The 576,716-nt window shown below is 35.1% G+C and overlaps 2 protein-coding genes across 10 annotated transcripts; one reads left to right on the forward strand and one right to left on the reverse strand.

The window, feature by feature from the left end:
- Nucleotides 1-43,115: 43,115 nt before the first annotated feature.
- Nucleotides 43,116-298,763, reverse strand: PCDH7 (protocadherin 7). Of its 9 annotated transcripts, XM_085545599.1 has the most exons (5): nucleotides 296,396-298,763; nucleotides 295,740-295,890; nucleotides 290,834-295,497; nucleotides 174,000-174,216; nucleotides 43,116-47,406 (listed from the first exon to the last, which is right to left on the reverse strand). In XM_085545599.1, exons 3-5 carry the CDS (start codon nucleotides 294,038-294,040, stop codon nucleotides 47,027-47,029), a joined length of 3,804 nt encoding a protein of 1,267 aa, XP_085401725.1. In that variant the 5' UTR covers nucleotides 294,041-295,497; nucleotides 295,740-295,890; nucleotides 296,396-298,763; the 3' UTR covers nucleotides 43,116-47,026. The 9 variants fall into 9 exon arrangements, with proteins under 9 accessions (XP_085401725.1, XP_085401724.1, XP_085401722.1 ...); XM_085545598.1 differs by lacking the exon at nucleotides 295,740-295,890; XM_085545596.1 differs by having other exon boundaries at nucleotides 290,834-295,890.
- On the forward strand, nucleotides 296,783-300,956 carry LOC146761131 (uncharacterized). Its single transcript, XM_085545602.1, is given in 4 exon segments — nucleotides 296,783-296,852; nucleotides 296,854-296,907; nucleotides 297,112-297,213; nucleotides 297,778-300,956. Coding segments are annotated over 4 exon segments (786 nt in total). The 5' UTR covers nucleotides 296,783-296,790; the 3' UTR covers nucleotides 298,346-300,956.
- The last annotated feature ends 275,760 nt before the right edge of the window (nucleotides 300,957-576,716 follow it).

Consider the following 576,716-nt stretch of genomic DNA (forward strand, 5'->3'; position numbering starts at 1 on the left):
AGAACAGCTGTAGATTCTAGTGCAACCATCCAGAACAACAGGCTGTCTGAGCTCTAGACTCTCTGAGATAAAACAACTGAAGCTTGAATTATTCCTTCCCCGCCTTTCTAAATATTTGGCAAGCATCACAGCCCTTAGAATATAGTTATGTGAAAATTTATTACTCCCTCCAGTGTTGGAAATAAGAAACAAAGATCATGAAATTTTTCTAGAAATGAAATGAGTGTGATTATTTGACTACATTCAGATATCATCTTTGTGGCTCTCCACTGGACTCTCTCCAGGAGATCCCTATGCAGTTTTTGATCTGGGGAGCCCAGAACTGGATAAAGTAATCCAGGCAAGGTCTGACCAGGGCAGAGTAGAGGGGGAGGATCAACTCCCTTAACCTTCTGGCCACAATCCTTTTAATGTACCTCAGGATCCCATTGATCTTCTGGGCCACCAGAGAACACTGCTGGCTCATGACCAAACTGTCATCCACAAAATTATTTCACTTAATCCTCAGTGTAAATAACCTAGACAGATAAACAAATTTATGGTGATGAACAGTTTATTATAAAATAATTTGTTTATTTTAACAAAAACAAAACAAAAAATTAAGACCCTTTTAATTGGTAGGCGTTTTCCAATAATTCTCTATTTGTTCTAGGTCTGTTCAGTGTTAAGATTTATGGAAAGAAATGACATGAGTAAGAATAAATTTTATGAAGTTGCAGAACTACTTTGCATATATATCAGTATCTGAAAAACCTTTTGAATAGCTTTGAGAATTAGTAGCTTTTGTTCTGTATTTACAGAGGCTGTAAATACCTGTTGAAATGCTTCACCTATTTCAAGCTGGAGCTATTTCAAGCTGGTGGCTTAAGTTCACCCATTTGATTTAACATATACTTCCAGCAGGTTGGTCAAAGAGGTCATTCCAACCTCCTTGGAATCATTTACTACAACACTGAAAAATTACACTGAGTATTCTGAAATGATTGATTTTTTCCCCCCTTCAGATTTGTGCATCTTTCTGAAGTTACAGTGCTCGTGAGTCTCTTGTATGCACTAAAGTCCTGCAACATATTTTTGTGCATCAGAAATGGAGCAAATAAACAATCCAATACTGCTGCTCAGTAAGATAAACGTTCTTTTCTGAGCATATGCCAGAATACTGCAATATCACTATGGGGGTCCACCAGGTCTATAAAAATAGTACTTGACTGCCAAAACCAAACAGGTTTTGTATTTGAATGAAAACATTACCTATCTTTTGTCTTTTTTTAGGGGAAAAAAGAAACACACAAACAAGGAAACTTAAAAGAGGACCATTCATATGGATGTATTGGTGTTGGCAGTAGGTGTCTGCTGGAGTTACCTCTGTGAGGAGAGGCCAGGGTCTGCCCAATGCCATTTCTATCTTATTATCATAGCTCCAAAGGACACATTGTAGAGAACATCAGACCAGTTGGTGGCATCTCTAGAATAATGTACTTACAGTATAGCTGAAAAAACACCCAGAAAATGTGGAAGTGGGAGAGGAAGATGCTACATTGTCTATGAAGAAGAAATTCTTTGAAATAATAGTAATGCATTGGAACAGGCTGCCCAGGGAGGTGGTGGAGTCACCATCCCTAGAAGTGTTCAAGATGTGGCACTTTAGGACAGGGTGTGTAAGGCATGGTGGTGATGAATTAACAGTTGGACTAGATGAACTTAGAGGTCTTTTCCAACATTTATGATTTGATGATGCAGAAACAAATGCAATCATAAATATCAGAGAAGGAAAGGGAGGAAGGTCCCATGCCCCCAAGCACATATTTCCCTGCAGCTTGTGGAAAGGACCATAGTAGAGCAGGTGAATATTCCTGAAGGAACTGCAGTGTGTGGTGAATCTATGTAGGAGGAATATAATTGAGAAGATGTAACCAGGATGAGCTGTTATGTACTGATCACAACACACAATTCTCTGTTCCATCATGCAGCTCAAAGCAGTGAGAGGAGACAGGAATGGCTTCTTGTTGAAGTTGATCTTGGCAAAAGGGGCAGAGGGAAAAAGTGGTGTTTTTGTTATTTTTCATCATTGTTTCTAGAAATTTGAATCTGTTTTAGCAGTAAATGAAATTATTTTTCTCCACATTTAGTCTTTTTTTTTAACCAAAAACAGTAAACAGTAATATTTCAACTCATGAGCTTTTTAATTTTGTTCACCAGGTGTTGAGATGTAGGGGTGAGAGAGCAGCTGGGTGCACGGGCAAGAGTAAGCTCACCATTACTTTCTACAAAGCCAAATATTCCTCAGGTTATTGCTAAGAGCAATATATAAGAATGAAGAATATACTAACATCATGTGCCAGGTCTATCTCTTCAATAAAAGTGAACCAGGTGGGAAAAAATAAAAAAGAAAAAAAGAAGTAGACAAAACTTAGCCCTCCTTATAAGACCCAAAACAAAAGAAAGAAGAAAGATAAAGAATCTTTTTTTTTTTTTTTTCTGGTAGATATAATAAAAACTTTTAAATGCAGGCTGTCATTAACAAATTGAATTCCATTTCACTAACTCACAAAGACAAATTTACTAAGGTAAAAAAACTCAACATCATTTAAAATAATTTTAAAAGCTAAAAAGTATGGGTTTTTTTCCACATTTAATTATTTGAAAAATTTGATTATTTCAACATAACTGTTAGATGGCAAGAGCCATAGCTTTGAGCTTATGTATCATTGTAAAAAATCCTCTGAAGAAATGCCACACATAGGAAAACATGAAACTTTTTTTTTTTTCTTGGAGAAAGAACAGATCGCTATGAGTACCAGAACTTCTGCACCAATCTGCTTTACTTCTAGATATATGATACTGTTTCCACTACAGCCCTGCTCTAAAAGGAGGAAAATTATTTTTATTATTGCTTATTACTTCTAGCTTTGTATAAAGTATCTCTCTAATCCAAAGAGTAATATTTCAGCAGGTGTTTCTTGCTTGTTTATAGTTTGGGGTTGTTAAAATTATTTTTCTTCAGGGCCGATGGCCACTAGTGCTTACAGCACCACAGGGTACATTATAAACAAAAGCTCTTCACAGTGACAAACTACTGAAGTGAGAGCTAAGAGAATCTCTTCAAGAAAGAATTATAGCCTGCCTCAAACTTTATGCAGTAATACAGCAGAAGCATCTGCATGTGCATCTACACAGCAAGTGCAGATAATATGGTTGACTTTATGTGTATAGATATGGTTTTATACATTGAACTTGAAGGTATGGAAAAATGAAGGACTTAGAAATCACAGGATGTCCTATATAAATCTGAACTGGATAAATACATTTGTAACGAAAAAATATTTGCTATTGTCAATTCTACTTATTAATAATGTGATAATTCTACTAAGGACATTTTACAGGCTGCTTCCCAAAAATACCTAGCTTTTGGTTTTTCAAAGTTTATAGAATATAGCTGCTTTTCTAATAGAAACAGCTCAGTGGTTGTACAGCTTTCATATCAGGAAGCTGAGAAATGTTTAAAACTTTTTAGTCTATAAAGTGTGTTAAATGACACTTAAATCCAATCTAACACAAAGTATTTCAAGATATTCAAGATGTTTTTGCGTAAAATCTGCAACTGCAGATTTTACTCTTGCCTACTGTGTAATTTCTTTAAACGTGCCTTTTTTCAGAACATTTTTCAATGAAGTATCCATTTGCTTGTTTGTCTAGACTTTTACCACAGTATTTATTATCATGTAAATGTAACTAAAACTGTTTCCATTAGATTTTTTTGTTGCTGTTGTTAATTAGTTAGTCTAATAGAATAAAAACCTCAGAGTGAATAAGGTAAATGACAGCAATATTAAGGACTTGATCAGAGCTAAAGAAGATGTATGGAAATGCCAAGAAATAAACATACATCCTTAGAATTCTAGAGCAGGGCCAAAACTATAGGCCATATTTCTTCAGCTTATGATAATTAAGAAAGAATACTATCTCAGTACCATATATCTAAATAAATGTAGTGAAATACTTCAGATCAACTTCAGCAAAGCAGGGCCTCATTCATATTATGGATTAAATCAAGATCCATTATGGTACAATTTGAAAGCAATTTAAACACAATGGAGGCTAAACTAATTTTAACAACATGACTGTAAAAGAAAGAGAAAATTTTTCACACAGAAAAAATTGACCAAGGCATACAATAATCCATCCAGTAGAGCTAAAATAGATGAAAGAAATGCTTCAGAATATGCTCTGCTAACTGAAAAGGTGAATCAATAGCCATTCCGCCTACTTTTTTCCAATAACAAGGACTGAAAAGAACCTTAATTGGCAGAAAAAAACAGTAACAATTTTAAACTTAGGCAATATCTTCTTTCATTATAAAAGTGTTTGGCATAATCATGCTTCTCTCTATTAAAACGATAGTGACTTTCCCAAAGATTTTTCTGATTTTCTAAATAAAACCAGCACATTTCAATTTTCTAGGCTTTCTATGTCATAACAAGGCAGCTATATACATATCCTTCTGTAGACTTGGCATGATCTAGATCTATCTATTAAATGGGACTGAATACTTCTTTGCAAACATTTTGGAATCATCACAATTGGAGAAAAAAATTTGTTTCCATGTTGACTTGATCCTTTAATCCATAAGCTTAAATCAATATTATTTTCTACAACACACATGTTACATACAGAGTATGGATGACATTGAGCTCATTACTAAAATTGCAAGTTCTCAATTCAACATGATAATTACTTTTTGTTATTTTTATTTCTTGCCAGAATGACAAGATCAGAGTAAGAAACCAACGACAGCACTGAGAAATGTGAAGTGATCTATTAGTTCTTGGATTTGATAGAATATACAATATATGACTTTTATTTAATGAGTCTTGCTTATTTCAACAAAGTAAGATGACAATAAGTAACAGGTGTATCTAATACACACTAGAAGGACTGATACAAAATGAAGTAGTTACCATTTTCTTTTGCAAAACTATTTGGAAATTGTGGTGATGGCCATTTAATTCTTTATAACACTGAAATTAAACTATTCACTATGGGAGTAAGAAACTTGAAGTTAATGCCTTACATTTCAAAGTCTCATTCCCCTAATTCCAGGAAAGCAAATTAAAAACTAAGCAAGGTAATAGGGACAAACTGTATGCATCTCAATAAAGTTTTGAACTTACAGAAAACACAGGGTTTTTTTCATGATAAAGAAAGAAGATAAGAAAGGACAATATTATATAGAGGCTAGCATGTTTTGAGCTGTGCTTTTAATTATATAAATATTGTTTTTAATTATATAAATATAATTGTGTTATTAGAAAAATTATGAAGATATTCATTAAATGTGTCTTATACATAAGATCCACAAACCAACAATTCTAATTCTCACTGAGTATATTAACCATTTTTTTACAGAACCATACTCCTGTACATGCTCTACTGTTTCCCTATTAATCCTATTCTTGTGCAGTAGGACTTCTGTAAAATGAACAGTGTATTTTTTCCACTCGGGCTAAGTGATTACTTAATAATTCATTTTTATATTCTGGAAATGAAGGACTGAACTCCCTCAGGCCCTAAAATCAAATGTTCTTCTCCTGGGCAAGTGATCTATCCACTAGGCACTGCATAAAAAACGAATAGTGAACACTTTATGTCTTCCTGCAATTAAAACGAACAACATGTTTTTCCCCATCTTTCCCTCCAAACAAGAGTGTTATGGAATGATTCCTGACTGTGGATCTTAAATAGATCCACAAAGAATGCAAAATGCTTGTATATGTCTCTGAGAAATGTCATATAAATGTATTTTGACCAACAAGGCAGTATTTCCATTTTGTTTTAATACACTTCTGCTATGAACAGTGAAAAATTAGAAAAAGAACAATAGATTTAAATTAACACTTAATTCACCCAACACTTAATTCATCCATTTTATAGTTGAAATTCTACATTTATGTAAGAAGTCAATATTGAAAATTTAAATAGCAGAAGAACCAATGTTCTAAACCATTTAAATAGCAGAAGAACCAATATTATAACCACCTACCTGTCTAACTAACAATGTAAATTCATGCTCCATTTACTAACCAGAGTCTGCATAGTACTAGAAGTCAGTCTGCTGAAACGTCATCTTTGCCTGTGAACCATAGTTTTGTTTTTTTAATCCCAGCATGTCAACCACAGAAAACTGAAAAGCTTCAGTTTGCAAAGAACTAGCAGTTAAATTCAGCAGGCAAAGCTTTCCTTTTTCACCAGTACTCATGAATAAAAGCAGAAAGCATTTAATATGTCAAAAATAATGGAAAACTTCCCTAGGGATATCTTCCATCTTAGCCTTTGCCATCATACATTCTCAGGCTCACATTACTTTTCAGGTTGTATGTTGCTGTTGTTAAGGTGGAAACATGTGTAATTTAAAAAATAATATCCACACTATTTCCTTGGAGACCATTAGTGGTTTTCACTATCATGTTTCTTCTTTCTCTTATTAAAGCAATGAAGCCAATTTCCTGTATTTTTCATTTCATTACAAAATTTGTAACATTAGTGGGCTAGACTGGTTTCATCCCATGTTAAGTCTAATGCAATGGAATTATTCATACTGTTTGTTGCCTTAAAAATAGAACTGTGGAGAAAAAAAATAAAGGAAAAGACGAAGTTTATCAGACATATTAATAATGGGTAAATTCATTGGCTCAGAAAGGATAATATTGCTGAAAATTACTTTGGCAAAGCCAGATCTGTTTCATTTAGTGTTTGAAACACTGAGTGACAGGTAATGAGAAGATATTATTTGACGTCCAGCTATGAGTTGAAAGACGAAGGATAAGAAAACACACACACAAAGAGAAATCATTAGTGTGGAACTAGAGGTAGTAGGAATGGAAAAAGCACAAGCAAAAACATAAGCATTGCAAAGGATATAGTTATGTTTTTTTTGGTTTTGTTTTAAATTATCTTATATTTAGTCCTGGATTTCCCAAAATTAAATACTTAAAATTAGTTCTAGGATCCAGTTTATGAAGAATAGTTACAGCTACATACACATTCCTGTATTTCTCTGTTTCACTTTTCATGACAAAGTAGAAAGTAGGATTATGTTGTTTACTCAACTTTCTAGATTTAGCACTGGTACGACATACTGCATCACATTTGGAAACAGATCAACAGATGGATGCCTGAATATTATTAAGGCATCCAAAAACAACTACATTATTTCTGTTTAGTTTAGTGTGGTATTCTTTTTTATTCAGGAGAATTTAAATACCATGCTCCCTAAACTTCAAACTAGAGATTAGCAGGAGATCTGTTGAGTCATCTAAAAACATAACTGAACAAGAATTGCATTACTGGCTCTCTGCCAACAATTCAATATCTTAAGCAGCATTTATTCCCACCCTCTAGGGATATTCTATATATTGCAAGGCTTCCTTTGAGTGTTCACTGACTGGTTTTCACCAGCCTAGCTGAAAGAACAAAACTATATATAAATCATGTGTGTACAGAGAGATTTTCAGTTCAGTTGCCAAAATACAAAATAAAAATGGATGTGACAAGGCTTTTTTGGCAATTGGTGCTATAAAAACACATTTTATTCACATATGCAACCTTCTCTGAAATTACTGAGGTTATGACAGTTGAGAAAAGAGCTTAGCTCATTGATGTTAGAGAAATATAGAACAGTTGTGGTCTGAGGATTTGTGGCAACCACAAAATCTCTGCTGAACAACAGATCTCAGCTGTTTTTTGTTGTTGCTGTTGTTTTGCTAGCTGTAATAGAAAGAGGACTTACTCTGATGAGAAAATCTAAGCTATTTTCCCTCTGCCTACTACTTTACTAGATCTTATTCTTTCAACTTCATTAACATACAGAGAACTAAGTCAAGTTTCAGTGACTTCAAATAAGCAACTTAGCTTATTAAACTTACTGAGGATTTATTAACTCAATTCTACTTCCAATATTATGGTCTCCTTAATATTACTATTTTCCCTATAACCAGGAAGAAAATTGTACATACAACTCAGTATTAGGTTTAGGTTATCTCTAATGTTACAGACAGGTTAGAGAAAGGCAAATGAAGTTAAGAATGCTACGTTCTGTCCAATTCTGATTGGTAAATTTTAAAGTTTGAAGTTTTGGTTTAAGTGAAAACTCCTTTATCTTGTAAATTCAGCACTAGCAGCTGTAATACAAGAGTCACATTCAGTTTAACATGGTCTGTTTATGCATGCAGATTAGCCCAGTGAGTAATCTTTGTCTTTAGAGGAGAAATTCATAGGTAATGAACATACATATTGTCTTTCTTTCATGCAATGATACTCAAATTAATCACAAATTATGAAAATATTCCACTGATTGCCTAAGAAATAGGAATACCAATTCGCCATTTTTTTAAATTATTATTTATTTGTTTGTTTGTTTGTTTTACGTAATAATGTGCCCAAAATGACATGTCCTATCTTACACTGTACAATAAAGCCTGTGAACACTGAGTAGAGATCTGGGAGTATGAGTAGGAAGAGATTCTGTATAAACTTCAACTACATGAAATTAATATTTTGAGAGTGTGGGCTGCATTCAGATTTTTTAATTTTCAGACATATCAGATAGAGATAGTCAAATGTAGTTTGTATTAAAACAAACAAACAAACAAACAAACAAAAAAACAGAAAAGCAACAATCAGAAGTTAAACTTCATTCCAGTTCAACAGTTTCTGTTATGTGAGGAATTTTAACTCAAGCCGCCATCTCGAGCCTATGTTCAATTTTGGGCTCCTTGCTACAAGAAAGTCACTGAGGCCCTGGAATGTGTCCAGAAAAGGGCAACAAAACTGGGGAGGGGTCTGCAGCACAAGTCTGAATTGTTTAGACTAGAGAAGAGAAGGCTCAGGGGAGACCTCCATTGCATTTTACAGTTTTCTGAGGAGGATCTTAGCCTCTTCTCCCAGGCAGCAAACAGGACTCAAGGAAATAGCCACAAGTTGTACCAGAAGAGGTTTAGATTAGACGTAAGAAAAAACTTTTCCTCACTGGACTGGCCTGCCCAGGGAGGTGGTGGAGTTACCATCCCTGGCAGAGTTCAAGAAGTATCTGGATAAGGAGCTACAAGATATAGTTTAGTGGCTTGTGATGGCAGTGATAATGGGAGGATGGCTGGACTAGGTGATCTTGAAGGTCCTTTCCAACCTTGTGATTCTATGATTCTATGTTTTGGTTCAATCTCAAGATAAGACTAAAAAAACATAAACTATTATACTAAATACCTCTGTCCATGTTATAGAGGAAGTTAATTAAGAAGATCATAATAGACCATGATTACCTTAAGCATGCCTTACATTACTGGGCGGATTTGCTGAAGTAATAATTTTAAAACTTCAAAACAGTTTATTGTTACTGCCTTACTGTTTCAGGTCAGAGAAGAATAAAGAGACATTTCTAATGAACGTGAGTTTAATATTAACTGGGACTAAAATGGAAATGGCTGAGGATAAAATTCACATCTTGGAAATGTTCTCTTATCAGATATAGCATAATGTCAGACTAATCATAAAACAAAATGATAAAGAATTTATGCTCCAAACTCCTTAATTCTAGGCATTTGTTCCACAGAATGGGAGCCAATAATTTGTGACTAATATTTAGGTGTAAATAATTCAGAGAAACCATTGAGTCTATAGAATTAGATGAGATATAACGTCAAAAGGTTTTATCCCATGTATTTTAGAGAGGTGAACCACATTCTGGAAGTCCAGCCCTTTCACTTCTGACTGATACAGAGAATCTAGTGAATTCATAAATTCTTAGTGAATGAGGTGTATCTGGAGACCTCAGTGTACAGTTGCGCAGAGCTTACCAGTAGGAAATAACTGTGAGTAGTAAAAGCAAGATTTGATCTGACCATACAAATACATTAAAGGGGAATACGTTTCACCTTTCCTTTAACTACAACCCTAATGTTCTTCCAATGGCTTCACGCCTTCAGCTACACTTACGTAAATCCCTCCCCCTGGTAGAGAATTTAGCCCAATGGTATTCAGAGTGTAAAAAAAATAAAAATAAAAATAAAAAAGGCACTTGCTAGCTCCCTGGCTATAGTATAATCTGAGGGCTACAGGAGCATTCTTCAACATTCCAGTTAAAGCTATGACATCTCTAGGTTCTAATATGAAACATGGGCTGATTAATTTTGCTTATGCCAGAAATAAAATGTAAGGGAAAGATCTCCTCTCTTGGTCTTCTTCTCTTCTTCTCCCACTTCCTATAACTATCTATATTTTATACCAATGGCAGCTTCATGTAAATTAGAGGACAGTCTTAGGGACAATGAATGCAGATGTTTGGATCTGGTCTCAAAATCAGTCCTTTTACATGTCATTCTTCTGGTGGTGACTATAATAGAATTCTAAGAGTGTAAGAAGTACAGAAGTTTACAAGGACTACTTCCTATGTTCTCTAAACTATCTCTGGGTTTCAAGTTCCTAGAGGCTGGGAGACTACCCAGGAAGTGTCCTATAATCTTGCATTTTTTTCTACATGCTTCTTTGGATAACACTTAGCAAACTCCAGCCTACTGTCAGTCAAGCAGACTTATTAGATATGCTTTTGCTCTTTCCCATTATTGCTCATATCTTCTTCTGCTTAGTAAATGGAGATAAGGTTTTTATTTAGGTGGTATAGAATATGTGTACATCTCAAATAAGCCAAATCTTGAATTTATTCATTTTCACATACTGTTGGACAATTGGTTCTCTCTCTATCAGAATACATTTTAATACTTTTCTGAAGAATAACACACCTTCATTTGTCTAGCGGGAATGGGAAGAAATTGATTCTGGCTCTGTTTTCTTTGGGGAGAAAAGTGCTGTAGATATAAAAGTAAGGGTAATGACAGTACCATAATTGCCCTGCTTATGTAGAAAGCAATAGTTCTACCTGCAGTTCTCAGGAGCTTCATACTAAGTACTTTCTGATATACGTATGGGGGAAAGACTAAGGTCCCCAAAGAACTCAGAAGAAGAAATGTCTGGGTTCTGACTGAGAGTAGGAATATTATTATTTTTGTTGTTAGTTGTATAGACATAAGAGTTAGTTGAATGCTAAGCCAAAATGGAGATAAAAATGTTCTCGTTTTAACTGTCAGCTGAGCAAAAGCTTTTAGTATCTTTATTTTTCAAATTGGCTACATTAATTGATCTAAATAATTCAATTAAATATAAGCCATAATTTATTTCCCTTAGAAACAGGAGTCTAAGTTCTTGGCTCCTGGCACAACAAAAGCTTGCAGTTTTACTTTACTCTTATAAGCTTAAATATAAGCCATTCTGAATAACTTTCTCAAAACAGTACAGCCTATATTATGTGTTACTCATCTAAAAATCTAAAACATGGTCTTCAGTGCTATCCTTTTTTATAGTGATTTTCCTAGCACTATTATCTTACAACATCTTCTGTGACATCTGAGTACTCTTACTGCCTTATTTCTTTAGTGCTCCCTAATCTTAACAGGTCACAGCATCCTACTGTTTCTTCCTCCAAACTCCTGATAAGCTCATTTGAACTTTGCTTTCTTTACTGTTTTTCTCAGAGGCTTCTGGCAATTTGTCATCATCAAGCAATGAACTCAAATTGACTCTCCTGTATTCTAGTACTTATGCATCATGTTGCAAGCCAGTAATTTCAATGTTTGTTTGTTTGTTTGTTTTTGTTCAGGTACATGTCTGTGTCAAATTTAAATTCTACTTGCCTAAGGGTTTTCCATGATTGAACTGCCCTAAGCTTTCACACCTGTAGAAGAAATACTTGCTTTCTTAACTTTGATCTGTGTCTTAATGTAAATAATTAGTTCTTACCAACATTACTTTTCCAATAATGCAATTTAGAACTTTCATAAAACATTTAACAAACTAAGTTATGCAGGATTATTGTATATGACAGAACATCCACAAGCACTTCTTTTCATTTCAATGCTCTAATATCTAGGGATTTCTGAATAAAATGCTGTGGGACTGAAAACACATGAGGAATTTTTCATGGACATACACAATGCTGGACTGTATCATAAAGGTCTTTTAGGTCTTTTTTTTAAAATAATAATTCTTCTTTCTGATTTTACTGTAAACATTTCCTGATCTCTATTAATCTTATTACAAGTTTCACCAATTCTCAAATTATGATAAATATAGGTTAAAAAAAAACACAAAAACAAAAACAAAAAACCCCTCTTTCTATTATACTCTGCCGTGAGTGACAAGATACTTGCAAGCAAATTGTAAGTGATTCTTAGACTAACATGAGTTGCATTCATGACCTTATAGAATTCTTAAGTATAAATTGCTTGCTGAAAGTAAATCATACTTATGTGATCCTGGAGTGAAATTGCTTTCTTGAACTTGCAGTTCATATATCAGTTGGTTCCTTTTATTTTACTTCATTTATTTATTCGAACTGTAATTCTCACCCCATCATAAAGTGGAATGAAGCAGTATAAAGATTCTGACCTTGACTACAGGCAAATGAAATAGTCTGTCCAGATGTGTTTTTCCAAGTATGTAAATCTGTTAGTAAAGCGCTTGAGAGACACTGTTGTTTAACTAGTTGTAATAATAATGAAAAAAAACCATTAGAAGAACTCTTTAGTAGGTCAAATTCCTAAGTCCACCTGAAGCTGCCTTGGGATAATAAATTGGAGATGTACTGATACATCTCCATGCACTCTCTGCCAGAAATTGTAATGCAATACTTGAATAGCTGCAGGATTTATGTATTAAAAACTGTATAAATTGAGGTATATGGCCAGCTAGCTTGTTCTAGCTTTATCAGGTCTACAAATAAAAAAAAAAGTCATTGAAAAGTTATGGCCTGCCTTTAACTTTAATAGCTATGAAATTTTGCAATCAGTCTTTCTTGATGTACGTAATGACTGTTCTTTGCAGACCATCCCTTTTATTCTACTTCATAAAACTGATGCTTCCTGTAAAAGATTCAAACTCTGTTCTGATCTGTAACCTTAATGAAACAGAGACCTTAAGAAGGAGATTTATAAAAATGACAGAACATTTGTATTCATACTTCTCTTTTTTTTGTTGCATGGAAATATGTAAAAGTTAAAGCTACTACCTGTATCTTCCCTAGATATAGTAAAGGTTTTTAAAAAATATATATTTTGGTGTGAAGTAATTTGCTTTTTAAACAGCTTTATGATTTTACTTGTTCTTTGATTTAAATGTTTTTAGTAGAAATAACATAAAATGTAAGCAATAATAAAATAATGTTTTCTAATAAAGTAAAACAGTATACAGATACTGATTCAACCCTAAAACTAGATTTCTTTGAAATAAGACAAAAACCTAACAAATAAAGCCATGTTATCTTGTAATCTATTCTATTCCTCTTGTGAGTTTAATAGCTTCCATCCTAAACTGTTCATATGACACTAAGAAGGAAAAGAAGAAAAATAAAATGCTCACTGTACGTGAAATTTGTAAATCCATCAAGAAAAGCAATGAACAGAATACTTCCCACAAAAATATCACTATTGAATACATTTATAGGTGTGTGTACAGATTTGTTTATTTACTCAAGGTAAATCAAAACATTCTGAACATTTGATCACTCAAAATAAATTGACTTTTTTTTTTTTTTTTTTTTTTTTTTTTTTTTAATGCACAATTTAAAAATAACTTCCTGAATACATACAGGAAAAATTCCTCCCATAGTAATTTCTCTGTTAAACTTGCAATATTAGATGAAATAGAGCATATTTCTCAATAGAAGTACACATTAATATAAAAATAGATTTTCTATCTCTCCAAAACTTTAAATAACATAATTTTTAAGCTTTTCTGTTACGATAATAATAAAGCCTATAAAAACAATTAACATAGAATAATCTTTATTGAGTTAAACTTCAGGAGGATCTCACTGAGATCAAAGCAGTGGATGACTAACACCAAACTTGAATGTGATTCATTTTCTACTACTCCTTAACAAAACTTGGAATGCAATTCAGCTGAACTCCACTTTAAAAACCACTGAAATTACTTTTTCAGAACTTCAGGCTCTATCCAGTTACATTTTTTTGCTGCTAGTGTCGAAATCCTTTGTCACTGAAGCACAACCAGGCTCATCTTTCACAGAAAATAATCTGAGCAGTGATATTTAAAACTGTTACATGCACAGTGCACAAAACTTTTTTAATTAAATTTGAAAATAATCAGAGTAGATATTTCTGTTGAACAACAAGTTTTCTGAAGTTAAAAGCAATCTTTACTGCAGGACTTTTATGCAAAAAAAACTTAAGACACTCCTTTGGATTTTGGAATTTCATATGCTTTATATATTCTTTATATATAAAAATTATATAATTTTTATCCTTATTTTACTTAATCCTTATGTTGCTGCACTTTTTTCAGCTTTATTTTCAGCTTTTTTTTTTTTTAAAGTATATGCAGTATTTCTTCAGTAAAATATTGATTTTTCTATTTATACCTGATCCACAAACATAGCAGAAAAAAAAAGCTCTTCTCCTTCCATTACACTCCTTGAATCACTCTTGTCCCCTGAAAGCCTCACTCTTCTGTTTTGATAAACAATTAATCTACATGAGTTATTGATTTTAAAATAAATGCCAGGTAAATAGGTCTGGCTGGAAAGGTAGTTCACCAGTAGAAACAAAGTTCTCTGGATTCATATGGTGTGGTTATAAAGGCTAGAATTTCCAGTCAGAATCTTATGTGTAAGTTTAAAAATCATTTTATCCAACAGGATGCAAATTGGTCTCACTAGAAAGTTCAGTTTTCACTCACACAGATTTTCAATCTCATTTACTTGCATAAGCTCTCTAATTTGATTGTAATCTTGTTACTTAGCTTTTAATTTTGTAAGTGGCAGATGTACATCAGAAATGACATGCAGGTGGGAATACCATATATTAAATCAGTGTAATCATATTTAAATTTTTCAAGGTTTGGTAGTGCTGTATAAAGCTCTTTGTTAAACAGGCAAATTAAAAAATAAATAAATAAATAAAGTCACATTTAGGTAACTATCTCTAAGCAAAGTTAAAATGCCTTAACATGATAATTGACCTTAAAATAATACATTTGGTGCTCACAGTTAAGAAACCTTTGTCAGACATTTTATTATTTTAAGAGCACTGGAGGAATTCTAAGGGATGTTGAAACATTCTATTTTTTCCTTCTATTTATCGGACAATTATGTCTTTAATGAATTTGTATTGTTTTTTTCTTCATGTCTATAAAGATATTATGCTCTCTCACACACCAGCTAAGGGAATGCAGACTTGGATCAAGAATACAGAGAAACACTCTAAAGACATTCCATGATTTCAAGTGTACTTTAATTTTAAACAGCAACATTTGTGATGATAATTTTGAAAACAGAGAGTCTTCCAGTGGCAATAAGGCCAATTGTACTTCAGGTGAGACCATACTTATCTTGTCTGCCTATCCATTCACCACTACAAATTTTCATAGTTTGTTGGAAGCACTATATCACTACCAGCAAAATCTGTCCTGTCTAGGCTTATCTCTGCAGAAGCAGGTCCAACAAATTACACAGCTTGCCTATTTACTTAAGTATGCTCTGTGCTTGAAATATTTTATTAAAAACTTATAAGTAATAAAATCATTTCATTTAAAAGATAAATGACTTATCACCCTCCAAAAATAATACCTGCATATAAAATAGCCTGCATAATACTTGTGCAGATAAGTCACTTTCCACATATCTAGATCTCAAAGACTTTTTATCCTATTTACTACATATTCCATGGAGTTGCCAAATCTGATACGAGCAGAGGCAAGGCTGCCACAGCTTTCTGCTCTTCCAACCAACCAGTAGCATGTGTATGTTATAGCCACAGACAAACATACATATACAACACATGTTAACATTTTTGTATAGCGAGTCACACTGTTAGTTCATGTATATATTTATGCACTCATGCATGCACAAGCTCAAATACCAAGTCTCAAGGGATTTAAACTACCCCCTGGCCAATCTAAATTACTATTCAGTCAAGTACTGACCTGCGCTTCACTCATTACCATTGTGGACAACCCAGGCACAAAGTCACTGTTGTTCTAGCCTGTAGCTTCACTCCAGTCTATAGACCAGTCTATAGATGCATGCATATATAAGGGTCCCCTTGACCAGGAAAATAGAACTTAATGAGAAGACAGAACATGATGAGATATGGAGGACACAGCCGGGCCCATCACTTGACCAGCCTTCTTTACAAGCACACTCTCTTGTCCCCTTCTACATTTCAAACAGACCTTCCTCAACTTGATACTTAAAGAAATTTGTGACTGCCTACAGTGCATAAACACCCCTGTGAGCACTTCCCTCACCAAAATGTGAACTAAAGTTGCTCTCTGTGGAAACTGGAACCGATGGTCCCCTGGGATGGCAAAGGGAGTGCAAGTGCAAGGTATGTGTTTCTCCAACAGGCTCAAAAAAATTCCTCTGCAAGATATTTTACTCTTTGTTCTTTTGTCTTTGTTGCCATGGCCTTTTTATGGGTTTATCATTTTGCTGCGATGGACCTGCTAACAGCTGGATAAAGGTATCGTTAGGGTTCTCTTAAGTTTAATTGTTTTTCTCTGCTTTTTTTGTGTGTGAAGAGATGAACTTCTTACCATTCAAATGGGCACATATCATTCACCTACACCTTGAAATGACAAACTACATGTTTTACTCTGCCTGCCTATCACCAAACAAAAACAAATACTCATGACATCCATTTATAAGCTGTCTCTGAATCTCAAAAAACAAGCAACTGATTACAGTGCTTGGGGGTTGTCCATGATCACTAGATCACTAGGTATGCTTTTCCTTCAGAGCCTAGTTTGCAATTTTTAATATAAGAAATGAGATATTTTAATCACTTAGGATAGTTCGAGAAATTATTAAATGACAACTGCATGTTCCTCTTCAGGCTTCTTCCCCCACCTCCTTTTTTGTCTTAGTACTTACTATTGTCAGGATCAAAGTCCTAAGGTAATGGAGAAATATTACAGTAATAATGTACACTTATCTAGACATACTGAATCGGAGGAATCATACTGTATTAATATTTATTAAAGTCTGATGTAATATAAAGGAACATTCACCTGGAAATAGGGATAAATAAAAATACAGGGAAAAAAAAAAAAGGAATTTATATAGAAAATAACTTAGTAAGCAACTTTAACTTAGTCTTATATCACAAACTAAGGCTAGCTCAGTTATGTCAGTCAAACAGATTGTAGACAGATATTGTGCCACAACTAGCATGCAGGTGGATGACCCTTGTTACAGTTACACCCTCCAGCTGCTTATTATTACCCTTTTGCCAGCAGAACTGGGAGGGCAGTAACCTCCAGCAGAGTGATTTGTGTGAGCGATCTCTTGTCCACTTCAGGCAATATCACCCAGGAAAGCATAAGCAATTTAAGTAGTTGGCATGAGGCTGATTCTTTCAGATCTAGCTGTGCTGGCGATTGTTCCTAATCCTTTCTGTGCTAAAGTCTGTATCACTCTCATAAAGTCCAGGCAAGATGTAGATGACTTGGGACTATTTCTGAGAAAAACTGGTTGAGACCTACATATACATTGCTGAAGTTCAATTATTAACATGACAGTAGCAATTCTGTAGCAGTCTGTTTTGAGCAGTCTAGTGTTTTTTCCTGTATCATTTGAATAGCTGACTTTTTTTCTGAACATGGATTAGACAGAATTCACCGGAAACACTTTACCCACTTAGCTGTGGAACGAGTGAGCTCCAGATGAAGAAAAAGAAACTGATACCAGAACTGGTATATCAGCACCAGCAGATGTGCCTTTTTGTAGCTTCAGGCAGCTAAGAGTGGCAAAAGAGGCAATCCCTTACTGACACAGTTTTGCACTCAAGTTAAGAACAGGCTTTACAGACACCATTATAAAACTGCATTTGTACTGTTTGAGCCACATGTTAAGAAGGCTTTCTGTGCTTGTAGCAAGCGTGTTTTTTATATTCATGTCAATATCATGCTGACAATAAAATACTTGATATTGCATCTGATCTTATGTTCCAAATATACTATCCAATGAAGATGGCCTACCTACTAAAGGAAAATTGAGTTGACAGCATTATATATATATATATATAATTACATATATATATATATAATATAAATACTTTTATATATATATATATATATATATATAATTACTTATGTTCAGCTGTTATCAAACCAGAGTCTTAGCTAATTTAATGCAATTAAGTGTGAGAATGTTAGTAATCAAAAAGAGTTTTCCCGCACCTTGTCAATAAACAAATTCTCCCAGATTTGATTATGATGAAGTCTAGAGTTGTTAGAATGCAAGAAATAGAGAATTACCTTTAGTTTTTAAGCAGCAGAAAATAATTTTATGGATAAGTCTAACCTATACCATATTAAAACACTTTGTAAAGGAAAACCAATTTATTATTTGTAACATACTGAGCATCAAGATTTTTGAGGACTGTACATGTTATAAATGCATTGGTAATAAATATTGAGTTCATTTTGTTATTGTGCTAAAATTGCTAACTGCATGGCTGAAACAGTCAGAAGAGAATAACTTGAAAACATAAGTACCACAGAATGGCCCAGGCTGGAAGGGATCTCAAGGATCATGAATCTCCAAACCCCCACTCACAGTAATTGCTGCTCATAGTATTGTCACTTTGTTCTGAAGGGGTTTAACAAAAGACTATTACTCAGACATCTTCCAACCAAACAGCAGGGAGGGGATGAGCTGAGGCACAGAGCTCAGATGCAGTTCACACTTACTAGAAAACTAGTCCCTTTTGTCAATGCCTTTCAGTCTCCATAGATCAGTATGTAATCACAGTACACTTTCTGCATGTGTCAGTGATACAAAGAGGAAGTGAATCCAATGTTTCTTTAACTGAACATCATTCAGTAAGCATTTATTCAGCATGACTAAAAAAAGTTGCAAAACTACATGAATTTATGTTTCCTAATAAAGAGGTTAAATGAATACTACAGAGAGGCCTTTAAAATAGTCAAGCAAGCTTGTGGTAGGATTGTTAGTAGAAATTTAAGCTGATGACTCCACTGATAGTTATGGTACTTAGAGATAAATCAAGATGGCATTAGCATTGTAATCACAGAAACGTTCTGTTATGTGGAAACAGTGTAATTTTTTAAGTTTGCCCTGCAGTGGTGTTAATTCTATTTTTACAGTTGCTTGTGTTCTCTTTAGAATTTACATTCAAGGTGAATCAGTTAGACATTAATTAATGTTGATGCCATTCTTCAATAGTCTCATGAATAATAAATGAGGTAGTGGAAGTGAATAATTGGCCTTAAAGATAAGTTACAGTAAAATATTCAACATAGTGTGCTGTGACATTGTGTTACCCTCCCATCTCCCTCCCTCCCCTTAGGCCTGCCTGTTATGCACAAAGCCTTGCTCAGGACTGCCTTAACTGATAATGAACACAAATCTGTCTCAAACTGGAAGGCTGATTTCAGACACCTGATTTAACAACTGAGAACCAGTTGAGCATGTGCTAAATAATATGACAATGAACCAGTCTTCCTACCTAGTAAACAGTGATCAGCACAAGAGCCCTTTGAACTCCTCTATACTGCAGCTGGCTGAACAATGGAATAAATGAAAAAAAAAAAATAAAAAAATTCAAGTGTATCCAGCCATCTCAAACCCTGAGAAGGTGTAGTCTGATTAATGAATAAGCTCTGTTAAATCATGTCGATAACTATATTCCCTCTACTCTCTTATGAGTAAAGTGTAGTTTCCATTTGTGACATATGCTAAAAGACATACTGACTTATTTAGTTTCACATATCATTGTTTGTTATGTGAGTGGCAGGTTAACTTTTACATTGATTACTGCAACTTCTTCTTTAGTCTCTCTTATGTTAATTTTAGTTCTTTAATCAATTCAAATTACAGCTTCTAAAATTATATTTCTCCTCTCTTTTCTTTTTTTTTTTTTTTTTTTTTTTTCCTGTTATACGTTAGCAAAGAGTCCAAGTACTGAAGCATTCTTCCACAGCGCATTAAGTATAGGATCTCCATCTTCTTGATGATCTTATACAATTCAGGCTTAATTTTGTACAATGATACCTCTATCTCTTGTTTTGTCACTTGTGGCTTTAGTGTTCTATTCTCTCCCCAAGTTCTACTTCAGATTTTAATGTTAATTTATTTGCATAAAGTGTTCTCCCTGTCCCAAAGCTCTCAATTTTCTTATTCAAAACTTTAAAAATAAAATTAAATTAAAAATCTCTGAATAATTGTATCAGTAAGAGAATAAGGGACAATAAAAGACAATGTGGTAAAGATCTCAGTTACGAATTTTTATTTTTTTTCCTTCTGAGAATATAGTATTGCCATATTTTGTACAGCAGCAGCATGTTACTTGGGTTAACTGGTAACAAATACTGATCATTAAAATTCTATTTACCTCAAATTGGCTTATTGATGGAATATAATTTAAAAAAAATGCTTTTCTGACTTGCTCTGAATGAAAAGCTTTACAAACCCAAAATCAGTACATCAGGTTAGGTTTCTAAGCTCTTACCTGTATATACTAATAACCTGCTTTTAATATAATCTAGGTGCTTACGATCTTTCACCAGAACATCAAGATTCTAGAAATAAGTTTTCCAGTTGGAAATCAAGAAACATTCTAGACTGTGTCTGAATATATTTTTCCTATATTACATACACAAAGTTGCACTAATTGGCTTGCTTCTCTTTTAACACTCTTTGCAACCCTCAATACAAAATGTCTTATGGAACTTATTTCAACATTCATTAATTCTGCCAATTCTTCATCTCTACCTCACAGTTAGTGTTTCTGTGACACTTGTTGTCATTGAGAACTTTTAAACGATGTCCCCTAGGGTGACGTTCCACGGCATACTCAAAACTGCTGGTAAAGTCAGTGTCACAGATTTGCTTTCAACAACTTAACCCAGGCCAAAAGCAGCAGACAAACTATTCAGCGTGACAGAAATAAAGAAGGTTTGAAAAGGCTTTTCATCTGCAAGTGACAGAAACAAGTCTTACTGGGAATTCCAAATTTAGTCAAGTCAGGATCATCTTTGAGAAGAACAGATTACTATTTCTTGACTAAGTTAGGGATGTAAAAGGTGAGAATGCTAGTGTTTTGGTACCATCATTCCTGTGGGAATCAAATGTTGTTTCTACATTTAGAATAAGATAAGAATATTTTATTTCAAGGACTCATTATATAAGTGAAGCAATTTGTAGTTATTAGGTAGAAGTTATTAGGTACAAAGACTGCAGCTCCTGTCTGTCCAGCTGTCTGAAATAGAACTACTGATGTTTGGTGCTGGACAAATAAGACCTGAGTAATAAAGGATCCAAAGAGGAGAAGTTGAAATAATTAACAATATGCCTGTATAAACTAGCAACAATGTATGTTTTAGTGTTTTGTTGTATGCATTGTAAAAATATACAAGTCGTGACATACCTAAGGACGTACCTGAAGACTGAGGAAGATAGCAGTCAAACTTTGTTTTGCTTACTATTTTAATTTTCATACAGTTTGAAAGGTAGTTAACAGATGTGTATTTAGAGGGTTAGGCTAGATTGCTGTGATGCTCTAATGAGTTGAAAAGTACAACAATAATAGCAGAGTAGCAAAGCTTTCAACTACAGCAAACGAGAACAAACCCGAATACAGCAGACAGAGAAAAGAAGAAAATGAGCTGCTTATGTTTAGAAGGCCCCAGACAGACAGGAGATCTCTGGCAAGAGATACTCTTATCTCCACTGCCAACCCTTAAAATAGGTCTGGGAGGGGCTGGATCGTGGCTACACCCCTTCAGATCACTCAGGTTCACTGCATGCACCTGGGATCCTCTGGATTGGTCCTGCCTTCCCATCAGGTGCTCAGTCACTGTTTCAGACTGTGACTTAGCATTTCCGCTGCACTAGCCATGCCTAAATTACAAATGGTCAGTAAAGTGTTTAGGTAACTCATCTCATAGCCTTTCTTGCCCATTATGTTTCATGTATGTCTCAGAACTTCTGTAATTTTATGAGATCAATCACTACAAACATGGATGGGCACAGAGCATTGATGACTGATGGGAGAAAACCATTATATAATTTGGTATATCATTGAATATATCATTTCAGATATGTTCAACTGTGCTATTAGGTACCTCAACAAGACCTCCTAATTTAATGTGTCTAAATAACTTTAATTAAAATGTGCCTACGTAACTCTCACTCAAAATAAATGAGTGGTTTTCCTCTTGTTTTTCCTTAAATGACCTTAAATTCTTTCTGCACATTTTTGTTATCTCTCATATTTCAGGTCTTTTGGAGCAGTCAAAATACTTAAGTGGCTATAGGAGCCTATTAAATCCTCTGATAAGCATTCTTAGGGAAAATAAATAAATAAATAAACTGTAGGCAAGAGGACTTGTATGGAATGGCTAATACCTAGTAGAATCTAGGTTACCTGTTTGTTCTCTGATTTGGGTTCTATTCCACTCTGTTTCAGAGTCCTGGAAAACAACAGTCGTGTCTAGTAAAAAATACTGCGTTATTTGAGTTTATGATGAGCTTTCATGTTTATTTAATGGTATGTCTACTTACCTTTTAACTAATCAACTGTTTTGAACATCTGCTGGGGAAACAAGTCAGAATTTTGTGCTGCCATCAGAAACTGGAGGGGGGGGGGGGTGGGGGAGGAAGATCAAAACCCATTTGCATAGGATTTAAATCAAATAACAGCTTATTTGTTTTTGTTTGTTTATTTGTTTGTTTTCTTTCTTCAAAGTTATAGTTTTGCAGAAGGAAATACAAAACTGATAGGATCATGAAGCTCAGCTGACATTCTGGCAAATGTGAAGTCAAATACACACATACAAAGAAATTTGTTTAACTAGTCAATGTGCATGCAAATTCTGCAAACAGTAACTTTAGAGAAAATGGCTTTGTTTAGAAGACTTGTTTTATTTATTTATTTGTAGTAACAAGTAGAATACAACTATTTCCTTGTTAATGCTGCAGTTGCCTTTGCTGAATTCTAATACAACATATGGAGGGACAGAGACATTTGAAATGGGAACTAGACTGCAAGAAAAGATATTTTGTCTGACTGCATTTTGGCATGCATGCAACTTGGTACTGACAGCTGCTCTCTATCATAGAATTGGAGGCAAGTATTCAAGGAATTGCTAGTCTGAGCACTTCCAAAGGACCTAGTAACTCCAATTCTATTTGATCCTTAGTGACAGGATTTTAATAGACACTTATTGGTTTGTAAAAGAGTACTTTGTTCAAGCTATAAAAAACTCCAGGGAAAAAATTTCTGTTCCTTTTCTGCCAAAGGAGATCAGTTTTTTCTTCCTCTGTCCCTTATGTAAAAGGCAGCGGAAAAGTGATACTATTTTCGTGGATAGAGCAGTCAAGTACAGGAAGAATTATCTTCTCTCCTGGTAAAAGTTCAGTTTTGCAAATTTCAAGTCAGAGAGTCTTACTGCAGAAATGTTTTGAAACAAGATAGATGGGGAGAAAAGTGATGACAGTGACATGAAAGACAAGCCACAGCCCATGTTGTCCATGCACAACTGTCAAGCCCCTAAATGAACAGTCTTGACTAACACATCTATGCAAATCTGTGCTCTATCAAGTAGTGCTGTTGTGCATTTCGTACCTGTTGTAGTTTTCATGGAAGTAAAGAGCAGGCATTATTTTCTGAACTGTGTCAGAGCTACAAACATTTTATATTACTGAGCAGCAGAAAATCAGTGTGTTAGTGAAGGAATTATAACTATTCATGAAGTGTTCCCTTGAACAGCACTCTGCATTGATGCACTTTGATGCTTTAGGTTTCATCTTTCAACTGCGCTTTTACACAATCATTACTGTAATGCGCTTCTGGGCATGGCATTACTGTAATAAATAATTACAGCCATAATGACAGAAAGCAGACACAACATCTTTCACGTTTTTAACATTAGAATTGAATCTGCCTGTGAAGCAATTTTCTTCATTATGTATCACTTGAAAGTATTTTGCCTGCTCTTATTGTATCCTAACACTTTGCTATTTCAAGTTTATGTTCCACTAGTTTCTTTAGGTTGGTAAATGTTTGGTTCTTGTAAGATGATTTTAGTGAGCAATCAGGGTCATTTTTATGTGTGTGAGAGTGTGAAATTTCAAAGTCAGCCACTTGATCAATATTTAAGTTACAAAATGAAGTGGGATGAATTCCTTCTTTTAGTGCAATCTCACAGTATCAAGTTTCTGAACATAGCAGCCTAAACGTTTTTCCCAGTTCATTGTGATGCATATATAAGGTTATAAACATTTTAAATTCTCATGCTGTTATACAGTTGCTCAGAGATCAATAGCAGTATTATCTTTGAGAGAGTTCATTCATGAAAGTGAAGTATTTAAAAGGCAGAAGCAGGGACAGACTACCTAAGGGAAACACTGACACTGCCTGAGCATGTAAGAATAGGACTGGAAAAGCCAAAGATTATCTGGATTTAAAGCTAGTGATGTGAAAGGTATGAGGGTTCTATAACTAGGTCAGCAGTGAAAAGTGTAAGGAAAGCAAAATATTTCTGTTAGCAAGACCGGCAGCCTATTATCGAAGATGGGGAGATGTGCAATATGTAAATGGATAATACGATGCTGGGTCACTGAGTTCAGAGGGTTCTAGGCAGAAATATGAAGTCTGAGTGTTAGCCCCCTACAAGTTGTGTTCCTCAGGAATAGATAAGAAAGTCATTACTGTTTTTAATGACCAGGGTGTTGCAATCTTAGTATCTTATAAATAACGCCAGACTGGAGGAAGCAGCAGTTTTCTTAAGAGTATATGGTAACTGCTCTAAGGATATAAACAGTTTGAAGGAACGAATGAACAGGACATTAGTCAAGCTCAGTAAAAACAAAAGCAGAACCCAAATCCAGTAATCTGGAGAGTACTAAGCAACAGTATAGTCTAGTGCAGATTAGACCTGATTAGACCGGTCTGATTACACAATAAGTCAGCATTATGCTTTTACAGCAAAAGGAGCTATTACACACCAGAATGGATATACTCATAAGAAGTACTGAGTCAGGTCTGGGGCTTTTCAATATGAGAAAGACACTGGCATAACTGTGTATGAAGTTAAGGACCTTCCAGACACACTGGAAGGAGTTGAAAAATGAAACATATAAGCTGAAGGGGAGTAAAGTGGGTTTAAGTACTAAGAGAAGACAGAGAGACCTTAAGTTACTTGGAAATACTTATTGAGAAGCATGCAGAAGACAGAGTCAAGTTTATCTTGAAATGCATACTGATAAGACAAAAGACATTTGTGGAGAGTGTTTATGCAGAATGGCTTCATGAGAAAGGACATGAAGAGATTCCACTAGTTAAATTGTAAAAGAATGAATGTGATTAAAGACAAAGACGGTTTATCCTAGGGACGGTCACGGGCTAAGCAGCTGTGGAGAAATCAGTATGTGAAAAGACAGGGTATGTAGCTAAAGATGAAATATGTATCTAGAAGCAAGGACGGCCTAAGGGAAAAGCAAGTTGTGTAGCAAGGTGTAGACAGAGCTGCAAAGAAAAAGTATCCATAAGACTAACCACAAAGGTCAGATGAAGTAATGTCTAATTCACCAATCCTGAGCTTTACTTTTGCAATATGCATGAACTTATTACTGATTGTATAAATGAGATGCTGTAACACCTAATAAACGAGGCTTGTTGACCATGATAGCATGAGACTTGTCTCCCGCGGTTACTTCCAACAAATGGTGACCCTCGACGTGATAAGGAAAAAAGGGTGCCACGGGTGAAGAACTGCGTTGGGTTCGGGTCCGGATTTCACAGCCCGACGGACGACGAAAGAGCTAAAATTGGAGCTCCGCGTCTCGAGTGACCACACAGGTGGGCTCGACCGACACGTGCTGCCGAAGCCTGGAGGGCTGCAACGGTACCGACGTGAGTAAAAATGGACAGGCAAGCAGCATATGATTTATTTTCCGCTTTTCTTAGGCGGAGACAGTTTAAGGGGGTAGACTTGGAAAAGGAACTCCCTAAGTTATTAGTGTATGGTTATGCTAAAGGGTTATTTCAGAATCTGCATTTAGTGCATGATCTTGATGAGTGGTGTAAATTTGGAGATGCAATTTTTCAGGAAATGATAGATGGGGAGAAAATGGCTAAAAAATGCGGGAAGTGGTGGCGTGTTGTTTATAATGATTTGTTGCAATATCAGGCAGAAAAGGAAGCGGCAGAGCAAGCTAGTGCTGTGCAGGAGAGGAATAAGAATTATAATGAATGGTCAGATTGCCCGGGGCCCCCTGCAGTGTCCACCGTAAAGTTGCCGCCGGCCGCCGAGCCTGCATTGCCAGTGGCTGCGGAGCCGAGTGCCCCGTCTCCGTCTCCCTGCACGTCTGTATCAGACGAGCCGCCTGCATCGACCATGGCGCTACAGCCGGCCCCCTCGACCCCCCTTTGCAATGAGCCGCTCCCTGGGGCACAGAGTGACCTGGCGGAGGCCGTCGCGCGGGAGCGGGGGGGGGCTTGGGCTGCGCTGGCGCGGGCTTGTTTAGAGACGGGAGACGGTGAGGCGTTGGAAGCGGTGCGACACATGGTGCTGCCGGTGGGGTATTCGCCTGATCCTGCAGGCGGGACACAGGCTGCTATCAGTGCTTTAGATTGGAAGTTGTTGTTACAATTGCGGTCTACGGTCAGTCAGTTTGGAGTAAAAAGTGAGCCAGCGAGACAGATACTGGATTATATCTGGAGTACTCAGGTTTTGTTGCCATCTGATTGTCGGGCTATAGCTAGGTTGATTTTTTCGCAGCACCAACAACTGCTATTTAATGCTTATTGGGAAGAGATGTGCCAACAGAGAGTTGCGATAGTTAGGCAGCCCGGAGATCCCTTGTATAATGTCACTGTTGAAGAACTTTTAGGGGTGTGTCCTTTCATCCGGACGGAGGCCCAGGCCTTATTAGGACCAGTTAAATGTAGGGAGTCAATGTATCTGGCCAGACAGGCTATGGATAAGATCAAGGCACCAGGTGGGTTGTTGTCTTATATGGGAATCCAGCAGAGAAGAAATGAGGATTTTGGAGCGTTCATAGATAAGGTAGCTGGAGCCATAGAGAAGGCTGGAGTACCAGAGTACATGAGGGAAATAATGCTAAAACATTGTGCACTTCAGAATTGTAATGCTACAGCTCATGGCATTCTAAGTACTTTGAGGAGTAACTGGACAATAGAGGAGGCGTTAGACAGACTATCGAGCGTGCCCACGGGGGCTCAGGCTTTCATAGTTGAGGCTATTAAAGAGCTAGGGGCAGGATTAAAGGCACAGGCTGAGGCTTCTCAGAATCAAGTGTTAGCAGCCCTTGCACCCCTCCAAGCTGCAGTCGCTACAAGCCCACGCTCGCAGAACAGCTCCCTCATGAAATGTTTCCGTTGTGAAAAAACTGGCCACATCCGTCACGAGTGCCAAGCCACTGGGATTTGGTGCAGCAAGTGTCAATCCAACGCCCACAACGCTGCTGTATGCTATAGGAAGTCGGGAAATGTGAGAAGCAGCGCACGAAAGAACAGCGGCCGCGCTCCGATACAAGCTGCCGTTCCCAGCCAGCGGCCGCCTGCCCCCCCGCACACGTCTCTCGTCGCGTTGTCGGTCTCTACAGCACCCCCGCCCTCTGCTTCGCCCACGTCGTTCTCTGCACCTCGCCATGCCACCCGTCCCTCGTCCTGCGCGGCTGTGTCTCTGCAGCCCGTGTGTAACGTGGTTAAAGACACGGATGGACTGAAACCAGGGGATTGTTGTGACCCAGGTCCAGTAGATCCAGAAAGCGAATCGGACGCATTTCCTCCTGATGATACTTTGAAGGAAGCAGGAATGACAAATTTCCCTACAGCATACTGTGATGTCTTAGAGCAATGCAGAGAAGAAACAATATTAAGGGGTGATGCTGACACGTTGCAGACCTTTCCTAATCAGGTCCCCCATTTGGAATCCCTGCCTTATGAGGCAGTGAAGGAGCTAAGGGAGTCAGTGAGAACATACAGAGTTCAGTCAGCCTTTACATACAATCTTTTGGTTACAAACAGTGACACTTACGCTATGACCCCTCACGATTGGAAAACTGTGTTAAGAATGATCCTCTCTCCTATGCAATACACCGTGTTTATGACTGAATATCAGCTACATAATTTGACTGATAGCTCTTTGCCTCAGACTCGGACAAATCCATGTGGCACAGCACCTCTTCAACTGTGTCAGACAAATGTCACTCACATTCCTGAATTTGGCCGTCTAAAATATGCACATGTAACAATAGATACTCATTCTTCTTACATATTTGCCACAGCACATACAGGTGAACTCAGTCATGACACCCGTAAACACTGGTTATCTGCTTATGCTGCTATGGGAATCCTACATACTACAAAAACAGATAATGGGCCTGCATATACCTCTAGGGCCACTCAAACTTTCCTCCAAGAAGGGTGTGTTAAACATACTACAGCCATTGCTCATTCTCCCACTGAACAAGCTATCACTGATCACATTTATCAAACATTGAAATCCATTCTTATTATTAAACAAAAAAGGGGGAATATGGGAGACACACTACAAGAAATATTATGCAAGGTTTTGCTTGTGCTTGTGATGAAGCTTTTGAATCATGTTCATAGAGATACAGCTTATGTGGATCGTCATTTTGAGGCTTCCCCAGTGCTAAAGGAACAGCCTATGGTTAATGTTTGGAATATGGCCACAGGACTTTGGGACTGTCCTCTACCACTGACAACTTGGGGTCGTGAATATGCTCATATTTCCACAGGGACTGGCCCTGTGTGGGTTCCAGCATGATATGTTCGGACTCATCTGAAGGCAGAAAATAGCATCCTGCCTTTATAGTAATTGTAATTGTGTGTTTCTTACTTAGTGGTATTGCTTTGTAACTTGCTGTGTTATAGATAATATTACTAATAGTTTGACATAGTGTGTGATTTTCTGTTTTACCAATGCAGTCTCAAGATTTGGAGTTTAAGGCATTAGCTAGGATGTTGTGTGCTTCTTCTATTTTAGTAATAGATCAGATGTGTATTAAACAGGATTTGATGTAATCAATGCTAGAATCTACAGGAATAGCTCTTTTAATGTTTTAGTACTGTTTCGTTATGATGTTATTAGCCTATTAATTAGCTTTTCTTAATTTGCAAAGACAAAACCTGGAAAGGAATTCCAGTCAAAGAGATGACCCTGTATCATAGAATAGATACCTCTTTTACATCCAATTAATTGGGATCTGAAAATATAACCATGCATCATTTTAGACAAAAGTGCACGCTAATAGAACTAAATTTGATAGTTTATTTTGTTTTCCAAGCAGGTGTTTCCACTTGGGCTCTATATCACGCACTGGCCATGCGGATATGGTGTACAACTGGAAGAAATCCTTCAGACCCTGAATTCAGGAGAGAATCTGTGATGGATGAGAGAGGAAATGTGCACCTTGAAGCAGGGGACGCCCTGCTGGCACTACCTGTCGCATCCACCACCAACATGGCTTGCTGTTTCTCAAGGATCAATAAGTATTAATGCCCCTAGTGATACTCTAGTACATTTGTCCTCTAAAATTGGTTCTATTTGACATGCTACTTCATAAAATTGCACAATCATTAATCAATTATTAGCCCGGATAACTCAGTTGGTAGAGCATGGTTATGAGCATCTTAAAAGCATTTATTGCACAAATTTTAGTGGTCATTAAAATCAATATATCAGAGTATATGAAAATTGAAGACTTTTCCTGATCAGTTACAGATTAACACAATGGGACCCTCACGGATTTATTTTTAGGTTGCAGAAACTTAGGTTGCAGTACAAACATGTTTGTTCTTTTTAGTAGGTTTAACAGTAATGTTGTTATGTTGTATTTGACTTGTCTCTTTTTTCACTTTTAGAGTATTGTCAATCGAGGTCTTGATTGAGTTATAATAGTTATGTCATTAATATAAGTAGTGTTGTTATTCTATAGGCAGTATCTTGGAATTGTTGTAATACAAGAAGAATTTTATGGAGCAGCAGTCATGGATCGAGATGAGAAGTTCACAGAGCAGCAGCTATGGAGCAGGATAAAACTACATGAGAACTAATTGAACAATTGAACTGAATTGCTTGTTAAATATGATTAATCGGTCGTTGAACTGAGCCTTTTCATTTTAAAAGAAAACGGGGGAAATGTGGAGAGTGTTTATGCAGAATGGCTTCATGAGAAAGGACATGAAGAGATTCCACTAGTTAAATTGTAAAAGAATGAATGTGATTAAAGACAAAGACGGTTTATCCTAGGGACGGTCACGGGCTAAGCAGCTGTGGAGAAATCAGTATGTGAAAAGACAGGGTATGTAGCTAAAGATGAAATATGTATCTAGAAGCAAGGACGGCCTAAGGGAAAAGCAAGTTGTGTAGCAAGGTGTAGACAGAGCTGCAAAGAAAAAGTATCCATAAGACTAACCACAAAGGTCAGATGAAGTAATGTCTAATTCACCAATCCTGAGCTTTACTTTTGCAATATGCATGAACTTATTACTGATTGTATAAATGAGATGCTGTAACACCTAATAAACGAGGCTTGTTGACCATGATAGCATGAGACTTGTCTCCCGCGGTTACTTCCAACAGACATTGAGCACAATTTGGGATATGGGAGGCTCTGATTAATTGTAAAGGAAAATTACTTCCTAATGTCCAGCCTGAGTCTCCCCTGTTGCAGCTTAAAAACCTTCATCTTTTTGAGGTACATGAAAATTGAGTGGGTAAATCCCTAAGCAATCTGATCTATTTGACTTAGTGATGAGCACAGAGTTGGATCACACAACATCTAGAAGTCCAACTTGAGCTATGTGTAATCTCAATTGCGTGTAAGAAAGCTTTGAAGCTTTCTTAGAGAACCTGGTGAAATGTTGCCAAAAATTATTTCATCAAATATCATCAGCTACGCTCCCATCAATCATATTAAAAACTGATACTTTTGCATGGGTTTGCACCAATGTCCGTATATCTTGTATTTGACTTGTTCTTGGCCTAGGTCTTCTGGACGATTCTGGGATGAATATGTTAGGGCGTATTAACAGTGCTCAGCAAGTTCTTAAGGCAAATTTAAATTTTTAAAACCTCACCAAAGTCTGAAGACTAGTCAATTATTTTTGTTTGTGCCTCTTTCAAGGGAGATTTAGAGTTCATTGTTCCCTCACATTCAAGACAGTGAGGCAATTCTTTTTCTGGCACTGGTTCTACTGCTTCAAGCAGCATTTTTAAATCTCTGAATTTATTCCACAACAGAGGTGTCAGGAAGTAGTGCTATAAGCCATCAGTAAATGATGTCCCCATAGACCTCAAATGCCTCTGGTAGCTTCATTTCAGATCTGTTCAAGTCTTATATTCCCACCTGCTTGGTATCACTATTTCTATCCCAATGTTATAATAGAGGAAAACCAACTTCTCCTTTTCATTCTTGAGACACCACTGTGACCACATCCTCCCGTTCTTTAAAACTAATAATAATAAAGCTTTATGATTTGTGGGGATGGGAAAAGGGAAATGTATGGGGAAAAACGAACAGAAACTGGTCTTTTCTGTATTCATTAATCTTCCTGAATTCAAGCTGTAATTAGGACACTTCACTTTTGTCTTTTCAATAATAGTTCAAATAAACAAAATGCTGCAGTGTGATAAAAATTTCGAAAACAAAACTGTAAGCAAGAATAAGTTTGAAAAATCTTGACACAGCTTTGATAGGTTTAACACCAAGATATGCTATTCCTGTTTCCTAGTGAAGCAAAAAAAAAATTATACTGACACAATAAGCATCACCCCTTGAATAGTGAAGCTGTCTCCACTACAGACCCAAAGGATGCAGAGTGGCTGGAAGTGAACATTCTTAGGTTAACTTTATACTTCTCAAAATATCTCACATTATGGTTTTTCCCCATGCCTCCTGCAGTATTCTGACTCAGAGAAACAGGAGGAAGGTATAATTGTTTTAAGGAAGATGATATGGAAATTACCATTTGTTGAATAGAACAATTAGAAAAATGTGCATTCCCTTCTAACCATACACACAAAAAAATTGAGTCTCTGGCAACTCAGCAGTTTTTCCTATTTCATTTTTTTTGTGCAGTATTCTGAGATTTAATTAACGAAGTAATACCATTGAAGAGCTGCATTTTAATTATGACTCATATGCCCTAATTTTTAATTATGAAGTCCTTTGGCATATCTTGTTATGTAACTTGTCATATTTCTGAAACTCTTGGAATAACCTTCATATAGCTGTACTACTGGAATTTAGGACAAGTGTACTTATGAATACAGATTTCTAACATCTGCTTTCCTGAATATAGCAAGTGTCTTGTTAATGTTACTTCAAAACAGCAGGTCTACCATGCTGGACAAGAAAGTCATTTATTTTCTCAAACCTGTGTAACTGGAGCACCACAAAATGAAAACCATAAGCCCTCTATTCAAGGAATTTAATGTTTCTTATATCATTATGGGAATACATGATTTTTCCTTAGAACCAGAGAAGATCATAAAGATCCAGGGAGAGTTATCAGTGTTAAATTAAAATAAAATAATTTCATACCATATTAAAAATGATGAGGCTTGCTAATTTCCAAGACAGTTGTTAATTGTATTCATCATGATGTTTTATCTCTTACACTCTTACTAGGGAGTTTCAAGGAGGCATATAGCAGGGCCTGCATCCAAAATTTAGGAAAAAAAAAAAAAAAGACAACAACAAACGTTCTAATGCAGATGGAACTGTATTTCTAATTATTGTCTCTTGCCAAATGGTCTATAAAAGAGCAGCTTCAGTCATAGATTTCATGACTAGTGGGAAAATAAATTCTTCAAGATAAGATGCAAATTAAGAACAAAGTTCAGCTGACTCCCAGAATGTATAATTATGCTTTGATATGTCACAGAGTAAGACAATCCTACTTGATTTAAATTTTGTAAACTTGAAATGTTTGTCTGGCAAAATGGTAGGGGAGGGATATTTGGAAATGGTTAATTTTTGAGAAACACCAAACTGACCTTGAAAAGTAAATCCAAACCACATTAGGAAAAGACCTTTCTAGAATGCAATTTCAAATGACAATAATGTACTGATGAATCTGTAATTACAATTTTTGTATGGACGAGTTGGATTGTAAATAAGTATACCACTGAGCATCTGAGCCACAAAAAATTTAATATATGGGCTGCTGCAGAATACTAAGTATTCTGCAAAATATGCTGATAACAAGCAAAAAAAGCATCAACAATGTCATCATTGTTGTTACAGCAAAAACAACTAAAAAAAAAAAGCCATCACCAAATAAACAGTAGAGCTCCTTGTAAAGCAGTCCCAGCACAAGATCTGAAGTCCTGAATATCGTGTATAAGCACAGAATGTGATTGTGTGCCACTTTGCAACACTTCAAGAGCTGTGCTTCATAATTGGTACTGAAAGTTGGCATTCCTAGAGTAGCTCACCATTATAGTTGTTAGGAACCTAATTCTGATCATTCATTCCTTGGCTACACACTTGTATGCATAGTCACTGTACATTTGAATTGCATACTGATAGTTACATATGCAAACTGCATGCATGTATATCTATCAGAAATGAAAAGTCAAGTGATTTTTTTTTATTTTTTTTTTTGAAAGTTACTGATTCACTGTAATGCAACATCTGTGGATGCCAGACAAATGGTAAGCAAGTATGTAACACTGAATTAAGTATTCACTGCTCAAGGTACAGATCAGCAGTATACAGGGACATTATGTTATGCTTTTTGGTAGTTTATTCCAAGCAAAGTTAAGCTTGGCCTAAACCACCTGATTCTTCCTTTAGTTTAAGCCTTGGTGTTATGCTTTCCTGCTCCCTGGCACAACGTTTTATAGAAAAGCGGTGTTTTTATTTGAAACAATACAACTGCCTAAGAGCTGGCCCTGAGCAAGTTGATGCTAGTGAGAGTTTTGGCAGTGTTATAACTCCATCAAATGTAACATTGCCTGTAGTCCTGTCTGTAGAACACTACTTTTTCTCTCAAACTGTAATTAAGATCATAACATTTTGGCTTAAGACCCCATCAGCTAAAATGAAAGACATTTTTTTGTTTGTTTGTTTGTTTTTCCTGCTTCTGAACTATATAATGCTGTTTTGATTTTAAGATAAAAAATAAGCAAAGTGGGAAGGAGAAATGTGCACAGTGCTGATGTTTCAAAGTTTAAGTTTAGGAGGGGCTGCAAAGGTGGCCTCTGAGCAGAGCCCAGCACTGCCCCATGACAGATCACAGTGAGCTCCAGCTGCTCCAACCCACTGCGGCCACAGCTAAGCCCCTGGGAGAGCATATTTAGGAAAGGCGAAAACTGCTGCACTACAGCAACTGGGAGAGAGGAGTGAGAAACTGTGAGAAACCGCCCTGCAGCCACAAAGGTCAGTGTAGGAGGAGGGCAGCAGTTCTTCCAGGTATGGAGCAGATGATGTCACATGGTTTGGAATATCCCTTTGGCCAGTTTAAGAAACACCTGGAAAATCATCAGTTCCAACCATCCAACTAGTGCTATGAAGTCTGCCACTAAACAATGTCCCTTAGCACATCCCCAGGCATGGCAACTTTATTACTTTCCTGGGCAGTCTGTTCAACCACCCTTTCTGTCTGCATTTTATCCATGTTGACGCTTGCCGAGTACATTTTCCTGCATGTGACTAGAAATGTACTTCAGGAGGATTTATTCCTTGATTTTTCCCTGGGATAGAACTGAAGCTGATTAGCCTGCAGTTCTCCAGAGGTGATTTACTGGTCTTTCGGAAGATGATTGCAATATATTTCTCAGTACTGTTGTCAAGATCCTTAAAAATTGACAAAGAACAGCCTTCCAATGTTTGTCTCTCAGCATCCTTGGATGTATCTGGTCTGATCACATGGACTTGCTTGGGTCTGGCTGTCTAAAACAAACTGTGAGTCAATCCTTATCCAACACTGACTGTTCCCTCTGAATATTTCCACTGTCCACAGATACCTGAGAGAAGTTTCCAGTGAAGACTGAAGCAAAGAAGGCATTAAATATCTCAGTTTTGCATATCTGTTGTCAAGAAATCTCCCACCCCTTTTAAACACTGTGCTTGGATTTTCTCAGTTCAGCCTTTTACTACTAAAATTGTGATAGAAGCTTTTCTTGAAATCTGTTGAGCTTGTGAAGGGCAACAACTCCCATTGCAGTTCTTCTCTTACCAGCATCCCACTATGAACAGCAAACTTTCTGCTGAGTCACTGTCAGTCTCTTAGATGTGCTCACTTAGGTGTGATCTTGTCTTTCACTTCTTTTCTTACTCCTCCTCTGCTCAGTCTGTCACTGTAGAGCTGGTATCCATCCAATTCAGCACACCAGTTACATGAATTCTCTCTCCATTGCTCAAATAGTTGGGACAGTGCTGAAGATTTGAGACTTCACATGGAGCTATTGCCTTTCCTGTTTGTTTCCCAAGCTATATGTATTTATGTACAAATGATGAAGTGGCTCCTCCACCCTCTTTTATTATTGTAGAAGTATCTTCTGTACTCACAAACTTGTACCCACTGCTGTCCACCATTTCTGTACTTCACTGTGGAAGTGAGTTGTCCTCACCATGTTGGCTGGGTTGCTGGCAAAGCTGCGAGCAGCTTTGTGTTCAGTCCTCACAAAAGAAGATCAGCAACATCATTGTGCAGAACATGAAGAAACACTGGGGGTAATGGATTTCTCATGTGTTTCAGCATGCTACGTGTTGATTTATTGCAGCTGAGGTTTTGGCCGACAAGTCTTCAGGCTGCTCCAGTTATATCACAAGTATATGCTTTCAAAATCTGAAAATAGCAAGTCTATATGCAATTTTGGATGCAAAAGGTGTTGGAAGCTATAATAATTTATCAGGACAGGTTTTAAATCTTACTGCACTTTCTTTTTGAACTAACTGCTGCTGCTGTTAGGTTGCTGTATATTTCTTTTTTTTTTTTTTTTTTTGGGGTTGAGGAAGGCAGACAGAGAGGGAGGAAACTTGAGTTACTGCTGTCATGTACAACCTCGCCATTACTTTCTCTTAATCCAGTGCTGATTGCTGCTTTATCTCCCCAAGAAGAAGTTTTTAAGATCTTTAAATGTTATTGAGAACAAAAGAGTAAATGTTCTGTAATGATTTTAAGTAGAGCAAGCAGAAGTAGAAGTTAATGAAAAACTTTGTGGGGAAAAAACTGAAAAAAATCTGTCTGAAGAAGATTACTTTGTTTTTCTTACTGTGCAATGGCATATTTTCATAGAATCATGGAATCATAAAATGTCCTGGGTTGAAAAGGACCACAATGATCATCTAGTTTTAGCCCCCCAGCAATTTGCAGGGTCTAGATAGACCAGGCCATCCAGAGCCACATCCAGCCTGGCCTTGAATGCCTCCAGGGTTGTGGCAAACACAGTCTCCTTGGGCGACCTGTTCCAGTGCTTCACCACCCTCTGAGTGAAAAAATTCCTCCTAATATCTAATCTAAACCTCACCTGTCTTAGCTTAAAACCATTCCCACTTATCCTATTACTATCCCTCATAAACATCCATTCTCCCTCCTGTTTATATGCTCCCTTCAGGTACTGGAATGTCAGTGGGGTACCAATATCAATAAACAATGAAATAATAACACAGTTATGCATACAAGCAGATACTTTGAAGCTCTGGTAGTTTTCAGAGACTTTTTATAAAGAATAGAGGTTTGAGTGTTTGAGTCTAGCATTCCAAACAAAGCTGTACTACAGAATGCATTGGAATCTTGTTTGTCCAGCAAGAGAGTATTTTGAAATATTTATATATGTATAAATACTAGCAAAGCTTGTTTTTATCCTCTTCCTTATTAATTTAAGTATACAAATAGTGTTCAAATTTATCCTTTTGAAGTCTAGTTCCTGTTGTAAGGGTAAACTGACAGTAAATTTATGAAGTTATTCCTCAATATGTATGTACTGTTGTACTGGTCCAGTGACAGGACTTTCTTTCCATAGATGAGAGATGGTGCAGTTTTCTCTAGAGCACAGCATGAAAAATTTAATAAATTCTCAATTATTATACTGATAGCCTTCTCCTTCTAAAAGGCTTCAGTTAGAATTTGATATATTTACAAATGAACAAGCTTACAAATAAAGTAAGGTCCCCAGGCATACCCAATTATTTTCCCATTCTACTGTCAGAGCGTGTGAGCAAAGGCTGCTATGTTTCTATCACTCAGAGGCAGTAGTCTATTACTGAGGCATGATTTCTGATCCTGTGATTCCACATCTTCAGAGTTAGAGTGCATTCTCTCCCTCTGTTGTTGTGTGATTCAAATTACTCAGGTAATTTGTTAAAAGTTTCTGTTGTCTAATATATAGGGCAAAAGCCCTTGTGCCATGCATTGCAAACAAACCCCATACTGAGACACGAAGATACAGGAGCTTTTTCTAAATTATTTATGTAAGTTATGAATCACATTAGATATTTGGTAACTATCTCTACCTAGTGCTGCTTTCTGCAGGTAGCAACATCATTTGAGAGGTAAGAGGTTCTGCTCATTTCCATGCTGAATAATATGACAGAACTTGTCTCTCATGAGATAATGCAGGTTTGGTTATTAGCATCATTATTAATGGTAGTACAAGAAAACTGAGAATGGGGGAGCTGGGGGGCAAAAGCCTTCCTTTCATTTTTAAGGTTAACTTCAGTATTAAGATCCTTGTTATGCTGACAGCAGCTATATTTTGGAAAACGGCACAAAACAGAAATGAGGGCATATTTCTACCCTTTTGAGAGCTCAGTATTAATTCACTTTGGTCACTTAAATTACTGCCTTTCAGCTGTCTTGTCAGTTAAGCCTAACCAAATTATCTAGGTTCTTAACTAGCTTTAACTGTAATGCACTTTTCATAAGACTTATGCAAGTTTGTGTAAATAGTAACTTTTTATATATTTATTTTAAGTTTAAACAGTATACACTTCTCAGGTATTTAATTTCTGTTGCTGCATGTGTTGTGGGGAGTAGTTTGTTTTGTAAGCCAGACCTGCAGCTGGAAGAGGCTGTAGTATAACTACTGACAGACTACAATTTTACATAGACAAGGAACTCCTCCAGTCAGTATTTTAAACAGTCAACAACAGAAAACCAGTACAAAAGACACTAAGACATATTCACATCTTAGTTTTGTATTTTCCTGTCATGTTGCATCATGATTTTAAAAGCTGTGACAGGACTGTTAATTTTTCAAACTAAAATGTAAACATGTATTATGTGAAAAATTTGTTATGCATATTAGTTTCATTAGAACAAATCTAGTTTTTAAATTTAATTTTAAAGATGCATACTATTACATGATTACTGTATTGCAGATTAACTTGCAATAATGCTAATGACTCTAAAATGAAGTCCAATTAATAAACAATTGGTTTAACCAACTATTTATGATTTTTTAATTATTTAATTATTCATGACTTCATATTGAATGCTGTAAAATCTCTTGGCTCTCTTCCTGAGGCTGGGAAGTCCTATCTTATTTTTATGTTCTACAACTTTAATTATTCTACATATTTTCCAACATATATATATATGTATAATTTTTTTTTATTCTGAGAATTGGGGGTTAAAACTGTGAAAAATATTTATGGTCATCTTGACATAGGAAACACAGTCTGCTTTCCTCAATTTGAAGCATTTGTTGGTTTGTTTTCTAAGTGCTGTTAAGCAGTAAACTTTTTGAAGCTTCAGATCCCATCACTAAGTAAGAAAAGACAAGATTTATTATTTCTGAGTGTTGCTAAATTTATTTCATCTGCAGTCACTCAAAGAGCAAAATTATTCTGCAGCTCTTAAATGTTGCCTTCTTAGTCCATGAGTAAGAAAACTGTCACTTCTCTGTATTTCTTTCTGAAAGCTTATTTTGACTAGCTTAGCTGACTTTGGAACTGAAAAGCGGTTATTTAACTTTACATGAGTGTACAGTAATGTGTAATCTAAATACACTGTAGCACTTCGAGAGTTATCTGAGAGCTGCTCTGAAAGTATTGTCTCCTACTTTTATTATCTTGACCCATTACATCAGAGGAGGAGGTTGGTGTTATGGCAGTAGAGGCTGAAACTTCTCACCAATATTCTGTAATATTTTGTTGCTGTGTGATAGATGGCAGCAGAAAAGCAGTCTGATAAAATGGCATCTGACATGGAAGTGCCTATGAAGAAAAGGTGAGACACTTGCTGAGTGTTTATGGAGATCAAACAGAGGACGTGAGCACAGTGAAGCGATGTCTGTTGTGTTTCAGCAGCGGCAACAGTACTGTGAAAGGTAAGTCACATTCTGGATGTCTGTGCATAGCTGTCACAGCAGGAAATGAGGAGTGTCTTTATCAGCTTATCTGTGAAAATAGTTAACTAATTAATTGGTGAACTATGTTGCAAAAATTTTCTCTCAGAAAGTGTTATTGTGCTCTTTGTGTCTAATTTCCATAGAAATAAATAGGAGGCATTATTTTCAGAGCAATGTAATTTTAATGTCTTGTACTCTAGGTAGTACCTTTGTGTCATCATTTCTCTTGGTCAGATTCATGCTGTTCTTAGCATGCCACTCTAGCTATATCATTCATTAGTGACCATTGCAGTAGCGATGATACGCAAACAATGAGAATGTTCAGCCAGGACATCCAAAGTGTTTAGAAACAAGCTTAATGTGGGCTAGGTAAAAGATGTTTTTTTCTTTCTTTCTTACACTAATGAAATGAGGGCAACTGTACTTCAGAGTGGCCACAAGCACCTGTATGTTTTCCTTTCATCTCTATATAAAGTACAGATTAGAGCAAGAAGAAATGCACTGCTTGTTATTCTAGGGTTGTACCCAGAGTGTGGTTTGTTCTTTACCACACACAGCAGTATTTTAGTCCTCCCTAGGATTCAAGACCATTATTAATATTTTTAATCAGCATAAGATTGTTCTAAATTCAAGGCATACTCCTTGTTCTACTACCTGTAAGAACATTTCAAATATTCAGTCATGTTTAGATGTGTGAGAGTCTGCCATATTTTAATTCTTTTAAAGATAAAGATGGCAACATGATGCCTGTCAGAGGGTCAGAGGTCAGACTGAAAAGGAGTGTAAACAAGGTGAGGAAAAGCCAAGTAGGTGCCAAGATGATTCCAGTGATTCCAGCAACTGTCAGCAAGAGGAGATGAACTAATATTTAAAAAAAAAAAAAAAAAAAAAAAAAAAGTTTTGATTTCTGTTTTCGCAACTTATACGACATAGAAAACTAGATCACCATACCCTGCTATGTTAAAGTTGGCATTAACTTACACGCTTTGTTTTATCTTACCTTAGAATAGATGTAGGACCTCTCACCTATTCTCTCTGTCACTGGATAATGACAGAAGTGGAAACTTCTCTGGAATATTGAAGAGGATCTTCAAATCTGCTTCAAAAGCAAAAAGTGAGAAGGTTCTTGTGTAAATCTATGTGAACATACACTTCACTTTGTGATTTTTTTTTTTCTTTTCCTCTTTCTCTGTTACTGTTTTCCTTCTCAAATTCTCTACAGGGTTAGGGGGAAAAAACACAGCAGTTCATTCTATTAAGTTGCCTTCTTCATGACACACTTCATGATTTGCTGAACTGTTGAAGATAGGATTTTCCAAATGGGAGAAAAGATGCAAAATGTTGTACTGACCCTATTTTTACATTACTTTTCTCCTCCTGCTATGTTCTGGAAAGCAGTGGTAGTTCAGATGTCTAGATATTTCATTTTATTTTTTAAGAACCGTGATTATAGTGTAAATGTGAAGAAGTTGGTCACATTCCTGAAAACAGAAGGTGTTCTGAAACAACATTTTATGAAAAATATACACTGGTCTTTTCAACTCTGGCTTCCCCTGCAGAGAATGCTTTAGGAGTCTGCTGAATTTTGCTTTAATAAGCTTGCAGAGAAATAATAAGATATAAATATTTTAACCAATAATTAAACCTTTTAAAATACCACACCTTTTAAATACAATCACATGCCTTATAATTAGCAATACTTTCTTGGAAATTAACAATACCATAGTGTAGATAGCTACAAATTGTGAATTAATATCTCCTTATCTTAAGATCTTTAAATAATTTTAAAAGTCTAAAGGGATTTATTTCTAACATTTCTGTACCAATTAGGCTATAATGATTTGCTGTTCTTTCTTCCTTCTCCCAGAGGCTACCCCATGCCACTGCAGAACACATATTTTACATTTTACTTATTTATTCATTTTCATAGTTTCTTGGTAAATATATTTAAGTAAGTTATTAAACCACCCATACTTGCTTCAGAAGAAACAGTGTTATGAACTGACTGACCAGAGTCCTGTCATATGATTAATATGCTAAATATTCTTGTCTCTCTAACTGTGGTATTGCTTTCTTTTTTGGCATAAACTAGATGATTTGCACATTTATGAACTATTAACCATCTTCTATGCACTCCCCTCAGGAGGCTCAATAAAGACATGGAATTATTTCTGCCTAGGTCACATTTATTAATTTCAGTCTCTGCATAAGATTTACATTTTACTGCAGTGCAAGAGGGAGAAATGGAGCCAGGGTTAAAGGGGCATATAAATTGTTAGCTTTCACCAGTTTATATTATCCTCTCTTACCACTCTGCAGTTCAGGAAATTTATTTTATCTTCCTTGTAATCACCTTCCTGAATGCATTTGGTAAACTAGAAGAAGGAAGATTAAAGACAAAATAAACAAACATAAGGTCATGCCTTGCATATTACATCTAGTATAAAATAAACATGAAAGTTTGATTGAAGTTACTCATTAAAATACTGCTACTGCTGAAAGGTTGAGGGGTATCTCATTCCAGTGTGATGTGGGAGATCTGGGGTCAGTTGGTGGGTTGAGTTCTCTCCATGAGCATGCAGATTTAGATTTCTGGTTATGGGAAGAGCAATCTTTCTTGACACATCCATTACAGTAGACCAGACAATGTTAACTGAAAGCACAGTCAGATAAAGAAATTTGCAATGTCAAGTTTATTTAAAAGAAAGAAGAAAAAAAAAAAAAAAAAAAAAAAAAAAAAGAAGGAAAAAGGAAAAAATGTTCTGTCCAGACCATGTTTATTTGCAACAAATCAAAGCCTAACCTGTAACTAATGTAAATAGCTAGAAACAGCATTTTGTGTTGGTTAGTGGGGAATTCTATACAATAATGTGCAAAGTCTCTGTAGCAGTACTGTATTTACTACAAAACAATAGCAGCAATGAGGGTGTAAGGGGAACAAAAGTTTTCGCTTTTCTTTCCTCCCCTCCCAGGATATTTTTCACTTATCACAACAGATGCAAATCCCAACGAAATGGCTGGTTTGGAACTTGCTTTATTTTTAACAAAATAAGCAGTGCGTGAAGCAGAAGACAAACTGCTTCTCAGACATTCCTTCTTGAGGATAGTTTGTTCTCAGTCTATTGTTATGCTGAGATGGATTATTTGTCTCACACCTAGAAAGATCTGTAGCTTTTAATTTCACATTTTGCTCTTAAACAGTGTTAATTATTTTTCTCTTCTCACCATAGATGCTTCCCTGACACTTTAGGAAGTAAGAGTTATAAATTTTTAGGGGAAAAAAATAACAACCTTGCTGATAGCTGGAAAATTCCATACTCTGTAATGGAAATAACTGAGATTTTACTCAAACGTTACTATTTTTCTGCATATTCTTGCTTTAACTATTCCTCAAGAAGAAGCGATTTTGAACAGTAATGGGAGTCAACTGCAATCATTACAAGTACCTTATTTCTGAAAGTAGCTGTATGTTGTCCTTATTGTGAATAATTTCCACTGAGTTTCACTCTGTAAAGTAAATTCAAATACATCAGCAGCTAAAGAAGTGGCCAGTTACAAGACTGCATTCATCCTTGCTATGCAAAATATAGGTTAAATATGCAAGCTTGCATGTGTTTTAATCCAGTGAAAGAGGAAGAGTAAGTCACAGAAAGTACACTAGCAAATGGGCAACCAGTTGAACATGTTATATTTTAATTTGCAGAGACAAAAATGACAAGCAATTTATTTACATATAACTGTACAAAAGCAAATTAAATTATGTAAATATTTCATAAATAGAGGTGGACTAGCGTTTAATACATTTTGCCATGTTTAGCATAGTTGCGTGCATAGTGATTCATAATAAACAATGATAAATTGTTCTCTGCTTCACTATCAACATCCAAGTTGCAGAACAATAGTCAATGATTAATATTACAAACAGATCGTACCACACTGAATGCAAGTGCTTTAAAATTTAGGAAAAAGTTGTCTGAAAGCATACCCCAGGTAGCTGGTAAATATTGTCTTCTTTCTTGTGTTTATGCTTTTCTGTCAATAATACAACTTAACTGATGTAATTTCATCTCTATTGCTATTTCATCTGCTTCATTCCTTAAGGAAACACTGTACGTTTTTTCACCAATGAAAGAAAAGGAAAAGTATTTCATTGTTCAAGTTCTTACAAGTGTTTGGTGATAGCTGTGATTATGGCAAATCTTCAACTATACTCCATGCTTTCCTACACGACAACTTCCTAGGGTAGACTTTCAGTCAATCATCTGAATCCCATTTAAATTCTTCCCCCACATAAAAATAATGTTTACCATTTTTTTATTTTTTTATTTTTTTTTCCTGAAACTCAGGCAGCAGGCCAGTCAGAAATCATATTGAATAAACATAGTGGATCTGAGATCCAAAATGAGCATTAGATTTTAGACCAAAGCTATTGAATTTTCTAATACATATAAAGTTATATATTAATGCATCAATCTATAAAGGTGCCCTAATGTAAAACACATGCAAAGGTCATTTGAGTTTACCATGGAAAGAAATAAAAGGATGATTTCAATACTGTACAACTGAAATGCAATGGCAGCAAAAAGCAATTAAAAAGAAATTGTCAAGTTTCCTGGCAACATGAACTGGTGACGCCTTGCTAAACAACTATAGTATAGACTGATCATTGCTCTCCAGGCTGCAGAATTAAAAACCAAATGAAGACAATCCCAGACCCCCCACAAAGATTAATTTAGAAAAACAACAACAACAAAAAACCCGAACAAAACAACCCTCAAGACATATTTAAACCACAGCACTGTGTTAATAATGTTTAAGACTGGTCCATTAACTGAGTTTGGCAAAGGACTTGTTTTTAAATATATTTATAATTTCTCAGAAAATAAACAGGTAAATATACAGGTTCAAAAAGATTGGGAATAGCCCCTTATCCCTCAGTGTCTAAACCCAAATACCACTCTACCATAGTAACAGGTATAAAAGGCACAGTTGCATATTTTGCATTCACCCTAATTATTTTTTATAGTTTATTTATTTTTATACAAAAGCACTCTATTTATGGAGTGGCACCAGATTTAACCTATTTAAAATAAAAAGAGAAATACAAACACAAAGTATATTTGTGTGTCATGCCAGGTCAGAAGAGTAATCAGCATGTTAATAGTGGCTAGTTCTACTAGAATTGTTGTGAATACTTACAGTAGATAGAACTTAAAAAAAATTCTTTCACACCCATTTTAGTTCTAAGGAGATGCACACAGGTAAAGTATGTAATGACTGTCTTAATGTGGTGTGAAAATCGGTGAGTGACTGCTGATCCATTTAATCTGAAGGTCTTCTATGACCTGAATTATTAGCATCGCAGACAAAGGGTTTAACAATATATTGAACCAAGCTACCTATTTCTTTTGTGTGTGTAATTTTAAATAAAAAAAAAAATTATCAAAGGAAATTCTGTTGAATGTTTATTATGCAATTGTGTATTCTTTTGAAACGTGCAAGAAAAATGTGTATACATTACATAAGCATTTTAGAAGCATTTTTAAACAGGTAATTACAGATTATACAAAGCAGTAACTGCTCTATGCAGTCTCATAACAAAGTACTGGTTTGCATGTCTTCATATTACTTAAATAATTAAACATATGAATGTTCAATCATTATTAATCTTTGATTTTCTTTCTAAAATGTGCCCATTCATCATAACTGCTATACAGTCTTATGTTACATGATGAAAGTAAACTTAAGAGAGAATGGAACAGCCAGAAATAGCATCTCTGACTAAATGGACAAGTGAATTCAAAATGTGATGAGCTGTATTGATTTAGCAACCTCTACTATAGGCTTTTTAAGGTTATTTCTAAGAAACTACCCAAAGCTACATTATGAATACAGTATCTAGAGAGCCATCTAACCATGCTTTAATGCCAGGTGAAACAGCCAGGGATTAGAATACTTCTCCCCTTCTCAGACAGTGTCCTTCAATTGTCACTTCCATGTGAATGTCTGCGCTGTTCATCATTATTACTGCAGCATCATCTAGGGAGAAACTGGCTTAAGTTCTGCACATTTTGTAGCTTTTATTGCACAAAAAACCTGTTTCATTTCCTCTTTCTTTCCTGAACTGCCCAGAGCTCTTGCATACTGTAGGCAGTTTGGATTCCTTCTGACTCATCTTGACCCACTAGGTGAGTATCATATCACATTGTTTATTTTCTACCTAGCCTAAATGTTCTGAGTCTTGACACTGTTTAGTATTGCACTTCACTTGGCTTTAATGCACTTGTGTTTCAAGAAAACCTGCATTACAGTTTTGATACAAATCAATCTGCAACACTGATGACAAAAGACTCAACAAACATTCCTTGTACTCTGAAAAGAAGGTTTTATATCTGAGTTGTGATATTCTCTTGTCATTGTATCACCACATTGTCCACCTTCATCCTACCAAGCATTCTCAATAACACAGCCTTCTAGCAATACTATTATTTTTTAATTTTGACTTCATAAAATCCCTGGAATTGGCAGTATCATACATGAAACATCTGCTGCAACATATCATGTCATCACAATAAAAAACTCCAGATCATTTCCTTTGGGCATTCAACTGAACCGCACGGGAAAAAAATTTGTCATCTGGGCTTGTAGAATGTGCTGCTGTGCAAATGTAACTGAAGGTGTGTTATGAGTACATGTGTATGAGTATATTAGTTTTCTATGCCAAGCCCCAATACTTAGCAGTTCCCCTGATCCATAGTGTGATCTTTGGCCTTTTTGTTATTACTATCTTCCCAGTTAGTCTTGTCCAAAAAAATGATTTCAAGAGTTTACCATTATAATGCTACGGTATATGTGTTACTAATTGTGTTTACATTGAAGTAATCATTACAGAGAATGAGAGAGGAGGAGAGAAAGAGATACAGCTAGAACACATTTGTTCTATGGATAAAACAGAACCAGAGTTCATGATTCATAAGAAACTTTGCCATGTTTTGGACGGCAGTCTCAAGCTGAACATATCTCTGTCACATCCAGCGTCAGATGAGAGGTGAGAATATTAAAGCTGTGGTCTTCACAAAGTGCTTATTAATGATTATTCCTTTACATTTATCTTTAAATCTGTATGGTTTCTGAAGGATTGTCCCTGGTGGGGATCAGCAATATTCAGATGATATGCTTTGAATATATTTTCCCTGACCTGTTATCCTCAACAAGCCAGATGACCATCGAAAAAATGAGTGGCTTAACTCATGCTTCTGCAGAGGAGAAACAACAATGCGTTGTGTTCTTTTTAATCAAGCTCATTACTATGGGAGGAGTTTGCAACCATAGAGTTAGGGGAAAAAAATTGGTGAGGGGGGATTTGACATGCAAGTAACAACATTTTCTACATTGTACAGTATAGTCAGGCAGACAGTATAATTAAATGCCTGCTATGGAGGCAGAAGTGGCAAGCAGAGCTTATGTCTCTTTGGTGGCCTCCTCTTTTTGTTTCTTATTTTTGTTAAAATTGTTTTGATTTTAAGACTTTTCCCTCTTTTCTTGCTTACAACATGAAAGAAATTCGTTGCTGCTTTTTAGCTTACAGGTAAACTTCTCTTCTAGTTAAAGTATTGACAGGAGATGGCTTATATTCCCCTGTCTGCGTAAGGGGGATATCTTCTGGATTGCCTTCTTCTTTTTTGCTGAAACTAGCGGCGCTGAAGGTCTCATAGGATGAGGTCAACTTTTTGTTAAGGAGGTTTCTGTTGCGATCACCCATGAGGGAAGCTTCTCCATTGGCCAGCTTTTCCTGACTGCCCCGTTCATCAACAGGCATGAACGTGGAGAGTTTTGGCTGGCTCTTCTGCTTTCTTTCAGGAGACGTGCGAACTGGCATCCAGCAGGAGTCCGAGTGGCCATATTCATCACACTCTCGGGTACACTTCCCTGTCAGGGCTACATCTGGCAGAGGCCTTGAATCTGAAAATAAAATAGAGTTGCCTTTACAAATGAATACTGCAATGTCTTCCAGTGAAAATGAGAATCCTTAAATCTAAAAAAAAAACTTTTAAAAGTCTTAGTATCAATTTTGCAATAACTTCCTTAGCTATATCTTCTTTTATGCTGCATATGCTCATACGCCAAAAGCATATCAGTACTTTAATGTAAATATTAAGAACTGAAAAGTAAAAATATTGTCAGTTACTATGTTTGTCAATGAATCTCAAAAGCAAAGTCAAATTTGGCATTAGTTACTGATTTTTTGCTGTCTAAAAGAGTCAACCAAGTACTTAATTCTCTGCTGTCAGTTTATTTGAAATTATTGAAAATAGCTTTCTTTGATTTTTATGTAACTTATGTGAAAGGAGTATAAGGTTCTGGAACCTGCAAACTCTTATGATCATTCTTAATTTTTGGCGTTTGAGCAGGTCTGCAATTGACAATAAGACTCAAATTTAACACAAGGTGAATCTCTGGATGTATTTCTCATGGCATGGTATTTGTTGTTAGGACAAGTATGAGGGCTACAATCAATGATTAGTAGTAGCATATAAAGAAACTGCAGTTGGTTATAAGTATGTGTAACCTAGCATGTTCTGGTAATGCTGTTATACGTGCTGTGTATGGTAATGTAGAGAGGTAGGGAGAATCTGAATGCTGCCTGAATTAGTACATTGACAGTTTTCATGTGATGTGCTGTGTTAAAAGGTGTCCTGTTCTAGATCACTGCAGCTGCAGTGGACTTATTTTAAGGACTGGATAGGATGTTGAAATTCATTCTTTTCTTCACTTTATCCTAATTTATGATCTATGAGATATAAGTAAAGCTGCCTACAAAGAAACAAGATGAATCAAAGTTAACAAGGAACAAAAATCAAAAAAGGTAAATTTAATTTTACTTTGTATTTTATATGACTTTCATATACTAAAACTTATATGACACAACTTCTAGGTTTCTTCTAGAAATAATAATTAAAAAAAAAAAAAGAAAAAAAAAAAGGAGTAAGGATCTTCAACATAGAAATAAATAATAAGGTATTTCATATGGAATGCAGCCTTTTTTACCTTCCCAATATCCCACCCAAATTTGTGGGAACTGTAATTTTATCAGTCTTCCAGAAGTCTATTTAGTCTTAATTTTATTCCTTGAAGCTTGCCCGCTTTTTTATTTATATTATTTTTGCTGCCAAATGGCCCCCTGAAACAGTGACAATTCAAAGTATTAAATCTATATAAATTCATAGCTTATAGAACAAGAAAAAAAAACATTCCTGAGGTTTATTTCAAAAAAGAAAATTCTTTGCCTTTCTTTTGGTTTAAAATATATACTAGCAGAGAAGTCGTGTATCATTTCAGCATCTGCAGATTTAATCCTGATAAATCTCCAACAGCTCTTGAAAGTTGGATTTACACGCAACTCCTATTGATTCATTCATTCATTTGGCTATTTTTTATTTAATTATTCATTGCAAGATTGTAAAAATGTGCAATACTTTGTACTTCAGTACATCACTGAACTCAGTGAAGAAAACAGCACTGACATTTATATAGCAGTAATTGTAGCCAAAATGTGTAAGATAGCAAGGAGGGAAACAAAGTTGTTTTTTGTTTTGTTTTCAGTCATACTTTTTTTAAGACTTCTGCAGTTAGACTCAGCCATGACTACTGCATTTGTTTCAATGAAGAATACAAAGGCTATGGACAGTTATCAGTTTAGTTTTCAGATACCTATGTTCTGGAGATGCTCACGAAAGACAGGGAATGTAACAGGAAAATTGACTATTACTTTTCTGCTAAATCTAATATTATTCTGTCACATCCTAAAGGTAAGATGCATAATTAACTGCTGAGCTGTATCTAATGTGCTTTGATTGTTAAAGCTGTTCTTATCTATCTAAAATAAAGCAAACCTACGTTCCACCTCAGTCTTTATAAGGTTTTCAACTAACACATTATTTCTGGAAAATGACCATTAAACATTATGCTTGCTACTACTATTAAGTTATTACTCTGGAAGAATGTAAAGAAATACTTCACAAAAGAACTGTTTGACCTTTACTTAAAACATGAGTGTGTGTTAATTGAAAAATGTTGCTGTTAGTTTTTTGTTTGTTTGTTGATCTTGAAACTGGTAATGTCTCACAATATTTGAGGGTTTCTTTCTAGTGCAGTAAGTCTTAACCCAGCAACACTTCGGTTACTAAAAATCCACCCCATGCTAGCTGAACCATATTCATGAAAGTTTACCATTTTGCATCGTTCTGTTTACATATTTACTTCTAGACAAACGCAGAATCCCTTATTGTAAAATAAAGCACAAAACATCGTGTGAAATCAGCTTTACAGTGCAATGTACTACTTTATTAAGCAATAGCCTGTAAGTCAGAGTGTGGCTCATTTTATCATTCATCTCTTATTTTTTTGAGATAAAGCTATTCTGCATGCCTAGAAAGGAGCTCAAAGAAACTGGATGGAGGAGGATACCAAATATCCTCACAGGATAATCAAGACTCATAACAGGGGGCACTGCCTAGGCTCGATGGAGCAGTGGCAGATGGGAATCCAAGTCAAGGACTCCAGAGGAACAACCACTCTGTCGGGTACCCTCCCAGGGCTATTCCAGCATAGCCATCTGCCCTGTTGTCTGGGAATGAAGCCAATGGCCATGAGTCATCAGCAGCTGATCTGATCATCTTTCAGTCTAGGAGGGATTGCTGTCATGGGATTTAGGACATGATATGGGATGCAGAAGAAAAGCTGTTGGGGATTGTATGGGACTTCATTATCAAATGTTTAGGGGAAGGATCAAAGGTGGAAAAATGGGTTGAGGGAAGGCAGACCTACATATATATATATATACACATACAATCCTAAAATACAGAAATATATATAATCCAATGGTATATATGTATATATATATATATATATATAGTATATCATATATAGAATCATAGCATCATAGAACTGTTTGAGTTGGAAGGCATCTTTACAGGTCATCTAGTCCAGCTCCCCAGCAATGACCTTCAGCTAGATCAGATTGCTTAGAACCCCAAACAGCCTGACCTTGAATGTCAGGTCAACCACTACCTCTCTGAGCAATCTATTCCAATGTCTCACTGTAATAAACTTTTTTCTAAAACCCAGTCTAAAGCTCCTGTCTTTCATTTTGAAACCATTTTTCCTTCTCCTATTACAAAACCCTTACAAAAAAGTATGTCCCCTTCTTTATTCTAGCTCCCCTTCTGATACTGAAAAGTTGTTATAAGGTGTCCATGGAGCCTACTCCAGATTGAATGTAGTGAATATTTATAGTAAATATGTGTATATATGTGTATTATATGTAGATGCATTATATACACACATACACACACATACTCACTATTGATCTCCAATGCTGTTGAGCAAGAGAGAGGAGTAGAAAAAGAAATTCCATCCACAGGTGCCATGTATTTTTGAGTTGTTCTGTGTGGCTTTGATATGCTAGCTGTGTTTATGTGTGGCATACAATTGTGCTCTGTGCACATGCCTGCTGGGGACACATCTTCAGCTTTGTTTCTTGTTGAACCCACAGACATCGAGCTGCAGCAGCCTTGCCTCCTGTAGGCTATTGGTTCCTGTGAGATAATTTTCCCCTAAAACACCCTTCAGTTAGCATTTGGCACATACAGTTAATGTAGTCTTCTAGTCCACTGCTTTCTTGCATCTGTTTTAAGAGCTTAAATCAAGATCGCATTTAAGCCCGCATTTAATCTAACATGCTAATGAAACCTGTTTTCTGCTCTTCTGTTTAAAAGATGGATATAACTTCAGCATTTAGTGGTGAGGTGTGGGATAGGAGTAAATTTTTTCTGTCATTTCTGTCTTAGTTATATCAGAAGATGAGTTATACAGACAGTGCTTTAATGACTATACTATTAGAAATAACTAAACTAGTCAAATGAAGACTAGGGTACCTCTAATACACCTCAGTAGATAACAGAGATTTACCCTTCTTTACAAATAAAACACCACACAGCTTTAACTACAAAGTAATTAAATGTACTTTTGCTAAATCTCTGAACAGATTGACCTTCTTTTGCAGACTAGTGACCTTTAGCGTCTGTTTTCATATTATCTAACCAGGGTTGTGAGCAATCTCTGAGTCTGAAGGGAAAAAAAAAGTTTTCTCCTCTAAAATAAGTTGCATCCAAACTTATCTCTAAATAACATGATTTTAAAATACTCAGCATTTTAAAAGATAGACACTTCAACAGCAATCACCCTACTAGCTGACAAATCTAATAGAATAAGACACAGTAAAGAACTTGTTATCACAGTTTGCAAATCATCAAAGAAGAGAATAACAGATTGCTAAAACAGTTATATATTTTGAAACAGATTCAGATATATACTTAAAATGCTAGTTATTAACAAATTTTATCATACTGTTAATTATTAAGAAAATAAACCTGGGAGGATGGCATTTCTCGTCATATAGACATTCACAGATTTTGAATTTAGTTTTTAGCTGTTTGTACATAGAATATTCAAATTTAAGCACACTATACAAAAAGTTACCTTTAGAAGTGAATATCAAAGAAATCAAATTTCACTTGCATCTGCTCAGACTTGAGCTTAAAAAGAATGGAGAACATTGATTACAGGGTCTCACAGAAGAGAAGGACTGCAGCCTACTTTCTTATTGCATCTCATGTAGGATTATACCAAAAATTTTGCAGCGTTAAATGATAATTACCATTTAAAAATAAAATAAAGTATACTATTGATTCAACAACTCTTTAAAAATCAATTGCTAAGTTCTGAGAAATTTTCCATAAAGCTCTGTATGAAAGCATGTAAATGAATGGGGTTATTTATATGCATGATCATGTTTCTATTGATTGTAGCTAGCTGTTGCCTTAGGACTTGAAGGATTGCTTGTTATAAAAGAAAAAAAATAAATAAATTGCGGGCATCTAGCATGGTAGTGCTGAGAGGGGAAACAATGATCATTGACCGTTTAATCCCAAAAAGCTAACAGCTAAAATACTCCACCCAAATAATTTTCTTTTATGTTCTCTTTTCCCATTCAGAAGAAGGTCAATGAGGTCAGTGTATGTGAACAAGGACAAAGTATTATGAATACAGCAGTCAGTGAGAATGTTATAAATTATGTAATTTAATGTATACACATACATACTGCAGAATTAGAGTCAAAGCTGTACACTCACCCTGGCTTCAAGTTTTTCATCTACCCATTCTTGTATATTTTAAGAGAAACCCACTTTTAGCAATTAGACCTGATATGGTACCAGAATATGCTGTATTTCTGAGGAAGATGTATGGGGCTTTTCATTTTTACATCTTTTGTAAATCACACATAAAACTTACAGCACCAATGGGCTTCATACCCAAGTAGTCTAATGTTCTGTTCCATTTACTGAAATATAAATCTCTTCAGAGCAATACTGAATTCCTATCCATCTGCAATAGCTTGAACACTCCCAGAAATAAGAACTCAGCACCAAGAAAGTATTCTTAGTTGTAGACTTTTTCTGGAGTACATCACTGGAAAGGTCACTTAATACTACAGTAGTATGAAAATACTTTAAACCACACAGTTTGGTCCATGTGATCTGAAGAGTCACTGTTAAATGGTGTGCTGAATTGAATCTATTACAAATCAATGGCTGCATGCAGATTTTGCTGCTATTCCTGATAATAGCCTGGCATGTTTCCAGTTATTGAAAGTCTGTGAAGAATACCTGTTCAGTAGTTTGAGTCTATGGTGAAAAAAATGAATAGCTACTCATTTGCAGAAAGAACAGACACTGTGGTTTGGATGTGTCAGTTCTCACCCCACATTTTCCTAGGCTATGTACACAAATACATTACATTCAGAGTGCTACACAAAAATTCAAGAAGAACACCATCAAATCCATATAATTGAAATGGAGTTCATTTACATAGCTTTTATGTTAAATGGTTATCTGTTTTATAAGATGCATGATTGGAGAAACAACAGAGCTCTTAAATCATCACAAGTATTGACTACATGATCAGAGAACAATAATGCAGAAGAGAGGGTACACACTGTAGAAATTCATATTTTGAGGGGAAAAAAAGCACTGAACTACAGAGAGCTACAACAGTACAGGCTTTGAAATTCCTGCCTTCTAATTGCATCAATTCAGGAACTACAATCTGTAAATGCTGTGGTATATTCCTGACATGCCAAGACACTATTAAAACACTTAAACATGTTTGAAGGCATCAGCAACTTCTTTCTCCGCACCTTAGGCTAAATACAGTTAAACAGCAATTGAACATATCTCAAGAAGCATTTAGTGCCCCAAGGCTTTTACTACTGTCATTCTGAATGTGGCATTATCATGTGCTGCAGAGACAGTGCATGCTATCTCTAAAGCAGTCCTCCTGAATCAAGTCAAACATAGACCCACTGTTTGAAACATGCCAATTGCACTGAAGTAATTAATATATTAATTGCTTTTGGACTAAAACAATTTCAATTATATTGTGCAGAATTCTGAAATGCTTTTCAGTGCTCAAGAAACATTTCAGAGGACAGAAAGTTTTATATGTGCATTAATAGAATTAGTAATATATTGAGAGGAGGTGTGATGATAGGATATAAAATAATGAATTCTGAACCCTTTTATTCTGTTCATATTTAAGGAAAAGGGATCACAGAATGAAAATAAGAACTTAAAGTACTTTACTTGAAATATGACATGCATCTTACACATTAAGTATCATAGTATCATAATCTTGTGTGGGTTGGAAGGGACCTTAGAGATCATCGAGTCCAACCCTCCGGGATTCGAGCCTCCTGTGTAGCAGAGCGGCACTTCTACCACTTGCGCCACAGGGGGGATTCGAACCCAGGCCTCTGGTGTTGCAATGTGTATTCTATAAACAATTCCCAGGACGAGCAAGACCTACTGAAGTAGCATGCCAAAAGTTCAAGTATTTAGCTGATTTTAAGTGAGAGCATAGCTGAATTTTCAAAACAAATGTGAAATGCTTTGCTCTTTATCACTAAAATGAATTCAAATAAACAAATAAATAAAGCATTACTATCAGACAAATAACTGATTCTTCGACATTTGTATACCTTAGCAAGAATGAGAATACACTTCAAGGAGAAAACGGTATTTTTCATGTACCAAAAAGACTTACATAGTAAAGCAAGGGTGGGAACAATCTATTTTGCGCAAGAAATCAGGCTAGAAATAATAATTAAATAAATAAATGAAAAAACTTTGAGGATAAATATAGTGATGGAAGGTTACAGAGTTTCCACCATTAGGATATTTTTAAGAACGCCTAGACAAACTTCCTCCAGGGGCAGTATAAACAATGCTAATCAGCTAATCCTACCTTGGGAAAGGATAGATATACAAAATGATCTCTAAATGTTCCATTCAGCACTGCAGTTCTGTTAATGTGATTACTAGCACTTATCAGTTTTGGTCGCAACCTCCGTAGCTGTTTCTCTTCAACATTTTAGATGAATAAAATGAATAAAACAAATTAGCATTTAACAAATGAGTTAACTGAATGAATACAGAAAGAAAAAATTAGTAATGAAGTTAGTAATATTAGGAAACAACAACAAATCCAAAAAAAGCAATGTTCTGACACCCATTAAGCCTGAAAATGGTTTAATGAGTTAATGAGTTTAATGATTTAATGTGGTTTTTTTTGTTGTTTTGTTTTGTTTTTGACTAACACAAGTTGTTCTGTTACAGGCCAGAGTCATATTAATCAACTGCTTGTCAGTAGAGAATCATAATGTAGGTTGCATACAGTATAGTAAGGGATATAAAATTTAAAATAAAGAATTCTACAGAAATACTAATTTTGTTACTTGATTTTGTATTACTTGGTAATACAAAAGAAAGTTTACCAGAAACACATAGCTTTTTCTCATTTAATTTGTTTTTATCACATAGTTGTGGCTGTTTTATTTCATTTTGTTTCAGAAGACCAATAGCACATGTATAATGAATGAGAAAGCAAAGCAAAAAGTAGGAAAGTAGGATTGCTACCCTGGACTTTAGGAGAGCCAACTTTGATCTCCTTCGGGACCTACTTGGGGCTATCCCGTGGGCCAGGGTGCTAGAAGGCAAGGGGGCCTGTGAGAGCTGGTTAGCGTTTAAACGGCTCTTCTTCCAAGCTCAGGATCGGTGCATCCCTCTGACTAAGAAATTGGGAAAAGGTGCAAGGAGACCTGCATGGATGAGTAAGGAGCTCATGTGCAAGCTCCGCGGAAAGAAGAAAGTACATGATATGTGGAGAAAGGGTCTGACCACTTGGGAACAATATAAGAATGTAATCAGGGACTGCAGAGATGTGACCAGGAAGGCCAAAGCCCACGTGGAGTTGAATCTAGCTAAGGAGATAAAGAATAATAAAAAAGGCTTTTTTTAATATGTTAACAGCAAAAGGAAGGCTAGGGAGAATGTGGTCCCCATACTAAGTGAGGGGGGAGTTCTGGTAACGGGGGATGCTGAGAAGGCAGAAATACTGAACGCCTTCTTCGCTTCTGTCTTTAGTGAAAGGGCTCTCCCTCAGGAATCCCAGACCCTGGAGGTTGATGAGAGAGTCCGGGGAATGGGAGATTTCCCTTTAGTCAGGGAAGAGGGGGTCCGTGAGTGCCTAGGAAACATTAAGGTCCACAAATCCATGGGACCTGATGGGGTGCATCCACGGGTGCTGAGAGAGCTGGCAGAGGTCATTGCTGAGCCGCTCTCTGTAATCTATCAGAGGTCTTGGAGAACTGGGGAGGTGCCTGAAGACTGGAGGACGGCCAATGTCACTCCAGTCTTCAAAAAGGGCAAGAAGAAAGACCTGGGTAACTACAGGCCAGTCAGCATCACCTCTGTCCCAGGGAAGGTGACGGAACAGCTTGTGCTGGATGCCATCTTCAGACAACTGGGTGATAAGGAGGTTATCAGGAGTACTCAGCATGGGTTCACCAAGGGGAGGTCGTGCTCAACTAGCCTGGTGGCCTTTTATGAAGATGTCGCTAGCTGGGTGGACAGGGGGAGGGCGGTAGATGTAGTCTACCTTGATTTCAGTAAGGCTTTTGATACTGTCCCCCATGACATCCTTATAACAAAGCTGAGGAAGTATGGGATAGATGAGTGGACGGTGAAGTGGGTTGAGAATTGGCTGTCTGGCAGAGTGCAGAGGGTTGTTGTTGGCGGTGCAGTGTCTGGCTGGAGGCCTGTAACTAGTGGTGTCCCCCAGGGGTCTGTACTGGGTCTGGTCTTGTTCAACATTTTCATCAACGACCTTGATGAGGGGATAGTGACCACCCTTAGCAAGTTTGCTGATGACACGAAGTTGGGAGGATTGGTTGACACGCCTGAAGGCTGTGCTCCCATTCAGGGAGACCTGGACAGGCTGGAGAGCTGGGCAGTAAGAAACCAGATGAGGTTTAACAAAAGCAAGTGTAGAGTCTTGCACCTGGGTAGAAATAATTGCATGCATCAGTACAGGCTGGGGGAAGACCTGCTGGAGAGGAGCTCTGCAGAGAGGGTCCTGGGCGTCCTGATGGACGACAGATTAACCATGAGCCAGCAGTGTGCCCTTGTAGCCAAAAAAGCCAATGGCATACTGGGGTGTATTAAAAAGAGCGTGTCCAGCAGGTCGAAGGAGGTGATCCTCCCCCTCTACTCTGCCCTGGTGAGGTCTCATCTGGAATACTGTGTCCAGTTCTGGGCTCCCCAGTACAAAAAAAGACAGGGATCTCTTGGAAAGAGTCCAGCGGAGGGCCACTAAGATGGTGAAGGGCCTGGAGCATCTCCCCTATGAGGAGAGACTTAGGGAACTGGGTCTGTTTAGCCTTGAGAAAATAAGGCTGAGAGGGGACTTGATCCAGGTTTATAAATACCTGAGGTGTGGGAGCCATAGTGGTGAGTCTGGTCTCTTTTCAGTAGTGCGTGGGGATAGGACTAGGGGTAATGGGATGAAAGTACAGCATAGGAAGTTCCGCACGAATGTGAAGAAGAACTTCTTTACAGTGAGGGTGACAGTACCTGTGTGACGTGGTGTAGGGAGCCTGCTTTGGCGGGGGGTTGGACTCGATGATCTCTAGAAGTCCCTTCCAACCCCTACAATTCTGTGATTCTGTGAGAATTAAGAAGTACAAGCTTATGTATACAAAATACAGTATCCTGAACTTAAATTCCCTAGATTTTCATTTTCTTGATTTAAATGTAATTGTTGCAAGCCTCATAATCCCTTTAAATCCTTTGATAGCCTGACTTATTTCTATCAGTGAAATGGCAATGTATCTTCTAGAAAAGTAGGACTTTGCGTGGCTTCCTGAAGTAGCACAGACATTAAGATGTAGGACACATTTAAGCTGTCTAATTGTTCTGCCAATAGGATGCTGAAGTATTAATCTGCCACAATGTCATATTACAGATCTTTATTTTTTTCAGTAAAACATGTCAGTGTTTAACAAACTTTGAGCTGAAACAATTCATAGAGCAATTAGAATGTCAGCTTTTTAAAGATGACTCAAGAAAAATCTGCATCAGCACTCAAAAGTCAACATAATTTCCTTGATAATGATACCAAGGTTATGGAACCACAGGAGCTTGGAGGGAAGAGAACCTATTATTAGCTTATCTATCTCAGCTGTATATTGTGCTACCAATTTATTTCTTGGTATTATTTTGTACTTTTCTTCATTAGAAAGGGATGCCAGATAGAGAGTGATTTTGTTACAAGAGAGATAAGAAAGATTACATGATTTTTCACTTCACTGCAATTTATGCCCATCCATAAGGAAACTTATGGGAGTTACTACCATTTTTTAGAGGGTACTAATAAATACATTTTATCCATTCAGACATCTCAAAAGATGTTGAATACTATTATATCTCAAGGATATTTCATAGCTATCTCAGAGAATACTCTGTAACCATACTGAAAGATGAAAATATAGGTTAAAAGCTTAAGTAATTGAAAAGAAACATACATCCTCACTCATGGCTGCATAACTGTTTAGCAGAACAAATGGAAGGAAAAAAAGACAAAACTGAATCAGTTGTGACTACAGGCAAGAATTCAAACTGAAATGAAGTTTGGCTTTAACACAGTGTTTTCACTCTTTTATAACTTCCAATGAGTTACTTTTTTCTTACAGAATTCATCTGCACAAGGTACTTACTTGAACTGACTGTCTTAGTAAGGCCATTGCATTCTTGAATTCATACAGCTCTACTTTCTACAGCAATACATTGCTATATTCTGAGTGTTATTTCATTCCTGCACATACAGAGTAAAACATTATGTAATATCATATGTTAAATATATGTGATTCTTTTCATAAAAAAAAAATGAATTACTCCTTTTCTGAAGAGGTCTGTGTGACCTGCGTATTTTTTGGAAGTCACAGACCCTCAAAGTTAAAGCTAAAGCTCTTTATATTGCATTATTTTCTAAAATGAAGAGGGAAAACTTACAATACTCAATGCTCTGCATGCAAATGATTCTCTAAATAATGTAGAGCTCAGCTTGAAGCAGAAACAAATATCTTGCGACTACTTGTCTTTTTAGCAACCATCAAAAAGAAGTTTTGTTGCAAAATGAAAAAAATATCTACCACAGGATGCTCCATCTAGACTTTTATGCCAAAATAGCAAACCTTATCTCACACAATGGAAAAAAATATTCACTTAATCTGTGTATGCCATACATATTTCTCAAAAAAATAAACAAACAAACCTGTAATTTTACACAATAATATTAAGAAGAGCTGAGATATAAAACCAAATTCAATTGAATTGAAAAGTGCAAAGAATGTATGTTCAGTACTTTAGCAGAGCCTCAAGATGCATGATCCACATGAATGCTAAAAATAGAAATAAAAATATTCTTCTATTAATGCACATTTTTCTGTTTGTCTAAAGTATTCTCTTGAAGAAATGAATTAAATTTCATAATACATACTGCATTATCTTCCTTAATCTAATCTTCATAAAGCATAATACAAATACAACGTTATACAATTTAGGTGAAAATGGTAATGCTTTCTCCTTTCACATAGAAATTAATTTTACTGATTAATTAATTATTGAGTCATAGCTTTTATTGTGTCTCAGTGGTCTGGGCCAGTGTCACTCTGATCTTGATACCAATTATTCTCTAACTCACATCTTTTTACTAAGAAGGGGTAAAATCTGTTCCTAAGTAATGCCCACTTAAGTCAGACAGAAACTTTTTTTTTTTTTCAATAAATACCAATTTATTCATATTTTTCATAAGTACTAATTTTTCTCACTGAGATGATGCAGGGGAGAGGGTGTGGCTTTCCTTCCTTCTTTCTTTCTTAATAGCAAGTGGAAAAACATTCACACCTCAAAAAATGTAGACACAAATAGAGAAAGATAATGAATCTCTCAATATGATTTATGTCCTGCTCAAAGGGATTTATTTTCATTAATTTTTTATTGATTTTTTGAGCTGTGTGTGCAGATTACTGCCAGTGAATTAATTACAAACATCAGCTCAGATTGGTTACACGCTTATGACAGATTAATCTGGGTTATAGTCCATTAGTAATTAAGCACAGCACTAATTCCCCTTGTGCATGTACAGTAGATGGACTGTAATCATACACTTGCATCATAGTGATGTTATAAAAAAAGATTAGAGAGAAGTATCACTTTATTTTGGATGATTTAGCTGATGGAAAGAATAGAAAACGTCTGACTGACACAAAAACAGGGAAGAAAAATATCAAGTCTTACCAGCAAATGTAGATCTAAAGCTCTGAGTAATAGCCATCTCAATCAATCCTTCTAATGGGAGTGGGAATCAAATGAAACCTGTAGTGTGTATGACCCCTTGCCTTGACCTTGAGTGACCTACAGAATTTAATTCATCAGCTAGAGGAGGTGAAGTAAAATTTTTAACTTAGAAGTGGAATCGAGTCTTGGTGAACTGTAATATTTAAGTCAATGTATTAGCCATAACTCACTCATTCCTTAGATGAACATGCTTTAAGAGCATTTAGTACTGCAGTTTCTCTTTTGTATTTTGCAGCACATTGGTAAGTTTTCACTTAGTCTAGTTGCTGATGTATACATTTATCCCTAAAATTAAATAAGTTTAAGTCTCACAAAATATTGTTATTCCTCAGTTTGTGACATCTCCAGATTTTTGAAGAAATATAGTATGTATATTTTGGACTACAGCTTCATAGCTTTTTGAAGAATTAATCAGAAAATGAAGAGATTAGGGTTTTATATGTATATCTTGATTACAGTATCAGAAAATAATGTCACTTTCTTGATTATCTCTGGTATAAATCCATAGTCTTCTTTCTGCTAATCTATTCAATATCAGCTGTACTGGCCAGAATCATTTAGGAATGGTTACTCTGAAAATCTGAACACAACATGGCAATCTAATAGTAAAGGTGTCAAACACAGGAGGTGAGCAGAACACAAGAATATTAAAAGATGAAAAGAAATTTTTCAGAGTGAATCACAGTCTGCAGTTCTTATCAAACCTGACAGACAAATACTGTAAATGAGGAAGAAGTAAACTGGAGGCTTTGGTGATTATTTCAAACAATTTAAAAACAAATTTATTGTTTTTCTTTTATGAAACTGCCTTCTATTTCCATCGCAGTGGGGAGTACAAACACATTAGGTTGTACACTGCATACTCTGCCCAGGAATATTCCTTCCAGGTCATTTATAATATAGTTTCCCCAAAGGAAAATATTCAGGAAAAAAGGTTTCCTGCACAGTGTTTTTATCTCTGATTTCTTTCCAACATTATAACAGAGATGTTATTTGAGACTGCAGTACTTGTGAATGTAAAGCACTGTTCAGTGGAGTACTGCTATTTTTTTCATGTGATAGATTGACTATTAGATAGTACAAATGGCTTTTACGTAGGTCAAATTTTAAGTTTCAACTTGAAAACAACTGTGTTCAAATCCCCTGGAGGACCACTGTTATCTATGAATTGATGTAATAATAATTCCAGAAGAACTATTAAAAAGAATGGAATCTTCCTGAAATCCCACCAGAAACTAGAAATCACATCTAGCTACTCTTGGTCCAGGAATGAGAAGCAGAGAGAGTTGATGGTCATATTTGATCTTCCTTAGTAAACAAAATACTTCTGATTTTTTGATCCATTTGTGAATAAACTTACAGTCCACAATGGTGAATACTCATGATTAGTTTATTAAACTTAGTTAATTTAATTGGACTAACAGCCTATAACTATATTGCCACACACAGATTTATTCTATTTTAAATCACAAATGAGTGAATGACTAGATAAAACTAAAAACTATCTGTTTACATTTGAATGATAGTTGTAAGTGGTAGTAAAGTAATTGGAATAATTAATGTTCCCTCATAATATTTTAACAAAAAATACTTATTAAAATTAACATAAATTTCACTGTTCTCTTTGTGTGAAGGTATTTTGAGGATCCTAAATTTTGTTAGTCTTCTTCTTTTTTTTTTTTTTTTAGATTTATGCATATACTCAAAGCCCTTTCCCATAAGGTATGTGAAAACTGACTAAATATGTGGGATTGCAATAAACTGCAGAACAAAGTCTCAGTGCATGCTGTACCCTACATAAATATGAAGTATAAATGCCTGTGTTCTGAGTTTTGTTAAACTGATTTTGTGCAGCTGCAAAAGTATTTTATGAGGTTTTCTCTGTTTCTGGTTACTAATGCTTTTCATCAGTGAAAGTAAAGAGGATACAAAAAGAGGTCAAAATTGACAGCAAAACTGAATCAGGGCTTCTCATGCCAATGAAATAATGAAAAACAGCACTGTTCTTACAGCAACAATAATGAATATAAATAGACAAAAGACTGAATGGCTACTGAGAGAGAGAGAGCATCCATTTCAAGAAAAAATCTTTTCCTGCCATCACAGATAGCTTTGTGAACTGGCTAAATTAGGATGCCCTTTAAACAATTTTCATGCTTCAAAAAATGTCTGTGAAAGACAGGTCTCCTTTATTTTACTTTAAGGGATCAAATTTAATAGGCTGAATCTTTATCATATTTTCTACACTTTTAATACTCATGTCAATCATTTCAAGATAAAATCTGTTATCTCATTTTTTACATACTTCAGTACTTACTATAAATGTTTTTCCTCACCCTCAGATTTATTGTCTCAAATACATATATCCCTCTTTCTCTACAGATAACATTAGACAAATGCAGCTACTGGCCAAATTATTGTCAAAGGATAATAAAGATTTGCAAAACTCTTCTATCTGTTTCAAAACAAAATCCCTAAGTAAATGTATAAATCTGCATCAAAGTCATTTACTGTTATAGTTGTTTTGCTTTGTTGTTTTGGTTTGCTGCTTATGCAAAAAGATGGACAATCCATCCAAGAAAGATTAAAGAAACGTGTTTCTCCACTTTGATGAGTGATACCACTTTATAAAACCACAGGTTTAAAAGTCAATGTAGATATGTTGTCTGTCTTTAGGTGATTCTGTGAATTTAATACATTTTACAAATTGTTCAAAACAAAATGTCAAACGTTTAAAACTGTTTGAAAATAATTATATCTATCTTCTCCTGGAATAACAAAATAGAATTCTGTTATTATTATCCTTTGGAATAAGAATTCTTCTAGTTAGTTTACAATATTTGTGTCCATGTAGACAGTTTAATCTGAATTAGGATTTGCAAAAATACCTTACAAATCAAATTTCAAGAGATAGAAGTAATAAAAAGAAAAAAAAATACAAAAAAAGCAAGTATTATTTGAAATCTCATTTGTTAGCGTCTCTCTCTTTTACTTATATGTATGAAAACTTGTTCAGCAGCAGGCATCTCTGAATCTGCAAAACAAAGTGCAGTTTTCCACAATAATCTACATTTTGAAAACTCCTTTAGGAATTCTACAATTATTTATAAGATCTCATATACAGAAACTGGATGGAGGAGTAAGAAGTGGCTGTAATTGCAAATTCCTAGGAAAATTTCTTACTGGTTCACGTTTACCTAAACTCTTTCAGGAAAAGCTAATATATACTTACTTAAGTCAAGTCGTACTTTTCATGAGATACATCATCAGCTCACAGCATTTAAAGATTGATCAATCCAACTTAATTTAAATTTCTAAAAAGCACAGATATTTTGCATATTCAGAGACCAACCTCATACTGCCTAGACATTCTTTGCATTTGATATTTCTCTCATCAATAAAGTTCAAATTCAAAGTAATAAAATAAAGCTCACAGCATGCCAGAAATCTGAATTGAGTGTTCTGCATGATCTAGGTCTGTTGCAAAGACAGCATCTGACAATTGCAATTGAATATGAAGGCAAGATTATGTCCCTTGAGATTTATGTGTTTTACATGTTAACTGTTATATTAAGATTTATGCAATTCAAAACTCCTTTGGCAAGGCACTAACACCAACTGCCTACCTAAATTACAGATAATTTCTTCACTGAAAAAGATAAGAGATCTTCCTCACACAAGTAAATTAATGATGGTATCAAAATTGTTTCTGTATTTGACTGTATCTATGCCATTAACATTACAAAGACAGAGGCGATGGAACACCATAATAGAAAATAGAAGAAAGCACTTGTTTCTACTTTGCTGTATAAATACCAAATAATGCATATTCAGTTCAACAGTGTGAAGCTGCTCAGTATGTGTGCTTTTCTGGCTGGTGAACAATAGGTCAAGTGGAACTCTTTAGAGGAAGAGTTCTCCTTTCTTGAGTGCAAATAAACTTGCTTAGCTGAGAGAAGTATGTTTATCTCAGATGGAAACCTGTGTTCCTGCCTCCAAAACTCCAGATTTATAGGTCATGCAGAGAAAGTAACTTTTGTAGAGACTATGTTGAGACACTATATTTCATTGAGGAGAGACTGCTTCAGGTTGCTTGAATAAACAACCTGGAGCTAAAGGATATTAAAGAGTTGGGAAGATACATTTTCCAATCTTTGCATTCTGTCTCACACTCAGTAGTGCTTGTTTTCACTATTTTATGAATGTCTTAAGTACTTAGTGGTTTAATAAATTATAACTTTGAAAAATTCGATGGATTTGACATCTCTCAGTGCTTTATCTACACTTCAAGACTGAAACAAATGTATCAAATAAAAATATAAACGATTATTAAGAAGACAAAGTGCACCACAAATATCAGTAAATATGAATCTAACTCTGGAGCCAAGGGGATAAACCCCTAAGAGCTCACTAATCCAGAAACCTAGTCGGAAGAAACAAAATAAATTCTGGTTTTATTCACAAAACTGAATTTTGAAATTGTGGTGACTTATTTGTTGATTTTTATACAGGGTTCAAAAGGATGGCTGTAATACAAATGCAAAATAATCCCCTTATCAGGGAGTAATACTGCAAATAACTCAGTATATAATCTGTAAGCAAAATCAGTTTTCGATAAAACAAATGTCTGCTGTAATTTTTCCAACTTACATATACTATGTTCCATCCCACTCAGAATACATTCAGCAAGTTATACATATCTGCTTGCTGTTGGAACTGAAATGATACATATCATAAGGGCATTAAAAAAAAAAAGCGATAAAGAAAATAAAAGAGAATTGAAACAATTTTAAAGGCTGTAAACATCATAAGGATTATACCTCATACTTTCTGATATGCAGAATATGTTAACATCTCATAGTTTGTAACAGACACGCACATAAACTTGACTCAAGTAGAGAGTAATTTGAAAACAGTGCTTCACACTAACTTCCCAAATGAAATATTTACTATCATTAACTGCACAAACTTAATTAAAAAAACTTATTACACTGACCAAGCACAATTCCACTAAAATGCATATTTTGAATTTCTCATGCTATAAAAATGAATATATCGATCAGTGATCAAAGAAGTGGAAAGAAACTTTTTTGTTGTTGTTGCTTTTGTTTTTTGTTAATGCTCCAGTTCCATGTACCTGTACAGAAGACAAGAACTGTATTCCCTAAGGGCCTTTGTAGTCAGAGAGGAAATATAACTCCTGGCAAGGTCACCATAAAAATATCTGTGGATTCTACTCTAATTTTAAGCTACATGCTGAGTTCACATGTTCTAGGAGCATTCAGAACTTAACAGCACTTTTTTTTCCTTATTTCTGGATGTTATTGGAACATGGATTTCTAGACAAAAACATTTTCTAATTCTGAATCTTAATCTAGGTTTATAGGTAAATTTGTGATTCAAAACACAATCAGAGTAAGGTAGCTACTAAAAGATTAGTTTTCTTAACCTGTTTCCTAGGCACTTTCCCACTTCCAGAGCTGAAATAGTACTGTTGGTTTCTTCTATTTGCCTGTGGGAACTACGCAAAAAAGCTTTGTCTGGCACTAATACTGTCAAAGCGGTGCTAAATATTTTGGTTTGAAAATGGCAAGGCCTAGAGCTCTTCTATGACATAAATCATAATGCCATTAATTAAACTCTAAAGCAAACACTAAATTTGGAGCTGCAATAATAATCAACAGTTTCTCTAGGGCTCAATATAAAGTACTAATTTCAATTAATTAACTGGTATGACACTTTCAATAATGATTCAAAATAAAAGATTGTTAAAATCAGCTGTGTATTAATAAAGACTTTGACCCTCAAAAGACTAAAACTTTGCTTATTCCACCTTGTTCTCAACAGATTAATAGCATTAAGTCCATAGCCATCAGCTTCCCTTTCAAAATATTCAATATCCTGCAATAAAGTCTTTTAAAGTAAATATAAGATGACAACTGATTAGAGATCTGTCAGCCTGAGCAGGAATACTTGACACTTTGTTTCTAGCTGAATTTCAAATTAGTTAGTTTCCATAATTTCACAAAGGAGATCCTTGCAAATTATTCTAAGATGTGATTGCTAAGAGGAAATAAGTGCTGTCATTCACTTATTATCACTATCTAAAAGTAATACAATGAATAGTAGGCATTTGTTTGGCCAACGTTTTATTTCATGAGCCATGCCTAATATTTTGAAGTCCTCCGAGGGTTCTACATTAGTCACAAAGGCTTAAGAAAAGCATTTCCTCCCCTATTTCAGTCACTCTCTACTTTTGTTAGCTTTTCACTATTCTCCCAAGCTAATCTATGTCTCATGGTTGAACATGAATTACAAGAGTATCAGAAGCAGTTTGACTAAGCTGATGCTCAGTGTTTCCCATTAGTTAGCTACATTAATTATATTAAGATTTTTTACTTCAACCTTTCAGAGAGAAGTATTTGTCTGGAAGAATTTCACATTGAGAGTCAAGATGCACATTTAAGCATTCACTATCACCACTAATTCATTTCCATGCATGGATTGCAATACCAGTATTTAATACTACTACTACTACTAATAATAATAAACCCTTGGATTCAGTTTCTCTGGCCAGAAGGTACCATTACAATCTTCCAGACAGATATTTGAATGTGTCTGTTGAAGATTTTCCTTCTCCTAGAAGCAAGATTAAAATGCATCTTCTGGAAAACATTATATTTTAGGCTCAAACATTATTGAGTTTATTATAAACCCTAGTAAACTTCTATTTTAGCTACTTTACTCTTCCATTTCTTACTCCTACAAGGTCTTTGGAAGTACATGTTCCTTCTATTACAGTACATGTAATAGAGTTATAAGCATTCATGTCTGCTTGGAAATGTAATTCCTGCTGTTATTAAGAGATTTTTACCACATTTGTGACACTTACTTACTCAATATTTACCCAAAAGATATCTTCTATTGCATTTTAAGTCACAACTTTGCTCTGCCATTACTTAGAAAACTGAAAAACCTCTATTACCATAGAGGTGCACATGTCACAGAATCCTTCTCATTTCCTACCTAATAGCCTTTTTTACTTAGTGAAGATCATGTTTATTCTAAAGAATTATCATAGCTGGAAAAGAATCAACTATACTTTATTTCTCCAAATTAACCAATAAGTTCCAATAAGATAAAACTGATAGGTGCAGATTAATTTCCAGGAAAATAGAAAGGGCCTTTAGAACATTTCAATGTATGTTCTTGACTTTTTTTTTCTTCAAATTTTAACTGCATTTTCCCTGTTTTTTATGCTTTTTTTTTTTGTCTTATTTTGTGACTTGTGAAACTTAAAGAGTTTGTGAAACAGACAGTAGAGTTTATTTATCTCTCTAATGTTTTTCTCTACTACTTAGTGCAAAACAAACAAGAAAAACAAACAAGCAAACAAACAAAAAACCACACACACAGAAAAGAATGTGGGAAAGTCACTTTGACTGCTGCTTAGCTTGAAAGCCCTATTACAACTTTACTATACTTTTACTATATATTTATATATATCCATATGTCCATATTATGGATTTACTACTGATCTTTGTTTAGGAAAGGCATGCTATGGAAAGGCTTCAACCTATCTAAAAATTGATCCATAAAAATTTCATTAAAAATCAACCATCTAAAGGTTTTTTATTATTACTTCTCATTTCCTTAAGACTTTTCTATACCAAATAACACACTAATCTTTGTCAGTGAATATTAAAATGTATTTGATTACTTTCAGTTTATATGAGTAAAACATAATCTGCTTGGAGCAAATAAATACAGAGAAACATTCAGTTTCCCACCAAATAACAAAACTAGACAGTTAGGCAAAAGCTATTAGAAGTTTTCAATCCATAAATATCAATTATGATCTTTTCTCATTTAAATAGGTATTCTCCAGATAGGAACCCATACACTGTAGTTTCATGTGTTCCTTCCTATGGATATTTTCTAGACAAAACAATTACACTACCATATAAACATTCCTGTTCTATTATCTCATATGAAGCAATCCATGTTTCAGTATAATGTTTTAGCAACACATCACATTGTGCAAATGCAATAAACGTACAAGCAATGTTGTAGTTACAATGGTGTACCAGATTCTGTGACTGTAACACAACGTAGAGTATTATCATCTGACAGATACTCAGTCTAACACTCTGAATTGTATTTCTGTATCAAATCACAAGCAAACATTTGTTTCATGATCACAAATTAAATGGCTGTCTTGCCTCTCTACCAGCACATATACACACATCCTAGAAACTCATTTCTAGTGTTTATTTCTAACTTTTCTCTACGTTGGCATATTTTTTGCTTCAGCTGGCACTAGATGATCAATATATTTCTACTTCAGCTGTTCACGCTGCAGCTAGCAGGGCAGACACAACAAATACAATTCTGGCTGTTTCTAATATGTGTCCCTGCCTGTTATTCAGATGCTATTTACTAAGTATTTACATGTAGACCACGTAGCTTTTATAAAGCTCAAAGCTTAGATTCTAAATGGAAACCTTATTAGGCACAGGAGCCTCTCGAATTAAACCTTAATAAGTAGCTACTTAAAATGCTTTGGAAGGCAGAATACACAGTAATATATTTTTATACACAGATAGTGTTTGTAAATAAAATAAAATGGATCAGTATCCATTAGAGAGATGTACTGGACAAAAGAATGCTACCGCTACAGCATTTGCCCACAGTAGAAAAAAAAATAGGCTTTTCTTGTTTAAATGTAATATCTATAAGAAATAGTGAGCACACATGAATTTAAAACAAAACAAAATAAAATAATAACAAATCTCCAGGTATATACATAGAAATTGTAGAATAGAATTCTACTGTTAATTTTTATTTCCAGCCCAAAAATTGCAGACAAACCCATTTGTACTGTGTCAAAGAGTAGATAGTTTTCTTCCTGTCCTTTGACCTTCTGTCCCTTAAACAATGAGCACTTGCTCACAGTCTGAATGTGCTGAACCAACACTTTAATACTTTTCTACTTCCTCTTTGATCTACTCACCTTCAAATTTATGCACCTACAACATAACCTTTGGGAAAATCTAAAGGTACTCTTTATATTATATTTACATCGTGTCTGTCCCTCCATTCTGCCTTCATAGTCCAGCATTGAACAAAGAGTATTAATTTAAAATAGACATAAATATACATCCTGCAAAGGTATGACCCTGCAACAGCCTCCTGAATTCAATAAACATTTTGTATTGATGCCACTGTGTTCAGAACAGAACACTCCAAATAGAATTACCATTTCACTCTACTGTTAGGGGACAAGGTTCATACATGCAAGCAAACAGAAAAATCTTACAGAAAGGGTTTGACAAATTTGGTTTAAGCTGCAAACTATTTCCTTGAAAACTGAAATGTTCCTGGAACATGTACCTCTGATAAGGCATATGAGAAGATTTAATAGGGAAGTTAAAATTTTGATCCTTGAAACTAAATGCAACTTTTTATAATTGTTTGTCTATTTATAGTTTTAAATGAATTTTAGTGAACTTTTTTTTTTTTTAATTAGTAATTGATATTATTTTTAGAACATTAACAATTCCTAATAGATGGGAATTATGTTGCAAAAGTATGTAATGTTGTGGATCAAAACTAGATTTGTGCTAGAGACAGCACTCCTAACTTCTGAACTAAACTATGTTGTTTTTTAAAGTTCTAGTAAGTAAAATAATAACAAATGTCCAGGGATGTGCACATGCAATCTGTTAACCTCAAATGACTTAAAACACTTGGCTAGCTATACATGTAACAGAGGGAGTTTTGTATTATTTTAATATGAATTGCCAGGAGAGTATAAAGATGTATTAACATCATGTTTGTTCTTTTTGCAAGTCCTCATTTTCAAAACTACAAGTCCTCTACATGTATAATTGACAGCAATGTAGTAAACGGTAGTTTATGAAAACTTTTTTATGCTGCTTTGGAGATGTGGTTTAGAACCAAGTACATAATTAAATACATGGGATGGATGTTACTGAGTGGTTAATGCATGTAAAATTTCCTCTGACAATTCAAATTTGAACTCACTTTAGTTCTTATAAATCTTGCAGGAGTATAATTGACTGAACATTTTCTCCAATATAGCTAATACCTTACTTTCTATCTGTATTTTCATACAAGTTAGAATTATGCCTGAGAAAAAGAATTAGTGATACCTGATAGTCAACACCAAAACATATGGAGTAGCCTGATTTTTTTTGTGTGTTTTTGTGGGGTTTTTTTTGTTGGTTTTTTTTTCCCTATTGTTTTCCTTTTTTTTTCCCCTTTATCTTTCAGCTATAGTCTTATGTGTAAGTATTTGATGATACAAAAGAGTAATCTGTTAACACCAGGAGAATAATAAGCAGTAAAAAATCTGACACTATACTGCTAGGATTATATGCAAATAAGTTATCACATTATGTATATAGAATAATAGAATCCTTAGAGTTGGAAGGGACCTTTAAAGGTCATCTAGTCCAACACCCTTGCAATGAACAGGGACATCTGCAGTTAGATCAGGTCGCTCAGAGCCCCATTCAGCCTGACCCTGAATGTCTCCAAAGACAGGGCATCCACCACCTCTTTGGGCAACCTGTTCCCGTGCTTCACTACACTTACTGTAACAAACATTTTTTCTTACACACAATCTAAAGTTCCTGTCTTTTATTTTGAAACCATTTCCCTTTGTCCTAACACAAAAGACTCTGCTAAAGAGTTTGTCCCCTTCTTGTAGCCCCTCTTTAGGTATTGAAATGTCACTATCAGATGTCCTTCTCTTCTCCAGGTTGAACACCTCCAACTCCCAGCCTGTCCTCATAGGGGAAATGTTCAATCCCCTGGGTCATTTTTATAGTCTTCCTTTGGATGAAGTCCAATAGGTCCATGTCTCTTCTGAATCGAAGACTTCATATCTGGATGCAGTACTCCAGGTGATGTCTCGCCCATGCAGAGCAGAGGAGTAGGATCACCTCGCTTGCCCTGCTAGCCACACTACAGCATACAGTTGGCTTTCTAGGCTGTGAGGGCACATTGCCAGCTCACCATCTACCAGCGCCCACAAGTTCTTTTTGATAGGGCTGTGCTCAGTCCTTTTGCCCTCCAGCTTGTATTGACCCAAAGGCCAAAGGCTTTGCACTTTGCTTTGTTGAACCTCATGAGATTCTCCTGAGTCCGCTTCTCTAACCTGTCTAGGACTCTCAGGTATATCAATCGCACTACATATCATGGTGTACTGATTTTATTTATTTATTTATTTATTTGTCCCTTATACCTCAGGAGTGTGAACTCCATCACTGCATGATCAGCACAGACCAGGCAGCCTCCAATCCTTATATCACCAATCAGTTCACTTATATTGGCGAGCAGTAGGACCAGTATTGCATGCCCCCTGGTGGGGCTGTTTATTAGTTGGCTCAAGAAGTTATCCTTGATGCATTCCAGGAGACACCTGACTAGCCTACTGTACTACTTTTCCAGCAGATGTCAGGGTGGTTTAAGCCACCAGCAGGATAAGAGACTGTGATCATGACACCTCCTGTAGCTAAAGGAAGAAGGTTTCATCAACAGGCTTCACTTGATCAGCCACAAGACTCCCTTTTATTGCCTTGTTGGTCTCTATAACTCTCACCCATCTGCTTTTGACTTGCACGTGGCTATTCTTAAGGAGAGTTTTTCACACTCTTTCTTTCTTGATGTAGAGGGCAATGCTTCCTCACCTCCTCCTCTCCTTCCTGGCTTGTCCATTCTCAACATCTTGTAGCCACACTCCAGCCATGGGATCCACCCCACCAGGTTTCAGTGACAGCAACTATGTCATGGTTTCCTTGCAGCACAGCGGTTTCCAGCTCCTCCTGTTTATTTCCCAAGATGCACACATTGGTGTAGAGATACTTCAGCTGGACAGCTGGCTTTGTTGCCTTCTTGGAGATTAACTCCTTAATTCCTCTGAAGTATTTCCCTTATAGTTTCCCTGTTGCCATCTCCTTATGCCTCAGTGGTCGTAAGATTTCAAGTGTGCTTCAGTGTTGCCAGCACATCTCAGGACAGCAGTTTTTAAGTCTGCTGTATTGTAATTTTCTACATGTCATTTAATAAGCAGAAAATGCATTATTCTAATAGCTGAACCAAGAAGGAAAGAACAAAGACATTGTTTCCCATATTCTCTTTTTTGCTTAGCTGAATCCATACTTAGTTCTTGGTACTCCGCAATTATGCATATTCAAGCAACTGATGTTACTGTATATATATTCGTGTAAATAGAAGAGATGAAAAAGAAAACTGTCACAACTCTTAGAAAGTCAAATGATCACCCACGCTAAAACAGAGAAAAGGAAACAAACAATACTTTTAATTGAATCCATAGAAAGGAACAACAAAAAGCATAGAAACGACAAATTTTACTTTAAGATCCCCTAAACAAAGTCAGATGTGCAACCTTGACATTACTTTGTTTTGTCATCTTTCCCAGTTAATTGCAGCATTTCTCCCTTGCATGCAGTCATGTTTTTCTGGCTTTCAGTTACAATAGAACTAGCAGTCTTTTTATGGATTTTTTTTAGCTTTCTCAGGGAGGCTCTGCTGAGTGTCCCTCAGAAAAATCAGAAACAGTACTAACAAACTTACAAATGGTAGAGGCAATATTCATTTTATAAAGTTTTCTGAGAGAACACCATTTTCCCTGAATTGGTCAGTGTACATGTTCACTGTTGGGTTAGGCAACACACATAATATGCTTCTCCCTCCACCATCTCTGCTTCCCGTTATGCTGGTGTAAAAGGATATAACTATGGATTTTAGTATTAGTACTTAGTATTTCATACACTAACTTCAAACCTATTCTGCCTTTAGTCATCTATCTTATCTGCTGTTCTCTATCAGAGAAACACACACTTCTCTAAGACATCTGAAATCCCTTTTAACAGTTAATGATCTTGCCAATCTGTATTCCCTCCCACATTAGGGATATGTAAATAAACTCTACCCTGAACCGGCACCAATCCCATTCTCTATTTATTGATAATAACCGCACTCAGACACAAAGAAATAAAATATAATAAGTCATCAATTTTCACAGATTGTGTATTTGTTGTAATGTCAGATTCTCTCAGCAGTCACCACTTCTACCCAGACAGTGTCTTGTATCACACTATCAAGAAGCTAGATTGGGAGTGAACACAGCCTTCATTAGAGACTTCCCTCAAGATTTTAATCTCTTTCCCACATCCTTTCCTATCTTAAAATAAGATAAAATAAAATAAAGCAGAGATGGAGAGCAAAATACTGCTTTGCAACAGTATTTCAGATACTTTTTTTTTTTTTCTGAACTGATGATTGAGAAGAGAATCAGAACACCCCTAAGCAAGTTCAACTCTTATTACTAGAAATTGTGAACTACTAGGACACATAATTTTAGATTTTTTTTCCCTGCATTTGACATGATTAACTCGGCCTTCTTGATTACATTTTAAAAACACTTAAAAAAAAAAATCAAAATAAGAAGTAGTGGGATTTTGCAATTTTGTTTGTCTTTGTTTAAGTCCTGCAACATGGTTTTCCTTAATAAGAAAGTGAATTTTCTTCCTTGTGGATTAGTAGTAGCTTTGAGTGTTAAGAGTTCTAAGAAAAAAGTATTTTATATTTAGAGGTAGAGGGGGAAAGAAAGCAGGTGCAAGAAATCCAGTCACGTCTCAATAGGGAGTTTTTCCATGTTAGAAGAAAGTATTAATTTGGGGGGGTTGGGGAGGGAGAAATGCGGGGGAGAATACATGAAAAACAAACAAGCAAACAAAAACACAACCCTAACAACAAGAAAAGAAAAAAATCAAGACTATGGATAACAGCGTCTCTTGCTTGCACTTTTAAAAGTAAAACGGCAACATGAGGCAAAAACCTTTCACTCTGAATTGAATGAGTATGTACAAAAACACGGCAGCCTTGAGCAATACTGTGAATATTATTCCATCTTAAAGAACAGATGCACACAATGATCTGTGCTTCATTAAGATGTTTATATTCAGGATTTCTTAGCCAGTCTTCCTATGCAAATACATAGTATCTGTTAATCAAGTACAGGAAATGGGAAACCTGCAGATACCCTCATAGCACCGTCTTTCATTTCTGAAGCTTATCCTTGACTTCACTGATTATTTAGGACAGAATAGCAGGGAAACAAACAAACAAACACAAAAAAACAGGGAATGAAAAATACATCGTCTTGAAGAATTATGTCTCTTCCTATTAGAAATCTGTCAGCAGTATGTGAGTCAACAGAAATTCACATATACCATATACTTAGAAAATGTGGATATAAATGATAAAGTAGTTTTGAGACTCATTAGAGGTGAACCTTGAAGTTGAAATGTAATGCAGTTATATGCCCTGAGTTCACATACTCTGTTAAGAGAATATACATGCTTTCCGGAATTGGCAATAAGATGCTAGCGGAGATGCTACCATGACACTTTTCTAGATAGACAGATCAGAAATACTTGTTTCTTCTTCCATAACCCTAGAAAAGAATCAAGTCATGAACTTAAATGAGCTTTAGATTCACCTGAAATTTACTGTAAAGGTATATTTAATACTATTTTTAAAAATAATCTGAAACGATCCAAACTACAAGTGAAACCCTAGTCTCCAAGATACTTGAAACAGATAATGGCAGTAACATGCAACAGGTTCCAAATCATGTCACAGCAAACACAAAATAAGATGCAGAAAGAAAGGTTACTATAGAGGTAAATTAATTTACACCTTGCACCAGAGTTTTCTATGCTGCTTTACTAATCAAGATATTTATTTTTTCTTGATAGCAGTAAAAGATGTCTAAAAATGGTGAAGTAATCAAAGGTACATATGATTAACCAACACTCAGCCACCTGAAGACTGCTATGCAGTCATTCAAATGGTAAATACAAAAATGCAGGTTATTTTAAATTTTGATCCCATTAATTCTCCATTCCTTCCCAACATATTAAAAAACCCTTTGTAATCTGCATTTGAAAAAGCTTTTCTGTGAGTTTAGTATCTTTGCCTACTAGAATATTTTCTTATCTGTATTGGACAGTGCCTTTCAAAACTTAGTCTGTCTTCCAAAGGACAGTGTTTGAAAATGGCCATGTATCACATGGCAGTATTTTAGTAAAGTGGAGCCGGATGGGGAGACAAAAATAAATACTGAACTGAAAAAACATTTTTGTACTGTTAAATATCACAGCTTAAATATCAGTTTCTTTTGTGCCCATTTTGGAGAAAGTACAGATTCATCAAAAATCTGCTGATAGCTACCCTAAGACTAAATATCAGATAATCACTTTGTCATACTCACCTGTTTTTTATTTTAGATATTGTCTTTAGTTTTTGTTTACATTAATTTTGCTCTTTTTTTTTTTTTTTTTTTTTTTTCATCTTCCTAGCTAATGATGTAGTAACATCTGTTTTTCAGATCAAAGTTCTGAGCCAAAATTCCTAAAAATAAATTTGGAATACATTCTTTTTATTTTCCTTTATTTGGAGGGGATGCCTGAAACTATTTGAAATGATGAGTTAAAATATTTGCTTTGTAAAGGAATATACACACACACACACACATTGAAAATATGCAAAAAGAAAATTATACACGCTCAGCTGATTTCTTTCACAGATACAGTGGATATATAACAGGGATGGCAGCTAGAAAAGCATAACCCATCTGCAAGTTGGATGAATGCCGGCAGACCTCAGCAGTATGATGTAATGAGGACATGTACAGACAAGGTCTGGGGAGAAAAGCACCCTGAAATAATGAAGAGGACTTAAGATTCCTGCATATACTCAGGTCAAGTTTGTAGACCCTGCACAGGTCTGTAGGTTCTGCCTTTAAAGATGCTGAGCACTATTAGGAGTATATACCGGTATATAGACTATCATCATACAGCTCTAATTAAAGAATAGTCTAAATAATTCACAGAGTGTAAGCTTTGGTCATTACACTTCATATGTGTCAGAGTCACAATTGCCTTTTCCTCTTCTGAGCATGGCACAAGTCATTAAAAGAAACAACAGTCAGGTTATTTTCAATTACAAAATAGGCTAAAAATACACTATTACTGCAAAAGAGAACTGTACAAAATATTGCACCTAATAAATAGGATTATTTATTTTCCTTTGGGATTTCATCAAAGAAATATTTACCGTCCCCAAACTAAACAGCTGCTTGCTTCCAAGATTTTGACAGTACTAAACTGTCAAACACTTGAAAACTAGATTAGTTTTAAACCCCATGATGAATAATATATGAATATACATACACTCTATGAAGTGTTTTCATTTTCACATACTTCAGTGTGAAATTCAGAATTATGTAACATACCTTTCACGGCTAAAAACCAACCAAACAAGGACAAAAAAAAATAAAACCAGGGAAGAAATAACTGAATCCTAAAACTTATTTTTTTTTTTTCTTTTTTTTTTTTTTTTTTTTAAAACAAAATGGAAATATTCTATGTCCGGTCAACTGTCTGCCCCTTCCCTAAAAAGAAAAATGATTTGAAATAATCCATTGTGATTGATAATTAATAATTTGTTAAAGACAATAAATGAGACAAGGATTTTTCTAAATTCATAAAACAAATGCCTTGAATTACGTCAAAAGCTCACAATACAAATCTGTATATAAACTGAACAGGGGTAAGTATGTCAACAATGTGAAAACACAGCACTGCTGTCATAATATTATAACTTATGTACACACAGAGATATAAGCCATGACATATTTCACAACATTATCAGATGAGTGGTTGATTTGCTAGTAATTATGTCAGCAAAATTTTGCTTTTTGAAAGTCTGAAGACTCTCATGGAAGTCTGATGACCTAAATGAAATAAACCTTCTGTCTTCAAATGTGTCTGCTTTCTCCATTTCAGAAAGTTGTCTTCCTACTGTCAACACTTCTGAACTCAGAGGAAACTGAAAAGCTGCACTAATATAAGTCCTAAGAAGCCAGACTGAGGAGAAAGTTATGTTGTCTTGGAGCTGGCCCTACAGCGATACAGATCCTGAGAGATGGAGTCAGAACAGAACTGTTCTCTGCCTCACAGTAAGCAAATTCATGGTTCACTATTACCTACCATGCAGCTAAACTTCTCCCAGCCGTACTACAAGTATCATCTTGAACTGGCATTATTTGGCTTCCAGATTTCACCAGGTAGAAGAGTTCCTACAGTTGCTGATATTAAAGGATTTCTAATCAACATCCTATGGAGTAATATAGACTTTATTTTGTTGGCATCTATCCTACAAAAAAAAACCAATTCATGAGAAATATATTTAAGATAAATTAAACAGCCTTGTTGTGACAACGTAATTCTGAATTTTGGAGAAAGCAGCATAAATAGTAAACACTATTTTGAAACATTTAAGTTTCAAAACATGAAAAGTACTGCTCTTTGGTTACAGTTTCAGCTCTCTTCAACTGCAGAATAAAGTAACTCATCTTTGTATAACAAAGAGCATTTTCTACAACAAACCTTAACTGTAATGACATGAAGATAAATATTCTTCTGCTGATTACTTTGCTTTAGAGCTTTTGACTAAAATAAGTTGCTTTGTTTTCTTCTGTAGTTCTTGCTCTTCAGTTCCTCTCTGTTGTTTTGCTTGCCGAAATTGACACCATTGGAAGCTCCCTCACACACAGAATCACATAGAATCACACACAGAATGACATGGGTTGGAAGGGACCTCAAGGATCATGAAGATCCAACCCCACTGCCTGGTAGGGCCACCAAACTTCCACATTCACTAGATCAGGTTACCCAAGGCCCCATCCAAGCTGGCCTTGAACACCTCCAGGGATGGGGCATCCACAACCTCCCTGCGCAGCCTGTTCCAGGACCTCACCACTCTCCTAGTAAAGAACTTCCCTCTAACATCCAACCTAAATGTACCCTCTTTCAACTTAAATCCATTTCCCCTTGTTCTGCTATTATCAGCCCTTTTGAAGAGTTTACTCCCCTCCTGGATATAGGTTCCCTTCAGGTACTGAAAGGCTGCAATGAGGTCACCCCACAGCCTTCTTTTCTCCAGGCTGTCCACCAGTGGACAGAAAACAGAGTAATTAATTAAACTGATTTTTTCCAAATACTTAAAAAAATAAAAGGTAAGAATACTATGAAGGTGAAAAAAGGTTTGATTTTTCTTGAGTTGATAAAAGTGTGAACCAAGGAGACCCAGTCTGGGGGGCTGCAGAAACTGCAGCACTCTGCAGATTTGCGGAGTTGCTCAGCTGGAGGAAGAAGGAGGAACAAAGAGGGTGCATAGCTTTTAAAGGACACAAAAGAGCCAGTTGTGTAAAATGAAGCTCGTATGTACAATTCTGATTGCTGTATTTTGTACTGCTTTTTTCTATTCTTTCTCACTAAATCTATTTTCTAACAATCTCTCTGTGTATTTGCATTCTTTCTCCTATTTGAATTTGAGCTGCAAAGATTATGTACTCTATACCAGAGAGACCTAAATGCAAGTAAGTGAACATCAGGGCCAACTTCTGGAGTCAGATCAGAGAACAGGCACCACAGCCTCCTAAAGACAACAAGCCTGGAGTGCCAGCTACAGAGGGATCCAGTGTGAGTGAACTGGATGCCACTGGAGTCGGAACTGGAGTGTAGGCACCCCTGGCCTGGGCCTCAGCTCCAGGTTAGGAGCTGTGCTGGAAGAGGTGGCCAATCACTCTCTTCACTCTTCATTTTCACTTAACTGTTATCTGATTCTCACTGGTACAAAGTTGAAAGTTTACATCATGTACCTTATAGGGAGTTCTCTTGGCTCTGTACATATCCTTATCATTTTTCTTTTTCCTTTTTTCCTGGATCACTTTGATTTCTGTTCCTACATTCTAGAATATTCCAAGTCCCTCCCAAAATCATATTAATACATAATAAGAGCACTCCTTTCATCACTCTTATTAATGAAAATACTCAGCAACTTCAGATTTCAGACAAATCTCTCTAGATTACTGCAGTAAAACAAGACCAAATGTTCTGAGAAAATATTTCAAACAGGTATATCCTCTTTCATACCAGCTTGATTTGTCATGAACCTGTTTTCTTAGAAGAATATCACATAACATTAAAAAGCCCTTCAGAAGCAAAAATACATAATACCTATCACTATAATTCCCCACACCTTGACATTGCTTCATGTCATTTTTTAAACCTACCAGTACTGCTAAGAGCAGTGGCAATGCTTGGATAACTTAGTTATCAAAGTAAAATTGGAGGGTAGGAATGAAAGGGACAAAATATATCTTCTAAGCCTTTTGAATGTCAATATCCTTTTGACACCATCTGAACTGCTGATTTTTTGAATGATGAAGATTTAGTCCTGTTTTTTATGTTACAGTTTTACAATGGAAGAAAGAAAATAAAAGAAAGTAGCTGTTTAAACAAACAACTGCCATTACCTCATGAGCTACGGACTGCATCTACCTTCTGAAACTACTATTTGAAAATAAATGGAAATGAAATCACTTTTACTGCATTAGTGCTTGCCAAAGATCAGTTAGTTCAGGAAATGGAGGTCTGAATGTGAAAAAAATCCATCTCTGCCTTTATTCAGGCTAAAAGGTCACATACCACAGCTAAGAGTCCACTTGGGATTAGATCCCCAAAAGCTAGCAGTAATAATAATAATAATATGCTTCTATAATAACTGTCAAAAATCCAACATGTTAATTTAGAGGTTGGTTGTAAAGTCCTTTGCAGATCCAGCACAATTTAAATACAGTTCAATTGCACCAATAAAGTCATTTGCTCTCCAAAATTCAGTGAACAGCTTTTTGCTTCCATCTTAATGCTTGCCTACCCTGTTGTGATACCGTTTCCAGAAAAGACTGCTGTCCCTGCTGTTTGGGGAAATGTATCTATAATGTCTTGTTCCAACCATTTCATATTCAACAGATGGTGATCTTGGCTGTACATTCATTCTGGCTTCTCTGAGCCTGAGTGCTTAATATCTCTTTCTCTGCCAATCACTTCCTAACTAGCAAATGAATCCTGATCTGACATGAACTCTTCCCTGTGCTCTGCATCACCTTTAGTGAACACTGACATCTTCAGACATTATTCTGAGATCTTTACTTTTGATCTTCAGTAGAAGAAGCAAGTCCATTACAATGTTGTTTAATCCTACATACGGATGGGGAAGAATAGAGGCCTCATTTAATACAGAATTAATATTTATTTCTTCATCAGAGAAAGGTTCAATGCACCTGCACTTGTACTGGCTAAAAAAGGTGACACCTCAACCAACTGACTTCGTAAACCCAAAGACTAAATCATATTTGTACTTTGTTTATTTGTTATTTATTTATTATTATTATTTTCCTTCATTTGCCAGATCTTAGGAGCACAGAGGAATGAAGCTGCAATCTTGCTGAAACAGTGTTCCCATTTTTTATATTTTTCTTTCCTATTCAGCAGATGGAGATGGCTGGAGAAAGAAAAGATAGAATCATGTGTTTTTAAAAAACACAAATGCTACCACTCTGAACTGTATTATCCAGAAAATTTTCTTGAACTGTAAACATTAAACCCGTTAACAAAGTTTCCACTTGTTGTTGGCATTAATATATGCCTTTTATTTCAGATTATTGAATGAAGTTCCTTTTTAAATAAAGTAGACATTACATCAGTTATAGTCCCCACCCTTTTTTTATGTATATAGGAAGTGATGCATCAAATCATAATTTGCTCATGTTCAAGAACATGAACTAGGTGCTCTCTTTTTCTGTTTTGTTTGTTTGTTTGTTTGCGTGTTTGTTTTTGTTTGTTTTGTTTTTGTTTTCTGTTCTTGTTTGGATTTGTTTTAATTCATTCAATTTGTAGAATTAGTCCAGGAATTTGAAAGAAAAATTCTTTTAACACTTCCAAAATTATATATGTCATTAATGTTAGTGCATTGTCATTAGTGGTAATGTCACTAATAAGGCAAGGACACCTCAAAATATCCCAGAGAATACAGCTGTTTGGAGAAATAGATGGTCCCTGAATTGATTGAATGTAAGTATGTGAAAGAGATAATATTTGAGAAGGTATTTTAAGCAGATGTGGGTTTGTGACATCATAAACTATTTTGCCATATTATTTGCATATTTTTGTGAAATGAGAAAAATAAATTACTACTGGCTCCAGTGATTTCTGATATATTAATGATATATATTATATTAATTATTTTAATTATATTATCATATTATATTATAATATGATAATAATATTTAATATAATGATATATAATATAACGCAATATAATAACTATTTTAATTATATTATTAATCATTAATATTAACATTAATTGTTTAATTATTAATATTAATTATATTAATGATAAAATGTGATTTAATTAAAAATAATAATACTGTAATGCCTCCCTGAATCTTTTGCTCTTACAAATAAAACAATATTGGATTATGGAGAGAGTATGAAATCACAAACATGCTCTACAAAGTCAGAACTCCTTTTTGTTTTGCGTCCATATAATGTGTGGAGTAGTATATCCTCCTTCAGAGATGGTTTCCTATAGTACTTAACAACAGTTCAATAGTCTGAACATTGCTGTCATTAATGAATAGTATTAGTTCCTACACAATTAATCTATTTTCTTCAACACTCCGATTTCACATCATGAATTTGTTTTCTGATTAAAGGACAAATATTAAAAGGTACTGATTTTTTTGATATATCAATGCCTGCTATAGACTTTACAAACCTGGAATACAGGTTTGCATCATATCAAATCTAGTAATCCATAGGCAATACAGTAGAAGACAAATTTCTACATTAACTACTTTTCTTTTTGTTTTCCCATTGGCAGTTTGAAATGTTGATTACATCAGACAAATTTGTTTGCCTCTGTTCTCCCTGGGAAAAATTCAGAGGGCTGCTTTAAGAGTCTATTTTCTTTTTGTCTTGCATATTGTGTAATGCAGAATTGATGGAAAGTATCATCATCATTATCCCTGAGGCATTTCACACGCCAATTCAGGTATGAAAAGATGCACAACTTTTCAAACTGAGGATACGACCAACTTCAATTAGAAACCTTGGCATTTGATTTTCATTTTTCCACTTTAGAGAACATTTCAGAACACAGTCTGTGATCATACTATTTTTAGACCTTCTAGCCAAAATCATGAAGTCATTTCATTCTCATTCTTGCTTACCTGGTGGCTATTCAGCTCAGTGCTAATGTTGTATACTGTTAGTTTCATTATTAGAAAAATATTTTGGCAACACCTCATTGTATAAATCAGAATATCATAGGTTGGAAGGGTCATAAATAAGACCATCTAGTTTTAATCCCCTGCCATGGTCAGAATTGCCACCTGCTAGATCAGGCTGCCCAGGGCCCCATCCTACCTGGCCTTAATGCTTCCAGGGATGGAGCATCCACATCTCTCGGCACAGCCTGTGCCAGTACTTCATCAAACTCTGAGTAAAAAATGTTCTCCTAGTATCTACGCTAAACCTCCCCTCTTTTAGTTTAAAGTCATTCTCCCTTGTCCTATCAGAACATGTATAAAGTCAACTGCCTTCCTGTTTATAATCTCTCTTTAAGTACTAAAAGGCTACAGATGAGGCCTTCATAGCTGTTTTTCTTTTACAAGCTAAAAAGGCCCAGCTCCCTCAACTTTTCTTCATATGAGAAGTGTTTCAATCTCCTGATTACCTTTATGGTCCTACTCTCATTATCAGCCTCCACCTGGAAACTGTTGCCTTAAACCTCTGGCTGACTATCCAACTAATTTCTTATCCATCCCTCAAGTTCATATTTTTCCAATTTACAATTAAGTACATGATATGGGACAACATCAAATGACTTTATTTTTCTTCCATAGAAATCGTAGGCTCAATATTTTACTCACGTTATTTGCTTTTGTAAAGTTTCTATACATCTTTATTTTAACAAAAATATATCTGCTTGGGTTTGAAAAGGACTATCATTTGAAAACAGTAAAACAGCTTAAATGCATAATTTAAAAAAAAACAAACAAACAAAAAACCTATCAGTAAGCATAGTTCCAGCAGCTATGGATACTTAGCTAAAATAACTGCAAGATCTCAGTGATCCAAATCAAAAGCAAAGATAACCAGAATAAACCTGATTCACATGCCATAGCTTTTGACAGCAAAGGATAGCTCAGGACTGTTGAAGGAATTTAAGTAGAAAGTGGTTGAACTTTGTTCATGTATATGTACCAACTTATAAGTTGATACATACTACTGTAAAAGTATGGGTTGAAAGTAGCATTGGATATTAGAAAGCTGCCTTACAATTTATTTATTCAGTTCATAACAAACATTAAATTCACTGGCAGTGGTATTAACATGCAGTGAACATTGTAGAGATACCACAATGAAATCTATAGTTCAGTTGGAGATGAAACTTGGAGGATACAAAGGACATCAAGAATGTTTTGATGTGTTAAATTAGTAGCAAAAGGAAAACATACCTGCAGTGGTAAGTGGAGTTAATGAGCTGTTAATAGTGGACACAAACAAGGCTAAGGTACTCCTCTTTGCTTCACTTTTCATTGACATGGCCCTTGTGCTTACAGACAAGGACAAGAAGAACTGTCAGCAGAAGATGAGGATTAATTCAGAGCTCACAATGAACACTCCACCCATGGAAGTCCAAAACTGGAAAAAGGAAATCATCACACACATCTAAAAAACTATATGATTAACCTTAGAAAACACGGTCCTCATTTTGGTCCTTGGAAAGTTAATGGAGAGCCCTACCGGAACACATTTCTCAGCACCTGAGGGAGAATATAGTGTCTTGGAGCCGAGTGCGCAGTTCTGTCCTTGGTACACCATGCATAACCGATCTGATTGTCTACTATGATAAAAGGAGTTTATAGTTAAGAAAAAAACAGTGGAGGTCATTTATCTCATATTTGGAAGGCTTTTAAACAATGCTTCTGGCATTACTTCTGTATGTAAGTTGGCACATCACCATCTGGGCAGGTGGACAAGAGTCATAAAAAAATATATTTGCATGACTGAGCAAGGAAGGTAGGGATTAATTAGTTTTATTCTACCTACAAATTCAGCACAAGGTCTTCCCTGGGACTAGTCCTGCTTAATATTTTGATCAATAAAGTCTGGATGAAGTGACTGGATTGCTTATTTACCAAGTTTCAGATGTCATCAAACTAGGGAACCAACAGATATGTTCAAAGGCAGGGCACCCATCCATCTAGAAAGTCTCAAGAAACTGGCCAACAGAAGCCTTATAAAATTTAAGAACAAGAAAAGAAAGAGAAAGAAAAGGACCTGGTTGGCTGCAGAGCCACTTTGCTGAGAAGGACCTGCAGGTGGTGGTAGATGACAAGCATAGACCCAGCAGTGTGTCCTGGAAAGAAAAGGCTAAGGGCCTTCTGGGCTAAACTTACAGTGTATGGCCAGGACAGGAAGTCCACTGAGATGACCGTCTCTTAAGCACTCATGAAACTGCATCTACTGACTTGAGTCTAGTTTGAGGTCTTCTGTTCAATACAAGTGATGCTATCAAATTGGAGAAAAGTCAGCAGAGAGCCCCCAAGGCAGGCAGGGGCTGCATTACTTGCCCTTCTGGGGACATGCCATCTTCAGCAGGATTCTGAAGTGCCCCAGCAGAACTTAAGAACTGATAGGATCAGCAAGGTTCTGATAAGGGTTCGAATCCCCACTGTGGCGCAAGTGGTAGAAGTGCCGCTCTGCTACACAGGAGGCTCGAATCCCGGAGGGTTGGACTCGATGATCTCTAAGGTCCCTTCCAACTCGCACAAGACTGTGATACTGTGATACTGTGTGATAAGATCAACCAGATTACTCACAGGTGGACACAGAAAGAGGATAAGAAATAATGGCAATAATTAGAAATGAGAGAAAATACACCTGGATATAAGTAGAAAATTTTGCACCACAAGAGAAGCCAAACTGTGGGGCAAGCTGTATGGGGAGATTGTAAAGTCACCGTCTTTGAGGCCTTTTAAGTCTAGACCACATAAAACCCTAAGTAACTTGATCTAACATCAAAACCAACTCTGCTTTGAGCTGGAAGTTAGGTGCAGAGACCTCCTGAATTCCCTTCCAAACTGAATTATTATAGAATCCTATAGTTAAAATTGAAGAATAATTATAGTCATACATGACCTTCACCTGCTGGAAAGTTATCTCACTAGACCAAACATCATGTAGTTCCAACCCCCCTGCCTAGCAGGGCCACCAAACATACGCCTTTACTAGATCAGGTTGCCCAGAGCCCTGTCCAACCTGGTCTTGAACACCTCCAAGGACAGGGCATCCACAACCTCACTGGGCAGCCTGTTCCAGGGCCTAACCACTCTCCTAGTGAAGAACTTCCCCCTAACATCCAACCTAAATCTTCCCTCTTTTAACTTAAAACCAATTCCCCTAGTCCTGCTATTGTCAGCCCTTTCGAAGAGTTTACTCCCCTCCTGGGAGTAAGTTCCCTTCAGGTATTGAAAGACTGCAATGAGGTCACCCCGCAACCTTCTCTTCTCTAGGCTGAACAAACCCAACTCCCTCAGCCTGTCCTCATAGGGGAGGTGCTCCAGCCCCCTGATCATCTTCGTGGCCCTCCTCTGGACCCTTTCCAAAATCTCCATGTCATTTTTGTACTGAGGGCTCCACACCTGGACACAGTACTCCAGATGGGGCCTCACAAGAGCAGAGTAGAGAGAGACAATCACCTCCCTATCCCTGCTGATCACCTCTCTCCTGACGGAGCCCAGGATCCCATTTGCTTTCCGGGCTGCCAGAGCACACTGCTGGCTCATGTTGAGTCTTTCGTCTATCAGGACACCCAGGTCCTTCTCTGCCGAGCTGCTCTCAAGGACCACTCCTCCCAGCCTGTACAGGTGCCTGGGGTTCTTCCGGCCCAAGTGCAAAACCTTCCAGTTTGCCGTGTTGAACCTCATTAGGTTCACCCGAGCCCAGCTTTCCAGCCTGTCAAGGTCCCTCTGAATGGCATCCGTTCCCTCCACCGTATCAACCGCACCACTCAGCTTGGTGTCATCAGCAAACTTGCTGAGGGTGCACTCCATTCCCTCATCGATGTCATTAATAAAGAGGTTAAAGAGCACCGGTCCCAAGACAGACCCTTGAGGGACACCGCTCGTTACCAGCCTCCATCTGGACATAGAGCCATTGACCACCACCCTCTGTCTGCGGCCTTTCAACCAATTGCTTATCCATCGAGTTGTCCACCCATCAAATCCACTTCCCTCCAATTTGGAGAAGAGGATGTGATGGGGGACCATGTCAAAGGCCTTGCTCAGGTCCAGGTAAATGACATCGGTCGCCTTCCCTTCGTCCACCAACGCCGTCACTCCATCATAGAAGGCCACAAGATTAGTTAAGCATGACCTTCCCCTGGTGAAGCCATGCTGGCTGTCTAGGATCACGTGCTCGTTCTTTACGTGATCAAGCATGTTGTCCAGGAGGATCTGTTTCATAATCTTCCCAGGCACAGAGGTGAGACTCACCAGCCTGTAGTTACCCGGGTCCTCTCTGCTCCCCTTCTTGTAAATGGGAGTGACGTGACCCTTCCTCTAATCATCTGGGACAATTAGACTTATGAAAAATAAAATACACATTGAACTTCAGTTTGAAGCTCAAGCCTCCTTTTCCTCCCTCCCTCAGAGTGAGTATCCTGAAGTACATGTGATACTCCAAGTCTGGAGAAAGATAACTCAGTCTTATATCTCCCTAACTTCAGTAATTCAAGCACAATTTCTATTTCTGTTGGATGGTAATGATCACATTCTAGGAAACTTTGTATTTCCTACTTTACGTATAGTGAGCTTTCTTTGCAACAAGCTACATAAAAGATAGTGAACTATACTGTTACCTAAATTGAGTTTTGGATCTAGCTCTACATTTCTAAAAGGAGACTTGAACATTCAGATACCTTGTGTTCTCAAACAGATTTAGGAATTTCTTTTAGCTATTTTTAATGAACAGAAATACTGCATTATTTTAGTTCACTTGGAGTTACATAAAATAAGATAACTATGAGTAATAGCAGTAAAGTTTACAAAAAACTGCCTAATAATGGAAGAAAAAGTAGAAGATTAACTCTGACTATAGATCATTAATAGTTTGGGAGTGAAAATGAGAAGTGAGTACAGTACTTGAAACAGAATAATTTTCGGCCCTTCTACTACCTGAAGCAGAGCTAAGTTATTTCTTATTAAATTCATGACTGTTGCTTAGAATGATTTGAAGTAGTTTGAAGGAAGAAATGTTCCTATACTGGGCTGAAAGATCAAGGTGCATTGTTGATTTTTTATTTTTTTTTTAAGTTTTTTTTTTATTTTTAAAAAATTGATTGTTGAAAAGCTGCAATTAATCTCTCCTGATATATATTAAGCTTTCAATTTCTTATTGCAATTAAGTCAGAAAATCCAAGTTTCTTTGAGAGAAGAAAAAGGGAAAGAGGGGGATACATTTTTCTTAACTTCAAAAAGGCTTCCAATTTATTGCTAACATAAACTGAAGGAAAATATTCAGTTTTTATTTGTGCTGAACTAATTCATGGAGATTTATAGGTACTCTGGACAAAAAGTTTGCTATATTTTCTGTGTTTTGTCAAACAATGTTCTAAAATTCCCCATTACGCACAGAAATTTCAACAATAAATAAGGATCCAGTAATCCCAATGGGACCTTCAATTAAATTGGTTGACTAGTTCAGATTAAATGTCACTGAGCTATTTGAGAGGGTCATTTACTTAGCAGCTTGATAGCTCCAAAAGTTTGTTGTTAAAATTGGTGACAACATAGGGATATTTTTCTACAGTATCTGAACATTTCTTAAGGTTCATTTACTGAATGTTGTTAATTTTGTTAATAGCCGCATTGCTAGTATAAGACAATGCTAAATTCTAAACAAAATTAGCTAAAATGCACAGTAGTTTCCTATAAAATTTTCATCTCTGATTACAAGGCTTTTAGAAAAATACTAAAGTTTTAGATATTAAAAAATAACAAAAACATCTTAGTATTAGAAGTATACTTTGTTCACATCAGTGAATAGTTTGATTTCAGAATAAAAAGCTTAATTTTGCAATATATTATACATCATCTTACAATTTACAAATGTAAACACAATGACATTCTTCACAAATTAAACAACTGTTTATATAATGCTCCAGCAATGAGATACTGATATATAGAAATTTACCTATGTACATTTAAAAATAATAAATAAAAAGTTTGTGTGTCTCACCATTTATTACAAAGATATCTAACTGTTCAAAAGACAAAAAGAGAAATTTCAGGTTGCAAAATCAACAGCATAAACAATAGTGCTCCTAAGGTATTTTGCTGTAAGAAAAATTAGGAATTTTCCATTATTATTTTCTACAAATCTCCAAGATTTTGGTACAGCATCAAAAATATGCTTTTCCCCGGGAACGTTTTAACTACAAAAATCCTCCATATATTTTCCATCTTATTTTACTATGCCTAAAATTGCATTTTGTTGCAAAAAATAGAATACAAAATGTGAGCAAATTCACAGTGCTCAGTGGCAAGAGCTTCTACAATATTTGAAGGTTCAGACCTCTAATATAAATTTAAAGAAAAGGTCCATGCCTCAGGTACTAAGTAGAAGTGAGATACTGCTATACTTACTCACAAGATCAGATTTACAGACTGTGGAATATGGTTCAAACCTCTGTTACTGCTACCAGGATCTCACACCATTTTCGATAAGGCAAAAATGGGGGTCTAGTATTCCATGTTCTAGGGGAGGAATTTGAAAGGGATGACGTGCACGATCAAAGAGGGTCTAGCTTGAAAACCTCTCTTTCAGAAGCTATGACAATCAATCTGAGAATCATATTTGTTTAGTAGTATAAAAACAGCAAAAAGTGACATTTGGTCTTGTCAGGTGGCTTATGCTTAGACTTCCAGGAGAAACAGAAATACAGCTTGACCTGATCCCACATAAGCAAACAATTTCTGCTCATTTTTATGGCTTAGATATTGACCTCTTTTTTGCCCTAATAAGAACTCAACTTTAAGTCAGCCCAGTATTAAGATGAAATGTATGAAAGAAGGAGCTGAAAGAAGGAGGGATAAAAAATGAATTATACACGAAGTATGAATTTATTGGAATACTTATACAGCACACGCAGTAAGAAAGTCTGAGAGTCAAAAATGTATTCTACAGTATTACTATCCCAGCCAACAGTAAAGTATAGCAAGATCTAAATCTTCTTTGATTGTTCTTCCTCCTATAACCAAAAAGCTGAAGTAATTAATTAATAAATAGAAAAATGCTAGATTATCAGGATAATGATAATGTCTGATCTTCTGTACAAAATATATTTTTATAATTTTAAATATTTTTTCTTATTTTGAATATATTTATTTTCTTGTCTGAATCTATTTTCCTTAAGTTTCTAGATGCCACATTTCAGTATAACTTCATCCTGCTAGATCAAAGAGCTTTCTTTAGTCACATGACATTCTACACCTTGGTATTCTGAAATCACTGTGAAGTCATCCTGATTTAATATCCAGAATTAAATGTATAGATTATTATCTATTAACATTAACTTATTCAACCGAAAGTTAAAACTGTAAGACAAGGCTATGCACATCCTTTAACAAAAAGAAAAAAATAAAATAAAAAAACAACAATGTTCTCATTAAGCAGTTTACTCAAGACTCTGCACCAAGAGCTTCAGATACCTCTTCAGGTCATGGTCAAATATTATCTACACATATAAATGTTACTGTCACCATGCCATCTGGCAGTATTTAAGAAGAGGAATTCCACCCACAGATTAAGAAAAACTCACAACTATTTTAAAAAGCTAATCTAAATCCCCTATTTCAAGCTTGTCTGACAAGATTCACTACTACTATCTCATGGGTAACCGCTTACAGCATCAAGAACCACTCCTGTAAAAATAACACAACAAATCAAAGAGAAGTTCACTGTGAGTCAAACTTCCAATGAATTTAGGTAAGTTGGGTGTGCACACTGGTATGATGAGGATAAAAACCTGTAAGCAAAGTTAAGTTGTTGAATCAGCTAAATAAATAAGTAGAACCCCATGGGTTAAAGAAAAAAAAAAAAAAAAAAATCTAAAAGTCAAAGGCTCTGTATATGTCCTGTTACTAGACAGTTCTTTTAAACTTCAAAGCCGAATAGCACCTGGAACACGCATTTCTGTAAACACACACACACACACACACACACACACACAAAATAAACTGGAAATAAACTGGAAACCTTCTAAGAACAGTAGAATGTAAAAAAAAAAAAAAAAAAAAAAAAAAATCTGAATGAATTTTAAAGCTAAACAGCACTGAAACATGATACAGGCTGAGAAGAGGAGAAACTCTGACCTCAGCCGAACAAAGTACTCAGTTACAGTAAACTGAATTAAGACACAAGATCTATAATATTATTTAATTTTGAATAAACTGCTTGCCTGCAGTTCAGCTGCAGACTATGAAGTAATAAGATTTATCTGCAGACTTCTGGCATGTCAGAGCTATTTTCTCTGCCTTGTAAAAGTACTTATAGAGTGATTATAGAGTGTCACATTTATGTGAATGTGACCAGTTTTGTAAGTAATCAATGACTGCCAACAAACATTATACGAGAGTTGTTGCCAAGTTTTGTTTGTTTGTTTGTTTTTATAAAGCATGTCCCTTACCACACTGAATAATAATGATTTTCCCTTCATGCCTATGCAAATTTCATTTCAGATGATCAATATATCATTCTGCTCTCAAATAACCAAATCCACTACTACCTACTTAATGCCACTAAATACATTGCCAATGAGAAGTGACAATGTTTGTTTTGTCTACTGACTAACATCTAGAGTGACTCCAGTTTCAAGATGTGGATTTGAAATGTATTAGATTATTTTTTCAGTAGTTCTTTTTTTACAGGTATTAAAATTTTAATATTGCTAGGCTAGTAACAAACAGAAAGTAGTATTTATTTATTGTGTGAAAATTCTATCCTCATGTAATATATACCAGTCACATTACAGGCATTTCTACAAGTATTTCTGTGTCCTTGAAAGCATCAGTCTAAATCTTAAAGTTTCCCTTCCTCTGACAGAGTATATATTCTGCAGTGACCCCTAATTTAGACAGCACAGACTGTGTGTTGCACCTTATAAGATCAATGAATACTGCAAACATTCCCCAGACTGTTTGGAAAGCATTAATTGTCAGATGCCTGACTAAATAGGTAAGAGTATTTCACTTTAATAAAACAGATCAAATATTACATTGCTGACTGTTTTTTTGTGGTAATGGTGTTTTGGGTTGGTATTTTTGTTGTTGTTGTTTTTGTTTGTTTTATTGTTGGTGTGATAGATCAATAATTCACTCTGACAGACAGTTATGTGTTGGATCATATCTGGAATCACCAGAGAAACATACTGGGCACTAGGTAGAGATGTAGTTCATTGTTCAGCACTTAGCCATGAAATAGTCAAAGCTTTTATTTGCCAGGAAATTGCAAAATTATTATAAACAAAGGAGCCTTTGTGATTCATGGGTCCATTGCGGTTTTGATACATATACAATTATTTTGTTATCCTATGGAAATTCAGATTTTACAAATGAATCATTAAGCATAACACACTCCATACTGTACTTTCTCAGTGGTACTTTATAAATCATAATATTTAAAAAACAACCATGAAGATCAGCATGATACAGACAATATCTCTCTTAAGCTAAGTGAGCAGCAAATCTCCAGCTTGGAGTTGGCAGCTACTTCTCTGAAAACCAACTTGACTTTCAAGATGCTTAGTTGGAGGAGGGTCACAGTTGTTGCAAAACCTAGTATATTTGCATACTGCCATCAGGTGCATGTGCTAACAAAATCAGGAAAGGAACGTGCAACACAGAATACTTGCTCTACTTACAACACTCTGCTCCTTCAGATATGTGATGGACACATCCATCTCCTTTGCACATAAATGTTTTTTAGCATTTACACATAAGAAAAATAAAATGCTACCAGTGAATAACATGTTACAGGCAAAGGGAAGTTGTTACATCAATCACTCACTAACCATCTAATTAGCACACTAATTTTTGTTTTTCAAATTATCTGATTTGTATATTTTGACAATATTAGCATAATCTGACATGCAAAAACTGTAATAATTAATAAAACTTCTACTACATAAACAGCACAAGAACAAAACATACTTTAGCGTTCTGGGCATACTTAAAAATGTGGTCACTCATTTGGTTATCCAAAAACATTAATTAAATATTTTAAAAATCTTAATCATAAAATCTACCTATCCAAGAACTGCATCTTAAATATTGTGCTGTTCCCATCTGTTAGACTCTAATTCTTTTCAAAAGGCAACTCTAGTTAAAAAATTTCATGGGAATTATAAATATTCATTTCTTTATTTATTTCAGCATAAATAAGAGGACAAAAAACATGGATGGTTATGCACAAAAGTGTAAATTCATAAAGAAAGGAATTTTAAATACCAAATATCTCATTAATGGCCACAGCATCTACTGCTTTGCATGTACATAAATCGTTTAGAGCCAAATAAAGCATAGTTTCTTCCCCCCTATTGTGTCTGTTTTGCAACGTTTCAGTAAGATGCAGATCCAGCCGCTCAAGGATTGCTCCATGGAGTAAGAACAATACTTCATTTACTCCCTATGGCATGACCTGAGTCCCTTTGCCAAGTTTCATTCCCTATTTACTTTGTAAACAATATCTACATATCTCCAAAGCAACAAAAAAAATGAAAGGCAACTGGTATTTTTTACGATATTCATCCAGCATTCAGACTTTTCTCTTTTCTTAAAATGCTTAGGTAGGGTATAAAGTAAAAAAAAAAAAAATAAGCAGGAGGGATTACTATTCTCAATTTCAAACATCCTGTTAGGGTTCTGAAGTGCATTATATGGCACTGAAATTAAAAAATAATAATAAAACAGACATAGATTACCGTGGAAAAAAATAATAAATAAATAAAAATAAAAGGCACACCAGGGGGACTATAGTGTGCAGGAGAGAAAAGTAAAAGCACACATTACAATCTCTTGGTGCAGATGTAGTCCCTTCACCTTTTCCCCACCTTGTCATCTGTAGCTCCCTACCTACAGAGCAACTCCTTTATCAATGCAGTAATAAATTCATACATGCAACCATCTGCTTAGCAGATGGGGCAGGTGCTGAGTATCGTCAATCATCAGCTTCTACTTGTGCTTGTCATTATCAGGAGTTAATAGACTCTGGGGCAGAAGGTGAGCCATGCACACAGCAGGAACAGCAGCATGTTGTGCCATGTTTGCTCACCCAGGGCCTCCAGGGAGAAAGGAGGTGGTGGAGGAAGGAGGCAAAAGAAACAAGGAGGTTTTAATCTACCATGTCATTACGTAGCAGACAGTGTTACCTTAGCTTGATAGCAGATGTTACTACTCCTGTGTAGCACATCACTTCTTTCTGAGGGGCATACCCCTATACTCTCAGCTCACAGAAAAAAATTACGAATTTGTTGGCACTTCTATTTATGAGCTAACCTTCTCTTTTTTGGTGTTAGAAGCAGTTTTCCACAACTGCAGGAAAGGAGTTGCTGTGTTTTTTGTTGTTGTTGTTGTTTTGTTTTGTTTTGTTTTGTTTTTTTCCCTGTGGAAACAAAATAGAGGCAAAGAAAAATGGGAAAGGTGGGTAATCAAGTAATCAAGCAGCTGCAGACATGGCAATTAGTTTCTGGTAAACAGACAATGTAAAGGATGGCTTTTTTTTTTTTCTTTTTTCATCCCCAGATCTGAATTCCACTGCTTGTTTCTCATCCAAACTAGGTAACACTGAGGTTTCAGAAAGTTTCATTTTTTCCTCTGCAGGTTTACACTTCCATTATACATTTGATGTGACTGTCAATAAAAAGTCAACATTTACTGTAAATAAACCCCATAGAAATCTAGGTAGCTTCACAGCCTGTGCAATGCTTCTCACTGAGGTGTCAATGAAATCTATTTGTGATTTACTGTCTCCATAGTACACTGCCAGAGGATGTGACCTATGTTTTTTAGGACTCTTTCTGTAACAAGAAATTGTGGGTCTTAAACTGTAAGGCAATTATTTTTTCTCTATACTTAACTGTCTGATTAAAGAGAGAAATCTCCATTTTCAAAAGATGCTGAGATAAACACAAAGGAAACACTCACAAAACAGAAATCTTAACTGCAGTTTTTCTTTTTCTTTCTTTTTTTTTTTTTTCCTCATTTAAAAAGGAAGCCAATTTCAATTGCTATGTTCTTAATAACATAATATTAAAATGCTATTTTAGTTTTTTCTAGTATCATTTTCAAATTCATTTTGTAATGGACTGTCAAATAACATGTTCACAAAAGATTTGCTTTTCAAAAGGCAGGGCATGTTACTATAATTTAAGCAGCAAATATAATCACCTGATTTTCCTCCTCAACTATGTTCCATAATCTCTTCACTTGATAACAGTTTCCTATTTCAATTTCTTCTATCCTACAAAGCATTCCAAAGTGTGCCACCAAAAAAAAAAAACAAAAAACCAACAAAAAAAAAAACCACAAAAAACAAAACAAAACAAAACAAAAAACAAAAACAAAAAAAAACACCTCTACAACTGGAGATGAGGAATTACATGCCTGAGCACAGGGTACATTCTTTCACATTGATTCAACAGATTCTCACAGTCATAGCACTGAGGTTAATTCTGCTCTAGAGCACATCTTTCATAGGTAACATGATGACTCACCAAAACCAGTCAATTGGAACTGGCATGAATAAAAATGCTTAAGAGTATAACACAGCCATTTTAGTTTTTAAACACAAGATAACTGAAAATGATGAAATAGTCATCAATTCCTATTTTTCCTCACATTCTGATCATAGGAAGCACCACTTGACAGATTCAGCATATGAGAGCAGCCTTATTTTAGTATCAAGTATATTCATATGCACATAACTTCTATATATATTGCATATATTTGAGTATATATAACATACACACACATCTTGTTCCCTCAAGATGTTTTACATATTATTTTCCTTTATATACACTGATTCCAAGAAGCCTATGCGCTGCATTAAAAAAAAACAACACAAAACAAACAAACAAAACAAACAAAAAACAAAACACCTTACAATCACTATTAACAAATTAGATGAAAGAGTAAGCATTAAGGAAAAAAGAGATTTCTAAATTCGACACACAAATTCATTACAAATAATAATAAAGCCATTCTTAACAGGATTTTAGCAATTTTCCTACAAGCAACTGCTGTGAATATATTTACAAGCTTTTACTGTTAGCTCGTAAACATCTGCAGCTAATGCAGATTTTTGCATCTATTTATCTGACATAATAGCACATCTATCTCCCTCCATAAAGTCACACAAATGTACTCTCTTAACCTCATAAGTATGCAGGCCCTGACTTAACCTTATTTTTTGACTCTTATAACCCAGAGCTCAAAAGCTTGAAATCTATACCACAAAGATGAGCACCAGCTGTTGACATTTGAAATCTGTCAGCCCATGAAGGAATATATATATTTCCTTTGTGCTGCAACCACAAAGTAGCGCAAAAACATTTGAAATTAAAAACAGAAATTGGGCGCCATTAATTCAGTCAGAGGGTGAAAAACAATAAGCAAATTGTTTCATTTTGTTTGGATCCTGTGACATTTTGATAAAGTGCATCCAGAATATAACAATGAGAAACCAGTATAAAGAGAGAAGAGATGGAAATTATTTTTATTGATTTTCATTGGCAATGGAGCTCATAACACAAGGGTTCTATTTATAAGAAGCTGCTCCTGACTCATCAAGAAGCCCTACACAGAGCCCAGATTTGTTTCTCATCTGCTCATCTTTTAATTATTATCATTTTCCTAGCATCTATAATAAAAGATATATATATATATATGTATGTATATATATAAAATGAAAGTTCTTATCAAATATAGTTATCAAAATGGATAGGAAAACAAAACTAGGGGTATAATCTCACATTTATTGCTAGTATTTTCCAGAATCAGTGTTAACAGAGTCATAGAATTGCTTGGGTTGTAACAGACCGCAAAGATATCTGGTTCCAGTCCCCTGTCACTGGCAGGATTGCCAACCACTTAAGTCAGACACCAGATGAGACTGCCCAGGACCCCATCCAATCTGACCTTGAGCACCTGCAGAGATGGGGCATCCACAACTTCTCAGGGCAGCCTGTTTCAGTGCATCACTACCTCTGAGCAAAAAAAATTTTCTCCTAACACCTGATCTAAATCTACCCTTTTCTAGTGTAAAGCTATTTCCCCTTTTCCCATCTATATAAAATGTACAGTATTACTATCAGTAGGTTACTGTGCTTTCAGGTAGCATCAGAATGACATTGTGTTAAGCTTTATACAAAGCCTCCACGTGCCGTCTTTCTGAGCAATTAAACTATGTAATTGTTATTCTTATAACCATCCGTTTTGTGTTGCTTTTTTTTTTTTTTTTTAAATTGTCATTATAAAGGATAGCAGAATCTTTCACTGTTTATTCTCTGTAACATTTTTATCCTCTACCTTGCTAGAACAGCTTGAGCGTGTATCACGCTGATAGATTGCAATAATGTATATGTCTTCAGATTTATCGAAGTACAGTGAAATGACTGTTTGATCATCTCTCATTTAAACCTAAGACTTTACAAAACAGTCATCTGCCATAGATGATTATTACTCCCTTTGTATTCTCAAGTGAAGCAGGTAGTTTCATTCTACAAAATCAAGACTCAGTCACAAGGTCTGACTTTATCCTCATTTACATTTTTGTACATTGAGAATAATCCCACAAAGGGCAGTGGAAACCAACTGAAGTGAAATTGGTGTGAGGTGACTTGTGAAGTGAGACAAATTCACAGTTTTCATCTAATGAATTGCTTCATCTAAAAGAAAGAATGCTGAATTGGAACAATTTACAATGCACAATAATAATACACTATAAATCACTTTGATGTGATGCAGTCCTTTTCCCAGTGTTGTTCCTAGTCTCCATTAACTTTTCTATTTCTACTACCTTTTTACTTTATTATTAAATGCCAGCAGTTTTATACTTTTCCTTAGAAGGATACAATAAACAAACAAACAAGAAAACCAAAACAACCCAAAAGAAGAAAACAAAAAACAAACAAACAAACAGAATTATAAAAGGTTTTGGGGATAACATCTACCTAGATTTGTATAGAATTTAAACCAATAAGCTTTAACAATTTTAAAGTTTTAAAGTTTTAAAGATAGGTCACAGAAAACAACAATAATAATAATAATTTAAGAATTTATTCAAGAACAATAAAAAACCTTTAACACTTAAAAGAAATGGAACTGAAACCCTTAGGGTCAGTGGAGAGAACTGTATGCTTTGTCACCAGAAATAATTGGAATAAAAGAGAACACTTCTGGTGAAGCTTTACCTAACACAAAAGCATATTTTTTATTTCTAACATGCCTAGCCTGACTTCCTAATTGCAACATTAAAGCTATGTTCTCTCTCAGTTCTTTGTTCCTTGACCATCAGCGAATTCCACAGAGGAACAAGAACGAATGAGTTATTGCAACCTACATCTCATAAATAAGCATTAAAAATTCTGAAAGTAGGTTTAGATTGAACTGTGTACTAAACATTTTTTTCATCTAGGGCTAAGAAGGTATTCTGGAAACAGAATGAATATGTTGCTCCTCTCTATGTAGATGAGATAACATTTGGGAATCACATTCCCAAATATCACACAGCTGCAGTAATGATTAGCATCACCTTGTCCAACTTTCTGTGTTCTACTTTCAAAAATGCAGAGAAGACATACTGCTCTCCTATGCACGATGCTTGGGGAAAAGCAAACAAACAAACAAAAACTGAGCATGTTAGAGGATGTAAATATGCCCAAAAATGAAACCCAAGACCACTAATATATCAAATGCACGTCAACATGCATGACCAGATGGCTTTAAATATCTCCAAGGGAAGGGACTCAAACACCTCTCTGAACAAACTACCTTAGTATGAAATCATATAACTGCATTTGTTTGACTAAATGCATTTAGTCAAGATAAACCTTGCATGGTTTATCATTCCTGGGATTCCACTTTTAAAAACCCTTCTATTTTCAATAGAAGAGTTAAAAAATAAATAAATAAATAAATAAATCAGTAAACTAACCTGTAACAGCATGCATATGTGTAAATGTTGTTGTAATTATGTAAATTCATGCATAAGAAAGATGCTACACTACCTGATCCTGCCACTTGTGAGGAAGCCAACATTTTACATGTGTTTTTATCTGACTATTCCTGTATGGAATAGTCCTTGCCATTGAACAAACAGCATATTTTAAATGTTTCTAAACAAATTATTTGGCTTTTTTTTTTTTTTTTTTTTTTTTTTTTTCCCCCCTTCCAAATAGGTAACAGGACAACAGAACTATAATTTTCAAACAAAGTTCTAAGCCCAGTCTGGTTCTGTTTTTACTGCACTCTGCCCTTGGAGCTCTGTGTTACGCACTCAATACATAAAGCAAGGATATAGCCTGAGAAGCTAGCTGTTCTCTGACTCCTCCTTTATGGAGTCTGGGAGCTGTATTTTCACCAGTGTTCTGAGATAGCTATACAGCAAACATGATATGGCTGACTTCCACATAATAGAAACATTGTAAAAGTTTGTTTCCTGGACTGTAACAGAGACAAACCATCATTTTCATTTGACATCTCAGATTCAAACAATGGATCAGGGAGCAAGCCTTTGAGTTAAGCAGAGACTCCCAAAACATTCTTGAGAATGGTAATGTGCTTTTGCATGTGGCATATGCTCTTGCATGTCACAAGTAACTGAACTGATAAAATAAAAATCATAAACTGCTTAAGAAGCATAAAGAAATAAATACAAAACCATAGAAACTATAGCAAAATAAGTAGTATATTGTGATACACAAAAATAAACATGGTGGTTACAATGGTACAGGGAATTTAATTCACTACTAGAGTACTAATAACCATGCAAGTAAAAAACTAAGCCACAGTGTTCCAGAACATCCAGTAATTCTACTCTGATGTAAACCCCACTAAAAGCCTGAAAAAAGCAGGCAAACAGAATAGAAAGCTACATTATGACAAATCAAGAAAAGTGCTTCTAAAGTTAAAAATAGACAACTTGTGCACAGAGCTGAGATGATAAATACCTCCAAGACACTGAAATGACATTGCAAATGCACCTTGTTCGTACATAACAGAAACATCTAAAGGACTATGATACAGTGGCTGACATCAAATAAATGTGAGAAAAGCAAAAATAAACAACTATCCTCCAAGCCCAGACCTACAACATTTTATGAATGTGAGATAAAGAGTGGAGAGCTTGCAAAAATACTACAAATGAGTGCATCAAGACTGAAATCAAAGGTTAAAAAAAAAAAGAAAGAAAGAAAAAAAAAAAAAAAGAAAGAAAAAAAAAAAAAAAGAAGAATGCAAAAGACCAAAAGTATTACAAGTATTACTCCAGTGTGTAAGTCTATTATACTGCAATACACAGGTGAATTCTAAATATCATATTAGTCTAAGACACGTTCAATGTTGTGATAGTATTTTCATACAGTAATATATAATACAAAGAGAAAATTTTTAGTATATTCACCCATTTCTCTTTTTACTTCAATACTTTTTCTTGATATTCAGGACTTGCATAAGCTGACACTGCTGACAGTGCAACTAGCCTGCAAATATTCACTGTTGTGATATTTTAAGATCTTTCTTTAGGCAACTGAGGTTTATCCATATTCAATATTTTTCAAGTCTATGAATTGCTAAAACGTTTTTTTAATACTATAAAGGATTTTTAAGGTTATAGTAAAGAACTGATATCTGTGTTACTACTAATAGCATTATAAATAATATTTAAAAGAAAAAAATGTAAAAAAAGATTATATTTTATGTAATATATTTTTTAAAATACATGTCTTTATTTAAATTTTATTTTATTTTATTTTATTTAGTATATCTGCTAGTATACTACCACCTAATGGTAAAAGATAATTAATATAGCACACATTTTTTGTCTTTTCCTGGTCTTTTATTTCTTACACTGTAAAACATCATTTGCAATCTTTTGTTTTATTTCAAGATCTTCCTGCAATTTTTACTATTTCAATTACACTTCCCAGTCATGTATGGCTACTTAAGCACACAGCATCACAGGTAAGTTCTTACTAGTTTTGTGTTCAACAATACAGAAATTTTCCATTCATGTACAGTTTCATTAGCAGCTGCTTTGATCTACAGAATACCAATTCTTTTTAAAATAAAATATTAATCTTCTTCCCATTTTATTTTTAAGACACATGCACATAATTTTGTAAAAGAAAATATATGCTGGACAAGTTGAGCAGAAACAGCAGTATATATAACCTTGTGGCAAAGAAAACAAAATACATACTTGGCTGGACCTGTAAAAGTGTCACCAGCAGGGTAAAATAAAAACTTCCCTGATGTTCTGTACATAGGAAGAAAATCTGTGTGTGTCTAGTTTTTGTCTCAATAGTAAGAAAGGCATTAATTTACAGATTTACCAGAGAATACACACCAAAATACTTATGGGACTAAAGCATGTGAAACAAGAGACTTAATGTGTTTTTTATGTTTGTTTGTTTGTTTGTTTGTTTTAATTCTTAAAACCAGAAGACAGAGCACAGTCAACCACCAAGTATGAGAACAATTAGAAGATGGATCTAGAATCTTCTTGAAGTTACATAGAGAAAAGATTAGAAGCAAAGGGTGCTAATTGCAGCAAGAGAAAAATTCAATTAGATATTAGGGAAAAAAAATCAAAATGGAGGCAGTTCAGTACTGGAAAACAATATCAGACAGGTTGCAAAACTTCTATTACTGGATACACTTAAAACTTCTCAGGATGTGGTGGTGAGCAAATTGTTCCAAGTTATCCATGTCTGCGCTAGGGCTTTACCTTCTTATGTGAGATGCGTCAACAAACATTTTAATGAGCTGTTTCAAGCTATCCCTCAAGGATTTCACACGAAAAACAACAACAACAAAACCAACCATCAATTCACTTTCCTGACCTTATTGCTACTTTATCTCAACTTAACCTTGACATAATGACTAGTTTTGTACCATTCATTAAGAATAAAGACTTATATGTGCTTCCTTTAAATACTGGAAAGGTGCAAACAGGTATTTCCGGAGCCTTCTCCTCCACAAGCTAAAAAATCCCTGGTCCTTTATCTGTTCCTCATTGGAGAGGTGCTACAGTACTTCAATCATCTTGATGAACCTCCTTTGTTCCTGTGTACCCACTCAAACAGCTCAACATCATTTTTGTGCTGGGGGATCCGGCCTAGATGCAGTACTCCAGATGAGGACTTGAACAGACAAAGTAGTGAGATATAATCACTCCCCACTGGCCACTTTTCCTTTAATGCAGCCCAGGATACTGTTGACTGTTGACTGGATGCGAGCACCCCATGATAGCTCATGTCCAGCTCTTCAGCCAACAGGATCACTCAAGTCACTCTCCGTAGCAGTGTTTTATCTAATACCTGGACTTCATGAGTTTCCTGGATTGTTTGCAGCCTGCTCTGTTGCTTTCCCTGCTGACATACAGGTAGTTGAAATCTCCTGTCAGGATGACAGCCTGTAACCATGATCCATCTTGTAGTTAACGCAAGAAGGCCTTATCACCAGGCTCCCCTGACCAGGCAACCAGTAGCAGATCCTGATCAACAAATGTCATTTGTTGGTCCAGTCACTGATTTTTACTCACAAGCTCTTGACCTGGTAACGGATGTTTCTCAGAGGCAGCTCTTAGCAATTTACACATTTATTAAAATAGAAAGGAACTCTCACAATCGCTTGATTTCCTGCCCATCTCTTCCAAAAACCTTATAGCCCTTAACTGTTACGTTGCAACTGTATAATTCCCACTATGTTTCTGTGATTGCAATTAGGTCATAAAGTGATTTAGTCTGCTACCTATTAGATTTCAATAAAAATATCTGACGTTGCTCATGATAGTAAATATTTTTGAAGAGTGCAACAATCAGAAAAAAAAAACCCAAAACCTGGTGCATAATCAATATTTTACTTTAATTTCTCATTTTTATTTACAAACATCAACCTGCATTATAATTAAGCATTTAAATTAAAAGCTACCTTAATTTATGTGTTAAAGCTCAAACACATGATTAATTTGTCAACTGAAGTGTTTACTTGTGCAATTATAAAATACGTATCTCTGTTAGCCCATTGTAGGGTGGGGGAAACATACAAGTGATATAACAGCTGAATTAATGTAGTAATCTACAAATTGAATACTCTTGTCTCTTTTTCTTCAGCCCAGTCTCAGTATTTGAAAGAGGCAATTGTCCACTTTAAATAACATAAAACAGAAAGTAAATATCCTAATTTCACTTATACTCGCTCTTTATAATATTTTCATGTTTTCTGTGTTTCTCTGTTTTATTATCACTGGTTGTAAATCTTGAGATTGCAACAAACATCATGCACTTGGCTGTCATTCAGCATTCTAAGGGAGCATGCTGTCCTTTGGCATTGGTGTCACTATATGATACCTTGTTAAGACAATCTTCTGATTTAATGTTTCTGTAGCATCTTTTGGCTGAAAATCTCAGTGTGCACTTCACTACATCCATCTCCATTGATGAAGTGCAATAATGCCCTTGTTTCATGAATTAAGCATTCTAACATTTTTAAAGCACAGCTGCGATGCTTTATCCTATGTGTACAGTATGTATAATCTATGTCAACTGTTACTAGTAAAAGCTTGAGGCTTACGACCACTTTGTTGAATTCATCTTTCATTCCATATAAAGTAAATGAGTTGGAATTAACCGATCTGTCTTTGCAGTAGTCAGGAAGTCTGAAAAAGTAATTTCCAGATAATTTTACCAAATGATTCTTACTGCCATCAGGCCTGAGGAGTAACCATAAATACTGTGAAATAGTAGCATTAAATTGGAAATCTTTAAAAAGGTTTTTCCTATTGTTATCCTGGTTTAGAAACAGTTTGCCCAAATATGTGTATGAGTATAGTATATGAGCATGAGTATATGACAGCGTGAGCACAATATTTGAACATGCTAATCAAAATATTATTATTTATCAACAACTGTAAAGATTACCTACACCTTACTTAGGTAGTGTGCATAGAAATAAAATATTATAAAATAAAATAAAATAAACACCTACCCATTGTGAATTTGGAAACATTTTCAAAGATATAATTTCTCAGAGTTATATACAACTTCAAAAGTTGCTATCCAGACATGACAAGTAACTTAATGCAATGAGCAAAAGGGTCTGAGAGAAGCCTTTAAGTCAGATTCAGGGAACAAGAAGTAAAAGTCAAAACAACAAATCACTTGCAACAGAAACAAACATTCCAGTTTTGCACAAGGGTCTTGAAGTTGTCAATTTCATAATAGAAAATTGTACTGATTAATTAACTTAAAAACTGAAGAAGCAAAAATTAGATAATTACAAGAGAGGCATGCCAAACCACTGTTGCAATTGCATGCGTATTACAACACGTTTTGCAATTGCATTACTAATTTTGCTTGCAGTTCCTGTACATTTGTCTGTACATGTGAAATCTTAGATCTATCAGATCAGATGAAAAAACGCATTCACAAAAAAAAAAAAAAAAAAAAAAAAAAAAAACCAACAAAAAAAAACCCACATGGGGGAGTATAATTAATTCAAAAACTATGATTTTCCTTGCTAGGCTATATAAATGTAAGATTTTGAGTACTCAATATTGTTACCGTCACCTGCGATGAAAATAACTTCAGTGTTTTGGTTTTGCTCTGATTTGTCCCTTTCTCATGTTCAGGGTCTGCTCCCTTAGGAAAATTCAAGGGACAGGAGCATCTCTCCTATGAGGAGAGGTGAGATAGCTGAGGCTGTTCAGCCCAGAGAAGAGGAGGCTTAGGGTGGGATCTTATCAAGGTCTATAAATGCCTGAAGAGAGGATGCAAAGAGGATGAATTTCTTGTCTTTCTAGCAGTGCCCAGTACCAGAACAAGAGACAATCGGGCACAAACTGGAATACAAGAGGTTCTGTTTTAAACATTAGGAAGCGCTTGAAGACCAGAATATCTATGCAGTGGGAGATAAGGAAAACATTAATTAAACATAAACGAAACATAGAGAGTTTTGGTTTGGTTTTTTTTTTTGTTTGTTTGCTTTTTTGTGGGTTTTTTTTTTTGTGTGTTTTTTTTTTTTGTGGATTTTTTAAAATTTATTTATTTATTTATTTATTTGCTTAATTAGAAACAATAAAAGCAGGGGTCAGTGCTCAAAAAAGGTCCTAATATGGAATATGCACAACTTTAAAAATCAAAGTGTGAGACTTCCACATCTATGGAGATAAAGAATATCTAATATAATCTGTACAACAGCAAAATGCACCAATACAGGTATTGGTTTATTTATATCTTCATCCATAACACATATTTTTCCCAATAATTATTTTCTATAAAGTGCAGTGTGAATAGAGAGAATAATTTTTTAATTGGTTTTGAGTACATGAGATGACAAAGTTTAATTATTACATTATATTGTAACAACAGCCAACACACAGACCCTCAAAATATTCAAGCAGTAGAGATTTGAGATGAAAGTCTTTTCTTCTGAAAGCTGTGCAGTTATAATTGTACAGTATCTGTTTTCCCCTGGTCTCAATAACTACAAAAACAAACAAACAAAAAACCACAACAACAAAAAAACTCACTGCCATACCTTCCATTTTAGAAGAATAGAAGGAGGAAAAGTGACTCATTAAACTCCCAACAAAAAAAAAAGATTCTGATGATCTGATGAGTCTGGATATTGTTTGGTCTCACTCTTCATAAAACATTTGTAAAGAAGGACTTGTTCTGTCAGAAAACTTTAATATTTAAGCTAGTAATGTTGTTACCATGCTAACAACAGAGTAGCAGAGAAACGATAATATTTTGTTATGCCAAGAGAAGACAAATAATCACGTAGCAACTAACTATGAGAAAGGCCAATATCTTTATCAAGCCTTCTGATCTCTTATTTCATAAACTACACTGACACCATATAGGAGAAAAAAAAAAATGCTAAAAAAATCAACTTTACAAGTCAAGGATAGGTGCTTACCTGAGTAACTCACAGATATCTATAGTATATATACAAGTATAGATGTTTAGAGAGCTGCTGTTCTCATTAGTACCACCACATGTGGAAAGGGCTGGGATGATCAGAAAAACTGGTGTTTTGGCAAAGGTTACAGTGATCATCATTAACATAGCACGTTACTCCCACTCTTACATCCTGATGAGACACACACAAGCATCACATACAACCAAGCCTTATTCCACAAAAGGTAGTGAATCTGCTTTATATGTTAAATGCCAGATATACATACATTCACTTAACAAAAACACTTCAGATAACCTGGGATGGAAAAATGTAAATTTGTAACAATTCTCTTCTTGATAGTTTAGTATCTTCAGTTCATTCTCTAATGCTGCATCCTTCCTCAATTACTGATTTGCAAAAGTACATTCACAATGCGATTGCACATAATATAAAGTTATTAAGTCTCAAATTATCTCATTGGAAAAAAAAAATACTGGTAGGCTTTCTTGTGTTTTTTGTCATTTGCCGGTTCGTGCTTTTGTTTTGTGTGCTTTTGGTAATTGTAATTGTTTATTGTTCCCTCCACTTCTTATACACAAGTATATAAGCAAGCACAAACCTAAATTACGATCTCAGGATGCTACTTTTGTTACTTGCATTTTAAAAACACAGCTGGTGCCAGGTTAATAGCAACTTTAGTGAGTAAAATTCTCTCAGTATCATTCTCTGAATTCTCTACAAGAAGGGACTGTTGTGTAGCCTAAATCACATTAAAAAAAGTGGTTCACTTGTTGAGTTAGGATTTACAACTGCAGTACTTAGCAGTGACTGGATTTTGACATGCTAAGCATGACTGCGCTCCTTATATTGCTGAAATAGAAACCTGGAAGGACGGAAAGAAATACTGAGAAGCATTCTGGCATTACTACACTATAGCAAACCCACAGGTTTGTTTTCTGTTCGCTACAGATTTTATCAGTATTCTTTGTATTAAACTTATTAATGTCACTCCAAATAAACAAAATAGAAGGATGCTTTTTATTCTCCAGCTATTACTAATACTGGTGCAGGAGACTGATTACTCAAAAACTTTTACGTACTTTCAATGTAACAATATGACAGACGGACCCTGCAAAGCAAATATGGCATTTGCCCTCAGAGTCTATGTATTCTGGGGAAAACTACTGTATGAGAACCCTCCTAGAGGCACTGTTGTTCAATATTTTTTTGTGATATTTCTTTCCTGCCTAGTAGAATTGTGTTAGTAGCTTTGAAGTCATTGTCCTTCAGGTAAATTGGAATCTCTTGTAGATAGCAGTGTTGATAGGAAGGAGGTTGGTAGAAAGGAAGGTTAAATTCAATCCAAGTTTTTCCTGTGATCATTTTGTTGTACAAGAAGGAATGATATTCTCAAACTACTAAACATATAGAGGAAGCCATTCTCAAACTGTTATCTGAAGAGGTATCTGTATTACTATGCATGAGAGAAAACTATTCTTCAGAGAGGAAGTGCTTAGCATTTTCTAAAGAAATTAAGACAACTGAAATGGAATCTCCCAAAATATCGAATCCTAAAGAAAAAACAAAAACAAACAAACAAACAAACAAAAAAAACACCATAAAAACAAAACCTTCCTATTCTTGTAGTTAAAAATTTGTCATTTCAAGATGCATTTCTGGAACCAGTTTAATGAAAATCTAAATCATGTTTCATACTATGAATGCCCTGAAAATTTAATTTGTGTGATTATGGGTAGCATTGGATTAAAAACAGAATTTCTGATAATAGGTCCTTGGGACAAAACAACAACTGGAAAAAAAAATAAAAAAAATAAAAAAAATAGTGCTTGCTCATCACTTTCTATTTTTACACTTAGTATTTAAGTCCCATTCTGAAAGACTGTATTAAGAAAAATGTGCATACAAACACATTTATTCATTGCAAAACATTGTCACTGCACTTATTCATATTACAAATGCTAAAGGCACAATCCTTCAAACCAAGCTTTTGGCACACCCAGCTGAGTAAGAGAATTCTACCCATAAATATTAGCATTGTAAGAATAAGCACTACATAGATGAGTAGAAAAGGAGATAGCATTTGGAAAGAGTTGCTATTTTTATACATAAGGAGCACCCAAATTACACATAAGAGCTAAGGAAGTGTTGAAGTAAGTTTCTGATTTAAAATAGATACAAGAGTAAAGAAGATCACCACTGGCATTTCCATGTCCATTTATTCTCCTATAGCACAATTGCTCATGTGTTTGTATATAGTATCTGAGGTGGACTGGGATTATTTTATTTTATTTTATTTTAAATTTACACTAATATTTTCAAAACTGTGATCTTCAGTAACTTGAAAAATTATTCAGCATGTAGGATCTTAGTATGAGAAAATAGATCATGAAAAGGCAACATTAAAGGTAAACTGTCTTGCACATAAAAAGTCTACATTGTCAATACCAAGAAACTTACATAGGCTTAACAACTCTTCAACAACTGAAACACTTTTGGCTGTATATTGGTGAGTGGTAACTAACACTAAGATCTTAAACACCTTCAAAGGGTCCAAACCTGCAGGTCTTAACAAATGCATTTGCTCCTTGCATGTCAGGTTCCTGTAGCAGTTTGAGATTCAAGTCTTGGTAATAGCCTTGTAATTTCTTAGCTAATTCAATACCTGTCTGACTATCATTGCATCTGTGTTACCCACAGCAAACAGGACAGAGATGCTTAGTACAGATAGGAGTCTGAATTATGTGATAAATCATCTACAAGTTTCCTCAACACAGTTGTTTTGTACCTCCAGTCCAAAATGCTCAAAATGTTCCTGAGTACAGAATATCTCCTTTCTCCCTCTGTCCTTATTATTCCAATGAATGTTTGTTTTCAGAATATAGTATAAAGTTGAACTAACAGCAATTTTTACTAGCATTTATTTCTGACAACATTCAGGTGTTTGTGCACTACATCAAAATAGACATAAACTATGCTTTTCAGTAGAAATCACAGAATCATAAGATCATTTGGTATCATTTGGTTAGAAAATACCTTCAAGACCATAAAGTAGAATGGTTAGGTGTAAGCAAACAAATTTGTACATTTTATCAGCTCAGTTCTAATGCCTTGCTAAAACAGTAAGATTGTTCTGAGCTTAATTTGATACCAAAATGATACAAAAGCAGACTGATTAGGTCACATTAAGCATTGAACAAATGCAGCCAACCTGCTTTTGTTCAATGCTTAATGTGACCTAATCAGCCTCATAAAATTAGAACAGCTCAATATCACTGCATCTACAGCACTGTTACATTACAAAACAGATAACCCATCCATAAATAACAAAGGTTTGACAACACATACAGAAATAACCTGTAGCTTGACCCTTTGTAACTGGAAATGAAGTGTTAGATCCTTTTGCTAAACTACATGTGAGCATCGGTTATACTTATAAAAAGATACAGCAGAAAAATGTTATTGAAGTGTGAAATTACAGCAGTTCTAAGTGTAGTACAGAGATCCTCACAAAGACAAGAGTGCTACTAATTTTCTTCTCTGAGGGGAAAAAAAAACCTAACAATAAAGGAAAAAAGATTTTATCTTTAAATAATATTTCATTATGAACATAGGTGTCTTAGCTTGCAATATTTTGTGCTCTGCTTACCTACACAAAGGAATCCTAGGCTTCTAATTTGCACACTGTTCTAATTACACACATACAAGTAATCTGCTGTGAGAGTCATACCATGAGAGCTGCTCCAAAAATAATGCTGCCTATTTCATCATGATAATCTAAAATATAACAGGTGTTAGAGGCAACGTAGTGGAGGCTGAACCTTCTTGTCAACATTCCATCTCATTCTGTTGTTGTATCACAGAATCACAGAATGACCCGGGTTGGAAGGGACCTCAAGGATCATGTAGTTCCAACCCCCCTGCCTAGCAGGGCCAACAAACATACACCTTTACTAGATCAGGTTGCCCAGAGCCCCGTCCAACCTGGTCTTGAACACCTCCAACGACGGGGCATCCACAACCTCCCTGGGCAGCCTGTTCCAGGGCCTAACCACTCTCCTAGTGAAGAACTTCCCCCTAACATCCAACCTAAATCTTCCCCCTTTTAACTTAAAACCATTTCCCCTAGTCCTGCTATTGTCAGCCCTTTCGAAGAGTTTACTCCCCTCCTGGAGGTAAGTTCCCTTCAGGTATTGAAAGGCTGCAATGAGGTCACCCCGCAACCTTCTCTTCTCTAGGCTGATCAAACCCAACTCCCTCAGCCTGTCCTCATAGAGGAGGTGCTCCAGCCCCCTGATCATCTTCGTGGCCCTCCTCTAGACCCTTTCCAAAATCTCCATGTCATTTTTGTACTGAGGGCTCCACACCTGGACACAGTACTCCAGATGGGGCCTCACAAGAGCAGAGTAGAGAGGGACAATCACCTCCCTATCCCTGCTGATCACCCCTCTCCTGATGGAGCCCAGGATCCCATTTGCTTTCCGGGCTGCCAGAGCACACTACTGGCTCATGTTGAGTCTTTCGTCTATCAGGACACCCAGGTCCTTCTCTGCCGAGCTGCTCTCAAGGACCACTCCTCCCAGCCTGTACAGGTGCCTGGGGTTCTTCCGGCCCAAGTGCAAAACCTTGCACTTTGCCGTGTTGAACCTCATTAGGTTCACCTGAGCCCAACTTTCCAGCCTGCCGAAGCCCAACTTTCCAGCCTGTCGAATGACAGATAACATAATAATGACAGCCTGTTGTATGACAGATAACAGCTGAGAAGTAGTCTGACAAGATGGCATCTAACACAAAAGTGCATGCAAAGCAAAGGTGTGGAACTGAACTCCTCCATGTGGTAAAAGTGGCACCCACTGACATTCATTGACACTTACTGAATATTTATGGAGGCCAAAGTATGGATGTGAACACAGTCAGGTGGGTGGTATACTTCAGCAGTGGTGACAGGGAGTCACATAAACTGGTACAGATTTTTATAAGTCCGGTGTGCAGAATATTGCTGGTGAAAACCTGTAGCTAATGATGGTGACTGTCGAAAAAAATAGTGTTTTGTAGCTGACAATTTGTTTTATCAAACACTATTACTGTGCCCTTTGTATTTGTTGTAGTTCCCGTGGAGGGGCATTACTTTTGGAGCAACCCATATATTTTCAGCTTGACTACCACATTAGGGCTGTGAAGAAAATCACAGCACACAAACCCCCTAACCTCTAATAGTCTTCAGCTGTGTGGAATGCATTTTAACCTGTCAGATCTTGTGTTCTGCTGCTCTAAGATCAAGCCACATTTAATATTCATCAGTCTAAATAATGCTGGAAATGAACACTGTTTATAGCAACTTCCTTAAACACTGAAACAAGTAGCTGCTATTGAATACTGTAATATCATTTGGCTATCTATTTTGACAACAGGGAGAGTTAATTACTGGACACCTTAGCTTCTAAGTTACTGATGCTGAACATAAATAACAGGAATCAGCAGAACTGTTCCCAAGCATTTTTCTGCTGTGCTATTACATCACAGAATTATAGAATCTTTTCAATTGGAAAGGATCATTAAAGGTCATCTAGCCCAACTCCCCTGCAATGAACAGGGAGATCTACAGCTAGATCATGTTGCTCAGAGCCTTGTCCAGCCTAAGCTTGAATATCTCTAATTCCAATTATTTTATATCATGGAGATTCAAAGTAGTAGTAAAGGTTAGCATTTCCCCCTATCACTCATATCAGAAAAGCTGAGGCAGAAACAGAATCATTCGTATAAACAGGTGACAAGAGAGTTAAAAACACACAAGTTTCTCAAATACCAGAATGATTGGTGGAGGAAAATAAATAAATAAATAAAAATTAAATGTATATAGTGATTCTTAAGATAGTTTCAGATTTGATCATGACAAAGCACCCATTAAGGAGAAACAGCCAGGCCTACAGATCCTCTTTACTTTCTGGGGTTGATAGTCAGCGGTAGAGTCAGTTTCAGAGAAAAAGGCTTCTGCATTTCCTTCGTAGGAGAGCCAGGATAGGATGTGGAACATACTGACTGAGCAAATGATGTACAGCATTTCTACTAACAAAATGATACTTCAGACTACATCTTGATTTTTCAAGTTTTCCCACTGAATCAGAGGGTTAGGGGGTGATTTCATTACATTAAGCCCATGAAATAGAATACAGTTTAGGATATGACCTTAAAATAGGATGGACAGAACTTTCAGAACCTAGTGAAAAGCAAATAAAACAAAAAGAACAAGCAGAACTGGAGCTTCATAACAAATATCATAGACAAGTAACAGAACTCACCAGTATTTGAAAACTTTGTATGTGGGAAGAGACAAAAAGTACCCAACAATGAAGAAGGTTCTGCTTCAATTTTTGTTTTCTTGTACTAGATCACTGGAACTTGTACAAACAAACACACATTCCAGATGGCTAAGGCAAGCTCAGTCATTCTTAATGGATTCAAGACATCCTTTAATACCAACATCACTCTTGTGGAAGCAAAGTTATCTCTACAGTACTGCCAAAGTCAGCAAAAGCATAAGTTTCCTGCTGTGCAAGTATCATTGCACCATCCAGAATGACTCAGAAGATGCACTCGAGGTGAGTGCTCCTGCCCACATTAAGCAACTTTCATGGGTAAACTGTGCTTGTGTAAACACTAGAAGACCTCAACTGGAGTGCAATTATATGGAAATTGAGCAATAATAAAGCATAACTAATTCCTAAACAGACAACATATACATAATAAATTTATTTGTCAAATATTGCCATCTGTTGCATATGTTGTAAGAAGAAAAATCCAAGAAGAGAAGCTGACTTTTCCCTTACAGTGATTAAACTCATTTTAATTCTACCTCCTTTAGATCATGATGCACAAAAGTTCATTGACTTAAGGCCACAAACCTACTTACAATCTCATTCAAAATGAATTTTCTAAAGATAAGAAACCTGCCATGCTTTTCCTGCCATATTCTGTACCTTGGAATAATGCTCAAAAACATGAGCTTATTTATATAATGTATGTTCATATATGCATATGTATATATACATGCCCACACAAACATAAAAATACACAAAGTAATTACTTAGAATGCATGTGGCCACATGAAAAACATGAAGGTACATGCTACCTTCACTCTTTTCTCAAGGCACATGCCTGAAAAAAATGAGCTGGATTGAGGGAGAAGCACAGGATAAAATAATAACTTTAATGTAAAAGTGATTGGCTTTAATCTGAGCATTCTTGACTGAGATGTTAAGTATGTCATAAATGTCTTGCACTATACCATCTCACTACTTATTAATAACTCTAAAGCAAGTAGAATGAGAGTGAACTTGCAAAAAGACAAAGAACATTATTGTACCAACAGACATTTGAACAGCTTCCTCAGCATTCGCAGTTTTGCATCTCTTACATTGGGCTAAGTGAGTCAGTACAGTAATTTTAGAATACTGTAGCTAAACATCACTAATGGGCAAGCATTTCTGTTTATGGAATCAGATTGCATCTAAGTACTAAGGACAAAAGCATTATTCCTCTAGTAACTAATTGGTAAAAATCTTTAAACAGAACCATCTGCTAGTGTCAATACTTTTTCCTAACCAGGTAATCACTTTATCTGCATTAACTGCTGCTCATTTCTTTCAGATTTAATTTTAAAAAGGAGAGAGTAGGCTTGGTTTTCACCTTCCTTTTCAAACAGCAAAATCATGACTTAGACAAGGTAATCTACAAGAACAATTCAATTTACATCCAGTTAGAACAAGTTATATAGGCTGTGGTTTCACAAGCCGCTTAGAGGCAGACAGAATTTTTCCAGCCTTATTTTACATAAGTGGTCACAATATAGCCTGAAGGGCCTGGTGACTCGTCAATTTTAACAGACTGATTTATGAAGTGTTAGAATGCATCCTCACTCCTTAATAAAAATCAGAACGGGATTTTACGTTGTCTTAATCTACCTTTATTGATCAATTTCAGTTTCTGAAAGAAAACACTTTCCACTCACAGTAAACAAGGTTTTTATGTAAAAGCATAAGTAATATCATCCTTAAGTTTGTTTGTTTTTATAAACACCATCACTTAGTAATAACATAAACATCTTTCATTAGACATTTCCTAACCAGACTTAAGGATTGCTTACAAGAAGCGTATTGAAGGTTAGGCTAAGTTCTGTTTTTCTAAGATTTTTGAAAGGGATACATTACACTAGTCTATCTACAAATATATTAAAGTCTGCTATCACATTTACACAAAATATCACACAAAAAATGTTTAAGACAACAGTTTTACACTTAAAGATGTTTGAAAGTCAGTACCTGCTGCAGTCTTAACTAACAGCTAAGTAGGTACAACCTGCACAGCATCATAAAATGAAATCAAGCTGTTCTGACAGCACAAATAGTTGAATGCAATAAGCAGTTGTTTACTTCATGCAGAGACAAAACTGAAGAATTCATCTAAAGATCTGATGATATCTGAGTAAAGGCTCTCACAGAAAGAGAAGTATGTAGCTGAACCTTTCTTACAAGGGCAGCAGACAAAACCATGAGTACACATCTGTGCTGTTTCAGTTATTAATGCTGTTAGAATAATTTTTAGTAAAAAATTACTTCAGCTACCATCTTGGTTTTTCAGAATGTTGTCCTTCTAGTAAGCAAGTATGTGAAATGAACAAAAGTATAGTTTGGGAAAAAATAAATACTACTTTCTCTTCTAAGAAAATAGATTAACTCATAGTATCTACATAAGGGTTAACATCTATACACCTGAGGTATATTTTATATTTTTTTTTATTTTTATTTTTTTAAAACCAGTAAGCCTGCTTCTAAAATATAATTTCCTAATAAATACCTTCAAGATAGCGGGTAGTACATTTCAAACAAATTATTTATTGGATGAAAGTTGTCCACAACGTAAGCCATTGGCATTGTTTACCTCCTGTTGAAACTGATTTCCACTAACACTGACGAACAACAGAACGGTAATGCAACACGTGAAACCTGGTCATTTTACCTCTTCCTGTATTTTAGAACGTCAGAGGTTGAAAGGGTTCTCTGAAGATCTAGTCCAACCCCCTACTAAAAGAGGATCCTGAGAGCAGGTTACACAGGAAAGTGTCCAGTTGGTGTTTATAAATCTCAAGAGAACGAGAATCCACAGCCATGTTTGGCAGCCTGTTCCACTACTCTGTTGTCCCCAAAAAAAGTTTTTTCCCATGGTCAGATGGAACATTCTGTGCCCATTGCCTCTTGGTCTGCTGTTGAGCACTGTGGAAGAGCCTTGGTTACTGCCTATTACATACTTATCCCACTCAGTCTTCACCAGGATGAACTAACAGGCTCCACCACCATCATCAGAAATTTACCCTCCATGCTGTGCAGGAACTTCCTGGCTTGCATGTGCCTGCTAGCATTGCTTTTCCAGCAAAAATCAGACTGCACTGCAGGAGCTTCCTGGCTTGTGTGTGCCTGCTAGTGTTGCTTTGCCAGGAAAAATCAGAGTGACTGCGGTTCCCCATAAGAACTAGAGCCTGTGATCATGAATCTAATTTAATTTTAAATTAAATAATTAATAAAAATAAATGTAGAAGGCTTTGTCAGCTCCCTGCTCCTAATCAGGTTGCCTGTAGTAAACACCCACAATGGAGCCACCTGTGTTAGTCTGCTCCTCCATTCTCACCTGTAACATATCCACTCATTCATCATTCATCCCTAGGCAAAACTTGATACGTTGCCACTGTTCTTTCACACAAAGGACAACTCTACTGCCTTGAATTTCTGGTCTGTCTTTCTTAAAAATTACATAGCCATCCAAGACAGCATTCCAGTCATACAAACTGGCCCACTGAGTCTCTATGATCACAATGAGAGTGCAGCCTTGAAGCATGCACAGATTCTTTACTGGATGCACAAATTATCCATATATTCTTTTCTAAGAAAACAAGAATTTTAACAGCTTTGAAAACCTAAAAAATAATTATTTTACACTTTCCTATTATTTTAGCACTGCAGCTTTCATGCATTCCTGATTAGTATTTTCTAAGCCACCTTGATGTGTGAAAATATATCAAAATATAAGTAGAATATCTGCTATTTATATTAACTTTTTCAAAAATTATAGTCTTCCTGAACAGCTTGTTTCACTTAGTTTTCCAACAGAGTAGATGATATATTGGGAAGACCATGTTACTGATGTGGTCAGTTTCCAAGGATCAGGAAAGAGTAACTATTAAAATATAAGTCAATATTTCTTCCTAGTACTACTTTTAGAATAAGACATTGGTAAACTCATGAGTTGATGAAAAAAGGAGACCACATCAAAAATTTTCTACAATTCTCACTTCAGCTTTTAATTACTGAACAAATTAAGAGCAAGACTTATTTTCTTAAGCATGAACTTTCACATTCTGTTAATGTGTGATGCACACTAAATGGGAGGAGACAGAACATTTCAAGTATAACTAGTACTGAAACATCTGGAAGCAGAAAGTGTTAGATCAAAGTAGTAACATGCAATTTCACCCTGAAGGAAACTGGAGATTAATAAATAAAAGCTATTTCAGACAGAAGCATGAGAAAAAAGGAAAAGATTTTGGTGGGTTTCCTAAGAAAGTGTTTCAAAAGTGTTTCTGGGCATGGGGGTTGGAAGCTGGAGGGAATACTAGAGGGAAAAACTGAAAGTGCTTTGGAAAATAAAACCAACAAAAAGTTCAGCAGAACAAAAGGAACATATGAACCATTTCACATCAACTAAACAGATCAGATCATAAGAAGTATTCATAGCAAGATCAGATCATTGTCTTGTTCACTTCATAATTATTTAATTTCTTTGAGGGAAGTTTTTGTTTTCTTTAGTGGGTTGTTATTTTTCCCCCATTTCCTTAAAAAATAAAATAATGTTATTCGCCTTCTCCTTTTACAATTTAAAGAATTGATGTTTGAGCTTTAAAATTAGTTTGAGTAGGACAAGTGAAAAGCTTTTAGGCACTATATGAAATATAATTACTGCTCTCTTCATCCATTCTAGCATGCTAATTAAAAGCAGAAGAAAAAAAACAACCATTTTAAGTATAAATTTTTATGTATGATTGGCCATTGGAAATCAGTCTGTAGTGGGTGGTGAATGGGCTACAAACCCAAGCGTTTCAGGTCTCCTCTTTCCCACAAAGGACTGTTTCCAGAGCTAGGTATGCACACAGTCAAAACAGAAACTGTGAAGGACTCTGCTACAGAAACTGTGAAAGACTCTGAATACATTCAAAGAATCCAGAATGCTCTCTCTTATGTCTAGTGTGAGAAACAAGGCTTCCAGGACAGGAAAAAAAACTTTGATTCAGGCTGCAATCCCCAAATGTGGTTTGCCGCTTCAAGAAACCACTGTGTGACACAGCTTTAGAATAGAGTCATCAACTCCCAAGTGAAAGCATGATCTAGAAAGGGTGCTGCGATGTTAGCCACACCAGTTCTTCAGGGCACTCCCTGTCATAGCTTCAGTCACTTCTCTGAGAACTCCAGCACTGCATGAACAATCCAAACTCACATCAAAACAACAGCATCAGAGTGCCTCACAGCAGTAGAAAACCAATAGTGCTGAATGACTTATTCTTCAACAGTAATTGCAAAATCATTTTAAAATGAGATCAGAATTGCTGCAGCTATTCTTGAGTTTCTCCGATTCTCTTTATTCAATTCCTGTGGTTACCCAGGAAGCATTAGAGTAACAATAGACATACAGAATGAAATCAGTGAATCTTTTCTTCAGATTCCACTGGAGGGGGAGCTATCAAATACACTTAGTAGACGTAGCTGATGATAGCAGCACTGTATACAGATAAAAAATAAAGTTATCTCAAATAACTTAATATGAAAATTATACAAATACTTATCTGTACTATATTTGCAATGTTGCTAAGAACTGACAAATCACAGGATGCATTTCACTCAAAGCACAGCTCCAATGAGCTTCAACCACCATCACCACAATGTGAAACATAAAAAAAAAAAAAAAAAAAAAGAAAAAAGAGTTGTTCACAGAACAAAAATATAACTTTATGTACAGAGGAAGAGGAAGAATCACTCAGCTGTAGGGAGTGCTCACCAAATATTTACACTATGTTAAACAATTTCCTTCAGGTGACAGTTGTGGTCAGTGAACTACGATAGCTAATCTGCTATGAAGATTCTTTATGCCCCAATGGATCACAAACTGACTATTGCTAGTCCTCCAGTAGAACTTGATAGAAACAGAAGAGCAGCTGTTACTAGGGTAAGAAGGCATTCCTTGAATGTACAAAAAGAACGTGTTTTCCTGAGAAGCAGTCTCTACTAACTCCAACTTCATCCAAGATTCCATCAGAATGCTATCCTACGGGGGGGGGGGGGGAATCATGATCCTTTTTTTCTGTTGCTTTTCCTCCCTGCATAAGGGATTATGAAGTATTTTAAGCTATGCTTCTACAACAATACCTTCTCTGTCAACAACAAAAAGATTCAATGACAAAATTTTAAAATTAATGAAAAAATGGTACAGAGGGAGATTATCTGCCAAAATAATTAAAGTCATGTATATTTTTCATCCACAGAAATAAACCGATACTGTGACTTATTACTTATTTATCATTCTCTCTTACTGCTGTATATGAATTTTAGCTACCAAGAAAATCTTCCTTCCCAACAAAAGTTTCTAATAAACTGAAAAAGAATTAAAAAGGACAGAGGAGTCTATGAACATTGTAGCTCATTTTAGCAACCTATGGATTATTTCCACTCTGTAATCTTGAAACAATTCTTTAGTTACTCAAGATCTGCAGAATTTATGCAATACGTGCAAATCCTGTCAAGAACACCAAACCTTTTAAAATAGAACGAGTCCATTTACCCATACGACAGTGAAAAAGAAGTTAATTTTTCCAAAAGTAAAGCTTCCTAATTATTTACATGGTTACTACAACAGATTAAAAGAGCAAAATAGCACTGTTTGATAGAGTAAATTCTCAGCTGCAAAACAATATTTTTTTTACATAGTTATCACCATTAGCTGTGCATTTTTGCCAGCAATGAACAAGAGTCTGCATTCCATGCTCATAAAATTCTGCACTAGCAGAGGTGACCTACTGTTTCACAGCTGCTATGGTGACATAATTGCTAGAAAAATGTTGCCCATTTGTGTCTATCTTTCAACAGCCCAAACAGACAGAAGTCAGAAGGCACAAAATCTGGAGACTATATGGTGGATGTAGTAGGACTGTCCAGTCACTACTGGCTATTTGCTTTGTGATTTTCAAATTGGTATGGGGCCTGTTGTTACCCTTGCTCAAGAGAAAGGCTGTGTTCTTTGGCTTAATTCCAGAAGTTTGAGCTTTCAGCTTTGTAAGTGCCATGATGTAGTACTGAAGTTGATGATGTACTTGGGTTCCATTGGGAATTCATGACTCACCACTCCATAAACTGCCATTTTTTACTCTGGCTCATAGTGATGAACTTATGTCTTGTCACTGGTAATGTAGTGACCCAGGAAGCTGTCACATTCAATCTCGTATTGGTTCAGAGGTCCTGACAAACTTGCATATGATGTTCTTTCCATTCCTGTGTGAGTATTCATGGGACATACCTGGAAGAACACTGCCATCAGAGTTTCCAACACACTGAAGCCGATATTCAGTTCCATACACAGTTTCCTGGTCATAATTTGCCAATACACACAGAGATGTTCTTCATTTCCTGGTGTAACAGCTGTGCACAGCAATTTAGAATGTGGCTTGTCTTTTCTGTTGCTTTTGTTACTGCTGAAATGCACCTCCTACCAACTCACTGTGCTCAGATCCACTCTTTGGTTTCCATAAACATTCAGTAAACAAAGATGAATGTCAATGTGTGCAATTTTTTCTACATGGAGGAAACTCATGACACAGCTTTGCTTCATACATACATTCCCTGTCACATGTCACTTTGCCAGAACACCTCTCTGCTGCTATTTGTCACATAGCAACAAAATTTAACGAAATAATGGTGGAAAGGTTCAAGTTCTACTATCATGCTTCCAATACCTGGCTGTTAAATTTTGGACCAACATAATAAAGCAGAAGGCATTACTTTCTGCACATTCCTAATATGTATTTTTTTTTTTTTTCCCCATATATAAAGCCATTAAGAGCAGGGATCCACTACAATAGACTTCCAAATAATTCAGGTATATCTGTGTTTATTATTTATACAATCTACTAAAATTAAAAATGCAAATTTCATATATTCATCTGTAAACTCAGGTAGGTATTTTCCCATCTCTCCCATAATGCTTTAAAAAGTTTCTTAAGATTGCCATTGCTGTATGTCTACACAGTTTACATCATTATTTTGTTTCTAAGATGCTTAAAGCTTTTTCAGGAGAAAGTAAAACCTAGAGTTGTGGAAGGACTAACCACAATGTACTGTAAAATAAATCTTATGTTTAAGAACTCAAAGTCGTCTTTAATTCAAACTTTGCATTAAGACTTATTTGTGACCTAAATTGCTATCAGCAGTTTCATAATAGCTTTGATGTTCAGCTCTAGTCACAGCTTGAACAAAAGTCATTTCACACACAAAGGCACATAAATAGTGTCACACAAATACTGTCCTTTACACCTATTTATTATTAAATTGCAGATTATCACAATCCTTCTTTGCCCAGAGACCCAGATCCACATTTCTAAATCCCAAGACTGCTTGAGTTGCAAAGTCTGATGCATAACTACTTTGTGCGCACATCTCTACTTTCCAAGGAGCTTTAAGTCATCAGGAAAAACAAGAGAAACAAACCTGGTGACTAACGTTAAGACATACTTGGATATTTGCATGGGAAGAAAGAGATAAGATTTTTTTTTTTAATGTTTTTTTTTTTATTACAACTATTATTATTTTTTTAATTTACTATTATTATTTGTTTTTAAATCAAGTATGCATTGGGATCCAGTTCCCCTAAGCAAAACCTCAAATATTTTTCTCTGAAAAAAAATATATATGTATACATATATTCAAAATTATAACTGTACTAAGAACTATGCAGATAAGCTATGAAGATGGTATGAATATAGTAAATCCAATTCACCAAGACATATAATTAAAATTAATGATGCCCTCACATTTTTATGATAAGCTTAAGGAAATAGTGTTTGACATCATTTCTCAAAGGTGATTTACACTTCAGCATAGTTGTAATCCTCACTAAATGAGGAAAGTACTGCATTTTTTGTCATTTTATAGAAATGGCATAAAAATACTAGTTATATGAATGAATAATAGCACAAACCCCCAGATTAATTAACTCTGACGTTATCTTCATTGGCTTCAATAGGAAATAGGTTTACTGTACTGAACATAAATACCACTTCCAAGTTGCTGTCCTCTGACCTTTTTCTGTTTTGTCTCATTCACTTTGTTTCTATTTCTGCAATGATATGGGGATGAAATAGTCTCATTCAAAGTCTATGGAAGTTTATAGAAGGTTCTCCTTTCCATCCTGTGTGGTATTATCAACAGTCTCAATATGCAATCCATCAATGCTAATGAAAATTGACCTAGATCAGCAAGGTTCATAAGCATTAAATAAGTTTTAAAAATCATTAATCCCATCAGTGATTTAAGCTCAATGAGCAACTACATTTTTAAGTGAATTTTACTTGAAATTTTTGTGAAGTACTACATTATGTATTATATTTTCTGCAATGTGCAACATTTCACACCATTGTGTAACTGATTCCAAGTCATTTCTATCACTATCAGTCTACACATAGGTCAAAGCAGGCTCTTCTCTAAAGTCAGGTCTCTTTCTGGGATGAGAAAGAAAGCCATAATGCTTTCTCTTCAGAGAGGTTTCAGTTTGTTTCTATTTCAGACCTAAACAAATATCTGATTTAGAAATCTTGGTGAAATATATTTGTTTATTGTGAGAGCTTAGATAAGTTTTGGAAACAATTTGTGATCACTGTGGTATAATCTAATTTTATTGCAAACAGTCAATAAATCACTGCATTTAATTAAATTCAACCTCTTTATCACAGGATTAAATTTATTCTAGCAGAGATTTTTATTAAGATGTTTCATGTGCTCTCTATATTGCAATCCTTAATATGTAAGCCATATTTCTCTATATTACAATCCTTAATATGTAAGCCATATTGCATCATAGTTGTTGCCTTGGCAGAATAATACTAGAAAATGTATGAAGAAAGGTAAGTAGAGCTGAAGAAATTCTGAAGTTTTACTTGCCAAGAATTCTTTGGTGGAGGGGGGGGGGGGGGGAAGAAAAGCAAAAACAGTAAAGGAATACTTTACATTGGAGATATAATACATATATATGTATATATATATATAAAATATAATATTCAGATTTGCTGTAAGCAAGACAAAAGGCAGAATAAAAGTTACTCTATTTGAACACCATGCGAACAGTTCTCTAAAATATTACTCTACATGCAACTGATGTAATCTGACACACATCTCAAGAGACACAAACAGAACATGTATAAAATACCTAGTCATGGTATTATAGATTCTTTCTTTGAATGAGTGTGCAGCTGACACATTTCTAGTACTACTCTAGTAACTGAAGTAACATAAAGGTATATTAAGACACATAAAATTAACGTTCAATTTTTCTTGTTAGCTAACTGGTCTCAATAAATTACGAAACTCAGATATTATAGCTTTTATTTATATATGTAGGAACTTACTTGGTATGTCAGGAGAAGAGAGAATAATACAGAGCTAGAGTAGAGAATATAAAGTAGGGCTATAACTTTTCTGCCTAATAACCACCTTCTCCTTTCTAACAGTGATTAAAATTCATATTATCCCCAGCTGTTTTGCACTATGAGTTTTTCTTGTAAATACTCCAAAGATAACAGAAAAATAAAGTTTGTGTCATGATTGAGGGACTGTCTCCCTCAATCTGAATACTTGTGAGTGAGCCAACAATCACTGAGTGAATAAAGCCTGGGTGCCTAGATTTCTCTGCTCAAGTCATACATTCAATTAAAGATTAGATTTCGATATTTGCAGCTTCAAACATCTTCACTAAATCATTAAACATGAGACATAATAACTCCTCATATAAGCAAGGACTACTTATTGAGTATCTTGTTGCTACAAATACTACTGATTAACAATTACATTAATTTCTATATTGCATATTATCATGTAGATTTGAACTCAGTTTAGCTAAGTATGAACTTAAGCATAAAATATATATCCTAAATCAATCGTAATTTGGAACACAGAGACACAAAAAAAAAGGGAAACTTTTCATTTCAGTCAGTTGGGCAACAGTTAAACAGTTATTCCTGCTTTGGAACAATGTGCATATATGTAAGTCATAACACACTTCATACACACACAGAGACATATTTAAATCTGTCTTCTTGCTTTACTAAATATCTGAGTAAGTCGAGGGGAAAGAAGAGTTATGATCTAACCTTTCTCCAATTTTGAAACACTTCCAAATGTATGCTGAGGAGTGATGGCAATCTCACTTCTCACTTTAAACAAGTAAAAGAGAAAAAAAAAGATTAAAGGGGGAGGTGGGGGGAGGGGGGGAGAGGAACTGTATATTATTACACTTGAAAAATGTTTCATTTTTAATTGTCCCACCTGGTACTATAATGAAGCAATGGAGAATTCTAAAAGCTCAGTTGAGATCTGTCAGGCTATTGCAAATGAAGACACAAACTATTTTCGTTTCTTCAGTTGTATACAAATGAAATGAAGTTCTAGTCTTCAATGAAGTGAATGGAAAACAGTATTCACATTATAAATGGAGCATACTACTCCCAATCCCCATTCACTTCAAGTGCTCATGTTAAGTATTATTTGTTGCACAGAAACATTTTCAGTCTCAGGAGGTTTGAGCTACACTTGCATGAATATATATATCAACTGATAGATTCAAGGAAAACTGTTCTTCATGCAAAATAGGTTACACCATGAATAGAATTAACCTAAAACAAAAGTATAGAAAGTGTAATAGAAAGCTTACCTTCCAACTCCATACCAAGTATGGGGGTGGGGAAATGAGTCTACTCCCTGCATGAATTTTACTTCCTAATACTCAATGGAAACTGTAGATACCGCTGTTCTATCCTTTAGGTACTCACAGTACTATTGCCTTTTTCATTTCATAGCAGTGACTCAATGAAACTACTTTGAAACATCCTTTACTAACATTATCAGTTCTGTCCTCTTTCTGCCTTCATTTTATTGTAATTGTTTGTTTGCTTAGAAAGATGGTCAAAATACAAAATCAAATTCACCCTGACTCTGCACAGAAGAACTAAATTCCCTAAAATATCCAATAAATTTCCATATAACTTAATGGAGCTCCCACCTCTCATCAACCACAGGAACTTAATTCTAAAGTACAAGCAAATGCACATGATGCCATAGTTTAATTCAGTATTCAGTACCCTTGCATACTCTTATCTCACTCTAGAGGTCACAGGGAGAAAGACTACTTTGCTCACCTTTGCATAGACTTACAGAGTTCAGCGCCAAACAGAAGAAATCAAACTGTCCTTAAAACCATAAAAATATTAACTTAAGCCCTCCACTCTCTGCTGTCATCTTCGTTCTGCCACAAGTTGCTTAGCCTACTCAATGTGAAAAATAAATAATACATAGATGAAATATACTATGTGTGACATATTCACTTTAACAGGCTCCTTCATACTGCTTCTAAAAGTATCCTGTGATAACATCCTCCAAAACACACAATTTTTATCCAAGTCTTTTTGCCTAAGAATTAGAACCTTTACTTGTTTTTCTTGTTGTTTCAGAATGATTTATTCTGCAAGGTATCTCATTGTTCAGATCATTTTGCTCCCCTCATATAGCCATGCTCAACTCTATACCTAGCCAGAAAATCTAATTAGGGATAGTGTCTATATAGCAGAAGATGATTAGAGGATTAAGGATGATGCTCTGCAATAAGCCTCCGATGAACCGCAATCCAAATGACTTTCTTAATTCCTTTTATTTGTTTCCAGCGTAGGTGCATCCTAATTGGCATACTAAGCTCAATTAGGAAACCAAGAAACTTATCTGTCTCCCACTAAAACAGATAGGGAAGGGAATACTTTACAGAAATTCTTTGGCAGGTTCCACCTTGCAACCTAGTACTAAAGAATGGAAACATTTTTTCTAAGAAGAATAAAGAAAAAAAAGAAGAAAAAAAAAGAGGAAAAAAGAAAAAAACAAGCAAATAATTTCTGAGAGAAAACTTGAAATGGCATACTGAGTGATAGACCATCAGTTAAAAATGACTGACTTTCCACAAAATATCTTCTATTATTGCCTAATTAAATTCTCATGCAGAATATTCATCAATGTATCTTTACACTGACATGGGTATATAATGTAGTGATGGAGTTTAATAATGGTAAACTGTCATTTTATTTGACTTACTGTTCCATTACCATGGCCTGCTTCGTGTCTGAAAAGTTACTTTAAGATATAATTGGATAACAAAGTGTTTCCAAATGGTTTCTCTCTCCTCCCACATGTTCCTTCTTCAGTTACACATTTCCAGACAGAAATACTGTAGAAGATAATACCTATAGGATGGATCGAGATGTATTTTATCCTTCTTTCAGGACCACAGTAATTTCCAAAATCATAGTTTCTTATAACTAAAGTAAAACAACACACTACTGACCCAAGTAGACTTTTACAAAACACATAATGTTGATGCAAAAGCATCTCTTCTCCAGCAGGATAGTTTGGCAGAGATGTCATTTAACATTAATTCATGACCTCTTTTCCAGTGTGTGACTATCAAGTTCACATGCAGACTGCATGCAAGAGATCCTGACCTTTGTTTAAAACTTAATTTTTAAACCCACTCTTGGCATAAATATAACTTAGTCACCATCACTGAAATATTCAGGTGTAGTTCTCAAGAGAGGCTTTAAGTGACCTATATTAGATGCAGTTTGGAGTGAAGCTCATAATAAATGAATTATTGACTACAGTACTGCTGGACACATTCATTTATCATGTTTCCCTCTTAAACTGTGGTACATCAATACATATTTGTATGCTTTAGACTCCAGATTTAAGATATTTTTTTTCAGAAATGGATAGTACTGAGCAAAACAGAAGTACAACCTGTGCTACGAGACAGGAAGATATTTTCTGAATTGCTGCAGGTTTCATCAGTGGGTAGGAACTATGCTGGATGAGACAGAATGTCATTTGAATTATATAACTCTTTCAGATAATATTATAATTCAGATATTTTGGGTCACTTTTTCTCTATATGAAAGCCCAAGGACTTTGTTTAGGCACAAACCATTAAAAAACAAACAAATACAAAAATCTTTTCCCACATATGAGATAACTACCTGAATAAAAATTTCCATGATTCATGTGGTCTTTCTACACTAACAGTGCATATAAAAGCAATATTCAGACCTTAGGCCTGAAGTTCATGAAATTTATGCTTCTTTGGTTGGATCTGTCAAAACATGTTTATTAAATTATTCGCAAAAAATAGTATTATCCAGGTGAAAATCCTTCAATTGATAACATTAAATCATTTCATCATTGTCTATTTTCACTCACTTTCTAAATAAATGGTAGGGAATTTTGAAGTCTGACATAAGCTGATGAAAGTATGTGTTAGACCAGAAGACCACCTGCCATATTCTGTCTCTAGACTTTGGGGTGTTGGGGAATTCAAGACTGAGATAGAACAGCTAAATATAACATGGGAGGGAGGGAAGAAACCTGTGGAAGACTTATCAGAAGATAGAACAAAAAAAATGCATTAAAGTTTATATAATGGGCTGATCAGGAAACTAATTTCTGTCAGGCAGTTGAGACAAAATTAGTATACTAAGCCAGCTTATTTACTGAAAATTGCTGCAGTTTAAAACCCAAGCAATAAATAAAGTCAAAGATAGCATAGCAGCAGCAGAAATTCATTTTCCCCTTCCAAAATAGGATTTGAATCTGAACACCTAGACACTCCATAAAATACATAGCAATGAAAAACGTAGAATTTGGGCTTTTTCCCTTGAGCTGATCACATGCAAGGCTCAGATGCTAAAAACATAATATAGTGCTACTTGTAAATCTGAAAAAAAACAAAAAACAAACAAACAAACAAAAAAAAAAACCCACCTGATTATTATGTAAGAGATTCAGGAAGTGGAAAAAAAAAAACCAAAAAACTTTCTACTATTACATACTAAGTGAAAAACAGCAATATTTTTGACTGATGCTCATACAGAATCTTAAAAAGATCCTTAGAGATCTTTTAATAAAACTACACTCTTTCTGTTATTGCTTCATTATTAAACTATTATGCAAAAAAAAGTTTTTTCCTCTCTCAGCTTCTCCATCTATTTTATAAAAAATTTAGTGTTAACTTATTTCATTAACTGTTTAACTGTTAACTGTTTGTCCTGTCCTCAAAGACAATGCTGTGACCAAAAGCAGCTGTAATAAGTAAACCCACAGCTCTCACCATTTAGATAGCTAATGCAGAGGAATCCACTAACAGATTTTGCTTTCCATTCACAATTTACAAAATGAACCAATAATTTTCCCTAATAGGCTAAAATCTGAAGTCAATGCAAGTTAAAGTTATACTATAAGTAGGTAAGAATTGCATACACTTTACACACTGAATTTGAAAGCAACAATGAAAATTAAATACAAGAGTAATAAAAGAATGTGACCCCACAGGGAAAAAAATAAAAATAAAAAATCAAATACTAGTATCAGGAATGCAATGTTTACATTAAATATACCAGCAAATGTATTTTAAACTATACAAAACAGAATCTCAAGGTCAGATAGACATAATCATGGATTTCACAGTAGGCTCTTAAGTACTTTCTCTTATATTTAACATATGGAAACATATCTAAGAAGGAAAAACAACACAGAATTAATTAAAACAGATAAATCTTACAAAAACACATCTCAAAAGTTATTTTGGATTTAATCACTGAAGAAACTAGTTAGTTGTGCTGCTCTATGCACTTTTTTCTTTTCTTCCCCCCCCCCCCCCCCCCCCCCATTTCATGTTTAATGAAGTCACCTAGAAGACAAAGGGTGTCATCAACTTTTATTCAAGCAGGAATAAGACAAAAATTCAAGTGGTCAAATAATAAATAATTAAACCTCAAGTCTTCAGGTTCTTACAAAAAGCGCTTAGACCACAGAAATAGTAACAAGGCAATAAGAGGAATAATTTCCTCACTTTACAGGCTGCAACAGAAAACAAAGGCAAGTAGCAATCATCTGCTCCCAACAGCAAAAGGGTTACTTTTGATTAGTGTGTCTAACACCATTATTCAGTCAAAGGGAAAGAGGAAGTAGGCACAAGTAAAATAAGTGCAAATAAAACATCATTGTCTTGCTTTAAGATGGTTTCCTGGAGAAGGTAAATAGTGCCTGGGTGCTAATTTAACACAGGCTTTTGCTTTCATCACATTTAAGCCTGCAACATTTATGACCTAGTCCTAGGCTGTATAAAACACCTAAAAGGGGTATAGTTCTAAGGGAACTAAAAGTCGGTTTTAGGTATAGTTGGTGTTTTATTTTTATTTTTTTAATGCTTTCCTATCATGGCAGGATAAGTTTTTGCAAAACTTACAGAAAAGTTTTACAAATGGGAGATGAAAATACCTGAGCAAGACAAAAACAACCAGCACTCTAGTACTTCAATTGGACTTCACGAGTTTAGGGTCCTGGCTCTAGCAGTTAAATTACATTGTTGCAGAAAGTTGTCAAAGATTTAGCTACAACAAGAAATATATCAAAAGAAAGGCCAAACTTTTCAAGATGATAGGATGGAAGAACTGAAAGAAATAGTGAGGGTTCATGTTACCATCAACAAGACTGCTTTTCCCAAAATTTATATTTAGTTCTTACTTACAAAATTTACTTCTTCTTACAAAATAAATTTTGTTTAATTTGTAGTGTGCCGTAAAACTGTTGGCATCTTAGTACAATCAGAAGCCAGCCTAAAGCTCTACATTTATTCCATGTTCCAGGAGAGAAATGTGAAAGTTCTCACATTTTCACCTAAGCTCAAATTATGTTCTCAGTGTACAGTGTTTTGTTTTGTATATAGAAGTGATAATCAACTCAACAAGAAATATTCAGATTGTGTGGAGTTTAAGCATAAAGGGAAAAAATGGAATAAAAAAATATAACTGCTGGAGGAAATTCAGTTAGAAAACTACTTTACAAGCAGTAGGAACAAATATACAAGAATGTTTTTTTATTAAAGTTACAGACAAGGCTGCTAAACAAACATTATTCTAGATCTCCAGGAAACCAGAAAATAATTTACATGCAGAACTCTCAGATTAATTAAGTCTAATTTCTGAAAAGAGTCAGAACCAAAAATTCTCTGCTTATTTAAACATACTAGTACAGAAACTATTTCAGTGTTATTCTGGTAGAAATTTTTATTTCAAGAAAGTGACAGATGCTTTAAGATGAAACAGATGTTTAAAGTAAAAATATAACTCTCAAGTAATATACACACCCTTTTAATTTTAGAAGAAAAGTAAATACAAAACTGACCCTGTCATACCCTTAAGGAAGTATGCTTGTATGTTTAGAAACTTTTTGATACCAAATGAGTTACTTAGTACACAGAATGCTACAAGCTAGCGGTCAGCATGTGAAAATTTTGCTGTTTGTCAAAGCACATAGAATGCAGCAGGATTTAATGATCTACTTTATATTTTAACCTCAGTTTCTGAACTCATGTAATTTGATGCATATCCTCTTTGATATTTAAGTTCCCATTATATTTCTGTCTGTGACAAGAGCTATTAGAAGAGTCAGGACATTGTTCTTAGTACTAAACCAGTGATTACATACTTTTGTCTTGCATTGTCCTGATGCTAAACTGGAGAAGTATTAACAAAATTTAAAAATTAAAAATCCATCTTAAGTGAAAGAAATATGCTAAAACACAAGCATAAGATAAAATGCAATTTAAAAAGAGGTAAACTCTAAGAATTGAAAACAAAACCAAACAAATTTCTATACGTCTCATTTCAGAAGATAAAACTATTTACTATTCCTGGGAAATCTTATACAAATGTTAATCGTGGTTCAACCAGAGCCCAGTTTCAGCTAACCTCTTTCACTCCCTGTACAGCTAGATAGGTGTATGTGCATTCTTTTATCCTGCACTAAGCCTTCTACATAGCAATGGGTTTTGTGTCTGTGCAGGTCATCTGCCAACTTGCTAAAATACCTTTAGCAACTTTCTTGCATTTCTCATGGGGCTATTAAGTTCCATCTCTTTTTCATAACTCGGTTCTTTGAATCTGGCAAACTTAGCCATCAGTTTATTTATTTTCCTGATAAGCTTTTAGGAAAGTCTTTTACACCCTGGGCATCCCACATCACCCACAGTGTTATTGGGTCTTTGACCAGACAGGTTATGTCTTTGTAGTTGTTTACATCACTCTCCAACTATGTCTGCTTTAAAGATTACATATGTCATCAACATAACATTGAAACTTCATAGATGTAAAAAGACTTCTCATCAAAACAGGATGTTTCTTGTACATTCCTTCATTTCTACAGTGTTGTCTGAAAAATGAGTCCGAATGATTCACATTATACCTCAAAATTAACATCGCCTCTTCTTCTTATTGGAGTTTCATGTATCTAATCTTTTTGTTTAACAGCAAATGATATATGGCACTATCATATCATTATTCTGAATTGTAGCTTAACCACTAAAAAAAAAAAAAAAAAGGAAAAAGGAAAAAAAAAAAAGATTTTATTCTTGTATGGAAGACTCTAAGACAACAGAAAAGCTGAATTCCCCAAAACTCTTGTCCTTAGCCTAGGCATACAAGTTTTATATATCTATTACATTAATAAATAAATAAATAAAGAATTCCTTCCACCTAAACAAAACATTTTTACTGCATTCTTGCATTAACACCTGGTCTCCAAGTACAGTTTACTAACATTCAAAAGAAAAAGGGAATAAGAAAGGAATTAAAGAAATCAAATGCTCATAATTCACTGATACAGGAGTGCTCCAAAAGTAATGCCTCTTATTTTATTTCTTTGTTGGTGGGGTTGTAATAGAGGCTGAATATTTGCACCAATATCTCATTAAGTCTTGTTGCTGTGCAACAGATGGCAGCAGAGGGGCACACTGATAAAATGGTATCTGACATAGAAGTGTGTAGATTTGAATTCCTTCCTGCATCCATTCACTTTCATTTATGCTTTCAGAACATTTATAGATAAAAAAGAGTGACTGAGAGAACAGTTAGGCAGTGGGTGATGTGTTTCAGTAGTGGTAACAGTGACATGAAATACAAGCCAGTGACACATGGCCATGCAGATTTTAACAAGTGTGGCAAGCAAGCTTCTGTTCATTGCTAGTGAAAATGCATAACTAGGGGCAGTTTCCGTGTTGAAAAATAGTGTTTTGTAGATGAGAATTTGCTCTATCCAATAGTGTTGTTGTGCCCTTTGTCACAGTTTCTGTGGAAATAAATAGGTGGCATTATTCTTGGAGCAACGTACATATTTGCTGACATCCTTTTATGTATGTCTACTTTTTTCATTGCCATTTTCTACTGCAAAATTCCAGCTCTCAGTAAACATGACAAATCATATGATATCTATCCTTTAACAGGCATTTTTAACTGAAAAATATATATAATCACTGGGTCAAGTTAGAGTATAACAAAATGAAAGCACAAATCAGGCCTGAGAACACTATTACAGAGGAAGAACTAGAAAAATTTAGATTTTTGAATGTGCTCCATATTGCATATCGAATTTCTGCTTCTCATCAGTCTTCATATTTAATACAAATCTGTTTGCTAAGGGCAGTTCTGAGTTAGGTTCATATATATTCCATAGGTTTCACAAAAACTGAGGCTAATCTTAACATCTTGCACTTATCTAAAAAGATACTATAAAACCTTTTATTTAAAATCAATGGATTAAAATAAAACACTACACTTAAACACATCATTTACATAGCTCTTCATAGACTATGACTTTTTATGTAGAAAATAATCTGAGGGAAGACATAAATCACAAAGATTTTTAGCTTGTATACAGACTATGTAAAATACTTCTCAAATTTTACTTATATCAGCTATTGTCGAAGCCATACAATCAACAATCTGTGAAAAAATTCATGCAAAATGCTTAATATATCTGCACTAACAATCCTCAAAAATTTATAACTATTCTTTTGATCTGTCCATACTGAAATTTATGGTAACTTATTAAGCATGAAACTCATTTATGTCTTTAATGACAGTATGTCATTGTCTAGCATTCTGCTCATGATTTATTTTTTTTTTTCCAAAATAAACTTTCGTTGCATTTTCAGAGTTGTTTTCACAATTAAAATTTAAATTGGGTAGTTTAGACTGCATCAATATATCACTAGCATCTCACCTGTAATATATGTCAATATATGTCAATTCTTCTAAATAATTATAAGAAAGTATAATCACTGCTTGAATTTACTCTCAGTTACCTTTGTCTTCATTAATTAACATGAAGAGTAAAACATTCATTCAGTATGTCATTATATAGAAATACATAAAATCTATCTCAGCTTCTACCTTAAGATGCAGAAAAGCATCTTCTGTCAAAGAAACTTTTGTTTCAGACAAAACTAATAAGATAACCACACACACATACAAAAAATAATTAGACAAAATCCTGAACTACTCGGTACTATGTACAACAAAATTCAATATGTGAAATAAAACTTTTTTATTTACTTTCTTTTTTCTGTGTTTCCCCATAAGTTGCAGAAGTCCCTAATATTCCTTTACAGAGGAAAAGTTCTGCCATGCAATCTAGCTATTGTAGAACATCTAGCATCTGTTCTAGTAGATTACTCCTATGCAGGAGAAATATAGTATGTCAAAGTAGTTTTTGTTTGCAGAAATAATACACTCAAACTTAAAAAATAAAAATAATAATAATAAAAAAATAAACATATCAAGTTTTATCTGTTCATTACCTATTCATCTGCTAAACCTCAAATTCATCAAAATGTTCAGCTTACAGCTACTTAACACCAACATTAAGAACTTTAATGGGAATCTATGGAAGCGTATTGTGGCATGTGAGTACCTTTAAAAGACAGATACACTTAAATTCATTCCAAATATACCTTGCTCCTTCTCTCCTTGCAAGGACAAAAAGATATCTGCAGTGTCAATCCCACAAGAATGGAAAATTGCATTTTTAATTTTTTTCCACTGCTGGACCTTTGTATTTTTCTTCAAACAAACTGAACTGTCTCCTTGTCTCTTTGGCCCTTTGGTATATATGAGACAATAGTTTCCTTCTTATTCAGCTATCACCCTCTTAAACTTTGAGTAGTGGCAATTACCTGGACAGCTGCTCATTACTTAGGACAAACACATTCTCAAACCTATTGCTGAATTAGATTGTATCAGTGGAATTCCTGAGCTCTGTTTACCTAACCTTAAAATAAACTGTAACACTTCATGCCCTTCAGCCTAATTCTCAGCTTATCAATGGAGAATTCTTTTAATGCTTTGAAAAAATGATTTCAACTAAAACTAAATTAGTTTTCAACTAAAACTAAATTAGTTTAAGTTGCATACTGAAAATACATTCTGTTCCAGACCTTGTATTTACAAATATATATTACTTAAGCACATATAACTCTAAATTCTATAGTGTTCCTTAGAATATGAGCTGAACCAAAAAAAATAAATAAATAAAAAATAAAGAATAAAGATGTTCTGAATAATAATAATAATAATAATGACTCTACCTTTAATTCAATAAGGGCTCATGATGAAGCAAATAAATACCATGTCATTATTTATAGCACTGCATTTAGGGATCACCAATTTTATTACTTTAATTCTCTCTGGCAATTAATAGTTCAGACAGTTACAGCCAAAGTATGAATTAATTTAACTGTTTTCCCAGCTATGATTTAAATCATTTTCAAGGTAACAATAAAGAGTATAATTCAAACAATGCTGAATGATCTTCACACACAAATACATTTTGAAAATGTCTCCAATTTATTACAATAAACACTTGTATTATAAAATCTTCCTTAACAATATTTGTAGAAACTAAAATTAAACCACATGTAAAATAACTTAAAAATAAAACAACCTCAAACTTCATGTTACTTAGTTTTGAACGAAAAACACAACAATCAAAATGATATGGAAGTCTCTATGTCTGTCAGTACAACCACATTTTCAAAGATCTTTACATTAAAAAGTTTAGTTAGCATAAAAAAAAAAAATCCTAAAATACCACAAGCTTAAGTATGATGTTTATTTTTCCAATTATAAAGGATGCAACTTATTTTAAGCAAACAACTTTATCCTACTGAAATCTGTATTAGAGCTAAAATACTGAAGTGTTACACCTTCTCATATGTAGGAAAATATCAATTATCTGTCAGGATGCACGTGCCTATTTCTTTACCTCATTTTTGTTATGTGTTTCTGTTGCATCACTCTGTTGAATCACTTAGGTTGTAAAAGACATTCATGGTCATCAAGTCATTTAAAGTATGTGGATGAATTGGGAGGAGTTGCTGACACCTTCAAAGATAAGAGAGATTTTCATAAACTTGGGGGCTGGGCAATCACCAACCATATGAAATTTAACAAGAGCCAGTGCTAAATTCTGCACCTGAGGCAGGGCAATGCTGGATATATGCACAAATGGGGAAAAAGAAGCCGGTGAGTTGCCCTCCAGAAATAGATCTGAAGGTCCTAGTTAATGGAAAATTGCATATGAGTCAGCAACATGACCTGGCAGCAAAAAATGCCAACCATATCATGGGGTTCATCAGGCACAGCATGGCTAGCTAGTCAAAGGAAGAGACTGTCCTAATCTGCTCTGCACTGCTGAGGCCTCACCTTGAGCACTGTGTGCAGTTTTAGGTACCTGTTGTATTAGACGTGCACGAACACTCGGGATGTAACGCGATAGGCCCTCCCCTGCTCGGTTATGCATATGTAGAAGGGGTGTAGACGAAGTAGATAGTGGCTTATTTAAACTGCTAACACACATAATAAAATGCCATTTAGCTATTCACCATGTTGGTGTGAACGTGTAGTTAAATGGGCCCTGGCTGGACCAGGTTGGATTCGCAGAGGAATAACACTAGAATCTTGACATGAAATGAACCGCAAGGAACAGGTACCATAATAGAAAAAGGGCGTGAAGTGCCCAAGTGTGAAATATAGTTTTTGTGTAGTCCTATATGGAGACAGTAATTTGACTGTATTATCATTGTTTCCTCTTAGGACACTCTATGATTCTATGTCCAACTGTCAACATGACCTACTGAGACATCACTAAATCATGATCCCTGTTGCTACAATAGGGATGTCTTAAATACCTCCAGGAAGGGGGATTCAACCACTTCCCTGGGCAGCCTGTTCCAGTACATTGCCACTTTCTCTATGAAGAAATTCTTCCTGATGTCCAATCTCAGTCTGATGTGACTTGAGACAATTTCCTTGCACACTACCACTGAAACAAAAGACCAACACTGCTCACTGAAGCTTCATTTTGAGTAGTTGTTCAAGTCAGTGAGGTGTCCCCTCAGACTTCTCCAGACTAAATAACTCCAGCTTCTTAAAGAAAACTATATCAAAAACAGTAGGAAAATATCATATATCAAAAATGTTTTCAGAGAGAAAGAATTCGGGAGTGTCCAGGGTCAGGAAGGGATAAATAAGTCTAGTTCTAGACACTGAGTAGAAATTCCCCCTCCCTGACATTACATTACTTCGTGTCTTTAATATCTAAGAAACTTCAGATACAAAAACAACCAAACAACCAAACAAACAAAAAAACCAATAAAACAAACAAACAAACAAAAAAAAAACCAACACAAAAAAGCCTGCCTTGTTTCATGACAAAAATAACTCTTCTAAACAGACAATGGATAAAATATTTGAAAAACACACCTCAAAGATGACAGTTTCATTAAAAATCAAGTCTTTCTGAAGTTATTGGAGAAGAATGGAAAGCGCTAAATAAGTATAATTTAAAATGGCTCACTTAAGTGGAAAGAAGCAAATGCTATGCAGATCCATCTACTAGGAACTAATTATTTTATGGCCTCATGGCATAGATTACCACATTACTTGTGAAACAAAAAGGTTAAAGATTATTAATTATCACTTTATTCTCTGAGAAGTATAAACCAATGCCAAAGAATTAATCTTACAATCAAGAAAGATATTGAAAGCATCTTAGTGAATAATCCAGTGCTTGAGATACATATCTTAATTTTGTTTTAATACATTACATTCTTTTCTCTAATAATAAATGCAACTTGAATGGAAAGAAGATTGCCATCCATCATGTTTTTTGTAAATTTCTAAGTGTATATAACAAGAACAGCACCAGTAGTTTAAGATCAACAGAGAGACAGCTCTGTTCTAAAGACAGCTTTAAGATTGCTTTTATTGCTGGAATTACTTCAGCTTCCACAGAATGTATTAAGATGTTTTGATGAAAATATAATACAGTTACTTCTAAGAAGTACGCTTTAGGTTTTCTTCTCCATGCTTTATGAAGCAAGATGTTATTTTGCATAAAAACACTTAGATTACATCACTCCTAAGTGTATCCATAACAGAAATAATTCAGTTTCTTAATGTTCCCTTGACATTCATTTTTCTTTAATTGATTTTGTACCTGAAATCGTAGGAGGCTTTAAGGGAAAAAAAAAAAAAAACCAAAAAAAACAAAAAACGAAAAACCAAAGTGAAGGAAAGAAAACTCATTCAGTTCTAAGAATTTTTGTTTCATGTAAAAAAAATAGACTAAAAATACACAGCATAATGATTTTGAAATAACAGAATCACAGAAAAACAAACAAACAAACAAACAAACAAACAAACAAAAACCTACCAAAAAAATTCTTATTTTCCAGAAAAGATAAGTATTTGCCATTAAGAAAATAATGGAGCAGAAGAATTACTGAATCTCAACAAAAATCTCATCTTTGTATGTCACTGAAACATTTAGTTTTAATGTGAAATTTGTATCTGCAGTTTCTGGTTAGAAGTATTATGCTGGCCTGCAACATGCCTTAAATGAAAGCAACGGATTTACTTAAAGACTATGTGAGGATTTCTAATTTTCTTTAAAGTATTTTATACATGCCTTAAGCTGTGTATGGTGCTTTCCTTCCAACAAACATACCAGTAGTAAGCTGCTTCAGAAAGTATGAACAGAACCCTAGTTATTGTCATTATCACTAAGCACTTTTCAAACTGAACAAATGTTATTACAGGTGCTAATGCATTAAAAAGAAAAATAGGATGAATATATTTCCAACACTGGCAGTTAGGAAATAAAGGCCCTTAAGTTGATCTCTTAGAGTTGTGAATTGCTTGAGCAAGGATAAACATTTTTTCTTCTTTCAGATCAATCACAAGTATTGAAACATTTCAAGATTAAATCTAAGATAATTCATTAGGCAAACACCTACATTTTTTTATTATTATTCTTTTATTTTTGTCTTCCTTTTATTTTTTCTTTTAACTGCATTCATTGATATTCCTTTCTTTCAGCTGTAACCACAGTGACATAGTTTCTCATACCAGGAAAATGAAGCTGACATGACAACTATTTGTGGAATCAAACTATAAGTCACCGTAGCTTCCATACAAGTTCTTTTCAATACAGATATCTTCTTCAAATAACACTTTTTGCTCTTAATATGCCTTCCAACAACTATTTTCTAGCATTATCATAATATCAGAAGAATATAATGATAAAACTGATCATATTTGAGTCTCCATATGTTCAACAAAATAGAAGTAAGAGGCAGATATTTCTGCAAGGAGAGACTGAGGAGAAAACTACTTCTAAGACTTTCATTGCTTGCCAGAGAAAATCTTCCAGATAATTTTCAGAAATATTTATTTGATCCCTACAGATGACTGTAGCAATAGAAATCCAAGCACATTCAGAAAAAAATACTTTCATATCTCCTTCAAAACTCCTTGAAGTTCCTTGTCCTCCTCTCATATTTTTTCTTTTCTTTTCTTTTCTTTTCTTTTCTTTTCTTTTCTTTTCTTTTCTTTTCTTTTCTTTTCTTTTCTTTTCTTTTTTCTTTTCTTTTCTTTTCTTTTCTTTTCTTTTCTTTTCTTTTCTTTTCTTTTCTTTTTTCTTTTCTTTTCTTTTCTTTTCTTTTCTTTTCTTTTCTTTTCTTTTCTTTTCTTTTCTTTTCTTTTCTTTTCTTTTCTTTTCTTTTCTTTTCTTTTCTTTTCTTTTTTTTTCATTAAATGCTTTAATTTAACAGAAAATATAAAATTTGGTGCAGGGGATCAGAAAACTCTCTTTTTACTTTTATCTAGAAATATGAAATATTAGTGTAGCATTGTGGCAGTCATGGGAAACCAACAATGTAGCACGTTTAGCTGAATCACATTAATACCTTACTCCATGCAAGTGTAACCAGCTTTGTACTTGCATGCTAATGCTAATCATCTATGGTTTTGCACTTTCTAGAAAGTATTCCAGTGCATCACTGACTCAGATTCTGTCTAGCTTAATATATATATATATTTCTAGTTAAGAGCTTTTGTTTTTTCAGTTTGAGGCAAAAAAAAAAAAAAAAAAAAAAGTCACGCAAATGTCTAAACAGGTCTATGTTGATGTTCCATGCAGAAAATGGTTCAGATCCTGGCAAGTTGTTGCATTACATACAACGTTGTTACCACTATTACAAAATGAAAACATTTCCATTACTTTAATATACAGACACTTGGTGAGGCGTACTCAGTAAAACAGAGTTGAAAACTTTCCCTGAAAAGTTTGATTTTATGTGCCCTTTCTGTCACCTCTAATCTGGGGGTCGTTCCATACCTAACTGACAGCATGTTACCTCACAGATAATATCTTTCAACTATTTGGATACTAATAAGAGGAAAGAGACCAAAGAATTCCCTATATTGTGCATTCTGAATCAGCTATTTTTGACACTGTAGAAACTGTGCCAACATAGTCATCTTCATAAGCTCAATCAGTTATAGGACTTCTTTTTTCTTGAACAACTGAAAGGCCAAAAAGGAGTTGCAGAAGATGAGTTCACATAATCAGCCTCTGCCATGACAGTGGTACTACAACGCCCATCCAATAAATGTAGTGTAATCTAAATATGAATGTTATTTGAAGAGGACATGTATTTGAGCAGGAAACTGACAAAGCAAGTCAAAAGCAAATGCCAGGAAGGCCAGCTGGGCATTAAGATCACATTCAAGATGGATACAGGGTATTCACATTTGATGACTCTTACTGAAGATGCCCTTGCTAGATAAATTTTGTGCTGAGGTAAGTCCTTTTGAGAGAGGAACTCTCATTAGTCTAGAAATGACAGGCATTAGAGATTGCTTCTGCTCTTTTTAATGCCTCTGATCTTCCATATACATAAATGTTCAGAGCACTCACCTTCATTCTGGAAGACTCAGTTTCCAGTCCCTGTTTCTCTAAATATTTAATGAAGTATACAAAGGTGGGGCTGAGAAAAATGGAATATGGCATGCACACTAAGTCAGGGCAATCTCACTTGGCATGAAGATAACAGTGAACTGGTGATTTAACACAAATGGAAGAAATGAAAGACATTCACAAAAGATTAGGACAAATATGTATTCAGTATCAGCAATCATGAAACTGGACAGAAAATCCACATTAAATCACATAAATAAGGCACACACCAAATATTTGTGATAAAATCAGGAGAGCTGGTAAGTCTGAAGGCAGCACCTGCAGAAGGTTAGTTAGCACATACACTTACAGGTATATTACAAAATGTTGTAGACGCTACAAACATACACTACTTGCATATAAAACAGAACATGCACTGCTGCAGGCACACTACAGGTGGCAGGTATGCAGCTACAACTAATAAGCATTATGCAGATAATAAATTGACCCACTGCCAATTGAACATTCTAATAAACCAAAATTCCTAATCTTAAAGGAAAATAAACTACCCCATCAGATAATTAATAAATATTCTGCTTACTAAAATGGTGAAATGTGAAGAATTTATAGCTCTGTACTTCTAAAGTACTTAGCTGTGTTTTGATTTTAAAATTGCTAGATTTTCATGTGAGTTATATTAGTAAAATTAATGAAAGACTGTGAAATATAAGTATGTGCAGCCATTTACAAAAATTCTGTCTACCCAACATTACAAAATATGTTTTAAATTAATGAACACTTCACTCAAAGCACTACAGCTTCAGTTGAAAACAGAAAAATAATTTTGTAGTTTAACTTTTGGGTATAAGGATGCACATAGAATAACGACTGATTTCTTAAGACACCTTACACATTTAACTTTCTGCAAAACTTTTTCTGAAAAAGATAGTGACTTGACAGAGCTAGCTTTTGGGTTGCACAGAAAAGCATGCATTAACACTACCATTGCTGTAGATAGCCTGCAGTCAAACTGAGGTCTTCCATTCCCAGTCTCATTTGATATCTTTGACTTCCAACGCTGACAGTAGGATTTCCCAACACTAAGTTCTAGCACTGAAATTATCAAAGCTGCAGCAGGGATTCGTGTTGCAAATCTCAGTTTTGCCAATGCAGTATGCTTATGTGGCAGTTCAATATCCAATAGTATAATAAATCAAGATTTTGGTTATTTCCCTCAGAATTTGTACTTTTTTTGTTCCCCATAAAACAAGATGGTTTATTCTGATCAAATACTGTACAGATAGGAAATATCAAACCAAGTGAGAAATACTTGAGTTTGTTTTTGTTTTTTGTATCCTCGAGCCTATATTCATCCAACACTGAATGTTAATGAAACATGAATATTAGAAAGGGATGGAATATGACAGTGCATATGGAAAATGTTAGGTTTCATTTATTACAGGAACTTTGTTTCAACTTAATTCTTACTAGTGTTTTAAAATTTCTAGTAGAACAGTTGGAAGAGTGACAGACTTTTAATATTTATTGAGTATCTGAGCTAACCTATTGTATAGTTTGAACAATTTCATTTTATTTATATTTTTATTTTAGTTGTTCAGTAATTGCATAAAAATTGATTTATGTGTCATAAATATATTTTTAACTCTACTAGCATTCTCAGTTTTATCTATAGGAAGGTCTTTTAAAAAGCCTAGCACTTTTACAGTGATTAGGTATTACTTAATAAATAAATAAATAAATAATGGGAATGGTAGCCTAATATTATTAATCGTGTAAAAAAAATTTATTAAACAGTCTCTATTTTTAAGCACTTTCAATTTTGGGGCAGCCTGTCCTTGCTAATTTGGGAGGACACTGTTTTCATGTTTTCATATTTTATAGAATGTCCAGTAACCTAGTCAGTACTCAGGAAAGTTTAGAACTTCTGAAGATCATGCTAAGGAAGTCTGAAGTTGGTTAAATATATACATATATATGTATCAGTAATTAAAGAAATAAAAATTAGAGGCTGTTAAATCCCTTCACTGCTATACAACTGCATATATTTTATAAGCCAGGGGACAAATGATAAAAATTAATTATTTTATTACTGGATTCTACCTTATGTATAGGAAAAATACTCAAAAGGAATCAATTTCCCCAGGAAGAAATATATATATATATATATATATATATATATATATATATATATACATTTTAGTTATTCCTTCTGAGTTTTGTGAATGATCTTTGTTGTTAAAAATACAAATTTTACATATTTAGAACAGAAGAATGACCACTAAACCTATGCCTTTACACAGCATATGATTCTGAAAGTAAGGGAACAAAAATAATAACAGCATGCAGAACTATATTTTTATGTTGCATATTGGTTTCCTTGACTTTCATGATCTTAATAATATTTGGAGGAATTTACAGTTTCCTCAACATCATAAATAGCTGCAATTATGTTCAAATCATGACAAGAAGAAACAGTTTCATTACATTAAAAGTACAGCACAACTTTGTAATAGTATATATCTATCTACTATTATAACTCCATTAGAAGTGTTTATAACAACTCTGCTATGTTTGATAAATGAAGTGGTATTAATTGGTTTCATGATCTTATTCCAGCTATGGCATATCCAGTAACAATTTTGAATATGAAATTACATATTTCAGAATGTCAGCTTTGTTAACAGTTCCACATGGAATGCATGCTGATTAGTTACTTCACAAATATAGGTGACTAAAAAAAAAAAGAAAGAAAAAAAAAAAAAAGAAAATCAGATTAATCACATTACACTACTGACAGTTGTAATTATTGGCAGTGTTCAGTAAAAGTAAATATATAAAACTATAACCGTACAGTGTAAAAATTAATGACCTACTAGTTTCTGTTTATAATGAACAAGAAAACATCCTATAAGTGTGGAAGAATTCAGTTATAAGACTGAGATCTATTAGATCTTTTTTTTTCTTATGTCTAGAAATAAACTATTTTTAGTGATATCTGTGAGGGGATTTTTTTTATTTTTAATCAGTTCTTTTAGATCCACGTTATCCATTGTTGTATATTTTGACAAGGAAAAAGTCAAGCTATAGAATATTATTACTTTGGCAGTCTAGATTAAAAACAAGATAATGGAACTGTTCTTCAGAATTATTTTAAATGACTAAAATGTATTAATGATCCCAAATGGGCTCAGTTCCTTTTTCCACACTACAACATCTATTTCCAAAACTTAAACAGCCTTCTATCATTTTAAAATGCCTAGCAAATAACACTTTTTTTCTGATCTTCATTCCAATTCTATCAAAATGTTTACTTTCAAACATAATTTAAGGGAGTATAGGAAGTATTTTTGAATAGAGTTTTGTCTGACACAACTTTTGGACTAAGCTTCGTCTTATATTTTATAATAAAATTAGTATGAAACAACATTTTTATAATTTTCCAGGAAAGTTTGTAAGAAGTGAACTGTGAATGGCAATTGCCTGGGAGAAGGGAATAACATCTTGATCAAGAGGGCCTATGATCTAAAAATATCATTGAAATGTGCTAACACTATTGAGTTTTCATATATGCAAACTCTCACTTATCTTTTACCACCCCTTCCCAGAAATTGCAAAGCTCTGTCATAGTGTACAACAGCTTTCTGATGAAGTTATGTCCATAAGTTCATACTCCCAACACCTAGCATTTTGAAAATGCTACATTTACAACAATTTTCATATTTATATAAAATTAGGTACAATTATTTTGATAGTTATAAAAAATTATATACTACTTCAGCTCAGGTTTCAAGGTGCTATCTAATTTAGCACCTACATTTTGGTAACAAAAGGATGATCTCTACTTTCAGTTCAGAAGATTCAGATTCTTCAGTGACATACAAAAAGTTATAGAAAATGCACACTGTTATGAAAAATCCAATACATTTTCACTTGCAGTTATTTTGTCCCATCGCAATGTTTTACAATCAGGACTGGTCTTTTAAAGCCAAGCAATAGGTACTATAGAAGACTGTCTATGTTTTCCATGTGTGAAATGACTCTAAACCACCAGAGAAAAAGCTTTTTCTTTGATTTTCTCAAGCTGCACACAATAGTGAATATTTTGTGCTACAAGAAAGGATCAAATACACAGACAAGAGCATTTTATTCAATCTGATATTCACTAGCAACTTGATGATGTATTATGGTATTTCCACTAGAAACAAGGATGTCATACAAGCTCTGAGTGGAACTGGAAATGGTATATCTGAGTGCCAGTACCTGAAAAATATTGTCTATTTTCATGACATTTCATTACATTATTATAACAAAATTACATGACGGAAGTAACATACTATATTATGTTTTATCATGGAATTCACATCTAAGGACTTTACTGAAAAGGCATGTGATGCAATCTCATCACTCATTTGCTAAAACAGTGCATTACTCCTTATTGGCCTTCACAAGTACATTGTGCTAAAGTTTCCAAGAGTGAAAGAAGAACTGTGGTCTGAATTATAAAAGCTGTCATCTGCTACAATCTGATCATCAGTCGGAAATCAGATCAGCAAAACACATGGTCTGCAATTTCACTGATATATTTTCCAGTATTAAAACTTGTAATGCTGATACAATCATTCATGTTTTTCCTCACATGCCAGAGATGAGAAATGGCCAGTTGACTGGTTTGTTTCCATTTGGCCTTGCTAAACTATTCACAGGACAGCGATCTCTGCAGCAATTCATAGTGCAGGTCACCATACAGTGATTGTTCTCTCAACGAAGCTTAAACTGAAACAGGTCATGTAAAGCTTTCTATAACACCACAGCCAAATCATACTGACACCTGCTCATAAACTTATCCTAATTCCTATTATTTATCAGTGGATTTATCTGAAAGCAGTAAATCTGCTATCGTAACTAGCAGTTTGTAGAACCAGTCCACTGAAACAAAAATGTAAAATACAGTATGACTATCTAGTCTCTGGGCCTTATTCATTGTCTATCTTAATATAGTTAGCCTATCACCAGGACAGTCTTTCTCTATATGTTGTCTTCCCCAATCCAAATCTACACCATGACTTTGTTGCTGTTTGGCTCTGGTGAGAAGCAGACCTATTACTGCATTAGCATTAATTAAAATGGCAACTAATTCCTCTTTTAATATAACAATAGCTTCTCCTATTTTATCCTTTCTTCCTTTATTCATTCTACTCATCTTTGTCTAGTAAATTTGTTTAAAAAGAAAAATCTCAGTATTTAAATCACTATTGATAATTCATATTTTTAGCATTGGTTACTAGTTCATTTTGCAACTACATCTTTCTGTACAGCCTAGTGAAATATGTAGTATAGATGAACTTTAAAAACATTTAATGTTAGTAAGATACTTTTACTTTTAGACGCTGTCACAGTGTAGTTGAACTGAAGGCAGATGCAGAGTAAACTCCTGCTATGTAGCTAGAAGCTGTTCTCGTTTCTAATGAGGAATCAGAGATCACTAACAACAGAATAAAATGAAATATTGTGATCTAAATGAAAAGCAGTACAGATTGAGAAAGATTAAATGAAAATCTAGCATACAATACTCCTTCAAAGCCTGACTCAGAAAGGAGAGTGACTAAACTCCTAGGCATTTTAAATTAAACTTGAGTAAATATATTATCTAATTTATTTCAAGTACTGCTGTTCAAAAGCAAAATATGTATTTTTCTTAATGCATCAGTGTTACAGTGCTAAACTGTTTTAATAATACTGTTATATGTATGGAGTATTAAAAAGTAAGAAAAAGTAAATTAGATACTGCTAGTGTTCATCACAATTTATCCATTATTAGAAAAGAAATGGGATGATGAGGTTAATCTACTGTTACCCAACTATAGGTTGTTCTTCACGGTTCTAAGGAGTTATTGTAAATGTTGACAGTCAGTGGATAATGTTCTGCCTCTAAATAGGGAACAAGTTCTGTGGCAACAGAAAAAAAAAAAAAACACAAAAAAACAAACAAACTCTGCTTCCCATGTTTGTTTGAATTTTGCATGTGGTTGAAAATGTTTTTAAGCATATTTTATATGCTTTGATGTTAACAAAATAAAAATAATAAGCAGCTCACAGACATATCCACATTACTCCTTACAGTGCACCCAAAATACAAATTTTTGTATTGATTCAACATGCTAATCTCAGATTTCAAGATTGTATCTTCTCCTAAGCAAGGGGATACAGCCCATCAATCATCTTTTGAAATAAAAAAAAAAAATCTTCAAAACAAACATTCTATTTTCTAAACAGGTGTTTTTTTGCCTACAAGGAGAAAACAGGACTTCTCAAAACACTCATTCCAATGAGGAGAAAAAGTTTAAGTTCTCAAATGGAAGGTGTCAAATACCACATCTTAATTCCCTGATGATGATGCACTAAGGCCGTGCATAGATCTACATCTGAGACCTTTACCTCATGCTGAAGTTTCAATGTGATTTATGCAAAGTCAAGCCTATTTTAGCACAAGAAATGAGAAAAAAAAAGAAAAATAAACAAAAACAAAAACAAAAACAAAACAAACAAAAAAAAAAACAACAAAGCAGAACACCCTACTTCTGTGTGAGTGTTAAGAACACCTGGCTGTACAGTAAAGGAAGGAATGTAAATGTAAGACTTTATTTCATGATATCTTTCTATTTTTTTTCCCAACAACTGTATGATACACAAACAAAAATAACCCTGGGAACAGGGAACATAATCTGAGACACTGCCCTCCCACATACAAGTACAGAGCTGCTCATAAATTTTGTTACTTTTATTTCATAATAGCTTTTCCATGAAGAAAGGACTTGGCAAACTCAGTGAGCTGGATTTGGATGTCATTTATCTGAAGGCTAATCCAAGCCCATCCTCCACTTAAAACCAACTTATGGTAGTCAATGAAATAAGTTTAATAACCAACATAATCAGATCAAACTCAATGACCTAGTTTTTCTTTGTGCTAGTAATATCTTGAGCAATAGGATTTTCAAAACATTTTTTATCAGGGAAGTATCTTTTAACACAGTAATGAATCAGAGAAATAATGATGTCACCAATATAAACAAAAACCAAACATTTTTCATCTGTGTTTATCATGTGTAGCACAAAATCTGTATGTACATTTTAAGGTGCTGTAATGACATTAGGATGACCTGAAGGATCTTGGTTAATTTATCCAGCCCTAAGTACACATATTTCAATAATAATGAATCTGTAAAACATTCCGATTTTTTTTAATCACCTTACACCCCAAAGGATGATATCAAAACAGCTGAATTGTAAAAGAGGATTAGTAAATTATTCTGCTTTCTCTATCTACTTAACCACACTGGGTGGTCTGCCCCCAAAATCTGTCTGCTAGCTATCCAGCTGGCAAGTACAAACTACTGTCTGTTGAAGCTACAGCACAGCTGTATGAATGCCATGAAGGATTCTTTTTCCCCCACACATACTACAACCCTGTTATTTAATTAGACTGAGCTAAGAAGGAAGATGCATTAGACAAATAAAATGCTTAACACAAGCTGATGTTTCATCTGCTCATGTCCATTATCTAATACAATTTTTTTCCAAAGTAAAGAAAATGCTGGTGGAAAAACAAATACAACAGTCTGAAAGCCATTTTGATGATTATGGCTCTACTTCAGTTGTGTGTTAGAGGAGCTTGTAATAGACCTGAAAACAAAAAGCCAAATTCACTTTTACAGAGGTCTGTGATTTATACATTCAGATAGTTTCACTCTAGAGGTATTACAGTGCACTGAGCTCCTCATGAGGGAAATAGTTTGGTGAAAAGAAATTGCAAGTCATCCACACCTACCATTTTATTACTGTCCAGAAAACACACCGCAAAACAAAATGTAGGTTATGCACCTGTAGAAAAACCAAGATACTTGTATAATTTACCCAACATGTATTGGGACCAGATGAATGAGAAAGAATGAGTAAACCATTTACTTAATGTTTTGTAAACTTTGTCCTCTTTTCTGTCGCTGAAGGCAGTCCTGCTAAGGTGGTTTAAAAACACTAACCATAAAGGCACAGGAACAACAACAAAAAGTGGTCTCAAATAAATCATTTGGCATCTTTTTCTTTTAGTCACATAGGCTAGCCTTTCTGAAGTAGCAGATCTCAGGAATTTCTGCCTATTCCTCCATATTTGTTTTGGGGATAAAAATTGTTACTATACAGTTGGCAGCAGCAAGTAAAATACAAAGTATGAAATCTGTTAATAATCACCACCAAAGGAATGCTGCTATTCTGCCAGATAGCCAGCTAATGTAATGTGATTAATAACGAGAAACTTACAGGGATCAAGCTTTTACAGGGTGCTAGAACAGGTGGCCATGATTAGCAGGTGAATAATAACTTGAGTGGTGACTTTGTTTGTTTAAACTTTTATTCTGATTAGAATATTTATTTTGTTTAATATAAAGGGCATAAGTATAGACTTTTGTTGTCTCTTATCAAATCAAGTATCTAACTCAATGTTCAACTATCTAAAGCCTACTGATGCTTACTCCCTGCTTTATTTGCAGTCATTAAATTCTACTTCAAAGTACATTTAAGCATTTTAGATTTTTTCATTTTACAATATTCGTATTTAATAATTTCATGCTATATACTCATTTGATCAGACAGTTCTTTAATGTAATGTACAACTATATCCATTAAATGCAAACATGTTAAGCATTTGCTTATATTAGGGATATTTCAGTTACCAAAAATACACCCGTCTTAGCTGGTACTTTTATTAACATGTTCAGTGTTCCCGGAGAAAAAAAACAAAAAACAAAAAACAAAAAACAAAAAACAAAAAACAAACAAACAAACAAACAAACAAAAGTAACATTGATAAGGCAAATGAGAAGTTGAACACCTGACATGACCATAAGGTAAGAAATGCAACCATGAATTGGCAAATTATTTTTTCTAATACTAAAATATAAAATGTAATGACTTGCAGAAATTAACATATTTTATATAAAAGCTATACATCACCCTAGGAAAATAAAATGGAAAAGAAAATACTAAAGAATGGTACAACGAATATTATTTTCTCTTTAGGTTTATGCCACATTATGGAACCATATCAATCAAAGATGACTGCCTGCTTTTCGTCTCCCTTCCCTTTATCCTCTCTTCTCAGATGCAACTGTTATTCATTCACACTTATCCCAAGCAAAACATTGAAGTAATTATTTATACTTGGAGTAAAGTCTGTATACAAGAAAGAAAGATGTTTCCTTCACACCCGAGGATATCAACAAACACAAACATGGCTTATTCTGGTGATCTTAAAAAAAATTGCATAATACATTAGGCATACAATTAGCAGTCAAATCATTATGAAGGGCAGAGTTAACACCTTTTATGGCGAAGGAAAAAAAAATTAAAAAAAAAAAAAAAAAAGGTCACCATACATAAAATAACTATATTCTCTCATATACAGGAATTATAATATAATACGTAAAAGGAAAAAAATAAAAAGCTACTGACTCTCCACAGAAGTAAATGCCTGATTTATTAACCATTAACATTTCATCCCTTTCAGAGAAGTGTCATTGTGAGTTTCACCCCAGCCCCAGAATGTTGTGCTAATCACTAAATTACAAGCTAAGCTGAAGAAGCCGTAAGAGATTTGACACTAGATGCTTGTTTCACTGGATTAAAGATGAAAAACAAGAGTGAGAAAGCATAAATCTGTGACCTAATGCTAGACTCTCAGCTATGAAGACAGAATGCGTGTTCTATGGAAGTTCTGAATATTTCATCTAACTATTAATGATCACGTATTACTGATACAGTTCTGTGAAAAGGGACTACAATCCAAGACTCCTTCCTGTGATTATAGCATTCAGAGACAGAAACTTGTAACCCAGCCCAGCAGTTCTTTATTCACTTTACACATGACAGTCATTGGATAATACTTGGTGTTATAGCCATCCTGTGGGCTGGGGGGAATATGATTTTCAAGGATCTAGTAAAACTAAAAAGACTCAAATCCCAGTTTGCCTGTACAACTAAATTCTTTCATTCCTGATCTCAGCTGGCATAAAAGAAACCCATAGAGATGGTTTTAGAAGAACTTAAAGCAAGCTAGAGAGAGGCTGGGGGAGGAAAACACACTTATCCTGAGAATCCTTGTTCACAGTTCTGGGATTTTGTCTAACAACAGAGCTTCACAGTGTAGGAAGCCAGCAGCAATTAAACATCATTGCATAAATCTACCAATAAGAGTGTGAATGTTTCAAAGATTAGTTTAGCCAAGTTGCTTTGAGGCTATCACAGGTACTTAAAGGACAGATTAATATTTTATAATCTCCTTTCTTTAACAACTATATATATTTGAAAAAAATAAAAATAAAAATCTTGACAGTAGCTGGTAAACATGACTATTGGCTTAACAGAGAAGCCTTCAACCAAAATTTCTTCTTTACAGTTACTAATGTTCACAAGGCCTCTGCCTCTTCTTCCACAAGAATGTTCTCTTTTTTCTTACAGATAAGATCTTGACAGATAATTTTTTTTAACCAATTTACAAGCATTTATTTTGCATCTGCCATATCCAATTTCAAGTTCCTTAACTGTCAGTTGCTTAAAAAGACAAAAGAGGAAATGGGTAAATTTTTATAATCATACTACTTTCCATTATAGAAAAAGAGAAATTCAACAATCCTGACAAGGTCAGGCTTGGGTCAATCCTGTATGTTCCTTATACATACTACACTTGTTCTGATGTAACACCTTAGGAGAATATGAAGACTTACGAACAAATAAATAAATAAATGTATATATTTTTTTATTTTATATATACATATATAAAAGCAGATCCTCATATGATAAGGATAAGACCTCATCGGACCACAAAGCCCTGATCAGGGGATCAGGCCCAGCCAGCACGGGTTCATGAAAAACAGTTTGTGCATGACCAACCTTATCTCCTTTTACAACTGGGTGACCAGACTGGTAGAGGAGGGAAAGGCTGTTGATGCAGTCATACCTAGACTTCAGCAAAGCCCCTGACATGGTCTCTCACAGTATTCTCCTGGGGAAACTGGCTGCCCGTGGCCCAGACAGGTATACCCTCCTTTGGGTAAGGAACTGGATAGAAGGCCATGCCCAGCAGGTAGTGGTTAAGTGGAGTTAAGTCCAGTTGCCGACCTTTTACAAGTGGTGTCCCCCAGGGGTCGATACTGGGGCCCATCTTATTTAACATCTTCATAGATGACCTAGATGAGGGGATTGAGCATACTCTCAGATTTTTTTGTAGATGACACTGAGTTGGGAGGTTGCATCAATCTGCCTGAGTGTAGGGACACCCTTCAGAGGAATCTGGATAGGCTGTATCGCTGGGCTGAGGTAAATGAGTTGAGGTTCAACAAGGCCATGTGCCGGAGCCTGCACTTTGGCCACAAGAACCCCATGCAGCATTATAGCCTTGGGGCAGAGTGGCTGGATGACTGTGAAGAAGAAAGGGACCTAGGGGTGTTGGTCGATGCTTGGCTGAACATAAGCTGACAGTGTGGCCCAGGTGGCCAAGAAGGCCAACAGCATCCTGACCTGTATAAGAAATTGTGTGGCCAGCAGAGTGGTGCAGAGAGGTAATCATCACTCTGTACACAGCTCTGGTGAGGCTGTACCTCAAGTATTGTGTTTGGTTTTAGGCTCCTCACTACATGAAAGATGCTGAGGCCCTGGAACATGTCCAGAGAAGGGCAGTGAAACTGGTGAGGGGTCAGGAGCACAAGTCTTATGAGGAACAGCTCAGGGAGCTGGGATTGTTTAGCCTAGAGAAGAGGAGGCTCAGTGTGACCTCATTGCACTCTACAATTTCCTGAAGGGAGACTGTGATGAAGAGACGCTTGGTCTCTTCTCCCAGGCAACAAACAGAACCTGAGGAAATGACCACAAGTTGTACCAGAAGAGGTTTAGATTGCACATAAGATGGAACTTTTTTTTCTCAGAGAGTGGTCAGGCACTGGAATGGCCTGCCCAGGGAGGTAGTGGAGTCACCGTCCCTGGCAGTTTTCAAGAAGTGTCTAGATGAGGAGCTCCAAGAAATGGTTCTGTGGTTTGCTGTAGCTATGTTAATGGGAAGACAGTTGGTCTAGATGATCTTGTAGGTCCTTTCCAACCTTGTGATTCTATGATTCAAATGTACTTTCGACCCTACTGATAAGCCAATAAGAGTTACACTGAAGAAGTACTGGGAAAACAAATAACATGACTGTAATTTTCTGCATACCATTAACTGATATCAACACAGTGCAGGCCATGAAAACTGAAGTATGGTTCATTAACCGTGTGTGGGTTTGATGAGCAACTCAGATATCTACATACTGTCTGACAACCAAGAAAAATCTACACTACATAAATCTGATGACGTATTTCAGTACATAGCCCACCTTCTGTTTAATATACTATAGATAATACTTCAACAATTCACAAAAAGCTAGGAATAAATAAGAACAAAAGCCTCTCATTTGCTTCAACCCACATTACCAAAAAAATAGCTAAGTTATTTGACAAATGAAGATAAGGATGCTCTCAGATGAAACTCTGTTCCCGTCCTCAACTTCAGAATGAAACCTTTATTTGCAGATAACAAACAGGTAAATGAATTATAGTGTATTTATTCAAACAGAAGTTAGACTGTTGGAACAGATCCTAAGAGTAGGATCCAGAGACGTGCCAGTCTTTGCTAAAAACACAGTAGAAGATCAAGAGGCAATGCTTATACCTTGAAACAAGAAAGACCTGACTGGATACAAGGGAAAAGGAAAATTACTGTGAAGATATCAAACATGAACCACTTACCCAAAGTTATGCAGTCAGTAGGCAACAAACTACAAAGCTGAATGATCATGTAGCATAATTTTGGAAAATGCTTTGCCTCATTGTAAGTAGTAAAAAAGTCCTAATTGTTACAGATTTAAATATCTTTCTTCCCCGAAATGTACTGTCCTGACATTACTTGATACTTCCTCTGTTTAGGAAGTAAACAAGTTCAAAAATTTTAAAACAGGTTTGTTAAAGGAGCTTAGTAGCTTTCTGCAATGATATTCTTAATGATGACAAGTTCATGCTCTGAAAGAGCATGAAGAGTTTGAAGAATGATTCAGATGAAGCACAAAATTATTAAAATTATTTATGGAAACGTGCCAGTTTGTTTGTTTTTATTTGTTTTTTTTTTTTCTTAGAGGTTGCTTCTACACTTGCAAAGTTGCAAGCAATGAAACAGTATGATGATGTTAACAAATTCACTGAATAAACTCTGCACACGACCACCTGAATAGTAAAGTTTAAGAGACAGTTGGGAGAAAGTCAAGAGAAGTGCAGCGTAAGATCAGTTATTTCATCAGTAACATGAACTAGTCATCATGCAAACTCAAGCAGTCAGTGAAAAGCCCATTTTCCACTCAGTAGCCAAAATAAACATATTGGCTGTAGAATCAGAGATGTAGAAAGATGTATGCATTTCTTCTTAAGTTCAGCATATGCTAGATACATTTCCCAAAAGAGTTAATTCACTTAAAAGTCATTGCTGATTTGATGCCAAGGGCACTTAGACCTTAAATAATCTGCTAAGTAAGTAAAGAATCTCAAAAGTTAAAGCTGCCAGAAGCCAAATTGAAGTAATGTATCCCTAGGGGAAAAGAAAAGAAAAGAAAGGAAAAGAAAAAAAGGAAGAGAAGAGAAGAGAAGAGAAGAGAAGAGAAGAGAAGAGAAGAGAAGAGAAGAGAAGAGAAGAGAAGAGAAGAGAAGAGAAGAGAAGAGAAGAGAAGAGAAGAGAAGAGAAGAGAAGAGAAGAGAAAAAGAAAAAGAAAAAAAGGAAAAAAGTAAGAAAAATAGAAAACAAACAAACAAAAAACATTCTTACCTCTGCTTTTCTATTTGGCAAGTTTGGCTAAGTATATTCTGTTGTAGCGACATGGATACAGACGTGTACAAGAGAAATGCATAGTTCAATTAAACAAAAACTGCTAGGAGTGTGGAGGGGAGGGAGTTGTGTCAGGGAAGGATGCCAGCAGCAGTATGCAACATATAAACAATCAATTAACTGGCTTTTGTTAGTTGAGAAAATCACAATAGCAACACAGATATCTTCATCAGTAAATGATAGATTCCTTTTAGTAAATGGAGGCAAATGCAGAGGGAAAAAAATTACCTTCACATTTCCCTTAAAAACTAGAGCTTGGCTGTATTAACTGAAGATATGAACACTTTGAGGACTTCTAGCCTCACAACATAAGCTTATTCGCATCTGGCATGATATTCTAAACTTCGAAGTCTAGTCTTGCCTGACTAGACTTAAGAACAAAGCTAACGGAAATGGTGAATCACTCTGAATCTCATCAACCTGATACTGTTAAATCAGCATAAGTCAAATGAAGAAAGAAGTTTTAAGCCACATAAAAAATGTCACTTACTACTGAAGTGAATTCAAATTTCACTTGTTAGTACAGTCATATCTTCATTACATTTAAGTTGTTGTTATTGTAATTGTTAAATAGTTTGTTCAAATAATTTGAACACAAATCTAACACCAGTGAATATACACACCAATTAAAAAAAAAAAAAAAAGAAAAAGAAACAAAACACAAAAAACTACAACAACAACAACAAAAAACAGATAACCAGGAATGTATGGCTGAACAATTGCTTGACATAATTAAAAGGGTGACTGTCTTAAAAGAGATTGGAGCACTACTAACAGTATGACTGAAAAGCAGTCAAATTACTGGTATGAATAGAAGCTTTTCAGACTCATTTTGTATTGATTCACACTGCTTATCTGTATTATTTCACCAATGAAATAATGCATCCAACAGACGAAACTTGAGCTATTACAGAACAGAAAGCCTCCAGAAATTGCACAACAAAGTCTACATTTATCTTTCATAATGCTGAGTTTTAATTTGAGAATACCTAAGCAATTTACAAACATATCTATAGAATTAGAACTTTGTTTATGATAGGAAGAGACCCAAAAAGTTCACATTACAGGTGAAATAGAATTCACCCAACAGCCTGACTCTCCAATATAAGCAAGAACCTTGTAAGTTAGAAACTAACATCTATGCAATAGGCCATCACTGGTAATCTTAATATTTTCATAATTACTAGCCACTAAACATTAAAAATATCTGTGCTCATGGTATGTCATAAATGTATCATTAATCACAGAAAAATAATTTAAGAAAAAAAAAAACCAACAAAAAACCTAATCTGCACACAAGTAGAAAGACTTTGACAAAAGCAGATAAAGTAGTTTGAGAGCCAAACAACTTTAGGACATCAAATGCTTTTGGATGTCTTCTATAAGTAGAAAAAACAGCTAATATTGTATGATTTTGAAGTATAATACCTGTTTCATATTTGACAGCAATACCACTGTTTCTTTGTAACTCATACTGACCTTAGTTTTATATTAGGAAAGACTAGAAGAGATTCATTATGCATCTCTGTTCATTATGCATAATATTTTTGAAAATGAATAAAGGTAACTAATTTGTTACCAAGACAAGGAGCAGATGCTCTGTGAATGAGACTAGAAATTCTCTCCACAAAAGTATCATTTTATTTATTTTGAGGAGATGCTAAACAAGGCCTGAAGTACCTTTTCCTGTCATCTTTCCTTCCAATTGGTAACCCTGTTCTTTACATATTTATAGAATCATAGAAGCCTTATTGGAAGGGACTTCTGAACATTTAGTCCAACTCCTCTGCAATGAACAGGGACACCACAGCTAGATCAGGTAGTCCAGAGCCTTACCCAGCTTCACCTTGAAAGTCTCCAAGGATGGGGCATCAACCACAACACTAGATAACCTGTTCCAGTGCCTCACTACATTCCCACTGTAAAAGATTTTTTTTCCATGTATCTACCCTCCCTTGATTCTATTGCCACAGATCCTGCTAAAGATATTGAAAGGCTACTATCAGCTCACTTCACAGCCTTTTCCATGATGAAGAGACCTACTACTCTCAGCCCATCCCCAAAGGAAAGGTGCTCCATTCCACTGACCATTTCTGTGGATCCAGTTTGTATTGGTGTCATGGTTTTGTAATGCTGCTGTCAATATTCCACATCATAACATCATGTGCAGTATGGATCATTAAAAGGTTTGTACTCCAGTTCCTTTTTAACCAGTCATACTCCAGTTCCTTTTAACCATTAACCTTTTAATGATCCATACTGCACATGATGTTATGATGTGGAATATTGACAGCAACATTACAAAACCATGACAATTGGTAATGGGGGTTGCCTCGACCCAGGTGCAAGATCTTGAACTTAGATCTCTTGAACCTCATGAAGTTCACCTGGGTCCACTGCTCAAGCCTATATATGTTCCTCTGAATGGTATCACACCCCTCTGGTGCATCGACTGCACCCCACAGCTTGGTGTCATATTGTACACACCACCGTAGCTTTTCTTTCATGGACAGCATCTTAGTTTAGTTTTATAATAAAATTTAATCCATATCTTTTAACAGTTATCTCATGAACTTTCTGCCACATTAAGATTATACCACAAAATAACAAGAATATGAAGAGTGCTGAAATGCATTCTGCTTTTAGCTAGAATGTAAATCCTTGTTTTTCACATTTTATGTTGTTTAAAATGAAGCTCCACCTATAATTAATACATACTTTGCAACATAGTCTGCACAATACATGTAAATACATACATACACTGGGTGCAATGTAAGGAGTTTAGAACACGAGTCATTGTTTTGAACTATTTCAGGCAATAAATTGATTTCTTGTTAATGGCATCAGAAAGCAAACCACCACATCCGTTGTTCAGTCAAAAGATTATAGGTTCACAGGGGGAAAGCTTCAACAAGAAAGGATCTCCAGAAAGAGATTCTTCCCCAGGGCAAGTCAGCCCTTAAATGAGGTCTAAACGATGTACCACCAGGCTCCTCCCCTTCCAGTCACACAGGTTAATTGCCTTCACCTGTACTCCCAGGACTGGTCCTTTTCCCAGGTGCTCAATCAGTGGTTCAGGCAGTGACTCAGTAGTTCCCATACACATTATTTGCAGTAACTGACTTTTAAGAAATCCAGTATTAATGCTTAGGAAGACCCATCTCAATTTCATGTTCTTTTCCTTACTATTATACAGTGTGTCTTGAATCTGACTCATATTTTGATAGGAAGTCTACTTGCCTGTCTTTCTGAAGTCTTCTCACACAATCACAGAACTGTAGTCATTTGGAGATCATCTAGGTGAGATGTGTCCAATCTGTGGCCTGGCACAGCCCGTCCTGCAGATGACCCCTTCTTTGTGCCATCCTGGCAGCAGCTTTTCCCCTCTAGGCATCTTGGTCTGGCCCCAGGGCGCACCCATTGCTCAGAAACAACCAAAACATTTTGCTCTTGAACATCTGTTACATTTCATGTCCCAGAAATTGAAAGGACCAAAGTCATAAGGACAAAAAAGAATGAAGTGGCTACACAATCATTTTTCATCCTCATACCCTTAGTTTCTGTCTACCTCGTGTGAGGCATGTAGAATATGGCTTTCCTTTCATGTTAGCAGTGTTAACTGGAGCTAAACCAATCCATATAGGGAAATACATAACAAAGTTATGCGCCTGTGAGAGAATGGTAGTGCTGTGGGGGAGGCTTTTTCCTGTCCCTACAATCCATATTTTATAAATGAATAAGTCTCAGAGACAATCATTTTAGAACAATGTTGTTGTTTTCACTTCAGTAAAGCTATGCAGCACAAAATAAATCTGTTCTGTATGTTTTAGGAATACTCCTAGTCCAACATGTGTTGACGTGTGAAATATAATGAAAATAAAAAACCAGCCATATTAGAATAAGCTCTATTACTTCATGACATATATAAATAATCAAATGTATATACATATATCTACATATAAAGGGGCAAACAAAAATATCCCCTTACTTTACAAATACATTCTTACTTAACTGTCTTTAACAAACATGCCTGCAAAAAACTCTTTGAGTAAAACATTAAAAAATAGTCAAGAACGAGATCTGTGTTCCTGCCTTTGCTTCCCTACATAAATAATTCCCTTGTGTTACATAAAAAGAATAATTTATTGAAATTAAGAATGCACATTAAATTTTAAAACAAAACTAACCTTAGAGTGAACCACTTCATTTCACAGTGGACAATAAAAAGATGAAGAAAACTTATGAAGGCAATAAATTATAAGTTATTTGCATAAGCCCTGCAATGTTATACCACAATGCCCATGCTGGTGAATACTGTGTACAGTACGGATGCCTCAAATTAAGGAGGACATAAAACTATTAGAGAACATCCAAAGAAAGGCTATGAAGATGGTGAAGGTCCTAGAAAACAATACATATAAGAAGTGACTGAGGTCACTCCCTTTATTCAGACCAGGGCAGAGGAGTCTGAGGGAGAGTCTAATGGCAGCTGTAGCTCCCTACAGGAGTAGAGGGGTAGCACTAAGCTCTGCACTCTGGTAACAGTGACAGGATCACAGAACAGCATGGAGCTGTGTCTTGAAGAGGTTCAGATATTAGTGATTAGTTCTTTGCTGAGAGGGTGGATGGGCACTAAAACAGGCTCTGCAGGGAGGTGGTTGAGGCGCCAAGACTGATGGACTTTAAGGAAGATTTGGATGATGCTCTCAGATATATGGATGGATTTTATTTCTATGATCTTTGTGTACTCTGTAACAATGGGCCTTGTATTACTTTGAGACGCAAGTGGCAAATATCTGTATTTGTTTTGCATACTGCTACACGTATGCTACTGTAGGGAATAACCCAGGAAATGAAAGAATTAAGTCATTCACTATATCTTCTGTGTAATCTTTTCATGGTAGATTTTGTTTGGATAATTACAAAGGAAAAATTATGTCAGTTCTTGGTCTGATTTTTATTTTTATTTTCTCCCTGACCTAGAAGAAAAAAAAATCTTGGAACTTTATTTTTATATATGTATTCAGTAATTTGCATGATATTTTACTAAAAGACAGGAATTCACCAGATAGTGATAATATTTCTCCTGCAGCATGTTCTGCTGGTTTATGTTTGTACCCTTACAAGGTTAATAAGATATAAGATATATTATCATCATGAGGTGATGGTAACACCCATAAGAGACATAAGAATTTTGCCATTTGTTATACACAAAGTCAAATAATTTCCTTTAATATTAGTATAATCAACTTTTGACTAAAAAAACATTTATAGAAAAAGGATTTTAAAAATAAAGCCAAAGGGATTTCTAAACCTATACAGCTTATCAAGAATAACGACAAATCAAAAGAATTATGTTCTTCCAAAGAAAAGCAATATATTATAAAATGATTGGAAAAAATACAAAGAAAGGAACTATAGACACACTATTAAAATGCAAATATTTACTAAGAATTCAAGTTTCTAGCAATGAATGTCCCTCTCTTTCTCTCTTTGTACCCATCTTCCTGATGTAAGCTTAAAAATTAGCCTATGAATAGCCCTCAATAAAATATCATATAAAATAAAATATGTGGTGACAGGAAGAGGGGAAATGACCTTAAGTTGCACCTGGGGAGGTTTAGGTTGGATATTAGGAAACATTTCTTTACATAAAGGTTTGTTAAGCACTGAAAGAGGCTCCCCAGGGAGGTGATTGAGTCCCCACCCCTGGATGTGTTTAAAATCTGTTTGGATATGGTGCTCAGGGACACGATTTAGTGGAGGGTTGTTAGCTAGGGTAGTACTTGATGATCTTTAAGGTCTTTTCCAGCCTGAGTGATTCTACAATTCTATGATTCTATGATCAGATTGAGTACTGGAAAATCTTTTAAGCTAGTGTTTAAGTGAAGTATACATAAACCTAAAAGAACCTCCGAGATTTAATCTACTTGCATACAGTTCTAATACTTTCCCTAAGTCTGTAAACATAAGAAATCTTCCATAAAAATGAAATTTTGACTGAAGCTTCATGGATGCACTAAGAAGGAAAGTGACCAGGATCTTCTAGAATCAAACTCATCTGACACTCAAGGAAAACACTTCAGCAGAAAGTGTAGAGAAACACTGCCATGTACACTGAATTATCTATGTACTTGAAACAATTAAAATCAATCTTCTTTTAAAAAACTGTATCATGAAACATTTAATGCAATTTTTCTCCTATTTATATCATAATTATTCTTAGCTAGTTGAACTTAACCTTTAATTGAATGCAACAAACAATTCAAAAAGCTAGATTTATTGCACTTTAAAGTGTAAGGAAAAAAAAAGCACAAAAAACTTAAGTATAAATATAAAATGCCCTTTTTATTTTCTCCAACTAAAGAATCCCATTTATTACAGTTAATGCTGGAAAGTTACTTTCCTTGAAGTCATTTTCACATTAATGGTTATTCTGTTGTCATATAATTATATCTGCTGCAAGTTTACTCATTCCTTACAGTTACAAAAATTTAAAAGCTGCAGCTGTGTTGGTTAATACATTTCTGAAAGGTCTTCAGAAGACACAGAATTTTTAAACTTTTTGAAAACCCAACCTGAAACACGAACCTGCTTTTCAGAACTACTAACAGGCATCTTCACAAATACAAAATCTGCGGTATTGCTTCTTGTTTTGAACTCAAAACTTATCATAGAACGTACTATCATTTTTAATCTGAAAGCTGAAAAAAAATCTAAAACACACACAAGGATAATTTAATGTTATGTTACTTACAGTGTTAGCTGTTACACTCGTGTAACAGAAGGGTAATTACTCCTTAAGCCTACCAAAACATTCTGCAAAATGATCATGTTCCATTAGAATCAATAATATTCCTACAGTATTCCTTAATAAAAAAATGTTCCTGTTCAAAAACTATATCTTTCAGGTACATAAAATAGAGACGCATCCAAATTTTCCTGAAAACTATGTTATGAGTAAGTTTGGAGTAAAAATTATGAAGCCTTTCACACTACAGACAGTGGAGTAGTGGAAGCTTTATAAACATACCGCACTATTTCCAGCATACTCCCAGACAGTAGATATACTTGTTAACATAAAAACTTTTGAGGGAAAAACAAAGCAGAACAAAACAGAACAAGCAAACAACAGTGACAACAAAACCAGCTAATCTTGGAAAGGGTCAAAGGAACTCTATCTAAATCAAGCATTGCCACTTCCATTCTAAAATCAACATGATAGGCATGTACAGTTTAGCTTATTTAATGTACTTTTCTCATTTATGGTGGAATATGTTTACTTAGGAAAATGAATACTTAGTACTATATCAGGCCACTGAATATCCTTTCTCTCAGTTTCTGTGTGTTTTTGTTTGTTTTGTTTTTATTTTGGTTTGTTTTGTTTGTTTTTTCCTTTGTTTGTAATTACATGCTTGGAAAACCCAATGAATATAGAGATTCTCTGAACAGTGAGAATAGTGAGAATACAGGCTGAGCATAATCCAAGCAATATATGAAATTAACATACCTGAAAGTTTCACTTCTTGCTAGCCTTCCTTTTGAGAAGCTTACTTATAAAGAATTTCCTATTAATTTTTTGAAACAGGTGTTTCTTCTGAACTGTGATTAACAAATTATTTCATTGTCTCATACTGACTGAACCAAAGCTAGAAACAGATCCAAGACTCTCTGTCTCCTGGTATCTATTTCAATTCAAACTGTGTAATGAATTGAACTGTTGGATTCAAAGGAGAAAGATGCCCATGTCTTGATGATGCACCATTGCCATGCAACTGAATCCACTGCAAAGATTTTGTTTGGCTACCTGAATTGCTGATTAACCATTGATTGATGGTTTCCTTATCAATTGGATGAAAATAACATTTTATTTACCTGTAATGAATTTCCAACTTTTTTTTTCTTTTTTTTTCCCCCATAAAAATCTGTTTATCATTTATCATTCAAAAAAAAAGCTGTAAAATCATTTATATTCTCTATTCACTATCTTCATCAAAGGAAATGATCTCTAAAGATCTTCTAAAGAAATCTCTAGTAGAGAGATAAAAATATTATTTGAATAGCAATTGCAAGTATTTCAGTCTAAGTTCAGATTGCAGAAACTAGAAAATACACAAAAACTTTTATATAACGCTTACCAAAAGAAAAGCTGAGAGAAACAAATGAAATAAACAGTCCTCTCAAAGTTTTCCTTCAAAATAATAGAGAGTATCCTAACAAATCTATTTTTCTCAAGTCTTAAAGGCATACATTGCATTTTTTTGCCCGAAGTTTCACAACACAATTAATCACAGCTGTCACTGAGCTCAGGAACATTTTGAGTAATGATATGGGAAAATAAGTCATTCTATTCCAGAACTGGTTGTATACATAGCTAAGTCTATGATTGCTGTTGGAAGAAATATAAGCAATATTTTGCTATTGATCATGACCTTGTTTTATACCAAGACAATATCTAAATGCAGTTATCTTTACTTGTCACCTCAATGAACTACATATTCTTCTTCCATACATCCTATAAGAACGTCTTGTGGGGCTTACAGAAGCATCAGCTTGCAGAAACATTATTATTTTTGCGAAAGTCACAGCTCCAGAAATAATGAGAAATGCATTAGGAATGAAACACAGAAAGGTAAACAAAAACGATCACAACCTTATATATGTCTATATGCTCTACTGAGGTCAACCTATCTCTTGATGTTTTGGGTTTTTTTTGTCTTGGTCTGTGGTTTGTGTTTGTTTTTGTTTGGATGTTGTTTATTTTAGATGGAAGCTTACCATGGTCTCAGACATTAAGATTCTATTATATAGGAGGAGCTCAGCAACTGGAGGCTTTACTGTATCATGTGTTCTAGCACACGGCTGGTATTTGGATCAAAGTCTCCATAAACAAATAAACATTAAAAAATAACAATGTTAGCTGTTTCCTATAATTCTATGTATCTACCTGTTGTAATACAAGAAGAATTTTACAGAGCAGCAGCCATGGATCAAGATAAGGACTTCACAGAGCAGCAGCTGCAGAGCAGGATAAACAGCATGAGAACCAAGGATACCTCTAGGAAAAGAATGAATGGCTCGCAGCTTTGAAGGGGTGTTTTAGGGTTGTTATTGCAGTAGCTTTCCTCCAATTAGTATGTGTGATTTTTGAATGCTCTCATCTGTCTGCTATAAAAGTATGGCTTTTCAGGCAATAAATTGATACAGCTATACTTAACCATTTGTTTGTGCTAGCATGCTGACCTTTTGCCTTCAGGTTCACCAACATCTACCAACAGTTTTAGTTATAGTATACTGATCTGTTACCCATCAGTCATGTCTAACCTGGTAGAATAGATTCTACATAAGCTGTTTTTACTTTCTCAGAATAAAGCACAAGAGAAGAATTGCTACAAAATATAAGGTCTGTATGCCTTTAAGGATTTAGCTGTTTCTAGCAAGTGTAATTCCCTTCTTCACACAGTTGTTATAGCAGTGTGGTTGAAGTTTTAATCTAGCTCTTTACAGTTGAATTTTAGAAATACTGTGTGCTTAAATACTTCATCCCTTGTGCAGCCTATAGTTCCCTCTGAAAAAGAAGTGATTACTGTAGTACTGTGTAAAGGAAATTTTAGTCTTATGTGGGATGTGGTAAAGTAAAAATAACTCAGATTTAGACTCTCTAGAAGAGTTTCTGGCTTAATTGCCGTAAATGAGTAATCTTTTCAGGATTATTAGAGGAAGACAAATCCAAGAAATCCCTCTCAAAGCTCAAAATATTGAAGATTTTGAGACCAGATTTTGAGGTGAGGATTCTCTGTTCTCTGAAAGTATGCTAGAGAACACAGCAGAAACCCTAAAAAGGCACTTTTATATTTTATATCTCAGTGAGCCATGGTTGTTTTCTTGAACAGCATTATTCTGTCAACATTTATTTGGGAACTATGCTGTAAATATATGCATACAATTAGATGAAGATTGGATCGTTTATCAATGAGATAGTCAAGATACTTGGAAAATCACAACACAAGTCAAGATATAGTTGAGAGGAAATAATTAGTCAATATAGTAAAATTTCAAAAAATGTTTCTTGCAATATGAGAGCAGATTTGGCTAAAAGTCTTGAGCCAAATTTATTCCTTTCTTATTATTACACATCTTCTTGATAGTGAATAAATTTCTTTTCAGTGAGGATAATACATTAGTGTAAATTACCATCATTTTCCAGAAAACAGTACAGTTTTCTAATTGCAGCAGTATTACCAAAAATCTCTTTATGTTGGCTTGATCTGAATTTGATGGTATTCCTTTATGTAAGAACATTTAACATTAACACCAGCAGTACCAGGCAGAGAACAGTTTTGGAGACAACAGTTTTGTAACCTCCTTAAGTTACTCAGTTAACATTTATTTAAAAATAAAAATAAAAAAATCAAGGTCATAATATTTTGAAGTTCTTCCACTTAAAATTCATAGCATGAGCAATAACATGTGGGATTTTACCTGGTGGAAGCTAAAGGCAATTGGTTCTTTTTGAAGAGAAAAGCAAGAGAAAAACATTCACTTATCTGAACCTTTGGGGGCATCTTGAGCTTTTCTGTGTTCTCCCATTACTATTTAGATCAAATCTGACTGTGTCTCAAGTTTCCATAGCTGCGCTCCTAGCAAGTGAGCCATGCCCCTTAGGAACAACCTTTGTTAGAAGCAGCGCACTGTGGCAGGGTAGAGCCTGTCCTCTGTATTGTCCTTTTCAAAATTAAGCATGTATTCCCCTTTGACTCTCAGCTTACTTTGGTTCCTAAGGGTCTGTCTGTCCATGAGCCAGCTCCTCACGCCACTGCCATTTCCTAAAGTTTAATTCTGCAGATATGACCATATGGTAGAAATGGGGTAGGGAAAGAATCAATCTTTCTCATCCCCTTTGAACACTGTTGAGCCTCTCAGATCAAAATATACGTTTTGTACAGATTAAAATTTGATTTCTCCTCCAACTTTTTTATTATCTACATAGGCTACAACTATGGCTTGAATAGATTATTTGTCTCTCCTTTTTGAAATAACAGGTATAACAGACAATGTCAAAACTGTTAAATGCTGGAGGGGAATGGGGAGGGGGGGGGGGGTGCTTATTCTTTTGTTTTCGGATTTACTTGGGCCTATGGTAATTGCTTAAATCTCAGTGCTGGCGAGAGTTATTCTAAGAGTAGAACCAAAGCTCATGTTTTATCTTTTCCTCTGCCAGTCCACTGTACTTCTGTACACCAACGTGTTAGAAAGAGGACCCAGCAGAGTTTGTAACATTTGCAAGTCACACTATGCAGGCTCCTTGGAACCAGTCAGATGGATCGATCAGTGCTTCTTTCCAGTGCTTTGGGATAGTTTAAATATTTCCTTGTACACTTCACAAGGCATAATGATCTTTCCATCATCATGCTATTATAGATTTTCAGTAAGCACAAGAACATTTGATTGTGATTTTTTTTTTTTAAACAAATTTTAATGCAGTAATAAAATGGCATTGAATATAACCAAGTTATGGGGCATTGAGTCAGACATCCTGAAAAACAATGTAAATACCTTGCATTTTAAAAATCAGCTCATGTAATGTCACTCATGGTTGCACCTCTTTCTCCTGCTTTCTACTCCTCATCATGGGGAAAAAAAAAAAAAAAAAAAGAAAAAAAGAAAAAAAGAAAAAAAAAAAAGATGTTATTTTATTTTATTACTCTCTCATATGTTTATGGCTATTTATGAGAAACAAACATACCCATGCCTACTGGCATATCACAGTAATCCCTGTATTAGTATTGCAATAGACAAAATATAAAATTATGCTAGCACAAATTGTGTGATTCAGCAGCAGAAAATGATTGTAACTGGTAAAAAAAAAAAAAACAAAAAACAAAAAACAAAAAAACATTGAAAAATACTAATAAAAGAGTATATGATATACACTTAAGTTTATTTTTCAAATATTCTGTTAAAACAAAATTGTTTCTATTCACCATGTAAAGAAATAAGACCGCTAGAAGCTAACAGCAGTGGAATGTGAAATTACATCAGATATCTTTGCCTTCCATTTGTAGTAAAAGCTTGCAAAGTCAAATTCCACTGAAATGTTAATTCAGCATCTCTTGATAATGTAAATGACACTGCGCTGCCCCAAAAGGGGCCACTTGCTATTTCAAAAGCAATATGAGTTAACTGGGAGTAAAAAGCCCCCACATAATATAACAATTAACATACAGTACATTTGGAATACTTTAAAGGTAGTGTGACTGCAGGACAAAAGTTTAAATTTTAAAAGCCTTTTTCCAAGGTTTCCTCTACTGGTCTTCACCGCTACTGGTCTTTATAAGACAAATCTGTCTTATACAAAAATAAATAAATAAATAAATAAAATCCACCAGTCAAGAAAATAAGTCAGCCATAAACCCATAGGAAAAGAAAACACTTTGGTACAAGCTCGTCCAGTGGCTCATTTACATGTGATTTTAGATATGATGCACTTTGATTTTCCTTTCCTTGTTGATGAAATAATACAGATTGCTTAGTAAAAGAACAAGTGCCCCCTGAGGGCTCTTTAGGGTTGATTTGTTCCTTAGATATAGTAAAAAAACAAGTTAAGACAAGCAAGTTGGGAAAGCCAGTATGTTTAGCTGCAAGAGCAACCAAAGAACTAGCAAAATAAATTAACTCCATAAACACAGTTCCTCTGTTACTCCCTTTACATTTTACTTTTTCTGTCATCCATAGAGAAATTCACATATGTACCTTAATTTCAGTTGTTTTGTATCACATAAATAAATAGTTTTGAATCATCTAACTCGGTATACATTTTTAATTATTACTTACTGAGATATATGTTTTCCTTTCCATAATTCTTAAAAGTACTATAAGAATAGGCAAATCTTTTAAACGTGATTAGTGTTCATTTACTCCTAGCAGCATGTTTCAAGTTAACAGTAATAAAGGTTTGCAATTAATATTACAAGAACTTAATAATCCATTCCAAAGTTATATATATATATATAGGTTATTTTTCTTGAAGAGCAATTAATTTCTGTTAAATAGGAATTTCACAACTCCAAATCTCACATCATACTGTTCTGTACTTTAAAAGAAAAGGAAAATTTGTTTCTATACATTTTTGTACTTTTTATCATTTCACAAATCTTTAAGAAAAATTAAGAGAGAATTTAATTAAAAATCTAAGAGAGATCTGAGTAACAAGCAACTTAGATATGCAAAGCAAACAGCCTAAGAAACTGCTATACAAATATTTATCAATAAATCAGGGCTACACTTATCAATTCTGTGTACTTGCTCTCCACTATTACTGGAAATTAAATCTCACTATAACAACGATTAACATATAATGTAATTTATAAATAAACCCATTCAATTGAGATTTGAATTTGAATGCAGATTTTTAAGCACAAAAATTTGTGAATGCTATGATTTATTTAAATTCAATTGTGTGGCCAATTACATATAGTCTTGTCCCTTCAATCCAGTTAAAACATTTTGAAAACAATGTCAGATTTTTGTTCTGGACAGCAATAAAATAATTAATACTTGATTTTATTATTACTATTATTTTTAATGGACTGCAGGATTTTTCTCTAGATTTTTTCAGTTCATAAATAGTAAAAACTATCCTAACTCTTAAAGCATCAATAAATAAAAAATATGTGATTAATTATTAAAAACAAACAAACAAAAACAACAACAAAAAACCAAACCAAACAAACAAACAAACAAAAAACAACAACGAATAGTAGTTGGTAACCAGCAGTCAAGAGCATTTAGAATAAATACAAAATGAAGAAATACCTCTGCAAAGAACTTCCCTCAGATTGTCATTATACTTGATGATTAGGAGGGACAAAAGGATCTAATGTCTAGTAAACTGAAGAAACTGTCATAAGAGAAGCGGCAAAATATTCCGCACTGAAAGGGCTCCACTGAACTGAGGAAAAAATAAATTTCTGTACACTATGTGCATTTGATTTTTACCAGGAAAGAGGCTATGATGTATGCAAAGATTGCTAAATATTCCATTCATAAACCAGATGTTTCTTCTTTGAGTCTAAATTTTTGAATACACTTTTTCTTCCATCCACATTCAAGACTCCAACAGTATCAAAAAGTTCTGCTGTCTGCATCATTGAGAGGCAACCCAACCTAGTAGTTGGCATGGAAGACTTGGATAAAAGCCTAACTCCACTAAGTCAATAGAAAGTCTCTCATCAACTTGACTGCAGGCTGAAATATGGTGTCCTTGAGGGCTGGGAAGTTTTTGGCTCTACTTGCTTGAACAATTCACAAGCTGACACTGGAAACCCTGCTTCACTTTCTGATTATTTTGTTCTCTATTTCTCATTTTAGTACGTCCTTTCCCATGCCCCTCAGTGGACTGATTTGAAATTCATAGATGAAGTAGGTTATATAAGTGCAACTGTCTAGATCTCATGAGTATTTGCAGAAAGATCTGACTCACCAAGATGTGTACATGCATTCATGCACACCCACATGCATGAATATAAACTCTTCCCTCACTGCTTCTCCTTAACAGATATAACAGCCAGAACACTTGCTAAAGACTGCAAAGCCTTTCTCCATTTTCAAATCATTGAATATGACTTTATTTTTTAAAGACATTACAAGAAAGCTAAGTTATAGTAAAAAGCAGTTCAAGGTGTCTAATAACTCTACTGTTTTGAAGAGCAGAGTGCACTTCTTGCTGTACATATATTCTTTTTAGAGTGCTGAAATCAGGATTAGAAGAAGAAATCTTGCAATTTTCTTTTTTTTTTTCTTTTTTTTTTTTTTTTGAGAGCCATATGCTGTTCTTCACTGTGAAGTATAAAGGGAGATAGAGCAAATAACATTGGAATAGAATGAGAAAGAATGATATTCATCAGGAAAAAAAAAAGAAAGAAAAAGAAAAAGAAAGAAAGAACGAGAAAGAGAGAAAGAGAGAGAGAGACAGAGAAACAAAAATTAAAAAAAAAAAAAAAAGAAAAAAAGAAAAAGGAAAAATAAAAAATAATAAAAAAAAAGAATTCTTGGTTAGCTTTCCTATAAATGTATGGGGGAGGATTCCAACACAGAGATATGCATTCCTTCTTTGATTTTGTTGGTATTTCTGTGGATGGCCACAGAAGATAAAAATGTAAGGAGAGAGGACATAATATACTGTTCTGGCTAATTCAGATTTTCTGCTCACAGTTGGCCTATATTTGGTCCTTTGATTAGCATTATGCACGGGAAGTACAATGTAAACATAGAATATTACATAAGATAAAATAACTCTTAGTGACATATCATTTAATCCAAGACCTAATAGTTTAACCTTCTACACTATTCTATTAACGTAATAATACATTTAAAAAATATCTAAAATACATATAATAACTTGCAATTTGTAAGAAAATTTAAAGCATTTCCCTAATTTTCCTTGCAAGCATATTTATACAACTTTTCAGAATGCACAGGAACTCTTAGAGAATGTCAGGCAATTTTGAATTTTGAAATATTGCTATGCATATTAGTTATTGAAGTATACACTTTTGATGAGTAAAGTTATTGGCATATGAGGTAAGATCATTTAAAGGAACTTGGTGAAAGGAAAGGAAAGGAAAGGAAAGGAAAGGAAAGGAAAGGAAAGGAAAGGAAAGGAAAGGAAAGGAAAGGAAAGGAAAGGAAAGGAAAGGAAAGGAAAGGAAAGGAAAGGAAAGGAAAGGAAAGGAAAGGAAAGGAAAGGAAAGGAAAGGAAAGGAAAGGAAAGGAAAGGAAAGGAAAGGAAAGGAAAGGGAAGGGAAGGGAAGAAAAGAAAAGAAAAGAAAAGAAAAGAAAAGAAAAGAAAAGAAAAGAAAAGAAAAGAAAAGAAAAGAAAAGAAAAGAAAAGAAAAGAAAAGAAAAGAAAAGAAAAGAAAAGAAAAGAAAAGAAAAGAAAAGAAAAGAAAAGAAAAGAAAAGACTAAAACAGTCAGTTCTTCCCAAGTAGATTCATTTTCTTACATAAGACTACACTAGCATAACATCTCTGCACAGAGTGCCTTCTGCCTGAGAAACTGGTTTGCCTTCTTTTCTGCTCTTAAGTTCTGCAGAACTTACCAAAATACTTTATTCTCAAAACAAAGTGGCTCAACACATAATCAATCAAGGAAAATAAGTGTTCCAAAAGATTATCCATGTATGTTGCTAGATTTACAGAATCCAGAGTTCATTCTGTGACAAATTATAGTTTAGGATTTACCAGAAACAAGGGTAATATTTATTATGTATATATATTACATATTTTATGAAATACTTTCTGATATTTTGCGTTCATACAGGCTGAGTAACATTTAAGAAACAGCAGATGTAAGAAATAACAAAGAAAAAAATAAAAATAATGATTAGCATGTAATTACTGCATTGAAAGCTTTTACTGACTCAACCCCTCAAAAGGGCTACTTCATTAATGTTTTAAAACAGTTTTCAAAAAAGAATTATTCATGTTCAGCTTAAGGACCTGAATTCAAGGGAACAGAATTCTATACAGGACTCAAAAAGCAGACTAGTCAATTAATGTCTGGATTACAACAAGGATGTTTAATTCTTCAAGAACAGTAACCTGTATTTGTATTATCACCATAAAACCTTAAAGTGAAATGGATTTTGTAAACTAGTAGGCTCTTTCTTTCACACTACTAACAGTTTCAGCCAGAGAACAAATATGCTGCCTTTCAAGTAAAAGTGAGACATGGCTCTTGCAAATAAAGTATATTTATTAATCATAAAAACTTCTTTAACATTTTCATGTCACTATCTCACATACCATGAACTACCTATCTACACACTGGAACTTCAGTGCTTACAGCCTAAATCTCAAATCATATATTTCTTTCACAGAGATTACTGCTGTTCTAGCACCTTTACATATCTGATACTGCAAAAGCAACTCACATAGAATGCTACACTTCAGACTGAAGATATGTGCATGCAGAAATACCTGAGCTAGCATGGATAGACATATAAGGTGTAGAAAACTGTCTAATTATGACTGAATGGAAATCTCCAGGGAAGAGCATGTGAGTGAAATCTGCTACAGTTTCAACACTGTAGATACTCCAGCCAAATGGAACAAAGGATGAAACCCGTAAGGCCACTACATGTGTAAATAAATAACAAGAATACAGAAATATTAAAAACTGAAGTATAATCAAATATTTCTAAGGAGGCTGCAAGAAACATGAGAAAGATTTGGCAAAACTATATAGTTGGACATAAAACAGAAGAATGAAAAATTCTGCTTAGGCATAATATGTGTGTTTAATAATAAAATTAATAATAAAAGCCTGTATTGTTCACTCCACAAATTCTGAATATTCAACTCCAGCTATCCCTACATTAGAACAAAAAGCAGAATCTAATGGAAAGAAAAAATCTACATGTATATGATAGTGAAAACCTGAAAAGCCCTGGAATATATAATTCAGATAAAAGTTATAAGATATGAAACATAAAAATCCACAGTATTTAAAGAGTAAAAAATAATATTTCCATCCATTTTCTTATAATGTTTAAAAGGAGCAGTCCCTAAATTGATTTAATGAGAGAAAAGAAGTATAAAAAGCAAATAAATAAAAACAATTTTGATAGCCATCAGAGGAACTCACTGTTGAAAATATTATTCAGGCCATGAAGAGGGGTTACAGCTTGTAATAACTTGGATTTGTTTTTATTATTATCTTTCAGAAAGTCACATTTTAAAGTATATGCTATTAACTGCTAGAATCATGAAAAAGTCAGAGATCTGCCATAGTGTTTTTGTTAGTGTGTTGGAGTTTTTTATCTTCTTTTGAGATATGGGACATTAGGCATTCTCATAAAAGAACACCATGACTAAAATACAAAGAAATTCATTTACCATGGTAATGTATTTTCTCTTGAAATATAAATATGAATGTAATAAGAATGTTCTTGAGAAAATTGTTAAATTCACATTAAGATAATGCCATCCTAAAAGCATATTAAGAGAAAAAGGCTACACATATGAGTAGAATTTCCTTGTAAGGAGAGCTCCAAGGGCAGGGGATAAATTAACTCAGAAGTAAGTTATAGTTCTGCAGATTTTACTAATTAACACAATTTTTGCATTCTGAATTTTCACAGTCAATCTGCTAACATATTCTTTTCTTATATATATATACATACATATATATATATATATATCATTTTCCTCCTGCATCTGACACCACAGCTAATCATCAGAACAAAACATCAATCTATATCTGACAGTCATGTAGGCTGGTAGACAATATACAGCATATTCCTAAAAAAATTAACCCCTCTACTGGTCGTTTCATTACAGCATTTCATCCTGCCTGAGAAAGTAAAAAGAAGCATCTTAACAGCAAACAGAAAATTGAATTTCATGTTTAATTCTGTAGTGAGCTCAACCTCCTTGCTTTCTTTAGTTATTTTATCTTGTTCCAAAATCTATCAAACATATCAGAGGGATTATCATACTGTGCTGAATATTATCTTTTCAAATTTTAAAATGAAACCCAAAACAGCTAGTTATAATGATAACTTTTTTTTATACCAACTGAAATGAAATGATAAATATCTGAAGTCCTAACAATTAAAAGCTAAGATAGCTTTCAAAGTTCCTTTTCCATGGATAATCTGAATGAAAATCCAGTATAAACTCCTATTAGAACTTAATCAAGTTAAACATTGTATCTTTCCTAGATTTCAATTAAATGCAATGAAAGAGCACTTGATAGATTTTGATTCCAATTCTATTTCTGTCAGTATTATCCATTAATGTTGAAGATTATATTATAAGAATTTGACCAATGCAATTGTGCTTCAAATAGTTAAAATACAAGTGGGCTTGAAAATCCAGTCACAGAAAATCCTCACTCACTCACTCCAATGACAGATACTACATATATGAAGTAACAGAAGTACATTCATTCTATCCTGTTCGATCATTATTTATGAGTTAATGGCAAGAAATTTATGGAGGCAGCTGAAATGTCATTGCGGAAATCTAGTTTTTATATGTGACAGAAAAATCCAGAAGTCCAATGGAGCATAACAATCAGCACACTGTCAACAACCTTTCAAAGGTCTCAATTCAAGGAGAATGAATCCTTGACTACTATATGCAAGTCCTGCCACACAACTTCCTTCATCATAATTTTGTTTTCAGTTGATTATTCATTTAATATTATATGTATCTACATATTTCTATTTATACCATATTATTTTTAAAACTTAATCAAATTAATCTCAGCAAAAATAAATTCTCATATTTCAAAAAATTAAAGTATTATTTAAATACTTCAAATGTTAGAATGCAGTGTCAGTTTCAACATCAACTAAAAAACTTAAATAAACTGCTTTGTTTTAGCTTGTCACATCACTCAAGCAATTCCATTTTCAATCACAATTCAGTAAGTGTGGTTATTTTCATTGGCTATAGAGTATATTAAAAATTATGTTCAATTATGGCTATCCAGTTTTTTGGTTCAGACACACTCCATGCTTTCTAAACTCAAAATGTCCACCAATGAACTGCACTGCTTTATGTCCAGGGGAATAAGCAAATTATTTAGTTACATTTTATTAACTGCAAAACCTAACCTAATTGCAAAACAAACATTCAGATAATAATCCTAATTTAGATGTAACATCTGTTAGTCTTTTTTCAGATATTTCTCTAGTAATAATCACTTTCTTTCTTATCATTCAACTGTAAAAAGGAAATACAAAGATATATATTCATACAAACAACCAAATAGAATATATAAACGCACACTTATATATAAACTAAATCTTATGTTTTACTGGATAATACCATCTTACTTTTTTATTAATTACTCATTATGTAGAGTGCTGTAGACATTATTCAGTCATTTTTACTAGACTTGTCAATATCTTACCACATAGAGCAAAATATTTTTATTGGGTCAACACGTCTATCTCAGGAAAGAATAAAAGCAAATAACAATTAGTGCTCTAGCCTCTGTAAAACTAAAATGTGTTTAGCCAAACTCATTCATCCAGTTTATATCAGTGAATACACCACCTCTATTTCATATATCCAACAACTCCATTTGGATTATCAAACCCATTATTTCACTGGTTAGCAATAAATCTGTATACTTTGAAATACAATAATTTATTTTATTGTTTATGGGCATGTGTTTGAAATACAGTGCAGTCAGTATCTGACTTCACCAAATTTTAGATTACGGTCAATAAGAGAAATGCAGTAAATGAATTAGTGTTTATATATTTCAAATTCAAAAGATTTTTTGTTTTTTAAAGCCCAGATTTTTTTAGGCAGAAAGAAAAACAGAAGTTAAGAATTAAATTACACTTATTTTGTAATTAATGAAAATTTAGTAGAGTGTAAATAAGGTTTCAACATTTTCCCCTTCTACAAAAATAGACGCTGAATTAAATCAGATGATCTAAAAGTACTTTACAAATTAAAGCATGAAGAAAAGGAAAGAAATATCCTTCTTAACTAAATACTGAAGAACAGACTTGACAGTGTTATTTTGAAAACAAGCTATACAAGATTTTGGGGGAAAGACAATTCTTTTGAGTGAAGTTTTAAATCCTACTGTCTTTTTGTTGATACTGTACAAATTACATTCAGGGAAATTTCCTAAGTAGTTTTTGAACAGCAAAAAACAACAACAACAACAAAAAGAAAAAAAAAAAACACTATAAAAATAAAATAAAAAAAAAGTAGAAAAAGAGGATATATAATTTTTTTATCTAAAATGGAAAATAATTTAATTCAATTACCATCTCCCCAGGTTTCTGCAGGTATTTTTTAAATGTTTTAACTGCTTCCGCAGTATAGTTTTTAAATCATATAAACAGAAGAAAATTCTGGGTTTATTAGTAGTGTTATGTCCCATTATTTTGTATATCTGTATTTTAACAATCTTTAAAATAAAATAATTACAATTTTAACTATTTATTATATTTATTTATTTATTGGACTGATCTATCAAAAGTCTACTTAGTATCACTTGCTAGTGAGATTATGTGTGTGAATGTTGTGTTTGTCCCTACCATTTTCCATATGCTCTGCCTCACCAACACTGCCATCCGGCGTAGTCCTTTCGTAGTTGTCCTCTGGGAGTGGAAGGGCACCCAGTCTTGGCCCTGATGAACTCTTACTGCTTGGTGTTTCTGACTCCTCCAGACCGCTGTCATAGCAACTCTGCAATGACCCTTGATGTGGGTCCTGAGGCTGACTCACAACAGAAAACGTCACTCTACGAAATGGCTGCAAGAGAAAAGATTCTGAATGTCACTGAAATGTTCAGTCTATGAACAACTGATTCTCAAAACATGACTTAAACAAACTAATATTTAAACATTTACTTATTAAACAATTTTGTCTAAGTTAAATCAAACAGTAAGTACAGTTCTTAAAAGGCCATTGGACAGAATGTCTGGAGACTTTCAGTGTTATAGACCAGAACCATCATGCAGTTTTCAATAGCCTCCTTTCAAACAGTTGCATGAGCTAAGCAAACTATTTTATAATTATTTATATAAATCATATTCAGCTTCTCTTTTACTCAACAGTAACAATTGGAATGGAGCTTATATCAAAATGCATAAAGGTACTTGAAAGTGTGTGAATGTGTATGCATAAGAGGGTGTGGGGATGTGTTTAAATGCTCACATGTAAACAATATTGCTTTTAGCAACATAGCAGCACACCCATAAGCATTTTTCCTTGGGTTTGAGATGCTAGTTGAAATCAGAAAGTTATAACAAAAACAAACAAACAAACAAACAAAAGGGTGGAGATGGGTAGGAGGGGAGGAGTTCAGTTTCACAGCTTCCATAAAATTTAGTGCCTAGAGATAGAGGGTGTGAGGCTGTTGCCAGATGACTTAATAAAAACTGCAAACACAGCTGACACTACCAGTTTCCAATGGGACTGTGCAGATGTAGACCATTATAGATTTGTATTCATTCATTTTTCATATCTGTTGAGATGTTCTGTTGTTTCTTTGCAATATGACTATTTTCTTATCAGCCCAGTAATTTCGACTATGTTGTAGTTCTGTGACTGCATACAGAGCTTAAGTCCCTCCTGCTTGTTTCCCACTCTGCATACAATTGTGCTCATATGCATGATTGAGGCAGCCCTGCTTTCATGCTGTTTTATTATTATGAAAGTGTCTCCTGGAACCACAGCCCAGCATACCTTGCTGTCCATTCCTGCCCATCACTTCCTTACTTGACTGTGAGTTTTACTTTCCCTCCAAAGCCATTCCTAGTTTAAGGATCTAAAAGCAAAAGTCCTTTGCAACAAAACCAATTGTTGACCCACGGGATCTATTTGGTTCTTGCCAATATCTTCACTGTCAGAATTGAGGCGACACCACTTAATCCCACATGCTCTTCCTCTTCTCCTACTGGAGACATGTAGCCAGCCTTGATACAGTCAGCATTTCCTCAGGAACTGCCACTGGTGCTTAGATGCATGAGACAGAAAATAGTGAAAGGGATGAATAAGCCTCAGAAGTTTCTTCAAGACATTCTGCATCTGAGCACCTGGCACACATATCAGGTGAGATGAGCAAATGGGATCCTTCACAAGAGGGCATCTATCTCTAATGCTTCATCAGGCAAAATTTTCACCCCATTTATCCCAAAATCAAAGGATGAATTATCTGTCTTGTGCTACAAGAAGTCACAAATCTACAGTCTTCTCCTACTTGCCAGTCTCTCTACTGAGAAAGCTGGTTCTTCTAACTTCTGTGAAGCCAGGGATTCAGGCTCTGTGGGTGATATATAGTTATGGGTATATGTACAGTATTTGTATTAATATAATAATATGTATTGGTAATAAATACATATGTTTGCTGGAAGAAATCTGCTTTAGTTAAAATAGCTGGGTATGTAAGGAATATCCATATGCTTATTCTTGACAGAAAAGTGCATTTTTATTTTAAACAAGTTCTAGAATAAAACACATATCTTATCTTTGAAAAAGAATGGTAAAATAAATTGTGGAATTATTCATACAAGCAAAAGTTATTTGTATGTTCTCTCCCATATTGTATACTATAACATATTATTAAACATACATAATATGTACTAGTGAGCACATTCATAAAATATACATTACAGAAACATTTGAAATAAATTTAGCATGATGTAAACACACGAAAGATCATCTATTTCTAAAGTGTTTAGCGAAGTTCCATTTTAAGAAGATTCCTATCACTGAAAATCCATGACAGCTAATATATATATTAAAATGAATCCTAAATGTCCACATGACTAGAGTTCAAGATATGATATTATCACTTGATAAATAACCTAATGACCGTTATCTTGTTCAGTAGATGGGCTGCAAACTATGATTGACCAAAACTTCATGTAATAAAACTCTGAACACTGTAGCTACACATCAGTTACCACTAAATTCTAAACCAACAATACAAACTTTGTAAACTTCTCACATTTTAGATTTACTTAATCCTTATCCCATAGGTTAATTCTGAATATCACAGTATATCTCAGATAAGAAATTAACTGCTAGAGATACTATGAAAAGATTCAAATTAAGGAGGCAGCTCTCACAGTTTCCCACAGATTGCTTAGTTTGTCTGTTACCAAATTTCTCTGAGAAAACACTGAAGGATGTATTTGGAAGGCCCTACAGATGTATGTATATATAGCCATATGGTAAACGGATAACTATCAGACTCTTAGTAAACTAAAGGAAATAGTTTACCAATCACTGTTTAAAGGACTTCTTGGTACAGATTATCAATGAAGTAGTAAGACCAATGCACAGCATTGAGCTAAACTCAATGGAACTTATCCTTAAAATACAAAGATCCTGCCCCTTATTTGGGTTATGTCTAGGAGAAACACACCTTCAGCTCTAACTGTACATAACTGGAGAGTATGACACTTAGAGACCCTGGGGACTTTCAAGAATTCAAAGGTAGGATGCAAAGACTACCGTTCATATTTACTACAAATGTGAATGAAGGAGGTAAAAGCCTCCTTTTCCAAATATAATCACTTGCCTGGGGTCATCTTGTAGCCAAGACACACTGAGCCACAAACATTCTGCATCATCCACACTTATTACAAGAAACAGAGATGCAACTTAAAATGGGAATTAGAAGAAATTGCCAGAGAGTTAAACATTTTTGCTCTCTTTACCATTTGACGAATGATATGCATATTAATTGTATCCTACTTCTACTGCCAGTACAAATATTACAGTTCTAACCTCTATATCATTAAGATCTCAGTCCATAAAACTTTTGAGAAAACTGTATACTAATGAGATGAAATAAAGAGATGGAAGATGGATATCAGGACTCACATTTCCAACAGACATTCATCATAATAGCAAAAATATAAATGACACTTTAACCAGAAGTAACAGCCTACATTCATAATTTTGTTTTTCCATTGATAAAATGATGTCAGTAACACTCCACAGGAAAACTGCCACAAGAAATTTCCAAAGTAAGGCACATGCCCATGCAAGGAAAGGAGAGGATTATGTGGGTTATGTTTAGCTTTATCTATTTTCAGTGCACAACATGAACATAGCTCCATCTGCCAGCACTGTGAATCAACGACATAGAACTGCCTTTACCCAAATAAGCCTGTCTTTCCCAGCAAAACAGCAATCCTTAGCCTTTACTAGTTCCACAGTAATCTTTACTAAGGATAGTCCTTACTGGATTCACAGCAAACATTGTACAGTAGGACTACAAGAGGTCTGCTAATTTTGTCCCTCTGAAAGTTTAGAATTGTTCCTAATTACATCTTGGCATAGAGATGATCAAATCACTGAGGAAAGAGGCACCCTTGCATTACACCTCGAAGGTTAATCACCATTTCTTCATTGATTTAGCTGCACTTCATGAAACAGATATTCTCTTCTCCCCTTGCCAGCAGTAAGGAATAATGCCTAGGGAGTCTCAGTAAGGCCAAGTGCAGAGTACTGCACTTGGGTCAGGGCAATCACAGGTATTTATACAAACTGGGTAAAGATCTCCTTGCGAGTAGCCCTGTGGAAAAGGACTTCAGCATCCTGGTGTACAAGAAGCTGGTCATGAACCAGCAGTGTGTGCTTGCATCCTGGAAGACCAACTGTGTTCTGGGCTGCATTAAAAAATGGGTGGCCAGAAAGGAGAGGGAGGTGATAGACCCCTCTATTCGGATACTGTGAGGTCTCATCAGGAGTACTGTGTGCAGGCCTGGGGCTCCCAGTACAGGATCTCTTGGAGCAGGTCCAGAGGAGGGCCACTAAGATGATCAGAGGGCCGGAGCACCTCTGCTATGAGGAAAAGTTGAGGGAATTTGGCTTGTTTAGCTTGGAGAAGAGAAGGCTCCAGGGAGACCTCATTGTGGCCTTCCAGTACTTGAAGGGAGAGTATAAACAGGAGGGGTGACTGTGAGGGTGGATAGTGATAGGAAAAGGAGGAATGGTTTAAAACCAAGACATGGGAGATTCATGTTAGATATTAAGAGGAATGTTTTCACCCAGAGGGTGGTTATGCACTCTAACAGGCTTCCCTAGGATGTAGTGGATGCCCCATCCTTGGAGGCATTCAAGGCCAGGCTGAATGTGGCTCTGGGCAGCCTGGTCTAGTGGCTGGTGAACCCACACATAGCAGGGGGTTGAAACTAGATGTTCTTTTAAACACAGATTATTCTATCATTCTATGATTCTGTGATTCTATTAATCACTGCAATGATGCCATATTAACTTTTTCTTCTTCTTCTTCTTCTTCTTTTTTTTTTCTTTCTTTTTTTTTTTTTTTTTTTTTTTTCCCTGAGATACGGTACTTATGTTTGGCAATGACTAATTCTATGTAAGTAAATAAAATGATATTACACCTTGAATTCATGAAGAACCCTAATTTCACAGACCATGGGACAGACCACGGGTAGACTAGGTGAAAAGCAGTATATCCATACAGCAGAATGAGACATGAATCCTGTCTCTTTCAAATTACAATGATGGAATGGAAGTGTTCCTTTTATGGTTAACTGTGAGTAGGTGTTTCCACCACCAAGCCTTCCTCTGCAAGCCCTTTTACAATTGGTGCTGGACACAAAGCGGACACACCAATGTGTAACAAGATGTAACAAGTGTAATAAGTATTGGCAATTCTGTCTTCATCACTTAGCATTTAGATAAAAAATTGCAAGTTTCTATCAGACCTTCTTTCTTCTGCAACACCTTCAACTCAACAGCCGCAGGATTTTGGAAACTTTTCAAAACAACTACAAAATACGATCCACAAATCAACTTAATAAGTTGAGAAGCATAAAAAATTAGTGCAAGCTGAATACTCAGCTAAATCAAGCTTTCTTACTTTGAACAGTTCTACTATTTCACTCAGCATTATCTTGGGCATTAACCAAACCCCTGCAAGATCAGCAATTAAAGCTCTTGGGTGATTTTTTGTTTGGTTGGTTGGTTGGTTGGTTGGTTGGTTTTGTTGGTTTTGTTGTTTTTTTTTCACTCAAATCATGTGAATTCCCTCTTTGAAGCACACATGATATTTTAGGCTTTGATTTAAGCTGACCAAGGAGCTGTCTAGTTCAGATTTTTCACAGAAGCACAGAACAGGTTACATTGAAAGGCAATATTAGAGGTACCCAAGTTCAATGGAGTCAGCTACAACACTTTGCACAGGGCCTTGTCTAGTCAGGTTTTGAATACCTTTGAGAATGGAGACTCCACAGTTCTTATTTTAGTTCTTATTTTTAAATTTTTATTTTTTTTTATTTATTTTTTTTTTTTGTATTTGAATTTGGGCCAAAGAACAGAAAACACCAGTGATGAGTCATACCTAAATAATTTTATAATTCCTGTTAGCTTCACAGAGTCAATCAATGTCAAGATTAACACAGCAACTCCAAGACATGTATAAGGTAGATCTTAAAAAAAAAAAGCAGAAGAGTTAAATCAACTCATCATGTAAGTTCAAAGAGTTTTTTTAAGCCCTTTTGATAAAACGAGTCATTATCCTTTTCTTTCTATTCACTCTTAATTGCTGGAAGTTTGTTGAAAGACAAACAAAATATTAATGAACAATTACTATTCTGCATGAATAGATTCAACCCACATAACTCTTTCTTCCATTCAAATCATATATTTCTACTGTTCAAACTTTCTATCATTGTCGTTAATATAATCTTGACAGGAAACAAAATTAAACAGGCATTATTTTTCAATGACAAGACTGAAACACCTGAGACAAGTACTGCAACAGGAGAGGAGATGAGGAGAAACACACTCACAAGAATAACCCACATTTTTCCTATAAGCTCAGCAAAAGATAGTAATAATTGCAATTTCAGACAGAAGTTGAATATAATATTACGACATTAGAAGCTCATCTACGATGAAGGGAGCTTGGTTTGGCTATCAAATAAGAACTCTACAAACAGGAACACTGAATCATTATCGTCCTTCATATTGATAATATTTTAATTAATCCGTGTTTCAGTAGCTTGTCATGAACCAGACGCATATTTTATTTGTTCTGTATAACAATGAAACACAAATCTACTAATATCCATTTAACTAAGCCCAAGGCATTTTATATGATAGGTATCTATACTTTCTACAAACATACATTTTTCCTTTTACGTTCAGTATTTTCCTCAAATATCACATCTCACTCCTCATTCAAATTTTTCTTTCTGAATCAGAGATATGATAGCTGTGTATCCTGGCTGTGTTCACTATGTACTCAACACTGGTGAGGCTGCATGTCTATTGTGTGTTCAGTTTTGGGCCCCTCACTACAAGAAAGAGATTGAGGCCCTGGAACGTGTCCAGAGAAACGCAACAAAACTGGTGAGGGGTCTGGAGCACAAGTCTTATAAAGATTGGCTAAGGGAGCTGGGATTGATTTGTCTGCAGAAGAGGAGACTCAGGGGAGACCTCATTGTGATCTGCAACTTCCTGAAGGGAGGCTGTGATGTAGAGGGGCTTGGCCTCTTCTCCCAGGCAACAAACAGGACCTGAGGAAATGACCACAAGTTGTACCAGAATAGGTTTAGATAGTTTTAATATTAAAATGTTGCAAAAAGGTGCAAAGTTGAAATAAACATTCTCCTATGAGGTGGTTTCACATGTAGGCATGTTACAATTTTGACTTACCACCTTTCTTTGTGTAAGTTTATTCTTTCACTGTACAGAGTCATGCGGAAAATAATATCTGGGCTTTTGGATAATTAGGTTGGATGATTACAGAAAAAGAGTAACCAAATTATTTAGTCTAAACATAAGTAAAATCAGATTTTCTTTTTCATTAAACGACACAGTTTTTACAACATCATAAGTTAGAACAAAATCAAAATCACATAATGAAAATATTACATAATTCATAAAGTAATTATAAAAATATCAAAATTCTCCATTAAATCCAAAATGGACATTTCCCACTTGGTCAGAATGGCCTGCACGTTCTTACAAACCACACACTTAGCCAGCACTGGGATTCTCCTAGGAGATAATCACTTTTATGAAACACTAGAGAAAGTACAATTCTACAGACTTCCTCTCTGAACACAGAAGAAATAGCCTTTCTGGATAATGTATCTGGTATTAAATTACCACCATTCTTCATATCTACATTGCAAACTATGTTTAAGTGTGAAGTCACCTAAGCAAGTTCAAAAAGACTTGTTGAAGAAGGCTGCTCTCAAGCTTAAGTGTCCTCCATCCGCATTCATACAATGCATTATAGATGAGTATGTGCAATTTCCATTTTGAACTTCGCAACTTTCATGATTTTTGTATTTATTTTTAATTTTCTGATGCGAATGAATGAGAGGTCAGATTCCCAGTTTACACAAATCGATGTACTCTTGTTTGACTTCACACATTTGTTCCATTCCTATTTATACTAAGCTGTATTGCTTTGTTCCACTAAAACCGTGTAATGGGCAACAGTATTGTCATGACTGCAGATAGTGGGATCTTTATTGGATAAGGCAGCATGCAGTTTATAAAGCCAGCTGGTATTAGTGAAAACACTATCTGGTCAATGCTCCATAAAATAAAGAAGTAACAATCTTGCCAACAGCAGCCCTCTGTTGTAAAGACCAGAATTAAATGTAGCTCTCCCATTTGGTTAATTTTCTTGCTGCCACTAGTCATCTGAACAAGAATATTTAGCACTATAAGCTTGATTTCTGTTCCTCTCAAAGAACAAACATGTACACTTGAGATTTGCACAAATTCTTCTAGATAAGTGGTAGAATAAGATTTTTGTCTTTTGACTTGAGCACAAGGAAAAAAGTAAACCTGGACATATGTTGGGAAATAAATTTTGAGATGAACTCCCTTCCAAAATAAATAAATAAATAAATAAATTAACAAACTAATACTTCAAGAATTTTAAAGTGAAAAAATAATCCAGTGCCTACACTACTTTAAAGGAGACTTGAATAAATATAAATTTATTCAAGTTTATTTATATAGTTGAGTTCATCCTGATATCTTTATCTTATGCTTTCTTGGATTCTTTCATGCGATTATAGGTTATTGGATCAAAGCAGAGGCAAAACTGTGATCTGTATATAACTCAGTCTATAACTTATTCGGGACTATATTGACTGATTATTTATTTACTTATTTATTTTTAGATTTCATGCCTTCAAACACTGCTTTGGCAGTGTTTAACAAGTTTGTCAATTCAAGACAATGATTAACCTTCTACCTTTTTATATTGTATTTACCCTGAGTTTGCAAATTAACATTGAAAGTTTATGGAAGAAACTTCTAGAAACAGACATGACAAGAAATGTAATGTAATGGCATTCTGAATAAACAAAATTCCAGTTAGAGGCTGCAATAGACCTAAGAATCTAAAACACAGAGGATACTGCTGGCTTCTGTATTTATTATTTGTTTGTTATTTATTTATTTATTTATTTTCAAAAATTGCAACAAAACATAGACATAGGTATCTGGCCAGCAATACAATTAGAAATATGCAAAATATTCAAAATACTATTGACTTTATCTGTTCAGTGTTGCATATGAAACACAGCAATATGCTCAAATGCAAAAGATCGTTTTCAAAGTGGGTATGCAAGTAAATGCAGTAAAAGAAAGAAAAAAAAAAGGAAAAAAACAAACAAAACAAAACAAACAAAACACACACACACAAAAAAAAAAAAAAACCACAAGCAAAACAAAACAAAAAAAGAAACAAACAAAACACTTGTGGGTGAGAAGAATGAGAAGAATAAAACTGGCAACATTACAGAAACTTCAAGAATACATTTACTACATTTACTCTTATCTCTCTTTCTGTCCTAGAAGAAACAAGGAAGAACATTTTTTGGCACTAGAGATTAATTTCTCCACCTAAAATGCCCAATAAACATGTAACAACATGGCAAAAGTCGATATTTTAAGACACACACAAAGATATCTGATAAATCACATCTAAATCAAAACAAGGTTTAGGGTGCTGAAAAACAATCCTATTTGTTTACATTTGTTGAAGCCCAAGAAAATATGTAAGGGGTTTTCTTCATGTTCCTCTGCTTTTCCATCCTATTTTAAATAACAAAAAGAGCAGTTCTATTAGGTATACAAATGTCTGAAATTTCCCCTACACAGATGAAAACACTTGCAGAAGATTTCTATTTCCACAAAATATTTTAAAGTATATATGTTTCAACAATGTATTTTTCAATAATACTGCTATTTCTAAATACATTATAACTGATCTGAATTCTTTTCCCTGCAAGTGATATGATACTTAAAATGTGATTAAAATGTGATTTCAGGGTAAAGTAATACAAGACACATTTAATTCAACTTTTGTGAAAAATGTGATTAAAATGTGATTTCAGGGTAAAGTAATACAAGACACATTTAATTCAACTTTTGTGAAACAATAAGGAAGCATTTTTAGACTTTAAAACATTTCTCTTTGACATTTTCAAAATAAAATATTTTACCTTTCTCATTCAGAATTTAACTGTATGTTAAGCTGAATTGAGCAAAGCATTTTTATAAAACATAAACATTTTCCAAAAGTGTTTTAATTCATTTTTTTCCTGTCATAATCAAATTTTAATCTTAAAGAAAAATAAAAAATAAGTAACTTCTTAGTTCATTCCATTTTTTTCAGTTCATTTTTTTCTTCTCCCCATTCTCAAACAGGTACCAGAACTATTACATTTCAGTGATTCCTGCACACACCATCTGAAAAAGACCTAATGCACTAAGGTTTTTATTGAATGGGAAATCTCTCCCTACTGAATCCTACAGAAGATAACTTTTCACACAGATTTATTTAAAATGTACACATATAGCCTTCAGGAAATTGAATAAATCTGTACAAACCCATATTGCATAAATATATTTAAATAAAGGAACATTTATGTAATAAATGTAATTTTTTTTTTTTTTCCTCACATACACCATTCTTGTACTTCCCATATTCTTTCTTTTAACTGAAACCTTGCTTTTGTGACTGATATATTGATTTTTGGGTCAGCAGATAGGACACTACTAGAGGGAACAATGGTCATAATCCAGCTGGTCCCGTTCTCCTTTTTGAAAGATGAGAATAAATTGTCAGAAGTTTGTTGTATAATATCAAAGGCAAAAACATGGAATGTCTAATTTTTTTTTTAGTGTTTTTTGTGTGTGCATGTGTTCTTGCTATCTGAGGCCTGTTAGGAATCATAGAATAACAGAATGGCTGACATTGGAAGAAACCTTTAGAGGTCACCTAGTCCTGCCCATGTACACCAAGTTGCCCAGGACAATGTCCAGTAATCTTCTAAATATATCCAAGGAGGGAGACTCCACAACTTTTGGGCGACCTGTGCCAATGTTAATTCACTCACACAGGGAAAGTGTTTCCTAGTGTTCAGACAGAAGTTTCCATGTTTTGGTTTGTGTTAAGTTCAAGTATCTTGCTATCCTGGGCTGCATTAGGAAGAATATTGACAGTGGGGAGATGATCCCCCCCCCCTCTACAAAGCACTGGTGAGGCCACAGATGAAGTGTTCTTTTCATTTCTGGGCTCCCCAGACAAAAAAAATGCCAAAAGCATAAAAATAGAAATAGCAAGAAAAGAGTAAGCAGATATCTGACTTGCCAAGTTTATTTTATTACCATAACAACTTATGGACTTTGTGTATTTTGGATTTACATAAATATCTTTAGAGAATTACCAGAAAACACTATGCAATATTTAACATGCAAGTTTACTGGCATAAAAAGCACTTAATATTAACAAATCCAGATATTTTCTACAAATTATTCAATGGTATGGTATGTTTTTACCTGAGAAGCTTAGAACACTTCACAGAGAAATTATGTTAATATTGCATTACAAATTAATTAATCAAGGCATAGACACAGACTGGTAAAAGTGATTTCCCCTAGTATAGGGTTCTCTCCAGAAAATCTGCATGCATTCAGTCTATTACATGTAGTTTGTGAGCACAGGATACTGAGGTATAATGGTTCGTATATTACTAGACATATCTTCCACATCTGAAGAATGATCTGCCATGCAGTAATTCAGACCAGTCTAATACAATTCACCGTATGCATGCTATGTGACATTTATGACTGATCTATCCAATAAGTCCAGATGCCAGGTAAATAGGATAAAGACATTGCTTTGCAAATCAATTAATTCTTCTGATTTTGACACTAACTTTAGACTTAAAAGCAATGTAAAGTCAACGATAGTGGATGTAATTTTCAGAAAAATTAAAGCATTTGTTCTGATTCCTGACATTATTATGTATATTTATAAAGACTCATAGCATTTGAATGCAATTTATGTTATGAAAATGATATTGTACTCTTTTTAAACTACGCTCCTTCAACTTCATTATCATATCTTCTTTATCCCGCACTTGTAATGGAAGAACAGATTCTGAGGGATAGCCAGTCATGATACTCATCAATATAGTAACTGCAACACTAAAATGGATACCTTCACAATGTAAATGGACAAAGATCAGGTTCAGGTAAAACTCTGTAAAGAACCTACTCTGCAACCACAGGCTGACTGCTAACAACATGATTTCAATGGCACCTATGAATTTATCTCTGTGAAATAAGAACTGAACTAGAACTGTTGATTTCAAAGTTCATGATAATGCTATAGGAAAAGGATTTCTAGTAACATTTCACAGTCAAATCACCAAACTTTTTGATATATAGAAATAAGGAAGTAGCAGATTCAACCACTTTCAGGCTTAAAAAATGGGTGAGAAAGGAAAGTCACAATAGAAACTTATTACTACAGGTGCTGGCATTTAACAATGCAGATAGTCATGTTTACGGTCAATGGTGCTAAAAAATGCTACAATGACAATCAGAGCAAAAAGATTTCTAGGAATTAAGTTCAAAAAACATCATCATTTAATTGCTTCTCATTGTCCTGGAATATAGACTTCTAAGTCACTTGTGTACTTTCAAACGTTCTATCAACTATTCAAAGTTAAGTGCTTGCATTAGCAAAATCATGTATTATTTCATGTTAAAGTTTATTCAACATTTTCACCATTTTAGTAAAAAGGCAGTTCTACTGAACAGCTCTTTTGGTGTAAATGAGTAACTATATTTCAGTGATATCAAATATTTGTCAATCTTTCACTTTTGTGAGAAACAAGTTATAGAGTACAACACTGTAATTTACAAGTCAGATTATAAATAAATAATAGTGAGATCTGTTTGTTATTTGTAATTAGTAATATCAAGCAACTAACACCATGAGATTAATATTTTCAGAGCAGGAGGTAATATTTTAATTCATTGCCCATTACATACAAGGGTATCATGCTAATTCTATTCAGGCCAGTTGAGAAACAGTTAAGCTTCAGCTTACTGTAGGCTTTTGAAGATGACCAGTAATATTCATTTTCCTATCCAGTCTACGACACCTCTATTTAAGATTAATATTAAAAATCTATTACTGATTCTACATTTATATCACACAATCACAGAATCATAAGGGTTGAAATATACTTCTGGAGATCACCTAGTCCAAGTACCTGCTAAACAGTTTTCCTGAAGTGGGTTACAAGAAAGCATCCAGATGAGCCCTGAATATTTCCAGAAGACTCCATAACTTCTCTGGGAAGTGTGTACCAGTACTCCAAGCTCCGTTGGATTGAAATGGAATGCAGTCATCGTTTTAGAGAGGGAATCTGGTGTTCAGCACAGCTTGTATTAGAGGATGACTTAGTGCATAGAAGCTATGATTATAGAATTGCAGGGGCTGAAAGGGACCACAAGAGATCACTGAGTCCAGCTGCCCCGCTAAAACAGGTGCCCTACAATAGATTGCACAGGTGGGCATCTTGAACACCTCCACATCCTCTCCTGGGAACCCATTCCAGTGCTCTGTCAACATAACCAAAAAGATGGTTTTCCACACGTTAGTATGGAATTTCTTACATTCAAGTCTTAAGTCACTACTTCTTGTCCTATCTCTACACAACACTGAGAAGAGCCTGGCCTCATCCATTTACCTTCCACCTCCCTTGAGATATTTCTAAACATTAATCTGATTCCTTCTCAGTTTTCTTTATCCCAGGCTGAACAGACACAGGTTACTCAGCCCTTTCTTATCTGGGAGATGCTCCAGCTCCTTTATCATCTTTGTGGCCCTTTGCTGGACTCCATCTAGAAGATCCCTGTCTTTTTTCAACTGGGGAGCTCATAACTGGACACAGTATTTTAAATGTGGACTCATCAGAGCAGAATAGAGAGGAAAGATCACCTCCCTTGACCTGCTGGCAACTCTCTTTTTAATGCACACCTGGATACCACTGGCCTCCTTGGCCCCTTGTGTACACTGCTGCTCGTGGCCAACCTGTTTTCCACCAGGACCACCAGGTCCTTCTCTGCAGAACTCATCTACAGAAGGTCATCTCCTAACCTATACTGATGATGTAGGAAGGTATAAGTGAGTTTAAAATCAGTCTGTCTTCTAAATTGCCAAGAGTCTTTGTTTTATTTGACCTTCCATATCTAACAATAACAGCCTTCCTAGTATATTCTGCTCTGGGCAAACATGCCAATGCAGGAGGATTGAAAATGCAGTTACAATAATGATATTTTCTTTCTTCTAAAGTATCTCTCAAGAGTGCCAGTTGCAAACAAGGTTTCATAGTCTACATGAGTTCTAAAAATTTTACAATCAGTACTTCCCAAGGGTATCAGAGAACAATCTAGAGTGCAGAAAGGATGGATCAGCTTCCATATTTATTCTCAGAGAAGAAGAAATGGACTAAGGGGTTTGATTTCCAGTGTAGGCTATAATTGACAAGCACATTCAGAATTAGACTCACTCCTAAGAGATTATGAGCAGATTTATTGGAGTGATAAGGACTTTGTACAGCCATAGAGAACTATGAGAATTGAGACTGCTTAGCACTGGTCATATTCAGTTTAAAAATAAATAATTAAAAAATAAAAGTGATTAATAAGAAATTAATTAAACAAGAATAGGAAAGTGTTAAAATTATTTTGTGTGCCAATCTATATGTTTTCAACTGTGACAATTACAGGGGTATGATATACATGCTGATATACATATCTATACCCCAATATAAATTTACATGATCTTTAACAAGAAAAAAACAAAACCCTAACAAACACAAAACCACAATACAGTGGAGGAACTGAATTTTGAATCTTTGAAACACATGTGCAGTATCAAGTTAGTACAGTATTTGCTCTATCCAGATAACTGTCCTTTTAAGCAGTTGTAAATTGTAAGTAAACTCTTGGCATCAATAAGCCTTGAGTCTGCACAAACCTATTCTCCAACATTTGAGACAGACAGAAACAGAAACACTTAAATATGAAGTGAGCAAGCACAGTAACACATGTCTCTTGAGCATAGTAGGTTTCTAGTAAGTGAGCTAGTGAGTGCTTCAAAGGGAATTAAAGGGCATGGTTAACTATTAGTCTCAGCTAGCACAAGTCTCTGCTATTTAGAATGTATGCTTTAAAATTTGCAAGAACAGAAAACATTTGAATGTAAGTTCGTGTCTGAGCTGACTCCCAGAGGAAGGAAAAGACAAGTAGTACTGCATTCATTGAGATACTTAGATTTGATCCTTAAGAAAAACTGCTTTGCCTTCAGGATAAGTAGTAATGGAGGAGGCGCAATTTAAAATATTTAATGGAAAAAAATATTCAGTCACTATGCTTCAGAAATGACTTTATTTTTAAGAAAGGTGACCAAGACCAGCACTAATTTATTTGTTTCTGGATGATCTTAGAGGTCTTTTCCAACCTTGGTGATTCTGTGATTCTACAATTCTCATTCTAATTCTATTTGCTGCAATTTCACTGTGTTTCCTTTTTCCTACATTTTTTCATATCACTCTATTTTCTTCTTTATGCACACTTTATGGTAATATTGATTTTTATGTTAATCTTTGGCTGAATTAGCAAGTATGTTCTTTCCCAGAGAAGCAATATTATGACTTTGTAGTTGTTGTTGTTAAATAGCACCAAAAGAAACAAATGAACAACAACGACAACAACACAAAAAACCCGCCCACTGATAATCAGAGAAAGGAAAGTGGATGCAAAGAGAAAAGTAAGGCTGAAACATACCTTCTAGTCTCATTGATTGATTTCAGTGTAATAATGCAATATCTTCAGAAAATTTACACTGGCTCAATATTAATGACATCTGAGATTTACATTTATTTGCATACCAGAATATATTTTCCATGAAGGACTGTTTCAATCAGTAAAACAAATCATTTGAAAAAATTTGCTGGCTTGAATGCTTCTACCTTTTATAATCATAGAGTTGTAGAATGTCCTGGGTTGAAAAGAACCTCAATGATCATCTAGTTTCAATGTCCTTGCTATGTACAGGGTCACCAGCCACTAGACCAGACTGCCCAGAACCACATCCAGCCTAGCCTTGAATGCCTCCAGGGATGGGGCATCCACAACCTCCCTGGGCAACCTGTCCCAGTGAATCACCGCAATGAGGGCTCCCTGGAGCCTTCTCTTCCCAAAGCTAAACAAGCCCAGTTCCCTCAACCTCAATAGGAGAAGTGTTCTGATCATCTTAGTACTCCTCTGGATTTCCTCCAAGAGTTCCTGTCCTTCCTGTACTGGCAGCCCCAGGCCTGAACTCAGTACTCCAGATGGAGAGCTCAGTAGAGGGGGACAATTACCTCCCTTTCTCCACTGGCCACGCCTTTTCTAATGCAGCCCAGGATACAGTTGTCTGTTTGATTAAAATGAAGAAGAAAAAAGGAAAAAAGAAAAAAAAGAAAAAAAAAATAGTAAAAAAAAAAAAAGTAAAAATTATACATCTTTTACTCATTAAAAAGTAAAAATTAGCACACTTCTGCAAAATCTTCAGTGTGAGAATAAGTATTTCTAAGTGTAAAGTGACCCAACTTTACAATCTCATCTATCACTGAGATGATAGTTTGTCATTGGATACATTGCTTTCTACAGAAATTTCTAGAACTCTGTTGATCCTTCAGAAGGGAGGATTCCAGTGATATCAACGTTATCTTATTCAAATTACAACAAATTTAGAATCCGTTGAATTTCATAAGGGAAGGTATTTTTCACTGTATCAAACTAGCGCACAATAATGGTGGCTGCTTTGTTCAAGATTACTATTGTTACCATATTGCAGACAACTTTTATGGGCCTCAGGTTCTTTGTCAGTTATCTAAATATGAGTGAAGTAGCTTAACAAAGACAAAAAACCAAAAAATCCTATGTCACCTCAATAGGACAAGTATTGTCTATAGGATCAACAGAGACAAAGCAACGTGTTGAATGCACATTATTAAAATCACTGCTAGTCAGCTGATTTATTCCTATGCTGACTCAGTGTTTCAGAGTGAAATACTGCAACCCCTCCTACTCCCTGTATTGCTTGCCAAAATTCACTAGGAAATGCAAAGCAATTAAGGTTAAATGTCTTCACTCAACCCATCTCTACCCAGAAGCTACATTGGAACAACTCTGAAGTCACCAGGAAGGAAAACTTTCAGTTCAGTGCCAGAAAAGACTTAGTATCTGTGAGACAATGAGCAAGAACTAGGCTGTTTTTTCCCAGGAAGATGAGCCAGTAGTTTCATGTGGCTCACAAGAGAGGCAATGTCTGCACCAAAAGCCAGGCAGACAAAGTGGAGTAGGGACACCAACAGATTTTGTCAGCAGCATAGTGAGCACCAAGAAAAGCAAAGTAATTTCTAGTGCTTGGCTTCATTCTAGTACGAATGACTTCCATGATGAAGGGCCCTATCTGGATTGTGAGTAAACAGCATGGTCTCCAAAGGTACTAGGCCAGTACAGATGTTGCTATAACAAACACTTGTTCTTGATAATCAGATCATATTAATTCTTTTTTTTTTTTTTTTCTCTCATCTTTCTTTTTTTCTCTACAAGAAGACCTACTGAATCTTATGAACCATTTGTTTACTGGAGTATAGGTGCCAACTCTCAAGAAGCATTCAAGGGGAGAAAAGAATAGCATAAATGCAGATGTCTTTATCGTGATTAATTAGCCTTAATGGTAAGAACACTATTCTCACAATAAGCCCCAGTGCTGTTTGAATATTCTGTCAATATAATTAGTGTTTAGGATTTAGTGTCACTGTTGACTTTGCCTATCGCAATGCATAAAAACTGGGATCTGATTTTTCACATAACTGAAGTAAAACAATTCCCTATTCAAACTCTCAATCAGATATTCCTCAATTTTCAAGTCCTTGGGAGAAAAAAAAAAAATCCAAGGTTCATCTTTTGCAACTCACATTCTAAATAAACAAACAAAAAACAACAACAAAAAGCCCTGATATGTCTGCCACAGTATTTTACACGAAATAGTCAGCAAGGCCACTAATATGTCTGAAAATATTTAGCTTCTGCCTGCAACTCTTCATGCATTGTAGGTGCTTGTTTATTAATCAGAAATCACACCCTGCTGTGCGTCATTATTTTCAAGAAAGGAAAAGAACAATTAGTGTTTCTTGTTTTGTATCTCACATCTGAGGAAGAATTAATGCACACCTGAAATTTACTTATGGTAAGCAACAATCTCTTTCACTCTTGCATTCAGTGTGGCCTTTCACTACAGCTCTGGATGTTCAGGGACAGATTTTAAAGATTCTTGAAAACTATTTTGGCAATATCGCCAATATGCTCATACTCATAATTTCAAGTCCTAGTAGCAGGTGGCTAATTTCTTCTGGAAATATATCCGTGAATAAAGCACATAGATAAAAATGCTATTTTTGTAACATCAATTTTTTAAAAAGGCATTCAGGCCAGGTATATTTCCAAATTCCAAACAAATGTTCATCCTCCACTGAACTTTTGGAATGTAAATATTGTAAAAGCAAGATCAAAACTTGATATCATTTTTTAAAAATATATTCCTGTCTCCATTTAGTCAGCAACCAGTTAGAACACTTTCCTTACTTAATGTAATAGAAACAGAAAGTGTGATCATTGTCAAAAATACTTGTCATCGATTTGCTTGATTTGTAGACATAGTTAATTGTCAGAACAATAGAAATAGTCTTCTTAAGTACCATTTCATAAACAAATGAATGTCTGATGGCAGGATCATTCTAAAATCAATTTTTTCAACTGATATGAAGTTTCTGGTTTTCTCTCACTCCAGAGTTAGTAATGATTCTTTATATCATTTGATCTCATACTGTTTGATATTGTTCCTCTATCCTCTGAGATGACCTTAAAAAACAAAAGTAACAAACAAACAGACAAATAAAAAAAAAAAGAAAGAAATTACATTGAGGGAGTTCAGTGGCATTTCACAATCAGCTGAGAAGGCCAACTGTATCCTGGGTTGCACCAAGAGAAGTATGACCAGTTGAGGGAGGAGATTGTGACCCTCTGGTCTGCTCTCATGAGACCCCATCTGGAGCCCCCATGTCCAGTTCTGGGGCTCCCAACACAAGAAGGACATTGAGCTGTTGGGGCGGATCCAGAGGAGTGACATGAATTTGATCAGAGGGCCGGAGCACCTCCCCTCTGAGGACAGGCTGAGAGAGTTGGGGCTTTTGAGCCTAGAGAAGACTCCAGAATGACCTTACAGCGACCTTCCAGTGCTTGAAGGGAGCCTACATGAAAGCTGGGGAGGGACTTTTTAAAAGGGCACATAGCAACAGGACAAGATGAAATGATTTTAAACTGGAAGAGGGTAGATTTATACGAGATATTAGGAAGATATTATTTACTGTGAGGGTCGTAAAACACTGGAACAGACTGCCCAGTGAAGCTGTGGATGCCCCATCCTTGCAAGCATTCAAGGCCAGGTTGGGTGGGGCTTAGACCTGGTCTACAGGAGGGTGTCCTTGCCTATAGCAGAGGGGTTGGAACTAGATGATCGTAAAGGTCTCTTCCAAACTAAACCATTCTATGATTTTCTGATCATTAGTACTACATCTGTTGAAAATTTATTTGTATCTTGATGATTCAAAAAATACCAGTAATTACAACAATCAGTGATCAATGTATGCTTTTTTTCTGTGTATACCTATCTGCATGTAACTACTGTTACAGTAGCATCAAGATGATAAATATAACTGACAAAAATATTTAGAAATATCAAATCTTAGCTTGACTTCTGTAGTTGTAGTTAATGTGAAGAAATAACAAAAGAATTTTATAAAATGGGAACCAAAGAAAAAGCATACATTATATATAATAAAAAAACACGATTATATTTTCTGTTTATATTGAAGTAATGTTACACCGTTGCTTTCAGATGCTTATTACCTGATCCATGTAGCTACCATTAATAATGCTGACAGATAAAATATTTTACTGAAAACAACGGTTGTCTAGCAGATACAAAAACAGTGTAGATTTCATAATATCTTAACACATTTAATTGAAAAAGTCTGAAGTTTCTTGCTTTTGATCAAAAAGTGCCAATAACAGATTTCTTTCCCGTTGCTTTATGTATGGAGTAGGATTAGTCTGTAAAGAACTCCTGTCTTTGATGTTAACTTTGATGTACAAGCAAGTTTATCAATATAATCCAAAGACTGTGGAGCTAAACCTCATTTTATTTAGAGGATTAAAAGCAATTAAAAGTGTATTACAATATACTCCCATTTGGTTTCTTCATAAAGGTGTGTTAGCTGTTAGTCACAAATAAACTAACCTCCTGAAAGGATTTATTCCTCAAGTAATTAAGGCTATTGCAGAATTAAAGGCTCCATTCTTCAGGAGGACAGTACTAGCTGTGAACAACAATTTCCCTTTGCAGGAGGAAGGGGAAAAAGAGAAATTGGAAAAAAAAAAAAAAAAAAGAAAGAAAAAAAAAAAAGTAATCGATTTCATAGGGAACCAAATCAGCTTGAAGGACAAAAATATCTCAAAATCCTTTAGAAACTATTCTCAATCACAATATATTTTGATTTGTGTTGTATTTTATGTTAAGACAGTTTGACTCAAAAGCTTGCATTATCCTCCAATAATGCTGCATAAGCACAGATAGCAATCCAAATACATGCTATGTAGTCAGCATTTATTGAAAGGACAAAATGTCTGAATGAATTGTGGCTGTATGAAAAATGTGTGTAAACTGTGTTTATTTTATAAAGATCCTTCTCAGTGTCATCAGATTTTAGAAATAATAAAAAAATATAGAGTAAAAAAAAACACAGTAAAGCAATTCTATAAAACATGTGCAAAGTTAAAATCTGTATTGAACTGTTACTTAACATCTTTATTATGAAATATTAATTAAGTTTAAATTCATCTGTGATTTTCATTTATGGTTGCTTTGCTTTGATTAAGATTTTATCTGAGATGGCAAACTAAAAATATTATTCTTCACATCTGAAATATGTAAAATATATAATATATATAATCAGGTGGTAAAACTTCTCCAGAGGCACACAGGCCAAAATCTAGAATGATGTTGATAAATAGTTTTTTCCTTTATTTTTTTCTTAATCAGTTCTATATTATTTTCTGTCTCCAAGCTGGAATGAAAAACTGAAAATTTGGAATTATTTACAAAATAATAATTTAAAAAAAAAAAAAAAGCGGGTAAATCAAGTTTTTTGCTTAGATTTTAAAAGTGGCCAGTTGTCACAATAGCTGGCCTACTACCAGAAATACATTTAGAAAATGGATATTCATTTTTAAAACGTATTTAACTCTCATTTTTAAGCTACAAAATAGGAAGCTTCATAATACTGAAATGTACATTGAAAAACAAAAACATTAAAAATGAAATATCAGGTTTTTTAAGCAGACCCCAGGAATCATTTCCTGATAAATAAATCAGAATTTTACCATCAAAAACATGATGATAGGAAACAACTGATTTTATTTTGCCATGAAGATTCCCCTGTTCTCTGGATTTTCCCTAGAGGTATTGTTTCAGTTTGATACCTGTCAGGCTTTGCAATTAGTACAAGTGTAATAATAATTAATAGTTTAGTGCTTTTTATTGAAATATCTGGGTCTTTCAGCAGATGTAAACTATATGGACCTCCAAGTGCTTAGACAATTTAAAATTATAAGGATATATGGAAAGAATGAAATTTTGGTTTTATTAGATATAATGTGTAGCTTTATTTTTAGTGAACACAACAGAATTTAGGTACCAGCAATGGTTATTAATTGTCTCATTCAACAGAATTTAGTTCTAAGTACTTTGATTATAATCCACAGAAACTGAGGACACTGAATATATCATTTTGTACTTCTGTATCCTTGTTGCATATCGTGTCTTCAGATAAACCAGCACTGAGTGATAGAAATCATTTTTCCTCCAAAGATTTAAAAAGAAATTCAACTGTTAACCTTGAAAAAATAAGCAATCCTCTCAAGGAAACACTTTCTCTTGTACTTATTTTAAAAGAAAAGAATCGAAATAATAAAACCATATAGAACATGAATGAACTTAACAAAAGTGTACTGTATCCTTTAACCCTGTCAGCAGTATAAATATTTGTGTTCACGGTATTAATAATTTACAGACTTTCCTTATTTCACTTTTTTATGAACAGTAGCTGAAAAAAACCTCTTCAAATATTCATGGCTACAAGCAAAATCTTTGGGATTTTTTACATTCTCCCTCATGGCATTTATCTGACTGATCACCTCTTGTTCTCCTGATAGCGTACTATTTCTGTACATTCTGCATCTGTGGCATTCACAAAAAGTTTACTGCATCTCAAGCATACATAGAGATGTGTCAGAATTAGAGCTGATTAGATAGAATAGTAACACTGGAGAACATATTCTTTAGCATAGCTCTGTGACTGACTAATCCTTTGGAATGCCTCCCTATATCTGGATTAGCTACTTTCTCACAAGTTTTGTGTAAATCAGTTTCATCATCAAAAAAAAAAAAAAAAAAAAAAAAGTCAACAAAAAAAGCAGGCAACCAACCAACACCCCAAATTTCATAAATTCAGTGGATGGCTGAATTTTATGATTGTAAAGGTCTTCTCCAACATAAATGATTCCATGGTTCTAAAAAAGCTAGTTAATCTCAGGGGAGAATATATTAATGATTACATTAATCATCACTGTTGCAATAAATAAAGGAGTTTTAAATATAAAGTCATCAGAAATGTTAAAAAAATACTTGATTTGGAGGTGTTTTCAAATTAGTTCTCTAAGCTGGTAATTTACTGTTCTGTGTTCAGTTCAGGCTTACTGCATTAAAGCACTATTTTATGAAGTGATTCATTGTCAGTGCCATGAAAAACAAAATTCTGATTAAGAGATGTAATACAGTTTTCAATGATAAATAATTTATTTGTATCCTTTCTGTATTACTTTACAATTGCTGCAGCTTTGCCTCTTGTTATACTCAGACACTAACAACTAATATATTCACACAAGTTTTACACATCAAATTAGCTCTACTCCTGTGTTTTACTGGGATACCAGAATAAGGCCCGTCACATGGGCAGACTTCAAATGACCACATCCTATAGACTGATCCAATACTTTTTAGCGTTAGGTAGAAAATTTCTGACACTGTTTAAAATCTATAAGAAGTATTGAATGCTTTCATTTGAAGCACTGTCTGGACGTTTTATGATTGGATCCCAAACTCCACAGGAGTCTGCAGACACCGACATATCTAAGAAAATATGTCTTGCTGTGCTTCAGAGCTAAGCAGAAAGATGCATAAATCCCATCTGGCTCCCAAGACAAATCTGAAGAGTTAGTCATGTGAGACCTTTTAATATAGTATGATATGGGCTATAAACACCTCTATTTCCCAAGAGTTTCACTAAACTAATTGAGGGTAAAGAAATCCTTACATAAAATTTATCCTTAATTTCCCTGGAAAAGACTGAGATGTCTATGGTAAATGCATAAATAAAATACCTATACATTAAGCAAGTACTTAAGCCATCTTTGAACACAGATAAACTGATATTCAATAAGAACAGATTTTTTTTTTCTGTCAATTTCAATGCCTTTCTCCACTTATCACCCACTATATTAAGTTTTAAATTCTGTTTAATTTAAATTATGTTATTCATAACCAGTGATAAACTTGCTGTTGCTAAAGCAACAAAAATCAATTCAAAAAAGATTTTAGAACAGTGTAGATAGACAAAGGAGGGTTATAAATGGAACTGATGACAGACCTTGTCTCTAGTGTCTTGAAAGTGTCTTGGTTACATTTTAATGCAGATATGAAAAGAAAATTTTAATTCCTGTTTCAGCTTCTTCTGAAGTGAATAGAGTATTTGCAGTTTGATTACTTGCACTTTTATTTTTAATAATTTTCTGTAGGTTTTTATGTTTTCTTCAATAAAGCAATAAAAGGAAAAAAAAAAAAACCAAAAAAAAAACCAACTGTATGTACATGATTGTATGTAGCAGTAGAAGATTAGCTGCTGCCAGAACTTTCTGAGTCCATATTTCTGAATGTTTAGTGAAAAAGAATAGGAGAAAGGAGGATGCAAAGTATGAACATATTTGCCAACCCTAACTTTGAAAACTTTAGAAATTCAACACTACTTTACAAATTACCTCATTTTTCCTACTTTCAAAAGATAAACAAATGAAGGGTTTTTATGCTTGCCACTTTTTAATACTGAACTTTATTCACATCCATCAGAGAAATCATAGCACTCTAAAAAATAGTCTTAGACTTCTGTCGTTATAATTAAAATTATAAATCTTCACAAAATGATATGTAAAATCTCCCCTAAGTTTTCTGAGAGGCCATTTTTCTTGTTGCTACCTATTATTATTTTAGAGTTGAATTATGCAAGGAGTCATGCTGAGACTGTTTTTTCAAAATTTCCCACAAACTATTATCAAGAAATAAGCAAAATGGTTAAATTAGTGATACAGAATCTTATATGTCAGCAGGTAACCTGCAAACTTGAATAAACAGTCTGATAAAACCAGTCATGATTCATTATTAAGATCTCTAATTTGCTTGCATTTTTTAATATTAAGATACACAATTTCTGCTGTATAAAAGTAGATTTAAAGTAAAAATATACAGAATACACATTCATAAATAGAATTCATAAATAACAGAATTTGAAAATTGAACTTTTAGAAAAACTATTAAAAATAGCTCGCTGATTAAAGGTTTGCACTGTTTGCTTGCTTGTTTTCACTTTGTTAAAGTTCAAGTGAGTTTAATTATAAGATGGGAAGAGAAGTTCTGAGTAAGTAGACTATATGAATACACAACTGAATTACAATGCCATTATTACACTCTCTGCTCAGATGACTCATAACACTATTGCAATTACATCCATCTATCTGGATGACGTAACAATTAGTGAACATATTAATGGATTAATCACAGAATCAGAGAATTGCAGGAGTTGGAAGAGACCTGAAGAAATCTCCAAATTCAGCCCCCCTGTTAAAGTAGGTTCTGCACAATAGGTAGGAGGCCACACATGTCTTGAATATGTTCATAGAAGGAGACTCCACAACCCCTCTTACAAAATACTAAGTTGATAAAATCAGGTATCTACAGATTCCTGTAGAATTCAAAACTCTGGTATGCGTTTGTCCATTATTTAGAATAGGATTTAAGCTTTTCAGAATTTCTGGCACCCACAAAGAGACAAAGACAGTCAGTAGTATTATATACTGTACACTACTTGCAGAGATGCTTTCCCAAAAAGGGCAGAAGGTATTTGTGATGTAATGGCAGGTACATAAAAGTTAACTGTCCCTAAACAAATCGGAGGAAAGGAATTAATTTGGCATTATTGGCTTAATTTTGTTTGTTGTGACTAGTACATTCAAAATTGAATTCTTAAATTTTTAAAACTGGAAAGTTTAAACTTAAAATTGTGGTTTTGAAGCACCACTCCAAAAAACAGACTCACAAAAGACAAACATATTTGAAGATAATACTCTCCCTCTCTTTGACTATAACCAACGTTAGCTGTCTTCAGAAACACTGGACTATAAGAATATAAGGACTAGGGATTCTATCTCAATCCCAATGTGTGGAATTTATTTATTTTTTTCTTTTCCTTGCCTTTGACCAAATGCTTTGTTATTTAGATAAACCTCTCTTAATCAAAATATTGTTCTTGATAAAATAATCAAATAGAAATGAACAAAAGGAAAACTAAGCAGGGGGGAAAATATTAAAAATACTATCCTGATTTTGGCTGAAATGGAGTTAACTTTATAGTAGCTGCTATGCTGCTGCGTTTTGGATGTCGATAACATGCTCATGTTTTACAGTTGCTGAGCAGTGCTTACAGTGAGTCAAGGACTTTTCATCTCCTTGTGCTGTCCTGATAGCAAGGAGGCTGGGGGTGCACAAGGAATGAGGAGAAGATACAACCAGGAAAGCTGATCCAACGTGGACAGTTATGTTGAGCAATAAAACTGGAGGGAGTTGGCTGGGAGTGCAGCCATTGCTTGGGGGCTGACTGGTTATCATTCAGTGAGTACTAAGCACATTATTAGTAGTCTTGTTAGTAGTAGTTCTACTCGTGCTTAGCTGCTTGCCAAGTTAAACCACAACAAACACTGAAGAGTAAGGAACAAAAAAGCAAACTAAAATACTCTGAATATAACATTATTATGATTTAATTTACAGAATTAAATATCATAACAATAAGAGCTCCAAAAGAATAACAGTAGCATCAAAAAAGAGATGGTGTCAATGAACAGAAATAATCAAAACTGCCTTTGGTTTCATTTTTAAAAGCATGTTAGCACACTGTGTAAACAGTAAATACTTATCACAGATCTCAGAAGCCTGTGGAACATATTCATCAACTCAAGAAGGGTATAGTTTTGTTTCATAAGGGAATCAGAAACCACCTATTACAGCATCACAAATCTAGTATACTCCTATGATGAAGTATATGGAATGCCAAATTTAACCTAGAAATTGATATAATAAACTGTGTTTTATGGACTTTTATGCAAACATACTTTGATATAGTAATGATTGGAGGAAAGAATCAGAAAAAGGAAACAGAAGACCTCACTTGTGAAATAGAATTTTTGTTACAATAAATACTAAAGCAATCTCTAACGTCAATTATAAGAATTCAAAATCATTCTTAAAACTTTTTGAACAGTATTTACAGTATTTAAATGTTTCTATCTTTAGCATGCATTCTTTTGTTCTCAATTAACAAGCAGTAACAACACCAAGTCTCTCTCCTTCCCACAAACAGATTTTAAATAAATTGATTCTAGTACAAGGACTAATTTTATTTAAGTTGCCAACATCAAAACCCTCTACAGTCTCAGTTAAAGTGGGAAAAAAAAAAAAAAAAAAAAAAAAGAATCTCAGAATAGAAAATCTGGACATATATTTCTTATACAATTTCTCATTCTCAAGAACACTAGAGTCAGTTGTGCTAAATTGCAGTCTTTTATCTGAGCTACTACTACTGAAATCGTTTCAGTAGAGAAATTGCTGATGATGGTGTAATTATTGTCAGGTGTTCCTGCTACAAACAAAGGGAGCAAAGTTGCAATCACCTGTCTTTATAATTGATAATAACTTGCAAAGTTGATGAGGAGCTTTGGACTTTATTGTTCATAAGCTATAGCATGTTGATTTTTTATTTTTTTTCCCCCCTTAAATGCACGGCTAAATTCTATGTCATTAGTTAATGCTAATTCAATCAAAAGGTTTTCTTTCAGTATTTCAGTAGACCACGAGCAAACTAACATTTCTTAAAGTGAGACAGGATAGATTATGTGTCAAATTTTGAATCAGCTTGAAATAGAATCCTGAGATTAAAAATAATGTATCCTGAATTCATTATTCTCATGACTGCAGCATGATTTTTGAGTCCCATTTACATAGCTTTTAAAAAATTGAATAGAGATTAAGCAATCAAATTAAGAAATCAAAGATTCAAAATAATTTAAAAAAAAACAAACCACACACAAAAAAAAAACAAACAACGACACACACAACAAAAAACTGTTTGCCTCAAAGCCCTAGATAGTTGCAAACTAACTGTGAAGAAAACTTAGAAATCAGAAAGGAAGTTTATAAATCTTCAAATAAATTAGGTTATTTCCCCACAGAATTGTCAGCAAATCAATGGTTTTAAAATGTTATTTGATGACTTCGGCAAATGCAATTATACGTTTGCTTCAAAAAGGGAACTGGACTTGATGACACAGAAATATTTTTTTCTACTGTCATTTCTTATACACATGAACTGAATTGCCTTTTACAGCTAGAAATTGTCATAACAAATTCCTCCCAAGTAAGCAAAAACACTCTGTTTGAAGATTCTAGGTTTCCTTTTATACTTTGCACCTTCTACAGATATCCTTAAGGACATTCTCCTTTGTTAGGAAGGAAGCTGAAAGATACTATCAATCCAGAGATTCATGTCATTCCATATCAGTGACTGGAGTGAAACAGTACCAGTATTTTTCTGGTATCATCAGTTTCCATAGAATTTATTATTAATTTTGAATTAGGTTTTGATAACTGAGATACTTCTTCTGCTGAATTTCTTATGGTATGACTTTTTATGTAGATAGACTGAAATTATCACTATAAAAATGATGAAACTTGTGCGTCTGCTTTAATGTTGGGTGAATCCTAATGCTTGACAATTTAATGATCTGCTTTTCATACCGTAAGACTTGAATTTCATGAGCACTTTTAAAGGTTCACAGGCGAGCCATACATTTGTAAAACTGTCTGAGCTAATTAGTACATGTGTCCACTTACATGCACAAATGTCTGGTAACTGTGTGGCAATGGCATGCACAAAAGTAGCCTCCCAAAACATTAATGGATCTTTGGTTCCAAATAATAAAAATCAGAATGAGTTAATTAAAATAACTTAATTATTGCTTCGGTGCTTAAATCATTCCCAATGTTTGGAGTCTACACAGATCTCTAACATAGAATAAAAATGAAACATTTTACCAGTTTGTTTGTGTGTTTGTGTGTTTGTTTGCCCAGGCAAGTTAGTGTTCTGCACATTTCTTACTCATTACTTGCAGTGACAATGGCAAAGAAAATATTGATAATGCATTTTTCCTTTGTTGTTTTTTTCTTCCTGGATCAATATATTCTCCCTAACAGAGAAGTGGAAAAGCTAAACTATTCCTCTTTTAAAAAAAACATAAAAGTCAGAACTTGATTTACCATTAATCTGAGTTTTGTACTACTGTCATGGCAATAAACAAAAGTTTATACTGAGACAAAAGAAAGGAAAAGGTGAGAGAGATAATAAATTTATTTAATCATCTGATGTAGAGAAACCCTGGGTCAAACTCTTTTCCAATTAAATCAATAGGTTATAAGTCAGGAGAAAATATGGCCTGGAAATGTCAAAAGAGAACATCAGTGAGATCTGAGGACCTTATTCTTTTAAAAATTCGAGACTTTTTGGAGAGAAGCCATTAAGAAGTTTGCGTATTTCTTCATGGGTAAATTCCAAGTTCTATGGCTGAAAGACAGATGTGGAACAGCATGATAACTTTACAGCATGATGAGAACAGAATATTTCTGAAGCCTTTAGATAAAACACTTCGACCCACAAATTAAATTTTAAAGGATACAAGAGCAGATCCTCACCGACACTAAATTAGTTAAGCTTCAATGACTTCAAATAAGCTATGCCAATTTCCAATGAGCTGAGAACCTTATCTATAAATTTCATCTTTCCAGAGAGCTTGTGTCTGTGTTGTTGTGAACACTAACAGTAATATGAAGTATATTCCACAGTAAATCATATAATGATTTAGCCAGGATTGTCCCCTGGAAACTCTTCAGTTCATCCTCCTGTCACAGTATGGGACGACTTAAAAGCTTAAAAGGTGGCTCAAGGCCTTCCTCAGTAATGTATCAATGAACAGAGACACTACTTCTCTGTGCAATTCGTGGCACTGCTCAACCATTGCTGTGGTGGCTTTTTTCTTCCCAGTCTAATTGGAAATCCTCTAATTGCAGCATATGTGCATTGTCCCTTTCCTTGTCAGTGTTTGCCCTTGAGAAAAGTCGGGTTTACCTGCCTAATGTATAGTTTAAAATAGTATCACAAAACCTTCACTTGCCTGAAAATTTTGCTCTTTCACTCTCTCACTGTTTGTCACACCATGTACAACACTAATAATTTGGGTTGCACTTGTCTGGATTCACCTCCAATTGTTGAATACGATGCCTGACAAATGCCTGGCTTTCTCTGCAAAGGATCAGGTAGGCTGGTCTTCTCTAGCAGCAGAATGATTTGATTTCCTTCTTTGAGTTCATTTCCACCTAGGAGAATCTCAGACTGATCTTATTAGAATTAAGGTAAAGAATGTAATGATTCAGTATGCACTTCCACCTTAAACACATACATACAATTTATATTTTAATATTTAATGTGAAATAATTGGCAATCATTGCTTCTCAATAATATGCAGTCCATTATAATACCATCTATGATTTTTGTGTGTGTGCAAAAAACAAAGCACTATTTTCTACTATAAAAGACAAACATTTGAAAGCATACAACACCAAATTACTGTCATACTGCTCTTTTGATCTTAAAATTTATATTTTGTAATATATGAGCAGTAGAAATACTGTAGATACAATTTAAAGTGCTTAAGATTTTCAGTCAAACCTTTGGAAGGAATTAGAAAAAAATGGCTCTCAGATGTGTGGAGTAAGGAGATCAATTTTCATACTGAAACTTTCATTTTTTTTAGTAAAACTTATGCATATCTGTGAAAGATCACAGCCTCATTCTATTGTATATTTTTATTTAATTGCAAATTAAAAATATCAGTATAGTTGCAAATTAAAAATATCAGTATAGTGTGGAATATGATTTAGCACAATTCTGTAATGACTACAAATTACATTATGATGAGGGAAACAATAGAAAGTATGAAACTAATCACTGGACACAATTACAACCTAGAGAAAATCTAAATGACTAGAAGAGTTTATTATTTTAATCAATTAATCATTAATTTGTGCTCAACATTACAGTACATGGAAATGCTAAGCAAAACTGAATGATCCATTAAATGCAGTCTAAAGCAGCTGGTAGTAATCAAAGTATGGGTAAAAAAAGGTCATTATAAAAAATGAGACAATTTTTTCTCAATATAAAACAAACTGTTATATATTGTGTCTCGTGTCAATGATATAGTAGACAAATTTTGTGCAAAATTGCTGATCCTAGTTGTGGTCAGCATTTGTCTAGACAATTTACATTGCCGTTGTTGACACCAGCAGATGCCCTCAAACTCAATTTCCCTCTTTATAAAAGACTGCAGAGCTGCTGGCAAAACATTCTTCACAAGGGACTTTTCCTCTGGAATGCTGTTCCTTGCCAAGGTCTAAAATAGCCATAAACTGTTGACATTCCGGGTATGTTACAAAGTCCATCTGTGTAAGCTGACTGAGGCAGTAACGGGTAGGATATCTCGTGGGAAGGTGTGATGGAGGTGCATGGGTCTTATGACTAGAAATTAAATGGGGTGTTAGAGAGTGGGAGGACAGAAGAGTGCTGCTTTTTTTGGAAGTTTTATTTACTGCAGTCTCTGCAGTATGTTTTAAAATACATGCCAAGGTTGCTCAAAGTCTTAAGTGTCTTTTATTGTGCTTATTTTTGATGAAAATCTGGATGAATTATAATTCAACTCCTAGTGTTAATGATTCATTTCATTTTCTAAATTTTTCAGAGATTTTTCATACATTAAAATCTGAGCAGAAGACTTATTTTTCAAAATCCTTTCAGAGTGAAACAGATAAGATTTCTTAAAGAGTAAAGCACTAAGCAAAGTGACTAAGAATGTAAGAATCAACCGAAATGATTTTGACAGTAAGAGCATCATATTTTGCAGAAAGGCTTTTCTTCAAAACACTAACAAAACACTTTTGCTAAGCAAAAGGTATTGCAGGGATAACACTTGATTGTTTTAGAGGAATAAGAAAAAAACCTAACACTATATACAAAAAACAATGTCATTGTGAGGCACACACATTTAGAGGATAGCATCAATTTTTCACTGTACAAAGTTCAGAAAGAGACAGGTGTTTTATCTGTCACAGAGCTTTTGATTTCTTGTCCATGTTCCACATTCATATTGTCAACTAATATGCACTAGTGAAACTGGTTAGATGCTGAGAAGACATTATACTTCAGAGGTCATAAGATAAGTATATTATATATACATATATAAGTATGTGAGTGCTGTGTTTTCTTTCTCCCAACTTTTGACTAATTTATCTGCTCTACAACTTATTTTATGAGAAACTAAATTAAATTTGATCATGTTAACTTTTAAAAAGTTATTGGCTGAAACTAAATGAAAGGTTTTTTTAAATAAGTTAATGACTTAATGGTTTGAGTATGAGATTAGTATTAGTATTAGTTGGTTGTTCATACAAAGAGAAATTTTTAGAGAAGTGTAATTTATTTTCATTTCATAATTTACAGGAAAAAAATCAATTGCTAATTTTAGGTAATATTGATCACTAGACAGATCAGAATGTAAAATTTTGGTGTATGTGACCACATATACCTGTCACACTCACACAAAAAAGATTTAGAAATAAAATCTTAAAATTGGAAGCATTTGTAAGTTTCAGAGTTTAATCAACAAAACAGAACAAAAAAATAGTTTCCTTTTTAAAGGAAACTTAAGACTTATTAACAAAAAACAAACAAACAAACAAAACAAAAAAAAACCAAACAACTAAATTCTCCTGAAGTTATTCCTATTGATAATTGCTGCCATACCCTGAATTTTCAATATTTATCTATTTTTTTAATATTAAATGAATATTCTTTCAATAGCAAGCACCTACATGTGAAGTAAAATCTCAAGTTAATATATTTTTTAGAAGTTATAATGTTAAATACACTGTCAATTAAGAAAAAAAAAAAAAAGCACAGTGATGAGAAAGCTAATTATTCTTCCCTTCTCCACATGCTTATCTATTATTGATACTCTCTAATATCAAACTAGACAGCTCCTACAATGACTCTAGTGCCCTTGTGGGAAGCTGTAGGAGCATAACTTTTCAATGCAGGTAGCCATCAGTAACAAGAGTACTTCAGTTACATCTAAATCCACCTAATCAAGATGAATTCGAATTCTCCTCTGGGACTTTTTTTTTTTTTCATTTTCTTTCTTATCCTTCTGCTCATTTCTTTACCAAAAATCAATCACTCTACATATAGAATGCTCATGCAGAAAATTTGCGAAATGCTTAAAGAGAAGGCTTTCTTCTCTGATTGCTTGCCCCTGAAGTATAGATTGCATTGAATTTTATTTTCTGCAGCATAAAGATTTTACCTTTATGCCAAATAGCTGAGAAGGTCCCTGTGCATTAAGGCAGATGAACCCAGTGTGCCTAAAGTATGTCAGCTACAATCATTTCCAAGAAGCAGTGAAATAAGACACTGAGACCTCTGAATCTTATTCAACGCCAGAACCATAAAAATGGGTTTAATCAGGATGGTTTTATTACCAATAGCGTCAACTGGCAGATTACATAATCCCCTAACAAAATGTGAGTGTCACAGCAAAACAATCTACCCCCACAATTGCCACCTGCAGAAACAAGGTGCAGTACTCACAGAACACTGATAATTTGAAACTTTTCAGACATAAAACCTGAATTTATGCTTTTGTTGTAATTTATATAGTAGAAAACGAAAACCTTTGCTGTGAAATAGGTGAGACTTCACTACAAAATATCCACACTTTAACTGTGGTATGTTCAGTTCCATCTGTGTCTTTTTTGTAACATTCATGTTATAGGAACACAAGCAAAAGCTCTAGACATGCAGTAATAGTATATTACAACTGAGATAACACTGAAATAATGAATGCTGTCGGGCATCAAGGCCACACTTTTCAAATCATTTTTTGGAATGCCACTTCAAAAATATATAACTAGCATGAGGACAAATTAGAAACATAGATCAGCTCAACAACTAAATGTCTACTCAAAGATACTAAAACAACATTGTCTTACCTAGTAAATTATACAAAACAATGGTAATAGCACAGAAGAATAGCTGAAACAATAACAATTTTATTTTATAAATCAACAGAATTTACTGAGGAGACATATTAACAAAATGGAAAATGCAAAGCTGATTGCAGAAATTACAAATCACCCTTTGTGTGACTGTGTATTTCACATTGTTGGCTTTAATGTTTTACATTTTAAATGCTTTTAAAAAGAAGAAATGAGAGCTACTAAAACTACCTGTTCCCACATTAAGAATAACTTCAAAAAATGGTGAAAAGTATATTAATAAATTGTCTGTTTTGCTTTACTAACTCCTGTTACAGTTCTCTAAACTAAGGCCAATACTGGCAGTCATAGATACACGGCAGCCACCAAGTTCCTACGTTGCTGCTGAACGTGTTACAGAAGGTAAGCTGATTGTATTACTAGTATTTCCTTTCCCTTCATTTCCTGTCTTTCATATAGCATGATACTGGAAACTAATAAAGGATGCAGAATGTGTCCAATTAAAAAAAAAAAAAAAAAAAAAAAAGTATTACAAAAACCTGGATTTCTAAATAGCCCTGTGCTTATTCCTTTGAACTGGGAAATCAATTAAAAATGAAAATGGGAAAGCATAAGATTTTTGTTTAAATAATATAGACTAAATGCGATAATTTAAATTCAATTGCATATAAGTTTGCAGATTATACACACACATATTGATGCATTTGTTTCATTTTACAAATGTGCTATCTAATGTAATTCCATCTTTTAGGGCTAGAAATATTCATCATTTCAGAATGAAAATAACTTCAATACCAGGATAATAAAGCTGCTTCTTTTTTATAAGGTTTAGACTTTAAAATATGCAATAGTAACCCAAATATTCACGATTCAAATTCTTTCCAAATAATACCTTGTTACCAAAAGAAATTATTTTCTACTGTAGATTTCAGACATAGGATCATAGAATAGGTTTGGAGGTAAATGAAGATCACCTAGATGCAAACCCCCCTGCCACAGGGAAAGACAAGTTCTACTAGTCATTAGAACATCGGAACATAAATCATTTTTATTTAACTGAATTAAATTACTCTCAGTGAAAGATACAGCTCATCAGAAAGTAACCTGTAAAATGTGAGAAATTCTGAGCAAGATAAAACTATCCACAAAGCTGGGCTCAGGTATGTTAAACAGGATTAAGAACACTGTATACACACTGCATATACATCTGATATGCAGTAGCCACAAGCTGATTTGTAGTTATGAGCTACTTATAATTCAAATGTTTCAAATGGCTATTATGCAGAGAAATGAAAGTTGTGAAACATTGTTCATCTGCTACAGAAATGATGTAATATTTTGAGTATTATACAGAAGTTCCTTCTGATTAGATCTTCTTGTTGTAAGTTCTATAAAAAAACAAAGACAATCACAATTTCTGCTCCATGCTCCTGGGGCAGAAAGACGTGATCTGTATACTTGAACTCTTAAACACAGGAAGAATTAAAAATACACTTTAAAACCAGTGGTTCGATGACTTGAACCTCAACGATACACCTGAATTGAAATGGAAAATGGCATTCAGTACTACTAATTATAAACACAGTAGTAGATATTCATCACCTGAAAATTTTGTCACTAGCTGGTATTTACAAGAAGAATGTTTTTGTAGATGAAAATTTTGTGTAGCTACTTTGTAACTACTACTACTATTAGTGATAGTGCAAGAATATTAAACAAGTGAGTAAAATATAAAGCAAAGCAATTTTTTTGATTGTAATCAATTGATACAATTGTATTTTTATCATTTTTCATAGATATTTCAGATAAAACTTAATAACAGCAGCTTGCTTAGAGTATTAGTTTAAATGAAATCATTTTAATAGGCATAAGGAAGCACATGAAATCACTCATATAGTTGGAGTTTTTCATGTTTTAAAGAAAAAAAAAGGGGGAAAAAAACAGAGGAAATCATCAATAATAAACAAAGGTAATACTTTTTCAAATATGTTTTACGGTGGATGAACCTTGTTGCCGTTTCTTTCATTCAGTAAATGACCAAAGAAAGCAGGTGGTTTGTTATCACTTAATAATTATGTTTTATTATATCCACTGCATTTTTTTTCTCCAGGAACCCTTTGCTTTTTGAATCTGAAAAAATTACACATAGAAGACTAACATATATGTGACTGATAGCATAAACTCAGAACTATTTCAATTACTTGTAAATACATGATTTGTTAACTATTTCAGTTTCAAGTAAATCTTTTGCATCTCTTGAGTAGGAAAAACTGGCAGCCTGACAGAAATAATGGTCACTTAAATAGTTAAGGGTCACTTAAATAGTTATGCTGAGTTACCTGACTTGGACAGTCATCTGCACTTGGATCAAAAAATGCTGGACTCATGCGGTTACAGGTTCCCTTTAAGTAAGTTGGCTACAAACACTATTCCTCATTCCAGCCTCTTCTTCAGCCTTTTTCTTTGGTATAGAATTTATCCTTGCTTGAGTGGGAACACACAGCCCAAATGCTTTGGGACACCAGGATCAATGTTGGTTCCCAGGATATCTCAGTAATGCATTTCTCTCTAGTAGTTCAATATGGTGCATATATTTCATTGCTTTACCCAGAAGAAGAAATAATTTGAGACAGTAAATAACATGTGCCCACTTTTTGGACTTTCACCACTATCCTTAGTCCAGGTCTGCTCTGTAGGTAACCAGTAGTTCAGACAACCACAAAAGATATATAAAACAAGTACAGTTTAATAAATAAGTGCACACTTAAACATATATTCTCAAACACTTGGAAGATGTGCTGGTAGCTGCCAGAAAGCATAATGGGTAGGCAGCCACCAACTTCTGTCAGTGCCTGCCTGCAGGCAGAGTTGGCTCCATTGCTGTTCACATCAATTCATATACAAAAGACTAACTCACACCAGCCTCATATCCACAGGATTACTTGCTGAAAAGGCCACACAACTCTAGCTCTAACACAAAGGCCTTCCAAGTATATCACACAGAGCATTCACATAGACTATACATGAATTTCACTGCATTTTTAAAGGATTTCAATAATAATCAAATTTATTTCTAATGCCATACCATAGGACCTGGAAATTATAGACTGCATACCAATATGCCAGTCAAGGAGGAGCTCTGGGTGTACTTCCCATGAAGTAGGTAACAGTTCCTCTGGGGCTATTTCACAGGGGTTCCTTTGCAGAATAGATCTCTCTCAACTTCTGTGTGGTCCCAGAGCTGTTGTTAACGTTGATTTAATGAGCAGTTGCTGATCAGCTCTCTCTGGCTAATAAGGATGTGGATTACCTTGCTCCAGACCAAGTCTCCTATCATTTATGTAAGTCCTATGGGGAAGGAAAGTCACATTCAAAGCTACTTTAAGCAGTACATGGCACAGCTGCAGTTCAAACAGTCTTGCTGTCAAGCTTAATTTCACAACCCAATCATTCAGCATGGGTAACTTATTTCAGACTAATTTTAGTATGATTTAAATGTGAATACAGCTATGCATAGAGAGCTTTGAAAAACATTCTGTGTACAGAAGAATGGATGGGAGAAACTAAAGTTTAAGTCTAAGTTTAAAAGAAACTTAGACTTTATAAACTTTATTTTAAACTTAGTTTAAAATAAACTTTAAAATATATTCATTTATTTATTCATTTATCCATTCAGTTTTGTCAGTGGAAAAGAAAGACATTACTACTTCTGTGGTTTCAACAAGAAACCAACTTCCAAGTAAAACTGGTGCAATAAGTCCCAGTAGCCCCCTGAAATCAGAAGCAAAGTATAAAATATTGTGATTTATGAAATCTCTGTAGGAATACAATCTGAAAGAAAGACAAACATGTACCTAAGAGAAAGAAAATCTGTATTCAGATCAACAACAGAAACTATGCTGTTTCCTTTCTCTCCAATAAAAAAAGATATTTAAGAATGGTGAGTACACAGGTTTGCATTTTTGACAAGTAGAGTTCTTGCACTGGCAAATTCTACTCCTTATTATCATTCTTAATGAAGGCAAAAGATATTGGTATGCTTCCCATTTGCTATTATTACAGTTATAACAACTATTGCAGCATAGCTGATACGATCATTTTAATAAGTACCCACATTTTTCTTCTCAAATCTTCATCACCCATTACTGAACTGAAAGGACATATATATATATTTTTCAAACATCTCCTATTATCAATAGTCATAAGGCTAGTATCATATTTAAATGTGGAACAACTTTATTGTAATCCCAGTGGTATCTGACTGTCAGCAAGAGGGTGGCATAATGGATTATAATCATTTTGCACAGAGTAAGGACAGGTCTAGCAGAAAATATTTAATTCTAGGTGATAGCTCCTGCAGAGTCAGTAAAGGGCACATGCTAATAAGGAAACTGCAGAAAGGCAGTGGTGATGACATGTTCCTGAAAACAGCAAGCTCAGCAGATACAGTTCAGCTAATAGAACCATTACTGCCTCATGTCAAGCTATGAAAAATACCAAAGGACAGAGTCATCACAGTGAAGGGAAAAACAAAGCTTTCACATATTACGGTTGGAAAAGCTTTACAGGCAGAACAGTGTTAGGATAACAGTGTTATGAAATGCATGAATAAAAATATGCCAAAAAGCTTGCTCAGTAGAAAGAGCAATTTCCCCTTTTTAATTCGCTCTATATTCCACATGTTGTAGCTCTACCATTCATTGTATTAATTTTCAGTTCAAAACTCATTTCCCACCAAGGCATCCATTGTCTTCTGCTGATGGTAGCAAGTTTGCTTTTGCTTTTATTTATTTATTTTCCATTTCAGCTTATGACAGAGTCCACAAGTAAAGCACAAAGTACTACCTATGAAGAAACTACAAAGGAGGAAAAACACCTAGATTCTTTCACAAAGAATTAATTTTCTAGAGTCAGATTAAAGGCTTCTGTTACCGCTGACAAAGTGTTGGCCAGCTTCTTCCCATCCAAAACTGGGAATCTGTCCAGAAATTCTGAAACAATGAAATCTTCATAGTATGCTTGTGCTATGGTTAGGAGCACTCTAGATGAACATATTGTGGTATAGATTTAAAAAAATAATAATAATCCCTATCATCTCATGTAGCATTGTTATTTTTAAAACCAGCTCACCAACATTTTACCAGATTGAATGAAATGATTGTATATGTATATTTTAGGCATAAAATATAAAGTATGTGCTAGAAAAGGAAAAAAAAAAAACAACCTTAATTTTTTCCTAAATTATCAAAGCTAATAACTCACTCTCAATTTCCAACAACAACAAAAAAAAAACTAATGTATTAGACAGAACATATATACATATAACATATGTATGTATGCATAATATTTACTGCATATTTATAATATTTGTGATCCCTCTCCATTTTTGTTGTTGTTGTTTTAAATACATATAATGAGCCGGACTCTTTTGAGCCACTATATGAAAAAATAAATAAATAAAAAATCAAACCAACAATGCAAGACACAAGAATAAATATCTAACATTACACTCTGAAATTGCAATGCTGCTGTTGTGATCTTTGTTTAACTACCAAAGGATTTAATTAGTCAGTATTGTTAGTAAAACACAGATCTAACAAAAAGCCTACTAAATCAATGGAGTCTATACACTGGCTTCCATTGATGCTAACTTTCAGATCAACAGTGCTAATCCAGTGGGTTAGATCCATAAAAATTAGTCTTGGAAAGCAAGATTTACAGTGTGCTTTTGAAATTTTAATTTTATATTCTTAAAACTTAATTTATTACAAATGAAGCTGAACTTCAGCTAAAAAAACATATAAACTGTCCTCTAAAACATGCAATTCATGATCTCTCTTTTTCCTGTTCCCTTTATACTCCCATGAAATTTCTCTGGAATATTCCTAGGTACTGTTACTTTGTATATTTGCTTCACCTCTTCAATTTTCAAGAAATCCAGCAACACTACAAGAAATAAGTCAATTATTATACTCTGTACATTAATGTGTAATTTGTCATGAAGATTAATCATATTGGCAAACAATAATTACATATGAATCTCATTTATAAGTCAAAAGAAGGCATGCACATTTTCCAAGTGCTCAGTCACTTATGTCCTCAGGCATTCCTTACTACTTATACATTTTTGTCCTAAGTAAGCCTCAAGTAATTAGTTCCAACCTGGTACAGATTACTGAATCACTAAAATCAAAAACTTATGTAGAAAGAAACAACATTTAATTCTCTTATTTAGTGATTTGTACAGCTATAAATGTCTTCTTTAGAATCTGGGAGCAACCCTGCAAACCATTGTCACATGAGAAATCTTTTTTGACGTGAATAGATCCATTAAGTCAGTGGGGCTACTCATGTAAACAGAGACTGATGTCAAAACACACTGTTGCTGATAATGTCATTTTTTATGTTTTTTCATTTGTATGGATAAGTGAGGGAGTGCACATTAATAATATTAAGTCATCATTTCAGTACAGTAACTGTATTTTGCATTGCTTGCAGTAAAACTCCAGAGTACGCTGTTTCTCACTCACACTTTGTTTTTAAATCTGTTAAGCAGTATTAACAAGAGAAGATGTTTTTCATTCAAGACATGAATGTCACAACATGGTAATTAACAGACAGTGTGCACTTATCTTCTCTAATTTTAAAGTTTCATTTGAAGATTTTTCATTGCAATAAGGGCCTATGAAACTGTTAATCAGTACTGTCGTTTCTCACATCTGCAGGTCTAAACTACTTTTTTTTTTTTTTTTGAGTAAGGTTCTGACACAGCAGTTATCAGAGAAAAAGATGGTACATTAGTTTCTTTTTCTTTTCTCTCTTTTTTTTTTTCTCTCTCTTTTTTTTTTTTTTTTTTTTTCTTTCCTTAAGTTTGGTTCAGCTAAGGAGAAACTACACATGTCAGAGAATATTATAAAGATACTGCACACCACTCTAGCTAGTGGGGAGTAAAAAGGCATATAGAATCACCAGAACCCAAAAAGGTATCTGAGGTATCTGGGTATGCTGGAGCAGAACCGCTCTGAGGGTAGAATTTACTCACACATTTTCACAGAGTCAGCACTTCTGGTAAAGTTCTGTGCTATTGGTATACATTCAGATGTAAGAAAAATTCCTGAAATAATTATCTTGTCTTCTTTAGAAGCAGAGCTTGATGCCCTTAATAATATATATATTCTGTAATTTACATTGTGCTAAGTTTAGATGTATATGTAGTAGCTTTAGAAATCACCTGCAAGAATTGTCAGGAAATGGACAGTACCCTCTGATGAGAATCACTGAAGCTATTCCAACTGATAAAACTGTGTGCATATTAATACTAGTTTTACTGTAGTTTCATTAGGAATAATATTGAGTCTCATTCAATATCCAGCCACCATGAAATCCTGAAGTATAGGTAAGGCCTTCCCAACCTTATCTTCATTTTCTAACTTTTCAGCTACAGACTGCTGAGAACAATAAAATCTATTGTAAGATTTGATGGTTGTCATACTGTATTGTGTTGTTATAACATTAAATGATTACTACAGTCAGGCAGATGAGAGAGAACTAGAAACAGTCCCTCAAGACAGTTAAAATGTACAAACTTCACTTTTCATTTCATGGCAATATAGTCTCTCCTGCTTTTCTGTACAATAATGTTTCAATCACAAGTGCTGAAGAGTGGCAAACAGCTGCTTACCTCAGCCTTTACATGAAAGAAGAAAAGCACTTCAGAACAAGGTCCACATGAGCAAATGTCATAAGAGAAATATATATATATTCTCTCTCATCGTTGTGAAATGGCTTTACAGGTAGATAGTTCTTAATTGAATTAGTTAGAAACAATCATCTTCCCTGCCACATTATATAATAAAAATAAATTCTCTATCAGAATACCTATCTTCTAGTTCTTGAAACTGCTAACTTTCTGTACTAAACAGTTAGGGCTAACTATGCAGTTAAGACAGAAAATGTAGGCCTCTGGTCTATGAAAATAAAATGAAGATGTGTCATTTAGGGCCTAAGAGGTTATAAGAACAGAACCTTCAACAAATTAACTTGGCAGAATGTCATGGTTTTGTAATGTTTCTGTCAATATTCCACATCATAACATCATGTGCAGTATGGAAAAAAAAATTTACATTACAAAACCATGTCACAGATAATAAAAGTACAGGGTAGAAAGGCATGCTTAGCTTCCCATTTTTGTGCACACATGTCTCTATATGTCCCTGTCCCTATGCTGTCTATGAATATATTTCATTCAACTGTGATGAATGCAGGAGGAAGTATCTGAAATCCTAAATCTGCTGACTAGGGAGCAATCATCTTTAAAGCTGCATTGTGAAACATGTACCAGTGTAAAGAACTCTTACAGCTTTAAGGAGGGTAAATCTTTCTACACAGCTCAGTGTAGGTGCTAGTATTTTACAGGGAATATGTGAATAAAAAATTCATTGATGAACAAAGCTAACCAGGAAAACTCTCTAATGTATTGGACAGTCAGGTGTGAAGCTAAAATGAAAAGAATCTGTAAATAATTGTTTCAGTAATTATCAGTAAATTATTTGTAAATAATTAAAAAAAGAAAAAAAACAGAAAATGCTAATCTGAATTTTGTTATTATGCAACTTATCAGGAAATTTTTTTCTAAAATTGTAACAATTAGTCTTTTTAAAAGACTTGGAAACTAAAAGACTTTGTAAACCTTTGTAACCCAAACTGAACCCTCCTTATTCACAGAGCATAACTTCCTCATTCACTAATTTTGGGAACATGCAATATGCAGATGAATAATTTAATTTATCGTTGCTGAAAAAAGGCATAGAATTCTATTTTTACTTTCCTATCTAAATTTCATCTTAACAATATGAAGCTCACATATAACTGTCAAACTCAGAATTTAATTCCTCGCACATTCCATCTCTGTATCATCACCAGGCCAAGACAATTTCAAATGTACACCACCAACTTAATAACCTGACAATGTACTTGATGCATCACTTCATGGAAATCAGTAGTCATGACAAAATACAGTTATAACAGATAAATACTTCTGCTGGAATTTACACTGACCCACTGGAAGTTCTATACATAAAAGATCTTAAAGCCACAGTTGGTTCTGTCAAACAAAGTTACAGGATTTGGCTATAAAGATTTTGCATACATGGCTTTGTTTTCTTCTGGATGTTCAGTAGTTAGAATTTATTCATATTTGTTCATATACAGTTTTCATTTATATGTAATAAAACAAACCATACTAATTATGAACTTTCTGTGGCCATGAAAACCTATCTAGATCACACAAACTGAATGGAAATATATACACAAAAATAACAACATGATAAATATCTGTTCAGTTGAATATTTTCCTCAGGAAATGCATTTGTAAATATTATTTTCTGTACAGAATACTTGTTGTTAGGTTACCACAAAAGAAATGGAAAATAAAAAAAAAATCTGTTGAAAGCAGCACAGTTTATATTGAAACATCTGTGCAGTGTTGCAGTGTTGCAGTGTTGCAGTGTTGCAGTGTTGCAGTGTTGCAGTGTTTTGGTTCTTTTAATTTTCTAATCCATGTAATCTTAATATATATATGTATATAAATCCCCTTAATATATATATATATATATATCCCCTGGTCTATGACAATACTGAAACAAGAAATGAAGTCACTGAATTTTACACTGGACAAAATAATTGCCTGGATGGAGAAGTAACAGAGATTTAAAAAAAGATCTTTAAAATGTGGTCTGATGCATGTATGAAACAATAGCTGCCATTTTATAATTCATATAAATCCCCCTGTCTACAGCAGATAAACCCATAGAATATCACCTTCAAGATTCTCTCTAGCTTTGTACAGGCATTGCTTTTTCATTAATGAATAATAGATCTTCATTGTTCCAACTGTTTTGTCTGTTTTCTATCATGCATATGTAATTTATTGAAGTTGAAAAACACATACAAGAATTGTATTATTTTAATCTCATGTTAAATTATGTCATAACTCTATTTGCACACTTTAGTGCTGAATCATTATTTGATGCACATGTATTCCCTTCTATTTGCTTAGAAAATTCTGTCAGCTAGAAAACTACCTATTAACTAGTGAATGTCAACTCACCCACTTAAGGAGATGAAAATAAAGCCTGTGTAGGTATTTACTTAAATAATTACTCCTCCACTCCCCAAACACTCTCTTTCTTCCCATGTGAATCAACTTTGATGAAATTCAATGATAAGATGTTGAAAGAGCTGGTTTAAACTTTTCCCTGAATCACAAATAAACATTATAGGCAAAGAGGAATAATACAGAAACTCTTCATAAATGGTATATATTCCAACAAGGAAAAATGCTCTATTTTTAATATAACTTCTGTATACTGAATGTACATGCTTCTTTCTTCACAGTCAAAACAAAACAAAACAAACAAACAAACAAAACTATTTTTATTATGAACACAGAATCACAGAATCATAAATGCACGGGTTGAAAGGGCTTCAGAGATCTTCTAGTGATACTCTTCCCAACATGCACAAGAACACCTTCCACTAGAATCATATTGCCCAACCCCCAATCCAATCTGACCTTGAAAACTTCCAGGGATGGGACAGCCACAGCTTTTCTGGGCAAACTGTTCAAGTGCCTTATGACATTCATAATAAAGAAACTTCATATCTAATCTAAATTAACCATCTTTCAGTTTAAAGTCCTTGTCCTTGTCCTTGCAAAAGAAGTTTTTCTCCAGCATTCCTGTAGCACCTTCTAGAAACTGGAAGGCTGCTATGATGTCTTCCCAGAACCTTCTCTTCTCTAGACTGAACAACCCAACTCTGTCAGTTTGTCTTCATAATAAACATAGAATCACAAGGTTGGAAAGGACCTACAAGATCATCTATTCCAACTGTCTGCTACCACAAGCCACTAAACCATATCTTGTAGCTCCTCATTCAGATGCCTCTAGAACACTGCCAGGGACAGCAACTCCACCACCACCCTGTGTAGCTATTCCAGTGCCTGACCACTCTCTGGGAGAAAAAATTCTTTCTTATGTCTAATCCAAACCTCTCCTGGTACAACTTGCGGCCATTTCCTCGGGTCTTGTTTGTTGCCTGAGAGAAGAGACTAAGCCCCTCCTCATCACAACCTCCCTTCAGAAAGTTGTAGAGTTTAAGGGAGGTACTCCAGCTATTTGAGAAGCCTCATGGCCATCCTCTGAACTTCATTAAACTAGTCCACATACTTCTTGTGTTGGAGACCCTAGACGTGAATGGAATACTCTAGGTGGAGGCCTCAGGTAAACACAGAAAAAGGGGAACAATTTTATCCCTTGACCTGCCGTATTAACTTCTGATGCAGTCCTGCATGCAGCTGGCTATCCAGGCTGCAAGCACATGTTCTTGGTTCTTGTCGAAGATTTCAACAAAACCAGCCCTAACGCCACATCAGTTCATCAATCCATTCTCCACCCAGCCAGTAATTGTACTTGGAATTGCCCTGACTTATTTACAGGACCTTGCACCTTGCCTTGTAGAACTTAGGTTCACACAGGCCAACTTCTCAAGCTTGTCAAAATCCCTCTGGATCACATACCTTCCTTCCAGGATGTTGATCACACCATACAGATTCTTTCACTGCCAAAATAATTATTATAATCAACTGCCAAGTTGCCTGATTTCAAATGAAAGTTCAATAACTGAAAAGAGAAAATGAGTAAAGGAAAAAAAAGAAAAAAAAAATTTAAAAAAAAATTGTCATTATTGTTATCAGAGAGGAAACAGACCAGATGAAGCTCCAACTGCATTTCAGACACGAAAAGGGCAGTGAAGGATGAAATGAATTAAAAGACATTATATGAGCAGGAAGCAGAAACCTGTATGGTAGAAAGATATTTTTTTCTACATGTAACAGAAGAGGAGGAGGAAAGCTGCAAAAATAAAGTTAATGTAGGCTCAACATAGCAAGTTCTCAATATATGTAAAATAAATAATTAATTTGTTATTTGTTGAATCCAGTGAGATATTTCAGTGATTCATGATTTCTTTGAAAACAAGATGTGCCTTACTACCTCATTAAGCATTATAGTTTATAGCTTAAAAAAAAACAAAAAAAAAAAAAAACAAAAAAAAAACTGCATATTTATCACTAAAAGACTGCACTCCTAAAACCAGGATTGAAACGCACAGTTACTGTAACAGGTGAGTATGCAGGTTCTATTATTCTCTTCAGACAGACATGGCAAGGTTTTCCATCTGTCATTTGCTGAAAAAAATCAATTGCTTTTTAGACTAAGCAGAATTTCAAATGAGCTCACATTTTAATATGTCATCCTCAGAAAATAAACAAAAGAAATAATTCCCCATCTAACATTTCCTTAATGCTTACAATGCAGTTACCTAAAATGCAGGAAATATAATAACATTTTTCATTTTCTAATCAAAGCCATGTTTAAATTTACAGCACTTAGAGAATTTAGGATAGGAATGATTACTAAAAAAAAAAAAAAAAACCCAAACTCATCTTCTTACACATCTATGAAAATTTATAAATGCAAGTAATGGCAATCCATCACTTACATGAAACTTAGCAAGGGAACAAACATATGGAAGCCAATGGAACTGTACCACAGATTTAAACATAATGAAATACCTAGAAAGAGCAGTGTCTAAGAAAGAAAAAAAACATCCTTGATATCGTTCTCCTGAAGAAAGAGGCAAATAGTTCTTAAGCTATGAAAGTCAATTCAAGGGAAAATATGTAAAAGGCTTTATAAGAGATGAAATGGGTCAAATAGACCAATAGGAAACATCTGCCTATACTTCTATATTTTATTGCTCTAATTAAAATGGGGGGGGGGAAAAGCTTATTCTCCTTTTTGAAAATTTAATTAATTAAGCCTTTTTTTTTGGTTGTCCCAAACCCCAATCAAGTAGCATTACCAGCCTTTTTACCTGTTTTTGTTTGTTTGTTTGTTTGCTTTTTGCACGAAACTCTTTGTTTCATTCAGATTCTTCATGCTCTGAAAATTCTGCAACACACTGAAAAGTGGTACTTTTGATGTTGATGGTGTAAAGGATGAGAAGAGAATTAGTAAGATGCACAACAGGGTGGTCTATGCAATGCACAAGATGTTTTGTAATGCAGACTGAATGAAAAACTTCAGCTGTCTTAGCCAGGAATACTCTGCTCTCCATTCTATGTAAGCCAAGATGTGAAGTACATAAACTAAACATGGAGGATGCCAGAACTCTGAGAAGTCTCTGTAAGACTGTACTGCTTAGCTGCAGTCAAACTCTAAAGAAAACAAGTCCTACAATGAAGCTGATGAGTTTGCTGCAAATGCCTGCTAAGAAACTACTTAAAAGTATTTGTGATTCTTTCAAAATAGTCATATACACATGGCTACAGTTCTAACAGTTGAATACAACAGAATTACAAGTTAAATTAATCTAACTGTTATTATTCCTACATAATTCTGATGCAGACAAAGACTTTTTCCTAAATCCATATATGTAATCTTCTTACTTTTGGCCCTTCAAAATGTCAAGGCTAAAGACTAGTGAAGAAAAAGACTCAATTTGTGCTTCAGATCAGCTTCTAACTTTATCTTAAACAGTCCTCTCAGGCCCTTTCTTATTGACTCACTTCCATAAAAGTGCTGTGGGCACATGCACTGTAATTTGGGAGTCCATATTGTTGTTAGGCTGTATCAGCACCCTTGGCTGAAGTGCTCCAGTGATTTATTGAGTGCCCTAAAGTGCTCTCAAACTCTATGCTTTACCTCTTCTGCTGTTGCAATATTGACTTTTAGAAGTTTGAAAAGACATGAGCAAATGTAAAAGTGTACATAGCAGGACTGTTACCTGGAGGCACTCCCGTCAAAATATGGTATTTGCTGTATCATGCAAACTTCTTCAGTTCTGGCACAGAACAGAACCTTAAATATCATTGTAATATTTGATATACACTTCAATAACATAACAAAAAGCTGGAGACAAAATAATAGCAATCACTTCTGTATGTATTAGAATTGCAAAGCAGACTGAAGTATGCAGTGTTACATAAGTCCATAATCACATTACAGAAAGCAAATATATGCAAATATAAGCCATTGAAAACTATATATATTTCTTTTAATTAAAAAACAACAACAACAACAACAAAAAACCAAAAACAAAACCACACAGGTTTTAGAATAAAATTTAGAAAGGCAATTAAAGCTTGATCAGAAGGAGAAATGCAAGTAGGCTTTCTCACACAACTACGCCGAAGAACATATTTTCACAACAGCAGGCATGACATAGGAAGGAAGAGACAGGTGTTAGAGGAACTGGATGTGAAGCAAAGCAAATGAAGACAGATGAATGTTTGAAAAGCTTTAAAAATGTTTGGAATTTGAATGGGAACCAGTGGAAAAGTATGAGCATCAGAATGACACTCCCATAGTGGTAATTACTGAACCTTAGCATTCATTATAAGAGCTTGCGAAAACAGGGAAGTAACATTCATCAAAGGCTGGATCCAAATCAGTTTCTTATGACAGTACAGTCCAGGAAAGAGAAAACTCAGCCCTATGGGTATATATCAGAAATAGAGGAAGATATTTGGAGAAAATTTGGCTGTGGTGACAGAGGAAACATGTGAAGGAAAATTAAGTTCAGAGTCGGTGCGAATACTGCTATCCTCTCATCATGCAAGCACAAATGTCAAGACAGGATGCAGCACTATTAAACCCTCTTGCTAAACAGGAATTTTCTTTCCTGTATTTATTGGAAGAAGACTGAGACGGTGAGAAAATCTAAAGCAAATTACTAAAGAAGGATGTAGATATTAAATTCCATCAATTACTGGCCCGTGAAAGATATAATGATAAAAAGAGGTGGAAGGAAATTGCTTATACTCATTACTGTGAGATCAGAAAGCTTAATGCCTAACATGAATAAATATGCAGGTGTCCAGTTCAGAAACACATGGAATCATTGAAATATCTATCTTAATTTTAAAAACTAGAAAATTAACTTCCACAGTTATAGATGTCATGGTAGAGAGAAAGAAGATTAATTGTATCTTCCACATTTAATCGCCCAATGAATTCACTGATGCATAAGATGAATATTTTCTTCATTTATTATGTTCATAGAATCATAAAATCATGGAATGCATAGAATAGTTTGGGTTGGAAAGAATTTCAAAGATCATCTAGTTCTAACCCTCCCTGCTGTGGGCAGGGTTGATACCCACTAGATTTGTCTGCCAAAGTTCTCATCCAACTTAACCTTAAATGGCCCCAGGGATGGGGCATCCACAGCTTCTCTGGAAATCCTATTCCAGCACCTCACAACTATGTGAGTGAAAGATTTCCTCCTAATGTATAATATAAATCTCTCCTCATCTAGTTCAAAACAAAACAAACTAAACACAAAATCAAAACAAAAAATATATGGGGAAAAAAAATATGGGTGGGGACTCAGAACTAGTCTAAATAGGAATGATTATGTTCTTAATACTTGTATGGTTTGAACAAGAACAGCAATTTGTTACTGGTAAATACCACAGTATTCATCCTGATATCCTCATATATCAGGTGAATCATATATCAAGTGTATGAAACCAGAGAGAAAGGGTTTGGGCTTCCAAATAATCTTAATTCTATGTTGAAATCAACTGCAAATCTTCTCTAACAAGTTTTCCTAAAATTAAACTATTAAATCTACTGAAGTAATTCAGGATTTCTAACTGGAATGCACTGAAAGAATTTTGAAATTTTACATGCTCATACAGTAAATATGAAACTTGCAGTTGGATGCTGTCAACTGCTATTCCTGACAAACCAGTGAAGAGAATTTTAATTCTTAACTGTCTGGTACACACAAATTCCAAAGTTTTGCACTCAAGTATCTTAGTGAAAATTTGATTGTTAAAATCAAGGTTTTTATAGGTCTTACTATTTTAAAATTTGTTATTGAGGCTGTATACAAACACTGACTTTTTATCACGTGTATCTTTATTCTGCCGTGTAACAAAGATGTAACAAAGACAATTAGGTGGAGTTTGATGCATCAGTGCTTTCCTCTAGGGAAAGAAAACAGCAGAAATTGCATGCCTAGATTTTTCCTCTGGTAGTTCAAAATTAAATTATACAAGATGCAGATAATGCCTACAGCCTGTCAGAGATACAGATCACTGTCTCCTCCACAGTCCAATTCTTTCACATAAGACCACTAAATAATTTCTCACCATTTGTGTACTCATATGAGCAGTGTTCTACTGTATGGTTTAAAAATACTAAATGAGTTCAACACAGCCATATTTGAGGGATGCTCAGCCCATGGCATCAAACACAGATGATTATGGTATGGCAGTAGAGTTTGAACATTCCCAACAATATTTCATTACATTTTGTTGCTGTGTGACCAACAGCAGCACAGGAGCATCCTGACAAATGCAGTTGGACACAGAAGCACATTTAAAACAAAGACATGTCACTGAATTCCTCCATGTGGAGAAAAAAATTGCACCCATTGACATTCACTGACAATCTCTGAATAGTTATGAAGACCAAACAGCGGGTGTTACCACTGTGAAAGCTGGACTATGCGGTAACATTTTCCTAGCAACTGCACCATCATAGTATCTGTGAAACATTGGATGATCTTCACTGGCAGTTTTTTGTTTGTTTGTTTGTTTGTTTTGTGTGCTGTGTTTCTTTTCTTTGACAAAAGCGGCATGCAAGCTCCTGCTTATCTCTGATGAAAATGCATGAATAACAGTGATGACTATGTTGAAAAATAGTATTACTAGATGAGAATTTACTCTATCAAATAATTTTATTTTACTCTTCTCATCTGTTGTAGATTCCATGGAAATTAGTAGGAGACATTACTTTTCAGGCAACCTATGTACAATTCACTGTACAACACTGACAAGTCCACAGTAGCCATGCATACTTCCTTCTCCAAAAGCTAGTTCACTTTGCAAAGATCAGAATTAAATCCCATACCCACTTCTGCTAGAAATCTATCAGGTTGCCATGGTAGTATGCTGTGTACAAAGGCTGCTCATTGGCTCTGTACCTTCCTTGCAAGTACATAAAACCCTAATTACAAGATATGTACAGAGAATATTTTTGGTGGGCTTAGAAGAAGCATTAACAAATACACTACTTCCTTTATTCTGAGTTGCAGTCCTCTGGAACCATTTTTTGTCTCCTTTTCTTGGACCTCCATCACAATGGGGGAGACTTTCAAACTTCACTGTTATCATTCTGAACACAACTAACATCTAATTTCTTTCTTTTTTTTTTTTTTTTTTTTTTTTTCTTCTTTTTTTTTTTTCTCTTATTCTAATTTCATTTCAAAACACAGAGTAAACAAATCTGGAATGGCAAATAATAACTAAAAACCTGAAAGAAGATGATAGTGGAACCATGATTGCCCAGTTTCCATTACCATTCAAATATTAATGAGACTTCTTTTCTTCTACAAATTAACTATTAGAAAGTATCAGAAAACACCTCTTCATTTTACATACTTGCATTATAAAGCTTTACCTATTTGTTTACCTAGTGGTGCGATTATATATTTGTCTCCTGGTTTGGAGTGCAGGGGTAACTTTTTTCTTCTCTTCAATTACTCAGCTTTACCTTGTTTTCACTACACATACTTTAAAACTTCATTTCATCCTACTTCCCGAAAATCTCTCAATTAAATAAAGCCCAAGTCTAAGCTATTAAAGGTGACCATAGGTGAGACTCAGGTGTTGCTGCATTCCTTTACTATAGTAATCTATATTAATAATGTTATTTCTAGGCATGGACATTTAATACTGCATGTCTCTTATGTTAGCCAAACACTTATTCTATAACATGCTACAAATATTTGATTTAGTTTTGCAGTTTTCTCACAAGGAGTTTCAGCAGACAATCCTCAATAATAAAAATAATAATAATAATAATATTTTTTTTTTTAAATGGCATATGACAAAGGAAAAATACACAATAGTTGCTCCTTGAACAACCTAAAAGTGTACTAGCTCTTCTCATAACACACTAAGAACAGTTACGTATATGCATATCTTACATATATATAGCATTGATTAAAACTGCCTTCCTGCAATGTGAATTCTGCTTTGTGCTTACTTCAGAGCAACTTGTACTTTATATTTTAAATTTAATACAAATTAGAATTGTTCTATGTAAAAATTAAACAGTACCATGTTCTAAGGTGAAATGTAAAACTCACTCTCTAAACATATAAAGATAACTTCTGCTCACTTTTTAAGCCTTTATTTTAATATGATTTTTTAATTATTATTGTTATTATTTTTCCAGATAAGAGAGTTCCTTTCAGCATCCTCTTTTTAAGGGTTATTATTATTTTGTTTTGGAACTCTATTTACATGGAGACCAAAATGTTCCCTTTTAGAAAACACTGCACTGGATTTTGTTCATTATTTGTACTTTTCTCTACTTGTTTTCCTTTGGCATTAGAGTGAGCAGAATTGCTTTAAGATATAATTTGTCTCACCCCTTTTCTTTGATACTCCCTACAACTCATTTCTACATACACAAAAAGCACCTGAAATAGAAAAATTCAAAATAGTTTCCAATAAGGGGGCACAGTGAATGACAAAAAACAAAAAAGGAGGGGGGGGGGGATATGATTAACATTCTTTGGGAAGAAATTAAGTGCTCCTTTTTACTTTTTTTGCTGTATTTTCTAAGACACTGTATACACACATTTACATACATATATACATATATGTATATACATATTTACATGTATCAGACCTAAGTCTGCAAATTGGTATCATTATGGCAAGGAATTTGTGAAAGAATCTAATTTCTTTGGTACTCCCACGTACAGTACCATGGTCTCCATTACTAGAAATTTTCTTGGTGTCTTTCCGTAGAGTGAAGATGCTACCATTCTGTATGAGGTTATCACTATTCACTTAGTCCATCTCAGGTACAAGACCAAATGTACTAAATGGATGGGAAGTACCATCATCCCCAAATAACGATTCTTTTTATAAATTTTGATAATAGTATGAGTTAACAAAATATTTTCTATTACTTCTCAAATTCAGATTAAAACAGTTGAAACCACTTACTTACCTATTGCTTAGTGTGGAAGACAATATGCTTCAAAATATTAATCACTGTCTCTTTATGGTGCATTTACTACAGGTTATTATTAAAACAAAACCTAATAAAAAGAAAAACAGAAACCCCAGATCATGGCCTTTGGTTGTTACTGACAAAATCAATGATATCTATGTCCCTGATAAATTTGAATTTAGAAGTATCTCTATGTGTGGCTCAATATTAATGCACAAATAAAATTTTTCTCAAGTAGCTTTTGCATAATACTGATATAAAACAAAGTCATCAGTTACTACCTGAAATGCATTTTAATTTTAATATGAAGATAGTTGCTTGATATTTGTGGCTAATGAAGACTTCAAATTATATTAAGAGATTAGAATTAATTTATTATATTTATAAGGCAGTTTGGAGTAAAGATTTGTGTTAAAAGTTTGCTTACATGTACAGAACACTGAAGAGTGGCCATAGGCAATTTTAAACAACTCTTCCTGGTCATCTTTCAAGACCAGGTTGGACAGGGCTTCAAGACCAGGTTGGACAGGGCCCTGGGCAACCTGATGTAGTAAAGGTGTATGTTTGGTGGCCCTGCTAGGCAGGGGGGTTGGAACTACATGATCCTTGAGGTCCCTTCCAACCCGGGTCATTCTGTGATTCTGTGATTCTGTGATTCTTCATCAACAATAAACTACAGACAGACACTACTCACAGATGGAGCCAGACACTAACATATCTTTGTTCACATATTACCCCATAAAATGTAGGATAAAATCCAAACCGTAATCCTGCTTTATGTATAATTACAATGTGCTTTAAAAAAAAAAAAAAACAAAAAAAAAAACATATGGTCATAAGCTGGCAGAAGTGTTCTGGACATAAAAAAAAAAATTATGTGAGTAAGACACAGAGGCAAACTATAATCTGCTTACTAAGGAAAAAGAAAGGAAATACCAATCATTTCTTCTGATAAACTCATGATGTAAATATTAATGAATCAAAGATCAATGTAGGGAGTTCAAAATTTCAAGCACAGTACAGGAAACCTAGCTGGACCTAAGTCGTTACAGTAAAGATTTTTTTGAATCTGTTTTGCACTTTCTCATGTCCCTGGGATAAAAGGACTAGCCCTGTCACTATCTCCTCCAGAACATGATATTTCCCAGATTAGCTCTATATGAGGTAACACTTATCTAGGTTACTTGTTAATGATGATATATTAGCATGTATACACATACATACATTTCATATATGCATACACATACATATGCCAGCAATGACACGGAGTACATTATTAGAATGAAATAGATTGCCTGCATGCAGAGGAGTTCTGCTGACTTAGCTCACTGAGACCCTTCTTATAATTTGGGGTAGTGTGTAAATTATATTGCAGAAATGCTTGTTTGCCCTTTCATTAAATTTTGCAAGTCGAAGGAAAAAAAAAAAAAAAAAAAAAAAAAGTACTTTGGTTTTTATGCTCACTACGTAATCCAGAACTTTCTAAACATATGGAGCACAGGCCACTGAGAGACTTCCAAGTGTTCTTTGGATCACTCAGCGTTCACATTATCGGTCTTAACTGAAAACAACCAAAAGATAACACAGCACTGAAAAGCAAGCTGGAATGTTATATCCTCATCTAGTGTGAAGACCACAGCTTGTCAAAAACACTGATACAGCCCCAGGAAGACAGAATGGCAGCACAGAAGGAAGGATGTTTTCAAGAGCAAATCTCACATTAATGAAGTTCGCTGGATGTGGGAGATTAAAAAATTACTTTATCACTAGCTCCTTACACTGTCTCCTCATAAATGTGACAGAAATCTCAACTTTTCCACACATCTCAGATTTTATATTAGTTTCCATGTTCCCTGGATTCATCATTACTCTCCTATGGGCATTCTGACTGAAGTTTATGAAGATTTACATATTTACTTACTGAAGTAGTATGTAAGTGAACAGAACATCAAAGCAAATGACTGAACACTAAATAAATCAAAAGCACAGTTTCATAAACACATAAACAGAAAATTGTCACATTTAGGAAACTGTCAAATTCATTATTCAATGAATTCACTTTTCTAATAGTGATCCCAGACTCAGTGAAGGCAACAATACCGATAGAGAAATTTAGAACATTGCAAACTGCTTTTTCTTTCCCTGCAGATCTTTGCGGTCAGGGATAGGGTAAGGCACAAAAAACTTCTTTATTTTCCATAAAGACAGGCTGTCTGGGATGACAGACTTGCACAAAGCTTTAGCTATCTCATTTTGAGAAAAACTGAGATTAAATTTTTATGATAAGAATACTTCCCCATGCAGAAATAGCAAAACAAAAACAAACAAACAAAAAAAACCTGTTATCTTAAGAACTTGCCAGTGTATATACAAAATCTATAAGCTAAACCTACACACCAAAAGCTCCAGTGTGAATTTACCAAGTGGATTACTATATTTCATGGCAATAATTAAAGCATAACGTAACATGTAAGAAATTAATGATAAATATAATGATGGTACTAAAATTGTCATTTAAAAGTTTATACCTACACAGTTCAAAAAATATATATAACAAAGCTGAGATGGAAATAAGATTCTTATTCAGAAATGTGGGATGAAGAACGAAATAATTATGGTAAAAGAAATGGGATGACTAATTATTTATAAAACAAAAAAGAGTAAAAAAGAAAAGAGGTTTTAATCAGGAAGAACTGGTAATAAAATTCTAAATTAAAATTCCGATTCCAGTGAGGATTTTCAGACATCGTTTCATTCCAATGATTTATTATTTCTTCAGTATACCACAGCACTAAGAGATCATGTTTTTCATATTAATATAAAATGATAAATACCACTGCAATCAGTAACACTGACTTTCTCTTTCATCAGCTAGTGGTCTGGTGCTGATCAGATGATGAAATCAACAAGAGTGAATTGGTAAACTAGCTGAAGAGAGCATTTCTAATATGATTTAAAAGAACAGATGCAACAAAAACAGAGGAGCTTTCTCATTTTGTTTTGGTGCATTCCTACTTACAAGAAAGTAATTTCATTTACATCTGTGAAAAGTGTGTATAAAATCCTTCTCTAATGCTTAGGGATAAGTTACAGCACAATTCAAATAAAATGAAGAGATAATATTTTTCTTAAGTCTTCCCCATAATTCTAGAACAAGCAATATAAATATACATATCATGAGACATCAACATTTTTATTCCTTTTCACTCTGGTTATAGAGAAAAAAAGAAAGAGAAAAAAGAAAAAAGGAAAGAGAAAACAGAAAGGAGTACCATATCTCTTTTGTGGTCTGAATTGACTGAAAAGGAGTTTGACAAGTCTAAAAGCCCAGCAGAAGACACACAGAATCTCCCTCATTAGATTTTGCACAACAGTGACTACTGAGGGCTATGAATGCACAGTACTATGAGTAATAAAACATCTGTCTATTACATAATGTCACTAAGTATGTTCCAAATGGTATGCATATATTAACCCACAAATACAGGCTGGTACTTATTTAATAAAAAATCAGACTAAATAATGGTGTTTCTGAAAGGTCTTGCAAGTCCATTACTCTATCCAAATCTCTCATATTACTCTGAGGAAAGAGATATTGTTATACCATAATAAAAAATAGTCACATTAACAGCTCTTAGTTACAGGTAGAGATATCTTTGGGAAATCCATCCACTCTAGTGAAATGCTTTAAGTAAATAAAATCTCTTCCTGTATGTACAACTACTTGTAGTCTACAAATAACAAAGCCAATATGAGGATGGTTTGTATGTACTGAGACTCAATGTATTCACAACACTTCATATTGTTTTGAAATGTACAGTCAATATCCCAACATGGTACTTTCTGACAATTAAACTCCTTCTTTATATCACTCCAGACTGCACATGGTTTGATTGGAACCCTGTTTTACAGTCCACTCTCACACCCTCCACAACCCTGGTCATAAATTATTTTCAGATTTGTATGCTTGCTGTTAACTTTAATGAATGATGTCCTGCTTTGTTACTGTTGAAGCCACATTTCTTTTTATGCAGCTATAGTAATCTGACTGTGTAATACAGAACTGGATCAATAATTATAAAAGAGTGTCAAATACATGGCTACTCTAATGTACATTCTTCTAAAAGACTAGTTCAGAAATGGGAATATTAAAACCAGTGTTTCAAACAGAAGTCTGAGACCCCTAGGGATTTTAAAGATTTAAATGAATAGTCCATAAAAACAAACAAACAAGGAAACAACAACAAAAAAAAAAAAAAAAACTTTCTTTGTTTTTTGTTTTTTGTTTTTTTTTTTTCTTCTGAGAAGTTATCTACTCTTTTAATGAATAGCAACATATACTGTGTAATTATCCTACAAGGACATGTTATCAAACTATCCCACAGGCTGATATAATTACTTCCAATGAAATGTAAATACAGAATTGTACCATGTTTAACCACATCTGGCTATGTTTATCATCTGATAATTTGTCAGTTTAGATACTGAGACCTGACCCAAAACCCAATGAAATTACTGAGACACTTTTTTTCTTTTATTTTCTTGAGTCATAAGTGAGTTTTAGGAAGAAGTTATATGTTGTTCACACTTTCACTCCAGTACTTTCACTCCAAGCCCATTTTGTAGCTGTGTCTTCTGAAGTTTCAGTATCCATGATAGTTTAGAATAGGTTTGTCAAAAAGAAGACCTGAGACTATCCATAGATTTCGTGAAATCACCACACGGCTGTGGACAGAAAATATTTAAAGGAGATTTTGTTTTTTAATGAAAATAGATTGAGATTTTATATGTAGCTAAGACTCAGGTATTTATTTGATTTTATCCCAGAAATAATTTGAGATCATCCAGGTTACCATATGGACTGTATTTCACTCCTCCTATTAAAGGTAGATCACAGAGAGACTAAAGCTACTTATGATATTTTGAGCTTACCAGAATTACTTTGAATAATATATAATAGATGAGAGAATCATGATTGGCAGCCATCCCAGATATACAAATTACAACATATTCCACAGATTTTCAATGGATTTCAAAATTGAGTATTAAAAGATCTAGTGATAAACTGATCTTCTCTTTTTTAGTATAGTAATAGTTCTTTGAGTGTCATTATTCACTACAGTTTCCTTCAGGGAAAAAAAAAAAAAAAGTTGCAGTATTTCTATTATGTCCTGAAGTAAAAACTTGGAAGCATACATTGAGGTGTTCAATATGTGCACAAAAAAAAAAAGACCTGTGGATGTGAAGAAAACATGAAGCACTTTCGGTGAGACAGGAATTCAGTATCAGGTGCCAGATATCAATGTTGCCTGGGGACAAGCATTTCAAATGCTTTTTCTTTTCTAGTTGTGGATTCTTGGGAAGCAGCTGTACAGGCCCTGAGAGACAGATGCACAAGCCTGAGAGACTGCACAGATTTCCAGAACTTTCCCACCTGCTGCCTTGATGAATTAACATTGGTTATTGCAAGATTTGGATAAACCATCTGTACATTAGGGGAGCAAAATCTCTCCCACTTTAAGAAAAGAGCATGTCAGAGACAGTTGCATGAAACAGAATGTGTACCAAGTCTACAGGACCGATGACATGCACTCCAGAGTCCTGAAGAAAGTGGCTAAGGTGAAGTCCCAGTGACTGAAAAAAAAGGAAATATCACTTATATTTTTAAGAAAGGGAAAAAGGAGCGCTTTGGAAACTAAAGGCTGGAAACTGGAAAGGCTTCATCTGTGCCTGAGAAGATTGTGGAACAGATCCTCTATGAAGTTATGTCAAGACACATGCAATACAAGGAGGAGATCTGTGAAAGGAAGCATGGCTTCACCAAGGACAGATTGTTTCTGATCAGTCTGTAACAGCAGGAAAAAATTAACATTCTGAAAATGACAGAGCTGAAATGATTATATCAGAATTTGAGATTTTAATTCTTTAATATTAAGACATAAACGTGCAGTGCAGTTGTAGATGAAAAACATCTCTAAACTTAAACATTAGTGCATCAACCAGCAAATTTCCGCTGCTGGTCACAAATCATGATAAGCATTCGTTTAAGCAACCTTGACTGTACCTGAAAGATGTTTTTATACCCATTTAATATATCAGATAATCCAGGCACAGAAAGCTAGGATGACTTCTTCCACCCCACAAAAACAGGTCAGTGTCACCAGAAGGAATATGAGGCAAGATCTCTGATTTCCACTTCCCAATCCTAGATAGTAAACAATATTTGATAGGTGATCCATTTGAATTCAGGGTAGCTCATGCCATAAATTTAATTTTTACTGATAATAGCAATAGAACAGAAATAAGTCCTATTGTATGCGTGCATTATATATATGCAGAAATCTTGAAAAGAAAATATCAAGAGAATTCTAAGTAATTAATAGACTAAATGGCATTTCAAAAATCCTTCATCTCCTTTTATGCCTTTATAATGTATTATCTTCTTGCATCACTTACAGTAATGAATTCTACAAAACAGAGGGCCTGACATTACTGTCTGACCTCCTATAGTTGTAAAATCTATTTTTGGAAAGCTGTTTTTCCCTGAACAGATGGCAATAAACCACCAATTCAGACATAGGTATGAAAAAATTAATAAAGAAATCACACTAACAACAAGTATAAAAACAGTATGCATTTGTCAGGAGTCATTCTACTAGAAATAACTCCTGAGTGAAAAAAATATATATTCAGTGCTGCTCACCAACAGTTCTGATTTCAGTGAGAATGATTCAAAGCAAGATGCAGAAGGCTGCATGGAAGAGCTCCCCAGTGCAACACAAAATTAAATTGTCTTATATTTAAAATCTAATGCTATATTTAGAAATAAAATCTACTTTTAGATGGGAGATTAAAATTTTAAATACAGCTTTTTAGTATTTAGACATTTTTTAATTTTTTATGAAGGCCAGAAATTGACACCTTCAATGTTAGGAAAAAAAAAAGGAAAACTGCAGCCTGATCTAAAATAATGTTTGTAGCTCCCTGCACACACACCTAGTACTTTGGGAATGTTCTTATGCCTATACATAATCCAGGCACAAGTTTTGTCTAAGTGCCATGCCTGGATTCATAAAGGTAACCAAACAAGTCAGCTTTGAAAGACAATAAAGTGAATTCCAGGGGTAACCAGTAATTATCAATTCCTTATGACTGCAAGATGCCCAGACCAACTTCTCATACTTTTAAGCATCTGGAACAAGAGGTTAGCAAAGCACAATATCACATGATAACAATTTCACAGATACATGTAACTATATTATTTCTATTCTCCTTTTACCATCCTCTCTATGCAACAATCTCTTCATTCTGCATAGGAAACACCTGACTAATTGCATTGGGAAATAAACTTTTTTTTATTCCACAACACTGCCTATAGCTGTTTAGTCCAGACTCACAACTTCGTAATACCCTCCAAAGAAAACATTTCAAAATGAAGGATTTGATCAGGATGAATGCGAACCAAGAAAACCATATCAAACACCTATCCAGTTTCCCCTCTTATAAAATAAGCTTATCAGAACAAAACAAACTGTCCTTGTTTGAGCTGGAATAGAGTTAATTTTCTTCATAATGGCTGGTACGGTGCCATAGTTAAGATTTAGGAGGAAAATAATGTTGATAACACATCAATATTCCAGCTGTTGAAGAAGAGTGCTTAAACTAAATCACGGACATTTCAACTGCTCGCACTGCCCTGCCAGTGATTAGCTATAAGTACACAATAAGCCAGGAGGGGGAAAAATCAGAACAACTGACCAAAACTGATCAAAAAGTTGGCACCACACAATAAAAGTTCAAGAAGTTAGATGGGTGGGGGCTGCCATCGCTCTAGGACTGGCTGGGCAATGATTGATGGGTGACACGCAACTGAATTATGCATCATATGTTTTTGTTTGTTGTTTTTCGTTGTGGCTGTTGTTTTAACTTTTTAAACTGTCCTTATCTTGACCCACAAACTGACACACTTTTATCTTTTTCTGAATTTCTTCTCCAATCCTACGGGGGAGAATGTATGAACAGTTGTGTGGTGGTGATTAGCTGCCAGCTCAGTTAAACCACAACTGTTCTTCTGGTGCCCAGCATGGGGCAAAAAGAGTTGATATGTCTATGCTATATGTCTGTGTCATTGCCTGCACTGAGTGGTTGCAATGGTTGCACAATACTATTGTACTGATTACTTCCATATTACGCCTTTTTTTTCCAATTTGCACCAAGTCTTTACCCAATATCAACAGTCTCAATAGATTCACAGTTCACAGCCTTGAAAATCCTGAAATAAAAACACATTGTCTGTATCTATGTATCTCTACTCAAAACTAAAACAAAATAAGTTGCTTCCTGATATTTTAGAAAATAAGCAATCTATACAATATTCTTTCTTATAGGCAGCAAGGTTTAACCTAAACCATTCTTTAATGAAAGCACATTAAAATGTGTGTATAAAGAACTGTCCTATATGCATAATGGTGAAAATTAATATGCGTTTCAAACAAGTTATCCAGGAGGCAGTTTACAGTTACTAAACAAAAACGGTTCTCTAAAAGCCACTTCTCCCAGTTGCAATGAAATAGAGGATGCTAAAGTATTTCTACAATGTCACACTGCTTTTTATAGACATTTCTACAGATCTCACCATCGTATCTTATGAACAGTACTCAAAACAAAAAGGAACAAGCTATTACTCACCTTTAGTGGCATAATGAGTAATGATAACCAAATCTCCTGGTTTCTAGCCCTGCAACAGTTAATACAAGTCTAGTTTCTTCCACCTCCATAAAAAAGGCACTGTGAGGTTAGTAAGGTCTAATGTACTATCTTCCATCATTAGATATATGCTAAAGCAAAGAAAGTGAGATGAGAAATTTCTACTTAAACGTGTTCAGTGTTAACTGATGTTACAGTTAAATGCAGAAATGGTTTTGAATTTGAATGCATTTAAAGATCCTCTTAGATCAAAGGTCTTTGTGTGGTCACAGGCAGGGAGACTCCAGAAAGGATATCATCTTAAATATTACAAAACCAGATCAGGCTGACATGAACAGGCTTCCAGAGGGACCTATTTCTCACCATGAAATCTTCCACTTGTGAACCCATACAGCTAGCTTAGATGAGAAACCATTTTTTATAATAATCATACTCACTCATTAAAACTCACGCATAACCTGTAAGCCTGGTTATTTGCTAATATATTTAGATGTGGAAGCTGAGATCAGGGCAAGTCAGGTGTGAATTAGCTTTACTCCATACAGGGAGTACCCTCTGCAATTCTCACAATACACAGGTGAATGAGAGAATCAAATTGTCATTATTTTGGCAGATGAACATTTATGAAACAGAACTACACCCAAAACTCTTCTGGAGTCCATATATCACTATTTTGCTTGTATTTACTAAAATAAAATTACTCTGTGCAATATTCAAGACATGCTTATTTTTCCAGAAATAACTGTCCGTGCACAGTTACAGTGTTAAAAGAAAGGTTATTCTGCATCAAATGCTAATTTAAAGTTCTTTTACTTTCTGAATAGCAATACTGCAAAATGCAACCTAAACAGATAATTAAGCCAAGTAAAGCCTGATATTAAGCCTGATACAGCCCAATAGGATACAGAGCATAATTAGATTCTGCAATATCCTTCAGAAGAGTTTTCTCCATCACACTTCCAATACTAGCTTTCTCAAAGATAATAATTAAATACAAGGTAACTGTGCCTAAACTATAAATAATACAAATATTTTCTAAACAGGTTAGGACAGCAGTTGCTATTCAAACAGTTTTACTGGGATAAACTAAAGCTCTTTAAATGTGAAAAGTAATCTGATTTGGAAGAAAATTAATTTTGAACTAGATTTGAAAACATTACTGCCTTCCTTGAATTCTACCTCTGAAGACTGCCAAAGGTTCTGCTGTAAGTAGCAGGGGACATAACAAACTTAGAATCGCAACTCCCTCAGAAAGGCTGACAAACTGTTTTCCTGTGATAGATAGCTCTGATGTCACTTTGAGGAACTATGGATCAAATAAAACTTCCCTGTTGAAATAGGCTGTAGGGGTATGAGACAGATTCTAACTAAAATAAATGGATGAATTTTAGAAATGAAATTGTGTAGGCATGTTCAGTGTTAGAAACGGCTACTTCATCACATTTTACACCCTTAATGTAGATTTCTGTAAAATACTGAGAATTGTATAGAATCTGGATTTGTTCTTCACATCATTACAGTGTGACCTAAATATAACATCAGAAGTCAAACATTTCTACAAGTACAATAGTTTGTTTTATTTGGGTCCCAATGATAGGGAGATAAATTTAAAAGTATGCATAACAAATATACATTGGAAACACGAATCTGTCTACTACATTTGTGAATAAAAATCTGTCTTCCACTAGTAAATCAAGATTCAGTCAACCTAGTGATCCTCAAAAATCAAAATGAATAATGGGCTAAATATGGATTATCACACAAGATTTTTATTTTTTTAAATACTAATTGGTTAAATCTATGACTCTGCCTAAATTAAGCTTGCAGGAAGAGAAGGGAGAGATGGTTTTTAATAAGCCTGAGAAACCTCAAGAGAAAAATTTAAGTTGTTTAATGAACTTTCACTAAAACATTTTATTTGAATCCAATTGTATTGCCCTATCTTAGAATAAATAGTAGTCTAGGCAGTGAAAGTTTATTTAGTTTAATCTATTAGTTTAGGTTTGACAGACAGCTTAGTAAGTCATTGATAGCTGAAGAAACCATACCTAATTCTTCAGCTACATTTATATTTGTCATTGGTATGAGACTCTACTGTTTCTGACAATACACAGTCCCAAAAGGTACAGGCAATAGGAACAGAAAAGCTGTGTCACATACCTCAATTTCCCACTGTTTGCCCTAGCTATATAATTCCTGCTAATAATTTAGCTAATTTACATTTTAAATAACTAAAAAAATTGTATATCACAGCTTTCCTTACAGCTTGCTACAGATATTTCTTGTTCTTTAGTTGTCTTCTATAAAAGATGAAAAGATAAATTGATGCTAACAAAAGAGTTGTACATACAAAATACAGGACATCTCAATGGGTTTCACTGACCTATTCATATGAATAAGGTAAGTCACTTTTAGCTTTAAAGACTGTACTTGAGCTCCTACAAGGCAAGAAAACTAGACACATAAGGATGTCATTTTCTTCCTCATCCATGTATGACAATGGCAAAAAAGAAAGCAGAATTCCCATTCTCACAAATGAGCTTTCTCTCCTTCATTCTGACAGAAGAGAAGACATTGCCCAACAATAAAGCAGCCATGGGAGGAAAAGATGAAAGAAACAGATGAAAGAATCTATACCACCACTTGTAATTTTGAAACTCCCAGTATCCTGCAAGTTGATGTCACAGAAGAAAAAAAATTCTTCATTTGGTCTCCCACTGTTATGCTAACCTTTCCCTGCTGGTGGTGAAGCAGGAGGCAATATAGAAGTGCTTTTATTCCATACAAATTAGCTTGGCTTCTAAACTATGTGCAGTCTGAAAAACTAAAGTATTTCTCAAGAATCCTCTACTGGTAATTGCTTTTGACCAGAAAAATTAAATACATGAGAATGAAATTGGAATGAACACAAAAGACACTCTTTTGATTTCATACCTGGTTGCAAAATAATTTGGTAGAAATATCAAGTTGCTGTATCTGGGATGAGAATCTGACCAAATATCCTGAACATTTTTCTTTGTTTTCCATCTTAAGCTTTTTTTCTTACACTAATATAATATGTTTACCTAAAAAAAGTTAACATTTCACAAAAGTATTTTCAAACTTTACACACTTATTTTTTGTGAAATGTTAAATTTATATACTTCTTATTACTTTTCTCTTCTTTAGATGACATGCACAACAGCTCTTAAATAAGATCTAAGGACCACAGGTATTTCGCATCTCATTTCTAGTGCTATACTGAGATAAAGAGAAGAGTTAGAATGCAAAGTAAACAATCTGATTATTACTTTGAGAAAGTTATTGGTGTTAATTTTTATAGATTTTCTATTATTCTTAAATAATGCATCCCAGTTGAGAAGCTTAAGTTGATGCTTATCTTGATTTTATTTTACATCTTTTTCCTTCTTATTCCTGTATGTTTCAGTTTTTACATTTCTCCTTGTATTTTATTGCCTATGGGTCTTCTTTATGTAAAATTACTAAAGATCTAATGTGTTTTTATATCAGTGAGTTCCAAACTAGGAGTTAAGTTAAAATAAACAAACTCCATGAAAATCTGAATGTGTTTAAAAAAAAAAATAAAAAAAATGAATTGATTGATTTCTTATTTCAATTTTACTCAATGATTTTGCTTACAGAAACAAAATCAGCATAGTAGCTGTATACAGACTTAAAAGTTTGGAAAACATATCTCAATATAGTAAAGAGATCAAAGGCTCTGCTGTATCATAAATACTTCCACGTGGAACTAATTATCACAAGTAGGAAAAAAAAAAAAAAAAAAAAGTGGCAGACTACCAGTTTTGAAGACAAACACAAAGGGCAATGTAATTGAGACATAAATGAATGACAATCAGGAAAGAAAAACTGGTTTTGAAAAGCAATATTAAGAAGGAAGGACAGCAATAATATGCGCTTTTGTTTCAAATATATATAAATATATAGATAAGTTTCCTCACACATTTATACCAGCTTTGTATATCCTAGAAATTTAAATGCATTGAAGTTTGTACTTAAAATACTCTTTTATTGTTACTTATGATAAATAAGAATCATATGAATTAAATAATTACTTAGAAGAAAATATTTATCTACTCCTTTCTCTAAATTATTAGCTGATATAATATATAGTGTAATACAGTGTAATATCCATACATATGTATATATAAATTGGAGTTGAGGCGTAGCTTTTTCTATATATGGTATAAACATCTTAACAATGATTGCAGAATTTAAAAGGTTTTCCCTACATGTGCTTTCTTTATTGGCAACTGTACAATATTTTTCTTTAACAAACAAATTGTATGTGCCTGTATATACTTACATGAAGGTAAGTATTAACTTCCCTATTCACTGGTATAGTCATTTAGCTTTTTTTGTTTCTTCTCTGCACATACCCCTATTTCTTTGTAGAGCTATATTTGCATCAAAATTTGAAGCATCTAAGAACACTTCCTCTAATTTCTTATCTCCATTCTGTCCCCAAGTAAAACAAAGTTTTTTAAATGATTAAACTATGATTTTCCAAAAATCAATTTCCAAGGTGTATTTTCTTTGTTTATCTGGATATATTATCAAGATTGTTGTTCTTTTTTTTTCAGCAACCCACAAATACTTCCTTGATTTAAATACTGAAAATTCAATCTTGTTCACACTCATCTACAAGTTACTGTGAAGCAATCATCAAATCAAATTTCCATCCTTTCAAAGATGGAACAAAGAAAATTGTGAGTTTTTTTCATCGTACTAGTACTTCTAAATTAGATGTTATTTGATCTTGTTCCTTCACTTATGATCATTCCTGCCCATCAAGTCTTTCTGATATACACTGTTTTTGTCTCTTACTTTCAGTTTTCAGTGTTCCACTGTTTTTATTGTTTTGTTTTTTAATAATTTATTCTATGTTTGTTTTGTTTATAAAATAGCTTTGTTTTAGAGGTCCACTTTGTTTTGCAGTAACCCTGCCCTCTGGGAATCAATTTCTTAATATAAGACTAAAGAGAGTTCTTCTACTTTGTGATCCAACATTCCTTAGAGTTGGAGTTTCATTTCATAAATAATTCACTTATGAGCACATACATTCATTTTACATGATTCCTCAATGCAGTCAGGGTGCTGCGTAGTCTCTACTGTATCCACCTACAAAAAATACAAAAATATATGTCTGCTTACCAGGATATGAGTGGGGTTTGGCTAGCGTATTCCTTTATTATAGATTTTGTGAGCAAAAATATTCCTCTTCTGTCTTTAATGTCCAATACATATTTATATATATTCCATAAAATAGTGTTTGGCTGTAAACTCACTTAGAATAGAATAACATATTGATTAACAAACATTAAAGGAAGTAACTGAACTATGTCCAATAACAGAACGGTTTTAGATCATGGTGTAAAGAAACTGAGCCAAGATTTACTTTACCCTTTTCTAAGGTACTAACTTCTTACTAGCTACTGTGGAAAGATGAAAGCAATGTACATGTTTCAGATATTGGTGATGAACATAACTTCTTCTCCATTAAGTGATGGGATAAATAGTGCAGTAAGTCTCAAAAATATTACGTAATTGAAAGAAACAACATTAATCTTGTAAGAAAATAAAAAATAGGCAATGTATCTTTTCCCATACTTTACCCTATCCTCTCAACATCCACCTCTCTGAACAGAGAAAAAAAAAAAAGTTAAAAAAAAGAAAAAGTGGGAGAGATCACAATTTACAGGGTAGTACATATAAAATGTCAATTCTGTGAAAATGTAAATTAGCCAAAATGCCAGATATCAACTATTATTTTATAAGGCGGACAAAAAAAGAAACTGGAGAACAAGGGATGTTGAGCTTTCTTTCTGCTACTGGTATCCGTAAGTTTATCAAGGAAATGAGATACAATGCACATCTAATGATAAACAGTGAGCTTTCTGTCCAATATATTCTTCTAAAACGTCTCTTAATATAATACTCAGAAACAAATCATCTACAAAAAAAACCACTAACCTTATGCTTGGTAGTTACATAATACATTTCTTTGGCATTCATCAGTCAGTCATTTCTGCTTTTATATTATTTTTATATTATCAATCTATAATTCTTTCACATCACTTACTGTGAATTTCTTATTTTCAAACATTTTAATGAATCACTTATTCTAATCTATTACACACACAAAGTTAAAACCAATTTACACAAGCATAGAAAAGCAATGTCAAGGATCTCTACAAAGCAGCTTTTACTCTATGAACATAATCCACAAAAGATTCCCAAATGTCCTCAAATAAGTAACGTCTGTTCACCAATCTAAATACGATCTTCTTACAGGAAGCCATCTGGGACAACTAAGCAGAACATTCTGCTTTGGTTGCAGAAGAAATATATTTATGCCTCAGTAAAATTCTTCATCATCATCAATCCAATTGCAAACAAATCTTTTTATCTCTCTAAGATATGTTCGCTTGCCTAAACAGCAAAAATGATAGAAAGGGCAAAAAAATTACAGAAGTATACCTATCTAACTGTTTCTCTCTGCATGTCAGTTTATTTATCTATCCATTTATCTGTCCTAACCCCGCACTTCAAGAGAGCCAACTTGTCCTCTTCAAGGACCTACTTGGAGGCATTTCATGGATTAGAGCATTGGAAGGGGGCCCAAGAGAGTTGGTTGACATTCAAACACCACTTCTTCCAAGCTCAGGATTGGTGCATCCCCAAGAGTACGAAATCAAGCAGAGGTGGCAGAAGGCCCACAAGGATAAGCAAGAAATTGATGGAAATTTCCAATGTAGTAACAAAGTATACAGAAGCTTGAAAAGGGATCTGGCCACCTGCAAGAAATGCAAAAACACTGTCAGGCCATGCAGGGATGCAAAAAGGAAGGCTAAGGCCCATTTAGAATTAAATCTGGCTAGGTAGGTCAAAGACTACAAGAAAGACTTCTTTAAGTAAGCAAAAGGAAAACTAGGGCCTGGCACTGATTAGGTGAGTGCCCTAGTGACAGAGGACACTGAGAAGGTAGAGTTACAGAATGTTTTCTTTGCTTCAGTCTTTACTGCTACGACTTCCCCTCAGAAATCCCAGATTCTGAGGATAAGAGAGAGAGTCTGAGGAATAGAAAAATTTACCCTGGCTGTGAAAGAGCTGGTCAGGGATGATCTAGGAAAAGTCAACACACACAAGTCCAGGGGCACCGATGGGAAGCACCCAAGATCTCCAGTGGTCCCTTCCAATGTGAAAAATGCTGTGATTCTTTGATTCTGTATTTCTGTGATATTGAGTACCTCAACAATTATTCAAATTTATATGAAAAATCCTTAAATTCTGCATCTAGATTCTATTTTTCATAGGCATAATCTCGTATTTCCTTGATAGCTTACAATTTTCTTGTTGCTGTAGTATTTGAAATTTACTCTAATAACCTATCCAAATTTCTTCATAAGTATTTGCATCTTTCTTCTTTTTCCTTGACTTGCATATGTTTCCATTCAAAAGTGAACTTTTAGAATAGGGTTTTTTTGTTTTTTTTTTTAATTCAATAATTAGTAGGACACACTTTAACACGGCATGGAATACAATATAGTGCTAGAACCTCAGAGTTATTAATTTCGGCAAGCAAATTTTATTGTTAATTTTTTGTCACTCATTCATTTTGCATTGAATGAGTCTACAAACATTTCATGTAGTACAATCAATGTGTATTCATTACTAAAAACATAAGAAACTACAAGTTTCTGCAACATTCAATGTGTTTTAAATGAAAAAATACAACATGCTTGGTGTTGACCGCTATGGGAAATGGCAGATAAAAATACATCTTGATTTATTTCCTGCTGTATATCACAGTATGCTTCTGACCTATTTTTAAACTTCTTTACACACACATCTTCATTTTAAGTTGGTGACATAAAGTAAAATAGAATATAGGCAATTACCAGAAACATTGTTAGTACATTTCCTTAGAATATACATGTTGACAGGGAATACAAATCTAGGCTGGAACTCTAATTCTCTTACATTTAAATAAAAGAAAGTTAATCACTAAAAAATAACACTTAACCTATTTGTTTGCTTTACTATTTGTACAACATCTGCTGAATCATTAAAGACCATATACAGGGCAAAAAAGATACTCAGCAAAAGATACAAACAAACTGATAAAATGACTTTCTGGATAAGAAATGAATGAGATTGCTACCTAAGATCACAAAGAGTTGCATAGGTTTTAGTCATCAGTGTTTGTAATAGATATAATCTAATAAGATGTAAGAAAATCCATTAATACTCCTCATGATGAAAGCTATATATATATAACAAAAAAAAAAAAAAAAAAAAAAAAAAAAAAAAAAAAAAAGGTAAAGAAAATGACTTAAAAGGCCAAGACATCCGGCTATTACTTAACACTACGGTATTATTATTAAACTCAACTTCAACACAACTATATTCTTAGCTACTCAATGTCATCGCCAGCTCTAGTTTTGCAACATTATTGCAGCTACTGCTGGCTTCTCCTGTGTAGTTGTAAATAAAAATACTGCATGTTTAATGCTATTTACTACAACATCATGTGATTCCTGGAATTATAACTTACTAGGATTTTTTGAAGGTATCCAAAGAGTCTCAATAACGTAAACTGGTATATGGTTTGTACATGCCCAGAGAGGTTGCACATACTCCGTCCCTGGGGGTGTTCAAGACCAGGTTGGATGGGGCCCTGGGCAACCTGGTTTACTTCCAGATTGGTGGCCATGCCTATGGCAGTTGGAACTTTATGACTCTTTGGGTCCGTCCCAACCCACGCCATTCTATGATTCTGATATTACTTCCATAAAACATTAATTAAAATTCTGACATCTTAACCTACTGAATAAACGCATTAATACAATCTTATAAAAAGACTGTATAATTCTAAGCAAATAATAAAAATGTTACATACTTAAGTTACTTTTTAGAAACATAACACAACAGCACTCTGAACTTTTTTGAAAGCTCAGTAATTCTGTCATGTCAAGAAACAAAATTGGCTTACAGAAAAATAGAACACCAAGTACTGATATCTTTTGATGCCTCTGATGCTTCAAATTGCACACTGAGAGGTTTGGGCTGCTCTTTAAAACAGCTTACAGAACATAACTTGATCTTGGCATAGATAATGCTTCTAATAGTTTAATCTAGTGGTAAAAAACAGAAGCATGAATAGCCTGAAACAGTTTTTTGTTGCTTTCTTTTCTCCTATTCTTAGGAGTACAGGAACATACTAGAAGGAAAATATTATATTTTTACATCACTTCATACCTCCAGAGGGTTGAATTCTTTTTTTTTCCACTTTTCTAGCCTGAACGTATATGTGATATATTGACTGCTATTATATCAGCATGGTGTTTCAATATTTTTGCCAGCATTTATTCCCAACAAATTTATGAAGACCAATAAAATCTCTTTTCACTAGTTATTTTCTGAAGGCTCTGAGGTTTGTATAGCAGTGGCTTAGAACCAGATGACAGGAACAGGTACCATCTTCAATTGTCTGCTCCACCCCTCAGACAGGATTTAGAGCCTTCAGGGCTGGACTATTTTATACTAACGAACCCATGTTCTGTCACAGTCTTCTTCACCTAGGTATAATAAACCAAAACAATTCCAGCTTTGATTTACTCTAATATACCACACAGTGGTTAGCATAGCAATTCGAAGAAGTTTCAGGTATTTATGCCTTGAGGATAGTAACAACTTTCGTCATCCAATTTTAGCCTGCCACAATATGTCTCTCAGAGTCTTAACTCTGAATGAGCAAAACCCTTTCAGACATTTCTTGCACAGCTAATTATATATTCCATACTCAGTAAGAAGCTCTTTCTGAATCTCGAGTTCTACATTATTTCTTACTGAATATGTCCAACTAAAATAATATAACAGTCTTTCAGATGAAGTCTCATGTGTTCCTTCCCAAATGATACTACTATTGTTTTACTGCAATAAGTAACTTAGTGCTGCCCTGATGTTGTAGAAGCAAATTTTCCTGTGTCACACTGGTATTCATAATACCTGTGTCTAACTTGCTGCTGCTCCAACTCATGAGTTTCAAAATGAATTTATGAGTTATAGTATTGTTTTTGCTATCGTGCTTTGACTTATTATCATTGCTAAAGTCTGTAACATTTTCCAGTTATTAATTTACTCTTATCTAATTTTCCCCCCAAACTCATGATAGTTATACTTCTTTCATAATCATTTTTCATTATTACATTTGCATTCTCTGCAGCAAGGTGAAAATATAAAGCAAAATCATTCTTAAAATGGACATTTGACTTGAACAAGTAACTTTCCTTCTTTTTATAGTGTTTACCATTGCAACAACAGCTATTGTCAATCTTATTTTAGTAAATTTCTTACACATTTACTGATTTGTTTAGTAATCTCCATCTTCCTTAGATGACCAAATAATTTCCCATGTGGCAAACTATCAACTGCTTGCTGAAGTTTAAAGAGAAGAGATGACTAAATCTTCTTTATCTAGCAAACTAGTTATCCTTTCAGAGGATGGTATCAGATAGGTTTGCACAAACTCTTTTCAGTAAAGCCATTTTCATTTTCCATTTTAGCCAATCTTTTCTCGCCTTTACGTCAGTATCTTGATTCTTTTTTCATATAAATTCTGCTCAACTGTTAAATAAAACCTTCATTCCTTCTTCTTCATCTTCCACAATACTTAAATATAAATAGAGTATTTGTTATTCTGCAATAAAACAGCTCCATGTTTGCCCAAAGAGGTTTATCTACAAGATGACCTAGAATGCCTTTTTCTGTATCACTCAGACGTTTATCTGTTCCTCCTTGACTTACATATATCAGGCTTCAAGTTTCATTCCAGTCTCAGTCTTACTTCCAGCTTTTGGCTCTAAAATATAACATTATCACCTTTGTTTAAAACTAAGGTTAAGAATCAATCTCATTTTATTATAACATCTACATTATCTTTCTATATTTACCTCTAAATGAAATAATTGTCCAAATTCTTTCTTGCTTTGGTTAATACAGCAAAATAAAGTTTTATTTTTACCATTCCTCTAATACATATTTTATTTGATATTTATCAGTCCTTCTTCCTTATACTGACCCTATCCCCATGTTGAACTTACTTTCTCCCCTTTTCTCATTGTCACGGGTTACTTAGATTTACCTATGCCCGTGACAGGGGAAGCCACCCCGTGCCTCCCCCCACCCCCCCCCTTCCCCCAGGGCCTGGAAAGGAGGGGGAAAAGGGCAATGGGATAAAAACAGTGGCAATCTAAGGAGGAAAAACTTATTTTACTAAATATGATATCGAAATACAAGATAACACAATATAATATAATTGAGGCTAACAAATCGAACAAACAGAGAGAGAGAGTCCCCGAAAACCGAGAGGCCTACTGTGAACTCTTGGCGACACAGCAGGAACGCTTCCCACTCTCCGAGAAGTTCAAGAGAAGAAGGAGGGCACTCCAGCCTGGGAACAAGATTATATAGCGTCCTGGTCCCGTGACTTACCACTGACTGTGTTGTTCTCTGGGATATGTAGTCTTCTTCTGTGGACTGCACATTCAATAGAAGTATCCCTACTTTACATGATGTTATGATGTGGAATACTGATAGCAAAATTACAAAATTACAAAACCATGACACTCATTCTTCGTAATATTCTTGATTACATATTTTATCCTATGAGAAAACAAACAACAGAATTTTCCCATGTCTTGTCTGTACACATAATTAATGCTGCTGTATCTGAGCTTCTACCAAAAATAAATAAATATAGATATATATTAAAAAAAGAGAGAGAGAGAGAGATTGTGTATGAGAATATGTGTATGAGAAGCATCTCCATTACAAATTCCCAACCTTTCTCCTGTCTATCAGTGATACTAAAATGACTGTCTATACTTACTACCAGTGAAGAGAATAAACCACATAAAGTGAACATGGAATATAATTTTCCAAATCCCAGTATTAATCAGCTTAAAGGCAAAATGTCTATGTTCTTTGCTATTAATACTTTGTCATTTCAGGCACTATTACAATTTTTTTTTTTTTTTTTTTTTTTTTTTTTTGTGGCACTCCAGAACATAATGAAAATAAATATAAGAAAACAGAATTGTACTTCTAATGTATATGAAAACTGATGTGAATGACAAGTTCATACATTTTAAAATTTAATTTTGTTTTTTCAAATTGTAAAAAAAATCTCTTCAAAATTAAATGAAAATTGTTAATTTATGGCTTAATTTATAATCTGCATGGATTGGTGTCTGTCAGATAAATTGTTGCTTGCTAAGGTCTTCCTTTGAACACAGAAGGTCAAAGAAGACTTCTAGAGAAATGACGAGAGAGAGAGAAGCATTTTTCATAGAATTAAATGCTTTAGTATATATATTTAAAATAGCTTGATCTGATGTGGCAGAAATAATAAGATGATACATTTATTATTTACTCTGCAATGTCTAATACTATGTTTCAACTCACAGGCACAACAGACTTTACATACTATTCACAGTTTAGCCATTTGGAGACACTGGGCCAGTAATCCCTGTTCAATATAGACCCTTATGGGGTAGAGAGGGTTTCAGAAGCTTTTCTTGCCCTTGCTTCAGAAGGAAAGCAAGAGATTGACTGAAGAGGAGAATAAATGTAATAATGTTGCAGGAGCAGGAATTCTGTTGGAGCAGCAGGAGACCTGCTGCTCCTTCCCGGTAGATAAAACTGCAGCCGGCAGGCAGCAAAGAGGATTATGCCAAAGGCACAGTAGGGTAGAGCCATACAGAGAGGCCAAAACTAAACAAAAATGTTATAAAAAGATGAGAAAAAAATACATAAGGCAAAGAAAAAAAGAAAAAGAATGTTAGAATGTTGTAGTTTAAAAAGAAGAAAGGAAAGAAAGAAGATCAAGAACAAATTATGCCAACAGGCAATGATAAGCACTGCTACCAATCTATCACTGATTTGATAGGAAATGCCAGTGTTTCAAAGAAGGGACAGGCTGTACTTCTTATATATGCGTAGGCTGAAGCCACTATTTGAACAGATCACAAAAAACATGGGTATAAAATACAGACTCATAAAATGACAGTACTTAAAGCCAGTTTTTCAGAAGACAAAAACTGGCATTAGGATTTCTGAATTCCCCTCCCACATACCTCCAAGCTGTACTCAAAAGACTAGTGAGGTTTCTTAGTTCAAAGTTATACCATACCTTAATCTGAATATTCAATTAAGTTATGAAATCATCCTAAAGAAGAGCTAAGTTTATAAGCAATATGGTGGTCCTCTTTATACTATTACACATTTGAAAAATACTATTATTATACTACTGAGAGCACAAACATTTTTGAATTGTCAATTGTTCACTTTTGTAAAATTAAGTGAAAAATGAGATTTTTCTGAATGTATCGCTTCTCTTTCAATGCATTATAAATTCCATATTTCTAAACAAGTTACAAATTTTGTCCTTTGTAAGTGAGCAGTACAGTGTTTTCTAATAAATAAGAGCTTATTTCATAGCATCTTATGTGCACCGTGTGCTTGGTTGGCTTAATTAAAGTCTGCCAAGCTATCATAAGGATTTTGCACTGCAAACAACTGCTTTTTCTCCTCTATTCACTTTTTACTACATGCCCAAATCAGACTGTGATACTAACATTACAAAGATCTTAAAGAAGCTGATCCTTCAAATGCGAGGGCTGCTCTGAAAGTAATGCCTATTATTATACTATGCTGGCCAGCAACATCAGAGGTGGATGTTGGTATGGCAGTAGATGTTGAACCTTCCCACCAGTATCCCATTACGTTTTGTTGCCATGAAACAGATGGCAGCAGAGGAGCAGCCTGACAAAACTGTATCTGACATGGAAGCACATAAGAAGAAAAGATATGGAATTCAACTCCTTCATGAGGAAGAAACTGCACCTTCTGACATTTATTGTTGCTTGCTGAACATTTATGGATACCATGCTGTGGATGTGAGCACAGTGAGATAGTGGGTGGTCCATTTCAGCAGCGCTGAGAGTGACTTGAAAAACAAGCCCCATTCCAGACAGCCATGCAGATTTTCACATATACTGCATGCCAGCTCTTCTTCAAAACTGGTAAAAATATATAGCTAACAGTAGTAATAATGTTGGGAAATATTTCTCTGCAGCTGAGAAATTGCTTTATGAAATACTGTGTTATTGTGCATATTGTATCTGTTTCACTTTCAGTGGAAATAAATAGAAGGCATTAATTTTGGAGAAACATACATATTTCTGAATCACGTAAAGTATCTCACACTGGACTGTAAACTAGTGATCCAAACACAGCATATTTTGCATGCTTACAGGTTTTAAGTATTAATCCTATAAATTCCTCAGCACAGATTAATTTATACACAGATTTTGAACACGAGCATAGACAATGAACACCACACTTTTTTGAACACTTTTAGTAAAAAAAAGATTTTTAGTGAAATAGAAAAATGCTTATTTTAGGATCAAAAAGTCAGTTTTATGTTTATCTCCATTTCTTTCTTACTAGATAATAATTAACATGCAGTGTGTGCATGTTATGAAGATAATATATTAAGTTACAGAAACATCGTGTAGTCTACCTTTACACAACTGCTCATACCAAGAATAATACCAGTTGTAATATCTGTCAGCTTGGGCAGGGGGAAGGAGAGCATGGACAGACAAGACATGAGTGATAATAACAAAAAAAAATTCTAATTTTATAATAAGTTTCTAGAGACTCATACACACTTATGATTAGCATTAATGGCAAGTAAAGTATACCTGGATCAGGTTGACAGTTGACAATTCTAGATTGTGTTTTTTTCTATTTTAAACAGAAGAATGTCTCAGAAATTAATAACAGCTGCATACTTCATGTATATTATAATTGGTTTTCTGCACTGTATAGCATTTTACAAATGATAGTTTTCTCTTTCTTCAAATATCAAGTGCTAAGCTGATTTCATCTCAAAATTTGCATAACCTTTTTTCTGATACCTTTCCAGTAGTTATCCATTCTAATCTGAAGATGTTCTTCTGTAATCAGAACATCCACACGAAGATAAAAAAAAGAAAAAACTTTGAAATTTTAAATAATTTAGAAATACATTTTTCTGCAGCTAGCTGTCAAATGCTGATGTAATTAAATACTGAAACGCAGTCAGCAAGCATTGTTTGCAAGGAAAAAAAAGTCCAAACACTATTTCATCCCATTCTTCTACATGCAATAAAAAAAAAGTATCAGCACCATAAACTTGGCAGAAACTTACTAGAAATACACGGAAACTGCTTACTCATAGCATATCCACTTCAGAACTATCAAGGCTCATTTAAAAGATGACAATTTGCTCTTCTGTATAAGAAGCACAATAGCAACACTATTAACTTATTTGCAAAGTATTTAGAAAAAAATGTGTAACTACTCAGTACAGTTGTAAACTACCTACCTGTTTTTGTTAGTTTCTTATTTATGGTTTAGTTTCTCCAAGAATATTAGACATTTGTAATACTTACTTCCCTTAAAGTTTTCATGTTCATCACAAAGGTAGTTACTACTAAAATTTTGACTCACTTAGAAGCAGAGTAAAAAGGGAAGTAAAAGGAAAGCAAATACTTGTGACAGATTTTAGTACAACTGAGTAGTTAAGATTCTTTTGGAGCAGATTACCAGATAAGATTGATACGTTTCAGAGCATTAGACAAAAAAACAAAGCAAGGAATATCAGCCTCACTTTGCCTGTATCTACACAAAACGTAGGTTCCACACTACAGTAGCTTTTACTTGGTGAATCATAGAATATCCAGCTAAGAGACCTTCAAGAAGTGCAATTCCTGGTTCCACACCGGACAACCCAGAAATCAGATTATGTATTTGAGAGCTTAAACTGAGATTTTTCCAAACTCTGGCAGCTCAGTGCCACAAACACATCCCTGGAGAGCCTATTCTAGTGCCCTAACATCCTCTCAATGCAGTCCTGCTCAACAGAATTTCACTGTCAGTTATTTTTCTGTTACAAACATGAGTATAATGCACTTAAATAAATTCACAGTTATTAAGAATTTTTATCATCAGAGAGTATGCCTGCTAAGGAAGGAAGAGTCACATTCACTAAGTTCAGTCCCCACTCTCTAGGGTGGTCTTATAAGAAAAAAAACCTTTGAGGATGTATATTAAAATTCAGGATTTAAACAAGCAAGGTAGGTCACCTGGCTCTTGACCCACAGAATAAGAAACCTGTGAAAATGAGAGAGGGTAAAGTAAAAGTCATTAAAACAACATATAAAGAGCAGTGAGAAAAACTGTAGTTATCTGCTGGTTTCAGAAAGGATAGTACTGCCTTCCCTGAAACAATGGCTGGGTCTTGGAATAAAGATGCATGGTCACTAAATACATATATTAAAATCTGTGGATTACATTAGAAGGTTTTGAGCATCTAAAAACAAGGCAAGGGACTATTACCACCCTACTAAATAGACTAATACTATTATTTCTTTAGAAAGAAACAGACAAATGAAATATTAGCAAATGTTTAGAAACCCAGATCTGACTAAAACATTCTCCTGATTTTATTCCTAAATTATCATTTCTGCATTACTGAAATTAATTTGAATGAAAGACACAATAGCCTAACTTCTAAGCACCAACAGAAATGTGAGAAAATATAAGTTTCATCTAATTATATCAGATTTAGATTTCATGTAACTGCTTCAAGAAATCCTGTTATAATACAAAATTGTTTAGAGATAATTAAATCACAATTAAGCTCTGAACGTAGTGTCTTACATTTATTGTCAGTGTTCTTCCTTGTGCTTTTACAGAAAAAAAAAAAAAAACAAACAAATAAAAAACAAAAAAACTAAGAAGAGTTGCATCTTCAATGAGTACACACATTTTAGATATATTTGATTTACTCAATTTGTTTTAAGTTGAAGACTGAAAAGTAATCTTTGACAAAACTGTCATCTTTAAAATATAGCGATATTTCATTTTCTCCTTTCTACACTATTTAGAATGTCTGGAACTAAAATACTTCCACCAGCCACTGTATCCAATTTCTCAGAGCTGTCACTTCCTGGCAAATCTATTTAAGCAAAACAAAGTGTTAGAAAACAGAAAACATAATATAAAATTACTTCTATACTTCTTTGCAGAATTACTTGCATTCAAGCACACAATACAGCAAGAACACATTAAAATCTTAAAGTAGAATTCAGCAAACTCTTAAGAATCCATAAATCCAGCACTCTCACAACTATTCCAAATGGCTAGAATTAGCACACAGTTTCTTTGACTGAGCTGACTTTTTCCATCCAGAAATCATAATTGACACAATTGATCAAGCAATAATCAAAATGTTGTTTTAATATAAACTACTCCAGGTCATTAAATCATTAAACCTAACACTTCACTTGAACAACATAAAAAATTTATAATAACCTTTTCTAACTCTCCCTTCCACAAGTCTGCTTAGTATACTTCCCCTCCACATCATCATCTCATGATCTGCAAGGTGAAACCAAATTGCTACAGTTTTACACTTATGGACATACGCTTCAGCATGCAAGCTGAAAAAAGGAGAACAGACATTATGTGAAATATAAGAAAAATACTTAAATGAACAATAAAAATTAAGGTATTTACCTAGGACTAAGGTTATTCTTTACAGAAATAGAAACAAAATTATTCTTTAAAAATATTCATTTTTATGTACATCACTCTGAAAGTAATGCCTCCTATTTATTTCCATGGGAAGTGCTACAGATACAAAGAGCGTAATAACATGATTAAATAGAGCAAATTCTGAGCTACAAAGCTCTGCTTTTCAAAACAGTCACCATTATTAGCAATGCGTTTTCACCAGCAATGAACAGCCCACATACCACACTTGCAACAATCTGCACCAGTAGAGGTGACCCATCATCACCTCCGACAGTGACTGATGCCACTGTCGAAAGCACCACCCACCTCCTCACTGTGCTTGCAGCTACTGCTTTGTCTCCATAAATGTTCAACAAGCATCAAAATGAATATCAGTGGGTACAATTTGTTTCCACATAAAAGAATCCAGTTCTACATTTATACTTTATTCACACTTCCATGTCAGATGCCATTTTGTCAGACTACCTCTCTGCTGCCATTCATCGCATGGCAACAAAATGTAATGAAATACTGGTGGGAAAGTTCAGCTTCTACACCCATGCCACCAACATCTGCCTCTGACATCATGGGCCAAAATCATTGAATTAGTTATAAGTTCTGGATGTCAAGAGCTTTTAGAGACAACAGTCTGCAGGATGTTTTTGGTTGCAATAAGTCAGTAAGTATTCTTTTTCATTTGATTATTTTTATTTTTAATATAAGATTTTAATTTCTCTATTTTGTAGATTTACATGCGTGGAATTACGTAAGACTGCAGTTACTACCAATGCTTTAGAAAGCTTGTCATGTTACAGCAAAGCCAGTACTTCTTTCTGTGTACAGTTCAACTCTCAATTCCCTGATGGCCCATTAACACCAAATATGTCACCTTTTAACACTGCAGAATCAATACACTGGATTGTCATGGTACCCTGATGGGCCACAAAGCTTCTGTATACATTTATTAGACAAAGATTTTATATTACTTCAGAGAAGAAATGTGTCAAGTTAGAATCAATTTCCAGCTTCTTCCTAAGCACAAAATAGTCTTAGATACATAAAAGATTTTTTTTCAAGTTACTTTCAGTCAAGCACAGGAACTGCACAATGAAGGTCAAAGTAATTTAGACATCTCCTTCTGAGGCAGGACACTTGTATGCACATAACGTTATAAATTCTATCCCTCATTTTCAAGGTAACTTTTTTTGTTTTGGCAGCTCTTTGTCATTGAGATCATCACCCACCAGGGCACTGTTGAGACCACATTTCACAAAAGTATCAGAAGAATACAAATATGAAATAACATAAATGTTCCAGTATAATGAAACTGTAACATCCAAAAACCTAGGTGTACAAAGCTCTTCTAAAGGTTACTTCATCTCACAGAACTATTTAAGTGTTAGTGCAATTAAAAGGAAGTGTAACGCTATAGCTATAATGCAATGGAAAGTGCAGCAATAATAGCAGAGTGGCACAATCATAGGCTGCAGCAAATGAGAACAAGCCCAAATGCAACAGTCATAGACACAGAAGCAACAAAGAAAAATCTGGAAGGACTCACATTATCAGACAGTTTCAGCAAGATAACTTCACCTCCACTACCAGCCCTTAAATGAGGTCTGGGAAGGTGTGGATCCTGGCTCTACCCCTTCTGGTTACTCAGGTGCACTGCATGTACCTGAGCTTCCCTGGGTTGGCCCTGCTTTCCCACTAGGTGCTCAATCACCATTTCAGGACTTAGCATTTCTGTTACAGCAAGCTCATAACAATTTCATTTATTTTTAAAATGCTTCTGTAGTACACTCTGAAGAAGTCAAGAGGCAGTTGCTGAGCTTTGTGTCAAGACAACCTGAAGACCAGACAAAACCATCAGTAATTTTCTCATAATTAATTCTTCAAAAATAGTTTAAGAATCCAAGACACTAAGTATTATTTCTCCATTGCTTTGTAGAGATGTAACAATCAGTAACAGCCAATGCAATTTCAACAGTATTTTTAATAGAGAAAGCAACTGAACCACAGAACCAACAAAATAATCAAGCAAACAAAAAAAACCTCTGAGTTGGGTTCAGTTAACATAATAAACAACACCCTTCTTTAATTTCCGGATTTCAAAACCACATCTGCTTTTTGTTTGTTTCTTTTCAAATATTGCATATGTCCAAAATCTCAGATAGAAAAATGTACTCCAGGCTTCAGTATATAGAAATTAAGATTTGAGATTAATTACTCCAGTAACTGTAGTAGAAATGGATAAGGTGGTGTTCTACAAAACTGCTGCCTGCAAGAAAAGGAGCCCACATAATAGCCTAGATTTCCAAAAGTTTAAAGAAATATTTTAAAGAAATACAGAATTGCATCACATACAGGTTGGTATCAGTTCAGAATTTTGACATAGCATTAATTAAAATTATGTAAGAAACACACAAGTTGAAGTTGACTTATGAGTTATCAAACTGATCACCTAAAGCATTAATGACAAATCTAGTTTCCATTTTCATCCTTTGTGACTTTCACGAGCTTTCTACATTTGTAATTACGTTACAGAAAATTATATAGAAGAGATTTTTCTCTCTTTTATAAATTGATAACTGAAGGTAAAGAAACAATTTACTGTATTCCAAAGAATATAAAGAAGAAAAAGAAACAGAATGTTTCTCAAAATACACTAAATACTTTAATCCATAAAATAAATATTTACAAATCCAAACAAAAATCAGAATTACTTTCACTCAAAGGCAAATGGACAACACAGATTAGCATCTGAAAATAAGTGGTAAACCAGAATTAAAACTTAATTTCTACAAGTTTCAGTTTTGTATTAATTGAATACTGTCTCTTTTAGAGTACAGCACATTACTGATGTAAAAATATTATCTTCAATACTTTTTACTCCTGTGACTTAAATACATGTGGAAAAAATCGTATTATCAATATTGAAGTTGCTATAACCTCTTGCAGAAAAACAATTGTACATAAAACCTTTAAAATGACCTAAGGTAGTAAGTAGTATATGCAGCGTTTCTCACAAATACCAGCAAACAACATACTTTGTTTCCACTTCTTTTTTTTCTTCTTCTTCTTTTTTTTTTTTTTAATATTAACTAAAATATATAGCATCTCATGATATTTACAATTACACCTACATTAAATATAATGATAGAATGATTTTCAACTCCTTTCTAACATAAACTAAATTGAGGGGATTATCAGCAGGCCATCTCATTAATACATTAGCAAATTCATCAGTGAAAAAAGCTGTCTCAAAAGAGGCAACACTGCCATTTTACCCTGTGAAATCAATGCACTCCATCTCAGAAGTTGCTATCATCCATTTCCTGCTCTCCTTTCATTTCAATCAAAGACATCCAGAACAAATAAAGAAAAATAGGAAAGAAGTATGGAAAGAAGAAAAGAAAGGAGGGAGAAAACCAATGAATATTATTTTTACATGCTGTAGTAAAAAATGAATATTTCAAACAGTCTTGCCAATCTCCTTCTGAATAGTGAGTGTTAGTTTTAACTAGTCATGAAAATAGCATGATGGGGGATTGAAAATAGAAAGGAAAACAACACAGGAAGACTCTCCTGAGAATACAAATACCCATGTTTTGCCCCTTCTGAAGCCTTCAGTACAGTAGATTGTCATTATTTCCACTTCCTCTGGTTGCTTTAATATTTTCTGTGACGTCTCTTACCAACTCACCAGCGTCTCTCAGTAGATGTTACTGTGCTCAGTAACATCTCAGTAAGTCTCAGGAGAGCTAGGATACTTTTGTCAATTAGGAATAAGCAAGTTGCTTAATTAACACACCCTTTTCATTAATGGTTTAACCCTCAGCTGACAGAGAATCTTTGCTGCAAACCACAAACAAAGAAAGGAGTACTAATTAACATCCCAATATTTCTAAAGGGATAGTTTCTTTCAGCACTCAAGGGATTCTCTGAACTCTTTAGAGAATCCCCAGTACTTTTCAAGACCCTGTCAAATTTTATAGCTGTCCCGCTCAGAAAAAAAGAAAAAAAAAAAAAAAGAAAAAAAAATAAGAAAGAAAGAAAAAGGCAAAACAACAACAACAGCAACACCAAAAAACACCAATAAAAACCACAAAGTCTAAAGATTTTGGACACTTTTCTGGTCTATATTCAAGGTTGCGTAAAATCAGAACTCTAAAATATCCTCAGAACAGACACACTACAATACAACAAATTTTTTTAATATATATAAGTTTTGACAATATATTCAAACATATGTTCAAAATCAAGGCTGGAGAACTATTTCCAGTTCCAGCTTGAATTCTTCAGATCATGATGAGCTTATAGGATCTAACTAAATGCTTACAGTGTAATTCAAAGTGATCTACATACTAGTTATTACATAAGAGCTAAATTAACACAGCTGTCAAGACAAAAGGTAATTCCTTGCAGGAGGCAATGATTGCCTATCAGCAAGGCACACAGTGTTCTACTGCCACAAACATTTCACCTTTTTGTTCATTCAGAAGTACTGTGTGCACTGTATTGTGTGAACATTTTTTTTTAAAATCAACCGGCCAAACTAAAAAGTAACAAGCACGGGAATCTAACTGGTGTGAGTTTGAATTGAGGGTTTCTGATGCAAGACAAAGAATTGCTTTCCTGAGACAGCTAGAAGCAATCTTTGCTTCTGCTGTCCAACTTACTGTCCCCTCGAATTACTTACACACTTGGAAGAGCAACACTTTTTAGGAGGCAGCTGTTGAAAACTGTTGAAGTTTACAGCCTGGTTCAGTAAGGCAAAAGAGCACTGATTCTTCAGTGCTCAGGCTGCAACTTGCACTGATTCAGTAACTGCTGCATGAGCAATCATAAAGGACAGAAATGGCAAAGGGACAGATAGCCATGGGTAGTGTCATAAAGTCTGACATTAATCAGATCTCTAACTCTGAGCAGGTATAAAGTAGCTGTCAAATTATTGTGTCTGGAGGAAGTAGAAGCAGTATTACCCTATTTTAATATCCCTTATACTCAGCTGTATTTAGCTACTTCTAAATTTGATACAGAATCCAACAGAATGACAACAGAAGAAAAGTTTTGGAACTTGCTAGAGCTAGGGCTGAAAATACCAGCCATTCAGACTTCCTTCACCTTAATTCCATCCCATCTTGATAGTGTTATATTTCCTTAATCTGCTCTATTTACTTACACATTTACTTATAAACTATCCAGAACACTGAGAAACACCTTTTTTTCCCCCTGTATTCTATGATATTAAATGTATGTACTTCCTTGTTCATAACATGCATTCAGTTTCAGATGCTGATGTCAAGTTTTTTGTCATAATTTTAAGAATTTGTTATTTAGGATTTAGTCAGGTCTAAAGTTCTACATGTCCATCTATCATCCATAACTAAAAAAAAAAAAACAAAATTAGCTAGGCTAGTGTCACAAAGAAATGAGAACCAAATAACTCTGCACCACAAAAATTTATATATACTCAATAATGGACCAGAACCTATTTTACAGAAGAGAAAAAAGAGATTTGTAAAGATTTTATATATATATATATATGTATTTTATTTTTTTTTTATTTTTTTTTCAATGAAAAAATATGTAGATATATTTATGTACTTTCTCTTCTAGGACTAGCATTTTGGTGAAACTGATGATAATTTCAATGATAGTGTTTCAATTCATTGTTTCTAGAAACAAACTTCCAACAATTTCCATTGTGTGCTTCAGAGTAAACTCTAAGGAAATATTGTATTAACAATACTGTCAATTATATTCAAATTTAGAATATCCAGAGATCCAAAAGTATACTGAAATCCACTGATCCAAAGATTTCACAGTTTCTTATTTCATGATTCATTGAAAAGCATATGAATAAGCAAGCAAGAGAGGAACAAATATAAGTGAATTGGGACAAGCTCTGGAACAGGCAGCTGGGCTTCAGCCAGGAGACTGCACTTGCCTCTTTATCCTCCCAAATAAACAGCTCTAGCATACTGAACTGCTTCTTCATCCAACAAAAAGAGGCATTTTTTTACATCTCCAAACTGAAAATTTGAATTACTCCCAGGTCCAATAAGACAAATTCCTTAATATCTAATCCTTATTTAAGGTAGGGACCCAGGTATTATTAATGTTGTAAATTACATTCTATTAAGTAGAAAATACTGACTGTGAGATTTCCTGAAAGAAAACTGTCTCCCCGTGGGATACACTGAGGCTGAGTGGTACAGACTTCTGGAGTAAATATTTCTTCTTCCAAGTACTTTTTTCTTTCCAGTGCTCTCATTCAAACAATTAACACGATCTGGTCTAGCCTGTAGGCGTTATCTTTAGAGGCACTAATCACTACTGTTTCTCACTAACTGTAGTGTCTTTAATCATCTGTCTGAAAATTTTAACACTTTGGCAGAACACATTGTTTCATACACGTTTTTGTGATGTGCAATTTAAATTCCTGCAGCTGACTTTTAATCTGAACTTCACCTTATACTCAAAAAAAAAAAAAAAAAAAAAAGGAACACTTTTTTCTCTCTCAAAATAGTATTTATTTTGGACTTTGAGCCACCCTAGTGGCTGGCTATTTTAATTTAGCTCCACTCGCTGATTTGCAAATATTCCATTATAATAAAACCAAGCAGGTTGTGCAATCAAATGGAATACAAGTAATCCATAAAAACTGATAGAAGCATAAGGGGAAAAAAAAAAAAAAAAAAAAAAAAAAAAAAAAAAAAAAAAAGGAAAGGAAAGAAAGAAAAGAAAGGAAAAGGTAAATAACATTGAAAATGTTCATTATGAAAAACATGAGAAAATCTTTGGTTATTTTATCCTAAAAAAAATAGAGATTTTTCTTGTTTCTTTGAAGAAATCATATACGCATTACTTCAATAAGTAATGAAATACAAACTCAAAAGTTCATCTCTGTTAAAAAAATACAGAACAAATTAATAAAATAGTTTTCATGTTTGTATATCAAACTGAAGCTATTTTTCAGGAGTCATTTCGTAAGTGGAACCTAAAAAATTAAGTAAATTCAATGAGAATTTTCCTATTGTTGGTCAAAAAAAATTAAAGCCAAACTTTTTCCACAGTTGGTTTGTTCCTAATTTTCCCATTTCTTTTCATTTTCATGTTTAGTTTTCATGCACATGTGAATTAAGCCCTCATTTTGCCAATGTGTTCAACCCAATAGCAAGCTCATAACAACGAAACCAATGTGCTGGCTACACAAGTAAATGTCTACAAGACTGAAGTCTCAATACAGCATTGCTCTTTATCTTGTAATAGATTTTCCTTTGTTTCTATGAACTACTTCTTTAAAGTTGCTTCAGCCACATTTTTTCTGCTGCTGCCATTTTCTGCTTCAAAGAGTTTTGAAGGATAGCTAAGGCAGATGATGGAGGGAGCCACAAAACAAGAATGGTGGGGGAATAAAATGGTTTAACTCTCTTGTTCCTCTTTATCAGTAAAAGACTGAAGAAATTGCAATTTAATTAAGATACCTCACAAAAGCCAATCAAAGTCATGGAGGAAAAAAAAATTAAAAAAAAATTAAATCATTAATTGTTCCTCTATACAATGTCAGACAAAAAGGAAAGACTTGCTCTAGCTGTGACAATAGCAATGATGTGTCTACCTTCATAGCGAGAAATTAGAATTGCTACAGCTAAGTTACTCCACTCCTGCTTTCCTAATGTCAGGAAGAACAGAACACTACAGATGTATTTAATTAGCAAGTTCAGACAACTAAATTAACAGCTGATACACAAACTGCACTATCAGCTATCCTCTACAGTAATATTGCTACTGTCTTAGTATTTCAAGAGACAAAAGCCCTCAAGGCAAATCATAAAAAAAAAAAAAAAAAAAAAAAAAAAAGTTGCATGGCAGGAAAAAGTAAGTCTGAACGAATAAAGTAATAAAAATACATTATATAGCACTAGTAAGCATTCTGGACTGCAAAATCAAGCCAATCTCTATGATTGCCAAACCTGGCAATAGATCAATGCTTCTCTGTATCTGATTTACAGTTAAGCCTATGATGTAGTGCCTGGTATGACTTGCTTGTGGAGATCATGGAACAAGTTTATTTCAAGCAATAACAAACTGGTTATCTAAGATTGGTTGTATGCCTTTGCAATAACTGAGGACTCAAATACTTTTGTGATTTTTTTGAATTCCATATTATTCTTAATATCTAAAACAACTTGACATTTTGATATATTCCTGTTTATGGTATGACTACAATATTACCAATGCCTTCAGCACCTGGTAATGGTCTCTACATCTGGTAAGTATTTCTCAGAATCACAAAATCACCACACAACTCTCTAACCTGTCCAGGTATCACTGAATGGCAGCATAGCCTTCTGGTGTGTCAGCTACTCCTCCCAGCTTCATATAATCAGCAAACTTGCTGAGGGCGTTCTCTAATTTAGTGGCCTTCCTTTTATAGTGGTGCTCAAAACTGCAGACAGTGCTCAAGTTTAAACCACAGCAGAACAAAGCTGAGAGTGACAATTACTCTCCTTACACAGCTGGCAGTGCTGGGCCTGATGCAACCCAGTTGGCCCAGTTAGTTGCCAGTGTATTCCACTGACTCATATTAAACTTGCCATCAACCCAAACCTCAAGATCTCTTTCTCCATCTAGAAGCTCAAGCAAAATAATTTGAGATACACTGATAAGTCAGAAAGAATCCAGAGGACAGCCACCATAAGAAGTCCATGAAACGTTAACCAGCTTTCCTACTGTTAGCTTATTAAAAAATATCAAAAGGACTAATAACATTTCCCAAAATGTTATAAAAGGATAAGGACTTTTTTTTCCATTTGCATTAGGATAAGTCAAGATGGCCTTGCTTCGACAATACCAATTTAACAGATCTGATTTTGGTAGTCACCACCTTCCTTAAACGATGCTCACTGACTTCCTAATTTCTCTCCTGCCTGCTGAAAGCTCTGTAACTTTCAAATTAGTTTATCTCAGTTAAATGTTTCCATTAAAAGTTTCTTCTGTTTTTTTTTTTTAAGTACTTCAAGCACATAAAAATAAGTGGAGGTGTCCTCCAGATGTAGAGAAGGCTTGAGCAGCTAGGTACAAAGGTTAAGGACTCCTAACAGTGCAAAGAATCACAGCAGTACCAGAGCTTTTAGGAAAAACAAACAACATCAACAACAACAACAAAACCCACTTTCATAGTAACTGTAAGATATTTCTACCTGGGTAAGCAGTGAATGCTCCTTTTTGAAAGATTTAAAAAAAATAATAAATTTACAGGCAAGATAACTATGAAATGCCTTCTAACACTATCTTTTTATCCCTACTACAAGGTCTACAACCTTTGCTTAGACAAAAATATCCAGCAAGTAATGTGCTCTGCCTGTCAGACTCACTCTAATTCCATGGTTAAAACAATGCAGGAAAATTTTGCAAAAAATATTCATTAACTTTGATTAAATTAATGAAAAAGTGGAGCTAAAACATTTCATGTAGATGAGAATTTTATTAAGGAAATCAAACATAAAAAGCCAACATTCAGTATTTTCTTAATATTATCTGTTTCATTGGCTTCTTCCTCTTCTTCATTTTAGGTAGTGTCAACATACACAGAATGGATATTTGTTTCTCCTCACCTGTGACTTCCTTTGAGTTATTGGTTTAATAGGCAAAATTCTCATAGGTAATAATTATAGCCTGAAGGAAAACAGTCCAACTACGCATTTTTTTCTTTATTACCTTTTCATTATAGAAGTCCAGTTACTCTACCAGCCCTATGATTTGCTGTAGTGACCAATGCAGTTTTCAGCCAGACATTTTGCTTGGAAATCTATTCCACAAATATATTAAATATTAATAACATGCCATTTAAGAACACACCCCCTCAAAAAAAGCAGTTATTTCCATAGCCCTCCTGTGTGAAGCATAACTAGATTACTTTTACACTTATTTATTACAATGACTTATAATTAATATTGATTAGCCTCCAAAGGCAGGCACTGCAATCATCAGAGCAATGCTTCAACAAACAATTTCTCACAACAGTTAAAAAAGTGACCATGTAGCACAGTACTCAGCTAAAATCATATCACTGATTTCATCTTCTTCAGAAGACCAATTACTACATCAAAGTTCACTTTGAAATTTCTACCCAGCACAAGAAATTTGCTGTTCTAGGCTAAAAGGTTATTGTCCCCGGTTCTTACCAACTGATTCCCCCTACTATTTCCCATTGGAGGTACATAATTCCTCGCATCTGTAAGAACCATGTATGCAACTAACTCTTAACTGAGTCCTGTCAAAATGGTTTTGTTTAAATATATATCTATGTATATGTATATAGATATATTTGAAGTGTTTCAGTGAAACTGAAATTGCTTGTCAGAATGCATCTTAAATATCACTTATCTTTAAATTTGGGAATTAGAAGCTTCTGTTTACAATGACAAGCAATGATAATCAATTTATGCTTCCCAAATGATTCCCCAGGCTCTCTTAATGTTCAAGAACTGGAAAGGAGAACATTTGAAGGTAAACAAACTTTTTCTTCTCTACCAGATCAAATATTCATGTTACAAAATACCATGCTGCCTTCTAAAGTTAGCTTCATCAAAGGTTGTGGAGAGCATCCTGACATATTAAGAAATCATCATGCTGACTGTCTAGAACAGTAAAGAGTATGCTTAAGCATTTCTTTATCATAATTCTGTATGATTGTAACATTTTTCTCTATTTTTATGTTACCCAGAAGCCTTCAGGAACTCAGTTATAAAAGATTGTATCACAAACTTTGATATGACTTGACATTTGATGTAACTTTAGAAATAGCTATTTACAAATGTTTTTCAATATAACATAGCAACTGCTAGCTCTGAGCAGATCACAAAAAATACACTAGTTAATTCAAATGGAAAAAAAAGATTGAAAAGAAAGATTTTGCTAAGTTTCTTTTGCTTAATTTTCTCTGTATTCATATAATATTTAAATAGGTTTAGCAAACTGGCTTCTGGGCAACATTAAGATTTCCACCATCTTCATAATTCAACCAACATTAGGATCTGAGAAAGATTCATTATTCTGGATCTTGTGCTCTGCACTGCCTCACAACAAAAGGTAAACAGTACGAGCAGTTTGGGGGTGAGTGAGAAACTGGAATGTGACAAAGAAGGGATTGTTGACCCAAACTAACAATTTGGATATTATTTTCCATACTGCTTGACAGTGTCCTGGACACTAAAAGTTTAAAGAAAATTAGGTAGGAAGGGATTATGTTTCTGGCTATGTATTTGTCTTCCTAAGTGACCTTTATGCATTATGAGCTCCTTTTTTTCAGGAAGTGCCTGAGCAATTACCTGCCAATTGGAAGTAGTGAAGGAGCTCCTTACTTTGCTTTGCTTGCATGAGCAACTTTTGCTACAACTTTAAACTCTTTTTATCTTGACATCACATGTCTTTACACTCCATTTTCTCCCTGTACTGTGTGAGCAGGGAGTGAGTGAGTATACATAATTTGCAAGACAGTATTGTCAGGTAAATTTCATCTTTCATTTCCAAAAAAATACCCTAGTTTCTCAAGATTTATTCTTTAAGACTAGTAGCTCCTACATTGCATTAGATTAGATTGTTAAGAGATTGTAGTTTAGTACCTTCAATTCATAATTCTAGAAATTAGAAAAGCTCTCCAGTTCCCAACAATCTGAAATACATTACTACACACTTTCTAATAGAAAATGAAAGAAGTCAAAGAGGTTTATCAAGTGCACCCTCAGAAAGTCTGCAGATGATACCAAGATGAATGATGCTGTCAATACATTGGAAAGAAGGGAAGCCATTCAGAGGGACCTAGACAAGCTGGAGAAGTGGGCCCGTGTTAACCTAAAGAGGTTCAATAAGGCCAAGTGCAGGGTGCTGCACTTGGGTCAGGGCAACCCCAAGTATTTATACAAACTGATGGAAGATCTCCTTGAGAGCAGCCCTACAGAGAGGGACCTGAGGGTCCTGGTGGATGAGAAGCTGGATATGAGCCGCCAGTGCGTGCTTGCAGCCCAGAAGGTCAACTGTGTTTTGGGCTGCATTAAAAAGGGGGTGGCCAGCAGGGAGAAGGAGGTGATTGTCCCTCTCTAGTCGGGAATTGTGAGGCCCCATCTGGAGTGCTGCATCCAGGCCTGAGGCCCCCAATACAGTAAGGACATGGAGCTCTTGGAGCAGGTCCAGAGGAGGGCCCCTAAGATGATCAGAGGGCTGGAGCACCTCTCCTATGAGGAAAGTTTGAGGGAACTGGGCTTGTTTAGCTTAGAGTAGAGAAGGCTTCAGAGAGACCTCATTGCGGTCTTCCAGTACTTGCAGGGAGCGTTTAAACAGGAGGGAGAATGCCTGTTTACAAGGATGGATAGTGACAGGACAAGGGGGAATGGTTTTAAACTAAGACAGGGGAGGTTTAGGTTAGAGATTAGGAGAAAGTTTTTCACACAAAGGGTGGTGACGCACTGGAACAGTTTGCCCAGGGAAGCTGTGGATGACACATCCCTGGGAGTATTCAAGGCCAGGCTGGATGTGACTCTGGGCAGCCTGGTCTAGTGGCTGGCGGCCCTGCATATGGCAGGGGTGTTGAAACAAGATGATCATTGTGGTCCTTTTCAACCCAGGCCATTCTATGATTCTATGATTCTGTGAAGAAATAAACTTGTACTCATATCACTACTGCAGCTGATATATAGCAGCCATCATCCCAGACTTTTGAGGCATGACTTATAAATACACAAAAGTTTGTTTTCAGTCACAGAATGATAGGGGTTGGAAGGGACCCCCAGAGATCATCATGTCCAACCCCCCTGCCAAAGCAGGTTCCCTACACCAGGTCACACAGGTAGGTGTCCAGGCGGATCTCAAATATCTCCAGAGACGAAAACTCCACAACCCCCCAGGGCAGTATGAAGCAAAAGTGATTTCAGGACATATTCTAATGAACCATGTGAAAAGCTTGTAGCTCACACACATCTGATACATATTTTTAAAGGCATTGCAAACTGCTTTGATCAGTTCCAAACATTTAAATAGCTAATAAAGACTGATACCAAAAGTATTTGAACATAAGCAACATGGGCCTTGGAATGGAATGCCACAGTAGTCTTGCTGGCTGGTTTTATATAGCTAAAAGAATCCATATTTAATGTATTTCTTTTTTGAGTTATATGTCATAGAATCATAGAATCACCAAGGTTGGAAAAGATCTCCAAGATCATCCAGTCCAGAAGTCTACCTACCACCAATATAACCCCACTAAACCATGTCCCACAGTGATACATCTAAACGTTTCCTGAACACCTCCAGGAACACTGACTCAACCACCTTTGTGTACAGCCCATTGCAGCACATGACTCTTCTTTCAGAGAAGAAGTTTTTCCTAATATCCAATCTGAACCTCTCTTGGCACTACTTGAGGCCATTCCTTCTAGCCCTATCTCTTTTCAGGTCATTGTAGAGAGCAATAAGGTCTCCCCTGAACTTCCTCTTCTCCAAAATAAACAATCCCAGTTCCTTCAGCCACTTCTTGTAAGATTCATAATATGTTAAGTGATATTTAAATAACACTTTGATTCTAGGCAGCTATTTGTCACATAATTTTCCATTTATTTTGGATACTGAAAACTCTCAAACTTGGCCACATATATGTATTTTTTTTTCTCCTAATATGAATACTATCCCTCCAGCCATCTGGTAATTATCTGAGTGTGAAAGAATGATATTTTAGTGCATTCATTTACACTTAAAAATTATTTAATTCTTCTTTCCTTAGCAATTTATGTGTGCATCAAACTGTGATATTAACAGTTGTACTGCTTCGTTCACTGATATTAGTCAATTCAGAGCTTTCACATCCACATCAGACCATTTTGAGAACCCTCAGAATGAAGAAGTTAACAAAACTTCTCCAGAGCTTCAACTGTTACCTCCAACGCATTTTTATAAGTTTATTGTAAAGGAAAATTCCAGTCTACCTTCAAGAAATGAACGGGAACTTTACAGAATTTTACAGTGTCAAAACTTCCCGAGATTCACCCAGTGCTACTGTTTGCTGTAAAAGTTGGTTATACTCTATTCAGGAAAATCACTTGGCAATTTGTGGAACGCATGACCATCCTAAGCTTACATATTTCCTGAAAGGAACTTGAGTTCCTACCTATCTGCATGGGTTTCAGTTTTAGTGTTAGATGAGGGAATGTTTCAATTAACACTTTTCAGGGATATGTGGTAAAAATATTACAGGATATATTCTACATTCACTTATGTAAGTGTAAATTTAGGATTTATTTATTTATTTATTTCCAGTGTACTATTACAACTAAGCTAAGAGTTTGAGTTCTCAATCTCATTGGTAATATTCCTACAAAAAGCACATCCAAGAGTTTAGTGGGAAATGCTATGAGCATTATGCTTCCCATGAGATTCTGTAAAGCACTTTAATCACAATAACAATGATGATGTTAGAAAGCATTTATGTATAAGACTTTTATTTTTTAATTTTTAAAGTGTAAGGGAAAAAAAAAAAACAAAAAAAAAACTGGTTGCAAATATATATTCCTACCACATAACACTGGTGGTTATTACTTTGCTTTACTTTTTTGCTTTTAAGTGTTGTTGGTTTATTTTTTAAGCTGATATCCAAAATTAAAAACAGTGAGTATACAAGCAAAAACCTGCATAGAATCACAATCACAAACCTAATGTTTATGAGTCAGTTCTCATGAGGAGTGGCTGAGGGAGCTGGGATTGATTAGTTTGGAAAAGAGGAGGCTCAGGGGAGTCCTCATTGTACTCTACAACTTCCTGAAGGGAGGCTGTGATGAGGAGGGGTTTGGCTTCTTCTCCCAGGCAACAAACGGGACCTGAGAGGTGTCTGGATGAGGAGCTATGAGATATGGTTTAGTAGCTTCTGGTAACAGTGTTAATGGGAGGACGGTTGGACTAGATGTTCTTGTAGGTTCTTTCCAACTTTGTTATTCTGTGATTCTATGATAATTTTTGAAGGCAAACCATCATGCCAAAGTCTAGAAGATCTCTTAAGAATATCTAAATTCAGCTCTTACATTTTACTTTCCATATGCAAATTTTTACATATAGGAGCATCTTGCCAAAGAGTTGTGACATGCAAAAATTGCATAAAAACACCCCCAATTTAAAAAACAGAAACGAAAAAAAAAACCCAAAAAAAAAAAAAAACAACAACAAAAAAAACCCACAATCAATTCCTGAAATACACTAAAAGTCTTTTGAATCGATGTAAAGCACTATCTATGCACAGACTTCGTTTCATACAAGTGAACATCCATGGCACTAAATGATTAGTAAAACCTTCATCACACCCTTGGCTGATGCCAAACAAGACTCTTCCCTGTAGTGCCCACCCACAGTCAGGAGCCATCATAGGATATCTTCCCATTCAGCATTCTGAACCTACCTGTCCTTTTCTGGAGAGCAAGAGATGTTTTAACTGGTTTCTCAAAGAACAGGTATGATCCTGTGAACTGAGTTAGGCTAATTAAATCCATTTTTGCTTGCTGGATATCAGGAAAAATTTCTTCTCAGAAAGAGTGGTAAAGCATTAGAACAGGCTGGCCACGGAAGTGGTGGAGTCATGTAGATGTGGCATTTAGGGAGACAGAATCATAGAATCATTAATGTAGGAAATGTACTCATCAACCCATGCCTATGACTGCTCTAGACCACGTCACTCAGTCCTACATCTATCACTTTCTTGAAGAACTCCAGAGACTCCATCACTTCCCTGAGTAGCTAGTTCCAATGCCTAAGAAGAAACTTTTCCTATTATCAAACCTGAACTTTCATGGCGCAACTTGAAGCCACTTGCCCTATCATTGTTACCTGGGAGAAGAGGTCCATCTCCACCTCCTTACAACCCCCTCACAGGCAGTTGTAGAGAGAGAGGTGGTCTTCACTGATCCTCCTCTTCTCCAAAATAAGCAATCCAAGATCCCTCCACCATTACTCATAAAACTTGCGTTTAGTGGGCACATAGGTGATGGACTGACAGATAGTATCAAAATAAAATTCTAATCTGGTACTGTAGGACAGGATACTACACAGGACAAATAACAAAGATTATCCTCAAGTAGACATCATCAGAGGATAAATGCTGAAACTGCAATGAGTAATATACTGACTATTCTGTCATTCTCTGGGAACATGATAACTTAAAGAGACTCTGCTGACATTTATAATTCCTTATCACAGATACTGAATTAGCTATTCTCCTCTACTGAACTTTGCCTGTTGGGATTATGGGAGAATGGAATACTCCTGAGTATATCACATTGAATTTCAGTCACTTCCGAAAGCCAGCAGACAGATGCTTGCATAAGGTACTTAAGTCTCAGATCACTTTCACAGTAGGTGAATGAAATGGTTATACAGTTACAGGATTTGCCAGAATCATTCCATCTATAGGGCACTGAGATTGTGCTACCAGCAACAAATGAAAAGAACTGATCAGTCAGTGTGTAAAATCCACAACAGAACTTATAGTTCTGTATTCTGTACTCTGGCAGGTTCCCTTTCCTCAAAATAAAACAAAATTACTATTGTTATTTTTTTAAAGGGAGTGTGAGTAGCATAAACATGTTGTTTCTGCAGACCATTGTATACCTGCAAAAATCAATTCTATAAAATATTGTTGTATCAATGATGTTAACTAGAGCCATAAAAACATTAATGCTACAAACCCCTTCTAGTTCCCATTCTTTCCTCTGAAACATTTCTCATGTCTCTTTTAAACCTACAATAATTTAATTCTGTTTTCATATCATTTCAATACTGCTATTTACAATAAAAGTTTTAAATTGTTTTAATATTTTAAATAAATTATTTTAAAAGTTAAAAAGATATAGAATACAATATGTATATGTATCAGTTAATCTATAAAATGATACAATAATAAACTGATACTGAGCTTGAACATACACAGATTTTTTCCTAAAATGACAACTGTTTCAGTTGAAAGATTAGTCAAACAAATGCAGTTCATATATATATGCACATGCTTAATTCCAAAAGTTACTTATTATGTTAGCTAATGAAAAAATATCCAGAGCTGCATATTTTTTAATTTTTTATTCATTTTTTCTTTAAAATAATTGATTGTAATGATTTATTTAATGTTTAGCATAATTAAGTATACTTACTTATAATTATATTTAATATTAATAATTATTAATAATACAAAGAGCATTAAAATGTAACATGATAGCATCATAATTTTTGAAGCAAACAGAAAATAATAACTAATGTTCAGGTAAACCTGAGCACAATCAGTATATTTAAAATAATAAATGTAGGCACTGTAAACACCATGTTTACCAGGATATGCAGGATTGTGCCTCTTATTTGTTTTTCTATCAAATCTTTCACATTAACTCTGTTTCCATTTAATTTTAAAAATAGGAAATGAAAATACTAAAGAACAGATATACAGATATTTTATTTCAAACTACATTCTGTTCCAGATAAAAGGTATGGAAAATCTTGGCAACTGTCTTTTTTTTTTTTTTCTTTTTTAAATCTCACTAACCTGAACAACAGAATCAGCTATATTTCAGCAACTCATTTCTCCCCAAATAGTCTTTTGCTAGAAGAGAAGTCAAGCCTGCATTAGAGCAATAACTTGGAGACAGGTACTACTAATCTTACGAATCTTCCCCAAAATCCCCTAAATCAAGGACTAATAATGTAACAGTGATAAAACTTCTAACTATGTGTTCAGTCTGGCTCCTTGCCTGTTTTACAGATGAAAAACCAATTGGTGGCTTACTGGTTGGCTTTTTTGTTTGTTTGTTTGTTTGTTTTTTATGAGATTGTCTGTGATGTTAGAGGAATCAATTGCAGGAACTAGCTGCACATTTTATAAAATGATTTGTATCACTGTGAGATTTATAGACCTCTAGAAATACATAATCTATGTCTAAAATATTTGTAAAAGCTGACCAGTAAGAGATTTACTTACATAATATACCCATTTATGTGTGAGAAATATCTAAATGCACCTGTATTAGAAAAAATAATGACTAATAACATTAAATCTGTTTACTTAAAGTCTACATAATCCAAATGTTATGCTATGTTGGCATCGAGAGTAAGTGTACAGTAGACATTTCATGTATAAGCAATCACAGTAACTACATGCTGATCTCCTATACAATCAGTGCATAAAATAAGACAGTTACAGCATCTGAAAAAACTCAGGTACTGACTTGCATCTCATTGTAGCCAATACATGACTCTGTAAAGACCTTTCTGTCACAGCATCCTATTCTTCACAAAAATATATTCAATTGCCTCCCACATAGCCCTCATCTGCAGCTAGGCAGACGTTTATCAAGGACATAAGAGTTTGTATTAGTTGGATGGACTCCCACTGAGCCATTTCTGTAACAATTCCCAGTACACCTCTATCTCCCTTTTCAGACAGCCACTGTATTCCTCTGTGCAAATATTTCCAAGGTTTTTTTTCCCCCTTGGGAAACAGAAATGTATTCTTGTCATTTTCTCAGTTGAATCTCCTTCATCTAGTCTATGATTTTTTCTATCTCAAAACTGTCAGTTGTTGTTCAACAAAGAGGGAATAGGACATGACTTTGAATTCACAGGCACAAGCTTTGGAAAAATAATTTCAGAAAACTATCATTTTTCTGTTTTCAAAGTGAAAACTTCATGTACTAGAATAATTGTGTTCCTGTTTTTACCTTATTTCCTATTTCTACAAATTATGCATTTTATGGATGAAGAAAGATCAATGAGATATGCAGTTTTTATAAAGTCACAACATAAAAAACACTGCAGAAATTCTAACAAAACACTGTATTATCACAAAGCCAAGATAGTTTGTTTTTTTGTCAGACAATTTTTATCACAAATTATGTTGCAAGCCATCAGTGTTCATCTTACACATAGTTTCCTTGAACTTCTATAAACTGTCTCAACAACTTCACTTTTCATTTTTAACTTTCGTTGTATAAGCACTGCTGACTATTTCCCATTCTTGTTCACTTTTATTCTTACTGAAGAGGTTCAACTTTAGAACATCTTAAAAATTCCTTTATAATCTTCAGCATTGACATTATGATTAAAGAAGAAACACTGCATTACCAAATTAGATGTTGCTACAATCATAAAAGAAGAAAAACAAACAAACAAACAAAAAAAACCCACATGTTCTTGGCTCATTTATATACAACTTCAAAGCAAACTTAATGATATAAAATTAAGCTACCCAGCATTGACTTAGACTTCAAACCATATTTGTTGAACAGAGGACAAAACATAAAACACTTGTGAATCATACATGTTTATTTTTTCCTAACTTTCTAGCATCTCTGTTTGCACCTCGCTTGCTAGACTTGAAAACAGAAACAGCCAAAACCATGAACGTTATTTATGAAATCTAAGTAATACACAAGACTTCTTTTTTTTTCCTTAATTAGCTCTGATGTTTATTCACCGTAAAGAGTGTTTAGCATAAGGAGGACAAATCTGTGCATCAGAATCCTCTGCAAATGCTTTGCAGGTAACAGTAGCAAAACCTCCAGAAATACTGATGATGAACTCATGGCCTCTTGTATCAGAACAGCACTGCATCACTGCTATCAATTCCATCACTATCACCATTTATTCAAAACAAGTAAGGTAAAGAGTTAATTACCGTACCACCATATATACCACTTAGCCATGCTGCAACAGTCAAAAGGTACAGAAATAACTAAAAATATTTGTTTGTAGGTCTGCACAGTCATTTGCACAGATGAAATATAACATATTTAGACAAATCATAACTGGCATCTGAAAATCTCAGTACATATGGAATCTCATCCAAATTCAGTAATCAGAAGACATCTAAACTAGCCATCTTACTTGATCACAGGGGACATAACCTACCTAACAAGAACTGAGTAGTTTGATTTTGGAAAGTACATATCTCTCATTTTTTGAAGTGATCCTATGTAAGTAACTTGCATTAGATGACAATCAAGCTGAGGTGGCCTGAAGGCAAATTTGAAAACATTTTTTTTTTTTTAATTTTTTAATCTTTTAAAATTGTGATTCTTCATTAGATTTGTATCTCTACACCATTCTTACCTTAAGAACTAATATAGAAATAGGGATTTAACAGCAACTATATTATTTCAGCCAAAATACACTCATCCAAAGAGTTAATAATTCTTGTCCAGTGAACTGATTTTTTTTCAGAGAATACACAGTTAAACTTGTACACAAAACTTCTGAAAACTTTACCCCTGTATCATCCATGTGCAGGAAATATTATATTAGTGCAAAACAAGACTGTTATGCCATTCCAAGGCTGGAATACTTACCATGTTTTAATAAATGTGGGTTGCTCCAAAAGTAATGCCTCCTATTTATTTTCATGTTTATTTTAATGGAAACCACATCAGATACAAAGAGTGCAATAACACCATTTCATTGAGAAAATTCTCAGCTACAAAACACTATTTTTTAACAGGCACTGCCATTAACTATGCATTTTTGTCAGCAATGAACAGGAGCCTGCATGCTCTGCTCATAAAAATCTGTACCAGCAGAGGTGACACACTGTTTCATAGCTGCTATGATGGTGTAACTGCTAGGAAAATATTGCCCAAGTAGTTCATCTCTCACCAGCCTGAACAGATTGAAATCAGAGCATGCCAAATCTGGATAATAAAAGTAGGAGTAGCAAAACAGTCCAGCTAGGACTGGCAATGTATTCCCACATTCTTCAAACTCACATCAGGTCAGGAATTATTGTGTTGCAAGAGAAAGGTTGAGTTCTCCTCTGACCTGACTCTGAGACTTCAGTTTATTCAGCCTTGTGATATAGCAGACAGAGTTGATGGTTTGTCCAGGTTCTAAAAAATCCTCAAGGATCACTCCTTCCTCCAATAGACAGTGCACATCACTTCACCTGCTGCAGGCTATGTCTCAAAATTTTCTTCACTGGGGAATTCACGTTGCCACTCTACGGACTGCTGTTTTGACTGCATCTCATATTACTGACACCACATCTCATCACTGGAAATGGTGTGATCAAGGAAACTATCACCTTCATCCTTGTATTGGTTCAGTATGTCTGATAAACTTGCAAGTGGTGTTCTCTCTGTTCTTGTGTATTTGTAGGATCTATCTAGCACTAATTGTGACAATCCAATATTTCCACCACTGTTTCCAAAGCATTGAAACTGATCTTAATTTTGCACAGATGAACTGACAAGACACTCTTCATTTTGTGGTGTGACAGCTGTGCATGGCCACCCAAAGCATTGCTTTTCTTTCACATTGCTGTCACTGCTGCTGAAACACACTTTCCACTGCCTCACTGTAGTAACACTGTATGTTTCATGTCCATAAACATAGAGCAAGCACTGATTAATGTCAATAGGTACAAATTTTTTCCACACTGAGAAATTCAATGACACACTTTTGCACTTCTGTGTCAGATGCTGTTTTGTCAGACTGCCCCTCTGCTGCCATCTGTCACACAGCAAAAAAATGTAATAGAATATTGGCAGGAAGGTTGAACCCATACTGCCATACCACCAACATCTCCTCTGACACTGTGAGCCAATATAATAAGATAGGAGACATTACATTTGGAGCAGTCCTTGGAGACTGAGAATGAGCATTATTTGTATGAATTTAGACAATATTATCAACCTAAAACATTAGATACAAATTTAACTCTGACATAGAAAATGGAAGAATAATATGTATGAAACATTGTAATGCACTAATATGATGCTTGAAAGAAAATCAAATTTAATCTCTCTTAAAACACTGAAAACCACAGCATGTCATGCAACATTGTAATGTAAACTTCTATAAATATATACATGATATCAGCATCTTATCAGTGTTATTTCAAAGTGTTCTACAAAAACTATCCCAATAATTCAAAATGCTGAATATAACAACCTTGTTTGCTTACACTTGTCAGAAGAGCCAAATGATGGAACCTGATACTTAGGACTCTGGGACTCTGATAATCCATCTAAAGTCCAGAGTTTGTACAAAATTCTGCACTCTGTAAGAACACGCTTCCCATCATTGAATTCTACCAAACTCATAACATACCCCAATTGCAAAAAATACCATTATCCACTTCTTACATACCAGAAATACTGAAGATAGATCTTGAATGAGAATGCATTAAAAATGTCCATTAAAAAGATCCCGCACTCATACATTTTCTCACTCCCTCTCCACTAAATATAAAGAAGAATATTTTATTTAAAAAAAAAAACAAAAAAAAGGGGGGGGGGGGGGAGGGAGAGAGAAAAAAAAAAAAAAGGACCAACTTTGTAAAATAATGAATTCACATCAATTATATGAATGGATTCATTTACAGGCCATCTTGGAGCCCCTATTATTAAGAACTAGTTCAAGAATTTGTACTTGTAGAAGCCCACAAAACAGAGAGATAATAATACTGCATCCTACAGTAATGTAATGAACTAAATTGTATTACTGGATGCTATACACTACACAAAGCAGTTTGCAATGATTTTTATTACCTCTGCTCTGCAGTTTAGATGCTAATCATTTATTTTGCTTAAACTCTAACAATAGGTCATCAGTATTTCTTTGTCTGCACCTTTCTTTTCTATGCCTGCAAAATGTCAACTGATAATTTAATAATGAACTGCCAAGAAGATAGGTAAATGTTTACCCAGAATTTTCCAGTCTGAACATCTTTTTCTTTAAAATTCTCCTTAAGTTTTGCATGATAAATCCTTAAATTCTCTTAGTCTCCTCTAAGACTGTGCAAGAAAATATAAATCTATTCATAGCTTGGGTCATTAATGAGTAAATATATTCCTTCCTTTATAAAGAGCTAGCAAAAGCGTAATACTGCCTCATTTTCCCCCTTCACTGTCAATTACACACAGTCACAGAACAAGCTTTTCAAAAATCAGGCTCTTGAATTTTGCAAAAGTAAAGAAGATGGGCATTACTTCATTTGTGCTTTTTTGGAAAGAAATAAAAAAAAAGAGGATCAGTTACAAAACTAACATTCCCTATGTTTACAGTATAGATCAGTATAGATAGGTGTTTGCCAGACTGCTTCTCAGTTTATCTTGATTTTGATTCATGGACACAGAAATCAGAATTATTTGGAAATATTGCATTTTTTAGTCACTATCTTAACAAATAAAAGATCTCTCTTTAGGAAAATAGAATCCAAAATGGCATATGGACATGTACATCCATTCTAAGGCGCAGAGAAACGCTGTAAATGAAGCTCTTCCCTGTCTTCACTGTCTTACCTGTCACCCTATGTGCACATACATTCAAATACTTAGGATTTTACAGAAGAATTTTAAAAAATAAAACTAAACTAAAAGTAACAACAAATGTCTAAACGCCCAACATGTTCCACAGTCCAGCAGAAATACTAAAGTATAAAGAATGCTTATACTTCACCTCTTGCTAACATTTGACCTAGCACTCATCAGTTTGTGATGCTTTCATGAAAAAAAAAAACAAAAAAACAAACTGAACTGTTTTGGTGGAAATAAGGGAAACTGAAGTTAAAACCTATAAATCTTTATACAGTCACATAAAAGGTAAAACTAAAAAATCAGGGCACAATAGCTAAAATTACAATATTACAGAAGAGGAGAAGGGTAGAGGGAGATGCCAGTCTCTTCTTCATGGAAACCAATTACACGATGCAAACGAACAGCATAATGTTGTGCCAGGGGAGGTCCAGATTTAACATTATGAAAAATTTCTTTACTATGAGGGTGGTAAACCACTGGAACAGGCTTCCTAAAGAGGTGTTCGACATCCCATGTCTGTTAGCATTCAAAGGCAGATAATGACCTCAAACGCTTTAACTTTTGGTTAGCTTTAACTGTGAGTTAGATTATCTTTGAAGGCGCCTTTCAAGTGATCTATTCTATTCTATGTAAGAATAAAATTCTCATGCATGGTGGTACTGTCCTTTTAATCTCTGTTCCACTTCCTATTCCAGACAGTTTCATCCTCCTAAAACAGTATAGAAGATTCGCTTTATTTGGCTCTCAGAATAGTTCTTAACGAAGCAAGTGATTTTTTTTACAGCTCACCAGATGAATTTTATTCATTAGAATATTTCTGTTTAAATTAAAAAACAAAAGCAAACAAAATAACAACCAAAAAAAAAAACCACAAAAAAAAAAAAACAAAACAGGTGACATACTTTTGGTTGTAACTGTTCCCATCTCTTACTTCCTAATATGAGCAAGCTAACCCATGACTTATGTAACAGTCCCTACAAAATCAATCTAAATACAAAACTAGGGAAGAAAAAAAAAGTAGACAATCAAAAAAGCATAGAAAGATGGAGCTTTTCTATCCATATCCCCCAGTGTTTTAAACGTGCATTGCTTTTGATGAAGAGAAAAGCGGAGGTAGAGAGCATCATTTTTACTTGACAAAGTTCTCTCAAAACATGTTTTCAATTATTAAATAAAAGACTCAGACAGAAACTACAATACTAGCATGATTTAAAAAATAGTTGTTCTTTCTAAGTTCCAGGCAAAATTCTAGGGGGAAAAAGACAGACAGACAGAAAGAAAAAAGAACTCTAACTGCACTCTTTTTCTATGAGAAAAGTCTTGCTTAAATGTTAGATCTTTCCTTTGGGAGACAAAATAAATATCTAGTTTTCCACTACAGAAAAAATGAACAACCAAAAAAAAAACAAAAAAGAGAGAGAGAGAAAAAGAAAAAGAAAAAGTGCTAATAAAGTCCTCATTATAACCTGAATTTCCTTTTCTCAAGAAATAGTCCTTCTTCATCCTCCAGATTACATGCTTGCACCTTCTACAAGGTATACATCTTAAAACTGAAAAGAAATGCACTGCAGACAGTAGTCAAATTGCCTACTTATTGAACTAGACATCACACTGGCAGCACATGCCCCTTGGATCTGCCATTCTTTCTTATTAATATTGCAATGAACCAGAACACGTTGATTGCAAACTTTAAAACCTCTGCTGCATAAAGAAACAAAACTGTTATCTCTGCAAGAAAACTGAGAATGAACCTGAAAGAAAAAAAAAAAAAAAAAGGAAAGGAGAGGAGAGGAAAAGAAAAGAAAGGAAAAAAAATCAGTGAAGGCAATATGTGCTTTATGAATTTAGGGGAATTTCCTGACCATCTCTTTCACTGAATTTATCAGGTTCGTTATGATAAATGGATGTTGTCATAATCTTTCATTGTCAGACTGCACTGCTGCCCTAACAGCATATATTCTTGTAAAACAGAACTGAAATCTAAAAGTTCAAAATTAATAGCTGTGAAATCTCAAGCACTCGTAACCATGTGTTTTTATCACTTCCATGCTGTGCAGATCGGGTACTCTTGTTATTTATTATTTGTGACAGTGAACAATTCCCACTTGCTTTAGTGAAAAAGTGAAGAGCTGTTTGCATAACTAGCAAGGTGAAAAATAGATTTCAAACTGTTGGAATCGCTTCACACGAACAACATACACACATGAGCAGACAGCATACTTTCAGACCACTACAATGTGCTGACAACACAATATATTATTCTATGGCTTCCTTTTGTAAAAGCGTTTCTCACAGAATGCTCTGGATTTGTGAGGAACCTGAAATGACGGAGCCTTGATACGGTACAGGGGATCCTATCTACTTCAGTAGTCAACTTCATCTTCAGATTGGAAAAATATAAATTTTTATGATGTCTTAAAGCAGTAATTTGTGTGTGATACCTGGTTACTATGTGGTCTGATCCACAGAGTACTCTCTGACAAGCACTACAAACAAACCACCAAGCTATAGCATAGGAGAGCACAGCTTCCTCCTACAAGACTTGGCTTGTCAGACACATTCTTCTCCCCTCTGAGTCAAACAGAAAAGTATGAGATTTTACAGGTAAAGATTTAAGTATCAGCAGTACTTCTATCCCACATAGAAGTAACTTTTTTATGAGTAGAAAATAAAAAAATATGTTTACTGTATTTTCCTTAAGATATTTTGTCAATTTATTTTTAGAAATGAAATGCAGAGATAGCATCTCCAAACACTATAAATTTCAAATTAGAAAGGAGAGGTTAAAGATAGTAACTGCAACGGTATTACAAAATGTCTCCATCTGATATAATATTAATGTTCAGGAAAATCTATCATGTATCAGGACAGCAAGTAAGATTTGCCTGTGGGCAGTGCTATTATCAGCACACAATTAGTTGCAGATTGGAGACACTAGCCTTAGATCTGTTCTCGTGCCAGTAATCTGTTTCCTAGTTGATTGAAATTCAACAGCTTTTGATGAAATGCTATTTATTTAGCTACAGACAATTTGATTAAATTGATTAAATGAAAGGGTAATAATAACAAAACCAGTAATGCCCAACGTGACATGAAATGGTGTAGGTCATATTTTAATTGAGACATTCTATGAAGAATGCATAATTATTAAATGAAGCAGGATATGTTACAAGAGAAGTGTTTTTTATTGCAAAGTCATTTTTTTTCAATTAAAAAAGGAAAAAAAAAAAAAAAAAAAAAGGAAAACACTGAGAAGGCTAAAAAGACCTCTACTGTCAATTACTATAAACCCATCACAAAGTATGAACTCTAAGTTCTTAATGCTAAGTCTTTCAAATCCTTGGACTTATTTCATTTATTTTTTTCTCTTTGATAACAGATGGATTTTCCTTTATCCTCAGTAATTTGCATCAATAGTAGATCATGAAGTTCTATAAATACATAATGCCTTTTAGAAACATTTGATAGAGAGACAATTTAGCCATTCCTTTCATATGGCTATAACATTAGTTCTCCAGGAAGGTTACTGTACAACTTGAAGAGTTTGGTATATTGTATTTAATAAAGAACTAGTAAAGAAAAAAAGTACATAAAGTTAGCTTTCAAGCTTCCTGGAAAAGTGCACTGATATTCAGTATTAAAAAGACCAAAATCCAGTTCATTCAGCAGTGTCTGAAAGGCCAATTGAGTACATGTTCCAATTGCCTTGAATATCATAAGTGATGTAGTATTTCACAATAAATTAGTTCACAGTAAAACAAAGACAGCACCTTCTTAATTTATTCTGCACAGAGAAATTTCATTGTTTTTTAACTTTTCCTCTACATTTAATAAATAAATAAATAATCAAAAATATCCAGAAAAGTAGCAACAGTTAATGTATAAATACTTAAAGACCTGGTGTTACACAAAATAAATAAATAAATAAATAAATAAATAAATAAATAAATAAATGGGTAAATTATGTAAGTGTACAGTGGTCTCTGGAGACTACAGATAGCAAAGTTTGGGCAGTTCTGTAGACAGCTAATCAAGTTTCTTTCACTTTTAAACTAAACCTCCCCCATGTGTTTTTACATTTACATGGGAAAAGGGAAAAATAAAATAAAATAAAATAAAATAAAATAAAATAAAATAAAATAAAATAAAATAAAATAAAATAAAATAAAATAAAATAAAATAAAATAATAAAATAAACACATGCAAACAACACAGGCACTATTCTCTACAGTAAAATACAATCAAGCACATAGTCCTACCGAATCTAAACAGGATGAGCTTTTATACTTTTTCAGCAGGGAAATCAGATCAAGGGAGCTGCTAGTGTGAAGTGTGAGACTACAGAATGAAATACCTGTATCCTGGTGAAACTACTACTGTATCTCAATGGTAGTTGTCTGTCATTCTTATGAAGTTGTTAGATATTTCATATACAGTATTCTAGACTACCTTGACTACCTTATGTGCATGGAGTAATCAAATGGGTAAAGTATGTGACCCAAACTACCTGCTGAAATCTCCAGAAAAAATGGTCATAATTGAAGGCCACCAGGAAAATAGGTATTTCTCTATTTCATATCCATTAGTATGCTTTTACAGAAATGAATTAATATTTGCTCTAGAAACTGTTAAGCTTCATTTATATTCAGAAACTTTCCATTAAAATACAGTGATAGTTTAAGGTCCTTGGTTTGCATGACCCAGAATAAAACTGTCAATATGCAGTCAAGAAGCCTTCTGAATGAGTTCGCTAAGTCTACACAACAGTTCTAATCCAAGATCTAGGCTGAGGCTTAGGGGAGAAGCATTTAGTAGCCTGTATTAAAAGAAGATATCAAGCTTTCAGAGCAATTATTCCTTTTGTAGAATAAATACTTTTCTTTCAAATAAATCAAATACTGTACTTCCGTAAACTTGTGCTAAAACTGTAAGCTAATTATATGCTCATTGAAAATAGCATTTTTTTGATTCAACAGAATGATGGATATGCACTCCTGCTATAACACAAGGAACATATATGTCATTAAAACCAGTTCAGAATATGCGAATAGAGATAAAAATTGGATTCCCCATTTAATTACTCAAATTTTATGACAGTGTAACTTAGCCCAGAAGAAGAGTAACACAATGGAGAATGAGACCAAATACATGTTGAAATCAGCAGAGAAATGTGAGCAAAACATATGGCAACACAGAGGCTTAAAGTATCACTGTGAAAATATTTGGAGCAGGTGAACTAACACTTCAATTTGCTGTTGTTCTGTCATCTATATTTCCATTTCTGTCTTTCATCTTTAGAAAGCTTGCAAACTACTAAAGTATTTGCTCCTGTTAAACAGTGTTTAAGAAGAGGACTCACAAACATATTAAACTGATTTGCATAAGGAAACAGACAGATTTCATGTGAAACACAAAATTTGCTGTATAAAGTAGGTATGAATTTTCATGCCAAGCCTTTCTCATATGTTGCATCCCTAGTAGGGGGTAGCACACAGCTCCATGAATTGATACCATGACCAGCCACGTTACTAAAGTTATCTCACCAGATACACTCCTACAGTACCATCTATTAGAGCAAGATCATGTTTAAAGCCAGCACTATACTTTTTGAAATTTCACTAAGGTTACAGCATTCCCAGATGCCATGAGAAAGATAATAGCATATTTGGATGTAATGTATCATCAAAGCATGCTGTCCAGTATTTTGCCACTTCATATACACATACTCACTAGTCAGTTAAATGAATGAGATTTGATGCATAATGTAAAAATTGACATAGTGTTCTTCTGTACTTTCTTTTAAAGTAAATCAGTCTCAGAATGTTACATTATACATTTAGTTTGCAATGGTTAATATTAGATGTCTTGCTGGCTTTAGCAGGAAACTATTAGCAACTTTTTTTAACCTAATGTGAGAACAACATCAGCCTAAATGCTCTGAAGGTGAGTTAATTGCTAAGTGCTGTCAGTATTTGGTTTCTATGAAAACACAAAGTTTGTGCCCATTCAAAATAATTTGTTAACCTAACAGCAGTATATATATGAACATGTATATATGCATGCATGTTCTACTAATAGGCATGTGTACAGTACACATAAAAACTGTGCTTAAGTCCTTGCTATATAAATATTTTCAGCTTTGCCCAAATACATTGTACTCACAAAGAGACCAAATAATGCTTAAACTGTGTCTTTAAACAATATTAAAAACAAACAAACAAACACATTGGCCTCAGTCTGTACCTACAGAAAGTGTCCTAGAAGGCATCTAGGTCTTGAATCACATAGCAGTTGTGCACTTGAGTTCAGTTATTCTAAGCTTTGAAGTATCTTCAGTTACACTGAGACACATATGTTTCAATACCTGAATCACACCCAGAATACTACAAAGTCTTCATTTATTCCTAAATTTTATTTTTCAGACAGCACTGAACTCAGAAAAACAACTGTACATTAAGTTATATCTCTGTTAAAGTATTGTCCTGGTAAAGGGCATTTTTCCAAAGGATAAGCCTCTGAAAATAAATAATTCTGATTCACACGGATTTGGTGTCCAAAGGAAGTAGGGGCCGCTTCTCCTACTTCACACTGCTCCAAAGCTGCACAGTCCTTCACAGCTATACATGGAGAGACAGAATAAATAATGGTGGTCCCTCCATGCTCTTTTGAGTGCTACCACACAGAAAACATTTGGCACACTGCACAAGACACATTCCCCTAGCATTCTAACCACAACCTCAAGTCAAGAAACTACTTTTTAGGGAGCTTACATAGGGTTCTCCGTAATTATTCCAGTAACACATGAATTTTTACCCTGTCAAATAAGAAATGTATTGCTACTTACAATCTGGTACCATAAAGGAATTGGATCAACTAAGACAAAAAGATAAAATTCTCTCACAGAATTAAATCAGTACTTCTGCATACTTGTTCTGTGAAAGATTTCCAGCATATCAGCTAGTACTAACCTTCTGTACCTCGCCTCTTAAAACTGTGATGTTTTATTTTGAATTCTAAATCAAATAATTTGATAAAGATCATTTTTCCTACAACTCCAGGAATGCAACATACAAAAATATATTTCTATCATTCATTGACTATTTAGAACACAATATCTGTAACAAAAACTCAGCTGACAGAATGGATGTTTGTCTTTTAAAAATAAATCTCCTCTCATCAGTAGCTAATAATGTAAACTAAGTTTTGAAAGACAAATATACTTTTCTTAAAGCATCTAATATTCTTGGTGCCATTTGTGAGTAAAACTTCAGTTTTACTAAAGTATTAGAGTACTTTAGTATTATTTTGGGGTTATGCTGCAACACTTTATGAGCTAATAATTCCAAAACAGCTGTGTTGGGTTGCCAAAAAAAAGAGGATCCTTGTATAGGTGTAAACAATAAATATACATATATATCTCCCTTAATATATCAGTCAGTTACAGACATGATGAGCATACTGGCTTTATTAAAACTTCTAGAACTCAGAACATTTTCTATCCAATTTTGCATAAAAAGAAAGTAGTAAAAGTAGAGCGGATTCTCAGGTTGTTAATATATTTTAAATATTAAACTTATTGCTATTTTTTGAAAACAATCAATGTTTACTTTTAACTGTGATTTTACAACTCTTGCTTCTTGCTGAAGCATGAGGCAAAAGAGCAAAGAATTCATGTGAAGCAGAGGTTATTGGACACTCACACATCACTTAGGAACTTATCCAATTGATTCTTTAGTGTAACTGCATTTTGAAATTTTGTCATCTGTTCATGACCTGCAATTTTCTCTCTATTTTCTTTAATGTTACTGTTAAGTGTTTAAATCCTCCTTCGTCATTTCTGCTGCTGCAAATCATATTTTAGATGCCCCAGCTAACCTTAGATACTTAGTTTCTCCACTATTAACATAGCATTTTGTAATCCACAACAGAAAAGAAAGTGACCTCAGGAAGTCTGTTGCTTGGAGCTATTGGAAGACAGTAAGTCAGCTGTGGCATACTGTGTGTGTATTCTCCTCCTTCTCTGAGATTTGTTTAAACAGAAGACCAAATTCAGACAGATTTGACATATAACTTTCTCTGTTATTCTGTTTTATTCACACCTTATATTCACAAATTACTTTTACTTACGTTTAACTAATCTTTAAAACTTTCCAACTGTGCAGTAGTATAAATAAGGTAAAATGAGAAAGAATACAGGGTACAGGTGATTATTTGTTTTTATTATTTACTTGACATTTTGTAGGATAGATAGATAAGGCAAACTAGAACTGAATTCTGTGAGACCAACTGAAAAACAATAACTAAGATTATATTTAATACCACTATTTAAATGTTCTTGTTACAGTGTCACGGGGCTTTGCAGAAGGCACTGCTTTAAACAATTTGAATTGCACAGTCCCTATTACCTTGTCATAAAACTGCAGTCGATAAACTTGACACATACGCATCTCAATGACAGAGTTTTCTTTTAGAACCTTGATTAAAACAAAAAAATGAAATAATGCAACTTTATATACAAGAATAATAAGAAAAGGCTTTCTTTTGATTCTGGATAGTAACTGTTGTTCTCTATTTTTGTTTTTGTTTCAATTACTGATGAAAATGAATATACAGTACAATCTAGCAAAGTCCAAAATCGGATAAAGAAAAGATAACAAATCTCCTTTTCTAGGAAAGGGAAAATACAGAAATAGCATCTCCTGAGCACATGGGATATAAACACCTAAAAATTCCACTAAATATTGGATAAGAGTAAAAAATAAATTGCATCGAATATATTACATGCAGTCTAAGATTAAAAAGAAATGAAATTATTTCGTAGCTTTAAAAACTTATAAATAATTTTTAGGAGCAGAATTGTTAAACCGACCAGAAAACCAACCTACTACGAACTGTACTGAATTACTCATATGTCTGTATCAGTGTTTCTGTAGTCAAAATCAACATATCTGTAGTAAAAAAAAATAATAATAATAACAATTAAAAAAAAAATCATTTGTTCTGTAAAGAACAGGTGTTATTAAGATTATGTTTTCTGTTAAGGTAAGTAATTAAACACTAACACAGAAAAGTTCTGCAAATATTCCACAAAGACTTCCACAAAGAGCTCACAGTGATTGTGAAAGATTTAGTTAATTAACTCAAAAGCATAATGCCAACTGTTTTGGAAATGTGTTAATTCCCTACTATAATTTAATGACAAAACCCATTAGTTAAGTTTTACACTTCAAAGTAGCCCAACAGATGTAAAAATCCAAATCTTTGACAGAAATATCCTTAAATGAAATTGTGCCTGAAGCTCCAGGGCAGTTATACCTCTGAAATATAGCTGGTTTGTTAAACCAGCAAATACACCAAATAATCGGAATCAAGGCAACTCAATGTACATATAAAAGTAAATATATACACATACAGTACTACAGTACAAAGTCTGAGACAGTGCAGGTCCAACCCTGGGTCTGTGGGTTTAACACAGGTTCACATCTGCATGTACAATACCAAAGAAATGTCGGAGTTGATAAATCAGATTCTAACTTTTAAAAAATATTTCTTTCTTCCCCTTCTGTAATAGTGCAGTTCGTTACTTATTCAAAGCATGATTCCTCCTTTACTCAGATCCTGTCCCTTTTGGCTCTGTACATCTCCTGGGAGTGCAGAATGATTCAGTGGTAACTTAGTCATTTGCACACTCTACAAGATTATTTTACTGAAGAAGAAAAAAATAATAAAGACTGTACTTATCAGTGGAACACTTTGTGTTAAATACAGATAATGAAAACATCAACAATCCATCTATTTCATGTTTAATTAGCCCCTCTTTCAACATAATTTGTTACTGAAGGTCAAATATGGGTCACTCATAAAAACTGATTGTAAAATATTTAATATAATGCAAACTGAGAATAGAAGACTTAAATACATTTCTAGACACCTTGCTCTGAACAGTTTTAAAGCTAAATACCTCCTAAAAAAGCTACCAACGCAACTGTTTGTATTTGAAGAACAAGTTCTTAATTTATTTCTGCAGATTACCTAGTGTTTATTAAGAATGTTTATTAACGTAAAAGTAATTAAAAAGGTTTACTACTGAAAGCTGCAATCTGATTTTAAATGTCAATCTTTTATCTAAGACCATGCATGCATGTGTCTGTCTGTACATTAAAAAACACGCTTTCCTACACTGTTAAGCAGACTGATCTCTTAATACATGAATTCTGGTTCCCAATAAGGCTCTTGCTACATGTGCATGCTTATAAGGAAACTGACCGATTTTTTTGAATAGATATAATTCAACTGCCTAATAACCAAATAACCAAAATGCACCTGCAGTGCAACAGACTGGACAACATTTGGAAGATAATTAAACAGATTATCTAACTACATTAAAAATATATATATATATATATATATGTTTTGCTTTCTTGGAAATTAAATTTTGGTGAAACGCTTGCAAATTTCCTCCCTAGTCATGGAACATCCCAAGTCACTTTTCTAACAACAGGACAAGTATTCAGCCTTGATTACTGTGTCAGCACACTCTAATGTCCGAAATGTTTTTCCTCCCTCAGTAGTAGATTTCAAATGAGAAAAGGCATAGGAGCAATTCATTAAAAAATAGCCAGAAAGGAATATACTCCAAGAAAAGTAATAATGCTTCTCAAAAATCCCTGTACTGTTTCTTTTAGTTCTACTGATGGTGACTTGCATCTCTTAAACAAAAATGTGTAAATAAAGTAAAAAGCGCAGTCTTTCAAGTAATCAAAAAGCATTCTTCATTGAGTGGAACAAATAAGAGAGAAATTATGAGAAAATGATGGAAAAAAATCAAATCAAATAAAAACAAAACAAAAAAAGCACATATAAACAGGCTGTAAAAGGTCTATTCTTCAAAAAGGAATCATTAGCATGCTAATCTCATAGTCATGAGAAATTTCAGTGAAATAAACCTGCTCATGTGCTATTAGTTTGATGTCAGTGGAAGAGCAGAAAACAGCACTAAAAAACAAATATTTGTAAATAATTTGAGGAAATATACAATTGTTTACAATTGTGAAGTAAGATTATAGAATGATATTTAAGGATGCAGTCCTCCAAATAACTGAGTGATTGCAGCTATGCACTGAGCTTTCTTTGCTGTCTTTGTTAGTACTTGACAGTACCCTGGATGCTGACTGGCAATGTTCAGCACCAGGAAGATCCAAATTTTACATCTACAATTCATAAAAAACATTTCCAATAGATGCATCCTGATACAGCAGAACACTTCTGTACAGGTTTAACTTTGGGCAAGTGATTAAGATAAATGGAATATTAAGGGATTTAAACATTTGCTTGCCAAATGTGTAACAGCTTTGCTGAATAGGACAGAATTGCAAAGTGGGAGGCTAAAAGAATATTTCGGAGAATAACACTATGCAGAAAAGAACAAGGGCACGTTTCAAAAAGCCTTGCATTTAAGCAACTTCTAGAAAACATCTAGAACATCTTCCAGAAAAGTGACAGTAAAAAGTCTATCAGATGCAAAATTTAGCTTTGATCTTCATATAAAATACTTAAAGGAGGGGAGTTATAAATTGTTTTTACCTTTCTTCTATTAAGTTATTCTATAATGCATTTTATCAAACAAGATGTATTTGGGAAAACATGCAAGATATGTAACACACTGCCTTAAAAAGGAAGTGTCAAATGATAAGAATGAAAACAGCTTATATTCACTGGGGAACACCAATCAGTCACCTAAGTAGAGACTTACTATCCTCACAGTGATACTGTGAATATGTGGAAGTATCAATTACCTGTTCTAACTACATTAATGGAAAATGAGAATTGCTCTTATCTCTAGTAACTCTGAACAAATACATCTAGCTATATTGATTTATTTATTTTAAAACTCTATACATCCTCTAAAATCTCCTAAGAACAAAGGGAACTGCCAATAATTAAATAAAGGCAATCAGAGGCGTTTCACCTAATCTCCCTATTGTCACATTACTATGCCATTGGCTCTATTTCATATGGACCGTTGAACCATGAAACACTCCAATATACACCACATCATACCCATTTATCTGCAATTACTTCATATCACTCTCTCAAAAACATGCCAAACAAGTATTTCACCTGGTTTGAGTGTTAAAACTGCCAATGTGCTTTTTCCTGATAAACAGAGAAATGCTCAATTATCAGTGTTTGAGAAATAAAAGATCTACATCTTATTAATGCAAATATCTCTTAATGTGTGCAAAAGCAAGAACAAAACTATATAAATGTCACTCAGTATCAAGCCGGTAAGTACACATATGAAACCATTAACAGAAGTTTTATGCCCGAGGTTCTCTGCTTTAAGTTCTTATTTGGAAACTTTCCTTAACTTAGAAGCATCCTTTGCAAACATACAAGTACTCTCCACATATTTAAAAATTGAAAGACAAGGCATTTGACCATCTTCTATAAACAATTCAGGTAAACTCACTTTTACAGGCTACACATTTAGCACAGGAAACCTCACAAACACTGGGAAACTAGCTCTATATCAAGCGAAGTAAATAACGGAGCAACTCAGAATACATTCTTGCAGTTTGACTGCTGCAAATGGAAGTGTAATAAAGCCATTTTCTTCCACAAAGAATTACTATGAATCAGAAATATGTGCTTGCAAAGCATCAATAAACCAAATAATATTTTTGTCTAACGTAACTTCAGATAAGGCTGTTAATCAAGCTGCAATCCTTTACCACTGGTGAATTTAACATGCAAGTCATGCTTTCACACTGAAAATAAATTACACTTTTGACACTTTTTAATTCATGTTTAGATGAATTGCAGCAGCAAGACAGAAGTAGCATCTGATTAGCATTTGTTTCACTTCTACTTCACTGGTCCAGTGCTCACTAAAAAGGCATAACCTACTTTGTGCTTAATAAGCCTTACTAGATGGAAGCTTAGGAACTTTTTCAGTACTTTGGATTTTATAAAGACTGTATTTTAAAACTGAAACTATAACATTACCTTCAGAGGTAATGAAATATATCACCCAGAAACAACCACATCAAATGTTCTATAAAACATTTGTCTAACATACTCAGAAATATTAGCAGAAAATATATCAGTCACACACTGTTGTTGATGTGGAAGATGGTGTGACTTCATTTCCTTTCATAATATTATAAATCTTTTTTTTTTTTTTCCTGCACAGAATACAAGTACTGATTACAGTGTAAAACTTCAATTGTAATAGCCTAACAGACGTTTCAAAGTATAAAAAATGTCATACTGTGCCATATTTGCATGTTAATAAGGTGGAAATAAAGCATTTTTGTCAAACTAATCAGACTGTTCCTGTTTCAGGCTTGGCTCCCTATTCACATGAATCAGCATTCATTTATCTCTAGATCCTTGTGTAACATACGCTGGAGCTGTGAGGAAACACTTCGAATATTATCTTACACGGAAGGAGGCAAAGGGAATCACCCAGAGTTAAATATCTCATTTCACAATCCGTAAAAGTATGCCCAAAAAGAAAAATCATTTCTGTTCAGGCTACGTATGTGTCTTATCAAATTAACAAAGCTTTAATTTAGAATCTCCTTTCCCCTACGCTAACTCTCTACTGCTGTGTAAAGCAGTTCCTGCCATTACCAGTTTTACTCTGCTGGGGCCTCACTGCACCGACCTGCATGGCACAGTCGAGATCAGAGCCGGGCACTGAGGGCACTGCTGAAGGAAGGCTCAGTGCGCTCAGATTGCTCTCGGGAAAGGCAGCCTCTCTGCTAGTCAGAGCCGTGCAGAAACTGGACTGGCAAATAAGGGCCCCTCGCTTTGAGTTAATGATTTTCATGTGATGTGCATTAGGGGAAGAAAAAAAAAAAAAACAGGCGAAGAAAGAAAGAGGAACAAAAGCATGCTAAGGTCCGATTCTAAGCTCATTAACCTTTATGCGCATTCAGAGCAACTGCTGAACATCAGTAAAATCTCAGTGATTTCAGACCATTTATAGGCTTTCTAGATTGTGAAAGAGCCGCCATCCTAATGAACGAGCTGATAATTACAGTCATTTGCGTTTCAGCGCGGCACATCACTCTCACTGACCCTCTAAAATGCGAAACTTTCCGTTTCCAGCCGGAGCTCGCTGCCTCTCTGCGGCTGAAACCCTCCCCACCCCCAAGTGAGACCGCTGGGGCTCCTCAGGACAACCCAGGTGGTGCTCCTGCCCAGCCTCCCAGCAACGGGCCCTAACGAGGTGCGGGAGCCGACAGAGTCATCCTGGGCTGCGCGCAGCTCGCCATCTGAGTAAGCAGCCCACCCACCCCAGTCGCGCAGCGCTGTGCGGAAGGGGGGGGGGGGGGACTCCGCGCCCGGCACCTCCCAGGGGCGGTACCACAGAGCAAGTGTGGGCTCTGCAAAGTGGGATTTACAATAGAAATAGTACAAAGAGCTGTCCCTGACTGTCCTTCCTGCCTGATGTGTGCCCAGGTATGCTCCTGGCACCTGACTGAAGGGGTGATGCACCTGATGGTGACAGGTATCACCATCCCTTACGCAATGTGTGTGCATGTCCATGTGCTTGCATGCATGAGTGCCCAAGCGTGGGGCATTGCCCTTACCTGCTTGCTGTACTTGCTACCGGCCTGGCAGCTGTACTCGGAGCAGTGGTCCGAGCCGATGGAGATGTTGTCACCAGCTCCCACGAAGGTGTTGGCCGGGGGCAGGTCCTGTACAGCCTGGTGCTTTTTGCCAGCAGTGGGGGACTGCGGGTGCAGCTGCACGGTGGGCAGTGGTGAGCTCGACTTGTAATGCCGAGCTAGGTCGGGGCTGCCCGGGCCACCATTGACTGAGCGGTAGCGGCCCATGCCTGGGCTGTCTGAGAGCTTCTCATTCACGCTGTCATAGCGTTGCCCATTGGGCTTGGAGGCCTCAACAGTGACAATGCTGCTGTAGAGGGGCTGCTTGCCCTTTTTGCCTTTCTTGTCCTTCTTGGGCTTCTTGGCCTTGTCATGCTGCTGCGGGGTGAAAAAGTCCTCATGGTCCTTCTTGCCAGCCTCATAGCCATGCTTGCCCTTGGAGCGGCAGTAGCGGGCCATGACCACCACCAGAATGAGGAGGATGACAGTCATGATGCCAGCCACCACACCAATGACAATGCTGAGGCGCTGCTTGCTCAGTTCATAGCTGGGATCGCCAGCAATGTCCTGGGCCAGGGGTGTGTGGAGACTGCGTGCCACCTGGTTCTCCACCACAGTAGCATTGGACAAGCTCTCATTGACGAAGACGTGGAGCAGGGCAGTTGTTGACTGGGGTGGCTGGCCACTGTCATTCACTTGTACAACAAGGCGGTGCAGGCCGTAGTGCTTGGGAGCCAGCTTGCCCACAAGTGACACCACACCACTGGCTGGATCAATCTCAAAGAGCTTGAAGGGGTTTCCTCCAACAATGCTGTAGTTGAGGTCAGCATTGAGGCCGGTATCAGCATCAGTGGCTACCACTGTGGCCACTACAGTGCGCATGTTGCTGGAGGGTGGCAACACAGTGTAGGAGCTGTTGCTGGGGAAGGTGACTGTGGGCGCATTATCATTCTCATCCATTACAAAGAGGGACACAGTAGCGGTGGCTGAGCGTGACGGCTCGCCGCCATCTACCGCCTTCACTTTGAAGGTGTAGCTGGTCTGCTGCTCCCGGTCAAATGAGACTGTGGAGTAGATGGTTCCTGTGTCATTTTCAATGGAGAAGATGCCAGTCTCCTGGCCATGTTCACTGGGCTGTATAGAGAGGCTGAGCTCAGCATTGCGCCCCTTGTCAAAGTCCATCACAGTCACCATGCCCACGGGGCTGTTGGGCTGCAAGTTCTCCTTCACGTAGAAAGTAAACACATCCTGCATGAAGCGTGGCTCGTTATCATTCCGATCCGCCACCCGCACCACCACCATGGTGGAGCCCTGCAGTGATGGTACCCCCTTGTCTCGGGCCGTCACTTGGAACTCATAGGTGTCGCGCTGCTCACGGTCCAGCACCACCTGCACAGATACATCCCCAGAGTCAGGATCAATGCTGAAGATGCCGTTTGGTGACTCCGAGGAGAGGGGCGAGGGCTCCAGGGAGTAAGTGAGCTCAGCATTCTTGCCGCTGTCCGCATCTGTGGCCACCACCGTGGCTACCCTCTCACCAGGCAGATTGTTCTCTGGAAAAGAGACCTCCAGCACAGCCTGGCCAAACACAGGAGGGTTGTCATTAGTGTCTGCGACTCGCACCAGCAAGGAGTTGTTGCTGGACAAGCTGGGGCTGCCTGAGTCCACAGCTACAATCACCACATTGTAGTCACGCACTGCCTCATAGTCCAGAGGGGCTGAGGTGTGGAGGAAGTACTTGCGCTTGTTCTGCGGCTCCCCTTCACCCTCACTGGCTGGCTTGAGCTGGAAGGGCACATCCCCCACCACGGTGCAGGTCACCACACCATTTTCACCTTGGTCCCGGTCTGACACCTGCACCAGAGCAATGGGGGTATCCACCAGCACATCCTCAGCCACGCTGGCTACTCCGTCTCGCAGTGGGATACGCCCAATCTTTCGGATGTCAATGGTGGGCACGTTGTCATTCTCATCACGGATGTTCAGCACCACTGTGGCCTTGTCTGTCTTAGGGGGCTGCCCACGGTCTCGAGCCATCACAGTGAAGCGCAGCTGGTTAACCTCCTCTCGATCAATGCGGTGCAGGACACTGAGCCAGCCTGAGGTCTCATCCAGCCGCAGCAGCCGCCTCACTGACTCGGTGGCTGCCCCAAAGACGTACTCAATCTGCCCATTCACCCCCACGTCCAGGTCGGCAGCTCGCAGCTGCAGGATAGGGGTCCCGGGGCTGCTGTTCTCCGCCAGGTCGGCCTCATAGACGCTCTTCTCGAAGCGGGGGCTGTTGTCGTTCACGTCGGTGATCAGCACCCGCAGGATGGCCTGCGAGGAACGCGCGGGCTCGCCGCCGTCGCGCACACGCAGGCTCAGCTCGTATGAGTCCCTCTGCTCCCGGTCTAGCGCCCCCTTGACGATCAGCTGCGGCTGCTTCTCCCCGTCCAGGGTGTCGGCCACCTGCAGCTCAAACACGCTGCTGCGGGCCTCCGCCTCTTGCCTCCGCTTGCTGCCGCCGGGATAGAGGGCGCTCTCCGGGCCGGCCGCCGCAGCACCGCCCCCGCCCCCGCCGCCGCCGCCGCCGCCGCCGCCGCCGCCGCCGCCCCCGCCGCGCCGTCCCCCGTCCCCGCTGGGTTCCTGCAGCAGCTCGTACCGCTCGATGCCGTTGCGGCCGAAGTCCCTGTCGGTGGCAGTGGGGAGCAAGTAGAGGGTCCCCACGGGCCGGTTCTCCTCCACGGTGAGCGTGAGGACGGGGGAAGGGAAAGTGGGGGTGTTGTCATTGATGTCCAGGATGATGACCCTGCCCTCGAAGAGGTCCACCCAGCTCTGCGAGGGGCCGATGACCGACACCTCGAAGTCCAGGAAGCACTCGTTCTCGTCGAAGATCATCTGGCACTGCGGCAGCTTCTCGCGGTCGATGCGCCGCTCCGTGGTGCTCAGCTCCCCGGTCATGTTATCGATCTTGAGGTAGTCAGAGCCTGATTCCAGGCTGAATGTCACCTCTCCGGAGCCCGTCACGATGCCCAGGTCGGCGGCCACGTTGCCGATGCGGATGTCGGCAGGTCCCTCCTCGGCCAGCCGGTACCTCAGCAGCTGCTTGGCCGCTGCCAGGCTGACCCGGAGCGGCGGAGGCAGGAGGAGCAAGAAGCAGCAGCAGCAGCAATGCACAAAGCCGAGAAGAGTCCGCATTTTCCTCATCTTCTTCTCCCCGACCCACCCTCCCCCCTCCTCTCACTCCCCTATAAACTCCCCTGATGAGCCAACAGAGCGGCCGGGCGAGCAATTAAAGAATCCTTCTGCTCCCGGAAACTTAGCGCCTCATGGCTGGTGCAATCGGTGGGCAAAACCCCGCTGCTGCCTCCTCCGCTGCTCGCCCTGCCTCCCAGCTGCGATATACTTACAGTTCACGGGACAGTGTATTTTGCTTTTTAAAGATTCATCTCGGCAGATAGGATGGGATTTTCCTCCTCCTCCCCCTTCTCCTCCTCCTCCTGATTTTACTGTAATCACTTTGCAAGGTTTGCAATAAAAGCCGGAGCAGCACCGTGCGATCTGAAGCCCCCCAGGTCGTCTTCTTCGACACCGGAGTTAACTACAATTCACACTCTCTCTTCTCTCTCTCTCTCTCTCGCCCTCTCAGTCGTTCACGACAAACGCATTAGATTTATTCTCTCCCCTATCTGCACACACAGGAAAAAAAAAAAAATGTGATTTGCTTTATTCAACGGGCTCGTGTCCGGGAGAACTCCAAATCCTCTTAGCATGGGCAGTTCTTTAAAAATATTAATAATAATTTAAAAAGATAAAGAAAAAAAAAATCCCAATAATGTCGGTAGCTGCACAATGGGTAGCAGAAGCACCCCGTGTATTACAGAGCAGTCCATGGAATATCCCCTTTGGTTGGCAGAAAAGCACCTAAATCCATCTTCAGAGATCGCCTACAATGTTCAGCTCTTTCTCCGGAGAGGATTTTTTTTTACCAACTCTGCGCAAGGTCATTAGTCACAAAGCAACGAGACAGAAACTGCAGAAGCCGTTTGCCCGGAATTTGCAAGGCTGTAGATCTGAGCACACACACACCACAGTCCCAAGTTTGTTTTCGCATCCGCAGTTTGTGTGTGTGCCTTACCTGCATTTGCACTGCATGTGTTATAGCAATCTGAAGCTGCAGCACTGAGCGCGATTCACAAATGAGATTGCAGTCTCTCTCTCCCTCTCTCGCCTCTCTCTCTCGCCTCTTCCTTCCCGTCCCAATGCAGGTAACCAGAGCTGAACTCGATCCTTTCAGTTCAAAGGTTAGCGACAAAACTATGTGTCCAAAGGCGATTATTGGTCTCTCGTTAACATACCCGGAGCGGAACGAGATGTAACTGGATCCCCCACGTGAATTAACACAGATTCTGAATTACATCCATATAAGCTGAATAGCAAGGGGAGGGGAAGAGAGCCGCGACGCGAGTAAAAAACCACACGGAGTTCTATTTGCGAATAAAATGCAATCAGTCAGTTGTTTCCTGGGGTCTGCACCGCTACGGCGGGTGATATCTGCGATTGTGTATTCCCTCCTGTGCCTTTCAGAGGAGTGTGGCTCGGGCGCTTTCACGGCAGAGCAGCTTGTGCTTTAAAATGCTGAATGGCAACTGAGGAGCTTCCCACTCGGAAGGCAGGAAAAAAAAAAAAAAAAAAAAAAAGAAAAAAAAAAAGCTGTTAAACCGGCAACTTTGCCCAAAGTGGTGGGAGCTGCTGGAGTCTCTCTCGGCAGCTCTTCCCTGACGCTGCAGCACAGCCGCCTGCTCTACATGCACAGAGAGAGGGAGAGAGAGAGCGAGAGAGGAGGGAGGAGGAGGAGGGAGGAGGAGGACGAGCCAAGCGCTGCGCTCCACAAGCCCAGCCTTACCCTCTGCCTGCCGCGGCTGTGCTGTTCTGTGCTGCGTTGCGAGCGGGATAGCTCAGCCCTCAGAGTCAGTCTCGCTGCTGCTGCCGCCGGCTCCAACCCGGCATCTGGAGCGGTTCTATCCTACTCACTCCCTCCCCACCTCCGCCGTAGACTGTGAACCGAGCAACGATTTTTTAAGCAAATGTTTATTCGCCTTTCTTTTAGGCAGAGCTGCTGCACATTCGGGGCTCTGCGTTTTGCGGAATCGTGCTGGTAAGGAAACTCGTTTCGCACAGATTCCCACCTCCCCCTGTCGTGTCGGTGCTGTTGTGACATAGCTGCAGTCCCTGGAACTGCACAGAACCCCAGGGAGGAGGAAGCTGCCCCTGACCTCAGACTTTCGTCCTGTTTTCTATTGCTGTTGAAGCCCTTTCGGATTTTGTGCTCATGCACTTCCTATTGCCATGATCTGATTGTATCCTTTCAGCGTGTTTGTGGGTTTCCTAGGATCACCCCCCGCCCCCCCCCCCGAAAAAAAAAAAAAAAAAAAAAGAGTCATGATGGGGATGGGGTTGGGGTTGAGAGGGTCAGGAGAACAAGCAGCGTAAGTAGTCCGAAATTTATTTCCGAACAGAGAATTTCTGCTTCGATTATTGCTAAAATGTAGCGTCACCTACCTGGGTGAGAGGGAAATAAACTTTAACGTGGAAGCTCTCCATTCAACTTTGTTTATTCCTGCGTCCCCTGTTCGCTTCTCCTTTTGACTTTGTGCCATTTAATCGCCGATAGCATCTGCGTGGCCCTGCCCCCACGCCACGGGTGAATCCCGTGGCAGTACTGTCCCCTTGGAGCAAGGGGGGCAGAGGGGTACCAGGGCGATGCGAGGCCTCCAGTGGGAAGCAACCCGGCGTGTGAACAGAGAGGGCACGACTCCAGCTGTTCCCCCCTCCCCCGCGAGCTCATGTGGGAAAACAAGTTGCTGCGGGTTCTACATGTGAGGACTTCTGGCATTACATGGTTATTCTGAATTTATAAATATATAAATAAAAATTAAAAAAAAAATTAAAAAAGCATGAGGGCGCGTATAGCGAACTGTCTTTCATTCACCGCGGTGACATTTGAGAGAAAGTGGCCGGATGTTGAGGTGATTCAACGCTCTGCTCGCAGTGTGCCTTTGTCATTCGGGGCGGTGAGTGAACGTGGGAGGGACGGAAGGTTGCCACCTCTTTCCACGGGGAGCCCCGAGGGGCAGAGTCGCGCTGCGTGGAGCCAGGGAGGAAGGGACCGCTGCCCTCCGGAGGTCTGCGGGGTTTCTCCCCGGCCGGGCCACTCTCTCCAGAACGCACAAACCCACCCCCGCAAATGCCGGAGATTCTCGGCTTTATATCTGCAGCATCAGCGAGAAAGCCCGGCTCGGCGCAGGCTCAGTGCTCACAGCCGCAGTCCCGGCCGGAGGAGGGGGACTCGGCAGCTCAGCATCTTCTCAGCGGGTTAAGTAGGATTTATACCAAATCCCTATTATATTTGCCAAGCAACTTGAATTTATCAAAATTCCCCCTCGCTGTTCTGAAGCTCCGAGAGGAGGAAATGTTGCTTACAGTGTAAGATCCGGACATAGCAGCACGCAGGGAATGCCAGCACGCTGCATCACACTGCTCCCCGCATCAGCCACACAACCCGAAGATCCCACTGTTCCCGTCCCTTTGTGCTTTAAATGCGATCGGAACGCTGAATGGGTTCTCCAGAGAAAGGGCGGGGTGGGTGAGCTTGTAACCTCCCCGCCATAAACTTTAATCGGATTCGGAGCTGTTGCACAGCACGGACTTCTCCTGATCGCGGCTTCTTCCCCGCTGTCCCCCATGTCTACTATCGCGGTTTGCTTTGCGAGAGCGTTTTCCAAGCGAATGAGTGATATCTTTCTCTTGCCATGTGTAGCGTCCCCCTTCCAACCCCCCCGCCCGCCCCTTGCCCCCCGCCCCGCTCCCGGCCTCCGTACACACACTGCGCCTTTCACACTCGGGCTGCCCCCGGCCCCCCTCCCCTTCTCTCTCCTTTGCAGTGTCTTCACATGCAATCTCTCTCTGAATGTGCAATGTCTTTCCTGCTCGGGAGTGCCTCGTCCTTCACAGTGGATTGGTTCCTCTTTCGGAGCAGAGGTAACGGCCCCCCTCCCTTCTCCATCATCCCCCCTTCCTCCCCCTCTTCCCTTTCTTCTCCCGGGGCAGGCAAACGGCGTGGGAAATGGGCCCGACGTGCTTTGCATGGTGGATGGCAGCGCCGCTCCAGCTCCACGTGTGCCGGCTGCCAGGAGGGGGGCAGGGCTGCCCGCCCGCCTCCCCCCCCCCCCCCCACACACACACACATCCTGCTGCTTCGTTTCGTGCTGGGGAGGGGGGCGGGGAGGGGAAGGGAAGCCCAGCCACCCCTCGACCCCTCAGAGCGCCGGTCCCAGTGGCTGCGGGTGGGGGAGGTCGCCTCCCCCCCAGCCCGCCGGGCAAAGCTGTTGCGCAGCGCAGCCCCCCCTTGCCCACCCGATACACACAGACGCCCACACGCTCTCAGACATTTGTCCTCCTGATCTGGTGCGATCAAATGGGAAGTGGGATCGCCAGCATAATCGGCTGTAATAAATAAAATAGCCCGAGATGCCGGAGATACACAGAGGGGAAATAAGAGCTTGTGTCCTTAAAGGGAACATCTGATAAGGCCACTGAGGTGGCATCGTGCGTGTGGGAAGGAATCCGTCTTGCTGACATTCGCAGCCTGCTGTACGTGGGGGAATCCTAAAGCAGGCTGGGAGCTTCCCCGGTTCCTCTAAACCCCCCCCCCCCCCCCCCCCCCTCCCCCCACAACGCTGCTTTCCGAAGCTCTGCAACGGGGCTTTCCTATTGTGGCAGTGATTGGAAAGACGGGGTCACGGCTGAAATACGCAGTGTTTGTTCGGCTGCGTCCCGGCGAACCCTACGCCCTCCGCCTTCAGCCCGGGACGGTTCGGTTCTGCAGTTCGGGAATGTCGGTGCCTCTGACCAGAGCGTTACCTTTCTGCTCTGCAGTCGGAGCTAACCTCAAGAGACGGGTTATTTAATCATTTATATAGCTTTGTACGATAATCAATGCATATTGTTATTAGTTTGTGCGCACACAAGAAAGCACATCAAAGAAGGCAGAAAAAAAAAATCAGGTGAGCTAGGAAATAACATATTCATAATAATACCAGGAAAAGGTTAAATACAGTAAACATGACAGCAAACTCGAACGCGGGGGAAAAACAACGAAAAAAGCCCCACAGAAATCAGTTAAAAACGTTTGGCTGAAGGGAGAAACTAACTCAAGAACTCCACCAAGGGACAAACAGAGGAAATGACACCACAACAGCTCTAAGCCCGAGTTGACCTTTCATCTCCCTAAAGTGTCCCACTGCTCTGGCGCAGTTCTGTTGTGATCTCTGCACCTCCCTCTCCCCACCTCCGAGCTCCCGAGTTGGCCGCAGTGTTTGCGCACCGAGGTCGCAGAATTACAAGGAGGGCTGACACGTGCCCGGTGCCTTTTACAGCTTTGCAGAAACACTCACTGTGTAGCAGTGTGAAGAGGACAGAAATGATTAAATTATTCATTGCAGCCTTCCTGATGGACATTAAAACTTAAGTGTTTAAATAAGGAAACCGAAGATTTTCTTTTAAGCCGATAATAACTGCATCTGTGCTGGTTGAACTGTATGCTGGCTAAACGTGGAACTGGTTATGTTGTTTAAATCCTCTTTTACTCACTGCGAGCAGTTTGAACTGGATTGCACTACAAGTTACTGTAAGAGCAAACAGAGTTTAAATCTTACATAGTTATAACTGCTTGTTCTTAAAACAGTATTTGAGGTCTGTTCAAAATACAAGGTCACTATTTTTCATCGACATCATTCCACCAACCTGAGTTCTTACATTTACAAGGAATCATTCCAAGTAACATTAAGTAAAAGTGGTAGTAGCTCAATTTTTTATATTTATTTACTTCTTTCTGTGTAGATTGCTTCTACAATTTGCAATGATTAAGCTTGAGGCCTTGACACTTTTTTTTTTCTTTTTGTTTGTTTAAAAAAGTCATAAATCTGTAGGATCAGCTCTGATAGATCATTTCCAGACAGCATTGTTGGCAGTGGTTTTGTTTTGTTTGTTTGTTTTGTTTTGTTTTTTCAGGTGTCAAAATATCCAAGCATTCACAAACATGCAGCAGTGTTCCCAGCTGTCTTATTTTCAGCTGGGACAGAATATTATACTTGAAATCAGAAGGAAAGAGTATTGAAAAGTTTTTAAAGTGCATACAGATTTTCACGAGGGAAGGCAGATATGGGGTATCTTTATGCTTTACTGAGAACGACTGGATTTTCTGAACTTGTAGGAATACAAACAAGTGCTGCACACTGTTCCACACATTTATAGATTTTTATTTTTATTTTTAATTTAAACTACTGTTCCATTTCTTTAAATACAAAGAAAACTGTAGGAAAAAATAAAAGTAGTTATGATGAGCGTGCATGAATTCATAGCAAAACCAGGGAAAATATGAATTATTAGTATGCATTCTACTTTAGGAGAAACAATGAGACGTTCAGGGAAGATAATTAAGTCTGGATCTAATTTTAATGAAATGTATGAAAACCAGGTAGCACTGACAAATAAAGAAAAATATGATAACTGTCTCTGTGAATATTAGATGTGTACAGTTGTTACACGTATGGACTCACCAGCACAGAACACCACTGTTAATTTTAGAAATAATGTTGGATTTATTTATTTATTTATTTTGCTACAGCATTTTATATTTTAAAATGTATATTTTTAAATATAAATTTAATATCAACAGTGAGCACATTTAAGGTCTCAAAGCACTGTGTAAATTATCTCTGAGATGGAAGGAACTGCAGTGACCTGTTCAGTCACCCAGTAAGCCACTAACAAATGTCTCTTTCCAGGTTCCTCAGACCACAGCTTTGCACTTCTGCAGTTTTTGAGTGTATCCTGGATTTGGCTTGGTATTCATCTCTTAATACATGGCAGTTATTTCCTCTTATTTTAATGGACTGCTGGAAAGTCAAAGCAGCTCATTCTAAAGAGAATTTAGAACAAATGTGTGTACCAGAGAACTACACATACAAAAGAAAGTCTTGTACCCTGCAATGTACTGGGTACCAGTAAAACATATCAAACTGTTATACTGGAATAAAGTTATTCTTAAGTTTTTACTCTGTCTTATTTTTTTTCAGCAAATCTTTATACATAGAACTATATGCACAGTGTTTCTAAAATGGTTTTGCTTCTACATACTGATGAAATGTTCTCAGCTTAATTTCGGTTTTCACTTCTATGCTCTAAGTATATTTGTTTATTTATTATCCGGTGTCAGCTTTCTGTTGGGTAGAAACCAAAATATCTGAGCAAGATGGCAGCTCTGCAGAGCTCAAACAAAGAAATTCATATATTAAAATTCAAGTGTGATGAATAACTGAATTTTGTGCAGATCTAGCCTCTTCTCTAAGTTAACCACAATATATGTTGTTGGCAATGCACAAAATGTTATTTTTAAGTTTAGACATATATTCACTTACTTACTTCTGAACTTTGATGCTTCTGTTTATCAAAAGTAATCATTGCTCCAGCTGAAATAAGGTCTATGTAGATACACAGCTATTATAAATTAAGGAAATAAGTGTAGTGACAAGAGAAGTAATTTAGTGTAGGACCAAACTGCTGCTTGCTTATTGGACAGCCTGTTTGGCCTTGTTTTTAAAGGATTAAAATAGCTTTACTATAAAATATTAGACCCTCCATTTATTTTCAGATAAAGAGTGCAACATTAGAACATTGTTATATTATTACAACTCTTACTTAGTTGTGAAGTAAGCATGTAAGCATGTAAGCATGCAGCAGCATGTAATTCTTTCCCTGTTACCTTTGACCCTAACAGATCTGTGACTATTCAACAAAATCTGTGTGGGCTGCTCACTTGCTCCCATCTGCTTTTAATGCTGAGCAGGATGAAGCAACGGTGGGAAGAGTCAGAGTCCCCTGCAGCTTTTCACGAACATTCTTCTGTATTGCACAGCTCCATTGAAGACCTCTTATGCTTTCTTGGAATAGGAATTTGAGTTTAAGAAAGGAGTTGCATAAACATAACCCTAAAATGTAGCCTATCTTTGTCCTCCTGTTGCCACTTTTGCACTTTCTGTCATGTACAGGAAGCTATACTTTTATGACTGCTTCAACTATTTTGAAAAATGGTGGGGTTTTTTTGGTTTGTTTTTTTTTTTTTTTTAAGATCATCATTCACATAATTACAATTCTAGCTTCCTTTATAAGAATAATAAGTGCTGTACAGAGTGGGGTTTTACGACCTGCAATATATCTAGAGGAAGAGAGGTACTGATAAGTTTCCACATTTTTCATGTTCTGATAGAAGCCTGACATATCTTCCAGTTCATTCATTCTGTGAGATGATTAAAAAGTTGCTCAACAAACTAAGCCTCATCCAGGGCTCAGCAGGAAATAACTGCAATCTAAGCACATTAAAGAACAGACAGGGCAACCAAAGTGCACCTCTTTCTTTGCCTTTTAAGATCATGGGCAAAAGAGAAAAGCAGTGTAATATTCTGATAAAACTGGAAGCCAGCAGAAGCTGGTTGACAGGTAAAGTTATAGAAACTAATCCAAAGCACACAGAAGTCAATGGAAATGCTCTGACTAAATAAGCTTTGCATTAGGCACCTAGTGAGTGAATGATGTTTAAAGCATTCATGCAGATCTTAGTCAGATGAATGGAGAAGAAAGTGATGCACATTTTATCAAAATAAATGCTATTAAACCCATTGGTATAAATATTATTTTGGCTGAGCTTAAAGTTCACCTTTATGACTCAGAATAAACTGGAAGTGGATCCTTTGGTGCTAAGTCCTATATGTCCTATCATTTGGTAGAGCAAACACTTTGATCACATAGAAATGTATATATTCATGTATGTTTAGACAATATATATTCAGGTGAGTTTTAAAATCAGTTAGTACCATTATAATCTGCAGAGAAAGTCCTTCTGGAAATACACTTCTCATGTGGCTAAAATGCTTTCCTTTTTGATATTAAATTTATTTTAACTGTTATGTACCTATTCTTACATTGATATTGATCTAAAAGATCAATAACATCTGCAATCTCTGTTTATTCATTCATGTGCTTACAGAGAGCATTTCCCTTATGTTAGTTTTCTTTGCAAGATTTTTCAGTTTTATCTAAATATTAAGTTCTGCATTGACATCAAACTGACAGTCTTCCCCTTAACTCTACTCTATCTTAGTGAATCTTTGTTTAATACGGAGAACAGGGCCTGTTCAAGGTTTTCACAAAGATGATACATGAAATAACATTACACACTACTTTCTTTTCCATTCCTTTTCTAATTTTTCATTTTTTAATAGCTACATAATACTTTGGTAGTTGATAGTTTTCTCCAGTTGCTTGTCTAGATGGTCCTCTTTCTCTGTCATTTCAACCTGATGAGATTGCAGGTCACAGTAAAAAAAGAAATTGTTACAGTGCTTTTTGTAGCATTTTAAGTTTAATTCTATTTCTATTATAAAAGTCATCAAAGTCATCTGATACTTCCTGTATTTTTAATGACTTTTTGTGATTCCCAAAATGGAATTATTGGCAGTGTACTCCAAGTTTTGTTTATGTTTTATGTGTTTGTTTGTTTGTTTTTGTGATTATTTAATTTATATATTTAAAAAATCCTCTTGAAGTACTTTCTCTGAAGAACCCCACTGGTAGCTCCCATCTGATAATACAAACACATAACAAAATCTATTGTCCTCTCCCAGTTAACCAATTCCTTATCTTCTCAGTCTTAACTAACAGTCTTCCTACTGAAACAGTGATTAGCTGTCTTGAACCCAGACTGGTGAGATCTCCATTTGTTTTGTTTAGAAGATAAATAATTAAATAAAGATACCAGCTACATGGTATTATCTGAGATATCTGTTCTGAGATACCATTTGCCATTTTCCTTGAATACTCATCCTGAAACACTTACTAAGAATCCATGTTCTAGATCCTTCAGTTTCATGTATTCCTTCAAGATTCTGAAGTAAAAGTTATCCATGTTCCTTGATTTGAGTATTTTGTAGTCTTATTGTTATTTTCAGGAGTGGTAATTCCTCTTGACCGTTGGCCTAGATCATCTTGTAGATCCTTTTCAACTTTGTGATTCTACGATTCCAAGATTCTATGCTTCCACAGTTCTCTTCTACATCCTTAACTATATTAACTATTTTCTTCATATCAACATCATGATCCTTTTTGAAAACTGAAACAATATATTCATTTAATTGGGCATCTCTTTATGAATGATTATAAATGCATTAATTTTTACTAATTTGTTCTGTGTTCTGATTTTGTGAAACATGAAGCCGTTTTCTTCCTAGCAATTTTTTAAGTAAGATCTGAAGGTTTATGTTTTATACTTTGTTTAAATCTACAAGGAGATACACTACATATATATTATATTCTTCTGTCACTACATGTGTTTGTGCCTGTCTTGTCTATGTACTGTAAACATATTATCTGTCCTTCACTTTGCACATCTGAATGCATCATAGTAACAGAAAGGGAATGAGAGGGAAAACATAATTGACGAACACTAGATTGCTCCAGGAAACAAAGAGAATATGTCTGACAAAAAGGAATTTAGCACTGTCAAAGAGATGGATAATGTATATCTGTAAGAACAAGGTGAAAAGAAACTGCAAACATGCATGGGTTTGGCATTTTATGAGGAAAGAGCTGTTCTGAATGTCAGATGTCAGTCCAAATGGAGAGAAATGTTGCCAGTTGCTAGATGTTACCAGGCTGAATATATAGAAAGTGTTGAGATTTTTAGTTTTAAAAAAAGCCCTGATGAACAAGCAAAATTCAGACACTACAACAAATTGTTCCAAGAAGATTCTTCCATTATGCACCTTAGACAATGTTGAAGAGAAAGATTAGAAAGAGAAGAGAAAGAAAGGATTTATTATTTTTTTAAATTTTATGAATAAACACAAATTAAAATTTTATGAGGGAGAAACGAGAAAATGCAGATTTCAGAAAGCAGAGGGAGTTCCAATATTCATTTTAAAATTATGCATCAACACAGCTGGGAGAATCTACTTTTAAACTAAGTTATTTATCTTTTATTTATTAACTTCTATTTTTCTTTAAAATCCATTTTGACATTTTTGTACTAAACTATTTTATTTTTTTTCTCAAAGGATGCTCCATAACACTTATTGTAGATATACTTAATTTACTACAGTTTAAAAATGTAGGCAAAGTAATGAGAAGTTTTCCAGTTTTCATGGAAGAAATAAATGACTTTATATGGTATTAAAACTGATCTGAAAATTAAAAATAAAAATGATAACTTCAATTATTATAACTTTGAGACAGCTCCTACAGAATATCCCCTTTTCTGTTTTAAAGTTTATTATTGCTTTATTGAGCTTTAGAACATATCTTCTGCCCTCAGAAGCTCTAGTTAAGTTTTTGGGAAAAAAAAAGATCTTATGGATTCAACGATGTGTGATAATGAAGCTACATTACTTTGTCCATGATCAAATTTATGAAAAATGTTATTTAAACATTTTCAGCACTTTCATGCATTTCATTTTGAACTTGATCTTTTTCAAGAGATGACCTTTTGTGAGTATTTTGCCTACACATTAAAATGCACTCAGGTTTGTTCAAGTGCTCATCCAGAGAAAAACTGAATTTTAAATAAAATCAATGGGGAATTACTACATTTTTAGAAAATAAATTTGTCAAAGGCTTTGTTCACATTGGTTATGGTCCAACATGTGGTTAACTAACACTTTGACAGTTTTAGCTTTTTGCCCAGAAAGTACACTCTTCAAATATTATGTGACCTGTCTTCAGGGACATAACAATGTGGATAGGGAAACTGACAGGCTTAAACAGAGGACTGAAAAAGCTGAATAAAGATGAAAAGATGAAGAAGGATTATTGGCTGTCCTGTGATGTCAAAAACTAACTGAAATTTATTATAAAATGATCCTATTCACTCTCTTCACAAAGGATGGTAGTATTTTCTTGTATTTACTTGTTCATATAGCAAACTCTTATTCAGCAGAAGAAAAGCTCATGGCTTTGGTGATGAACCATGCAAGCTCCACTGAGAGATCGTATGATTTTTAATTTATTTATTTTTAATTTAGTTTAGTTTTTGACTGAGAAATGTTATAATCAAAATTAATACTAAGCTAAACTTCAGGAACATCAAGTCATCTAAATATCACTCTGGTTAATTGGCTATAGGTGGCACTGTCTGAGCACTGGTGTCAGACCAGATGACTCCCGAAGTCCCTTCTGGTCTTGATCATTCTATGATTCTGATTTCCAGATTAAACATTCACAAGCTACAAAATACCAAAGTAAAACTGACCCTTGATTCAGATGCTATCACATCATACACTACAGTGTTTGCTAGTAAACTTATTACACATTCACACGCTCTTGCCACATTTCATTTCAATTTGGAGTAGTAAATACACAAATAACATTATGTACAAACACATTAAGTAATGAAACAAATACTTTTCAGTAAGTTAAAATGTTTAAATGTGCTTTTCTTTATCATAGAATCATGCAATCATAGAATCACCAAGGTTGGAAAAGACCTAAAAGATCATCCAGTCCAACCATTCACCTATTACCAATAGCTCCCACTAAACCATGTCCCTCAACACAACATCCAATTGTTCCTTGAAGACCCCCAGGGTTGGTGACTCCACCACCTCCCTGGGCAGTCCATTCTAGTGCCTGACCACCCTTTCTGAGAAGTAATATTTCCTAAAGTCCAGCCCGAATTTCCCTGCCACAGCTTGAAACCATTTCCTCTAGTCCTATCACTAATGACACAAGAGAAGATGCGGACCCTCAGCTCACAACATGTCATGGTTTTGTAATTTTGTAATTTTGCTATCAGTATTCCACATCATAACATCATGTAAAGCATGGATACTTCTATTGAATGTGCAGTCCACAGAAGAAGACTACATATCCCAGAGAACAACACAGTCAGTGATAAGTCATGGGACCAGGACGCTATATAATCTTGTTCCCAGGCTGGAGTGTTTTTCTTCTCTCTCGAACTTCTCGGAGAGTGTGAAGCGTTCCAGCCATGTCACCTAGAGTTCACAGTAGGCCTCTCGGTTTTTGGGGACTCACTCTCTCTGTTTCATTCGATTTGTTAGCCTGAATTATATTATATTGTGTTATCTAGTATTTCAATATCATATTTAGTAAAATAAGTTTTTCCTCCTCAGATTGCTGCTGTTTTTATCCCATTCCCCTTTTCCCCCTCCTTTCCGGGCCCCGTGGGGCCCTACGGGGTGGCTTCCCTGTAACGGGCATAGGTAAATCTAAGTAACCCGTGACACAACAACCTTCAATTACACAGGACAAATCTGTTATTTAATAAACTTGATTTTTTACACATTTGGTGTTGCTCTCAAGGTCTTATTTCCTGTACATTGTTGAAATGACATCATGGACTCAGAATTATAAAACTGAATTTTTATGATGTACATCACTGCATTGTCTAAACTACTAAAATAGTAACTGATTTGTGAAGAACTGTATTATCTTCATTGTAATTATGATTACAGCATTAAAAATGGGAAGCCAATATGGAAATGAAGATCAAAAATATCCACAGATTTAGAATAGTTAATCTGATTTGTACTCATATTTTGGGAAATGCTAAGATTTTTGTAGTTTTCACATGTGCAAAACAAAACTTTCACTGACATAAGGTATATTTGGAGATGTTCACTGTTTCAGTCTTTGTATTTCATGTAAGAACTCAGATGAAGTCACATTCAAAATGTTTTGTCTGCAACTTTCTTAATACCATGGGGAAATTCTGTGGTGGAAGTGAGTGCCACACTCTGGATTTAAAGTACAGACTTCTAACACTACTAAATGATGTTTTCCTCCTTGATTTCACTTCTGAGAAGGTCATTTCTGTACAACAAAGAAAATAAGGGCCTTGGGGAAAAATATAGCTCTAATGAAAGACTATGTCAGACTATACAAGTGTGTAGAACTATGTTTCCACTTACCACTTAATTTCCATAATCTTCTAACTATGAAATGTACATTCTGTATTATGACCCTAATAATGTCCTCCTAACATAATTATATGGCATATAGTAATCTTTATTGCTGACAGAATAGTGAATTTGCTTTTTGGTATAGAACACATAGGAGAAGAAAGAAGTGGTGTGGGGGGAAGGACACTTAAGCATGAAGAGGGGGTTGCAGAGATGGGAGGACTTCCCAAATGCTGTAGTCTTCCCTCTGGGCATCTTTTGCTATTAAAATGTGGTAGCATTTATTTGAAGGGATTATTAAGACTGTACAAGTTTCACAGACAGAATAAAATTTAGTGGAAAGACTTGAAAGATTCAGACATGAAATTTATTGCAGAAAGGAGTTAGAAAGGTCCAGGTTCAGAGGGGCAACATAAATGTAATGATAACTAAGTACAGATCTATAAACAAAAGTTTCTGAGCCCAGTTCAGGATATGTTAAATTAGATAGGAATACATATATGTAAAAGAATACCTTGATCATTTCCCATAATCCCAGAATATCCCCGTTTTGAAAAACATAAAAGTAATTCAGAAAAGTTAAAGTCATTTGAGATATCATTCAAAGTGGAATTTGAGAACTGGAGAAAAATATGTCTACTCTATATTCAGTTAACTATTGTTAACTATCTGGCTACAGGTTTATGCAACCTTACTTTCTCTCCTTTTCTTACAGAAAAAACCTCATATACTCTCCTACCCCACCCCCAATTTATGGCAAGCTTTTTGTCCCCTCTGCTATATCTCAGACAAGAAGAAAACACTCTGAGGAAGTAAGTTAGTGAAATCCAGAATGTTTTCCTGTTGAAGGAAATGGAAGAAGTCATAACAGACAAACTGGTTTATCTAGGTCCAATTTCAGAGATTCCTACCCTTGAAATATTTGCACATACATAAAAGTAAGTATATTTGGTTAACTGACAATAGCAAGAAATTATTTGGGGAAAAACTGTTGACAGATGTAAAATTCTATAAACTTCCAGATTTGTCAGTAGGATATGAGAATAGTTTCTCAGTGATGTGCAGAATATAGTCTTTTTTTTTTTTCTTTTTTTTTTTTTTTTCAGCTATATTAATCTGCAGAAAGGCTTGGAACTAATAACACAGACTGCTTTTGTTCCTGTTATATATATCTTAAAAGAAGAAATAGTAGCTTTTTAGAAAATAATCTTGTTTTTAGTTAATAAGAAGGATTTAATGTCAGCTAACTAATGCAGAAGAATGAGAACAGCTTTAGAGTTCCTCAGTCTTACTGGTAAATCAAGATCTGAGTCTGAGAACAGCTCAAATGACAGTGCTTTCTCAACACACAAGCACAGTCATCAATACCACCACTCAAATCCACTGTCATATCTGACTTGCTGATTCAAAAAAACTGCCCCTGGGCCAGGCTGAAAAATAATCAGTCATTAAATAGTGTTTTAAAAATACTATTTTGCTCATTATAAAAGGGAAAGAAAAATTTTTGTTTACGGAAGTAAGATTTCTGTTAGTGATTCTTCATTAAATCTCATTGCAAACTGAAGAGACAAAAAATGCTTCATCTTCTGTTTGTTCAGTGTGACGTGAGGCATATTTATGAAGAAAAAAAGCATATCTTTCTAAAAAAGGACACATTTATATTTTAAAGAACAGATCCAAACTCTCATATTTGATGCACAAGTATAATGCAGTCAGAATTTCATGTTTGCATCCTGTTCTTGAGAAGCTTTTTTTTTTTTTGGTTGACTGGTTGTCTTTCTTCAGTGTTTTGTTTCCCAGTGCTGTCTACTTTTTATATAAAAATATCTACATACCAATTTAAGATATTCTGAAGTCAATCAGTTGTAAATGTAAGTGTGTATTATGGGACTTTCCTTCATTTTAATGTGGTTAATGAATATGTTCCCATGACTTTTAAATGGTCTGGTGCCTCAGCACATTTTCAGAAGTACTCTATTTGAAGACATTTCCATTTATAATGGGGATTAAATCTCATTTCCCTCAATATCTGCCCTCACTTAGTCTTTTTTAAGGCTTCTCCGGAAAAGAATTATATCTCAGCTGCTGCTCCTGTTCTTAATGCTTCCCTAGTATGAGTAAGAGCAGAAACCAACCACTGCTACTCTTATAGAGACAATATGCAGACACTGCACTATCCTCCATTTCTGGCAGAAGAGCTCTGTGCTACCATTTCACATTACTTATGTGCACTTCTGCTTCATGCTTCTGCTGAAGTGTCGTACCTTGCTTTAGTCTTTGTGACTTCAGATTTTCTCTGTAGGAACTTAGTTAGAGAAAGATCCCCTTAATTTCAAGCTACTGCAGATCCTAACTTAAAAAATGAAAGTCACCTGAAATGGTAGTGCAGATAGTCCTCAGTGAAGGTAAGGACACAAAACAGAAGGTTATAAAAAGAAGATGAGAAAAGAGGTGAAAGTTATACTGTTTGATTGTGTCCTTCACTTGCTGAGTCAGCAGGAGCCAGGAGCTCTGCAGGGGCACACTTAGCCTTCACATTTCTCCACAGAAACCCCATCTGGCCAAGTAAATTGCCAGCAATTGAGAAGCCATGCAGGAAGCAGTATCCAGCTATTCTCAGTTAGTGTGAAGGTTACTGTGTTGTAGGATGTAGTGGGAGAGGAAATAAGGGAAATGTTACAAGGCTATATCTCTCACATACAGTAAAGGGAAGCATGAAATACATGACCAAATTTGGGCTGTTCCCTGTAGTTTTTAGTCACATAAAAAAATTAAACTTTATGGAAGCATTTAACTGCTGTTTTGGAAAGATTCAGTATTAGTGTGATGAAAAATCTTCATGAAGAAAAAAGCTGGAGCAAACTAAACAGCAAATTAAACTACAGAATTTGTGTTTGAATTTAAAATTCAAAAACTTTTGCTTATAATCTTTCTGCCAAGATATCTGAACTCAGTATCTTGGAGGTTCACTTGGCTTTGGCAAAGACCTGTTACTTTAATCTTCCTTTGAAGTGCATAGAAAAACGGAATGCCTTCACTCACATGCAGGCACTGAACTGAGATATAAAATAAAATATCTCAGAATCCTATAAAAGAATACAAGAGTATAAGTGGGGAAATCTCTGGAATAATACCAGCTTCTAGTTTACATGACTAATTAAAATACCAGTTGTACTTGAGTCCTTTGGTTCAGTGTTTCTCATTGAGTGAGACTGCTATCTCTAAGTGAAAAGTACCAGTACTAAAGGTGAGACATAAAACAGAGAGTAATCCCATGAATCATAAAAACATACAGTCATTTGAGTTGGAAGGGACTCATAAACATCTTCTAGTCCCAATCCCTTTCATCTGCATCTGGGATCAGGGACATCTGCAGTTGGATCAGATTGCTTAGAGCAGTTTATTGGTTGCAGTACAGAATGAGTGATCATTCAGATTTAAGATTTTCAATCATTTGCATTCAATCTTAATTATTTGGGTTTCAACAGGAGAACCTGAATTTTAATTTGAGAATTTTCATTTTATCTGAATAAAACTTCATTTCCTTAAGTCTCCAGAAGCCATGACTAAATTGAGTATGAAGTCTGAGGCCCACGTCTAATGGAGTTCCTCAAGGGTCAGTACTGGGACCAGTAAAATTCAATATTTTCATCAGTGATTTGGGTGAGGGACTAGAGTGCACTGTCAGCAAATTTGCTGATGACACAAAACAGGGAGAAGTGGCTGACTCGTCAGAATGCTATGCTGCTATCCAGCGAGATCTGGACAGGCTGGAGAGTTGGGTGGGGAGAAATTTAATGAAATACAACTAGGACAAGTGTAGAGTCTTGCATCTGAGCAAGAACAACCCCAGGTACCAGTGCAGATTGGGGACTGACCTGCTGGAGAGCAGTGCAGGGGAAAGTAGCCCTGGGGATCCTGATGGACAGTAGGATGACCATGAGGCAGCACTGTGCTCTTGTGGCCAAGGAAGCCAATGACATCCTGGGAGTTATTAGAAGGGGTGTCATTAGGACATAGAGAGTGATTCTCCTCCCCCTCTACTCTGCTCTAGTGAGATCGTATTCATAATCTTGTTCTGGGCTCCTCAAGTCAAGAAGAACAGGGAACTGCTTGAAAGGGTCCAGCACAGAGCCATAAAAAATAATTAAGGTAGTGGAGCACCTTTCTTATGAGAAAAGGCTGAGGGAGCTGGGTCTCTTTAGCTTGGAGGAGACTGAGAGGTGACCTCATTAATGTTAATAAATATGTAAAGGATGAGTGGTCAGGTGCTGGAATGGGCTGTCCAGGGAGGTGGTGGAGTCACCAACCCTGGAGATGTTCAAGGAACGTTTAGATTTTATGTTGTGGGACGTGGTTTAGTGAGAACTACTGATGATAGGTGGACAGTTGGACTGGTTGGTCTTCTAGGTCTTTTCCAATCTTGGTGATTCTGTCATTCTATGATCTAGTGATAGGACAAAGGACAATGGGTGCAAGCTGAAACATAGGAGGCTCCACATAAATATGAGAAAAAAACTTCACTTCAAGGGTAACAGAACACTGGAACAGGCTGACCAGAGAGGTTGTGGGATCTCCTTCTCTGGAGAAATTCAAAGCCCCTCTGAAGGTATTCCTGGGTGACCTAATCTAGGTGTTCCTGCTCTGGCAGGGATATTTTGAGGTCCCTTGCAGTCCTGACATCCTGTGTTTCTGTGAAAATGTATCCCAAGTGTAAATTAGCAGATTGTTGAACACTTATACATCATGAGTTCTGTAAATCAGCAGCTCACATCTAATAAAGCCAGAGTTATATGTCACATCAGCATTAAGTCAGAAAGCAGAACAGAAACTTGTAAACCTCTGTCAAAAATAATTTAATAGACATTGCTTATTTATAAGCAGTAGAAGCTACATTTCAACTTTGTCTACTATCTTACAGCTATTAATCTGGTATTTGATGAAATTTTTACTAGTTATAGTTTATTTTTAAAAAGTTGTTTAGTTAACATTTCAGAGGGGCTTTTTTTTGTTTGTTTTGTTTTTGTATAATATGTATATATATATATAAAGGATTAAATATATTCTTTCCAGAAATTTAGAAGTGCTAATGAATATTAAGGTATAGCAAATGCTGAAGAAAGAAAGCCACAAAAGCTAACTTTCCACTAAAAGTTGGAGGAAAAAGTCAGTTTTATAGTCTGTATCTAATAAGTATGATTCCTTTAGAAATTGATTTTAACACAGAAAGTATTTTTGTAATTCTGTGCCAAGAATTTGTATGACTATAAAAATAAATTTGAGAAGTAAGTATTAGTATTTCCATAGTTTTGTCCAAAATTGTTAACGAATTCTGGTTTGGACTCCAGTGTGGTTTGGCAACCTAGTAAGAAACAATACTAAAACTCAACTGGGACCGCTGTCCTCCCAGTAGAAGTCTGAGCCATGCGTGTGATTTCTATTTGTCTTCTTGTAACACAGTAACCACATGACATTACATATATTTAATACCATGTTTTTATAGATTGTACCGTTGGATTAGCTTCTGAAATCTTCAGAGCACTTCAAAATGGAAATTAGCAGTCACATTTGCTTTCCTGCTGCTGCCCATTGCCACTTCTACTGTGCTTTGATGGCAAAGATACCTTCCTGCAATTACACACATCATTTCATAGAAAAGTCCTGGGCTGCAGTATGGTATTGGTCTCATAACTTCTGGGGAGAACCTTTGGGTGCTTACAAAGCAGAACCTCTTTCTTTCTGTGACATATGGAGCTTGCATCCAATTTTGGTGAGTCCTGAAGAGCTAAATTTTAGATGTAGATTTTAGTGCAGTGCTAAAATCTCCTAAATATTATTTTTATGCTGAGTCTGAATGACCAGAAGCAGCTGCTGTTTTTAGAATGGTTACCTTACTTGTCATCTTCTGTTTGTTTTTGTTTGTTTGTTTGTTTGTTTCTTTGTTTTTTAATGATTCTTTAATTGAAATTGATTCTTTTTATTTTTCATGTTGCAAAAGAGTATAGTGAATATAGATTATAGCAAATCTTTCACTTTTCTCATTGATAGATTACTGTGATGGTGACTTTGTTCTTTGATTGCAGTAAAGACTTCTTCAAATGTCATCATTAAGGTGTCAGAACAAGTAATTTAGTAAGCAGTTGTACTAGTTTTTGAGATATGCCTCAGTGGATTTTGGTGCTTCATGAATTCCTCCCCCTTCAAATCAAGTAGATGGTATAATAAACTCAGTGAATTCTTTGTATGGATTGAAGCATTAAGATGCATGGAATATAAAGTAGTTTCTTTCTTTCTTTCTTTATTTTTTTTTTCTTTTTTCTTTTTTAATGATTTTGATATCTTGGCATTTTCAACCAAGGAAAAAGCATTACCATAAAAGTTTCTGAGGCATTTCCTCAAGTAATTTATATTAGTGGGTGCCTGACATTGCAAACCTTATATTATATAATTCTGTTTTAGCCTCTAGGCACATGAATTAGGAAATCAGGAGATTTTCTTCCCATCTCTTTCAATAACTTAATATTTCTTTGCACATCACTATTTGCTAGCTTTTTTCTTTTTTTTTTTTTCTTTTTTTTTTTCTTCTTTTTTCTTTTCTTTTTTTTTTTTTTTTTTTCCTGTGGTAAAAGAAACTGACTTTAAAAAGAAGGAAAGAAGAAGAAAAAAAAATAGAAGGGAGTGGCTTACTGATTTAAACAGAAAAGAATTTTTAAAGTTTTCTGAGCCAATTATTTATATTGAAGTAGGTATAACACAGACCTTCTCCAAAATGGGAAAACTAATTTATCCTTAATTCAAAAATTTAGTATGTAGATTTTCATAGATTAAACTTCTAACACTGAAGATGTGTTGGCTGTGCAATTGTATTACAGAGATGTACTTGGCAAAGGAAAGTGTATGTCCTAGAAGCAGGGCAGAACATTTTGCCTCCACACACTGTTCTACTAAATCCTGGGAGAAAGCCAGCATGGTGTCAAAGCCATAAAGACTGAAGCCACATTTATTTATTTATTTATTTATTTATTTATTTATTTATTTATTTCCCCCTTCACTCTATGGAAACAGACAAACCTACCTTAATAGAATGGGTTTTGTTTCCAGGAACACAAGTATCTATTTTGATTTGTATTCTTTTTTTTTTTTAAAAAAAAACAAAGCAAAATAAAACAAAACAAACAACATTGTAAACTTTCCCTGTAGCTAGAGAAAAGATATAAATAGTACGGTAAGTATTCAAATCCTATTCCTTTTGGCAGCATTTTAGTCATCTAATAGTTCAAGTTGTGTAATTTTTGCATGGACAATTTTGGAAAAAATTAAAATAATATTAAATATTTGGCTATAATGATGCTAACCCTGATATCTTCTGCTCATGAAGAATACATCTGGGATTATAAAAATGAATATTTATTTAAAGTATATCCACTTTATTGAGAAGACTGATAACAATACTGATATGTGTTAGTAAATATAAGATGATCCTAAAAGATTAAATTTAAAAGATAAGCGCTCAAATACAGATAAATGTTTGCAGATGCTTTATTCAGCCCTATCAAGCTGTCTTGAATATATTACCATTTATATATATATTTATATATTCCCCAAAACCCTTGTTATTTAGCATATTCCTTGAATTTTAAATAAATGTGAAGTGCATGTTCAAACAGTTAAATCCATGTCCTCCTATGCAGTGAACAGGAAAAATTTAAAATTGTCACTAATTCATCAGGTTTTTCTCACACTTGTGCTAGTATTTGAAAGGTAGTTCCTTCCTTTGTAAATTGTTTTAAGATTTGTTTGAATAACATGTTATATAATATTAAATGCATGATACTTGACAACATGAATCTTTTGTACATTGAACTGAACTATATTTCAGTGGTCCACCAACAAGTAAATGCAACCCCGGAAACATTTTCCTGTTGAATACTGGAAGACCACATTTTTTATTTTAACTATTAATTTAAAGAAGCTAGCTGTAGGTACATTCAGGTGAAAACCTAGTAAAAACTGTCTTGAGTTGATGACTTGTATGAACCTTGCTGTAATAACTCAGGCACGGGATATTCAAAGTATGTCTACTTAGCGGAATAGACAGAAGGATACTAGTCTGGAGCAACAAAACTTTATCTATGTTGTTGCAGTCATCCACCCCCTCAGAACCTAAGGACAGGCCAGGGAATCCTTTGTGTAGCCTGCTGGTAATGTTTTTATGAAAATCACATGAAAATTGTCTATATGGAAGTATGATGTTTGAACATGCAGGCAACTGAGATCTGGCTTTGCTGTGTATAGACATGTTTTTGTGTGCACATGCTAGAGTATAGTGATGCAGATGCTGAGACAGTCCTGCTGCAGTTTCATTCAGACTGCCTGTAGATGTACTTTGGAGTAAATTATCCCCAGATTCACACCTGAAGTTTCCCTGAAAGAAAACTACCTGTGACAGTTCAAAAGAGAGCCCAGAAGCAAACTGACATACAAACACTGTGAACAGTCAATGAACTGCAGAGTGAAGTGAAATGGAGTGCTAAGTTGTTTGACAGCATACATAGGTGACTTATCTAACATGTATCGTCAGCTATTTTTGAATGGCACTGGTGTCCTGAGGAGACATAGCCTGAAACACCATTCGCATATCTTGAGTTAATTCTGCAAAGATTCCCACACAAATACATGCACTCTATTTTCTTTTGCTTTTGATGACATTTGTCATCATTATCTTACACTTGTCAAACATTTATTCAGGGAATTACACAGAATGGTTATGGGAAGGAATATCTGGAGGTCAGGTTTTTTGTTTTGTTTTTTGATTTTTTTTCTTCAAAATACTCCTGACTTTTCCATTTTCAATGCATTTATGATACAACACAGAAAAATTAAATTAGTGAATATGAATGTGAATATTTATCCAAGAAAGTCTTATTTTATTACATCACTCTTTATGTGAAAAAATATTTTTATATGATATAACACATTACAGATTTAATCTAGATAACTCCTTTTCTCTCTAGTCCATTTTAACATATTTGTTAATACTTTTTCACTAATTAGGGGACAAAAATGTCTTATTGCTCTCTAATTTTATCCAGCTAATAGGAAATTGCATTTCAGTCTTTATTTTCCCATTCTCTGAGATACTCTAAGAAATTTTATAAAATATATTCAGTAAAAGTAGTAGATAATATCAGTCTTTTTTCTTCTATCATCTGGTCTGTAACTATCTTTTAAACAGAGTATGTTCTTGCTTCACTTTGAATAGATTGGACAGAAGAATAAAATCAGAAAACATTTGAGAACATTTATTTCCTTTTAAATTCCTTTAACCACAAATAAGTGTACACCTGTAGCAAATTTAATTTGAAGCATTCCCTAAGTTTGGAAAGGTCTGTCATTTAAAACCACTTTTTAAAATACTATGGGCAGAATATTAACTAGTAGCATAAGGCAGGCTTTCAGTTACTTGAGTAAAGTACAGGTAGTGAGACTTGAACTAACTGAGCTTAGAGAAGAAGATAAACTCTTATACTTAAAGGAGCAATTCAGAATGCCTGTATTAGCAGTGCTTCACAGTAGAGAAACTCACATTTTAGGTTGTAAAATTTGAGGCTATCCTCAGTTTCTGTAACACTAAAAATCATTGGGAAGGTCTTGGTGAGAACAGACAGGAGGGAGTCCAGTCCTAAATTTTCATAGTGCCTTCTCTATCTATTTGGTTTTTAGTTCAGTGCCTATCTGATATGAAATGAATGCATTCAAAATTCTGATCATATCCTGTGTGCTTTGGGTTACGGTACTACAGAAATCACATGCTCTTCTTCAGACTGGGGAACTTCTGCACACATAGTGAACTGCAGCTGAACTTTAATAAGAAGAATAGATCTGAGACACAGGTTTGCATATCTTTTGGTGAACTGAGCTCTTTACAGACTTTCTGAATCAATTGTTGTGCAAAACTAGGCAATTAAACACTTTTTAAAAAAAGATAAATTTTGTTTGACTTAGTAAATACTTCCAAAAAACAAGTTTGTCCTGAGAGAACAGGACACAACATCTTGAAAAAGGAATGGAACCTCAGATGCAAAACTGCACATAAAATTTTAGATAGTCATAACATAGATAGGTAACTTTTTGTGTCCAGTTTTTTAACATTTAAACACTTTAAACAGTTGTGACGTAAGCAGTCTTTTTTTTTTCTTTTTTTTTTTCTTTTTTTTCGTCTTTTTTTTTTTTTTTTTTTTAATTAGGACTTCTAAATTTGATATTCACAGTAGAAATTATATATATATATATATACACACACATTACATTACTTGTGCGTCTTACATACAGAACTGAAGTGAAGATTTTTCATGGAGTTATCTAGATCAATCTATGTCCGTGACAGTGGGGCAGTAGGTCTGTGGGCCCCCTGACCCCCAAAAATGGGAAGGGATGGGGAGGTGGGAGCTGGGCTCAAGGAAGCAAACAGAGCAGCAGCAACAGTCTAAGGAGGAAAATTTATTTTACTAACTATGATATCAGAATGAGAGATAACACAATATAATACAATCTAATAGAAACTGAGGCTAATAAATCAGGTAAAATAAGAAAGAGAGAGAGGTTTCCGAGGACTGAGAAGCCTACTTCGAAACTGAAGGTGCATGGCTTGGAAGCACCCCCACACCCACTGCCAGGCTTTGAGAGAGAGGGAGCGAGCATCACTTCTGTGATGTATTTTCCTCTCTGACCATGAGGTCCTCTGGGATGTGTAGTTCTTCTTCTCTGTGCTCCACAAGATGTTGTGATGTGGAATACCAGTAGTAAAAATTACAAAACCATGACAGGTTAGAATAATGACATCCTTCCATAGGTACATGAGAACATAATCTGTTAGCATTTATGTTGTATCATTTTGCCTATTTCTTTGCCACAGACTATTTTAGTAATTTAGGGAACATTTTTTACTTGATACTTTTTGTTAGAGTCAAAATCAACACTGAAAACCATGTAGTCCATGTTAATAAAATCTCCATTTCACAGTTTACTCCCTGCTGATTGATTTGTTAAGGATTTAAAATAGCTTATGCTGAAGAATTATTCCATAAATATGGGCTAGACACAAGATTAGTTTACTTCTATTCTGAAGCTACTTTTTTAGAAATGATTTTGAATTTGTAGAGATGACCCTCATTTCTACATGTTACATGCAAAAAACAGTGACACAAGTACAACTCAGAGATTTCTGAAACTACTATTCCCTAGAAAGGGAATATTCCCTAGACAGGGAATAGAGATCTAATTATCACTAGAAATGAATACAAAGTCATTTTGCAAAACACAGTTATGGATGAAAATGCTGAGGAAATCCAAAATTGTGTCAAAAACACTGAGATGTGAAAGCTCATCTGTATGATATGGATGTTCTCTGCATTCTGTGTGTACTTATATTCTTTTGCGCCCTAATAGGGTGAAGGGCTTAAAATGTTATTTAGCTAACTCTGCCTTGTCAGTTTTGCCAATAAATAGGGAATTAAACTGAAGGATTAGGTATAAAATAGATTATAGTTCAGAGAGTCATTGAAGAAAACAGAAGACAGACAAATAGAAAATTAATCTATTCACTTGGTATTCTGTGTGTCAGGGACTGAAAGAGAAGTGAGAATGTTACCCCATTAAAGTCAGTTAGTACTTTTTGAAGAACAGAAATAAGGTTTTAAAAGTTGAAAAGCTGGAATAGTTAAGGCTTTTTTAGAGCACAGAACCAGTTTCTTTAAGGGGCAGACAATCATTCATGTTGTCTTTAGTATTGAGCAACACTGGTAATTTTAGCAACATCTGACAATCACTGTAGAAGTATGTAAGTATTTTTATTGTAATCAATTTTTGTCAGACATGAAGATTTTATTTCAAATAGAGAAAGAAGAGTACTTTGCAAAGGTGTAATAACCATGATCAGTGCTTTATTTCTTTATCATCCCCCAAAATCTATACGATCATTCATATATGAACTGAAAAAAATACCCCCATGTCAAAGTAGGTTAGTAAGTTTTTCTGTAAGCAGTCACTAAAATAGTTTTTGTACTAGAAAAAACATGAAGGAAATACTGTTGACAGAATTGAAAATACTATCTTGTTTTCATTTATTATCTTTTCTGTTGAAGAAGGTTTGTTCTGCATGTACCTACCAATAAAATAATTTCTGTACCTGTTCTATTCATTTACCAGCTTGTCAGCCTTCTGCCTTTTAGGCAAATGAGCTCAACAAGTCGGGCAAGTTAATTAGATTGTATGTTGCCAGACAAAACAACAGAAAGTGTTGTTTTCTAATACCAGTAGCAATGGTTAAACCCTCTGAGACTGTTTGAAGGACAGCAATGTGGTTCTTCAAATACTTTCAAAATTTTCTCAAATTCATAGGTAGAAAAAATGAAAACAGGATTTCAGTTCAGTTTATAGCACTATATAAGGCATCTGGACATCCTACAACTGTTGTAGCAATTATTGCATTAGAGTTAAAGCAAAAACCCCCATAGTGAGCTAGATAAATTACCCATTTAATTAGTCTTTACTTTCACTCCTGTGCTTTCTCTATCTCTTTCCCTGACTCCCTTTCTACCTCCTTCCTTCTCCCCCTCCCCCTCCTTTTTTCTCCCTCTTTCCTTTTCCTCCTTCTCCTTGCAGCTTGGTAACAAATTCAAATAAAAATATTACAGTAGAAATCCTGTTTTGTTTCAGCCAGTTATAGTGGCTTTTGTCTCTCCTTTGTTAGTATTCCAATATTGTTTTTGCTAATTCAGTAACCTTTATTCTAAAGATGACATTATAATATCTGAAATCACTGTATTAAATAATCAGGATGATGTATAATTAACAATAAGTATTTGATTGTTTCTGAGAATTATTGTACTGAAGTTCTGTTTTCACTTTTAAAAATACTGTTTTTTCATATACTTTTGTGTTTGCTTGTATGCATGTAAGACACTTACTGTACTTTGCAATCAAGAGAATAAAGGGAAATCAAAGAAATACCCACCTTAGAGTGGTTAAAAAAATACTATACATATCTCCCACTGCATTTCTGACTGACAGTTTTTTAAACTAAGATTGACAACATGTAGGATGTAATGAGTGGGAAGACGGCTGGAGTGTTCAGTTTATAAAAGAGAGGTCTGTCTTCAGAATAGCACTAGAAGTTGTTACCATCATATGTTAGTGCATTTGAAGAAGAACATTTTAAACAGTATCTACGTAAAAGACTTCCAAATTATGTAAATATCTCTTTCTAAAAAATTATGATTTGCATTTATGGAATCCTAAATATTTGCTTTCTCAGAGCAGTGATGTTTTACTGATATTTTTCATAAGAAATGAATATACAGATAGCTAAGGAAAGAGATGACAACCAGTGAGTGGACAGCAGAACAAGGCTTTGCTTATACAAAGTAAAACAAAACAAAACAAAACAAAACAAAAGAGTTAAGGAGTGAGAGTTTCTGAGAACTTTCAGTTTCTGAGATAAGTGAAAGGTACTAGCTCACTTCTGCACTGCTGAGGGCTAGCTAGTCTACTGGAATTTTACCAGATCCACACTGCATAGTACTTGAATATTTCAGTGAAACTCTTGGGGATTTAAGAGCAACTTCATATTACAGGTGTGTGATTTTGTGGCAAGTGGATTATTTTACAGATTAGAATGCCTGAACTAATGTGAAAGCTATGTTACAGTTTCCTAGAGAAATATTTCTACTAAGAAACTCAGGGGATTTTGTACTGGGAGGTTGGAGGTGCAAGTCACATGAGAATCTGTGGCGTGCATCTGGGTGATTAAATTATGAGAATGGTCTTAGAGGACTTCAGAGAATATTTGGAGGGAAAACCGGCACAGTTTCACCTGTGTAGATGTCTGCAGTCAGTTATGAATTGTCTCCGAAAGCCTTCTCAGACTTTGTTTTGAAGAGAGAGATTTGGAGCAGTCCAAATCATAACTAGAGGAAGAACCACCCATTAAGAAGGCATAGACGAAAGGAATTGTGCAGCAGAAATCACCATCTCTCATTTTCTAGAGCAGGTGGAATGGCAGAGATCTGGATGCTTGGAGCTGGGAGTGGTCTCTTTCACAGTTTTGTGAAACACAAAACACAGTTTTGTTTCACAGTTTAAATTGAGATCAACTCTTACATTAAGAACAATGATAATACAAAAACCTAAAAAAAAATCATAGTCCCATGCTCTCACACATCTCTCCTTTCTTTTTCAGGCATAGAAACATGCCAGTATGTACAAGCTTTTTTAGAGTATGTAGGCAGCTCAGCCAGTGTATCAGAGAGATACAATTCCTTCCTTCCTGTTGACCATTGAATACCTTTGAAGAAGGTGAATCCATGGTCCTATGGAAGATCCTTGCTTCTAATCTTGGTTGTAGTTACATAGGCAGTAAAAGTAGGTAGTATGAGTACTGAACAGCCTCATAATTCCTTGTGTGGACAAAAAGCCAGGATCACAAACTGCCTCTTCAAGAATCGACAGTTTCATGAAACACTGTAATCTGATTTATATCTTTTATTTTATTTCTTTTTATAATACAGAGACAGTATGTGTCCCTGAATCAAGATATGACGCAGCATGTGGGGTGGAAAACAAGGAGTATCATAAAAGGTGCTAAAATAGAATGTGTTCATATTTCAGTGTGAAACTGGTTCTTTGGAATTCAAAGATAAATTTCCCATATGTAGAAGAAAATTACTTGGAACAATTCTCCTGATCCTGGAAGATGGTGAACCCTAAGTCCAGTAGCAACTGGAATGTGATGCCCCAGTGCTGCAGAATTTTAAAATCCATATTTAAATATATATATATATTAAATAATGGTTAAATATCCATTTGAAAAATGCCATGAAAAAAAACAAACAAACCCACAAACCCGTCATGTACATGCATCATAGAGAAGCTGTGCATACTGCATCTGTATATGTCACCAAAAAGCAAATACATTTCTAAAATAAGCCTGCTTTCTAATAGTGTTAGGAAACATGGCTCTGTTTCTCTTTTTTGACTAGGATTAAATTTGACATGATGTTCAGGCACTGGGGCAAGCACTCAACAGTGTAAAGGAGGACATAAGCTGTGACTGACTGAGCTTTTGTTACCATTCTCAAAAGGTGACATGGTAATGTTTAGTGGAACCATAGCAATAAGAATAAATATATTTCCAAGCACCATCTGACGATTAATATTTGCAATAACACAATATATCTTTAATGGGGATAAGTGACTGAAACTTTCACATTTTTCTGTGTTGAGTGTAGCAACAGAAACAGGATGGAGAGGAAACATTCCACATCTCATGTTTTTCAACCAGCAATTCAGTGACAGGTGCTTCAGTACTCTGAGTATCTCTGAATAAATGTTTTTGAGCACAAAACTACTTTTTCTTTGCTAATTTTATCAGTTGGTCTAATGAACAATATTGCCTTTCTCCAGAAATTCTGTCCTCTTTTTCCTCAGCTTCTGGATACCATAGAGTTCAGAGAAGGAGTTATCTCAGGGGAGAAAGGTTATCTCCTTTATTTTCTTTTCCTTTTTCATAGACAAGCAGCATAGCCTCATTTTATTACAATTATTCTCAATTTTTCCTGGAGTGTGAAAGACATAATTAAATCTTTTCATACTAACAGATGTTAATGAAGAGTTAAAATGTGTAAATACTAACGTCTCCACACACAGAAAAATCAAATCCTTATATTGATAACAGTTCGCTTTACTGTGTACCAGTGCAGGAAACAAGGTTATTTATGAAACCATTTTCCTTTAGCAGACTACTTATCTCACTCACTTGACTAAAAGCAGGCAAGTACAGAAAGATATCCTTAATAGCACACAGCAATGTAAGCTGGAAGAATAAAAGCAGAAATGTGGAAGAAATTGATCCTGAGGCAGTCAACCTCAGACTGTTTCTACTTTAAATGATGATGTGAATATATATGTTAAATTTTAAACTTGTACTCCAGATATATTACAAAATGTTTAATATCATAGCCTCAATCTAAAAAAAATCTAAAAAAGTTGTTATTTTAGCTTTTGGATGTCTTAAATATCTGTATGTTGGAGGAGGAAGCATTCATTAAGTATGTGCTAACAAGAAATGAAGATTTATACCTTCATTAGGAGTGGGCTGAATTCTATCATTTTTCATTCTTTGACATTTGGGATTTTTTAAACAGGTGAGTGATTTTTGTAAAGGGAGATTAATATTTATATTCAGAGTCCACCCAGATCTGTTTTCAACTTTGCAATGATTTTAATAAAATTTATGCTTAAGGATTAATAGGCTCTTCAAGTGGTTGGTGAACTTGGAGAATGTATGTATTCATTGGTGCATGCACTCCTCAGACACTTTTAGAAATTGAATAAAATTGTGGCAATTTAAATTTTCTTTTTCTCAGAAAGGTGTATGTTGAACAAAGTTGTAGATTTAACACAGGTTTTATACCTTAAATTATTTTTTGTCATTCATTTTGTTAACCAACTCTATGAAATGTAAGTGCTGGAATACCATTCCCCATTTTCCATTGTCCTAAACATTTTGAGTTATGTTTACTAATTTCTAATGAAATAAAATATGAACAATTTAGAAAAGAGATCAATTATAAGTGGAGAGTCACAAACTGATGAAAAAGCAGCTACCCCTCGAATCCATTTAAATTTGCATAAAACATTTCCCCATTTTTCCTATGGCTGCATTATTTCTTCTTTTCCTTTTGCCTTTGTTTTCCTAACTTTTCACTACATGTCACAATTTAGGTATACTCATCTCCTGGATCAAGCTTTTATCTTGGTTTTAAAATATCTTTGAAACAAATCAGTGAATTTGTGAATGGTACTAGTTCTGCTGAAATCTTACCAAGAGTATATGAAGTCCTACCTTATTTCTGAACAACTATTCCATATTTATATACGTCTTTACAGCCAGGCCTGAGCTTGTTGGCACCAAAAGGATTAGTTGATGCTTTCAACACTTTCACACATTTTTAGAGGTGTTTATTTTGAGGATATAACTATCTACTTCATGCATATTTCTCTACCTGAGTAACGCACAATTGAACAGCTAGACAGGTATGCAAGACTGTTCTGAAAAGCCAGTCACAATTTTGATGGTTTAGCTTGCAGTATTGTTCAGCTGCTTCACAATCACTTGCTTCCAGGTACTTGTCAGAGAAATCTGAAGGCTTTCTTTTTAGATTTCATTATCTCAAGAGAGTGAAAAAATCATGTCTTCTAAATTCTGGGGAGTCACCTTTGCATTTATGTTGAAACTGTAAGGTATTGTAACAAAACACATAGAGGCTGCTTGACTCTAAATACTTCCTAAATACTCTCATTTGGATTAGTCTAATCTGGCAAATTGTTCTTTCCTTCTTTCTCCCACCCCCATCTCGCCCCCAGCTGCAGTCTAATACAATACAAATATGTAAGGCTTAAAAAGGAAAGAATGAAGTTTAAGGGACAGCTTTCTTCCCCTTTCAACTTGATGATTAGAAGTAGTATCTTAAGATACAAGCTTAATTCCTTTGTAGCTGAGTTAGGTTCAGAACATACCTTCCTAGCTTCTTAGCAAAATACTCTAGCAGAAGATATTAAGCAAAAGATAAAAGACTATTGTCACATTTCCTTTAGAGTCAGTCTTAGGTATACATCTAAGAAGCTGAGACAAACTAGGTCTTGAGCAGAAAAAATACTGTCTAAAGAAAAATGTAGTCATCTGACATAGATACAGTGAATCACAAAGCTGAGACTTTTTAGCAACATAATTCAAGTTTAATGGAAGTTTTCAGAAACACCACCCCTTCTTCACTGATGAAGTTGGTTTTTTGAGAACTGGATTTCTCCTTACCTCTCTAAAAGAGCTAGCCATCTAGAATTTTGATCTATATGTTTCAAAAGTAATCATCATAGTAGTACTCAGCCTTTTTTATTCTTTTAAAAATTTTCTTTTGTTCTTTCCTTATTTCTTTTTGAAAGCAACTTGAATGAAAACTTTGAGAACAACAATACTTTTCACTTCCATACGTATAGCGTAAGTCATTTAATGGTAGTACTGAATTTCTAAACTCAAAAAAACCCAAAACAAAACAAAACAAAAACCAACCAAACAAACAAATAAAAACAACCCACCAAAACACTAGAACAAAAGCCCAGGAAATATTTCAATGTTTTGAAAGAGCTCTACCACACACTTCTCTGATGTCTATACGTGACTGTTATATATTTCTGTTTTTCTTAAAACAAAGGTTAGTAAGTGAAACTATTTGACTTTCAGATGAAAATCAAAACTTTTTTTTTTTTTTGTCTGGGAGAAGGATAATTTTGCATTTTCTAAAATGTATCTGTAGTCATGCTTAAAATATCTTGAAGGTTAGAAGAAAACTCCTAACTTTATTAAAAAAAAAAAAAGCTATTTAAATTTGTTTCAATAGAAAAGTACTCTTGACTGGGTCAAATAAAAGCTCTCTTACATTTGAATTGTTTTTCATAAAAATGAACTCAGTACTAAGCTGTAGTGTTCAAAAGAGTGTTACACAAACATTTTTTGATTATCAGTACTCTGAGGATCATTTTAAAAAATGAATAACACTTTATGTAATTATTTTCTGTTTATCACAACAAATAAACAACCCATTTCTTAAAGCTGAAGTCTGGGTTTTCATTTTCTACTTTATATCCTCTTGTGACTTTTTACCACTAAAATTCATGTATAAGCATAACAAACCATCTTATATATCCAGATACGCCACATACCTGGATGATATTCCCTGAATGATTTAATAAGAATTTATTTTATTTTTCTCCTTCATTTTTTCCTTTAAAAAATAATACATTCATCTTTTATAAATAGACTGTGTAACTCTTCTCTATGTATTGAAAAGGATTATATTTACTGTCTGAGGATTTCAGATTTCAAAATCAGTGTGTCATAATTGAACCACTTACATGGCTATTTCCTTCAAAGCAGATGACTACTTTTTTTCTTTGTTATGAACAAACTCAATAAGTCGTATGTTTTCCCTATTTTGTGCTGTTTCAGCATTAACAACCCAAGGCAAAGTCTTTCTTCTTTCAGTCTTATTATAACTCAGTGATACCTATATTAATGTCTTGAATCCTGAGCTGCATACTAAGGTGCTTACAGAGTGAGAATTCTTGCTGTTAGACTTTTTAAAAAGGAAAAAAAGAAAAAAAAAAAAGGGGGGGGGGGGGGGGGGGGGAATTTGTTCTGATCAATTGATTTCCAGCAGTCTCAGAGGATAGCATCTTGTTTATCTGATTCTTTCCATGCAAAGCTTTCCACAAAAAGTGCATGTTACCTGAGAAGTGTTCTTCATAATCCTAAATCAAGAAATATTCTATGATCAAGAAATAAGCACATTTCTTTACAAATCATAGAACAGACAATTGAATGGCATTGTCTGATTCTGCTGTGATGTTATTCCTTTTTAAGTCATTATTTTCAGCAAGAGCTTTGCTATTTTATCATATTTTATCATCTGAAACTCAAAATACAGGTTCTTCTAATGTTCTTTCAAAGGCTTAGATGATAGTATCAGGAAAAGTGAATTCCAGCTTTAGTACAACTAATTCTTTTTACTCAAGCTTTTGTTTTATCATTGTCTTTAAGAATGGGGAGGAGCGGGGGCAAGGAGGGTTGGGAAAAACAAACAGAAGAGAAGCTGAGGGTCCTGAAGCTTGTTTAGTCTGAAGAAGAGAAAGTTTTAGTGACTTCATTGAAATGTTTTAATTCTTAAAAGAGATAACAGGAGCGAGACTGACTTTTTAAATAGGCACATAGCTATAGGACTAGGGAGAATGGCTTTAAACTAAAAGAGAGGAGATTTAAATTAAATCTAAGTAGGAAATTCCCAATTGTGATAGTGGTGAGGTACAGGAACAGGTTTTCCAGAGAAGCTGAGGATGCTCCATTCCTGTGGAGATGTTCAAAATCAGGTTGGACCTTCCATTGCTTCACACAGGTGTTGTGAAATTATGCTGAAATATACATATCAAACATCAATTAATTCAGAAAAAAAAAAAAGAATAATTCTCCCTTAAAATGAAAGGAAAGGGAAGGGAAGGGAAGGGAAGGGAAGGGAAGGGAAGGGAAGGGAAGGGGAAGGAAGGGGAGAAAAGAAAAGAAAAGAAAAGAAAAGAAAAGAAAAGAAAAGAAAAGAAAAGAAAAGAAAAGAAAAGAAAAGAAAAGAAAAGAAAAGAAAAGAAAAGAAAAGAAAAGAAAAGAAAAGAAAAGAAAAGAAAAGAAAAGAAAAGAAACTTTTCTTTCCAAGAGTCCAGTCTCTTCTACAAAACAGATTTCAATCAATGTGGTTAATGTTCTCCCACATAACTAGTGATAGGACTAGAGGGAGTGGCCTTAAATTGCACCAGGGAAGATTCAGTTTGGATGTTATGAAAAATTTCTTCTCTGAAAGAGTGTTTAGGCACTACAACAGGCTGTGCAGGGAGGTTGTGGAGCCACAACCACTGGAAGTGTTCAGGAAAAATAAAAGTGTTGTCCTAAGGGACATGGTTTAGTGGGAAATGGTGGCTGGTAGACAGTTGGACTGGATGTTTTTGGAGGTCTTTTCAACCTTGATGATTCTATGGTTCTATGAATCTTTCATAAATAATTTTTATCAATGATTGAAATGCTGGGGCCTGAGATAGGCCCTGAATCAAATTTGGACTATAGATGAACCACAGAACCTCACAGTATACCTATAATGTGTAGTGTAAACTGAAAATACAAGATGCCATTTATCCATATTTTGCCATGTCAGGATGAGTGTCTATATTCTGGTGTTTATCTACAGAAGCTCTGTTATAACACTTACTGTGCAGTAATTATGGTCAAATAATATCTTTCTAGATAACAAGGGAACTTTGCTGTGATATTTGTTATCCAATTAAGCACGTTTCAGGGGGTCTGGGCAAACAGTTAGTCTTGCCAAAGAGGCCTGTGATGCATCAAAATTGGTATCACAAATCCCTTGGTTCCGTCTTGAATCCTGGTCAGGTTTTGTGGGTAAAACCTAATGGAGAAAGAATTCTGCCTGTCTGTTATGTAGATCTGTTTATTCAGTGGTATAAAGGCTGAACCTGCTTGCAGTGACTTTGGATACCTCACTTATGGGGTGGATGTGTTGTGATAGGACTTTGCAATTGCTGGGACAGGTTCTGCAGATCCTAGCTGCATCTGGGGCTCTTCAGCAACTGTGGATCCAAATGCTGATGAAGTATTAGGGTAATTGGAGATGTATCTTTCCTAATCACTATCACTAACACTGTGAACTGGCAAAACATTCATGTGGACAGAAATTCAAATATATGAGAAGCAGATTTTCATCTTTTAACTCAAACACCAGCTTGAGAGCAGATGTTACCAGGAAAATATTCCCTGCTCTTTCTTGTCTCTAAGATGAACTTTCATTTCTGATATATTTTGATGTATACACAGTTTGGTCATGTCTGGAATTCTAATAAAAGCATGCTTATTGAGAAAAAAACTTATTAGGTAAACACTATGAAGTATTTAGAAGCCTGAACAGTGACGTATTCAGGCTTATGGCTTTTCCAGAATATTCAGAAGTTGTTTTCACATCTTTATCCTTGCCACAAAGCCCCATTCCTCCTGCCAGTTTTCAAGGCCTTATTCCAAAATAGACAGGTGCTAGAACATTTCAAAGAATATACATAGTTATTGCTTAGAACAAACAAACGTACAAACAACAACAACAACAAAAAACTAGATTTTCTCACTTATTTACAAAGAAAATTGTAGGCCAAAATGTCATCACTTAGAATGCTGGAAAATATCTCTAGAAAATGTCTTAGGACAGAAAGTACTTGAGAGCATTGATGTTGGATATTATTACCAAGTCTGTCAGTTTTGAAGAAGGGAATCTTATGCGACATATTCTTCCAATACTGAAACAAACAAACAAACAAAACCCCCGAAGAACAGCATTCTAGAGAACCTTTGGAAATCACCCAGCTTCATTAAATAGTGAAGTCATAGGCCTGACAGTTCGTATCTTTCTTAGTTAATTTAAAAGTTTCTGCATCACCTTCTCTTATAATATTAGATTTATATCTAAATATCTAACAAAAATAAAAAACTGTAATTAGTACTCAGTCCAAGAACCAAAGATACGTTTTGTTGTTTTTTTTTTAAATCTGAAATAGGTGTTTTCAAGTCTTGTTTTTTTTTTCCCTTAGGTTGAAGACAAACTTTTCACCAATCAATATTATTCAGTCTCTTTTTACTTTTTCTTGCAAAGATTTAAGCATAAAGTATGGATTTTAAAATGTTCTGCCTTGATTTATATCTGCTTCTCACAAGTAATGGATTTCAGATCCATATTCACAAGGAAATTGGGGTGTAGCAATGTTTAGCTTTGCCAAGCATTTGCTATAACCAGATACATGGCTTCAAGGATTAATTTGTTATTATTTCTTAAATGCTAATATATTGTTAGAGTCAGTAACAGACACAGAATATTCATGACATTATGTAACATAATAGCATGGATAGATAAAGTAATTTCTACAAATATGTAATAATCTTAGGTTTTAGTCTAGCAAGGGGAACCATTAGTGCAAATACTTATTCCCATAAAAAATCTAGTGAAATCATGTGAAAAACTGTGTAATCTACTTATTGCTTGAACATGGTGTAAACATTTCCTTTGTAGTCTTACTACATAGTGGTTAAAACAGAATTTCTTTTTGTGAGGTAGTACATTACAGAGAAATTTTTGTAGTTGTTGGGATAAAATTAATAGCATTTAACTTGGCTTTTCTTTTTAGGATATTAAGTGATACCTTCAGAATGAAATAGAAATAAGTTCTAAAGCCAGCACTAAACAACAAGCTGCTACAAAGCTGTATATAAAAAAAGTAATGAAACTAATCTGGAAAGTGCAAACTTCAGTGGAAAAATCTCTTGAGATGCAATATTTTTGCAAAGCTCTTGAATGATTAATGCAAATGGTATTTCACTAGTGGTTGTTTTTCAAAGTGGGTCAAGAACACATATGTTTATATCACACACAGAAAAGATGTTAAATTTTAAAACGCTAATAAATTCACAAGAGCCAGACAAATGTAGGATTAAAACTTTGACTATGTCCACAGTACATCCCCCCTGTGCCTTCATAATTGCAATGTTGTTAAGGCTTGAAATCAATTCCTTTATGTTACAAGTTAAAGATTAATTGGAAGCCTTATCTTTGAATTACTTACTGCTCTGGGTTAAAGGCAAAACATTAAAACAACATTTATGTCTTTTCTTTTTCTATACAAATTTCCTTTTATTAATGGCAATTAAAATGGGGAAAAAAAAAAAAAAAAGGCACAGAGGGAAGAATTTAGAATGTATGTCTTGTATTGCAAAGGTCTCCATACACGCATTTTGAATTTGTGGAGATGCAAACTAAACCTCAACCAAAAACTGCAGTGTTATGGCTGTGGTTTTGCTGGACTAATGAAGCTGCTTTGTCAGTGAGCCTCTAAGGGTACTCTGACTCATATGAACTCTGACTCGCAACTGTGTGTTGCGAGTTGTCAGGTAAAGATCACCAAAATCATGCTTACAGATGTTCCTTTCTATTAAGATTGCATGGTTTAGTCCAGAGTTTAGTTATATTGACTTAAGCAACAGAAAAAGAAGCAAGCAAACAAACAAAAACAACTGCTTTGCCTACTTCAGAACTCAAAAGAAATAGTTTTTCCTTTGCCTTATCCTGGATTTTGGCTTAATTGTGCATGGCAATTATTACCAGTGAATTACTGTTATTACAAGTATTTTAAGCTAACCAACACCCCCTACGATTGTGGTAGGCTAAGATCTTTTCAAACTATTTCAGCATTACAGTTTACTTTTAAACACAAAATATCCATATCTTCTACTGATGTCTGAAGACTTAAAATGCCTTTTTCTGATCACATAGCAACAAAATTTCCTAAAAAAGATTTCTTTCCCTAAAGAGAGCTACAGATGATATGGATACATATATTACTTACTTGTAAGTCAATGTTCCATGCCCTCAAAGTAAGATTTACTCCTGCTATATCAGTTTGTTTTTAATTGTGTTATGTTTATCTATAAATGTAATTATCTTCTTGGTATATTGAATTATCTATGTTTAATGACAGTTTAGACTAATTAATTACGGTAGTAAATATTGTATGACTCTTCCTTGGAAAAGAAAACACAACATTTTATCAAAGAGTAAATTGTGTGATGTTTTAACTCAGGAATGTTACTACTCACAGTTAATTGTAGAGGCAATTAGCACACACCAAAGAAACTATCGGTAATGTTGAATAAAATTTTATTATACTACATTTATTTATTTATTTATTCCCTATGGAATTTTACATATTATATTGAAAATCTAAAAATATAAAGCATTGAAGGATTAACTGAGGAGCAGGCTGACAATCATCTGAACACGAAAACCACTATAATAGCAGTGGAAATTGAATTTCTGACTTAATCAGTGTAAAATAGTTAAAAATACAGTTCAAAACAAAAGAGTCAGTCAGATAACATCTGATTTGTGGAGTGAGATGTGGCACAATGATTAGATGCTACAGTATCAATCAGATAGTCAACAAGTTTTCTGAGTAGCACAGAAGTTACATTTTGGTCAGTCTAGAAGCAGACCAAGATGTGTGTTAACTGTGTCTTCATTTAGACACGGAGGAATGCTAAGCATAGACAGGAGAGCAAGCACATTCTTTTTTGTTTGCTTTTGCCAGTGAATACTCTTCGTATGTGCAAATAAAACACATTTTGTTTCAGAAAAATTCATTCTAGCCTTTGGATACTCACTGCCTTTGGAGTTACATGGGGAAATTTTACAGGTGTCAGGTCTTGAGGCTGGCTGATCCTGTTTGAAAACCAAAGAGTTATATATATTGGAGATTCACTTAATGGAAGTGAACTGTGGACTTTGTATCCCAAAATAACAAGTGGAGGTTTGGTCCATTGAAATGGATGCTTTCATAAAAATCTGAATTTTGAGTACTTTAATTGGAAATCATGACAAGGTGTGCAATTTATCTCTTCTTAAGCTTGTCAGAATGACCTGATAAAGAATAGAACAGCTTCCATCATTCAAAATCAATTTCTTCAGCTCTTTTCTGCACAAAAAGAACTCTAAAAAACACACCTTAAGGTGATGTTTTGATTAGCAATGCTACACTTACCACAGCATTTCATGGGTTTCCCAAACATCAAGTTAATGAAAGAAAAAAAAGAAAAATAAATCTGAACACTTATGGGGACAAGAGAAAGTCAGAAAGTACATTTTTTTAGTAATAAATATATAAATAATTGAATAAATGAAAAGCCTAATCTCAGTCCGTGTGCTTGACACTAGGTGGCAGACAAAGCAGAAAGGAAAATCCCTGAGAAAACTAATCCTTGCTGAGCGTGCTGCTGTGGTTCTGTGGTTCCTTCATCTCTTGACAGATATTCAACAAAAGCAAGTGCTACTTGCAGTAAAGCCTTTCTCCTCATGCTCTTGACTGACTGTGTTTTAGTGTTCATTCTTGTTCAAGTAGTGAATAACATTTTGAGGACCCATTAGGTGTGCAGCTATGAACATATATTTATTGATTTTAAAACATGGTATTATGTTATCAGTGAAGTTGTTACAAAATATATGGATATATAAAACAATACATATATTTTATAATGAATGTGAAACAAAGACCACATAAAAATTCTAGATATACATCAAGACTTGAAGTAGACTGTATTTTTTCCTTTATTTCAGATTTGTTCCATGACTTGTAGGTCAATGATTTTCTTAGTGTCTTACAAACCTTACAAACTGTGAAATAGAATATTACTTCCTTTCTCCTCAATCTGTAGATAACTAAACTAATTAAAAATTACTTGAATGTTTTAGGAGCCTAAGACTTTTCAATTTAAATAAAATTTATTATAAAATTATTGTTGAAAGAAAAGGTTGGAATGCAGAAAGAAAAAAAATAAAAATTATTTGTTCATATTGTTGTTCTGGGGTCATTCTAGATTCTCTTGGAATTTTGCATGTCAGAAATGCTAAACTGAAAGTTGCAAACTTTCTTTTAGTCTAAGTCACTATGATGATTCTCAGTTCCTTAAAAACTACCAGGCTGATAAACAAAACAAATGAAAAAACAAACAAAAACAACCCAAGAAACAAAACAAAATACCAAACTTTTTTAAAGGTTTGATCTTTAACAGATTTCTTTGTTGTTGTTTTATTGAGAAAAAAAAAAAAAAAAAAAGAAAAGAAAAAAAAACTGTAGGGTGAAACTTCAATTTTCTTATCCTCTTGACTTGAAGATATTTTTTCATTGTAAACACAGACAATATCACATCTTTCTTGGCTGTCAGCAAAACCAGCTGAAACAGTGGCAATGATAATTGAATTTATATAAAAGCTATCAAGTGATCTAGGACCTGTACAACAAGATACATAAGCAAATAGAGAACAATGTGAATGTGGGCATTTCACATCCAGTTAAAGCAGAAGATAGTGGGAAGTTATCTAAAATCTAATTTCTTCAATTTTCACTTCTAATTAACTTCTAAATACCAGAATTTTTGTGAATGGTGGCTAACAGATAAAATCAATACAACAGCTCAAGGAAACATAACCTAAGAAAGAATAAGAAGTATTCTCATTCTTCAGTGTTAGTTGGATCTCGCCTGACCTAATTACTAGACATGTAACATAGGTATTTATCCAGTGAAGGTGAATGTACTTGTTATATGCTGATATTAATTCATTTGAATATCTGTTGCTCTTAGAATATACAGGCTCCTGCTGTGCAGATTGCACGATTTGGTGCCTCTGTCAGGATGTATTTGTAAACCAAATCCATCCGCAGTTACTGTTCACTTTAATAAAAATGAGTTAGTTATCTTCAAAATCAGAGCAACTTTTCTCAGTTTCCTGATTTTCGCTGTAGGTGCCAACAATGACACTGTGTGCCATAGGCTCACTTTACAAACAGGTCCTGCTCTTAGGATGCATTCATTTTGATTTCTGAGTGGAAGTGGTACTAATGGATTTCTTAGGCACTTAACTACAAAAACATTTGTCTTGTTGGCAGTTTTAGATGCTCAGAAATTCTATGTACTTGTCTTCACTTTACAGATCATCATTTTTTGGCACTTAAATATCACTGGAGGGACTTCCTGACTGGAGATAACGTTTACCACATTACATGAGCTGTGCATTACATTTAGCTCTTGGACTGCACACGGAGACAAATATTTGGCTCTAGTATGCAAAATGAAAAAGAAAAAACATGTCAGCAAACTTACGGTCAATATACTTTCAACAGAAATTTTTTATTATTATTATTATTTTAGTTTTATATAATTCAGTTTTCAGCAAAATTTCATTTCATTACAAATTATGTAATTACATTAATTACAAATTACATCTGGATGAGGAGATACGAGATGTGGTTTAGTGGTCTGTTGTAGCTATGGTAATGGGAGGGTAGTTGAACTAGATGATCTTGTAGGTCCTTTCCAAACTTGTGATTCTATGATTTTAAATAGCAAAAATGTTTTCCCTCCTTATGAATACTCTTCAGCTTCTAATGCTATCTTAAATGGTTTTAACTATAAATCATTATTTTAAAACAATGGACTTAAAAAGTAAGCTGTTATAATTAAGTGTTGTACTTACAACAAAACCAAATCTAAAAGGAAACAGTAATACTGATTTGTAAAATATATTTTTCAGTAAATGTAACTCTAATTTGATAGCATATTTTCAATTTATTTTTACTCTGAAAGACTTTGCTGTTCTAGCAAAGAAATTAAGTATGCACTTCATCTTTTTATATATGAATATATAGATTGGTGTTCTTTTTGAGATAACTTGATTTGAGAGCCTTCCTCAGTATTAATTTAAGTGATCATCATGAGGTAGAGAAAAAAGATTAAAAAGTGATATGCAAAGAGTAGTGCATAACTTCCAACTTTTCCAGATACGTGGCTCTTCTTGTGAAGATGAGTGCAAAATAAAACAAAAAAACACAGTTCTCAAAGTATATGGCAATAGTGGCAGACATATGTCCTTCTTCTGACTAAAACAACAAGCAAAAATTAAAGCTAGAGAATACATTAAGAGAAGAGGTGGGGAAAAAAGCAGCCTCCTCCCAAAGGAGTATACTACATCTAAAGCTCAAATGAAGAATAAAACAGTACAAAGGGTAAAATAAATTCATAGAGAATCAAACAAATTATTTGGATCAGGCCCAGAGGAAGAGAGTTTCTTTCATCTCCTTTTGTAAGTAAACTGATCTATGTAAGAGGTAATGAGTAATCACAGTAACAGTTAAAATAAGGAAAAATAAATGTATGCTGTCATTATCAAAGTAGAATATTTCATTAACTACAGAGGGAATAATTACTGAAAAGTATCTGAGGACATGATGCTGTTAGGTGAAGTTGAACATCTATGTCCAGGCAAGTAAATAATTGCCATGTGGTCTCTCAATCTATTCTGATCTTTTGCTTCTTTACAAACATGCTCACTTGCTTAGAAAGGAATAGAAAGTGAAAAAAATCAGTAAGTAGTGTATTATTGAAATGTCATTTATGTTTGCAGTGAATTTCACACGGGTGGAAACGTCTTTTAGAAAGTTCTTTACATATTACTATCATAAAATGTTTCTATTGGCTCTACTTCTTCTCATCTCTCATGTTTTTATGAATATACAAAATATTAAATGCTAAGGAATATTTTGATCCAATATTTTACATCTGTAGTGTGGAAAAGTAAAAAACATAAATGCCTTGGGCAGGATCATGTATAAAATCCTGATAGGCTAAGAAACAAAGTGTTTTGAGTGTGCTTTTTAAAAATCATCTAATCATTAATGTATTTGTCTGGCATGTGTTTTTTACTAAGTTTAACAATTACCATTGTTCCTATTTTACCAGCAGACAACATGTGCTTTAAAAAATAATGAAGGGTCCTATGCAAATTATTTGTTCCAGATGCTGACAATATTTAACCACATTCTCCAAAAGGATCTGATTCCGCACCTAGGTACAGATTTGAGCTGTTTCTCAAATAAGTGTCAAAACCTAGATTGAGGGCGTTCTCATTCATTAATTCCTTATTTATTCACAGAAATTGCCTTTTGAGGTTGAATAATACATTATTTTTGTGTTATCTTTATTAGAATTCATCTAATTTTTCTTCTTTTTTTTTTTTTTTTTTTTTACTTCCTTCTTTGAAATCTGTCTGTCTAGCTCTTTAACTGTCAATCAATCCTTTTTCAAGTCTATGGCTTTAATTCTAACAGTTCATTTTATTCTACTATTCATTTCATTCTACTGACAAAACCACACTGTGCAAATACATTAAAAAGAAACTTAACATCTCCTGGCTTTTAGGCTTTGCTGAATGCAATGCATTATTAAGTTAGTTGTAGTGGTTGCCAAAAAACATTTCAGTGAAAGTTATTAAAGAAAAATACTGAAAGAAAGCTAAAATGTACATCATGCACGTAATGAATTAGCATATTCTGAGCTCTACCTTTGCTTGTCCTATTGAAACCACATTTTACATTACAGCCTAAAATATCTAACAACAATTAAACAGCACAAGCAGTTTCCAGATCAGCTCTGAATTTTTCTTTACTGCATTTAAGATAGCCTGAAGATAGGTCTTTGCTTATATGATTTAATATTTATGAAGGCAAACTTATAAACTCATAAAGAAGTACATATTTACATCTCTAAGTAATTGCTCCCAGTAATCAGTTAATTGCATTACTAGGGACTGTGAATTGTTCATTAAAATATTTTCTGTACATCCAGGGGTTTACAAACTGATTGTAGACTTCACATAGACATTGTGTACATATTTTACATTAGTTATAAACAAATTATGCTTACTTATTCTTTGTGTGGAAAAATTTCTAACAAATAGCTAAAGCAAATCAATTACATCTCTGTGGAAGTTGTTTTCTGTTTGCAAAGTTAGCACAAGTACAGCAATATTGTTGATAACTGTGGTTGCATTGTAACATTATTAAAATTTGTATCATATGAAATTTTGACTTTTTGATTTTCAGCAATCTGAATACCAAAAGCACAGAAAAAAGTCTTCTGCAGAGAAGGCACAAAAAGAATGTTGCACCTCTTGCATTTATTTGTATGTCATTAAAGGACAGAAAAGCCAAGGAGGAAGATTCTTTCTACATTTTCTAATTCTAAGTCCCATATACTTTATTTAGTACTATCTTAAAAATCACTCATAATCACTCATTGTAGACATCAGTTTTATATGCCAGAAAATATCAAATTATTTTAAAGTTACAGAATGATCTCTGTACCTCTACAACTTGTTAATGATTGTGATAATTCATTGACAAGAGACAGATGATCATATCAGATACAAAAAGAGATACATGACATCAAAAATTAAAAAGTTTTAAATTGTTCTTGATTATTTTTTTTCTAAATAAGGCTTTGATGCTGCATATTCTGTTACAGTGCTAAAATTTACTTGAAGAGAGTGGAATCATGTGGTTAAGTAAGTACGTAGATCCAGATTCTAATCATGTACAAAATTTGGTTACACATATCTTTCAAATCCATGCTGATAAGCTTCAGCGAGCTTCTTTCTGGGATCAAAGCAGCTTTCAGGACTACGTGCATTGCATCTGGCTGAGAAAGAATATTGTAACTATGAGAAAGGTATGAAAAGAATGACAAATGAAAGCTGTATTAGAATGTTGTTTAACATTCAGATATTTACCAACTAAAATATGACTGAGGGAAATTAAGCAGAAATTAATGTGAGGAACAATTGCGAAAAGAATATAACTCATTCAAAGTATATAATGCCTTGAAAAGAGGAAAAACCTCTACAGATATCATGAAAATAGAATGGAAACATGAAATGAAGGTGTGAATATAATCTGTAACCTTGCTTCTTAATACCAAAAATTATAAAAAACTACTTTATTTGTCAATGCTGCCTAAGATAAGCTGTCAAAAAAGTTGGGGGGAAAAAAGGTTACATATATCATTTTATGTTGCACTTTGCCTTAAAATATGCTTGTTCTCACAAAATAAAATATGTAGAAAAAAATAGCTGTTGCAGATATCATTTCACTCCCTACATCACATTCAACAGTAACATTATGTTCTTAATTATGACAGTTCTGAAAAGCAGCTCTGTTTACTCTCTCTGATGAGGTATGTAAAGTCACCTGAACAGTACAGAATGAATATCTTTGTCTTCCTTAGAATTCTGAAATATAACAATAATATACTTACAGTGGGAAAAATAGCAATGTACAATATAGCATCAGGACAACAGAACAAAAACAAATTCCTGGTAACTATAGAGTTCAGATCAAATGTTAGCAATGTCCAGTATAACTGAAATACCTAAATGCTCTCTTTGGCCATTCTAAAAGCACATAGAAATCTGCTTAAGCTTTTGAAAATTTGAAATACTTTAAATATCTACTTTATAAACAAAGACTTGTGAAATGAATTATACTGTACATAATTATGAGGTCTGTAGAAAATATGTCCCCAAGGAACAACAGGATGGTCCACAATTGTACTTCATTTACAGGAAAAAAAACCCAGAAGCAAAAATTATGATGGCTCTGACTCAGAACACTGATTAAGAATCGGAAGATACCTTCCTAAAAGCCTGCTGAGTGTAGATCTAAAACGGAAGGAGTCTGCCTTGGTGATGAATGTAATTTTTAGGTAGCTGGAACTTCAGCAACCTTCTGCAACCTCGAATAGTAAATGTGACTGTGATTTTGCCATCTAGTGATGCAAACAGAAAGGGAGAGGCCTGGGTTCTTGCTCTTTTTGTTCCCTCCTGTTTTTGTTTTGGTTTTTTTTTGTTTTGTTTTTTTTCTTTGAATGATTCTTAAAGATTTGTTCTATGCTTCTTTCACATCAGCTTTACATACTGGCTGTGGGTGCTCAAAATTTGTGCAGCAAGGGCTGCAGGAAAGGTTCTTATGAGGAAAGCCTGGGCTGTCCCATGAGGGGCCAATACTGTTCCAAAAAATTCCAGCAGACTCAGCTGAGGGCATTGCTGAGTGCATCAGCTAAGCCGATGGCACATTTGGGAAAAAAAAGATAAGAAAGGGAGAAAAAGTTGAACAGAGAGGAAGGAACAAAAGAGTGAGAACGAGCAGATGGAACACCAAGGTCAGAGGAATAGGAGGTAATCCATGATGTAGTATCTAACTTTTGCATCCTCTGGAGGGATGTTTCCAAAGGACTACATTGTGTGGATGAACCACACAAAGCAAAAGAAAAGTGGGAAGAGGAAGAATTGGCAAGGAAAAATTGGTAGGTACAAATCACAGACCCCATCCTAGTCCCCTACACCATTCAGGGGTGGATAGAGGAGCTCTGAGTGAAGAAGTGAAACACCCTGAAAGACTGGGGAAAAATGGTGTTTTAGTATCTGTCTTACATATGGGATAATATGATTTAAATTGCATGTGAAAGTTAATGTATCAAGGCTGAATGAAGACAAGTCCATAGGTATTTATCCTTTCAAGATAATAAACCTATTATTAAGCTAAATGAGGTCAGTACATTTTCTTAATAGTATTACGTATACACCCAGAAAAGGAAGAATTAAATCTGTTGCATGAGAAATTCAGTGTAAATGGTTTGATTTAGCCTGTGTACTTGATATTAGAAAACTTTTCCATAGTTGAATTGTGATAGAAACCGCATAAGGGGACAACCTTAAGGAGAGCAAGTTTCCGTTTTCTTTTCTTTTCTTTTCTTTTCTTTTCTTTTCTTTTCTTTTCTTTTCTTTTCTTTTCTTTTCTTTTCTTTTCTTTTCTTTTCTTTTCTTTTCTTTTCTTTTCTTTTCTTTTCTTTTCTTTTCTTTTCTTTTCTTTTCTTTTCTTTTCTTTTCTTTTCTTTTCTTTTCTTTTCTTCTCTTCTCTTCTCTTCTCTTCTCTTCTCTTCTCTTCTCTTCTCTTCTCTTCTCTTCTCTTCTCTTCTCTTCTCTTCTCTTCTCTTCTCTTCTCTTTTCTTTTCTTTTCTTTTAATGAACACTTCAAAAAACACCAAAAGTTATCAGTCTTTAAAGTTAGATTATATGAAATATAAAAATCCAGAAACTCAATCAAGGCAATGTTTTTTATAGAAAAGCTAACAAACCTCCACAGTAAAGCCCAGATTTAGTCTGTATTACATAGCAGAAGGGAAGGTTTGAATCAATTAACTTTTATTCTAATTATATAATTTTTGCGGTTTTGCTTTTTCATCAGATAACTCACATTCTCACATTACAAACCTCCATGGTTTCCATGCTGTCATTTAAGAAATCTTTCCCTTTCCAGGCTCATTTTTGTTTCTGCCTATCAGTAGGCCCTTTGCTTCTCACAAGGTGTCAGCCACCTTCATTTTGCAAACTCTCACTGCCTGTAGCCTACCTCACCCTTTTTTTCAAGGTGTTTTTCAAGGTGGAGAGATGTTCCCACAAAAGAGCAGTCTTTTTTTCCCCACAAGCATTGTTTTTGACTAGGAAAGAAGCAGCACAGAGAAACAGGATTTTACTGTTGCCCAGCCCTCATGTACAGGCACTGTACAATTTGGTACACATGAAATGAGAAGAACATATGAAGAACATATGTTCATCATACAACTACAGAAACCACAGCCGTTTCAGTCTAAAAGTGAATGTTTTACCACCATAATATATAAAAATCTGTTTGGCTTGCTGTGCTAGTTTGAAGACTAAAGTGTCACACTTTTTCCCACTTTCATCATTAGCGAAGTTCCCTTTCTGTTTGCTCTGCTTTTCTTGTCCAGTTCTTCTTATTTCAGTTCTGTCCTTTGTTCTTTCATCTAGGCTCTCTGTTCTTCAGTCAGGACTTACCTAAATATCTTGATCTTTCACAAGTTGTCTCCATCACAAGTTCAGTGTTTTAGCTTTCTGCCCACTCACTGGACTTTCTTTAAGTCTTTTAGTCTCATACTCCTCTCTCTCTCTCTCACACACACACACATGGGAAAAAAAAAAAAAAAAAGATTTCTATCGTATTGTAAATTTAGTTTGCCTTCTTTGCACTGAAAAAGAAAATAAAACCAATAAATCAATCAAATCATTTCACTGCAAAAATTTCATTCAATTTTCTGAATTGGCACATGTTGCTGCAACAGATTTCTTACAACTTTTAATATTGCTTCTTTTCAGGAAAAATTGTTGCCTTCTTCAAATGTCTGTTCCTCATTTGCTGGTGTTTAAATTTTTGTTACCAAGAATTACTGTGGCTATGAGACACAATCTTGTTCCTTCTATAGGAAAATTTGTTACAATAATTTTTAAATTGTACCTTCAACAAGTGGTTTCTAAGTCTTCATTTTTCTTCTTTGAGCTTCTAATAAAGTACTCCAGATCAGAAGTCCACTGGATGTTATGTGTTTTTACCTTTAGTAAGCTAAATAAACAAATTGAACAAACAAAATTTTAACACATGGAAGAGGGGCTTCTCCCTCCAGTATTTATGAGTATTTTCATTGACAAAAACAGTCAACACTAAGATATTTGCTGGAACAATCACCAATCTGACAACTATTTGAATTTAAAAAAAAAAATAAATTCTGTGAAGCTCTCCAAGAAACCCAACATATGATCAAGGCTGCCTGTTCTAAAAGACATCCTTTAAGATTTACACAGTTAAACCTCAGTTCTCTTAGAGTTATCAGTACAATGCTTGATGAAAGAGGCAAAAAGAATTGTTATGTCAAAACATGAAGTATCCTAGTAGGACATGATGAAAAACTTCATTTTCCTTGGAGTTCAGTGTTTCAATGTCTCAATAAAGTAATAAATAAATGCAGCTCATTTGATCAAGTTCGCACCTTTAAACACCTTCTGCAGCCAAGGGAGGGCAATAATGCCACCACTGGGAGTGAGAGAGACACATCCATACTCTTTCCATGGGATTAGATGAACAGTTTGATATACCTTGTGTTTTTGCATGTTGAATGTCAGAAAGTTCCGGTTTTAATGTTACCACTTTCGAATACTGTTAGGCATTGTGCAACAAGTAATTACAAAAAAAGATCAAAATCTGTCTTCTCTGATTCATTTAGTATTTTACACTGATTTTCTGACATAAGCTGTTCCCAGTTCTTTTCACCTCTATCTAGTATCATAAAATTTCATAGTTCATATTTCATAGTAGGTTGTTTTGTTTACTTTTTGGGTTTTTTTTGTTTTTATCAAATATTATTCATTCTATTTAACTGTCACTAGAAAAAAAAAAAAACAGAAAAGGATGATGAATCAGATGGTTTAGTATTTATGTATTTTAGGATACCAGTTTTAATCATGACAAAATTGTACTTTTTAAAATAGTTTTTGGCTTAGCTCTTAAAATAAAAGCTTATGCCAAATGAACATGCCTCTGGCTATCTGTAAGTTGTTGTGTAATTAATGTTTTATTTATTTATTTATTTGTGCAAATATCTTAATACCTTTTTAATTAATTATTTTCTTACATTTATTAATATTTTAAAGTTTTCTGAAATAGTAAAGTTACTACAATTTGATATTTGCTATACTGAAATAAAAGGACTTTGCTAACACAATATTTAAAGTGATCTTTAATAATACTGACAGTTAATATTTGTCAGGTAATAGTCTGACTGAAGGTGTATTAGCTGATATTTTTAGTATGTGTCTGGAAGTCTATGTCAAGATTGAGACCTCATAAGAAGGATGACATCAGAAGGGGACAAAAGCATTTCATGAAGCTATGCACAGTATAGTATCACCAGGCAGTGTCACCAGGCAGAGGGGCTGGGGTTTCATGATCCTTGAGGACCCTTTCAACCCAGGTCATTCTGTGATTCTGTGATTCTGTGATCACTTAAAAATCCCATCGCAGAAGCTCGGAATGGTTGAGGTAGGAAGGGGAGTCTGGAAATATTTGGATGTCCCCTGTTCAAGCAGAACAAGTTGTCCAAAATCACTTTCATATGATTTTTGAATATCTCTAAAGAGGGAGACTTCACAACCTCTGTGGGAAACTTGTGCCAGTGCTCAGTCACAGTATAAAATATTGTCCTGTATCTACATCACATATTATGGTACTGATTCTTCAGAACTAGGCAGCATTAGTTAACCTTTTCAGGCATGTTGCAACAATTGCAGACTATAACATTTTGTAAGACATTGTTTTCAGACTAATTATGAATACCTATAGCATGAGTGCCTTTCCCAAAATGTTGTTTGTATGGAGAAAGTGGATATCTACACAAAGAAATGATACTTTAATTATGGTATCACTTGATTGATCACTATGATTCTGTGATTCTGTGATTTTTATTTTATATATATACACATATATGCATCACAAAGATCAGTGATTATAAAAAAAAATCCTTGATCTTTTTTCTCGTTCTCTGTGTAATAATTGTGAATTCGTATATGGCATGATTAGCAGCTAATTCAGTCTACAAATTCAGCAAATCTTTGACATCTTTATTCAGGCTACAAGAAGAAAATCCATTAAGGTTAGCTGCAGTGTTCTTCTTGGTGGTATGGTATGTGTGTATGCTAAGATCAGAATAACCGAATGTTTTTTTAGAAGCAATTGTACGACACTGATTTTGATTACAAACTAGGGTCAACATACTATAGGCACAGTGCTAACTCACTGTCACTTCATGTTTTTGAATTTTTGTTACATCTCATTAAAAATAATATTCAGTTGACTAGTGTATTTAAATTTTGTCTTACTTAACAGCTCAGTCTGCTGTTTTACTTACATTTTTTAATTCCCTTGTTAGGAGCTAATAAATTGCATCAGAAAAAATGACCAAATGTGCTAAGTAGGAAACTATTTGTGTAAAAAAATGATCAAATAAAATTCATTGCAGTATCACATTTCATTTCTGGTTCCAATTTACACAAAACTTCTTCCAGTGTCTGCAGAACGGAAACTAAGATAGAAACTTAGTTTTCAGCAGCCTGCAGATCTTCAAGCAGGAACTTCTGCTGAGTCTGAAGTTCTTTATGCCTCTCAAAGTTTCTCTTATCGGAATGGATTATAGGAGATATACAAGCTGAGTACTAGTCGATGACTGTTATAAAAAAAGGATTAAAAATAAGAGTGGCTTCAAAAGCTTGTGCCATGAACAAAAATAAATAAATAAACAAGTAAATAAATAAAATAAAAAGAAAAAACTGAAAGAGGAGCAAAGAAGTTGCTGTACAAATTGAAAAGTCCACTGGATATTATTACATTTGATACTAGAACATAGGTATCTTGCTTCACATGCTGCTTATTATTAGTGACTTTTTGTAACTAGAAGTTTCTAATACTTATGTACTAATACATAAGTTTTTGTCCATTTTACTCATTCTTAACAAAGCTAGGAAAAACAAAATAACACAACCTCAAATAAGTTGCTCTTGCAGTAGCTGAAAAACAATTTGCCATAGTATCAGCTGGAAAATAAATAATTAAAAATATAAAAAGGAATAAAGAAGATTCCACTTATAACTGCAGTTATATAATTGAACAACTGCAGACAGAGGAATGCATGAATTCAAAAACAAGTAGAAAATAGACAGGGCAGATGTTACACTGACCTCTGCCCATTAGAATCCCATAGATAGTTTGTCTTCCTCTTTTTTGACCAGATAATATTTTCTCTAGGGAGATCACTATGAATAGTGCATCTTTAAGCCAGATATTGTCACACATTGAATATCTATACTTCTCTGGGGGAAAAAAATCATCTGAAAACAGAACAGATGTTGATACTGCAGCTGGTGAACAACAATAAGTAAAAGTTTATGTATAAATGTACATGCATGAATGCACATTGGCACCTAATATGAAGGTGGCCCAGTGACAAGAAATGTTTGAATTATTACAATTTTTAAGATGTCATTTAAGTTTAGTTATAATAATAGTTTTACTGACAGATCTTCCTCTGCATCATCTATCTAATCTATAAACTGAGCAGGATATAAAAAGGATCACTATTCTAATGAAAAATATTCTATAGATTCTTACCCCAGAACCTATTTGGACTTATGAATTAGCATTTCAATTCAATTTTTGTTGGCAGTTTCTCTGCAGTTTTGTTGCTGTAATAAACTAGTGATGAGAAGTTTTATGAAATTTATTTCTCTGACTGATGTCAGTGCAATGTGCATTGCATCCAGAACACACAGTAACAAAACATTAGTGAAGACATTCTTTTCTACAGCTGTCTGCAACCTTTGAAAAGAAAACCCTGCTCTTCTGTCTCCTACATAAACTGAGTTTCTTCTTACATATATTCACTTTTGGTGTGTGAAATAAGTGGAGGAGTTTTTCTTATTATTGCAGAACTTAGAAATCATGATCTTCAATTTAAGGAAAGCAAATGTAGATACAAAAGAATACATATAGATAAGGAATATTTCATATTCTGTTAATAAGAAGAGTTTTGATAGCCTGCGATGTAAAGTGTGGGAAGCTAAAGAAGCCTAGGACTGCTTAAATAGAGGAGTACTACTAAAAAACTAAAAATAACCAAACCAACTCAATATGAAATTATAACTATTCATATTTTAATGTCTTGTTTAATGATCAAACAGCTGTACAACTATGTTGTAGCAGGAGCACAAACACTCTGGCTGTGACGTGACAAGACCTCTCTCCTGCTCTGTGACTGGATAATATTACGCATAGCTTAAGGGGGTGTAGACGAAGCAGAGCCTGTATATAAACAAACACCATGAGTTAATAAATCTAGACATTTTACTGCTCATGAAATACAGATATACAAATATGTCTGTATGCAGTTATTGGTCCTGACCTGGTGATTGGTCAGTTATGCAAAGCAGAGCATGAAGATCGTGCATCTCCAGTTCTACACAACTAATAGTTCCTTTCATTGACCATTGCGTAGTGAACTATTAAATTGGATTTACCTCCAATTTATGTTTTGTCCATAAGTTAGATCATTTACTGTACTTAATAAAAATTATTTTGTATACATTTTGTTCTAAGGAAGTATCACTGGATATTTCTAAGAAGTCAACCTTTTTCTTTCAATAAATTTAAGAACTACTATTTCACAGTTTTCTTAGGAAATTCAGTCCAGAAACTTCACATTATTGATGTGGAGAGCAAGGAAAAGATTCTTTATTATATTTTTAACTTATTAAAATTATATTTTTTTCTCTTAATTTAAGGATAATCAAATATACATACATACATTGATGTAAAGTATGTAACTTGATATAGTAAATTTGGTCAGCAACTCTCATTATTTTGCCTTAGGCTTAAAACAGTAAAAAATTAGACCCACCAAAAGAATAACATCTGAAATTTCATATATTTTCATGAAACATGCAGAAATACGTATCTCAAAATGAAAAAAGCAAATATATATATATATATATATTTATATTTATATATCTATATATTTATATATTTATATATTTATATATTTATATATTTGTATATTTATATATTTATATTTATATTTATATGATGGGCAGCAGGGCAGAAGACTCACCAGCAAAAAATCATCCCAGCATTCTCACAAGGGAGCAGGGCATATGAGTCTGGGAGGCATCTGGAGGCAGCTCAGCACCCAGACAATCAAAAATATCTATAGAGATAAGATAGCTGTGAGGTCAAACTAGAAACTGAGTCCATGCATTAGGGTTAGGACCTCAGTCAGTAGGTTACATGCTTGGGCACAGAGGCATTGCTTCATGATGGATACAAAAGGCCTCATTTTAAAAGCAGGTCCTACAGAAGAGACATAGAGAAACAGAGGATTTGATACTTTCTGAAATCCTCTCTTCACACAGTCCTCTCAGTTTGCTTTGAATGTAGCTAGCAAAACTCCTAACAGTGTGAGAGCAAGTTAAGGAAGTAATAAGGCTTACCAGTCCGTGTCAGTGCAATTGTACCTAATATATTTTCATTAAAATTTATATTGGTATGAACACTTAGATTATTGAATGCTTATATGAATTTAAAGCAATAAAAGAGTAAAGACTTGCTCTTATGGAGAATTGTCAGAGGATTTCTGGGTGTATGGAAACTAATTTAACTCTATTCATTTTAACAGAATCAAAGATAGTTAGAGGAAAGTGTAAAAATGTAGAAAATTTATTTTACAGGACATTTTAATGGCTAACCCATTCCTATCTTTACAATTCCTTTTCGATTCTTTGCAACTTTTTAACTTCCATCTCCATCCCTGATTTCCAGGGTAACAAAACAGAGTTAATATTGTCCAGTCTTGTTCAACATCTTCATCAATGACCTTGATGAGGGGATTGTGACCACCCTCAGCAAGTTTGCTGATGACACGAAGTTGGGAGGATTGGCTGACACGCCTGAAGGCTGTGCTGCCATTCAGCGAGACCTGGACAGGCTGGAGAGCTGGGCAGTAAGAAACCGGATGTGGTTTAACAAAAGCAAGTGTAGAGTCTTGCACCTGGGTAGAAATAATTGCATGCATCAGTACAGGCTAGGGGAAGACCTGCTGGAGAGGAGCTCTGCTGAGAGGGACCTGGGCATCCTGGTAGACGACAGATTAACCATGAGCCAGCAGTGTGCCCTTGTAGCCAAAAAAGCCTACTAGGGTGTATTAAAAAGAGTGTGTCCAGCAGGTCAAAGGAGATGATCCTCCCCCTCTACTCTGCCCTGGTGAGGCGTCATCTGGAAAATTGTGTCCAGTTCTGGGCTCCCCAGTACAAAAAAGACAGGGATCTCTTGGAAAGAGTCCAGCGGAGGGCCACTAAGATGGTGAAGGACCTGGAGCATCTCCCCTATGAGGAGACACTTAGGGAACTGGGTCTGTTGAGCCTTGAGAAAAGAAGGCTGAGAGGGGATTTGATCCAGGTTTATAAATACCTGAGGTGTGGGAGTGTAAAGGACGGAACTTGTTTTCTTTTATTGTCTCAAAGCTTGCTTCATGAGGCCTTCCTGATGATAAGACTCTGACTGACAACTGTTAAGAATCCTGGAGGACGGATGGTGGGTGTTATTGTGCCATAGTGTTTCTGCTTACGACCGCAAAGATAAGCAGAAATGGGAAGAGCAGTCTTTCTCAGGGGTGCTGCTCGAAGGAGTGGACCACTGCAGAAGGCGATAACGCTTGTGTCCGGCAACGGAGACCCCCCTCTTCCTTCCTTGCTGGCCCATCTGTGGCCAGGAATGTCACAAAAGCTGGTTGTAAATCATCTTTCGAGAAGTGTTTGCCTGTTTGTTTGGAAGTTTGGTATTTCCCCCAAAAATGCTGAGCTGCAATTCTCAGACTTCGAAGAGGAAAAATTCCCACCGAAATGGGGGATAAAAGGCCCTCGCTAAACTGGGGACTTTGGAGACAAACTCCCGAAGACACCTTTGACGGAGAATTCCCTGAGGGGAAAACTTTGTCAGAAGAACCCCCGGGACCGGCTTGCTGCGGAGCTCCCTGGCTGTCTCCCATCCCCCGCGGTGATCAGACGAGTTCCTGAGATTCACGGACCTATTGTGTACCTCGCTGGACCCACAGTGGTGACTATATCTCTTTTGCTACCTGCAAAGACTCCTTGCTTATATTTCCTACTTTCCCTATCGCCTACCTTCCCTTCCCCATCTCCCTAAAAATAGCTAGGACTTTAATAAACTGGTTGGACCAACATTTGAACCGTTGCTTCTTAATCTCACGCCGGGTATACACATATTGAAGAACCTTGCCTCCCTCCTACAAAATTGGAGCGAGACATTTTTATTGGCGTAGTCGGCAGGATGCCCGCCGTGAGAGTGTTGTCCTTCCAAAAACTCCAAAATTTTTCTGTATGTACCTCCTGGAGTTGCAAGGATCGATAATTTTGGTAACTTAAATGTGATTACCTCTCCAGGAAGACCGCTCCATATTCTGAAACTTTACTGCTTATGTGTTTACCTCTCGGGGACGTATGAATTAATTTTGACTATTTACTTTTGTTTTGTACGTGTTTGCCTCCTCGGGAAGACTATTTCGCATTTTTGTGGTTTAAGTATCTAGTAACGTATTTTGGAATTTGAAAGTTTTGTGTGTGCACCTCTTGGGGAAGTGAGGAAGTAATTTTTTGACGTTTGTGCCTCTCCAAGAAGTTTATTCCTTTCTGAGAAATCTAGAAGTGTTTTGTAACTTGTGTGGCTTTAAGCTTGAAGTTTTTCTGGCCTGACAGGGTAGCCAGGAGTGATTTAGGTGTTTACACTTTCTTTGTAATGTTGATTGGGCTTCTTGGTCTTTTGTGAAAAGGAGGGAATGATTGTAGCATTTGCATTTGTTTGATAGGTGCGTGTCTCCCTTGGAAGGGTAAGGAGTTAAGTGTACCTTTTCTTCCCTTAGTGTGTATCTTTTAGGGTATTGAGAAATGAGTGAAATTATTGCCACTATGAAAAGTGAAAATGTGCTACTTGACCTTTTAGAAAAGCATGGTGCTCGGCCCTCTTTATCAGGGGTGGATTGGGCACGACAAAACTGGTATAACTTGCAGAGTGTTTCCGACCGCATTAGTGTCTTACAAAATGGGGCTCGTACCCGAGCCGGGAAAGGAAAATCGTTTATTTGTGCGGTACTCGGTGCTGCTTTAAAAGCTGCCGTGGAGTTCCGAGATGAAAAGCATTCGGCAGAAACCCAAACCATACAAGCATTACAGGAATCAGTTAAAGTAATGCAAGAATTGGTAAAAACTCTGCAGAATCAAATAGTGAACCTTGAGGAACAATTACAAAGAGAGCAACATAATACAGTTTTGTTGCAAATGGCTTTTAAGGAACTATTAACATATAAGAATACTAGCAATACTGCTGTCCATAATTTGCCTCAAGAAAAAACTTTTCCTAAGAAGGAACTACAAGGAATAAAGGAAGGGCTTGGCAAATTAGAGGACTCGCCAACCCAATTGCGTCCTTTGATAAAAACCGAATATATATTTGATAACAGTGAGGATCTGGACCCTCAAATGAATGTTAAAGAAATTCCCTTTTCTGCCACTGAATTAGCAAAACTGAAAAAAGATTTTAGCCGCTCTCCAAAGGAATCAGAGACGGAATATGTGTGGAGGGTTAGTCTCACTGGTGGAGACCAAATACTGTTAACTAAAAAGGAAGCTGAAGGTTATTGGGGGCCTGGAGTATTTTTAACTACTGGTAACAACCGTGCTCCCTGGTCTCTAACACAGAGGTCTGCCTATTGGGCAGGTGGTCTTAACCCTTTAGAAAGGGGAGACCCTCTTGCTATTAATTGGACAGCTGATCAATTGGTTGAAAGTGTTCAAAAAGCTGCTTGTCTGCAAATGATGTATGATAGAAAGCTGCAGCCACATCATGAATCACCTATGATGATGCCTGTTGATCCTGAACGGATGACTCCTTTAATCAGGGGGCTTCCAGAATCACTGAAACCTATAGGTATACAACTACAGGGAAAAATACAAGCTATGCCTCAGGGAGAAAGTACCCTGGCAGAATTAGAAGGAACAGGCACCTCAGGCCATTTGCAGTCAGGATATAAAGTATGGACTTGGGGGGAGGTTGCCCAAGAGTTGATTAATTATGAAAGGAAATATGGGCCTGTGGCTTCTTCCAGTATATCTGAGCCAGGGGAAGTAAGGCTCGCAGCAACCACCCTTGCTCCTCGGCCACCTAGTCCAAAGCACAGTGGAACTGGAAGGGTCTCATTGCCAGTAAGAACGGGTAGGCGAAATATTGATCATAAACGTAATCGTCTCTGGACACTGGGCTGGCAAAAGGGTGTTCCACGAGACTTGATGAATGGATTACCCACAGTCAGGTTAGAGAAATTAGTTAACTTGTGGCCAGAACAAAAGCTCAAGGAAAGCTGATGCTTTCGCCCCCTCCCCCAGATGAGTGGGAGGTGGGGGGGGAAGGCAGTGAAGGGTGGATGTTTATTAGAAAGCTCACAACAAAAGGAGATCCTCGATTTAACACCTTCTGTCCCAAGGCCTCCCCACTCCTTCCAATTGCCCCTGTGAGTCACGATCCAGTTGCTGATAAGCTAGGGAAACACTTATCTCTCTGGCCAGCTTGTGTGGACTGACTCAGCTAACATGAGGCGTTTCCCTAACCTTAAGGAAATCCCTTAACAAATATCCTTAGAAGGCTAAGGACACCCCGAAAAAGGAATGTAAAATATACTCCTCGATGGATTGTTCTCTCATTTTTTAATTGTATTAACAAAGCCCCAAATAGGGCAAGTTGTTGTCTTATTTTTCAGAAGATACCCGTGGGACCTTTGCTGAACACAGAATGGCTCATAGCTGACTTTAACCATTTGTGTTTTGTGACAGAAAAGTTGAAGATGTGATCGTGCTAGAATTCTGAATATACCTCTTGATTACATATTTTGGTTGCAATAGTATTAAGTTTTTGTTTGTTGTGGTTGTGGACTGTGATTGATATCAGTCCTTGGATCTGTTAAAACTTCACAATCTGGTTCATAGTTTCTTTTTCAGGTCATCCTGACTTTCTGGTACTTTCTGCACAGTGACAACCATTCCTTCTGATCCCTTCTTTTACCCCTTTTTTTTGTCAAAGTGATTATGATTTGCATGTAACTCCTCCATGCTGTTTCCAAATTCCTAACAAATTGGGAAATGAGCCAAGGGACCTATCTAATATCTGTTAGATGTGGTCAAAAATGAAATCTATCATAAAACCCTTTGCAGTGATGTTTTTCAGTGTCACATAAGTTCAGGAGTTCCATACAAAACATGGTTGTTGAAAAATGTCTAAGTTTTGATAAGAGATGTGTATGTTTCTGGGATTATCCCTATTATGGTTTATTCTGTGGGGTATCCTACACACATACCGTCCTGTGAAAAGTTCGGTAAACTATAACAGTACTGTAACTTGCCAAACTAGCATTTATATCTCTCAGCAATTGAACTGCTTTGGAAATGCTCAAGTGGAAAGCAGCTGACACAAATACCCCTATTTATTTGTTTTACTTGTTTATTTGATACTATTAGTTATTGTCACTGTCTTTGTGATTGTTAAATGTTTATGGTATATATAAGCATGGATTGCTAAAGGAAAGTTATATGGTATTAAGGGTGTTAATTTCTATTTTAAAGAGATCTGATATAGTGGTTTCTTTGGTGGTTTGCTAAAATACATGCCTGTATACTGAATGTAATTATGACCTTACGAGTAACCTTATGTTTAATGTGTTATCAATCAAGGTTTTGATTGAATGGTGATGATTGTTAACATTTAATTCCCCCATATCACCTATCCCTCTTTTCCCTTATGCTTACTTTTTTTTTCTTTCCTCACCACCGTGAATGGTCATTTGCGCATCAATTTCAAGCAACCTTTGAGCCACGGGGTGGTGTAAAGGACCGGACTGGTTTTCTTTTATTGTCTCAAAGCTTGCTTCATGAGGCCTTCCTGATGATAAGACTCTGACTGACAACTGTTAAGAATCCTGGAGGACGGATGGTGGGTGTCATTGTGCCATAGTGTTTCTGCTTACGACCGCAAAGATAAGCAGAAATGGGAAGAGCAGTCTTTCTCAGGGGTGCTGCTCGAAGGAGTGGACCACTGCAGAAGGCGATAACGCTTGTGTCCGGCAACAGAGACCCCCTCCTCCTTCCTTGCTGGCTCATCTGTGGTCAGGAATGTCACAGAAGCTGGTTGTAAATCATCTTTCGAGAAGTGTTTGCCTGTTTGTTCGGAAGTTCGGTACTTCCCCAAGAAAATGCTGAGCTGTAAGAAAAAGGAGAAATTCCCACCGAAATGGGGGATAAAAGGCCCTCGCTAAACTGGGGACTTTGGAGACAAACTCCCGAAGACACCTTTGACGGAGAATTCCCTGAGGGGAAAACTTTGTCAGAAGAACCCCCGGGACCGGCTTGCTGCGGAGCTCCCTGACTGTCTCCCGTCCCCCGCGGTGATCAGACGAGTTCCTGAGATCAACGAACCTACTGTGTACCTCGCTGGACCCACGGTGGTGACTATATCTCTTTTGCTCTCTGCAAAGACTCCTTGCTTATATTTCCTACTTTCCCTATCGCCTACCTTCCCTTCCCCGTCTCCCTAAAAACGCCTAGGACTTTAATAAACTGGTTGGACCAACATTTGAACCGTTGCTTCTTAATCTCACGCCGGGTATATACATATTAAAGAACCTTGCCTCCCTCCTACAAAATTGGAGCGAGACAGGGAGCCATAGTGGTGAGTCTGGTCTGTTTTCAGTAGTGCATGTGATTAGGCCTAGGGGTAACGGGATGAAAGTACAGCATAGGAAGTTCCGCATGAATGTGCGGAAGAACTTCTTTACAGTGATCTTTTCTATCTGGAATACCTGATGCAAGCAAAGGCTGGAAAACATAGCTCATACAAACTTCCAGTAGAATGCAACCCTGCTTTTTCTCCATATTATTCCCTCAGTCCTTAAAAGTTTCTCTTCTTTGGTGATACACATCATTTTTACTTTCTAAACAGCATTTTGCCCCAGTCTGTACTTGTGGCCAAGAATGCCAGTGATAATCTGGGATGCATTATAAAGAGTCTGGGCAGCTGGTTGAAAGATATTATTCTTATCTTCTACTCTGCTATGGTGAGGACACATCTGAACTACTGTGTTCAGTTTTGGGCTCCTCAGATAAAGAAATGTAGGGAACTTCAATAGAGGGTGCAGTAGACAGCTACAAAGATGATTAGGATCATGCTGCACGTCCTTTATGATGAAAATCTTGGAGATTTGGGACTGTTTAGACTGGAGAAAAGAAGTATATGAAGTGTAGAAATCCTTTTAAATGGGTGGGATCAGGCTTTTCTCAGTGGTTCTGAGCACCAAGACAAAAACAAAGGGCACAAACAAATACAGGAAGTTTCATACAAACATGAGGAAAAACATCTTTCTTTGAATGTGACAGAGCACTGGAACAAGCTGCCCAGAGAGCTTGTGGAGTTTCCTTCTCTGGAGATGTTCAAATCTGCTTGGATGCTTTCCTGTGTAACCCACTTTAGGGAACCAGCTTAAGCAGGTGGTTGGACTAGGTGATCTCTAGATGTCTATTCCATCCCTATGATTCTGTGAATCTGTGTGATCTCATTTTTTGTCTTCACTTTTGATGGAATTTCAAGGAAAGGAAAACATCTGAGATTCATAGAAAACAGAAGTTAATTCATAATTTCTAATTTTGTCCTTATATTCATTTTCTTTCTACTGAAATAAAAATAATCATTCTCCACTTGGAGATTTTGTGATTTATTTACTTTGAGAAAGTCCTTATATTTTGGCCTTTGAATCTTTGAAAGTTAGTGAATTAGGTTAAAACTTACTTCAGAACCCAGTGAGAGAAGACTATGTTCTAAATAAAGCATAAAGCAAAAATCTTGCATGTCTTTTAGCACTTTCAGGGGGCTGGCTAAGTTTCTATGATTTTGATGTGTGTCAAAGGGTTTTTCTTGCTAAATAAGCAAGGTCACTAGAAGACAATTCTAGAAAATCAAACAAGCAAGGGACATTTCCAGACTCTTGAGAATTTTCTTTGGTCGTTGGTATTGTTGGAATGATTTCTCAAATTCTTTTGCTCTCCGACATGTATCAGTTGCTCAAACAGATCACTGTCTCAGTTCTGAAGATAACATAGCTCAGAGAAAACTCCTGAATGACATTAAACTATTTTAGTGAGTAAGAAAGTTGAACAGTTTTAACATGAGATGTTTCCCAGCAAAAAAGTCCCAGCTTTGATTAGTGTCGTAATGTAGAAATGATATCACTTTGGTGTCTTTACCAGCTCCTATCTCACAAAAATATTTATATTTACCTAATCAAAGACAAAGAATGTTCAAGGTTTAGCCAGTGAACATTTAGCCACATAAGTTGTATGAATTATGTAAATATGGAATATTCATTTCCATGTATGCTTCTTGTAACAGGCTGGTATACATATCACTGATCACTGGACTTCAAGAAGAAGGCAGTATCAGTCACGCAATCCTTCAGTCTTTGCAAGAGATTTCAGCTCTCGATGTGTCTGTAATTTATGTCACCCTCTAGAAGTTACTTTGGTTAATAATAATTTTCTCTCTCTTTATTTGTTATTCTCTACCAAAAGAAAGAAGGTGTTTAGCATTATTTACAAAACAACTTACTGTCTTTTGTTCTAAGTTTACTACTCACAATATGAATAGATAAACATTTTTAATACAAGATTTATTACAAATAGTCAATGAGTGTCTATTCTTAGTTAAGTGATTGACAAGTTACTAAATTGTTGTGAGGCCTAGTTCAGTTTCTCATTAGGATGTGTTCAAACCCAACTGTGAAATTTCATCACATACAAACTTCATAGTTTATATTCATGAGATGTCTCAGATAAAGTCAGACTTGATGGTAATCATCAGTGATGACTTAGGGAATTTAACTCATAATTCCAGCTTGTTTTTTAAGGGGTACGGTAAAAACTTCCTAATTTTAAAACCCATCCTCTACAGTTGAAAAAATCTGATTTTTCTTAACACACTTTTTACATACCTAGTTGCAATTTAATTGTTACAATACAGATTCTGTATGTGTTTACATGTGCTTTTATATGTGCTTATATATGATTGTAATGTCAGTCAAGCTTTGATACACTTTGGTATGTATTTTCTTTATGTATTTTCTTCATGAAATGAAACAAATGATTAATAAGAATAGTAATTATTAAATATTTCCTCTTCTTTCCTAAAAAATGAAATCAATTTACATAGAATGAATTTTTAGTTTCTTTCTTTTATCTCTGAATGGAAAATCTATTCATGGTGAACTGTATTGTATAATCAGGAACAGAGAAAATGTTGCTATTTATTATCAAACCAAATAGGATTTGTGGCTGAATTTCATAAACTTTAGTAGTGTTATAGAGCCAGTCACCACAGATTTGGATCACAGATAAATAATATATAAATTTACTGCCTTCTTTTTGTATGCAAGAGAGAACAAATGCAAGCAAGACAATTTAAGTTCTGCCTCTGAAGAATTTAATCTGTTGCTAGCAGAATTCTCTTAGAACTAAATATAACTACCAACTTTAAGTAAAGCTCGCACACTTCTTGTCTTGCATGAAATAATTGAGTACTGATTGCTCCACAGAAGATGAAAAATAAGTATGAGTCTCTAGACTTCTTTTTAGGCTATTCACCATCTACCATAAGGCTCTTCCTAAATGAAAAATGAATATAAAATGTCAAAAGGCTGGAAATGTTCCATCTGTTCTGATGGGACATGACTCTTTCTGACTTTTGTCCAGTGATTACTTAATACTAAATACTTAAAGAACAGGAACTCATTTACTGGCTCTCCACTCATAACTAAATTACTTGAACTAAACTTGTAAATTCATGGTTCTGCCTGTATTTATGTCTATTTATCTTTTACTTTGTTAAATACTCTACTGAGGAAAAAAAAAGAGAGAGAGAGAGAGAAAGAAAGAGAGAAAGAAAGAGGGAAGGAAGGAAGGAAGGAAGGAAGGAAGGAAGGAAGGAAGGAAGGAAGGAAGGAAGGAAGGAAGGAAGGAAGGAAGGAAGGAAGGAAGGAAGGAAGGAAGGAAGGAAGGAAGGAAGGAAGGAAGGAAGGAAGGAAGGAAGGAAGGAAGGAAGGAAGGAAGGAAGGAAGGAAGGAAGGAAGGAAGGAAGGAAGGAAGGAAGGAAGGAAGGAAGGAAGGAAGGAAGGAAGAGAAAGAAAGAAAGAAAGAAAGAAAAAGAAAAAATAATAATCTTATTTCTTACTATAAAAATAACAGTAGATGGAGCACTGGTGAGAAATAGATTTGTTTGAATTTTCTTAGATCTTAAAAAACTTAGAAAATCCTCCTGATGCAGCTTTCTAATAATTGCTTATCACAGAAATAGAGATAACTATTTCACCAAAATCTTCATTTTCTCAAGTGAAAGGAAACCAACTTTACATAACAGACGAGTACATAAACACAACATTTAGAAAACATAATTTGAAATTAAATATCTAAGTTCTGTCTGAATCACAGTTTGTGTAACCAAACCTTTAATTTCTTTCAAGTCTTTGTTTGTTTGTTTGTTTTTTCCAAAAACTCAATACTTACTCCAGCGTATATGCATACATCTATTTACTAGGACTTAACTGCATGATTACATTTACTAAATAGAACATTGTATAAATTAAAAAATAAACTAACAAAATAAAACTTAACGGTATTTCAGTATGTAATTAGGTGATGTCTATGGTTTTTGTGTGTGATATATCATATACTTTTTTCTGTACTAAGGGTAATACTCCTGACAGAGCTTTTCAAAAACATTTATTAAATGATATGCTCAATATGCTACTGTCTCACTGATGTTGTTTTGCATTTAAAATTCAGACAACTTACATGAGCTACTGCGAACATCTTCAAACAATAGTTGAGCAGATTATATATATATATTTTTTGTATATAAACTGATAATCAATTACACAAATATTTTACTCAAGAGAGAGAATGTTAGTTAATTAGTAAGAGTAATTATTATCTTGGATGAGTAATTTTTTCTCTGAACTTTTAAACATCGTTATACTTTTACATAAAATAAAATTTAGCGATTAGCACACTGTGTGAGATAATAGGTCCATATCTTTATATATTTTCTATGTGAAAATGTGAGAGAAAACACTCCGTTTCTGAATTAATCAAATGAGATAACAAATTATTGCAGATAATTATAGGGAACTAGAGATGTGAGACTGCTGGCAACTGGACTCTTGTAAGAGAGAGAATAACTACATTTTGTGGTTTGCTTCTGAAAGGATTAAAAATATTCTATGAAATGGTGGCAGTTAGAAATATTTTACTGCTTATTAATAATCATCTGTGAAGCAAGGGAAGTGAAATATAACACTAGTCTTTCTAAAAGACTATACAGAATTTTCTAACATGGCATCACTGCATGGATTTAAAGCAAAGAAATTTTTTAAAAGTAAAAGATCAGATCAGATTATTAACTTGTGTTTAAACACTAAATTGCATGTGGAAAGATTTGTGATAAAAAGCATGACCTACAGCTGAAATAGGTTAAGAATGTAATACTGTCTCTGGCTAAATTACAGACACAGTAAATTCCATATGTTTGTAGTACTGAAAAAAGAGAAGGTGATTGAGACTATCTTAAATTAATCAAGAATATGTATTTCTCCTTAAATAAGTGGCTAGTGCCAATAATTGATTCTGCTTGTTCTGAATGAAGTTGCTGATCAGTGTTAGCCTTACCTGACTCTACGTTTTTATCACAGGAAGCAAAACTCAGATCTCAGTCAGTCTTGTGTGGCTAAAGTATAAGCACTAAACTACAAAACTACATATAGCCGTCTTGTTTAAGCATCACCTGAATTTTTTGTTCTCCATCAAAGAAAGTTTTCCTTGCTCCAGATTTTCCCTCTGGTTTTGGATAGCTGTCACAGGTCACTTAGATTTACCTATGCCTGTGACAGGGGAAGCCACCCCGTGGGCCCCCCCCCGCCCCGGGGCCCGGAAAGGAGGGGAAAAGGGGAATGGGATAAAAACAGTGGCAATCTAAGGAGGAAAAACTTATTTTACTAAATATGATATCAAAATACAAGATAACACAATATAATATAATTGAGGCTAACAAATCGAACGAAACAGAGAGAGAGAGTCCCCGAAAACCGAGAGGTCTACTGTGAACTCTAGGCGACACGACTGGAACGCTTCACACTCCCCGAGAAGTTCGAGAGAAGAAGGAGGGCACTCCAGCCTGGGAACAAGATTATATAGTGTCTTGGTCCCGTGACTTATCATTACCCCTGTTGTTCTCTGGGATATGTAGTCTTCTTCTGTGGACTGCACATTCAATAGAAGTATCCATACTTTGCATGATGTTATGATGTGGAATACTGATAGCAAAATTACAAAATTACAAAACCATGACATTAGCTAGAAATACTGAAGGCATCCTCTCAGTAGAGACCGAGGGAAATAAGATATTAAGTACCTCGGTCTTTTTTTTTGGGTGTCATTTGACACCACAGCTCCAGCCCCATTCAGCAGTGCTCTCAAATTGTGCTTGGTCTTCCTTTTTGGTCTTAATGATGTTCTCATTTCCCTTTACATCTCTTGTCAAATTCAATTGAACTCATTCCTGAATGACCAAACAATAGCTCTGTACTCAAATCAAGCTGGCAGATGGATGCCTCCAAACCCTGCAAGTACAGTCTTCTTCCACAATAACTCTGCACTTACTCTTTTTGATTCTGAGTGTCTCAGGTTTTGCTGGCAGTGATGCTTCATTTGATGGCAGTCCCAGCTCAACATCTATGGTGCAGTGATCCTATTCTGAAACTGGAAGTTATCAGGTGGGGTAGTAGCCTTCCTCTTGGTGAAAGAACTCACCAGTTTCTTGCCTTCATCATGATGAGATCACAACCCATTTTGATAGGTACAAGCTCTACCTACTTCTTCTCTCCATCTGAAGATTCTGGATCTGAGTGAAGAAGTAGTAGTGCCATTTTTCAACTTATCTGATGCTGTGCAAACTGCTGACCACTTCCCTCAGTTTCTTCATTTGGCAGCATAGCTTCTGAAAAAGCACACAGTTATTGCAGGTTAGAAAATGATGTGCCCCAGATTCAGTGAGAGACACTGGATACTTGCTGGAGTATGAGAACTGCAGAGCTGTGTCCTCTTTCTGAAGCTTCATCTAAGGGCCTGATAATGAAGGCCTAAAGTCAATATATACAGAGATGTAGTAAAAAAAGATGAATTAGCTTTGAATACAAACTCACTGTGCAATTCCACTATACAGTTCTGTTTGGATCTTCTTTAACCTTGCATAAAATTTATGAACTATATTAAAATAGTTTATAAAATCATAATATATTCCCAAGTTGGAAGGGACCTACAACACTGAGTCCAATTCCGTATGTCCAAGAAACATTGTTCAAATACTTCTTCTACTCCAGCAGCATTTATCCCATCCACATTTTCCTGGAAAGCCTATTCCAATGCACAGAAATCATCTTAGTGGAGAACTTTTTTCTAATCCCTAATCTGAACCTACTGTGATGCAGCTCTATGCTGTTCCCTCAAATTCTGTCACTGTCACCAGAAAGCAGAGATTAGAACCTGTCCCTCCACTCCCCTCATGAGGAATCTGTAGAGTGTTGTAAGGGCTCCTTTCCTCCTCTTCTCTGGTCTGAAAAAAACATGACTCTAGCTGCTTCTCATACATCTTGCCCTCTAGGTCTTTCACCATCTTGGCCGCCCTAGTTCAGATGCTCTCTAATAGTTTTATGTCCTTATACTGTAGCACACAGAACTGCACATAGTGCTAGATGTTAGGCTGTGCCAGGCAGAGTAAGGAAGTACAAGGATTTATTTAGATAAGGGAGATGCATCAGGCCCCTAATAGTCTTTGTAGCTTTTTTCTGTACTCTCTGTAGGAGTTCCATGTCTTTATAGATCTGAGGAGCCCAGAACTGGACACAGTACACTGGATGTGGCCCCACCATGGCAGAATAGAATGTGAGGATATTCTCTCTCAATTGGCTGCTCACAATCTTTTTAATGTATCCCAGGATTACATTGGCCTCCTCAACACAAAAGTATGCTCTGGATCATGGGATACATTACAACTCACTTGTGTAAATACTATTATTTGGAAAGTAAATCCAATTGTAATGAGTGCACATTACAAGATGTTGGCAGGAGTAAGACTACAGGAGCAGCATCTGTGAGGAGAGGCCAAGGGTTGCCCCATACTGAACAAGCCTCAATACCTGCTAACATCAAAAAGAAAGTGAAAATTCAAATATTCCTTTCATTTAGTCATATCAATTGGATCAGTGCAGGAAGCATTTTTGTGTATGTCTGATATCACCAGCAACTAACTAGGAGAATGAACTTGTATATTCTATTTAAATGTATACTTTATTTTTGGAAGGTAATTCCCAGAAAGAAGGCTGCCTTATTATATAATACACAAATGGATGGAAATCTGTCTCCAAATGTGCTACTGTCAGACTACTAACCTTTTTAGAGTGAGAGAATTCAGACATACAGATTCACTTTCACCCCCAACTTACTGCTTTAATCAACAGTGTGTAGTCTGGAACAAAGGGAAGCAGAAAGAGAAATACAGAAAAGAATGTATTTTCCAACTCTCTTGTTTAATTTGTCATTAAAATGATAAAATAAAACATAAGACTCATGAGGAAAAAATGAGAGGAGGAGGTAAAGTGAGAAAAAGTAAACAAACATAGGGAAGTATGATTCTGTAGCCCACTAGTTAAAATATTTTAAGAAGAAAATCTGTTCTTCACTGCTGCTAGAATTCCTTCTGAACTTTATTTAATGTAGTATATTAAAAATGTATCTAAATGTTAAAATCTAAAATTAGGAAAATATTTTTGTACTAGATTCTGAGTCAGATGTCTGTTTTGTAATCAACTGGAGTTCCATTTAGCTTTTTCTGCATAACAAGGATGGTTTCGTATTCCAACTTCACATTAATTCAAGGCACCTGACTGTCACTGTGAGCTATTTAGAGACTCTTTTCTAAAACAACATGTCTCAAATCAACATGTTTTCCTGAATTCTGTTTCCTTATTTGAAGTGATTCTCTAAGTCACCAGTCTTTAAACACTTTGTCCAGAGTCAGCAGCCCTTGGAGAAGTTTGAAAAATTCTTATGTCAGACATAAGCAGGGTCCTACCTCTAAAGAAGACTGATCAAAGATCGCTGATTGAATAATACTAAAGAGCCACTGGGTATATTTCTATAGAATGGATTCAAGATTTGAACTGTATCTTATATTCCAGGAGATAGTTCTGCACTTTGAGCTTGGATGAAATTATCATCTTTATGCCTTTGGTGGAATCCACAGACTGATCCCTTTCTAATGAACAATTATTATGAAATCATCATAGATTTTTAGAACATTTTTCTTCTTCAGAAGAATGACAACTTATTGATAGCCAAACTGTGTTACTGAGTTGGGCCTTTTTCAATATGAAGGGATTTTATTTTTCTACTGGAAGTGAAAAATAGTATCAGAACATGGCCTACAGAAAGGCAAAGAAGTTGCTCTTCTTTGATCATCAATGTTTCTCTTTTTCTAGGTTAATAAAAAAATCTTACCACACAAAAACTAAAATCAGATTGGCAACCACTTGAACAGCCTGAACATTCATCAGTCTATAGATCTTGATGAGATGTGTCCCAGAGTCCTGAGGCATCTGGATGTAGCCATCAAACTACTCTTACTGATGTGTGAAAAGTCATGACAATCAGGTGAAGTCCCTGGTGCCTAGAGAAAAAGAGTATTGTCACATCCATTTTTAGAAGAGTAGAAAAGATGACTTAGGGAACTACTTACCTGTCATCCTCAACTGTGTGCCACAGCAGATCAGGGAACAAATCCTCCTGGAACCTGTGTCAAGGCACATGGAAAAGAAGGAGCTGGCATGAGACAGCAAGCACGGCTTCACAAAGTTCAAGTTCTGCCTGACCAGTCTCGTGGCTTTCTATGATGATGTACCTACAATGAACAAGGGAAGCACAGCTGATGTTATCTGTCTGGAATTCAGTAACGTCTTTGACACAGTCTTCTACAACATCCATCTTTCCAAATTGGAAAAATATGGATTTCATGGGTGGACAGTTCAATGGATGTGAAACTGTTGCAATATCATACTAAGAGTGGTGGTCAGTGGCTCAACTTCTGGATGGAGATCAGTGACGAGTGTTGTCCTTCATGGGTCAGTACTGGTATAGACACTATTTAGTATCTTCACCAATGATTTTGACAGTAGAATTGAGAGCACCCTTACCAAGTTTGTGGATGGTACCAAGAGGAGTGGTGCAGTTGACAGACCTGAGGGACGAGGCACACAGAGATCTAGACTGATTTGAAAAGTGGGTCAAGTTGAACCTCATGAGGTTCAAATAAATAATAAAACATAAATGTAAGTGAAACATCTTACAAGTGGGTCGTGGCAACCCCCACTATCAATAAAAGCTGAGAGGTGAAAGGATTGATTACAACGCTGACAAAAAGTATTTAGGGGAAATAGTGGATGGTATGCTGGACATGAAGCAGCCAGTCATATCCCAGGTTTCATCAGAAGAAGTGTGGCCAGCATGTCAAGAGAGGGGTATCATTTTACTCTATGCTGGTGAGACCTCATTTACAGCACCATGTCCAGATGTGGAATCCCCAGTACAGCAGAAACATGGATCTGCTGGAGCCTGTCCAGAGGAGGACCACAAAAATGATCTGGTGGATGGAACACATCCCCTATGAGAACAGGCAGAGAAAGTTGGGGGTATTCAGCCTGAAGAGGAGAAGGCTCCAAGGAGAAATGATAGCAGCCTTTCAATATCTAAAGGGGGGCTGTAATGTAACAAGTTTCATAAACCACTGTGATAAATCGTTATACATTCTTACTGTGCTTAAATCTAATATTTTCCTAGTCAAATCTTTAGCTGGAGGAAATCAAAGTACATGCAGATGTTCCATCTGGGATTGAATTATAATAGACAGCTGTGCCAATTAATTTACTGCCTATCATCTAAGATGTGATGACTAATGACTTGAAAGTTTTCAGTTCATTTAAGTGCAAAGTAAAAACCTTTAATGGGTATCATTTTACTTTGCCTTGAAATAGAGTAGAAGTTTATTCCTGAGATTAGTGTTTATGCAGACAGTTTATGCTATATTTACCAGAAAGTAAAATCAAAATATTCTTCAACATAATCACTTAAACATTTAAGAAGAATAAATATGAATAAAGGCTTCTTGCCTTTCTGCTAAGCTGTATTTAATTCTTTTTCACAGGTCATATAACTTGCTACTTACATCTCACTGCAGGCCACCAGTAGCTGATGTTTCTTTCCTGTAAGAACTGACTCTTCTTACCTTAATTTCCTATCTTTCTGCCTATAATCTAATGTTGAAAATATTTTTAATGCCATTGCTGCTCAGTTTCCTTATAATTATTTGGTAAGAAATCTTTCAGAGTTTTTGGAAATGTAAGTAGACTTTATCCATGAGATTACCTTTATCTTTAAGGATCTTCGTGGAAACAATTTGATTTTCATTAGTGTTCAGCAAAAGCCACAAGGTACTTGTGACATTTTCTGATGATAGAAAATTGAAAGTTATCACAAATACAGAAGAAGTTCAGAATATATGACAGATATATTAGATGATCTTAAAAGTGGAATGAAATATAGGTGATCATACATTTATGTATTAATAACAATAATGTCTGTTGTAAAGTGGATTTTCCAGTCAAAGACATTAAATTTGAGGAAATTAATATTCTAAAGACTTACAGAATGACTAAGAGTTTCCAGGGGTGGAGGTAGGCAAACACATCAGAAGCTATTTCAGAAAAGGTATTTCTGTTACTGAAAAGGAAGTAGTAACGACATTTTACAAGGCATTTGTTAAATCTTGTATAGAAACTTTTGCACAGCTCTAGTCGTTTTTTAGAGAAAAATGAATAGAAAAATGGAAATCTTATTTTACGGAGGGAAACTTCGTGCTCACTCTCTGCTTAGTGAATCGTGGAAGAGGACATGTTTGTTCTCTAGAAATAAACACCAGAGAATAGGATTACTTAAAGCTGAAAGGCAACATTTACAACAACAAAACTAGACAAACTCTCAGGGTAAATTTAGGTTATCAGTTACAAGAATATATAGCAGCATGAGAGAAATGAATATGAAAAGACAATGAATAGAATCATTTTATAAATTCTTTAGAATAGCAGGACCCATTATCTATGTCTGAATCTGAATGGGATTTGTGAATTTTAATTGTAGTAGAAGTAATGTTTACCCACACATTTTTTAATTTTATTTCCCTTATACACATTTGCATTTATTTATTTATGGGTATATATTTTTTATTGAAACAGTGGTAAGGAAACTTCTGATGGGACATACTGTGATTAAGTTTGGAGTACTGCTATTTAACTCTATAAAATAACAGCTTACTGAGATGTCCAAACATGACAGGAGAGAACAAGGAAGACACTTAGCAGCCTACTGAGGTGTGAAAGGTAACTGTAAGCGGAGTGTATAAATCCATTCAGAATAATAAGTTGAACACACTTAAAATTAGGTTATTAAAAGTATTGCAGAAGACTGAAATCCTGAATAATACATACAAATACATCCATAATCAGGAGGTGAGTATATAAACTGTTAGGGACAGTATAAGTGAATTTTATTTAAAATGATGAAGTTAGAATATTGCTGATCCAAAACAAGTCCTTTAGTTCCTCATTTAAAAGTCAGAGGAATTTTGACTTCAGGATAGGCTGCTTGATATTTACTGATTCTAATTGCCATAATATAAAAAACTTAAATATTTTTTTTCAGATTGCTATATTTCAGCCTATGCGTGAAGCTCATCAGGCTTCTATTGCACTTTTTCATTTATATTTCTTCTTACATGTGTCTGAAGAATCCACTTACAAGTCACTCTGAGAAAACATTTAGTTCAAACCTGAGGTATGTGTTGACAAAGAGGCTAAGTGCAGCTTAACACAAAAAGTCATTTTGCCACTTATGAAGAACAGAGAGGACAGAAGGAAGGCTTGTTGTGTGAAGAAAAAACAGGGAAAGAGCCTTTAATCTCATACTCTCTGACACAGTGGAGAAAAGAAAAAAGTATTAACTGAAGATGACTTTTCCAATAATTGCACTTCACATAATCTTTTTATTATAAGGTTTTATTTTTAACAATTTTCCAACTATTTTCCAGGATGTTATGGTCGACTGCAGAAACCTGAATCAAAATCTGAATTTTTCCAACTTTCTCATTTGGTACTTTGAACTCTGTTAGTCATGCTCTGCCTCTCAATCACGGCAGTAGCAAAAGGAGCATCATGCAGAACAAGAATGTAATGATGTAGCCCTACTACTTCTTTTCTGCATTCTGTGCTGAGCAGCCTTTTTCACTATAAAGTCCTTTGTGTAATGTTAGAGTTTTTAGATTTTTAATAAAAATCTTTCTTTGTACCCATTTTTTTTGTTTTGTTTTTTCCTACACTAATAATTTGTGTTTCAAGTATGTGTTTCACAAGGGTAACCAACAGATGTGTAAAATAATGTTTCTGAAATCTTGTAAGGTAATAAATATTACTAAGAAATACCACTGCATTTGAGAAAATGTATTATAAGGGATGATTGCTAGAACACTGAAGTTAATAAGTAATTCAATAAATTCTAAAGGAGAACAGAGTGAAAGCATCTACCACCTATAACTCTCCTTAGCATATGTGTACAGTGATAAGGTTCAGGACAAAACTATGTATATTTTATGTATCAACTTTTTGTCCCTTGCACGTACATTTCAGCTAGTGGAGGCAGAAATCATAGAATCATAGAATCTTATGAGTTGAAAAGGGCCCTTAAAGGTCATCTTGTCCAACTCCCTTGCAATGAACAGGGACATCTGCCACTAGATCAGGTTGTTCAGAGCCTCACCCAGCCTAGTCTTGGATGTCTCCAAGGATGTTTCGACCACAGTTCTTGGAAAGCTGTTCCAGTGCCTCACCACCAGTACTGTAAGAAGCTTTTTCCTTATAGCCAATTGAAATCTCCCTTCTTCTAGCCTGAAACCACTTCCCTTTGTCCTATCACGTCAGACCCTGCTAAAGCGACTGTCATATTCTTTCACATTCTTTCTTATAGCTCCCTCTTTAGATATTGAAATGCTAACATCAGGTCTCCCTGGAGACTTATCTTCTCCAGGCTTAATGGCTCAAGTTCTCTCAGTCTATCCTTGTAGGGGAGAAATTCCATCCCTTGAACCATTTATGTGGCCCTCCCCTGGACACACTCTGATCCACATCTCTCCCGTACTGAGGATTCTACATCTGGACACAATATTTCACACAGTGTTTCAGCATAGAGTAGAGGGGAAAAATCACCTCCCTTGACCTACTGGCCATACTTCTTTGGATGCAGAGGAGGATACAGTTGGCTTTCTGGGCTGTGAGAGTACATTGCTGGCCCATGTCCCAGCTTCCCATCCATCAGTACCCCCAAGTCAGTTTTTGTCGAGTCTTTGCTCCTTCTTTACATCTCTCAGCTTGTACTGATAGTGGGGATTGCCACAACCCAGGTGCTCTTGCATTTGTTGAAACTCAGGGGAATCACCTGGGTCCACTGCTCAAGCCATTTTAGATCTCTCTAGGTGGCATCCCATCCCTCAGTTGTGCTGTCCACTCTACACACTTTGGTCTCATCTGTCGATTTGGAATCAATCTTACTGCTGATGTCATTGATAATGATGTTTCAGAGCACTGGAACCAGTACTGACCCCTGAGGAACACCACTTGTAACTGATCTCCATCTAAACATTGAGACACTGAGCACCATTATCTGGGTACAATCCTGTAACCATTTCATCATTCATTGAACAGTTCACCCATCAGATCCATATCTTTCCAATTTGAATAAAAGGATGTTATGTGGGACTGTATCAAAAACCTTATGAATTTCAGATAGATTACATCAATGGCTCTTCCCTCACCCACTGACACAGTTATTCCATCATAAAAAGCAACAAGGTTGGTCAGGCAGGACCTGTCCTTGTGAAGCCATGCTGATAAACACATATCACCTCCCTCTCTTACATATACCTTAATATAGCTTCCTGGAAGATCTGCTCCATGATTTTCCTCAACACTGAGGTGAGGCTAACAGCTCAGTAGTACCCCTGACTCATCCTTTATACCCCTGTTAAAAAAGAGTGTGATATTGCCTTTTTCCAGTCACCAGAGACTTCACCTTACTGCCATGACTTTTCTAGTACCATCAAGACTGGCTTGGTTACTATTAGACACTTTCATCAGGACTCATGCATCTCACTGAGGCCCATATACTTCTAGACATTCAGGTTCCTCAGGCAGACATGAGCCCAGCCCTTGCTCATAGCAGGAGGGACATCATTCCCTCATATCACACCTTCTGAACCATCTACTCAAGGACTTTGTGTAGAGCAGTCACTAGTGAAGACCGAGGCAAAAAAATTTTTGAATAACTTACTACTTGTCCATTGTAATGAGGCTGCTTGTATTGCTCACTATGGAGGGTGTGCCCTTGTGGAATTTCAAATCTTTGGCATAAGCTGTAGAATATTATTTTTATGTGACATAACTTCTCAACTTTACAAAAGCCCTTTCCTGGACATAAATATTCTTTACACATAGGCAGATAAGATAAACTGCAAAGATGTGATGTTTACAAATATTTTAAGTCATAGGAAATAAGGATGAAAAATGAATTAGTTTAAGTTTTAATTTGAATTAAAATAAAATTTCAGACTGAGTATTAAGAAGGAAAATGATCTGAATGTAAGGTACGACATGCAACTCAAACAGAATTCATGCAGAATTCTGTTTATGTAGAAATTGAAGTGAGCCTCCATAATAGGAAAGTCCTGTCCATCCTTTTTAAATTGACCATATCTTCATTTTATGCATGCAGTAACCAGAGGTGCAGTAACCCCACAGACCACTCAGAAGTCTTAGTTTTACTTCCTCTACTCTTATTAAATTCTCTATATGCCTGATTATCAGGTCCATTGCAAAGACATTGTTTGGAAACTCCAGATTTTATTCTTTTACTTCTCTATTTAAATATTGGTTGCTTCTCATAAAGCATTTGAGCTTTTCAGGTGACTTATGGAAATAGCTCCTTTACAGATTTGTTAGTTCTACCATTTATATAAACACTGAAAGGGCTAGATAACATTTACAACTTAGATAAGTGTCCAGTTGAGATGAGTCTTGTGCTTTGCTTTCTCAGCCACTGAAAAATCTTGTTCAGTAAAAATAGACTTTTAATAAATGAATTGTGAAATTATTCTTACATTTTAAAAATGTTTCCCTTTATAGAAAAGGAGAGAAATGGCTGTTACTCTTTCTCTCTTGTTCTCATTCTTTTATATACTAGCAACAGGGCTTGATTGAAGGTTATTTTTGTGTATTTTCTAGCAGAAGCATTGTCTCTTTGTCTGTTATTTCCTAAGACTGGAATATATTTTCTTAAAAGAAAAAAATGTATTAGGAAAAATCAAGAACATGTCATCAGTTTCATTTCCAGCTCAAAACCAGTCTATTGCAAAACCAGCATATTTTCTCTAGCTTGGTAAAGATTTAAGTGTTTTACTGGTTGTCATGTAGCTGGGAGAAAACTTCTGAATAATGAGCATATATGCAGTGTAATTCAGTCAACTTCCTTGCCTTCTTGTAACATAATTGACAGAGGGCTCTGAGAAGGAAAATTTTCTATGAAGATTGTTATAGAGTAAATGAACCTTGTGAGTTTGATATGCTGAGGCTGAAATAGGGTGTATTTGAATGTGAAGAGATGGGAGATAAAGCATGAAGTCTTGAAATTTTCTAAGCTTTCTCAATGAAAGTCAATGGCGTGCCATCAAACAAATGTTTCTGCTTGCAAATGGTGTAGAAGTTATCTCAAGCTGAAGCAGAAAAAAATCTTCATCTTCCCTTCCCTTCCCTTCCCTTCCCTTCCCTTCCCTTCCCTTCCCTTCCCTTCCCTTCCCTTCCCTTCCCTTCCCTTCCCTTCCCTTCCCTTCCCTTCCCTTCCCTTCCCTTCCCTTCCCTTCACTTCCCTTCCCTTTCCTTGGAGTATTTTGTGAGATAAAAACTGTGGTGACCTCTTTTGCTCTGAATATTCAAATTCCTATCATTTCTTCATTGGAAAATGTTTTGTCATACAGAAAATGATTCTGTGACTTGTTGCCTGTTATGCTGTGATAGATTTAAGTGAAATTGGCCTGCTCCATGACTTTATTTGTCCTTGTTTCTTGTGTATTTAATTTATGACTCAAAAGACAAGAACTGCCTTCTGAATTTGGTATACTACTTGTATCAAAAAGACAATTCATTCCAAATAGATAAGTCATGGACAAAAGTTTTTTCTTATTCCAATTCTGCCTAAATGAACAATTTCAGACTTCTAGCAAATGTTGCTTGCTATGCCATCAACAAAGACTGCCAAGATAAACTTTTTGAGTAGGCAATTTTGGCTCCTAAACACAGAAGTGATTGTTTTATTATGATATTTCTGTATGCTTATTCATTTTCAATATTGTTTGTTTTAATTTGTAGGATAGTATGCTGTTATGCAGTCAGGGGAGTATAGAAAATTCTGTTGTCAATCTTCTGATCTGTGGAGCTCAAAGAATACAGAAAGAGTAAGCTGTAAGCCCTGCTTCTATCCAAATTCATTCAAGTGAAAGATAGTAGCTTCTGGGATCATGACTTTTGCCTGTGATTGAAATAATGTCTTGTCAACAGCATCTTGAATGACATTCTAGCACATTTTCACCTCTAGTTTGCATCTCTACCTTCTTCTGAAGAATCTGCATTGTACAGAGGAAGAATATTGTTTCTTTGAGAAGTAGGAATTTGAAGTTCCTGCTGAGCTTACAGCTAATAGGAATTGGAAAGTATTGCCATAGAGTGTGATAGAGCTGATTAGAAATATCTTTCCTCTGAGAAGAGAAAGGACTCTCACAATCCACTGACTTTCAAATCCAGCAGGACTATAGATAAATCATATTTACCTTTGTCTTTGTCCTCATTTAATAACACTTTCATTCTACATGGAGAAAAAACCTTTTATGATTTCTGAGCTATTACCAGAAAGACTGCAGAAAAGTGCAAAAATTGTGAAAAAAGTTGACATGGAAATCATAAAGATAAATTAATTTGATAAAATTCCAGCTATCAAAAATAATTTTTAAAATGGGATTTAAACACAATAAGGAATGATTTTGAATTGGAAATATGGAAGGAAATGGTATTAAAGCTGGTCACTTTAAGTTGTTTCAAGGAAACAGTATTTCTGAAAGGGGTAGTTATGCCTTCGCTATTCTCCAAGTTTTTCCTGTTGCCCTCTTCCATCAATGCTTACGCTTGTGTGGCTGTGCAGTGAGATGGATATGGGAACTAATATGGATAAAAGATAATCTGACACTGTGCTGCTGAAACAGTCAAAATCTAAACATGCTCATGGAAATGTGCATTTGAGTAGTTCAGTTGGTAGACATCAGTTGCAGCCTTCTGATAAGTAAGGAATGCAGCAGTCTGAAATTAAAAAGAGTAATAAAATGTAGTTCAGAGAAGAGAATCAAACAAGATTAATGATCTGGATAACTGAAGCTGGAAAAAAATAGAACAGGAATGAAAGACAGTAATAGCATTTTATAAAAATTGATGCGTTCAAAACAGAAAAAAAAAAAAAGGACAAATTGATTTTCACAATATTTCTCTATGCAATGTAAATATTATCAGTGCTTTTAAAAGATGGTGAAGAAGTTGAGGTAAAAATGTTTGCAGAATTTCTCTAGTTCAATCTGTAAATGTCTGTACTTGTTCTCATTATTGATGTACCACTAGGAGCTGAAGACTGAACATAAAGAAAAGACTGACTATTCTTGAATGTTGTGGTGCACAACTTGGCTCTGTGTATACTGAAAGGAAATAAAGCAGTTCACAATGATTCCACAGAAAAGAAAACAAAAAGTGTGATTTCTAGGGGGAAAAAAAAAAAAAAAAAAGGCCTGCCTAGAGTTACAGTCTGTAGAAAAGAATCTCAACTGTCGTACAAACTCAGTAGTTTTACTTGGACTGTTCTGAGATATTATCTTAGATTGACAGCACACAGCCTTTCCTTAAATGTGACCTTTTCTTTAATTTTAGCCTAACGACGAATTCTTCCACTTGAATTAAGTTTTTATAGACTCTGAAGTAAAAAATCAATTCATTACCTGTGAAGATTTTCATTCAGAAAAAAAAAAAAATCAAGAAAAAATTAGTAGCACATCTTATAGAACATGCATACCCATACTGAAGACATTTTCATATTTTAACTGAAAGCTTGTCTCAAACGAAGTAAAAGTCTTGCTGTTTGTATCAAATATGCTAGCAAATGACATATTTTATATCATTGTCATAATCAGCCTAAGCAAAGTCTCTAAAGTTATTTTGTAGGGAATTTGTGTAGATTCACAGAATGTGCTAGATGTGATATATTCAAATATAGCAGTATAGCGATATAACTACCTGCTACTTTGAAGAGCTTCTAATTAACTATAAAATCTGCATAAGGAAGGGAAAGGAAGAAGAAAAGGGTAGGAATTCTTCACCTTTTTATTTTCCTATACTTTAGTATTCAACTCCCACTTACTTGCTTTTGCTTAGCTACTTTTAAAATAATAATAATTTAGGATAATATAATATTGCAGTTCTTCTCTTCAGCTGATAACGGACTAAAAATGTATTCTGATCCTATCTCATTGCACAGTTTCATGAGTCTTAAAGTTCATTAAAGTATCTTTATCTTCAGCTCATCGTCATTCACCCTATGTTATTACTTACCCAACCTATTCTTCTTACCTCAGCATCCTTCAGTTTAAACTTTCTCTCATTTTAGATTAGACCAAAAAGGGGTCCCAATTTTTACTGACTTGATAAAGAAATTGAGATTTCCTCACATGTGCATTCCCTGGATGGAGTGCAAAAGCATTAAGATACTGTTAACAAAAACATACAAACAAACAATCAAACAACAACAACAAAAACTGGCCTAATTTTCCATACCCGTAATCTCTATAAATTCTCCTAATACTTTTCACTATAGTGTGCATTCTTGTGCTCATAATCTTCTTAAATTCTTGCAACATAGGAATCCTTGAACATTATGATGAGCTTAAAGGAAATAAAAATACAGAGTTCAGAGATGATTTGTAGTCATTTTGATTGTGTAGGCAACTGCATTTGCCAAGGTAATCAGTTCTAACTCCATATGAATAAAAACATGAAGAAGTGTATTTTTATTTATTTATTTAATAAACCATTTGAAGTTAAGCCTACTAGAGAAATAAAAGTGTTTCTACTACAGAAACACTTCTCATTTAAGCAGACTGAAACTTTGTTTCACAGAGACTTAACGGAATAACATTCATGTACCTGATACTTTTGAATTTTGACATAATTAAAAAAATATATAAATAGATAGATAAATAGATAGATAGACAGATAGACAGATAGATAGGTAACTGTAACATTGATCCTATGGGGCACCCAGGGTGGTTTTAGTATCCAGCGTAAATTCTGGACAATCCATTGTGGAAAGACATTTTTGGATTACAGGTGACATTTTGAACAGTAAGTGGCTGAAATGCTGTCCACTTATATATTTACACACATTTTCTCTGGAAATTCTTGGTTGTATGGCTTTAATCCCACAGTGTGTGAAGTCACATCTTAAGATAATCTTCTGTGGTAGATAATAATGTACTGATGCTGATCTCTCAAGTGGCTACAATACACTAGACGAAAGTGGATGTAGTAAACATATGGCATTTACATCCACTCACCTGCTATAAAAAATGAACTCATTTCTTTAAGAAGACACAAAAGTTGAATCCTGTGGCATATCACCAGGGTACCCCACTGTTATGATGTCTAACTAGTATGTTCTTTCCATTCAAGGTAACTATTATAATAAAACAAGCTAAGTAGACACCACCAACTCTTATTAAAACTTCCTGAACTCCACTTCTCAGCTGTACACTTGCTTATATAGTCTTCAAAAATAAATTCAAATTATTTTCAAGCTTCAATTTCAAAGCCTCTTTGACATTACCAACAAATACATATTTACAGAAAGGATGGCCACTACTCAACTTGGCAAAGCACATCCCTATCACTTTTGTACTATGACAAACATCTGCAAAGGTCTGGTCATAGTAGTGCTACCAGTAATTTATCACATTCAGCCCTCATGGAGAGAGGTTGTCTTTACTCCTGTCTTTACTCCTTTTTATTTATTTTTATCTATTTATCAATTTATTTATTTATTTTATCTCTTAGTGTGTTAAATTTTTTTGACTACAGCAATTTTTCTTATAGATTGTAGTTCATTCCGCTTATGAATTCTTCATATCGATGAGGTTGTAAGCCTTCTGCCATAGTAAAAAATAAATGTAATAAAACTGTATAGGCAAAAATGTAATATGTATAAAAATTCCACATACTCAAACATATCAGCTGTAAAGTTTATTAGTGATATTTTAAACACAAATAGTTATTGAGAAGGAGAAAAATCAGCTAAAGTATGAAGTAACAACTTGGCAAGCAACACATTAGTATTTTCCTTTCTCTTGGAGAATTCTCTCAGATTTTACTTAATTTGTCTTTGTTTTGGAATTAAGTTCTGTGGTTCTGAGAGTTCAGTTAGCAGCATATGGAATAAATTTAATACTGAAGGGCTACAACAAAACTGATGTTACCCATAGACCATTTCGTATTTCACCACAATTTAGTGCATTCTCTCTTTTTTCCTTCCCACCTAAAATGCTAAAAATTATGAATAGGGAAGTTAAAAGACATTGAATAAATTTTTCACTAGTTCCTCTAGTCGTTTGTTTAGATTTCCAAGATTGCACTGAGGAAATTAAATGGCTTTCATTAATAATTTTTCAGTTTCACCCTATATTTCAGTCTCTTCTGTAGGCTATAATCAGTTAAAGTGTGTCTTATACACAGACTTGGGCTACCCCAGTTCTTCAGGAATTCATTTTGGACAGTGCTTATTTTGTGAAGAATGCGAGTTTATTTATCAAATGCTATGAAACTTGGCTAGCATTATCTAAGATTCTGAATTTCTCTTTAGACTCAGTAGGGCATAGAAGACTGAGATAAAGCGCTACACCCATATTCTGTGGAAGACTGATCCAAGTCTCAATGGTCTTTAATTTTCCAGAAGATTTTTGATAAATTAAAATTTGTTATGCAACAAAAGAGCTAAATGTTCACATAAGACAGAGCTATAGCTCTCTTACATAAAATACATTATTTTACAGGAAAAGTCTATTTCACTCTTCTTTGTATACTTTAATTAGCGTCATGTTATTGGTTTTAGATTAGCAGTAATGATGTAACTGGCAGGATAAGTACAACTAACAGTTAGGGAAAATGAATTACAGGCTCTTTTCAAAGAGTTGGCTGGTGTTACTGTCAGGATGCTGTCTACATATGAAAAATCATGGTGATGGGAAAAGAGGGAGTTCCTGGAAATTGGAAAAAGATTAATACTCATCTTTAAGAGAAGGACAGGGGCTGGAAGTTATAGATAGGTCTTTCTAACCTCAGTCCATGGAACAATCATAAATATTTTCCTCCTGAAAATCCATTCCAAGTGCATAAACTAAAAGAGTCTAATCATAAAAGGCTGAGTTGTTGTTAATAAGGGAAAACATGATAACTAACCCAGCTCCTTTCAATAGTGAATTAAATGGCCATGGGTATAATAGGAGAGTGTATGATAACTGTTGAGTCATGGCCTGAACCACTGATTGAGTACCTAGGGAAAGAACCTAGTCAGCCCTGAGAGCACAGGCAAAGGCAATTCATCCATGTGACAGGAAGGGGTGGAGCCTGGCTCCACCCCCCTTAGACCTCATTTAAGGGCTGTTTGCCACTGGGGAATGATCTCTGGTTGGAGAATCTTCCCTTGTGGAGTTTCTTTTGCGAGTCCAGATCTTCAGAGACAGGTGAGCACTTTTTCTTTTGTAATGCCTTTTAATCATGCTAGTCTCATTTAAGTAGGTAAGAAAAGTTTCTACTAAATAATCTTTTGGTTGCCTCAGAGTGTTAACAGTTTACAGGCTGGTTTGGCTTGGTTCTGTGAGTAGTGGGGCTGAGGGATTTCGCAAAATCTGCGCCTCCAGAAAAAAGAAACAGGAGACCCTAATACAATTAAAACAGCTACAGCGATGTGAGGAGAAACAAGCTAATTTACTAAATATGGTAACATAATGCAAAATAACACACTATACTATATAATTAGAACTGAAGCTAGTAAATCAGATATAATGAGACAATATCTGAAAGCTCTAGGACTTACAGTAATACTGAAGTGATGCATGCAGTCAGGATGGACAGCAGAGAGAGGTGAAGGAGAAGAGTGATGAAGAGAAAAAAACCCAATCAGGTGACCTTGCCAGGAGTTATATTTCTTCCCTGACCGTGAAGACCCCTGGGGAATGTAGTTCTTCTTTTCTTCTGGACAGGTACCCAGAACTGGAGCATTAACACTTTAACTCCCATACATGATGTTATGATGAGGAATACCAGTAACCAAAAATTATAAAACCATGACACAGAGAAAAAGATAAGAATTGTTACTAAGCTCAGTCCACTGACAGCTTTCTAATTTCATCCAGACAGGATATATTGCATTGCATACATACTATTTTTTCTAAAGCAAACTAAATTTTTCTGTGTTTTTTTAAAGCAACATAGTATTCTCTGTTAGCATGCTTTATGTAAATTTATAATGACTTCTTCTTGAACTACACCATTTTAAAAATGAACAAAAACTTCATATGCATAAGAAACATCTGCATAGCAATAGAATATGTATACTTAGCAATACGATTGTTAGCACTTTATTTCCAATTGCAATGTATAGACTGCCCTTGAAAAAGTTTTCTTTGCATTGAAAATGTGGATACGTTTTGAAACTTGTTATCAGATGCATAGCTTTTGTCATTTTTCTAACCCTCTAATTTAAAATAGCTACGATTATTGAAAACTTAAAAAAAAAATAAAAAATCACTGTGTAACATTTTATTAGTTTCACTTTTCTCCAGCTCTTTGAGAACTCTTCAGTTTATTGCATCAAATCAGTGTCCTTTGAAAGTGCCCTGATTATGTTGCTCTCACAATTCCAGAAGTCATATTTTTAAAAGGTCAAAATGTTTATAACCGGAAAAAAAAAAAAAAAAAAAAAAAAAAAAAAGTCATAGCTACTTGTTGGTCTTGAAGTTGTTTCCTGTTCTGTTCTCCTGATGTTAATCTCAGTGCTTTGGCTTTCTTACTCGTTTTCTTTTAAGCCTGAGGTATGTACTTTTGATGTATACTATTCAAGACAAATACAAATCAAATTGAATATAAACGAGCCCTTTGATCCCCTAAATAGCTTGTTAAATTAATCTCTTCTCCTTACCTCTACTTTTTCAAAAGGCAATTGCTGCTTTTCAGTTACTGATATTTAATCTTTTGATGTACACCTCACTGCTCTCATAGAAATTTTTGTTCTTCTGATTTTTACAAAACAAACCAAAGCTTGGGCTTTTAAGTGATGATGACCTTTCAGATGGCCATAAAATAATCACTGTTTTTCCTTTTGTAATTATTTTAACCCACTCTTCTTTTCATAGCTCCATGGAGAGCATGATCTCATGCAAAGTTGATATTTGATTGAGCCCAACTCATAGGGGTCATTATAGCACAAATACTGAAAACAGCAAAACTATATTATCTTTTGGAATAGTCTTCTATCTAACCAAATTTAAACTCACTGTTTTAGTGAGAGATCCACCACTGCAAATCCCTTCTTACTCCCTGGATACTCGTTTACCTCACTAACGCAAAATGCTGAGCTGATTGCTGTCTGTTCTTGTTCAAAATGGCATGGCTGAGATCTTCATGGGCAAGTGTAGATATAAATTATATCTGCATCTATCTTTAACATGCTGGTTCTTTCAGTTTGTGATTTAAGACCGAATAGGACCACATGGAAGTAGTTTCAGTTATTTTCTGTGATCGAAGTAGGTTGAGAACTAGGTTCACCAGAAAGTAATCTTGTTGGAAATTTGTGCATGTCATAATAGAAAATTTCCTATAGCACCATGAAAGCATATGTTTTATTAATTAAATGAAATTTAAAAGTGTATCTTCTATTGATGAAATTAAAACACTGAAGACTTATAATGTATTCATTTTTATCATTTCTAAGAAAATATTTCTGAGACTAATTTTCTTTCTAAAATTATTAGTGAAGCTACTCTAATCCTAAGAGAAATCGATGAAATATTCATAAGGTTATTTTGATTTATAATCTTATGGCTTTTGGAATGATGTAAATATGAAATCAATGTAGTGAATGGAATGGAACTTTTAAAATATATCATGAAAATATGCATGAAGATGAAAATAAGTTATATCTTGTCACAAATAATACTTTTTCATCTGACAGTCATGTTGTTCTGACAGACAAAATGCTATCTACTTCAGTATAAAAAAGAAACAATTTATTTGCTTTCTAAACATTTTGATTGTCATAACAAATAGTGCTAAATTTTATCCAAAAAGTATTTTGTCTTGTCCATAATAGTGCACTTGTAAAATAGATTTTCTTTTCTGTATTGTAAGAAGAAAAATGACCCCTTTCTTTTTTTTTTTTCTCTCTTTATATAAAGTTTCTCTATCTTAACCATGAAATTGTTCAATGTTTTGCTTTAGCAATAGTTAACTGATTTTTGAAGCCAGTATTTAGTCCAACATTTTAAATAGGGGATGGTAGAGGTGACAGAGTTAGAAGTATTTGACGGAAGAACAGACAGACCATGTGATGGGAAGGCAAGGACAGATTTTTATTTATTCTTTTAATTGTCTGCAGTCAGTCCTTTTTGTGATAACTTTCTGTGTTGGGATGAATCAAAACAATAGAAAATTGAGAAGGGTATGAGTTCTTGGTTGTATATAAGTAAAAGGATATAGCTGGCCATGAGTGGATGTTAACCTTTTTTTTTTTTTTTTTTTTTTTTTTTTGTAATGACATTGCAGTGCATTCTGGACATCTTTCACAAGAAGTGAACTTGCATTATGACCAACTAATTGTTCAAGCAAAACTGAAAATGATCTTTCTGCTTTCCCTTTAGATCCCCTGTCTAAAAAGGTCTAAAAAGACAGCTGTAACATTTCTAACATCCTTTTAGAAAGCTGATATACATACATGTTAATAGTAAAAGCTCTGCCAATTATTCAGACAGGTTTTGAATAGAAATCAATCTAATGATTTTACCAAGAAAAAATTCAGGAAGTAGGACACAGACTGTCTTGTGGACACTGGAAAATCTTGGGATTAGACTCAGTCCCTTGTTGCTTAGCATTCCTCAGTCTTGAAAAGTTCTTAGTACTATCAAAAGCATAAATTCAGCAAGTAAATAAGCTATGTACTTGGAGCCTTTACAAGCTATCTGATAAAAATTGTGTTTGTATCTACACTATGTTATGTTGTTGACAGAGATAAGTCTAATGGCATATTTAGTCTAATTTTCCTTTTGAGTTCAGCTCATGTGGAAGCTTATCTTGCTGGATCCCTAAATTTTGATGGGTTGAAGAAGCTTAGATGCTATGATTATTGGAGTCCTTAAGGCATTAAGCCCCTAATGAGCCTTACCTGGGCCTAAGGAAGCTTATACTGGGTTTTGGTAACAGGGAAGTTGCAGAGTTCTCTAGCCTCTATGAGAAAAGTCCAGAAGCTGTCCCATGCTAGAAGAGATTTAGCTCCAGCTGCCTCCAAAGCATACCCATTGCCAGGCAGAGCTGAATCAAATAGAAACACTGGTTCTGCCTCTGGAAAAGCATATTTGAGAAAGGATAGAAAATCTTCTGTGAAACAGCAGCTGAAAGAAGAGTGAGAAAATAGAGATAAACAATCTTGAAACACCAGGGCTGATAAAGAAGGATAGATCATCCCCTCAGGAACTCTGCTGGGAGGAGTGGCTGATACCAGAAGATGATGTTGACATTCAGCAAGGTCTGTACAGGCTGGAGAGTTGGGTAGAGAAGAATGTTATGAACTTCAACAAGGGCAAGTGCAGAGTTGTACACCTAAAGAGGAGTAACCATGTGCATCAGTACAGGATATGGGCTGTGTCTACTAGAGAGGGCTATGCAGTGAAAGACCTGGGTGTCCTGGTGGACAACAGGTTGATCATGAACCAGCAGTGTGCCCTTGTGGCCAGGAATGTCAATGGTGTCTTGTGATATGTTAAGAAGAATGTAGCCAGCAGGTCAAGGGAGGTTCTCCTTCCTCTTTACTCTGCCCTGGTAGGGCCGTTTCTGAAGTCCTGTGTCTGTTTCTCAGTTTCTCAGTTCAGGAAAGATGGGGAATTACTAGAGAGGTTCCAGAGAAGAGCCACAAAAATGAATAAGTGCCTGGACTACCTCCCTTATGAAGAAAGGACTACAGAAGACTAATAGGGGGATCGTATCAATGCTCCTAAATTTCTAATGGGCAGGAGTCAAGTGGACATGACTATGCTCTTTTCAGTGGTGCCCAGTGACAGAAAAAGGGGCAATAGACACAAACTGGAACACAGAAAGTTCCATGCAAGCATGAGGGAAAATCATCTATACTTTGGAGGTGACAGAACCCTTGAAGAAGATGCCGGGAATATAAGCCAGATATCTTGGAACACAGAAGACCAGTTTGTATTGTGCTATCTCAAAAGTAAAAGACAGCACTAAGGGCAAAGCTGTCTCACAGTATTCTATACTTCTGTTGTATAGAGAAGGAATTTAGGATTTATCTGATTGATCAGTTCCATGTATTTTAGGGCGTTGAATTTGTATGTAGGCTGTCATTGTTTCTGTGATTTTCTTCAACAACTGGTTATTTTGTACTCTCACATGTTCCTAGTACAGATGTTATTTATTTATTTATTTATTTATTTTACATATAATCAAACACTTTTTGGGACCTTAAGACAAAGTGGAATAATCCAAAACACACTGAGTAATTAAATCACTTAATAAAAAAGGTTTATTATTTTGGATACAATTTCCTCCACCCCCCGCTACCCCCCACCCCCCAATGTAGTTTACCAAAAGGAGAGCTTGAGGGACTTCTTTCAGGAAACACTTCATAACTGAGGTATGTTAAGGTACCTTTATACCCCCAGGGGCATTTTCATCATTGGCTTTCTAAAATAAGGAGGCTTAGAGTTCTTACCTGCTTGCATAATCCTTGACTAATGATTGCTGTATTCTACAGCAGTCTTTTTCTGGTTTTGCATAAGACCTTATCAGCAGAAGATAACTATCAACATTGCGAAATAGCTGTAGCCAAAATACTTCTGCTCTCATCCTTTTTATTTTTTTCCTGATTAAAAAGGTGTTGGCAGAAAATGTCTGACTAGGCCTAGTACTTTAACTGTGTATTTCTGATGTGAAAACACTAAAGAGTGTTACAGACTTGTAACATTTGTACATTTAGGAAACATAGAGAAGAAAACAACCATTGATCTGTGTTTGTTTAAATAAACATTGGCAAGATTGTAGCTAGATATCTGCAATCAGTAACTGTGTTGGTATTTTGCCAGGAGTTCTCAGCATCAACTGTTGCTTTAATCTGACAGAAGCTAGGAATTACTTCCTAGGCCTGATTAGCTTCAAAGTTATTTTTTATTAAGATACTGAAGTTAATTTCTAGAATATATTTTTACCAAAGCTAAATGTAGAAGTGTAATAATCTGGTCATTGTTTATAATATTACTAAAAAATGCTTTAAATTGATAAAACACTCTTAGATATTTTATCAGTATTAAGTAATTTCTTTTGCCTTTCTGAAACCTTTTAAAAATAAACACGCTATGTATTTCTGAATTGTAACTCTTTCCATTTTTATACATCTGTTAATAGTTTACACTTCTGACAAATAAGCCTAGTGTTTTAACAGGGGCTTGAAAGAATTAGGTACATTTAAATGCATTTAAAGGCAGGGCCAACCCAGGGTAGCTCAGATGCAAGCAACGCACCCATGTGACCAGAAGAGCTAGGGCCTGGATCTACTCCTTCTCAGATGTTATTTGAAGGTTGGTAGTGAAGGCAAGGGTATCTCATCTAGAGATCCCTGCCTACTTGAGGACCTTACAGGACTTCCAAAGATAAGCAGCTTCTTTATTTCTGTGCCCGCACTGATCCTCACTCACTGAAGGTTGGGATCATGCTGTTCTGCTGTCTTGATGGAAAGTGCAACATGTTACACTAGTAAAATAAGAGGCTTTACTTTTGGAGCAGTCTTCATAGCTACAAAACTTATTCAGCACTTAGAAAGGGCAGATCTAATGCTTCTCTGGTCTTAATTTGACTCTCCCATGCAAATCCTATAGAATAAAGTTTTAGTTGCATTATCACATAAATTAATTGAGCAGTTCCTTGTGTTGATTCTTTTTATTCTTCTGATATCACTGTAAGTTCATCAGTATTTTAAAAGTATAATTAACTAAAAACTTAAAGACTGTTTTCTTAGTATTGCTGTTTTCTAAGTATTAGCAGATTTCTAAAGGAAAAATCACATTCAAAATCATATCACAGCTTTATCTCAAAAATCTGTTGATTTTTGCCCCAGGTTTTCCCAAATGTTGTAGGACTGAATTTAAACTTAAAAATATCATACCCAAAGGCCTCTTTCTCAGAAAACTGTAACAAACAAAAAAGGGAGTTGTATGAATGTTGCTTTTTGATACTATATTTACACAGACATGATTCCAGCATGTATGACTTATGTTATGTCTTACATTTTAACTTCTTAATCTTGCGCAGCTGATGTGAAGGCCCTGAGTGCAATGCCATTCTTCCTCACCTAGGTATTCAGCTGTTCAACTGTGCTCAAGGCCAGTTCTGATATGGTGCATCTCTGTCACATTGGGTCAGGCTGCTGTGAAAAGCTCTGTATGGAAAAACAACTTTGAGAGACTTTGTCAGACACTGGGAACTCTTTCAGCTCTCAGCCTTGATCCTTCTGCAATTTAAGTTGCAGGTATATTATTGCCTAGCCACATACCTTCCTAATCTGCTGACTTGACTTCATTATTGATCTTAGACATTATCACTATGTACTTGTCTGATGTTCCTGACTTTTGTCTGAACACAGTTACTTTCACAGTTCCTACTCTTCTTTCTTGGTGTCATGAGAATGTGTCCTTTGTTGGGGATGCTGTTCCTGCCTGCCTTACATTTCTACTGCACTCACAATTTTTGTGGTGCAGCCCAGTCTAGCTGCTCCCTGTTAATCTCTGCCAAAAACTTCAATAAAGGATAGTTCTGTGTATTTTACCAATTTGGTTTTTTGAGACCTTATGAAATGAATATCTTTCCCTGAAAGAGAGCCCATTGAAACACAGCCCACATTCTTGATAGACCTATGTCTTTGTGTCATCATTTGATAAGTACTTCTTGCCAAAATTAAGGCCTGCTTACTTTTAAATTCCAATCATTGCCATCTAATTTTACAGTGTTTTCAACACCTGCTCTTGCTCTCTGCTACTTGGCACCAAACTACTGTCCTACAGACTGGATCTGTTTGTTTCACATGCAGTGGACTGGCTCTTAACTCAGTCTTTCCATCCCCATCAGTTCACACACTGCATTATCATCACCTGTGCTACACCTCCCAGAGCAGATGAAAATTGCACTTGTGTGTGTGTGTGTGTGTGTGTGTGGAAATACTTCTGTGTAAATGGGATAAAGAACTGAAAGCTTTCTTGTTTAGGCAGCAGCTGAAAAGCACTTTTTTTAGTTCTCTCTTCTTTTACCCTGTTTTTCTCAGCAAAATCCCTGAACTGGTTGAGAAACTTTAAAACTCTTGCTCCTATGTAAACACTGTGGGATTAATATTAATTTATTAGGCAAGTGAAATCTGAGGTAGCTATATGACATCTGCATTACAGATCACTGCTGAATTACAATACTATTTGTTTTAGTAATATTAAGTTTGTATTCCCAAACCTAGTGTCACAGTTACAGAAGTATTATTCAGTTTATGCACTGTTGTTATTTTAGACAGGCAGATTTCTCTTGAGCACAGAATGCTGTAGGAAAAGTAAAACATCTAGGCTTGAAGAAACTGAAACTGAAAAAACTCTTCATGGGGTACTCACACCCCTACTGTGAGATCAAATCTGACAGCAACAGGTATAGTGTTGCCCTCCTAGAAGCTTCTGTCTGGCAGAGTAGGATGCCAGCTGGGGAGATATTGTGGGAAACCCCTGGTGAGCAAGTGCAGTATTTTATAATATCCTTCCAGCTGGCAGACTGCCTAGTGTGGTATTTCTGTCTCCTCTTCAAAACTTTAAGAAGTTTATTAAGATTAAAGGCAGCAACCATGGCAACTAGTAGAAACTAAATTTCTTAGGTGCAACAGAAAAGCATATACACAAATAAATATATATCATGCTACAACACAAGTCAATCCACTACTCTATAGTAATTTTAATATATATTGAATGAAGTGGTACCTGTAATTTGAGCACAATATTTTAATCCAGATGGGGAGGGTTCTGGAATAAAGTTAAGTCTTAATGTTTTTTGTGCTTTTGTATTTGTGTATCAGAAGATGTGTTTACCAGAGCTGAAACCGTGATGTTCCTAGTCATTTGAACAAATGGAAGGAGAGCCAGTTAATGTTTAATGACAAAATATATAATAAGAGATTACTTAAATGCTATTAGAATGAAATTTTGTGTCCGCACTAAGTACATAGGTAAGCTAAGCAGTGAAATAGATACTGGTAGGTGAGTGAATTATGTATGAAAGTAGAAGAGACACACTATAAACATTTAATATGGAAGGAAAAAGGAGGTTTTAATCTGGTGATTTCTCAGGATACACCCTCTATAGAATGTCTTGTGTAGGAAGGTACTTCAAAAATCATCTTGCTCCAATACCCCTGCCATGAGCATTGTTGCTGTCCACTAACTCAGGCAGTTCAGTGCCCTCATCCAACCTTGCCTTGAACACCTCTAAGGTTGGAGCATCCACAACTTCTTTAGGGAGACTGTTCCAGTGCCTCACCATACTTTCAGTGAAAAACTTCCTTCTAACATCTAATTTAAATACACACTCTCTTCTAGTTTAAAGCCATTCTCCTAGTCCTATCAAAATCTGTGTAAAAAAGTTAATTTCCCTCCCATTTATAAATGACCTTTAAGTACTGAAAGTTCTCAGTAAGGTCTCCCTGGTGCCTTCTCTTCTCCAAGCTGAAGAAGATAAGCTGCCTTAACCTGTCTTCATAAGAGAGATGCCTGTCTTCTGATTATCTTTATGGCCCTTCTCTGAATGTGCTCTAACAGCTCTATGACTTTCATACACCAAGGGTCTCAGACCTAAAAATGATACCCCTTGGAGCTTCACAAGGGCAGAATAGAGAGGGGAAAAAAATCACTTTTCTCATCTTGCTGGCCACTCCTCTTTTGATACAGCCCAGGACAGGCTCCCCATCTGCAAGTGCACACTGTTGGCTTATGTTAAAATTTCATCTAGCGGGCCCCTTAACACTTTCTTGGCAGGGCTGCTCTTGAGAAATTATTCTCCCAGGCTGTAGACATGTCTGAGATCTCCCTGACCCAAATGCAATACCTTACACTTAGTCTTGTTGAACCTTGTTAGGTTCATATAGGCCCAGCTATTGCACTTTTTCAGGTGCTTTTGGATGGCACTTCTCTCTCTTGTACCATCTGCAAAATAGCTGAGAATGTATTTGATCTTAATTGCTCAAAACATCTCCACCTGAGACATCTACCCCTACTCATTCACTCAGAATGATCAGTGTTCTTTATTTTCAATCCTCTTCCATATCAACTAGAGAAAAGGGAAGTGATCTGAGTTTGATTCTAGTCCAGTTCTAAAAATGATTTGTCTCTTGAAAAATTAAATTTTAATGTTTAATTTTTCCTCATAATTTCAGTGCTCAACACTAGTAAGTATGTTGGTAAGACTGTATACTAAGATTTTCTGTTCACCTTATCACACGTAGAAAAATTGACTCTCATTTGCCTTACTGATGTGCTAGAAAGAAGAGGGAAGACAACATGCTGTAAATATTAATCTCAGTCAGATGTAATTAGGCTGTAAAATTCTAGAATTAAACATAACTGTAGAGTTAACAAATGTACAGTTAGAAGAGTGGCATAGTTAGGATGGTAATTTACAGATTTACAGTTAGAAAGATTATTGTGGTGGAAAGAAACAATAAAAAATAAATGAAATGTTCATCTGTGTCCTAGGAGTACAGTAGAAGACTCCGAAGGGAGGAATCTCCAGAAAGAGACCCAGTCAGCCCTTAAACAGGGTCTAGGAGAGATGCAGCCAGGTTCCAACCCTTCTGGTCATACATGTGAATTGTCTTCACCTGCGCGCCCGCTGCTGACTCAGTTCATGACTCAGGTGGTCAACCAGTGATTCAGGCCCTGACTCTACGGTTCCCATACATTAAATTAGTATGTACTTATATTAACTATAAAGCAGCCCCAGCTTTTCCTTTCATTTATTTACTGACTAAAGAATCTCTGGAAGCAGGAGTGAAGTTCTCTGTATCACAGTCACATCTTGAAGGTTAGGACAAGTCCAAATCTGAATATTTTATCCTAATTGGTATGGCCAAAACTGAATGTTTACCCTTTTTTTTCCTCAAAAAGCCTTTTTTATCTTTTTTTTTTTTAAATTTTTTTTGCCTTTGTGCAATACTTTTCATCTGTTTATATGTGGTAGACTGTCAGTGGAGGGAAAAATATCTCTGTGTAATGAGACTCAGGATCTAAGTGTTATGTACTATGAATGTCAAATGCTTTATATCTGTTTTAAAAATCTTTCTTCCAGGAAAGCATACTTCATTTCCCTTAAGAAGTCTAAGTGGAGAAAGAAGTATTCTAGCACACTGAGAAAATAACTGACTACCTTGCAATAAACAGGTCCACATTGAAAAAATACTGTTTTTTGGCTTTTGAGATTTTGCAAGTACAAATTCTGTTATCTGCTTCCTCCAAATTATAATTCAAAAAGAAGTTTGTTTAGCACTGAAGGTAGGTTATGGTTACAATTGTATTTGTATTTTCCACATTTAGGAATAAGCTTGTGTTTTAATTAATAATTGTTTATAATATGGAGTAAGCAATAACAAAAATAAGTGAACTAAGAGCAGGAAAAATTACCTCTATTAAAAATAAATAAACAGCAATGAAGCAACAACAGTCAAGCAATAAAAGAACAACAAAATTTAACAAGTAAAGAGTTTAACTATAGTAGGATTTATGGCAAAAGAAGGGAATGACAGTGCCTTCTAATAGGACATAAACCCTGTAGAGCAATAGTAGGTTAGAAAATAAAAATAAAAATTGGCAATTTCTGGCAATTCCTCTGTAGAAGTAAACTACATGGGACTGTAGTTTCTAGTCTTTTTGTTGGTATATTTTCTAACTGAAAACTTAAATATGTCTGTTCCTGCATACATCTGTGTAACCAATTGTCTTTTGTCCCTTCGACTCATACAACTTTTAGTTTGGTGAGTGTTTCTTGTGAAATTCAGTTTTGCTGAGTTTGAAGGAACTACTGTTTAGAAGATTCCAAAATGGGTTAAAAATATTACTTTTTTGATTTGTCAGGCAATGATGAAGTGGAATCCTTACAGTTAATAGAATTAAGGGAGAAGAAGAAAAGGGAGAAAGGTCATATAATTGAAATGCAGTTAAGAGTATCAAAATATTTTTTATACATTTTTATTTCCTCATATATGTATCTTCTTAAATGTTTATGAATGTTAATGAAGTTTTAACATTTTTTTACTAGTCAGTGTAATCACTGAAATCCTGCTTGTAGCTATTTTTAAACCATGAATTTTAGCCCTATTAGCTTCCTTACCTTAAAAAAAATAATAATAATAAAAAAAATGTATCTTGAACAGGATCAAAATTTTCCGTGATTAGGTCAGTAAATAACCTTTCAGCAAGGGAACTGCTAGGTCACAACCTGAACCAGAAGGTGAGCATGTGAGTGTGCAACCTGAGTGATCAGAGTTGGAGAGCCTAGATCTACCCCTCCTCTCAGTCCCTTTTGGTGGTGCTTCAGAGAGTGAGTATGCACTCTGTGCCTGTGCAGTTTGCACCCTCAGCCCCTTCCCTGCCACACTTCTGGTGCACCAGATTTTGAACCTCAGAAGACAGCATTCTTCAGCTCATCATTTTTCTGAACTGTTGCTAAGATGGGTGGGTTAATTCCTCTTTCTTTAATATCTTCTTCTATAGTGCCTTTATCTCCAGTAAACGCTCTATCATCATGTTCGTTAGTTTTACACTTTCTAATTGTTGAAAATTAAGAAAATATTTTAAAAATTGTTGCATCTTTGGACATTTCCTCTCACAAGTTTCTTCTCTGATTGGGGCCAGTCATGGTTTTGTAATTTTTGCTATTGGTATTCCATATCATGATGTCATGTGGAGCACAGAGAAGAACAACATGTCCCAGAGCACTTCACAGTTGGAGTGGAAGATATGTCACAGAAGTCACAGGATCTGATTTGTTCACTGCCTGGCAGATGATGGCTGTGCTTTCCAAGCCATGCACCTCCAATTTCAAAGTAGGCTTCTTGGTTTTTGGAAATCTCTCTCCCTCTCTCTCCCTCTTATTTTATTTGATTTATTAATTTCAATTTCAATTAGATTGTATTATGTTATCTTGCATTCCAATATCATAGTTAGTAAAATGAGTTTTCCTCCTTAGACCATTGCTACTTCTCTGTTTCCTTGAGTCCAGCCCCCAGCTCCCTACCACTCTCCATTTTCCATTCCCATTTTTGGGGGCAGGGGACCCACTGCCTCCCACAGGAGGCCTACTGCCTCTCTGTCACAGACATAGATTGATCTAGATAACTCCATGACAGGGCCTCAATAAAAGCAGTTCTTCCGCAAAAGAAAAACACAGGAAAGGACTTGATTTACATATTCTTTAATTAGTGTATTGGGATTTATGTTAGTTAGCACCCTAATTTTCCGCCTATGTTTTTTTCTGTGCTGTCCTGATGCTGTTGAAGCAACTGAAAATTAGTATTCAGATTTTCTCTTGGGATCTCATGAGACTCAGAGGTGTCCCCAGTTAAACACTAACTCAACATTTGAAATTAGTTTCTAGTCCTACTATGCGTGTGATTATACTCAAGATGATGATTTAATGCTCCGGTGTGCCATCTGGGTATTATTAATAAAATTGCTTTGATCAGAATTGTAATCCTGAGTAAAGACTTCTACTACTAGTAGAAGTTCTCTTTTATTTATCCTTACATTTTTGCATTTTATGTGAAATAAGTTAAAACAGCATCAGATTATCTGCTCAACAAGAAAATTCTGTATGGCTTGTAAAAGAGTACCAAGTCATTATCAGTGTCAAGACAAGAAAAGGTCTTAAAAGTTAAGTCAGCATCATTACACAGCTTGAACTTTGTCATTATTGAAAACATTCTCCACCCTCCTTTTATTAATATTTTATGCAGGTAAGGCTCAGATGTTGCCTCTGGTTCAAAGAGCAAAGATATTGCCAGGTGTATCTTCTGTACAAAAAAATAGTTCTGGTGCTTGGCAGGATTTTGCACAACTAGCTACTGCCACAGCAGGGTTCCCTTTGCATCTCCTGTGGTTGTGCTGAGTTGTTATCAGCCAGTATTTGCTGGTAATGGGCACTTTCATAGGCTTTGGGGTGAGACACAACCTACTTTAACTAACACCATGCCTGCAGTAAAAAGTCATTGCTGAGGCACATCAGCCATATAACTCTGATCTTTTGCTTGCTAATCGGGAGCCTTTCTGTCCATATGGTTGCAAATGGAAAAAAATGTTTTTTCCATTTTCCTCAAATGCTGCAGAGCAATTAACCTAAAATGTTAAGCTCTACTTGGGAAACAATTTTTGTTTAAGCAGAGGAGATATTTTACTTGCTTAGCAGAAATAAATAGTGCATGTACTGAAAGAAAAAACTTTGTATGAATTGCTGCAGGGCAAGGTGTTAAAAAGTTGAAGTAAGAGAAACAAATGATTGAGATTAATCTGAAGAAAAAGCTTTGGGAAATCTGAAATATAAGGAAATACAACTTTTAAAAAAAAATCCTTTTTCTCCATTGTCTGGAATAATAAGCAGGGAAAATGGGAAAATTTAGGGAACAATTTAAAGATGTGAAAGCAAAAAAGTCATTGAAAATGGAATAAGAAAGGTATCTAGCTGTTCATGGGACAGTAAAAATTTCAGGAAGAAACAGGAGTAATGTAGTTTCTGCTCCAGTAAATCTATGTCCCTTTCAGAGGGTTTTTTTCTATACATTTCTAGTTAATTGTCCAATATATCTTGTTCTAGTTAATCATTAGCATAAGATGACCAACAGAACAAAATTAATACCATGTCATTTGTTCATCCTCAAGAAATCTGGATTGAATTTGCATCTAGATGGAAAATTCACCCTACTTTCTATTTCTCTGAACAGAAAGTATTGACTGATTGTATTTCTTTAGATACACTGCATTGGTAGTTTAAACCTGAGATTTTTTATTATTTATTTATTTATTTATTTATTTTGTCTGATTATTTGGGTACTTTGTGTACTTACCAGTGATAATACATCAACAGCTGATCCTGTAAGGAACTTAACTGGTGTCAGGATAAAACCACCAGTGCTTAGTGTGATCATTGTTCTAACTAAAAAATGTTTCCAGGAGGTTCCTACTGTGCCATTAGATATATTGCAGCATGAGGTGTTTTCACACCATAGAAATGGATATAGTTTAGAACTTCTTGGAGAGAATGGGCATATGTCCTTAATATTTTATTTTTTTTTTTTTCTGGGAGATAAACAGTTGAAGAATGAAGTATAATTTAGAGAAAATTGTAGAATTTTACTTCTTTTATTTAAAAAATCACACTGAAATATTTTAAATAAATAATCTTATAATACTGGATTGCAATTCAAGTAGTTTATTGCTATTGAAAAATCTAACATTCTTTCAATAACAGCATGGCATTCAATCATCTCCTTATTTGACAGTAGTACATACAAGTCCTTTTACTGAAGTTTAGATCATTATTGATTTTATTGTTCAGTTTATAGCCAAAGTGTTTCAAATCAACTCCTCTCTTTGTTTTAGAAGGGAGATTTTTTATCAATAAATGAAATTTTCTTCCTTTTATTTTTTTCCCCACAAAGCTAGGAAACATTTAAAAAAGAAAAAATTATTCATCTCCAAAGATTTCTTTTTTCTTTTTTTCCCTGTAACTTTGTTTTATTGGACACACATCAAGTAACAATAAACTTCTGTAGAACATGCTAGAAAACAGGACACAACAAATTATATACATCAGATTATAATCAGTAAATGCTCACCATTACTTTGTTTCCATTCATTCTTTGTAGACATTTGCATTTGTCAGTATCACACACTGTTTTAATGGTACAATATTGTGTTCTGCAGAAGTTATTCAGCTATATACTTTTGCTTTTCAGTCAACATGTTACTTAGTATCAGAATGACTGAGTACTTGGATAAATCACTAATATTCAATAAGAATCTGTGAAATAATGAATGTGAAGAAGAACATTCATTTTAAGAAAGCTGTCAGCCCCCCTTACTATTGATAATAAGGCATCTAATCTCAGGGAACCCATACATTATTACTTGCCCATGTACAATTTCCTGTTGCATTAAGGAACCTAAAAGGAACATATGAAAATGTTAAGTGAGGAAGGCAATAACTGGATTAATCTGAGTAGAAACTGTGAATGTCTGAGAAGATGAAGAGCTTATAAAGGTATTAATAGTTGACTGACAGAAAGCCAAGCCTTTTCTTTCTTTAAAATTTGGAATTTCTTATAGAACCATTGTGCTTAAGCACTTCAGATATTCTGAATGTTTTTGCTAGTTTGGATGAGTTTTCATCAGAAACAGAAAAAAAAAAAAAAAAAAAAAAAAAAAAAAAAAAAGATGTTTCCAAAAGCCTGCAGATACAGACCTCTCGTCTTGGAGTCTATTTTCAACTTTGCAGGAAAATTCCTTAACAGAGAATTTCCACTGCAGACAAAGAGTGGGAATTTTCTAATTTGGTATACAGACGGCGATAACAAGAGCTCTCTAGAATGTTGTTCCATGATGTCTAGGATGATCTGTGTTCACTGTGAAAATATGGATTTCATCCAATTCTAGTGGGAAATAATCAAAGAAATCCTGAAGATAATCACACCAATATGTCCCAGAAAATTATCCAGTACATATTAGCCATGCTAAAAGGCATTATGAATTCCAGATTAGTTACACCTGCTGTGGAAAGTGGTTTCCTAATTGATAATTTGATCAGTTTTACTGCATTATACATTTGCACCTAAGGTCAGACTTGCAAAGATGTATTATATTATTTCCTTTCAAAGACGTTGTGGTATTCTGAATGCTTCATAATCAGTAAAGAATTTTTTTCATCATCAGCTTTAATCAAGCTGGTACAGTTGAGAATTTGTGATTTTCACTCTAAGAATATGCTCAGCTATTGTATTTTCTGCTGAAACATTGAAGAGGGTGAAATTCAAATTTAAAAACCTTTAAAAAGTCCTTTCTCCAAAATCACTTGTACAGAATTGACAGAAACATTTACATCTAGATTTCTAAGTAGTTTGATGTCCAACATGCAGAACTCCAAAATAACAGATTTTGTTTTAAAGTACACAGCCATTTTGTAAGAAATGTGATGAATCAGAGCTCCTCTATATCTTCTTCCACCTTGGGAGCCAGGCTGAGCAAGGCTGTTAGGACTGTAAGTAAAACTTACAATCAAGAAATACCACCACATGGGGTATAAGGGAAATGAAGGGCTATTGGGTGTGAGAACTGAGAGTCCTTATTAAATATATGAAGCCTATGAATCTGTTTGGCAGGATGAGGTAAGATACCATTATTCTGCAGGACATTCAAGTGATTAGGTTTCAGGCATGATTATTAGGCACAATAATTAGAGTAGGAAACCAGTGTAGGAATCAACAACCTGAATGTAGTACTGGAGAAATAAGCAAAGACAGAATATGATAGGAGTGAAAAGTAGAGTATAGACAAGAAACTAGTCACTTAAGAAGGCTAGGAAACTGCTTCTTTTGGTGTCATATTGATAAACGGTGGTGTAGTCGTGGACCTCTAAGGCACAAGCATGTATAACATTTCTTATTTTAAAATGTAAAGTGTGGTTAAGTACTTAAGTAAATATTCTTGAAGTGAAATCTGAAGTGAAATCTCATAAACCATTCTTTACCCAGCTGAAACATGGAGTTGTTTTTTTGTTTGTTTGTTTTTTTGGTTTTTTGGGTTTTTTTTTCCTGGTGAACATGATCACAAGTTACACAAACTGATGGTTTAGGGGGCTGACATTGCTTTTTCTTAGAAGAATTTACCATTTGCAATAAGTGATGCGATTCCTAGAACAGGAGAGAAATAATCAAGAGCTTATCTTCATGTATGCAAAACTCTTTCTTGAAAAGCTGCACTAGTGAAAAATGTGAGCAATTTGTTTCTCAACTGTTTTTTTATGTATGACATCTGCTTATAGTTACATAGCTGCCTTCAGTTATGCTGTAACTGCATCATAACTGAAGCTGATGTTCCCAAAGCCTTTTCTAAATTTATTTCCTTTAATACAGCATATGCAGTAACATTCCACTGGTCTTGCAATGGGACTTGACTTGTGAATTAATATTCATGTTATATGAGACTGCTTCTATGATACTATGATTCTATGATACAAAAATATAATCTTATAAGTGGTTGAGGCAAAATTAGTATGTAGTCTTCTTTCCAAAAGTATTCCTTCTGGAAGCTTATTTTCAGGTAATATTGTAACCTTCTGATTTATAGGATTACATCATGTCCAAAAGAACCTTCTTTGCTAAAGTCTTATGAAAAGATATATCTTTATATCACCAATTTTTATTTTTTTTTATTGCAAGACTCTTAAATTTGTACATAGCATTTTGTCTGTTCATTTGCATTGAACTAATATTAAAATAAATAATAATAATAAATAATGAATATTAAAACTAATTTTAAAATATTAGTGTCATTTCAAGGTAAACAATATTCTACACTTTATGAAAGAAATAAAAAGTACTAGGCCAGTAAATATTCTTAACTTTTTATTTTTTTTTTATTTACAAAGTTAGTAGACTATTGGAGCAGAGCTGATAAACAACTACATGAAGTAAGAAGAATCAAGAAGAGAATGCTTATTTTTTTTATGCTGTATTCTTACATGCATATATTTCTTATATTATTCTTAAATATTGTATGATTTTATACTATAACCATGATAATCAAACCTTCATGGTAAATAAAAATTAAAAAAAAAAATAGTGTAATGCTAAGAATTTAAAGAACATCTGAATTTAAATCCATCTGAAAAGGTTCTACAGATAAACTGCTAAAATGAGTTATCAAACACTGGTTCCACTGAAATCTAAATGTAATACAACCATTTTAATTAAGCAGATATACATTTATTAAGGTTTAGAAATTGCTGTGTTTAAACTAATTTATGTCAGTAACCAAGCTATCCATTCATAAATATGAATAGAATTGTATGCATGCATTTTAATATGAAATTTGATTTTAATTTTTTTGTCTGTTTTTAGAATGTTTTCTAAATACATTTTCTAAAGCAGCTTAGTTGTCTACCAGGTTTTCTTCCAAACTAAATTGTCTTAAACAATTTTTATCAGGGATCTAACTAATTGGTTAAATAAGAACTGAACACATCTGTAAAGTCTTGACCTAACATTAACATGCTAAATTCCCACATGAATGTGGAGCATATGATGGAGCATATGATAAAAGTTATTTCATATTAGAATTGCAATTGGATGTTTTAGTTTGCTTTCATGTTGCTATCTCTTAGGTACTCTATCCACAATTAACAGTAGTTAAATATTTATTGTTATTTCTATTTTATTAGCTTTTAGGACTGCATCAATTGAATATAAAAGTATACTTTCTTACAAGATAGGCATTTTATTAATCTACTAGGGTAAATATTTTTATTCTGTTAAAAGCATTTTTTTTTTTATTAAATTTTCTATAGAAGACAGAACAAATAAAGGCTAATCAAGCTGTCATACTTATTAAGTGTTTGACAGTGGTTGCCGAGTGCCTAAATTTTAATTAACTGCACATGTTTTGAAAGCTTTGCTGTGTTTTTTCTTACTCAAGAGCTATCCTTCTGTGATTGAGTAGGTTGTTTGTAATATCTAATTGAGAAATATGAGATTCAAGCTGTGTAGGTGATACACGAATTTTTCACCCCTGCTGACAACCACATTGGCATCTGTGTAATTCTTTAAACTGACTCAATCAAACTCATGCTGTTTATACTTTTAATTGATTGAATTAAAACATCATTTTAAACACTTAATCATTCCATTAGACAAAATTGTGTTTGCTTATTGTGTGTTTTTTTCCAGCACAGAATAAGCACAGATTTCTTATCCACAACGGACCAGAAAACCATTTTCCCAGCCTCTATGTCCCTGTTTGGTAGCCTCAATCAAGCATCTTGCAGAGATATTTTGTCTTTTCTTGTAAGGGAGACTGTAGATGTACTCAAGCAGAAGTGTACCTGTCAAGGACAATGAAGACACTGTATTTTGTTTTGTAGAACTGGATGTGAACATCCATCTATGAATTTGGAATGAGGTGGGAAATAAACCTTTCACACTGCTTCTTCGTAAACAGACCCAGTTCCATTTTTTAGAGTTCCCTTGTGGAAGCCTTCAGAAAAGTTCTGTTAGCCTGAAAGACATAAGTTTTCACAATATATTATCATTATTATTTTTCTTTACTTACCAATGTAGAAAGTACATATTGTCACATTTTCACATCAAGAATTCTTTGACCATGCTGGCTATCATGTTCTGCAGGCTAGAAATCTTCATAGTAACAGCAAACTTTTTGTATAAGATAATAACATACAACCATTGAGTAACTGTTGAGAAGAAAGATCCTTGACAGATTTCAATTACCTTCACAGCATGAGTGTGCTAGAACCTAAGTAAGCAAGAATTTTTCAGCTTATATTTAAGAATTGGTTTTGCTGTTAGTAACATATTTACTAAAATTGGAGAAAAAAATAGATTTTTCCAATTTTATTCATGCAATCACAATCTGAGCTATCATCTTCAAGATGTATTCTTCGCTGTGTATCTGTCATCACTGTTAATAAGGATTTGCATGCCAAATTAGGCCTTTGGTTACAGATGAAATTCCATTACCTTCAAGTTACTTCCTCAGTGATAACTGTAATTTCATAAAATTTATTTCATTGGTACACCTGTGACTAAATGGATTTTAAGCCTGATCCAAGGGTTATTGGAAAGAATGTGTATGCTGGCTTCAATAAACATTAAATCAGGTCTTTTTTAACAGTTCTGTTAATGAAATGCCAGAGGATTAGCACAGCTGTTATTCTTTTAGTTATGCTGGCTACTAATGATAATAAAAACTATTACTAATTCTGTTTTTAAGAATGCAAATCTTAAACTGCTATCTGAATTCATACATGAAAATAAGGCTGCTTTACATGTTTAGCCATGAAAGTAATATAGTACAGAGGTGCACAGACAGGACAATATTTTGCAGGAAATGTCCACTGTTTTGGAGTAATGATGATGTTTAATAAAAATGTACTTTGGGTTCCGATAAAGCTTATCTGTATAAAGGAAGATTGTATGCCTTTAAGAGAGGATAAAAGTACATTAGCACATATTTTTGAAAACAACAACAACAAATAACAAACATATAAAAACAGAGAAAATAATTCCAACCAATAATTACAGAAATTGTGTATGCTTGAAAACAATTCTAAAATATATATTTACTGTGATACACTAATGTGAATTTTAAATAATTTGGCTTTTATTGTTGTTGTAGTGACCATTTGTATCATACAGGCATGCTTTCTGGAAATACAAAAAAAAATCTCTTAATTATAACCTATATACACATAAAATACTTAGGAATAATTCAGTTTCTTTTTAATTTGGACTTTATCTGACTTTAGATAAACGTATATTTCTTAAAAGAAATTGACAACATAATTTTTTAAGAGCTTGAGGTCAGGGAAAAAAAAATAGCCCTATGAACTGCTTTTAGTCTAAAAAATACTGTTGCTATGACTACTTGAGAAGCTTTTAAAGTGATGTCCTTTTTATTTAAAGTATTTTTAGAACTTCAGTTACCCTAACAACAGGATGCACTTATAACAGCAACTTATAATAAGTTAGCTCTTGCTTGCAAAGAAAATTTCTTGTTTTTCTTTTCTGAAGAAGAGCTTCTCATCATTAAAATACGTAAAGGATAAAAAAAAGCAAAGCTTCAAAACAATGTTTCACATACCTCCCCTCAGCAGCTTTAGTCCAAGCAACAGCTGACTTTTTATGCTGATAATTTCACCCAAAGGGGAAAGACCTTAAAGGTCACTGAGTCCAACCATGACCTAACCATACTACCCTAACTAGCTAAATAATACTACCTATACTACTAGCTAAATAATACTACCCTAGCTCTGCTAAATCACGTCACTGAGCACCACATCCAAACAGTTTTTAAATACATCCAGGGATGGTGACTCTACCACCTCCCTAGGGAGCTTATTCTAATGCTTAACAATCCTTTCTGTAAATAATTATTTCCTAATATCCAACCTAAAGTTACCCTGACACAACTTAAGGCCATTTCCCTTCTTTCTGTCATCTGTCACCAGTGAGAAGTGACCAACACCACTCTTGCTGTAAGCACCTTTCAGGTACTGAAAGAAAGCAATAAGGTTTCCCCTCAGCCTCCCTTTCTCCAGAATAAACAGCGGCAGTTCCTTCAGTCTCTCCTCAGAGGGCATATTTTCCAAGCCCTTCACAAGCCTTGTTGCCCTTCTCTGGACCTGCTCCAGCACCTCAGTGTCCTTTCTTTACTGAGGTGCCCAAAACTGAATACAGTACTCAAGGTGAGGTCTCACCAATGCCAAGTACAGGGGCAGGATGATTTCCCTAGTCCTGCTTATCACACCATTCCTAATACAAGTCAGGGTGCCATTGGCCCTCTTGGCCACCCAGGAACACTGATGGCTCATATTCAACTGACTGCCCGTCAGTACACCAACATCCCTTTCCATCAGGCAGTTTTCCAGCCACTCCTCCCCAAGCCTGCAGGGTTGCCTGGGGTTGTGACCAAAATGCAGGACTTGACACTTGGCCCTGTTGAAACTCATACAGTTTGCCTTGGCCCATTGATTCAGCCTATCCAGATCTCTCTGTAGTGCCCTTCCCCCTCAAGTAGATCAACATTCCCCCTCAACTTGGTGTCATATGCAAAATCACTGAGGGTGCACTCAATCCCCTCATTGAGATAATTAATAAAGATGTTAAATAGAAGCGGCCTCAGTACTGAGCCCTGGGGGACACTGTTTTATCCTACAGTACCCAAGCAAGGCCTGCAGGGCTGAGTGATTCACTTTACTAAAACTGTCAATAGGAAGCAGCTAATTTGCAGTTTGAGCTACCAGTTTGCTAAATGCCTGACCTATGAGCTGAGACCTGAACCTGGTCTTGGCCTGTGCCTGTCCTTATGGAGGTGTACAATGTCTAATGATGGGGCTGTCTACGCTGCTCACTGAGTTAGGTGCTGGGTTTCTCCATCTTTCAAGACCATGTCCTGCCACTCTCACAGGAAGCCTCTGTAACTCCCTATCCCAATCAGAGTAACTAGCCACCACTGTGCCTTCAAAATATTCTTTCTTTAAAAAAATATAATCTGTGTAGATCTGTGTACATTCTAACTATGCCTTGTTTTCCTAAAAATATGAACGATATGAAGCATACTGTATTCAAGTGAATAATGATGTGTAGGAGATACTTACAGTTTATTCACAGAATGATAAGCAAAAAAGGTTGTGAGTCCAGTAGAACCCTAGAAAGTACCATAAAGAGACTGTGATATGTAACCTTGCAGCTTCAAAATTTATTTTCTTAAAACTAAGTAACTAGAAAACCAATTTACCAGTTGATCACAAAGCCCTGAAGTCTTTATTTCTCATGAAATTAACCAAATAAAGAATTTTGACACACCAATAAACACAGTATCAATAGAATTTTCATGATCATGGAAACATAGCTAACCAGAAATGTTTGTTGCATTTAATAAAGTATGTCATGCTGAATAATCAAGCTAAAAATTTGATGAATTCTCAACTATTCTGTTTCAGTTTAAGGACAACTGGAAAGGATGGGTATATACAGGAAGAGTCTTAAGCAAAAGTCAGATGCATTGAAGGAAAAAGCTACAGCTAAAAACACGTATGAAATATCTTTCATGGGAATAAAGAAAAGAACAAAGAGAAACACTGATGCAGGTGTGATTTGTAAGAAAAGGTCATTCAGACATGACAAATTTAGATACAAAGACACTTTCAGCATCTAAAAATACAAGTTTTCGTTGATATTACTTTAATAAAGTATTAGCTGAGACAAAACACAGCAACTCCACTTTTCCAAGAATAAGTGGAAAGTAGTGCAAAGGAAGGAATCAGCCAAGCAACAGATGTTAAAACTGAAATATGTTCTTAAATCAATATTTTGAACTAAATTGTAGCATACAGAGGCTGTATCTTTCTTAAATTATATGGCTTTTGGAGTATTCTGAGGCAATGAAACCTGACCAGCTGTAATGGTAAGCTGTTGTAATGTGGCACGAGTTTGTTATGCACCAGTTTGTCTCTTCTCAAATAATTACTTAACACAGTTCAGCATATAAGGAGATTCGGGAGTTATTCTCAGCAGGCAATTTAAATGAAGCCATTCTGTTTTTAGAAGCTTTGTTTTAGAGAGTTCATGATCATGTCCTAATACTGTTCTTTGTTGACTGACGTAAGTGCGAGACAATGCTTTCCAAATGTTTTAATGTGCTAATGCAGCTAAGCTGCAATGTTAGCGTGGGAATCATAAAATTTATTAAAACAAAGCAAAACAAACAAACAAACAAACAAAGGACCTCTAATATCTAGATGCAGAAATCATTAGAATAACAATTTCAGATTCATGAGTCTAAGTCCGTTCTCCATTAACTTATAGACATGGGAAAAATAGCTTAATACTAAGTAGAATAACAGCTGGCTAGGGTATTATTTTAGAAGGACTCTCAGACAAAGTTTGAACTAACAGTATGTTAGAAAGTATTTTGAATGAAAAGATGTCTTTTTAATGAAAATAAAAATATAATGAATCATCGAAGGAGGGAATGAATACACAAGGTCTAAAGCAAGTTGTCTTAACTTCAGTACTTCTGTTGACAAATTTAATTTAATTTGATATATTAAATATTTTAAATAAATACTTAAGCACAAGATTTTGCTAGATTGGCTGAGGATGTGAACACTGGCATTAAACTGAAAATATATGAAGGAAAAAGAATTTGTGTAGAACACTAACAGAGGGAATAATAAGGAAAAAGTTTATTCTCATATTCTTTTCATCTGCATGTTCATTTTTGGCCTCTGAGTAAGCAAGTTACAGTTGAATTAGAGCACATTCAGTGTTAAAGGACTGATGATTGAAATTTAATGATTAATACTGTAAAAGCTTTTCATTTCAAGGTACTGAAATGATTGTCAAATTGACCCTCACATTATTCTTTGAATGAACCAAGATAATTTGTAGGGAAAATAGAAAGGCTGGACTATCTGTATGTTCCTTTTTTCATGTCTTTGATATCTTATTATTTCTCTTCTTGCCTTATTCTGTTGATATTACTAATGCGTTTTTACATTTGCAAGAATATGCGGTTGGAAAGAGCTTTCAAAACATTCATAGTTAAATTTTCTTGTTTTACAGTGTGCCTGACTTCTATTTTGTATAAGTGCGGATTCAGGAGAAGCCACATTTCTTCATATTACGGGACCAAGACTTTATTTAAATCTTCCATGCTTTCATATTTGCTTTTAATCAATATGGGTTCTTTGTGAAGCACTTTCAGATAAATAAATAAAACTATTTTTCCCCTAAATAACTTAGAATATATTGTAACCTTCTTTATTCTGCCTACTTATCACCTTGCATTTTAGTATAACTGCAAATGACACCTAATTTAGAATTATGACCTTGATATGATCAGATAGCCCATATGTGTACTCAGAGAAGGGACAGCTTTTAAACAAATGCACACACAAAAATGAAGATTTTAAAATAATAAGAAGAAAAGGAGAATAAGCAGACACAACATTATGACTAAGTAATTGTTTTGTCAGATTATGAATGAAGTTTTGGTAGGATATATATTATTCACTGTCATCATACATTTTAAAGGTCATTTCAGTTGGAATGCTTCTAAGTGTTACTAGCACCTGAAAAAATCTTTTACAAGGAGGGAAATAACAAAGAGGAAAAGGACAATGGAATAGAGAATGAGAGAAAATGATCAGAGTATTAACTTGTAAGCTCTAGAATATGAAACAGGTAGATGAAAATATGATTACTAGTATAATATTTTCTAAAAGAATGTAGATCATGTGAATTAGAGAGGGTGTCCTTATCTCTGGGATTGGGGAAAACTTCTGTATCTCTTTGAAATGGGAGGACTCTCAGGATTTGCATAAAAAGATATACATCAGCTAGGAAGATAATATTAAAATTGTGTAAAAATTGTTGGTAGATAAAAAATAAGATATTAGCTCTCTTTCTTTGCATACTGAATATACATACACCAAGAAGGAATATGTAGTTCATTTATAAACATATTCTTTACCAGATATTCCCAAGATAAAGAGAATTATTGGGAGATTTCTATGTTCTGCATGCTTTATTTGCAGCCAAGGTAAAAACAAACAAACAAAGAAACACATCCCATGGTCACTAATTTAATCTTCTCTGCAGGTACTGAGAAACATCAACAGCTGCCTCAAAGAGAATTTTATTTTATCATAGGGAAAAAGAGGTCCAATTTGATCTCAGTAAGACTAGCTTCATTGCTGCTTACAACTAAGGCGGCCTTCTCAGAATATGGCAGTAAAAAGATTTACAGATGTCCTGTGGTCCATTAAGCAGGTGTTAGATTGAGAGATACACTGCTATCCTGCAGGGCTACAAAGCAGCTAATGCCTCTGTATGGATCAGACATTTAGCACAGATAGGTGTCAGCATGCTATCTCATATCAGAGGTATTGCAAGGAGCCATAGAACAGAAAGTGATCTGTAGTAGGATTGATTATACTCATGTTACAAGGTCTGCTCCAAAAGTTTTGTCTCCTATTTTATCAGGTTGATCTACAACATTAGGGGTGCATAGTGGTGGTATGGCAGTAGAGGCTGAACGTTCCTGGCAATATTCTGCTACATTTTGTTGCTGTGCAAAAGATGATAACATCAGAGGGGCAGTCTGACAAAATGATGTCTGACATAGACAGGCATATAAAATGAAGGTATGTCATTGAATTCCTCCATGCAGAAAAATATTGCACCCACTGATATCTATTGATGCTTGCTGAACATTTAAGAAGACCAAATAGCTGATGTGAACATAGTGAGGTGGTAGGTGGTATGTTTCAGCAGTGGTGACAGGGATGTGAAAGACAGGCCACATTTTAGATGGCCATGTACTGCTGTCACAGCATGAAATGTAGGGCATCCCTATCAGCTCATCCATGCAAACTGGCAGATTACAAATAGGTAGCTGTGTTTGGAGCTGAATATCTGCTTCAATAGATTGGAAACAATGACGGCAACATTGGAATACCATGAAGTTTGCACAGGATATGTCCCAGAGATACTCACATAGTAACAGAATGAAAATCTTATGCAAGGTTGTCAGAACCTACTGAATTTATATTATACTGAAAGTGATAGTTTTCTTGATCACATCATTACCAGTGATGACATACAGTGTCACCTCTATAAGCCAGTCAAAATGGTAGTCCATGAAGAGGTGACATGAACTTCCCACCAAAGAAAATTTTCAGGATGCAATCCTCTGCATGTGAAGTGATGTGTATTGTCTTTGGGGATAATAAAGGGGCGATCCTTTTGGATTTCCTGGAACTAGGACAAACTATTAACTGACTGCTACTTTGTTACACTGAAGGACCAAATGTCCAGAGCCAGGTCAGAGAAGAAAGCAGCCTTTCTCTTTCATCACAGTAACTCCAGGCTTCACAGTAGTTTAAAGACTGTAGAACACATTGTCAGTCTTGGCTGGTGTATCCTACACTACCCAACATATAGTCCATATCTGTCACCTTCTGACTTTCATTTGTTTAGGTCAATGAAACATGGACTACATGGGTAACAGTTTCCTAGTAACAATGTAAAACATTGTGAAATGTGAAACAATGTGAAACAACTGTGTAATCTCTGCTGGTGAAGAACATGGCACGCAGGTTCCTATTCATAACTGACACAGAATTTGCTCTATCAAGTAGTGTTTTTGTGCACTATTTATCTATTTTATTTCCTCTGGAAATAAATAGGAGGCATTACTTTCAGGGCAGTATACACATAATTAAGGACAAGGTTTACATGAGCCTGTATTGTCTCAAGGGTTCTCAAAATATTTATTGGTTTGCTAGTAAGAAGTGAAACTATTTGCAGAAGATGGGTGTTATGCTGGTCTCTCTTCTAAATCTACAAGATTTGATATATATGTATTTGAAAACTGAAAGATACGCAAAACAGACATTATTTGTAATGTATATATATAATAAAATATATAATCAGTTTTTAAATTCTGTTAATTGTAATTTATAATCTTATGACTCATAGGATGTCTGGGCTTGGAAGGGACCTCAAATATTATCTGGATCCAAACCCTCCTTCTACTACTACTGGGAGACTTCCCAGTCAGATCTGCCCTTCTGACTACTATCCCCTGCTGATAGTTCAGGCTGGCAGTGAAGAAGTTGGTAAGAAAAGCCTTAAGGCTATCAAAGATGAGTTCAGGGGACTGGGGAGAGTAGTTGAAGGAACAGGTGTGCAAGTGGTTATTGCATCCGTACCTTCAGTGGCAGGGAAGGATACTGAGTTGGGCCTAAAAACCCACCTCTTAAACAAATGGCTGAAGAGTTGGTGCAAACAGAGGAGTTTTGTTTTTTTTGATCATGGGGCAATTTACTTGGCACCTGGCATGACAGCTACAGATGGAAGCAGCCTGTCTCAAAGGGGTAGGAGGGTTCTAGCTGAGGAACTGTCAGGACTTATTGACAGGTATTTAAACTAGGTATGAACGGGGAGGTTGACAAAATGAGGGCTGCTGGGTCTGAGGCAGCAGTTCAAGACTTAAAACAGAGCTTGATGTGTGGAGAGAATGTACCTACTTTTTAAGACATTATCTATTGAGCTTTTTCATATGATACATCATATTATATATTTGACATAAATAATATAATCATAGATTTTCCATACCTTTAATACAGCTTCTTTTGACTATATCTTTTTCCAGACTGACATGCATCATCTATTTAGTGTTCTCTGATATGACATCCTCTTCTTTTTTCACTTCCATTTGAGGGAATACTAGAAATGTGCTTCTACCTAAGTGATCATTTTGTCATTGTTCCCTGTATCTTTTCTTGTGCTTCTGGAAATTGAGAGACTGGACTTGAATACAATATTAAACATCCAGGTACATTAAAGCTTAATATAATGACAACATTTTGTTGGCACTTTTTGCTTCCATTTCCTAACATTCTACTACTGCTTCTAGCTGTCATTGACTATTTTAGAACATGATCCAAAGTCTTTCCTGGCTGTTTCCTGACTTTTAATGACTGATTCAGTGTGTACCATTGTGCATGTCCAGTGTAGCTTTTTTGAATGAGTGTTACCTTGCTTTTACCAATATTGAACTTCCCCTGCTATACCATTATCCAACTACTTTTTAATGTCAGCATTCTGCAGATTAACGTGAATAATTTTGTAGAACCACTGAACTTTGTCAATATATGCTGCAGATCATCTTAATTAGGAGAAGTAATTTCCCATTTCTCTCCTTTATTTCTTAAGTTCAAAATATTTTAACTGAAAGTACCACACCTCTTTTTCTTCTTCATTTCAATTGAACACAGATTTTTTTTTTCTGAATTACATCTACATGACTGGACTGTAATCACTGTCACCTGAGTGCTCTGTGACAATTTCAAAGAACTCCAGATATTTTGTGATGGATCCTTTATTCCTTCTATTAATATTACCTCAGTATACTATGTGTTCCATAGATGCAACTATAGTAATGTTCATCAAGAACATTTCAAGTCCATCTTCTGATTAACCCTAATTAGAATTAAAAAAACAAACGTATTAAGATGGGAAGATCTCTAGTTGAAGATCTCACTCAAAGCAGTGCTAGCTATGAAATTTGATCAAGTTTTCAGTATTTGATCCACCCTGGTCTTGAAAACCTTCAACAACAGAGATTGTATTGTGATTTTAAACAAACTCTTCCAGTTCTGGAAAATGAAATCATTTTCCCTCTATTCGTGTGGAATGTATCCTGTTTCAACTGATGCCTATTGTCTCTAATCCTTCTGTGACATAGCATTGTGAAAATCCCAAATCAGTCTCCAAAAATTGCACTGGTCTCTTGACTTTGAAGAGGAAAATGGCTGCTCTCCATGCACAGATCCACACATTTCATCAGAGAAGACAATTAAATTGATTGAGGATAGGTATATAGTAGATCCATGTTTTTTTCAATAGCTTTTACTCCTTCATGAGTGTTACCTTGTAAAGTAAGGTTTGGGCTCTTGACACTGCAGGGATTTTATGAAGACCTGAAGACAATGCTCATCTCCTGTTGATTTTCCTTGAAGCAGCTTCTTCATCATGCTGCATGTAGGGTGGATAGATCTGGAAGAAACAGTCAGAGACTTACTACTCCAACTGGACTGCTACAAGTCCATGGGGCCAAATGAGATCCACCTGAGAGTGCTGAGGGAACTGGCAAAAGTGTTAGCTGAGCCACTTTCCATCATCTATCAGTACTCCTTGTTGACTGGTGAGGTCCCAGAAGACTGGAGGCTTGCCAGTTTGTCTCCCATTTACAAGAAAGGTTGTAAAGAGGATCCAGGGAACTACAGGCCTGTTAGCCTGACCTCGGTTCCAGTGAAGGTTATGGATCCAATTGTCCTGAGAGAGACAATGCAGCATGTTCAGGATGACAGGGGGATCAGGCATAGCCAGCATGGTCCTCTTTGACCAACCTGATCTTCTTCTATGATCTAGTTCCCCATCTGGTGGATGAGGGAAAGCCTGTTGATGTGGTCTACCTAGACCTCAGCAAAGCCACTGTCTCTCACAGTATTCTCCTGCAGAAGCTGGCAGCCCGTGGCTTGGATGGGTACACTCTTGACAGGGTAAGGAGCTGGCTGGAGGGCTGGGCTCAGAGAGTGGTGGTGAATGGAGTTAAATTTAGCTGGTGACCAGTCATAAGTGGTGTTCCCCAGGGGTTTGTGCTGGGGCATGTCCTCTTCAATATCTTTATTGATGACCTGGATGAGGGCATTGAGTGCACCTCAGGAAGTTTGCAGATGGCACCAAATTGGCTGGGAGCGTGGATCTGCTTGGGGGTAGTGAGGCCCTACAGAGGGATCTGGACAGGCTGGAGAGCTGGGCTGCAGCCAATGGGATGAGGTGCAACAAGACCAAATTCCGCGTCCTGCACTTCGGCTACAACCCCGGGCGACACTGCTGGTTTGGGGCGGAGTGGCAGGAAGACTGCATAGAGGAAATGGACCTGGGGGTACTGATTGATGCTCAGCTGAACATAAGGTGAGAGTGTGCCCAGGTGGCCAAGAAGGCCAACAGCATCCTGGCTTGCAGAGAGGTGATTGTCACCCTGTGCTCAGCACTGGTGAGGCAGCACCTCGAGTACTGTGTCCACTTTTGGGTCCTTCTCTGCAAGAATGACACTGAGGCTCTGGAAAGTGTTCAAAGAAGGGCAACAAAGCTGGTGAGGGGTCTGGAGCACAGGCCATACGAGGAGTGGTTGAAGGAGCTGGGAATGTTCAGCCTGAAGAAGAGGAGGCTCAGGGGAGACCTCATTGCTCTCTATGACTTCCTGAAGGAAGGTTGTAGTGAGCTGGGGGTTGGCCTCTTCCCTTATGTCATTAGTGATAGGACCAGAGGGAATGGCTTCAAGCTGCAGCAAGGGAGATTCAGTGAAGGCTTTACGATCGTTAATGGCTTTACAATCTCTCGCCTTCAACTGAAGCAGCAGCTAGGCCAATTACCAAGTGACACCAAGGTGATGAAGTGGCAAAATGGCGATTTATTGAAGCAAACACAAACTTATATAACCTATGCCTTTTCGTCTACACCTACTGTATTACACGTCACTAAGATTCTTCCAGAATTAGGGGCAGGGCCTGTCACGTCACTTCCTGATAAGTTCCCCGTATTTCACCTAATACAACAATTCAGGCTGGACATTAGGAAATATTACTTCTCAGAAAGGGTGGTCAGGCCCAAAATCAAATTATAAAACAAATGTAGACCCTGAGTTTTATTAGGAAGACTTACATGATGACTGTTTTGTCAAATACAAAGTGGCTTTTGAACTTTAGCTTGAGTAACACTGTATACAAATAGAAGGATTACTCGGTAGTCTGGATGCACATGCAAATTAGTAACACTACTCATAATATCTTGCAGTCCAAATATCTCAGACACTTTTTATGAGTGAGTTTTTAGTTTTCAGATTTAATAGCTTTATTATTAAATTATTCCAATTCAATTTATTAACAGGAGATTCTATGTTTCAGTGATCTCTTTGGTTGTTCCTTCTGCTTCACAGGTCTACCTCAAGCAGTCTCTTATCTGCCCCTTGGTGACTGCACCAGAGTTCTTTTCAGAGACAGTTTAAGAAACTTAACCAGCCAGACACTTCTGAAGTACAGTACTGTGAGCTAGATGACTGACTATGTCATTTAACAGAAGGCTGTGGATTGTAACAGAGTGTATACTGAGGATTGCAAGCCGATTTTTGTCCAAAGAAGTTTGGCTTGAAGACACAGAAAGAAGGCTTTCATTTCACAACCCGCAGAAGTCTGATTCAGAGCATAAAGATTAAAATGTTTCTATTACAGAATTACACAGAATTGTAGGGGTTGGAAGGGACCTCTAGAGATCATCGAGTCCAATTCCCCTGCCAAAGCAGGCTCCCTACACCACGTCACACAGGTAGGTGTCCAGGCGGGTAAATATCTCCAGAGAAGGAGACTCCAACACCTCCCTGGGCAGCCTGTTCCAGTGCTCCATCACCCTCACTGTAAAGAAGTTCTTGCGCACATTCGTGCGGAACTTCCTATGCTGAAGTTTCATCCCATTACCCCTAGTCCTGTCCCCGTGCACTACTGAAAAGAGACCAGCCTCGCCATTATGGCTCCCACACCTCAGGTATTTATAAACCTGGATCAAGTCCCCTCTCAGCCTTATTTTCTCAAGGCTAAACAGACCCAGTTCACTTAGTCTCTCCTCATAGGGGAGATGCTCCAGGCCCTTCACCATCTTAGTGGCCCTCCGCTGGACTCTTTCCAAGAGAAACTAAAACAAACATGCTAAAATGACAGTATCTCAAATCCATATAGTCTTGGTTTCATGAACAGAGGTGATGAAGCTTTACACAAATTACAAAGACATCCCATAAACATTCTCCTCCTCACCCCATCTCCAGCTGTCCACCTTTGTACACACATGCACATAATAATGGTAGAAGAAAACAAAGGAGTTTTACTACATTTGATTAAGATCTTGCTCTTTCTACTGAAATCTGTATGCTTTCATTTTCAAATAGTTTCTTCTTCCTGATACTTCCCTGCATTAAGTATGAAGAGGAAAACCAACATTAGTATGATCCATATGCACACTAATTAGAGGGACTTCAGATACTGATACACACTCTTAGTTGCATTGTTATATATTCTACCTACAAAATAGATTGCTGTGAATTCTGCATATATTACCATTTTGAATTTTTAAATATCAGGTCCTAAATGCAATACTATAACTGGCTATGTTGCTTTTAACTCTAGACATCTATTGGTCAACACCCCCCCAAAACAAACAAACAAACAAACAAAAAACAACCCAAAACCTAATGAAAAATAAAATAAAAGACATAGTTTATGAATTGTAAAGTATAAAAAAGAATATATTAAAATTTGTCTTGATTTTGTTTTTGGTGACTTCTATTGAATTCTCCTTATTTGCAAACCTGGAGTGAAGAAGAAAAGTGCTCAGAGTTGATATATCTTCTGCAAAGTCTGTTCCTGGGCAGAAAAAATTCACTAGAGATGAGAAACCTAAGAGTTGATTGTTGAGGCCAATTAAATGAATGACTGTAGAAGAACAGATGATAATTCATGACTAACATCTAATATATTCTAATTTAATTGCACAAAAACTTAGTGTGTGTAGTTGCAATGTCTGCATTGTACTGTGTGAGGAGAGCATTGCCCTTTTAAGAAACAATTTCTGGGGACCTGCAGCCAGTTTAATGTAACGTTATGGACAAATAATATATTGTTCTTCATTAGAAACAAGCTGTCAAAGAAGCCCTGTGGAGATAATTGTCATTGTGTCATCTTTGTATATTGTACAGGCAGACAAAGAGTTCTTCTGACCCTAGGCACAAATAGTAATTTATTTTCAATAGCACTCTTTACCACAGACAGATCTTCTCTTTATGTCAGTTTAGGAAGTTGTCACAAACAGAAGAGAAAATGATTTATATTTTAATTCCTTTTCACCTACGTATCATGTACCAAGCCAAACCTTGAAGAAAATAAAATGGCAACAGTGAAAGGTGAACATGCAGAATGGATAGAATGAATATCCAGCTCTTATACCTTCTTATAAACAAACACGTGATTTGTTTGTTTTATGTCTGCTTAGTTAAGTGGGACATAAGGTACATGCCAGATGCTTGACCTAGATAGTAAGTAACACTATGAAAAGAATATTTTGTCCTATGCTTTTTTATTTTTACCTGCACTATTGGAAATGGGTTAGTGGTTTGTGACTTTGCTGCTATCTCACCTCACCTTACTAAAGTGAGTATGTGCTCTGTTGTAGAGAAAGGGAAATATAATACAGATGGTATATTCACAGAAAGACTCTGATCTCTCTTATGCTACCCCTTGTTCAGCAAAAAAGCTACATTTTTTTCTCTCTCTTTCTTCAAACCACCTCTTTTTGTACTCTGCTTAGACATACATTAATCTTGACTGACAAGAAATCTATAATTAATGTGTCTCAGGTGAATGTCATCACTGAGGGCTCAGTCATTTTCTCCTATATGAATCTCCATAAACCACTTAAGATGTCTGACTTAATATCCTTTAAAATGCTATTCAGGATTGTCTTACAGCTCCTCTAAATTGTTATATCTAGATGATGTGTTCGTCTCTCTGGATTATGTTTAGCTGCAACACTAACAGAAGACAGAAAAATATAATGACCTAGATATACACACACAGAGGACTTGTAATGCTTTCCCTCACCTTGCACAAAATCTTGGTAAGATTTCCTTCAATAGCCTTTCTTATATAATTATTTTATGTCACCTTTTCCCCTCCTACAGGAATATGCTCTGTAAAGTGTTAGATCATTAATATCTCAGGCAACTCAGAAAATATTAAAAGATAAGAAGAGAAAAAAATAAAAATATATCTAATTTTCATTTCAATATGAATGTAAATTACAAGAAGAACTCTTTACACTTCATTTATGAATCATGCAACAAAATTAATGTTTCAGAGCTGCTCCAAAAGTAACGCCTTCTATTTTATTATTTTAGGCCACAATGTCAGAAGTAGATGTTGATGGTATGGCTGGGAAGGTTGAACCTTCCCACTGATATTCCTTTACATTTTGCTGCCATTCCACAGACGGCAACAGAGAGGCAGTATGACAAAGTGGTGTCTCACTGGGAAGTCTGTGGGAAGTAAATGTGTCATTGAATTCCTCCATGCGGAAAAATGTCATCCTTTGACATTTATTGAGGCTTGTAGAGCATTTATGAAGAATAAGCAATGGATATGAGCACAGTGAGGACAGAACTGTTCCAGCAGTTGTGGCAGAAGAAGTAATTCAACTCTGCTGGAGTGGATTTTCATGCAAGCAGTATGCAGGCTCTTGTACATTGCTCATTAAAAGGCATAGGTAATGGTGTCAACTATGCTGAAAAACTGGGTTAGGTAGCTAAGAATTTGCTCTATCAAATAATGTCATTGTGATCTTTGTATCTGTTGTTTTTTCCAGGAAAATAAGTAGAAGGTAATAACTTTGGAGCAACCTATGTAAAATTATGCTCTTAACATCTTATTTTTAAAGACTGCTATTCTGCATGAAGAATCCATCTCCTGGGCATCCAGGTCTAGGAGTCCCTAGATGTTACATAGGGGTTACATAACTTCTGGAGATCTCTTCCAACGTTAAACACGATGTTATAAAATAAGTTTAGGAACATGCAAATTTCATCCATAAATGTAATTTTAGGTTTTACCATAAAGATTAAAATACATAGTCATCCAATGCAAATTTGTCTTTTTACAAATCATTTTTTATGTCTGTTGTGTTGTAGCCTCAAATATTGAAAATTATTTGTTACATTCATGGAAATTGTGGGCTGGAAAAACACGAAAACATTGTATCTCCTGACCTTGACACTACGGAAGAACTATCCCAGCACTTAATGTATATATATCTTTTCTATGAGGTTAGAAAACGTAGGTAGTGCAACCTGACTAACCAAACATTACCATGTGAAATGTATCTGTATTTATCAGAAAAAATGCCTACATTTCCTTGTAAACTGTCAATTTCTAAAAGGAGATGTAAATATACTCAGACAAGATCATGTAAATTTGTATAACTAATACCACAAATATTTGTTTAGAAACTCCAGAGAAAGAAATAAGAGCTCATATTTGGTTAGTAGAAGGTCATTATTCTGCGTTATGTAGTTGATCTGAAAAGGAATGAAAAACTGTTATAATAAACAAGCATGCTTGCCATGGTTTTGTAATTTTTGCTATTGGTATTCTACATCATAACATCATGTTGGCACAGGTGTAGTTAAGTGACAAAATATTTCTCATAGCAAATTTTCTCTCAGTGTAGGCTGTTCTGGTGGTAAAATAGATATACAAAGAAATGAATAAATAAAATAATGACATGGCCAACCAAGGATTTGCTGATATTTTAAGATATTTTATTTTAGAGATCTTAAGTCTAGTAGCATATGGTATGCACTAAAGCAGCTAAGAATAAATTCAGAGTCAGTGTTGCTCAGATTCCTTTCTACAATACAGGCACTCAGTTCACTGGTTCCAGCTTTGAATTATACATTGAAGAGCAATATGTTCCAACTTTAATTATCACAAACATCTATTTGTTGTTATGCAGTGACTATGAATTTGGTCCAAACTTTACCATATATACTGTGTGGATACACATCATCTGTGGGCTTAATTGCGTGTGTATATATGTGGTTCACTGAAAATTTAAGCTAGTCATTTTCAATTCAAATCCAGGTATTATAGTGTAAGTAGACAACACCATATAATCTACTAAAGCATTTTCAGAAGAGAAATGAGAAATGAAGAGGGACTCCGCAGAAAGTATTTTTCTTCCTGAAAAATTCTTCCTTTCCAAAGTTAGACAACACAGTATCTCCTGTCAGCATTAATATCTAGTTCTCTAGCTTTGAATTTGCAGTGTTGGCTTCAGTTTTCTCTGTCAAATAAAACTTAATAAATGCAATGGCTCATGAATACTGCACACTCTTCATCTTCTAGCATTTTTCTTCCTGAATTATATTGCTATTATTTAACATAAATAAAATCCAGCACTGTAACAACATCAAGTTGACTCAACTTCATGGAGCAGCTGCATATTTTCTTTTTGTTTTCATGAAAAAATTTAGGAGCACAGATTAAAAAGAAGTTTCTTTCTTTAGCTAAAATACTATTCAGTACAGTATTTCTCCATTGTTACATAAGCAAAAGTCAAAGTTTCTCCCAAACTATAAATCTTTTTATTCTTACTAATATATTTATGGACTCCATCTTCATTATTATAAGTTTTTAGAGTCTGTTTATAAGCAGAAGTGATGCAGATGACAAATCAGTCATATGGAAAATTAGTAAGCAGAAAAAAAGAAAAAATAAAAAAAAAAAAAGCAAAAAAGCCAGGATGAAGGACAGAGAGGAAAAAGAAAATACAAATGCTTGAGTCTTTATTTTTATTGAGCATTGCTCAAATAATATCACTTGAATAACTTAGGGAAATTTATGGATGAAGATGCAAAGAAAAAAAAAAGTGTATATATATATACACAAATATATATATATTTGTCAATGGCTTATGGGCTGGTTCGGCCTGGTTCCATGACTAGTGGGGTGGAGGGATTTAGCAAAATCCACACCTCTGGAATAGGGAAACAGGGGACCCTAAAATAATTACAAACAGTAGCAACGATCTGAGGAGAAACAAACTAATTCACTAAATATGGTATCATAATGCAAGATAACACATTATAATATAATTAGAATTGATGCTAATAAATCAAATATAATAAGAAAGTATCTGAAAGCTGTAGGACTTACAGTAATACTGAAGTGATCAGGTGACCTTGCCAGGAGTTATATCTCCTCTCTGACCACAAAGACCTGCTGGGGAATGTAGTTCTTCTTTTCTTCCGGACAGGTACCCTAAACCGGAGCATTAACACTTTAACTCCCAGTGCAGTATATGATGCTATGATGTGGAATACCAGTAACCAAAAATCATAAAACTTTTGAGATCCCTTGTTAAGTAGCTTCCAAGCAGCCAACACACATAGAATACTGTGCCTGGTTTTATTTTAACAAAAATTTTTAATCTTATGTGAAACTAATTATAATAATATAATAAGTTATATATAATATAATAATAAGAAGAAGAAGATTTTTTGTTTTTTTTAATAGAACAGTTTTAAGAATGCTGTCATAATGAAGCTGAGATTTTTCTGTATTTAAACAGGGAGTGCTGACAATGTTTTTTGCATTTTGCTGAAACATTTTAGATGAAATATCTGTTAATGATTAGGTTATCAACCAAGTATTATGTGCCTTGGCTTACTTGGTGTGTTGTCAGAATTCTGACTGTGTATGCTTCAAGAGTGACTGCTCTGAGAAATTAAAAACTTGGCCTTTGTAGTTTTACAAACAAAATATTCATGTTAACTCCAGTGGAACATTTTGTATGAGTTTTAAAAGCATCCTTAGGTTTTGGGAACTGTTGGAGACAAAAATCTAAATTAACTATAAAATAAAAATATATCGTCTATGTTGGTACACTTACAACATCAACTGTAGATATTTCAAGTTTTAAAGTAAACGTCCTATTATTTTCCACAAATACCTTACCTATTTAATAAAAATCTAGCCTATTCTAAAAGAGTTAAATCAATCTTTGAGTGAAACTGTAGGTTTCCTACTTGGATGATTACTTAAACTTGCCTTGTTCTGAGCTCCTTTTACCATCCTCGTAGAGACATGAGGTGCAGTCCATGGCTATAACCCAACATCTATTCTTGCCTTCAGTATGTATTTTAATAACCTAATCTATGCATGATTTCTATCATCACTTTTTCTACTTTATCCTGGCAATGCTTCTTACCTTGGTTAACCAAGATTACAATGTGGGGAGAATAAGCAAATTATTTAGGCAAATATAAATAGTAGCTTTGGAAAACACCCATGACTCCCCATTATGTACACAAACATATTAAAATATGAGCATTAAAAAGAGTGTGTCCAGCAGGTCAAAGGAGGTGATCCTCCCCCTCTACTCTGCCCTGGTGAGGCCTCATCTGGAATATTGTGTCCAGTTCTGGGCTCCCTAGTACAAAAAAGACAGGGATCTCTTGGAAAGAGTCCAGCGGAGGGCCACAAAGATGGTGAAGGGCCTGGAGCATCTCCCCTATGAGGAGAGACTAAGTGAACTGGGTCTGTTTAGCCTTGAGAAAATAAGGCTGAGAGGGGACTTGATCCAGGTTTATAAATACCTGAGGTGTGGGAGCCATAATGGCGAGGCTGGTCTCTTTTCAGTAGTGCATGGGGACAGGACTAGGGGTAATGGGATGAAACTTCAGCATATGAAGTTCTGCACGAATGTGCGCAAGAACTTCTTTACAGTGAGGGTGATGGAGAACTGGAAAAGGCTGCTCAGGGAGGTGTTGGCGTCTCCTTCTCTGGAGATATTTACCCGCCTGGACGCCTACCTGTGTGACATTGTGTAGGGAGCCTGCTTTGGCAGGGGAATTGGACTCAATGATCTCTAGAGGTCCCTTCCAACCCCTACAATTCTGTGATTCTGTGAAAATAAAAGTATAATAGTATTAGACATCACAATTTTCATCTTGTTCTCTAAAACATGGAACATATTGAATTTTAGAATACATAAATAGACAAAAATACTTCAAGGGAAAGCAGAGATTCCTGATGACGGCAATACAGGTTGACAGTATTCTTGATCTAGCAAACTGATGAAATCAACCTAGTTCTATTTAGTTTGGTAGCAGAACATGGATTATAAACACATTAATACAGCTTGTTGATAGTCCTATAATGTACGAATTGCGTTTTATATCTTCCCAATGATCAGAGGGCTTAAGATGCTTTCATACTCTTCAGAGATCACAAAATTGTCATCACTTCTTTTCAGCTGATTTAAGAAAGAACTTTTCTAAACAATTTTTTTTTTTTCTCTTTCTGGGCTGGAAATATGCTAGATTTATTTTATTTTATTTTATTTTATTTTATTTTATTTTATTTTATTTTATTTTATTTTATTTTATTTTATTTTATTTTATTTTATTTTATTTTATTTTATTTTATTTTAAAATAGCTATTGCATTTACTAAGTGCTAATTTTTAAAATCATTTTCAATTTATTTTCATCAACAATTTGAATTTTCAACTAATTAAATGATGGAAAACTGAGTCACACTATATTATTTTCTTCTTGTTTTCAGAAAGAAATTAAACTTGCAAAGGGAGATCTATATATCTTTACTGTTTTGATGAGCTGTTCTTCTGTACACCCATATGTAATCCTGCTGCCCTCCTGAGAGCTATGACAGCATATTTGAGCACTAAGGAAACTTAAATTATTTAATGGGATTATTTAATACCATATGGCCATTACAATCCTAGTTATTTTTCTTTCACTCTCTCACTCTTTTGTGTGTTCTTTTTGTTTGTTTTTTGTTGTTGTTGTTTTTCCCCTGCAGATAAATCTCCTTGGAGTGGATTTTTATTCATTTTATTTCATCTTAGTCACTTGTATTTTCTCTAGTAAAACATGACATATAGTTAGTGTTCAAAAAAATGTAACTATTCATTTATCTCTGGCATTTTTATAAATCTAATCGAATAATTCAGGAAATACAAAAATGGCAAGTCTGATTAATGTTATATCATTTGCAGCCACAAACACAATCTAGGTATTTGTGAGGCCATTCAACAGACTCTTCATGAATCTATGTGCTTGTTTTGAGACATATTATTTCCTAATAAAAAAAAAAAAATAAAAATTAAAAAAAATTAAAAGTGGTAGTAAGAAAGAGAGAGCAACTAGAGATTTTTTTTAAAGTAGAGCTTGCTTTAGATTTTTATTTTTAATTGGTGACTTATTAAGTTGCAGAAAAATAAATCTGCTGTTTTGTGTTATTGTTGTCTTACCATGCAATCAAATGAAACCATGGAGTAACTAAAAGGAGTCAAACTGTAAACTTCTGTGAGGTTATGCTTACATCATGAGGAAAGAAATCTATCTGATTTGGGTCACTTTAGTGTATCAAAACCAAACATTTTTATTTTTGTAATATAAAAATCTCTTTTTCTGATGAAGGAAAAGATCATAAAAATCCAAAAGATTTTTAACGTACAAAGATACATTTCCTCCCAAATTATGCTAAGGAGAAAAATAAATGCTTCATGATGTTCTTAATTACAATTTAGTAGAAAATAAAACTGAAGGTCTAGACTCCTTCAAATGGAGGAAATTCTGCACTTAGTTTGCAACAGTCAGCTAGTTTTCATAGAACTCTCAGTTGGGCCTGTGGTGTGGGAATTTCTGCAACGTTTTATCTTAGGTCTTCTAGAAATGACAGGTCTATCATATGTGAATTTCCACTTGAATAAAGAGACTCAGACTAAAGAGAGAATAGACATGACATTCTGAGAAAGCTTTTATTTACTGACAGGCTAGAAATTTTGTAAAATTTCGCATAAGTCATGAATATAATTCATTCAGCAACAGGAACAGAATAGATTCTGAACAAATCAACATTGCATTCAACTGAATGACAGTAAAGATTTACAGCAGGACTATTTGGATCGTTATTATATGGAATTGTAGTTAATCATCCTAATGTTTATAGGAAGAAAAAAGATATTACTGTGTAGTTTTAGATAAACCACCTTCTCATACATGAATTCCAGAATAAATAATAGACTGACAGTACAAAAAGAGGATAAACCATGCCACAAACATATAAAAAACAGTGTTGTCTTTCTATGGAGGGACAAAACAGCAACTGTATGAGGATTTTAATCAATATCTAATTTCCTCTAAACTAGCCAAGTTTGTTTTGGGATGGGAGTTTTTGCAGGGAATGTTGTATTTGTTAATTGAAAAAGAGAAAGGAGTATTCATCCAGCTTTGAATTTTTGGAAATGTGTGAATAATTTCACTGAATGTTGTTGTCAGTCTTCTTTACACAAATAATAGGGATGTGTTAAAAGTCTGATGGCGAGACATTGATTGGAGGTGTTATCAATGCAGAGAAGGAAATAAAAATGTCAAACAAGAGGAAGGAGATTGAAGACCTGAATAATAGAAACAGAATGAAGTATATTACTACTGAGTGTAGTGCTCAGTACTATGTAGTAATCATAAGCATTAACAAATGGAAATGTTTGGAAACTCAGAGTCATGCCCCAGGAAAAACAAACAAACAAACAAAAAAAACTCATGGAACTGACTTAAAAATTTAGAAATTCAAAATAACACATTTAAGATTTATTTATCTTCCTAGTTGTTGAGTTTTGGAGCATTCAATTTTATATTCAAGAATAGATCAACAATATAAATGAATGAAATAATATTCTAAAAGGGAAAAAGTAAGATTTTCTACATATCATATGGCAGGTTTTAGGATCACTGATGTATGTGTGTGTAAGTAGCATTACTTTGTGACTTGGGGTTTATTTGAAAATATAAAAAAAACAAAAAACAAAAAACAAACCAAACAGATCAAGGCAGTAGACTGTAGAACTTAGATTAAAAATTTCAGATTTCCTGATTTCTTTCTTTTTTTTAATAGAAAAAATATTATCTTTTTTTCTTGCTTTTTTTTGAGTTTATTATAGTAGTTATCTTAATTGGTGAGAGGACCATTGCCCTCTACCTGTTTTGAGGGGAACAGAAATTTTAAAGTCTACTCCTGACAAGGAGGATTTGGACAGTTTTTTATCATTGTGAAATATGGAAAGAAAGAAAAGATGAAGATGCCCTAAAATTGTGGGTTTTGTTTGTTTGTTTGTTTTGTTTCTGCTTTAATTATTTTTATTCCTTTGACTTTTATTTTGTATTTCCTACAGTAGAGCCACTTAAATCCCAATGAACACTGTATGAGTAAAACCTGAGGAACTCAAATTCAATGAAAAAATGTTAGAATGTCTAGAAAGAGGTTGTTTCATCATTGCATTCAGGCTCATATATTCCACTCAAATTCCCAGAATCCTAAATAAATCAATAGCCTAGACTATTTACATTATTGTGATTTAATCCAGGCTTCAGTTTAACCATTTTACCATTAACAATATTTCACCCATGTGACTGTATGTGGTTTTCTTGTGCTTCCTGATTCACTGATAACTGCAGCATCAGGTTCTGGTTTGCTGTGCTTCCCAGTCAGACCAGTTCTTAGGGGTTATTTTTGGAGTGACATGAAGAAACTGTAGCACTCTGATATATCCACCCTGACATTTTTTCTTCTTCTTTAATTGCTGTCATTTAACAGTCAACTGGATCTAACAGTTAGGCAATGTTTACAGACCTTTTAAATTGTGCATTCAATGTCTCTACAGTTACATTAGTCTCCAGATCTTTCATGTTTTATACACATTGGATTATAGACTGGAATGAGCTAGGTGGCATTTTCAGGAAGGGAAATTCAGAAGTGTATTCTTTCACATTTAGCACCTGTGGCTGTTTGTATTGTGGATACAAAGGACTTCAGACGTTAAACTCTGAATTTAAAGGCAGTGTATTTGTGGCAAGTTTGCTCAGTTCCTAAAGAAGCAGAGGTATTCCAGCAGTGTTCAATTGTTTACCTATTTTTTAATTGTGGACCTTAAGACTTCTTCTAAAGAGAAACAACCAGACATATTTTCTTTATATTAATGCATCTTTCCTTTCACTTATAGAATAAGGTTTGTCTAGGAGTAAGCAAGGATACATAGATATGCTATATACTTCTGCAAGAATGTGTCTGCACAGCTCCTTTAATTTATGACTCTCTACAAAGGGAGGAATCAACATTTACTTCTTGATCATAACTACTTTCATAATAATTTATTGTAAAAATCTCTGATCTCTCTGATTACTTGATTGCATTTCAAAGTCTTAAACCATGATAAATATCACATTGTAAAAAAGAATATTATTTTTTTCAGTAACATCTACTTAAAATGTTAAACACTTCTGCTTTACATAACAGTGTTATCAGAGGTTTCTATAAAAGTTTAGTTCCTTTTTATTGGATCTGAAAAAAAGACCTTCTACAGCAGTGCAGTCATAGGAAAGCCCATTTCTTTAGGTTTATATATGTTTGACTTTTCCAAGATTTTACTATCTACCGTCGGTTGATATTGTTCAGATAAATTGCATTTCATTTTAGAGTTGATTTTTCCTTTCTATACAACTAATTTCTAAGAAATGAAAGTAGCTTATTTGAGCTCTGATAAGAATGATGGTAAATATGCTTGAACTGTATTTGTTTTTTCAGTATTTCTGAAGACATGCAAAAGACAGTAAGCTTTTTTTTGCATATGCATCTTCATTTGCATAAACTGATATCTTAATATAATTACATTAAACAAATTTTTATGATAATTATCTTAGGAGCATTCTTGACACAATATGTCTTATGAAATAATTTTCTAAAATTGAAACTAAAATGACAGTCATAATGGTATAGTTCACAAATTGCTGTGTTAAGAGTTTCCATTTAAGTAAATTGTCTAAGTACATATAATTTTATATGTAATTGTCTTTGTTAAAAACACTGAATTGCTTTGTTTCCAACTATGTTCAAGCTCAACATTCCCACCTACTTCATAGCTTTGTTTGCTTTAAATCTGGGAACTTTCAACTGTGGTAAAACACCATGACAGGAATAGCAGCTTAGTATTTTACTACAGTGAATTTCCAAAGTAAGAGAGATAAATAAAGTCATTTAAAAGTTACTATCATAGCAACAACTCACAGGTTAAGCAAAGATACAGGATGAATGCTTGTAGCCCATTCAAGCTTATTTGATTGAATGATCTTTCCACACAATATTAACCAGAAAATATTCAGTGTTTAAATGTTGTAGCTTACAGTCATCTTAAGACTGGCTGACAAATTGACCTCATTTTGTCAATTATTTTATTCACAAAAAAGGCTAGCAGTGATCAAAAGCATTTGTGAATTGTGTTATTTTTTCCATAGAATTTCACCTGAAGTGAAAATGAGAGAAAGAATATATTAGGAAAAAAACAAAAACAAAACACCACCCCGTTATTATCATGCATTTGAAAGGGCAAAAAAAAAAAAGACACTAAACATTAGACATGCTACAAATTCTGAAGATTAACACTGGCCTTATATCTTGACAGCTACAAAAAAAATTGTAGAAGTAGATGATCCATCCCAAAGTTATTACCAGGTGGATAAGATTCACAAGATAGAGCACCTTCTTCCCCACCTCCTGGAGGCACTGCATCGTGGAAGACTTCCATAAGTTCTGCACCTTTGAGTACTGAGTAGCACCAAGACTTTGGATGAGCTAGGAAGCCTGCAAGGCAGTCCCATGGGTGATGAAACAGCTGCTGCAATCAGTTCCTTCAGGTAGCTCTAAGAAGTCAGGAGGCCAGTAAGTGATCAGAAGTCAGTGCAGATTCATTATTTCATCTGGCTAGTTCATGATGAATGTCCTTATGCTGGGAGATTTTTCTGTGATTTGCAGTGCCAGGTCAGAGACTCTCTGACCTCATAGTCTTGGCTGGGGAACAGACTAACCCACCTGTTATTCTGGAAGAAACAGTCAGAGACTTACTACTCCAACTGGACTGACATAAGTCCATGGGGCTGGATGAGATCCACCCGAGAGTGCTGAGGGAACTGGTGGAGGTGATAGACGAGTCACTTTCCATAGTCTATCAGTACTCCTTGTTGACTGGTGAGGTCCCAGAAGACTGGAGGCCAATGTGACTCCCATTTACAAGAAAGGTTGTATGGAAGATCTGGGGAACTACAGGCCTGTTAGCATAACCTCAGTTCCAGGGAAGGTTATGGATCAGATTGTCTTGAGGGAGATAATGTGGTGTGTTCAGGATGACCGGGGGATCAGGCGTAGCCAGCATGGGTTCATTAAGGGCAGGTCCTGTTTAACCAACCTGATCTCCTTCTATGATCTAGTTCCCCATCTGGTGGATGAGGGAAGCCTGTTGATGTGGTCTACCTACACCTCAGGAAAGCCTTTGACACTGTCTCTCACAATATTCTCCTGCAGAAGCTGGCAGAAGCTGTACAGGACTTCCTTACGCTTTTCATCTCAATTCTCTATTTCCAAGTCATGCTTAACTTTGACTTTCTTGTTGCATTCTGAATCTTTGGTAAGGTTTCTATATTCTTTCCATACTCACAGAATGTTTCCTGTGAAAGTACTGATACCCATGTCTGCTTGTCAGTTAGTCATTAAGTAACATTACCATCCTTCTTTTTTCCTTTTGGGTGTAATTTCTGTACTTGAGCTACGAATAAAAACAAGGAGATTGTAATGTGTAAACAGTCTTAAAGCCACACAGTATTTGCAGTTTTAAATCTCACAAATGAAGTATCCTTTTGTGTTATTAACTTTGTAGTAGCTACGTCTGGTCTGATAGTGTTTTGTTGTTGCTAGTTCTTTTTGTTTGAGGTTTGTTTGTTTGTTTGTTTAGTTTCCTGATCCAGAGAATGGCTTTCTTCAGTCTCAGTTCTATACTGGAAAAGAGATAGGACCAACAAAAATGTTGTTTAATATTCCTCCATTTGATTTTTTTTTTTTTTTTTCAGGAATTAGTCAAATATTTCTTACAATTGATTCTTTATAATAATGAGTAGACATACTCCTGCCAGCCAAATTTACTCCAAATCTTTTTCCAGAAATATGTCCTTCTGCCTTTCTAGGTTTACATCTGTCTGCTTCTCCTAAGCACAGAAGCTCCTCATTTCCATTAATTTTGACTATGTTTATTTGTCTACTAATTATCTTATCTACTAACATTCTTCTTTTTTCTCTCACAGGAGAAATTCTTCTGTCTTACATGTATCTTTAGTATTGTTTCCTATCTCACACTAGATTAATAGACTCTGTAAAAGATGAATATCTTTTTTTGCAGAAAGAATCACTTTTTTCTACCACAAGGACATGGTTCATTTCAGAGACTATTGGCATAACATTATTCAGAAACAGTATTTTCTTAGGGTTCTACTCAAAGCATCTGTGCATTTCTGTCCTAGAGAGAATGCAGTGGTGCCTAAGAAAGTGAAATCCTGGTGATTTTTCTATCTGAGAATAACTAATGTGGGCTATGCCACAATACTACTTTTTAAACCAGGATTTTAGGTTATAAATAGAGAGGACTTTCTCTTCCTTTGAAATTGTAATTAAGATTTATGAAAATGTATCTAAGGAAATTCCTTCTGGGAGAATTTAGGTAGATTCAGAGGGAATGCTGTTTAGAGATCCAGAAGCAGCGATGTGGCAGAGCTGCTTTTTGAAATGATGTTAAGTATTTGAACAGCCAGATACACTAGCATGAATAAAGCATAGTATTCTTGCAATTTATTTTGTGAAAGAGCAATTTAAAATGTAAACTTCATTTCATATACAAAACTGAGTTCTCATTGCATTAATGTATTTCTCTTAAACCAAACACTTTAATTTCAAACCTCAGTCATTTTTCTATCTTCAGGATGAAATATTTCATAAAATAAACATCCCCAGTATGAGAGGCACTAATTCAGCTGTGCCTTTAGTTTTCATTAGTTTGCAAGAGTAATCAGTGTTCACTTCCACCTGACACCTCTGCTGTAGTTACACTGATTTCTCCTCTTAACAGTGAACACTGATCTTATGTTTGTGTCCATATTGAAACACTCCAGAAATTGTAACTGCAATAAAAATTCATGGATGATAATACTTCTATTATGAAAGCTACCTTAGAAGTATGCTTTAAAGTTTTAAACTTTAAAAATTAAACTTGGATTAAATTAAAATTAAACTTTAAAATTCTTCTGCCATAATTTAAGTAATTCTCTTCCATCTTCATGTTCCTCTTCCCTTCCACTAGAAAACAAGCATAATAGATTAGGGCAATATCTGCTAATTCAAGGATTCAGTCTCCTGAGGAAAGGGAATGGTGAAGCTTTGATATAAAGAGAAAACCAAGATTGAAAAGTTTCCATCCAGAGATTTCTGACATGTAATCACCATGTATTAGGATTGCTAAAATGCTTTTCAGGAGAGCAGGAAGTTGCGATAATCTTGCAGCATGTGTTCTTCATCTTGTACTCCAAAGATATTTGTACCTTCACAGTTAGATATTGCAGTTCTCAAGAAAGGAGAGAAAGCTATTCTTAAACAATAATCTCCTATGATTCCAGCTGGCTCTTCTAATTTGTAGTGATGGGTTGAGTATACATGTGTAATGTTCACTTTGAAATGCACTTACATTTTATCTTTTATTTTCCTGAGTAAAAAAAACCAAAAATGTATTTGCTTGTTGATAAGTAGGAATCTACTAAAACCATTGAATATCATCTTCACGTCACAATTGAGATATTCCCATCTAGGGAAGTAATGCAAGATTAAGACCACTAAGATCATCTAATCCAACCACCAACCCACCAGTAACATGCCCACTAAACCATGTCTCTCAGTGCCACATCTACCTGTTTCTTGAAGAACTGAAGGTGTTGACTACACTATCTACCCGTCTACACTGCATTAGTGAGAACTCACCTGGAGTACTGTGTCTAAATGTAGAGTCCTTCATACCATTGAAGCATCCTGAAGAGGGCCACAAAAATGATTAATCAATGGAACACTTCCCATATTAGGACTGGATGAGAGGCTGAGCGAGTTAGTGCTGTTCAGCCTGGAGAAATGAAAGCTCTGGGGAAACCTGATAGTAGCCTTCCAATATCTAAAGTGGGGTATAATTAAAAAAGTAACAGATGCTTTAGCAGGATCTGTTGTGGTAGGATGAGGGAAAATGGTTTTCAACTGAAACAGGGAAGATTTATATTGAATGTAAAAATAAGTTTTTTACAATAAGGATAGTGAAGCACTGGAACAGGTTGCCCAGAGAGCTGATGGATGCCTCATCTCTAGAGACATTTAAGGTCTGCCTGGAAGGGTCTCTGAGCAACATGATCTACCTGTAGCTGTCCCTGCTCACTGCAGGGAATTTAAACTAGATGATCTTTAAAAGGTCCCTTCCACCTCAAACAATTCTGATTCTATGAAAAATTAGAAATTCTATTTCAGGAAAATGAACTGCAAGAAAAAGTCTTTCCACTGTATCATGAAACAGTGTTCAGAAACACTTGCTATCTCTAACCAAACTGACTGCTAAAATTCTCTAGTGATAAAACAGTTAATATGCAGACTTTAGGGAAATAATTACAGTCATCTTATTAACTTGGATGATTTTTATTTTATTTTATTGTTTTTTGCATTGAGTAATGTAAAAAGACTTCTAATTCATTAAAGCATTTGTAATATCAAGTATGCAGGAATCCTAACTATATTGTTAGCTTATATAATAGAAATAAGTTAAATGGTAAGATGGTGTATTCTTTTATATATTTCAGGAATTCAGAGTTCTTATCTTTGAGGATTGGTGTTTTTTTGTGTGTTTTTTTGTTTTGTTTTGTTTTGTTTTGTTTGTTTGTTTGTTTGTAAATGTGTACAGAATGCATTCTACTCACAAATACAAATTAATTCAGGTACTGTGCATGCTATAATCCACACTGTCATTCAGGATTATAAGGGCCAATAGACCAGCTAAGCTCTGAGGGTGTGAACTGGGACAGATCAATCAATGTACAGAGCTCTGGCAAAAGTTGAACAGCTGGTGCTGAAATTCTTTGTTGGAGAAATGACCAACCCACCGGAGATTAAAGATTTAAGACAAGATTTATAGTAGAAACTTGCAAATAAAACCCTCTTCAAATGTGTTCTGACTGATTATAAAGAAAGTTTAGTGACATCATTCAATGGCATTCTTCGAGATAACTGCTAAATTTCTGATGTTGAGCAAATTCTCTCTGAGGTCAGTTACTAGTAGCAAATACATTAGTGTTTTCATTTTCAGGGTATTTTTTTTTAATGTTCTCTGTAGACCAGTCTCTTTTCATTTAAACATTCACTAGGGTGAATCTGATTATCAATAATTACTTTCACATACCTAACACAAAAGAGAGTACAACGTTTTGCTCTTTGGGTACTCCACAAAGGCTATCTGTTGACTTAGCAAGATTTAAAATGTTCGTGAAAAATGTTTGATAATGTAATAAAGTTTTTAATAGAAGAAGATTTGATTTTTGGTTCAACTCATCTTGTTTCATATTTATATCCAAATAAGTTTGGATAAGAAAGAGAAATATCATTAGGGTAGACTTCAGATAGTGAAAATAAGAAGGGGCAATAAGAAATATTTTTTACACAAGAAAAATAAGAGCATCTGAAATGATGGGGTGCACAAAGTTGGATTTTTAGGAAACAGGGAAAAATTAGCATTTTGAGTGAAAAAGCAGGTAAAGATGAGAATAACAGGAGAAAAGGGGACATGAAAAGAAAGAAAAAAGAAAAAAACCTTAACAATATTGTCAAGATGGAAAAAGCAAGGAATTAATTTCTCAAAAAAGAAAAAAAAAAAAAAAAAAAAAAGAGATGTAGTGATGTAGAATAAAGGATGGAATGTCATGGTTTTGTAATTTTTGTTATTGGTATTCCACATCATAGCATCATGTGGTGTACAGAGAAGAACTACATGTCCCAGAGGACCTCACGATCAGAGAGGGAAATATGTCATGGAAGTGATGCTTGCTCTCCCTCACTGCCTGTCAGTAAATGAGAGTAAAACTCTCATTTTACTTGTTTTATTAGCCTTAATTTCAATTAGATTGTATTACACTGTGTTATCTTGCATTCTGATATCATAGTTAATAAAATAAGTTTTCCTCCTTAGATTGTTGCTGCTTCTCTTTTTATTTCCTTGAGCCCAGCTCCCATCTCCCTATCCCTTTTCCCTTCCTTTTTTTTAGGGGAGGGAGGTCAGGGGTCCCATGGGCCCACTGCCCCCCTGTCAAGGACATAGATTGATCTAAATAACTCCATGACAAGGCTTCTATGGTTAGTGTTTGTCAGAAATGTTACGTTGAACAAAAAAACAGTTGCCTTCTCCAGTTATTTTTTCAGAATATATGTTACCATCTTTCAGAACATTTTGCACACCACATTTTACATTCTTTAAAATAATTGCAGCACAAAAATGATAAATTATTAGTTATGAAATTTTCCCTTTAAAAAAAATATAAATATATTTATACACTACTGGTGGGTAAGAAAAGCCTTGCACAGGCTACGCTGCTGCTAAGTGAGATTCAGATATCCTTATCTCAGATGGTAAAATTAATCTACACACAAATGATAATTGTTACAAAAAGTATAAATGGAATCACAGAACCATTTCTCACTGTTAAAGGTTTCCAGGATCATGATGCATCATATATAATTTTTAGTGACTGTAAGTCGAAGAAGAGATAGGAGAATAATGTTAAAAGCTGATAAATTGTTTGCCACAATAATTATCTACAGACTTGCATGCAAATAACTTGAGAGTTACTTAGAGAGACAATAGTTCATACTACTTGAACATGAAAGAAAATTTATTAAGAAAAATATTTATTCCTTAAATCTTTATAAGGTAAATTTCCTGTAGAATCAGATCATATATGAAATGATTGCTACATTTTTATTTTAAACCAGACTTATAGTACTTTGTTATCTTCCTTCATTCTGATTTTAAGAATAAAACAAACTATGTGTCATGGTTTAATAATTTTGTAATTTTGCTATCAGTATTCCACATCATAACATCATATAAAGCATGAATAATTTTACCGAATGTGCAACTTACAGAAGAAGACTACATATCCCAGAGAACATCACGGTCAGATATACGTCACGGGAAGTGGACACTATATTATCTCACTCCCAGGCTGGACTGACGTCTTTCGAGTTCTGGCGTTCAGGAGAGCATGTGGGAGCCTCTGCCATTTCGCCTAGAGTTTACAGTAGGCCTCTTGGTTTTGGGACTCATTCTCTCTCCTATTTTGCTTGAGTCGTTAGCTTAATTTCAATTATATTGTATTATATTGTGTTATCCTGTATTTTGATATAGTACTTAGTAAATAAGTGTGCCTCCTTAGATCGTTGCTGCTGTTTTCTTTTCCTAATTGTTCCTTTCAGCCTAGGGCCCCTGCAGGGCCCACCTTTGGGGCTGAACTCTACCTGCACGGATGCAGGTCGATTTTTGTTTAAACCGTGACACTATGATATTAATAATTTTCAGGTACTTCATCTGTGCAGTTTTGAAACCAAAAAAAAAGAATAAAAAGAGAGATATTTTATTCATTTCCTCTGATGCACAACTATTTATATAATTAAGGCCAAGATAGCCATCAGTAGCCACTTCAACTAAGAGACCTACTCAGCTTGCTTTTGCAGGTGACTATTGCTTATGCTGGGGTCACGTTTTCCAGGAATTCACCTCCTGATGGGAAGAGGTGTTAGGAATTCATATTATACATTAACATATAATTATATATTTATAATTTAACATATCATATGTTAAACTAGTTTTATCTATAAATCAGAATTTTCTCATTCTTAATCTTCCAATTAAGATTCTCTCCCTCATTCTGTTATGAGGAAAGCAGTTAAACAGATGAACAAGAGCATATTTTCTGGCACAGCTGCAGCCCACTGCAGCTAGGCAAATTAGGTGTATGGAAATAGGCTATGACCATTTGCATATTTGTAAAGTGTTGTCCTGAGAATCCCCTAAAAAACAAGATATATTCACTTTTTCCCTTCAGCATAGGAGCTGTTCCATTTTAAACAACACCTTCTGTAATCTTCTGTCATTCAACAGTGCCTGTTCTACAAACTTGAGGTTGAATGTGTCTTTTGGTCTCTACAGAATGCCATTTTATGTAGCTGCACATAAACTGGATACATTCACTTTGGTTTCCCTTTATGTCATATACAATCTACTTAAACATTCTTCATTCAAGTAGTTTTAACATTATCTACAGTTTGACCTGGGGAGCTTTGAATTGTTAATTTTTTTTTTCAATTATCATATTGTTTATAAAATGATAGGAATAATAGCAAAAGTAATATTCAGAAGACTTTGTAGAATTTTTAACTATAGATCCCTTTGCACTTTGAACATGTGATATGAAACTAGCTGTTGTCTTGCACTTCAGTATCCTCTTTATACAACTTAAAGTATTTAATGTTCATCCACATTCTCTGTTCAGTGAATTAGTTCTACTCCATGGGATTTTGTAGTTAAATTGTGTAGATCTAATGAAACACACTCGCACTGTGCTCATGATTATATATATCAGTAGGGCACACCACATCCCTCTCTGTAGCAGCAGTTAAATCACTGCATTACTGAAGTACTTTGTTAAATTTCCTATGTTTTATTATTTTAAACATGATTCACATACAACAGTTAAATATTTGAATACAAATACAACTTGAGTGATAAAATATAGTAATTAGTTCAAGTTACCTGGAAATTACTTTTATTTATGGAAATCTAATACTGTTCTTTCTTCACCTACGCTTCGTGGGGTCTCTTGATCCCAGTATTAATACAGAATCCTCTACATTTTTTCCATGGTTAAAGTTTAAATTATAGGAAGAGACAGTAGTGAGTTAATGACTTTTAATTAATATGGTATAAAATGAATTGTAATAAAATGTTAATATTTGGACTACAATAGTTTTATTATGTAGATTTGTTTTTGTACAATGGTTCTCAGAATAATTAGTATTTTAAAACACGGAGTTCTGTACTCATTGACTTCAAATGAATCTTTATCTAAATTATTAGAAAGGAAATCTAGTGTTCCTCAGAATTTCATTTAAGAGGGAGAGCAAAAGTTGTCAATTAACCTTGCTTTTTTTTTTTTTTCCTATGAAATTGATTCCTTCTTTTTACTGATAAAAGTATGTCATGAAAGTAAAATAAGAACATATAATTACAGCCAGAAAAAATCCCCAATATTTCTTTTCACTCTTAATCCAGATATTCTATGCCTATTTGCCAAACATTATATATTTCTATATGAATGATGAATCATTGACATTTTAATTTCTGAAATTCTAAGAAGTTTTAATAGAAAACACTGCACACAGGTCAAAAGATTGGAGTTAATAGGAAAACCTAAATTATTATTATTATTATTATTATTATTATTATTATTATTATTATTATTATTATTATTATTATTATTTTAAATAGAAGACAAAAAAGGAAAATACTAACATTGGGCAAAAGATGGAAGGCAATATGATGTTACAGCATTTACTTGTTTTTCAGACTACAGAAAACTATTAATTGTACTGAATATAAAATGTGCTAGATATATAATTAAAAAAAAAAAAAAAAGCACAAAAAAACACCTTTATGAAAAAAAGCATATATGCTAGTAATGACTGCAACGGTAATTCAAATAGTAATTTCTTTCTCCTTACAATTTATTGGGTGTCGTATGTACAAAGACAAAATAGGGTAAATAGCAGACTATTTCTTGTAAGTAGTACTTGACATGGTAGAAACTTCTTTCGACTCTGGTTTACTCTTTACACATGCTTTGCAAATTTCCAGGAAGCACTCTATTTCCAGCTTCTATTTTATATAAGTGCATGGATTGAAGCAAACAGTAGGAGACAGTATGCTTTTCCTGAAAAGGGAATGACAATATTTATTGTAACATTTCACTTATAACTGCATACAAGACACAGACAGTTAATATAAAACGAACATACAAAAGAATATAACAGTTAAGCAAAATAAATCATGAAAATGTTTTGAAATTATTTTAGTAAAACTTTTCATATGCCAAATACTGTAAATTCTAAAACTGTGAGTTTGCCTCAATGAAGAAAGGAGAGTAAAGCTTTTTTTTTTTTCTTTCTTTTTTTTTTCTTTCTTTTTTTTTCTTTCTTTCTTTTTTTCTATTTTTTTTTTTCCCTGTAAAAAGAGCCCAAAACAAACAGATAAATTACTGAAGCACAAAATTCAGTATTTTGTCCAAGGTTACTCTGGCAAAGCTCTCCAGTGACCTAACCCAGTGTTCAAATCTTAAGATCATCCATCCTCCCAAATTATACTTGCAGATAAATCCCACAGTTAAGTAAGAAAGTATCTATGTTAAAAATATATTTATTATTATAGCACTCTAAAATCAAACACAGTACATTTGTGTATTTCTTCAATATCAACATTTCACAACATCACATAATCAAAGATGATATTTTAATAAAATTATTCAATAATTCTGAGTTTCTGGATTGTTTTATTTCTAATTTTTAAGTTATTTACTAAACCAGTATGTTTTGTATGTATATTTCACATGAATATTTATTTCAAAAGCATTTTGAAAGCAAACAGAAATTATTTCAGTAGCAATCCTTGGCTTTCTATAGACTATCTGACTTTGCAAGGTTGCTATCTGAGCTTAAAAAATGTTATTTCCCTCTCTTTAGGTAAGAAAGTTAATAAACAATTCTCAGTCAGTAGTAGTAAGTATTTTCTGTGCAGAGTTGTCCTTAACAACAGTCCAATCTGGCAGATCAGTTGTTGTATAAATTTTTTGAACAATATGTCAAAATAAATTGTGTTTAAAATATCCTCTTCAAAGCTTAGAAAATATTGCAATGTTGATGTTGGTTTTTGTTGTTGTTGTTGATGATGTTGTTCGCTTGTTTGTTTTTTTTTGTTCTCCCTTTAAAGGTCTTTGTTTTCCGGTCAGGAATGTTGTACTTTGACCCTGGCAGACTCCAGGACCTGGGAACAACTCTGTCTCAGCTGATGCAGCCCTGCCTGGGACAGCCTGTGTTCCAACCCAGTCTGCGAGGATGCAGATACCTCAATCCCCTTTCTCTTATCAGGTGGCAGAAACTGAAGCATACTACTGAAAGCACACACAACACTCTCCAGTTTCTCAAACGTGCATAATTTTGGATCTCTGAGTTCTGGCACTGTCCATCTGACAAACCTGTGCTCATTTCACTCATTCTATGGGTCTCCTGTTTGCCAGATTGGTGCTCAATTGTAAATGCACAAACACTCAGACACTTAACACACAGAAATTTTGTACTGTTGATGGGTTATTAAGTTCCAGGAAATCCAGAACGATCACCCCTTTTCTATCCTAAAAGGCAATATACATTGCTTTATGCATAGAGGCCTGCATCCTGAACTTTTTTTCAGTGAGGAATTCACAAGTTCCCACTCTATGAATAGTTTCTGTTTTGACTCTGGTTTATAGTGGAGACACCATATCTCACCACTGGTATTGATGTGATCAAGAAAACTGTCATCTTCGGCTTCATATTTGTTCAGTAGGTCCTGACAAACTTCAATGCAGTGTTCTTTCTGTTCTTATGTGAGCATTCATGGGACAAACCTGGTGTAATTTTGCAATATTCCAATGTTGCCTCCATTGTTTACAAAAAAGTGAAGCTGATATTCAGCTCCACACAAAGTTCCTTGGTTGTAATTCACCAGTGTGCATGGATGAGCTCAGTAAGAACCTCTTCATTTCATGGAGTGACAGCTGTGCATGACCATTCTGAACATGGCTTATCTTTCACTGTTGCTGTCACTGTTGCCTATGTTGAAATGTATCCCCAACCAGCTTACAGTGCTCACATCCACTGTTTGATCTTGTAAGATGCTGTTTTTGACTCTTATGTCTCAAAGCCTGCTGTGAGACCCCCTTATCTAGAACACATTTAGCAGTCTTTGTCTCAAGGTTTACAAGAAGGACCACAGCCTTGTGTCTTGCCAGTCCTACCTATGAATAATTGACGGGGTCATTGAAGATAAGACAAGAAAGAAAAAATGGTTCTGCTGGGGCTGAAGGTATGGCTAAGCAACCTCCTGGGTAGTGGGCCTCAGAGGAGACTGACTGACTCAGAGGTGATGCAGATAGAAACATGAACCATTATCTAGGAACCCAAGCCCAACAAAACAGTACAAAAGTCTGTCTGAATGACAGAAAGGAAGAGAATCCTTCTCATCTGTTTGAAGATGTCCTTGGACCAATGGAATGTCACTGGAATCCATAGTGGTGATTACTTCTTGATTTCTATAAATTACTCTTGCTTTTATTTCCTATCTTTTTACTATTGCTCACCTTCCCTTCCCCATCACCCAGACCATGAATTTGTAGTAAACTGGAAGAACATTTGATCTCTTTTTCTGTCTTAATCTCACTCTGGGTCTATATCACAAATCACTTTTCCTTTGATAACTGGAGTGAGACAAATCTCCATAGAGATTTAGCAAATGTTGATGAATGTCAGTGGGTGCAATATTTTTCTCATAGAGTAGTAGTTCAATCACAGAATCATAGAACCATAAAATCACCAAGGTTGGAAAAGACTTCTAAGATTATTCATTTCAACTGTCAACTTATCACCAATAGTTCCCACTAAATCATGTCCCTCAGTACAACATCTAAATGTTTCTTGAACATCTCCAGGGATAGTGACTGCAGAGCCTCTCTGGGCAGACCATTCCAGCACCTAACCACGTTTTAGGAAGATTTTCCTAATGCTCAACCTGAATCTCCCCTGGCACAGCTTGAGGCTTAAGAGAAGAGAGCATGAAGGAGAAAAATGTAGTATGATTATGTTTTAACTTCTTTCCAACTTCCAGCATCTGGAGCTGAAGTCAGATCTTCATTTTTAGTAGATAATATTTCATAGTAGTTTGGGCTTGCCAATATTCTTTGGAAAGTATTTGCTAGCCACACGCTATCCCAAGAAGCCCATCGATTATGGATTTCTTAGCAGCTTAATCACAGACAGTTGTCAATTAATTACATGCTTATCTGCCCATGCAGAGTACCTGCACTCTGAATTTTCTTTTTTGTTCACTTTACTGTATTCAGAACTATATATGCTATAGCTGTCACAAGACTTTAACAAACTCTAAAATATTTCTTACTGTTTAATTTTTGTATTAATTCCACTATCATCCTTTTCCACTCTATTCTTTCATCTATTGATTTTCCGTGAATAAATCTTGTGCTAACATGAGTTTATTTACATTCTATTTTCACCACCTTCTTCAATAATTCACTGCATATATTTATTGCTCTCTGTGTGAAGTACAAGGTAATTTAATCTTGATCTACATTTCTATTTATGAGTACAGTAGTTTGTGATTGATGGAATCAGAAATTCGCCCCTTTACGCTTATCCACCTGTGTTGTTCTCAATACACCTTCACTGTTTTGTTACTGAAGTAATGGAAAGAGATGAGAATCATACCTTGGATTTTTAAAATATTTTTACCGAATGAGCAATATTTCATATTTTGGAAAAGTTGTAATTTTCTATTTCTTTTACAATATTTCTTTAATGTTACCAGAATGTTTAATATATCTGTGAGCTCTCAGCTCACAAATTCCACCATTAGTGGTTTCCTAGGATACCAACACACATATTCAAACAAGGCATAGAAAAACAGCATGGGAAAACAAGTAGAAAATCCTACAGCACTTACATTTAAAAAAAATCTTTTCAAACTCTTAGTATTCTCAAAATTGTATCAATTTTAAGAGTAGAATAAACTCTTAACTCATATTTGTGCTATTTTGAAGTGGTATAAAGTTCCCTTCAGAGTTCTGAAGAGAATTACATAAGCAAAGAATAAGAACTTTTTGCACACACTATATTATGACTTTGGAATAATGAAACAGTAACAGTTATCAAAATTAATTTCATGGAACTGTTCTAATAGCAATTCGAATAACTGAGTCCAGCTTCCAAAGCGGTAACCAATGAGTATAAGGAAATTACGAAATGCTGTATGGATGTTTGGCCTGGGGTATATTCAAATAAAATACATTATCAGCTGAGAGTAATGTTGATATTAAACTCTTATCTCACAAATGTCCCAAGACACACATACAACTATCTGAGAAAAAATAGTTAAGTAAATTTTCTGAATGTGTGAGTCTTCCTTCTGTCACATGAGAATTGTGTAAAGCAGGTATAATTTTTTGGAATAATGAAATAGGATAAACGTCAATAGTAAATATTTGCTTTTGCATTCTATTACATAAAGGCTAATCAGAGTATATACGTTTATTGTGTATGATTATGGAGATTGTATGCGCTCAAGTATTTATGAAAATTAACTTTTTGTTATCTAATGTCAGTACAAAACTGTTGATCAGGTTTTGTTAAGCTATCATTCAGCAAGAGAAATGAAGATATTTTATTTTGTTTTCTTTTGTTATTTTTTTTTTGTTGTTATTGTTGTTTGCCCATTATTTGCACATTTTGTAATGGTAACTTTCCCTATACTCTCAAGGGAAAAAAGTGTCAGCAATAACTTATAAGATATATATGAACACATCACATATGAAGTGAGATGAGGCAGTTCTGTGAAAGGATCAAGAAATAACCTCAGGTAGCTGTTATTAAAGTCTTTGGTTTTTATATATTATTCAATATCTTAATTTCAGCACTGTGCATAGACATGCACAAGAGTACCAACAGTGGAATGCATCAAAAAATTAATTGTAATCTACTAATGAAATAAAAAAGAAATGTGATTTTTTTTCTCTTGTAAATAACAAATACTCCTGAAATGCTCCTAATTATTGCTCAGTAATAATGTAATTAAAATTATATATATATATATATATATATATTATATAATAAATATATATAATATAATATAATATAATATATAATTATTTTATATATATATAATATATTTACACACACATATACACTGTATATATATATTATTTACATATACATATGTATATATACAAAGTAAAATTTTTCTAGGACAATGTAAAAATTAAAGCTTTTTCAAGCAGTCTGTTTTAATGAGAAGTTGTTTCACTTGGCAGATTTTTCACATTTGTGTGTAAATTATTATGAGGATCACTGAAAAAAGATGCAGAGCACTGAGGGCTAAAGTATTTGAAATCTGCGTGCTGCCAGAGTTTTTTATGTGCGTCCAAGGAATGTTTTAACAAAATATTTCATAGTTGGTCACTAATTGTGCATTTTTCTGTCTTCTGGGCACCCAGTTCAGTACCTTGGAATTGGCAATGAAAGAAAGTTGAATGTTAGTGCTAATTAAAAAAGAAAAAAAGAAAATCAGATGGAGAAAAGGCTCTTATTTGCTATACAAGTCTACAAGTCTGCTGTATGTATTCATTTGGAAAACAGCTTGCCCCTGTACATCTAACCCCATATCAAAATTTCATAGAATCATAAAATCATTGAATTATCAAGGTCAGAAAATACCATCCAGTCCAACTGTCCACTTATCAAAAATCTTTCTTGCTAAACCATGTCTCTCAGTATAACATCTAAACATTTCTTGAATGCTAATATAATAGGAATGGAAGAGATTCATGGACAGATAACAATGATGACCAAAGTCATGGAAAGGTTCTGTGCAGAAGCTCTTTGAAATTTAGAGAGACACCTGATAAGGAATGATGTTGTCATGAAAAGAATAAATGATAAATAACTGCTTTTTGCTTTAGAAATAGAAAAATAATATAACTAGATTAAATTGTGGTCAAGGATTGCAATACAATGTGAAATTTTATATCAAAGTTGATTGTACAAAATGCAATGTCAACAGAAAATTTAAGTCAGAATGTCTATGCACTCAGAAAATTACTAACTGAATTACTAACTGAAAAGGTAATCATATCCAACTCTGAGGAAAAAATCAGAAATCTAGGTGACACTTAGATATACTTACTTAGTTCTTACACACTAACATAGACATCCATTGTTGATCAGTGAAAGATAAAACAGTAGGATAGAGGAAAATTTGACTTTTTAGTCAAAGGGTAGTACTGACATTAAAAAATAAAAATAATAAAAAATAAATTCTAGATCCATACAATAGCAACTGAATCTTTTGAAGGCAAACTTCAAATATACATTTTGAGATTGAACATCACTATCTAAAATTCAAGGGAATTTAACTTTGAATTTCCAGGCTGAATCTGTTAAAATCGCCATTACCTAGTAGACAAGTGCTTTAAGCCAGTAAAAGAGTTGTACTTTAACAGAAATTAAAATGAAATAACAACAACACAAAAAAGTTGCATGATGCCAAAGTATAAGGAAATGGACCTGGGGGTACTGATTGGTGCTCGGCTGAACGTGAGCTGACAGTGTACCCAGGTGGCCAAGAAGTCCTACAACATCCTGGCAGAGAGGTGATTGCCTCCCTGTACTCAGCACTGGTGAGGCTGCATCTCAAGTACTGCGTCCAATTTTGGGCTCCTCACTGTAAGAAAGTTCCTGGAACTTGTTCAAAGGAGGGCAACAAAGCTGGTGAGGGGTCTGAAGCACATGCCATATGAGGAGTGGTAGATGGAGCTGGTAATGTTCAGCCTGGAGGAGGCTCAGAAAGGACCTTATTATTCTCTATAACTTCTTGAAGTGAGGTTGTAGTGAGCTGGGGGTCAGCCTCTTCTCTTGTGTCATTAGTGATAGGACTAGGGGGAATGGCTTCAAGCTGCAGCAGGGGAGATTCAGGCTGGACATTAGGAAACATTACTTTTCAGAAAGGGTGGTCAGGCACTGGAATGGAGTACCCAGGGAGGTGGTGGAGTCACTGATCCTGGGGGTGTTCAAGGAGCAATTGGATATTGTGTTGAGGGGCATGGTTTAGTGAGAGCTATTGGTAATAGGTGAATGGTGGAATGGATAATCTTTTAGGTCTTTTCCAACCTTGGTGATTCTATGATTCTATGAAACAGACTAATCCTCTTTAACACATCCTTCTTTAATCGAAATTACATTATCAGTTTTCTTACTCAGACTCTTTTCTTTCCAGCTTAAAAAGCCTTTTATAAAAGAATCAAAAACACCTAAACAAAACTCCCTCAAATAAGTTTTTCAGCTTTATGTATTTAATTATATATATAAATATAAATATGAATATATAATATTTATTATTATATTATATTATATTACATTATATTATATTATATATTATTATATATAATATTTTTATATATATATATATATAAAAAATTTATTTCCCAATAAATTAATGGCTTAAGTTTACTGTTTTTTGAGTGCGACTTCCACTGTTTCAGAGATCTATACTTAAACAAATACATTTGCTTCTTTGCTGGCTACAGTCAGATCTAAAGCCTACTAAATTTAGGAGATACATACATTTTAATAGATTCAGGAACCTACTAAAAATCATTGCCCATGTCATACCACAAAATATTCACAGGTCTTTCTGGAAGTATTAATGATATAATTTTAAATAGGAAGAAGAAGGTGAAGAAAGAGTACAAAATAATTCACAATCAGAATGTATCGTGAGTTTGTACAATTAAGACATTTGTCAATGGCTTCTCTTCAGCCTAGGTTTCAAGAGTCAGTTGATTTATTTTATTTGTAACAGAAGATTTAAATTTTAAGAACTTTAGAATTAAAAGGCATAAATAATGTAGAAAGAATGACATAAATGTTTGCAGTCAGAGCTGTGTGATGTGACATTTCCATAATAATATGAACAATACAAATACAAGGTTTGTAGAGCGATATACCATTGTTTATTTTAATATGTAGCTAAAAACTGAGCAAATTTATCAGGACAGCATAAGCACATCTATAACATTATCAGTATGTTCATATCAGGTCTTTTTAAAGTGAGTGTTGTTCATTTGAACCTAATAACTGTGAGCATTTAGGAGTTATTAGTTGGTAACTTCAGGTAATTACATAAATAAAAAGTGACACAAATATTTCAGTGTTACTGGTCTTGACATCTGGGGCTAGATGGTGATGTGCCATCATTCAAGACAACAGAGAGAAAAAAAACACATAATACACTCTGTCATTGCACAATATTTATTGTTTAGAATGATCTTTGTCATTTCAGTGCTCTCCACTGCAGTTCAGACATATCGCTTTCCTTTCTTGTCAGCACTGCAATCAGATAATGCATGTATTTATCTTTTACATTCAGGCTCATCTGTCCTTATTGTTCGAATAACTGTAGTAATTAACACAGATATGGCAACCATGTACCAACTGAACCGACAGTCTAAAGGCATAGATTGTGATGTCAAGATTGCAGTCATTTGACATACTGTTCTGAGATAAAAGCAGCTACGCTTCAGTGGAGCTTTGTCCTCTTTTACCCTTTCCCTTTTCCTTTCCCTTTCCTTACCTCTTTCCCCACCCCTTTCCTCTCCACTTTTCCTTCCTGTTTCCTTTCCACTTCTTCTTCTTCTTCTTCTTCTTCTTCATCTTTTGTTGTTGTTGTTGTTGTTGTTTCTCCTCTTTTCCTTCCCTTTCTTCCCTTTCCCTTCCCCTTTATTCCCTCTTTATTTTGGGGGAGCTATAAACCATCTTCCTCATTCTGCCATCTTAACCACTGCAGGCAATGATGCAGGGCTTAATTAAAAAGTGCAATAAATTCATATGCCATTTGAAACTTTGTCAGTGAGATTTGTTCTGCTAGCACTAGGACTGCAGAACACTGAAAGCAAAATTTCACAAGTTAATGGCCTGCCCTTTTCTGACAGCACACCAAGCTTTCACACTATTAAGTAACACTTTACTTCATTCAACCACTGAACTGTTGACAAGAGCACTTTAGCAAGTCTGAACAGCAGAAAAAATCCAGTAAATCAAAAGCCAGTTTGGAATGAGGGAGAAAAATATGATTTAAAAGGAAAAAAAAAAAAAAAAAAAAAAAAAAAAAAAGTTTAATCAAAGGAAAAAGAAAATAAACTAGCAAAACAAAGCATGCCATCAATTTTTGAGTAGCTTTTCTTCTTACTACTATTGAAGAAATTATCATTTAGTTTTTAACTATTTCAGACTGTTTCAGAGAATGGATTCTACATAGAGTAAATTGTGCCTGTTATTGTGCATACTAATGAAAAAGGAAGAAACTCACAAATTTTCCCTATGGAGATAACTGAAGTTTACAAATATTTCTCAGAATGGAAATATTGATCTCTATAGAGATTACAGAAAGACATCTTTTAAGAGTATGAAAGAAATATGAATATTTATCATTAAAAATAAAACATATATTCAAATGTGTTCATGAAAACATGTTTCATGAAAGCACGATAAGATACTGGGCTTTCAGAGAGCAAATAAAATAGAGCCCTTTAGTTTTAGAGAATTCATATAGAATAGAATGCACATTTTAATATTACCTGTTAAATACATGCACACATACTTTTTTTTTTTTATTTTTATGTGTGTGTGTGATCATAACTTATTCATTTGAAATCTTTTCCAAAAATAGTGCCTCCTATTTTATCGTGTTGGCCCATGACTTCAGAGGCAGATGGTGGTGGTATGACAGTAGATATTGAACCTTCACTCCAATATCTGGTTACATTCTGCTGCCTTGTGACAGATGGCAGCAGAGAGGCAGTCTGACAAAACGACATCTGCCATGAAATTTTTGATGATGCAAGAGTGTGTAATCAAATTCCTCCACATGGAAAAAACATTCATTGTCATCAGTGTTCATCACTTTAATTCACTGAATGTTAATGAAGACCAAACGGGATGTGAACACAGTAGGGTGTTGGGTGGTATATTTCAGCAGTGATGACAGCAACAGTGTCTTCTCCAGAGATTTTCATGAAATCAGCATGCAGGCTCTTGCTCTTTGCTGGCAAAAATGCACAGCTAATGTTGGTGACAACGTTGAAAAATAGTACCTTGTAACTAAGAATTGTCCTTATCAACTAGCATTATTGTGCTCTTTGTATCTGCTATAGTTCCCATAGAAATAAATAGGAGACATTACTTTTTGAACAACCTATATACAGTGGTAGATAGCTAAGAAAATGATAGATTCAATTTTCTCAAGAAAATACTTGTAAGTTAATGAAACCTATTCTTGTCTAGCAGCAGAGACAATGTAATATGAAGATTTTGGTCAGATAGAATATCAAATTCATTTGATTATGCCCATAAAACAAAGTTTCTAATCCACTATGTGGAATCATGCAAGTATAAATATTAAGGAATACCACTACTTTTTATGTAAGAGATGTTTTGGAAGCAGACTCAGATTTTCAGCTGATGTTCCTATTCTTGTCATCAAAATAATTTCTCATTTTGTTTGGAAATGTAGTTCATAAAGTTTTCTATCAAACTGAGTCAAGCAGAATTACTCACTATCTGAAACTATACTGGCATATTGCAATTAATTTCAGAGAGATTTCCATATTACTCCTAGGAGAATATTGGCTTCATAGAATCAGAGAATCACGGGATCACTGGTTTTGTAAAGGACCTCTGGATATAAACTAGTTCAAACTCCCTGCTAGTTCCCTAGGTTATGTTACACATGGAAGCACTTCTCCAGGGAAGGTGACTACAGCCTTCCTGAGAAAACTGTTCCAGTGCACTGTCACTCTCAAAATGATGTTCTCATGTTCTCATAGGAAGTATGAAACTTCCTGTGTTGTGGCTTGTGCTCATTGCCTCTCATCCTGCTGCTGTACACCATTGGAAAAAGCCTTGTCCACCAGTCTATCCAGGTCTTTCTCTGCAGAGCTCCTTTCCACTAAGTGAGTCCTTAACTTGTGCATGCCTCCTCATGTGTAAAACTCTACACTTTCCCCTGTTGAGTCTCATAGGATTATTCTCCACCAAACTCTCCAGCCAGTTTAGGTCTTGCTAAGTGGCACCACTGCCTTCCTAATAAAATAATCTATGGTACTGAGAGAATGTCAGAGTTAATTAAGCACCATAAAGTAAGCCAGATAAATAAGTCAAAATAAAAGTAGCAAATTTATCAAGTACATAGACATTAACATGAACAGATAAATAACTTCAAAGTGAAAATAAATGTATTTCTTTAATCAATTATTATTATATCAAGAACTAGGTGCATACATTAAAAAATATGCTTTAAATGATTGAATCAAGTGAGAAAAATTAGCTAAATCATTTTAGATCTATCTAAATGATCAAAACATAAAGGAATGAAACTATGAAACTATGAAACTATGAAAGCATTACAAAATGCAATTTTTTTTCTGTAAGTTTGAATATTGAGGCATTATTGGTTACTCTTAAAATAAAGATAATTGAAATTAAACTACTGCTTTTTTTTTTTTTTTTTTTTTTTTTTAAGCAATGGGTTTTTCTTTTCTGCTTGTACTTGTAGATTTTCCTGGACTCACAACACAAATATGTTATTCTTCATAAGCGTCCAACTTTTCTCTGATGTTCTGTAAAAAGACTAACCCATATTGATTCCATGACAGAAAAAGACAGTTGGAATCTCTTTATTTGTATTTGATATCTGTTGCTTCTCTGTGTACAACCATGTACCAACAAAGGAACAATATTTAATTGTAAGACTAAGAGATATGGTACAATTAATTTAATTTTTTAGACAATTTGATTTTTGATATGCTGATCAAAAATGAAAATTTAATAAATTCCTTGCCTCTCTGGAAAACCCTTATTTCTCTGGAGATCACATAGTCAATAGGTCACAAGCTATGCTTGCTGATTAAGTACAAAACAAATATTCAAAAAACTATTTCAGAGTTTTGTGAAGCTGAGTATGAAACATTTATTTGCAACTGAAAAGGATGTACTTCTGTGATCACACTGGTTAATGATGTTTGTATTTGCATAATCACCACAGTGCATCCTTTAATTTTATATTCTTCACATTTTTCTTCCCATTTAACAATTTCTTAAGCTGTCTGTGGGGCAGCATGCTGAATTAATCTCAGAATATTTGCATTTCATTCAATAAATATCATTTTGCATAGCCAAATAAAGAAAATTAAAAAAAAAAAAAAAAAAAGGGTGAGAGAGAGGTTTGGTTACTTGTATTTTTTGTCTGTTTTACTAATCTTTTTATGATATGCTTTTCTGTTACCCCTTTTTTTTTTTTTTTTTTTTTTTTTTTCTCTTCTACTTCATTGAAACTTTATTTCTCCGTGCAACATTTTTTTCTTCAATGCCCTAGAAATATCATTCTCTTTTTTACAATATTTGGCCAGCATGATAAAAGTAAACACAGAAAGAAGTATCTGTAAAAGAAAGAAACAAAGGTCTACAGCACCCATTTTCATACATACAAACAAATTTCTGGAAAAAGATTGTGATATATGGATAAAAAATTATTTCAGAAAGAATAACCAGAAGGGAAAGTCTTTTCATAAATTTGAGAGGCCTGTGGTGATGTTTGTGTTTCATGTGTTTGATGCACAGTATGTTGTAAATACTGATATAAAATAACACAAAGTAACAGTGGAAATGATATTTTCTTGAACACAGATTGGATATTATTAAAATAAAAATACATAATGCATATTTTACAAGGCTTCATGTACAGCTGATTGAATTTTTTCCAACAGTGTGCGAGAAAAACAAAGCACTACAGATATTCTTCACACAAGTGGGTTCATACAGATGTGTATTTCTAACAGTAATTAACAAGAAAATGGTAACTAAAATAACCATAATGATGGAACAGTTTGTTCTGGATGCCATCTTTAGGCAATTGGTAGTGAAGAAGGTTATCAGTAGTCATCATGAATTCACCAGGTGGAGGTCATGCTTGACCAACCTGGTAGCCTTCTATGATGTTGTCACTGCCTGGGTGGACCACAGGTTGTCCATGAGCCAGCAGTGTGCCCTGGTGGCCAAGAATGCATCCTAGGATGCATTAAAAAGAGAGTGGTTAGCAGGTCAAGGGAGGTGAGCCTCTCGCTCTACTCTGCCTTGGTTAGGTCTCATCTGGAGTACTGTATCCAGTTCTGGGTTCCCTGTACAAAAAAAATACAGGGATCTCCTGGAGAGGGTCCATGGAGGGCCACAAAGATGATAGAGGGTCTGGAGCATCTCCCTTGTGAGGAAAGGCTGGGTGATCTGGAGAAAAGAAGACTGAGAGGGAATCTGATCGATGTCTGTATATATCTAAGGTGCGGGAGGCAAAGGAACGAGGCCTGACTCTTTTTATCAGTGTGTGGTGATAGAACAAGCGGAAATAGCTACAAAGTGAAGCATAGGAAGTTCTACACAAATGTGTGTAAGAACATCTTTACAGTAAGGGTGATGGAGCACTTGGACAGGCTGAACTCTCTCGAGCAGAGAGGCTGTAGAGCCTCCTTCTCTGAGGATGTTCAAGACCTACCTGGATATCTTTAGTTATCTTTGGATGAAATTCCTCCCATGGCAAGCCCCTTGCTTCTAATTTTTAACTAATCTTTTTTCAGTAGAATTTACAGCATACTACTACACTTATTAACATACTTAAATTCAGTTTAAGTCAGGTTGCACAAAATGACCTCCAGAGGTACCTTGCCACCTTACCCATTCTGTAATTCTGTGGAGTCTAGCATATGCTGTCACATATTATTAAAATTAGATTCCAGAATACTACAGAATAATTCTAGGCAAAAACAGAAAACAGGACAATTTCTTCCTTAATTATCAGCTGACTTCTGTATCTCTTCCTCTGTTTGTATTTTTTTTAGTGTCACAAACTTGAGATGACTGCTGAAACCAAAATAAATAGCTAATACAGACAGTTGAGGCTGATTAAGTAAGCTACACTTTAGGTAATGCATGATTAACAAACTAAACAATGTTATAATAACAGAAAGTATATATAATAGCCTTATATTAGTATACAAAATATAGTTCATGTTCTATATAACATATTATTTAAATAGTAGTGTTAGAATATTAGAACCTGAAAAATGTTATTTATCTGTCTGGTAAGGTACAGTATCCTTTTTAAAGATATTCATTCCTTATGTGTAAAAACTTTATATCAGGCTGTATATCAAACTGTTATAGATTCTTCATCATTACATTTTAGATCATAATTTAAAAAATAATTAATTATTCAGTTTTACTTAGTGAAATTCAGGCATTATTTATTTACTAAGCTCAGATTTTAAAATACTGAGGTCTTCTCTTATGAAGTTTAGTTTTTAGATAAAAATTAATATATGAATGTTCGTAGCAAAATATTCAAGACCTGCCTGGATGCCTACCTGTGTAACCTGCTGTAGGGGGCCTGCTTCCCCAGTGGGACTTGATGATTTCTAGAGGTCTTTTCCAGCCCCTACCATTCTGTGATTCTGTGACTCTATGTAGGAATGGATTATATGAGAGAATTAGTTTGAGATTTCTCTACGGATCCCTGAAATTATATTGCTTAAAGGTTCAGGAGATGTTGTATAGAAGGATATATTGGTTAAATCTACAGAGAAAAAATAGCCTTACTGAAAAATACATCTCAAGGTCAGAAATGGAAAAACAGCTCTGAGGACACTTGCTGTGCTAGTACTCCTGTACTGAATTACTTTATCAGGTTAGTGTGGGGCAGAATGCCATAATTTACATGAACCAAACTAAGATCACAGTGCAATTTAGTGGGATGATCCAGCTCGGAATGTGTGGAAAATACCAGCTTTCCATGTGAATTGGACCAGACTGTTGATCAGTGTGAAATTTGCCCTGAAAAGGGAATTGATGATAGTTTTCCTTGTGGCTGTTTGACCACTGAAAACAACACAAGGAAAAGAATATGTTGTCCAGGCACTGGAGCGGTACTGCCACTCTAGTTCAGCTTCTTACTGTATGTGGAATATCATCCTTTGACTTCTGGGTCCATCTTTGGAAACAATATGTCATACAGCCTATGATACGCCTTGACTTAGTCCATGTCAGAATTTAAAGCTGTTGCAGTGATTTTGAGCATGGACTGGAAGATACTAGAAAGCTAGAAAACTGATGTAAAATTTTGGACTGAACAAAAAGTTTGGATTTATATGTAAGTATAAATATGGAAGTATAATATGGAATTAACATACATGAAACAGATTACTGAGATATGAAGCATATTGAGAAAAGGCAGAAACTGTAATTCTTGATAGCTTTTACTTAAGTGGGGTAAGGTGTGAAAATCCTCCTTAGTTTTGTTATAAGTACTATCTCTTCTTTGCAAATATTGATATTGTCAATTCTGTTCTCTTTGTTCTCTAGTAAATATTTAAATATTTCCTATAGAGAGGTCTCACTTTCTAGTAGATAGAGACCCAACTCATAGCTGAATCTTATTGACTAGGACATTAATCTAAGAAGTTTTCCAAGAATACTTTTTACATGATGTGAACAGTTAGTTGAAACTTCCTCTCCACCTGCACTTTTTGCTTAACTCTCTGAAAAATGGAAAACTTGCAGCAATATTGAATGTAAAAAGGTGTATATACTATTTGTGTAAGTATAAATGAGCAAAATATATTTTTTTTCTAGAATAAACTCCTGCTTCATGTGTTGTATTATATGCACTGATTGTTGCCTTTTGTATTCATGGAGGTGATCAATGGTGTACTTGTTTCTTCTCTTTTCCATTCATGCAGGAGGAGCAGACCAGCTGGGAATTGTTACTGTGTGATTTTTAAGCAAAGTCCAAGTTGTGTTCCTCTTTAACTAAATGCTATCATTCCTGGATTTCTTTTGGAGTATAACATAAACTTTTCACATATCTTTAAAGAATGTACTGAAACACCACAGTATTGGACTATAATATTCTGTGTGCTACAATGTGAATCAAAGCATGGTATAAAAGGATGGTTAGGTTTAAAATCAATTTCTTGATTCATACTGAAACTATAATGTTGATGCACTCTCAGCTACTCTATAAAAATAAAAGTAATTTCAGGAACTACAGAGATCACAAGATCATGAGTACTTCACTGGATTATTCAACCTGAAATAATAATAAAAAAATTTCTCTTGCTGCAAGGACTGCTGAGAGATTGCCTTCAGCTACTTTTATTTTGCCACTTAATAAGTAATCTATGGACCAAGTATGGTAGACATTCATGCAAAGCATTTTATATAAATCAAAATGTTAGAGAAAACAGATAGATAATATATTCACTGTTTTTTTTCCTACCACGAGTTCAGTATGAATGATGGAAAATGCAATATTCATATATTTATTCCTCTCCAGTTGTTAATTGTTGTTCAGTTCTTCTCTAGTAGAGACAGAAAGAGATTTATATTACCCAAACTGAAATGATTAGTAAGATTTGTAGTAAAAGAATGTATTCATTTATATAACCATCTCTTTTTCATATTTCTCAGAACACAGATTTAAACCCTGCTGTCTGCCTTTACCAAGCATGTACCTATGAACCTAATGAAAGCAAATAGATAACTTTGATGTATAGCTCCAAACCAGAATGTGTCAAGCAATGAATTATGTATATTATGAACACTGTGTGTTTGAATGCTGCTGTCTCAAGATCTTATGTATGTATTCTTTCCAAATCTTTCCCATTTTAGACTGACTTTTCTGTCTTTCATGCTCATTCCTAAATGACTGCATTTTACTGTTTTTAAAACAGATAAAACAAGAGGATAGCTTTAAATATCCTGGAGAAATGAGACAAGAAAATAATTTGTGTTCTGTCCTTAGGCTTTAATACATTGCTCATAGATCATGACACTACCAGTCCAGTTTCATTTGTGATGCAAGTCTGTTTAGAGGGAAAAATAAAATTATATGTTAAGCATTAGAATGTTCTTTCCACTGAAAATATGATCAACAAGGAAACTATAATGGAAAAGACACACATTTTTTTTCCACATTCTTGCATGAAAATGTTGTTAAGTGGTACAGAAGATCACAATCTTGAAGCATTCCTGATGTTCATTCAGGATCAGATGGATTTATTGAGTGCAGTCTGATCATATTCCGGGTTCCCATAACTATGTAAAATAGTTCCTTATCTTTATATGACAGAATTGTATATTATGCATACAACCTTCTGATTAGCACCCACTGTCTGATGTCTTAGCCCTAAATTACACCAGCCAATAGTATTTGTAACCATTATACTGATGTGAGAGCTGTTATGTCATACTCTTTCTAAAGTGACATTAATGTTCAGTTGAAGAGAGACAGAAGAGTTTTCTTATTTAAGAAACTGATTCAAAAGTGTTTAAAATAAAAGGAATATTTAGAAGCGAATAAAGTTGTCTGATTCATGTAATGTGCATTAATCTGACTTAATATTGAGAACAACTGCTTGCAGGTTCAAAATAAATAAAAGTTTATGTAAACATCTAACAATATTACGCAAGTATAGTGTAAATACATGCTGGTTTGTTGTGTTTTTTTTTTTTTTTGTTGTGTTTTTTTTTAAGTTACTGGTTTCATTTTTTTTATTTTTCCTTCATTACACTATGCTTTTAGAGGAACTGAAATTTAAGTTGAGTCATCATTTGCCTAAGATTCACACCAACAACACCCATATTACAATGTTATGCACTTAAGGTTGCTACCAAGGAACTCTGAGGCTTTCATCACAGCTCAGCAATGTAGTTCAACTGTATAGATACAACTGTGCTTAGGTGGCTTTACACACATTACTGAGAGAAAATCATGCCTTTAGTTAGTTACTAGGTTGAGGATTCATCCTGACCACAGTGTTTTGAATACCTTGCTTAGATACATGATCAAGATCTTTAGAGTCCGTCTTATTTTATGTGTTACTAGACCTGAAAATTTAAAATGAAAGATAAAGCCCATCCTTCTGGTAGATTAAAGCAAACACTGTCTAATAAATTTCATCTTTTAGTACAACTGAAACTACATGACTTAAGACAGGAAGCTTGAGGGGAAAAGATAAAATCAGATCAATAAGAAGAGCTTTTTTTCATTAGCGGCTACATTTCTTCATCCATCATAAGGAAATAGCACTGTCACTGTATAGTGTCTAGAATGATCTCCATCTACTTCATATATAATCGTAAATATATATATCTATATCTCTCTATATAATCACTGTAATCACTATACAATGGCTGCAGATTTTTGCTGTTCAAGTTCAGATTTATATTTATTTAACTATGTATTTATATATTTTTTATTTTACAGACTGAAAAATATTAGACAGCTACTTGTTCTGCATCAGTAACAGATGATAAAGGATATCAGTGAAAGATACACTGAAAATGTTTCTATTAGTGATTACTGATTGTCCTGATTATCAGTTTACAGTCTATTTCAGAACAAATTACAGAGGGCAGTAATCAAGCTGTGAACCTTTCCAGCTTAATTGTGTGCCCCAGTGGCGCAGTGGTAGGAATGCCGCATTGCAACACTGGGCCCGGGTGTTCGAATCCCCCTGTGGTGCAAGTGGTAGAAGTGCCGCTCTGCAGCACAGAGGCTCGAATCCCGGGGGTTGGACTCGATGATCTCTAAGGTCCCTTCCAACCCGCACGAGACTATTACTATTACTATTATTACTATTATTTTTATTTTTATTTTTTTCTAGAAAATGATATGCGAAATATCCATCTAAAGCAGAACGTCTAGTACTTTTTACTACTAATGGTGACTGTGAGTTTATCTTCTACGTAGAATCACCAAGGTTAGAAAAGACCTAAAAGATCATCCAGTCCAACCGTTCACCTATTACCAATAGCTCTCACTAAACCATGTCCCTCAACACAAAATCCAGTCATTCCTTGAATACACCCAGGGTCGGTGACTCCACCACCTTCCTGGGCAGTCCATTCCAGTGCCTGACTGCCCCTTCTGAGAAGTAATACTTCCTAATGTCCAGCCTGAATCTCCCCTGCCATATCTTGAAACCATTCCCTCTGGTCCTATCACTAATGACACAAGAGAAGAGGCCAGCCCCCAGCTCACTACAGCCTCTCTTCAGGCTGAGAGAACAGTAAGGTCTCCCCTGAGCCTCCTCTTCTCTAGGCTGAACATTCCCAGATCCTTCAGCCTCTCCTCATATGGCCTGTGCTCCAGACCCCTCACCAGCTTTGTTGCCCTCCTTTGTACAGCTATCCTGGAAAGCTGGCAGTTTTATGGACCAAGTGAAGATTATTTTCCCCAGGTGTCGTATAGTTCACTTCATATTTTGTGAGATTTTTCCTAGCCTTATTATTCATAGGAACATGACTTGGTATCATCTGAAACAGAGTTGATTTTCTTCATTGTGTCTGGTATGATGCCATGTTTTGGCTTTAGGAGAAAAACAGTGTTGATAACACACAGATATTGTAATTCTTGCTGAGTGGTGCTGTACAGAGCCAAGGACATTTTAGTTTCTCAGCTTCTCTATTGTCCTGTCAGTGAGGGGGACTAGAGGGGCACAAGGAGAAGGGAAGGAACTGGGACAGCAGACCTAAAATGGTCAAAGGGATGTGCCATATCATAGAGTCATAGAATCACAGAATGACTACAATGATTATCTAGTTTCAACCCCTCTTTTGTTAATTCTCTCTTTTCTCTTAGTAAATAGTATTTATCTTAACCTATTTTTTTGTTGTTTGTTTGTTTTTGTTTTTGTTTTCCCCAATTCATTTCCCCATACCTCTGGAAGGGGCAGGGAGTAAGCAAAGGTCTATGTGATGTTTATAGATGCTTACCAGAATAAATCACAACAGAAAGCACTGTGGATTAGTAGCAGTGTTAAAGCCCAGCCTGCACAAAAATGTCCCAAATTATCTGCATGTTTACTTGAAGAATAAAAGATTGCCTATTTTGTTATTCTTATAATAACTGCTATGTCTTGTCCTGCTTCATTTATCTAAAAATTTGTTTATTTATTTTTAAGGCATATACACTCTGCATTCTAAGGAATCTTTGAATTGTGTATTTTCTTGGAGAATCTAATGCATAGTCACATTGAAAATGTACAGTATATAGTGTATATACTACATGGGTCTGAAACTTGTGACAATTAAATCTGAAGAAAATAGACTCCTTGTATCTCTCATCACTAAGTATTAAATTATTCTCCCACAGTAGCAAATAATACCTTTCTTTTCTTATTTAAATTTCTTTTTAAAATGACACTGGCTATAGGATTAATGGACAAGAGACTGGCAATTTTAGTAGTACCAAACATCATAATACAATGGATTTTATGCATATACTTATATTAGTCTTCAGATATGCTTTTACATTATCAGCTTATGTATGTGTGTACATATACATTTATACAGCTATGTATGTATGCACAGATATACATGTATATAAAGAGGTTTCTGTGTTACTATACAACACACCCAATTTTCTGGTTATATGGCTATCTCATTAGAGATAAGTTTTTTTTTAATAGGAACTCAGAAAATATTTTCTTAAGGAAGAATCTAGGAAAAATAAAAATTTAATCCTGCTTTTCATACAACACAAAAATAAAAAAATATAGTTTTTCTCTTGACAGAGGTAGTTCATTCTGAATATAATAATAATTTATTAACTTTGTTGCCACATTGAATACTTAGGAACAATTTCATTGGGTAGCATTTTTAAACGTACAGAAACACTAAATTTACAAGTGCTTTTGGAATTCATCTTCAAACAAATGAACAGCTATCTATCACTAACTACTTCTGTTTGGATAGTTACCATTGAATTCACTATTTTTAAAATAATCAGTCAAGGTAATGTCTATGTGAAGTGCAGTTCTGCCATCAAGTCTTTACAGTTTTATCAGGCTGAAAAATATACATCAGTCTGATACAAAATACTGCACCAATTTTATTTTCAGTTGACATATTCTGATGTATAATTATGATATTTCAGCATCTATTTGAAGCTCATTTTTCTCTTGCAGAAAAGAAAATAGGGAGGGATGTTAGAAAACAACAAAAAAGTCAACAAAAAAGTTATTTAGTAACATTTATAAAATTTCTATTTCCCTAAAACCACAGTGCTTACAAAACTTTAATTGTGTGAAGTTAATGAGTGGTAGATATATCCTTGGTGTTATCATTTGTGTAAGATTCTGTACAACTTTCTTTCTGGTATCATAATAATGTCAATTTCTTAAACAATATTATTTATATATGCAGTTCATTTTCTCATGTACTTTGGAACAACATAGTGTACCAGGATTATATTTAAAAACATCAAACACCACAGTATTTTTAAAGAAGGAAGAATGAAGAAGTATAACTTGCCTGTAGAACATCAGAGCGAGAGTGGAAAAACGTACTCAACATTCTGTAATCCACTACAAGAAATTATTTTTTTGTTCCTGTTATTACTGTTGTTTGCTTACAGAGAAAGATTATTCTTAATAATTAATAACTAACTTGTGTCACAGCTCTAAATTCCATAGACAGAGTCAGTACATGCTTTATTCTACAGCTGTCTTGAAGCTATTAAGGAAGCTATTATTGGGATGTAGTGACCATGAGATGGTGGAGTTTGAGATCCTGAGTGGAGGAAGCAAAGCAAAAAGTAGGATTGCTACCCTGGACTTTAGGAGAGCCAACTTTGATCTCCTTCGGGACCTACTTGGGGCTATCCTGTGGGCCAGGGTGCTAGAAGGCAAGGGGGCCTGTGAGAGCTGGTTAGTGTTTAAACGGCTCTTCTTCCAAGCTCAGGATCGGTGCATCCCTGTGACTAAGAAATCAGGAAAAGGTGCAAGGAGACCTGCATGGATGAGTAAGGAGCTCATGTGCAAGCTCTGCGGAAAGAAGAAAGTACATGATATGTGGAAAAAGGGTCTGACCACTTGGGAACAATACAAGAATGTAGTCAGGGACTGCAGAGATGCGACCAGGAAGGCCAAAGTCCACCTGGAGTTGAATCTAGCTAAGAAGATAAAGAATAATAAAAAAGGCTTTTTAAAATACATTAACAGCAAAATGAAGGCTAGGGAGAATGTGGGCCCCATACTAAGTGAGGGGGGGCGCTCTGGTAACGAGGGATGCTGAGAAGGCAGAAATACTGAACGCCTTCTTCGCTTCTGTCTTTATTGAAAGGGCTCTCCCTCAGAAATCCCGGACCCTGGAGGTTGATGAGAGAGTCCGGGGAATGGGAGATTTCCCTTTAGTCAGGGAAGAGGTGGTCCGTGAGTGCCTAGGAAACATTAAGGTCCATAAATCCATGGGACCTGATGGGGTGCATCCACGGTGTCACGGGTTACTTAGATTTACCTATGCCCGTGACAGGGGAAGCCACCCCGTGGGCCCCCCTCCCGGGGCCCGGAAAGGAGGGGGAAAAAGGGAGTGGGATAAAACAGCGACAATCTAAGGAGGAAAAAACTTATTTTACTAAATATGATACCAAAATACAAGATAACACAATATAATATAATTGAGGCTAACAAATTGAACGAAACAGAGAGAGAGAGTCCCCGAAAACCGAGAGGCCTACTGTGAACTCTAGGCGACACGGCTGGAACGCTTCCCACTCTCCGAGAAGTTCGAGAGAAGAAGAAGGAGGGCACTCCAGCCTGGGAACGAGATTATACAGCGTCCTGGTCCCGTGACTTATCATTAACCCTGTTGTTCTCTGGGATATGTAGTCTTCTTCTGTGGACTGCACATTCAATAGAAGTATCCATACTTTACATGATGTTATGATGTGGAATACTGATACTGATAGCAAAATTACAAAACCATGACATTCCACCCCTTATTCTACATTATTACATCATGGTAAATATATATACATATATATACACGTATGTAAAATTATGATAGCTAAACAGTAGAATTACATGTAACATAACTAAATGTACAACTATAATAACTAAAATACACTACACATGCAAACATATATACATATAAATACATAAAATTATTGACTGCACTCCCCCAGCATCAAATTCCCTTGTGGTACACATTGAACATCCCCATCCTTCTGCATTACCCACCAAGTGCACCCAGGTCCCTGGGCAAAGACAGTTCCACGGATAGGTTTGCCCTTTCCAGAAGCTGGAAGGACCCAAACAGCTTTTCCCAACATGTTCTTTACATGTACAACAGGGACCTTATCTCCTTCTACAGTGTGTAGGGGGCTAGATTGACTAGGACCATCACGATTGACAGATCCTCTAGTATTCACCAACCAAGTGGCTTCTGCTAGATTCTTCTCCCAGTGCTTAAATGTTCCGCCACCCATTGCTTTCAACATAGTTTTCAACAACCCATTATATCGTTCAATTTTACCAGAAGCTGGTGCATGGTAGGGAATATGATAAATCCACTCAATGCCATGATCTTTGGCCCAAGTATTTATAAGGGAATTTTTAAAATGTGTCCCATTATCAGATTCAATTCTTTCTGGGGTGCCATGTCGCCACAGGACTTGTTTCTCAAGACCTAATATGGTGTTTCGAGCAGTTGCATGGGGTACTGCGTATGTTTCAAGCCACCCAGTGGTTGCCTCTACCATGGTGAGTACATAACACTTACCACTGCGAGATCGTGGCAAGGTGATATAATCAACCTGCCACGCCTCCCCATATTTATACTTTTGCCACCGCCCTTCCTCCCAGAGAGGTTTCATCCTTTTGGCTTGTTTAATTATGGCACATGTTTCACAATCATGAATAATCTGCGCAATAGCGTCCATGGTTAAGTCCACCCCTCGGTCTCTGGCCCACTTATATGTCGCGTCTCTTCCTTGATGACCTGAGGTCTCATGAGCCCATCGAGCTAGAAATAATTCACCCTTATTCTGCCAGTCCAAGTCAATTTGAGCCACCTCAATTTTGGCAGCTTTATCTACCTGATGGTTGTTTTGTTGTTCTTCAGTAGCCCGACTTTTGGGCACATGTGCATCCACATGACGCACCTTTACAACCATATTCTTTGTTCGGGCAGCAATGTCCTTCCATAATTCAGCGGCCCAAACAGATTTACCCTTCCGTTGCCAGTTGTTTTGTTCCCACCTCTGTAACCACCCCCATAAGGCATTTGCCACCATCCATGAGTCAGTATAAAGATACAGCATTGGCCACCTCTCCCGTTCAGCAACATCTAAGGCCAGCTGGACAGCTTTTACCTCTGCAAACTGACTTGATTCTCCCTTACCTTCGGTGGCCTCTGCAACCTGTCGTGTGGGGCTCCACACAGCAGCTTTCCATTTGCGATGCTTCCCTACAATGCGACATGATCCGTCTGTGAATAGGGCATATTTCTTTTCATTTTCTGGTAATTCGTTGTATGGTGGGGCCTCTTTAGCACGTAATACCTCTTCTGCTGGTGATGTTCCAAACCTTTTATCTTCAGGCCAGTCCATGATTACCTCTAGGATTCCTGGACGATTGAGGTTTCCCATTCGCGCTCGCTGTGTAATCAGCGTAATCCACTTGCTCCAGGTGACATCGGTAGCATGATGAGTGGAGGGAACCTGTCCTTTGAACATCCAGTTCAGCACTGGCAGTCGAGGTGCCAAAAGGAGCTGTGTTTCAGTCCCGACTACTTCGGAAGCAGCCCGAACCCCCTCATACGCGGCTAAGATCTCCTTCTCAGTTGGAGTGTAGCACTCTTCAGACCCCTTATATGATCGACTCCAGAATCCCAGGGGTCGGCCTCGGGTCTCTCCTGAGGCTCTTTGCCACAAACTCCAAGTGGGGCCTTTCTCTCCAGCAGCAGTATAGAGGATGTTCTTTACATCCTGTCCAGTCCGTACTGGCCCCAGAGCTACAGCTCGGGCTATCTCTTGTTTAATCTGTTCAAAAGCCTGCTGCTGCTCAGGGCCCCATGCAAAATCGTTCTTCTTCCGCGTCACCTGATAAAGGGGGCTTACAATGAGGCTGTAGTTTGGAATGTGCATCCTCCAAAAGCCTACTGCACCCAGGAAAGACTGTGTCTCTTTCTTGCTAGTTGGTGGAGACATGGCAGTGATTTTGTCGATCACATCTGTTGGGATGTGACGACGTCCATCCTGCCACTTTATACCTAAGAACTGAATTTCCTGGGCAGGTCCTTTTACTTTGCTTCGCTTAATAGCAAAGCCGGCTTGTAGAAGAATTTGGATGATCTGCTCTCCTTTTGTGAAAACCTCTTCTGCTGTATCACCCCACACAACAATGTCATCAATGTACTGCAGGTGTTCAGGAGCACCACCTTGTTCCAGTACAGTTTGGACCAACCCATGGCAAATGGTTGGGCTGTGTTTCCACCCCTGGGGCAAACGGTTCCAAGTATACTGAATGCCCCTCCAGGTGAAGGCAAACTGTGGCTTGCATTCTGCAGCCAAAGGAATAGAGAAGAAGGCATTGGCAATGTCAATGGTGGCATACCATTTGGCTGCTTTTGACTCCAGCTCGTACTGGAGTTCCAACATGTCCGGCACAGCAGCGCTCAATGGGGGTGTGACCTCATTCAGGCCACGGTAGTCTACTGTCAGCCTCCATTCTCCACTGGCTTTACGCACTGGCCATATGGGACTGTTAAAAGGTGAGTGAGTTTTACTGATCACTCCCTGATTCTCCAACTGGCGAATCAAATCATGAATGGGGAGCAAGGAATCCCTGTTGGTGCGATACTGCCGTCTGTGCACTGTCTTTGTAGCAATCGGTACCTGCTGCTCTTTTACTCGTAGCAGCCCCACAACAGACGGGTCCTCTGACAGGCCAGGCAAAACAGACAGCTGCTTAATGTTGTCCATATCTACAGCAGCTATCCCAAAGGCCCATCGATACCCCTTAGGATCCTTGAAATGCCCCCTTCTGAGGTAATCAATACCCAGTATACATGGAGCCCCTGGGCCAGTCACAATAGGATGTTTTTGCCAGTCTTTGCCAGTGAGGCTTATTTCAGCCTCCAGCACAGTCAATTCTTGAGAGCCCCCAGTCACTCCAGAAATATGGATTGATTCTGTCCCTTCATGACTGGAGGGCATTAGGGTGCACTGTGCACCGGTATCCACCAGCGCCTTATATTCCTGTGGTTCTGATGTGCCAGGCCATCGAATCCACACAGTCCAATAAACTCTATTATCCCTTTCCCTCCCCTGACTGAGGGCAGGGCCCCTCTATTGGTTACCTGTGATGACTGGAGCAACTCCACTGGTGGTTGGTATGTCTAGTAGTTCTTTCACCCGTGCTCGTAGTGCAGAAGTGGGCTGATCATGCCACTTCCTCATGTCTTCTCCACGGTCACGTAGGTAGCGCCACATGGAAACACGCGGTGCAATCGTACTGTTGTTCTTTGCTCGAGCTGGGAAGCGTGTGCGTTTAACAGCTGAGACTTTTGATGATGCAGGTGAGGAGTAGGACTGGAATACTTTGATCAGATCCTTCATTAGACCTGGTGGCCCGTACGAGGATTGACCTTCATCAGTTGTTTCTGATACTATTACGGGATCATCATTACGATTAGTTGATGGAAACAATTTTTTGCACATTTCATCTACTCGGTTTTCTAGCCGTGAGATGGCAGAAACTGCGGCATGCAGTTGAGGGAGCTGCTGATCGGTGGTTTGAAGCATTATAATCAGCTCAACAACTCGGGGCCATCTGTCCACGAACCCTTTAGAACCTGTTACCAATGACTGTGCCATTCTCTCTGGTGCTGTACTTGTGATTTTCTGCCACATGTCAGGATCGGCCCTCACTCTCTCAGGGTCAAGTTCGCTTGGATCAGGGCTGTACAACATTTTCGCCATGGCCAATTCCCTCAGGCGCTGAATACCTTTTTGGACGGTATTCCAACTATCAAATTTAGGCTTCAAAGCATCCTTATAGGGGTACCTTTCTCTCACGGCTTCTAACAGCCGCAACCAGAGAGTGGCAGCTCCATCCGAACATCTGCTAATCCCTCTGTCGATACCTGCATCTTGGGCAATGTTTCCTAGTTGGCGAGCTTCATTACCATCTAGAGACAAGCTGTTGGCCCCGTTGTCCCAGCAGCGAAGCAACCAAGCAAGGATACCTTCATCTTGACGCCGTGTGAACTCCTTTCTTGAGCCTTGGATTTCAGTCAGCTTCAGAGGTCGACAATAGGTGATTTCCTCCTCATCATCAGTCTCTTCTTCATGCCTCTTGGTTTTTGCCTTTGCTTTTTTCGGTACTGCTCCATGCCCGGCACCTGGGTCTTCTGCAGCCCCCCCCTGTGCTTCTCCTTCTTTTCGTTCTAGACGCGTGGACACCCGTTTCCATTTCTTGCCTTCCACAGGGGCAACTGATATTGCTACTGATGCCTCCTGTGACTGATCAGAATTAACTTGGGCTTGAATCTCAGATCGGAAACTCTCTCTCTCCAGAATAGTATGATACAAAGCACGGTATGCATAAGCCAAACCCCACATAAGGTTTACCTCCTTAGATCTCTGACCCAAATACTCACTTAATTTCTTAGGGTCCCTTAGGTGTTCAAGAGTGAAATCCCATGACACTGCGGGTCCCCATGCTTCTAAGACTTTTCCTAAACCTTTCCATATTCCCTGCCAGTCATCATTCTCTGGTTCTGGAGGAGACTTCCGCATAGAACGAATGCATAGGAACATATATGCATTCATTAATAGTGATAACATGGATGCAAGTATGAACCCTATCTCAGTTATTGAAAGGCGTGTGGAAATCTGAGAGTACAACCTAAATAAAAAGGGTTTTTTTAGCCTGTACAATGAATTAAACATGGTGGTGTTTGTAAAATTGCCTGTTCCATCTGGGATGCAAGTACTTGTAAGATTCGCAATTCCATCTGGGATGCAAGTGTTTGTAAGATTCACAATTCCATCTGGGATGTAGGTGCCAAAATTCTGACCATACCACATCTCATAAAAGTACCAGGCAGGTGTCTCCATCAGTATCCACCTTATTAGGCTATATACCTGCACAATTCCACAACACCAAATTATGGTGTTAATAGTTGACCAATACTTTAAGAAGATCATAATTGCTTTCAATCCCTTAAACAGAGCAACTGGGATGAAGAGTGGATTCATAGCTGGCAGGCTCTGTAAAAGTCAGAGCTAGCTAGTTTTGCTCTGAGGGAGAAAGAAATCCCTTTGTTTTCTACACAAAAGTTAGATAGCAGTGCTGAGAATGTACAGCAGCCCTTAATGTTGACAATTTGTCTGGTATTTCAAGGTCACGTTCTCAGTGAGCAGCTACGAAAAGATAACACTCCCCTAACGAAGCTCTTTAAGAGTAAAGAGAGAGTTGTTCTAAAAGCTAAAAAGCTCTATGCCCGCATCCTCCACCAAAAAATCTGTCACGGGTTACTTAGATTTACCTATGCCCGTGACAGGGGAAGCCACCCCGTGGGCCCCCCTCCCGGGGCCCGGAAAGGAGGGGGAAAAAGGGAGTGGGATAAAACAGCGACAATCTAAGGAGGAAAAAACTTATTTTACTAAATATGATACCAAAATACAAGATAACACAATATAATATAATTGAGGCTAACAAATTGAACGAAACAGAGAGAGAGAGTCCCCGAAAACCGAGAGGCCTACTGTGAACTCTAGGCGACACGGCTGGAACGCTTCCCACTCTCCGAGAAGTTCGAGAGAAGAAGAAGGAGGGCACTCCAGCCTGGGAACGAGATTATACAGCGTCCTGGTCCCGTGACTTATCATTAACCCTGTTGTTCTCTGGGATATGTAGTCTTCTTCTGTGGACTGCACATTCAATAGAAGTATCCATACTTTACATGATGTTATGATGTGGAATACTGATACTGATAGCAAAATTACAAAACCATGACACACGGCTGCTGAGAGAGCTGGCAGAGGTCATTGCTGAGTCGCTCTCTGTAATCTTTCAGAGGTCTTGGAGAACTGGGGAGGTGCCTGAAGACTGGAGGACGGCCAATGTCACTCCAGTCTTCAAAAAGGGCAAGAAGGAAGACCCGGGTAACTATAGGCCAGTCAGCCTCACCTGTGTCCCAGGGAAGGTGATGGAACAGCTTGTGCTGGATGCCATCTCCAGACAACTGGTTGATAAGGAGGTTATCAGGAGTACCCAGCATGGATTCACCAAGGGGAGGTCGTGCTCAACCAACCTGGTGGCCTTTTATGAAGATGTCACTAGCTGGGTGGACAGGGGGAGGGAGGTAGATGTAGTCTACCTTGATTTCAGTAAGGCTTTTGATACTGTCCCCCATGACATCCTTATAACAAAGCTGAGGAAGTATGGGATAGATGAGTGGATGGTGAAGTGGGTTGAGAACTGGCTGACTGGCAGAGTGCAGAGGGTTGTCGTTGGCGGTGCGGTGTCTGGCTGGAGGCCTGTAACTAGCGGCGTCCCCCAGGGGTCTGTACTGGGTCCGGTCTTGTTCAACATCTTCATCAACGACCTTGATGAGGGAATAGTGACCACGCTCAGCAAGTTTGCTGATGACACGAAGTTGGGAGGATTGGCTGACACACCTGAAGGCTGTGCTGCCATTCAGTGAGACCTGGACAGGCTGGAGAGCTGGGCAGTAAGAAACCGGATGAGGTTTAACAAAAGCAAGTGTAGAATTTTGCACCTGGGTAGAAATAATTGCATGCACCAGTTCAGGCTGGGGGAAGACCTGCTGGAGAGGAGCACTGCTGAGAGGGACCTGGGCTTCCTGGTGGACGACAGATTGACCATGAGCCAGCAATGTGCCCTTGTAGCCAAAAAAGCCAATAGCATACTGGGGTGTATTAAAAAGAGTGTGTCCAGCAGGTCAAAGGAGGTGATCCTCCCCCTCTACTCTGCCCTGGTGAGGCCTCATCTGGAATATTGTGTCCAGTTCTGGGCTCTGTTTTTGCCTTCTCCTGTTACTACATACCCTTAAAAAAGACCCCCTTGCTTCCCTGTAGGCCCCGTACAGGTAATGGAATACTGCTACAAAGTCCACCCTGTACCTTCCCTTTTCTAGCAGGAAGAGCCCCAACAATCTCAGCCTGTCCTCATAAAGGAGGTGCTCTAGATCTCTGATCATCTTTGAGACCCTCCTTGGGACCAGCTCCAAAAGCTTAATGACCTTCTTATCTTGAGTGCCCCAAAACTGGATACAGTACTCCAGGTGAGATTTAATTAGGACAGAGTAGAGAAGCAGAATAACCTCCCTTGACCCACTGGCCATGCTTCTCTTGATGCAACTGAAGATAAGGTTGGCCTTCTGGGCTGCAATACATATTTCCTGCTTATGTTGAGTCTTTCATCAATGGACAGAGCTGATGAAAAGGGCAGAGTGTAGGTAAAAATAATAATAAAATATAATAGAAGAGTAGAGTAATAATAGAAAGAATAAAATAATTGAGTTCAGGTAAAAATATGGAGGTTGTATGGAAAAAAATCTTCCCCCTAGAATCCCAAAACATTTTGAGATACTAACATCCACATCAGAATTCTTAAATTCTATTTAAGTTTGACATCTAAGAAATCATATTGAAGAAAGCAACTATATTCATCCAGGATATATTCATTATAAGAAAAAGGAAAAAAAAACCAAAAACCAGTATGGATTGCAAGTTTGCTTAAATTATGCTCACTAGTATGATAAAAATGATCCTTATTTCTGTCTTTAAAACACATGCGTACACTAAAGAGTTGAAGACTTAAACACTTTAAGGTCCTTTTAGTCTGTCTGGAGACTCTAATGAATTATTTAATGAATTAAGTAATACTTTTCTCTGAATCAAAGCCAGGAAAAGGGAAGAGTCTTTCTGGATGAAATATGTACTTTGTACTTCCAATTTTTCCTGTGGTATCCTGTTATTTAATGATAATGTGTACCACAAACAAGAAAGAGAAAGAGTTATGTAGCATTTTGTCCTATAATAATGAGATATTCCATGAGATGATATGCCTGGAATTTCTTTGGTCAATTCAGATCATCTGTCCCCACTCCAACTAAACTCACTCAAATTCTTGTGCACCCCCAACCTACTTACTGGAAAGCAGTGTGAGAAATAGAGAACATGTTGGCACTGCAAATGCTGTTCTGAATCTTTGAAAACATTGGTGTGTTATCAATACTTTGTTAGCCACAGAATGCCTCCCTTCCTTAACAAAACACTGACTGCTGTGAAGAAAATTGACTCCATCCCAAGCATGCTCAGTGTAATGTTATATTAAATAAAATCATTTTCCACATCACTAGTTTGCTGGTAATTTAGACTGACATGTGTTTTTCTTTTGAATTGGAGTAACAAATTTAGACCTAGATTTCTACTGGAGCTTCTTAGGAAGACCTAAATGGAAACTGACTTCCAGTTTTTAAAAAATATGCTTCTAAGTATTGATGCTGAATATGAATAATCATTTCTCTCATTACCTATTTTGCCCACAGTGCCTGTAAAATTAAGCTGCTATATTTCTAAGTTATATTTAGAGAAACACAAGCATACTTAAAATATACAGATTTAGTAAATGATTGTCTTCATTTTAATTTCATTCAATAAAGCATTTTTTAAAGTAGATGGAAATCTAAGTTTTCAACAGCTAAGTTTTTCTTTAAAGAATCAAAGAAACTTTACAGTTTTATTATGTTACAACTTGATTTTTAAACTAATTTCTGTTCTTGTTCATTATCTTGTTTACATTGTCTTATACAATGACACAAGATATCTGATACTTTTCCTGTGCTCACTGAACAAAGGCAACTTCAGGAAGCATCTGCCATGTCACATAACTTCAGTTAAAGAGTCAATTGGCTCTAAAGCAACCACATTTTTTCTTTCTTTGTTTGGATGGAAAAGGAGTTTGTTAGGAGATAAAAGTTATTGTCCAGAATTATAGGAATATTACAGTCTATGTTCAATTCTTCTTATTTTTCTTCTGACCATCAAATAATGCTTCAAGAAAAATACTGTTTTTTTTATGTATCCTTGTCAATTTTAAAACAATGATTTTGGTGCATGGAGTTAAAAACTAATTTGGTCTTGTATTTCTGTGCCAACACTTTCACACTTCCATGTTTCTTGGTTTTGTTTTTTTCTATTTCTTGCACTTTCTCCATCAACTTTTCCCTGCCTTTTTTTCCACTTACTGTGGCTTGCCAATACTTCATTAAATTGCTTATGTTTTCTTTGTGATACCCCTGGGACTGAAAGAAAATACTGCTTTCAGGACAGCTGATGGATCAGATGATGAAGATAGTAGAAATACTGTAAGTATTTTGCAAAATGAAATTAACAGGCTTCTTTTTGCACCCATAACCCTTTATTCTATAATTACTGATAGCAGTTTTTTCTTTGAAGCTCAGAATCATTTCATGGCTCCCAGGCAGGTAGAATCTGCAGTAGCTGCAAAAGCAGCATTTTTAGGTTTTCAAGGAGGAAGAGAGTCTCTCATAGTTTTATTTCTGTAGTTTTCAGTTTTTGTAGTTTTCCCTCCCAGTCAAAACTCTTGATCAACCAATTCTGGAGGAACAGATCTTATACTTTTTACTGGGGTCATAGATTCCAAATGAACAAAAAATGTGAAACTGCCTGACACTTGCAAGTCTCTGCGGAATGAGATTTCTTGGCTTAATTAATAAGTTAGTTTCCTGATGTAGTTATTTACTTAACACTGGCCACCATTTGAAATGGTCTATGGATCTTCTAAAGCAGCATAACCTCTAAATTTTTAAATATTCTGAAATAACATTGAAAACATTTCTAAATTTTATAAAGATACTATATGAAATTTTATAAAGATACTATATGAAATGTCTATCATTTTCTACACTGAAGAGGGATAAAAAGTGTGCGAAAAGTATATAATTGTATGTGTATATGTATTAGAACATTTCCTATAAAAAAATGACACTTTGGATGACTCGCTGTTGTGTTTTGTTGGGAGTGCGAGATTCATTTCATTACACTTCAGCGCTTTCTTACATTAATCATGTAGACAAGCTGATATAAATATATGATCAGAAACTGCTAGCACATGAAGAGAAAAGAAGAGAAGAGAAGAGAAGAGAAGAGAAGAGAAGAGAAGAGAAGAGAAGAGAAGAGAAGAGAAGAGAAGAGAAGAGAAGAGAAGAGAAGAGAAGAGAAGAGAAGAGAAGAGAGAAGAGAAAAGAGAATTGGGCAGGGCAGTTGGAAGAGTTCTACAAAGATTGCCTAGACCCATGCCTAATCACTTCAAGGCTTAGCAAATGTGAAAGCATAATTTTGAGGACATAATCCAAATATCACTTGAATGCTGATAGTTGTGAGGCATCTCGGAAGCCTGTTATAGAGTTTTAACATTCTTATAGTAAAGAATTATTTCCCAGTGTTCAGTCTGAACCTCTCTTGTCCATCTTTTTTACTGTTTCCATGTGCCTGTCATTGGTTGCAAGGGAGAGGAAATCACAACCTCCTGCTACAATTAACCTCCTCAGTAAGTTTCGCTGGTCACCTCTGAGCCTTTTTTTTTTTTTTCCTCTGGCCTGTGTGGGGATACAAGAAAAGCTGTTCAGAGCAGCAGCTGTGGAGCAAGATAAACAGCATGAGAACCAAGGACACCTCTGCAAGGAGAAGAAGAGTCTCACAGCTCTGATTGGATATGTGCCTGCATGGACAGTTGAAAAGTGTTTTGTAGAATGCTTTGTTGACATGTAAGGTGTTTGGGAAAGTTGTAAGGGCGGATGGGAAAGTTAGAAAATAACAACTTGTGAAGGTATATAAGGGATGTGAGAACTTGTAATAAATGATTTGGATCGTTCACATCTGAGTCCGTGCCTGAGACGCTGCAGGCCTGGGCAACCCAAGTATTCTCAGCCTCTCCTCATGGGACATGCTGCTCAACCCTTTTAACAGCTTTGCTGCTCTCCTCTGAAAAATTTCAAGAATCTTAACATAAATATATAGTTACTATATAAATTAACTGATATATTACAAATACTGTAAGCAGAATTGATTAAACTGTTGAAAACACAGAATGCAAGGTAATAGCTGTTAAATTCTAATGACTACAGGCCTAAGAGAGTATACATAAATGGTGAAACTACATAACAAAGCAAAGTTTTGATTTGTCATGACCAAGGACTAAGCACATTAATACCATGTACATTGAGATTAGGAGGAAATTCTGCCAAAATATGTATGCATGCTAAATTAATGAAGATCATACAAACTGAGTTCCAACTGACATCAGCCATTTTTTTAAGTGTGTAAAAAGAGGTTCTCTATTAGCACATGACTTCAGGCATTGAAATGATAACATTTCTTAACTTCTAGGGTATGTTTTGTTTATTTATTTTCTGTGGGAAAAATGTATAACATGCACAAAATGGAAGGTCTGGACTTTATCTTGTACCAGTTCAATTTTGCAGAAGAAAAAGTTACAGATTAGAAGGCACAAATTTATATTCCTTAGAAAAACTACAAGATTTATGTATCATAGGTGTAACCTACACTATGCTTTTTGTATGTTGAAGATATAGCTGCTTAAACATCATCGCAGATACGGCCCTATGAGGCTTTGCCATCTGGAACTGAATTCAGTGGTAGACCTAAAGAGAATCAGAAAGGAATTTCTGTTCCTGCTATTGCAGTCAGCTGACTAGACAATACAGGTTATCAAAAATTATGTAGCAACATAATATATTTAATGTAACTGTGCCTGCAACTGTTGGAATTTGTGTTTCCCCTTTACCTCAGTGAACTGCTAGTACCCTTTACCACTATCTGTGTTTGAAGACACTGGGCATAACAGCAAAATTTATGTGTGTCTGTGGTGTGAAAGTAGTAAAAAACCAACCTCATAGAATCACAGAATTATTAAAGTTGGAAAAGACATCTAGAATTCTTTAGTCCTACCACTCACTTACCACCAGTATTGCCCACTAAACCATGTCTCTATTTACTACATCTAGCCTTTCCTTAAACACCTCCAAGGATGACGACTCTTCCACTTCCCTCAGTAATCTGTTTCATCCACTCCTTCTGAAAATAAATTCTTCCTAAATCAATTAAGGAAGTAAATACAGTTGTTTCTTTTGATTGTTTTTTATTATAATTCATTGTCAAAGTGTTTATTTCTACCCATATAGAACCCTGTCAAAGCACGGCTGTCAAATTTTTTCTAAAGTAAAAGTACCCAATCATCTTTCTTCATCAGCGTTCAAAGCAACCATCAAATTACTTCTGTTTAATAGATTTCTAGAGTTATACATATCCCAGTGTAGCATGTAGTTCTCATCAGGCATTCATGAAATCAATATGATCAGATCAAGAACAATTAAATTTCTTAATTGGAAGAAAAATAATTTAGTACCAAAGGCTGACCTTGCTTACAACAGTTCAACTTCAATTTCTGTTTCTAAAAAGAGTAGATCTTGTTATAAGAAGCTGTTTTCCTGACCAGCCCAGTGCAGCCATCTGTCTCTGCTTCTGAGTAATCTCATTCATTTGTGTTATCCTCTGAAATGTATAATGATCTTCAGCAGGCTTCAGAAGCATATCTGTTTAATGATGTCAATTACCCAAGATGGTCTGCTCTTCAGGCTTCTCTTTATTCTTCCTGTCATTTTCTGTTCATGCCTGGATTTCTAATAGCAGAAATGTGTGTGTGTGACTAATAAACACATAGTATATACACCTACATGCACATAGTGGCTTCCTAATCAAAATCATTTAATTACTTTGTGAAAGTAACTATATATACACAATTTTTAAGATTATAATAAGGTGAGTTATTACACTTTAGCAGAAACTTCTGGAGTTACTGCACAAGAAACAAGTCAGAAGAACCTGTGAAAGAACACAGGGACTATTACATCCACTTAAAAAAATTCCACAGGCATGAGAATGGAAATTATCATCTTACTCTATTTCCAGCTCATCTTAAGGAAATTATGTTCGCTCCTGAGGATAAGACTAACTTTTTAATCATTTCAATTTGTTTTTGTTTTTCTCCGTGAATCCATGGTTTTCAATATATGAAGTTCTTATGCAGTTTTATGAGTATATGCATGACAGCATTTGTATTAAAAAAAATATAGTGATATAACAAGCAGTGAAATATTGCAGTCTGTGCCGCAAGAGTTCTGAATCAATAGCACATTCTAACTTCATGAACAGAAATAAGAAATACATCAGAATTTAACTGTAGAAAGAGCACATCTTTAGATATGTGCAGTGAAGGCTTACTGAGTAATCATTCAGCCTTTCAGCCATATTTTGATGTATGGATGAAGTTTGAATTCATCATTTTATCAATTAGCACTGAAAGAGCAAATAAGAAAAGTATTGACCCACAGGTCACAGGCCACAGGCAAAGGAGGCTGCCTTAACAAGACTATTTAAAGAACAATGCTAAGGTACTCAGTACCTTCTTTACTTTGGTTTTCAACAATGTGTTCTCCAAGGGATGAAGACAGAATCTGAAGAGGAACTACCAGTTATGGAGGAGAACGGACTTATAAATCTTTTGAGAAATCTTTAACCACACAAGTCAAAGGGTTTTTTTATCTAAGGAACTGGATGGAACAAAATTATATTGTAAGTTGTCTCGCTCCAATTTGTAGGAGGGAGGAAAGGTTCTTTGATATATGTATACCCAGTGTGAGATGAAGAAACAACAATTCAAATGTTGGTCCAACCAGTTTATTACAAGTCCTAGCCATTTAGGGAGGTGGGGAAGGGAAGGTGGGCGATAGGAAAGGTAGGAAATATAAGCAAGGAGTCTTTGTAGAGCGCAAAAGAGATAGTCACCACCGAGGGTCCAGCAAGGTACACAGTAGGTCTGTTGATCTCAGGAACTTGTCTGATCACTGTGGGGGGATGGGAGAAAGCCAGGAAACTCCGTAGAAAGCTGGCCTTGGCGGTTCTTCTGAAGAGGTTTTCCCCTCAGGGAATTCTCCATCAAAGGTGTCTTTGGGAGTTTGTCTCCAAAGTCCACTGTTTAGCGAGGGCCTTTTATCCCCCATTTCTGTGGGGTTTTCTTCTTCTACTTTTCTTTCAGTTTAGTGCGACATTCCTGGCCCAACAGATGAGCCAGCAGGGAGTGATGCCACCGTTGCCATGCACAAGCATTACTGCCTTCTGCAGTGGTCTGCTCCTTCAAGCAGCACTCCTGGAAAAAGACTGCTTGTCCTGCTTCTGCTTATCTTTGCAATCCTTAGCAGAAGTACTGTGGCATGGTGGCACCGAACATTCACCCCCCTAGATAATTAGCAGTTGTCAGTCAGAGTCTTATCACCAGAAAGGCCTCATGAAGCAAGCTTTGAGACAAAAAGAAACAGTTTTGTCTTTCACACGTACACCAAAATATCAAATAATCCTCTGTAGTGATACAGGTTAAGAAATTTACTTGTACTCATTAAACTGTACCCAGAATACAAGATCCATGTTTTTTGTCTCCCATTACAAGAAAAAGTATTGACACTAGAATGGTCAAGAGTAGTTCAGCCTGGATAAGAGACAGATTTGAAGGGCGTTTCTGTAGCATTTGTAAAACGACAGTTAAGGGATGAACCTACAACACAGGCGTTCTACAGGGAAAGAGATGGCAATAACAGAATGAAAATTTCTGACTAGATGGCATGTGAGGAAAAACTTATTCACCGCAATAATTGAAGCAGTTTGTCCATGCTTGAAGGTTTTCAAAACCCAATTGGACTAATACTTAGGCAAACAGGTTTCAGTCAGTGTTTACTTTGACTTGTACAGAATGCTGTGACAGATGATATCCTGAGATCTCTGCCAAGCTGAATAATTCTATGATTCTGAGGATTTTTTTGCTCTCTTACATATATCTGAAAGGAAATCAATGCATATACAAGAATTATTCAAATGAGAATTTGTCTGGTATCACAGTTATAACTGGTATAATTAATTAAACAAACAAACAAATACCAATCCAAGTTAAAAAAAACCTATTCCTTAAATTTTCCATGGGCTACTTATTGAACATGATATTAAGAATTCTATTTATTGTATTTCCATCAGAAGCTCGGCACTGCAAAACAATATGGGACTCATATTCCCAGCTTACTGCTCCCCCCCCCCCCCCCCCCCCCAGTAATGTCTTCAATTTCTGAAATACCAATGCCAGTATCTGAAGAAATCTGTGCTTCATAATTAGCTTATCTCTACAAACTCAGACTTAGTGTCAAACATTACTTATCTGATGATACTCCAAGTTACCACAACAAGAGGGACTTAAGTACAGTTTCTTTGATTCTTGCTGGATGTGCATTCGCATTAGAAGAACATCAGCTCTTGTGCACTCAGCAAGTGAAAAACAGACCATTTTTATTTCATGTTCAATTAATAATACTATGGATTGACTTAAATATTTAAATATTTATGGAGAAAAATCAACTGCCTACCTATTAGTGAGAGTCATTTTCATTATTTGTGTTTGCAGATTCTGATTAATGTCAGACAAATGGAATTACTGTTTGAAAATGGTTTTGATTAAAGAAAAAATAAAAATTAAACTTAGTTTTCAGGACTGGATTTTTATTTAATTTTCTAATGTGATAAGATTTTCCATTCATCTCTGTGACTAACAGTTTTCTTGCTTGCCTAGTTTTCTGCTGTGCACTTCTACGTTCGATAAACTTTGATAACAACTGCAAATATGTGGAATTCTTACTAACACAACCAAAGGAACAAAATGTTAATTTAACATACCTTTTTGCAGACCAGAAATTTAAAAAGAATTTTGAAGTATTGTACTGGAGTATAACACTTCTTACTAAATTAAACCCCTCCAACAATAGGTGGATTAAGCATTGATGAATTCAGAAACAGATTTGTATCAGAACTCTATAACAATCAAGCTATTCAACTATATTTCTGTATTTTGATGACTAAGAATTGTATGATTAAGAATATATTTAAATCCAAAATGTAATGGAAAAGATGAGTGTTTTTTGTTTAGCTGTCATTTTGTTCTCTTTGTTCTCATTGTAGGTTTTGTAGAACATTAGTTTATTAGTGTACATTTTGTTCTGGTGGCTTCTACTAAGAAAAACAGAAGACAAAATTCATAATCCCAGCTTCATTAGCATAATCAAAGCAAAAAGATATTCTGAAGAAAGACTGGATCAGTGGGGCTTGTAAGTCCTCCTCCACTTTATATATGGAATTGGAATACAGGCTTAAGAAGGCTTTGAAGACTAACTTTACTGTCTGACATCCTGTCCTCTAATTATGAGCGATGATTACTAGGTTTATTGGCAATTTCATTTTCAAATGAAGGATAGTGACTTCTGTTCAAATTTTCACCACTCTTCTGCTGAATAATAATACTCAACTATGAGGGTTTCCCAAAGGGAAGAAGAAAGCTGAACTACAAGTTAAATACTACTTGGTGGCATCTCATTTTTCCCTCTATATTATATATGTAAAAAATATTCATAAGAAGTGAAAGTAGTTTTACTAAGGTTATCCATGGAAAATATTCATGTATTGCTATATACATTTATCAGAACTTTTACAATGACATAATGATAGATGGTAAATACAGTGAATACATAAAATTAAATTCAGTCATTTAAATTATACATTGTTAGGATGTGTCAGTTTGCTTCTTGAGTACACCCTAAAACATTTCCTAATTGAACTCCACAGCAACAAACAGCATGCACTATAGAACTGTAAAATGTATGGAATAGAAAATTATTTTCTCAGCTACCTGTTAGTCTTCTAACATTATTACTTGATTTGCAAAAGACCGGTACTATTTGAATGAGATTAGTTCCCCTTTAGTTAAGCATGTGTTCACAGTTTGAGGTTTTCCATTACTTGCTCATTTGTAACTGCATCTTTTATTACACCTTCCTAATTACAGTGAAAATAGTACACTATTATATTCATGTATTAATTTGAAGAGTAACCATTAATCTTTTCCTAAGTATTTAGTCAAGAAGATAGGTATTATGGCACTAATTTTTTTCCACTAAAAATTATTTTTCCTCCATTTAGAATGTTTTAATTACTTTTTGAGTGCATGTGGGTCAAAGACAGTCTAGTTCTGCCCTGAGATAAACATTTGTATGTATATTAAAAATAGAGAGGTATTGTTTTTGAATCTACAGGTTTTGATAAGTTTAAAGTACATGAGATTAAATAATTATATTTTTCAAAATCATAACTTGATAAGTATGATTCTAATAATCAGTGTAACCATTTAGAAAATACAGAGATAACATTTTCATGTTTTGTTAAAAATGATGCTATGTTTTATTGTATTGCTGTTAAAACATTAGGAATACCACACACAATGATGGGCAAAAAGGCTATATCCAGCATATTGAATTATATTCATTTATATGACATTCCTGTCAATAGATCCTGTGAAAATCTTAGAGCTGGCTTTTATATAAAAGCCAAGTCATCTTTGTTTCATGGGAAACTTCTCTTAAATCAGTAAGTGACTTTAAAGCACTTTATTCCAACTGAAACTGAATTTGTCAATACATATTCCCTAAGCAAATTAAATGGTTAGCTCCTATTGAAAAAAAAATCCTGATTTTTAAACTGTCAGGTGGTTCTGATACCTGCTGGAAGATCAAAACAAGAAAAGTGATTTGTCATATTAAAAATGGGCACATTTTAGGAGTTTAGATTCCTCAATTATTAGCTGATCTTCATCTAGCTATAGAAATCCAGATCCAGGTGAATTAACTCCAAGCATTTCGTAATTTTCAAATTGGATTTATCTATTTATTTATTTATTGGGGTTGGGGTGGGAGGAAAGAGGGGAAGGCTACAGCTTCTGGTCATTTAGTCAGCCAATTCAGACTAGGTCTGTTATCAGAAAATAAATCTAATGGTGTCTTAATCTGTGATTAGAGGAAATTCAACTGTGCGCAATTCAGCAACAGTAAAAATCAACACTAAGCTGTGCTGGATTCTATTAACTACCTAGGATTGCAATAATTCTGTTCATCTTTTAAACATAGAAGTCTTATTGAATAGAGGATTTCCTTACAAATGCAAACTAAGAAATGACTTTGTAAGTATGAGGGGACAATCTCAATGAAAATGAAAGATTTTCTCTTTGAGGGAAGTTCCACTTTGTATAAACAGATAAATATTTACACTGATTGTACAGGCAACACAGCAATTATTCTTTTTGTTTTAGAATAAACAGTAGCCTGTGAATAAGGATGAATGCAGATCAGAAAATAACTGAACATAAAGGTTATCATCACCCATATGTGGAAATTCAAACAACACTTTAATTTGTTTTACTTCTTATGCAGTAGAGTCCAAATCAAAACATATATATATATATGTATAGTAACTTTCTAGATTACAAAGTGAACAGCCAAAGAGATTTCTGTTTTGTTGGGTTTTTTTTTGTTTTTTTTTTGTTTGTTTGTTTTTTGCTTCATTACCATACCAGAAAACAAACTTATTAGCTGCAATTGTTCTGGGTTATCAAACTGATACAAAATCATACATGCTCATAAAGACAATGTCACATATGTGACAATTTCCAGAGAAGAAAACCTATACTCAATTGCTGAAAAATCAGCTATCAGTATCGGATGATTTTGTGTTTTTTTGTGATTTGGTGTTTTTTGTTGTTTTTTTATTCTTCATTTATATTATTATTATTGTTATTGTTGTTGCTATTAAATGAAAGCTTTTGGAAGTCTACAATATCATAGAACAACCACTAAAAAAGTAAGTTAAGATAGTTACTTTATTATAACAGATTATCCCAGCAACTGAAGGCATCATACTGTCACTAGCAACATGTAGGTAAAATTTTTACAATTTATCCATCCTTTCACAGAAGTCTTATGACAATATTTTGTCATAAGCTTAGAAAACAAGAATCATGCCTATGCAAGAAGCAAAAATATGCCTTTCCCCCTCTGTTGTGAAAGCATATCTATTTTTATAGGAAAAGAAATAGAAGATTTTGCAATCAGTCCCTCAGAAGGGCCTTCAGTGCATTCAGAAGTAGCTTTATTTTCTTCTTATCTTCACATTTCTAATGTGATTTATTGGTGGAATTATATCTATATAATTCATTTTCACACTTCATGAATTAAATAACAATCACATCAGTTCCATCCCTTGATAATCACTGTGACAGCTTTTCATCATTGCTTTAGATAGCCTCTGTTCCTTTAACATGCCTAAACCTTTTCATTTAAGGAAGAAAAAATAATTTGCTCCCTGCTATTAGTCTGAATATTATTTGTGAAACTGATTCAAAGTATTGCTTAGACACACTGTTCTTGTTGCTTCCTTGTAGATTAACTGTGGGTCTGGTAGATCAGTTATTCTTGATGGAAAGTCAGAACAAAACCATTTTCTATTCCATTACTCAATGAAGTTATGCCTTCTGAGTACAGTCAGTGACTCTATTTCTATTCTGTCACTTTTCTTGTTTTTCTCTCTCTCTGTATAAAATAGTTTCTCACTGTATAAAAGGGCTGAAGACTTTGAAGCATAAAGGCCAAATCTGGGTCAACAAAGCAAATCTCTTCTGTATAGACAACTAGAATATAAGACCACATATCATACTAGGGATCACTAAAATAGGACTTTACCTTTAATGGTAAAGTATTTGCAATGTTAAAGAGCATAAATAAAAACAGGTTGCATGCTTCCAAATCTCCAGCATAGGTAAATATATTACCTGACTACATGTACTTCCAAGGTTATGTAGGTCATTCTTCAGTGCTAAAATGACAATATACTCTGAAAACACCACAAGAATTAATTTGGAAATGCTTTAATGGTTTAATAGTTACAAGAAAAAATATTTACTGAAAGTTCCTTAGAATTGAGCTATTACATTAATTCTGTTGCATCTGAAAATTTAAGTACTAATAGTGTTTAAGTTACAACACAGCTAAGATCTCTGAGAGTCTTGTCCTATACTCATTAGTAATTGTATTATCCTAAATTGATTTGGAGTACATACCTTGGAACTAGTCTTATGGACTGATAAATGAATAAGTCCTGTATAACTAAATCCAGTTAAGTCTGAGCCCATAGAAACCCACCTAGAACAATGCTCAGGACAGGCAGCCAGAACAATGTATTTCAGAGGTCAATAAACAGTGCACAAATAACTTAGCTATCTAGCAGATGGAATTTTCTGCAAAGTCAAGTAAACAGTGTTAACTGCATCTTACTAGCATCCATTTTTTGGTAGTGAGATTTTGTCTTTATCTTCTAGCTGCTTAAGTTATGAAATATTTATCTTAGTAGATCCTTTCAATTCTTGGAATGAAAAAGATTTTACTTATCAGTACTAATGTGTTTTATGAGCATCTCATAAACAGGAAAGGATTTGAGGGGGATTTGAGGGAGTAGAGAATACAGTTCTAAAAAGAAGCATTTTCTGTCTTATTTTTGTGGTCAGTAAATTTGATTGTAATCTTGTTAACAGAGCTTGTATTCCTAAATTTTAATCTGGAAGTCAGTGGCAACATTTCAATGTAATTTTAATTAGAAAATACATCTTTTTAAAGTAAACAACTGTTCAGTCACATGTCCATTTTGATTATGTGATTTAGAATGTCAGTAAAAGAGGAGTGATTTAAAATGCAAAAATGTAATAAATCTATTATGAAAGATCACTTTTCTTTCTTTTTTTTTTTTTAATTTGATATCATTTGTAATATTCCACCTTAACAGAAATTAAAATAAATACAATAAAATCACATTTTAAAAATGTAGTGTATATAGTGTATATAATACACCAACACAAATTTATGTAAGATTTTCTGATGGAAATTCTCAAGTGGTTGTCCAAAGTCATCTTGAGAGAAAACTCATAGTGTATTTATCTGAGAATTTAGGTAATCCATTGATACTTTAGAAATGCTTACTACAGATATGCTCTCTTTTAGAAACTCTGTCAGCTTTCTCTAAATGCTATATATCTTCCATCCATGAAGCTCAGCTCCCCTACTGATTTTTCTAATGAGAAGAATATTCTGAATGTAATTCACTCCTCTGGAATTCTCTTTAATATTTTAGTTAATACTGTAAGCAGATACAACACAAATATGTCTGCGACAGTAACTGCCCTTTATTTTGATCTTTATTATCTAGTAATACACCTTATTTAAGCAGAAATTACTCCATAAAAACTTAGACATAGCAATAACTACTATTGCCAAGTTTTACTTCTATGCTATTTGCTCATAAGAACTGATGAATTTTGGTACATCACTGTGCAAATACACATACATAACTTCAATATGAGCACTACTTTTCATTTGTTCAGCTGACTCTTTGCTCATGTGTAGTCATGCCCTCAGGCACTTATGTGCCTTTGTGAATCTTAGTTTTTACCTTTGAATGATCTAACTCTTCAGTGGGATTCTCTCTAATGTTAATGTTGTCTTGGAGTCCTTATACAATTATGAAGTAAAAATGGAAGTCTATTGGTATTACAAAAGGCATTACAAACACTCCTAACCAGTTCTGTCACTGAATAAGGTCATTATGTGTATACCTGACTTAGCCTTTTAAAAATGTCTTCTCAGAACCTGTAAACAGGTTATGGACAAGCAATCAAGTTGTCAGATCTAGCAAGTTAATTTATTTCAGATTCTCTGCAGTAAGTATCTCTGTGCATAGTCTAAGCCTGAAAAAAAACGTGCAATAGAATGTACTGTAAAGATGTCAAGTTATCTCAAATATATTGTACAATGTAACACACGTGACTAATGACTTAGAACAGATCCTGCCTGTTAAATTAGTGCTGTAACATGTCCTGCAGTAAGCTGTTGTATGTACCCAGGTGCAGTAATATTACTATGATCTTAAATGCTTTTTGAAGTTCTGATAATTAAAATATCTAGATTTCTAGTGGCCCCTGTGGCCATTCAGAAGATCAAGTTTACTCCCATTAACTCTATAAAAGTTATTTCTTAATTATAAACATATGTCCCCTGCTCTATTTGCAGCTGAAGTTGCTAACATCATTTCAGATATAGCTGAAAGCGGAGGTGTTTCATCACCTCCTCGTTTAACTTAGCTTATTTTTCTACTGAGAATGTATTGTGATGATCTTTCAAGCCATATGTAAAAAACATTTTTAAAATGTATGGGGGCTAAGAAGTTAAATATGTTTACCACTTTATTTTTATAAGACAAATATGTGAGTTACAGAAATTCTTTTGGAGTGTTTTGTTACAACTGAAAAAATGAGACCAGTCTTTCAATGATCCACTTTTCCAGTTTCTCTTGCACAGGATTCTACTGTTTTTGCCCATTCGTAGTTTTCTTTCCTTCCATGTCAATGAATAAAGTAAAATAGAAACATTAATATGCATATCAGAATTTAAAACCATTTGATGATATGCTAATTTCCTGCACTGAAAAAATGAATAAAGCATTATGATCATACTATACTTGAAATCTCTAGAAGCAAGAACACGTGTGTAGTGTAAAAATCGTTACACTTCATACAGTTTAATGGTTTTATTCTGTAGACCTGGAAAATCAGGATGCGTCTTAAATGGTAGGTCCCGATATGTTATACTTTATACTAAGAAAAATGATCATTAATTAATTGCAACTCTTTAATTGCACACTGAATGTGAGGGAGGAAAAATGTCAAGATACCTGAGTAGGTTAATTACAATAAAGTCTGTATGTTATGTTTGAAATATTCAGTCTTAAGAGTATATTCAGCTCTCAAGAAACATTAGTTATTACCAATAAAATTTTCCCTATTATAACATTTTTTACTATGTTTTTAAATTTTTATTGATTTTTATACTTTTATCCTACCTATATCACAGAATCACAGAATGACCTGGGTTGGAAGGGACCTCAAGGATCATGAAGCTCCAACCTCCTTATATCCATATATCCTATATCTACATCCATAGATATTTCTTCACTCAGACTGTACAGAGCTCTGCATTAATTCTTTCAGGGTAAATATATATTTCAAATATGCATTTTATTGGAAGTCTGCTAACTGCCTCCAAAATTCTCTGTTTAACTTGTCCTCATTGAAATTTTTTTCACTTGGAAAGATATTAAAATAATTTAAATAATGACATACTTATTTAATCTATAGTAAGTGTTCACAGAAAATAAACAGAAATTCTTCATATGACGTTTCACTGTTCTCCATATGAAACAGGACCTAAGAAGTGAAAAGTAGCAAAAATTACAGTATCACTATAATAATTTTGAGGAATAATTATAGCAGAAACTGTAATAGTGTTTTATTTATTTATTTATTTACTTTTAAGACATTAAGCTCACAAAGTTTTATCAGTGTAAATGTATTCATATATCTCCTTAAAGGTAATATGTATATTTAGAACAGAGTACACAAGTTGCAAGCAGATAATTTTTCTTCTATTTTACTTCTTATTTTTAATTCAAATTTCAGCAGAGGGATTGTATGTGACCTGTTTTTTGTTTGCTTGTTTGTTTTGTTTTGTTTTGTTTTCTTTATTTGAGCCACACTTACCTACTGAAATGAGATCTGCAAACTCAGTAACTGATGTTTTCTCTTATCAGGACAAACTTTCTTACAAGTCTTATTCTCTCAAGGAATTAAAAGTATACTAAAAAGTAACTGTGATAGTACTGCATAGATCTGAAAAAGAAAAATACACTCTTTTCTTTATACATACATATTTTAAAATAGCATCCTACAGGGCTGTTGATTAGTGTTTGATTAAGTTTTAGTATTCAGTGTCAGTAAATGAAACTACAGACAGCTCTTCTTCATAATAAGTTAATTTTACTTAGATTTTCTTAACTGTAGAAGTGCTATTAGGATTCCACATCTATTTTAATCTTGCTTGCCATATAAATTCTGCTAGCACAATGGAAAAGAAACGCTTACTGCGTAAATTACATACCACGGTAGGAGTCATTACATTGTCAGGTATAGTATTAATATTTTGAATTGACCTTACAATGGAGCAAGGAGTTAGATATCTGATTGGAATATTTTATTCAGAATTCTTTTATTGTATGCTTTACTAGCATCTGGAAAAACGGAAGAAAGCGAAACTCTCCTGAAAATTTCCATATCCATTCTGAAAGCTTTAGATTCACTCTTCAAAATATATGAGCAGGGAAAAGAAAAGGAAGTTAATGCCATCTTTCCTTATTTGTTTACAGAATTAAGCACCAGGAAAGTAAAATTAGTTGGTTAGGTAGAATATTCATATTGTAAGAATATTATTTTATCTTCCTATGTGAACACAGCTTTGGCACATAGACTCTCTATTACTGCTAAGAATGTAGTAAATTCTATCAGTAAATAAAATCAATCAAAAACAAAAAAGGCCCCAAACTGCAATTCATTTCAAAATATAATCATTTTTTAAAATAAATGCTGATATAATAACAAATTATATTAATGCATTTTGGATTTAAAATTTCTTCCAATTTAAGCATTATGTCACAACTCAAATTGATTTTTAGTAATTTTAATTCAGGAAAACAAACAAAAAACCATGAAAACTATACACAAACATGGTAGCTTCTGGTTAATGTTTATGGCATCACATAGGAAAGCAAAGGCCACACTTTTGGATGTTGAACAGCTTCATGTTTCGTAACAGGCTGGTGGCCATTTGGCTGGAAAGCAGTTTTTCCAGAAAAAGGACTTGGAAGTTCTCATGGATCATAAACTGGACATGAGCTAGCTAGGTACCCTTGCAGCAAAAAAAATAAAAAACAGAAAACCCAATATCCTACAGCTGGTCATGCTCAGCAGGTGGTTGGAAATAATCCTTCAAGTAAAATATCTCTGGAATGCTGGATCCAGTTATGTTCTCTCCAGTACAAGAAAGACATAGACAGACTGGAGCAAGTACAGCAAAGGACTGAAACATATGTAAGGGAAGCCTGAGAGCTGAGAATCTTAAGTCTGATGAAGAGAGGTCTTAAAGATGTCTTGATGATATTTATAAATCTCTATTAAAATCTGATATATATATATGGTGGGAATGAGGAAGATGAGGTCTCTACGGGGTACAGTGACATGAGCAGAATGCTCAGAGAAACTGTGGAAGTTCCATCCTTGTAGATTTTCATGATCTGTCTGAACATGTCTCTGAGGAATCTGCTCAAATTCTCCTTGTTTTGAGCAGAGTAATAGGACTGCGTCATCTCCAAATGCATGTTTCTACCTCAACTGCTCTGTAATTCTCTCTGAGAATATACAGGCCAGGATTTATATAACCTTAATAAGAGCATTAGTATTTTTATACCTGTGCACTGACACATGTACTGCAACTTGAGATAATTAGCATATATACTGAGGAGATTCAGCTCATTATGTAATAAAAGATGTGAGATACACAGATTAATTAATTAATTAATTAATTTCATGTATAACTTTTTGTCTTTGTTTGCTTTCACTACCTATACTAAATTTTCAGTTCTCAATTTGATACCCTGGAGACTATTTCACTACTTCTGAAAATAAAACAATACAGAAATTCTTCAGCTTAAGGACTAAAATAAAGACATCAAATGAAATTTGAAATCAATAGTCACAAGGTAAATGAGCAATTTCTCTTTCTGGGTATGTAAAGCCTGTTTTTGTTCCGCTGATAATGTTAATATTGATATGAAATTCAGTATTGATATGCATTCAGTATTTCACTGAATGCAGAGTTTTCAATTTGAATTTGGCTCTCATTATCCCCTCGTTTTAGATGTTCTTCCCTTTTTTGTTTGTATGACTACTGTTTAGCAAGTGGATTATTCATCACAAATAGCTGGTACATGCTTACTGAGTGAAATTAACCTTCTATTAGAGACAGTTATACAGCAAATTAGTTTCAACATCAGTTAACATGCCGTACTACCCATATAGTTGAGCATCTGAACTTTATAAGCTAAAGAATCACAATGTATTTCATTCTTTCTGTTAAGAATAAAGGGAAAATGATACATCAGCTTTCACAAGCTTTTTTCCAAGCAAGCAGCTTGTTAATTGAAGCCTCCAAAATGTTTGAACCATATTCAAGACAAGACTTCATTTCACTGAACATGTATAAAGCAATGGATTGAGAGAAATATGTTTTGATACTGTAATGCGGTAAAATAGTGAGACTCAAAAATGTAAACTCTATACTTGACAGCATGCATTCATACCTGCATGTAGTAAATACAAGTTCATATATATATATATATTTAATTTATTTTTATTTCTTTTTGTAACTTTGGTAGTTTTGCTATCTTTTTTGCACATCCTCCTCCAGAATTATTTTAAAGTGAAATTGGCAAGACTGAGCATTAAAATAAATAACTGATGGCATCCAGTGAAATGTCTATTGAAGGAAACAGAATCCTCCTAGAGAAAAAGTTCAAGTCTTACATTAAACAGTTTCCATTTGGAATAATATTTTAATGTAAAGAGAAAATTTTTAAGACTGCATCAAGTATTTCTGCAGAAGACATTACTACCATCAGTCATCCTTTAGTCTTCGTTGACTGTCAGCAGCAAGTCTTCTGCTCCATTCTTAGGATATCTAAATGCATTTTTGTTGCATATTTATGTTACACTGACTCAATAGGACAACTGCATTCTGTGTATGTCTTCATTTATTTTTTTTAACCTTGAAAGGAGAATTGACAGCAAATGGTTAATATTGTGTTAATTACCATAAGTAAGAGAAGAGCTTTTTCACACACACTTCAATGAGGGATTTTTTTTTCCTTAGTTTTGAAATACGTTTTGGGTTAAGGATTCTGTGTGACTGGTTCTCTAAAGGAAGTTCTTTAAAGCATCCAACTTTGTTGGAATGCTATTAAAAATCTCATATTAATTTACAGTTCCACTTGCAGAAAAGGCCTTGCCAATAAACAGTTTTGAAGTTTTGAATACATTTATTTCTTTCATTTCCCAATAAAGATATTTTTACTTCTTTAAAACACACAAACAGCTACTTGTCTGATTTTAAGTAGGGAGGATTATACAGAACAGAGTATACTGAACTAAATTCGGTGAGTATTTTGCTGCTAGTGAGCATATATTGACTTTTTTAGGTCAGTATTAAGCTTATTGGCTGGAGGATTTAATATTTACAGTCCTTTGCCAGAATCAATATGATGACCTTAGGGGGAAAAAGAAATGACTTTGAGTCAACTAAATAGCAATGTTTTCCGTTTGTGCCTGAAATCTACTGATATTTAAATACATCTATACTGAAAAATTTGAAATGTATGTAGTTACAGTTAATAGTCCCCCACCATTTTGTGCATAATTGCTACAATAATTTGATGTTTTAAATTTTATTTCTAGAAACTGATGTCACTTGTGCTACTCCAGTCTCAGATAAATTGTACTTTATATTTATATATGTGATTGTTTGTTTGTTTTTTATGATATATAAAATTTGGTCATACTCACTTTAGTAATAATAGCTTTAATATGATTTTGAGTTCTCTCCCAGGTTGAAATGTTTGTACTGGGGAAGATAAAAAATCTTTGTGGGTACTGTGTAATTACTGTAAAATAACATTGATGTATTGGATAGAAAAAAAAAAGTTTTTTGTTTGTTTGTTTGTTTTTTAGTTGAAAACACGTATTTTTAGACAATAAATTCCTAAATCTCTTTTCTCTTGGGATCAAAATAGAAACAAATGAGCTACAGAGATGTCAAATGGTTCAGTTTATGATGTCCTCAGTGCTTACTGTAAGAGAAAAACATAAGGGCAGAAAGGGCACAGGAACTGTAACAACACAGTGTACAATTGCAGTTGCTGAGATATAATGTATTTCTTAAGGAAAAAAAAATGCTACTCTGCAATATGAACTCTTGTGCTGATTTACATTTAGAGTAAGAAAAATACAATATTGTTCCATTTTAAAACTTCTCTTTGTTTGTTTGTTTCCAATTTCTTTCAGTGTAAAAATATCCATCCTTGTATTTTTATCTAAATGACACCAAAAGGAATTCAGAGCTACATTTGGTTTCATCACAGCATGGAAACAAACAGTGAAAACATCATTTGTGTATTCTCCAAGGGCCTAAGTATGCAGATGCCTGATCACCTGTCTGCTTCTCTTCAAACTGTTTATGGATAGGTTCCTATCTTTACTCACCTGTTGGGCACACATGAATCTTAGAGTCCTCCTTGTCCTTTTCAGACAAGATAGCTGAAGGGTTAGAAATGACCTTAAAGCACTATTGTAGTACCAGACATTCTGGTTGTAAATTTGCATTTTCCACTTAAAAAATACCTTTGTTTTTCTATTATTTCTCTCTTGCTGAGTGCATCCCTCTCCTACCAGACAAACTAAGTTTAACTGTGAATCCTGTCACTGTGCCTTTTCTTTTACTTTCCACTTCTTCCATAGATAGAAGAGAATAAGGAAAATCACAAAAAAATTTGTTGCCAAAATTTTTCTCTGGATGACTAAGAAACTATGCTTTCATCTTTTCAATGAAATGTATTTTCATATTTTCAATAAAACAAGACCACTATTATTGAAAAACTGAAATATATCTGTCATGTGGAGGTATGTTTCCCACACATTTAAAAATTGTATAGGAAACCGAAAATATGTTCATTCAAGTGGTAATACTCTGGCCACAGAGATGTCCACAACTTTTTATAATGGAAGCATATACAGCCCCCTGGACATATTTTGAATGTTTTTCATCCACTGCATATATATTTCTTTCAGATAAAATTTTCAAAAATAATGTTATTATTCCCAAATAAATTTGCCCAATAACATTAAGACTGCCAGTTTCTGTAAAAACAAAACAAAACAAAACAAAACAAGTCATGTTCCATAGCAAATACACCATTTGTCCAAAAGACATATATGAGCTAGACTCAGCTTCCTTCTAAAACAGCAGCAAAAATAACAGCAAACTCAATGGATATGAGGAACACTAAAAACCAAGCCAAACCAAATGAATAACAACCAAACAGCAACATCAAGAACAAAGACTGCTTTTTCATTTTAAAGAAATTAAGCAATCTCAAATTTTGTCACTCTGTGTTTTCTCTTTTATTGTACTGATTTTAAAGTATATAAAGAACTAAATATAAAGCACATAAAACCTAACAGGACTGACTAAAATGGGGAAAAAATAGAAAGAGGGAGAGACAGAGGAGTGGGGTAATAGTGCAAGAAGAAAATCAAATAACACATCACCAGGAGCAAAGTGGCAAAGAAGATAAATATGTAAGCACAATTCAAAACAAACCAAAACAAAACCCACAAACAATGAATGGCTTTATTGCATAAGTATTGTTTATTAATGATATGTGCAACAACCACAGAAAAACAAAAGCAGATGGGATCAAAAAAGTCTGAATCAGCATTTAATGGCTTCTAATGGAAATGAAAGCTGAATCCTTGCTAAAGCAGTATGAACCACTGTGAAACAGTGGATATATCACTTGATTAAGATAAAGCTGCAATTTCTTCAATGAATTTTGTTTTTTTTTTTGAATACATATTTTGATAGGATTATTTAAGAAAACTTTCAGTTTCTCAGCCATAAGGTCAGACCTTCATAATATTTTAACTGATCTGAAGATTAAAATACTGGGTTAAATTAGTTTTCAAAAATTATAATTGATATTCAGAAAATTGATTAATTCCATCAGAAAACAGAGAAACATAACAAAGATAGAAATAGCATAAATAACTGTAAAGATAAGCAGCTACAACATTAACTACAGAAATCCATGCTACTCTGAAAGCATTTTCTGGATCTTCTTTTCATTATAAAAAGAAATAGGAAAAAACTGAATTACTTTGTGATCAGTAGTTTGTGCCACTACAATTTAAACTAAATGTGAATTGCAAACAGGAAGAGCATTTCATATTTGGTAGAATGATACTATAAATGCCATTCCCATATGTTCAGATAAAAACAATTTTAAACTCCATTTTTCATAATGCCTTTACTTTTCCCAAACTTGCTACTGAATTCCTTGTTCCTTCTAACTAAACAGAAGAAAACTACTATAACTCTGCTATTTGCAAAAGACAGTAGGTATAAGTCATTACAACTTTCCTTCTAACACCTTACTTATGTCCATGTGATGCAGTGCCTTGCTACTTGTGAAATTTCCATTGGAAACATATTCAGGTTTATGTTTGATATAAATTTATAAAATTATGATTTTTTGTCTCTTTTATGGTCAATTTAAAGATTTGAGTATTGCAATTGGAAGTAGGTATGCTTTAAAAAAATGCATGCATAAATCACACCTATATTTAAGAAACTGTAAAGATACCTTTCAACTTGGGACTGATATATTCTATTATGATTTACAAAGTGAAATTACTCCTGTAATCTGCATGCACTTAGTACTGAGTTGTTCAGTTCAATAAAGGATGTAATAATAATAATCAAAATAGTAATAATGAGAACAACTTGGCTCTGCTAGAGGCTTGAAGCTGTGATACTATTTACTATATAATGTCATCATATTATTGTTAAAGTCAGGGATCTAAGGACTGAGTCTTTGAGGTACAAAATACCACTACAAACCACTAAGTTCTTTCACACTATTCACTTGTTTAAGAGTCCAGTCCTGATGCTCCCCCCACCCAAATGTTTATGTTTGTCTAAATGCTCAAATGTTACACTATCAGATTAAACTGAGAACTGTTAAATGAGAAGCAGTTTACATTTAGTGCTTTCAAATAATACTGTTCATCTGGTTTTCTAGGTACATATTTGATGCCTAAATGAGGTGCTCTTAGTCCTCACAATGTTCAACCAGCAGTTCTGATTCACAGTAGTTGTTTCTGCTAAGATCTGTACTTTCTGCTGCTGATGTGTTATATACATATATATATATTTGTTACTAGATTTAATTTGTGTATTACCAACAAGACATTTTTCTTTTCTTTTCTTTTCTTTTCTTTTCTTTTCTTTTCTTTTCTTTTCTTTTCTTTTCTTTTCTTTTCTTTTCTTTTCTTTCTTTTCTTTTCTTTTCTTTTCTTTTCTTTTCTTTTCTTTTCTTTTCTTTTCTTTTCTTTTCTTTTCTTTTCTTTTCTTTTCTTTTCTTTCCTTTTCTTATTTTCAGCTCAGCTTTTTAAAACACAGATTTTAAAATCAAGTGTTTCTTGATTTCAAATTTCTGTCATGGATTCAGAGAATAATGGAATACTTTCACCTCCAGAAACAAAGAAACATATCTCTGTAAATTTTGGAAAACATCTACTTTAATTAAGCATGTTGATAAATATACCTGATTAGTCCAGGCAGTGTCACCCTTCAATGGTTATCCTGCTTTTTGGACCTGAGCTCACAATCTCTCATAGCATGCCATGGCATGATGCAAATGTTCTAGCTCAGATTGATGCTAACTAGGACGTGTCTTGTGAAATTCTCATTCAGTTCTGAATTATATAAATCAGGAAATCTCTGCAATTTGACTTGAGAATGATCTAATCTGTAATAAAAAGGATTAAAAAGTATAGTCAACACATTTTAAACACATCTGTGGTTTGTTGAATCTAGGAAACATTTTAGCTCATCCAATATTATAGCTCTTAATAAATGAAGTATATGAAGACAGAATATTGTGAATTGATGCCAAGAAGAGGACAGAGTCTGTAAATTGTTCATAACTTTTAAGGCTTTATGTGAACTATCAAAATTCAATGCAATAGAAACTAGGCAATTTTGTTTCATTTAGAAGATTCTGATTTGTTCATTCTTTCTGTTCTGCTTCTACACAAATCCTTAAACATGTGTGACAAATACATTATTGTTGGTTGTTTATTGCAAGGAATCTCTAATGCGAATATGCAAAATTTACACAAACATTAGTATGTAAATACTGGATAGATTTAGTTTATATCCCACCTACATATTCAGTTCCCTGTCTGGATAAAATGAATACTCTCTATAAAAATAAAATATTATAATCTTAAGTTTTTTAGCATTTTATTATTCCAAAGTAACCTGTTTCTAAAAAAAGCATTTTTCATTATCTAGTTTTTTATACACATTGACTGTTCTCCCTTTATTACTGTAGTGAGCACTTTCCTACTTAAATGAACGGAAATACACAGTAAGAGCATCACTCATTACAAAACTGTGTTTATCATTTTCACTGTGACTCCACAAACAATAAAAGTGCTTCTAATATGTCTAAATGGATCAATCAACAGACTATACTTTAAGAGCTGAGTTGGAACAACCTTTCACCTTCATAGATGCAAAGAATATGTTACAGAGGAGTAAAAGTTCAAGGATGATCCTTAAACTACAAAAGGAAAGCAATTGTTGCTGTGCAGTTCTCATCTTAAAATACAATTATACCAACATATAACACTACAAATTAAAGATTATCGTATAAGATACTCTCTTCATAATTTTATTTGGACTAATTCACAAATGATAGCAGAACTGATTCTTGTTTGTTGTTGATTGTTTTTGTTTTAACACATAAAGGCAAAACATGAGAATTGTTTTGCATGACTTGAATGACACACAAACATTCCATATGAGTATGGGTATCAGAATATCATTAAATTCTGCTATCCACAAACTTAGTTGTATTCTATGATTTTGTCAGATCTGAAAAAAAAAACCAAAATGATTTAGTTATTTGATTATATAAAAGAAAAATATTTTCTGAATTATAAACTATGTTAAAATTGAATTCACACCAACATCAAGAATTCAAAATATAGAATTAATAAAGGCTTACTGTAGGAATATCAGTAGAAGAACAGCACACAGACATATTTCAGATGCCTACTGAGAATTTTCAAATGTTTAGTGAGTTTATCTGTCTTCTGATGTGTTATATTACTTTCTGACATAAAGCTATCCATTTAGACAAGACTCAAAGCCATTTTTTTTTGTCAAGACAGTGTCACTGAGAACATAAAAGAAAGAAAACTGCTGGACAAATTTTGATTAAAAAATAAAAATTTTCAATATATATACATATACTTTATTTCTAAAAATCATTTCTATCCATTCTCTTCATGTATTTGAACTTGCATAGTAGATGGCTAGCTTTTCTAACGTCTGTATCCAAAATAAGGACATGTTGATGTCAGACGAGAAATACATTCAGTAATCTAAATCTATCAGAAGAGGAAAAGAGAAAGAAGATAATGTACATCGTTGTTATATTTACAAATATAAAGAATATTCTCTGTCTCTGAAATAATAGGACACTTAATGAAGGATTTAAAATATATGAAAACAAACAGATATTTATATTCAGAAAATGTTAAACATTTTTGTTTTAATACTCTGGATATTGTAAACAATTTTTCTTTCTCTTTAAAATGTCCATCTGTCTTCTTGCCTTACTGCTACAGTATTTTACTTATAGACAAATTGTTTCGTTAATTTTTTCGAGAACCAAATATGATATGCCTCATAAAAATTACTTTTTATTGTTCACTTACACAAATTCAAAATGAAAAATTCATTTTTCTTTTTTTTTAAGAACTGCAATATATTTTTAAGGATTGAGCCATTAGTGCTATATAATATGTTCTGTGCATTTTTACTTAAATACTTAAGAATTTACAAACTAGACTAGATTACTGCTTTGTTATCATGAATTGTTAATGTGTCTAATCAAAGGCTTAAAGAAATATGCATTATAATTACAGAAGAAAAAATTAGAAAATATAATTTGGTCTTTTCTACAGGGTAGACTTTTTCTTGGTTTGATCCCAGTCACATAAACTCTTCCAAGCCTATCTTCTGGAATGGATGTGACATGAAAAGTCTAAGATGGACAGAATATCATTCTCCATCGGAGTTGATTCCAGGAATTAGTCACATCACTGTTCAAAATGTGCCTATTTCTGGCTTTAATTTACCTAATTAAGTTGTCAGGCACTCATTCTTTCTTTAACTTTCTATGCCAGATTAAAGTACTTCTTAGTAGTCAGTACTTTCCTCTTCTGAAGGTGTTTTAATTCAATGATCAAATTTGAAAACAATAAAGAACACATTAAAGAACTAAGTTTATTGGCTAGAATCCAGCGTACAAAGGTAATTATGAAGTGTTTTATTTTTTTCCCATAGTGGTTAAACAATAAGTCAGAGATTTTCCCTAAGCTTTGAATGTATTTAGTTTTAGCTTGACATTTTTAATAACATTATTCAATAAAGGCCTTAGTTATGGACAAATTGCTGTACCATGCCTGGTGATTATCCATGTTTCTGAAGGAGAAATGCTAGTTATTTTAATCCTAACTCTTTTCTGTTTATTCTCTTTCAAAGGCTCTGAAAAACAATTTTTATTTTTATTTTATTTTATTTTTTTTAACTGTAAATTTAATTGCAGTACACTCAGTATAACTCACCTTCAAGTTAATAATCTTTAACTGTGGTTGAATTGTTTGGATATTACTATTCCAAATTTGCATATGTGGGATTTATTTATAGCAATAAGTTTATTTTAGTTTTTTATTTCTATGTGTTTCCTAGAAATCAATCTTCCATTCATCCATGAACAGGTAGGAAAAAACCCTTCAGATTTTTATATATGAAGCAGGCAGAACAAAGATTGCAAAAGCAAAGAATGATACTGAGAAAAAAAGAAAAAAAAAAAAGGAAAACAGAAGAAACATCTGTGTCTGGTTTTATTCTGCAAGTTTTATTAAAAACAAAAAGCTCACAACAGTTTCACAGATTGCAGACAGAATCAGTAATTATTGGACAAAGTCTTCCCCAAAGCACTCCGATTTTCCTCTACAGTGACACTCCTATCCAGAGCTGAGCGCTTTCATATTTGGAATGTATACTGAACTCTGAGAACAGGCATCCTGTTCTCACATGGCTTTTCATAGAGATATTTCAAGGATATAAAAAAGGAAGAAAGAAGAAGAAAAGAAAAATAATATGCAGACTGATTTTGTCTGTATCTAAGGGTTGTGCTTTTAGAGTAACAAAAATTGAATAGCTGTCATTCAGAGACTGACTGCGCAGAGGACTATAAGGCAAACAAAATCTAAAAATTATCTCTTTGCATTTTTACAGTTTGCAGTTTTCATTACTTCAGTAGGACTACGGGGCACAGAGAAATTCAGCAGGCTAAACTTTGTATATGATGTTGTAGACATGCGTATCTTTTCAGATGGAACTGCTGCTGCTTTTCAAAACTGTTAATATTTTCATAAAAGGCTTTCTAAAAATTCTATCAGATTTTGTTATCTTAGTTTCTAGATAAGAATTTAAATCTGTCTTACCACTGGTAAGCTTCAATGAGTTTTTATAATATCTTTCTCTGAATTTCTCCTTTGTCTGTGTGCTTGTTTATTCTCAGAACCAAACCAAATAGAGGATTAACATATACTTTTTTTCTTATGTAAATGACTTTTAGCTAAAAACAACTGAGTCTGTTCCACAGTTCATGATCTGAAATCTAGTGTAGAGTATGCACGACAACAGTACTTAGTATTTTAATATTGCTTTCAGAGTGATGGTGTAATAATATACAAATTTATTATTATCTTTAATCAAAAAAATGTGTACTGGAAAAAATATTTCATAAATATTTTATTTCAAAAATCTATGTGTGGAAAGAAGCACTTTTTAATATTTATTTGTTTTTAACAATGGAACTACATTAGAGAACAATAAGGAAATATTTACACTGGACTATGAACAGATTTGGAGAAAGTCTGATACAGACATATCTATATCTTATGAGGAAAACTGTACTAATATGTTGTTTAGGTTTCACAAAGGAGAATGCTCTAAGCCAATAAGTGCTTAAAAATATTTTTGTCACATAAATTTCTTAAGGTCTGGTTGTTTGTTATGTACTTTTGTTAGCTTGCTCATTTTTATATGTAAACAGATTTTTAAAATAACATAGTCATTGTTTATTTTTATAGCTCCATTATTTGGTAAAAAATGCCTTATAATATTTTCTTTTTCTCTAGAGACTCTTTCAAAAGCAAATAATTTTCAGAATAATCAATAAATGCTAGGCAAATATCTATACAATTTTGTTTCAGTAGATACTATGTATAAGAAACTTGTAATATTTCAGAAAATTTGAAAAGTTGGCAACATGTTTTGGAAAACAATCAAATTTTACTAAACCAAATTAACTACATGGAACAAAAGAACTTATTAATTTAAGGAAATAGGTCAATTAAAATATGTACAAACACCTCCTATGCTCTACACAGGGAATCAAAGGGAATTGCTATTACACAGTTCTTCCTTATATTCTCTAATTTAGGGAAAAAAAAAAAAAAAAAAAAAGAAAAAAAAAAAGACTGAGTTAAAGTTATTAACATTGTCTTATATCTTACTTCATGTGAAAATCTGAAAGGGACATGTAGCTGTAGACTATTTTATCCATTAGAAAATGACTTAAAATAATGGCTAATATTCCAAAAGAACAGCTGAATTAAAGGAATTAAGCCTGAAAATTCCTGATGAAAACTGAAAAATGCAAGTTCATTTTTATTAGATTTTCCTGAATTGGAAACCTTGGAAAGATATAGGGACCATACTTTTCACTTTAATATCACAGCTCAATGAAATCTTGAGAAAGCTAAGTTGTGCAGGAAAGAAATCACATTTGAAACACATCTTTGCATATCTTCTACTTAGATAAATCTGCATAAATGAGTTATTTATTTTCAAAATCACTGAATCCACCTACTGACATTTTCTTAAATGTGTAACAAATGTTCAGAGAAATGCTGACAACTTGAGGGAAAAGAGGCATGTGACAGGAGTGGTGAAACCTAAGTTCTGAGCTATAACTATGAAATTCAAGTATGTCCTTCAGTTATAGTTCATACTTGTACTGTCACTGTAAAGAAAGGCTATGCTTACGTGCGTGTTAATTTTCTGTAATTTTCTTTTTATTAAAAACTTCCTACAGATACAGAGGTGGTCACAAATTTATAATTTTGAACAATTCAACAAATTAGGATATATTTTTCATGTAGATTCAGAAAATGGCAATAGATCAAATATATGCTGGAGTGGTCACGTAGGACTTTGGGCCACCTGTATTAATCAAAATTGATGCAACTCATTTTTACTACAGAGACTTGAAAAGTGTCTCTTCATTGACTTCTGGATAGTGAGTGACTTGTGTCAGAGACTGCCTGCATAAAATTTTTCCTCTTCATAGGACCAAATAACTCAGGTTTGTTTGTTCACTTGCTTTTAAACACAATGTACATTGTGTCAGTGAAATAAAAAGAGAAATTAACTAAGAAATATGAAAGAATATCATTTTAGTTGTAGCCAAATAGAACTGGAATATATTCATAGTTATACTTCTGATAAATAATCCTCAAAGTAACATAATATCTTTGTTCTGTATGCTTAGTGTATGTGCCATCATAATTCAGATTCTAAGGCTTGATCTAATAAGCTTAATATACACAGATTTAGTATACAATTATTATATGCGAAACCAGACATACCTATGAATATCAAGACATTAGGCCCTGGAACGTGTTCAAAGGAGGGCAAAAAAGCTGGTGAGGGGTCTGGAGCACAGGCCATATGAGGAGAGGCTGGAGGAGCTGGGAATGTTCAGCCTAGAGAAGAGGAGGTTCAGGGGAGACCTTATTGTTCTCTATAACTTCCTGAAGGGAGGTTGTAGTGAGCTGGGGGTCAGCCTCTTTTCTCATGTAATTAGTGATAGGATTAGAGGGAATGGTTTCAAGCTGTGGCAGGGGAGATTCAGGCTGGACATTAGGAAGTATTACTTCTCAGAAAAGGTGGTCAGGCACTGGAATGGACTGCCCAGGGAGGTGGTGGAGTCACTGACCCTGGGGGATGTTCAAGGAAAAACTGGATGTTTTGTTGAAGTTTCGTGGGAGCTACTGGTAATAGGTGAATGGTTGGACTTGATTATCTTTTAGGTCTTTTCCAACCTTGCTGATACTGTGATTCTCTGAATTCAGTAAAGATAAATCGACAGGAAACAGAAGACATTAAACACTACAAACACATACTGTCACAAGACAGTTATCTAAATATATGCATTTTCAAATGTAATTCAATTATTCTTTAAAATAATAATTACCTTAAGACGAGAAGAAAGAGTAAAAAAAAAAAAAAGTGAGCTCAGGAAAACAAAAAACATAACATGTAAATGGAGTTCAAAAGAAATCATCAAGGATGGATACATTTCAACACCCAGCCCTTCCAGACCAGAGGAAAAAATGAAATGTGCACAAAACAACTGTAGGTAGAATTTTATTTTTGTCCATCATTGAAAAGTTGGACAATCTTTCAAAAGACTGAAAAAATCTTGCAGATATTTATGAGAGTTACTTTTAGATCCAAAGCATGGAAAAATTCATTCGTACTCCCTTAATTCAGTTTGTCTTCAAAATAAATACACTTGCAAAAAATAAAACAAAAACAAACTACAACAACAAAAACAGGATTAAGTTTCAAAGCCAAATACAAAGCTTATTTAACAGTTCCATCAAGAACAAATTTTAGTGAGAAAACAAGAAATGTCTGAGATTGTTTTTGGAAATGAAGAGTAACACCTGCCATTTTAGTCACAGTAATCATCAGACGTATTCTAAGAGCCTCTACGTAGCATGTACATGTTAAACTTTCAGAATAATCCATCTGCCTTGTTATATTGTTTTGCAAGCATTCACACTTCAATAAATATTTATTGTAACTGAATCTTTAAAGTAAATGGTAGTCACATTTGATTTTCATTCAGTAATAAATTTCCTATTGCATATAGTTATATTTTCAATATTAATAAAACTATATCAGGAAAACAAAACACAGTCTTATAAAAATAATATAAAACATATCCCAATACACTGAAACAGACACAGTGGCTTCAGTCAGAGAGATTTTAGAGATTTCACTATCTTATGAGAATCATAATGATCCAACTCCTCTACTGCATCTTATTTCAGGCTTTAAAAATCTGACAATATTCAAGCACTGTCAGTTTTCATGGTGAATATGAAAACATTTATGAAAACAAATATTTAAGTCTGCACTACCTCATGTATTCATTGTTTTATTGAAGTAGCCTAGCTATGTGAAAGATCCTGCTGACTGCACCATAAGAATCTATGGTCACCTAGGGATGCCAGGGTAACAAAAAATATTCTGGTTATTACTGTTAGCTTTCTAATGCTATGTGTTGGCAATGCCAGATAATCTAAGTTTTTAAAATAGAATAAAACTCAATTATTATGTCAACACTAAAAAAAAAATCAGTGTCCACGTTCCTAATGACTCCACAGTTGTTTTTTTTGGGGGGGGGTGAGGTAGGGAGAATTGCTATGATTTTTGACAATCTGCACGGTGACAAAGTGGGAGTGTTAAAATAGTTCAGTGTCTGCTGCAGAAATTCTGAGAAAGTACTTTGAATGAACTGATGACCTCTCCTGTCAGGCTATTTCCCTTAGGTTACCATTATTGCTAAAATTCTGGTTTAGGAGAGAGCAAGAAATATCTCCATACCCTCTTACAAAGCACTTTGGATCAGCCACCTTTTTGGATATGCATGCTTTCTACGACTGTTCTCTCTATACAGTTTTTGCCTGTTTCTGTGGAATGGCAGGAATTGAGTGATCTCTCTTCAGTCCTCAATAAATATTCCTTTTTTTTTTTTTTTTTTTCCTGGAATTATGGTTGCTCACTGCACAAGCCTTGACTACAGTAAGTAGTTTCACTAGGGAAATATTACAGTCAGTCGCTCTGTGTGCAGCAACAAGCGAAGCTATGAGAGAGATAAGGTAGAATGATGAAACTTGACAAAGGCTTTGAGAAGACGTGAAGTTACATGGAAGAAAACATTAAAGAAATTATAGATGCAAGATACAAGAATAGCTCATTAGGTTATAGTGTCTAGAATACAACTCTTCAAAAAAATTGCTCTCTCTTCTTTCCATCATAATTAAAATAAGAGATTTTATCCTTTTTAGTTTTATGAACATTTTTTATCCATTGTCCTGTCCAAACTTTACCATTTTCAGTTCTCCAGAAGTTTCACCTATCAGTTTTGTTCCTAGACTTTGTCTCTAGACTTTTGGCTGAAACAGTATTCAAAGAAATAACTGTGACATGTCATCAGTGTTTCACATGAGATGCTTCAACACTAGAGGATCATTACAGTTGGACCCAAGAACTATCTTTATATTATCATAAACAAAGTTCTTACAAGCAGTGACAATACTACTCGTGAAATGCAATTTGCTAAATCCAAGTACATATATGCAAGAAGGCATATAGCTTTAAGAGAAATCCAAGCAAAATGAAAAGTATCAGATAACATTTTCAAACCACAAAACACTAATTTTCTGAAAGCTCAACATGATCGGGATTTGAAGATGAATAGACTTAGCTTTGTGTATGTGAGGATGAAGAATTAAGAATTATGTTGTGATTAAAGCATCATTCAGAAACGATCTTTCTACTCCAAAATAGTTTTTCTAGACTAGTCAACAGTTTGTGAAGTAAAAAATGCTAGCATATTCTTGTCTAGATTAATAGCAAGACCTGTATGTATTTTTTACTGCTATACCTCAAACAAATTGTTATTAAGAGGGCATTAATTAAAAAGTCCAAAAGATTCATGGCATTCACATAGTTATAATACAGTATTTCTCCAATATTAAAAGTTTGGTATGTTAAGACTGCATTTTTTGTAACATTTTAGAGTTAATTAATATTAAACTGTGATTCGGTGACACAGCTTTCAGCTCTTCTTTCAGATTTCACCCAGATATTTTCAAGGACCTTAACATCCTTTTCATACTGTGGAGCCCAGAACTTTTCACAATATTCAAGTTCAGAGCATGCTAGCACTACTTAATTTAACAGGACAATAACCTATTTTGAGCAGCTGACTTTGCTGTTCATTGCATTCCAAAATGCAGTTTGTCTTTTTGGCTGCCAGGGCACACTGTTTAAACATGTTGAGCCTGCTGTTGACAATCGTGTCCAGATCCCTTTCTACTGATCTGTTCTAAGTGCTTCTCTCCCAATGTGTATTTGTGTCCATAGTTTTCTCATTAAAATATTGGGTAGATAAAAGGATAAACAAACAAAACAAACAAACAAACAAATAAAGGAGAAGAAGAAAAGAAGAATGAGAAGAAAAATGAATTCAATTCTAGGTCTTAATTTCATGGCCAGCATTAAGAGCAGCAATTCCTCACAGACAAAGGAAATTAAATATAGTAATTAGCTGGGATATAAAGGGCATGGGATTTTGAATTAGTGACTACTGAAAGAAAAAATGAAAATGAGTAGAACACTCACAAAAGCTTTCACAAAAAGAGTAGAACACTCACAAGAGCTGTCACTAACGGTGTCACAAAATACAACAGCTATGTTAAAATCACTTCACTCTCCGCAGCTTCGGACATTTATCTGTATTGAACTCACAGAATCACAGAATTATCAAGGTTGGAAAAGACATAGAAGATCATCTAGTCCACCCATTACCAATACTTCCAAGCTAAATCATATTCCTCAGCACCACATCCAAGCGTTTCTTGAACACTCCCATGGTCGGTGACTCCACCACCTCCCTGGGCAAAACTCTTATTTAATGTTTTTTTCCTTATGGTTTACAACAATAGTTTGTTACCAGTTTAGTCTCATATTATTTCTCTATGGACCCAACTTTAGGGACAGAGAAATATATTAGAAGTGCTGCTCCAAAATTAAAGCCTCCCAATGTTTATGTTGGCTAATCTAGTCAAATGCAAATGATAGTGGTATGGCAGTGGAAGTTTAATTTTTCCACCAATATTCCTTTGAACTTTGCTGCCATGTGACACACAACAGCAGATGGAGTCCAAGAAAAAGTTATCTGACATAGAAGTGCATATAAAGCAAAAGTGTGTCACTGAATTCCTCCATGTGGAAAAAATGGCACCCACTGACATTCATGGAAACTTCCAGTGGGTGGTGCATTTCAGTAGTGCTAACAGAAATATTCCAGACAGCCATGAAATTTTTATGAGAGAAGTATTCAGATTCTAGTTCTTTCTGGTGCAAATGCATAGCTCATGGTGGTGCTGACTATGTTGAAAAATAGTGTTTTATAGCTGAGAATTTGCTCAATCAAATAGTGCTGTTGTACTCTTTCTATCTGTTGCAGTTTCCATGGATGTAAACGGGAGGTATTATTAAGAAACAAACTATGTAAAATTATATTGTGAAGAAAAATAAATGAAAAAATGAAACCATGGTTATTTTAAGATTCATCTGATCCTTCCCCATTGTCTTCTGAAAACATAAAAATTTCCAACTTAGAAAAGATTCTGACAATATATCTGTGACAGAAGCTTTTGCAAATCCCATTTTTTTGGGATAAGTTAAAGCCTGGTTAGAGCAGGGAAAGGAACTAACAGCAGATCTGACTTTAAAACTGAAATGATGATCAAAGAACACATCAGTTGGTGGAGTACAAGATAGTATAGGACTTGATAATACTTTAGCTATATCCTTTGCTTCCAATTGCATTACGAAGATTACCTAAAGCTGCTTGAAAGTCTACAGAAGACAGATTTACTTTATAATAATGAAGTTATAACCTCCTTCATAGATTGTGTTAACATGGGAAAGAGAGGTAGGAACAAAGTTTACAGTCTTCATCTTCACAACTTCAGTGCGTTTTATCAAGTTTTACATTATGTCAGCACTTATTTTAAATATTAAAAAAAAAAGTTTTATGAACTGTCCACACACTTTGGTGGATGGGCTTTAAAACACATTAAGAAATTAATCTCACTTTTAAAAACTGCAAAACTGAATTCAACTAAAAAAAAAAAAAAAAAAAAAAAAAAGAGAGCAAAGGGTTCCCACTCATTATGAATACAATTATTTAAGCCTAGGCATTTTATTTCAAAATATAAAAAAGGCTAAGCAAGATGCCTATTTACTTTTCTTTTCTATTTTTATTGTTTAATGCAGATTATCTGTTTTAACAATTATTTTTAGTAACAAAGAAGATGGTATGTTTTTTCCACTTTTCTTTCAATTTTCCTTAAATGTTTCTTGCTGCCTTTCTCCCTAGTGAGACATATCTATTAATGAATGTTGCAACTAGGAATCCTCCATGATTTCAATCTGATTCTATGGAAGGTTTTTTTCTCAAGAAACTACCACTTCTAACAACAGAAGGGGAAAAATGACTTTTTTTTCTTTTTCTTTTGGTCCAATGGTAAGTTTAGTCTGGCCTTGAATGCTTCCAGGGAGGGGACATCCACAACCTCTCTAAGCAAACATGTCTTGCCACCCTCACAGTAAAGATAGCATTAAGGAGATTTAAAGCTAGAATACTGTTTCCAGTTATCACAAATTAGGCTCTTCAGTACAAAAGAGTGATGGACATACTGGAACATAGAACTGGAACATGTCCTGGAATCCAGGACATAAAGATAACAATAGTCAGGAATTTATTTCATCTAAGGACAGATGCAAGTTCACATAAGCTAATTTTCTCAAAATAAACTTAGAATTAATATTTTAAAGCCTAAGAAATCAAGTGACTTCACCCATGTGATTAGTTATAGAATAAGAAAAAAAAAATCAAGCACTTGAGGTTTAAATTTAATTTGGGGTTAATGAATAGATAAGAAGTTCATTAGGTTCAATTTCCATGTATCTCAACCAAAAAGAATTCAAATATAAATGAATTTGTATTTCTAATTAATTGGACAATTAGTGACAGACACTCATTACAAACTGGGATTTTACCTGCTGACAGATCTAAGGAGTAAGCATCTGAAGTAGTTAAGATTTCACTGGGGGATGACATTATGTATGACCCCTCAGAATTACTGTGAGGTGGCTAAAATAATGCACTGTTATGGTCCCCCGTGTTTTCTGTAGTATGTAGAGCACGAAAAAATGATAATTCTATTTTTGAAAACTTTAACTTTTTAATGGCAGACAGCAGCTTGTACACAGAGTGGTGTCAGAGTGGTGTTTTCTAGTAATTCAATAATACAAAAATGTTTCCAGAAAATTAAAAATACATATATAATTACTATATATAAGAAGTAAGTCTTATCAAAAACTTTTTTGCAACAGTAAAAGAAACAGTTACAGAGTTATCACTATAGAAAATAGAATATATATCTTTAAACTCGTGGTCCATAATATAGATTATGTTCAGAACAATTTTCATGGAAGGTGAACAATTAAAAAAATTTCTACCATCACCAGTTATAGACCACTGCCTTACAATAACCTCTCCACAGCTTAATACTTGTTAGTGAAAGGGAGCCAAGATAATGCTATTAGCTAACAGACAAGCTGCTGCACAACTTAGAAGTAGAAAAATAAAGTGAAATTCAATTTTAACATTTTTTATATATATATATATATAATTATATACATATATATATATATATATATATATATATATATATGTGTGTGTGTGTAATAATTACACATAATGAAGCAATATATTGAGAACACTTATTTATGATTTTTCCAAAGTTAACCTAGGAAATTAGGATGCCTGGCTTCATCTCAAAAGTCAATGACAGAGGTATATTAAGTTACATGAGATAAATTCGACTGTAGAATCTTACCATTAACTCCACAGTATTCAAAACTTCTTCATATGTAGATATCTTTGATCAAATGGCTTGTTCACATGTTCTACTGAAAGCTTAAAGAATAAATGTTATTGTAGTCATAGCCCTTGAAAAAATATCACTAGAAAAGGACGTTGTGTCTTATGGCACGTGTGTGTGTGTGTGTTTATTAGGTTTCTTGATTTCTCTTAAACGTTTTCAAACTGAGAAACCAAATACATTCACAATTCATCCTACAGAAAAGGATTTTATTATTGTAAGAGACAATTTCTTATTTCAGAAACATTTTTTATGGAAAAATGAAAATAGCTTCCTTCCTTCCGAATTTGGGAACTATGATATTTATGAAGGTATCTTTCCTGCCTGACATAGCCCTGTGCTTCTTTTGGAAAGGCATAATAGAAGAATGCAATTCTAACATCATTATACATCTAACATTCCTTATACAAATTATTAATTAATTACATAAAGACTCATTCATTTCTACAAGTAAAATAAAATTTACAGTATAAAGCTGTTATCATAAAGAATTAGGCTGAGGTAGTCTTCATCTTATAGCCTCTGCAAAGCAAGAGAGAGGTTATGACTGCTTAATTATGCATAGCTAAGTGATATAATAAAAATCATATAACCAACTGAATGGGTTTTAGAATATTTGAATAGTTGTGAAGATACGTACACTATTTCAATCTATTAAACTATTTCAAAGCCACATTTCTGTACCAGAATTTTTAAGTATGTGATTATTGTTTGCCATGTGTTCCCAGATATTCCTTACATACTATCTCCTTTGATCACTCATACATTGGTATTAGTAGAAATGATTCAGTTCCTAGCCTTAAAGTTCAAACTTGGTTTCAGCCTAGATTCCTATAAATGAAAACAATAATTTCTGATTAGTAACTAACATAAATTGACTTGAGGTCTTGTTTTTAAAGGACCTGTGATCAAGGCACAATGTACACACAATTCCTTGTTATACTTCTGAAAGAGAATACTTAGTAAATTAACATCTTTAGTTTCACTAGCTTCCATAACAGTTTGCAGTTATTACTAATATTTTAGCTACTCCTTTTTTGACAAAAAACAGAATGGATTTTGTTTTAGCTGCACAGGTTTCTTTACCAAACAAGCAGAGAAATCTCTGTATAGTTTATAAACTTAAACATCTAAATCACATGAAAAGTTAAAGCTGAAATGTCTGCCATGATTACAGTCACTTGGAATAGGAGACCTTTTATTTTGTGTATATCAAGCTCCTTCTCATAGAAATCATAGGATCTCCAAAAGGGGAAGTTAAGGTAAAATATGTTTCTCTGGTCTTCTTCCAGCATTGAGTTACTTGCTAAGTATTTGGGCTAAGTTTGTTAACATTTTCCTAGGAGTTTGGTTACCCAGATTTTCTTTGAGAAAATGCAGTTATTGACAATGAAATACAGTTTAGATTTAAAAAAAAACAAAAAATCTAATTGATGAATTTTACGAGGAGACCTGACAGCAGTCTTTACTTACCTAATGGGGGGGGGAGGGGGGGGGGGGGGCTATATAAAAGGAAGGGACAGGCTCAATGGCAGTCTATCACAACAGGCAACAGAAACAGTTTCAAGCTAGAAGAGGACAAATTTAGCCTGACATAAGAAAATGTTCTTTATGATAAAGGTATTGAAGCAAAGGAACAGGTTGCCCAGAGAATGTGGCTTATGCTCTTCCTTGGAGATATTCAAAGTCAGGGGAGACAGGGCTCTGAGCAACCTGATCTAGCTGTAGGTGTCCCTGTTCATTGCAGAGTAAGTGGATGTGGCCCTTCCAACTCAAATGACTCCTCAATACAATGATTCTATAACATTTTGTAATTCATGACTACAGTAGCACCACACATTGATATTTCAGTCCTGCTCTAGGACATTCAGTATCAGTAAGCAATGAAACTATACCATTCCTCTCAGACTGAACTAATATACTTGCAATAAAGAAAAATACTAAAAATTAATGTCAAAACTAAATGTGATTTATAAGTCAACATTTAAAATGGCAAGCAAACTTTTTTATTTTATTTTTATTTACTATTTCTCATTGAATGTTTTGTTGCAGTATATCACTGGCCTGAGGTCATTATCAGACTGAACTAGCCCCAGTTATACTTCCTTAGGGCCTCTGTCTGCCCTGCTCAGGCCCCTGGTCCCATTTTCAGTTGTTTCAGAATGACGTATGCCCTAGGGAGACTTCAGTAGTGCCAAGCTCCAGCTCTCCACAGCCCTGTCCTGCCTGGCCACGGGCCCCATTGACTTCATTATCGTGCCTCTCATATCTCATTACTAAATCAATTAACTGAAACAAAAATAGAGTTGTTGCTGTTGTTAATAGAAATTGAACTTTTCCTTGTACATCAAACAGAAAAACAGTTTCAGAAAGAAGCATATTCTAAGCAAGTGCTTCAGGGTCAGCACATCTGTGTATTCAGTGCACAGCCTGCATGTTTATTTTTCAGGTCTGTTTAATATAGCATCTAACAAGTATATAAGTTCAATTCAGTAACATTTGTGACATTCAACTGAATGAACTTACTGAAACCAATGGGGGGAACAAAATTCCCACATTTTGTCAAAGTGTATTTGTTGTAGTAAAAATAACATATTATATATATCGGGGGTGTAACAACAGTAACTTCTGCTGATACCATAACTACTGCTTGATATTGTGCTATCTCACAACAAGTTTGTTCCAGTTTGCAGTATTAAAGTGGGAACAAATGTAATAACATAAAGAAATCTACAAAACCGAACTCTAAGTTCTGGTTTTACTGTAAGAATGTACAAAATGTAATTTTTCCAAAACATTTTATTTTTTATGACTCCATACGTTATATGCCCTTCCATTATAAGAAAGGCATACAGTTGCATAAAGGGTGACAGATTATATCTATTCAAGAAAACTCCAGAAAGGGTTAGTTTTAGGAAAGGAATGAATTTTATTTGAGAAAGAAATTGAACAAAGATGCCCAACTCTAGTCCTCACACATTATTAATACATGTGTTAACTCCAAAGCAACAAACAGTGGATAGATTCAGCAAGTTGTACATTTTTCTGTGGCAACATAACACTGCTACCACACTTGTTAACAGGCTGTTTTCACTGCTTCTACTTGGTTGTACACTGCCACAATCACATGCTTCCTTTATCCCTCGACAGTACTACAGGACAGTGGCACTTTGTAACGGTTGGATGGTTAAACATGCAGAAGATTAAATCTGCAAATAAGTGGAGACTAGAAGGAGCCCAAGTAAAGATATCTGTCATGTTCATTTGCCTTGCAAGCACAAACTGCTCTAGAATCATGACAGCTTCTTCTGTAGGATCGTGTCTCACAAAGTTCAGCAACAATGCTATTCCTGGACACAAAATTTATAAGTTTCCTGACTCAGTAATTTAAAGATTATCCTTTTAATTCATGCTCTTTCAGACAAAATATTCAATATGGAATATCCAGGGTTGGGACAGACAGCTGCTGCAGCTACCCTAGTTTCTTCTAGCTGCTTAATCTGACACTATCTGGAAGACCAGGCACATTCTCTTATCTGCAAGATCAGAATATTCTCAACAAGCATACCCACTTTCATCAGCCTAGACAGATAATACCTCCTGTCTTTCGCACCAGGGCAAAGTTCTCTCAGAAAATGGAAGATTCCATTGGGAAACCACGGTCTCACCACTGAAACTTTCACTTAATTTGCTATTGTGAGCAGTAACAATTTGGACTTTTCTAGAATCTTTCTCAAATGACATTTCCTACATTAAAGCTTGGAATCCTCCTAAATTTCATCTCCCAAACATGCTGTAAAATTAAATGCACAAAATATTGCAATACAGTGCTTGCCTTGTGGATTGTGTCTTAGAATGAGTATGGATAAAACAGACACTCCTGACACCTCCATTTCTTCTCTTTAAATCAAGTATGCATACTCAAGCTTTGAAAGGGATTTTCTCCTACCAATCTAACTATGTAACCTCACTAAAGTGTTCTTTGTGCTACAAAAACAAAGCAAAAAAACAGTACTAAAATGAATACATGATCATATTAAATGTCTGCTCACGCTCTTTTTTTTTTTTTTTTTTTTTTTTTTTTTTAAATGCCTTCTGTCTCTTCTTAAGCATCAACCAGTACAAGTGTTTCTGATATTTTACTTCTGCTGGAACTAATCCTCCCATTATTGATGAAAAAAGTCCTCTGATCTAATATTAAACTGGTGAAATGATCACTTTACTTTTTTTCACTGTTCTCTGCCACGGCACAGAAACATCAAAGAAAAATACATCTTTAAATTGGTACTAAATAAACCTCTTTGATAGTTTCTGTATAATACTTTGTGTGATTTTATTATCTAGTAGTTTTTACCAGTAGAAAATTTTGCATTGCATGCTATACCAAAAGATCTTTGATCTGATATTTCAGCCTCCTCTTACCTCTTAACTCTCAAATCCTTTTTGATTCTCTCTCCAGCTTGCTTCCTATTATAGTTGATTGTTACTTTTATAATGTATAAGATTAGACTGCATTTGTCTTTTCTACTTAACTACACAGTATTTTTTTCTTTCCATTTAAACTCATCTGCTGTTTTTTTATGTTGTCTATCTGCAATAAGAACAGATGTCCAGGACGATATCAAATGCAACACTCAGCATCCTGCATCAACTACATGTGAACATATTTCTTAATATTAGTAATGTAGTTGTCTTAACAATATACAGTCTTTCCCCTTCCCTTTAGATTATTATGTTTTCATTTTTTTTAATTGCAAATAATTTTGTTGTAACATCTACAGAGAATACACAGTTCTTCTCACTAGCTGAACTGTCTATTCATACCTCCTCGAGACCACTGCACTTACTTCTTTCACTAACCTCATTTTCCATTCTGGAGCAACATGATGCATAAGAATGATGAGAAACATAATTGGCTCTAGCTTACTCTAGGAACAAATACTAATCTATGAAATTCTGCCATAACTGTACTCCACACAATATTAATAAGCCAGTTCAGTCAGTGACAATCAATACCTTGTCCTGAAAGGAGAACTGTGTGTGTGTTGGTGTTTGGTTGGTTTTGTTGTTGTTGTTGTTTTTTGTTGTATTTTTATTTTTTTGGCTTTAGACAGAATGTGTTCTCTTTTCAACCATATTTATTTAACATCTTGAAATGGTTACATTTCTTACATATTTTAAAAAAATTCTCACTCACTGTCCTTTTTCTGTTCAAAAGGAAAGACAATCAGATTCTTCCCAATTTTTAACTTTTGTGCCCTTTGTGCTTTTTTTTTTTTTTCTGAGGATCTTGCAGTAAATACTCAAAAAACACTGTTAATTGCTGCATGCTGTTGTTTCTTTCTATAAAAATGGAATCTTACATAAGGTTGGCAGATATAGTTAAAGCCATCTCTTCCTCTTTTTTAGCGTATCTACTAGAATGAAGCTGTAGAATTAATACAAAAAACTCCAGTAAGCAATAATCTTCAGGGAATTTTAGATGAGTTGATGAGTGATAAAACCACTTAGGAGTATAGAGACCATCAAGACAGAGATATAGAATAGTGCTCTGCTTCTAACAAAATAAGCTAAAGTGCAAGAAACATATGGATTAATGTTATTATGCATATGCTAGTTAAAATGGGGGTATCATACCAATTAAAAAGATTCATGAGAAAGACTGAGACTGCCAATTTTGCTAGTTATTCATGAAAACATAATTCATTACTCTCTAGACTGCAGCTTGTTCAACTCTGCAGGACAAACAAGGATTCACATGTTTTTGTCAGAATAAGAAAATTCAAGATGTCAAGGAGGGAGAAGAGTGATTTTTCATCCAAATATATTTTTAATTTACTTAATAAGTATATAAAACTGATGTGTCAAACCAAACTGCTTTCTATATCCTAGCTGCAATGAAATGAAGAAAACTGAAAGGTCCCCAGTGACTATTATGATAAATACAATTACAATAAGTTTAGAAAAGAAGAATGCATTGGTTGTTTACCTATCTAGAAACACTCTTTTTCCTGTTAACAAATTAAAGGCAAGAATAGAGAGTTTATCTCTTAAAATGCAGGTGGTCAAAAGAATAATAATAATAAAAATCTTGCCATTATTCAAATCCACTAAACAGAGTTCTGCAGATAGTGAAGGATTACTATAGAACAATTTTCACTGGATTTATGATAGTCCAGGAAAAAGGAGAAAGCATAAAATGTAACATTGAATAACATCAACATTTAAAGAACTGTGAATGTGCTAGTTGAATCCAAAAAAGAAGACAGTAAAAATCCAAGCTTCCAAGATTAAAGAGCTAAATGGATAATTGTACAGCCATCAAGAATGTGAGAGACTATGATACTGCACTGCTCCAGTAAAATGAATCCAAAAGAAAAGATTCCCATACTTACTTTAACAAACCAGGAAAAAAAAAAAAAAAAAAAAAAAAGAAGACTGAAGAAAATGAAAATGACCCAGGAAGTTGCACTTATAAAACAGATATCTTTGATGAGCTAAATTAATTTTTGTTAGGTGTAACTGAGACATAACCATATCTAAGTTATCCAGAAATTTCTGAGGTCATCATTCCTCTAGATAGGAACATAGTACCATAGTATATAATGGCACCACCATATACCTTTTAGCACAAACACTGTCAAAATCACTATGTTCTCATTTTTATTACTTTGAGAACTGTAGGTACATGAAATATTACTGTGAAGAAAAAGCACTGATTTTTTCTGAGATTTATTCATCGCTCCCACAAACTTTTATTTTGAGAATAGTAGCATATAAGAATTGAATGTGCTTGGCTGAGATTTCTTGATGGAATATATGTCATTAATGAATAACTGATAAAGCCATAAATGTTGATAAAGGAAGAAAATGTTCATTGATTAAACCAAATGAAAATGAAATTGTGTCAATTCAAAATTATTTTTCTTCTTCAAATTGAAAAACAAACAAACAAACAAACAAAAATGAGTTAACTTCGGAAGGGTAGTATGTGGTAATAGGAAGTTATTCTGCATAGAACATTTATTTTTCTAAGACAATGATGAAGAGAAATACAGTCCTACTATGATGGCAGAAACTCTGAGAAGCTGAGACATAGGATGTAATACAGTGTATTACATAGGATGTATAGGATGATTATACATGAGTCACAGGTTTAGTACCGGAGACACCATGGCTAGGAACAACATTACCCGTGGTCAGATAAAGAAATGCAGGTTTGGAGCTGGACAGAAATGCCTTTATAGATAACTAAGAGAAAAGAGGAACAATATCCAGTTTACATAAAAGCAAATATTTGGCCTAGAAGTGCTGGGAAAGGGTGAGCAAAATGCCAGGAAATTGATTAGAAATTAAACATATGTGTAGAACACTTTTAACTGAATTCTTATTTCTTTTTCTGTAACAGATAGACCTGGATTAATAATGATTAGACTCTCAAGATTTCAATTACGCTAACAAAAAAGTATGGATTTTATTTATATATAAGACCTGCTTCCTATTTGCCCAGAAATAATATCCTTCAGGACTTATTTCACTGCATTCTATCTGTTCTAATTGCTACTATTGACCCTGTGGAAATAAGGTAAGTAGAACACTGCTAATTATTATAGCATTAGCCAAAAAAATCTTAATTAGGTGGAAGACATTTTGTTTAAAACTTATAGATGTCTCAGATAAAAGATATGATTGTCTTTTAATGGAAAAGTGACTCAATTATAAAATCTAATTTACATAAACATTTGTAAATAATGTGTCCTACTTGTTTCCATGGAAATTTATAACAGCTACAAAGTGCACAAGAAAACTATTTGATTGAGTAAATTCTGAGCTACAAGACATGTTTTTCAACAGAGTCCATGAGCTATGAATTTTCACTAACAATGAACAGGAGCCTGCATGTTATGCTTGTAAAAATCTGCACCAGAGGAGGTGACCTGCTGTCACCACTGCTGAAAAGCACCACCCACTGCCTCACTGTGTTTACATCCCCTGTTTGATCTTCATAAACATTCAGAAAGTGTCAATGAATGTCAAAGGATGTCATTTTTTTCCACATGGAGGAATTCAGTTGCACACCTTCATTTCACATGCACTTTCAAATTAGACACCAGTCATTCAAACTGCCCCTCCACTGCCATCTGTCACACAGTAACAAAACATAATGGAATACTGGTGTGAAAGTTAAGTCTCTTTTGACATCCCATTATCATCCACCCACCTCTGGTCACATGGACTAACATAATGAAATAGGAGGCATCACTTTTGGAGAAGCCCTCTGATCTAGATTTAAAAAGTAATTATTCTGTGTACTTTATAGTAGAGGTGCAATGATATATTGCAGAGAAATTCAGACATGGTATAAGAGGTATTAAGCAGTGGAGATGTGATCTGTAGCTTGTGGATAATATTCCACAATTTGATGAAAACTCAGTAATCTATAGTCTTCTGGTAGATTATTTGCCACTGATATTGAATCATGACATGTAATAATCATCTACTTTCTTGAAGAACTGAAAGGTAATTACTATTCTGGAGTTAATGTGGAGAATTACAAGCAAGTCAGTATGATCATGGCAGAGAACAATTTAGTTAGATGTCAGTTCAATATATTTTAAGTGGAGCAGTCATAAACATAAATTTCTGAAAATATGGGATGAAAAAGAAAAAGTAACTCTGAGTCTGATGGAAAGATTCAGTAAGTGAATGATAAGCTCCTCACTGAATCTGCTTGGAGGTTTAGATTATAAAAATTTTTTAAACATAGCATCAAAACAAAAAACAAAACAAACAAACAAAAAAACCCAACACCTTAAATGGAACACAAATTTTCAAGTCCAAGATTTGAGTACTACAGCAGAAATAAACTTATAAAGTCTTTGGGTTGCTTTCTCTAGGACATTAATTGACACAATAAAGCATATATATTCCAGTAAAAGTAACAGGAACACACTTAGCTATGCCACAATTGTAACAAAAGAACAAAACATGATTTTTGCTGGAAATCAGATGTAGATTAAACCCTGTAGTTCTTGGCACATATGCAGTAGAATACACACACGAGTGAAATTTCAGAATTCAGCACTGTCCAATGAAAACATACATTTTCCTTAAGCTTTTTTCTGTCAAATTTATAGAAACATTTAAATATTGGACAACTTGCATCTCACATACAATGGAATCTTTTACACTGTTCAGATAATAGAGAAATAAAAAATTACATATTTCTCCAGACACTTTTTCATGAAACCAGAGAATAAAGTAGAAAGTGTATGGGATCTGGAAATATTTTCACCTGCTTCTACTTTTTTTAATTAACAGACATTCCCTTACTTTTTGTCTCTACTGTTTTTCCATTCTCAAGTTACAACCTTAAATCTTTACCAAGATAACTTTCCCTTTTGTATCCTCAATCCAAGGCTGCAGAACTTAAGTTCCACTGCATATGGACCTCTCTAGTTTTACACTGAATATATGTGAAGAAATATGCAGGCATTAAAGTCTTCTAATATTATCTTTTATGGTCATGCGATTTGAGCCATCTTATATTCATTCTGCTGTCAGGCCTTGAGTTTCACTTATTTTGTCTCTCAGTGCATTGTCTCTCAATGCATTTATGATCATGTAACTGCTCTCTGTAACAATACTTTAAAAAATTCCTGTAAACACCTACCTTTCACCTAGAATTTGTATAATGAGGAAATGGAGAGATGGCGGCTTCATCCATTTCTGAAGGCAGCATTATTCTCATCAGAAATATTTTGTTCTGTTACCCAAAATTGGGTAAGAAATATCCAGTATATGCGCTTATAAGCATTTCAGTAATTCAGAAAATGCACATTCTAAAAATATTTACAATAATCTTCATGATAATATAATAAATAATAATGTAAGTACTTAAAAAGAAATAGAAGGTGAATGCAAGCTATAAACATTCACATTCCTCATTCACTAAAACATGTATCAGTCAGCAAATAAGATCAGTGATGTACTGTCCAGAGAGGATACGCTTCTACACTTTCTTTATCTGGGGTGCAGTATTACCTCTAGGCTTGTTTAATGAGAGATTCACTTTCATTTTTATTGGTAAATAGTTTTTACAGAGATGTGTTTTTCCTGTATGTATATGTTCTTCTCTTCTTGATTCAACTACATTTAAAATTATCTGTAGATTATGCCAAGAGAGTCTTTCTGGAAACATTTTTACTTGTTCTGGAAGTTTCAGTCTTGTGGATTTAACCTCTCCCAGATATAGCATCTGATCTTCCAGGAAGTTTCACAGAGTGAGACAGACAATATATACTAGACTGAGTATATTAACACAGTGATACCTGAGGTAAAGTCTGTTTTGTTCAGTTGCAAAGGAGTGTTAACAGACAGAAACACAAAGAGATACTCTAAGGTAGCTGCTATTGTAATTTTTTTTTTCCTGCAGAGAAGTCTTTGGCCTTTCTTTCCTTCAGTTCCATGTAGTTTAGAATGTATAGTAGTACTTACTAGTCTCTCAGGGTTATATTAAAGACAATCTTGTGAAAAGGTTTTCAGATGTTTTGAGTAACATGGAGGCTACATACATACATTAGGTGTGTGTGCATATGCAGTTTACAGTACACTCAGTATATAGCTTTTATAACTTGATAGCTTTTCACATAATGAAAAGGAAAAAAAAATGCACACAAACAACAAAACGAAAACAAAACAGAATAACAGTCATGTTATTTTTAACAAAATAAACATTTTATTATTTTAATAAACATATATACAAAACAACATGAATTACAGTTTAAGTCCCTGTGTATTCCTGCCAGTCATTATCTTATATATATATTATCTTTCTCATGGTCACGCAGCAGTAGTTAGTGAGGTAGTTTATGGGATTTTAAACTGTCTCTTTGACCAAAACCATGACTATGAAGATTCTGAATTACAAAAACGCATTCCCTATCAACACATCAATTTAAGACGTATGAGGTGTTTAGGATGTGAGTGGTGGCTTCTTCACTTTGCTGTACAGATGGAAACACAGAAACACAATGGCTATTCACTTTCAGAACAACACAAGGTATAAAAATTCTTAACCTGGGAACTGGAACAACAGAAATATAAGAGATTACCCCAGCTTCTACTTGGAACAGATTTTATTCCACCCACCATTTTATTTGGAATCAGGCATGCTCACATTTGAGTCCTGCAATCTCCAGAATGAAAGTCAGCTATGAAGTCTGTAGTTTCCTGATAGGCTAGTGATTTTCCTCACTCTTGGAGGTAGTAAATAACACAAGTTTTGCTTCAGATTCACCCCAGTATTCATCTACCTTATTTCTTCTGTCAGCTTAATGTCTGTAAGTATCTTGAAAAAACAAAATGGGCATTTGTTATAGTGCAATCACAATGTGTTTCTGAACAGTGAACTATATCCTACTTATACCCTAGTATTTGTATGACTGTGATTTAGACTTTACTAAAATGAATATGTATATTTATGGGAATGAATGGTCCAATAGAATGGATGCATCTTTCTAGGTTGTGTATTCTCTATACCTTGGTATGATTTACAGATGAATTCTGCATTACTTCATGAAGCTATAATTCTCTCAACAATAAAACACTCAGCACAATTCTTATTTCTATGGAAAAGTCCATTTCTTCAGATTTTCCCATGGGAGCAGTTTTGTACCCATTTCTCCACTTACGTTTCTTTAAAACTAGTGTATCTCAGTACATAACCATGAAATACATGTGGTTCAGATGTGGTGAGATCAGATTGGGCTCTCTACTAGCTCAGTACTTAATGCAAGCCCTTGACGGCTAATTTGCAGTATGGTACACTACATTCTAGATACCCACTTTCTTTTAAAAGGCTTTGAAAAAGTACAGAGCAAGAATACAACTACATTTTGGTTTAGCTAGTCACATCAGTCATATCTGTTCTGGAAACACTATTGATCAATTTTATCCTTCTGTCTTAAAGTAAACACCTGAAAACTTAACTAGGATAGTCATTTAATGCAGTAAATCATCAATCTAAACTTTTCTGTTTATAGTTTACCTGCAAAAATAAATAACAAGGTGTTGAAATGGTATTTAGTTGGAGGAGCCAGAGGTGTAGCTGTGACAAGGGTTATTTATGTTAAAGTAGTAATAGTATGAAATTAAAAGTTGTAATAGGAATGTAAGGGAAAACAGATACTATGTACAGGTCTTCAAAAAGGAAGTGAAAAAGAATATGCAGATCATTTTTCATTCTCTCAGTGAACGTTTTATGTCATCAGATTGCATATAATGTGCATGCTTTTAGCAATTAGTACAAGCAGAAGTTTTGTCAACATCAAGCCATTTTCAGCTAATTGGTACTAACATGCTTTGCTGTTGCTGCATTCATGATTAAATCAGACCTAAAGTATATCGTAAGATTTACAACAAGCTGTGCCAATTTCACTGAAAGTAAATTAGATTTTTCAAATGCTTACAACCACATGGCAGAAGCAAAAATGGTTATCTTTGAAGTAACAACTTTTTTTCAAAGACCCATCAGGTTGACCAGGCTAATAATTCAAGAAAGAGCATGTAACATAAAAACCTAACTTTATTTAGATGTAATTCAATTTAACATTATATAGATTTCTTTTTCTTACCAGATTTATTTGTGAACAGGATTAATGATCTACTGTTAAAAACAATAAAATAAAAGTCTAGCGTTATCAGTCTTAAAGATCTTCAATAATTACCATCTACATTACCAGTCATTTTCATTTAACCTGTACTGACATATTTTGTAAGTTCTCTGCAGCATGTGAATGATCTGCATACTTGTTGGACAGATGAACTCTGTTTTCTCTCATCAGCCATTCTATACCTGTTTCTTTCAGTATCGCCCTTTTCAAGTAAAACTTTGATGGTATGAAAATGATGAGAAATGAAGTATTATATGCTACATTTAGTTAAATAATTTTGTTGACTTGCCTTTCTCAGTTGGAGAAAGATTACCATAGGTTTTCAACACTACCACAGATAACCATATCATAATCATAGTTTTATAACTGACGCAAACAACTTTGAAAGGTTTACTTTAAATCACAGATAGGGAAAGCAAAAAGCACACCCCTTATTTGAAGTAAAACCCAGTACCGAACAGTGTACAATAATTTAGCATCTTTTTCTTTTATATCAGAGTTAATTTATTTCTTGAAAGTCTAACATCAGGATAATTTACATGAAAATATTTAAAAATTGAAAAATAAATTTGACTATTAAAAGGTTATAGGAAACTTTTGTAAGAATCTGTATATCTGTATATCTCTTATTGCACCTTTGTAGGAATTCACTTTCAAAAATCTTGTCTTCTAGGGGCTGATGCCAGGCACTTCTGAGCGCAGCCACATCTCTGCTTCACAGGGCTTAGCTCACTTATGTTCTCTGGCATGCATGTTTAGCGAAGCAGTTCCATGAGGGCAACCAGCTGAGTTACCAGGGCTGGTCCCATCAGCTTGTGTTTGGACAGTGCTCCAAAATGGTTTATGTAGACGCTACTCCAGCAAAACAGGAAAAGATGCTGGGCTTAAAGGGCTTTTGTTGCTGAAGACTAAATGCTATTGTCACATCCATGACAGTGCTCACAGTATTTCCTTGCCTGACTGAATTCCTGGGCACCATGATTGCCCAGATTAAGGTATGTTTACACTCTTCTAAAGCCACTAGGGCTGCTGAGCCCATGCCATGCAAATCTGAGTATATATTAGTATTTTCACTGCTGCTGTCATCATGTGTTGTTGCTTTGGATCCATTGCTCTTGAAAACAGTAAGAGACTTCTTTCATCTCCTAGAATCCTTTGCAATTCATATTTATTGTTCATAAATGTTCTGAGGCACTGGATAAGTTCACGTTGATACTTCTAATCAATATTTTCTTGCTTTTTCTCATCCAGAAGCCTTTCCAAGGCATCCAACAGAAGTCTAAGGCCTTCATGTCCAAAACTGTTAACCCAGTTAACTGTATAGCTGGTTATAGACACTCTTAAGGACTCAAGACAGTTAAGAAGCTTTTCCTTAGCAATTCCAGATTGCAGCTCATGAATGTACACTTGCGAGAACAGGGTGCATTGATATTTGCAGTTTCTCAGTCCACCAGATTTGGCAGTTGCAGAAATGTACTTGCCAACCATTTCACATTTTGTGGACAAATCCTTGTTCTTTAAGAGAGCATTATGGTCTTCATTTATATTCATGTCTTCTATCATTTTTCTCAAAGAGATCCATAACTTCTTTTTCTGGTGAATTCATGCAACATTCATCAATAAGTGCCAGTGATGATCCAATCCAAGCCATACTATGGTTCTATGATCTGTCAGAGGAGGGAAAAGCACCTCAGTCACAGGCTTGCCAAGCTGGTGAAGCTTCAAACTAATGTTGCCTGGGAAGGGGAACCTCAATGTATCTGTCTCCTACAAGATTCATTATAAAGCCAGCAAGGGATACACAGAGCCTGGAGAAAGATCACGGGTCAGCAGGAGAGAACTTGAAAAGCAGCACAAATAAATTCCAGCTACTCCAGGAATGATACAGGCTCTTTGAGTGAGAGATGTCATTTTTGCATCCTGCAAGGGGTTTGTATACTCATTTCTGTCATTTTTCTGTTCTTCAGTCATACCCACATTATTTTTCCCCAGAAAATAATAAAATATGGTCTATTTCTTCCTTCTAAATATCCTCAGTTTATTTTACAGATTGCTACCTAACTTTTCTGAAGAGCTCCTCTCTGAAAAGTATGCATTAACCACTGAGTGATTTCTCTAACTAATTGGGTATTGATTTGCTTTTTCCTCAGAGATTTAACACATGAAAGTATGAATAAAAGGGCCAAACAGTTTTCCCATAAACACAACAAAAGAGCAAAATCACAACAACTGAGAGCAGGGAAATCGTTTTTCTTACGCTCTTATCCTGTGTTATAACTGAGAGAAATTAGAATTGTAGGAGGAAAAACAAACAAGCAAACAGCAAATAAACAAAGAAAAGCACAAATGTTAGAAAGGGAGTAAGTGTATTTCATCTATGACATCTATGGCAATAAAATCAAGTCATGCTCTTTGTGACCTGAAATTTGTTGTAACTACAATTTAAATGTTGTGACAGAAGACTGATTTCTTCTTGAACTGTACATGTCAAAGAGAAAATGGTTCTTTCTCAGAAAAAGCTATTTGTTACTTGACAACTTGGTACTGTATTACATCATGACATAAAGAGATTATCAAGAAGGCAGCCAAACCTTTGGAGCTGAATTCACAAACATTAAGAGAAATAAAAGATTACTATAATAATAATAACATTGGGCAAGCAGACAGCTTATACTTTTTTAGTTTGGTTTGGTTTGGTTTCCTAATACTTCAGACCATATTTTTCTAGTACTCAGTTTTAGGAGTAGAGTATTCATGCAGAAAATCTCCACAAGGATTTTCAAGCTTTTTTCATTATTTTTTGAAAATAATCAATTAATACTTTCCATTTTTGCATGGATCTTTTACTGGGTGCTTCATAGGAGGAGACATAAGCAGTGCAGTTTTAAACCACTACTTCATAATTTTTGTATCTGGCTTAAAATGCAAACAAACAAAAACAAGAAGCACAATTTTTCAAAATGATTGGCTCTGTTCTCTGTTTTTTTGCAGACATGTATCAGGACTGCTTTGAGTGTAATGCCTCCTATTTTATGATGCTGACTCATGTCATAGGTGGATGTTTGTGGTATTGCAGCAGAGGCTGAACCTTCCCATCAATATTCCATTACATTTTGTTGCTGTTTGACAGATGGCAGTAGAAGGGCAGTCTGACAGAACTATATCTGACATGGAAGAGCGTATGAACTGAATTTCTCCAGATATGGAAAAAATAAAATAAAATAAAATAAAATAAAATAAAATAAAATAAAATAAAATAAAATAAAATAAAATAAAGAGCACCAAATGACATTTATTTTGTGAGGAATTAATTAGAATATAACAAATAATTATCAAATAACATTAATAACCTTTATCGAGATCAAATATGGATGTAAGCACAATAAGGCATTGGGTGATGCATTTCTTTCAACAGTGGTGAGAGAGGTGTGAAAGACAAGCCCCATTCTGGACACACATGCAGGCTTTTACGAGTGTGGCATTCAGGCTCTTCATTGCTGGCCAAAACGCATAGCTAATAGTGGTGACCACATTGTAAAAGAGTGTTCTGTAGCTCAGAACTTGTTCTATCAAACTGTGTTATTTCGCTCTTTATGTATACTGTATTTTCATCAAAAGTAAATAGTAAGCATTACTTTCAGAGCAACCTGTGCATACACATAATAGGATAAACTATCTTAAACAAGAAGGGAAAGAAGCATAAAATAAATCTAAGAATGGATTTTTAGATTTGGTTTGATAAAACATTATGTAGTACAGAATACTTCAAAATATTCAAAAACATTTAGCAATTTTCTCTGTATTTTTTTCTATGTGCTTGTGGAGTACAGATTCCTCAAGATGAATGACTGACTGACTGAGGACTATGCCTTGAAAGATACATAAACATCAGGCTATTTTATGGCTAGTGCTTAGGTTTGCCATAGATCATTCAAAGTTATACAGTTTCTAACTCACTCTTCTGAAGAATCTAAAAACATTGTTGAACCTAAAAACATTGTTGAAAATAGTATATCTATGTTCTCTACATTTTCCCTTTGTTTAATAAGTTGACATTTGTACAACTTTATTATAATTATTATCATTTCAACAAAGAACATGTAACTGAAACAGCATTTGCGATAAACAATACACTTAAATAAACTTCGGGTCTGAGTGTTTAGAAACCACATAGAATTTTAGTGCAATATTCAGTGGTAGTATACTTCTTAAATTTTAATGAGCTATTGGCAATACTGCCTCGATTTTGGTTTCAGGACTAAGAAGAAGACTCCTCACTGATTCAGTAACCAAAATTATGGATGCATTTGTTTATGACTATAGGTAAGAAACCAAGGCAAAAGTTTTCTGTGTGGAAAGACACAGTGAATGCTTTCAAGTTCCATGATTTTTCTGTTTCACACTGAGATGTACTGAACATTTTTCCTCCCTTTGTTTTCATCTGAAGAAGACTGTGTTAAATCCAAAACTACAGCTGGTGCATGGCTTCATCAGTATGGTAGAACAAACCTCTCTTTCTCTAATTTACTTAGGTCAAAACTTTCTTGCAGACTTCCATATTTCAGGTGAGAAATGTCTCTGAAATGTCTTTTACCATATATGACTGCAAACAATTTCAGCATGAGAAATCTTCTGTTTTCCAGTTATGTAGGATTAACCAGCAGATGATAGACAATTATTGATGATGGAAAGGATCCAGGTTGCTCTCCAGTTTTGATTGGAAACTGCTCTATAAGAAGATCATATGTACCCATGCAGGAACTCTAAATTTCTTTGGAATGTTCTTTCTATCCTCCTTTCACATATTTACAAACAATTTTAAGATCTTCCCTGATCCTTAAACTCTTTTTTTCCTCATGGGTGAGATGCTCCAGTCCTTTGTCATCTTTGTGGCCCTACTCTGGACTCTCTCCAGCATGTATCACTTGTATTGAGGGGCCTGGAACTGGGAAAAAGAAGGATTGAGTTCTTCAGGTTACTGTGAAACTTTTGTTCATTTTCCTTACAGACCAAGCATCTGCATTTTTAAATAAATAGTCTTACTGGTGATGCTTTGACTTCTCCTCAGTCAATGCACAATTTTAAAAAAATTGACTAAACACTGTACATCTCTAAAGTGTTCAAAAAGCCACTCAGACTACTGGTGCCTCAGCTTGAACTACTGTTATACCTGTGACACTGTTTTGCTTAATGGTTGAGGTTAATCAATTAAATAGAGGATTAACTCTTTTTTTTTTTTTTTTTTTTTTTTTTTTTTTATGATAAACACTCATCCTAGACTGAGACTAAACTGATCATCCAGAAATGTTTTCCACCATTTCCACTTCCAGCTTACTGGAAGTATTTCATCACTCAAAATACTGAGTATTATGATATTTTCTTTCTAGTTTCCTGTTTGAATGATTTTACACATTTCTGTGACTGAATAATAAACTTAAGATCTGGACATTATGTATTTGACATCATGTGATGAATTTTGTTTTCTGATTGGCCACCCTCTTTTAGTCTTTGGCAGTCCTGTTACTTTATTGTAATGTCAAGCCCCCACAGATTAGCCTAATTCAGCATTCAGAAGTCATTTTCTTATTAGGAGATATACACAACAAAAACATAAAAAATCAGTACAAAATAGAAAACTTTGTAGAACTCAATGTGATGTCAAGAACTCTGACTAACGTATAAGCTAGTAAGTTTCTAGGCTAAAGATGCTGAAGATTACTCATCAATGAATCACTAGATTTGCTTGGGTTTTTCAGGTATGCGTGCCATCTGAGACTGTTTTTGAAAAATTGATGCGACTTCCTTTATGGAGAACATATCTTAATATCTTCATTATTTGTTGGTTTTCGTAAATGAAAAAAATGAACAAATCTTTGTTTATGATTACTTGCTTCTGATCTTTTCTGAGGAAATACCTGATCTTTGTATACTGAAGAGAAGTATTAATTTTACAGTTTTAAAGTTACCAATAAAAATCCCAATACACTTAGGATGAGATCTGTAGCAAATAATCAGAAAATTTGACCTAATAACCAAAATGACACTTTGTATTTTGCTTTCTTCTACAGAACTACCTTAGCATTCACATTTTTTTCTCAGTCAAGGGCCTGGAAGTAGATTGATTTCCTGGCTTGTTCTCTTCTGGAAACAGCATTTGGCATTTACTCTAGATTTTGGTACAGCATTCAAATTTTTAAATTCTATTTAAATTAAACTGCCTTTACTAAGCAACAATTTTGCATAAGTAATTCCCCTGTTAATAATTCTTCAGCATCCATTATTTTTTGTTACACACATAAATAACATTAACTATAACCCAGATTTGTCAGAGTCAAAATGTATGAAGCCATATACAAATATACAGTGAGAGATAAACTCCTGTAAAAACAGGAATAATTGGTGAATTAGACAAGCCAGAACATAAAAGAATAGAAGGCAAATCAGAAAAGAGAAACTGAGTGAGTAGGAAAAGAATTCAGTAACCCTAGAGCTTAGGAGTTAGTGAAGGGTTAGCAATCAACTAACATGTAATATTCATATTTCAGGCTTTAACATATATGCTGTATACCAATCAGTAATTGCAGTGCAGCGCATATATATACTAACGTATTTGTGCCTCTTGAATATTCTAGTTATATTGGTTATGTGAACACTAAACAGTTCAATAGCACTATCATTTAGCTTTCAGATATAATGAAGAGGTAATAGACCTCCCTAGCTATGAGAACATTTGAGTTTCTATGTCTAATTACAATTTTTTGAACTGTAGTCATGAAAAACTAATCACTGTGACAATAGGCTTCTGGAAATTATACTGTAGAAGCACAAAATGCAAGCAATTTAATGTTTGCTATGGTTCATCAAATTCTGACTCCTCATGCATAACTTGGTCACATTTATTTGTGCTCCACAGGGGTATAACTCCAAAAGGGAAAGCTAGACCCAAAATGTGCTTCAGAAAAAAATATCGTTGCCTTGGCAACTAATACAGTATTAAATGTTCCAACAGGTATAATATCACACAACACTGAAACACATCGTTCTTGGTGCAGAAAATGTATGCAACTCCAAATTCCTATACTAGAAGTGAACACAATAGATGCTTCTTTATTATGCACCCCAAAATATTTGTTTGTCCTTAAAATTATTACCTCCCATTTCCCTATCTGGACTTGTTTAATAGATTTTTTTTTTTTTTTTTTCAGTATTTTCCTTACCCAGTGTATCAATCTTATCTTTCCTTATTTATTTCTGTCCCTTACATTTCTGTATTCAAGGTTCTCATTCCCTTAATTTTTCACTCTTTTCATTCACATGCATATCAGTTTCTCTCTTTATATCTGAGCGGAGGGAATTCTTAGAAAAATCTGTCTCTTTGAATTTCAGTTCCTTTGCATTGCCACACCAATTATCTTCAATTTAGCTTGAAGAGGAATTTTCAGAGCCACACCATGAGCCATCTGGGACTAGTTTGCTGTGCCCAGAATCTCATCATGCAATGCTTGGTGACTATACCAGGCTCAAAACTTGATCTCTGTCAGACACCTTGGCTCTAAGTGATTACTGAACAACATATGATGCAAGTAATATAACAGATTAAGATGATTCTGTGAATATACAAATGGAATGGTCTTACTAGAGGTATAACTTCATGAATATGAAGGGTAGCTGGGGAAGATATATTCTTTAAGACATGCTTACTATACAGCCAGCAAAATCCACTGATCCACTGGAAGGGACCTTTAAAGATCATCCACCTCAATACCTTGCATTAAGCATATACAGCTATATCAGGTCAGATCAGATCTGTCAAGCCAGACCTTGGATGTCTCCAAGAATGATGCTAACACCACATCTCTAGGCAACGTGTTCCAGTTCTTCAGAGCCCATACCATAAAAAACTTTTTCCTTATGCCCAAACTAAATCTTCTATCTTCTAGTTTGAAAACATTTCCCCTTGTCCTATCACAACAGACTCTAATAACAAATCTATCTCCCTCCTTCTTACAGCCCCCCTTCTGATATTGAAAGACCTCTATCAGATCTCCTGAGAGCACTTTCTTCACCAAGCCACCCACCCTGTCCATGCAGAGGAGGCATTCTACCCTTTGGATCATTTTTGTGGTCCTCCTCTAGATGCACCCCAATAGGTCCGAAAATAAGGTGGCTATGTTTCTCATATTGGTTGCCTTTTAGGCCTTCTTTGTTAAGTATTTTCAGTTCCCTCAGTTATAAATAATTGTGCGCACTTCATGCATTGCACAGAGCTTTCTTCAAAGGAAATAGCACTTGAGACATAAGGTTCATACAACTGAAATATCTATTAGTTAATACGGTATTAGCAAAATACTGATTTTGGTGTTTTATAGATTTTTAAAAATTGTTCTGTCATCATCAGTCCACATAAATACAAAAAAAAACATTCAGACTGCTGTTTTTGTTTGTTTTTGTTTTGTTTTGTTTTTTTCTTTTCTGATTCACTTCAGTGTTTGTATTTGCTTCAGGATTAAAGTTTCTTCCAACTACTTAGTTCAGAATTGTTTTCTGATTCAAAGGCCAAGCCAAGGGCAAGTTCCTCTTAATCTTTTATAATCTCTGGCTCTAGCTCAAACTTATATTGTCTTCAGTTTAACAGCTTGTGATACAGCACTTACAAATTCAGACTAAATCAAATACGCTTATTGTCAAGTCAGCAGAGGTAGACTGCACTTGGTACCATGTTTGTATTCATTCTAAGCATATAAAAAAGAAAACTGATGTGACCAAGGCAGTTTTCAGGAGACTGGAACACACTGACAGAGAGTATGCTAATTTGGAATGTCTGTGACGTCTGCATTAAACTAATGAATTAATACAATAAAAATTATGTTGGTTATACCTGAATGTGGGAGAGCATGTTGAGCAAAGTCAATGGAGAGGAAAATAATAGTTATCTGCAAATTTTGTGAATGGAAATTAGTTCATCTGAAATATGCAACCCTTGGATTTCAAACTTTTTTTTTTCTTTTTCTTTTTTTTTTTTTTTTTCATCAATGCTTACATTTACTATTTTATTTTTAATGTAGTTATTTTTACATTGTGGATGACTGACAGCATATTAAAGACTATCAATGACATACCCGTGACAGCTTTTCAAAAATATATGTTATATATATATTTTAATTCCTTAATTAAACAAGAAGCCATGTATTCAACTGAATCAACTTTGTAACTGATACACCCAAATTGAGATCCTTAGCTTTTTTTTTAGTTTACTTTCTTCCTTTAACTAATGATGCCATTGCTTTCAGATTATATATTACAAGGACAGCTATGTTGATTTGATTTATGAATTTGACATTAGTTGCCTTGATAAGTACATCTGCAATTGTATTCAGTCTGCTCCACAATAAAGGTCAGTTGCTTATTCTCAGTAAAACCATTAGCACTTTTTACCAGTAATGTCCTTTAATCTGAATGTTACCTTCTCTCTTTTTTTATTTATGAAAAGTAGAATTCATGTGTTGAAAGCTTTAATGCTTCTGTTTATGGGAGGCTTAAAACACCTGTAAACTACCTGATGATATTAAAAATAAATAAATAAATAAATAATAAAAAGTTTATCAAAAAGAATTTGTAGAGTATACATTGCTTAGTGAACTTTGTAATACTGTCTTCACTCTGGGACATATCTTGAAAAAGAATACATAGTTTGTCCGTTGTTTTGTTTTGACAAAAATAAGAAAAACTAGCAGATCCAAGAGATTGGTCTATCTGTCTCAACCTAACTGAAGATTGCTACAAATGAGTAGCTAGTCATAGACACAAATATTAATCAGTACTTTATATAAAAATTACTTAATTTAATCCAAGGGAAAACACTTGGAAAATAATCTTTTTATACTTACCTTTAAAGACAGGATTGCTATAAGCGCATAAGAGGGACAATGGGAGTATAAATATCTGTATGGGAATTGACAAGTCACAGCCCAAACTAATGATTGAGCGCACAGTCAGCCTTGGGAGTACAGGTGAAAGCAATTCACCTGTGCAACTGGATGGAGTGGAGTTCTCTCTAAGCCTCATTTAAGGCCTGGCTGCTGCAAAAGAAGGTTCTTTCTCTTGGAATATTATATAGTCCTGGTCCTCAGGGATGGGTAAATAAATTTATCTTTCTTAAACTGGGTTGTGATCATCACTTTTTGGGGGGTAATGTAACTGGCTATTTACCATCACATTTCCCAACAATATGATAAGGGAAAGTGTCTATAGATGTTCTTAAGAAATACAAAAACTAGATAACTCTTCTGATTAGACTGTGCAGATTTTTATTCATTAGCAAGTCTAGTTTTGATTGATGAAGTTGATTGTGAGTAACCAGTTTGCACTGTTAGTGAAGTGTAGAGGCAATTATCAGAGAAGTATGGTTTCATCATTGATTACATATTGGTGTATTGTATCAACTGCGCAACCATATGCAGTGAAATAGCATAGATGGTTTGGTCTGTTGATAAGAGGCAGGAAAAAGGTATTTTATTCTTGCATTCTAAAACCTTGTTGATAACTACACATCTTTTCAAACAACTGCGCTGGAGTTCTTCATGGTACAAGATGCTAAATAAATTCTGACATTTGTCAATTAAGAATAAATTAGAACTGAAGGCCTTTGTTAACGTACTTGAAGTATGATTTCTTCTATCATTCTGAGAGTTTCAATTGTACCCTACTTTCCCGGCTTATTAAAGCATTTACTGCATATTCATGTTGATGAACTAATTAGTGTAATGATATACCACACAAATCAAGCACTGATGTTGATTGTAAGACCAATACCTGTGCTTACTGCTCAGTACAGCCTGCCTGAAATTACACCTGTTTATTTCACTTAATGCAGTACATAAGGAAGAAGATGAAATCTCAGGAATGAGTAACAGAAAATTAAAGAAATTTTGGAATGCTTTGAGAAACATAGCATTACTCTGTAAAGATTTAAAAAAAAAAAAAGGGACTTCATTACTCTTGTGATGCTGCTACTAGAATGAGAAGCTAAACTGTTGCAATTAAAAACAAAAAACAAACAAAAAAAAACTGTGTAAGCTTTTCAGTAACCTATTAGTAAGAATTTAATGAAATAGAAACTTAGGTTTCCTGATTTGTACAATGGTTTTATGTAAAGCTGTTTTATTATTTATATAACAGCTGTGGTGTCTTGCTCAAACTACTGGTTCCTTCTTTGTGAAAACTTACATCAAATAACGCAAGTATTAAAACCTTAATTTAGTTGACCAGCAGCACAGCAGGAGGTTTGAAACTTATTCTGTGTAGTTACACAATAGAAACCTGAAAATAATTTAATATAATAATGTAACATAGGCCATGAAAAAATGTATTATTTATCCTGTTTTGATTTAGAATGATAGGTTGTACTGCAGGAAGGGAAACTGACTTGATTACAGGTAGTTTTTGTGTTTTATGGAATGGAATATGAAGAAAAGAGAAAGTTTCAGAGTCATATGTCTGCTACAAGTACCGATAGCTCTTCCTAAATTTGACCAATTTTTCTTTTATAAAAAGAAAACATGAGAATGGCAGGAAAGGTCTCCAATACCAGGAAATATCTTTTTTCAACCTCCTTGAAAAAAGGCTGCTCCTGTATCAAATACAAAAGCTTCTGTGTACTTCACTATTTTTCCAGAATAGCTATTTCTAGAAATAATCATAAACCAGTCTCAAAGGAAATCTTCACCTCTATCATTTTCCTTTTCATGGGACTAAACTCTAAAGTTTTGTTAATTTTTTTTTCAGTGAGTTAGAAACTTGTCAACAATATTAAGGCTAAGAGCTTTCTAAACTAAGAGGCCGTGGTTTACCTGATACAGGAGCTAGGAAAGTTTCAAACTAAATAGAATTTTTATACAGCACAGATCTCCATGGCAACAACAACAGAATACTACTTCTTCTGAAAGTGCTCAATGCTGTTCCTATAAATCTCTTCACATTTTTGCGAGGACTTAGTTTCTACTTTATTTCTCTTTTGTATAAAGTTGCTGTCTGAGTCCTATCCACTAAGTTGTTTACAGGTTGTTGGCCTGAGAACAAAAACAAAGCAGCAGGAGACAATCCATATACAACGGAATATGTGTATCCATGCACTGTAATAACTGAGAAGACATAATATTAATACTAAAGTTAAGAATTAGGAGAGCCTTCTCAAACACCGCAAAAGACACTAAGTTCAGTAGGGCTTTTTTTTGAGCAAACAATGAAGACTTCATAGGAATACATATGTGCGTTAAGCATAGTGCTGTACTGTGCTAAATATGCGTGAACCAGATGAGAATTACCTAATATGGGCGTTCATGCAGACATCAGTCATGCAAGGAGCCACAGAATGATGAGCTATAGTGAAGTTGTTGGGGTAGGTAATACTACTTATTGAGTAGGTTAATCTTTTGCAGATAGAAAAGACAGAACTGTGTGGTGGGGATTTAGGTATTAGTTCATCTGCCTGCTATCTCCTGCCTTGTGCTGCACTGAATGACGCAACTATTCCCTGCATTTCTCTTCCTATGATACAGACCAAGCATTTGTCATATATATTGTAATACCACACTTTGGATGAGGAACTCTCTCCAGTATCCTCTACTTAAATTTACAGGTGATGCTCAAAAGTAATGTCTCTTACTTTATTTTATTGGCCCATGGTGTCAAAGGTGGATGTTGGTTGTATGGGAGTTAAGACCTAACTTTCCCAGCAATATTCCTTTGTATTTTGTTACTGGGGCATTCTGACAAAATGATGTTCACATGGTAGTTCATAGGAAGAAAAGTTAAGTAATTGAATTCTTCCATGTAGAACTGAATTGTACTTATTCACATTTACATACTGCTGAACTTTTACGGAGGCCAAACAGTGAACATGAGCACAGTGAGACAGTGAGTGGTACATTTCAGCAGTATGTCCACCGCCACTGGTGCAGATGGTGCAACATGCTTACTCCTGTTCATTATTGATGAAAATACATAGCTTATGGTGTTGACATTGTTGAAAAATTATTTTGTAGTGGAGAACTTGCTCAAACAAACATTGTTATTTTGCTCTTTGTATCAGTTGTTGTACTTTCAGAGAGACATATTAGATGTGTCTTTTATGCAAAGAAAGGATCCTGGCTTTCCTGTGAAAGTTCTCTTTTTACTAATTATGTGCCTTTGGTGTTCTTTGAAAATCTTTATTACTGAGGCTATTATTTCCCCTCTAACTCTGGAACAATTTATAAGCAATCTTCTGAGCTCATTTTTTCCCAAGGCACTTCTGATGTTCACTTCAATATCTTATAGATCTTGCATAGTGAAGTCTGTAGGTGAGGCATGATTAAGCTAGCCTATTTAAAACAAATTCATGAGATTGAAACGATAGTTTTTATTGCCTTTGCCTCTATTCTTGTTGAAATAGATACACAAATTCTATTAAACTGTGAAGAACACATGGTACAAAAGTAATCAGCCTCAGAAGTATAATTTAAAATATGTGACTTAACTAAATTGGTACAAGCCTGGAATAAGATGACACCTGGATAAACAGCTTGATCCAGGTATGAGGTGACACAGTTGAAATGAAAAGAGAGTTTACTGCACTTGGACAGATGAACAGACGTGTCCACATTTTGAGAGACCAGACCCTTAAGCAACTGCCACCTGACCTGAATACATGAGGTAAATCAAAGTGTGTCATTGCACATCTACTAAATGGAGCAGGAAAGCATCTCAGCAGGGTGTTTTACCTTTGTAGAATTATTTTATAAGAAAGGTTTGATGAGATATAGAGTAATGTAACTTGGGGTGGGGAACCCCCACTCCAGGCAAGACCAGCTTCAAAGCTGGATCTGCCTTTGAAGTTTCATGAAATTGTTCAGAGCTTTGGATGAATTTAACTTACAGTTGTGTCAGTTTAGTAACTTAATCTGCAACTGTACCTTCAGTCTTACTGTCTCTGTCATAGCAAACTGTCCTGTCCTGACTGTTACAATACTGGGCTTCTCCTTTGTTGGGTGATAGTAAAGACAGACCAGCTTCTGTTCCTGCAATCTGGTGAAAAATTATGGGCTGTTGTTGTTCGATAAATGTGTATGTTCATATTTTTCCTCTCAAACAAACTACTATTTCTAGAAAACTACCTCATTTTCAGTGTCTTGTTCATCCACTTGTTCATTCTCCCTGAGAAATTCTGGTAACAAGAAGATTTAATCTCTTCTGGCCTTGAAAGGACTTCGCTTTGCTGCTCACAGAATAATGTACTCTTTGGAGTCAAATGAGCACATTCTTCAATGTATGACTAAAAGTAGGAGCCATGTGAATATGACAATTTGTCTTAACTTTCTGAAATGTATGCCTCCATTACAAATGATCAAAAGGCAAATCCAAATCAGCACAGCCTTTCATTAGCAAGTGGGTGGATGGCTGGGCGGGAGGCCTCATTGTGAAGACCAGCTGCACAATATACTAGCATTTAAGTAACTGCGCAATGAGAGGGACGAAACTATGACAGAAAAAGGTAGAATAATTCCCTCTTCTTTCTCAGAAAGTTCCACTAAACTGTAATGAACCCTTTATCTGCCTCTATCGTGCCAAAACTGTATTATTATCTAATTTAGGATGCTTCAGTAAGCTGTTCAACTAAATAAGAAATTACAGATTTCTTTATTAAAAAACAAATATGACAACCATAGTGGAAAAACAATAGGAGAAAAGTCCTCTGTGAAGAATAACTGCCATGAAACGTGATTTGTCACACTGCATGTTCTTAGCCTTCTTTTTTTTTTTTTTGGTTCTATAGTACACAGAAAATGCTGTTTTACCATTCTCAGTACTAGGCCATGGGCTTTGTACTGAGTTTGCAATAGTTTAGGAATGAGTTTTGTCAGGCTTGATCTACATACAATTTTGTTGACATATTTCCAGTTTTGACTAGGATTTTTTTTAACAGTTTATGAAATGGCCAGTTACCATGTCTAATTTGTTTTAATTTTAAAAATGTGAGGAAAAAAAAAGTGAAACTGCGTTCTGGCAAAGGAGGTGGGATGCTGTTTATTTCTATGCTGTTTCCATGAGACAGAAACCACCTACAGCAGCCTCTTGAACAGCTTGGGGGTGCATTATACCTGGAAAAATGATAGGAAGCTTGTCTATAATAGCTGTATTATTCTGATTGATACTTTTTCTGCATATTGGTATTTTCTTGTTGTGTAATAAATAGATTTGGAAATACTACTTTCATTAGAGTAGTAAGCTTTCAATTACTGTAAAAATAGCTTTGGCTTTTCACATAAAGCATGTTGCCCTGTTACCCATTCTGAGTACAACATTCAACAATAGGTGTCATACTGTGTAACATATTAAGCTAAGCAAGATGAGAATAGGTAGAGTATAATAGCATAACCACTGTTTCTTTTTCTGTGCAGAAATCCATACAGATTTTTAAGAAACATGGCCTTTATGAAGATTAACTGGGATAAAATAACACTCCTCATTATCACCAGTTCTAAATTAGATATCCTGTATTAACACTTAAAGGAGAGATATCTCTTGGCTTCCATTTGAATCGGTGGAAAAGGTGATGCCATGTTTTTCCTCCCTCCAAGTCAGTCCAGTCCTAGCGAAAAAGAACAGAAGAGCCTTTTGGAATGCGTATTTAAACATATGTGCTTGCCAAGTGTTACGAGTGTCCAGAAGAAGTAAATGAGACAAAGCAAGAGCTCACTTAGAATAGTCACATTTAGACTCCTGAACTAATTACACAGTAGCTGAACACATTTAGAGGTAAATACGGATATGTTCTGTCCATAATGATGAAAGTTGTTTGAGTTATACTCTGTACTTACGTGGCTGTAACAAGAGAATGAGGAAAAAGTCTTTCATTTAAATTATGGTTTTAAGGGGTTCTTCACTCTTCCTGTGGTGAACTGAGAACAGAGGGAAGAAGAATAGATTGCTCTCTTCCCTCTTCAGACTTTTTTCCTGTGGATTTCAGCACTTAAAAAACACTGATAGGATTTGCACTTTTCCCATAATAAGAAAAACTTAATGGCTACTGTGAGCTCTTTAGGATGCCTCTGTTTTTGGCTTTTTTCAGTTCACTTATTTTTGTTAGGGAAAATGGTAAATTTTCCTATTAATTATGAGAAGTAGGGGCGAATTCCTGATATTCCTGAGCTCAATCACATCTCCTCCAGGCATGAACTCATCTTAGAATTTACAGTCTTTAAAGCTGTTCCTGCAGTTATTGATAGCTTGTCCTTTGTTAGCCAGGAGTTCAAATTTGCTTGGGTCAGAATGAAATGATACATTGCATATGTAAGTTTTAATTTCATTTGTTGTTGTGCTGGTTTTGATTGCTCTATTCTGTGTGGAGGTGGGAACGTGAAAGTGACTCTTCGGAGGTCAGAAATTTTGTCATTTTACTTTGTTGCCCACACACAAAATATAGTACAACTGAGTAGAAAAGCAGGAATGAAAAGAAAAAAAACAGATAAACAACAGTGAAGTGGGAAGAGGAGAAATCCAGTTAATGAGGAGTGAGAAAGACAAGTCAGAAGGAAAAAAATGCGTTTTAGGATATTTTCATAGCTAAAATAGCCTTTCAGATACTTGTGAGCAAAGTGGTATTTAAAGTAATGACAAATTGTGTGGAACAAACAATAAAATGAGAGCAAATTTCTGTATGTCTTCTATTTTACCCAGGCTTGCTGGGAAAAAGGAAATAAGAAAAGTGGGAAAAATGACCTTGTGAATCAAAGAGTAATTGTGCACCCTGGAACATGCTCTATTGCAAAATGAAGCCAAATAACCTGCTCTCTTGTTTGCTGCCACCATCAGGTGCAGATTTTCTTTTCAGTGTGAAAAGAAAGATAGGAGCTATACTTCTATTCCTGCACAGAACTCAGGCATGGTCTAATAATTGTGCACCTCCAAAATACAATCTTATGGGGCTCAGGAAAAGACAGAACCTCTCTCCTAGAATGTGCATTCCACAGACACAGAAAAAGAATTCCAAGCAGCGTGTCAAGATGAGATTTCAAAAAAACATGCAGCCCAATTTTAAAACAGTGGTTATGGATTCACCATCACAGTGTAATGAAAGAGCTGTATTTAGAGAATCTGTCTGAAGATTCAAGTCCATACCTTCCCTGTTGTGAGTGCCTTGGGCTACATTTATATCATCAAGTAGAGCAGTGCATTTAAACAGTTGGTGCTGATGATACTAATTTTGGAAATTCATGCTTAGGAGTGGTGCTCTGTGATGTGATACTAAGGACTGGATGTCACCAAACAGCTGGACTATGTTAGGTCAGGTTCAGCAGTATACTGGAAGTTTTATCTGATAGAAATTCAGATTCTGCACTCTGAGATTTCTCCACAACATGAGTCAAACTGTAGTAAATAAACTCATCTCTGTTTCAAATACACAACAGCTGAACTAAAATTCAGATGCAAGTTTAACTTTCTGGACTGTTTCTGTCCCTCTTGTTGAGGCTTTGCATAGAATATATGAAATATGTAGTCACTTGTAATCACTTGTTTCAGGTCTAATGAGAACTGTAGAGTTTAGATTATCCTGGATAAAGATACAGTTGCAGTGCTGTTTTGAGTACCTATGTTTCTAGAGAAGGATCAGAGGGAGATGTGATTTCACAGACGTGCTTAGAATTTTTGTCAAGGAGCAATGAGAATCTCCAATTCAATTCCCCAAATCTGTTAATTCTTTACAATAACTTGTCTTCCAGAAGGAATACTTTAAAGAAACTTTAAAAAACAACATTTCATTTTATTTAGAGACCGAGTACAAAAAGTGCATTACATCATCTAACTTTACACATTTAAGCCCTTTACCTGGATCGTTCAGCTGAAAAGAGGTCATGCATTTCTGACATACTGGCAAAATAATGAAAAATAAGAAGTCCCCTTTAGTTTTCGAAGTGTTTGTGGTAGATGATTACATCATTTCAGATATGTTTTCAATATCCTATGTAACAGCACAGGCACATTCTGTTGAGCATAGTCACCTGAAATAAACAATTTTGTTACTTACAATGTTTCTAGAATACAGATAAAGACCACTACACTGATTTCTTCTTTCACAAATTCTAATGAAACTGTTGATATATTGGGAATACAGCTTTAATTATAATATTTTAATTTTCTGACTAGAAAATTAAAGCATCTGCAGATTTGTGAAAGCTCAACAAATGGATGTTTAGAAATAGTGTCAAAAAGAACATCTTGTTTTCCAATGAACAGTTCTGTGTTTGCACAGTGCAATATGGTTAACTAAGGGCTGCTGTCAAGCAATTAAGAAACTGATTTACCTGGACTTCCACCATCTCTTAAAACTCTAGTTAAGTTAGAGGATCCTGTTTGTACTGGATATGATTCATTTCAGAATGATGACAGAAACAGCAAAGCTGAAATATGCCACTCCCACCTGCAGCTATAGAAAAAAAGCGTTCACAGATCTACCACAGCTGTATGAAAGATATCTCAAGTCTTGACATGACTACCTGAAAGCACTTTTAGATAACTGTTTTAGCTGTTTAATGTAGATCTTGAAAATAGAAGTCATCTTTCATAATGAGACTAAAGGTTAAGCAAGGTAAAGTTGAAAACTAAGTGGTCTTCTAAGATTCAGATGAAGTGTAAGGTTCACAAATGCAGCAACAGTATTGTGCCCATAGACACAATCCAAGTATTTTCCTGTGTAACTGACTTAATCAGTAAACTAGATGAAAAAAAAACTCTCTAGAAGCCCTAGAAAATAAAAACTAAAATAAAAATAAAAAAGGATCTGTCGCTGTAGAAGTCTTCTAAAGAAAAAGAATTCTAAGACTACACACCATTTTTTAATATGTTAGTCAATCACTTCAAAATTGCAAATCAATATGATAATGTTACAAAATAGTATAATTGTGAAAACCACTTTATTTTCAGTTGTAGAAGATGATTGCTGATGGGAATGAAGCCACACATCAAGAGACTTCACATGGAGGGAAAAAAGCATGCAATGTTGTTAGTTATGTTGGTACCACAATTCCCTGCCACCCCTCCACGATCTTAAGGAGTTTAAAATGAAATAAATATGATGAATGAGATTTGACTTTACTTCCCTGCTTTTCATGTTCATTTCAAAATATCACAGATGGAAATTACACTTGACTCATAAAAGGAAAAGAACATACTTACTGATGTAGTACAGTGATTTAACAAAGCTTAATTGGAAGAAAGCACGTTAACAAGGTGCCAAGGTTTTTTGTTATACAATCAGTTGCCATGGAGGAGAGCTCAAAGGGCTCTTGGGCTGCTCACTATCTATGGGAAGAGATGGTTGGCTCCTAGTCATAGTATTTTGCATACACTCAATTGAGTGCCATTTGAAATAAATGCCTGCCATCAGATTTTTGAGCACCCAATTGAGGACAGCATTGTGACCGTTAATAGTTTAGGCCAGACCTCGATTGTTATCAGTCCTGAGCAGAGCCTCCTGGCTGCCTTCAGTGCAGCAGCCAGCCAGGAGGAAGGAGGAGGCTGGGATGGGGATAGAGAGCACAGTCATAGGGAGCTAAACTGTTAAGTGATTCCAAACACTTCAGTATTTTAAGATACAAGTGATGCAATGCATTTTCCTTTCACAGGCTATCCCAATATTAAATATGATTGAATGCTGCTAATTCGTTTCAGATATGTAACAATATGTAATAATTTTGATTGTGTTTATGTATTACTAATATTTGTCCATGCAGTGTTGTCCTATAAGATGTTCTATAAATGTATGATTAATGGATATCTGTTATAACTCAGCAGAGAAAACTGACAAAGTTACACAGCTGTGTTTCAGCAGCAGATTATACAGAACCTGAGCTAAAACTATACATTTCAGTATAATAAAACATTTCTGATTTTAAAGCACATGAAATAGCAGTAAGTACTGAACAAAACCAAGGCATTTTAGTACATAATTAAGAAACAAAATCGATGAAACCTTGTTCTTTCTTGTAAACTGTGAGCTACAAAAGGAAAATCTTAAAAATAATTTGCATACAGAATAGCTTCTTTCAGTATGATCATTAAAACTGTTATCTGAAATCCGGGAAGAAAACTCTTAACTCCTATGAGGTGCTGGGAAGCAGCATTCCTGTATTCCTCACAATACCTACCAGGAGACTTGACAAGCAAGCTTGTCTCAGAGTTCAGGTTCTACATCTGAACTGTTAAGACATGAATATGTAGTACACTGGCATACACTCATTCTTTTTCAAAGACTCATAAATATGTGCTTATGTCTCTTAGAGCATGCTCGGTGGTAACTAGGGTGGTCAAGTACCAACTTATTTCTTTCCCTTTTCCTCACCATCAGATTAATCACTGAAACCTTTGACCTGCTTTTTCCCAGTCTGGAAGATTTCCACTGTTTATTAGGCCAGAGTGAGCCACTTTTTCAAAACAATGTGTATAGAATCCGAGGAGCATATATATCCTTGCATGTTTTGGGACAAAAGATAAAAGTATTGTATTATGTCCCCAGTGCAGATTTACTGAGGGAAACAAGACTGTTCACCCCCTAAAACTGCAATGGAAAATTTTAGAACTATCACTTATGGATTCCTTTTGCTAAAACAATACATTGGTTCTTAAACTAATATACTAATCCCTATTGCTAAACAAACCAAACTGTATTAAAAGCAAACTCTTCAGTCAATCTTTTGGTCATCCTTACTGCAACATTTGAGTGTCCTCTCCCTTAGTCTAAGATTCTCTCACCTCATGCAACATACAAACATGGACTATACGTACTTCACATTTTATAGCTATTTTTTGGTTATGTGTTGTTGGTTGTCTTGTTTTGTGGTGGAGGTGTTAAATATCATTATGTTTTTCTTAGCAACTTGCAAGAAAGGAGCTGAAAAAAAAAAAGAGGAACTATGGAACAAGATAAGTGCAGAAAAGAAAATTTTTCTAGGACTTTGTAGGTGAACCAGTACCAGTAATTCAAACAAACTGGGCAGCACTAAGCAACGGCGTATATCAGTGTATACTACTTAACAGTTAACTTACTCTCATGTTATCTTTGGACTGAGTCAATTCTCACTAAATAATACACAGATAACAGTTCAGGGGATTTTCTTCTTTATTCATCAGGAATTGGGAGAGGCACTGAATTTACCACCATATAGGAATTCTGTTACAGTACTTTCTCTCAGAGCCAGAAATAGACAGACCAACAAGATCTATTTCATTTACGAGAATATTGATCAGTGGATTAGATCTTCCATGTACTTTTTCTAGCACATCAGTTCTAAAGGCTAGTAGGAAATAGTAAAACTATTTTTTTTTTATCCCACTGCAAGTTTCTCTTCCATTATTTTATGAGAATACAGTTTTAGATGAAAACAAGAAATAGATTCAGTGCCATGTGTTTTATATAGGAGATAGGAGTTATACTCCGGCGCAGTATGAGCTTCACACAGTCTTGCGTCCTCTGTATTGGATATCAGGTACATAAACAGGAAGGACTGATCTCAATCTGCTTGAATCAGAGTTTTCCGGAATTTTCATTCAGTTTTTAATCAGAGATCAGATGATGAATACAACAAAAATAGTGAATAAAAAATCAGGGAAAGTGAGAAAACCGCTTTTTTGTTTTGGTTTGGGTTTTGTTTGTTTGTTTGTTTGTTTTTGTTTTTGTTCATGAGCCCGCTAGGATCAGACCTTCAGGGTAAGAACAGTACTTAATTTCTTTCAAAACCAGTAAAATATTTTCATATTTGGTGGTTATGATTATATTATAAATCAAAAGAGTTTCATAAGATATGGAATCACTACCTTTCCCTGTCTCTCTTCCTGCACTACTCTAGAGTGTGTAATACATTTATCCCTAAGTCATAAAACAATCTAATTTCTTATTTTAAATAAATCCATTATCTAATAAATTGAAACGTTATGCATAAGACCTGTTTGGAATTTGTAGCCTGAAATAATGAATTATAATAATGTAACAGATAAAGTACTCATTAATATAAATCCCGGCAATGACAAATAAATACAACATGTAAACACAAACTGCACAGTACCTCACAATTCTTCTCCAGTTATACACAACTTCTACCATCCTGCTGGGGCTGAGGGTAGTGGTGCTTCACTTTCTGAGCCAGCAGCGTTGCTGGCTGGGAGTTTCTCCCCCGGCGGGGGGGGTCAGGGCCTGGCAGCCGGGACACACCGCTGAGCAGAGCAGATGGAGTGGCCCCGACATTGGGCTGCAGGTCCGTGCCTGGGGGTGGGGACAGATTGAGGCTGGGCTAACGTGTTGACCTGGCAATTCACTTGCTCTTTGCTCATTGAATTGTAGTGATTAGTGTATCTAAATTTCACTGTGTATGTTAAGTTTTACCTGTGTTGTTTGTCATTCTCTCAGTTAACCCTGTGATTGGTTTCAATCAGCTTCCAATCTTTCTATCACTATAATCCCTAGCTATTGGTTGCTGTAATTGTTACTGATAGCCACAAAGCATTTTGTACTCTTCTTGCAGGTACACTTATAGGGCTTATGCTCTCATTTCTGCCGTCTAGGTGTGAATGCTTGTTAACTTGCTAACATCTGTTTTTCTTCAGCAGACTGTGAACTGTAATTTTCTTTGAAATATAACATTAATATAATGACAAGTGCATCTTTTTCTTATTGGTATGGATTTGTTTTCTATACAAAAGTTAAGTATCCATTAGGAGGCATAGATTAAACGAGGACTACTTTAATATCTTGTAGTTATAGCAATACAATTATGCTGTGTAAAGACAGTGCTAAGTTACAGTGGGAAAATCATGATTATCTCTTTTAATCTAAATTATCATTTCTGAATGGGGAAAATTTTTGCAAAGTTCACTATGAATATTTCTCACAATAATAAACTTGACCATATATATGGGTGATTTTTAAACTGCCTAGCAATATTCTGTGGAGCACTTGAGTAATTATTTGCTTAGCGAGAAGCAGTCTTACTTTTACATACATGCATTTTTAGTATATCCTTGCCAGGACTTTTCATATGTACAACCACAATGCTTCCCAAATTATGGCAAGAGCGAAGTATCTTAAGAAAAATGATAACCATATCCATCAAGTAAGCCCATTAATGTCACTAGAAAGACTGTTTGTGTGCCACTAGGCATTGGATCAATCACAAACTTCAAGGTGCATATATGGTAAAGGCTGAAGTGAAGAAAATAACTGTAATGAACTGAAAAAAAATGAAAATTTCAAAAAATAGATAGGACAGACGGGTGACATACAGATGAGTAAGGTTCAAGATAATATTGTACCTTACTATGGCTCAATAAACTTTTTATTCAAATTAAAACAACTCCAATAGGAGACAGTTAGCCTAAGAAAAAGTGACCCTAGAGTACCATGGTTAGTGCATGTAAGTGACTGGAAGATGTGAAAACTTGTCAGCCTGAATATATTTCCTTGCAGCAATATGATGAAAAGTACCCTTGTAGTTGTGGAGTGAATAAGATATTACAGCATGTAAGGAAGAATATTCTGTGAAGTAACATTATTTTTTAAATAGTCTTGCTGCTGAAATTGTGAACAAAAGTGAATGCTAAATTGTGCTGGAATCCCCATGCAGTTCCATATGTATCACATAGAAATAAAATAATTCATAATGAATAATGTTAGTGCTGAAAAGAGCAAAAAATAATTTTAAACAATAATTAGCTTGATAGTGTAGCAAGCTGTTTTAATGTTGTTCTTTTTATTTTTAAATTGAGTAGTAAGTTTATACTCCATTTGGCAAATGCACATTATAAACTAAAACTATTGCTGTGTTTCAGAATCCTGATATTAATGTAGGCTGCCTTAGCCTGCACATAGCATAGCATTCATAATAGTAGGCTGTATATCTCCTGTTATCACCTTACTTTTTTGCAACTTTCACATAATGGGAGAAGTAAGCCACTTTGCCTACTGCCATCATCTTTGCAGTTAATGAGAAAGCATTACATTAAACTAATATCAGCTGAAAATTGAAAGTGAGCATTTCCATGACAGCGGGGCATCTAACTCCAAAGCTCTTAGTTTGAATCACCTCATTCTTTCATTGACAAATGGATTAATCCAATGTGTCTACTTGCACTGAGTAAAGCTTATTTTGTTATAGAAAGCATTCACTTTCTGTTGAGCACAGCAAAAAAGGTAAATCTGTCCTTTAAATTAGCCCTCTTTTTTCTTAATCCTTCTCTCCCTCTGGATATTCTTCACCTTTTTTCTTCTGTTAATGTTCTCTGTTTCTAAGCATTTATTTTTAAGATCTAGACCAACTATAGGTGAATAGTCTTTTATTCTTTATAAAAAGCCTATGTGGGGGGGGGGGGGGGGCTGCATATCTCTGAGGGACACCATGGTGGTTGTAAAATTTACATGTAATAGCTTTGAGGTTTGGAGGCAATAAGAGAGCTAGAGAGTTTCAGGTCAGAGCTCAGAGTAAATTCATTACTATTATTTTATTTCTTTTTTAACTGAAGCACATAAAAAAATAATGAACTGGGCCTGCTGAGCATATTTTGCTATATATTGCAGTAAACAACTTTTTTTCATCAAGGATTACTTGCAGCTTTACATTTTTAATCTGCAGACAAAGATGTGGAGGGAGGGAGCAAGAAGGAGGAATAACATTAAGGGAACAACTTATGATGCTTATATAGTGTTATGTATACTGCCCTACATGTTACCACTACTGCTGTCCTAGAAAGACATCATCCTAGTATTCTAACATTTCAGACAGAAAGAATGTAGATATTAAAACGCACATATAGCTAAGGTGAGGATGTTCACAGAAAAATTTACAAACTGCAATGATTTGGCATAAATTATTGCTAGAAACATATACACAGAAAGCATCCCACATATAACAACAAAATATAAGGAGTTATATAACAATAGATTTTAGGTTAGTTTTTTCAGTTAGATTTTTTTATTGTTTTTACATGTACATATACTCTAAGATACACACATAACAAACCATAGATACGAAACGAGTGGCAAAAATCAATCTTGCTAATTTCATTTAAGCATAGGACGAAGACAGAAGTTAACACTTCCCATTGAAAAGACACAAATCTGATAAGGAAGTTAACACCGAGAGGTATATCATATATGAGTCTTATGATAAACTTTCAACTTTTTTTTTTTTTTTTTTTTTTTTTTTTTAAGTTCTACTGTGCTAGTAGTGCTAAGAGTGAAGTGGTAAACAGTGCTTCACATTTAAGATTATTGTGGATGGTGGAAGTCCTCTTTGAAAGACATGGGTACCCACTTATAGTGGTAACAGGAATACAATTGTGTTCAGTAAATGTCTAGACTTAGAACATGAAGACAAATAATTCTTTATTAAGAAAATGTGCACTAGAGGGAAGAAAGATGGGAATTTAATCTTGTTCCTTGCAGAAGTTAATGCACACACAGGTGTATTCCCATTTCCTTAGGACAATCTGTTTTTATCATTTATTACCTCACTCCTGCTAGACCCCTCCAGGAGCTGTTTTTTCAGGGTGCACGCTGTTCCTGACAGCTGACACCCTACAGCTGCAGTAGCTGACACAACAGGACTGTTGCATGTACTCCCTGTCTGACTTTAGTCACTGTTTCCAAATCCACTCGGGATGTTTCTCCAGCAGCTGGCAATTGTTCCCTCGCTGCTCTCCCGCACATGAACAGGATAGAGGGTGAGATTACGTACAGAAATGATCAAGAAAAGATTTAATAGGAAAGACTGCAGTAATCAGGCATAGGCTCTGTCAAATGAGTGTTGTCAGCTCTATTTTGCACTCCACTAAGTCTTTTTATACTCCTCCTCATTCCTCCTGTACTCCTGCCTGCTCCCCTTCTGCTGCATGTTCCCCAGCTGTTTGCATAGCTCCACTGACTTTTGCAACATCTTTTACCCTCAGGTTTGTATCCTTATCAGCTGCAAAGCCCCAGTTCGCCTGCTGTTTGCTGATAGCCCATCAATTAGTGTGGCAGATGAGATTTGCTCCTTGTCTTTGTCTCTCTTATATTTGCCGGTCAGGTCTGTGTTTCAATATATTTGGTTCCCGGCTTTCCCTTTTTCTACAGTAACCCAACTGACAAGGTCTCTATCAGATAATCTTATATAAATAAACACTCTCACACTTGACATATCCTCACTAATCACTGTGACTGACCAGGTTTTGTTTCTCCTTACTGCTTCCTTCATTTGTTGTTCTCTGTGTGTTCTTGCTTATGGCTTCTTACTTTTCTCATTCTCCCCCTTTGCACTCCAGAGTTCCCTGTTCAGATACCCTGAAGCAACAGACACTTTCTCATTCCACATACCCTTATACCTGCTTTTAAGAATTAAGGAAAAACTCTGGTTTGGGTATCTGGTCTCTACAAGAGATAAAGTCTCTTGTAGGAAAAGGTACAGAGCTATAGTAAAAAGTGCTATTCTGGGTTGGTTTTAGTAATAGGCAGAGTGGAAAGCTGTAAAAACAACAAAAAAAAGAACAAACCATGCAGGTGATTGCTGAGCTGTTAATTCCTTCAGCTTCTATTTCTGGGGGAGGAGGGGGAAGGATGGCATGGGGCATATACATTGAAGGAGGAATCCTGCTGTGAGATTGCTATTGTCATGCTGAGAATAGAAGTGGGACTTAAATGATAGTCCTGCGCCCTGAAGAGTTGGAGGGAAGAGGGAATTAGGGAACAGAAACAAAGCTTTCATGAATGCACATTCTAGTGGCAGGGCTTTGATGCCTAGGTTCACATGTTCCTAAATTTTAACTACTAGGTTTAATTGATTCAATGACTTTCCCGCTTGGAAGGGAATATTTTTAAAGTTCTGATGCATAGAAATGAGTAACTTAAGTATTGTCAAGTAGTTTTTGCATTACTGTATTATTGCTTGAGTTCTTTTAATGGTGAGTAAATCATTTTAATTTTCATTTCTAGTAACAATTAAAGACTGTCCCTCGTGGTTCATACTTAATGATGATAGAAATAATCTAAGAAAAGTTAAGGAGACCAATAGTTTTGTTCTCATCAGGTAATAAGAAAACTGGTATTGATTTCTTTTAAAAGTTAATAATTTTAAACTTATTTCATTGGTTTGTTTTAAAGTATGGTTTCATTTGCTCTTATGTGGTTGTGGGAATTCATCAGACTGAAAAAAAAAAAACAAAAAAAACCCCAAAACTTCAGCAAAGGAAGTGAAGCATTTAAAAAAAAAAACACAAAAAAAAGCAATATCTTGCTGTTTTCATTATTGCTAAGATAGGCTCTTGAAAATGTCATGCTTATTTCAAAATTCAGCTGTTCTATCCCTGACCATTCTTGATTCTTGCTTTAGTTAGCCAGTAACTTACTTCTTTGCTCCCAGCTAGGAAAAGAAAACTCTTACCGACTCTTAATAGAGGACAATCAGCCCTAGTATCCATTTGGTTTAGTGGATGGCAGAAAACAAATCTTCTGTTTAATTCATGTCAATTGTTTTTTCTTGCCTTTGAAATGTGCCAAATAATCCTGCTGTAGATTTTCTTTACACAATTCTTTTGTTCTTTCACATCTAGATAATCAAGCTGATACTAGCATTACTACAGTAAAAAACAATAAAAATAAATAAATAAATAAATAAATTGAGAAACCACAGTCCTATAGAACAGTCTTTGCTGAAGGATTATTTAGGTGTTAACTGGGATTTTAATGAATTCAAAGGAACTATAATCTCTGTAGGAAAGTACTGAAGACATAAGAAATGTTTGTAATAACACTGACATAATGGTAGTACCTGGGAAATATCAGTTTAAGCTTAGCTTATCTAAAGCATCTAGTCTACTATGGGTTAAATACATACTGAGTTTTTCTAACCATAGTATTTTACTCTACATAATTTAAAGAATAAATCATTTTTGCTGTTGTTGTTGTTTTTGAAAAAAAAGTCAAGATCTTTTAGTAATCAGGAACCTCTTCCTGTCATATTTTGTGTAACTTGAGCATTTAGAAAACACTTGTGGCAGCTGAGATTGAGTACATTGCAGAACTGCTTCCCAAAATATTAGTACATTTAAACATGAAAAAAAAAAATAATTAAAAAAATAATCTCAAGTTAATAGACTTCAAGAAAATTCAAACTAGGAATCCCTTCTAGCCTTGCTTGCTTGCATCACTGTGTGTGCATACCTCTGTCTCAATTTTCAGTAGAAAAAAAAACAAAAACAGTAACAAATGCATAATGGTTTATACATCCTTTAAATCTTATAATCAATTAAGCAACATTGGGAATGACTTTTGTACTTTTGTTGTGTTTTGTTTGCTTAATCTTCCTACAGCACTTCACTTAACACTCATGTATGGAATGAGTGCCTGGGTCAGCATTGCTGTCTTCAATTAATATACTTTTAGAAGCGGGAAATAAAAAAGCTTCATATGGCTTCACAAAAATCCCTTTATTCTATGAAGCAGACTCAGAACATGAACAGGCAAGTTTGTATCTATATAAAACTCACCCTGTAATTATGCATATACATTATCCTTAAATGATTTGTCTGACCTTGCAAGACATTTTCTCTATGGACTTTTTTCTTATCCTTACATGTGTAAAAGATTTGTCTACTTTCAGGTTGTCTCGCTCCAATTTAGGAGTGAGGCAAAGGTTCTTTTGATAATGTTATGCCCGGCGTGAGATTAAGAAGAAGAGCATTCAAATGTTGATCCAACCAGTTTATTAGAAATGATAGACAATTGGGGGGATGGGGAAGGGAGAGCGACGCATATCAAAATTAGGGTGATGGGGAAGGGAAAGTAGGCAATAGAAAAAGGTAGAAAAGAGCAAGAATTACGTTAAAGCGGGGAATAGTCACCTCCTGGATGCAGCAGCGTCCCGTAGCACGTTGTTAACGTTGGTCCGGGGCAAAATAAGCGTAGGGGAGAGCAGCAGCGGAGTAGCAGGCCGCAAGCAGCAGATCGGTGAAACGCAGAGAAGATGGTCAGAGTACCGAGGTCTCACGGAAGCGGAGTCTTGGGCAGCGAGGTCCCACGGAGCAGAGTCTTGAGCAGCAATCCCAGGAGAGACAGTAGGCAGCAGTAGGACAACGGTGGAGGAATCTGAGGTCAGATACCTAGAAACCTAAAAGGTTCTTCAGCATGCAGGCATCTTCTTCAGCATGCAGGCGTTCACGTAGAGAGGCATCTGATGACAGAAAAACCTCCTTTTTTCCGTAGTGAGGCATCTGGTATCAGAAAACTTCATTCGGGGTTTGTCCGTGCCCTTTTTATCCTTCTTTCCAGCCTTCGAGACATTTTGGGACGGCTCGGGTCAGAGTCCTGTGATTTCCTCAGAGATGTCAATCTTCCTTGAGATGGGCCAACACAAAAGACCACCTAAGGGCCATTGATCAGTATCTTATCTCCCTTTCGTAGCTCCCGGACTTGTCCATCTCCTAAACAAAGGGATTTCTCGAACCTTGGTTCCTGTGTGTCTCAGACAAAGGGAGTCCTGGAACCTTGGCCAGGACTTGCCTGAACTTGTCAATTTCAGCAAACTTTGAGACAGTACTGTAAAAAGCATGGCCTCTTACACCACCCCGTGACTCAAAGTTTGCTTAAAAAATGGACCACTGCTGATCCAGGATGGTGAGAAAAAGATAGCAAGCATGAGGAAAAAAGGAGAGGGAAGGGGAATCAATATGTTTCATGCAATCATTACAAAGGATTTTTCCTGCTTGGTTACAAATGTTGCGTGGATAATCGAAGTCTTATTTATTTGTTTCTTACTTCCTTTCTTGAATGGCCCAACCATTTTGGAAGAAAATAATTTAGCTGTCCTGAGCTTTGTGCTCAGAGTAGTAAATGATCTAGGAAGGGCAGTAGAGAGACAAGAAGTTAATTTTTGGAAAACTATGCCTCCATATTATGCAGATTTTTGAAACTGGGAGGTCTGGGATATTCTTCATATTGTAAGATGCTGTATGAAACTGATCATTCTGTATAAAATTTCTGTAGTGCTTTCAACTCCTGTTTTGAATTTGCCAAGAAGTGCTTCAGTCTTGCTTGAGGCAATGCAGCTTGTCATGTAGTTAATGCCTAAAAGAAATTTCCTGGTGGGCTTTGGGGAAGGGAAGGTGTTGTAAGGCTGCTCAACCTTCTAGCTATGGCCATTCTTTATTTTGCAGGAGCATAATATGTAGGAATCACAGGAATTATTGTCCATATAATAATTTTTGTCTAGGAGCTACACCTCTTCCTCTTCTGATATCCCGTAGTGGACAATACTTCTCATAAATAAAGCAATAGTGCCCCGAGCTTCCCTTTAAAAATAGACTGAGGTGAAGGCTGTTTCCTTCTACTTCCATCCTGCAAAAAGAACTATTTATTCTTTATGCGAAGCAGCTCATCTGAAATTGTTGCTGCTACAAGTGAAGGTCTTTATTTGTAGGTAAAATCTCTGTACTTGAACGTAAAATCTGTAGTAAAAGAGATCACAGTGTATCTCAAACTCAATTGTTTTAGAATTTAATCCTAGCTCATTGTAACTTATTTGTCTATTTTTAAATATCTGCAATGGTTAATTTTTCTTAAGTATTTCTTAGACCTATTATATGGAGAATGAAAGGAAAACAAAATGGACTATTTAAAAATGGGCCTCGTAATTTTATAAATTTTGGTCTCAGTAAGGCTTTCTGAAAGTTTTTTGACAGTTAAAAATACTAAAATTACTTGAAGAACTTACGTAGTAAAAAGTGTGCAATGAAGATAAAAAAACCCTTTCTCCTTGTATCCTACTGATGTTTTAATGACATAAAGATGATTAGATAATATTGTACTTACTGTACACATCTTATAGACTTAATTAGATTAAAGCTTTAATTTTGTGTTGTCCACAATGAAAATAATAGAAACAGTACTGTACTCTTAAGCATCTTCTGTCCATTCACTGGAGTTTATCTAATGGCATTTTTCTGTATCTGTACAGCAAATTAGATGTTAAATGCAGCAATTTGAATAAGACACTCTCAGTACAAAAAAAGAAAAAAGATTAGTTTCTACTTTTCACTTTTATAGCTCCTCCCCTACTGTTACTAGAAGGTTTTGAAATAATAACTCTGTAACAGCTCCCGTTATTTTAAAAAATGCATAGAGCTATTTAAAAAGCAGCAATCCTAAAATAAAGACATTACTGAGTGCACAAAAGCCGTTGCTGTATTGATGCTTGCAATCAATTACTGTAGTATAAGGCATTCACTTCTCTATTACCTATTATTTTGAAACATAATGCAAAGTCACAGCAGGCTTTATAATATTGGGCCATGCATTCTGCATCTCAGCCAGATACAAAGAGTCTTAAACAAGCCAGACTGTGCATATTCTACAAAAATAAATAAATGAAAAAGTCATCAATTCCTATATCATTGCTCTAAACTGCTTTACCACATTCATTTTCAGGATCATGACATTCATTACTGAGACTAAACCCTTCATTGTGCACTTTGTCAAAGTGTTTAAAGCAGTGTACCAGCCTAAACAGAAGAAGTGGTATTAACTTTCAATGACTAGCTTCTCTGTTTCATGGAATTTACACATTCACATGCCTGCATCCTTTTACTTTATATATATATAAAAAAACAAAAAACAAAAAACAAGCAAAAAAAAAAAAAGCACAAAAAAAAAAAACGCCTAAATAATCAGAGTTTTAAACTATTTTAAATAGAAATTTTCAACTTTCTCAGAGATATATTTGATGTCAAAGTATTTGTGTTACTTGCCTTTTTAATTAAGTATTAAATAAGCAGGTCATTTGCTGTTTTGTTGTGAAGTGACAGACACAGTAGATAAAATTGAACATTAAAAATATAGTGAGTAAATTTTCAAAAACTTTAATAGTAATCTTCTCATTAGGTGAGGTTCAGTGGTATTCAGCATTTGCATATGTTTCAGTCTTTGAAATTTTTCTATCATTCTCTCATAGTTCCAGTGATTTTTTTTTATTTATGAGTATACATATACATAAAATAGTGGTCTTACTATGCAATTACTACAATATATCATGGGCATCTAATTAGGCAAGTATTATAATTACAATACTTATGACTTCAATCAGGTATTATGCTGAGCTGTAAAAACTTGTACCTAAACTTGTATCTCATCTTTGTTCATGACCCATTGCAGATATTAAGGAAATGATTGAAAGAAGGACATATATATATATATATATATATATCTGTGTGTGCATATATATGTACACATAAAAAGAAAACGTGACTCTGCTGACATTGAAAATGCTACACTATAAACTGCAAATTAAATAAGTGGAAGCATAATGACATGTATAAATAATCAAATTTGTGAAATCACTGAACCTTCCTAAAGGGAAGGTATTAGGCATGGTCACAGAAATCTTCTGACTTTCAAGGCCCTGAAGATAATATTAGACCACATTGCTCCTGTAGTCTCCACACAAACCTCTCTCCACCCTGCCCATGGGCCCTGGACCACATTTCAGCTTAGCCCAGGGCTATTTGTCCCAGATCCCAGTGAAATCACGAGAGTTACTTGTTCAGTACTGTCTTTACTGCTACTGAGATGAACATCAGTTTTCTGTGGTGGCCTTGTTTCCAGTGCTGCCTCCTGCTGCCTGGGTATCCTGTATGGACCGCAGGTTTAGTTTCTGGCTTTGCTGTGACAAGATCTGATGATGGACCCTGTTACTAGAGCCTAAATCTGCTCACCAATGTCAGACTCCATGGGGCTTTGATTGATAATTGATAGCGGGAATGCCTGTGCTGATGCGTATCTTGCTTCCAGCTACCTGTCCCCCGCTGCTATTTAAAAATGGCTATATGATTGTCTGAAGGTATATTACTGGAGTACCTTTGCATTGCTGACTCCATAAAAATAACCGAGAAATAAAACTGTTTTGATATACAGTAAAAATGCAATTAGAGTGAAAGGCTGAAAAGGATCTCAAGAGACCTACAAATTCAACTTTTCAGAGACTTAGCCATGTTATTTTGGAGCCCTGTTCTTGAAAAACACCGAACTTGATAACTTGGGCAAGAATTTTATTTCAGCATTGCTTTCTTCTCACAGCTTAAGTTTTCAAGGTGTTCTATTCAAATTTTGTCTGCTGCTATTTTACATTTTGAAAACCCCCTAAAATTTCTACTATAAATATTATTTAAAAAGAAATTATGCAGAAAATATAGCAAATCTAGGTCTGCTATGTCAAAAACATCAAACTTAAATCACACACATCAAATATCTCTTAACGTTGGTGCATGAGTACTGTAATTGCCAGACTTTTTCTTGGATGGGAACTCTAGTGACTTGGCTGTCGCTGATGCTATGCAGTAAATCTGGGGATCTTGTCTAGATTGCTAAAAAAATATAAACAACAAAAAATATCAGGATAAGAAGCCCTCTTTTGAGAGGATTTGTTAAAAATTGCAAGATGTTACTATTCTGTTATGATGCATCCTCAAAGATTGTGTAGCCTCTTAATTAAAAAGTCCTCAGTCATTCATCTAATACATTGTTAATAGATTACTTTATCACCCAGTTGTGGTTAGAGACTTTGCTGTTGTACAGTAAAAATCTAATAATGAATTAAGTAAAAAGAGAAAACAAAACACCGTCACTAATGGTTAGTGAAAAAGAAAAGTCAGATCAGGGATCTGAGTGTTGGTGGTTGAGAATAAAGGTCAAAAAGTCACTTCTGAAATTTGCTGCCCCTGTATTCTTTTTGATTTTGAGGCACTTGGACTAGCTTATAAACAGATACTTCAACAGATATTCACTTTTGTATTTCAGTATGTATGTTTCTGATTACAAAAGAATGAGGGAAGTGTTTTTGTGTGTGCAAGAGAGACAATTATAGGACATGAATTAAGTAATAAAATTGTTCATGGTCGCTAGAAATAATAATCATGACTTTTTTCTACAGTAAATGAACATACACTAATATTTCCATTCATAAAATATTCCAGGCAAATATTGCCATGCAAAACTAAGACCTAATAAACAAGAAAATGGTGGGCCTTTCAAATATAAAAATGAACTTGAATGTAAAGGAAAAATAATTATTTGTTAATTGATTTGATTTTAAAAAATAGACATTTAAAAAAAATAGAGTATGTTCTATGTTTCAAATTTAGAGAGAGTTTATTTTCTATTCATTAAGAAGAAAAATCTCATAGTTGAACACTAATCTTTTGAATAATTTTACAGTTTTTAAGCCATCTTTAAGAAATTGACTTGGAAAAAACAAGTAAATAATTTCATAAATGGTCTTGTCAACGATGAATTCTACTGCACAAGGATGAAATGTTTCGAGATAAATCGTCCCGTTCACTGGTGTTTATAAAGACAGTTGTTGTAGAATACTTTATCTCCAATTTTTTTCTTTTTTTAAAACTGCAAGGCATGGGGAAGACTGAAAATTTGTATATTAAAAAACAAACAAACAAACAAACAAACAAACAAATAGAAGAATCAAGGACCATATGCAAATAGATGTGAAGGAACTAAAACAACAACAAACAGAACATGCAAACAATAAAAAGCCAGCACATAAATTCTCATGAAACAAATCGTGCAATGTCTTTCATTATGGGAAGAAAATGACTCATCACTTCTTTCAAATCCAGGGTATAGTTTGTGGTTTATTTTCAGATCTGGAAAGGATTTCCCAGATTTCCATCTTATTCTCATTTCCAGCAGTCATTTTTCCCTGTTGACATGTAAGGATATTTCTTGTTTTCTGCCTTCGAGAATCCACTGAGACAGAATAAAAAGCTTAAAATGTCAGTGCTGCTTTCTGTTCTAATTTATTAGCTAAGATATTATATGAGTTGAAAACAGAAAGTGTTGAAAAAATAGTTTCATCAGTAATAGGACAGTAAAAAAGATCATAACAACACCAAAGGAACAGGGTCGGGGCAGAATGAAACTTGATAGAAATTTCCAAATTATTTTTTCTTGGTGAAAAGTTTCACTTTGTTTCCAGTCATGAAAATTAATTGCACATCCAGTAATATAGATGATGTAGCCCCTCACAGACAAAGGAGAGGTATTCATAGCTTTTGTATTTTATTCAACTTATGGAACTGAGATTTTTGCTTTGTAATATTAAGACTTCCACTGAAGGCAAATCTTTGATAGGAATATCATTGCTTCCTTACATTTTGAATCTTATAAGGACTACTTGTTATTATTACATGTTCCTTATTAGACAGGTTTACAAACATCTGTCATGACGCAGTGTCATAATAATTAATCCACCATGCATTTAAAGTATTATTTTATGATTGTGATTAGTACAACCTTGAGAAGATTTTTCTTCTCCTTGGGGGAAAAAATAGGAAAAAACAGGTTAAGAAAAGGAAAATGAAAATATTGCATCTTGAATTAAGTGTAAGGCAAAATCCAAATGTAAATCACCTCAGTGATTTTGATCATTTGATTTCAAAGTAACTGTTCTCAAAGAAAAAGTTTTGGAAACATTACAGCCTAAGAAATGTACCATATTACATAATTTCAAAGTGAATGTTTTAGGAAACTTAGCCAATCTTATTATTTCTTCTTCCCGATAACAACAGTGACCAAATAAAGGCAGCATGAAAACAAATCAACGTTCTTTATTTTGCTTTTATGGAACTGACATTTTCTTTTGGAAGAAAGTTGCTTAAAAAAAAAGTCCTACCACACTCCACCTCTGAAGATCCTTAAGTTTTACTGAATCTTATAATCATGCAAAAATTACCTATTCACCCTGTTGTGAATGGAGAGACAGACCAGTAGTTTGGGATTCTAATATACTGATATTTATCTAAGAAGAAAATATGCTATGAAATGTATGTTCCTGATGTATATCTTTGCATGATGTCTGACTTTCATTAGTTCATGAGATAGCTCGGTTGTTCCCATCCATTTCCTAATGCACCCTAAGATACAAGAGGCAATCATTTTTTGATGATTATATAATACCTCAGGTAATATTATATGACAGGTGATAGGGGGGGAAAAGAAAGTGACTTTAGCTTCTCAAAAACTCAAACAATTATATTACAAAGTGCTGTCTGGAGAGTCTTATTAAAGTATAAAAATAAAGAAAAGAGCCTCTTGCACTCGGAAATATTGGTTTTGCTGTGACATGCCTGACAGTCAATTATAAAGTTTCTGATGTGTCGCTTGTGAAGGTTTAGGACAATCTTGTATTTAGCAACATTTTTTTTTTTTTTCTTGTTTGTGCTGCAGAACAGGTATACCAAGCTGATTATCTGAAGCTGTCTCTCTGTTATCAGGGACATTTCTCCAGTTCTTAATAAATTCACATGTGCTTAACAGTTTATGAACTCCCTTCTGTTATATTAACCACATTCACACACACAGGAGAAAAGATATTGGAAGGCTTTAATACCTAGTGGTGATTGATACTACTAGATTTCCGGAAATGGTGGATGAATTCTTAGAATTGCTTTACTTGTGCATTTAGTTTTTCCTTTACCTGGCATGCTGCCTTTCTCTCAACCCATGAGTTCTCCCATTTTCAACTGCTGTAAAAGTTGATCTGGAACTGAGATAGATATTTAAGTTTTCTGATATGTTTATTTGTCACAACATAATAAAGTGGCAGTAACAAATAGAACTGCTTTTCCTCTAACATCTTTCATTTTGTCAACAATGATTTACACTCTTATCCTTTCCTTGTCTTTACAATAACTAACACTTGTGCAGCATATAGATTGATATCTACAGAGTGATGTTACAAATCTATCTATAGAGTTGTATAATCTTCAGAATTAAGTTGCAAAGGACTCCCTGCAAATTTCATTCCTTCTAAGGAATGCTTTCTATCTTTTACAACTATAGAAAAAAACCTTCTAAACATTAAACTGAAAATTTTGTCAAAATTTACACTGTAATCAGTTTGTGGCGTGGGAAAATTAATAAAGTGAAATTCAATGCAAACACTTAGCGGTAGACAAGGTCCTATTTGTTCATAAAATATTTCAGCAGTCACACCTTCACAATCCACAAAGAGTTTTAATTCATTCACACACTCACACAGCAGAGAACAAGGGATGCTGGCTGTTGAGTTCTCATCATCAAGGCGGATGATAGTAAACTAATTGTTGAACAGGTCATTTATATCTTTCAGAAATCATCGGCAGCTATCGAACAGTCTTCTGGCTCAGGCTCTTGCTTTAACTTCCAGAAATCTTCAGCTTTGTTCTGTCTGGTTTTCCTCTGGGAATATGTTTGGGGCATATGTCTATAGTTTATTTTCTCGGTGGGCTAAAAGGAAAACAAATGGTGATGTGCTGCAGCTTCATTGCCATCCACTTCATGTTAGGATGCCAAATCTTCCACTGAAAATTTGTCTGTTATGTGATCTTGACAGAGTGCATGCCTTTTTGTCTTATAGCATGTCCCTTAATTTTACTGCTGGGAGTAGTATTGTAGGAATAGTTTTTATTATACATTCAATTTAATTTATTTTTTTTCCATCTGGTCCTAACACACATTTCTGTGATTATATGTATCACTTTTTCTCTTACAAACTTCTATGTGGGGATGCATATGTTAATATTATATTAAAAATTTGCTATAATTTCCTCATTTTTAAAAGAAAATATTTATTGTTTACATTATTGTGGAAATAATATTATCTGCTACTCACTCAAAATTCACGGTTATATGATTAACATTAAAAAAAAAACAACAACATAAATGTCTGTGGATAAATGAAGGCAAGATGAAAAACTGAAGGAAAGAAATTATAATTATCAGTAGTATTAGCATATTTGTGGTATTGTGTAGCACAAAAGTAGAATTATATGTGAAAGGGAAGATGAGACTAGAGGAACACTTCTCTCTTTATAATAAGCAAATGCTGAAGCTTAAATGTAATCTCTGTCATGTGAGACTTAGAAGTCTTAGAATGGTAATGGATCCCAATCTAAGACAAACTGTGGAGAAATAGCAGGCAATAGTTCCTACTTTTGGTAAGATAGCATATGGCTGCAGAGACACCAAGTTGTTTGTGGAGTCTGCTTACTTGGAGATCTTCAAAGGACATATTCCTGGGCAAGCTGCAGCAGTGGAGTTGGACAAGAAGATTTCCAGAGGTCTCTGCTAACCTTAACCCTTCTGTGTCTGTGATTCTGTGAATTTAAAGTTAATTTACCTCTGATGATTTAAGTTTGTTTTCTAAAGAGGGAAGGATTAATTGATTACTCTGTTCGCTTTCCTTCTTCCCTCTGGTAAGTCTGAGGGATTCTGAAAAAAGCCAGCCAAGTAAAACAATGAGGAAAGAATCAGTGACATTTTAAATTTCTATACATTTTTTTTTTTTTTTTTTAAATGTAGCTGCAAGCATAAGAGCACAATTAATATGTTTTGTAAGAGAGAGAATACTTCAAAGTTGGTAGGGCTCCAAGAATTAGGATTTTTATACTCAAATAATGAGGAAGGACTCGTGCTTCTGTACATGTATAAGGGTTTACGCATTTCATCTAAATGCTTTGGCCCCTTTAACCAAATTAATTCAGACATAAAGATAAATTGTACATGCAAGCAAAGACATGCAGGTCTGTTCTTTCTATTTTGAGATGTAAAATGAGTATGTTATCCACAATTTCCATTTTCTTGCTACTGTAAGACAGCAATAAGTTGTGCTGGCATCTTTTAGCACAGTTCTGCACAACAATATTGTGCATCTTATATTTCCACATATTTCTTAAAATCCTTGTTTGAACCAAGCTGACCATTCTGAACAAAAATATTTTAGATAGACAGTAGAATTCTTAATATAATTTTTTTAAACCAGGTATGAACATGAGAAAAATAAAAAAAATTTAAAAATCTACCAAAGTTGGTTTTGCATTCAATCAGAAAAGTCTAGACAGTATTCAAAGATTGTGTATGTGGTTTAAGAAGAATATAACTGATATGTTGATATTAGTATATAACGTGAAAAAAATTTACAAGTCAAGGGCAAGTGTTTGAACAACATTTTATCTTTGTGCTAGAAGTTCTACAAGAAACTGATCTTCATGTTATCCTACCTCTGAGCCATTTAAAGAAGGGCGCAAAAAGCACTCTATTTGAAAACCTTAACTTACCACTTAACATAGATTCTTAACATATCCTTCCAGTGAGGCAAAAAGGTCCTATTCTTCATTCCCAGTACTGTAAGCAAGGGATTTCTATGGTCTGAGTCTTGAGGTTATAGAATTATTGACTCCAAGATATTTGATTTTAAAACAATTATGTAGGTTGCTCTGAAAGTAATGTCTTCTATGTACTTCCATGGAAACTGCAACAGGTACAAAGTACACAATAACACTACTTTATAGAGCACATTTTCAGCTACATATCATTATTTTCACCACAGCCATAGTCACAGTCATTAGCTATGCATTTACATCAGTGATGAACAAAAGCTTGCATGCTGCACTCTTAAAAATCTACACTAGAAGAGGTGATCTACTGTCACAGTCCCTACTGCTGCACTGCCACAGCCTCAGTGTGCTTGTATCCACTTGATGGTTTTCCTAAGTGTTCAGCAAGTGGCAAAAATTGTCAGTGTGTGCAATTTTTTTTCCATGTGGAGGAATTCACATGGCAACAAAATGTAACAGGATTTTGGCAGGAAGGTTGAACATCTACTGCTATACCACCAACAGCCACCTCTGATGTTGATGGCTAACATAATAAAATATGAGACGTTACTTTTGCGGGAGCCCTGTTATTTTTTAGTCATTTTAATATATAATATTTTCATACAGTTTCAACTATTAAATGGTTGGATTCCTGATTTTCAATCTTACTGTTAAAATGTGCATACATAATGTCCCTTTTTTAGAGTAAACGAAAATGACCATGACTGTTACAGGACAGGTAAAATAGGTCTAGACATCCCTTTGGGAATGTATAATATAAGGAGGAGAGAAGAAAACAGAATTGTTCGGAGAATGCTTGTACACATATGCATCCTTTTGGTAGTCACAAATACCCATAGAACTAGTGACTGAATGGAACATTAATACGACCTTTGAATTTCAGTCCATTTTCTTTCTGGCAGTGCCTCAGAAAGATTATGTTTCTGAGGAGCATGCATTATCAATGGCATGTAGCTGGCTACTGAAAGATATTTATTTTCATGGTGTTACCCAGTGCTGCTAGATTTTCATTTTTATGGTCACTATTGTTTGGAATTGTGAATGAAATAGTCTTGTGTTGATTTACAGTCACTTTAAGAACTAAATGGTGCAGTTCTGTATTACAAATTAAAGTAGTCTTTTATCAGGATTTTGTTTGCCTTACATCAGTATTACTGAAGGCACCCTCAGCAGTGTAAGAAAGGAAGAGATTAAGTAGATGCAGTTCTTGGAAATATAAATTTACTACTTTCTATCACAAGTTATCTGTTTTCTTTCCTGACTGGAATAACTGGGAATGGGATAAGTGATCAAAAAAATTCTTTCAGATACTGCAAGCTTATTCTTTCTGTATGAACACTTAACCTTTTTCTAGGTTGTCCAGGAGGTAAATATATTCTTCTTCTCAGTATACACAGTGATCGTGACAAAGACTCAGGTCTCAGCCATTTGTTGTCTTAAGGACTCAGGAAAGATTTCAAAGATTTCTTTCTTCCCTATCCTCTTTGTAATTGCATAGCAGTAGCCTCAGCAATGTCATACAGAAAAGATTATTTTTTCTACTTTCATCTGATTCTTTTAGCTGTTTAGTGTAATCACTGGAATCAGTTATTCTATTTAACACAGGGTTTGTATGAGTTTTCTTCATTTATCATAGAATCATAGAAGGTTGGAAAGAACCTACAAGATCATCTAATGCAACCGTCCTCCCTTTACCATACCTACAGTAAACCACTAAACCATATCTTCTAGCTCCCTATCCAGGTGCCTCTTGATCACTGCCAGGGATGGTGACTCCACCACCTCCCTGGGCAGCCATTCCAACGCCTGACCACTCTCTGAGAAAAAAAGTTCCTTCTTATGTCCAGTCTAAACCTCATCTGATACAACTTGTGTCCATTTACTTGGATCCTCTTTGTTGCCTGGGAGAAAAGGCCAAGCCCCTCCTCATCACAACCTCCCTTCAGGAAGTTGTAGAGTGCAATGAAGTTTCCCCTGAGCCTCCTCTTCTCCAGGCTAAACAACCAGCCATTCCTCATAAGACTTGTGCTCCAGACCCCTCACAAGTTTTGCTGCCCTTCTCTGGACACGTTCCAGGGCCTCAATGTCTTTCTTGTAGTGAGGAGCCCAAAACTGAACACAGTACTTGAGATGCGGCCTCACCAGAGCTGAGTACAGAGGGATGATCACCTTTCTGCTCCTGCTGACCACACTATTTCTTACACAGGCCAGGATACTGTTGGCCTTCTTGGCCACCTGGGCACACTGTCGGCTCGTGTTCAGCCGAGCACCAACCAACACCCCACGTCCCTTTCCTCTTCACAGTCATCCAGCTATTCCGCCCCCAGCCTGTAGCGCTGCATGGGATTATTGTGGCCAAAGTGCAGGACCCGGCACTTGGCCTTGTTGAACATCATCCCAGCAATTCAACCTATCCAGATCCCTCTGGAGGGCCTTCCTTCTCTTGGGCAGATCAGCACCACCTCCCAACTTGGTGTCATTTGTTTATTACCAAGTAGATGACTATTCCCCAACATTTACCTCACAACTTCACAGTATAATGTGAATTCTCACTTCTCATATGTATTTGCTTCTACTGAAATCCTGTTTACTGGATTCAAGCCATTTAGCCAAGATATTAAGATTATTGTAGCAATATCCTGATCTCTTAATTATTTGACTTCCCCGTAGTCCCTGTCATCAGGGAATTTTATTATAGAAGATCTTTAAATCATCAATGTAGATCACCGATAAAATAATATTAGTGTCATATCTTATATCACTTCTTCAGATGCCTCATTAGATTATGTTATGCACACAGATATCTCAACATTAGCTATGATGACAATTTAAGATATCATATACAATGGATCAGACATAGAATTCTTGCCAATGGGGGATAAGTGTGCTGTAAAATTTTTTCAGAGAATAGGAGAAACTGCTAATTGTGTTGGAAGAAGGAAAGACCGAGCTATCAATATTTTTTGCATGGATATACATAAAAAATACATTGTTTAGCTGTTGGTTTGTGTTGGTAGATTTGATTTGCCATTTTCTATATATGAAGCCAGAATAACCTACCTCTATACTCAGATTAGATACTAATATATTCTGAGCTATGAACAGATAATTAATGGATTTTAATTTCCAAACAAAAGAGAATTTTGTAATCTTAGAACACACGTAAGCAGAACCTACACAACTCAATAAAGTCCCACTAAGACAAGAAGGGAAAATGAAGATAAATATTGTCTGTCTTGCAAAAATTCAGATGGGAAGAAGTAGGAAGACAGCTGCAGCTAATGCACCTGGTGTTTCCTCTCCAGTTCCTTTATTAGCTTAATGTAAAATGAGTTTAGTGCTAATAAAGTTTCTAAGCAAAACAAAGTTTCGGATTACAGACAAAAGTTTGACTCTCTAGGGAAAAAGACTGATGACTGCACAGGATCTAGCCCTCTGTTCAAGCAAAGAATTAGATTATTTATAGAACGTTAGCTTTTTCTGCTGCAGAGAGTTGTAAACAAACATCTTTCTTGGCTTCACCTACTCACCTTTGTTTTATGCATAGGGAGTTCAGTAATTATATCTACTGTGTAAGGGAAATAAGGATATCCTCCCTTCCATGGCTGTATTTTTTCGTTATGTGTCTGTCTGGGAAATAAATAAATAATTTCAATGGAATTCACTGAAAAACCTGATGTTGACATTATTATGTTCAAGAGATTGCAATTTTGAGCAAATTTAAACAGGTAATTGTGTTAACTTGTATAGAGATAAGATTACCAAATTTAATCTTTTTCAAATCAAACTATTATTGTTAATAATGGTAATAATTTTGTCTTGCAGCTAATGCATTTTTGCATAAGGGCGTCCAATTTGACCTTTCCCAAATGTCAGCAATAATATTTAATGTGAATATGCTTCACAGACACTTTAAACACTTGTATAATTTTTAATATTAAAAGGTAATAATCTTGGTATTTGTACTCAAAATGTCACTGAATATTGCACGAACAGTGATCATGCTGCCTTAATAGGAATATATGTTTCCAAACTCTGATATTATCAGATAACTTAAATAATTGAAATGGAGGAGAATTTGTTGTTGTTTACACATATTTTATAAAACAACTGTGTTTAAAGAACACCTTCTTTTGTAAACTATTAGGTCTTCAGAATCTGTTTTAAGTGATTACATGTTAATAAGCAAAAGGGAAAAGAAAATATTATTTTCTTCTAATAATGATGATCTATCTTAATGATTAGACCTGCTGAATCTCTTGACAACCTGTATTTTGAATGAATAGCATTTTCCTATATACAGAGATATTAGCAGAAAATGAGAGATCTTTAAACTCTTCCTCAGATTTAGTACCTGTAAATGCACACATACAGGAGAAATCTGCATGTTGTCTTAAGAGGAAGAAAAAACACAAAACAGATGACCAGAAGGAAAAAGAATAATAAAAGGGATAAGCCTCAAGCCTCCTGTAGCTCACTTTCTAAGTAGGTTGAGTGTAAGACTCAAGCATGCAAAACTTTAATATTTTTATATGCACTTTTATATTGGGATTCGAGAAAAATATATGGATTAAACAAAATAAATTAAAATACTACTTAGAGCAACAACATGGATTTACATTTCTCCCTCTTTTTGAGTCATCTTAATACCACTTAATGGTATTATTCATCTGTCTGTATTGAATTCCACTGTCCTGCACAGAATAACTTAATGCTGTTGAACAAAGCAACTATCTGGCATTTCCTAGAAGAGACATAAGAGAAAAGAAATAACAAATAATAAATTTTAAAGATTTACACAAAATAGATTTGAAGTTTGCCTTTACTAAGTGATAAATTTATAGAAGAGAAAGTATAATAAGTTAGGTAAGAGACAAATAGAACCTTCAACTTATTATGTACAAGAAACTGTGAACATTGATCAAGACCCCAGAAGCAGTCATCTCTGAAGAGATGCTAATGGAAATGGGAACCAAAATTAGAGAAGTCTACAGAATACTTTTACTTAAGAAAATATCCTGGGACACGGCAGGAAATTACAGACCAGATAGTTAAACTTCAATTTGTAGGAAGGTATTAGAAACAATTTTAAACCACCAGGTTGGAAAATGCTTTGAAAAATGCAGCTTGATTAAAGGAAGTCGGAATAGGAAGGTTATGCCTTACTAATTTGTTAGTTCTGTGAGGATATCAATGTCATACAAAGGAATTGCAGCATAGATATAGTACTGAGGGTTGCTCAGAAAGCTTTTTAAAATCAGAAGTTGTATAAGATGCAGAATCATTCAATAGAAGACACTCTGGCATATTGATTTAAAAGAAAATAACTAGAAGAGGACAGAAAGCAAGACACTATAAACCAGGAACAATATTGCTTGAGGAAAAAAAAAAAAAAAAGATTCTGTAGAAATAATTGCTGTGCTAGTGTCTAAAAATATTTGGTTGAGGATGAGATAATACAAAGGACTTGCACATTCTATAAATAAAAGTAAGGTCAAAACTTAATAAATTATCTTAAAATATTTTATAAAATTTTTATTGTTGTTTCTGTATTGCAGATTTTTTTCCTCCCAGTTCAAACAGAGCAATAGAACACTGATGGAAGTTAAGTCCATCTTTCTTAGTGATACTCTTAAATATGTTATCTACAGTAAGGTACAGAAGCATCTACAGATGTACTTTAGATGTACTTTATTTTTTTGTTAGGGTTATAAATGTCAGTGTAAATGAGGGAAAGATAAGATTCAGTGTTCAGAAAGTTAGTTCATCTGTGTGTTTCTATCCAGAATGAATTTAAAACTTTGAAGCTGGAAAGAAAGACTGTCTCATCTATGAAGAAAACTAAAACCAAATCAAAACAAGAAAAAAGCAATAACAAAAAAACAACCACACACAATAAAAACAAAACAAAATACCACATTTAAAAAAAAAAAAAAAGAAAAAAAAAGAAAAACAGCCATCCACATCATGCTAAATGGAAGCAAAAATACAAATTTCATCTTGGTCTTATGTTTGGGAGACTAACGTGTATTTTATTTTCCATAATTTTGTAGTGGAGAAAACAATAATCTCCCACATAACCCAAAGATTGCTGATATCCCTTAAAAATGAATGAATAAATAAATAAATAAAATCATTTTTTTGTCTTTACTCTGCCTACATGAAAAGAAAATGAAAATGAAAACCAAAAAACCCCACTACCTTCTGGATATATAGTCAGAATGTGAATAGATTTGGGAAACTGATTTGTAGCATGGCATTTTTAGTTGTAGATATTTTTTTTTTAAATAAAAATATATCTAAAGAAAAAATCCTAACAGTACACAATGTGAAATACTATAACTGTATTAAAAACATGTATTTTGAAACAATGAAAATTAAGATTACAATGTCTGAATGATTCGTGTTTTTAAAAGAAATTATAGTTTATTACATGGTTCTGATACATACCGTATTACCTTTTCTACTCTTTAATAATGAACTCAAGTAATCTAGAACACAGTTTTTATTTCCCGATGTTTTTGTTGTTGTTGTGTGGGATTTTTTCTCTGTCCAGATTTGTCTTGCTGAATAATTCTTAGTACTTGTACTTGACTGGCTGCTAGACTCCTACACAGTCACTGTCTCACGTTCCTCACCAGAACACAGAAGAAAGGTAAGATGGAAAATCTTATGGGTTGAGATTAAGACAAGGATGACAATTATCAGCACAAGAAAAAAGATTTGTCATGGGGAAGTTCAACTTAGTTTATTTCCAACTATAATAGATTTGAATTTGAAACTAAGATGAATACTAAAACACTTTACCATCTCTCCAAACTTCTTTCCAGGCTCAAGTTCATTTCATCATTCCCAGCTTTTCTACTTCCATTGCTGAGCAGAACAGGGTGATTGCAGTCACTTCTGAACACCTTGTCTCTGTTGCTCCTCCCTCCTCAATTTTCCCCTGCTCCATCATTGCTCTGTACAACAAAGAACAATCCTTCAATAGCAGAGTGCTATAGCTTGGATCCCTCATAGCCTGCAGCTCCTGCTGGACAGTTTGGTTCGTTGTAGGCTCCTGTCTGCAGGTCACACACCAGAGGACTACTTTTATGGAGTCTAAGACTACTTTTATGGAGTCTCCACTGTCTGTAGCTTCCTTTACGGTAAGTCCACCTGCTGCTGTTTGGGCTCCTCCATAAGCTGCAGTGCAGGTATGTGCTTCAGTGTCATCCCTTTTACCCTTCTTAAAAATGAGTCCAATGTTGCTTTTTTTTCTACTTGCCATGGACTTCACCTGATTGCCGTGTCTTTTCAAATTTCATCAAGAGTGTCATGGCAACTATATCAACTAATTCCCTCTGGACTCAGGGATGTATCTTATCAGGACCATAGCCTTGTGGATGTTCAGGTTCCTCAGGTGGTCATGAACCTGATCTTCACTTTGAATGGGCAGGACGCTGCTTTCCTTATCCCCTCCCACCAAACCAAACATTTGAGGATAATGTGGTGATCAAACAAGACAAAGGCAAAAAAAAAAAAATTGTTAGCCTTCTCCTTGTTCCCACAGAGAGGCCAAAAGCTTGGTTGATGGTTTTAGCTGTCCCCTGACCAGTGGAAATTGCTATAATTTGCTGTTTTAAACAGAAGACAGCTCCTGGTCTCTTTTCACAGAGGACTATACAGTCATGTCTCTCCCAAACCACCTCCAACATTTCATCTGCCCCCAGTACAATATTTTATAGCTCACGTGTCTGTGGAATGGTAGCTATTTTAGAAAAATATCCAAATATTCTTAAAACTTAATTGAAGTTAAATATGTGAATAGGGTCAATGACAAATGGAAGTAGACAACTGTATCAGATCACAAATATTGCTGAGAAATATAACCAAGTAAACACTACCTCAGCAATAGTATTAGCAGTAAATTGCACCGTGGTGGCTGTATTACTGAATCTGTACATGACATTTGGAGTTGGGAGGGATGTAGAAAGGACCTTAGTGATAAATAAGACTAAAAACCCTGAAGTTAAAGAGGTTCTTTTGAAATTAAGCTCTATTGTTTCTCATATCTCACTTATCTCACTTATAGATAAGTGTTGTAATGTTATAATATGATGGGAAGTACAGCAATAATAGCAGAATGGCACAATCCTAGGCTTCAGCAAGTGAGAATAAGCCCAAATGCAGCAGCCAGGGATGCATAAACAAAGGAAGAAAGACTACTTTTGCAAGGCCTCAGGTAGGCAGGGGTACTACATGGGTAATCTGCAAATTTGACAGCAGTGTGCAAAGTTTATACAGAGAGCAGAAAAACACTGCATTAAAACAGGCTCAGAAGTAATAAATTGAGAAGTGCTTTTGCTAAAATGGTTAAATCGGTTTTTCAGAATGCTTGGTAAATATGATCCAAGGTCACTTTAAACAAGAGAAACTTCCTGCTAGGCTACATGAGGAGAGCAGAAGAAAAGAAAGTTAGAGGAAATGATGATCTACTTTTACCTTACATCAGCAAGCCTGGATCTGAAATACTGCTCCCATATTTGGGTCCCCAAACTCAAAAGGGATGTAGAAAAATTGAAAATAGCTTAGAGATATGCTGCGAAGATAAACAGAGATCTAGAGCCTTTGCCTTGTGAAGAGAAACTGAAGGGAGTATAGTTTACCCTGGGAAAAAAAAGAGAGTTAGGGATTGATTTAATAACTGCCAACAGCTATTTGAAGGATAGTTAAAAAGATGTGTCATTTATAATAGGGAAAAGTGGCACAGATTTAGACCATTCCCTCCCAGGAATAGTCTGGGAGCTTGAAACTAGGCATAGAGAAATATCTTCTCAATAAGAAGTTATGGAAATGCTGAGATTGACTACCCAGGTCATGACATCTTCATTCTCGAAGGTTCTTATTATTCATCTGAACAAAGCCATAGCTGACTACATATTGTGTTGGCAGTAACAACTAGATGATGTAGAAATCTGTGCTGTAGGTTGTTGAAATGAGTAAAAAATGAGGCAACAATATTTATCGATATTTATCAATAAATGCTGAAATAACTAAATAACTGCATGTTTATGTACTGAAGGTTATTTTAACACATTGATTTCTGTCTTTTGCAGTCCATTCTTAGATCTTAGGTATAGTCATGGAGGAAAAAATGATTCACAGTTCTGTCCTGAACCTTCAGTTACAATCAGAAAGGCACATGGAATAACATGACATTAAACAAAATAGTATTGATTACACTATATTGTTACTAATCAACATTAATAAACTAAAACTTTGCAAAGAATGAGATTGTGTCATTCTCAGCACTGTGCATATGCAAAGTAGGAAATGGTCGCAAGACAAAACTAACCTAACTTTCTGAAAAGAACAATTATTTGAAAAACTCAGTATCTGAAACTCTTCTTTTGAAAAGGGTATTTACATATGAACTAACTTAAATGCTCATTTTGATACTAGTAAATATCCAGTTCTTTCTTTTTTCTTTCTTTTTTTTTTTTTTTTTTTTTTAAATATAATTTCACAAGTATTTTAATTCCCAGAGTTATCTATTCTTCCTGAGTGAACTCCAAAAGTGAAATAGAAGACACTTTAACTAATATCCTATTAATGTGTTTTAACAACTTGGTTTGGAGGCACAGTTTATCTTAAGTTGGAGGGTTGGTTTCTCCCTGTGAGATAGTTTGGAAATTCATTTCTCTTGGTTAAGGAGAAAATCATGCCATGTAACTGCCTACTCCTGGCTAATGGAAAGATGTAGAAAATGGCAGTTTCTTCTGTTATACAACCTCCTTCAGGCAATTTATTTTTCTTGCATTTCTTCTTTCTAGCTCATCTTTGTGCTGTTTTCTTTACACCTTTCCTTGCATAAAGAATTTCTGATCATCAAAACTTACAATATTGACTTGGAAAGATTCGATATGAAGGAGTTTAACAAGGATAGCATCATGTCCTGCTTATCCTTTACAGATAGTGAGAGTGAAGATTAAACAGTGATGCTTAGTAAAAAATAGTCCTGAGGCTCATCCAGACACTTGCAAACTCAAAAATCTTTAAAAAAAGCACTATCTTTATCAAAAGACAGTTAAAGGAAACATTTCTTAGTTATCATAGGCTGAAACACACTTTTCCTCTGTCTGGCAAAAATATTATCAGGTAATTTCTATGAATATAGACCTGTGTCACAAATGGATTATAGCTACATGGGAGGCATTGACCTCTTTTTAATATAGATATTTGGAAGTATATATAGAAGGATAGCAGAGGGTATAATTGCACAGAAAAAACATCAGAACATAAAAAACCAGATGAACTAAACAAGAGCAAGGAAGTGCAGATATTCAAGACATTTCACATGAATGACTACCAAGAGAAAAAAACAAAAACAAAAAAACAACAAACAAGATGAGAAATATGAGGAAATCATGAGACCTGGGGTGTGGAAAGCAATAAAAACTTCAGGTACAGTTAAGGAAAACTGAGGAATGAAAAAGACAATCCTACTTTGGTTCTGATCTTATAGAAAAGAGCTATCAAGCCACAGATCTCATTAACTAAGAATCACTGAGAACATGAACTATGAGTGCTAATTGTATAGTATCAGCTTTATAGTACAGAATGCTGACAGCTAGATTAGAAAATAATTATTTAAATTTAATAGTCAGGAGATTTCATAGCATCACAAGTTAAAAAATGGCAGTGTTGGATGTTTGGTCTCTTCCTCTCCTGTAGTGGAAAAAATATTAACTCTTTCCCCTTTCTCAGCAGCCAAAAACAGGACAGGACAGTGATTAGACAAATTTGATAGCAGGAAGGAAAAAGGGAGTGGGTTACTAAGTATAGTATCCTTGGAGTTGGAAAGGGACCTCTAAAGGCCATGCAATCCAATTTCTGTGCAATGAACAGGAACTGGAAGTTTCCTCTGATCTAGCATTGTTCTAGAAAAGGTGCAGTCTTTCAAGAGCAGAGTGCTATAGCTTAGGTCAATCATAGCCTGCAGATCCTGCTGGACAGTTTGGTCCTTTGTAGGCTCCTGTCCGCAGGCCACACACCAAGAGCCTGCTTCTTCACGGAGTCTCCACTGTCTGTAGCTTCCTTTACAGTAAGCCCACCTGCTGCTGTTTGGGCTCTTCCATAAGCTGCAGTGTAGTTATGTGCTTCAATGCCTTCCACAGTCTGAAAAGACCTGTTACACCACAGTCCACTCTATGGGATGCAGGGAAACATCTGTTCTCACATTTGGAGCTACTTCTTTTGCATTAGTGTTTCTGCTGTTTCTCAAACTCCCTATCCCTGTCTCCTAACTCTCAGGCAGCATTTTTAGCCTTTTTTATATATAGAACCACAGAATACTCAAAGTTGGAAGGCACCTTTAAAGGCCATCTAGTCTAACTCCCCTGCAATGAACAGGAACTCGTACAGCTAGATCTGATTGCCCAGGGCCTGATCCAGCCTCATCTTGAAAGTCTCTGGGCACATCACTAGGCAACTTGCTCCAGTGCCTCACCACCCTCACTGGAAAAGATTTTTCCCATGTATCCAATAAAAATCTACCCTCTTTAAGCTTGAAGCCATTTCCCCTTGTTCTCCCACCACAGACCCTACTAAAGAGTCTGTCCTGTAGCTCCCCTTTAGATACTGAAAGATGTCTATCAGGTCACCTTGCAGCCTTCTCTTCTCCAGGCTGGAGCCCTAGCTCTCAGCTTGTTCTCGTAGGAGAGGTGTTCCATTCCTTGGATAATTTTTGTGTCCTTTCTCTGGATGAGCTCAAACAGGTCTGTGTCCCTTTTGTACTGAGGATTCCACATCTGCACACCGTACTTCAAATGAGGCCTCACAAGCACAGAGACCACCTCCCTCAGTAGGCTGGCCAAACTTCTTTTGATGCAGCCCAGGGTACGGTTGGCTTTCTGGGCTGCAAGGACACATTGCTGGCTTATGTACAGCTTCCCATCCACCATTATCTCCAGGTCTTTTTCAGCAGGGCTGCACTCAATCCTTTCATTCCCCAGCTTGTTTTGGTGATGGGTCTAGGTCTCTCTGGATGGCATCCTATTCATATGAAGGAGGGGGGCAAGTCAAGACATGGAGTAAGAGACATAACTAACATCATCATCAATGCTCTGCAATCTTTCAGGTTTTATTAGCTTGCCTCTTCCTATTTGTGAACCTCTCATCTCCCGCAATTGTAATGCCTTAACCAGAAAATTTACACCTGGGCCTTTGTAAGCAGAAGAGTTTATAGATATGTCAAGAGAGTAGGAATACAATGAAGACTAGGCCTAATGTAATAAACAAAACTGGGAGTTCCTACTAGAGAAATAAGAAGTGATGCACTACAGTTTAACTATTCTCCTATGTCTAAGCAGAGCCAAGCTGTTCATTCTGATTGAAATTTCAGCTGTTATGCTCATTTGCCAGTGGAGAATTATGTACTTAATTAATGTTACCCTTAGAACACAAAAGCAGTTTCTACTAATTTTGTTGATTTTTTTTTTTTTTATAATTTGTTCACCACACTTCACAGTTGAATTTTTATATTTTTGTGGATCCATCACATTTTAGCATCCCATTACAATCCTGTTGTTACATTTCAAGTTCAGCAGGACTATAAATATAGTCAGGCTTTCCTAGCCTCTTATCTTTGCCTCATTCGTATTACCTCATTCCTTACTACTTCCAATGAAGTGCAGCCAAATAGATCTTCAGTATTAATCTGAGCCCATTTGCCACATTGTTGAATTACAAATCTAAGAGGATAACTGCAGCTTTTCTGAATGCCTTATGAGTTATTTCAATCTATTGAATCTATTCTGCCTCCTACAGAAGTATACACCATCATTTGTTCTTTACTAGCTGGGCTGAAAGTTATTTTAAGGTCTGGACAAATCTTGTTTTGACTCCCATTATTGTAAGTCTCTGGAAGAAAAGGCCTGTGGCAGCTGACAAAAGGATGTAGTTAAAATACAGATATTCATCCTAGAGGACAGGAATGTATAAAATCTGAAAGGTGACTGTTGTATAGTATGCCTTTGTGATTCGTTGAATGCCAGGAATATGCAGAAGAAAAAAAAAAATCCCTAGTGGTCCATAGGCATTTAAAAACCTGAGGGGTTCCTAGGGACTCCTGGAAAGAAATCAATACTTTGACAGTGTCTTCCTTGTATACACATTTATGTGATAGTAAACGTAATTTGGATTTTTTTTTTTTTTTTTTTTTTTTTAAACTATGAGTTTATACACATTATATCCCTTAAATGAAAGCAGGAATTGTGTGATTTCCTAAATATCAAAACATTCTGATACTTATATTACAAAAAAAAATTTCTAATAATTTCACTGAAGCAACAAATACAGTAATCTAATGAATGAAATTTGTACACACTACTTTGGGTTGAAAGATGACTTTCAATACTTGTACATGTATGTTGAAAGGTTTCAGGTTCCTGACACTGTTTGACTTGCTAAATCTGTCTTCCATGGCCTGACATTATTAGAAGTGTTTTAAATAAACATTATAGTCTCAAAACTTCATATGGCTCATACTCTGTTCAGTCTTTCATAAGGACTTTTTCCTAAGAGCAAAACATAGAAGTTATGAAATAAATGCAAGTTATAAACTTATGTTTATTACTTTTTGTTGTTGTTGTTGTCTCCACAGTCTCAGTCTTCTTTCATTCTTTTGTTGTTCTTTTCAATGGACTATTTTTGGTTGCTCCTTCCCTTCTCCATCATGACACTAATTAAGAAACAGCTGTTTAATATGTTTTTACCTGTGATGACTTTGAAAGGAAAGTAGAAGGGTAATTACTTTTTTTTTTTTTTTTTCCCCACTGTTTTTCTTTTAGGTCCATGCTAAATGATTTGGGGGCAGAAGGGGGAAGGGATATGAAGAAATAATCTAGCAGAAAGAATGTTCCTATGTGTTTAAATACAACAGAGACAACAGAGAGAAATCTTCCGTGCTTTGGTTGCTAGACTAAGATTAGTGAGTTCATAGCAAACTGAACATCAATGTAGTGAATTAATTTGAATTTGTTTTGTCAAATTGAACAGCTGAATATGCTGTCATTTCCTCTACAGAGTCTTCTAGCCACTCTGCCCCAAGCAAGTATGGGGTCATTTTGGCCAAAGTACAGGACCCGGCATTTGGTTTTGTTGAACCTCCTATCTGTCCAGATCCCTCTGTAGGGCCTTGCTACCCCCAGGCAGATCAACACTTCCAGCCAACTTGGTGTCCTCTGCAAACTTACTAAGTGCGAACTCAATGCCCTCATCCACGTCATCAATAAAGATGTTAAAGAGGATAGGACCCAAGAATGTCTGCAATTTACTGCCATCTTCCACAAGCTTTAGAATTTCAGCTCTCCTGACTAGTGATCAGGTATATTGTCACAAAGGTGACAGAGGTACACTTCATAAATTGTTATCTACTAGAATATTTATCAGAAGACAGCTGTAGAGACAAGCTTGGACTGTCAAAATAATTTCTATATATTAAATGTCAATATAACTCTGGAAGAAGATAAAAATTTGCTTTCAATATGACATTTATATGCCATCGCTTGATTTAGATGGGCAGAGGTAGCAAGGCATGCTAGCTAAAAGTAAAACAAGTGAACAAGAATCACTTTAAAAAACTGTGCTTAGTAACTTGATATTATGCTTCCTTTCCCAATATAACTATAAAGCTGTCACATTAGTAATGGGGAGCTCCACAATAAAAAGGGTGCATAATATGTTTTGGCAACAAAATAGCTAAATTAAATATGTTATATCTGTTCTGCAAATGCATGTAAAGTATTTAACAGGATAATGTATGTAACAGGATAGTTATCAAAGTATATGACTTTTTGTTAAGCTTTTACATAAAAATCTCTTACATTCTTACATTCCCACCTCAGAATGCATTATTTTGTAGGACAAGGCAGTGCCAGAATGACAAAGGGGAAAAATTTTAAATTATATATTTATTTCTTAGTGCTATATTTACTTGCCATCACCCTTTTTTTTTTTTCTATCTGGATAGAAAATCTGATAGATTTTTCTATCTGGAGCTTCTTTGAGGAACTTAATGGTATAATGTAATACAGTCTTGTATTATTTTAAGTTTACTTTCACAGGATAGCAAAATATATCTTTCAGATTTTGCTGAAAATTCAAACCATATTTAAATATGAGGGCTACTCCATAAGTAATGTCTCCAATTATTTTGTGTTGGCTGTATGGCAGTAGGGGCTGAACCTTCCCAGCAATATTCCGTTACATTCTGTTGCTGTGTGACAGATAGCAGTGGAGGGGCAGTCTAATAAAATGGCACCTGACATGGAAGTGTGTATGATGCAAAACTGAGACATTTAACTCCTCCATGAGGAAAAATTGCATCCATTAATATTTTATCGAGACCAAAAATTGGAAGTGAGCACAGTGAGGCAGTGGGTGGTGCACTTTCAGCTGTTGTAACAGTGACACTAAGTTGCCAGAGCTGGTGCAAATGTTTATGAGCTCAACACACAGACTTTTATTAATTTTTGGCAAAAATGCATAGCTAATTGTGATGACTATGTTGGCAAAGAGTGTTTTGTAGCTGAGAATTTGCTGCATCAAGTAATCTTTTTGTGCTCTGTGTACCTGTATTAGTGTTCCTGGAAATAAATAGTGTATTAGTTTAGGAGTGTCTTAAGTGCATTTAGTGAAAAACTAAAACATGATAAGAGGAAGGATATCAATCTTGTTTTTTCACCAGCCAAGTCATCAGCTCCTAGTCCAACTGTCTTTCATTTTAACTATGAAAGTAATTCCTCAAATCAAGATAAAAGAGGCTAGTTTAAAAGTCATCCACTGGAGTTCTGACAGAGCCTGAATTTTATTTAATTAATTTATAAGAAAATACATTGTAAAGCAAGAAGAAAATAAAATGTTTAATATAACAAGGTCAGCTAAATAACAGTGTTGAACTGTTAAAGTCAGTTCTGATATGCTGGTATTCTGATATTAATCAAAAAATATGATTATATTTACTCCAAGAATTTGGACTATTCTATATTTATTTTTGGCAGACATGGAGGGGAGAATAAAATAAAGCCATTTTTATAAAGAAAAATAACTAAATGAAACTGGTTATTGTATTTTTTAAAAAGTATTTCTTGAATTTAAGTGCAATCCAAGTAACTTTCATGTCTTATGCTCTTACCCAGCTTAAAGGCTCCTGAAATACCACAATTATCTCCTATTTATCTCCACAGTTTGTTGCTCACTTCTGTATATAACAGAGCCAGGAGCAGAAAGCTCAGTGCTGAAAATAAAAGCAGATCTAAGTTTTCAGTAACAGAATGCAGAGGTAGAATAATAATAATGCTATGATAATGCATCAGAATTTTTTTTTTTATTTTATTTTTTTTCATACTCTTTTCTTGTTTTCCTGTTAATATCTAATGGCATCTTGACAAGATGTAAGGACCTCCATGAATTTTAAACAGGAAATTTTGAGGTTTTTCAGATTTATAACATTTTTATTAACAAATTGTTTAATTTTAGACATGATTCTTCACCCCACAGATTAAAATTTACAGAATAGACTATGACACAAAATATAGTTCCTTTCAGTTTATCTGTAGATTAATTTAAAACTAAAAAATGATAGATTTCAAAATACATTATTTTGGTTTTCCTATCTAAAATGGTTATGCATTATTCATCAGACTTAGCTGTTATTCAGCAAAACTAAATAGCATTTTTGAAAGACATATATATTTCTCTCCAGAACAGAGTTTTAACTGATAATAACTTTAACATATGTATTAAGAAAAGAGTCACTAAAACCATAATATCTAATTAACATCTATTGCATTCAACTTAGCTTGTTCCATTTATGTTATGTGGACAGATGGAAACAGGAGATCTCTTCAACTAATTTATACAAAGGTTAATTTCATTTCAATGAACAGAGGAAATAAATGTTTTACAAAATATTAAAAAAGAAAAAAGAAAATCTTACAAAATATGACAAATAAAAGAAACAGATTTTAGAGATTATACTGTGATCTTAATTCCTTGCTAGAGACACCATTAAATCTTGTGAATCTGAAGATGTTACTTTCCTCTGTAAAAGATTCTTAGGTATGATTTGAAATAAATTCTATTTTGATACAGATTGAGAGATCAATGGCCATGCCTGTGGCACAGGGATTTGAACTCGATGATCCTTGGGGTCCCTTTCAACATAAGCCATTCTATGATTCTATGTAAATGTGCTAGAGTGAAATATATTTCCATGATCTATACTTCTATCAAAATCCCATTTCGCATCTTATTCCAGTATTTTTAATATTGATGTGTGTACAGACATTTATATGCATGTATGTATACAGGTAAAATCTGTACATAAGCATACATTTTTGTTTGTTGATTTATCAATAATTACTTCTGAATATCTTGCCACCAAATACTTAATTAAATGCTAATAGTACTTAAAAAGAAATTAAGTACTTTAACCAAAATAATTTTCAAATCCAATTATAGGCACCACTGAAGATTGGTTTTTTGTTTTTTGTTTTTTTCTGGTTGAGTTTTATTTATTTATTTATTTATTTTCTTGGATATATATTTATTTTTAAAATTGTCTAATTCTCTGGTCTATATTATGGACCAACTATAAAAATAAAGGAAAAGACACAAAGAAAAAAGTCTTAGTATTGGTCCTTCCTTTTGACAAATTGGTAGAGTTTGTATTTCTCTTCAGATACTTTTCTAGTTCTAAAAAATATGCCATATTTCAAAATTCTCAGTGAGAACTGAAAATATATTGGCTGAGCTTGTAATGATTTTTGTAGGTTTTGACACCTCATTAACAGTTTAAAGATCCTATAATCTGTAATTTTCATATACTTTATGAGCCTTCTCCCGTAAGAAATATATTTTCAAATAGTCAGGCATTTTTGATTTAGTATGTTTTAAACCTCAACCTCTATTCATGTAACATACTTGAATTCCTTCATAAATTAAAGTTGACAAAGGGAAAACAACGACAACAACAACAAAAAACATATTATTCTGAATACGAGACGTATAGTGATCCCCATAGAGATCCCATATAGATTCCCATGTCTAGTGATCTTTCTGTGATCCACTGAAAATGTCCAAGCAAAATAATGGCAATAAACAAAAACAAGTTGTATTTAGATGAAGCTAATTGTTTCTCTTCTCAAACAAGAAACTCTTCAAAGGAAATCATAGACTTGATTTTGAAATCACTGTGTACAGGTTGATATTTGTGAGATAAGCTCAATATTCAAATTTTATTGCAGTGGAAGAAGTAAGAAGGAAAGAAAGAAGGAGCACATAACTTCCTAGGGGGCACAAGCCTGGGTTTTGCACAGATAAAGAATAGTAAAGAAAGATCTGAAAGCCATTCAGTGTGCCAACATATATTAAATTAAATTTTATGTCCTCTGTAAACACAAAAAGATTTAGGTTTTGATGGGAGAAAGCATAATTTTTCCACTTTTCCATATTTTTTCAGTGTGATCTGGGCTGAGTTATGCTCTTCTGCAAATGCTTTGCACAGCTTACTTAATGTAAGAATTCATTTTGTCTGCTAAAGCTGATGGCAGATTTGTATTTGTGAAATATTTGAATTAAGTGAAGGAAATGGTGCTTAAAGTGTGGCAACTGTTTAATCAGTGAATAATTTACTCAATACGTGAAGTATTTTCTATGGGCTCATTTATGATAATAGACATTCAAGGCTCAATCAATGTACGCAATAGATTTATGATGTATTTAGTCATAACATAATCCAACTTAAGTACTCTTATTTATTACTATTCATGGTTCAATTCTTTTTTTTTTTTTTTTTTTTCTTTTTTTCCCCTACATACAATTTACAGCGTCTAACTAAACTCATGGAGTACTTAGAAGAATTTTTCAAATAGCATCTATTCGTATCTGTCTTAGCATATTTTTGCATTCAAATGTTGGACTTCAAAACACAAGACTATGATCACATTTGCATAATTGCATGAATAGAAGGGTGCCCGTTTTATTCACATTTCAAAGAAACATTTAGAGAAATCATTAACAAAAAAATGGAATTCCTCTGAAATTTCTTGTTTCTGTTTGTCAGAGTATTGGGGTCTATTTTTTTCAGCTTATATAATCCTGATTTTCCATCATAAGCTGTTCATTTGCCTTCCGTTTCTTCAACAATCATGCCAAGGAACTAACACTAGAAATTATGATCCTCTGGATACTAACAGAGGCAAAAAGAACTGTAGATGCTTGAATACATCATAAATATTATTGAAATTTTACATACTCCATAAGTCTTCCGTAATGATAATTTGTAGAGTGTTTATAAAAGACCCGTAAGATTAAATTAGGAGAGAACCAGTTGTCACCTACAAGGATACATAACCTTTGGTTAATTATCCTTAATTGTTAGTATTCTGCTTTTAAAAGGGATTCTCCCTAGTTAAATAAAACAAGGCTGATGTAATATTCATACACCATTTACTTGAATTTTCTGAAATAATAAGAAAAATATATTACTACAAAAAATAAGTGCAGATCTTAGCATAAGACATTTTGTATGATTGACAAGATGTCTGTACCATAATGTATAAATGCTAAAGACTTCTGTTTCAACATCAGAGGATGATCAGTTGGCCAAATATTGTCTGGTTATAAGGGCAAAACTTATGTTCTAGCCTGCCAATTTACTTATCATATCTGAAGGCTCTGTTAGAAGAACAGATATCCTTGCATTCCTGTCAACCCATGACGAGTCTGGTTGATGTACAGTACACATTATGATTACACTGTAGAAATTAAGAAACTGTCAGCGGAGGAAGATGTGATGTAATGGAGCTACATGAAAGTACAGAATTAAAAGAATGAACATTATGCTGAAGTTTTGCATTTAGTTTTCTAACTAAGGAGTGATGGACAGAACTTCCAAGAAATTTTGGTCTGAAGGTTAGGAAAAAAATTCCATATTTAATTAGTGATGCTATTGGTATAGTGCATAAATGTCCATTTAGGGAGAAACTGTACAGTATTTTCTATTTCATATTGATTAGGAGCAGTTTACTTTCAGTTCTACATGAATGGTCAGAATTATGAATAAGTGTAGGTTAGAAACAATTTTCTCTGAAATGGGCTTTCTAAGAATTTTCATTCTTAATTCAGAAAAAAAAAAAATTGAAAATGTAAAAGCTTAGTTGGTTTTTGGTTTTCAAATTGTAGAAAATGAAATATATTCAACAACCTGGTAAAGGCCAAGGCCAACTATGTTATTTCACACAGATCTGCCTACAGTTAAAAACAAATTACCAGTAGTAACATTTGAAACATCTTCCAGATTGTTTGTTTCTCTTCATTTTACTATGGTTAATTTCAATGTACTTTCTTGTATGTTCTTGATCTGCAACAACATATCATAGTTCTTTCTGACAATTTCAATTTTATCCTATAGGCCTTAACTATAGGACATGCAAAGTGATCTGAACAGGCTTGACAAGAGAGCCCACGGGAACTGAATGAAATTCGACAAGACCAAGTGCTAGGTGTTGCACTTGAGTTGGAGCAATTCTACATGTGTGTACAGACTGGGAGAAGAACTGCTTGTGAACAGCCCTGTAAAGAAGGACTTGGAAGTCCTGATGGACAAAAAGCTCAGCATGAGCCAGCAGCATACGCTTGCAGCCCAGAAGTCCAACAGTATCCTGGGCTCCATCAGAAGGGCTGTGGCCAGCAGGAAGAGGGAGAGGATTGTTTCCCTCTGCTCGGCACCTCGTGAGGCCCCATCTAGTGTACTGAGTCCAGGCCTAGGGACCCCAGAACAAGAAAGATGACGAGCTGTTGAAGAGGATCCAGAGAGGGGCCACAAAGATGATCAGAGTACCTGAGCACCTCTTCTTCGATGAAAGACTGAGGGCCTTGGGCTTGTTCCACATGGAGGAGGCTCCATGGAGACCACATTGCAGCCTTCCAGTACTTAAAAAGGACTTAAAAAAAAGATGAAGAATAACATGATGGTAACAGAACAAGGGGAAATGGTTTTAAACAAGGAGAGGGGATTTAGATCAGAACTTTAGATTAGATGTTAGGAGGTGATGAGGCGCTGAAACAAGCTGCTCAGTAAAATTGTAGATGCCCCATCCCTTGGGGTCAAGGCCAGGTAAGATGTGACCCAGACAATCTTATTTAGTGAGTGGCAGCCTTACCCACAGTAAAGGGGTCAGAACTATATGTTATTTAAGGATTCCTCCAGCTCAAAGATATCACAGAATGGAGCAAAGAAAAATAATTTCTCCAAGAAATTGTGTATAGGAAGATTATTTATGAATGAAGGGGTTTGCTACAACTACCTCCTGCCTGGATGTGGATGGAAAACAATGCATGTGAATGACTTCCACACATCTGTGAGATATGAAGTCAATGGCTGATATTTCATGCTACCAATGCTTACATTAATATCTGCATTTAGCATAGTATTTATTAATATCCTATGCATGCTGGATATTGCCTTCTTATATACTTGTTTTATTTTGCATTTTGCTGTAGAAGTAGAGTAAGTAAAGGGTAAAAGAAAGTTCAGAACATATTAAGTAATCTTTAGTCTTTTAAATATTAATTTTAACCAAGAATGTTTTAAAATCCTTCAAGTAAAAAGGTGAAAGATGCAGTTTCCTTTGGTATCTATAAATTCCATCTATGAAATTAGTTTTGGGGCAGCATTTGAGTCTCTTTTCTTTAGCTGGAGAGTCATGTTTTTCTTACAACAAACAAACGTGTTAGACTCTGGTTTTCTTCACTACCTAATGACAATGGAACATATATAGGGACTCTTGGATGCTTTCTGTATACTGGATACTGCTTTTTGGAGGAATAGGAAGAAAACTCATTTTTTCCTTAGATTTGCAAGCGAATTTGTATCAGCAGAGAGGGAAATGGAAGCATTTTTTGCTTTGTCACTCTAGAAGTCTGAAATAATGTAAAACATAAGTAGCTACCAATTACAGGGAGATTTTTAGAAGAAAAACTGAAACAGAAAAATTGAATTATATATGTTCTTAGAGTTTTGTGTTAGTAGTGTTTATAGAGGGAAATAGTTAACACTGAAAGTTGTTATGGAAATTACTATAAATGAAGGTATTTATTCAGTTCATACCAGATCAAAGGAAGAGATTTCTAGAAGGCAAGACAGATGGTTAAGAGGGTTTTATTACAGACCTATGCTGACCCATCCTCAAGTGCTCCAGTAGTTGCCATCATGTTGAATAGTGAAAAATGGCACTGTGAGACACTGTGAAATCAATAGAAATAGGAACTGAAGTTTTGTATGATGCAGGATTGTTGTAGATAGAGAATGAATATTGTTGCACTTTAGTTTCAAGATTCTTTACATAGTGTAAGAATTTCCTCAGCTCCCTGGATAATTTAATGAATTGGGAGCAATTAGCAACTGAACATTTCAAAATGATATTCTAAAATATCATGCTTTTGAACCTTTTCAACACTAGTCTGTGTCTAACAGATTTCCCAGCACCCATTTTCACTTACTTTGACACTTTTTCTGAAGAGCAACAGCTATTGCAAAGCCCTGATATTAACTAAATGTCTTCTATATTTTAAAATACACCTTAAAGAATAGTTTCTGTTAAAGACTACATCAAAATTCCCAGACATAAAGGAACACTGTATCATAGTGGTAGGTAATTTTGCCCTCACGTTCACCAACAGCGTAATATGCAGCAGACCAAGCTAATACCCAACTAAACTCCCATCTCTTTTAGAAAACTTTCCTTTGTAAGTGCTACTTTTCCCAGTATCCCCAGTATAGTATTGTCCTCTTACAAAAAAGTTACTGCTGGAAAGTCTTTCCAGTGCTGTCTTTAAATATTATTTAAAGCAGTAAGATAATTCCAACCCCACTCTAAACAACTGTTGACCATGTTTTTCTTTTATTATGCTATTTTATCATAATTCTGCAATTGCTGATTTGCTTACAATACATTGACCTATATTCTTGAAGGTATTAAGAATAAAAAAAATGCAACAGGAAGGTGAAATAGTCACTTTACTTCTGCAACAGGTACCCGATAGAAAGGCTCATTTTGGAGACTGACTAGGATTACTCAATTTCCTGCTTGATCAAGAATCATACCATCTTAGTCAGCTCCCTTGATTCTGAATATAAGGAGATTAATGAAGAAAGAAATTAATTCTCAGTTGCAACCACCTGTAGCTACTAACTTATTCACTCATGCTGTCAGTCCTCTCTGACCCCCATCAGACCGTGAGAGCATTTGTCACTCATCTGAATCCTATTTTCTAAGTATTCTTGAATGATTCCTTGTTTGTGTTTGTGTTACAAAAACAGTAAAATAGAGTGTCTACAGATATTTATGTAATATTTCCTGTTAGGAATAGTTAATACTTATTTCACTGCAGTCCCTCTAGACAACCAGTCTAGGTTCATTCCAGGCTTCTGGAATGTGACTGCTGGTCTATCAGCTGGTACCTATATAATAAAATAACTGGGTAACTAAATAACATACTAGAGTCCATAGAGACGTTCTCAGTTACCAGATCCCTAATATTAAAATGTACTTGATTTTAAATCTATGCACTTGTTTCCCACACTTTGCTGGAGGCTCTGAGCTCGAGCATGCCATCACTCACAACAGAATGACTTGCATCAATAAAATTCAGTAGAAGTCTCGAATTTGTAGATAAAATCAGTCTATACTATAAAGTATACACTGACATGATCAGGCTCCCTAAGAAATCTAATCTTAATTTTTTCTTTTCTGATCTGGAAAGAAGAGTTAGTCACACTCCCCTAAAGACTCAACATTAACATAAGTAACCCATGACAACATGTTAGCTATATCTGGATAATTTGGATAATTAAATATCTAGGAACTTTCAAGAAGAACACAAAACATACATATAGGTATGTATAATAGGTATAATAGATTAAGTAAAAACATGTTGCATGATATAAAAATCTATATGTCTCTGTCAGAGTAACAATCACTAATATGCTGACTGAAGACAGATGTATGCCATCATCAGTGGCTATCGTGCCACTTATATGCAATTTAGTCTCATTTTTATGACAGTAACAAATGAAAATTTGCTTCCCCCCCACACCTTAAATGTAGGTAATATAGTAATATATTTTATTCCACAGCTAAGTTGGAATAAAGAATAGTGAGGCACTAGAACAAGTTGCCCAGAGATGTTATGGAGTCCCTGTACCCAGAGGCATTGAAGGCCAGGCTGAACCAGGCTCTGAGCAACCCTGAATGTCCCTGCTCATTGCAGAGGTGTTGCACTAGATGGCCTTTAAATGACCTTTCCAACTCTTAAGTATTCTAACATTCTAGGTTTCTCATCTACAAGAAGGAAGTTTTGGGTGAAAGTTTTTCTCACCACTATGTTCAAAGTTATCAGAACATTACTACTTTGTTTCAAAACCAATTCTGAGGGCAATGATTTTTCATTCTGAAAGGAGTACCCTAGCCCAGTGGTTAGGAATATATATATATACTCTTGCTTTTTTTTTTTTTTTTTTAGGATTTGATTTATGTGGTAGTGAGCTGATTAGCCCCAAAACATCTAAGTTTGCCAGAAAATTAATTATGTTAAAGCATTTGCATAATTCTTGTGGAAAACCATCTATTATATGTCTCTGTATGACAGTCAGTCAAAAGTGTCAGGTAAAATGTGACAGAAAACATTTTTGATAAGACTGAAAACATAATTTTTGTAAATGAACAAATGAACACAAATATAAATACTTGCTTATATAAGTATCCAGGCTTTCAGGACTTGCTTATTTTTGATGAATTATTTTGATGAAAAATAATCCATCATCTAAGATTTTTTAAATGTCCTAAGTCTGAAAAGTTCACAGTAACACTGTGTTTCATTTTGGTTTATTTATTTTCACACTTACTAACTAGCAGTGTGATTACAGTTCTTGCTAGTTGTTATGACAGAGTAAGAGGAAACAGTAATCCGTCTTTGGATTTCAATAGCATTGTTAAAAGTATCAAGACAAGTATTTAGTATAATCCATTAAAAAAACAAACAAACAAAACAAAACAAAACCAAAAAAGAACCTGAACACTTCTACTGTCATGATTGATGTCACCTCATATTTTAGGACCATCATCCACCCAAGTATGTTTAGAATTCAGTAAGAACAGGCATAGCAAATTTCTATCTTAATGTAAGTTAAAAAAAAAACCCAAAACATAGAAATAATGGAAAAAAAACAAAACAAAACAGGAATATATATAGCAACTACTGCATTTGGGAAGAGAGTAAACATTATTATGGTTTTATGAATTTTTGTTATCTGTATTCCACATCATAACATCATGTAATGGGAGTTAAAGAGTTAATGCTGAAGTTTTGTATACCTGTCCCAGGAGAGAAAGAGAACTACATATACCAGAGGACTTTGTGTTCAGAGAGGAGATAAAATCTCTGGCAAAGTCATGGGACCTAGCTCTCTTCCCTTCTGCTTGTACCAACCACACATCTTGCCTCAACATTAGAGTAAGGCCTTCAGTTTTCAGACTCTCTCATTTAATTTCATTTACTAGCTTCAATTCTAATTATATTGTATCACATTGTATTATAGTGTGTCATCTTGCATTTGAATATCTTATTTAGTTAATTAGTTTGTTTCTCCTCAGAATGTTGCCTTTTTTTTTTGTTTGTTTTGTTTTGTTTTGTTTTAGGCCCTTCTCTCTATCCTGATGAAGATTTTTGAAGATTATCCATGAACACAATATTCTTTTAAAGAATTTTGTTATTCATTACCTCTCTATAATTTAGAACTCTGTAAAAACCTGTAAATAGCTGACAGAACTCACACCAGGAGAAAATCCATATATAGCAGATTAACAGTCTTGTGAATGGGATTGTTCCACCCATTCTGATATGTACTGATATCCTAATAGGTTCAAAAATGGTCACTAAAATAAAGAACCTACTGTTAGTAGAATGAAGGATATTTGATGAATGCTGGGTGCGCACTGGAAAATGAGACTGTACTGCATTAAACTAGTCATAGCGCATAAAGCCACGAATACACAAACTTATTTATGACTTTAAAATAATTGTTTATTTAACAAATGTTTATTTTATTGGTGCAAGCAAAGGTTTAACAAGTTTTTATCCATTACTAGGAACAAAATACAAAAACTAAACTTTAAAATATATCTTATTTATCAAACAATGGTTAAGTTGCTGAGTTTACTAATAAGCATTGCGATTTAGTGTTCGATGAGTTAGAAGGTGGCATTTATAAATCTATGGTAAAACTTTCAAAAAATAT

Source organism: Coturnix japonica, chromosome 4 (genome assembly GCF_054131305.1).
Source record: "Coturnix japonica strain WE chromosome 4, WE-NBRP24, whole genome shotgun sequence".
Classification (NCBI taxonomy): domain Eukaryota; kingdom Metazoa; phylum Chordata; class Aves; order Galliformes; family Phasianidae; genus Coturnix; species Coturnix japonica.

Bases quoted from the DNA above. Each gene is read 5' to 3' on its own strand.
- PCDH7 (XM_085545598.1), bottom strand. From the start codon at position 294,040: ATGAGGAAAATGCGGACTCTTCTCGGCTTTGTGCATTGCTGCTGCTGC. The intron at 174,217-290,833 runs GTAAGGGCAATG...TTTCTCTTGCAG, and splicing joins GTAGCAAGTACAGCAAGCAG to CCATTTCGTAGAGTGACGTT. The intron at 47,407-173,999 runs GTAGGGACAAAC...TTTTATTTTCAG, and splicing joins GGCAGAGCATATGGAAAATG to ATTCAAGGCCTCTGCCAGAT.